We start from the raw sequence: 574,098 nt of genomic DNA on the forward strand, positions 1-574,098 counted from the left end.
AGCGAGAGTCACGTCACGTGGCAAAAAGAGGTTCAGAGGTTGATGTGGGGGCTGCCTGTTTTAGTATATCACGACAAAACTGGATTGGCACAGCCTCACATCAGGGCTGGAGTGACACAGGCTTAACTTAAATGACCGCCACAGCTGACAACTCTTCCACTGTAGTAATAATAACAATAATAATAATAATAAAAAAAAGATTTGTGTAATAAAATATAACATTTGTGAGTAAAATCACACGGAACAATAAATATGCCCAAAAGACAATAATATGTTTGTGGAGTGAAAAACAAAAGAAGGATTACAAGAACAGTATCTTTTCTGAACGTATGGCGTGTTGAAATGGAATGTATGAAAACACACATAATAGTAGTTAAAGGCTGAACAATCCAAAAACATAATAAATTACATGACCATCACAGTAACATGAGCTTTTATCTTTACACTCCAAAGAGTCAGCGAGACAAATTCTAGACTAGACTGTGTGAAATGGACATACAGTATATTTATATACCTCCTTCAGGCTGGAGTGCGTGTTCTCCGCGCGCAGAAATGTGCCCGTGTATGCTCAGACGTACGGTGCATTCATGTTATCAATAACAGAATCGACCCGACTGGAAAACCGTTGTTAATAGTGCAAGAAAAGTCTTAATCAAACCACATCGACATCATGTAATCCTGGTTTTCTTCAACACAACCGTCATTTCTAACTTGTTTTTTTTCTCATAGTACACACAGACAAACAGACTTGTCAATTTAAGGTCACACTAGTGTGGACAGAGTCTGATTTCATCACGTTCACCTTTTTTGGCTTTGAGCAGATGCTGTCAAACATCTCTAAGCTATACACAATAGAGTACAATACATATATTAATTTCTCTCGTTCTCACTGGACTCTCTTAAATTATCTCTGAGATTTTGAAGATTTCCGTCTCGCCGGAATATTTCCAGCATACATATATATATATTTCATATTTCTCTAATCTATCTCTTAATCTTGCATATATAAATATATACTCTCACTTTTTGGATTGAGTGGTCAGACTTCATTAAATTCTCTTATCTTCAAAAAAAAAAAAGACTCAAACTTAGTGTTAAAGAGACAACAAGAAGTATTGAGACTAAATCATTATATTGAAACCAAAAAAAAAAAACCTCATTCAGTGACCTTTCGTTTGACCTGTGGAGCAAATTCTCTCTAGAACCTGTGAAGAAGAACTGCTGAAAATTGTAGTACCTGTAAAGTATAATCATGATTTTAACTATAATGATTGAGAAAGGTAACATGATGTCTTTATAATAAAAAACAAACAAACATTGCAGAACACAGTGACTGAACAGTGGAGTAAAGCTTTTCCTCTGAGCCTTCTTTCATGCAGGTGAACCATTCTTGGAGTGGATATAACAACTGCTTGTTAAAACACAGCAGGTGGATAGAGCTACTGACGAGGCCGATGTGTAAATGCATTCAATAGTAAGCGAGTATTTATAACAAAACAAACAAACAAAGAAAAGTCAAAGAAATGAAGAAAACTCATGCCTATCATCTTTGTTGATTTTTTAAAAACTAGTGCTCTGCAGGCATGCGTGGTGTTAGGAGTCGTCGGAAGTGAACAGAGAAGGATGGAGCAGAAAGACACGGGTCGAAAAAACTGCTACATCCATTTTCATCCCTTCCCCCTCAAGTCAGCACATCTCTCCTTTTTCTTTCTCCTCGTCATTTCCTCCGCTCTTCAGATCAGCTCTTACCCAACTACCATCCCGACTGAGGCTAAATGTCACTGTTGTTTCATATCCTTGCTGACGTTTTAGTCGCCGACCATCAGGTGCTTATAGGACAGTGGTGTCACAGCTGCAATCTGGGGAGAGAAAAAAAAGAGATTTGACTTCCATGTCGTCCTCAGGAGCTTGTGACAGAAAGAGCGAATCACTTTGAAATCACCTAAAATCATCAAAAACATACAAAGCCGCAGATCAACATTTCCCCGTCACCAGAGACAACAAGATATTAGTAATTTCACTTCTACTGATCTGTTGCATTGAAGCAGAAACATTGAAGAGGAGATTAAATTTGCCTGTGGTTTACCTGGATGTCCATAGAAGGCCATGATCTGACAGCTACAGGGAGAATAGAAATGCAGGTTAAATCAGTGAAAGCCAGTGCAAAACTCATGAAGGCGAACCGTGGTCAACAGTGACGGAAGGATATTGTAAATGTCATTCAGGCCGATTCACAGCGGGCACGACAAGAAAAATCAGGAAACGCCACCAAGTTAAAATGCCCAAATATTGTTTATGAGCATTTTCATAGGAATTTATGCATCGAAATATACAATTAATATAATAATTCACAATAAATATACAAAAAAAGAGGCGTTTTGGAATAAAAGCTAAATTTTGGACATTTGAAACTGAAAATATGTTGTATAGGTGGTTTCTGTTTATTTTCTGTGCACCCCCTGTGGGAAAGACAGCATCACATCACGTCACATCATGCAGTGAGCCAAGTTCAACACTCACAAATCCAGTATATTATACAAGAAAGGAAGCAGTCAACGACAACCGCGGACAGGTTTGAATCGTGCACACGGGACAAAACAACCCTGAGAAAAGCACCATGTTACACACAGTACACGAGCATCAGACTGGGTTGTTTAGCAACACAAACACACACACACACGCACACGCACACTCAGACATTCCTTGTGCAGAAAAAGGAGATGGACTTTAAATGAAACACATTCAAAATTAGGTTTTTAGAAGCACATGCAGCAGGAGATATAAGCTGGATTTCAATGGGAGGCTGAAAGAAGCATTCTGTCTTGAAACACTGTATCAAGTTTGATCTAATGATTCAATTAATTCACAACTTGACCATTTTTTAGTTGTGAATATTGATGCAAAAAAACCCACTGAGGACTGACATATAAAAATTGCATCTCTTCAGCCAGCCAAGTGCAGCTACCACAACACACAAGCACACACACTGGGTTTTTTCTTTCTTTTTTTCTGAAAGTGATCTGAATGCCATTTTGCCTTTGATTCGCTTGTTAAAACGTAGTTAGGTACCAGAGCTGCCAGAGAGGTCGGCTGGGAGAACAAGCCGTTCGTTCATTGGCTTAAACGGCCTGAAGGTGGTCTGGTACCTGCTTAAATGACTGTATTGGACTCGTCTGAAAAGGTTCTCATGAGCAGGGGTCTGGCTGAGGACCGGGGAGACTGGAGGTCCCCAACGCTCGACTGAACCAGCTTTCTCTGGAAGGGTGAGGCAAGAGACACCAATGACATCACTATGCTGACACACACACACACACACACACACACACTATGTCTCTTTCTCGCACACACACATGGGGAACTGACATAGACAAAGACTCTGGACACGTGGACAATGGAATTCAGTCCAGCTGAGATTTTTGATACTTAGATACTCCAGATTGCTACAGGGCTATGATACAGAGCATGTACAATATAACACACACACTTACACACACACACACACAAAAAATGCAGTGGCCTGCAGGGATTGTGGTGAGGATCCAGGACGAGGTTGACTTGAGCCTCATGCAGGTAAGTTTAGTCGTTTTTTTGACGTGCTGCATTCACCCAACTGGACATGCGGAGGCAGCAGGCACCAGAGCAGCACAGGCAGCTGGGACTCAGACAAGTGGACAAGGATGGAAGACTGACTGCATGTTTTCAGCATGGTCCTCACTGTCGACAGTGTACACACTCTCCCCCCACTGACCAAATACCTCCCAATTTCATAAACATTGATGTGAAGGAAAAGCTGGGGGGGGAGGCCCACAATGGATGGCACTCTTGCAGTTGCTATAATAACAAAATCAATAATCTGAATCATCTGACTTAATCCAATGCCATCAAATGGAAAGAATAAAAGCTACAGGACGAGTTATAGTTTAGATGAAAGGAGTCAAACAGTGGGAGAGGAAGGACACAACAGGACACAAGCCAGACCGGCAGACACAAACTGCATTAAGAGTCTCAAGTACAAGAAGTGACAGACAGGAAGAAAGAGAGAGCGAGAGAGACCTCAGTCACTCCAGGAGAAGCTGTGAGTGCTAGCGGTCTGTGACAACATGAAGATGGTAGATGTCCCCGAGGACGGAAGGCGATGTTTCATCTTTAGGGACGCGGGTCCAATGAAGGAGAGGGAAGAAATCAGAGGGTGAGACAGAGTGAGAGGAAGCGTCAGTAGGAGGAAAACAAAGTTGGAAATGAGTAGACGTTGTAAGTTAAAAGGGATAATTATATTCTCAAAATTCATTCAAATTTGTGAACTGAAACATTCTTAGTAAACTAAGACTTAGTCTAACAAAATAGAGGAATTATTTTGTACATTTCTGATGGACCCTGCATATAAATACACTCACAGAAAAATGCAGATACATTGTAATAGGTATATCTTGTGACATGATTCCCCTCAAATATGTGCCAAACATTGGTTTGGTTTTACTAAATTTCCCAAATTAATAAAACAGTGGAAAGAACCCAAGAGCACACACATACTACCAAACATTTCCAGCTGTTTGGATAACAACTGTTTGGATATTGGCTTCAGGGGGAGGCAATGAACTGACTAAACTTGTCTGGGGAATTTCTCATCTGGAGGAAATGGGAGTTGTGCTCTTGCAATAATGCCACAAATAAAAAGTATGTTAGGTTGTGAACTAAAAACATGAAGTTACTTTCTTCATTGTCCCTCTCTCTAACAGCAGATATACCTGGAGGTTTTCCTCCAGTGTTTCTTGGGAGACATTTAACATGCTACCCATAAATATGTTTGTTTAAGTACATAACGACTGTAGAATACAATGTACTTGAGGCAAGGGCCTTGATTTACAGAGGCCTACAGCAGCCTGAACAGACATGGTCGGCTTGTGTCTCGTGTTTTGAAGTGGAAGCTTACGGCATAAACAAAGAAGCACAACATCCCTTCTGGTATGTGAGGCCACCATAGTTTCCGGGCATGCTTGAAAAAGGGACAGATCAGGTGAGCGGTCTTCCATTTTCATTACAATCTGCAGAATTGCCATTAGATGGCATCAAATCTCTCCTAAAACCCTCAGTTAATACCATCCACGCCCTTGAAACATTGTCATATCAAATGTATCATAATCTGACACAGGGGTAAATATAGCAGAAAAAGGAAAGAGTACAAAACAAGCAGGGAACAAATGTGTCTCAACTCTACCTGTCGAGCGTTGGAGCCGCGAGGCTTACAGAACACCGTGAGCAGGATCTCTGGCATTAGGCTGAGCAGGATGAGCAAGATGATGACCAGCCAGGTGGACACTGAGCTCAGCATGTTAGCAAACACAAAGTACAAGCGCTGGTGCTTCAGGAACGGCCTGTGAGACAGAGAACACGTTGGTTTACAAGTATGTGGAAGAACCACAGGGGTGGAAAAATAATAGGCAAACTATACACTGGTTTCTGACCATATTATTCCTCCCCAGAAGAAGCTGAAAAACACATAGAAGGCCAGGGATCCCCAGATGACAAAGTGGTTGATCCATGTCCAGTGCCGCGTGTCCAAAGCAAGCTGAAAAACAAAAAGGTCACTGAATGTTCATGTGAAATGTCCAAAAAAAAAACTTCATACATGACGAAAAATAGACCAGAGGATTTTTACCGTAAGTGTAACAGTGAAGATAAGAACTGTGAAGATAATTGTTCCAAAGGACCAGTTTCCAAAAACCTGGATTTGAATACAGACGCATAAGCGAGTGAAAATCTGCAGACAACATTCAATAACACATTATGTAGAACGTTAAATTACAGGACAAACCTGGCCATTGTCTTGCAGTGCTGGGTTACTGAACAGAAAACGGACGCCAAAGAAGAAGAGCAAACCATGGTAGAGACTGAGTAATGTCCACTGGAGGAACGGTCCCCATCGCAACATGGCATTCTTGGCAATCTCTCTACAATAACAAAAAAATGTTATCTATTTGCAAATTAAATCAACCATAAAATGTGAATATTCACTTTTTTTAAACCCCCAAAATAAATATGCGGAGGTGGCTCAGTGTGCATGCACACCTACAGTACATCTACCCTGAAGAGCAGTGCAGATAAGTGAAGATTTTCAGATTCACCTGTAGAGGGTAGCATTGTCCAGCAGAACCTCAATGCTGATGTGCTGCTCAAAGAGGCTGTAAGCCAGGATGGGCATAGAGGTGAAGCAGATGTTGTACATCGTCAGATAGGCCGCATCAAACAGGGGCTGGGGAGTATTTGAGCAGGAGGAAGGAAAGGAATGAGGGGCAAAGGGTTGGTAAGAAGAAGAAGGAGGAGGAGGAGGAGAATGGATGGGGCAACCAGGGGTTAATATTATGGAGAGGACAAAACTCACACACACCATCATACTTGTCCAGAATGTGAACTAGGCAAGCTTCTATAAATGTTTCATGTACTTATGAAACATCTAAGCTGGGGCTGGCTGTGTGAAACGGGAGAATAACATATTCACTGTCTCCTTTTATAACCAGATATACTGAAAAATTATTTTTAAAAAAGGACAGTATCTACGTTGAGCAATGCAACACTGAAAGGATATTTCTATGTGACATGATAACAGTAGTGCTGTCAAACAATTCAAATATTTAATCACGATTGATTCCATTAATGTCAATAGTTAACTCGCAATTAATCACACATTTTTATCTACTCAAAATGTCCCTTGATTTCTTTTTGTCCCATTATTTTTCCTCATTTTAATGCTCTCATCAACATAGAAAAGTTGATCGGCTCTCTTTGTGCAAATGTTTTTTTTTTATTGAGACAATATCTCCGTCACCCTGCATGTTTGGAGTTATTCCTCTTATTGTGAGAGCCCCACAATAATAAGAGAGGCTGTGTATCAGCCTGCAGTGCTGTGAATAAAGTGCCGTTCTTCAACGCAGACGGAGTCCTGTGGTTTAATGTGTTGTTGCTGTAACGAGCTAATCCGAGCTAAAGGAGCTAGCAGTCTTTGGTGGTCTCCTTACTACGGTTCGGGGGTCTGCCGCGATAAAAACATTGACGCCGTTAAAATGGGTTTGCTTTAACGCCGCTAATAACACGTTTAACTGACAGCACTAGAAAACAGTACAATAAAAATCATAATTTAAACAAATTTAAATCTCTGAAGTGTGACAAACCTGAACGTCTGTAAACCACTGTGCTCTTAACAGAGAGACTACATTTACGACTGGCATACAGATGCCTCCATCTGTTACATGATGCCCATAAATAATCATGATGTATGGAAGTTTTATTTAACTGTGACACGTAGTCCGAGACTCAGTATATAAACTCAGTCACAGCTCAAACATTCCAGGGACAGTGACGTAGGGACAATCTGAGGGAAAGAGTCTGGCATTCAGGAGGACGAGGACATGTGGAACCGAGGGACGCTGCGCCTCCGTTTCATGTTGAGAAGATCTTTGAACTTAAGGGCCTCGGGGCATACTCACTTGCTGGGAATAGCCGCAGAAGAACTGGTACAAAAACTGAGGTAAGATGAAGCAAAGGTTCTGAAGGAAAAAAAAGAGAAAGGGAACAGGCTCACACAGATGGATTAAAAAAAAAAAAGACAACATCAAAGGACATCCAATAAATCCCTCAGTTCCCAAACACTTAAAATGTAGGTACAGAAATGTAGGAGCAATGAAAACTTAAAAAACCTGTTTAACATCTTACGGAGAATCTGTTTCCTCACAAAAAGATCCTCAAATCAAGTGAGTAGGATTTTTGAAAATCCCGAACAAGTAGTTACCCTGAGGCCTGATAAAAAAGTAAATCTGACTTAACGCATCTGTTCCTCCTACCTTGTAAAAGAAATATTGCACCAGGTGTGCAATGCGGACATAGTAGAGATGCCCATGAACCAACAAAAGTTTCTTGAGGTGCTTGAGTTTGGTGATGGCATAATCACTGTTCCTCACTGCCTGTCGGCCCTCTTTACCTTTAATACCTAAAACAACAACAACAGCAGCAGCAGCAGCAAGCAATTACACACACTGCCTTTACCGGAACAATAGTCTTGCTTCTATTTTTGGAATTAAAGAGGAAATCTGTTGCCAGCTTGTGAATTCTTACCAATGCCAACATGAGCTTCCAAAATCATGCTGACATCATTGGCACCATCTCCGATTGAAAGTGTGATTGGGCTGCCTTTGGAGTTCTTCACCATCTTCACAATCTTTACAGGGAGGAAGAAAAATAATACAATTACCAAGTAAGTGTCAATTCTTTCATGAATATGTAGTATGTTCATTTTAACTGACTGTTCAGACCTGGGCCTTTTGGAGAGGCGCCATTCGGCAACAGAGCACGGCGGTGCAGTTTTGGCAAATCTGCAGGAACAGGTTCTTGTAGCGACTCGAGTTGGATTCAGAGGAGTTGAGCACCATTGAGAGAGTGGCTCCATCGATAATAAAACCATAGTCTTGGTTCGTAGAAGACCAGCTCCTATGACACAGGGATGAGAGATGAGTTCACATGCAATCGTAAAGATTTAGCTTTGTTCAATTTTCACTCTCGGGTCCCCAACCTGGTGACTCCTCCCTTAACTGGTGGTGCATCCAGCACGGCCTTTTTATAGTATTCATTCAAGAGGTCATGCAGTCGTTTCTCACGCCTCCTTCCTCCGTCCTCCAGTGTGCGCACTGTTAGTTCCAACAGCTCAGTGTTTCTTTGGAACAGCCGACAAGCATAACAGGTGGACTTTGCCGTCTCCATCTTGTCCCCCGTTAGAACCCAAACGTTAATGCCTGCGCCCTGAAGAGCCATCATGGTCTCTGCTGCCTCCTCTTGGAGCCTGGAGGAGACGAACAACAAGTACAAATGAGATGTGTCAGAGAGTGTACTGTGCAAATGTGGATGCAATTGTGATGCACGCTGGTTATATAAAAAAGAAATCGCTTTATGCCATTAGAATTCATAAACGTTTGGATGAAGTGGGGTGTCACTAAAGTAGGTAGTTTAAAGATGTGCATTTCTTTTCACAGTAAAGTCAAAAAGCAGGTTTCCATAGAATGTTGAGGCAATCCATTGAAAGATAACGAAGTGAAGGTTTTGACTTAAAAAAAAAAGGCAACTACAGCAAAACAGCGGCTTTGTTTTGACCGTGGGTGTAAAGGTTGGCCACTAATGCAGACTATTTAAATGTTCTTCTTGAGTATAATTCTTGAGTTTAATGCTGACTTGTGCCAAAATTGTGAATGATTTAATGTGATTTGAATGTGCAAGTCTTACTATATTTTTTTACTGGGTCAACAACATAAATCAAATGTTTCTTTGCAAAAATCATGTGCAAAAGTGACATGCAAGATAACAAAAAGCCAGGTTTTTGAAAAATACTTGCATATTCGTGCATGCGAGTTCTATGATACTGTACATTGAGCCTAATACCCACCGATCTTCTACAGCGGTGGCTCCTATTAGACTCATCCCGGTCTCCACTTGGTTGTAAACAGCCATGAGCTTCTCGTCTCTGTCCTGCAGAGCCAGTCTTGCTTCCCTCAGTCCTTTGTCTGCCTGATTATACTCCTCAGCACTGAGATATTTGTAGGCTACACACAGTGTCCGGTAGCCCTCCTGAACGGTTTGAAAACATACCGTTTAAAAGGCATTTAAACTGAACCCATATTGTCAAAAATATATACATTTAAACTCCGATATAAATTTAAGGAAATAGGTTCACCCACTGTTGCATTACGCTCCACATGCATGCGTATCCTTTCAACCTCTTCCTGCCTAACACGGGGGAACATGGAAGAGTCTGCTCCCTTACAGAAGAGCAGTATATCACCTAAAGGCAGAAAGAAGAGGGAAAAAAAGAGAGGGAATAAAAAACCTATATATAGGCTCTATATAAAGACTGTATGGTAAGGAATGAGGGCCTGCACTAAATCACAGTCTATGCTGTAACTGTAATCTCAAGCTCACCTGATTTGGATCGGACTATTACACTCATTCGTCTTCTCACTGGGTCAAAGTTCAACACGTGAAGTAGTTCATACCTTTGGGAGGTAAAAAAGAACATGACATAAAAAAAAGCTGTAGAGCATCATGTGAATGGAAAAACAAACAAACACACATTGCTTACGGAGACTTACATTTCGACAGCATTGTTCCTGTTGAGAATTTTCATGGTTTTACTTTCAAGACCCAGAAATGTGAAGCCATACCTGCAGATTGAGACAAATTACACAAAGAAATGAGCCATCTGCGCACTCGTACTGTATTATAAAGACATGCTTGTTCTCTAAACAACGGCCACAGTGTCATAATATTTCATCTCATACCTCATGGCACCCTTGACCAGAGCGACCTCATCAGGCGAGGAGGCAATAAAGCCCCTCTGCTCCTGCAGGGAAGACGTTTCCTGTCCATCTGCCTCTAAGCCATCGACCTGGTCCATCAGTCCGTCTCCTTGGTCATGACACTCTATGGGCTCCTTGACCTGGACTGTGTGGCACAGACATAGGGCACGCAGGAACAGCTCTTCCCTCTCCTAAAAAAAAAATGCAACATAAACTTGACTTTGTACAAGAAATAAAATTCAGCAAATCTTTTTTTTGCTCCGCAACGCATCCAACGGAAGCTGGTTGCAATATGCTTCCGTAATCCCAAGCCAGTTCCGATTCCTGATTGTTACCTGTGTCATGACGTAGCCAACTTGTATGTATTTCAAGTATGACGCATTCTGTATTTATTCAAATGATCGTGAAGAAACATCGCGGTCTCCAGCAGATCCGAGTGTTCTTTCCAACGACTTAAAGACAGGACAATCTCCCCATGTCTCAAACCCAAAGCAAAGTAAAACTGGATTTGGATTAAACTGAACAACTGGGACACATAATCGATTAATCGTTTGGTCCATGAAATGTCAGAAATCGGTGTTCGTCAAACCTGGAAATGATGATGTTCTCAAATGTCTTGTTTTGTCCACAAACGCGAAGATTATTAACTTTTAATGATTTCTTTGTTATCCGGAGCAAAGAAATTAAGAATATACTGACATTTAAGAAGCTTAAACAATCTGAAATCTTGTTTTAATCATGAACAAAGCTTTAAACCGATCAATCGATTATCAAAAAAGTTGACGATTCATTTAGTAATCGATTAACTGTCTCAGCTCTAAACTGATCCCCCACAAAAAATTGCGTTACAACAGACCCCGAAAAAAAAATCTTGTAAAAACAGACTGCCATAAAAATCTCAAAAATGATTTTAGGTGAATGCACCAAAACAAATAGTATTACATTAACAATAACGGTGTTAATATTAATTGCATTTACAGCCACACTTGAAGTCATAAACAGTAGCTGAGGTCTAGATAAAGCTCGGGATTTACAACCGTCTGACTACAGTCTACGAGGGCAACTGGTATCAGGTGCTCGTGTCAAGAGCGCGCAGCCACTTTGCTCCCCCTCCATGTTGAGTGCATATGTTGACATGTCAAAGGAGTCTGGGCACAGGTGACCCAAGAAGGGTCTTTTTGATGGGCGAGCAAATTAATGACCATATGTCGCTGCTTGTGTGACTTTTTTCAACAGATGGAGGGACACCACAACACCCACCCTGCCAGCTTTCTGCTGCAGTTTGCTCACAGGCCCATCTGTGACACAGAATCCGTCCAGCTCCGAGCTCGCATCCCGGTACTTGTACTGGAAGCCGTCGATGCAGCACTCGATGAACTCCATGTTATTCTGCGTGAGGGTGCCCGTCTTGTCCGTAAAGACATACTCTACCTGCGGGGGAACGTGATGGACAATAGGATTAGAAAAAAAAGCACTCCCTGAAAGAATCACAGTGCATCACTTTTGCAAATCATAAGCTTCAATTTAAGTCATCATTTTGCAAACTGAGTGCGACTCATCTTTGGCAACCCTGTCAGGGTTAGAGGTAAGACAAGTAAAGTCAATTATTATTGTTATTATTATTATTACTATTATAAACAGCTAATAGTCTAATAGTAGATCTGTAAAGATAAGTGTTTTAATGATGCTTCTGAGTGACTAAAATGCCAATTTTCTCTCTCTTTTTCATAGTGTAATTGATATTTTGAGACAGGTTGAGACATCCAGGTTAGGTTTAGTATTTTTCCAAAAAACAGAATTTGCCAGTTCCCTTTGTTACAAGATTCCCAAACATAATTCAGGGGAAAAATAATGTTGTCTTTTCATTTCTGCCAATGTGCCTGACCTGTCCCAGCTCCTCATTGAGGTCTGAGGTGTTGACCAGTGCCCCCTCCTTGATTTCTGGGTCAAAGAAGTCTTTGTCCCATGTGATGAAAAAGGATCCCAAAAACTTCTGCATTTCAACCGTCACATACATGGACACCGGAATGATGAAGTTGAAGAGCACCATGAACGACAGGAAGTCAGTGAACATCTTTAGGTACTGTTAAAAAAAAGAAGAAGAAAAGACAAGGAAAACAAATGTAAAATGTAATCTGTAAATCACATTAAACGCAAGCAGATGACATTTGCTGTAAAGGTTGACTACCTACAACATTGCATCACGTTTGCAGTAACTACACAGTGCCTCATTTGGGAATCAGTTATCCAAGACGATACAAACAACAGGAACAGGAAACACGCTGCACTTGCAAGGTTGTATCACCACGTTCACAGTTCACAAACAGCGAGGGCAGGGAGATTAACAGCCAGTGAAATGGACCGCATCACACTGTAAGTCTGCAGCCGCCATTTCACTGCGAGAGGTTTCACAAGTGATGTTTGAGAGATGCATGTAAACACTGGGTTTTTACATGCATGGCAGTAAAATAAAATAAAATACAATAGAATAAAATAAAATAAAATAAAATAAAATAAAATAAAATAAAATAAAATAAAATAAAATAAAATAAAATAAAATAAAATAAAATAAAATAAGCAAGATAAAACACAATATAAGTCTGTCTGTGTACTCACAAAATTGGTTTCCTTCACTGTCTGCGTTTTCTCATTGTACCAAGGCTCATCTTGTCCAGGTGTGCCTTGCCACGCGTACTTCAGTGTAGTACACACGAGGGCCTTGCTCACCAATATGCAAAGGTAAACGAGTAGGAAGGCATTTATAGACCTGAAAACATAAGGCATCAGTTTTGAGAACACCATAAAACGAGTTTAAACACACTTCACTTAATGAACCTACTTCTCCACAGCAGACCGTTTCTGAGATTTGCCCTGGTAGTTAAGAGCCATCTTTGTCTCCATGCCAGTGTAAACAGCCACACCTTGAGACACAGACAGGCAGCAGAAAAAGAGGAGACTTGCTTTATAGATGTTGAGGCTTCTTCACCAACACTGATATGTTATTGGAATGAAGTCGATATCATTTGACTGACCACTGATCCTCTGAGTGTTCTTTAAAGTTGCCCCTTTCAGCAGTAGGTTTTCTGGGCCCAACGACCTGCACAATCACATCAGTACAAATGGTTCACAGTCAAACAGAGTCTGTGACATTCACACTCACACACAAACATTTTCTAAATGTAAACCTGGCAGTCGAGCTTGGCATCCACTCTAAAATACTGACGATACACTGTATGTAGTCTGGGCGAACCACAGTCCCAGTGTTCTTGAGAAGAACATTTGTTGGCATTTGTTTACATGGCAATTACAAAACGGTCAATGATAAATGCCTGTGGGGGGAGCTCTGGAAGCAGTCACTTAAAGGCACGCCAGCCTGATTTAATTTTAATGATCGTCGACAATGAAGGATCAATGGAATAATGATTTGTCGGTGAAGCAAAGGTAAACAAATGAGTCCTTTAACAACTTTGTTTTGATTTTGCTCTTATTTGAAGTGATAAGGTGGTTACGCAGGAGGGATTTTACCTCATCGCAGGATCCTGATTACTTGTGTAGATGTGCATGCGGCCAACAAATCTGAAACAGAAAAATCACAGACACACTCAACTGAATATCACACAATACGGTATTAGCTTTGCATTTGTTACAAGCACAGTGGAAATTGATGTATGGAAATTCAGACCGAGTATTAGTAACCTTATACAGAGTGCATCTGTTGAATTTCCTCCCTGCCATTGTTGATAACTATAACTTCTCACTACTTCTAAAGTTATATCTCTAAAAACACCTCGGACGTGATCGACTGGGTGCGTTCTGTGCACCCATGAGTAAAACTGAGATGAGGCTGGAGTGGACTGAGGGGCTACGCGTGCAAATATCTCGGTAACCCAAGGGTTGATTTGGGTGATTGACACCTCTATCGATCAATCACAGTCAGAGGATTCGAGGGGTGGCACCCAAATTCCCCTCAGAAACACCAATGATGGACCAGAAGGAAGTAAATCCAAAGATAGTATATTGAACGAAGAACACACACTCCACTCTAAAACCCTTCTGTCTATGAGTTTTTTGACCAAGGAAAGTAACTCTCTGTCATACGACATCTTGTTTGTGTTGTTTGCTGTTTTTGCCGTTTTTGTTACATGCCCATATAATTGCTTGGGGTTTGACTTGCGTTTTTTATTTAGGTGACAATGCTGGTAGAGTCTTTTCGCCGAGTTTCTTCCCGTCCTTTTGGTATGCTACATGTTAGGATTGGCACATCCTACTGTGTGCATAGATCGCCTGTACTGCACGCATTCCGTGTTGCCCCCTGTACTCGTATGGAAGAGGTCAATATGATATTAGCTTTGCATTTGTTACAAGTACAGTGGTAATGAACTTGAGGTACCGAAATTCAGACAGAGTCCATTAACTTGACAAGACTATAAGTACTAAATTACCTAAAAGCAAGAGCTGTTCTTTCAGAGCCAACTAATTACTGGTGGTTAGACTGCAGCATACTGTCAGTTTCACTGAGTCTCAACAGTAAGCATTTGGTGCCATGGCTGACTTAGCACATCTCAAACACTACTAAAATGTTGGGCTGAGTGAAAAATATTGCCCCCTTTTGGCTCGGCTGAGGAATAAAGATTAACCTACTAGAAATACAGACCCACTTTCACCATTCCTAATATGTAACCTATGAAACATAAGCACACAGTGGCTTGCAACAACTGCTCGACTTAACACCGTTGAAGTTAATAATAGACTCATTTAGGATATTTCCACGTGACATTGTGTTAATCCATTTCCCAACAAACCACAGGCATTGCATTCATGAAGTGTAAATCTTCTTGGGCCACATGATGAGTGCCTACTTGTAAAGGTCAGGCTGAGGCTGTTCACACTCGATGGTGGCATTGAGAGATTCCAGATCCCTCCCGGTGTCTGGCACGGTGTAGTGTGTCTGGACGGAGGGAAGAAGCAAAGTTTAGCTTTCACTTGTCTCACATAAACACACAATGAGTCAGAGATAGCCAGATGAATGTGAACAAAAAATAAATAAATAAATATCCAGCTTCACTAGAAAAGACACTGGAACACACTCAGGTTTCAGGTTTAGTCATTCAAGCCAAAGACAAGTGCAGCCCAATCTTACTTTATGGTTGGACTCTCCATCCAGACTCGCCGTGGTGACAAAACACGTGTCATCGTCTCGGCTCGTCTGCAACAGTATCAAATCACAGGGAAAGGTCTCTTCTTCTTCCACCTGCACAACATCTCCAACCTGAGCAAAGGAAATAAACATGTAAATATTAATCAATATATATCACAATATTTTTTTTGCTTCTTTCCAACTATTATTATGAGCACATCACTGGCCGTGATGATCAGGGTGTTGTGATTCTCATACTCTGTTTTGCTTCTGACAATTAATAAGTAAGGCGTCTCTCTTTGGGTTGCTAAAACAATGTTTGCTTCAGCTCTCAACCCTAACACACTAGGAGGTCACTTTACAGTTGTTACAATTGTGTGAACTGTGCTGACAGCAGTTGTGAACAGCTGTGTTTTGGTTTTGACAGCTGGATGTCAAATATCAGCGGCGTCCCTTAGAACGGTGGTTCATGTGAAAAATAAAAATAATAAAACATTTTTAACAACTATACTGATTTCAAAGTATTCTTTACCACCCTCTGCAAACAGGTTAAAAAAATGCAACACCCTGGATATATTAATTACCAAGACAAGCATGTTTGAACATCTAATCAGTTCAGTAGACAGAACACGGTCTCCCCCTGTGCATGAATTTCAAACTCTTGCATGACAAGCTGCCAGCATATTATCTCTAGCCACGTCTCTAAGGAAATATTTATTCCAGTGACGCATAGACGTGGCTGCTGGTGAAAAGTACCTTGATCTTCTCGCTCTCCTTCCGTATTCTTCTGCCGTCCTCGATTACTGTCACTGGATACTTGTTCACCTCATTGTCAGCCTTGTGTCGTAGCCAGTCCTCGTAGCCCTACAGCAACGTTAGAAAATCAGAATTCCGTTATGGTCCAGATAAACTAATAGGTTATTTATGTTGTTTTTGTGGAATGAAATGTGACAAGACTTGGCATACGGACATACAGACGGGATCGACTGGAGCTCCCACCGGTAAAAACGGATGACAGGGAAACATTTATGCATACAATACAATCTTTACACTTAGTTTCATCTTGCAGCAGCACTGCACCGGAACAGTGCACAACGGAAAATACTGAGTCTGGTTAAAAATAAATAAACAAATAACACACAAAAAAAAAATGCATGGGGCTGCAGCTGCATAAGGCACAAAGCCTAATGTATACTTCATAAGTACTTAAAGATAGTGATGGAGACAGAGGCAATGGTGCAGAGATGCAGAAAGAGACAAACGTATGTGCCAAGGTGGAGCTCGGGCCAGAAACTGGTGTAAACGGGAAATGTGTTGGAAGGAGAGAGAGGGAGAGAGAGGAAGAGAGAGAAAGTCTGCTGCAGAGAAATGATACCAGTTGGATGAAGGGGGTTAGAGAAGAGGGGAGGATTCCACGAATGGCTCTCAGTTGAACTACACACTTCACTTCAGTCTGAATAATAGGGTTGAGCAGATCGCTGTGGTTTCCAACTTCAAAGCCTGTGTTATCAGTGCATCCCATATATTTTCAGAAGGAAGTCCACCCACCGTATATTTCAAAGACACAGCAGTCACACCTTAGAAACAAATGCCAAACCTGAAACAATACATCTAAAGCTAGGATGTAGTAGCAATGCAGTCACAGAAATAGACACCACCCCTCTGCTCTCACTCTCCGCACATTAATACAAAACACTTTTAGCTTGTTGAACGTGAATATTTTTTGGGTTCTTTGCTCCATATAAAACGTTTTTTAGTTCATCGACAAAACAAGACATATCATTTTGAGGTTTGGGAAACACCGATCAACATTTTCATGAAATGTATCAAGAATCGATGAATCAAATGGAAAAGAATCGTTAGTTGCAGCCCTAGTGTTACTGAGATCTGTTGAATCTGTATCACCACAGTATTGAATGACCTGCTCAGTGTACAGATCAGCCACAGCAATAAAACAGGCGACTGGATTTAGGTTTTGCTCATCTGTGTATTTTATTGAACTGGAAAACAAACAAGTGAATGCATCACTATCTTAACTGTATTATCAGGTCAGTGCAGTATGGACTATAGTTCTTTGCACAGGTCACACTTGACGCAACAATAGTAAGTTGTCTGTTTTTAGGGTAGATGTGAAAAGCATTCACATAAATGGCCTTGGCAAACAAGCAGCCAACTTATCTGTGCCTCTTTGTCACTTCCTTTTGGGAACTGCAGAACTGTTGCTTGTAAAATCTTAAATGTCTGAAAGAGCGGTATCGAAGGTCAATCCTCCCTGCTGCCGTTAGACCACATGTGACATGTTACTCATCCAAGTGCAATCGAACATTGTCATTTTACACAAGTGCAATATTTTTTTTTCTACTTTTATGAGCTGCTTTAACAAGTGAATTTCCCCCACCGTGGCACCAATAAAGTTTTATCTAATCTAATCCCATGTGCAATATCTCAAGTGCAAACCTAGTTTACACTGGCAATATTAAGACCATACTATATATTCTGGTTTCTTGTACAGTAAATTATATTTTTATAATTTTAATAGTTAATAGTCAACTTCTTTATTGTACATTCATAGATTACCTTTACTGTCTCTGCTGCTATGACATGTGTACATTTCTCCATTGTGGGACTAATAAAGCATCATCTCATCTTATCTTATTTTATGAACTACCTTGGCTAATCTCTATTCTCCGCGTTGTGTCAGGCATCAAAAAACTGTCTCAGCTCTCCTGAATATTTTTCTCAGCTCGCTAGATTTTCAATCACACACACACACACACAAGGATATTGGCGTGTCTCTGGGAATATGCAAATTGGACAGGCAATGGCAGGTTAGGAGAGAGCGATAAAGCAATAAATAATAAAAAGGAGTTTGTGTGACACCTCGTGTGGCAGCGGCTTACCTGCTTGATGGCCGTTACGGTGATCACAAAAAATAAGGGTAGGCCACTGGTGACTGGGCTGGTGGGAGTGTCTACTATCACCTATGGAGGGAAAATAAATATCAAGTTAACACTCAGGCAACAGTGTGACCTTCAAACGGGAAAGCCACTCAATACGTCACTTACAAACAAATGTTTTACTGCGGCACATGTGTGCGTCTGTGGTTATAGGAGGAGAATGTGGTTAGGGTTTAGAAGACGGGGCTCGGCCTCTAAATGCAGGGTGTAGTCTGTTTCTTGTGAGATGTTTCTCCTGCTCCCTGAATGTTTTGAGGGAATCAAAGGATTTCATTTATTTTGAAGGACGGGGGCACACAGTGTGTGTATTTGTGTATAATAGGGGGTTAAGTGGAGATAATAGTGGTAAGTACGGGACCTGTGATCAGGTAATCCCAAACAGTTCAGGGACAGTTCAGCCTAACCAAGGCTGAACAGTTAGTACACAAAAGGCCTTGAGTGTTGGCATAATATTGACTTAAATAAGACGGATTTAGTGTGGCATTTCTGAGGCTGCAGAATGCAGGCTAGTCCACTGAGCCAGAGTGTGAATTACAGCTCACACAGGCAGGACACATTAAGCCGTTTTTGTTTTTTTATTCTGACCAGGAGAATTAAACGCTACCAGACAGAAATCTGCTCAAGTAAGAACGGGCAATGCTTCATCGAGTAATCTCCAGTGTATTCCTCACCTGTGCTCTGACTGAGAATGAAAGAAAAAATGCTGCTTGCTCAATGATCGCACGTTCTGTAACAATACAAACGTATACACACACACGCAAGTATAAGGGTGGTCGGCTGCTAGCCTATCCGAGCTTTGATTATAATTAACTACGGGATAAATCAATTACAAGGCAGCGACGGACTAGTGTATATCGACCACATTGGAGGAGTGCAGATTCAGAGGAGAGTCTGCATTATATTTGTAGTAGTTAACAATTCCACGGAGACAGAAGATAAAATAACAATTCTGCTGCAGTAGTCTTGTGTGCTGTGAGCCAGAGATGAGAGTCTACTCTACTGTGTATCAAAACTGTGGAGCAAACACTTACTACACCTGGCTGGTGCACTGATATACCGTGTTGTTTTGGTCTCTTGAGAAAAGTGACGTTAACCCCAATCATGCTAGCACTCCAATGTTTGGCATGATCATTTTTAAGCCTGAGAAGTGGTGAACGGCAGAGGAAGGAAATGAGGCAGCACATTTTTTTTTTCCCCTCTACAAATGTCTTGTGGTATAAATGGAATGAAATTCGCCGAATGACAGAAAGAAAAACAGCAACTACAGAGAGGACTGAGGACAGCGTGTCCTTCTGGTGCAGCAGCCAGATGGCCAAACTCAGAGCCAACTTTCAGCCTGAACGTTGTTTGATTTTGAGAAGTCTTTGGCACTTTCAGGACAGGTTTTTTTTTGGCAACTGTTCAACTGGAGACTATAAAAAGAGAAATTACGGCAGTGGCTTTTTTTAGTATCCGTTCATCAACAGCGATTCTAAAAAGAAAACACTTTTAGGTCTCACTCCGGGAGCGTCTTATGAACTCACATAACTGTGTCAAGGACAGCCGTGTAACACTAACTCTAACAGCGATCCTGTCCCCGTTTATTAGTGCCGGTTCATAAATATCAGCAGAAAGTTTTCAGATGGTTAACACGACCCTTTCTCCTTGGCATGAAATGAACATTTCAACAAGAAAATCCCAGCATGAGGAGAACTGTGCTGATCCTGATATGCTGGTGAGATATCAGGGCAGCAAAGCGGAGCAGCACAAAAGCCTCTGAGCCAGGAAGTGTGTCAGAGTGAGTGACAGACAGCAGGTCCTCGGGCTTCCAGGGCGGTGCTGCGGGCACTCGCATCCTCCTAACCCTTCACCCCCTCCATTTGTCTCGCGTCACTGTTTCTCTTGCCCTCTCTTTCTCTCTCTCTTCCCATTCGATCAAACTCAAGCAAAGACACGCAGGGCTATTTATAGAAGAGTGGTGCTTTTATACCAGCCAGAGTCTATTTGTGGCACTCAGAAGTACAGAGGGCTTCCTGCCTGCTGACGTCAGCAGTGCAACGCTGCGGAGAGATTTGAGGGTGTGGGGGGGGGCACAAATGACAAAGAGAGAGAGATAAAACAGAGTTTGATGATGCATGACATTTAGTCGTTGAAAGACCATTTGCATGAAGCCTCTCGGGGGACGTCAGAGGCTTTATTTGTGTATGTGAGATATGAGTGTAAAATAAGTGCACACTATATGTACTTGTTTTGTTTTTTTTACCCCCCTCATCTGCTCTCTCCTAATATAATGCATGAGGAAAAGTGAATGGCGAGGATGAGGAGCCTCTTGAAGAGAAGCTGGATTAGTGGAGAAATGCCAACCACGCTGCAGCTTGGGTAAACAACATCAGCAAACCACGGACACCCACTGAGTCACATTTCACATGCACACGCACACGCACATTCATACTTTGTGTTCTCACACACAAACAGACACACACACACAAATCTACACAGCACGCATCCCACTCTAACAACGCTTGTGTGCACACACAGCAATAGGCAGTTTAGTGCGAGCGGTGCAAACAAGCTTGGAGGTTTCCTCCCACATACAGTAAGTGTGCTGCATTAGCTCCTTGTAAACTCCTCAGCTGATGAACAAACGGCACTTCATCCATTAGCTGAGAATCATATAGAGTTTAACAAACTGAGTGGAAAATAAAGGCTTTAAATACAGGTGGAAACAATATAATAACTGTGAGAGGAAGTGAAGTAATTCAACACTTCTGAAATAATTCCCTTGTGGGCCTGTGGGTATCAGAACTGGAATATGTTTTTCTCTATAAATGTTGCAGTAATATTATTATTATTTTTTTATTTTTTTGGATATGATACGTGTGCAGTGGAAACCCAAAAGTGGAAACAAAGGCCAAGGGGAAAAATAAACACAGCGACTGATCTGCCATTGAAGGAGAATGACGGTAGCAACTCTGCACACTGATATTTGTCAGTTTAGAATGGTGCTGCACTTCTGGAGGCAGTCACTATGTGAGTTATGTCTGTCAGTATTAGGGCTGAACGATATATCGTTATCGTATCGATATCTAGATATGAACATTCAAGATATTCATATCGAAAAAGCAACGATATAAACAAAATAGATTTTCCCCCGCGCTCGCCCTGCATGTACAGCTCTGGCAGTCACAATAAACTTCATTTTTACGATTGCCCTTGAATGCACCACTACGGCCAGCCAACCACAAACCTTATTTCATGCTTGCTGTGGAACGACAGCTGAAGCCAACCAATGACAAACATAGGAGGGCGGGAGGGAGACGGAGACTGAGACACGCACATACACACACATACACACACACACACGACATACACAGCGGGAAAGAAAAGTGACAGAAGATAATGCGGCCGGTGGCGATTTTGTGCCAAAACATAAATCATCCTCCATTATTTGGAGGTATTTTGGATTTTAAAAAGGATGTCAACCCGAGCGAGGTGTTGTGCAGGTCGTGCTTGGCGAAAATTGCAACGAACCAAGGTAGCACAACAAACATGTTTCACCACCTGAAACAACACCATCGCGTGCTGCACGAAGAGTGTATTACAATGAGAGAAACACCGGGGACTTCTCAGGTATCCCAAAAGAAGCCCAAGTTAAGTGTGTTTACTGATGCGTTCAGTAGTGTTACACCATATGAGTCGACGTCCACCAGACATAAAGGCGTTACAGGCGCTATAACATGCCACATTGCAAAAGACATGGTACCCGTGTACACAGTCTCACAGTGAGTTCTCATCAATAAAACACTTTCCATGTGGAAAGTTTCCACAGTCTTTTGTATTATGATGTTTTTATTTTTCTGAAAAATGCTTGCTTTTCACCGAACCCGTAGTCATATCGTATCATATCGATATCGAGATATCTGGCATGAATATCGAGATATGAAATTTTGTCCATATCGTTCAGCCCTAGTCAGTATGCAACTAGACCACCACCACCACACCTGTTTCTACTAGTTTAGGTTATTGATAAAAGGAGAAAGGGTAGATTCCATCTCCATGGAAAGAGGAGAGGAAAGGAGAGTTGTATTTTAGTCAGCGCCAGCTCACAGTTTCCACTTGCGAGAAAATTATAGCACACACACACACACACACACACAGATAAAAATGACAAAAGATCATTTTTAATTACTATACGAGACCAACAAAAAGGTAGGTTATTTTTTTTCTTTTCATAGAAACACAGAAGTAATGATCATACAAATGTTTCCATCGAAAAATGTTCCTTCTTGCCTTTTAATCCAAAATATGTAGTCTTACCTTGATATATATATATATTTTTTTCTCAACAGATTTGCATCCATCATTTTTCAAACCTTGACATAATACCCTGTGTATGTTTTTCGTAATCTGAGTAAGCACTTTGACATAGCTTGTCCTTACCTGCACCAGGAAGATGATGAGGAAGTAGAAATTGGCAATTCTTCTAAACTGTTCAAACAGGTTCTTTGGTAGAAAGTTCCATACTGTATACTGTGTTGGGAGAAGAAGAAAAAAAAGAAAACATGCATGTAAGTCACATGAACAGGTATTACTCTTTAACTTTGTTAGCTGCTGCTGCTGGAAAGAGGTGTTCAATAGTCACTGACTCTTACGTGTATGAATTCAGTTTGAGCGACGAAGAGAACAAGGTAACATCAGTAGGCTGGAGTCTCTGTTATTTATAAGCAGAGACTTTAATTTGGCTCTCTTCAAAATTCTGAGCAAAAGAATTCATCAAGGTGATGACTGTTTCTGTATGTGTTGTTCTTTTTTTAAGTGGCTGTGACTGCCGATACCATCAGGGCTAAGGCATCACAATTATCTACTTAAATCCCTGGGCGACAGCTCGACAATATCTCGCAAGCAACTTTGTGCCACTGCCACCAAACAAAGTATCGGGGTGAACAACACACACACTCATCCAAGCACGTTCACAGAGAAAGAGCAATAAAGCACTGCTTATGAAGGGGGAGAGTGTTGAAATGCAGTGGTAGCAGAATAATCCATCCCATTTTGCCAGAGAGGAAAAAGAATGAAAGTAATGAGATTGGGGTGGGGAGGTGGAGAGGTGGAGAGGTGGGGGTGGCTGTGGTGAAGTGATGTAGAATGTAGAAACATGAGCAAGAGCGGGAAGACAGAGACCGGTCATTGCAGAGTGCAACAGGATGATTGAGAGCAGAGACATGGAGGAGCATAAACACTACGGTCGGGTTAATTTAAGACTGTGTTCCCTGACGTACTGGCAGGAGCCAATTAATAAGCCCATCCGCACTGGGACCCTCTGCATCAATATAAATGAGGGGTGACATGTAACAAAAGACCAATACAAATCAGTAATCTGTAATAAAAGATACATTATACGTTGGTGTATTAATACCACATCAATATAAATGTGCTATGAACCAATCTCTGTCCTGTCTTTTAATGTGATGAATCAGAGTTTGGACATTTACTTCTTTGCACTTGCACAGAACATTGAATATTAGTACCTTTCTTTGGCTTTGGTAATACTAGCTTTGCTCGGTCCCCAGCTTCTTATGCTTCACACACTCACACACTCAACTGCACCGGTCCCTCACTCTCTCTCGCTCAACCAGTTACTCAGTACACACACTTATACACAAACAACACGGCCCAACACAAGAAGGGTAATAACAGTCTCTGTGTCCCATGTGTCTTTATGGTGTCCTTAACCACATTCATTTCATTCAGCGCTTGACTCAGGTGAAACTGAGGCCTTATCCACTTGGAAATATAACTTTTCCCCATAAGATCTTTTCCTTTTTCATTCTAAAATGTATAAAGCACTGCATTGATTCAAGGAATGATACAAACGACTCTAAACACTATAAACGCCTCTAAACTAAACTATAGCCATATTGTATCGAAAAATGGAGAACGAGACGTTGAAGATGCGCATAAAGCATCCTCAACGTAAATAAAGCTTAAGTATAAGTATACATTATAATGTAAACAGTCACAGAAACAGAGACAGAATGAATCAAGCCAAAGGAAATGAAATAAGCAAACTCCAGACACAAGAAGACGAAGATGATTTGCGACAGCAAATGAAAGCACAAGAGAAAGATGGGACTGTTACATCATTGTTTTCCCAATGGAACGCTTTGGTTAAAAACATAAAAAATTAAGGGTGGTGTGTTGAGATTTTCCCACTCTGGGACCAGTTTTCCAAAAATAGCGTTTCAGTGCTCCCAAAACACTGGTTCCATGTGGTTAAGAAAAAAAAAAAAACTAAAGCAGATTCACCTGAACTCATTTTCTTGTGTATGGCCCCCAACAACCTGCATTGTACATAACGGATACCTTTCTCAATGAATCTTTAGAAAGGTATGGAGTTAGTCAGAACTGAAGAAGCCTCTTGGATCAGAGGTAAAACAGCTTCAACTTATCTAAAGCAAGGCCAGTTGCCTATAGCTAAAGTCATTAAAATACAATAAACCTGGCGTGAACCTTCTCAGACAGAACATAAAACATATTCTGATATATATTATTTTAGAAATAAATATATAGTATTTTTGTCTCCTTTTTGACTAAATTTGTGCAATTAGAGAAATAGTAATAATTATTCTCAATGTTAGAGAGGCTTTGCAAAGTAAATAAATTACTGGGTGGGCTACAAAGAGCTCAAGATTATCTCTGTTTCCCCCTTTTTCACTCAACTGCACCTTGGCAAGGGTGTGTCACTTTACATCAGACTTTAGGCCGTCTGTGGCGATGTAATACACATAACAACACATGGGTAGTTCTGTAATTATGCTTGTTTTAATGTGTCAGAAAATGGAAATAAACTAAGTCAGATTTAGGTCTTTTTTGAAATATCAATTGATGGTAAGCAGTGATACCTTTATGGATTGGGCTTATTTGCAACAGAGCTCATGGGGATGCATCCCTCCACTGGAGGGAAGGGTGTGCACCCCTAATATAAATCCTATTGTTGTCTTACTCTGCCTCTTTCTCCCCATCATTTTCACCCCTTCATATTCAAAGGTCTAGCCAGCACAACACATGCCCAAGCCAGCTGCTGACACAGGGCTGAGGGTGACATTTAGACAAGTGGGGTGCAATCTATCACAGCCCAGAGGGAAAACAAACAAATTGCCCACCCTGCTAGTACATTAATAGCACCCATGCATTTCAGCCCAGTGACAGACGAATAATCACCCTCTGCTGGGAGAGTGAAGACAAGCATGTGGACAGTCAGTGGGAGGAGGGATACAGAAAGGACGACAGTTTGTTCTAAAGTGTCTGAAGGCAGTCGACATGTAAAAACGAAAGAGAGAGAAAAAAAAAAGAGTGAGAACATTCATCTTGACATTCAGTCACTGTGAAACACTGGTATTTGCATGAGACAACATTCAGACCTGGAATAACATCTGCTCTGAGTGATAAGATCGTAAATGAAACACAGGCAAGGGTGTGTCGAGGAATGCGGCTTCACTTCCAATCACTCAATCCATATTTACAAGGTAGTCTTGTACACAATCCACATGCAACTGGATTCTTTTACATGTCTGAACCCATATTTGTCCACAAGATGAACTAAAGCAAGCCTACTCTACTGACATTGTCTGATCCAATACAGTTCCATAAACTATTTTTACAATTCCTAATGAGTGTTAACACCAGGTCTGAGAGAGTGTGCTTCTTACCTTGGAGGACACAATCCTGTTGTCACAGAACTTGGGAGGAATGATGGCATCATTGGTGGATCCTGATCGATGACCAACGTAGATTGTCCTACGGTCTGCTATTCTCTCATCTCTGCCAAGCTAGAGGTGGAAGCCACAGAGAGGGGGGTGGACATGAGAAGGGACAAAAGCAAAAAGCAGAAATGTCAGTTAGTTTGGCTGATTCTCTCTCTACTTGAACAGTGATAAGACGCTGAATCAGGCCAATCAAACACAACAAAGCCTAAAATGTCTGAATCATAACGGAGGTATTGTCAATCATAAAAATACAACTTTTGTTTCATGGTCCATTGTCGTTTCAGATTCAGCAAACACACAATGATCACAAAAATCCATTCTGAAAAGGGTTACATTCCTCAGAGAGGTCAAGAATTAAAAGATTAGATTTTCTTCTACCGTGGTACAGAACAATAAAAGATTTGAAAAAGCACCCTGATCGCAAAATGTTGAGTACAAGCCAATAACTCTTGAGGGGGAAAAGAAAATGATCACCGGGCCAAAATGGTGATTGGGCGTGAACTCTCACTTAATTTCTTCTCTCCCAGGTGGTCACTCATCAATGACAAGCAATGAGTGTGGGCAGCTGGGCGAAAATGCTCCCCTTAGATTTACAGGTTGAGCTACATGATGTAGTTGTGATGCATATATGTATATGTATATGTATATGTACATATATATATATATATATATATATATAGATATACACACATCCAGGCTTAGTGTCTGAATCAGGCGCTAGAGACACTCTGGGCTCCCCTCATTATTAAGTAGCTGAAGCATTCCTCTTCCATAAATGGTAGCTAGGGTGAATCGTAAAGGAAGCCAGTGAACCAAGGTTGTTGTCATAGTATTTCAGGAGCTATCCAAACATAAATAAATAGATAAATAAATAACACAGAGGAGAGCAAAAATGAAACCCAGCTTGGTTCCTTTTCTTTTCATTTCTTTCCTTTTTGAGTTTAAAACATTTCCCACACTGTGTGGAAACAAGTGGGTTTATTGTCTTGTGCATATGGTAACTTGATGCTCACTACTTAGACATCCTGCAAGTCACACGTTAGCATTCTTTTGATCAAAGGTTGATAGTTCTGAGTACATCATCAGTTTATGTCTAAATGTGACTTCCTAATGAAATAAAGGTAAGAAAAAATGTGTGACTGGATAGACAAAGAAAGACAAGCAGGCATTGAGCAGATCAATGCTGTGCGCACTGCTCTAGAATTAATAAGATTTGACAAAATTTGGAACGTTAGTGTTGATATTGATATTATATTTCCACTCAACTGCATGAGTGGAAATACATTGGTGGCTCTAAGCGCAGCGAATCAGATAGCAATAGAATATTGATGTGGACACCCGGAGACGCATGTCAAAACCACGTGTGAATGCATGTTGTAAAAGAAAACTCATTCTAATAAGAGGTGTAAAAATGCGTCCAGAGACAAAAAAAAATGCCACATCTGAACAGGACCAACTGAACACAATCATAACCCGACTTTTCCTTTTTTGTAAAGTGTTGAAAATGTATCCTACACTGATCCCATACACAAGACTCTTGGAGTGGGAAATAAAACGTGTTAGAGGTACATTTATTTTCCACTTTCCACTTCTTTCTTATCATCACCACTTCACCAACCATAGACTATTTTCCCACCAATGAAAGTAAACTAATTGGCCTGTCAGACATTGTGAAGATCTTACAGTGATAAGATGTTGACCAATCAAAGTTTCCCCTCCCCCTGCAGTTTATAAAAGTAGTTGAGTCCTCTGCTCAAGTAGAATTTATGCAGCTCTATGCAACAGATTATCATGAACATCGGAACCTGGACAAGCGCCAGTGAATGTGTGAATTATGGCCACCTGGACAGCAGGCTCCCAAACGTCTGTTACTAAGAAAGGTTGTGATTAAAGAATGGCCACAGTGTTTTGAAAGTCTAATTTATGCGTGCGAGGGCAGGAACATAGACTACACAACATTAGTTCACTTAATAATTTGCCTCTCATTAACATAAAGGCAAAATAATTTGCCTTCATTCTGAAATATTTACAACCACCTTTCCATCTAGAGCAAGAAGGGGAGGAAACAGGCTTACATAACACTCATGCATGAGAAGCAACGTTCACACTTCAGTACGGCGTTCAAATGTAGCACCCCCTACCCGCTCTGCCCACACTGACACTCCTTCGACTGAACCCAACAGACCTGGCTGCCAGAGGATGAAGGGAGATAGAGAAAAAGAGTGGGAGGAAGAGGGAGGAAGAGAGAAAGGAAGTACAACAGGATCCAAGGACACAAACATCACCAATGGTTTTCTTTGTCAAACAACTATCAGCCCCCAGCAGGAGCAGTGAGCCAAGGACACCCCCATGGACTATACCATTGTTCAGTTATTTGAATGCAATGCTTCTGGATGTTATTTGATGTTATGTGATGTTTCCTCCACGTAATCTGAAAAGTTACCGTTTACAAATGTAATGGAACATTTTAGGTACAATACTGTAAACACATTGTATAACATCAGGCATCAATGTAAAAGGCCAGAAAGCTATTTGTATACAAACACCTGTGCAGAGTAAAGACGAAAATGCAAGCAAGGAACAATTTACAAATCAAATTCGCATTAAGCAAAGGATTTACTCGGGGTTACAGGTCAGACAGTCAACAGTGGTAGTTGGCTAGTTTCCACGAGCATTACTGTAACTTTGCCCCATGATTAAGGGGATATTATACACACACACACACACACACACACTCGAGTCATGCTACTGGCACAGTTTCAAAGGTGGTAATCAATCAAATAATCAGTTTTCAGTTAAATGGTTTCAGTTTTTCTTTTTGGGGAGGTAATGAGAGTGGACGAGTTTAACTACCGGGGGTCAACCATACCAGACAGTGGACAGTGCACAAGAGAAGAGGGTGCAAGCAGGGTGGAGTGGGTGGAGACGAGTGTCAAGGGTGATGTGTGACAGACCGATAGCAGCGAAAGGGAACATCTACAAGCTATGACGTACGGCTTGGAGACAGTGGCACTCTCTAAAAGACAGGAGGCATAGCTGGAGGTTGCAGAGCTGAAGATGCTGAGATGTTTTTGTTGGGAGTGAGCAGGATGGACAGGATTAGAAATGAGCATATTCGTGGGACAGCTCAGGCTGAAGGTTTGGACGTAAAGTAAGAGAGGTAAGGTGTAGACGGTTTGGTCACATGCAGAGGAGTGATAGTGATAATATTGGACAAAGAATGTTAAAGATGGAGCTGCCAGGCAGGTAGAAGACCACAAGGAAGGTTCATGATGTTGTGATGGGGTAACAGAAGAGCACACAAGGGAGAGGGTAAGATGGAGACAGATGACCCACTGTGGTAACCCCTAAAGGGAAAAGCCAAAAGAAGAAAAGAGAAAAAATGTTGGGTTATTATTGAGCCAACTCTCAGATGATCTACATAAGAAAGCGAGGGGATGATAAAATAAGTGTTGGCACCCAAACATAATTAATTCATGATTAAAATGAGATGCTATATAAAATGAGGAAATAGTCCATACCCTGGGGTCCTAAAGATAACAGAAGAACTATTAAACAATCATTTATTTAGTGGCAGATTCACTGTAAAATAAAATATAAATAAGGTCAGACCACAGGGCCCACTTCAATTTTAAGATGTGCGGTAGAAATGCTCATCTCCAAAATGAGCTGAGCTTAAAGGATCACACTAGAAATGCTAACGCAAGTAAAAAATAGAATGAGTGCATTGTCTTTGCCTTAGTTGTCAGAGGTCAAATAAAGCTGTTCCATGCCAAGGAAGTGTGCAAAAACAGCCAAGATTCGAGTGTCAATATGTCGATATCGAAGCAGCATAATTCTCGATGTCAAAGCAACAGCTTCAAAAACTGGATGAGATCAGTAAAGCCTGCACCCAGTGCTTAATTGAGCTAAGATCTAATTGCCCAATCAGTAATTATGGTAGAGAACTGACTGTGCCTCACATGTACTAAACTCTAAATGGAATTATGGACTCATGGGATGAGTCCAGTGTGGGACAAGGATGGAAAGGTGAGCCAATAAGATCGAGTCCATATGTGGATGGATATTTTTAAAAACAGAACAATAACTGTAAAGCCTTGTGGGCCAATCACAAGACGGGCAGACACTGCTGGTTCCGGGAGGCAAACAACAATGAAGTACCATTGAGCTACTCCTCTACATCACACTAGAATACAAAATTACCCAAACACATTAAATCGGTGACTGGGAGTCCTGCCAGTCCAAGTGCATGAACATCCTCCAATTTTTCCATAATGTCTTCTACAGTAGCCATTTGTTATCTTCCAGGAACGGAGTCATGTGGCAAGGGCAGGACAGCAGCAATTATTAATCAACTACTAAATCAAGTTTCTTTTCTCTATATGTCAAAGAAAATCCATTAAAAGAGAATCATTTTGGTTTGTACTTTGTAAAACAAAACATTTGAGAATTATAAGGGTTGGGAAAGACAGATCAACATATTTTTAACATGTTCTGACATTTTGTGGAGCAGACAGCTAAATCAGTCAGTTACAGCCCTTTACACAAGCATGATGAGTCAGCAAAGACGACGTTGTGGCAGATACGGGTTCTAGAGGTCTCTTGTGTTTATACTAAAATACAGTATGGACGGGCAAGTAGCATTTTCAATCTTCTCCGTTTTTAGGGCTCTAAAATCACCAGGGTAGTGTGGAAGACAGGCATTTTCTGAGCGGAATTTCTGTGTTAAACAAGAACCAGATTAGTGTGGATGAGAGCTGGGGAAATACAGGACTGCATTCAGCCACTGCCAAAATCCCAATGATGACTCGGGTCTGATGACACCATGTCCTGTCACACCATCTCACTATTCAGTATCCCACTTTGTCACAATCTGTGTGTTTTTAGCCGAGCAGACACACGGGTAACCAAAGAGGCCTATACACTGTAATGCAATCCACAGTCCTTTTCTAACAGTAAGACCTTTGTCAAGGTTTTTAAATGATAGTTTCACCATGTTCATAACGGACGCTGACTCTCTAAGATGAGTCGGTTTAAAGGAAAACAAATTGTAGAGACACTCTTATTGCTCACACTCTTTATTCTTAGGGATTATTCATCTGAGAGTCTAGTTTTTAACCTATATTAGGTCACATTTCACCATGTCGGTAGTAACAGGTTAGAGAACATTTTAGTAACTCAATAAATGGCAAATCTAGATTCCTTTTACATAACCCTTATTCTCTTGACATAAACATATTGCCATTTATAGGCCGATGAGTCCTCCAGAGTGCATACTTTAAGTAGTTCTGGCTCCGAGGACTGCTCTGCATCTTAAGCTGTTATGCTTGACATCAAGGTTTAAATGAAGCATGGCGCGTTTGATGTCGACAAGACTTTCTAAGCAAACTGCAAACGATGATTCTGTGATGTGTAAAAGAAAAATGAACAGTGCCAGCAGGCTGACAAGAGCGCAGACAAAAACCCTGACACAAACCTATCCAACTTTCCCTGCTGAATTAATGACAGAAGCAAACTGAAAAAGTCAAAAACACAGTGGCCTGTACACTTAAGTCCGATTAGTCTGCTGTTGTGGTTTTGTAACCGTTTGACAGGAAACAAAGCTCATTCTGTACATGAAGCTTACAAATCCACTTACAAAATCTACTTAGAACACATTCAATGAGGACTGAGGGAGCCGTGCAACGAAGAGAGAGCACTCGGGACCAACACTTGTACTTCTTAAAGTCCTGCATGTGCAGAAATAACACTGCACTACACACAGAAACAAGGATTTGTTGTTAAATCCATGCTTGCATCCCGCCTCCACTTCATTCAATTATCTGGGCAAAACCAAAGCAAAGTGCACATACTAACAGTGGGCAACTGCTTTATATTTGATCCAACTAGATCTTATCTACTATATCCGGTTTTACAATAAGGCTCTCGGTTTAAGTGGAGTCATCACAGGTCAACCTTATCTTCTGTTCAACGTGTAATCTATTAGCGCTTTTCTCACACCGCACCACAAACCATAAAAAGAAATCCTTGACAAAAAAAAGATTGACGATGAGAAGACAATGACATTAAATTGTACAGGCCTAAACACCAAATAGTATTCCGACTGTAACGGATTGCTCAGATCTGTCACCCACGATAAACAATTTCAGCAAATGTTGATGACAACTGTAAAACTAGCCCAACGGCAACATAAAGCTGCTATGATGAGAGGTGGGACAGAGCTGAATTATGAAAGTTAGAATGCAAGAGGAAAGTTGCACACAATGAGTCAATGCTGTATGTCACAGGAGAACTCTGTATCAGGCACTCGCGTCTCTTTTCTTGTCTCTTAAGACACATAAATATCTGACCAAAAATGTCATTATTTCTCTGTAAATATCTTTTCATCATCAATTAATCCACTGATTGTTTTAGCTGTCCAACTCTAAATGAATTTACAGGTTGGTTGGCAAAAAAATTCATCCACTTTGTCTGCTATTACTTTCAGACTTTTTTTTTTAAAGCAATATGAAACAAATGTTTTTTGTTCAACAAATTTCAAAATGAGGTCCACCTTCATCCATCAACATGGCTAAAAATGAAGTCAGATTAGATGTTGCTGAACAGAAACAAGCAATAAAGCTACAGACTTCAACAGTAAAGCAAGTAAAATTACTTAACAGAGACCCTCTCTCAAATCTACATTCATATCTTTCAACATCATTAACAAAGTACATAACACAAAAAGTTAAAAAATGAAGGAAAAAGCTGAGTCACAACTGTAACAGGTGTTACCTCCATCATGGATTCACCAACACTTGGCCTATGGCATAACTTACAGACCCCATATCAGAGGCCACTCTCTCCTTTGTCCGCTGTTTGCACACACTGATGAATAAACAACTTGAACTGAGGGCTGATCCTAAGGAGCTGTTGTGGATCGGAAAAGGCTCATTGTTCTACCAGCATCCCTGCAGCTGTACAAGACACAGGGTGTACTGTACCATGGGCTGGTACTGGCCTACATTACACTGGGTCCCTCGACAATGGGGAGGAGGGGAAACTCATCTAAACCTTGCAGTGGGAGCTACTTCCTCAATCATTTAACTGCCCTCAAAAAGCCACAGACACATGTGTTAAGCATGTTTTTGCAATGCCATCATCTACTGACAACCCTCCCAATGCCTAACATCTAAATGTTTGTTCACACATTTTGTGGCTTTGGGATGAAAAGACCACAAACTAAAACAAATGACCATGTCATAAGTTTCTGTATAAAGTACAAAGATTCAGTGGAAAATGAGCAAGCACTGTGGGGAGTCTAGCGGCTATTGTTTGACACCAAAGAACACAAAAATGCAGTAGAGGAACCCAAAGTAACCAAGGATGTTATGACAGGAAATGTGTGAGCAAGTCACACAATGCTGACAGAGGGAGGTCTGTGGCCTTTTCCACATCATCAGACATGTTTTTCATCAAAACACGGCTGAATAAATCATGAAATCATCAAACCAGACTTTAATCATGTAGCACTTTTCATACAACGCTCCATGGCCCACTCAACCCCTCATAGACACAGACATACACATTTACAGAGACACACACAACAGCAACACAATGTTACGAGTGACAACATCCCCAATCCTGTGGAGCACCAAGATCAAACAAAAGTAACTAAAATAAAGAGATAAAAATAAAAGAAGTAGCCTGTAAGACATTACAAACTAAAGGCAGGGTCCAAAATAAGAGTAAAGAAAGCAAAATACCCAAAGAGATTAAAATATTTAGGTGGGAATAATGAAGTATTAGAGGACGATAAGATCAATGAACATAACCACGACTTTAGAGCAAAGCTAACTACCAACATGTAGACGGGTTAGCTCTGAATGTCCTGGAGAGGACGACATTAAAAGTGTGTTATTTTCTAAGGTTCCAATGGAGAAAACCCACACTATTGTTTTAAGAAAAGTAAAGTGGGCAGATTCTAAGCCGCAGTCTTGTCACACTTAATCTATAATTAAAGAGAATTTAAAGTGGTGTTGCCATAAATGGAGTATGCTTTTTCCCCCCCAACTAAGAGCACACATTCTCTGTACTGTACATTCTCTGGTTTTTATGTGTGATTTGGCGACTTAGCTCAGGGTGCCTGATATACAGCCTGTTCTATGTTGGGTTGTTAATTAAATAAACTGCAAAGCACTACAATTGCACTCATTTAGCCATCATATCTGGCAGAGAGCCATGTAATACTAAAAAAAAAAATGTATTATACATCCCACTGCTGACAAACGTTAAAAATCTCCATCTCAGCTACTGCTCTGCCGATGTCATCACCTTTAATAACGTACCAGTCTGCAGTGGTTATAATTGCTATTCAATTCATTATCCTTAGACGTTGCATAGGAAGGCAACAAGACTAATGACAAAAATCAATGTACCTCTTAGACGGCTTAGTCTGCCAAGACGGCATGTTGGGTTTCCTTTTGGGTCTCCTAACCAAGCAGTTCCTCCCACCACATTAAAGGGAGCCACTTTTCTCCCCCGTGAGTGAACAACCCTGTCTGCTGACTATTTGCTGTACAGATAATTATTGTGGCTTAACCTGGGGGTTTGAATGAGCGTGTGGGTGGCGGCATGTCCACATGTCTTTCAGTGCTTGTAAAATCCTGACATGGACTTTGCTGTTCCTCTTGTCCGTGTCAGCAGATACCATGTCATTTCAGGTGACAATGAAAAACTGGGATGACCAGACATCACAGATGCTCCAACAGAGAAAAGAAACAACCGCCAAATCACACATATCAGCATTTTCTTCACATCTCACTGCAAATGCTCAGACAAATGCTAGAACTGGAGCATGGCTGAGAAAATATCTGGACGTGCCTTTATATATTAACGGATGACAGGGTGCACTTTGAATGCAACTAGTCTGGCAAGGATATGTGGATAAGAAAGGGAGGAGCAATGTGAGGGGAATTCAAAATAAATGAGGCAACCTGAATTATTTAGACGTACAAACTGAGAATTCGACCTAGGTTTTAGAAGGAAGAGTGCAACTGCCACAATGGGCATTCCCTTTTTTTTAATATATATATATACTTGAACCACCCACTATAAACTCACCACTACAAGAGCCCTGAAAGAGAGTATGCATTAGGTTGAGGTACAAAGAATCCCCAGGTGAAACCCCTGGTCTCACTCTAGTTTCTCAGGTCCGAGTCACACGGGGCTTTCTCGAATCCCCCCACCACATTTCATTAACCAGCTATCCCACTGCAAGATGCCTTCACACTGCCTCCCTCAAACAACTGAACATGGACTACCACTACTGGACACTTCACAGAAGACCAGATAGAGAGAGGAAGGAAGACTAAGAAATCAACATAAGCAATTCTGCTTGCAAGCCAATTCACAGTGCAAGACTAATGTGGCAAAAGTGTGCACAGGTCTGATCAATACGCCTCTCTCCTAATCAAACAGGCCTAATAAATCAAAAGGCCCAGCATGCATTGTAGGGCGCGTGGCCTTCAGATGCACTCCTACCCTAACTGCGCACCAAGAGTGACAACTCTGTTTAAGGACTCCTGTATCCCATCAGTTGATTAAAGCACCAAATGTGTTTCCAGCAGGCACCGCTAACTGCTCACACACAGTACTGAAAAAAAGAGCTAGACTGACTTGCAGGAGAGCCAATACAGCAAGATCAAATTAGCATACTAGACTCAATGCACCCAATACTTGCAAGTAAGACAGACATGGTGTGATGTAAAGCAGCAAGGAAAAGGTAATTCCTAACACCAGGTACATTTTCTGAAAATGCGTGTTTATGTTGGCGAGAGAGAACTGCAAAAGTGTGCAGCAACGGTCATCTGTATACATGTCAACTTATAAATGTTGGTGAGAGCACACAAGTTGTCACAGGCCTGTGTATGCCTTACTTTGTGAATGCCCTAGGCTGACCTGAGAAAACAGGTTTGCAGAGCCCCTGGGCTTCCAAACCCATTTGACATGCAATCCTTCACAAATATCACACATAACATTTCCATCCAGGCCTCACTAACGCCTGGGTTACAGTCAAGAACAGACAAGCAGACCTAAGTGCATCAGCCCGTAGCAGGATGAATACACTGAAAAGAGAGTGGAAAGCAGAAGTGTGAGAGGCACCAACCCAAGTAGTTTTGCACCTGGATAATGGGCAGAAAATAACTGAACTGAAATTACCATTACAGGGTACTGTGTCATGTAATTAGAGTAATAAATGGAAAACCTGAGATCTATACCAATTTACAGCAAAAAATAATCTAAAATATCCGTGCAAATGTCACACGACATTAGTTATGAATCAGAACAATAACAACAAACTAAAATTTGTTAGAAAAGACCCTGACATTTGTCGTGCAATTGTTACTTTCTAGGGCTGCCTGCAACGGATTGCTTTTAAGTATTAATCAATATTATTCATTTCTTGATTAATTGACTTGTGTATAAATTGGTCACAAATAAAAGTCCAAAGAAAATATAAGCATATATTCACAATGTTTGGCCGTTTACTTTCACAGGGTAAGAGCACCTAGGACTAGTCCACATGTAGAAAGTTTAGAGTTTAGTTAAAGTTTAGAAACTGAGGTTTTACTCCTTCATATTTTTGTTTTTAATTAATCATCAATCATAAATAATCCTGTCCACGTGAAAATGCAAAAACCGAGTGTTAAGTGCTGTCAAAGGCATGCCAAGTCAACAGGTGGCAACATTTATCACAGAGGGAGACAAAGGCCGTTTCTCAATACTCAGGTTAGCAAGTATGTACTTGCTTACTTGGGAAGTATATACTTGAGAAGTAAGCTGGGAGTATATACTTGCCAAGTACGGGAGTACACAAGTATGTGGTTGTTTCTCAATACTCAAGTATGCAAGTATGTATGTATTGTTCTGCTGTTTGAATGGTGGCTGGCGCCAAGTGCTGCAGCCTCATTACCGCCACCTACGGTGTTGATCAATGAACATATGAAATACTTTTAATAAATGCATATATATGTTGTTATTATTTTTACATTTTAAATATTTAACTTCATTTATTAATTTATTTCTATTAAAATATACAATACAAATAATACAATGTGGAAAATAGATAGAGTACAGCATTGAATAGTGTAGTGTAGTGTAGTGTATATATATATATATATATATATATATATATATATATATGACGTGTACAAATATATACTACTCTACATAGCTAATATTTACATATTATATTTAAGTACAGATACAATGACCGTGCGACTTTAATATAAATCTAACATTGAAAGTTGAAATTAAAAAAAAATTAATAATATACAAACTTTCAAACCGTCAGGTCAAAACGTCTCCATTAAAATCAAAATAACACGTCAACAACAAATCTATGGATCACACCGAGCATGTAATGACAGCGACGTCTGAGCCAGCGGATCATTTCATCAGGACAGGCCGAGGTAACGCTGCTCTGTGCCGGGCACAGTGAGCGCCGAGCGCCCACAGAGGTGGAGCTGATCACCCCTGACAAACGTCGCTGCCAAACTATAAATACGTCATATCTTCATACACAAACCACATATTTGAATTCTAAAAGACTCATTTCTCGCCTCAAATGATCTTAAAACTTTGTTCCGGGACACAGAAAAATATTTATTTCAGATTTATATTTCTATTATCTGCTGCTATGCTCCGCCGAAATGTATTCTGGGATACATGGCCATCCCAAGTACGCTTAAGTCACCTCCGATGCATACTTGGTAAACATGGGCAGAGCGAGAACACTTCCGGGTTTGAGAACCGTCCTCGCTGTTCGCTTACTTGAGGATTGGAACAGCACTTGGACTGAGGCTGATGACGTTTTCACAAGTACGGGAGTACGCAAGTACGCACAAGTACGCACAAGTATGGATATTGAGAAACGGCCAAAATGTCCCGGCTTGTTGCAGTCGGCAAAGAACACTGGGGAAAAGGGAAAATGTTTGTTTGAACATTTAACATGTTGTGTTCTACACTGGCGATGTGGGCCTTTTGTTTCCTGTCAGGGAGAGGTCTTGTTACTCAAGCATGACGAATCAGCAAAGTGATAAACTTCTCCATTTTCAGGGCTTTAAGACACCAGGGTAGTGTGGACTTCAGTGCAGTTTGAGAAGCTAAAGGAAGCAACGTCTGCAGGTTGGTTAAACAATAACAACAATAACTGACGTGACATCATGTGGGTAAAAGGTGTTTTTAGCAGTCATGGCCGTTCCCACAATGAATACCATCACATTTTCACCAGGCTCCACCTCTTGCAGATCACACCGCTGCAGCCTTTAAGGGCTTGAACAAAGATCAAAGCCAACTGTGTGATTTTGCATTTCTGTCAAGAGCATTTGCTGCCTCCCCCCCATTCTGTCAGCCATCTCAACTGATTTTCCAAAGACACATTGGAGGTTTAGTGGCACAGTGCATCATAGTGGGAGAGCCGAGTGAGACACAGCCGTCACTCTCTCTACATGTCTGTTTCCCCTCCCTCTCCATGATGCACATGTACCTGCCGTGGGCAAAGAGAGGGTGGTGTGAGTCAGGAGAGCAAAAGATAACGGCACTGTGTGCATCAGTGACAGTGTGGCTGGCTGCTCTGCACAAAATATTATTTACTGCTTACACTGAGGAGAAATTACAGCAGCAATCCCCTCCACAAGCAGGAAAATCAGCTGACCTGGCAACATCAGAGAGGGACTGTGGGGGTCAAGCACTATAATTATTATATATTATATGGCTCCTCCTTAGTGACTGCCAGTATCTATGCTCCTCAGATAGTAAGAGGGGGATTCAACCTGCTGGTGACAACAGGTTACTGTGCACAAGAGGATGATAAGAGGCATTAAAAGCAGTTATGCATACAAACCTGGCTTTGCAGATAGTTACTCCAATTTCAGCGAGCTCATTTATGACTGATTATTGTAGAAAGGCCCATAAAACCAATGGATGAACTTAATAAGGGTATGCATTAAAATGGCCAATCGTGAAAAAACATGATGTCAATGCAGTTTGTGCGGGCAAAACGCCAAACTCTTGTACTGAGCAAAGCCAGTGGCAGGAGACACGGTAACATTAGGAATAAAGCAATGGCAGCACAAGTACGTTAACTGTACTTAAAGTGCAATTAATTGGCATAATGGTTAAGTGAAGCCTGTGAAAATGCCAAAAACATTATTGTGAAGAATAATGTAAAAAAATAAAATAAAATGTAATGTCACTGTAACCTTGACAAAAATAATTAGCATTCACTAAAACATAAATGAACTATCAATGATTGTAAAAAATATATATGCTTTACTCTACCTTCAATAGGATCATATCTACAAACATATAGAAGACATTTGCCGTAAAGATGGTGACCCCGGGAACACACTACACTGGCCAGAGAGTCAGTTCTTAGGAAACGTTGATGTTCAATAAGATCCTCAAAGCCATTTAAGCGCTTCAAAGCCATTTCATCACAGTGAGATTGTAAGGTTCATTTCTATTCACTATTACTTATTTAACTGGAACTATAACAGATAAGTTGAAATGTTCCAAATAAATAGTATTATTTTAAAGTGGAAAAAACACAAAGCTTAAAAAAATAAAAAAAATATTCTATTTTCTATCTATCTATCTATCTGTATATATATATAGATATATATATATACATATATATGTATATATGTACATATATATATATATACACACTCTATAATACTCTCCACTATTCAACTATGGTAAGTGCCATTTGTTGCAGTGTGTAATAATGTCATATAATGCCCCACTTCCATTTGGGACACCAGAAAAAGAAGCAATATGATGTGTTTGGAGAAAGTGTGTTAAGTGAGTTTGCCGTTCATTTGCAAAAGGTGAGTTTACAAGTACAAAACCTTGACATGTGAATTCTAAAGAACAAATAAAACACATTAGTCAGGAAATCCTTAATTTTGGGACACCTGGAAAAGAAATAGAATGATGTCTTAGGAGGCAGGTACTTGTTTTACAGGTGTCTTTGCATATATACTCTCCAGCTGAGACAAGTTTACATTTTGCTGCAAGCATGGAGGGGGAAAAAACAAAAAAACAACCACAGGGATAAAGTTCCCTGAGGTTGTTTTTTAGTTTTATATCCTTAGTTGTTTTTTAGTTTTAACTCTTTTAACCTCAGCTTGCATCTTCGGGTGTTGTTTGCTGGCTGATCAATTGCCAAGTCTAGAAGACTGTGAACATGTCGTCAGTCCAAAACTACTTGACACGAAACTAAAAAGCAGAAATACCAAACACATGTCTTAGGACACGGGTTTGTTTTAAAGGTGTCATGATGCGTTCACTGCCCCATTTAATGACAAAGGGTGAAGTTACATGTTGGAGAGCAAGCAAGGGAGAAAAAGAACGTTGTAGTTTAATTACTACTTAATGCAGCTCATCACAGCTTGCATCTGTCGCAACTTCCTGACTGGAAACAATTTACCAGTGAGCTAACCAACTTGTTAAAGCAGCATCTGGTTCATATTGTGGGACAATGAGAAGGAACAGTTTGTTGCACGCTACCTAGTTGTTGTTGTTGTTTTTCCCACAAATTTTTTTTTGAAGCAACAACTGTGGAAAGGCAGGAAGGAAGGAAGGAAGGAAGGAAAGAAAGAGAACACTAGACCCATCAACCTACTTCTCTGAGGGCGGAACTAGAGCAGTTACAAATGTTAGCAAGAGAAGCTTGATGTCAGGAGCTAACAGAGGATGTATGAGTGTGTATGTGTGTATGTGTGTGCGTGTATGTGTGTGTGTGTGTGTGCGTGCATACCAAACGATTGAGTCTTCTCCGTAGCATCTTCTTGTTTATCTTCTCTGATGTCGTGACACTGGCGAACTCTCCCGATTCAAACACACGCCTCCAGGCTCCGCTTCAGCGTCTCCGGGTAATAACTTTACATGTATGTTAGCTCCTCTGGCTATCTACTATCTACTCTCTACTCTAACGTTAGTTCTAGCTACATGGACTGCCGCAGTGACGCTACATGGTTTCCATTTCGTTTGATTTCGGTACCTTCGCACCATTCGCATTCTCTCCCCCCACCTCCCCCCACCCCTGAGGAAATGTGTCGGCGCTGCGGTGTACTAGTCGCGCTTCCCTGTGCTCGCGGCTGAAACCGTGCCGGACATTTCTCTCTGCGCCCTGTTGCTGGGATTCGTACAAATCATTGGTCGGTGTCAAATCGGCTGCCGTTGCGCTGACCCGGAAACTGCGCCGCGACACGCGCGTTAAATAAACTTAACTCCTGTTTCAAATCCCTGCTGTGTACAAGTCACCTCTACCCCCCACTGTCAAGCGAGCCTCACTCCTGCAGCTTCACTCCTCCAGCTCCAGCAGCAGCAGCGGCGGCAGCGACCACAGGCATAAACGTTCCCACGTTCACAAGCTCCACCCGGAGAAGGTGCGGCGAGTTTCGCTCAAGCTGCATTGTGGGTAATGTGGTGTGGCATAAAACTACAATCTCTCTTTCCCTGCATGGATCTGGGATGAAGGAGTGGACCACAACAGGGTTAAGATTTAGTGTAACATTCAGGAAGTGTGTTTGATTAAGTGTACAGTCACTTAAAACTAAAATACTTTGGTTTCCTTAGCAGTTTTGCATGTTCTACTCCATGTGTGTGTGCATGGGGTTTCTCCAGGTTGTCTGGTTTTCTACCACAGTCCAAAAACATGCAGATTTTCGCCCTATGTCAGCTGGGATGAGCATCAGTGACCCTCCTATAAAGCGGTAGAAGAAGGATGGATGGATGGTTTCCTTAGCTTTACAACAAACACTGCACTGTCTCTATGTCTCATGCTCATGCCATGTTTTTACAGCAGCCCGAACAGACAAATGAGCCTGAGCATGCATGTGACATATCTGAAACAAAAGCCTACAATGCAAACAAAGAGGAACAACATCATTTCTGGCACGCAAAGGCCACTATAGTTCTCTGACCCACATAGGAAAGAGAGTCAACCATAACAATCTGAACTACTATTTTGATGCCTGGAGATTCGCAATTTGATCAGCGTCATGCGGAGGTTTTGCAACCAGAAGTTCACAGACATCACCTGCAACCAGGCACCTGTCGGACCTAGCACCTGTTCACCCAAATGTGCCGTGCTTTGTCGTCTATTTTTCCTCCGTATCGGAGCATTATTTACAAAAAATTGTCACCATGTGCTATTTAAGAAGACCACGATCTTGCAGTTGTGACTATTAACTTCTCAGGAACGTGTTTACTGACGTTATAATTCACCTGAGAAGTAGGGTCCCCTCTTCTGGCTATTCACTATATTCTTACTCTCTGATTAGCTTCAACTGGTTGGAAGAATTTGTCCATGCTTTCTTCTCCTATGATCTCACCATTAAAGAGACAGTTTGAGTATTTTTGAAGTGGGGAGGTATATGGTACTTATATAAAGTCTGTGTTGTATATAACCAACACAGCACACTGTCTGTTTGGAGTGGGAGAAGTGTGAACCAGAATGCAATTAACACATTTCTTCTGCAGTGTATGAGGCAGGCGATAGAAATATCTCATCAGCCAATCACATGGCAGCAACTCTTTCCATTTATGCATATACTGTAGACATGGTGAAGACGAAACAACCTGCTGAAGTTGAAACTGATTCCAAGAATGAGGAGGAAATGGAGTTTGAAATCGCTGATCTACTGGGATCCATCCATCCGTCTTCTACCACTTTGTCCTCCACATGAGGGTCACACGGGGGCACTGACATAGGGCGAAAAGCAGGGCTACAGCCAGTCCATCACAGGGCCACATAGAGACAAACAACTCTCACACTAACCACCTGCAGTCAATTTAGAGTGTCCAATTTGCCTAATCCCCAGATCTGCATGTTTTTGGACTGTGGGAGGAAATTGGAGAACCCGGAAAAAAACCCACACACGCAGAGATAACATGCAAACTCCGTGCAGAAAGGCCCTTATTCCGACCGGGTCGCAAACCCAGGTATCTACTGGGATTTTCATGCTAAATCACTGCATAGGTTTACAGAGACTGGGTCTGAAAAAGAGAAAATAGCCAGTGAGCAGCAGTTCTCTAGGTGAAAATGCCTCACTGATGCCAGAGGACAGAGAAGAATAGCCAGACTGAGAAATGACCGAAAAGCAACAATAACTTGCTACAGTATGCAGAAAACTTCATGTTATTCGGGTCATGAATCAAACAAATGCTCAAGCTCCATGCTGCTGGGTTTCAGACGTGGAGGTCATAAGCCTATCAAGTGATTTGTATTTTTCTGTGTTACTACATGAGTCACCTCAGCTGCTATTTGCATGTGGCACCAACTTTGCATTTTTTCCCCAGTGACATCCTTGCTGTTAATGAAAATGTGGTCATTTGTAGTTAGGGTGCAGCAGACAGAAAACATCGACGTATACAGAATATTAAACCATTCAAGGACAGCAGCTCAGTGGCCCGAGGACAAGCATTGACATGGGATTATCACATGGTCCCGGCTATCAGTGATCACTCCAGACAGCGGTGGAAACAATCGATGAATTTCACTCCATGTGCTTTTACTCGAAGATTATTAGGAGGTTTTATAGATGGCAGAGAAACAATAGGTCAAATACGATTGTGTATTGAGAGCAATTTTTAACTTATTCATCAGCAAATGTTTGCAGTTTCAGACGTGACAGCTGTAAAGTCCTGTTTGCCTTGTTATAATTTAGGAAGACCTCTTGATATCAGTGGGGCCATTTTCCAGTGTGGATTTAGTCTCTGTATAACTTAAGACACACAAGGAGTAATTCCTTATTTCATTGCTGTAATGCAGAGAGAACACACAGCATGTACTGTACATATCATCAAACCTCTCCTGTCCTATTTAGTGTCATCTTCTCACAACAAGCACACAGTGATGCATTGTTTTGCTGCCATCTATAGGTACCCGTGTGAATGTTCGATTCAAGGTTAATGCCAAACCATTTATAATAGTACATTATATGCTGTCTGTGATCACTGGCATTTGGATTGACACGATGTGACTGAAACCTCGTCCCACGTATCATCAAGCTGTCAATGACTTTTACCTCACTGACGGCTTGTCGCGCTCTAGGCTGTCTTGAGTAAACCTGGCGTAATAGATCTTTTCACAGAAGGATATAGTTGTTGACAAGGAATCGTACGACAAACACAGGTTCTACCAGTGACATTAATTAATGTGTCACTCCAGATTTAGGAGACAGAGAGAGAGAGAAGATTATGCTGTTGTTCAAGTGTCAAGGTAGGTCACACTAAACACTTGTGAATGTTTCCTCTATTTTCTGAACGTGTTCCAACAAAGTGATTGAAAAACAACCAGAGATGTGTTTATATAAAAGACACAGGACCAACAAAGGGAACATTGCAGCATTTACAACTCTCGGTGTGCAGCCTGCTGAAAATGAGAAGATGATGAAGAAGAAGAAATGAAAAGGATACTTGTTACATCACACTATTGCCGTCAAATGGATACACTGGTGTAGGTTGGACTATGTCTCCACCATGTGGCTAAATGAAGAAGTGTTTCATTTTACAGTATCCCTGGCGACAGACTAACGGATGGATGGAAAGACAGACTGACAGACAGACAGACAGAAAGAGAGAGAGATAGATAGATCAGGGACGTTCAGATTATCTATTACAAAGCACGTGTGTATGTGTGTCTGCTTTACTGTGCCTTTTAAATTGCCCCTCGGGGACAAATAAAGTATTATTGAATTGAATTGAGTTCACTTACGGTTGCAACCGGTTGCTGTAACGCCATGTGTGTCCACATGGTGGCAGCCCAGTAACATCAGTGGACAACACAGTGTCGAACCTGTTGCACAGAGGAAGGCAGCTGCAGCACTGTCTGATGACAGTTTGTCTCAAGTTAAAGTTTTTTTCTAAAGTTCATTGTTGTCACAAGCTCAGACTCTTGTTTGGTGGTGATTTAAAGATAATAAAACGATTAGAAAATATATGATGCAGGCTGCCGGCTCTTTATATGTTGTGTTTGGTGAGATTTTAGCATTTAAATTTAGTTGTAGAGAGCAAGAAGAGCCAGGACACTAAATGTTAAGGACCATTTAAGATAGTATGTCTTGGATGTATATGTCATTATTTTTCATGTTTTTGTTCTTACTGTGGACGTTTTATAATAATAATAATAATTTAATACAACTCTTTAATGTACAGCATAAATATATAATGGTGTTTTTTTTTCTTTTGTTAAAATAAAACATGTTTGAATATATGAATTAAAACCAGCTGTCAGCGTATGATGGTTCTGTGCTCCAGTCCCAAACGAAGTGTACAGTAGCCGCTGAATCTATTGGACTGAATTTCTTTACTGGCTCTGCCCCATGTGTCTCCTTCGTAGTTCTGAATTTAAACTGACAGCCCCTGTGGAGGAGTTGGGAGACTTCCCCAGCCATCTGTCTTGGAGCGGCCCCCCTTCCACGCCACCCACCCTCCCTCCACGCATCCCTCATTCCCACACTGGGCCTTTGTCAGCAGTTCCTGTTCCTGGACTAGGCGTGGCGTGTGCAGAGGCTGGGGCGACCGTGGGTGCTTTCAGAGGCACCTGCAGATGGGACAAAGGGCCAAGGGTGCTGGGGCTGAAGACAGATTGATGCTTTGTGCACTGGGGCTGGAGAGAGCGAGAGAGGGAGAGAGGGAGAGCAAGAGTGAGATAGAGAGGGTGGTGGGGGATAGTTAGCTGAGAAGTTTTCAGGGAGAGGATTTTTTGGGGGAACAGGGGTGGGTTTGGGGGGTGAAGGGAATGGTGGTGGTGGTGTGGGGGTGTCTGTCACTCCAGTCTGTGTGAGTCCAAGCTTTTGGAGGACCAGGAGAGATTGACAGCTTTTGTGGACTGGATCTGTGCACAATGGTTGTGCTTTAATGGGCAGTAAAGCTAGAGTAGAGCTTTGGGGAAGGTTTTGGAAGGGGAGGTGGTGTTTGGTCGAGGCTGCGACGGTGGCAGTGTGGGGAGGCTGAAGGGAGGGCAAAGGCTTTACTGCTTTGCTTGGTGGGGACCAATTCATGGGTATTCAGTCCAAGGCTCGTTATTCACTGAATACATCCAGTGGAGGAATGCTGCAGCATCAATTAGAATGTGTTAGCAGATAGCAATGCAGGGAAGAAAACCTTTCTCTCCCCTTTGCTAACAGGACAACACAGTCCCACTATAGGAGGTGTCAGAGCCACAATGCCTTTTTTGTGGGTCTCTCTCCATTACATTACCAGTGCAATATGTAAGGTGGGGACTCTTTTGATTTAAATTAAGTGGAAAAAACACTAAATCCTATTTTTATTCAGCAGGGATAATGGTGTTATACTCTATAAAGGTCTTTAACTACTTATCTGTGGCTTAAAATCTTCCCCAGCTCCCCTTTCACTCACCTCAGTGTCTTACTCTCATTGGGGGCATTATATTTATTCAATGGCGGAGGGTCAAAGACAGACTGTTAAACGGAGTTGCTTGTAGCCTTAACTGCCGCATCACTTCTAATTGTGTACCGGTGGGTCAGTGGTTTGTTGTGTTGTCCCCCCGCAAGAAAGGACGAGCGGATATGAATTTAAACAGTATCTTGTACGACATTGTTTGGAGTGGGCTCAGGCCACCACTTCAGACTCAGAGGGCCTTTTGGAAAAAGAGGGTTTTTTTCTTCCTATAACTTTCAAGACAGTGATATAAAAGAAGAGGAAAGAGTGGAAAACACTTTAATGGTGATCACATGTCGGGGTTGACACGCCATTCTTTTTATTGAATGTAGAGAGGCCAGCCGTACATGCCCTCCGAACTAATTAGGCTGTGCTTTAATTGAATGCTTTTCAGGTCGAACATAGCAAACAGTCTGTATTTGACAACGATTAAAAAAAGCTTTCATTTTAATCAGCAATGGGACTTTTTTTGCTTTGTTTTGTTTTGTTTTTAGTCACTGATACATTCTCACTAATCCAATCTACAAATGTATCCATTACTCATTTGGTCTTGTGATAGATTTAGAAAACATGATTCAGGGGTGGGGGCTGGGGGAGGTTGCTCTGCAATGACTTGAACTTGAACAAACTGTTTTTTTAAGTTTTCAATCCATGCACTCAGGATCCATTTTTTTTTCTCTCCCTCCAATTTCCTTGCTTTTAACACAAGATGATGCAGATGGCGTGTGTGCTGAAACGGAATTGGGGAATTTTTGTTCTCCTTAGGTTTAATGAGAACTAACTGGCAGGAACCTCTCGTAGAAAGGTGTGGATTTCAATATGAGCAATTACGCTTCATTTTAAGCCAAATGAGCCAAATTTGCATCCACTGAAAAGAGAACCAGGGCTAAACTGTATGAAAAGTGCAGTAAATTGGGGCAAACATCGCAACGTGCAGAAATGCATCTCCGCCGTAATTGTGTAATTGTAGAAGCGCTCTAAATGCACAGCCCAATTAAACTTGCTTCTTCTGCAAGGCAAAGAATTGGCAGGTTATTGTGCAGGAAAGTGTCAGCACGTTTAAATAGCTGCCTCCTCCGTGGATGGCGATGGAGGATGGGATCATTTGCAGCAAAATGGAATATCTGATCAAATATGGACAGATGTCTTCATACATGTGGAGCGGCTGTGAATTGGATTGGAAGAGGCAAGATGGATGGATAGCCTCCTCTAAGAGATTGAGCTTCCTGCCCTGAGTACTGAGGGGGCACAAGAGGAAGAGGGCGAGAGAGGGGGGAGGCTCGGCTCTCAGTGGGGGGAGACATTTCCCTGAAACACCAGTTGATGGGTTTCTCCCACAAAGGGTGGAGTGACGCAGTCTGCACTGCTGCAGAACAGCCTGGTCTCTGTCTGGATTAGGCCCTGCAGCACACAAAGGAGAGCTCAAGTAAACGGTTCATGAATGTTGATTAATTGATGCCATTTTTTTGCAGTGTGCCATGGAGATTTAGAGGGTAGGGGTGCACGAGGGAGGTTGTGTGTGTGTACGCGGGGAGAAGTGTGATCCGAGGCTGCAAATGGGTTTTTGTAAGCATATTTTTCAGATATGCAAATCTCAAATGGTAGCTATAGATCACAAGCTGACACAAGTTTGATTCATAACTTCCGTGGAGGTTCCTTAATCTGTCTGTCTTCAAGAAGCACTCAACACTTAGCCAGTGAAAAAAAAAGTTCTCAGAGCTCAATCAAGCTGGCACACTGTGACTATCTTTGGTCTTGGTGTCCTTTGACTCCCAATGGTGTTGTCAGATGTTCCCAGCTGGCACCGCCAGCAGCTCAGGTGGCAAAGACAGTGAGAAGGTTCCCACGATTGGGGTTTTTGGGGTACAGGTGTCCTGGGAGAATGAGGGTGGCCTGGTACAAGGAGGGGCGAAGCACTGGCCCATAGCCCACCTCAATGGAGGGATCCCAGGGGCCAACTCAATAGCCCGGGTTCCACTTGATGGAGAGAGAATAGAACATTTCAGCAGGAAAGATCTGGTTGTGGGAGACCTCTTTCAGGACTAGCTGTTTGTCTGAAGGCTGTCACAGCAGATGAGTACTCAGCAAACAGCGTGAACACGGATTTGAACCAGAAAACCAACAGAGCCTTGACAATATTGTGATTGGGACTTGTCTCTTTAAAGGGGGCTGAAAGCTGAATTGAGAGCGGTAACAAGTGCACATTCAGAGCAGGACGGGGCTGCCTTTGGGTTGTGTTTTATGGTTTTGACGCTTGTATGTGGCGGATAAAGCAAAATCATGTTAATCTCCTCTTTTCTTTCCCCCAAAAGCAGAATGGAAGTGAACCTGTGGCACTTTAATGGTCTGCCCAAAGTCTCACAAAGTCATTGTTCCGTCTTGTAAAGTCAAAACGCGAGTGAATGAGGCCTCTGTGTTTCTTGACCCAAAACAGAATACGAGTTGAAGCATTCTTTAAATTGTAAACATAAACACTATGGCAGTTACATTGAGTTTATTTCCCTGAATGGCGCGGCCTCTCACCAAAGACCCCATTAGTACAGGATCTCATATTTGTGATACTTGAGATTATATCATGAGCCTCTTTCTGTGTATGTCCACAATATTAGTTTCAGCCGTAATAAAATCTCCGTATTTACTTTGGCATATTTCTTTTTCACAGACGTATATAAAACATGACAGCTATTAAATCAATGCTCACGTACGTGCTGCATGCATTTTTTTATTTTATTTACATGCTTGTTTACACTTGTTTACACAGTTATACATTGCGACTCATACACCTTCTGCTTTGTCACCTGTGCGGGAAGAAGACAACAAAAGGAAAGGAAACACATGCTGCTGTAACGCTGTAACGGGAAATGTAATTACAACAATAATCATTCAATACAACGATCGCAGTATTGCAAATATCTGTCAAACAGCCACTGACAATGAACAGAATGTATAGTCGGAATCAGTGAAACCAGATTACACATAAAACAAACCAATTATATGCTTCAGTTTTGTTTCCTCTCTGACTCTGTATACATTTATGGACCTATTTACCCATTTGATGGTGAGTGAGAGGGGCACACAAAGAGCAGTGTTGTCTTTTGGAGGAGTTGGGCTAACTTTGAATGTTTCTGAACAGAGAGGCTTGTGATGGAATGGGTCGGGAAGGACTGTGACTTCTCCATTGAGAGGAGAGGGGCACGCTGGATTAGCTTGATTTGCCTGTGAATGGGGGCTTTCCATTATTCTTGTTAGGGTGCTGTCACATCGAATTGAAAAAGTGAAAACCTCCTTTTATCCACCTTTTCCAAGTGAAACTGAACAGGCAATCAATAACTGAATTCAGGGAATTCAAGGGAAAGTCAAGCAGAATGATATGGGGATGTAATAAAGGGGGGTATTTGTCAAATAGTTAATGGAAGAAGAAGAAAAAAGCAGATTGCTGATAATATTGTATTTTTTTTAAATCCTCGCAAGCTGAACAGAAAACAAAATAAGTAATGTAGTATAAACAAAAAATCTATTTTAAGGACTATTTAGTAGTTGTAATAAAATGCTAATTATAATAGTATTGCAAAAAAATACATTAACATCATCTCATATATGCTTTGAAATTGAAATAAATATTTAACTTATTGATATATTGTGGAAAATCAGCAGCTCCATAAATTAAACGTTTACTTCTTGTTAGAAAACTTGTTGTTGTTTTTTTTAAATCGTAGCGAATCACAAAAGCCCAATTTTCCCACACATTGTTTTAATGTATATAGTGTGGTACATGTATCCCCTTTATGTGAGAATTTATTTATCACATAATGATAATCACATTTGTGTAACGAGTTCAGTATTGTCGCCAACAAAACAACGGTTACAAAACAAAACAAACCGGGAGTGGCTCTACTATTTTATTCCACGAATGACACCATATTGTTTTGGAGTTTCATTATATTGACCTTATTGTGCCATTGTGCGTGTTCTGACACCATGATAATGCCTGAATACAGAGGGAATTATGCTCTGTATAAATAGATCCCATAGTCAAGGATCGCCTCAATTATCCCTCTACACATTGACAACACGGACAGAATAAAAACTAAAGCCTTAGTCCAAGCTGGTCTCAAGGCGCTCTTCAAACATTGTTTTGGCCATTGTTAGAGCGGCAGCGGAACATCATCGCCACCAACAGCAACAGAGAGTAGAAATCCATGCGTCTGATACACTAACCTCTTCTATTCAATCAAAGCATTGACCAGGAAAAGGTTAAGAAAAGTAAATAAAGACAATTCTTGTATATATATTTTAATCCTGTTGCTTACTCTTCTGTGAATTATTTCCTCTTCTTAATGCATAGACATTTAAGTGTTTACATCTATGTCTGTATTATATTAAATAGCACAGATGATCATGGCACAGAGCACATTCACACCATTAATCGGCACAATTTCTCATAATATTGCTGCTCCCAATTTTCACGCTGGATGGAGAAAATGAATCGGATCATTTGGCCCCATCAATCAATTTTGGTAATTGATGCCTTAATCATTATACAGTTAATTGAACACCTTGATTGTTGCCTGTCATTGTATAAAGTGCTTAGATACATCGTTTACCAGCCTGAAGCCATTTCGGTCAATTAAAATAAATTAAAGGCCAATCAAAAAAAAAAAGTTGTTAGAGAAATATGCCACTTTAAAATAACCATAAACCACTGGTGTGGTTTTGCATGTAAAACATGTTGAAAATGAAGTTTTTGTTCAGAAAAAGTGGTGGTAAAATCCCTGCCATGCAGGATAAGTGAGGTTTCTATCAGAGTAATTGTCCATCCATCTTCTGTGCACAGTGAGTTGATAACAGCCTATGAAAAATGACTCATGACCATAATGAGGGTCTCAACTCCGAGCGGCGACCGTGTTCGCAGCCTGCCGCGGAACAGTGATTTCCCATTAACTCCACTCTGCACTCTTCTCTCCGCCTCATGTGTACCGTCTTACGCTCCTATTTTCATGAAACAAATCCCTCTTTCTCGGGACAACCAAGTCCTGGTGTTAGTTAAACACTCAAGGCCCCAGGGCCATGCAGCTAAGGCTGCAGGGGCCACAGGCTCTCCTATAGACCCACTTTTCTAGCAGGGGCATAGGTGTAGGATAGCAGCAAGGGCTTGAGGAACTGTGTGTGGGGGGGGGAGAGTCCTTAATTGAGTTACAGAATACTTTAATTACGACTGTTTCCCACATTCCCCCTCTTAACGCTTCACACACACACAATATGAGCCACTAAATGGAAAAACAACACCCAGTTCCAGGGCCCAGAGTGCAGCTGCAAGGCAATTATCATCAAGCACCCGTACATCTGTGTACAAACAATTCCACAGCTGCTGGCACTGACACTGTATATGCAGAGAAAGCCCAGGTTGACCCGAGGCCTTCGGTGTCGCCTCTTAAGACCACGCGCTATTCATCCAGGGAGGTGTTTGTGACACCTATGTGAACACTGGAACCTGTTTACCATTTCAAATGAGCTGCTGCGTACTGTTTACTGTATACTGCTGGTACGGGACGGGGAAGAAGCGTTTGTGTCAGTATGCAAAAAAAAAGAATAGCTTTCTATAGCGTGTGTCTCAAGTGTATCGTTACCGCTTGCCCCAAATAATCTATTCACACCAGAGTGATTTTCCTTTAGCGCTTTAAGGTGGTAACACAATCTTATACCACACCAGTTGACACTGTGTACATTCTATGAAAGTTTATTCCAGGTCATCACTGAGGTAAACATGTCGCGCATGACAATTTAATCTATATAATCTTTATTTAACCTGAAAGTCCTGGCATGGATACATAAAAATGATTCAACAGAATGAACTATTTTAAAGGAAGGAATTTAAAATTGACAATAAAAACACAATGCCATCGCCATCCTTGTCTCTATGTGGGATAAATGTTGTGTGAGTGGGCTGGAGAAAGTGAGTGAGTGGGCCCATTTGTGAAAGCATTGTAACTGAGCGGCCCACTGTGGGATAGAGGGGAGATGGAGGATGACTTTCTGACACTGAGGGGACAGGATGGGGGGGCAGAGAGGGCCTGGTGGTGGTGGTGGTGATGGTGTGGGGAGAGGGGAGAGGGGCAGCCCTAGCTGTCAGCTCTGAGGGGCTGCTGGAAAACTCAGCAGGAGCCCAGCGTGGGCCCAGGGTGCCTTGTCACCAGGGCAAAGCCCAGGAATGCATCAACACACAATGAGCTCCTAGGGCTTGGAGGGCACTCGATTTGATAACCACATTAAAGTCCTAGCAACATCTGTTGGGGTGCAGGAGAAAGGCTTACTGGCAGGTTTTAACCCCCAGAAACTGGGATCATTAACCCTCAGCCCTGGGAGAGAAGGGGGACAACAGCCCTCTATTTGTCAGCCGCCCCGCACAGGGCTGCGGGGGCTAATATTTGACCAAAAACAGTGTGAGAAGAGAAGCAGATCGGGGCACCATGGAGAGTGTTTCTTCTCAGTTTATATCCATATTAGCAGGAGAGTACAGTCATTTACTTTATGGAGCTTGCAAAACAAAAACATATTTACATAGTCTCCAAAGTACAGGCCTCCGGATCATGTTGCTGATTTACATGATATTCTTCAAGCATTCTCACTCGGCTGTGTTTAATCGCGCAGAAAGGAGCATTATAACTAATCGTGTCATTATTTATTTATTTAAGTATTGTAAAACACCTTGAAGGAAAAATGAAGATGGACGTCATCTTCATGTCACATATAAGAATAATAGATCAGTGTTTGCAGAGCCGCGGGGGGGTTTTACATACCCCTCTGATTTGTTAATATGTGGTAAGAGGCAAAGGGGGCAAAGTTGACTGAGGACAGAGAAATAACAGGTGTTCTGTCACAAAGACGCGTCTCGGGCTCCAGGATCCTCCGGTGCTTTGTGGGTCAGCGCCAAGCCTCATCCACCTCCACAGGTTTCAAAGCGAAGGCCACCTCTCAGTAATGAATAATTACGAAAACAAAAGGGGGTGAGAGTGTGGTGGAGGAGGGCCGGGGGTGTGGGGGCAGGGGAGGGCCTAATGCAACTAGGCCAGATGCAGCGAGGAGGTTTTTGCCCCCCGTTCTTCATAGAAAACATTATCCTCAATGTATTCCCTGGAGATGAGGGGCTGCAGGAGGTGCCCCGATGCACAGGGTCCTCAAGTGCCTCCACACAAGTAATCCCATTCACTGAGGCTCATTACATGGGCAATTAAGTGCTGGGGTGGAGGTGTGGGGTGGGGAGGACGATAGAGAAGGAGTAGGTACATATGTGCGTGTGTGTATAGGGGGTGACATGGGCTCATCATTGGGTTCTAAGGATCCAAACTCCCAACAATCCAACCCCCCCCCACCCCCCTATACCCACCGTCACCCGGGCTTGCCTCCTCCCCACTCCTTCACCTGGGCTGGGTCTGTGTGGACACCTGCCTCTCCTAATGAAGATCCATTGCTTCATTTCCATTTCTGGAGTCATATCAGAGAATGCCAAGCACAAAACAGGACTGTTTCCTCGGCCGCCTGGAGAGCCGGATAGAATGACACAGCTAAGTGCTCTGGCAGAGCAGGGCAGCTGCAGAGCCTGAAAATGGGATTTGGTTGGGGGCTCTGAAGTGGGGGGCTCGGATGGAGAGGACCTGATGTTTGGATTGGCCACAATGGCAGCCGTGTGCTACCTCCGCAGCTCCTTGGCACTAATGAGGCTTTCTGTGGTGATGGAAGAGGAGGGGAGATGGTATGAGGAGATGGAGAGGAGGAGAACAGAGGAGTGCAGCACTACTCACCTTCCTCACACACCGTTTTCATCTATTATGTGGATAACAGCGACAGTAACTCTTGAAGACACAAGCTGAAGATCTACTTTAACACACACACACACACACACACACACACACACACTTATTAACATGAACAGGTGTCAAGATTCACATAACCATCTTTGGGTAATTTGATATTTTCCCTGAACACACCTGCTTTGGCAGTTTAGACTCTTGTCCTGGGCAGCTGATGTGTTCCATTAATGTTTTTTTGAAACAAATGGCACATAAGTTTCTGTAATATTGTTGTTTACACTTTAAATCAATAAGGGGGATTACCTTGGGCACAGATCATGCGAGGAACAGATCAGTTTACACACAATAAACACATTTTTCTAATCTAAATTTGATGTATTCGTCACCCCACATTCTCCCCCACCCAAGCCTGTCACCTCGTGTGCGAGGGGCACGTGTGTGTCTTTCAATACAGTGGTTGTGGCTCTGCTTGTTAACATGTTCTAGCTCACTGACCCCTCTCAGCACCCAGGGTTGGGCCTCCTCAGAGCCGGGCCAGGTGAGGAAGAGGAAGAGGAGGAGAGGAGGAAAACAAAAACAGTGACACCTCAGCCATACCACAGCTGCCTGCCCATGACAGGGACACACCTTGAAGGAGAAGCACCCCGGCACTCCAGCTCATTTCATTTGTCAACAAACACAACCTGGAAACAGATCAAGTCACCACAACCTGGCACAATTATACACGATGAAATATGAATTACAATGAACATGAATATACAAGTGACCAACCTGTCTTCTGTGACAATCAAGTGTGTGTGTGGGGGGGGAAGCAGGTCAGAGAATGAGGAATAAAGATGACCTGTTTGTGTCTGGAGGTGGAGCCTAAAGGGTGGGGTAAAGGGGGTGCATGGTTGTGTACGGTGTCATTTTGCAGGCCCCTCTGCACTCACCTGGAACAGAGCACTTCCCCTCCCTGGGTCTTATCAGTTCCCAGAGGAAATACCTGCTGCAGGTAAACACGACCCTTTGACCCCCTCAGCCATCCACTCTGCCCCTCTCTCCTGCCCTGTCCTGGAGCCTGTCTCGCTCCAAATCCAAGGATTAGCTCAACCACAGCTCCTACAACCCCGACGAGGAGGCTCACCTCTGCAGGCGCAGCTCCTCTGCTGCCCCAACACCACCTTAGATGTTGTTCTTCATGCACCAGTGATGAAACCTTTCTCCCCTCCCAGCCCCTCCATCCCACTGTCTCCAATTTAATCTTATCTACATATCACCAGGTGTAACCAAATATGCCTCTTATCAACCAAAGTGTCCTCAGCTCTGTTTTGCATTGTCACAGGAGTGATTTATTCGAGTATAAATAATGTCACATCTCACAAGAATGGTGCCATATTTGCGATGGAAGTTGGCTTCATTAGGACTATGAGAGGAATGTGATGAATTTTCAAAGTGATCACATTAAAGAATGATTGTAATTAAAGCGGAGACTAGTCTACTTTTAATGGCTTTGGATTGTAATTAATGCTTCTTCAGTATCTATAACAAGAGTTTCTAATAAATGTGGTGTTGGGGGGTGGTGGTGATTTATTTTTAATGACTTCCATGAGAATTTTGAAATAAGAGTTTTTCCCTGAAGGATGACATAGCCAGTGATCATAGCGGCGCGAATGCCACACCCTGCTCGTTTTTTATAAATGACACACAGACGCACACACACGCTCTGACGAACCCTGCGAGTCCAGATGAGCAAAGATACAAACATGCCCTCTCGAGATGTAGTTGTCTGACTGGTTGGAGGGTGGGAAGGAAAGTCCTCGCATGGTTGTGTAAAGGTGTAATGTGTGACTTTTAAATGTCAACAAACACTAGTAAAGCGAGACAGCTGCATGCAGTTGTACTATGGAAAAGTTTAACTAAGAGTTTTCCCTCAATAACCTCAGAATTATTGCTTATTAGTCTTATTAGTGGTAAGTAAGTAAGTTGTTGTATATGAATTGCGATCTTTATAAGATGGTAGCATCACAAGAATAGGAAAAGGAGGCAACTTTAGATTAGGGAACATGTGTTGGTTAACAAGTGTTCTACTGCTAGTGAATTAGTAGTCATCAAGATGTCACTTCTGTATGTGGAACATGTTCTAAGTAACAAAGACTTAATTTTGAGTTATTTGGACACTATTAACACTTGTTTGTCTTATATGAGAACAGACCATATTCATTAGGTGTTATTAAGGGAGAATAACTCTTGTGCTACTGCCACCACATCACAATTCTTGTGATACTGCCACATTGAGCACATTGAGATTGTAATTCATATACAACAACTTCCTTACTTATCACTAATAAGCAATCATTCTGAGATTATTGAGGGAAAATTCTTAGTTATTGGCTTACTGGTTGTATAATAAGGCATTAATAAGTACTTAATAATACTCATTAAGAGCCAATATGTTACTAATTTGCATGCTTATACGCAACTAATTAATGGTGAATATGTGTTCCCTAATCTAAATTTACACGCACCAAAGCCTGGAAACTTCAGCTGAGTGTGTTTGAACTTGTTGGCCCAGCCCTGCTGGAGTATTGCTGCAGAGATGAGGAGGAGGAGGGTGAGGGAGAAGGACTGAGGATACTCCCAGAGAGGGGACCGCATCTCAGGGGACAAATAACCCTGATATAAAGAGACAAAGTTCCCACAACTGTGTGTCTACCTCCAGGTCAGAGATTTAGGCCGCAGGCTGCTGCTGCTGCTGCTGCTGCTGACCCAGCCCACATCCAACCCAACCTCCACAGGGTCAGGGTTACACTCTCACCCTAGGGCAGCTCACTGCTCCCCCTCCCCCACTGTCACTTGAGCCACACAGGTGAACGCTTGACTTTATTTGATGGATGCGGTTTCCCGTGGCAACAGAGATGTACACGTTGCCGAAAGCCCCTCCTCCTGTTCTCCTCTGTGTAGTGGAGGAGTCTGGAGGTGGAGTGGTGGATCTTTTTGTGCTGATAACCTGCTCAGTGCGAGGGAAACTGGAGAAGACAAGACATCGTGTGTGACGCTCCGGAGCGTTTTTGACTGAACAGGCTGAAAACAAGGAGGGGCTCCACTCTGACAGCAGCCCATTAATGCATCCACACGCATCAAAATCACATGATAAGTGAATGTGATGACTGTTTAATGCTGGTGCGCAGTTCAAATACATATCAGCTCTAATTAAGTGTGTCCCCCAAAGCACACCTTAATTAAGAGGGGGAAAAAAGGTGTTTTTGTCCTCTATCAGTAACAACCCCCTCCTTCCATCTCCCCTTGTCTCCTCCCTATAATTAGCAGATAGCGCAACATTAGAGATAAGCAGGACAATGGCTGGGGTGAAGGCCTGGATCACAGTTGTTTCTTATCTCTCACCTCATCTGCAGCCTGTGGTGTCTCTGTCAGAGGATGTTGTTAAACCAAGTCAAACACTCAAACATCCTGTGGCATCACCCTGCCTCTATGGCCCTCAGTCCCACACACACTTCTCCTTTACGGCACTTCACACTTAGCTGGGGTCTGATCAGCGTAGACAGTTCACGGGCCAGGGATGCTGTCGTTTGCCGAGGTGAAGGCATTTCGCGTGGGAGACTTGAAATGATATGTAAATAAATAAATAAAGTACTGTTATATTAAAAAGTCAGAGTACGGTTTTCATGATGAAAAGAACGAGCAAAGGCGCGAATAAAAAGGACGTTTGGAGTTTGACTGCGATTGTCGAAGCCTCTGAAGGGGCCGAACAGTCTGCAGCTGCAATTGAATCATTCCATGTTCCATGGCAGTTATAAAAACATGCATCCTTTCATTGTGGTTCCATCTTGTCACAATACATGTCAGAAGACGCTTAAAAACAGCATTCGCTCACAAGTTCATCGGGCACATTTTCTATCGCGCGTCTCTCGTGCCCGTTCTCGCGCTGCCAGCACAGAAACAACGTGGGGAGTGAAGTGCCTTGCTCAAGGACACACTGGCATGTACAGTCAGGAGCTGAGAATCAAACCCACAGCCTCTGAGTTGAAAGACAACTCACTGTACCACTGATCTGCCGTCAATCAACTGACCCGTTGGTTGAGCATGATTTGGAGTGTGGCACTTTTATCAGAACTCGCCCTCAAAGCACTCACACAACTGCAGTCAAACCCCACACACATCTCAGCTGTGAAGGAAGGAAGCCCCGGTGCAGGCAGGTTAATATCGGGAGCACTTGACAACAATGGCGTGTTATGAGGTGCTGCAGCGTTAATAAGGTCTTTGTTGGAACTTTAGCGCACAGCCACATCACATCATTACTCATCCTGGGAGACCAGTTGCCAGTCGGCATGGCAACTGGGACTTGGCTGAAGCCAGAAGCAAGACCAGAATCTCAATGCCCAGAGAGGGAACACACACACAAAGACTGGTCTAGTCTAGTGGAAGGAAAAACTTAAGAAGTGGCTCTGGTGACCCCCGTGCACCGCAGCCTCTGATGTGGGATGGATTTGATCTTTTAAAAAAAGAAAGAAAGAAAATAAGGTCTTTCGCCAGAGACTGTGAATTAAATGTTAATATGAATTAACTTACTAACGTTTTAGAGCACTTTTTCCTTTAATTCATAACTTCTGATTTGTTCAGATACGCCAGACTGAGCGGATTAATGCCGTTAAACAGGAAACGGATTCAGTTCAGTGCTCTTACATCTGCACCCATGTTGAGTCGCTGTCTTTGAATGGACAGATTAGGAGTGGACAGTGCAGTCAGTGGAGGTATGCATCGGTGTGAGAGTTCTGTCCTGCAGGTTGTTGGGTGTGTTGGGTCAGTGTGGAGCGGTCAGCAGCTGCTGCCTGGCCTAGGTCCCACAGTTCCCAGGCTGGGGGGATTGACAGGCCAGTAATAAAATCAGGCGCCCTGGTTGGGCTGTGTGCGGCCCATTGTTCCCCCAGCAAGGCCCGCGGCTGCTGTTTACTTTCTCCCATATGCATTATTCAACGGCACAGGAGCTCCCAGAGAAAGGGGCCCCATTCAGGGATCCTCTTGCCCTTGTTTTGTTTTGCTAATTTTCAATTAAAATAAACCATCTCCAGCCAGTGGCCATGGCTGAGTGGGGAAAGAGAGAGGGACACTGTCCCTTCCATTTGGGCCCTCTGAAGAGATTAGACCAAATGTATAAATCAGAATAAAGTGGGATGTATCATTTATACTGTCATTGATAGGTGTTTCTATCGTGGGACTTAAGGAGAGACAATGAGAGGGGTTGCTGTTTCAGTTAAGAGCAAACGCCGGCCTCTAATTTATGTTACTGTTGTTAAACATGTCCCCCCAGCATGACCTCATTCTCTTTTAAAAACAAAAACAAAACGGGATTAAATGTATAAAACAACATCAAACACGTTTAAGATTCATTTTCAGCGCCTTTCAGTGTCAACAAGTGCACTTTTATTCTAAACTCAGCCTTGAGGTTGCAACGGGAGGGATTTCCCATATGGTCGGGGAAAGTGTGAACCAATCACAAAGACAATGGCTTTACATTAATGACTCCCAGAGAGGTCATTAAATGAAGTCAGCCAGGTCAGCCCCGGACTAATCAATAAGTTTAGTGATAGCTCTCCCTTTTTAGTCGCCTCTTTCACACAGGAGGGGGGAGAGAGGGGGTGGGGCTGAGCCATCCTTGTGGAGTGCACAGATGCAGGAACCAGCAGAGTTAAAGATTCACCACACATCTGTCACTGAAGCTCATCGTCTGCCCCCACTGACAGTCTGTCTGCCTGACGCCGTGCCTACCTGTGGCTGGGGTTTAGTCTGTTCCTCAGCTTTGCCATCTGCCTCTCCTCTGGAGTCCCCCGCGTGCCTGATTCCCCCATACATACCTCTGATTCTTGCACATAAATGTTCCATTTGCTTTATTATGTAAATCCACACATCAGTCCCACAACACACACACACACACACTCAAAAAGCTCTAAAATTACATCTTTTTGAAAGAAAAAAAAGAAAGAAATCCTGAAAAGCAATCCTAATTGGCCGTCTCCCAAAGCTCTCGCTCCCAAATACTGATAATTACACTTTAGCGCCGACCTGTTGTAGCTTGTTTTGGGTCAATCGTCTCATAACATTTATTATCATTTACTCCAGTATATACAGCGTGCATGTACGCCATCACCGCGTACACTACGAGCTTAGGATTAAAATTCTGTCTGCAAAGAGAAACTCCCCTCGGTTTTTCTCCCCGGTGGCAGAGCCACGCTGGCCCGTTAGTGCCTGGTGAGTGGGGATGTGAATGTGGAGGGCCTCTTGGCTTGGCTGGACACAGTCTGTTTCCCGCTGGGTGCAGGTGAGCTCTCAATGCAGCCCTCAGCACCTGCCCTCTTTGTTCCCTTGTTGATGGCTTTATGGCATGAAGGGGATCTGTCTGGCTCTCGTAAAGCCAGCGGCGCGAGGCCTAGTAAAAGCCACACTGCTGCCAGGGCATTGTGTGGGGGCCCCCATGGCTCCCAGGGTGACCCCACCAGCCAGTCAGAGAGAGAGAGCCCGGTTTAGTGCCCACTACGAGTGACACACAACTGCACAACACTGGACACACACGTGGACACAATGTACATGAACACAAACACATTGAAAACGCAGACGAGTGTTCAGAGAGACAAAAGTCACAATGTTTGCAACTGTCTGTCATTTATCAGATCTATGACTGTTTCATTGTTATTTTGTTTGATATTTATCACTTTTAATATAATATAAATATGGTCAAACCAGAGACAATGAAGTTTTATTCGATTTTACTTTGTACTACCAATAAGAAATAATGTCAATGCTGGAACGTATGTACATATATATATATATATATATATATATATATATACACACACATATTAATATATACTGTACATTTTTATTTTTTTTACTCATTTGCTAATGTGAAGTGTTTCCATTTTATGCATCATTACATTTTTGCATCTATTTTTATTTGCAGGTAACATTGTAGTGTATGACTAAAAAAACCCCAATGACGATTGTCTTGTGTATTAAATAAACAAACAGTGCAAAGACTGTTTTGAGGTCGTATTTTCATACTTTTCTAACCTTGTAGTATGACTTTAGTAAGTTTATAAAAAAAAAAAGGGCCAATTTGTAACCACACCATATTATCGGTTCTTGTAATGTTACATAATTCAGATTTATGGCGTAAATAAAAACTTTTTTTTTTGTTTTGATTTAATTATTCTAACACAGCAAATACAAACTCATATTTATCCAAAGATATTTTCTGTAAGTGTCTGGTTGCAGTTTGTGTCTCTGAGGGGTGAAGGAGTGACAAACACTGACTCGGGGAGTCTGATAAAGGAGCTCAGTGGCTACATGGCGGGTCGGCGATCGCACAGAAATAAGCGCCGTGTTAATATTTAATTAATGTGATTTTCCTGGATATGAAATCTAACTGATAAGCTCAAGCAAATTAAGTGGCTGAAAGGAGGGCCATGAGGCAGGTTGGTATTTCAAAATCGGGGGTCTTTGTGAACGTGAGCATCTTTAGAAACCAATTACCAGACAAGAAATAGATCATTATTTTTTTTCTTAGAGGACCGGGGTTGTGAGGACGTGTGGGGGGGCAAAGGTGGCCGCTAAAAGGAAGGGAGGGTTATCTCGATTGAGGAGGGAGGGCACAATAAAGACATAATCATCTGCCCTCAACTTTTCCTATCCAACTTTCAGATTTTAATTTGCCGTCTGTGAAGTGGTATCTAATTTACTTTCGCCTCATCCCTTCAATGCACTATTGTTGCCTCTGCTCAGATTCAGAGCTTCCTCTCTTAGCTCACCTCTGCGTGAAATTGGTTTAATGAAGCTGAAAGGTATGGGGCTCTCACAACACTGTGGATTCCAGTGACACTGCTTGATCCACCCACCCTTCATCCAACCAACTCCCCCCTCCCCGCCCACCCCCCAACTCCCTGCGCACTCGCATTACGATGACAGTTTATAACGCACCCACAAAAGATCCCAATCTTGCACATTTCATCAGTGCATATTACTGTCCCTTTGAGAGCAGGCAAACGCTGGAGGAGGAAAAAAAAAGGGAACTTGCTGATCAGTTTGCATATAAGGCAAGCATGAGAGACTTCAATTTACCAGCCGCACGGGTACTAAAATAATTTGGATATGTGCAGTGGCTGGAGAGACGGGGGGGAGATTGTCTTAAATTTAAAAGAGAGAAAACATCTGAGGCTGAAATGAAATGAAAACAGTCATGTGAAGAGGTGAAACTAACCAGAAGAGCAACCTTGCCTGTTTTTCCCACCTCCTCCAATCTGACCCTGTGAAAGGTGTTCTCCTGTTACCTGTCCTCCTGGGTGTGGTTTCTAATGGGAATGGGAAGGAAGTCCTGTGGGATTATTGTGTGTGTGTGTGTGTTACATTAATATGATCCCCTCAAGTCATATCGCTTACTTTTTCTCGTCCCCTTTTAGGACAATCGAATGGAAATGCATCTGTAACTGAATATTCCGACCCGTACTGCAAATTTTTTGGTTTGAGGCCCAAAGTGGAGCCAGTAGATTGTGGAAGAACAAGAACAAGAAGAAAAACAAAGTAGACTGTGTGTGTGTGTGTGTAAATGAAAAGACTCGGATTAGAGAGGTTTCCTGTATGAGGAGAGGTGGACGTGTGATGAGCAGCTGTTTTGTGAAAAGGAGAGTTTCACCATTTCCCCTCAGTCAGAACAGTCAGACGCCGACGTAAGCGCTGAAACAGGTTTTGCTTGCTTTTGTTATTTTGGCGCTCGCACTAATTCAGTATAATTGATTTACAATCTGCATTCCACGCAAACAAAAGCTCATTAAAAGTTAGCACGAGGTGAGCGCTAGCGAGTGTCCTGGAGTTGCACTCGTGTCCAGGGAGACGCGTGGAGGGGAACTAAATCTGAAAATACGCCATCTTTTATACACATTTGGAAGAGATCATTAATGACAATGATGAACAGGAGCAACTATTAAAGCTATTGTGTTTGTATAGCGTTTGCTTCGACACCACCAAAGAAACAAAGAAAGAGAGAAAGTGTTCAGTGGTCTGAGGAGAAGAAGACAATCATCTCAGAAGACCTGGAAGAGGACGACAGGCCCAACCTACAAAGGTCTCTTTGCACTGTAATGACACGGCCATTATGCTGAACTTTGGCTGCCGTAAATTCAAAAAGAACGACTGCTTTCACTGCTGTGCAGCTCTGGCCAGCAGCACTCACTGCTGTTTGTCTTTCAAATGCCATTGTGGGTGAGGCCACTGGTGTGTGCACAAAGTGTCTGTTACAAGTTTTCCATTCATCGTGGGATTGTGAAACTCACAAAGGAATGTCAAATCACTGTCCTGTGATTTTGTGCAATTTTCAAATCGCCGACCGCCGTCCTGTCAAAGCTGGCAAGTGGCTTTTTAAACGCGCAGTGCTGGAGATTCCAGAGTCTCTGCGGGCCAGTTTTGGTGACTGCATGTACACAACACGTAGCTTTCACGCACACGGCTAATTTATGCAAGAGACGAAGCGTTAAACTGTTGCATTTAGCTTCTTCCCGAGCTAAAACCTGATCTGTGTGGAAGTGGACAGGGGAGATTACCGCTGAACAGGACCACAGGAGTGCTATCTTTTACAGGTAATTACTCAATTATCAGTAAACACTGTCGCCAGAGACACAATGCCACAGAGGGAACCACACAGGACACTGAATGATTTACTCCAATTCCAACAACGACGAAAAAAAAAAGGAAGGAAGAAAAAGTCATTACATCCACTTCTCATCTATCACGACGAGAGATAAAAAAAAAAAAACGTGCCGTGTGATATAAAACAAGTATGTTTTCCTTTAAATAAATGAAAACAACACCTCATATGTGATGTAATCTGAATGTGATGTAACTAATCTCTTCTGTCACTCACACTAATACCAACAAAACACGACGTATCTCACTTATCAATAATTAAATAACACTGAGCTCAATTAAAATCACATCCCAGGCTTGGCCAGCTTTGGCAAGTGCAGCTTTTGGCCACTAGTGGGAGCTGGTGAACAAATGACACTGAGGTTCCCTTGAAGGCTCCAAATGTGAATAAGTTCTTGTTTGAACAGTGCTGGGAACCAACAGTGATTTTATGAGTTTGTTTAAAAACACAGGTTAAGACACAGACAGCCAGGTAAATAAATAGACGGATTAGTTTGCAGGGGCAGCGTGTCTGGTTACACACGGATGGAGGTGGAAAGGATGAGCACAAACCTGATTCCTTTCATTGCTCTGCAAACATTTAAGCAGAAGTAACAGGAGTGGATAAGATGTGACACTCGCCAGAGTGGAGTGGTCAGATTTTTTCAGATTTTTTTTTTAACCACGTCCTGGTTTTCTTTTTTTAGATGTGGTGGAGTTTGGAGAAGTTTAGTCAGCTTCTCTCGCTCCCTGGAGCTTTAAATACCACACACATAACCAAAGATGAAAAGCCCATATGGTGTTACCTGCCTGTGGTCCGTGGTCATACACCTGCCCTCAAGCAGCGTCCCCACAGTCCGTCTCTGTGGTCCGACACACTCACCACATGGGTTAACAAACACACACACACACACACACACAGGGAGTAAAACACTCTCCTCCAGTGAAGCAGCCCTGAAGGCCTTCTCTAAATCTCTCCAGAGACAACCTGCCGTGAGGTAATGAGGAATTAAAGGCAAGGAAGGAGGTCTCCTGAAGATTTACAGGTTTTAACCCCTGTTACTGTCACCCAGGAAGACCTACAGGCCTGTGGCTATCAATAACAACAACAATCTCCAGCTCCTAACCGACCGACCGACACCTCGTAACTGCTGGGAGATTCTTTCAGGTCGCTTTTTTGCAACGAGGCTGCCGTGTTTTTACAAAAAAAAACTTGTACACAGTTACCTCACAGTGGTCTTTCTAAATAAACCGTTATTAAATCAGCTGTTGCTCCTATATTAACTACTTTATTATTTTACATACCAGCAGAAAGGGTTTCCTTTTGCACAGCATTAAAAATAATATAATCAACGATCCCTGTGATTGTTTTTACGTGGTTTCAATTCAATTCACACTTTATTAAAAGCTCAAGAGGATCCATGCAGATTAAAATGATTAAAAATGTTCTCTCTAGATCAGGGGTGTCAAACATACGGCCCGGGGGCCAGAACCGGCCCACCAGAGGGTCCAATCGGCCCACAGGATGAATTTGTTAAAATTTCACACTAATCTAAACGTAATGTCAAATGCTCCAGATACCCGTGACTAAATGTTTGTGCCTTTATAGATCCAGTGTGCTGTGTAAATAGTACATTTAAGCATGATATTGTTGAAATTGCACTTATATTTCTCAAGAAATGTCATGTTTTGTAAAATTATCCTTCAGTAAATGTAAAACAAAGGAGAAAAAACAAAGGGGTTCTTGTTGTTCATAGGTTATTATGCTATTATTGTACTATTTTTACTGGTCCGGCCCCCTTGAGATCAAATTGTGCTGTATGTGGCCCCTGAACAAAAATGAGTTTGACACCCCTGCTCTAGATGAATGTATGATTTTAACATAGATATTTTAGAATTTCCATTTTTCTATTTGATTGTATCCTCTTTGATAAAGTAAAATATCCGTTAACTAATACATATTATTATCATAATTATAATCGATGTTTTTGCTTGTTTGGGGCATTTTTTTAAAGACCATATAGATCAGTGCATTAGCATGTAGTTTTCCTTGAGGCCAATGGAAGCTTGGCAATAAAAGGGTTGGAATTAAAAAGCATACATTGCATACCAATAGAGAGCAATAAAAAAAAACCTCAACAGCGCATTTCCATGCCACTGTGTTCCGTAACAAATGAATTTAATACATAGCGCTTGCATTGAGATTGTTCTCAGAAAGAGCTTGTGTAACAAACATCTGTGGCCACTCCTCATTCATTCCTCAGGTTGTGTCTCCCACAAACAAACACTCTGCAATCTGATCGATCGCTTTGCCTTCATCTCACCCTTCCTATCAACGACAGGCAACTTTCCATCGAAGCGCGCGCCGCCAAATCCCGTCACGTTTGCGAGAAAGTTGCGTTTCCCGCCATGCACGACACATGCAGCGACCACACAAGCACCTAAAGAGTAAGAAGAGTGCGGAGGCGGCGGCGGCAATCAGCTTCCTGTGAACCCGGGGACCCAGAGCGTATGGTAGATAGAAATCATGGGATGCAAAGATAAGTGGTTTGTCTCTGATCAAAACTTCAGAGAGTGACTGATATAGGAAACACACACCGCCCTTAAAAATAACTACAATGCTATTTGTGATGCCATTGTGGTTACAGAGGGACACGCTGTATGCCACAACTTAATCGCATGCACACCGAGTCTGACTCACTCACATGTCACGAAAATAAAGGTTTAAGAACTATCTGCTGAGTCACGTGTGCGATGACTGTCCAAAAACCATCACGACTTAAATTTGTGGGGCTCATGCTCATGCTGTGTCACGTAAAGCCCCTGAGATTGTGTTTGAGGTTGAAGGTTTTGAGTCGATTAAAGCACACGGTGTCAATATGAACACATGTGTCTTTCTAGGAACTCACGTTTCCAACAAAAGGCTGCAGAGAGGCCCAAGTGTTGAGTGGTCGGGCTTACACCCCGGACAGGTATGCACAGTGCAATTACCAGACGAGCCGAGAGCAAGCGGTAATCAGTAGGTGCTGTACCATTAAATGTGGGGACGGTGATGCAAACGGCTTAAAATACAGAGAACCCGTGTCAGGTGTAGAGATTTACTTCAAAATGAAATGTCCCTGCCTTAGAGCTGCGTAGGGTGTTCTCTGAGACGAGGACAGTCTCGCAGCATGACGGGCCGCAGAGGGTGTGGGAGAATGTGTGTAGGTGTGCTTAGGGTTTAAAAATAGGGCATGCCTGAGAGACAAGTGAGAAACTGAACGCATGAATGTGTTTACGTTTGTGTCGAGGGACGGCCGAGCGTGTGAACGTGGCTCAACCTCGCGTCTGCGTCTGACACGAGGCATGAGAGTCGCTGACGACTCCATCATTAGAGACGTATGGAGACGGGGGTGTTAACAAGAAGATGGCAAGAATGTGCGCTTGTGCGTGTGTTTAAGGGGACGGGTTAAAGAGTGTTGGATGGAAATACGAGGAAATAAAGTTTGCCTGAAAAAACATACTGTATGCCTTGTTGTTGGTGTGTGTGTGTGTGTGTGTTTGTGTGTGTGTATGCATGCGTGTGTGTTCAGCCATGACTGCAGGGTGAGGTGGAGGCTGATGCTTTGGCAGCAGGTCTGGCACGTCTTTCAGGCCCAAACCTGCAGATGAGAGAGAGGGAGAGGAGGGAGGGGGACGCAAATAGTGTGTGAGAGTCTGCCTGCCTTCATGCGATATGCTTCACTTGTACCTCGCCATCACTAAAGGCTCCTGGCACTGACAAGCCAAATAAAGGTCTAGTTCACCTTAATACTGGGCCCAATTTTGTAAAGTGGGACAGTTATTAATGCACTGAAAGGAAGGCGACCAAACAAATACATCACATCTTTATGTAAATTTTTTTACATCCATATACACCAAATGGAAGTGACTTTCAGTGCATCTCCATGTGCATCTACACGACTAATTTGTTTCCCGCGTCTCTTTGTTTCCATTTAGATACATCTACACACACACACACACATCTTACTCATGAGCATGCGGAGCACCTTTTTGCTTTGCTTTTCCATTTCAGCCAGGCGCATCACTGCTGATGAACCCATTGCTTTTCAGCAGTCACGCGTTTTAGGAATGCAAACACACACATAGGGTGTTGTTTTTGGTTTGTCTTTAATGTTTGAGATTTAGTTTCCGGCTGCTACATTAAACTACAACATATGTGATCATATATATATATATAGCTGTCGGACACGTCACCAGCTGCGGACGTCAGTCATCGCGGCGGTTTAGAAACAGTGTCGTTCCAGATTATAGGTTGCATTTCCAAATTGAGTCAAACTTGGGTTGCGGATATCGCCAAGATAAAAGGATTTCCTGAATAATATCCAGATAATACCTACACCTACACAGGGGCACTTCTTAAGAGAATGTGAGTTCCCTAAGGCAGTAAATCACTCTACATTGTGACCCCGGCACATAAATGACATTGGAGAGTGTATCAACTCTATAACCTCAAAGGAAATCTCTATTCAGTGGCCATAAAAGAACGCCTTAGTCCTCTATCGCTGTGGGGCCGGTTATAGAAAGAGAGAATGGATTAAGAGAGAAAACAGAGTGGAGTGTACAGGTGAAGTCCTATGGCTATGGAGGTTTGCTCAGCTGTGCGGTATTCTTTTCTGCGCCCCACCCAGTAACCAAAGGCCTGGATATCTTTCCATTTCACTCTTTTCCACCCTCCCTCCCTCCCTCTCTCCATCTCTCTCTCTTTCATATTTGCACAGGTGAGAGGACAGCAGTCCTAATATGTGTGGGTGGGACACTTGAAAGTCAGGTTTGCCTGGCTGGTGGAAGGAGTTCACCTGTGGACTGTGGATGGATGGAGATCTGACGGCGGGGGCCCAGTCAGGCTTTTGTCTGCAGAGACAGACAGAAAACACACAAACATGCAAAAACATCTGTCAATGACTGATTCACTTAAGAAAAAAAGAGAGAGAAAAAGATCATTATTCACAGTGATGAGTGGAGGACTAGGATTAGGGAAAACAGCTTTAAAATAATTTAAGAAGCAAACGGTGCTACATGAATACAGCAAACATGTCGGACACAGGGAGAGTTGAGAATGACAAACACACACACACAGAGATGGAGAGCCTGGTGGAGCAGTGCATATGGGTGTGGAGGTTTTGCTCTGAGGGCCAAAAGTTCAGAGCGGGGCAGAGCAAGCTGGTAACCCTAGCCACCATGTGCCAGAGTCTCACGTGTTTCCCTCATTGTCTTATCAGGCTGTAGCTCAGGTTTCTGGAGCACAGAGAGCTTCCTGAGTGCTGAGGTCCGAGCACCACTCACACCCACCCACCCACTCACTCACTCACCCACCCAGCGACTCGCCTACCTGCCTTCCCCTCGAACCCCTCGCCCCACCCTGCAAAGGTAAACACACACACATTAAGCAAACACATACATAATACATCAACACATACACATGTGTGTGTAAGGCAAACACGAGAGCACGCTCGAGTCTGAGAAAGTCTCCCCTCGCTGTGCGACAACAACATCGCGCGGGGCAATGTACAGCTGCTGCAAAAACAAAATAAAGCCTTTCTTATTGCTGAGAATTAACATGAGCCTGTCAACACCTTAGAAAGAAATGCATACAGCCCATGTATTATAATGGTAACTGGAGGAACGAGTCGTAAATCACAATTACTATTACGCCCAGGAGTCTTACTCATTCACATGAGGCAAGATTATAACATGTGAGGATATAAGATGTGATTCCACCCTTCCTCTCTGAACATGCAGCGGATCATAGGTTGGTCATGCAGTTCCTCACGGAGAGAGTTATTCGAGTTAACGTTGAATAAGTTCAGAGAAGTGAGGTTTAAGTCTTCAAAATCTTTCCTTGCTACCAGAATGGGACAAATTTAACAAAAGTGGCACAAATTTTCTTTCGTTCTACCTTAAAAAAAAACCCCAACATTTATTTCACCTGCTTTGTATTCTTGAACCCGGACAAGAACCAGATTCAAACAGAATACTTCACAAATCCTGTTTTATACGACATCAGTTCTTTATTATATTATTGAAGCCAACAAACTTGGTGACCTCTCTTCCGTGTTATTCCTTCTTCCTCTCATTTTGCGATTATGATTGTTACTCAATAAACTTCTTCTCAGAATACCGACGAACACAAAGCACTTGCCTAAAAAGTGTTTTAGCTTTGTCCTTCATCAGTTACACAAGCCACAATACACAGGTGAGACAATAAAGTTTTTGTTATTATAGCAAGTGCTGCTCTTTTGACTGGTTTATTGCTTTGCCTTCTTCTCACTTCCTGCATCATCTGCCAAAGAATCTCTGACTACACTTTACAACTTCCAAAAGGTTGCTGGGTTTTTTTTTCTTCCCCTGTCTCTCCGTCTGGTTCACACGACTATGTCTTCATCTGAAAAACGATGTTTTTGCATTAAAATGTCACGAGTCGTGATTTCGTCTCCATGTCATCTGCATCCATGCAAACACGCCCACAAAGCAGATTCTCTCCCACACAGTTGTTACACACTTAAAACAGCAGCTACGACTGGGATTCATGGACATGTGTGGATCCTGCAAAAAAAAGAAAGAATGAACGAAAAAAAGTCAGAGGAAGAAGAAAATAAAAACAGCACCATGGAGCCCAGTGACAATATTACAAAGGTCACTATTTTGGAACTTATATTTTGATTCCTCTATCAATTGAACTGAACGGTGAGATAAAAATAAAAATATTGGGTGGTGTTCGTCATTCTAGAAATGAAGGTTCACAACAAACATTCATGGCATTACTTGGCACTGCAAGCGCAAGCATTTCCCTGGAATTGCCACAAGACCAAAAATGAAAGTGTTCACCGCGGTTATGAATTCCTACCAATGACATGCATTTGACACGGGTGTAGATGCTGATTAAACCCATTTCAATTTGGGTTTAAACTGGTTTTTGTCAGGTGGAAATTGGATATATGTTACAGAAAGAGGTACTACAGAGAAACAACAATGGTAAAAGGTACATTCAGAGAAAGGGGAAATGAAAGCATGTTTTAACAGAGCTTTTTATTAACAGCTAATAGTCATGGCTGGTATCAACCAAAAGTGAAAGTTTGTAACTGCTGGAGGATGGGAAGCACAATTTTTCAAAAATACTAGCGCTATTCTAGTAATACAAAGCTAAATGCAAAACGGTGAAGTATTCCTTTAACCCTTAGCCTAACTTAAACCCAATTTGACCCCTAACCCTAAAACCAAGTCTTAACCCTCAAAAGGTCCGTCTAAGGGGTGGCAGTCCATGAGCACCAGCCCAAAATGTCCTCACTTAACAAAATGTCCTCACTCCTTATATGGTTTTTAAGTTTTTTGGTCCTCACAAAGATACAAGAACACACACACACACACACACACACTCGGAGCCTGGAATCACTGTGATGGCATCAGGGCTCCATGAGGTCAACACAATTACCTTCTCCATGACAACCTAACTCAATCTTCTATAAGTTGGAATGTGTGTGTGAGAGAGAGAGAGAATAAGAGAGAGACTATATCTCTAGATAGACTAAAATCATACTGCAGCTTATTAAACTACTGTACAGTATTTATCGCAACAATAAAAACATAATTCTAAGATCATGACCGTGACCATAAAAGACATCTCTGCTTTCCAACTGCACACAGTATCACAGTGTGTCTGACATTCCCCTAACGATTACATACAGTAGATACTATAGATAAGCAAGTTTCTCTCCACGGGAGGTAATGGGCCCGGCCTTCTCAGCCATTAGTCACTCCCTGGTTTTTGTTAAATAGGTGCTCAGGCTAATGATCCCCCACCAGGAGAGCAAGAGACCCCGGGAGTTACACAAGACTGGAGGAGGAGGTGCAAATCTCTGCCACTACATGTAGTCTCACCTGATCTGCTCATGAATATAGCAAGTGTCATCATAAATGTAGGTGAGAAAAATGATCGCACTGGAAAACAAACACACGAGTCACGCACGTCACCAAAGTGAAATGAGATATCTCGATGGGGGGGGGAGAGAATATTGAAAACTTAACTGAAAACACTCAGAAACAACTTAGAATGATTGTTTGAGTTTGAAGGGAATACACTGACAGAGTTTAGGACTTCTGGAAAGTAGCTTTTTATGCTGAATAAAATTGCAGTCATGAACAAATGTACTACATTGTGACCATCAGCAAAATAGATGTAAATTCATTAAGTAAACTGTGTCAGAGAGCGGTTTTCTCTATTAAATCAATTGCATTTGCAATTGGTGTTCATATGGATGAATTAAAGTGCGACACTTAAAGTGTAGAGCTGAAACGATTAATTGATGACTAATCGATCACTATCGATGCATCGGTTTGAAGCTTTTTTCATGATTAAAACATGATTAAAGCTTCTTAAATGTTCTTAATTTCTTTGCTCTGGATAACAAAGAAATCATTTAAGGTTTTCTGATATTTTATGGACCAAACGATTAATCGAGAAAATAATCGATGAGTTGCAGCTCTGGTACAGTGCGAAAGAAAGAGTGACGTCTCGTGGTGAGACTTCACTCCTCCCTTTTTCCAAGCACACCAGAGAACTACGGTGTCCTTCACATAACAGAAAGGATGTTATTCTCCATTGCAGCAGTACACAAGGTACACAAAAGGCTTTTCTCCAAAGCTACAAAACCAAAGTATTTCTATTTGTGAGTATACACTTCTACAAACATGCTAAAGGGGGCGGAGTATTCAATATCTACCCAATCAACCCTCCACGATACAATACTTCTGACACAGTATGGACAAGGTTGAAGTTCTTGAAGCTCTGCAACGGGAATGGATTCGTTCTCATCACCGGAGTCGAGTTTTCCTCTGCATTTCGGAAGACCTGTGGAGCCGCGGGCCGCTGTGTGTAGAGGTGTGAATGCTAACATACGGCTCAATCCGTGTGCCACAGAGAAAAAACAATCCATGCTAATCCGCCGCCACAGACAGGCGTCCAGTTAGGACCAATCAGGAGGGGAATCATATGAAGTGGAGAGGAAGCTCAGATCAGGGCCCTTGATTGCAGCAGGGTGATTTACAGCCAGAGAACAATGATGGCTGCCTGGGTCAGCACTGATGGAGAGGCTCCCACTGCACCAGCGAAGACACCACCTCACCTGACAGTCTGCTTATACAGGCGTGACCACATGTGCGGGCACGCACACACACACACACACAGTCACCAAAACACTCTCCGTGTCTGCGTTAGTCGCGATGGCGCTGGGGTTCAACTCTGCCAGATTTACTCCATGACCTAAACGTGCCCCGGAGGCTTGCATTTGACCTGCCGCATTTCACTAACAACACACAAACCAAAACAACTCAGCAAGCTACTTCCTATGAACTCAGCACAGATAAAACGGATAACTACCTTTGCCCTGCAGTGGCGTATGTTAATACGCCGGGAAAGGCTGAGGTTTGCATGAAAGAAAGAGATGTGTGTGTGTGGGGGGGGGTTCAGATGCTAAGTGTGCATATGGGAGGGGGAGGCAGGGAGGGGGGGGTCACCATCAAGAGTTTTTTTTTGGAGCATTTCCCTTTGATCTTCCCCGTCATTTTGGGGGAAATAGGAAGGACCACTCGGGATGAACGTTCGCTTCAAAGCGACCCTGTGGCTTCACAGGCACTTTCAGGATCCACTCTTTGGTCATCCTTAATTACGATAAAAGACGACAATTATGACCATTCAGATACATGAGAGCAAGAAATTAAAAAAATAAATAAATAACCCCAGCAGAATCATTGAAATGAAACTGAAGGTAAAAAACATAAAATCTGAAGATCCTAATGAGAAGATCGTCCGCTTTGAACCCTCCGAGATCAACTAGGATCCAATGTTTGCCAGAGTTCATAACCATCATAACCAAAAGGTGCTCAGGATGTAAATGGCACGAGTGGCAGCCTGTTACAGCAGCTCTAGTCCACTTTTACTGTCTTTCTCACGTTTACTTTTTCTGAATTGTCTCAGACACTAAAGGATTCTCTTAACTTATCTCTCTTAAGGTGCAACGCGCAAATTCCGCTGATTCTGTTGTTGTTGACGATGTCATTATTCTGCCTCTGTTTGGTCGTCACGAATAAAAAAATGAGGTGCATCTGAAAACAGGATCTGTCAAGAAATACTATCAGACCCAGCACATGGGTGAGTGTTGTCAAGAAGCATTTATCCTGTCAAACTGCTGAACTACTGAGATTGTTGAGCAGCAAAGTTATTTTTTTGGGATCACTTTGTGTCGTGACTCATCTCACTTTGGTATCTCAGTGTTGCTATTGCGTCTGTCTGTCTGTCTGTCCGTCTGTCTTGACATAAAATGAATCACTTCCTGTGTGCAGCACACAGACATTTGCCATGCTACAGTTTTATTGTCTCGCTCGGTCACTGGTTCTTCGTGCACAAGACGCCGTCGTACTCCAAACTATGGGAATTCGGGAGAATGAAACGTCATGGAAGTGTAGAGGACCTGCAGCTGTGAGGTCCCTGTTTGACAGTGGATCTGCCGCTGCTTGCATCTGCTGCAGATAAACTGGTATCAAGAAAGAGTTAATTCTGGGTTTGACTTGTGTGTTTTAAATTGGCCGCACTGTTGCCCCAGGTCCTGTGTGTTGGAGTTGAGAGGCTGCCTATGACGTGCGATACTACACAGACAGAGACTCAGCTTCCAGAGTAGGCAGGTGAGTACATGCACATGTGCCCCCCCCACACACAGACTTAACACAAAAACACAGATTCAGAGTCACGGGTCACAAACTCCTTCACGTAACTGTCCAAGTTGGAAACTGAGTAGAAGCAAAGTTAGAATCACAATTCACTTTTTTGAAATGTTTTTTAATTTCTTTTCTTTTCTTTCTTTCTTTGTTAGTTGCTAGTGCAAAATTCCCCGTGTGTTTTGTAAATATCTGACGGTGATAAATGGAGCTTATAGGACATCCCTGCCTGATGACAGAGGTTGGAAACCATGACGACTGTTGGCAAATACATCCTGTTAAAGACCTTGAGGGCATGACTCATAACACCAAACCCAACACCTAATAGTCTGAAGGTTCACTTGCTGTTGGTTCTCCTCTTTCACACCACTGGGAACCGACAGACCTGCAGACCAGCAGCCTGTGTACTGTACACCCCTCCGCCAGGGCCAGGGCAGGGAGGCCTGGTGAGGGTGAGAAGGCAGTGGGGGAGGTAAGATGGGATTTTTAGGGTGCCTACAGTTTTTGGGGCTGAGTGGGTCTATTTAGCCCCCAGCAGATTGCTCCCCTCTCCCCCCTCCCCTCCTCCTCCTCCTCCACCCCTCTCCTCCCCCTGGCTTTGTGTGCCCTGAGCCTACTCCTCCCCCTTTTGTCACCCGGGCATTCCGCTTTGGTTAGCACACACAATGGGCGCTCAGTGCTCACCCTCCTGACACTGCATTCTGCCTGTGCACCAGGGAGTGGGCACGGGAGGGGGAGGGAAAAGGGGTCCAGGGGGAAGGGTTAAAGAATGACAGCAACTCACCCCATGTGACCAAAATGCCATCAAGTATCAACTCACCCCCCGCCCCCCTTCCCCTTTTTCACAGAGCATCGTCTAACCTCACCCATCCATACAGACGGGCAGTAAAACGAGTGCCAGTGGCCCTCGTTGGCACGGTGAAAACAAAACCTCGACTTCGCGAGGCAAACAAACGAACAGGTGTCTCTTATGGCTGACTGGCGATGTGCAGGCCTGCCCTCGTCCAGCTTATTTCTCTGTGCCCAGACTATGTGTGTGTGTGTGTGTGTGTGTGTGTGTGTGTGTGTGTGTTCCCTCGCTCCTTCTGCTGCTGTACAAACATCAACACGGAGACACACTGAAGTGCAACAAGGGCAGTTCTTTAACTCCGACAGATGCAAATCTTTCATGGTTGGAACTCAACAAATCCACAGTGCATATACAGTATCTCCGTCTCTCCAACTATCTCAGGTGCAAAAAAAAAAAAAAAGTTAGGATTAGAGTTGCAGAGCTGATAATTATTCACATGGAATTTAATTCCCACTTTAGAATAGCAACCAGTGGAGTGCAAGAGGGTGACTGTGTGTGTGTGTGTGTGTGTGCAGCAGCATGGGGGTGGTGGGTGGTTGGGGGGGTGTTTCGTTTGAGTTTCAAAGCCCCTGCTTGTTCGCCCATATTTCACACCACGGTGACATCTTAAAGCCTAGACAGGCCTGGTTGCTTTGCCCTCTCTTTCACTTTCTGAGAAAAAAGGGGAATTGGGATTTAAGGGAGGGGTGAAGTGAAATATATGCAAATGGTCCCCCAGAGGGGATACGAATTTTATGGGTTCAGAATTTAGTTCAGCCAACCTGAATAATCAAATGTGGGAAAAAAAAATCATTCCACTGCCACAACTCCATACCTCCCGCTTAACCCCACCTCAGGCCTCATCTCTGTTCCCTCCTGCCAGGTCTTCACATGAGAGGACCTTAGTACATCCAAACTCTTATTAGGATCTCCTTACGGGGCAGGGGGAGAGAAGAGAAACGAGGGGAGAGGAGAAGGAGGAGGAGGAGGAGGAGGGGTTTGAGGAAACGAGGAGAGGGGCTAGTGTACCTGATCAGGCAGAACTGCCAGCTCCTGATTACGACACCATTTTCTCAGCAGGCTTCCCAGCCTCATCCTGCTTCTGTGAATATGGAGCGCAGGGCCAGCCAATCCCCACAGCGCTCGCTCTCATCTAATGGCAGAATTAAGACCGTTTAGAGTGATTTCCTCTGCCTTCATGGCCGCACTTTCAAAGAACTGAATCTTTTTTCCCTTTGCACCGATTTGCAATGTGGGGGGTCTGGCATGCGACGGGTGAGAGAGAAAAGTTCTCCATGGCTGAACATAACATTACAACAGGTGGGGAAGTGAATGGTGAATGGAGGCTGCAGAACAACGTAGTTTTTTTTTTTTCTTTTACTTAAGCTACGTAAACATTCTTGTTACACTGAGCCACTTCCAGTTTGGTCAAACGTTTTCATTTTTGTAGCCCAATTACCTTCAGGTGGGATTTTGATGACAAAAAATCAGCTTTCCAGCAGAGACAGTCCAGCAAGTGCATATATGCCCGTCGCCATGGCAATTAAGAACATTTAGGACGGCTAACTTTGGACACATAGATCGGGTAATAAAACAGAAAATGATGTTACAGAACCTAAACTACCTAAATTCTTTTTTAATTTGTTTTCAAATGACATAGTTTAAAAGACAAGCCTGTGTGAATTCATTTATTATTATTTGTGAATTTTTTGTGATTTTTGACTGTTTAAAATTCACTCGCCGATCAGATAAACTGGAGGAATAGTTGTCCCTCAATAAAAAATAAAACCAACTTCTTACACTTAAAAAGACTTCACCTATTAAAAAGTCGAGATACTGGGGCTGCATAATCTTCATAAAACAGTGCAGATGCACTACACAAGGCTTGTGACGGGAAGTAAAGCTTTACGAATGAAAGCTGATCACGTCTCAGATCAGATTAAGACTGATTCACAACGACACAAACCCAAACAGGGTGAAAATCTGCACACAAATCTGCTTAAACTCACTCCTTCGACGTCAAACTACATCACATCAAGGCCATCCTGGAGGAATATGGCATAGCACCATATCAACCACCGTTTGAACCTGTTGCTTTTGTGTTTCCCATGCTGTCTAATGATTCCCCCCCCGCCCCCCCTTTTTTCCTCCAACCTCCAGTGGACAAATCCTTCAGCTTTATTGCCCAGATTCAAGGGCTGCAGGTGCACAGGCCACAAAGGGGAGAGAATGGTGGCGGGAGGGGGTTGAGTGTGGGGTAAAGTAGGGGATGGGAAAGAGAATGGTGAGTCAGGAGATAAGAGAGGAAGACACCGAACCACCCCCACCCACCCCACCCTGGTTTAACCTCAACATCCACCCGTACCCTCACCCCTGCCTCTACCCCAGCCCAACTCTCTGTCCCTAACCTTCCCTGTTTTGCTCCACAACTCTGCCACACGTGAAAGGAGTTCTAACTGCGAGTGGTGCCGCCTGGCGCTACCAGGCCTTTGCTGGGTGTGCATGGCAGGGGACAAGGGGCTGCCGTGGCAGAGTGGCCATGTGGCGGGGTCGGCCCTTTTCTTCTGAACCAGTAGAGGAGCAGTAATGACTATGAGCTACAGCTGTGCCCACTGAGGCTTGCCCTACCTTACCCTCAGTGGCCCCTTCAACCTCATCTCACCATGTCGCCCTCCGCTTCTGGCCTCTGCTGCTGTATGTGGAAGCTGCAAATGAATGCTTTCAACTCCACCACCGTGTTCTAAAGAAGGAAAAAAACCCGGGCTGTGATGATGACGAAGACTACAATAATGCATCAAAAACAATTTCTGGAAATCTAATTTCAAAAGGATCAGAAACAATATCTTCTATGTTGAACTGTACTTTAACTGATGATTGTCGGTTCATTTGACGCACGTCTTTTTCATGATTCAACATTGAACTAACTGTACAAATAATATACCAACAAAACCCCAGGACGCTCTGTTTACAGTGACATAAAAACAAACATGGATCGGCCGTTTTTCAATACAAAAACAATTATTCAATTGTTGCCACTTACTTACTTCCTGTCAACTGAATCAGCTGTAAATGGGCTGAGGAAATTAAACACTGATAATTTTAAGCTCAGAGAGCCGAGAGTTCAGTGACACACGAAATGAGGCATTTACCCTCCAGATCCAGACTTGACACATTATTACATTTGATTGAGCAAACGCTTTTATCCAAAGCCACTTACAAGGGAATTGAGTACAACCTGCCAGGGGTGGAGTTGAACTTGTGACAATGATGTCTCTGCACACAGGGTATGTAACAGATGTTTGTTTATTTTTAAAAGTTACACTACTACCGCTTTTTTTGTGTTTTCCTTTCCTGTTGTCGCCCTGATGAGAATATCCTCCGTCCAACAATCGGTGTCGAGCTCCACCCTTTTGGTGCCACTTCAGCTAAAATATGGGACGTGTGAACAGACTATTTTTGAACCCGTCACATCTTTTGTGAATAGAAACGCAGGTAATTGCATGACGTACAAAATGAACTGAAATAAACCAAGATTTTTTCTGTACATTTATATTGTTTGGTTTGGTGCGGCATCTAAGATAAGCGCAACAAAAACTCTATAAAATAGATGAAAATTTTGTGTTTTAACCCTGATAGAATGTCCACCAAAACTTCATTGAACTAAATGAAGTAAGTATATAAAGTTTATTTCTATAGCACATTTAAAAACAACATCCGCTGACCAAAGTGCTGTACAGACAAATCCAAATAAAAACAACAGTTAAAATAGAAATAAGATCAAATAAAACCAAGGCAGAAGAGAAACATCTTTACACTCCAGCTAGATGTCGGGAGCTTTTAAAAAAAAGCTCCCGACATCTAGCTGGAGTGTACGGTGGCCTGGAATTCTTACGGAAACGGAACGTATATATAATCGAGAACACATTTGCAAAACAAATTTAACGGATGGCTGTTCCACTGTAAACAAATGAACCAGTTACCAGCTGACCAGACGCACCACAGCCAATCAGCCAATGTAGCGCTGCTTCCTTTCAACCTGGCTTTCAAAGTAAGAGCCCCCGACTTGTTGTTAAGTTTTTACTACTTCTTATATTAAACTGTTGCTGTAACGTTCACTGTATTGGTTAATTCTATAAAATAAAATAAAATAAATAAAGGTTTTAATCTCATTCCACAAGCCTCGTCCTGGCAGTTTTTATGTTAAACAGTATGTGAAATATTATGTGTCTTACTGTGAAAAACAAACTGAATTGACTGCTCACTTTATCATTTTCTGTAAGGACTGTGGCTTTTGTAAAATGTAAATTTGTCTCAAGCTTTGTAAACACATTTAACATTTTTGTAATAATGGTTTGCACTTCCAGGCCACCGTAGGACTGTGAGGTATGGGTGTTTCATTCCTTGCAATACAGTGACGGAGAGACGAATGATCCAGGCCAACATACAGGGAATTACAGAGGTCACAAAGGCCGTTAATTACCCCCTCAAATTCTTGTAATAGGGACATAGGCCAATTGAAGAAAGGGTGAAATGTTTTTGGTTGTATCCATCTGCTCTTTTGTCAGTTGTATAACTCAAAAAGAAAATCATGCAAATCCTCATAGAGGGTTGATGCATGACCAAAGGAAACACCCATGGAATATTAGTGCTGATTGCATCAATGGGCTGGACGCGGCACTTATTTTATTGCTTGATTTAACATTACAAAACCAAATCCACGGTGACGTTGACAAGTGGGGAATGAAAATAAGAAACATCCTCGTGTCTGATGATGCTGTACGATGGGAGGGTTGGGCCTGTGAGTGCGTCAGGTAAAGGGAAGACCTGAACAGGACACACCATGTGAGTCATGAACAAGACAAGAATTTGGTGTGATGCCAATAAGAAAACATCTAAATGACATGCCAAATCATTCCATGGGTCACTTCTAAGTGTTGACTGTGCCTACTAGCAACCACCTGTTGACAGATAGTCATTTGAGGTAACTAGTAAACACACAGTACTGTATACAAGCATGCACTCCCAGCTCTAGCTCGTCGTATCCCACACATACATATATAAACACACCATCCCTCCTATGTTACTGGAGCTGCTGCGATGAGAACACACCCACGGGGACAGGAATAACAGGCCACTCCAGAGCATGAGGACATCCGAGACTCAGTGGCACCACACAAGCATGACAGCTCTTTAACTTGTCCTTATCTCCATCCTTAATCCTCAGACACTTTAACCATCAGCTACTGTTTACACCCACCACAAGTCAAGAGTAGACGCAGAAAATGGACTTTCTTCATTCTCAATGGGTGAAGTCCACTAGAAAGCCACCGAGGGAAGGCCCTCTAGTGTGGAGCGAGCCTCATCTTCAATGGGGATCGAAAATTTACATGACAACTTAAGAAAAATGCTTTTTTATTACTCATTCATCCCGTAAATCACTTGGCTCCCCCGCTCCTTTCCTCTGCCTCAGCTATTAAATCACCATCTTGACCCTGCGACCTGGGGCCGCAACCATAAAGAGCCCCCTGTGGGTCAGAGGCCTGATTGTAACATTTGAATATGAAATGGACTTGGTTGGGCCTGGAAACAGCCCCATGCACCAAGACACAGGCTGACCCCCAGGAGAGCAGCCTGCCCCAGCAGCTCCGGCCCTGAAGGCTCCATCCTTCCTTCCCTCACCCAGGATTTCCTTGGACTTGAGAGGGAGTGGGTGAGAGAGAGAGAGAGAGGGCTGAAGTCGCAGGTGGGGGTTGAAGCTGGGTTGGGGTTGAGCGAGAGTGAGGGAGTGGAGAAAGAGAGAGGGCAGACATTTGAATAAGACAAGAAGCGATTGGTGTTTGCATGACAAAGGAGCCTGCCATCTCCCCTGATTGGTGTCACAGTGCAGCACTAAAGCCATGCAGGCCCCCCGGGGTGGGGTGATGTGTGGAGCACAGGCATGTTTATGCATCCAAGGTGTGATATTAGGGAGGGATAGTGGAGGGGGCCTGTCGTCGAGTCGTGGGTTAAGAAGTTTGTGCGCATATATTTGCGGTAGGCAGCCGCTTACTTGCAATTCTGACTCCGCATTTACAATTTGAAGTGAAATCCAAGCCCAAAATTCTTTTTCTCTTTGAAAACTGCACGTGCAACTTTGAGAAAGTTTTTTTTTGTTTCATTTTCATTTTTGAAGAAAAGTTAAGGGACTCATCCAGGCTTTCTTTCTATACGGCCTGACACAGATGTATTCAGGTGTTTAGACAGAGAGAGAAAACGTGGACGCACACACACAACAGTGACAATCTGCTGTTATAATAAGAAAAAAAAATGTATACATCATGACTGGTTTAAGTCATTTATCGCCATGTGTACTAATAATGATAGTAAAAAAACAGCCCAAACTATGGCTTCATGTGGATTTGGTGATATATAGTCGCTTCTTTCTTTGTGCCATAAGATAATCCAGGGCCAATGTCGACATTTTAATCAATAAATGAAGACGCGTAAAGTAAAACAGTCCCTCGCCAGTTTCACTCACCGGGTGTCACTACTTGTGGTCTCCTCGTGGTGGCGCTGCTCATATGAATGAGGGAAACTTGGGTGGAAGTTACCTGATGGTTGGAGAAAGCTACGTTAAGACATGCCTCATCCACACTCAAAGCATGACCTTTATACACTTTGTTCTCTGTGTTGTAAACAAATGGAGAAATCCTGCACGTTTACAGGAATACTTCACGTTAGCTTTGTCCTCAGTTTCCCTTGAGAAATATCTTCATTTTTAGACCCACTCGTATGGGGACGGGACCTCGTTCCCAGAACGTAAACAATGTCCGCCATCTTTGCTAACAGTGACACTAACCAAGTGACCTTGCTAAAAATCTTTTTATTTATTCATTATTATTAACAAAAATCCCTTTTTATCATGCATTTTTCAGCTTATTTCTGAAAGTATAAACTAGCATGCAAGTGTTGCCTGCGCTCTTGAATCACTCATTATGCAGAAGGGTGTGAAGACCCTCACCCTCACTGTCCCCCGCTGGGCTGTCAGTGGAGGTGTCGGCTGCTGCAGGTGGACTTCTGGCACCGCCGATTCCTGACCATCCATCTTCCTCCTGCTGCTCCTTCTTCTAAAAAGTAAAGGAACAGTTAAGAGAGGATCGTATGAGTCGGGGCGGCAAATCCAGTGGCTATGAAGGGGGATTTCACAGCTCAATAAGTTTGCTTACAATCCCCCATTATTACACATCTCTTGGGAGTAGGTGTGCACGTACACATTGATGTTATTTTCACCGAGAGATGTCGCAGATAAGCTGTGGAGTTTCCTCCACTCTGGGGGAAAAAAGTACGGACGGGAGGTCAAGAAAGAGAGGAGGAAGGAGGCGCGAGTGAGAGTTTTAGCGAGGTCACGCGCTCGCAGATACACACACACGCACGCACACAAAGCCTCCACAGGCTCATATGTGCAGTGCTGCTGGCCCTCGGGGACGCACCTCCAAGAGAGATGGTCTGACTAACTCTCCATGGCAACTAATCAATAAGTGACATAGTCAGTCAGGACTGACCCGTAGCTGAGTGTCTTCCACCTCCCCCCATGTTCCCAGGGTTACACTCCTATAAACCACACACACACACACACACACACACACTAAAAAGGCTAAGTGGGCCCAAAATGACTAAATCTTTGCTCTTACTTTTGTTGATGTTGACAATGTACCTTTTTATTTTTCCAGCATGTGCACATGTTGTGTTTTTTTTTGTGCATGGTGGAGTGTGTGTTTATGGGTTGCCGTACACACACACACACACACACACACACACACACACAGGTACAGGTTAGTGAATGGACACGGCTCCTGACAACAGCGGTGCGATCGGACGTCTTCGGACGGCGCCATTGTGTGTCTGTCAATCTGTGTTCCTTCTCACTGTCCTCAACAAACACTAATCAATATCTGTGGCCTAGATGAGAGGCCTAATCTTACCCCCTCTCCCCCCTTCCCCCTTTGTCAACCCCTTAACTCCTTACCCCCTCCGACACTGCATTGTCTCACAGCAGTCCTATACTCCCTTCACTGTCCCTAGGCAGCGCATGTACATTGACACACATACACTTGGCCCCATTTTTCAGCGGCTTCCAAGAAGGGTCAGAAGTGGGGTCAGAACTCAGGTTTGGCAAATTAGAAGCAATGCTACATGCTCCAGTGTTCATACACAAAGTGATATGTGCTACAGAAAGGGACCATCTGCAGCAGACACTTTTTCACACACTAGAAAGCCTCGCTCGGTGTCTACTTAAAGCATATTAGGACGAGCCCTTTGTATATAATTGCCTTTACAGGTTATTCAGGAAGAGGTCCTTAAATCCAGTCTCGGTCTCAGCCGTGTGCTCGCGAATGTGCACGTGCGGTTTTACACTTCTCCTGCAAACCACAATTACAAGCGAAAACAAGTTTGAGTAAACATCAGAAGCATTTAGCCGAACAAAAAGTCAAAGACTCGATCGTATGAAAAAGCCGCGCGGCGGAAAAACAGAAACCTCCCATTTCAGCTGTTCGTGTGATTCGTATTTGTTTTGTTTGGGACAAAAGAGGCGGTAATCCTGTCTCATATTTGACAAGTCTCATATTCACACACACCTGCTGGGACAAAGTAAACACACCTTCAGAGTCAGACACCTTAATGGATGACCCTCACATTAAAACCTAAGTCAGGATAAACCCTGAAGCAGGCATGTTGACATGATATGGTAAAGAGACGTGCCCATTCTGGATATGAGTGATGAGAAGAAGCCACATCACAGCGAACGCATGCGCAGCCTGTACACAGATCGCACAAAAACAACCCCGGTGATGATGCACTTTCTCTTTACTTTCTCCTTAGCTGCAATTATTATTCGATACAGATTGTTAGAGTCGACTTCCTGATATTAGAAAGATTTGCCTTGTTCTCAAGCTCCGTCACACTCGGCAACACAGGTGTCAGGTGTTCCTCTTATCCCTCAACAGAGATCAGGTCAGAGCCAAGAATATGACTAACACAGGCCCGGGAAAACAATTCACACAATATATTATAAATATTATTTCCTGACCTTTAATTACTTCATATACCCCTTACCCCAGCAGCAGCGCGGGCGCCTGAAAGTCTCTATGGCCTTAATTCACACTAATTTACCTTCCACTGACATATACACACGTAAGTTGCTGTTGGGCGGATGCAGTTTCTCGAGTGGCGGCGCGCTCGCTTTTGAAGCCTTTCCCACTCAGCATTCCTTGTGGTTGTGTAACGCACGGCGATCCAACCTCAGCTACCATTAATGAGACATTTGCATCATGGAACAAGTCTGTCGGTGCTCAGGCAGGGAGCAGAAAATTGGGGGGTTTAAACTTAAAAGGGGAGAGGTATTAAAAAAGTGGCCAAAGATGATTCTTCTAGTGCTGTCAGCGGATGAGTGGGTGAAGTGTGAGGGGGGTTGACGGGATGGTGCAGTGGAGAGGGATGGCTCTCAGTGGGTCAGCCCAAAAGCCCTGACCCCAGGAGGATTTGATGCCATTTTCCCACGCAGGGAGTCGACCTGAGAGAGCTCGTTAACAACATCTGCCCCAGTTCAGGGAGATTAACCCCCACCCCCAACCCCCGCACCTCTACACACCGCTCTGCTGTCAATCTGAGTACCTCACACGAGTCCTTCCACTTTGGACATGCTTACTCAAGCTGGACAGGCCACTCCAGGTCCCTCCAGGCTCAACTCGCGGGAGATCACTGGAGATCCCAGACTCTTGTGCATCAACTGTGTCACAGGTGCAGTCCCTAACTGCACTCCTGCAAACAGAAATATGTTGTGTGAGTGATGTCTGGTCCGCCGTGCACCGCACCGCACGGGAGGCTCCAGATTTGAGTTTGAGATTACACGAACAGTTGAGAGTTTGAAAGGTGTGTTCACGCTGCAAGTTGCCCAGCCAGTCGAGCAGGCGAGTTAGTGATGTCATCAACGTCAATCTGTCAGCCAGATTTGTGTAATGAGTTTTCCACTCAACATCACACTGACGTCAAAAGAGACACTCAAAACATACTCCTGCTGCCTTTTACCACCTCGTTCACATATACTCCCAAAAACATGCAACTGGCGAGGCATGTTCTGACATAATATGAGAGAGAGAGAGAGAGAGAGAGAGAGAAAAACAGGATTGACTGAAACATGGCCTATGGCACTGCTGCTGTTAAGCCGGGGCTTTGCATGTGCTGCACACGTACATAGGTGTGCGCACAGATGCACAGTGGCACAATCCAGTGGGAATCCGCTGAATCCATGTTCCTACAAGGCTATAATTAGGTTAGTTTTTTGGAGAGGGGGTTAAACAAACAGGGGCTGTGAGGTCATAGGCAGATGGAAGTGGGATATGCCTGCACTTGCTGAGTGGGCACAGAGCTCCACATGACAGGAGAGAGAGGCCCTCCGGGCGTTCAGCAGGGGGAGAGCGAAAGGGGGGGAGGCAGGGGGTGAGGATGGTGAGGAGCCAAACTCGGATGGCCTCACTGCCAAATCATTCGAACACAATCAATAGCTGTGCATGGTCCAGCAATGCACACACACACACACACACCTTCCCACAAACACACATTTCCTCCTAAATCATCAGTAGGTATGACATCTCTGTGCCAGATTCCCACCGATCGCAGGGAACACAGCTTCAACTCCAACAGCAGGCGTAAGAAATACTTCACTGCGCCGACATGTTGGAACTTTTGCGTCGGGCTGTTTTGCAGAAAAATCTCGACGTTTTTTTGATTGAGCGCTAACCCGCGACTCCAAGCTAATGGGAAGTGGAAGAAATAACTCACGGCGCCGACATGTTGGGTCTTTTGCATCCTTTGTTAAGTCGAGAAATCTCGACGTGTCTTTTTTTAATTGAAAGTTATAAACACACACACAACTTTGCACGTATTTGCCAAAGGAGGTGAGTGCAGGTGAAAGCCGTCGTGCGGTGACATCATTTTATGAGTGTGAAAAATGACTTGGGGGGGGGGAGAAAGAAAGAAGGAAAACAGGAGCCCAGTCCTGTCCACGGCTAACTCCACGGACACTGAAGAACAGGAAGAGAAAAGCTGCTTAATTACAAAAAAATGAGTTGGAGAGTGTGATTAGGTGACGGGTGGCTGCTGGCACGCTAGAGTGACTTAAGACCCTGTCAGTGAATGCAGGGAGGTCTAGATAATCTTTGCCTCCACAAAGGTGCGTGGGGCTAATCCCGGCCACTGTGCTGAGCTGTGGATCAAGTCCTAAAGGGAGTGTGGGAAGGCCAGCAGGATCGCCACTGCCTCAGCCCGATTGGTGGCTGGGGCTTATTTGTCCCAAGGTGCACTGCAACAGCAGGCCAGCTCATTCTTCCTCCACACACCTTTACATTATCAGAGTGTCAGCGACAACGGGGCGCTGTGCCGAAACACCAGTTTAAGTTTATGAACGTCAGAGCTGTTTGATGAAAAGCAGATTTGATTACAGCTTCTCGAGTTTTCGCTCGTTTTTCACCTCAACCAGCTGTGATGTGGACGGATCATGTAACAGCACAATTAATGTCGAAAGATCCAAAAAGAACTGATAAGACACGTTCTTAATCTGTGGAAATCAGAAATGAAAAGACTGGGAAAAAGGAAAACTACTAACCTTTTTAGTTAGATTCTTTAAAGTAATTTATTAGCCTTTTCTTTAAAAAATGCCTAAGGTTAAATTTGATACTATATTACACACATCAGCAGTGATATACAGGGAAAATATACAAAACTTTTGAAAGCAGTTTCACACGGCGTCGCTCGTGTTTTATGGGACACATTCATGACTTTAATAAAAAAAACAAATGGGTGATTTAAATGGATTTTTTTCAACGTGGGTGGATGTTTGCGCTTTAGATTTTATAATTACATTTTTTTAAAAGGCGTACACGATCAAATAATGTGAGATTAAAAAAAAGCCCTTGGAGACAAATCTTCCTATAGTTTGATTCTCCTACAAACGGCTGCAGTAAATCAGTGAGTGAACTGCAGTGAAACATAGAAAAAAAAAAACTTAAATAGGGCAAAAACATGCAACTTCTCACAAATAATCACTGTCATTAAGGTTTTTCATGAAATGAAATGAAGTGAATTTAAATTTTCTGGAAAAGTCAAGTTCAAAATGAGTGAGTCTGTAAAAAATAAACAAAACTTCAAAGAACCTAAGATTGCTATATATTCTCAATTTAAATGTTAACATTTTTACATAATTTCACATATGCAATTTTAGTCTAGATAAATAAAATCATGTTTTTCTTCCACAAATAAAATAAAGGTCATAAAGAAATGTAAAAAGTCAAATAATTCCCACAACAGGAGCAAATATCACTGAATGTGTTTGTGTAATATTATATATTTGTTTATCTACTTTAAAAAAAAAATCATTGTGTAAACAAGAGGCTGTCACTCAGTGTTTTTTGTAATACCCTCACACATGATCTATGGAAAAATAATCACACATAAGAGTGTGTTCCTTTGGGAGATTATCTGTACTCTGGGGATTTAATGAACAAATTCATATTTCCAGATCAAACACAGGAGACTTGAGTCAAAAAATTAAGTTTCGTACAAATTTATTCAGCATTTAAGAATAGAGGATGGTCATAAAATATGTAGAAACGTCAGTTTAAATAAACTTTTTCGTTCGGGGATAATGAGTAAACATGACACTGTCAAAAAAAAACATCACAGAACAAAACAATATTTTTTTTACAAAAACAAAATTTGAGAAATCTTTCACGTGACAAAAACATCGGGTTCACAAGCTAAAAAAAAAACAAAGAAAAAGAAAAGAAAATAATAGTACTATAAATAAAACTTTGCGTTTGCGACCCGCACAGTCTTAACATTTCATTTAAACCTATAAAGTCATGAGGGAGGAGGAAATCAAAAGAGAAGAGACTACAAAATAAACATTTTGGGACTCGAGACAAACTGACATTCTACAAATTAAGTGTAAACACATATGAACCAACTTTCCATCCAGTTTTTTTTTTTGTTTTTTTTCTGAAATACACCAGCCTCTCCACGAGGCCACATGCCTTTTCATAGAGAGAAAATATGGCATTATTTAAAATATAGAAGGACAATTCTTCTACATGTGTTGATTGCTTTAACTTGTGATAAAACGCCCACATTTACTCTGATGGGCTCAAAGGTTCAGTTTCGATCCATTTTTTAAAAAAACGATTTCATTATTTTTTTTTTAAATGGACAACTCAGACAGGAGATGCGAGTTTATGTGTGTGTTTTTGTTTAAACAAAACTGTTTGAACGCTGTTTTCTTTTCTTTCTTTCTTTCTTTTTTTTAAGCAACCAAAAAAAGTTCAAGTATCCGAAGTACTTTTTTTGTGGAAAAAAGTTTTAAGTCTTTTCTTTGTGTTGTTGCTCTCAGATGTGGGTGAGAGGTAGCGTCCCGTTGACGCCAGTCCCTGCGCTCTGATAGTGCGGGTGGACGCTGTGTAACCGGCTGCTCTGCAGGGACGAGTGCTCCGCGCTGTCTCCGCCGGGAGGCAGGTACATGCTTATCATGTCCCGCAGGTCCCCCAAACACGCCCGCTGAGAGTGGGACGTGATGGCCGGAGGCGGCGAGCTGGGTTCGGTCTTGCACACGGACGCCATGGAGCTCAGTCCCATGGCGCTGCTGGTCTGCTGCGTGTACGCCGGGGACATGCTGTACGTGGAGGCGGCGTTCATGTAGGTCTGCGCCGAGGACATCATCGGGTACTGGAGGCCCGTCATCTCGTACCGGTGCATCTGCTGGATCTGCGGGCTGTTCATGCTGTGATGCTGCGGGTAGGCCAGCTGGTCCTGCATCAGCGAGTACGCACTGTTTGTCCAGCCGTTCATGTGCGCGTAACCGTCCATCCGCTGACTCACCGACACCGAGTTGTTGACGGCACCGGCTCCGGGCGGCAACAGTCCCCCGGGCAAAGAATACTTGTCTTTCTTAAGCAAGGTCTTGGTCTTCCTGCGGGGACGGTATTTATAATCCGGATGCTCCTTCATGTGCATCGCGCGCAGACGCTTGGCCTCGTCGATAAATGGTCTCTTTTCAGCGTCGGTCAGAAGTTTCCAGTCAGCGCCAAGTCGCTTGCTGATTTCAGAGTTATGCATTTTAGGGTTTTCTTGCGCCATCTTCCTCCGCTGTCCCCGGGACCACACCATGAAGGCGTTCATCGGCCGCTTCACGCGCTCCTGGTCGCTGGCACTGTTGTTCTTTGCGCCCTGCGCCGAGCCCGAGTTGGACTGCGGGAGCGGGGTCTTGATCTCGGTCTCCATCATGCTGTACATTCTGGCGGCTTTTAGTGTTCACTCACAGGCACATGAAGAAAACAAAAAGTTCAGAAAACTGCGCCAAAAGTCAAAAAAAGAGGTAGAAGTACTGACCAGTGTCAGAGAATGATGGAGGAAAAAAAAAGTTGTGCCTGAAGAGGCAAGTGTGTCTGCAGGTGCTTCTGGTTTCTCTCTGCGCTCTCAGCTGCTCTGTCCCCCACGGCTCTGAAACAGAAGTCTGTAAACTTGTTCTCCAGGCTCATGTGTTAATAGGCCTAGTGGCCGCACCATGTGATGCGGATTGACAGCATGACAATGAGGAGCGGGCGACCAATCAGCGCGCAGCACCGCGGAACAAACCGGAGCGCGCAGCAGCAGCGAGGAGGAGGAGGAGGAGGAGGGAGAGGTAAAGTTTTAAAACAAGCAAATATTTTACATTTACAATCCTTTTTATCTTAATCAGTGTAGATGAGCAGTGAAAGGATATTTCCGGCAATTTGTTTCATTTACCAACTAGATGGGGGTGTTTTGTCTGCATTAATATTACATTTGGAACAAATTAAATTAAAAAAGTGTCCTTTTATAAATATATTTGGGACCCAGTTGAATACAAATTGCAGGCGAAGAGGGGAAAATGAAGGTTATGTCAGGTTTAAATAAAGAAAAATGCATACATGCTCATGTGCTGCAGGGGAACATCAATGTCAATAAATGAGCCTAATTACAGAGGCGGATCCGAACAAGACAAAACCCCAATGAATATGAGCGCAAATATAATTCAGTTCAATTAAAAAAAAAGTGGATTATTGGAATAAAAATGCGCCCATGGCAGATAAAAAAAAAAAAACTTTATTCTCTACCTGCTGTGAAACACGCGTTTGTAATTTTTCTATTACAATTCCCAGGAAATATTTACCTAATGACAAGAAGTAATAACAATTATTATAATAAGGTTATATGAGTTAGTAAATTTTTGGTCTTTTTTTTGCTAAAAAAAAACAAACACTTATCTTCACACCTTTCATATGCAAACCTAAATAAAACAAACAAGTAAATAAATATTGGAAGATGGCCTGAGATCACATTAGAAAGTTTATTACTTTCCATGATTATTGTTTTCAATAACACAGAATAACGACTGTGAACTGCTTGTCAGATTAAAATATAATCAGTTAATTATCTTTTTTTTTAAATAAAGAAAAATGAATCCTTATTTTCTGAAGTTTTTAATCTCACATTATTAACATCATTATAATTTATTTCTTTTATGTTTGTTGTCCTTCCAGGGAAGCCTTGTATAGATAAAAACTCTCTTTTATATATATATATAGAGCTCTTTTGTGGCTGAGACAAGCATCAGCACACATAAACAAACAAACAAAACAAACGCAAAAAAAGGGAATTAAATCAAAAGGTGCACGACACGACTCGTGTGGCTGCGTCTGCAGAGTTGCAGAAAAAACTTTAATACATCAACGACCTCTTGTGGAGGGGACAGGCCATCTCTCTCTCTCTCTCTCCCTGTGTGTGTGTGTGTGTGTGTGTGTGTGTGTGTGTGTGTGTGTGTGTGTCGCTCTGTGTTTGTGTGACTGAGCCTTGTTTTCCCTCCTCGGTGTTAAAGCTTATTAAAATGATGAGAGACATTTGCATGTGTCTCCTGACAAACGAGCTGCAGTGACGCCGCTCTGTCGTTGAAACCTGTCGCTCCATAGAGAGCGAGAGAGCGGGAGAGAGGGGAGGAAAAAAGAGCTCACACCTGCTAATGATCACGAGCGAATCGCCCATCGAAAACAACTATTAACACCTCAGTATATTTAGATGCAGCTCTGCGGGAGCCGCCACTCTGGTGCGTGTGCATTTCAGCGCGTACGTTTCGCCTCCAGAAGCCTTCAAATAACTTTAAAACGCTGCTGCGTTCAGATTAGACCGTGCAGGAAGCGGCTTATATCATTTACCTAATTATAACTGATTATTCAGTGCAATATGAATATGATAAAACATATGATACATCGACAATGTGTGAAAAGTGCCAAAAAAATAAAATTGTGACTTTAAAATTAGGACATATACAAATACGCAGATAAGTTTAAATAACAGAGTGATAAAGAACATATAGATGTAAATGCAAAGAGAGAGAGAGAGAGAGAAAAACATGACTTCATGAATTTAATTTCCAGTTCAATGGGGCGTCACAAACAGAGCAGGAGCAATAAAAACTAACGCCCAATTAGGAGCCTGGTATAATCATCTAATTCTCAGGGAGCAGTTATTTGTTTATCTGCTCACATCTCAATACTGATCCGCTTGTAATCTTCTTATGGAAATTGACCGGTGGCAGTGAGACAGAGAGAGAGGGAGAGAAGGACAGAGAGAGAGAGAGTGATTGGGGGTAGAGGAGGATGAGGAGGAGGGGTGGTGGTGTATAGGCTAGAGTTTGGTAATGAGGTCTCTGTGCAGCTAATTTCCTAATTAAGGGACGGAGGACCACCAGCACAGCCCCGGTGACTGCAGCAGCACTGAGGCCCTGCACACTGTTGAATGTTGGGAAATATGTGGATGTGCGCGTGGGAGCAGATTTTAATCTGCGCGCAATCACACACGATTTTATTTGATAGTTTCAAAATAAACAGATGACGTGCGCGCGCTGCACATGTCCACCTTACACGATCATATCAACCCAATTAAAAAAACAAGAATTTCCAGTACAGTGGAGATTAACCTGATTATTTAAAGCAAATAATAATAATAATAATAATTCTGTTTAAATTAGACAATTATGTCAGAACAAAACTTGCAGAAATAAAAATTAGACTTGGACTAATTATTGGCCTTTGGGCCTTAAAAAATACAACAAACAGTAACAAAAATAAGAAAATAAAAGCAAAGTTCGTTTATCAATATTTGCAAAGAGATTTAGGATTATTTAAATGCGACAACAGACACAAAATGACAAAATAATCCCGCACGTGAAAAGCTCTGAGACGCTTCTAACCCACGACGGACAAAACAGGCTCAACTTTAGTATTTTGTCATTCAGCTACAAATAACCAGCTCATAATAATCTGTCATTTATTACCTTTTAATGTCCCTTTTATTGTTAGACCCTGTTTTATGCTTTAAAAAAATCAGACACTATATATAAATGTTATTATCACGTGTCGCATCTTAATTCCACAATAAACCTCACAAACTCCGGAATCAATAACTTTTTTTTATTGTTTCAGCCCAGTGACTGCAGCAGCGGACAAGGCCTTTGAGAAATAGTAATTAACAAATAATAGTATTTTTTTCCCCTTCCTTTTTTTCAATTACAGCCACAATAGAGACTGTCTCATTAAGATTTGCATGATTTCTTTTTTTTGGAGGAGGAATGCAAATGAAGATGCAATTTACGCACGGTCTGCTGTTCCTATTGTGCCAGCGTGAATGGCTGCGTCCTCCCAGTTCAACACAGGTAAAATAATATTCACGGGTCATTTAAAGGAAAAAAAAGGTGCTGCCATTATCACCTCCTTATTTCACAAAGGGGGAAGTCATTTGATTTATTTCACCCACGAGCGTTAGTAGAGTTAGAACATAAATACTTCACAGGGATTAAACAGCTTGTTTGTGTTGGAGGTAAGACTTTTTTTATTTTTACTTGTTTGTTTAGTTTTATATTACATCTTACATTTATTGAACTGACCCATAATTTTTTTATGAATTTGTGTCATTTAAAAAAAAAGTGGAATACTTAGAAATATTATCATGAAACATAATTTATAATACATCATCTGAGCTCCTGTCAGGAGGAGGATGCAGCATTAGGAAGCAGGGAATTCACCTAATGTGGATTTCTGCACTCTAAAATAATATTAAAAGCAGAAAAAAAAGTTATAACTGTTGAAAACATGTGAAATTGTACGCCTAAAACCTACAGAATATATGCCTAGGTTGATATTTACCATTTGAAAGTTGTGTGTGTGCCGCATCCTGACACATAAAGTAAAGAGAGAGAAAGTAAACATTTAAAGTTATGTATATTATGTATGTGCATGAAGATGGAGAACAACACAGAGGAAAGTGATTTCCTCAGGTCCTGCACCAGGTCATCTCTTCATATCTGCAGTGACAGGCAATTTAATGAGTGAACTCACTCACCACATGTTGGGATGCAAACCCCCCCCCCCGCCACCCTCGTCCCCCGATGATCATGTCTTCATGTGAGGCGGTGGACGCATCTTTAGGAGAAGAGACTGTCACTCACACCTTCAATAAAAGCAAAAAAAAAACACACGCACACTTAGACTCAGGACAGATGTTTTTGTTAGAAGAGCTGTGAGTGGAGTGTTGCATGACTCGTCAGGAGCAGAAAGCTGCATTCCTGCCTGCACAGAGTAATTTGTGGTGAAGGCTCCATACGAGTGGAATTATTCACCTCACTTATTGACACTGCTTGTGAAACAACATGCAAAAAAAACCCACAGCTTTCTGTAGCTGTGTGTGCGCAGAAATGCCTCAAACTTTAGCCTCTTTTTCTCCTGGCCACATCAAGCATGTCCTTCCCTCATTATGTTCCTGTGTGAGCAAGGCCAAGCCTGCAAACACAGACCCAGTTGTAATCTCTTTAACCCGCCACTGTCATGAGCAGACAAGGCGTGACCACCCAGCAGCACTCACTCTGCTGCGTCTCACTTATCCCGGGGAACAGTTTTTCACTCCATCACCTCTCTCTCACACACACACACACACACACACACCAACCTCCTCGGGTTGTTGGCCGCTTATCATTTGGGACGACGCACATCTCAGACACATTCGATCAAGTGTGCTCGACACACAAGTGCATGCAAAATTGCTTACGCGCGCACAAAAAAAGAGACACTCACACAACACCGGGGTTAATCTTTGTTACAAGACCACTTAATATAATCACACGCCACAGTGTGCAGTTCAAATTTCATATACTCACCGACCCTTGGAGTTCCCATAATTGACATGAGCATTTCTTTTTTTTTTTGCCGTAGTTATTGACTAATGAAGCTAAAAGCAAATGAAATTAAATTACAGCTGGAGGACATCGGCGGAAGCATTTTCAGATGAATGTACAATCATTATTTGCTCCTTGAGGTCATTTCTGAGACAAAGGCTCCTCACGTTTACGCCGCAGATTAGGAGAAACATATGAGAGCCTTTGCTATATGATGCGTTAAATGGAAAATAAAAATCACAGTGAGTTATAAGCTCCTGTCCACTGAGGGCTAATTTCAATTCAGGCTAAATTGAGCAGAAAATTTCAATAAATATGGTTTTGCTTCTGAGCCACTGGGTGAGGCTGGATTAAGCCTTTCAGAGCGCAACATGATCTCCTCTGTGTGTTTGCTCGGGAACAAAAGTGTGTTGCCTAAACTTCCTCAGCTGAATCTCAGCTCACACTTGAACCTCTAATCTGTGCGATCTTCATTGATCCTATGGAGACATCATATTACATCTCATTTGCTGGTTTTCAGAGGGATTTGTGCACCGCTGACATAGTAGAAGTGTTTAAATTGGCCTTCCAGATGATGCTTTTTGTTGTTAAAGTGAGGTCTCCTGCTTGGCTGCTGTCTCCAAATGTGGCACTATCAAGCACCTCTATACGGCCATCATTTTAAATACTGTTATTGCCTGACTGGCTAATTGCGGCGCCCATTATTTCCCCATGTATCTTTTGAATCATTGCCATGTTCACTTTTTATCCAAAAACAATGGAAACTTTCTCCATTTTTGTTTGGAGGAAAGTGCTGAAACGTCACTTTTCTTCTTTTTTTTGTATTGCACCGTGCCCAAGCGAGCGGCCTGCTTTTGTTTTAGCCATAATTGAGATCCCACTAATCTAGCCACTCTTTTTTAAAGGAGAAAAAAAAAAAAAGTGAAAGAGCCTCTTTGTTGAGCCTTCATTAGTTTGAGATAATATTGTGAGGATGCACAATTAATTTGCAGTGCAACTTTAATTAATTATATCAACCCAATTTTGTAACGTGATTAATGCCACCGAGTTGTTATCTGCATTCTCCTCCAAAATGAATATGTAACAGCACTGGGCATTAATTGCAGAAATTGGGGGCGTTTAGGAACCCAGAACTAGGTTAGGGAATTATAAAAAGGGTAATTTATTAAATCTTAAATAAAAGAAACAAACAAGCACAAATATATAAATCACTGTGTGTAATCTGTGATTTGGGAGGAAAATGACAAATCTTGGTTGTGTGCAGAGCACTCGATAAAGCAGATACTGGCCATAAATTTAGTCCCAGTCAAGGTCTCATTAAAAGGAGGCATAATCCAATTATGAGTTAGCCATCGCCCTCTAAATATATTAATTACCTTGAGCATGATGAGATGAGTGCGGCGATTGTTGCGTATTTCATTAGAGCGAGTCTGCTGGGAGAAGAGCTAACTACGGTGGGAAGCTGGCTGTGTTGACAAGATAATGGATGAGTCGGCCCGAGATGAATTTGGTCACCTTGCCTTGAGTTGAGCCGGGAGAGGTGAGACAGAGGACAGCAGGGTCCTCGGTGAGAGGTAGTAGCTCGTCTTAACTACGCTAACGACAACGCAAAGTCTTGAATATTAAAAATACAGACGTGTATAAACAAAGAGAAGTATCAAGAGAGGAAGACAATTCATTTACCTCTAAGTTGGGAACATTTTGATGCTACAAGTTACATTTTGATCACACTATAAATCCATTTCATAAAATTCCAGTGTGTAAAATAAAATTAGGTGAAATAATTTTAACTACAGGCAGAAATTAAAGATAAAATAATGACACTTATCTTTTACATTGTGCAATCACCTCCCAGGATCAGCTTATTAGAGGCCACCATTTTGGACCGTCATGTTTTTACAATAGCCAACAATGGACAACCGAAATTATTATCATTTTGAGTTCTGATGTTACCTGAAGGCTATACATATGTTCTCCAACACACTTAGAGGGAAGCGTGAGGTGAGGGCTATTCAGCTGCAACATGCACCGATAAATGCTGATAAACTTTACTGTGCCTTTAAGCTGTGTTCTTGTCTCTTTTACTGGTATTGTCAGACAAAAGATAATACTTTTTTGAATGTATTTAATGCTATAAAAAAATTATTTTAAATTGCCAAATTTTTAACATCAATGTTACTGCCTCTGTGCTGTACTTTTAACAAAAAAAACAGAGCCACCTATTTACTACACACTCCACAAACACAGGCAGCAGCTCATTGCACCTCAGACTGATTTGTCAGTGAAACATGCAAGATGCTGCTGCTGCTGCTGCTGCTGCTGCTGAAGCATTGACGTGATTTCCAGCCTCGCTCCTCTCCTGGCTGACAACAGGACAAAGAGACTGAGTCCCTTATTATGTGCAAGCAAGCTCTCATTCTTGCTTTCACATTTCTCTTCACGTGCACAAACGTAGACGTATGTGCCTGTGCCAACACACACGCACGGACACACAGAGCTCAGCATAAAGTCACCAATGCCTCTGCAGTGTGCATATCAGACAGGACCTGGAGTGCTGAAGGGACGTCTGGACATTGTTCAAGTGTCAGTTTGACTGTGGACACTTGGTCAGACAGAAGACAGAGTTAGGCTGTTTGTTTGAGTCTGTGTCAGGTGTTTCATGACGAGGCAGAAGAACGGGGGACAGGAAAACTTTTGTATTTTGAGCAAATATTCCTAAACTACTTTTACCGGGCAACAATGTTGCAACAGTATGTTGCAATATCATTTTTGATTTAATACAAATGAATGCAAACACACTTTGAAACACAAGACACTGTTTCAATTAAATGTTATTCACCAGATTCATAAAATGTTTCTCTATTTAACAATTCTTCCACTTCAGTCTTAAACTTTCTCACCTCATCTAAAACTTTTTTTCTACTGCAATGGTTATTTGCCGTGTCACCCAGACCAAATGACACATAACAGACTGCACACGTGAACAGACCGAACACAACTCTCCCCACGGCATCTTCCTGAATCCCCCCTCCCCTCCCCCACTCTTCTCCCCTCTCTTTTACTTTTAACCTCCTCCCACTCTGTCCACAAAATTGAGGACACTCACCAAGCTCTGACTGGTTCCAGTTGTGCTGCAGCTTCCAAATCCCTCTGTTAGACACACCTTCGACAGCTGGCTGTCAGCCGGCCCTAAAAAAAAAGGGAAGATAGCGATGACATCCACAGCCCAGAAGCTCAGTCCAGACTTCAACAAGCCACAGCCATTTGGACAGGAGGACCACCACCACCACCACCTCCCAGTGCAGCAGCGCAGACATATAAAGAGCAGGAGACCTAGGCAGTCACTGGTGTGGTAGTGCACACTGCAGCTGAGCTCTCCCTGCTCTGGGACCCATCTCATTCAGCCAAGATTGCTTCATACAAAAGTTGACAATGCACCAGTGAAAGCCATTGTTGATATTCAACATTTTTTAAATAGCTGAGCAGAATAGACAACATGGCAGCCTGCAAAACTTGGCAAGGGAAACTGACCTGGAGCTTCCCATTTGAAAGGGTTGCCACGCTGGGTGAGAGGAGAGAGGGCCATTGTGTTATATAAAAAAAAAAAGAGGGAGAGCTGGTGTGAAAAGAGCTAAAAAACAAAAACATATCTCCCAATCCCGAGAGAGAGCGGAGCACAATGTTTCCTGTGCAGCAGAAAAGAGGACAATCAGCCAGCGCGGTCACAAGCATATACGGATTACCGAGAACGAGCAGAACAATGAAATCAATGCAATCAGATCCATTTTAAAGCAGGATATTATATTTCTGGCATTTGAGCTGAACAAGGAAGCAAACACACACACACACACACACACACAGCGTGTGCGCCCGTGTGTGTGTCAAATCCAGCATGTACTGTTAAGTCTAAACAGTGAAATATTTTGCCATTACAGCAGCAGATATGAAAGTCTATCACTCAAGCAGGGGCTCGGCTCACGTCCAGAGGAATGTCTTCCAGAGAGCCATCTATTTCTCTAATGTTGCACAGACAAGTATCATACCGCCTGACACTGTTGATGGTGTTCTGTTTCCGTCATTGTCAAGCTGACAAGCATGCAGATTGATCTGGATATTTAAGAAGCCTTTAACCTTCCATACGTCAGAGCATCACAGTGCTGCTCTCGTGCCTCAGCGGCTATTAAAATGTGTGCATGCGCGCGTGTGTGTGTGCGTGCGTGTGTGAGCCTTGAGGCGGATCCCAGTGTAGTGTTTCTTGCATCCCCGTGTCTCGAGGTGGGATTGTGGGCCTGAGTGATTAATGTGGACTTAAAAACCCTTGAAGGAAACAGCTGCATTACCTGGGGGGGGGGTTCATGCAACACACCACAAATCCATCCACTCGTCACATCTCAACACTGAAAACTTACTGTACACTTGGCTACATAATATTCTCAAACGGAACGTAAAAAAATACATTTTCGTCATCAGCTCCACACAAGTGCTTCTTATGATATGTTTGTTGGTTCTGGCACAGCAACGAATGCAAGAAAGGGGACACAAAAATGGTGATTACATGTTCCGAATGTGCTCAGTGTTGCCTTATAATCACTTGTTTTTCCAGATAAGAAGTTAAAACAGGCAAAGGAATTGCGTTTCCAAAGATATGCGACAAAAAATGGAATGAAATAGCAGTTTTAATAATAGTTTTTATGTCACACTGCATTGTGGACATTGGCTTTAGCACATTTATGGCACCACAACCCCGTTTTTTCCCAGTCTTTTAGTAACGCCTCATTCAGTTCACCTCATACTCAAAAGACACACAAAAGGGTGCACAGGAGATAAAAGAAATAAATATAATATGAGAGGGCTACAATATACCACATAATTAATTGAATTCAGACTGTTTTTTTCCCCCGACCCTGGGTGTGTGCCAAAAGCAGCTCTTCCTTATAAAACAATATCAAAAGTATCGAGGTGGTAACTCGACCCACTTCCCCAAACTGAGTTTACATAAAGGACGACATACAGATTCACTAGAGGAAGCAGTCAGAGCACAAACCTCTGCCAAAGCCACTCCGTTTTAAACACACTCCATTATTGTTTACTATAAATATTAAGTCAGGTTACTTCTATACCATACTATTTTTATTTAATATTTTCTATATTGTACATTCATAGAGGTTACATATTAGCTTGAATTTGTTGCTGTAAATCCATACATTTCCCAGCTAAATTCTAATAACTTCTTCCTTGGCATAACCTACATCCCCCAGAGAATGTCTTTACTTTTAGAGTAGTGCCGCAAACAGTCGTGACAGTGCTACCGTTTTGGGTCATGTAGACTCCACCACAAGTTGATTTGGAGAGGAAGAGTGGGGGAGATCCGAGATGGGTGATGCTCTTTTCAAAGAACGAAACGCTCGGATGAACTGACTTACCCTTACAGAGGAAGTGTAGTGTCACACGCTGATGTAAAGTGGAAGACGTCACGAAGTAAATCTTTCACCTGGCAACTGGTGGGAGAGTACGTCGTTAGTCTTGTTGCAACTCGCCCCAAAAACGTATATGTATGTGTATACGTATGTACAGTATTTATGCGTACAATATACTGTGTGTGTGTGTGTGTGTGTGTGTGTGTGTGTGTGTGTGTAAAGAAACATGACCAGTCTAGCCCTTTGACATAGGAAGGACTGGGTTTGAAGATGTATAATTACATTGATTAGGGAGAAATTACAGCTCTGAGAAAGAAGGCAGGACCTGCGTAATCTTAGAGGTGTGTCGCAGAGGAGAGGGAGGCACAGAGACGGGGGAGAGAGCAAGAGAGGGGAACCTGTGGCGTCTTTACTGAAAATCCATGTTAGTGCCACCCATCACACACTATTAGCTGCCATCAAAGTTCTAATTTTACTCTAGCATTACACCCCGCTCCCTGTATCCCCCTCCCTCCCCTGCTGGTCTGGATGGTGTAGCCTGGTGGGAAAATGACATTCAATCCGTTGTCCGCCCCATTCAGGCCAAATTGGCAAATGACAGCTCTCCGCCTCTCAGATTTCGGGAAATGAAAGGTACCACCGCAACCATCCGCCTGAGCCTCCAGAAGAGGAGGAGGAGGAGGAGGAGGAGGAGGAGGAGGAGGAGGAGGATGGGTGAGTGCTGGGGGGAAAGTGAGTGGCAGTGAGGCCGCGGAGTGGACCGCGGAGGGTTAACAGCCTCCCTTGTCCTCCTCGGGCGGTGACAGTGCTGGACAGAGAACACGGAGAAAGGAGAGAAGAATGCCTACTCTGCAGATCAAAGGAACTTCCCTCAGACCAATGGGGAAAAGTTGACCTCGATTCCCTGATCACCCACTTTACCACCGCGGGCCGAGCAGAGCGGGCAGACGAGAATACAGCATGTGCCCTCACAGAGGTCAACAGCAGCGAGAGGGCAGAACAGTACGGTCTTATAGAGATAAGGACAGAGACGTGCCGACTTAGGAACTCGGGCCGTCTCTCTGCCGTGAGACCAGTTTTTACAGCTCAGTCTTTCCCAAATATGAGCACTTGTTGTTGTTTTTTAAAGATGATATTAACAACACCAACCCAATTCACATAGTTTTTATACAGATTTTGAATTAAATGATTAATGTGGCCAAGTTAGAGGAGTACAAATAAAGGTTGAAATACTAAGCATTTGCAACTACAAAATTAAGAGATTTAATTCAACTGAAACAGAAAAAGGGGAAAAAGAAACACAAGAACACTGTGCTGTACATTGTGCTGTGTCCAAAAGAAGAAGAGAAGTGTGAATTTATCAAGCCCTCCCCCTTCTTTATAGCATATACTTAAACTAAAGCACACTAGTCTACACCTCTTCTTATACATAAATACACACACACACACACATATATACACACATATATGTATATATATATATATACAAATAAGTTGATTGATTTAAACGTTTGATTTAAATTAATTTGAACTAAAATCAGGACAAGAAGTACAAGAAAACGATCACACATCCACACAGTTTGTTGTTTTTGAACTCATTGAATCGAATTGTGAGTTTGATATGGAAGTAGTAGGGCTGGTTATAGGATTTGGGAATGAAAATCAAGTGCAATCCAAAAATAAACCATAAACTATAAAAAGAAAACAGACACACACAAAAGAGACACTTAAATAAAATTGATGTAAATAAAGACACAAATGCACTTTTCCCATCACTCATGGACAAACACACTGTGTACCTATAAGTCTGTGTCGTACTGGCCTTGATGTACTATAACTCGTAACAAGAGCAAATCTATTGCACAATATAATGTTGCTGCTTTTTCTGTAACGCCACATATTCATTTGAATAATTTAAAGAATTTAAAACATGAACACAAAATATTCATCCCAGACCCACCTGTGGGTCTTCTTGACCCACACTCAGAGTCTGGGACTGACTGCTCTGGATCTAGAATTAATTTAAAAAGTGATTTAAATCACAACCTCTGGGGAAGTTCATATGGCAAAAAAATGAAAATACTATTTAAAAAAAAAAAGTATATAATATAATATAGTATACACACACACACGCACAAACAGCACAGTGTTTGATCGGGGAGGAAATCCATAGAGCATGCTGTGTTCGTATAGTCTGTGTCATACTGGCTGCCTGAATGAATGGTACTCTTACTGCTAATTAAGTGCTAATGGCAGTTCCCCCTGCGGAGAATACTAATTAATTTTCCATTCTTCTGTGGGCTGAGCGCGCACTCCACTGCGGCCTAATGAGGGGAGGCAGGTACATCTTGTCCCAGGCTGGGTTAATAAGCACAACACGGTGGGGTCTGACTAGAGAGGGCCATACCGGGGGGCTGCTTCCTGTTCCCTAATCTCAGCAGAGCCCCCTCTCAGAACACTCACAATGAGCCATTACAAAGGTAATGAAAGGATTTGTCTCATAACCCCAGGAAATAGGCAAGTGTGTGTCCACCACCTCCAAAGTCTCTGGCCATCTGTAAATAAAATGAGGAAAATTCTGAATTTAAAATACTAATTTTAAAGATATTTATGGATTCTTTTTCCAGAGCAGTTGAGGGGGTGGTGGGGGCGTGGAATAAAAGGACGTGGTTCTATAAAAAGATTATTGACACCAGAGAACGCCGTCTTATTGGACACTTTTTCCCTCCTGTGTGTCTTCCCCTCAGAATTATGACTTAAAAACTGCTGATGTCTCTTAGAAAACAACTTCTATTTCACATAGTTTCCGGCTGCCGGAGAATATGCACTGCTGAAAAATAAATAAACACATTACCTGTTTGGATGCAGAAAGCCTGGGAATCAGATTCAAGGTGCTGAAGAATGAATGGCTGTGCGAGTATGCGGGTGCGTGCATGAGCGTAAACACAGATTGAGGATGCTATTGGAATTACCTGAGCGAGATAATGGCGGTGCATTAGATTAACTTTCAGTCCTTAAATGCAACACATTTAGGCAATCTTGTCCCCCAAAAACATGTCAATGTCTGAAAGGCCTCCCTCTCGCTATCAGGAGCCTCTGGTCCCCCACACTGATGCAGCTGGCAAGGCGCTACCGTTGACTGTCAAAACGAAGCGCCAGATCTAGTTATAAAATAATTGAATTTTCATATCAGAGGGGACCAGAGTCCCGGCAGACAATAGGACTGCTGAGTCCTCTCTGATATTGGCTCAGGCCCTTTGCCATGCGCATGAAATCAGTATGTTAATGTTCCAGGGTTTTCTTTTTTTAAGGGCACTTGTGCTCTCGCAATGTACTACCGATGCGGTTTCAAAAAATTGCAACTATTGATAAGTAGGCAGCCAGCAACCCCGTCGACCCCTCCTCCCACACCAACATTCCCGCAGCCTCCCCACCACCAACCCACCAAGGCTCTAGACATTCTCGCACCCCCCCATCCTCCCCCATTATTAAAATTGTAATTTATTTTTCTAAATCAGAATGACAGCTTGCTTTCTTTTCTCTGCAGCAGGCAGTGAATCACCGAGCTTTAATTACTTTCGTAACTTCGCTGACCCTGTGAGCGTGCTGCTCTCCCAGAGAAAATGGGACCTCCAACAAAGGCACTCCACAGCCACCGCCGCCTCGGGTTCATTCAAAATGTGAAAATTTATCAAACTACGGATTTTTTTGTGAGATTTTGTTAACATTTCACCTCCTATCTTTTTCACACTACGCCAAAACAACCCTGTTTGCAACAGTTCCTCCGGCACTTCCAATTTCCCCAGCCTCCCTTCTACAGAAACTCCAGATAACTAATAAACCTCTCCGCCGCTCTCCCTCTTTCTGTTGTGCGAGTTTGTGTTGACTCAACAAGGTCTCTTCAGGTCAAGACGGCCAGAGGTCACACCATTATCAGTAACCCTGTCATATCCAGGCCACGGCCTCAGCGGCAGGGAGACAGACAGCACGAGGGCCCGAGGCCACAAAGCACAGATCAGCACTACATTTGATCACTTCACAGATCTTTGGCCTGCAGTCACCAGGGTCAAGCTTTACCCAGCAGAGCAATTAAATTCTATCACACAGTCATCAATGGCCTTCTCTGACCGCAGGACACCATCGCCACAATGGAGCAGCTTTAGCGCTTTTAAAAGAATCAAACGCTTCCAGAAAGACTTGCACGCACCACGGCCGTGACAACCGATGTGGGCGAGAGCCACGCGTGACTTTTACACCGAGCGCAAAAGGTTTCAGACGTTGCCCTTTTCAGCTCTGTCGCCGAAAAGTTCAGACATGTTCCTTGTTCGTCAAACGAGATCCCCCATTTGCCACGCACCGCTCGCCGCGCCTGACTTATTAAAGCTAGCTAATATGTTGTAATCCCCCCACTATCGCTCACACCTTCTCGCTGGCACACTTCTGTTTTTTGGGCCGTGCCACAGTGTGAACCAGGGCTGTGCAGGCACGGTTGGTCTTTTGCTGACTGCCTGATAATTGAATGAGCGATTATCCCTCCCATTAATAGACAATGATACAGAAAGCACTGCCATATGTACGGAATATTAATGAGTGGCTGCAGCAGCCTAGATAAGAGGAGCACCACGCAGTCGCTGTAATAGGGGTTAAAACAATTTGCCCCCACACATCCACCCACCCACCCACCCTATCCCTCCTCACACGCACAGACACATATGCACACCGGCTCCCATGCTTTGCACCAACCTAATCCTCCATCCTCTCACCAGCTAAGCAGGCTACAAGCAACACAGCACCCCCATGGCCTGTACTTGTGTTTGTCGCCAAGGCCGACTTGCTTTTGTGTAAGAGTGTGACCAGGGTCACTCAAGCAGCAGAGTGACATGCTAATGACGGGAAGCGGCGAGTGTTTACTATTTATGTTTTTGTACATTTTTTGCAACAACGGAGCTGGGGGAATCTCTTTTTCTTTAAATGAGAATAATAATCTAGCTCGTTATCTCGTCGTTCCCAACGATCCAATATTTACCAACGGCTCACATCTTCTCTCATCTGTGTCCTTATATCCTATTTCACCGTTTCTGTTAAAGGATTTATTTTTAACTGATGTTGAGCTGAAGTAAAGATGCAAGTGCAGCTGAAGCCCACATGCGACACAAAGAACCGTCAAGAATAACCTCCATCAAATTAAATGAAAGGTTGCAGAGAGTCAGGCAGGTGAAACATTTGGGGCACACTTCTATATGAATTGCCATGCCAATCAATATCTAACATCTATTAGCATTTGGAAAGCAATATTTCCCCTTTTACCTTGCAATAATTGTGCTTAATGCTGTGAAGTACCTTATCATTGGTCTGACGGCAAAAGAAAGGCCAGTTACCATGGCGACTGTGAAAGCCATTGGTTTCCTTTTCAGCGGAATAATGAACTTCTCTCCTCTGTGTGTCACTCTTCCACTCCACTCTCAGCCTCTTCGATTAAATTGAAGTCCACGCGTCCTTGAAATCCCTCGTCTCTGCCTCATAATTTTTTTCTAAACAAGAGGAAAAACAGAGAAAAATGTTCAAGGCTCAACAAATGCATCACTTCAGGCCGACCGAAGCGTAGGAGGTGGATCTCACAATCGATACAGTATATATTTTTTACATTTAAGAAATATCTCCTTTTCACTTTGTGAGTGTACTGTCACAGCTCCGACAGTGTGTTTGTGATGGAATGGTTTAAGGCGATATTTTCCTTAACTCTGTTCAGGCAGTAATAATTTAAAAAAGCCCCTAAGATAACAAAGAAAAACCTGAAAGTGTTGTTTTAAACTGCCCTATGCAGCTTTCCTTTATAATAGTAACAATTACAGTTGCCCTATTAGTAGTATTTTGAATTTAATTCCTTAGCCCTGCTTCCAAAAATTGTAATATATTATTGTGTTAATCAACCAGCAGTCACATGAATTCAGTTGTTGATATTACTAGCATAGGATAAGGGTGAATGCGCAGAGTGTCGTCTAAAACATACTATCCACGATCACTTTATTTCTCCATATTTCTGTGAGAATTATAAATGACTATTATCACTAATTCAACAGTTTTTTTTCCAAGCCTTTTTTTTCAAACCCCAAATGACTGAATTTAGGTAAAATAAACATATACACCTTAACATTGCATTGCACTGTAATTTTAACACAATTATTAGATATAAACTATTAAGGGATTTTATTATGCATCAGATATTTTTGAACATTTACTTTAATGTAATTTGATGGCTATTTGACTATTTCAATGAGGTCAATGAGCAAATAGCATCATTATTAAAATCAATTAAATGAAGGCCTGCAGCCATTGATGGACTAAAAGCAAATTTAAAAGAAAAAAGAAAACCTTCATCAAGCCCGATTAAAGTGACTTAGCCGACTCTTTATTTCATATGCGCACAAATGAAAAATGAATAATGTTTGTAAACAACAAAACAAAATGTACTCATCTTATATTATCTGTATTAATAGGGCTAAACATTTAGGGTAATTATTCATTAATGGAGGGAAGATTTATATTCTTTAGTTATTTTAAAAATTGCTAATTTCACACAATGTACAGGTGAAATATCTTAAACGTGAGTGTTGACAAAAGTGTATTTCTAAACACACACACACACACACACACACACACACACACACGTCAGGGAGACACTCTGACATAATATCATTATCATTTGGATCAACAGGCCTATTAGATGATGATTGATTTAATTTAATTAACCCCACCTCCTGGAGAACAAACACACACACACACACATTAATTTATCATTATAGAGCCAAACATGTATACTTCTCTTGGTAAAACACCTCACAGTGTTACTTTGCTGAAGAAGGGAGGAGAAATATAAGTTTTTTGTAAGTCGACCTTTTTAATTTTAAGTATTTATTGGTGGATTCAAATTGCATAATAACTTCTCTCCTTAAAAGTGTAGTATATTATGTGTAGTATTATGTATAGAATAAGAAAATGTGTTAATGCCTTTGTGAGATGATATTTTCATGAAAGGCCTTATAACTATTTATTTATGGGATTAAAAGGGTATATAAAAGTTTAAACATGATTGTTGTACTAAAATGGAGCATAAATTCCTATTTGTCTCCCTCGCCCAGCTGATTTCGATCAAAATTCATAATTCTGAGCTACTTTTATATTGTTTTATAGATAACCTATACAGGAAAAAAATGAGCAGGTAACTTTGAAACACTGGGTAAATGTTATTCACTATTTCTGAAGCTGTTCTATAGTTAAATCTTCTTTAAAAGCCTTGCCTTAGTCACTACAGAGCAAAATAAGCAACAGTCCAAAGAGAAAGCGTTAACATGGTCATCCACTATCTTTTCTGCACAACAAAGTGACAAAAATAACAAGAATTTCGTGTTGAAATACCAAAGTCCAGCTGCTTTTATACATTATTTCACATTGGTTTGCCATTTTTTTCTTTCTTTTTTTCTCTCTTTGCTTACATATAATACGTGGCAGCTTGCGACACACAACCAACAAAACACAGTTCAAAAACGTATTTTTCAGTCAATTTAGACGAAACTTACCAATAATCCCTTTGCTGTGGAACTGTGGCTGAAATGAATGTGTTTAGTTTTTGACATAGTAAGGACGGTTACAAACCGTCGTTTCTTTGGGTAAAAAAATGCTTTAATTTTGTACGCAAATACGAAAAGGCGGGAAACTCAAACTGACAAAACCGTCCGTTTGTGTGTGCTGATGATTTATGTCGTGTTTCCGGGTCGCGAGGCTGTGTTCCCTCTTTTTCTTGTCTCCTGTGTTTGCCTGTCAGACAACACCGAGGGACGAAACACGCACCACAGCGCCACACTTCAATAATACATCATTTATTCTTCAAAAAAAACGTTTTCAGTTTACAAACATTAAACTTTTCTGACCGGATTTTCTTAGGGGACGCGCACACACACACACACACACACACAACTGCCGGGAGAGGGAGTTTTCGCACAATGAGACCACACGGAGGCGCTGGTGAGTCACACAGTCGATTAACAACAGTTTCCAGTGCTGAGATGGAAAAAAGTATGGCAGGACTTTACATATAAACCAAGAACTGTATCTGGGCAAGACATTTTCTGCAGCCAGTAAACAGCAGGTGATGACAAATTTAAAACATTCACATTCGAGATGTCCTTGTGCACAGTATTAGCTGCAAAATAAACATGTTCGTCATCTCAGGTGCAACTAAAAAGTGCATAAAATCAAAAAGTTAGACGATATTTGCATTTGTTTGTCTACAAAATAAGACAAACATTGTGTCGTACGCCCACAAACACCTCAAAGTGCTTTTAACAGGATACAAAAGGACTAACACTGATATCAAACCACATCAGACTGCTGTGGGAAGGAGGATGATTCTGATTTTATAGTCAAATTATGTTGACATTTACGTCTTAATCAGATTATAACGCTCAGTCTACTGGATTTTCCACAGCAGTGGGCATAATGCAGACCCCTGACATACTCGAACTACATGTGCTGTGTATAGGAACTCGTATAACAGGATAATGAATCAATAGTCAGATCATTTCAGGGCGTTTGGTTTGAGGGCAGATGTTTGACGTCTGTGTTCGTGTTCATTCTGAAAGGTAAATCAGACGTAACCATATCCATAGTGGTGGCACGGCTTTGAACTCGAAAACACAGAAACATAACAGTGTATTATCTGGCTCTGCAAACAGTCGCCCCCTGTCATGTCAAGGTGCAGAACTCCTGCAAAAAAAAAGAAGAAGAAAGCAAGAGAGAGCAAAGTAGAGGAGAAATTATCCTTGTTTCAGTTCACCAAAAACCATCTTTCTACAACAGCCCATAATAGACAAAACTAAGTATCTTTTGAGATTTGATGGTAACTGAAGGCTACATAGTTTCTCATCACACATGGAAGAGAAGAGTGAGGTGAGGGCCACTAAGCAGCAACATTCAACGTCTTTGAATAAACTCAACTTTACACACTACTACCCCCGCAACCCCATGGAGGATAAAGCAGTAGAAGATCGATGGATGGATTGAATTTTACACACTGTAGCTTTAAGAGTGATGCAAAAGACAAAATTGAAATCTAATTTGAGCCGCCTGACTCTGTAGGCTGATTAATTATTAATAATAATAATAATAATAATAATAATAATAATATTAATGGGGCACGGCCCCATCAGAGGGCGCTGCTGTTCAGGGGAGCTTTTATAAGTTTTCCTGTGTCAAAAATAATAAATTCAACTTTGTCCCCAATGAAATGTCTGCAGTTCGGCTGTGGGGCCCCCAGTTTCAGGGCCCCAGAGCGCTCCTCATTGGCTGACTTGAAGCAAAGGCGGGCACTGCACAGGTCTCGCTTCATTCATCCATTGCATGATGAATCGAGTTGATTACCTAGCTCGTGTGCAAGTTATCGTTTTACCATCTGAGCAGAAGTTGGAGATCAAACGTTTGGGACCACATCGATCGCAGGATTCAATCATTTCTCAAGAGGGAAAAGACAAAACCAGGTATGAGGGTAAGAGCGTGATATGTGGTATTTCTGGATTCCATTATGAGATTTTCCTGCATGGCCCCACCAGAAATTCCAGACCAAAATCGCCACTGATAACAATACATTTTATTTCAAAGCACCTTTCCAACACTCAAGGACACTTTTACAAAAACAAACAACAATAAAAAAAATACCAGGATAACTGTACATAGATAATGGGAGTGACATTACAGCGAGTAGTCTATTTTGAACAGGTCTGGATATGAAAACATCTGGGAAATCTTTTTTATGGCAGTCTGAATGAGGCCTGTGTTGCACTTTTTATTGAACGTACTGTATGTTAATATATAAGATCAATACACTCTAAACTCTACTTTACAATTTCAAAAATAGCTGCGCTGCATTGCTCACAAAGCATTTCAGAGAAGGTCACTTTTATTTATTGTGCGTGGAAATGAAAAGCACTGTTGAAATATGACAAAATAGAATTCTTACCTGAGCAAAACTCGTGATTCTTAATAACCACTGTTATTAGAAACAATATTTACAAACGACATAAACAGTTTTCCACAACTGTGCTGCCATATAAATAGATTAGATGGACAGTGTGGACACACAATATTAACTTATGGGGTGACACCGGGAAAAGAGTGAGAAACACTACATTTATCCTTCATCATTTCTTATACTTGTTATTTAGTCAACACAAAAGAGGACACAGCATTACCAAAACTCCTGATTTCCTCTGAAAAACATCTTTCTTTTCTGCTGCTCATTTCATAAGGATCACTGTTTCTACTCACATCTCACTTTCTTACTCTCACTTCTGCTTGACATTCACGCAGCTTAGGCTGCATTCTGTTTCCTCATAAATTAGTCACAAATTCCACATTCCACTTGGGCGATAAGCAGGAAGGATTCACCCGCTCTCGACTTACGGCAAACATGTGGTCACACTCCACTTCACTAACGCGTTCAACATCCCACAAAACAATTGGTTTGAACTGAGCTAGAAAACTTTCATTTCCATGTGTCTACACAAGGAGAACAAGGAAAATCCCTTATCGCTCTGATGAGGCGTGGGTGGTGTGGTGAGAGTGATGTCTTCTCCAGCTCAGTCCCTCTTTGCTTTTCACCACGGTTGAGGAAAACAGCAGCTGGATACGTTGAAGGACAAAAACAGCTGGGTAGACTGTGATCACAGTTTCTGGGTAACACACAAACACTGTTGATAAAAACAGGAAAAGGACTGCCTCGTAAGTGTCCCACTTCAGAAACAATAGCCAGGTTATTTGACCGATACAGACATTTCTCTGTTCAACGTGTGTGCATTGAATTGAAATGACTGTCGTTTCAATCTCAACAGAAAGTCCAGAAGGTGGCAGCCCAAAAGAAAGACATCTGACGCTCTCCAATATCGAAACATACATACTTTTATTTATTCATCAAGATCTTTAGATTTCAAAACCAACATTTTTCAACCTTAATGGTTGAGAATATTGGATGCCTTTCTTTTAAACGGTCACTTACAAATACTTTGTTACTGTACTTGAGTACAATATTCCATACTTTACTTGTGTATTTATATTTCGAGCAACTTTTACTTTTACTCCACTACATTTCCTCTAACTGTCTTTGTTTACGACCAAAATAAAATCAGAAGAAGAAGAGTTGGTAATGTTCTGTATGTATATACTGTACATACATATATATATACATACGTATATATATAGAGTTTTCCTAGTCTTGATGAGCTGCCATTCACACGCTTCCACACAGGGTTAAGTGTCTCCCTCAAGGACACATATAGACTAGCAGAGCCAAGAATTGAATCCACAACCTTCCAGTTGAAAGACAACTTGCCCTACCACTGAGCTACCATGGGTCAATCCTAACTCTAAAATCACTTTTGATTCCCAAGTACAGTAAATGTCATATACTTTAAGACTTTTACTGAAGTAATTTAAAAAAAAACAAAAAACGTGACTTCAACTTCTACTAAAGTCATTTTCTGGTGAGATACTCAAGTATCCCTTTGAGGTACTTTATGTAAGACTGATTGCTATGAATTTTGAATAAACTATTGACCGTATCCTAAATGAACACTTGTTGTTCACAGATATTTTGTAACTCGAGCATCTCATTTACTTTTCCCCTGCATTTCATGCAAAGACGAACCCTTTGCAACAGCAGCAGCAGCAGCATTGGATGCTGACTTCCGTGTCCTCATACCTTTGTGGTAGACGACAGCATGCTATGGGTGAAATGAACAAATCTTTGACTTCAAATACACTCTGACATCGTGTTAAGAACAGTCAAAGCCCATATTGCACTGTAGCAAGATTCCAAACCTTTCAGTGCAAATAAAAACCGGTTGTATTAGAAAGGTTTGGATCAAAAAGAAAAGAGTTCCCACTATCTGTCCACCTCTGCTCTGTCTTTGAGAGCTGTGTTACAGTAGACCACGGCGATGTCATGGTTACTGTTCAGCTGCCTCTGCGGCTGCTCCGGCGTTTGACTGTTCACCGCCTGCTTTCTGCCCGTAAGGATATACTTCATTTTGGAGCGATAGTGATCCCCAGCGAGGAAATATAGGATCGGGTCAATGCAGCTGTTGACGCTGGCCAGCGGCCTGGTGATTTTGTACGTAAAGTTGACAATGTTCAGGTATCTGCAGTCGCGCCGCAGCACGCGCGAGGTGTAGTACAGAGTCCGCGTGATGTGAAATGGCACGAAGCTCACGGCGAACACCACCAACACTATAATGATGAGCTTGATGGACTTCTGGCGTGAGGCGTTGCTCTGCTGGCCAGCTGATAAGCCGTGCCGGGGCCGGCACAGGGTCCGCGCCATCAGGTAGTAGCACACCACGATGACCGTGAACGGGACACCAAAGAGGAGCACCATGACGACAGAGCTGTAGTCCACGTACTCCTCAAAGGCCTGCTGGCTTGTTGTGTCGTGGCACAGCGTGTCATTGTCCCTCCTGGACGTGGTGACAAAGATGAGGTTGGGCACCAAGCACACGGTCACCACACACCACACCATGCCACACACCAGGTGCGCGTGGCGGGGCTTCACCAGAGTCAGCGCCTTGATGGGGTGGCAGATGCCCAGGTAACGGTGCAAACTGATGCAGGTGAGGAGGAGGATGCTGCAGTAGAGGTTGGCATAGAAGAGGAAGCGCACAATTTTGCAGGCGGCCACGCCGAAGGGCCAATGGCTGCGGTTGGCGTAGTAGTAGATGAGCGTGGGCAGGGAGACGACGTACAGGAAGTCAGACAGGGCGAGGTGGAACATGAACACTGTGCTCGGGTTCCACGGACGCATCTTTAGGAAGATCCACAGAGCCGTGGCGTTAAGCACGAAGCCGACCACGAACACGAGACTGTACGACACAGGCAGCAGGATGTATTTGAACTCTTCGTCGAAGCGGCAGCTAGAGTTGAAGATGGAGATGAAGGCGGTGGAGTGGTTGTGTGCGTCGGGGCCACTGAGGAGAGTCTCCATCATGCTCCGACTTCTCCGTTCTGACGTCTACACCTACAATAAAAACACAGATGTTTCATTATTGATTAATAGATACAAAAAATGGTTTCTCAAACATCAAAATGTCAATATCCATGAACTACAGACACACATATTAATATAAAAAAAGATTATAAAGTACTATTATCCTCTTTTCACATGACAGAGGTTGATTAATAATCGATGCATTGTTGCAAACCATGATTTATGCAGGAAATTCCAGTTGTATTACAAGTACATGGTTGATCAGTGAAACAGATTAATCGTTAGACAGAAATCTGCAGTTACAGCAGGTAAATACAGACGATTCAAGGCAAGTACAAGCTTCGGTATTTGCACCTGTTCGTGGTGGTTTTCAGTCAGTGGACTCTTCTGCGTCCGCACTCCTGACGATATTTGCACCTGTCTCGTTTGCGCCAGCGTTGGTTGAAAGTGGTGAAGGTGTTTTTGACGGAGATTCGCATCTGTTAAGTCTCAACATCTGCTTTTCTACACAACAACAACAACAACAACAACAACAACACGATATCCGAGGTCAGAACCTACAATCGGTGACACACAGTTACTTTAGAACACGGTTGTCGTGACGCAGCGCTACTACTCACCCTCATCCAAACAAAAGGAAATCCGACTAATAGTGAGTTGTCAAGTTGAGAACAGTAGTCTCTCTCTCTCTCACACACACACACACACACACGCTCTCTCTCTTTACGCATGGATATCCACGTTCAGTGGCGGTTCAGTGGAGGTGGAAGTCCTGCTGGAGATCACTGGCTGCTGTAGGGCGCATGACCACACATACACACACACGCGGAGAGGGAGAGAGGGAGAGAGGGGGAGAGAGAGACTACTGTTCTCAGCTAAAGAGTGAAACTTTTTTGTAAACCGATCTTTAGTGAGGACACTCATAGGCATAATGCATAAATAGCCCCTTAATTACCCCCATCACAACTAAATGCCTAAGCCTTAACCTAACCCTGGTCTTAAACTATAATGTGTGTTTTTAAGGTGTGAAAGAACATGAGGACCAGCCAAAAGTCCTCACTTCCTGTGTTTTATAAGTTTTTTGGTCCTCACAAGTATATATATTCTGTCACTCTAACACACACGCACACACACTATGGATGAAATGGGAAGTGACATTGCTGAGTGGACAAAACTGCCGCCTCCAAAATAGTTCCTGGAATAAGCCAAGTCTTGATCCAGTGAACCACTTGAAACTGCAGTTCTGTAGCTCATTTACATAATCCATGATTGAAATTATAATATAAATAGGTGTTGCAGCTTTTCTTTCGTCTTTGTAGCCGTTTCTCTCAGTGCACCACTAGATATGACACTTTTGACCACTGCTTCCTGGAGCTTTTTTCTATTTTGACCACTGTTTTCCTCTGCAACACACACACGTGTTCCTTAAATTAATTAATATTAAATATATTAAATTAGCGATATCATCATTTTCTTATATACTACACTAGTAGACAGTATGTTATTTTGTGCATTTAAATCTGTGATTGTGAAATAAAATGCTCCTATCACTACACTGTCTGCAGCCACATAATCTTGCTTTTGGACATTTCGGTACTTTTTCCGCTGCTGTGGTGTTTCAGCATGTGACATTTCTACATAATTATTAATATTATTATTATTATAAGTACCTCCTCCACCATCACAAGGTCACCTTCCCCACATGTAAGAAATAAAAGTCATTCCCATGACAACTCACACCCTAATGGCTAAATGTTATGTAAGTTAATATTTGCCCAGCTGCATATTAGTCCATAAAGCTGGTGTAAAAACACAACACTTGCTCTCTGGAGCTGTGACAGGACTTATCGCCTCTGGATTCTCTCAGGTTGTTCTTTAAGCCTGTCATAAAGGAATAAAGAAATACAAACAGGGCAGGATGAACTGTTGTTCGAGACACGCAATCAACAAGTAGGATGATGGTTTTACTTAATAGGTTACCAAAATGTGAGTTTGATTGTCCCATATAGTCACAACCAGAAGCCAAAAACCTTCCACTCAAATAAACCAAAACCAATTGGAATGATTTGTGATTTGCACAGTAGCACAGAGTAGCAAAGGGCTTGTACTTGTACAAGACTTTGAAAAGTTAAATCATCATTATTATGACTTCTTACAATTTTAGCGAGGTATTGAGTTTCACAAATAACCATAATAACTGATGAGAAACTATTTCTGGTCATTTTATAAATGTTCAAAATGAATAACATATGATGATAAATGTAGGTTATTACTCTCTTTGCGATAAAAAATGCCCCTTACCATTCCTTGAAACCCACACACACAAAAAAATTACCCCTTCACCTCTATCACAGATGCAGACGCGACTTGGTCGGGGTTGGTGGTAATGAGCGTCTCTGTTTGTGTATGGTGTGAGTTTCTGTGGTAGACGCGGAGGAATGTGAGTGGGCCACTGACAAAGCATGTTGTACATCAGGAGAACAGAGTACGGCACAGGGCGGATAGATTTATGGCATCAAAGGGGAATTCACGTTAACACACACGCACAAATGTATGTAGCAGACTGTGGAGGAGTTGTTTCAATTGTAAAAGCTGTTAAAGGTCCAGTGTGTAACATTTACAAGGGTTTATAGGCAGAGGTTGAATATACTACCCATAAGTCAATGTATAATGGCTTTAAAATAAAACATTTTTCTTTGTTTTTTGTAGCTCTTTAATAAGCCCTTTCCATGTACTTTAGACAAGGGCCTTGCTTAACGGATGCCCCTATTTTGCACCATGTTTTTACAGCGGTCAGAGTACAATTTGAATTTGAAGTGGAAGCTTACTATGCAAACCAAGAAGAGCAATGTTATTTCTAGTATGTAAAGGCAACTGTAGTTGGGGATTGGGGTAATTATCTTCAGGCCTTCTGGATTTATTTTGATTTTATGGCTGTAGAATTGTCAAAAAATGTTAAATGAGTGAGTGCTCCTGTCCCTTTTCCCAAGATACCTTCAGCTTTCATTATCTGGCAATTATTCACCATAACTTTGTGTTTTCACTGTGCAATAACAGTTCAAGAACACATTAAACATTTTGACAAATACCAGTGCTTTTACACTCCACAGTTTTAGCACAGCTCTGCTCTACTTGGTTTGGTATCAGTCATGTTGTTTTATACGTTTTCTGCCATATTTATGACATAAGTCTTTGCTTGTTAAGCTGAAACTGATCCTGTTGCATGGCTGCATTGTAAATATGTCAATACGTAGCTTAGCACCTTATGTTAGCTTATCTCTGACAACTCCTAACATGATTCAAATGCATGTTTACGTGTTTGGTAAAACCACACAGAAACCTATGGCATTGAATGACATATTTCATTATGGTAGTTAAGTTTTGGACTATGGGCACAACAAGTGACTGAAGTCTGAAATGAAGAGAAAGCTAATTTAACCAGCAGCTAGTCAATACTTAGCTTAGCTAAGCACCTCTAGCCTCCACCTGACAAATTATCTCTGACAACTCCTAACATGATTCAAATGCATGTTTATGTGTTTGGTAAAACCTCACAGAAACCTATGGCATTGAATAACATGTTTCATTATGGTAGTTAAGTCTTAAACTATTGTGGCACAACAAGTGCTGAGTTCTGAAATGAAGGGAGAGGCTAATTTAACGTGCAGTTAGCAGTAGATTCGTATGAAGGACAGGAAATTAGAAATGGTTCCTTCATTTCACTTTGTTTGTTATCTTTTGAACATTAAAATCTCTTTGTCTATTTGAAGATATATCCCAACCCCTGCATCTATACATTTTTGAGGAACAAACTCTACATTAGCCACCCATTTATAACGAACAGTGCATAATCAGTGCTGCAAATTCATTGAGACCTTTTTTTCTTATATTATCAACCTTTGGGTTTTCAGCCCCTTTGATTTGCATGTTTCCAGAAAACTCCCACCAAGCCTACAGGTAATGACATCACTGCAGTCGTTCTATTTAGAGGTCAGTGACACATACCTGTCAGCAGAGAGGGATGTGTTTGGTCATGTCTTAATGAGTAACTACACTTACTGAGAACAACAACTGAAAACACAGACACACAGCGAGTGAGGGTTATTTTAGGACCTATTTTAGGTCTTATCGCTAGTCCTCTAGACTGCTAAAGGATATACTGTACTTTCACTGCAACATCAACAAAAAGAAAAATGCAGAATAGGAATTTGAATAAATAATTGAAAGGGGCAATGTTTGACAGTGTAAAAATGAAGACTAGGTCCTATGGTGCTTGGCTAAACCGAGCTGGTAACACATGGTGTGCTCTTCATCCACAATGCAAATATAATTCAAGTACAGTGGGAATTCAACACCTTGTGCTTCAAAGATTTTTCTTTTTGAATATCTGGTTTGACAAACTCTAGAGACTTTGCAAGATTGCACAATTCAAAAACTCCTTTGTTTTGAGTAAAACAAGATGACACTTGTGCTCGCTTGGTGACAGTCAAGAGTTGCTTTATGCACTTTACTTTATAAAGGTTGCATAAAACATGCAGAGTGGGCATAAGATAGTGATTAAGTGACATGATAGTAACAGTCGGAGACAGTAAACAATATGAGCTACGGCAGGTCCATCTTTGCCATATTTACAGACAATGTTCAAGTAGATAAGTACAACTATGGATTTTATGCTCCATAGGTTTAATAGAGGGCTTTTACAAGCTCAGGTCCGGGGCTCAATAATAGCAGAATAATGGAAAGCACACAGTAAAGGGGATGAAAGTGAACGGTAAACACTAGCCTTGTGTGAACACTGGAAATTGAAGTGTTACATTTTTTTTATAGTCGTTTAGACATCATTTAAAACAAAATCAATTTCAGACTTTGCTGCCATAGTAAACGTTTGTGCAGGAGTCAGTAAAAAGAGATACATACAAATTAAGGAATTCAATCCATATCACAAACCTCTTTCTGGCTGTCTGTCAAGTCAAAAGATGAATAAAGCAGACTATGCAATGAATAGAGTACCTTCATCTCAAATGATTTCCTTTACAAAAATGGAAGTCAGAAAATGAAAAAAATGATGGCATATTTGTAAACTATGAGTGTTTTTATCAGCTTTTCAAAAATGAAACTTGAACACATTTTCACATTGGCCTAAAAAGGGAATCTGGATTTTTCATGTTTGACTCATCAAATCTGTAATAATAACAATAATAATAATGATGTAATAAGACAAATGTACATGGAACGAAGTGTTCTTTCATTCATTCACGCAGTATGAAGATGGCAGGGCTGAGATCAAGTCCAGCTGTTGTGATTGATATCAGATCAACCAATTTGTCCTCTCCTCAGATCTCAGTTCCAGCACTTTCTCCGTTCCAAATAAAACAGACTACGAGGCGTGTGCCATCTCTGTTTGTTACTTGTGATCGTCAGGTCCAGTTCCTGGGCAGGTTCTTAAGGATCCTGCGTCGATGCGATGGGTTTGTCACTCCTGCAGCATGTAGATCCTCCTCAGTGATGCCACTGTGGAGTGGAGACATGGTAACGAAACAAATTCAGTTGACAGTTATTAGTTGTCATTTCTATTTTGTAGGTGTTAAAAGGTTACAATATTTCAGTATGACATTGCCTCTTTGTGTTTCTCTCCCTCTGCAGCTCAACACAGAAACACTCTGCTCACTTGAATTGTCCGATTCAGGCTTCCGCAGCTCTAACTATCACATGAGCGTGACTGTCACATGCACACCACTAATTCAATCTAACTTAACATGATTTTTGCACCAACATTATCTCTAAAAACAAGTATCTCTCTGACCAGTGTCCCGTCGTTTTAATGCTGTTTTCCTCCTCATGTGGTTCAAATATGTCCATGAAGCAAAGAATGAAGCAGAAGCTAAAAATAACACTTCAGGCCTTAGTGGTGTCAGTTTTCGTGTTGCATGTAACGATGAAAATAGCAGAGTCAACGTTCAGGTGCTAAGTTCATTTCTCAGCTTCAACCACTGTTGTGGTCATTGTAATGAGATCACTGGACAAAGTGAGTGTCTGTTTCTGTGGCTGCTACATCTCAACTTCTGTACTTCAGACCTTTTACTTTAAGTTTTTCTTGCTATTTATAATTGAAATCATGGATTCAATTGAATGAAAAGTGAAGAGAGGTGTGTTTTGTGGAAACAAAAGTTATTTTCGGTGTACTGAATCTTTAGAATCGTTCACAGAATTGTTCAGTTCCTCCTGCATGACCGGAGCACAGACACCGTCTGACTCACTGAGTCACTGAACTGAAACAGAACAGGTTGTGATTCAGTTCAGTACTTCCAGCCCTCGTCAGCACTGTCACTAAATACACAAACCCTCTCTGCTAAAATAGAGATTTGGTAAAGGTTGGAGTTAAAATCCACATTTTCTGGAATTTGAGGTCTTTTGAACTGATCTAATGTTTGGCATTGTTCTTGGATTTGGAGGCAGATTTTCTGACAGTTTAAGTGAAGTTTAAGAACTGATTAATGCACGGTACTGTTTCTGAGACATCTCAACACTAGTGATTTGAGATATTGGCTAAGTTTGTGTCAGTATTTTTGTAAGATCCCACCCTGTGGCCATGGTTGCTCTCTGCGTGTCCAAACTCCACACAGTAATTACTAAATGCAGTAAACATTTACCTGAAGTAATCCAGATCATCCCAGCCATTGAGACTGAGTCCCAGAGTGTATTTCTGGAGACCCAGAGTAGTGAGCAGCTCCCGCACCGTCTCTGGTGCACCTTGGAGGACAGACACCTGCTTAGAGAAAAATCAGACAGCACAGTTACAAAGAACCTGGAGTTATGTTGTTTAAAGGTTGTCTTTTTGAGAACAGTAGGTCACCTCTTTTTCCCAGCCGTAGCCTCTGTCTCCATGCAGTGAAGGCCCATTTCTGTAACTGGGCCTTTGGTTGATTATGGTTGGGCCTCTATGCTCTGTGGGGAAGAAGTCAACCTCACTCAGAGACTTTGCAATTTGCAAAGCAGTGAGGGAGTTGTCCCCTGTAGGTCCAGGTAACTGCTGATCCACCATCCAGGGAGCGGAGGCCTGACGGTGTGATATGTGTGTGGGGGCATAGGGGAAAGCTGACGGCACTTTGGCAGCGTGGACAGGACTGGTCCTCTCTGGGAGCAGCTGATGTTGATCCTTTCTGTTTTTCTCTCTGGTGACTGCCGAGTGATTCATGTACAAGTTCCTCCTGTTCTTCTCAGGCAGTATGGAGTCCTGGACAATATTTTTACTGTGGTATGTGTCTCTGGGTTGTGAAATCTGCTCCTGGTACTGTGAGATGACATTACTCGAGGGTGGAGATATGGGAGACGGGTCTTTGGCAGGGAAAAGCTGATAGGAGGAGTCGGTTTGGGGTGTTTGAAGGTCACTGGTTGAAGCGTACTGGGGCAGGATGGCTGGAATTTCTATCTCTGTAAAGTCTGATCTGCGGCAGGGTCTTCTGTCAAAGCTCTGACGTCCCGAGATTTTTGGGAGCTGCAAGGCCTCGTTACCAGACCAGATAACCTGAGGGTCCCTTTGCAGCGGTTGTGCCTCCTCCACCCTGCGCGTCACTGACACGCCTTCGAAGATAAAGTAGGCAGGATTGGTATAGCTGCTCGGAGTTAGTTTAGGAGGAAGTGCGGAGGACCTGCAATGAATGGACAGGTATTTGACCAACTGAAAAACATAAAACTCTTCTTAAATATGACCTCACTGACTATCTTCTGAGTGTGTTCCAATAGGATTGTAGCTGACGGATCAAAATTGAGAAAGAAAATGACCATGTCTTCATTGATTAGTATCTGGCAACACAACAATGATAAAAACATAAACAAACACTCAAATGGAAAGATTTGTCCCACACAGGACACTACATAGTTACAGCTTTCACATAGAAATAGACAGTGATTTTTCACCATCAGATACCTCATCATGTTTGACTGCAGAGTGAGAATTTTGAGATGTGGCATCTCACTTCTGAAATTGTTAGTCTTTCAGTTTACCCATGTCTTTTTAAATCTACCTTTGAGCTTTATAATATAGAAACACAGCATGTAAAATAACTCTCTAGATTGTTTGATCTTCAGTGTTTTGATTGTAAATTGGAGCTGAAGAGTAATGTCCCTTGAGATCTGCTGCTCTACAGTGATGCCCAGAAGCATGAAGAAGAGGGCCCTCACCTATTTATTGGGACCCGTGCAGAAACTGGAGACACACATCCTCTTCCGGGGTGTTTTTCATCTTTCTCAAAACAGAACCACTCTGAAAAAGTCAAATCGCAGAGATGATCAAGACATTTTTCGAAAGTGCCAAGTCTCTGAAACTGTCTGTGTGGTGTGTAAAGAACAAAGGCTTTGCCAGTTTGCAGTCATATGATGAGGTTTGTGTGTGTGTGTGTGTGTGTGTTCCTGTGGCACCTGACCTGGTGACATAATATTCATCTGTCCTGTTTCAGTGTCTCAGGATGCATCTGCTCAGGGTCCGTCAATCAGGAGCCAAAGGAGGAAGCGGTCGATAGATACCAGCAAGGGTAAAGCCAAGCCAGGGATCATTGAGGAACCAAATAGAGGAAGCAATGTGAGACTCACAGGAGAGTCGAAGAATGCAGTGGACAGGGGAGACGAAAGTTTAGTGGGAAGTGATAGTGCAAGCGAGGCAGCGATGAGGAAAAGAGCCAGTTCCGGCTGACCCACCATAGATCTTCTCCCGCGTTCCTCGCCTGTCCTTGGGCACGTGGACCCTGACCCTTCCTCTTATGGAGCCCAGCTCTTCACCCCGGTGACTCAGAAATGTCTCAAACTGCTCTGATGCACGAGTGAGCGAGCGAAGAGCTACACAGCATTCACCTAAATAAAAAGTCATGTTAAAGGGATTATTGACTGGATCAATGGGAGACGTCACCTTGAAACACAAAAAATGCAGACCACAATCGATCCAGGCGGTTTCGGCATTTTTTTATGATACAGTAAAATACAGTTACATACACTTTACAATGAACATGTGTATTCCTTAAAAAAAATATGTGTATCTTTGTAGAAAACACCAATATTTGTAGAAAACAGAACTACTAGACCATGAAGCTCAGGTTGAAATCTGAAACCTACATCAAAAAATGACGAAACATGCTAAATAGCTCTAGATTCAGATCAGCTCTCACTGATGTTTTTTTTAGTGTTAGTCTACAACAGGGGTGTCAAACTCATTTTAGTTCAGGAGCCACATACAGCGCACAAATTTGATCTCAAGTGTTGTGGGATGCAACATTGTCACTCCACAACACTTCCATATAAAGGGGAGACTGCTAACGACAGCAACAGACAGAAGCTTCAAAATTGAATAATAAATAAAAGAAAGCATTTCATATTTTTTTTTAACAAACCGTCTCTTTAAGGGCAGTCATTAGCAAAACAGCCAACCAATCAGTGAAGGAGGTAAATGAACAAAATGACTAACCATAGGACTCAAACCCATCACATGACTTGACAGACAAGAGCAGGTGCTGATCCTGAAGGTGCTCCATGTCAGACATGACAGGAAGAAGCTGTGACAGACACACAGAAAATAATAACCACAGGTGACCTTTTTTTGACTGGGAAAAAACAAACCACATTATCACACGTTTTCAAAACAGGCCTCAAACCTCTCACCTTCGGCAGTTGTTTGAAGGACCAGCCCAGTTTGAGAAAACCAGGAATGTCGCAGCTCTGCGAGTCGTTCTCACTTGAGCGTCTTGTCTCTGCCAAGAAAGACGTGGATGAATATCTTCCACTGCATGACATAGTGCTTTATGAGAAAATGTTTGGATTTGGATGTGACGTCCTACCTTCAAGGCAAGAAGAATGAAATTCAATGAAGAACTTTGCTTTGCTTGCAGTCTTCACAATAGCCTCGATGCCTTCGAGTTCTATCCAGGCCCTCTCCATGCTTGGATTTGAATCTGTGCAAGACAAATAACATAATATCACTGTTCACTCCATGACGGCATTCGGCCATCGTTCCTTCTGTTGACAATGACAGCACCTGTTTTGGACTGTGACGTCACTCCTACTTGGAACGTGGCAAAAACAGGTGAATGATCGCTTGTGAAGATGTCATCGGTGCAGCCTGTAACAGACAAACCACAGTGCCTTATTTATAATTACAATAACAACCGTATTACAGTGTAGAACTGACAGTCACTTTGGCTCAAATGATGCAACGTTGTAAGACAAAGGAGCTCATATTTCACACAGTGTGACACAAAGTTGTTCTGACACTGTCCAGTGTCAAACGTTTGCCGAGGGTTCGTGAAAACCAGAGGCAGAGTAAGAGGAAATGTTGATGAACCACACACCAGGATGTAGATGTTGACTGTTATTCGCTTGTTCTCATTTTACAGAGGTAAGGAAGACAAACAAAAAGTTATTTCACCATTAACTTTGATACATGCTTTGACCATGTCTTACCATATGCAGTGCATATTATGTGCACCTCTGGATACGACTTCCACAGGATCCTGTCACACCACGATGGAACATTGACTCGCACCTACAGAAACACATTCAGGCATAAACAAACAGCATGGCATTTTAATGATGTTTTATGTTTACAAATGAACATGCCAGACATATATATATATATATATATATATATATATATATATATATATATATATATATATATATATATACTGTGTATATAATTAAAGACACCTTCATATTCTTGTTATGCCAGACATTCCACTTTTAGACAGGCTTAATTAGTAGCATTCTATTTTCAGCAGTCATGGCAGCTGCTGTTAAAGTCACCTATCCCTACAGGCAACTGAAATAGGACAAGGTTATAAATAGTCCACTGTATAATTAGAATTCGTCTGTAGCATTTATTTTATTGTAGCACTTATTTTAGACTAGGGGTGTCAAACATACGGCCTGCAGGCCAGAACTGGCCCACCAGAGGGTCGAATCCAGCCCACAGGATGAATTTGTGAAAATTACTATACTATATTTTTCAGTCCTAGATCCAATGTGATTTGTAAGTTGTAATGCACGTGTGTAAATGGTAAACCTAGGCATAATATTGTTGAAATTGGAGTTGTTGTTATTTATAGGTTATTATTTTTACTGGTCTCGCCCACTTGAGATCAAATTTGTGCTCTGTATGTGGCCCCTGAACTAAAATGAGTTTGACACCCCTGTTTTAGACTAACACAAAAAAATATCCTACAAGCTGAAAGCTGCAGCACAAGACAGAAAAAAATGTAATTTGGGGAAATTATATAAGAAATAATATAAAGAAGGATATGTGAAGGACATTAGCACTGCAATAACAGCAACATGTTGCGGCTTCAGAGAAGAAACATTAGGATCAGTGCATCTTTGTCAAAAACCTGATATATACAGAACCTACCGTCATGCCAGCGGCTTTGTGAGGCTGCACTAATTCAGATTCATTCACTATTTCATGAATAACAGTATTTCAGCAATAGAAAAAAATCATTAGAAAGACACTGTCCTTCCTTGTCATTAGTATAATATAGTTGGCCTCTTTCAGACCTGAAATTTAATACTATTCTTCTGAATGGGGGTCTTAGATGATCAAAGATCAAAATGTTGCTTTTACTGTGTGCTAAAGTTTTTGGCCACACATCCTGTGCCCTGCATCTGAAAGAAAACTTTTAAAGATCATCCTGTTTTTCTAAAGCGCATTTGTGTGACAAGAAATGACTCACGCCGGAAGTCTTGTACTTTTGCCATAGGTAGCAGTCTCTGGCGCCGCGCTCATACCGATACGTGGGTGGAAAGGTGATCTTTTCTTCCTCTTCACCATGATGAACAAAGTGAGGTAAACAGAGGTAAAGTTAAGTCAAAATGTATTGTAAAATAAGCATGTTATGTAGAATAAAGGTCAATACACGGACTGAAACTCACTGAAATTGAGAAAGGCCTTCCTCTTGAGTCTCTCTCGAGTCAGCTGGTCTGCACACATGAGCTGCTCGAACTCTCTCTTGGACACATGTTTCAGGATGTCCTGTAGTCAAGGACAGAAACGTTTCTCAAAAACTTCTATACCACATGTATTATCAAGCCCAAACATCAGAGCAGAGGTGATGATGAACACATGATAATAGCTTGTCTGACCTGTACATCCAGATCGAGTCTATAGTTGAGGTCTCCACACCAGAAGAGGTGAGTGAAGCGCAGACTGATGTCAAAGGCACTGAGCTGTTTGTCTCCTAAAGAAAGCAGTCGGAGGATGTCCACAACGTTCTGGTTCCTCCTGAACATTACAAGATGGAAATATATTTTGATGTAGCACAGAGATGACATAGAGGGACAGACTGTATGTGTACAGACAAATGCATAATGTACCTCAGGACTTTCTCACTTCCAGACGTTAGGTGACAGTTAACAAAGCCAAAAGATGTCCCATTGAAGAGGAAGGAGATGCCAATAGCTCCCTTATTTCCTAGAACGGCACAAATACCTCAAACCTCCATGATAATATAACATAAACGTACAGTATTTTATTATTATTATTATTAATATTATTATTATTATTATTATTATTATTATTATTATTATTATTATTAATATTATTATTATTATTATTAATTATACAATGATATTTCTAGTGTTAAACTGTGCTATTCTTGTATTTCTATGTCATTGTGTGATGATGTGTTTTCACTGAGAAGCCTACCTAATGTGTTCCCCAGGCCAGTTTTCACACTGGCTGTGTTCACATGACTGATGCGAGACTCATGCTCCGGCCTTACGAACACGGCCAGCCTCATATTCCAGAGGGACTGCACTGCCACCTGCAGGACATTGCCTTGTATTACAATCGACGATAATAATAGAGTGAATGGACCCATTTCTATGCATTCAACCCCCCCCTACAATGCAATTAAAAACGACTTTCCTGTGTGATTCTCTTACACTCACAATCCTCTCCTTTTACATTAGGTGCTGAGGAACCCTCGCATTGAAACTTCTTTATAATTATATCACACGATTAATTCACAAGATGTTAAAATACAAAAAAATAAAATTAGTCAGCTGAAAACTCTATGTTTTATGCTTCATACAATTGTCTGCTGACATGTCTTATATAATACAAATAATAATGATGTGCAATCAGAAAGAAATGAACCTGCGATTCTATTATGAATAATTATTTTTACATTGGTCAGAATAGAGGCATAAAACTGTTCTTACTTCTTTGTTGTGCGTTAAAAATGATAGTTATTTTAATACAAATACTAGACTATATTCTGTTCACTGTAGACTAATGGAAGAGAAGACTAACCTGTTTGAAGTCAATGTGAGTATAGCCGCGCAGGGTTGCTTTGATATGTTCTGTCCATTCCCTCTCGCCCTGAGGGTTTTCCTGAGTCCCCAAGGCGTAGATGTCATGAGGGAGAAAGGCGGTCGACTCGTCGGGGGTGTTTCCCAAACCACAGCAGGTCACCCATGTCTGCAGGTTACGAGGAGGCGGGGAGCCACCTGTTTACATGAAACAAGAAAATGAATCCTGCTTCTGCTTCAGCACATGAGCAAATCATCTGTAAAAAGTGACTGCCATCACGTGTATGGTTACCCATATTCCAGGTGCCAACAAACACAGAGAGCATGTCAGGTTCACTGAGCTGAGAGTGCCTGCTTTTCATCATCTGGAGGAGTTGACAGAAAGAGTCACATTTCTGGAAGAGATGACAGTCAGTCAGTGAGTTATGGGACAGGAAACAGTGGGTGGCAGTGAATATTCAAACCTATTAATTTGATTTACCCGTGCACTCTCAAACGTCATCTCGCGTGGTGTGTTGTGGTGGCTGTCAACCACCATGCGCACCTTGGCTGGACAGCTCTGAAACTTGACAATCTGAAGGACTGGTCATACAGCAAGACATGCCAACAGACAATTATACAGTGCATTTGCAAAAAGGGTAAACGTTAAGGGACATAAGAGGTTGATATTTACTCACGTCTGTCATGTGAAACCTTCTCTATCCCAAATGAACCGGCCTTTCTGTCAAAAAGCAGCATCCCTGTGTCCACATCAACAGAAACAGTTTGTCTGCCGTACCTCACCATCTTCACCTGGCAACACGAAGAAAAAACATTCACGTGGAATAGTTCTTCCAGGGTTATTGCAAGAAAAAAAAATGACTGAATTAATTTTTTTACTCTGATTCACCTGATACGAGTGGATTGGCGTCTGTCTGGCGTGGTTCTTTACAGGTGTTGTGATGGTGGGTGTTGGCTCAGGTGGGGGTGGATTGGGCTGCACTGCCAGGTTGTGATTGGTCACTGCGTCTTGTAGGGCTTTTAACACCTTTACAGGCAAAAAAAACCTTCAAATGTTAGAATATTAACCCACTTGGTTATTTTCTATCCATCATCTTCAAACTGTAACACAAATGCCAGCTAATTGACTGTCACAAATGTTCAGGAAAAACTGTGGATGTATAAATATTGGAGAGATTTATAAAAAAAAGAAAGAAAAAAAAAGCACTTTCAGGTTAAAAGAAAATAATTAATCCCAGGTTTTACTCCACAAAAACATACCTTTTTCTCCAGAGAAGAAAGGAGGCTGACCAGAGCTGACATCTTACACAACAAGGAGTCAATTTCCATCTCTGGACCCTTGTTCCAAAGAGACAAAGACAAAATGTTTATTCAGATCTTAACCATATATTTTTTAAATGATAATATTTGATGCAATTCTGTGTTCACAATTGTTGTACCTGGGTCTTGTTTTGTGTTAAAGAGCAGCTTGGATGGTCAAAGACTTTGGCCAAGGTTTCCAGACTCGAGAGAGTAAGGTCAATCTCACTGTAGAGCAGGAATATGCACAACCTTTGTTAAATGATTTTAGAAATTATAAACCTGGTGCTAAGTTTAAAATGACGTTCCCTAGACGATTCATTCTGTAAAACTAGCGTCTTTTTATTTCTCGTCATTAAGAGCAGAATGATGCTGACCTGTTCAGACCCTGGCATGCAGTGCCTAGCGTTCGCTTGAGGTGGCAAAGAGTTGTTGCCCCTTTATGCACATTCTCAATGTCGAGAGGCAGCTCATTGAAGAGGTAGTCATTGAGCAGACCCATCACATCACTCGCAGCACTGTAAGAGGTATAAAACGGGCAGATTCACATTACAAGATTTCATAAACTGTGTAATTTCTGCTCTCTGGATCCTGTTTTAAAACATGAACACAAAAAAACAAGAACAACAGCTTGGTTCAGAGCAGATTCTGTATTACTGTAAGAGGAAACAACGTCTCACAAGTTCTTATCTCTGGTTCTCTTTTGTCAATATATTTATCTTTGGTCTTATCTGATGTCACTCAAAATTAGCAGATGTGAAGATGACGAGGAACGTCTTTGAAATACATGTCAAGCATTTGATAACTATTTTAAATTGAGGTTGGAGGGCCGTACCTGGATGTGTTCAACTCCTGCAGTTTATCAAGGAATGGGACGGGAGGGCCTGGTTTAGTTGGTGGTGCGGATGAAAGTGCTGTGTTGACAGAAGATGGAACTATGGACGGCTTCTCGTCATCTACGTATATACATAAAACATAAATCAGACACCAGTGGTCAGTAATGAATATTTTGTTGATTATTCACAATGCATGTACATGTGTTAAGACGTTGGGGTTATTTTTCTGTGATCACAGCTAGAGGGCCCACCTGAGCTCTCATCGCCTGTGTCAGTATCACGGGGAACTGGGTACAGCAAAGGAGTGACGAGGCCTTTGTGGGGATGCTGGTACCCCAACACCAGGTCCTCCAGGGTCCGGAAACAGTTCACCTGCACCCCCTGTGTTGTCTGGGGGAAAAAAACACATGACACAGGTTTGAAAGTTTACGTACAGTATGTGTGCTAACTGTCAGCCATTGCTGTATTGACAAACAGAAATGATTAAGAAAGTAACATGTTCTCTCAGTTTATTTGACAAATAAAAACATTTTTTTTGTAATGTAACGCAGAAAAAGTAAGCCACTATTGAACAGTTTGTGGTATTGCAGTCTTTATGCATTTATGCAAATGTTGTATGCAAGTACAATAACAACTGTCTTACTTCTTGGTGTTACAAAGCAGGAGTATTGATTTGCATGACAGGAAAAAGTAACAAACAGATGATTAGCTGTGATAAAAGTGGTCCCAGGTGGATTTAAAACTTGTGCCCTGCACCGAACAGGAGACACAGTTGTTTTAATGTGGTTCAACTTTCCCAGTCAGGCAAGGTAAACAGAAAAAAGCACCCCATAAAAACACAGCGTGGAGTATTGCCATGCAAACATTCAGCAAGACCACACTTCAACTTTCTACGAAAACCTGCACTACTGTACCTCAATGGCAATAAAAATAAAACAAGCGAAAATGAAGGTCAAACAAGAACATGCACAGGTGCGGTGCAAGCGATGAACAGCACTACCTGAACGTGAACAAACTAACACTGTTGTACATATCAATCCACACATGTAGAGTCACTTTTTTTTATTTTACATTGACAAAAGACCCAAGCTCCTGATCTGCTATCAAACGTTATGATTAAAATGCAGGGATAACTGAAGTGAAATTACAAAAGAAATGAAAAGGAATTAAGGACAGTACAGACACAAAAAAGGGCCCCAAAATATCTCCGTGGCCGCCTTGGAAAAACAAGAAGGCAAGCATGCGACTTGTGAGTTAGTGGAGCAAATCCAGTGAGGGAAAATACGTACTGGAGGTTTATACTGATGGCAGTGGAAAAAACAGAAATAGCAACAGAGTTTAAGGTTTTCATTTGAACGCGGAAGATTTTTCCAAGTCAAAGGCTTGAAAACAACTGCCAGACAATCGTTTTTTGTCATTATTGGGCTTTAATATGCACATGCATGGAGTGCATGTGTGTGCTTTTGTGGTTGCATGTTTCAATAGTCTAATAATTAGGTTGTTTCCTGACTAAATGCCCCCCCCCCTCTCTGAGAATCAAAAACAGACTCATAGCATCACTGGCTTTAACTCTGCCACATCCAAAATACTCATTATTGGTAATACAAACACCCCCATGCATACAACATAACAAATAAGCACACCCGTTGCTCAATGACCTAGTGTGTGGGTTGAGTAGGAATCTCTGAGAAATAAAAACAATTTCTCCTCTGTGCTGCTGAGCTCATGCTGCAAGCATGCAGCCACATGGCAGAGATGCCATTCAAACAACAAGGCTACTGCAGTCGTAACAGAGCCCGTACAGAAAAGAAACACAAATATGTTCCTGTTCTCCTTACAACGGCGATAACAAACCATTGTTTGATCCCCAAACTCCATGTGAGCAACTCTTTCTCTCCGAGTACAGATTGTGTCAAGGTTTCAAAAAGTCTATTGTCTTTCTTTTTCTTTTGTCGGGGAGAGAATTCAGAATCATGTGACCATGAACACTCACCTGCACCGCAAGGAGGCCGTCTGCATCAGGGAGAATACGATAGGTGTGAACATGACATTGAAACCTTTGAAGGGAAGAAATCTGTTATTAACGGCATTTAAAAATGATCACAACCAAACTTTCAAGTGAAATATCTATTGTTTACATAAGAACCAGATGCCTAACTGTTGTTAAAAGCACTTTCTTTACAAGGTGCCAGATTTTTTGGGGGTTATTTTTTTTTACAGATCGCTAATGATGTGGCTTGTTTCACTTATACAACATGAAAGCCATTTGGATCATCTCCATCAGTCACATCAGAGGGAGTTGTTTTCAGGCATCAGTACATTACTATGTTCCATAAACAAAAGACAACTGTGATATCATAACAGCTGAATAGAAATCTAAAGCGAGGACACATTGAAGACACTAAAAAAAAAGGAAATTAGATATTGAGAAAAGAACGTAGAGAAAGAGGGAGCACTGCGAGTGGCCGGGCTCAGCTTTCAGGAATGTATCTGGCCGGGGCTGATGAGCAGTCAGCGTAGTGCGGTCACAGGAGCTCCCGCCCTCTTTTAGGGGCCCCAGGGTAGAGAGTGGGGTAAGAGGGGAAACAGGGCGTCCCGAGCCAGGGTTTGACTCGCTGAGATGGACTGTTCACTTCAGACGGGACCATCTGACTGGTCTGGAGTGTATATGTGTGTGTGAGTGTGTGTGAGTGGCCCGGCATGTATGCAGCACAGCCATTGCAGTTCCTCTGCCGTCTGCTGGCAGAGGATGGTGAAAGTGATGGATATGACAGGGCGAGCGAAGCTGCTGAATCAATTTACAGATGGGGACATTCTGCAGAAATGTTGACTTCATGAATAGTTTCCAATCCTTTCTGCCAAAATCTTAAGTTTCACAAGTTTAAATAATTAACTATGGTTTTCTATAAAGTGGAGCTGCCTTCTGTTTCTGCTCAGACAGTCACAGTGAGTTAATCATTCAGTCAATATTTTCAAGGAGGTGGAGGTCATGGATTTAGACAAATAAAATGATTTCTGGTCAGTCCTCTTGAACTACTGCCACTAAAAATGTACACAAATATTTAAGACCTAAGTAGTTGTTGGTTCTCTCACAGAACATACTAATCAACATTTCATAAAAGTGCCTTGTATTATGTTAATAACAATGTGTGTGTGTGTGTGTATACTCACAGTAGGCACAAAGCATAGGCTCCTGGCACAGATTCACTGTCTCTCACTAGGAAGCTGCCATCCCTCCCTGCTCGTGCCAGCAAGTCCTCCGCATGGACGCGGCTGATGTCACGATGATACCACACCGCCGCTGCCATGGCAATCAATGTTGAAAGACGGGTTCATAAAAGTCATCCACGTGAGGTGATTTCTCGGATGGCATTGACACTGGCAGACGCTCACTTAGGTTGTCAGTGCCAGATTGTGCTGAGTGGTCATTTAAGTGTTTATGTTTTCCATGGTCACTTTCAAAGTGTCAAACGACCCAACACCTTGTCTCCGTCAGCTGGCCTTTCCCGTGTTCCTATTGGTTCCTTTTCTGTCAAACATCCTGTTGGATTGTAGGAAGAAAGAAGCATCCGGCTGATGATGGTGAGATCAGTCCACTGTAACAACACCGCCACTCCTCTCAGACCCTGCTATACGGGCCCCTGCCACAGTTCTTGGTTGCAAATTGCTGCACAAGGGTGGGCGTGTTGCTCCAACAGTCACGGATCATCACAGCAGTGTGCAGGAGGGAGAGAGGAGGTAGAGGGAAAACAGCAAGAGGTGCAGCGTTTGAATGGGGCAGCCGCCCTGAGGCGATGACACTGCCTCTAGCTCAACCACAAACACAAGCTCTCATCTTGTCCCAAAACAAAAGCCCCACATGCAAACAACAGGAAACGAAGGACCAAGAAGGCAAAACAAACAAACCGAGCCGCACACACAGCACGCACACATGCACAGAGCGGAGACAGAAACATACCAGATGGAACTCAGTCAGCACTAAAACCAGACAGGCATGCAACAGAAACCAGACTAATTCAAATGATTTCTCAGCTCTGTTGCCATATAAGGGAAAAGGAACACCCTCCAAAAAAGTTCAGCTGATGACTGCAGTTGCCTTTGCTTCGTCCAGGCGCAGATTCCATTCAGATGGGTCCTGGGTTGGATGTGGGCTAATCCAGGAGTCTCACTTTGCTGCTGAGATGTTTGTGTGCTGGCGCGTGTGTCTTGTCAGAAGAGTTCTGTCCACTCTGGCGTGGTCTCCAGCGGTTCTTCACAGTGCTGTCAGAGCAGAGGGAGGGAACGGAGAGACAGAGGACAACCCCATAAGAGCACAACACAGACAGAGGAAGTGACTCGACATTCCAGATGGCGGACACAGCCAGGAGAATTCTTGCAAGGGGCTCAACTTCACCACCAGTGTGTGAAACAGCAGACTACTTCCTTTCTCTCTACCCCCTCTCCCTCTCTCTCTTTCTCTCTCTCTCTCCACCCTTCTTCTTCCTCCCTCAGCCTCTGCCCTGTCTCTTTCCTCTCAGGAAAATGAACACAGTACTCCACACACAGGTTGATTGCTAATCCTCAGTTTCTCTCAGTTTTTAATTTATCATTTTTAAAATTCAACCTCCAGTAAATATAATTACTCCCCCCACACACACCCAGCCCCTCTCTCTCTCTCTCTCTCTCTCTCTCTCTGCTGTCCTAACGTACTTCCTTTTGTCACACTCCCCAAACCTCCCACCCTCTCTTGCTCACTCAGCCCTCTCAGCAAAACACAGCCTCCATATGGTTATGATCATCCATAACTTTCTTATTTTTGTGCCCTCCTAGAACCATCGCCCATCATTCAGCCCTCCCACTTCCATCCTTCTCCATTAGCTGGAACATGCACGACTGTGGGGAGCTGTTTGGTCCTAAATTTGCTGCTCTGCCTCTCTCACTACTCTGAAGAAAATGTGCCGACCACGAACCGCAGGCCCCATAAAAACAAACAGACACAGCCATGCCCAACTGGTGATGTATCTCCTCAACGTTCATTCTGTGATCAGTTTTTTTCTTGCTTTGTTCTCCCTGTAGCATATGAGGGAAAAACATTCCGTGGCGTACCGTTGAGCCTGTACAGCAGTGTCTTTAGCCTAAATGCTATCATTCACATGCTGATGCAGTTATAGTATAGCATGGTAGTGAGATTATGTCACCTCTGAGGGATCAGCAAAGTGATTTTTACAAGTCATTCAGTCTGATCCAACGAGGTGAAGTGAAAACATTACCATCTCAAGAGTCCATTTAAGTGTCTTTAAAAGCACTATATAATATCAACATTGCTTGCTACCCTGATATCTACCTGTTTAGACACAACAGACAACTTTCACGTCTGATGGTTCCAGGTGTAATATTGTTTGGATGCTGTTGTAAAGACAAAGCAGTAGCAAGATGCTGGTATAACAACACAGATGATACAGAAAAATACAGTTCCTTTGAGCTGTAAATCAAGTCATAATTTGTCAGCTAAAAACCCTGTGATGTACTTCACATATGGGGGACCACTGTAAACGTAGATGGTGTTTTTTTACTGTCGGCATCACACTGAATAATCAGTTTTTATATCATGCTGACAACTACAAACCAAATGTGTGTCTATTTCATATAGTATAGTGTCTATTTCATATAGTATTTGATATGAATTCTGTGTTTTCATCTCTTTATTGTGGCGTTTGAAAAGTGAAAGTAAAGCTCCCTGTGGAATTTAACGTTTGTTTATGGGGATTTTAGGGTGACAAGAATGGGAAAGGTTTTACTTACTCACTTATCATACATTTGAACATGCAGCAGTATGTGTACGTCGTGTGTGGTTATATGGTCACACATAAACAGGAAACGTAATTAGGACACTGGTGGTTTCTACATCCTGCTTTTATTTTTATTATTTGTAGTATGAAACAGTCATACTCCATTTCAATGAACTACAGTACCTACTTGTTGACAGATCAGATTTTGAATTTAAATAAATATTAAATATTCCATTTAATATCAGTAAGGACAGATTAGTGAAACTTAAAAAAACAGCAACGAGAACTTTACAAACTGAACACTTATCACATATTTCACAGCTATTTATAGCTGTATTTGCAAATGTAGTAAGTCATGTGAGGAAAAAGAAATGGATACTAATGTCTGTGTTCCTTACAGCTGTCTCTAAACTATCCAATCCAATCCAACTTAATTTTTAAAGCACTTTAAAAACAACAATAGCTGAAACAAAGTGTTGTGCACCAGAGATATAAATAAAACAGATAAAATATAGAAACATAAGACCTAATAAAACACTGTAGAAAGTATAAAAACAACTCATACAATAACAAAAAAAAAAAAAAAAAAGATAAAGCCAATGTCTCATACTGGGTAGAGAGCCAAAGAGGAAAAATGGGTTTTAAGAGATGTTTTAAAAGTGAACAGTGAAACTTTCAAGCATGTCAAAGTAGTTGGTAACCACTAAAGTTTACATGAGAGCTGCAGAACACAACTATGAGAGAGAACAGCCCATAATTCAGACCACACTGATAATAATAATCATATCATATGAAAAACAACACATCTTGGTTGCAGGTCACACAGAAAGAAAGTGTGTCACTGACATAATTTAGCCACACACTGAAGACTGTGTCGCTAAGATGTGGTAACGTCGCAATTCTTTAACACACTGGGATGAATTATCAGCGTCTATAAGAAGCACAGTGTTGACTGTCCATATATAGTGCATCGTTTAAAATAGTGCCAGATTAACTGTAAGGGGATTGTGTGACTGTATTTTAGCACAGTTCTGACATGGCTTTAGCCTGCATAGTATTAAGCGGTGTACACATTTACTATGTAAGCAGTCAGTGTAAACAAAGTTGCACCATAACAGGCAGTGATGTTGGTGAGGATATGAAACATCTGTCTTGATGCAAATTAAATTAAAATACAGTGATTAGAAGACAGAGAAATGTAGTTATATGATAACAGATGCATAGCTCAGATTCATGACCTATTGTCCCCAGTGATTTGATAAGCTCCTTATAGGATTGAAAACACTTCACACTATTCATACAACACAAATCTTCAAACCGGTCTTTTCTCTTGAGTGACTGCGAATAAATAACAAACTGACCAAGTGTGACCGTTTCCCATAAACTACAGATGCTCTTTTCCTTCTTTTGCTCAGTGAAGCGCATGAAAATGCATCGATTCACAAGACAAGACAGGATACAGAAAAACAGAAGTAATAACTTCATGTAAAACTGTTTCTCTTCAGGAACTTGCATAGCACCACTGTTATTATATTATTTGTACTATGTTGTTTTGACTTGGAGTGCCCAAACAAAACGGCTACTGTATGTCTGTGTGAGTCCTACTGGGGATATATATATGTATATATATATATATATATATATTTATATACATATATATCTATATATATAGATATAGATACATATATATATGTATATACATATATATGCACTGTCCACATCTCATCATTCTTACAAAATGCCTTAGAGATTGCAGATATTATTAGAGTATTATTATATATATATACAGCACATGTAAGCAAAAGGCAACACATTTCATGTGGAGCATTAATGCAGAATAATTGTGTGTGCTGACTGGTGATCCGGCGGAGTAAGGTATGGCAGTGCCGTCCAGTCTGAGCAGCTTTAAACAGATCTCAGTCGTTGCCCCCATGTGACAGCTGACTGGAAGCCAACGCAAACAACCGCAAATCTAATTAATTATCTTTGACTGCCAAGGTGTGAAAATCCATCAAATCCACCATTCGGCTTCCTCATGAATCAATCAATTACACCCAGCTAAGGTTGTGTCGTGAAGATCCTCCTCTGATCCACTGCACAGATTTACCTCTTTAGCTTTTTGCCAATATACTGTCGAGGCTGGATCCTCTGAGGGTCATAGCATGCGGATACATCCCCATGTGTAAACGCCACAGTCGCTCTCTAGCATGTAGTTTTGAGTTCATGTGAAAACCACTATTAGAATGCAGTTAATTTAAGAATATTATATGATATAAATGATGCCAATAACAGTAGAACTGACCCTCATGGTGGTTTTGTAATCAACTTGCTACCAATCTCAAATCCTTGGTGCATAAATGTGCAGCAGTAAGTCAGCAGGTCACTTTGATTTCTGTAAACCTGCCATGAGCTCAGATTGTACAAGGCTTGGCCATGAAGCCATCTGCTGTCCTGGCGACCAAAATCCAACTAATACCACTACTACTCTCTAGCTAAGCTATAAGAAAGGAAGTCCTTGCACTCTGACACGTGGACTATTCATAAAACTTGTGAATACTTTATTTAAAAACCTTTTTAACAGTTGCAGAGAATGTATTCTTTTATTACCGTATTTTTTTTTATTTTTAAAGCACAGTGAGTCGCCAATATGCATCTGTCTGTGGATTTTATTCATGTTTATTACAAGCTTTTTCAATGCAAGAGAAACATGGAAGACAGGATATATAAAATGAGGCGTGCAATATTCTTCAAGTTGCTGCAATTCAACCAAAACCTAACTAAGATTAATGCCCAGAACTTGATCTGTTTATTGCACTTCTGAAACCATGTACGTACGTTATTTTATACACACCCTGTGGACCAAAACAAAACAAAGCATTCTGATAAATGAATCTCATTTTCTTACAAATATCCCTCTTTGATGGGCTGTATAAGCTGTGTGTGTGTGTGTGGGGGGGGGCTCTAAGGTTTGCGAGGTGGTCATATAAAAGCAAAGAGGAGGCAGCGACTGGCACACAAACTACACCACGCTGTCAACAGAGACAGATTACAGGAGGCCAGTGGAGAAGATTCATTAACAGAACTGTGGGCCCGGTAAGTGAGCCGTTTCTCTCGCTGACCAATGGCACATTACACATAGATGGAGAGGTTAATAACTCAGGATAATGGCACTGCATTAATTGAACAGAAGAAGCATCAGCATTTACTGAACATTTACCATTGCGGGTAAATGTGCACTAACCACTCAACTGATGTGACAGCTACAACGTGCTTGAGAGTCTTTTAAAATCAGAGAGATGCCTTTTATAAAGCAGGATGTTATTAAGACATTAGGGACATCCTAAGCCTATAAACAGCAGTGCTTATGCCTGAGCCTGAATGGTAAACTATGTTGAGGAACTTGTTTTTCAACCTTTATGGAAAATGTAGAAAACTAAATAACCAGTTCATATAATAGTCTTAGATTTATCACGATCACATGTCTGAAACTCTTTAACTCTTCATTCATTCGCAGAGTGGACCAATTCTTTTTTCATCAACATGTCGAAGTGAGTATTCTGCTACAATAAATAGGTGTATGTATGTTTAATAGTACTGTGCAAAAAAGTATTTAATTTGTTGTTTTAGCAATGCTGTAATGACCATAATTATTTTTCAACCTCTATAATGGAACACATCCACACACAAAAAAAACAGGAAACATGTATACAGTTTTAAAATAACATTCTTTCAGAAAACAAACAAACTGGTTTTAAGCGTAAACAATTATTTAATGTGACAGAGCCTTACACTTGAACAATAACTCTCTTAACCCTAATAAGAATAACTGGTAAAACCTGTGTTTGTACAATTCCATGTCGACAAATAGGTCAAATAGAAGGATTGGGGTCCATGCAGGAATCCAAGTCATAATTCCTTCTCAAGAAACGAGCACAGTGAATCTCTCACAGCCGAAGGCGGATTGCATGGATTTTGTCTTTGTAGAGAGGTTAACAGGACAAAAGAAGTGTTTTATAATAGGATTACATGGCATACGTGAAAGAGGCAAACACCAAGGATTACTTGTTTGTTTACAACAAGTATTTTGGTGATTGAACTTATGTAAGATAAACACTATTCTGATAATATATTTATTTTATTAATTTATTCAATAATCCATTCGGCATTAAATTTAAAAACAAGAGCTTAACTTTTCATTATATATAATTAATTTGACTATAATGTACAGACAAATACAGACAAACCAAATTGCAGTTCTGTCTTGCTGTTCAGGTGCTTTTTAATCCTAAAAACTAATCCATCCTCAGTGAGTATGTGGGTGGGAGGTGTCTTAAAAATCCACTATATATTAAGAATATTCTTCTCTCTTTAATAGTATTAAAAAATGAATTTTATAGTTGTTTATGTGGAAGAAAGTAGGAACAAGAAGACATATGTGGTGGGTTGTAGAGGAATGCAAAAATGTCATAAAACCACTTTAGATAGTAAACAAAAAGTGTATTCCAACAATTAATAAAATAAATAAAAGGGGGCGGCACTTTGTTCTACCAAATAGGTTAAATAGGAGAAAGATGTGTCAAAAAAAGTGTGAAATTATAGTCTAATTCTCTGTGTTTTCCATTTTTTAATCTTCTCAGGGTATTTAAGAAGACCAGCGGCAACGGACATGTAAGTGGCCTCTGTAATATAATCATTACAGGGCATCCTTTAGGCTTAGGGAGGAGTGCAATTTGTATGTGGCTCTTCCAACTCCCAGAAATAGCCTCTAAACTCTTGTAACCTTGGCAGAGAAGTGACTCTTTTTCTGTTTTCTCCATTTTCTCTCAGATTGCTCTGTACTTGGGAAAGAGGGACTTTGTAGACAATGTGGATTCAGTGGAAATAGTTGGTGTGTGGCTCTGTGCCTGCTTTACATTCTAACATGTGTGCATATAATCAACGTGAACTCACACTTATAATGCTGATTCTTCTCTTGTGTGTGCAGATGGGGTAGTAAAAGTGGACCCATCTGGTCTTAATGGCAGAAAAGGTACTTTTATTTAATTTGTGAGATCAGTGATGAAAATCACAAGATGTTAATCTGCTCAAAACAGACTAAAGCTGGACCATTTTTTGCGTTGCAGTATTTGTCTACCTTGCATGCGCCTTCCGCTATGGAAGTGAAGACCTGGACGTCATTGGGCTGTCCTTCAGGAGAGACATCTGGATACAACGTGTTCAGGTGTATCCACCTACAGGTGGAAATGCAACAAAATCACCAATGCAGGAATCCCTCATGAAGAAAGTTGGAGAGCAAGGATGTGCCTTTTCATTCCAAGTGAGGAAGCGTTCATTCACTCTTATTCAAAATATCATAATACAACGTTACGTGGATCAATCACAGAACATTGCCTCACCTTTACTCTTAAGTGAATATATTACATTTTATTAATCAGTGTACATTTTCTCTACTTATTTAAGATGCCACCAAATCTCCCGTGCTCAGTTGCCCTGCAGCCTGGACCAAATGATTCTGGCAAGGTACCGCAGCAGTTTCTTTCTTTCTTTCTTTCTTTCCTTTTTTTTTTGCATTTACTCATATACATTGTGTCACATGTTATACAGATGATTTAAACAGATCTTATTTAATTGTAGGCCTGTGGAGTGGACTTTGAGGTTAAAGCATACATCGCCAACGCTGCTGACAGTGCAGATGAAGTCATTGAAAAGAAGTATGAATGTCCACAGTCAATCAATAGTATCAGCCCCAGTCGTGTGTGAAAAGATCTATTCCTAACAATATCTACTTGTATTTTTTTTTATGGCCTTATAGGGACACATGTCGTCTGATGATTCGTAAAATACAGTTTGCACCACCTAACGACAAGCCCGGGCCCAAGGCTGAGATAACCAAACAGTTCATGATGACTGACAAACCGGTTCACTTGGAGGCCTCCCTCCAAAAAGAGGTGCGTTTAAGGATCAAAAAACTGTCGTTTTGGCAATACGTAGATTACATCGCGATTGCAAAACTAAAGCTAATCAAAATCTTTATTGCTTTTAGGTTTACTACCATGGTGACCCAATCACTGTCAATGTAAAAATCAACAATGAAACCGCTAAGGTTGTAAAGAAAATCAAAATCTTCGGTAAGAAAGAAATCAAAGTAATGGCTAATTTATATTTGAGTGTTCAATTGTTTGTGGACATATAGATACAGAGTCTACTGTATATGTTCAAGAGTCACACGTTTAACTGACACAGAGCTGTTGTTTTGTTTTTAGTCGAGCAGCTAACAAATGTGGCCCTCTACTCATCCGACACTTACACCAAAGCAGTGTGCACCGAGGAATTTGGGTGAGTCTTTCTTTGTTTTTTTCGCCGAATTTGGCTCAGTTACTGTGGTTTTAAATTGGTAAAATAATTCTCACATGTAACTGTATCGATTGCATTACTGAGGAATAAAACATGTCCCAGTTACATTTCATTTGAAAGGAAAATGTGTATTTATTTATTCATTGTGTTCAATCCCTTACAGGGAGACAATCAATGCCAACTCAACATTTGAGAAGTCCTTCCAACTTAAACCCTTGCTGTCCAACAACAATGAGAAGCGGGGTATTGCAGTGGACGGACGGCTAAAGGATGAAGACACTCACCTCGCTTCCACAACTCTGTAAGTTTTCATCCTCTTACCGGGCGGTCGTGGTGGTGCTAAATCTTAACTCTTTGTCATCCACTTACTGCGTCTTAAACCAAATCCGCAATCTCTCGACGTAAACTATTTCTGTCTCCTCGCAGGAGTCAAGGAGATAAGGAGATGCAGGGAATCCTTATCTCCTATAAAGTCAAGGTCAATCTAATAGTGTCTGGTGGAGGGTATGTTTAAATATTCAATCATAATAATATTACATTTTGTGTTAAATTTTGTAAATTAAGGTTTGTATTTTTTGTTTCTCTTTCACACAAAAGTCTGTTGGGAGGCCTAACAGCAAGGTAAAAATTTAATTTGCTTTGTTTATGATCATGTGTTACTCGTTATGTGATAAATACACAAATTAGCACTTTATTTATTTTCTAATCATGAAAGTTAACTTATATTTCAGTGATGTCACTGTGGAGCTTCCTCTGACACTGATGTCCCCAAAACCGGCAGGTGAGTGCATTATTTAAATGTAAATGCTCCTAATAACACTTAACTTCAACCGTAAATGATCTGATTGACTAATGTGTAACGTCATGTCCTTCTCCTTTATCCATTTACTGCACATCTTAACTGCCTAATGAGCAGAAGTGTAAGTATAGCAGTCTCTTTGAAACCTGTGGCTGTGATGTTTTTGGGTTCAGGTCACTGATGTTTTGTCCTGTGTGCTTTTGTGCTTTATGAACAACAGCAAATTGGATTAAAGAATTTTAGTTCAGGTGAGGTCACGTGCCAATTTGACTGCGTTCACTATTTCATGGGCTGCAGCATAAGAAAAAATACATGATTTTATCACTGTGAGGGTTTAACGACACATATCGACAATGCAAGCAACTGACTATTAGATTAGTTGTTTTTTGAACGTTCGTTTCAAATCTCCATTTACTGAAAGCAGCATGTCAATCATTACACACACATTAGGTAGATAATCCACTTTATCTCATAAAAATACACATACAGATTTCACAACGAGATGAGTTACCTTGGTGTCATGTTAACTCGTGTCAACAGGGCCGACGTCCAGACGGAGTTCACGGAGGGATGAGATGACCAGAAAAGGAGGATCGCTCATCTGACAGAAAAAGGCCGTCAGCACCACATTAGGAGAGCTCTTCCACAGATAGAGAATTTTGTGTATAATTTCCCTCAAAGCCAACATAGCATGGAAATAAACATGTGCAATGCATTTTGGTTGCCGCAGAAAAAAAAGATATTAGACTTTTTTTTCCTCAATGTGTCATGAATACTGAGATTTATTGTTCTTAATCTTTATTACTGTGTGAGCAGAGCCAAATGAAATATGTTTCACTGAATGTGAAATGAAAATCCATACTGTGTCACTCTGTAGAAAATGGAAAGGGAATAACACATTGTTTCACCATATGTCTCTTTTGTTTTACTTTGGCATTATTAAAAAAGAAGCATTGCTTCTTTAGAGAAAGAAACCACACTTGGATAAGGGGCGAGGTTTTTGAGCTATATTGCATTATCGTTATGTTCCCAGTTATAACTTCAACTGTAAACAATGTTACTTACGCATATCCCTTAATAAATGAGGTAGAAAAAGCACACCTGATACTGATAACATTATTGATTAGTCAGTGTAACAGTGACCTAGCATGCACCCCTGACACTGATTAAGCTAAATGGGACTATCCATCATCCATCACTGATTGGATGATTTACACCTGTGACCTGTCAAAATAGCTGCTGTGCAAACCCTGTCCTGTTACATGTAGATTCACATGATTTGTATATTTATTTAGTTTTTCCCCTCTCTTTCAGTAACTATGATATTATTAGAAGTATAATTCAGTGGTGTTTGTTCTGCTTAATAACAATGGTGTTGAAATGAAAAAATAAAAACAAAAGTTTGGTCGTCAAATTGGATATTGTTTTTGTGGGTTAATAACAACAATAATCCAATTGTTTTCTTTTTGTAGTTATTATACAGTTGCATTTTTGAGTAATAACATGCCAACGTAGGAATACATTGTCTTTTTGATATAACTGTAATTTTCAAAAGAAATTACAACATATAATAATACTAATAATACAACAAATTTGTTTTCTATGAACTCCACCTGATTCTTGTTCTACACGGTCTCAGCGACATTTTCTAATTATTTTACAGTAGCATTTTTGAATAATAACACACTCAAATTTCTTTAGTGATTTGGTACTACACTAAAGGCAATATTCAAAGACTAATTAAAAACATATCCAATTGTTTTCCATTAACTCCACCTGATTCTTGTTCTACGTGGTCTCAACTACATTTGTGGTCATTTCCAGGTTATTTTACTGTAGCCTTTTTGAATAATAGCATACCTCCTATTCGCGTTTTAGTATTACTGTATGTGCACTTTTCAAAAAAACAATTAAAGCAGCACGTACTAGTGGTTTACCTCTTGGTTGCGCTGTTTCACTCGTGACGGTGGAAAGAAACAATAGCGCTGTCCTGAGCTGCTGCTGGAGGATAAAGATACACTCGCTCCCCTCCAGTTCCAGACACATCACGTTAGCCAAGTTAGCTTAAGTAGCCGTGTATTTTTGTGACAAAATGTCAACCACGACTGGCGGTGGGGAGTTTGGCAACCCTCTACGAAAATTCAAGCTCGTCTTTCTGGGCGAACAGAGTGGTAAGTTAGAGAATATATATCGTAGGTGATAATTTTGGTGGGATGAGTGAAATGTCAGAGTGGCTAAGATTGGCTAACTAGCTCCGACAGCTAGCTTGTTTGGCGACCAGGGCTAAGTTAGTCACAGGCGGTATATTGGCGGCCAGCGACGCTGCAAAGCGAGACAATATTTCAGTTCATATGTCGCGTTTAATAGAGGGTGACATGAAAAATAACAGAAAATATATCATTTTCTTTTTTTTTACTCGAGATGATGTCATTGATGAGCTAGCTAACAGTGAATCTTAATCTAGTCAGACATTTTGTTATTCATACGACAAATGTTCACAGTGATTCATTTTAACGTTTGAAATCAGTAATATTAGTAATTTATGTTCAGATCGGTTCGTTGGCAGAATAAATTCAAGGACTGAGTCATTGGTTTGGTCATTAGCTTATAACTGTTAACTATTTTAGCTAGCAGTTAGCTGTGGTAAGATTGACACACAGACGTTAGCGGTTGCGTTTATATCACTCATATTTATCTCTCATGTGTAAATAAAATTTGGTTGACAGGTGGTTGTTGCAGACAACCCACTATACAAGTTAAAGGGACTCGATCATTATCTACGCCGGTGTAGGGCTGTTAGCATGAACCCAGTAGCTGTTAGCTTCCTAGGCTGCACCTTGCAGAGCCACGTCGGCCACTGGGTTTAGACCATTCGGCCTTTTCCCACAACGACCTCCGTTTACGTGACCTGAGAACGAAGATATGTTTAATCGTGATTTCAGTAGGGGCGATTGTCTACCGTGACAGAGATTAATCTTTAATCTCAACGAAAAACAGAAAAGTTAACCATTTTCTCTCTCAGAATATCTGAGGCTCCACCCATACTGCCAGCTCAGCGTGTGGGTTCAACAGGACACATTACAACAGTGAAAACAGCAATGTAGTCACCACGTCATGCCACTGAGTCATAGTAACCCTTTTTCCTGCCCATTATACAAAAATGTTGAATTGGTGTAACATGGGATTTAATCATATGAATGGAGTTACAATGTTGGTGTTTTGATTATCAGAATCAAATCTAAAGTTGCTGTTGTTGTGTTTGTGCAGTTGGAAAGACCTCACTCATCACAAGGTTTATGTATGACAGTTTCGACAATACTTATCAGGTAATGACGTACACTCATCACAATGTGACATACTAACAATAAGATTTGTATTTATACAGCACTCTTCATACATACAATGCACCTCAAAGTGCCCAGCATTACAAAGTGCAAAGTTAATAAAGCTAATAAAAACAGCGAGGTGAAACAGAATACAGGAGAAGTGCATAAATACATAGTTAAGAATATAGAGAGAAATTGCCTCACAGTTTGGTTACAACAAATGTCGCAAAAAAGACAACCTTTGTCTGAATAAATGTGTTTTTGGCTGCGTTTTAAAGGTAATGTTTTTACAATTAAATTTGATCTGCTACAGTTTCTGCACAATGATAGTGATTTGCTGTCTTCTAGACAGTATGTGTTACATTTGTCCTTTTGTGCTTTTCAAACACATGTTGAACAGTTTAGAAGTCCAGAATAAATTTATTCACATTTCTTTTTCGTTTAGTGATATTCATTTATATTCGATGATTGTAGTGTAACGAGGAATTTAGAATCTAACCAAGTAACTTATAACATTCAGCTTCCTATGTGATGTCGCAATAAGTTTATTTCCACAAAATGAACATTTAACACTGAACCACTCACAATTAACCACTTTATCACGTAACATGTTGCATATATACAAAGATAAGTCTTTGGTTTTAAGAATTCATGATTCATCTACATTTATATATTATATCCAGCCCTTGTATTAAACCCTGTTTAATTGTGACTTTTCCATGATAATAAGGCCAAAGATAATGTTTACAATCTGATAAAAAATACCTTTTTGTGTAAAATCTTTGTTATAGGTAAATATATATTTTGTTATTGTATACTGTATGTATTGTTATGTATTTCAATAGTTCCATTACAGTGTTTTAATGAAAGGACTTTGTTGCAGGCAACAATTGGCATTGACTTTTTGTCAAAAACCATGTACCTAGAAGACCGCACGGTAAGCAGCATTTTTTTAATATCTATTCTTCCATTGTTGTAGTTTTAAAATTGCCAGAAAATCAATAGCATGCATTTGCTTTTTATATGGTGGCATCATAGTTCCCTATCATAATTTCATACAGATTTTTATACATCGTTCTAGATTTATTTATTTGTGATCATGTTTTTAGTTCCCATTGCTTTCATTTTCATTTTGAATTTTTGTTTTCCTTCCATACACTGGCTGGGTCATGAAATCCCCTGTGTGCCCACCTCCCATTTTCCACATTCATTTTGCCACTGGTAACAGATTCGGCTGCAGCTTTGGGATACAGCCGGACAGGAACGCTTCCGCAGCCTCATCCCCAGTTACATCCGCGACTCAGCAGCTGCTGTGGTGGTTTATGATATAGCCAGTAGGTATCATAGCCTCGCCTCACCTCCTTGCCCTTCACTTAATATGTGCAAGGGCATAACCAAGCATTTACTCGCTTGTCAAATCCCACTGGACATAAACATTCCTGAGTGTGAGCAGGAGCTATGGTGGTGCTAAAGCAATTCAACAAAGGTTTCCCAGGGGGGGTGTGCTTCCTAAATGCTGTCACATATGAGGCTGATGGCAGAATTAATAATAAAACTTCTGTCTCATCTCTGAGTGGTGCTCTTAAAAAGCCTCAATGATTCAGCATGGCCTTCTTTTACATGTCTTGGTTGCATAACATTGGTCATCTCTAACCTTGCTGCATTCCAGTGCCTCGATGCCTGCTGCATGGCTTGCAAATCTTTCATCTCTGTCCCCTTCTCCAATGTCTTGTTCCACCTTTCCTCTCCTTTACCTCCTCCTCCTCCGTTCCAATCCTCAGGTCCGGCTCCAGCTCTGGGACACTGCTGGACAGGAGCGTTTCCGTAGCCTAATTCCCAGCTACATCCGTGATTCTACCATTGCTGTGGTTGTTTATGACATCACCAGTGAGTCAGGGCTGTACTCTTGTCGTTGGGGTCTTAAGCAGTTGGAATGAAAGTAGATGATACTTTATGTATTTGTGCTATTATTAATCAACACATCTGCAAGTATTTCCCCCCCGCCCCCGTTTCAAGCTTTTCTTAATACATTTGCTCACTAACATACAGTATAATGATAATCTTTTCTAACATAAAAAAAACTGCTTGTGCACAAATTGTGTTCTTTGGAGGCTTTTCACAGCCAACGTGTAGTGTAACTGTGTGTGTTTTCATCCACAGATCTTAATTCATTCCAGCAAACCTCAAAGTGGATTGATGATGTTAGAACAGAGAGAGGAAGTGATGTCATTATCATGCTTGTTGGGAACAAAACAGACTTGGCGGATAAAAGGTACAAGGTTGTGTGAGATGTATGAATGATGATTTTCTTACTATCTTTACAAAGATTGAAATAGAGACATGTATTATTATTATTATTATCAGTCGAGCTTAGAAAAATGAGTAGCATCAAGTATTATAGTCTATAAACTGCCAAAGCCTGGAATCCCAATTATCTTCCCTTCAGTGCATTTCATTCAGTTTTGACTTGAATCATCCCTCTGTATTTTGCATACTTCAACCCTTTTATTAGTGTTAAAGCATTTTTATTAATGTATTTTTATTTTTAATGATTTTAATGTTATTTCTGTTCAGGTTTTTTTTCATTGCTTTGCTTTGTTGCACTCTTTCCTGGTCTGTTTTCTCCATGTCATTTTGAATTTTTTTTTTGTGTGTGTTTTCCCCCAACACCACACTGATCACCACCCCTCCCCCCTCCCTCCCGGGGACCATGGCAGGCAAGTTTCTGTTGAGGCGGCAGAGAGGAAAGCTCGTGAGCTCAATGTGATGTACATAGAGACCAGTGCCAAGGCTGGCTATAACGTCAAACAGGTTGGTGTCTAGCAACAGCAGGTGTAATACTCTAGCTATTCTGACATCTCCTGCGCAGGTCGTAGTGTCCTGTAGGTCAGGGAGGTGTACCTGCAACTTCTCCTCCATGTATTCATTATATGGATCCAAGTGTGGCTGCAGAACGAATGAGTGACTCCAGGAGTAGATTTTGTGCTTCCTCATCTTTACACAGAACAGCAGCTTCCTTTCCTCTCTGTCTGTCTGTTATAACTTAACTAATCTCTCTTTTTCACCCAAAACACGATTCTATGCTGAGCTCCCTCTGTTTCTCTCTCTCTCGCTCTCTCTGTCGTTTCCCTCTCCCTTTGGCCTTCCCTCTTTGCGATGTTTCTTTCCATATCTATCTGTTCGTCCATCTCCCCACCCTTCTGCTTTTACCTGAGCAGACAGATCACCACGGAGGAGGGCGAGCAGAGAGCTAAGGAACTGAATGTCATGTTCATTGAAACCAGCGCAAAGACTGGCTACAATGTCAAACAGGTAGAGATTCTGCTCTCTCAGGGTAGTTGAGCTCATTCTGCCCTCAATGTGTTCACTTAACGACTTCCCTTTTCCTCCCTCGCTCTCTCTTTGCTCATCTTGACATGTCTTGGCATCCTCGGTACATACTGTCTTCCCTCCACAGGCTTATCGGTTCTGCACAAGTTTACTGCTACTTTGTTGATTTTTGACTAAGTACTAAGTTCCTGATTGACTAAAACTTGTGCAATGCTTTTGTATTGTGGAATGTAATGTAATGAATTTGCTCACTGCAATCTTCCCTTTCCTGCTCTTATATCAACCAGCAATTACAGTCACATTTTGTATCACTGCTTGATTTGCTTCCCGTGTCCTGGCTGTTTATTTAATAAACCATATTCAAGAGTAACAACTTCCTCTGACTGTGGGTCTGGATGATGTGATGATTATTGAACAAAAAAAAAAGCCATCAGTACATTTTCTTTGCACTTCACACACACTGACTGTCTTAGTATTAGTGTCTCTGTATAGCTGTAAGTTTGAATTATTCAGACACGGAAGCAGATGATGATATATCATTTATCAATTGTCAATGATCAAATTTACATTGTTTCGAATATGTTATCCATATCACCTTCCCACTTTGTGAATGTATTTTATTCTCTATCCCATCAAAAGTGTGTATTAACGTCTCATTTTGTTTTCTAGCTGTTCCGTCGTGTCGCAGCTGCATTGCCGGGGATGGATAGCACACCAGAGAAAAGCAAAGAGGACAGTATCCTTTTTTTTAAAAAAATAAATTGGACAGAATTTTGCAACCTGCCAAAAAAGTGTGAATATTTATGAGGCTGCAGGAAATGCTGCCGCTCTGCAGGAAATGCTGAAGTGAAATTTGCAAATTCATCTGCAATGTTGCTTAACCAATTTCTCTCAGTGATCGACATCAAACTGGAGAAACAGCCAGAAATGACTGTCACCGAGAGCAGCTGCTCGTGCTAGTACACCTCACCCCCGCCCAGCCTGCCTCCTCCCCACCAACAGCTTGTCTCTCAGTGGCCACTCGCCCCACCCTTGGCTCACTGCCATTGGGATGGAGGACCTGTCTTTTTTCCCTTTTCAACTCAGTGACTTTTCAGAGTATCCGTGTGGATGTGCATTACTGTATTGAAGCAGATTTTCTGGGGGGGAAAAAAATGGTTCAAAAGTAAACATTTAAAACAAGGATCAAGTGAACAGATATGTTGAGGTTTTCATCCAGTTGCATGGCATTATATAGAACTGCCGACCCACATAGCTAACCGCTAATGAGTTATTGCACAGTTCTGAATCTTCGTGCTGTTACTCGTAATTGTTGTAAAGTAAAACTGCTTGGGATTATTTAAAAGACTTTGCAAGGTTGAATTATCAGCCCGTTTTATTTAACTTTTTTTTATTATTTGTTTTATTAATTCTTTCTTGTCTGAGATTCTCTTGTATGTCTCAGATATTTTTTTTTGATTTTTTTTGAGGAAGAAGATACAGGATTTTACCAGTGAAATTATGTCATCGCTAACATGATACCATATTAGGCTCAAATTAATCCCTTTTTATATCCTACACAACTAACACTCCTAAACTGACTAATACAACAGCATGTTAGTAGACCAAATTTACATCATTTAAAATGTTGCTGGGAACATTATGTGTAATATCAACTTTGATTTAAAAGGGAAGCCAACCCAGGTTCACTAAAAATGGCTGCTAACTTGCAACTGTATCCGCATTAAAACTACAGCAACTGTTATTTCCCCACATTACAATAGCTGCACGCATACTAACACGCCTTTCCGTCATTAGGTGCCCCTAAGGTTTAGGAATAAAAAGAGCCAGTGTTTAGTCTTTTCTGTGCTGATAGGGAATTTGGATGAGATGACGTACCCACCATCTCATCGATAGGTTGTGTTTCGATTACACAATTGCAAGAACATGCTGCATGCTCACCATGCAGGATTTATATGGATAACAACACAGATGCCTTGCTTGTTTGTTCATCAAACATTGTGCACTGAATCAAGCCACAATATTGTAAAATATAGACGAAGCCTGCTGACTGGTTCATGGCTTCACACGTTTTGTAGAGCTGGTGGATACAGTTTGTCCTCAGATACAGCTGACGCTTACTAACACACTTGCTGAAAAAAAAAAAAAAAAGTGCCGAGAAAGTTAGTTGCAGTATCCTTTTGCTGTATTGCTATTGCCTGTGTAGGACTGTTAGTTTTATGTGTTTTATTTATTTTGTAACTTGGACATAGAGATTACACCATACGCTTGACCAAAAGTACAGACGCTGACGCGCATGATGAAAAGCTTATTTTATTTATTGTTTGCGTGTATGCTGGGACCCCAACTGGCCTGGTGATGTTATTTTTTCCCCTGTCACTCTGTAAGAAATGACTTCTAGCAGCATGTGTAGTCACTAGTTTGGTTTCCCATCCTCACACACTCACACAGTGTAACACAAACAAACTAACTAGCCATAGCACAACAAAAGACACTGGTCATTTGCTGTAGCTTGTTTTGAAATGTCAGCGTTTTAAAAATGGATTTTAAAGATTTTATGTGTTTGAGTACATTACAACAACTTAACATGAGCAGCTGTTCTATTACTTGTCACTGACTAAATACTCAGCTTTGTGCTATTCTGAATTGTGTCCATTTGTCCATTTGAAATATGCTGTCTACCCGTGTTTAGCGACGTTCGTGTGAATAATGTACTATTACTATCTGATGTATAAAAAGGAGAGTTAATGAAACACAAGTGTAGGCTTATCACATGGAATAAAATAAAGATATTTCACCACAATATTAACATCTGCATGAGATTCCTTTCTTCATAAACCACTGCTGAAAATGTGGTATCTGTTGACACAATAATTACTAATTAACATTGTACAATTCCTGAATTGTTGAGATACCTACTGTGTGTGTGTGTGTCACATTCTAAAAAGGACATCACTCATCTGGTATTACATCGCACACAAAGTCTTACAACAGAAAGGTGTGGCCAAGTGATAATGACGTTGCATTACAAAAACACAAAACCTGCTCCTTTGTTTCATAACTTAAAACTAAAAATGTTATTTTTATTTATATGGCAAATAAACAGAATTCACAGTTTTATACCCATATTTGAGCCAGCTCACTGGGCTTCTTCTCTGAGAAGTGAGAAATTAAGCAACCATTAAAACTTTTTTCTGTTCTGGAATGCAAATAAACTATAGTAAGTAAGTAAACTATAATTTGACATCTTAATCAAGAAATAATAGTGTGCTTTACAGTTTTTTCCCTGTATTTTTATTTTGTAAAACAGTACAGTGAAAATGCATGGATAACAACAATAGTTATATTTTAGCATTAAAAATATCAGTTTGGTTGAAGAGCTTCTACATACTGGTGTATTAACCATTACAGAAACATGAAAAAAATATTTTGATAATTACCAATACTGTAAATTTAGGGCAGCTAAATTGGTGTGGGTGTGTGTGGGAACCAATTACACTTGTTGCGGACTTTATTTAAGGACCCACCCACGACGCGCCGCGGACTCTCACTATTCTGTTTAACGTGTTTTAGTCGTGATGATACTGAGAAGTTCACACCTGCCCACTTCCACAGTGTTATTAGTGAAACTGGCCACTTGTCCTGTGAGTGATACTCGCTCTGTGTCCTCTAGTGGTCGCTAATAAGAAGGCGGGGCACACCTGCCCACTCACGTCCCCTCTCTACCTGTCCGGTGCTACGGAAATGACGTGACGTCATGAAGGCATGGCTCAGGAATCCAACGCAAAAATCCTGCTCGACCTGATCTACGATCACTCACACACTTACGGAGCTAGAAAAGGGCTTGAATCTGCTCAGTGAGTCTATTGAGTCACACACGCCGGACTCAGTAGGTTGTTTAAAAAAAGGAAGAAGTATTATATTACATATATATTTATTTTTTTATTTAAAGATGTCACGTCCGAGTATTTTACCCGATGAGAAGGTTTTTCTTGACTTCAAGAGTCAGTGCTTGGCAACAGACAACTGGCTGAATAAGTATGATAATAATGACATGCAAGTGTGGGTGGAACGCACTCCTGCAAGTAAAGGAAACAACGTTCCCAAGGTCCACAAGATCAAGGTAAGTTCACGTTTAACACTCTTGTCTTTTCCTGTCTTTGAATGTCCCCTATTTTCATTCTGTGTGTGTGTGTGTGTGTGTGTTACAGTGTAAAATGGTCATCAGAGACGTGTCAGCCGCTGCCATGTACGACGTCCTTCACGACGGCCAGTACCGTAAGAAGTGGGACCCCACCATGGGGGACAGCTTTGACATCGCCCGTCTCTCTGCTAATGCTGATGTGGGCTACTATTCATGTGAGGAACGGTGATATTTTCTTATCTTTCTGCGTCTGTCTTGTCACATTCCTGTGTGTGTGTGTGTGTGTGTGTGTGCGTGTTGTGTGTGTGTGTGTGCGTGTCTGATAGTGTGAGTGGAAACTAACCTCGAGGCAGGAGGAACATGTATTTCATTTGCACCTGTCGAACTAAAGAAAGTGGCCAAGAAACATTAAAAAAAAGTGGGAAAGTCCATATTTGTAGTTTAAAATATGTCGTTTGGAAGTATAGTATGATTTCAAAGGTCCAGGGTGTGACATTTATCAAGGTTTATAGGCATAAATTGAATATATATTAAGTTTTCGTAGCCTTACAATAAGCCTTTTCTATCTGCGCTTTTCCACCACACAGTTCCAGCATGGCTCAACTCTACTCCGGTTGGTATTGTTTTTCCATTCCACCTGAATGTGGGTGGAGTCATAGGTTCAAGGTTGCATGAAACTGCCGTGACGTTGTTGTATACGCGACACAAACGAGTGACTAATAAAGAAGTTGTTTTCAGTGTACTGAATCATTAGAATCAGTTAATTCAAAACAATTGCTCATTCAGTACTTACTGCATGGGATTCAGATCACGATCTACCCGGCTTTCAGCAGCGCTGTCGCTAAATACACCGGAATCCTTGCTATATGTTGGAGATTAACGCACATTTTCAGTATTTTTAACTTCGGTTTGATTCCCGTGTCGGACGCTGCGCTCATGACTCTTCTAATGACGACACTCTGACCAATCAGTGGCCGGCAGTCTGTTGACATCACATTTAGCATCGGCTCAGCTCATTAGGAACCTCTCCAGAGCAGGTACTAAAAAGGTACTATCACTAATGGAAAAGCAGCATGAAGTGATTTTAGGTAAGGGCCTTGCTTTATGGAAGCAAGTGCATCCATTTCCTGTTTTGAATTGAAAAGCGTACTATGCAAACTAGGAAGATTGACATCCTTTCTGGCATGCTAAGGCCACCGTAGTTCCCTGCCGTGCTTGGAAAAGGAAGGAGGTGAGGTGTAGAATTCTTACACACTGCACCTTTTTAAGGCAAGTAACTCATCATCATGTTTGTAAAAAGATGACGTTAAAACATGCAGTATGACACTTTGAAACTGAGTTCTCACCTGTCAGCTCCATAGAACTCTCTGTGTTTCTCTGTGAAGCAGTGTGTCAGTCTAGTGTTGCCTGGCAACATTCCCGCCGCGCTGCACACAATAAGCGATTTGTTTTGTCACGATTAGGGACGGGACAATATACTGCACTGTCACGCATTACGATTAAAAAGGACAACCACTCAGTGAAGTGACTTACAACTGTTGTTTATACAGTCATAGGGATTTATTTTTGGACTGCCACATGGAAACCTAGGATTCTTGTTTTTCACTTTAGTGTGTTTACTACAAACATGTGTCACATACTAACATGATTTTTGAACATTTTTACTTTTATGTGTACGAGTCAAATGAAGGAGTTCAGACAGAAAACAGAAATGTCGCTAATGTACTTACAAACTATTATTTTATTCTTAAATAATCAGACTAAAAGTAAAAAGTCATAATCACTGGTAACTGAACATGGGACAAAACACACTCTGGCTTCATATGCTTTTAAATGACAGATCTGCCCTTTGACCTTCTCTCAGAGAGTGATTTTAACTCCCATTCCCAATTTAATAATGAAACGCCTGTACCCTGTTTTGCAGTGAAGGACGGGAAAGTGAGCAGCGTGCATTTCCAGTGGTGTATTTATTGCCACAACAAGGCTCTTGTTGTCACATAAGAATGTGACGGTGGGGGAAAAAAAAGAAGAGAACGAATTAAGGAAGTGTAAGAAACACAGTTTAACCAGATTTGCGTGTCTTCTTTTATTCATAGGGCTTTGCCCAAAGACGATCAAGAACAGGGATGTGGTGACGCTGCGTTCGTGGCAGGTGACGGACGACGAGTACATCATTGTCAACTTCTCAGTCAAGCACCCGGTAAACCACCACCACCACACACAGACACACACAGCAACCATTGTCTTTAAATGCTCCATGCTGGTGACACTCTCACACCCAGTGTTTAGTGTGCATTGATTCATGTATTTCTGTTTCGATTGCAGAAATACCCTCCTACCCGGGACCTTGTCAGGGCCATTTCCATCCTCACTGGCTATTACATCAAATCCACAGGGCCAAATAGCTGTTTATTTATATACCTGTCACAAGCCGACCCCAAAGGTAAAGAAGACACACACAACAATAATGACTGTTCAAATTCAAATTGTGAAATCTTGCCGTGTATTTTTTATTTTTCCTAATGTGACCTCAACTCTTTTCCTCTAGGTTCCTTGCCAAAGTGGCTAGTAAACAAAGCATCTCAAGTTCTGGCTCCTCGGGTACGTGACATCGCACAAGCATTGTCTTGTCTTTTATTTTTTTACTTCATATCAGAAATTGATATTATTAAAAATTCAAGTGGTGCACTAGCTTTGTCTTAAATCGTGTGTGTGAGTGTCTGCAAGGGTTCGATAGGTGTGTGTGCGCACAAGGGGGGCGGGAAGGGGGGGGTTTGAGGGTTTCATGTGTCTTAAAAGGGACAATGGAAACCATGGAAACCCCAGTTTGAGGGCCGATCCCAGTCAGGCTGCTGACAAAGGTGTATCTTGGCTCCTTCGCCGTTGCTCACGCTCTCTGCCGACCAAACTCGTTCACCAGGTTTCGCACACTTTGGCAGATTAAGTGTTTGAAACATTTTGACCAAAGTGGGTCAGCGAGTGCATGTGAGTGAGTGTGAGTGTGAGTGAGTGAGTGTGTGTGTGTGTGTGAATGTCTCTCTCCTAAATTACATTGACCTGATTTATACAGAAACAATGATTTGTATAAAGTGTTGTACTCATAATAGTACTGTAATTTTTAATGCTAATTTACTCTTTTATTCAATTATTCAAATTATGACCCAGGGATAATTATGACGTTTTAAACTTTGTACATATTTATGATCCAAATCACGGGCAAGAGTCCATAGTTTTGATAACAAGGTTCTTGGTTCAAGTCCACAATGAACTGTATGCGTTGACCATATTATCACAGAATCTGAATATGACTTGGGAGACACTGTAAATACTAGCGCTATGTCGCATAACTGGCTTTATCTTGAGCTTTGTTCACCGAAGAGACTGAAGGTGTGGTGCGATAATCTTGTCCTGTCTTGGCCCCTCCACCCTTCCAGGTGATGAAGTGTGTACACAAGGCGGGACAGAACTACCCAGAGTGGAAACAGCACAACTCTCCCGACCTGAAGCCCTGGCTGTACCCGGAGCAGAACACCCTGCCCATGATGGACCCCGCCGAGCTGTCCTTACAGAGGGCGGACTCGCTGGAGAACGTGGACGAGAGTTCCAAGTTGGACGTTGCGGACAGCGAGGACAGTAGTTGAATCACAGCCGACAGGGAAAGTGGGCCAAGAAGGAGAGGAATATTCATATCCTCGCAAACACAATGAGACTCGAGACCTCCTGCTCCTGTGATATCACCCTTTCCACCCCCCAAGAGTGAGCCATGAGCGTAAGAGTATGACATGTTTACAGCCGTCCTAACAGAAGGAAATGAGGACAGATCAAGTTGCCATTCACCTCAGTTTATGCTGAACTAAGCTAAATATGTCCAGTGTTCCCCATGGTGTCATTTTTTTTATTTTTGCAACAGGTGTTACAGGTGTTGGGGGTTTGGATATTGGTGTAGTTTCAGCTCTTCATTTACTATGGCTTCTCTGTCACGCCTCGTTTATTTAATTTTTTTTCAGCCATGTGACGTGTGTACACATTAGGGAAGTAATTGTCGTCGTCGATTACGATGAGGTGGTGTTTTGTGGTGAAAGTAGAATGAAACTGACTTGTATGGTAATTCTCACCATAATCACACGTTAAACTATTTAATCTTAACCTTATTTATTAGACTTCAGCTCTAAATGATTTGACCACACCTAAAATGGATACTTTTATTTTGTTTAATCACGTTAATAATACGTTAATAAGTTTTAAAACAAGTTTCATGATAATTGCATGTAACACTGTGGCAGACACTTCTGGGCACTGACCTTTTTTTTCTTAAAGCTTAATCTAAGACCAAAGACACTTTAAGGTTTGCTCCTGATTATTTTTCTATTTTATTTTTAAATGGTAATTTTATTTCTAAAAACATTCATTGTGCTTCGTCATGATGAGTGAGCAGTTACACTCTTCCACTTTGTAACACATGAAGACTGTTTGAAGGTTTATGATGACGTGCAATCAAAGTGTATCCACTGTAATTCTTACATAAATTATACTGTAGACTTGCATTGACGTTCAATGACCACCTGTTGCTCTGATGAGAATCTCGTAGGAACATGTCAAATGTGCATATAGTAAGTTTGTCTTTTCGTTTTTCGCCAAATACCATTTTACCTGCCAGATTGGAAGGACCATACAGGGAAATCTTGTTATTTTATTTATTTATTTTTCAGATTTTTACTGTAACCTCAGATGAAGGCATGTTGGAAATGAAGCTGTGCTGGCTGAGACTGTTGGCTTGTTTTCTTCTTTAAGACATTTGAGCAATGTGACATGGTCTTGACTTCTAACAAAATACTAAACTTCACAATGTTAAATATGCTTCGGTAATCACGGTCATTCACTACGCTCCTGTCAAAGTCAGTTTCAAGAGAAACCAAATTAATAAGTGGAACGAGTCTGGCTACTTGTACCCGAGCAAACCAGTTTATTTGCAATTCTTTCAGGATTTCGAAGCACACAGAGACACGCGGTGGTTAAGAGTTCAAATACTTTATTTGTTTAACTTATCAATGTTAATGATTAAAAAAAAAGTTTCATAATGAGCTCTGGGTCATCAGGTGGATACAATTTGTTAGTGAACAGCGCTTTTGTAACTCCTCCACCTATACTTTGCACATTTTCTTGATGGCCAAACCTTATTTTACTTTTAGCACATACATAATCTAAAACAATTAAGCTGCCCGGCAAAGCTTTGAGTCCCAAGTGAAAACCTGCAGTTCTCTGGATCTGCATCACACACAAACGCACCGTCATAAGGCTTCAGCAATTATATGCCAAGACACGAGGCATAACGTGTTCATGTCAATACTTGAAATAGCTGAAAATGTGCTGCACGCACTGAAATTTCCATGTATGAATTGTTGAAATCGGCTGAAAAATATAGGAGAGGATGGCGAACAGCAAAAAAAGCAACAGTTGGAAATGCTGACTCGACATTTCTGAGTAATAACTGACTCATCATATTTGTGCCCAGGAGCAGAGGGTAAAATTGTATAAAACATGAACAAAATGAATACTTGTCTGTATTAAAAGAAAATAACGCTGGGTCCACATTGGCAGCCACTGAAAATATAGAATATTTACACAATTTAATATTTCCTACACAATTATAAATAATTGTTAAATTAAAAACAAGAGTGTTCAGTGTATTCACTTTTAGTTAAAAGACAAATCTACTGTGTGTTGTGAACTCGTTTGAATTCACACTCAGTTGCCAATTTCTTAGGTACAGTTAATTACAGAAATATACTGTATCTTGGAGTCATCAGAGCTACTGCTGGTGTTACTGTGGTTAAAAACATCTATTTAGGCTTTAAGGGAAAAGTAAAGGCCATGTTGATACATTTAATTACAGTATCTAAAGGCTATTCCTTTAAGTATCAGTTAATTATGACTCAAATGGATCCTGTTTGCGTTCTCTCCGTGAGAGAAAGAAATTAGTTGACTGTTGCCCTTAAATGGAGAAGTGTACTGTACGTCAGTTATTCTGAAGCTGGGACAGAATGGGGGCCAGAGTCTGTGGGAGGAGGGTGATGACGAGGCCACTGAGACACAGTCAAGTCCACCTCTTTCCTCGCTTTTTGCTGCCACCTAGTGTACAGTCCTCTCCTTCTGCCTTTGGTAGTCTTTCAAAGAAAGAGCACACGGAAGAACACGGCAACAATGAATGTCATGTCTTTATATAAACACCTACCAGCATGATACAGTTGAGTGACTATCAAACCCGGTTATAGTTGAAAAGAGTGCAATAGGTCGGACTATCACCATGGCTACATTGGCATGTTGCTATTGAAACATGGTGCTGGCATCTGTGTGTGCGCTGACAGGCTTCTAACTGTTCAGGTTTTCTCACTCCTAAAGAGATAAATGCATTTTGAGTAATCTAGCAATGCTTTTGAGATAAGATAGTATTGAACTTTATCCATCCTTAAAAATGTGATAGCAGCAGATTATAGATAGCCTTTTATTATAGTATTCTAATTAGGGCTGCAACTAACAATTGTTTTCATAATCGATTAATCGTTTGGTCCATAAAATGTAAAAAACAAATTTGATCAGTGTCTTTCAAATCATGAATGTTCTTTCTTGATTTCTTTGTTATATGGAGCAAAAGAAACTACAACATATTCACATTTAAGAAGTTAGAAAAAACTGAATATAATAGTTGTTTTTAGTTGTTTTAAGTTCCACATTATCGTTAGTTGAAAAGTATCTCTCAACAACAACTGGCGTATGCTTTTACACGCAAATGTAAGGTAAGTATTTGTACACAAGGCAAGAAAGACTATTCAGAGTTGGACTTACTGTAAGGAAAGAAGCGAACCCTCATCAGTATTTCCCGCGCAGTCTTCAAGATCTCAACGGCCTACAGGCGCAAGAAACATTAGCTTAATGTAAAAGGCAATTAAAATAAACAATAATACATAATAAACTATTGGGGCAAAATGTTGACAAAGACACGCTGAGAAAATAAACACATAATCAGTTATATTTTGTCCATGATAATTTTAACAATTTTAGTTTCCACTAAAATATGCTGAGAAATACAAGCAGATACATATCAGGGGGTGTGCAATTGCCACCAAATGTATTCTGCAGCAGGACAATGACCCCAGACATACAGTCAATGTCATTAAGAACTATCTTCAGTATGATATGGCCTGCACAGAGACCTGACCCACATGAAGAGAATTCTTACTTGTACCGTGTACTGTACTCACAGCTTCAAAGTACAGCTTTTGGGACTTACCTTTGAGTGCTCTATGTCTTGGAAGTCAACCTCATTGACAGAAAGAACCTGGTCTCCTTCTTGTAGTCCTGCTCTGTGGGCATCTGAGTCCGGGACCACCTGCCAATCCATGACAAAAGCATACAGAAACGCAGAATGACGTCATGTTTAAAAAAAGAAAATAACGAACCAGCAGATCAACATCCACAAAATCCAGTAAAAGCCATACAAAAAATGGCTAGACACTGACATACATACACACCTTGGATATAAAGATTCCTAACTGGGACGCTTTGCCCCCTCGGATGTTAAAGCCCAGCTGTGCTCCTGGTGGTTTCTTTAATACAATGGTGCGAGGTAAGAACTGGGTCAGCTCATTGTTGTAGTCCGGGTGATGAACACGCTACAAATGTAGAAAAACACCAAATTAAATGTGATCAGAGTTAACATCCTGCAGAAAGTGGTGTCACAGGACCTCTGTAATAATGTGTGTGTGCGCCACGCCAGAAAGAGAAAAAGAAGAAACACCCCCCTCCAATGAAGTTTGAAATACAGGTTAAAGGCTAGTATAAGTGGCCTACTTCCTGTGCAGGTATCCATGCTGGTGGGTTCTCATAAGACGGCAGGAATACAACTGGAAGCTGGTAGTCGTCATAAGGAATTTTCTGATCCATTATTTCTGAAAGAATACAAAAATATAACTTGATTATTAATTGATTACAAAGTTAATTGTAACTATTTTGATAGTTGGTTCATCAGTTTGAATGTTTTTTGCTCCATATAACGTCTATAATATAATACAGAAATCGTGAAAACAAGTAAGACAAGACATGATTTCCAGGTTTGGAAAACAACGGTCAACATTTTTTGATATTTTATGGACCAAACAAGTACTCGATTAATTGAGAAAATGATCAACCAATTATGAAAATAATCGTTAGTCGCAGCTCTACTCCACTCCCTGACATGCATGAGGGATGCGAGGGCCCACTCAGAGCTGCTTGCAGCCTTAGTGAACATTTGTGCTCATCCAAAACTGATGTTAGCCCTGACTGAGAAACCCCATGCTATTTATCAACACCACATGCATGATTAAAATATAATAGCAAAAAAAAAGATGCCACATTCTATATCTGGCACAAAACATCATTACAGAGCCCTCACATGTTTTATTCACTGAATATGAGCCGTTGCCATAAGGTAAACATTTGAGAGTGTTTCATGCATTGGATTATGTTTCATGTCATGTACATTATGTTATGTGTTAGGTTTGATGTCAAGTGTTGGATTATTGGTTTACTGGTTAGTTGTTATAAATGTTAAACGTGTGGTTTATGTTTATAGTTGGACATCTTGGGACGCAAGACAAATTTCAGAATAATCTGATGCTAAAGTATAATCTAATCTAATATCTATTAAAGTAGACATTTTCTGAGGACGTGTTTAGAGCAAATAAATACATCGAATAATTTGTTATATATCTGTATATCCTTCAACTCCCACACTTTGAGAAGCACTCATACGGTTTACTTTACTGACAACTCAACCCTTTTAAATAAGAGCCAACCGTCATGTAAACTAAACTAATGCTATACACATATAATGTTCAACACAGCATTAAAGCAGCATCTCACAGAACATTTTCACTCAAGCTAACAAAGTGTTACGAAAAACATTTCGATAGAGAGAAGTGAAGACACAATGACGACTGTGACTATAATAATGTTTTAATATTTGTATTATTAAGGTGGTTCATTTCAATCGGCGATAGTAAACAAACGAGATGCTAGCTAACGTCAGTTAGCATACCACCGCCCGAAGCGAGTTTATAGCACATTTTTACTGTTATTCACTATTATGGTGTACCGAACAATATAAATATACAACACTTTCTTCGTAAGGGGAACAAACTCAGAGCTGCTACCATTTAAAAAGATAGAAGTAAGGAATCTCACCATAGGTTTGTCTGTAACTGTTAGCAACTAGCGCTTCCTCTGCGTTTACAAGTGAGCACGATTTTAATCACTATCGCTACCTACCGTCGTGGGGTGGAACAGTGTTCTTGAGGCTGCTTTTTCAGTACTGTATTTCCAGGACTCTAATCTAAACATCACCAAAACTAGTCTAAAAGGAAAATGCATTATTCATAACTAGCCGTCTTGATCAGATTTGGCTGGAATAACATCATGTTTCTGATCTTTCCTGGTTTCAGAAAGTGTCCTGTGACAGAAAAGCAAAGAAAAGTCAAGGATGTGAACAAGATATTTAGATTTCTATGTTCATTAGCAGATAGTTAGATGGGGATTCAACATTGTTTATTGACTTGATGTCTCTCTGTACCTCATAAGGCAACTGAATCTCTACAGCCGTTGGTCAAACCGCTGTTTTATCATTGTGCAGAAGCTTTACAGATAGATCTAATAGACCGCAGTTCCACAGTTTGTCATTTTTTCAATTTAATTGAGCACTCCCATCTCTTTGTTCTTTGATCCCCTCTCCAACCAAAACTTGTTTTCTTTGCATATCCCAACATGCCTGCAATTGTTGGCACATGACAGTCTTGGTGCGCCCTCAGATTATCCCAACGGTTGTAAATGACAATGCTTTTGATGAGAACACAGTGGCGTTGGTCTTGCCTCAATGTAAAAACAAAACTTCTTACTGCTGCTCAAAACACTGTCACACCCAAACCTGTGTTTATTATCCAGCTCTACACGCACATTTGTTATTACTAATCAGATACAGAAATTCCAAAACGAATGAGGACTGTATGTTTTATCAATAAAGGCCCATTCTCTCCAAACACTGTCCATCCTATATCCACTGGTGTCTTTGCAAATATATCTCTGGGTGGGACTTACAATACTCTTCATTATTCCACTGTATGAGAACATTTACTTTGCACAAGATTAGACATAATGTCACTCCCTTTGTTTTCTCTTTGGATTATCATCCGTCCAAACCAACCAGCTCAACCCAAGATCAAGCATAAGCTCCTTTATTAACACATCCTTTTCTTATCTCAGCACCAGGGAACATTATGTTTGTTCTGTTTTCCTTTTTATGCAAACATGAGCCGTTCCGTAGTGCGGAACTTAGTGATCTGTGACTGCTACATATGACAGGACTAAATCAAGGTCAGGGATTAACCACGATGGAAAAAAATAATAATATTTTGTTTCTTCAGCATTGCACTTCACATGAGGAGGTGACAGCTGACACAGGGCGAAAAGAAAGGAAAGGGTTCGTCCTGGAAAGGTCACCAGTCCTCCATTGCAGGGTCAACATACTGATAAATAACTGTTCACACCTACAGTTTAATTTAGAGTTTTAATTAGTTTTATAAACATACAATTCAGTTTCAGTAAGTTATCGTTTTTTAAACAAGTTTTTATTTTTATTTCAATTAATGCAAATCTTTTTTTTTTTTTTCAATTTTAGTTTTTGATATTTTGTTAGTTTTCGTTAATTATAATAACCTTGGTGCACACAGGGAGAACATGCAAACTCCATACAGAAAGGCCCTCAGTCAAGCGCAGGGGCAAGGGAAGTGCGCTCCATAACCGGGGAGCTGCTGCCTGGAAAGAACAGCACTGGAAGTCTTAAAACAGGTAACGGGGGTCATCAAGAATCTCTTAAGCTCTAAAAGTTAAATCTAAAATCTTAAATCAATTGGTATTCCAAAACAGATGCATGTTCATTCTTAACTACAGGCTGACTGTATTGTTCACTTCTTCAAACCTGTAATGATCAAATGGCTTTAGTTTGACTCATCATTCATTCAAAATCCTTCCTCTGTATCTAATCTTACTGCAGTTTTGCTAGTACTTTTTCCACTATACCGTATTCTCCTGTTTATCAACTGCCCTTGCCGTTCTTTTGCATGATAAGATAAAGATAGAGATCCTGTCTTAATTCCCATGGGAAAACAAAAAGTAATAGTAATAAATGAACAATAGCAATAAACAGTAGTAAAACATATTATGGGTTAACATACAATTATAATGCAGTTAACAATAAATAACAAATGAATTACTGCATATACTACAGAAATTCTCCCTGTCTATACATGTGCACCCTCATTCTTTATTCAACACATAATCACTTATTAACGCTCTAATAATTTTATTATCTTTAGCAGATTCAATTCCTTCACCTCCTCTAACCTTTAACGCTGCATTAAGCAATTCTGCTGCCTCGAGGTCATCCCCCACTCTCCCGCCCTCATCCATCCTTTTTTTTTTCATGAAAAGCAGGACGGCAAGCTTAAACCGGTTGGAAACCCACATTAGTGCTAAGTGAAGGTAATTCACTGTTTGTGGTACATGGTTGAAATGAAGTGTCTGTCAGCAGACTTCTCAGGCTGACTTTTTTGGCTGTGATATAATAAAGAAAGATATAATCATAATCTCACACTTTATCAGAAACATCCTATACATTCATTCCATACAACAATTAAAGGGCTGTTTCACTCATTTTCCCACTTTGTCAATGCTGGAATATTATTTTATTATTGAATATCAGAACAGAAAGAGCAGGGTAGGACTTCCTCTGTTGTCTTGGGAATGAGACATGTGTCTCAGAGCAACCATTTGATGATCACGTGACACATTTATCTCTGAAAATGAGTAAAAAATATAAATATGACATTCATTGGATGCTTCACATTCTCATTCTCAAGTGACATTGTTGTTATCCTTTCACTAAATTGATGATGTTCATTATGACAGCTGCAATACTGACGTTATTGATACCTGATAATTAAAAATGTGGTTCCAGCACACCTGATTGTGCTGGAGCACGGAAACATCTAAAACATGCAGGGCGTTAGGTTCCCCCCCCAGGACCGGGACTGTAATGTGCATGCGCCGACATGCTTTTTTACAACGCACGTCATGATATATGACGTCATTATCAATTGCCTTAAGAAACATCTTAAACATGAAGGAATGAAACTATGTTAAGGTAGCCAGGGGCAGGACACTTTAATGGTTACACAGACCGAGTAGAAGGTGACCAGCATTACTCCGGAACCCGACACACTCATAACATGCTCTTGGTTGCTTTTGTGGTTTTAGAAATAAAGAAATCCCAAATTACTTTATGTGCCGCTGTTTTCTCTGCGTCGTTTTTGACCGGCACTGACCCTCACACTTTGAACTGAGTGTGCTGGTGTCATCATCACGTTAGAGAGTGGAAAGTAATAATTCAACATACTTTAAAATGTTTTAAATCATTATCGGACAAGCAAATTCATTATCATTCATGGTTAACAATAATTCAATTTCCGAGTATTATTTTTTTTAAGTAAAGGAGAAAGTGCTGTGTGTTCCACCCCTTGTTAGTAGGGGGTGCTTCTCCTCTGGTAGAGACATTTTTGAAAGATGCATCAAGGCTTTTTAGGTACAGTAGCACCACTCTTAGCGGCTATAGATGCCAAGACAACAAATAATTACATAAAAACGGTTTGCATATGACATTTTAAGCATATGACATTTACTGTACTTAAGTATCAAGTATCAGGGTTCAATTCCTGGCTCTGCTAGTCTACATGTGCCCTTGAGCAAGAAGACACTTAACCCCCATGTTGCAGCATGTGAATGGGTACGAAAGATGTGTGAATGGCACAACACTACCAACTATTCTTCTGATTTTTTTTGGTAGTAACGAATAACAAAGATAGTTAGAGGAAATGTAGCGGAGTAAAAGTACACAATTTATTTACCTTTGTATTACTAGAATAGAGGTAGTATTTTTGAAAAACCTCAGTTTCCCCTGAGTCAATAAACATCTTCATTCTGTTTTTTGTTACATGTCCACCAGTGACACTCGGTTCAAGCTTTGAAACACTAATTCCGCACTTTTTAGACCCACTCGTAGGGGGCGGGACCTCATTCTAGTTAACAGTGCCCTCCGTCAACTAGCTAACAGTTACGTTAACAGGACCAAGTGTGGTGGGCACAACTGGTGGGCATATAACAAAGACAAGAATGAAGATATTTCTCAACTCAGGGGAAACTGAGGTTGGGAAGCACAATTTTTCAAAAATACTACCCCTATTCTAGCAATACAAAGCTAAATGCAGTAAAAAGTATTTGTACTTTGTTACATTACAACACTGCCCTTTAAGGCAAGTATTCACATGCTCAGTTTAAAAAAAATAATATGCTAACACTTTCACACAGAGGCTTTAATCTTATGCTGAGTAACTGATGAGTGCTTCAGATTACTGGATTTTCACATGCACCTGAGCTTCTCACTTGTTTCCTCCGCATGTTTTCAGGCTACTCCCTCCTTCCCTCACGCTGTCATTTTCTCTCCTGTTTCCATTCACACACACACACACACACACACAGAGAGAGAGAGAGAGAGAGAGAGAGAGAGAGCAGAAAGGACCAGGTCTCATTCATTCACATTCAACTCACGGAGGAAGAGACAGTTCACTCACACTGAGTCTTTTCCCCCAAGAAACGTGTTTGTCGTGAGGAAACGAGCGCTCACAACCAACCGGGAATTTAACGAGCCGGAAAACTACCGTGAGTAAACTTTATGTTAGCATGGTGAACAAATAAATAGACGTTTATTGAACTGATGAACACATTATTTGTACTGCTTTGACAGAATGGAGATTATTACTAAATGAATATAGTCATGATGTTTTTGGTGACAGGTGAAACTCATCTGTGGTGTAGTCACATGGACATGGAACTTTAAAGCTTTCAGTTCTGTCAAAACCAAGAAAAGAGAGGGCGTACAAGGATGAGCACAGAACACCGAGGGCTCATATTAGCCCATTTAAATCAAACAGGAAAATATGTTAAATAATCTTAAAATATCTGCATTTTTCCCTACTTATTACAACTTCTGCTTTTCCTGTTGTGCCAGGATTTCAATATAGTCAAACCTCATAATTACACTGTAAATTTCAACTCTGACTTAAAAGTTCACCTGCTGCCTTAAAAACACGAGTAAACTCAACTATATTGTTTCAACACAGCAGGTTACGTTGCTTTACCCATGATCATTTGCTATAAATAGCATACACCTCACAAATTGAACTGTCAATTTAAATTTTAAGACAAGATGACTTTTTTTTAATTTCATTTTTATGTAGATTACTTATAGAATAATGTCCGTCTTCATTATCTGTAAGTAACATACAACTTGACATTTGAGCAAAAATATTAGAATTGTAATCAGCTTTATTGAAGTGTGAAACTCTCACTGTGTAATTATTAGAGCAATTACATTAGAAACAATTACATGATTACTCGGTTATTAATCAATCACTACATTTATCGTCAACAATTTTGTAATCGATGAATCGGTTTGAAGCTTTTTCCATTATTAAACAAGATTTCTGATTGTTTCAGTTTCTTAAATGTGAATATTGTCTGGATGCTTTGCTCCACATAACAAAGACATCATTAAAACTGAATCATTTTGGTATGAGGACAAAAGCAAGACATTTGAGAACCTCATCATTTCCACATCATTTGAAATTTTTCAACATTTTCTCACATTTTGTGGACCAAACAACTACTCGATTAATTGAGAAAGTAATCAACAGATTAATCGATTATGAAAATAATCGTTTGTTGCAGCTCTATTAATTACCACACTTAAAACAGAAAAAGAGGGCATGATGAGGACAATAAGTGAACAAAGTGACAGATAAGGTAAGGATTTTGGTCTGTACTGTACAGCATGATAATAATTTAAATACATATATTATGTACACAGTGTATTTACAATTTGTATATGAACCGGTTACATGCTGAAGAATAAATACTGTAGACAACTTTCAGCATTCACAATTAGGCTTACATGGGTAAGTTTAGCTAGAAAACTGAATAATCTGTGTTAAATGTCTATTAATTGTCATTGACATTTACATAAATAAGTCATAATAGGCCAATTAAGTGAACAACGATGGGCGTGTTCCAAATTTTGGGCTGATCCTTTAATTGGGTTTTCTTCTTTTTCTTCTTCTCTGTAACAGATTGGAAAGTGTTGACAACAAAACTTAATTGCAGAATAGTTATTGAGGTGGTTCACAGCGGATCAACGTCACATTTGTTTTTTATTCAAATGTATGAATAAGGGAGATTGTTAGAGAAAATTACAGTGTTGTGTTTTTACTTTTAATCAATCATTTAAAAGAAATGTGAATATTGTACGTCGTTGCCTTGTATGACAACAACAACAACCACAACACTCCCACTAAATTTTTTCTGCCTTGAGCTGATGCTGTCAGTCATAGGCCTATAAATAATCCAGGTGTTACACAAACACGGGTACTGCTGTGTTTATGTAAAATGACCCATTTTGTATAATTTGATCCTCACACTTCAAGTATGCATCGCGTGTGCTTGTGTGTGAAACTAGAGTCAACGTAGGTTATTAAGTAAACAGTCATGTCCTCCAGCTGTGTGACACTGTTATAGAACACACAACCACAAGGCAATATTTAATTTGTCTTTCGGTGTAATGGAGACATTTCTTCTTCACTTTCACCTGTCGTCGTGCCGTTCCTCTGAGACATTATTAAGGTTTCACTGGAACATTTCATCTCAGGCTCGTGGTCAAGGCTGAGCTTGTGCTTTGAGACAAAGTGTCTTGAGTTTCCGTTTGTGACACTTCGATCATATGCTCTTTTTTTTCCCAAGCAACCATTTCCTGATTCCTCCTTATAAAACAGGTAACCCAATGGTGCTTTAACGCAACATGACCTTATCTCCTCATCTTTAATTTGTTTAATACTGTGGAGGCTTGTACTCAAGCGGGAAACAAAACAACTTACTGGCCAAACACCAAATGAAAATCCAGTCCGACAAGAATCAGTTATTCCTTTTACAGTGAACCTTCATTGCTCACTGTGTTGTGACATATCTGTGGGTAATTTCCCACAACTTTTTGACTTGATAGGATCGAAACCTGGCACAAGCTGTAATATGTGCCCTAACATGTTCACTAAAACCACCATGTGGCCATTTTCCCAGACGTCTGCGTACTGATGGGGACGCAAGACGCAGCCTAAACCCCTTACAACCTCATCATTCCACTGTCCTGTGCTGTTTCTTTCCTGCACCACCCTCTCTGTGCATGGATGTGCCTGTCACTGTGGCTGTTTGTGCTGCAAACCCTTGAACAGTGTGACTCCTCTGTCAGACCGACATGTGCACGACTCTCAATGCCCCATGGTGTTGGCCATTGTAAGTGCTCCCAGTGGCTGAACACCCCCTTTTTTGCACTGAGGAGCCTATTGAGCCGCGACTGCCTTTATTAAAACCCATAGAAACTCCTTCCCCCTCCAATCTCCCTCATTTGCTTTCTGTCCTAGTCGTCTTTTCTCTCTCTTGTTTTCCACAGGTTCACGGAGGTGACTGGATCGTAGGCCTGTCTTCGGTGAACAGAAGAAGTGTTTTCTGGGCTCCCTCCGTCGCTCTTCGGGCTGCATGTATCAGGTGTCCACAGGAGTGCACAGAAGAGAATCGACTGTTTCTACACTGTGCATGAGGGGAAGAAGTGATGCCTCAGGAAGGCTGCTGCAGGGTTTGCATCTGGGGCTTGTATAGCTGCCACTGGAGGAGGCACTCAAGTGTAAACAAGAGAAAAGTGAGTATTTTTTTAAGTCATATTTGGGTTTCAATTTTGGTTTAAAAATATGAATACTACCAAGAAGGTCACTGGTTCCAATCCCGGTTAGACCAACAAACCAAAATTGATGGCTCCACCTTTCAGTGTTTGCATGTTCTCCACACGTGTGTAGGTTCTCTCTAGGTACTCTGGCTTCCCGGTACAGTCCAAAGACATGTAGATTGGAGATCTTATATAATACACACACATAACCTCTGCAGACTGCCTCACTGAGTACTGTTCCCCAGTCCAGTGAAGTAATTCCCTGTGTGGTTTTCCATCATTTCAAAGCAGTCTGGTCATTTCTCCTCTGACCTCTGGCATCAACATTGTATTATTGCCAGAGAACTGCTGCTCTGGATGCATTAATCTTTCTCAGATTATTGTTTCTAAATCCTACAGGTGGTTATTTGTGAGAATCCAAGTAGATCAACAGTTTCTGAAATACTCTAATGACCTTTGATACTTGGTGTGAACCTCATCGTTTCATCTTGACCTACATGTTTAATTGCTGCTATTTGATTGGCTGGATAGATACAGTATGTGTGCTAACAAGCAAGTGAACAGGTGTACCTAATAAAGTGGCGGATGAGTGTATGTTTAAACAGCTATTTTCTGGAGTGCTGCTAATGACTGTGTTATATTTATTAAGTAATCTGCACCATGTAACTTAAGCAATTGCACTTTTCATTTTTCCTGTGCACGTCCACGAAGCACTGAGCCTTTACAAATCCCCAAGATTTTCAGCCAAGATTAACATTCCTTTGGAACGTAATTAAGAAATGTAAATTGTTGCCAAGAAACAGTTCAGTCATTCTTATGCTGCTCTTTTAATACTCTTTAGATTTGAGTTTATCACTTTGTTAGGGTTCTGTATATGCATTCAAACACGATAAATGTAGTAATGATTAAGGAGCTCAGTATGCACCTGTGTGCCAAGAAAAGAACATGCAGGTCAGAACAGGCTTGATCTGGCACAGGATAATAAAAGGGGTGGTGGAGGATGGCACGCTGTAATTTTGTGGAATTGTGGAGATTGCAGTTGTTGCCCAATGAACATGTAAGGCTTGTTTGTGTTTGGATGTCATCGTACTTTTGCAAGGTGAAAACCAACAATGGAAAAATGTTGGAGTTGTTCCAGTGGGACAACGGTGCAGCGGAACAGTGGCCAGCATTGTTGCCTCACAGCAAGAGGGTGGCTGGTTCAGATTGTGTGCGGAGTTCTCCTCGTGTGCTCTCTCCATGAACTCTGGCTTCCCCCCACAGGCCAAAATACTGCAAAATGAGTTGGGGATTAGGTTAATTGGACGCTCTAAATTGACTGGTGTGACTGTGAGAGGGAATGCTTGTTCATTTGTATATCAGCCCTGCAATGTGTACCCCGCCTTTCACCCAATGTCGGCTGGGATTTGCTCTAGTTCCTCCCCCCACTGTGACCCTAATGTGGATGGAATTAGAATCACTTAATTTTGCACATACACCAATTAGTGGTAATGGATTTGCATTTAAAAAAAGGATGGGTTAAATTTTAACCCAACACCAGTAGTGAACACACACAGGAGCAGTAGGCAGCACTTACAGTATCTGTGCCCAGTGTTGTAATTTGTATTTGTAAGTACAAATACTTCATTACTGTACCTAAAAATGCACTGTACTTTGTTATTTATATTTCTAGCAACTTTTGCTTTTTACTCTACTACATTTCCTACTATCTTTGTTACTCGTTACTACCAAATAAAATCAGAAGAAGACGAAGAAGAGTCGGTAATGGTCTGTATTTATATAGTGCATTTCTAGCTGCTGTACAGTTTTACCATTCAACCATTCACACGTGCAACATGGGGTTAAGTGTCTTGCTCATGGACACATTGTCATGTTCCGTTGTCAATGTCATTTTATTGTGAAAGTTCCCCTCTTATTTTAAAGTCCTTTTCGTCCCTTGTCTGTGTACACTTTACTTTTCCCCTCTGTGATTACCCAATCTATCTCACCTGTGTCTTGTTCGTCATCTCCCTGATTCCTCAATGTATTTAACCACTCCCCCTTCCTTTGTCTGGTTGTGAGTTCGTCTTCGTCCGTCGCCAGTTCAACGCGTTGTGTTTGTTAAGCTCTCGTCTCCGTTTTGTGATTCTTCGTCTGTGGATTTAATTGCACATGCGTGCTTCTGTGACTCTGCTAATCTCTGTTTACCTGTTCCAGTCAGCGTCCTGTTCCACGTTGATCTCGCGCCAGTGCTTCTTGTCGCTTAATTGAGGATCTTCGTGCCTGTTCGCCTGTTTTTGTGTGCTTAAAGAAAATAAACTCTTTTACTTACCACCGTCCTGCATTTGGGTCCAGTCCTGTACGTGATACACATATAGACTAGCAGAGCCAGGAAATTAACCCACATCCTTCCAGTAGAAAGACAACTCGCCTAACTCCTAACTCTACTTAGAGTTAGGAGTTAGGCGAGCCTTACCTCTAAAACTTTTTATATCAGGAAATTACTTTTTATCCTTAAGTACAGTTAATGTCTTAGACGTTTACTTAAGTAATATTATAAATGACTTCAACTTCTACCAAAGTCATTTTCTGGTAAGCTACTTCTGGCTACAAGTCCAATTCATTTCCTCCACACACAAAATCATGTTTGCGCATAACCCAAATTTAGAACAATTAAATTAAAACAATTAAAAACTATGAATGTTATTGTTTCTCCTGTTGTATTTCAGCATGCCTGCTGCTGGTTCTCCGTCGTCACTCTGTCCTCCTTGCTTTCTCTCTGCTGGATGTACATTTGTCTGGTTACCTTTAATGACCGAGAGGACGTTAACTGGTGAGTGACAGCACACGTTCACACGCATGCACGCATTCGCCCTAGAACAAAAGCCTCCAATTCTCTCTTTTCTTTCCCTTTCTCTTCTGTCTTTATTAAGACCTTTATTCTGGTAACCTCATGCTGCCCTCTATTGTTCCATTATTAGGCAGGGCTTCACGAAACTGAAGTGGTGGGTGAACTGGTTCATGGTGGTGATCATCATTTCTGCAGTGGTGACCAGCTACAGTGTTCTTCTCCTGGTGAGATACCATTGACAGTCAATCAAATGTGCTGTACTTTATTAACTCTTTTCCATTAAATGGGAGCATAATTTACAAAATTTACATCATGGTCTACTGAAAAAGAGACAAGAAAATAGTTTTCTAACATTGTATAAAGTGAGAAGTTGGCTCTCTTTCCCAAAGAAAGAGAGCCAACCAGCTCGTCGCCCCCTTGTGGCTTACAGCTACTTCCTGGGCTTCACTTTTCAAACAGGAAGACTATGTTAATTTTTTGTTCGGATGTTTGACCTTGTTCTTATGGAAGTGGTTAATTACTGGCATTTAAAAAATGTATGTTATTAAAAAACATTTTATTATCTTAGCATCACACCATTGTAACATCATTCTTATGCCACAATTGTCAGAGTTTCATGTTTTTTATAATTGATGCCGTTCATTACAGCTCTTTGCACTGTTTCAACGTGCCTTAGGAGAACAACTCAACTTACACTGGTTCCACAGGGTATTGTAAATTTAAGTTTTTTTATGTCCACCTTTTTCTTTTTTATTATTATTATCATTGTTATTATTATCATTTTTGTTTGATTTGAAGAAATTCTCATTTGACTCTTTTTCCTTGCACAGATCTTTCTGTTTCTCGGTGTGATATTCATTGCTTTTGGGGTCATAGGAATAAGCATGGAGTGGCGACAAGAATGGCCAACAGTACCTCTGTCACTACAGGTACAAATAGATCTGTGTGCGCTATTGCTAATAATGTATATTTCAATTATTCTAATTTGTGTGTTTGTTTTTCAGTAAAAGTTGCTCGAAATACAAATAACAGATACGTGAAATTTGTACTTAAATACAGTAACAAAGTATTTGTACTTTGTTATATTGCATCACTGCAGTTCAGTGGGGGTGGAGAAGTCGTCTGCATCCCCTGTTTTAACAGACACTCCTGGAGGGAAGCTGCACTCTGTATTAAGCTAAAGTGAAGCTTTATAACATCCAGTCCTTAGATCCGGTCCTCATCACAGTGATACCGTGTGTCGCTCTCTTGCCAGGCCACAGGTCCGTTCTTGCAGTTCGGTGCTGTTGGAGCTCTGACGCTGCTGAGCTCCTTTGTCTTCCAGGGCTTCCATCGGGCCAAAAACGGTACGTTGCACATGTCGTAGAAAAGACTATATATACTGTATGACTCATACTCAATAACACCACTGTGAAAAGCCACAACAGTTTTTACCAGACGTCAACACTGTCACTACTTTGCAATAACATCGTACTCGTCTATTGTGGGAACCGACTGGTTTCATGTGGCTTTGATCGGGAGTCAAACTCTTCCAAATTTTGGTCCCACATGAGAAATCAAGATAAGTAAATATGCAATACATAACAGTTAAAACAAATTACGTAATAAAGGACAAAATCATATTTGGCATCACCTGTAATTATGTGTCTTATATAATGCAGTATTAAAATGTCTGGTTTCAATGTTTGTGTTGTGTAGTGTATTCACGCATTCACCTAATTATGAATGCCCTTATCCGCATAATCGCAACAAAACACCTGAAACACCTTCTGTTTTCATTATAATTTAGCGAATACATCACAAAGGGTACTTCAGCGAAATGTCTTTTCATTTATAGGCTATATAATTACTGTGGTGGATACAAATATGTCCAGAAATATCTACATTTGATCTAATTTCTTAGGTAAGGTGACTGAGTGCAAAGGTGAAAATGAAGAATATGAAACGTGGGGTACAAGATGCAACAAGTTTATTGTCGTATGCACAGTGTGAAATAAATGAATGCAACAATACAATTTTGTAACAAAACCATTAACACTAAAATTAAAGTGCAGGAGAGAAAGACACAGATGTGTTGTTCAGTAGTCTGATAGTCTTAAGTTCGGTCTTGATTTCACACTCCTGTCGCGTCTTCTTGAAGTGTTGTAGATGTTCATTTTGTGAGAATACCACACTGATTATTTACTCAAAGGATGACAGGCGCTCTGTTTAAAACTCCCAGTTGTGTCAACAGTTACAGCAGATTGTCTTCTTACACTCGTCTGTCCTCCGCAGGCTCTAAGGTCCTCATTGCGTTAGTCTTCCTGACGGTGTCCGCCGCCATCTTCCTGTGTCCCCTGTTCATCCGCTCTCCGTGTCTGGTGGAGCTGAGTGAATTACCCGAGAAACCAAAGCTCATTGGCCACAGAGGTGCCCCGATGGTGAGCATCCTGTTTTCAAACGCTGCCTCAAAAGTTTAGCTTTGTATAACTAGAATAGGGGTAGTATAAGGTTGTGCTTCCCAAACTCAGTTTCCACTGAGGCGAAAAATATCATCATTCTTTTTTTTGTTACGTGCCCACCAGTGACACCTGGTCACTTGATCTGTGGCTTGAAACTGCAACGCTAATTCCACACTTTTTAGACCCACACGGTAGTAAAGTATTCCTTTAAAACTGAGGTTTATGATCATTATTTAACCCTCAAAAATCACCTGTTTACAGATGTAGCATGTTAAAACACATTTGTATTTCATAAATTAGGTAAATTCATAAATAAGGTCTAGTCTAGTGTGTAACATTTAGGTAGGTTCTTTGGCAGGTATTGGCCAGCACAAACATTTAGACTTTGTTATCCCCGAGCCTTTTTTTCATTTTTCTAACCCTGGACTTGTCATTTTTGAATATAAAACCTGGTCATTCAGTATATTTAGTTACTCAGGTGACCTTATTTCTTGGGAACATAACGTTGCTGAACCTAGAACTCAGCAACTGAAGCTTCTCCAGATCACGACGCTGCCCCCATGGGCTTTTACATAGGGCACTAAGCAGGCAGTTAATGTAATTATAATAAGGAGCTTGCGTTATGGAGGCCACCGTTTTAAGATGACATGGACATACTACACTTGGTACATGAAGGCCATTTTAGTTCCCTTAGGAACATCTAATGGTGAGGCTGCAGGTGGTCACAAACGTTGGACTTGTGTCTTCGAAACTGCCCTCTATAAAGCAACATCCTTGTATGGCTCAATTTATTTTGAAGCAATTATACAATCATAAAAACTTACTTATGTGTATCATAAGTATGCTCCCTCCTAAATCTTACACACTGGACCTTTAAATCACTTACAGAAAAAATTATTACAGAAAAATACTGGAAAGTCTAGTTCTGTCACTGGCCCATACACATGTGTGCTTCTTCTAAGATACATAGTTTGAGAGTTCAGTCACATGACATCACACGAATCTCACCCATCTCTCCTCACTGTGTCCAGTTGGCTCCAGAGAACACCATGATGTCTTTCAAGAGCAGCGTCGCATGCGGCGTGACGGCCTTTGAGACTGACGTTCAGGTCAGGTATGGTGAAAATCTGTGTTTATTTAAAAGGCTTTTTTTTTTTTTAACAGCAAAGCATTTTGAGATAATTCACTGAGCCCTGCCAGCATCTTATCTTCTTCCACTACACCTGTCAAGCTTTGAAACAATGTGTCCTTGATTTCAGACAGAGACAAAAGCAGGTTTCTATTACTTTAAATTGTAACAGAAACCACACAGAGGTCAGTTGTATGGTTAGTTCAAACTTGTCTACACTTAAAAAATGTTTTGTTATCGTTTCTCTAAACTAGCAAAGACAGAATTCCCTTCCTGATGCACGACAATGGCTCCGATTTTTTGTTGAGAACGACAAACGTTAAGGAGAAGTTTCCCGGCAAGCGCTTCAAATACAGCACCGACCTGACCTGGGAGGAGCTGCAGAGTCTGAATGCAGGTGACTGGTTCGTAAAGGTGAGACCTCTGCTCGTGAAAGTTTGAATATTGTTGTCATCCTCCGGGCTACAGTCACAGAAGATATTCTTTGTCCCTCCAGACAGATCCTTTCTGTTCAGTGGGCCGGCTCTCAGAGACGGAGAAGCAAACTGCTCAGAATGAGACGATACCTTCTTTACTTCAGCTGCTCGACCTCGCGAAGCAGCACAACATCTCTGTGATCTTTGACCTCTACAGTCCAGCCCAAGAAAATGACACCAACGACACAGTTAGCACCATTCTGCGCTCTGGCATTGACCCGAGCCTGGTAAGTCCAATAATCACTAATCACTCTGATGGTAATGGATTAGACAGTGTTCGTTAAAGCAGTGTTTCTCAACCCTGGTGCCAATCCCAGCTGACACAGGGCGAAAGGTGGGGTACACCGTGGACAGGTCACCAGTATATGACGCTTTTCCACTATACAGTTCCAGCACTACTTGGCTCGGCTCGGCAAAGCTCGCCTCTACTAGGTTTGTTATCGTTTTCCATTACTATAGTACCTCCTCAACGTGGGTGGAGACGTCAAAGCACAGCTGCACGGAGCTGCCGTGGCGTTGCAGTAATTTTCAGTTAAGGCAGTTTGATTTCCTGTGTCTGACGTCGCGCTCATGACGACACTCTCTGACGTCACATTTTAGTATTGGCTTGGAACCGCACCAGAGCAGGTACTAAAAAAAGCAGCAGGTACTATTGCTAATGGAAAAGCAAAAAATATGTAGTATAGTATAGTCTTAGCCGTGCCGAGCCGTGCTAGAATTGTGTAGCGGAAAATTGCCAATAGAGACAAACAACCATCCACTCTCACACTCACACCTATGGTCAAATGTTCGGATTTACACAAGTGACACAAACTTCTGAGGACACAGAAGCTGTCTATTGTGACGGGTAAGTGGTTTACAAACTTCAGTTTCCAGTGGGAAGAGGGTGTCTGAAGCAGTGAAGATTTTTCTAAGTAAATGTAGCAGGCAAATATTTGATCCTGTGAGTCTGTAGTTAAGTGGTTAAAATGTGTTTTTTCTTGTTTCCTTGCTGGCAGCCATGTCTGCAGTGAGAGTGAACGTCTGTGTCTCAGGCCGGGACATGCATGGCTATGTGTCAAAAAAAAAAAAAAAACAAGACCTGAACTGTCACATTAAGGTGTTGTGTTTTTGTGTGAAGATCCTGTGGCTTCCACCAGCTGAGAGACCAGCTACTTCAGGTTTCATCCAGGTCTACAACAACGAAAATGAAATGTTCAACAAAGGAGGAGACCACCTGAATGTGAAATACAGCCGGCTGAGCACAGACAAAATCAGGTAAGAACAGAAATATCGTGATATGATTGTCTTGCTATATATTGATTACCACATAATCGCTGTATCGTGTTGTGTAGGTTTTTAACAAATGCAAATGTGAGCTTATAATTAATAGAATACATGACATAAATCACACATTTACATGTAATAAAGTACATGCCTGTTTTTAAAATATCCAAATCCTACTCCTCTGTTTGTCCTACACACACTTTTTTTTGTCTGTGTCTGGCAGCGAGCTGCGCGAGAAGAACGTCACCGTGAACCTGTGGGTGGTTAATGAACGATGGCTGTTTTCTCTGCTGTGGTGCGCAGGCGCTAGTTCTGTTACGACCAACTCCTGCCACCTCCTAAAAGACATGGAGCGGCCTGACATGCTCATGGTGAGCAGCACATACACTTCTTCATGTTTGACTTTTCTGTTTATTTCACTGTCATTGTTAGAGCCATATACGTAGAAAGGGTGTTTATTATTATATGTAGCCTATTTGAATAAAAAAAAAAGTAATTCAAAGTAATTCACTTTCTATTTTGTGGTCATATTTAGCATTATTTTGTGTTTGTTATCGTTAAAATAGGTGCAGGTGCATCCTTGGTAAATTGCCACGGGAATAATACCCAACTCCTTATATAGACATCCTGGGGGTGTGTGTCTATAGGTCACATCTTCAGGCTTTACAGAATGCGTTTTTTCCGTCTTCTTATGTGTTGTTGAGTCAAAGTAGCGATAAATGTGCAAGAGTCACACAAAAAAGATGAGTTTTTCTTTTATTTTTGTTCATAAATACGAGCCAAGCGAACTTTGAACTGTGACGGATTTCCAAATTTCACGAATCCAATCACATTTAAAAAATTTTTGTACTTTTTGTTCAGGTGTATTTATATTAATGGTTGAAAATGAGAAAAAATGTGTTTGTTTTTTTATCAGTTCGCCTATAGATTGTGTGTGATTTATCTTATTATTGTTTTTTTAAGCCTTTTCCTTGGATTTAAAACGAGACAGAAAGGTCACTTCCTGCAAAAGTGGCAAGGAAGGTCCAATGCAATCATGATGACGGCAATAAATAAATATTAAAGTCTGTGGTGATTTGACCAGGTTGTGCCTCTGTGTGTTTTAGTCGCCTCGTAAGTACAAAATAATATGGATGTCCCTGGACGCGTCGTCCTTTTTGGTGATGATTGTGCTCTACATCATTCAGAGGTGAGTTGAGTCACAAATGTCCGGTGTGACACGTTTGTGTACATTTGTCTGTGAAAGTGAAAACAATGAATAAATGGACTCACCCGCTCTGTTGTTTCTGCCAGGAAAACACACAGTTTGTGTCCCGGGAGAGGTAGAGTAGTTTTGATTTTAATTAATTACAATTAGGACTGCAACTCATGACGGTTTTAATCACTGATTAATCTGTAGACCAGGGGACTCAAACGACTGAATGTCCAGTTTGGTCAGGAGGGGACGGTCAATTGAAAAACAGTCCCACCTTCTGGGCAAAACCATCTGTTAAGTAGAGATGGCCAATATGATCTTAAAATGATATCACGATATTCCATCATGATATCGCAATAATGATATTTCTTACAATATTTCACAGAATTTCAAAATAAAAGTGCTTATTTTGGGCCATGCCGCAGGTTTGAGACCCCTGCTGTAGACTTTTTTCACTGGATCCAGAATTCTTTTCACATCTGTATAGAACTTTACCAGCTTATAGTTATCACCATTTTACATAAGCATGACTAAATTCATTCTGATCTGTGAAGATGTTACTAAGATATACTGTACACATCTTAAGCGGAACTTCCCATGCTAAATTTAAATTGCAGCCCAATCCATAATCTGAATCAGATCCGGATGATGGTAGAGTGTCTAATAATTTGTTCAAATCCATTTTGGCCAGGGATTTCTTGTAAGTTATATTATTTTTGTGATGTCATCAGTGGGTAGATTGTTACCAAAAATGTAATGGGAACATATTTGGTTGATCATCTACTCATCACAAAAAAAAAAATCAGATCGATCCATCAAAAACTGTAGTTTCTTACAGTCCAGACAAACTTGCATATAAACCATAACCTCCTTGTTGGCTAACAAAGTATATAATTAATACAAAATAGATCAAATAAGCATCAGCTTAAAAACTTTTCATAACCTGACAACTAATTCTTTCCTTTTTCATAACTGATCTATAAATCACTGGAATTGCTCACTCGTGAATAGTGACTTGTTAGAAAAGCTTGTCAGAAATGTCTTTTCTTGCCTCCAAACAGGAAGAGAGAGGCAAACAGACTCTACATCAGCCTGGAACGAGAAAGAACTGTCTCCCTTCTTACCCACCGCATAGACTGACTGACTGACTGACTCCAGCAGCATCGGACGTTTCAGTCGTGAAATCTACTACTATTCTGGAATGCACTGCCAAAATGAATCAAGAAAGAAAAACGAGTTCATGTGAAATGTCTCACACTGTTTTTGTGAAGCCATGTGAAGCTTGCTTTTTCTTACAATAAGATGTGATAAGAAGTTTTTTTTTAAAGACATCAAAGTGACCAACATTATATCACTAGATCACAGGTCTGGTTTTTATTAAATGAGGTTTTCATTCACTGATCTTATTATTGTAATGTGCAACGTATAAATGTACTGATGTTTTATTTTTCTTGCAACTTAATGTTGCAAGAAAACGCCTTTTTCGCATTTTTTTGTTTTGATATGTTTCAAAATCCTTTTTAATGGTTTCTCCACTGTGTTAAAGATGCATCAGAAGCAGTGTCATATATATGTAAACCTCTACTGTATAAACTCTTTGTTTGTTTGTTTGTTAATTACTACAAAGATATTTTATTTTGCTGTGAAAAAAAATACATGGATGCTCTAAAACTCAAATATGGGGAAAAGAAAAAATAATCCATAAGACAATGTGAAAAAGCACTTGTTCATTTCAGTCCATATTTTTTTAAACAAATTAAAACTATCTCCTCACACACTTTATACTCTGTTGACATTATTACTGTTGTTTGTTGGTGGTGGGGGTTTATTTATTTATTTATATATATATTATATATTTATATATTATATATACATTTGTGGACTTATTTATTTTCCAAAGATTCGCGTTTCCTCCAGAACTGCAGAGCAGGTCATGTACCACAAGGGGGCGTAAAGAGTCTTATTGTCCTCTGTTGTATTCTCTTCTTCTCCTTCTCTGTCTCAGCTTCATTTATCTATAGAAATTCTTTGAGAACAACACATTGTTGGAGTTGAAATGTGTGACTGTAGGACTGTGTGTACCTTCCCCTGCTTTATTTGACTGACAGTTGTTGAAAAAAGATTTTTTTAGTGCCCTGCTATTTTTATGTTCTTTTGTAGGTCACCTTATCTCAAATTAATATGCATTTAAAGCTGCAGTGTGTAACTTTAAAGTAAAAAAAGTAGCTTGTTTAAAATGTACTCAGAGTAAAAGGTACTTAGTTACTTTTTTGTGACGTGCAAAAAGAACAAGGACACAAATCTCTAATAGTTAATTGTTTTGAATTAAAGTGCTGGAAAAATAAAATATGCACATACACATAATGAATCAGTCAACATGGGTCAAAGGTCACAAATGTCACTCACTCAGGGAGCTTGATTAGCACAAATCACCTGTCCTCATCATTCACCTGTCCTCATCATTCATCTGCCCTCATCATTCAACAAAAACCAAAAAGGTTTAAAAGTAAAATTACAAAATTTAAAAGATTACTTTAAAAGTAAAAGTAAATACAACCTAAAGTACAAGTACAAAACAATCTATTCAATTACAGTAATGCAAGTAAATAGATAAGTAAGTAGATTATATTCTCTGTAAAGAGTTTTGCCCTCTCTCATGCAGGCCTTCACATTCTCATGTGTAACACTCTTTATCACCACCAGATGGCGCCAGAAGAACAGGGAGGGGAAATAACGGCAGAACTGACGAGAGGAAACGTTTTGACTGTCTTTTTTTTTTTGTTTGTTTTTTGTTTGACAGTCAAAAGTCAACATTATTCACTAAAGATACTCGTCACCTCACGTGGTGCCAGGCAACCTGCAGGGGGCACCGTTTAAACGTATTAATGTTGACGAGTCCGCGCAGTGACCGTGGTGCGTTTAAGACCCGTGTCGAGGTGAGTGAGGAGGAGGAGGAGGAAGAGTAGGAGGGACGCGTCACGCTCCAGTCCACGGACGTTTCACCCAAAACTTCTGGAAAGTTGTCATAAAGTGAACAAACTGCTCTTGTCACAACTCAAGGCCCGTTTGTTTGTGTGTTACACTGCGTGTGTGTGGATCACACACACTCACCGCTGACTGGGAGTGTCCAGACTGAGACCGGATTTTAAAAAAACCCTCTACATCTCACCCGTTTGTGGAGAAGGAGCTACACTTTTTTTGTTGTGTGATAATCCGGGACTACTACTACTGCTGTTGTTGTTGGTAATTCTTCTACTCTAAAAAAGATCTAATCCTGGAAGTTACATGACTTTTCGCGGTATGGTGCATAAATTCGGTGAGTAGAAACTGTTAAATAAATAAAATGTAGCGTGATGCTGCTTTTAAATCTGTGATTTTTGGTGTCATGACAGCTCGTCACTCCATCACATGTCACATTGGAGCCTGTTAATCTCAGTGATAATCCCACACAGAAGCACACTTCTTCTTCTTGTTTGTGTTTTTGGAATTTTCAGGAAAATAAAAAAAAAGTTACTGTAAATTGTGAGACTTCCGGGCAGCGGTGACTGCTTTTTTTAAATTTATGTTTAGGATGATCATGTGAATCAGTAGATTAATCATCATCATCATTTTAATAATCAGCATAGAAAAATGCAAACACTTAAGACACATTTTATATGGGATGAATACAAATAATAGTAATAATAATGATATATGTTATACTTTCATGTTATGTCATTTGTTTACAATACAGTCAATGTAAACATGAGTGCATGTGAATTTTGCTTCTGTTGTGCCACGTAAAGGGAATCATTTAAATCATGTTTTACCTATTTTCTATAGAAAGGACTGAAAATGTGTTTGGAACCACTTTGTGAATAATCACTCATTATGTAATCAGAGATATTTTTTACTGTGTCTTTTATTGTCGCACATTGACTATACTATTTCTCTGGTTTAAGGAAACTTCACTGCACATATTTTAAGAGCTCTGCAAACCAATGAAATCATCAGCATTTCCATCCAGCATCCCTGTTTGTTGACTTAATGATTATAAAATATTCCGTGCCAAAATGTGTTATATTATAATTTAATCCATAACAATTAATGTATGCGGTCCTTCATTTCAGTGTGTGTTTGGTTTGGCTGGTGATTTTGGTCTAATTTATTCATCGAGCCATCCATCTTTTACCACTTTTTCCTCCACATGAGGACGCAACCAAGCGGAAGAAGATGGATGGATATTAACATAGAATAACTTGTTTCCTTAATCCCATAGATTTCTTGAGCAGTGTAAATGCAACTGGCAGGTTAGGTTGTACTGACCACGTGTATTTATTTTGTGTGACAGACACTGAGCGGGCGGTGGGGCTGCTCAGAAAGTACCAATCCAGCCTCACCAGTCCAGATGAGCAGACTTTGAAGACCAACGTGGGCAAGGTGTCTGCCATCTTGGGAAGTCAGCTGTTCCAAGCCCTTCTTGGTAAGAAAAACACACTAAATTTTGTTCTTTTTGGTTCTTTTTTTTTTTTTTGTCTTTCAAAACTTCATATACTTGGCCTCCAGCTAAATTACACCACTTTTCTCATCATGAAATGTCTAAAAACCAATCCCTGTTTGTTTTGTGGTCATTCTACTGTACAGCGATCTTTTGGAGAGGCTTAAGTGATCTCTGTTATCCAATTGTTGGCAGCAGCAGCTATGCACAGGATGTAGACAGGGTCAGGTTTTATTAATTTTGTGTGAGACGTTAACTGAGAATGTTTCCCAATCAGGAACGTATGAAAGAGGCCTTTCAGCTGGCCTTACAGAGGTTTGCTGTATAACCTCCTCTGTAATGCACTCGGACTGTAATGAAATCCCAATAAAGTGGCACACAACAACACACTCTATCTGTAGTCTTGAGTTTTCATAAGCTCAGACTTGTCACACTGTGAAAATACAATTCCTCCCTCGTTACCCAATACTTTATGGCCTCGTGTCAACATGATACAGATCTCTGCTCGTATAAATTTTGATTCACCACTGAAGTAATAGTAGTCGACTGAAAATGCTGATTCTTGAAGTGTGTGCACACTTTTTTCTTCCTGTATCATGTGTGAAGGGCCACTGTGGTTCACTGTCACCAGCTACACCTTAATGACAAGTTTGCTGTTCTGGAAAAGATGTCGATGAGGGAGCCAGTGTGAACCTTGACCTCAGTTCCTTTTATAGCAGATAAAGCACATTACTTCAATTTAATTGATGGTTGAGTGGTGTTTCTAATTACCACAGCCATGTTATAATGATGCTTGCCCTTGGGTCTGCTGCCGATACGTTACTGCTGACCTACTGCGGCTTCACTGCTGGGGATCTGAGGGGGATGGGATATGTTTGGCAGCTGCTAAAGTATGTTTTTTTTTATTTTTTCTGAGGAAAGTCTGATTATTTTTTGACGTCAGGTTTAGAAAATCTACAGAGGTGGTTAGCGGGAATCATTTTTAGTGTTTATGTCGTAAAATCAAAGACAAAGCCATCTGAAGTACCCTGTTGGGCTGCGTAAGGTCAGCTAATGTCTGCACGACACATTTTGTCATGTGCACGTTTCCTCATGGACCCTATTTGGACAAGTGTGAGCACCCACAAAGTTGATTGTATGCACATAATCCATATACTGTAGCACAAGACTGTCCAGTCCAGTTGGTGGTGCTGTCATGTTTTGGTCAAGATAGAGAGACAACCAAGATTATATCATACGATGAATAGAAGATAAGATGCCTTCTTTATGGATATATTGTACTTCTGGAGTGGAGTCTTTAATATCGTTAGTAGTACTTAATCTGGATGTGAATCTGAAACACAATACCAGTGTTTGTGGCTTCAGGAATTACGTGGTTCCTCACTTTGATGGTTTTTACCCTTAGAACACAGAGCATTTGGCAGCTTTTTTACTATGGTAAAACTTAACAGCACACAGAGGCTATAAGAATGTACAATATAGAGCATTTTATGTCCTTTTTTCATCACAACCTAGGCAAAAAAAATCAGCTTGAATTTGCGAATAATGGAAATACGTCAAAGTTCCCTTGGGTCGTTTTTATGAACAAAAATAAAATAAAAAAGTTTGACAGAGCTCTTTTGGAGACGTTGTTTATGAATATGTACCTAAAACTCCCCTATAGTCACTCTTGGCTGTGCTTTGTGTTTAGAGCTGATAAGCAGTAACATTAGCAGTAGCGTTAGCGAGTACAACCTCTCAGAGCTTAGGAAGAACTCAGCTCATACACTGTCCTGCTGATTTATTGTTTTAGTCAGCTTTAAGTTTAACAAACAAGTATCTACTTCCACAACGGTATTGTCATTAACACCCAGCATTCATTTCAAATGTGATTAACATTAGCCATGCTACATGATACTTGATAAACCTGAAGCAGGCAAAGCCAAATATCATCTATTCGTTTCTCCCACTATTTTAAATAATATATTGTGTCAACGTATTGAGAACAAGACTGATTTGTAAAAAGGTATATTTAATAACATAATACTATACCAGTAACCTTGATATCTGTTCAAGTGAGGGAGACCGCAAGGGCATTATCTTTCAAATTGAGGATTCCAAACATTCCTCACAAAGAATGTACAATGAAGCAGACAGGGAAAATGAAGTGCTCAGGCCCCAACCGTGTCCCTCAAATCTCCCTGGTTTTCTGTATCACCCGCACAAACGTGTGCACGAGTAGAAGAAGAAAAAGGGAGACCTGTGGTCGGCACTTGTCAGGTGCAGGGCTGATGAGGCCTCACCTCCTTCATTCAGCGTGTGGTTCACATCAGAAAAGGCAGAATAGAGGAGCAGCTGATTCACAGCACTAATCGGAGTACAGTGCAGTGTAAACATTCCTCTTGTCCTCCCCCTGTTTGCTTTGTCTTTCTTTTTTGTGACGTGCGAACGCCGCCGTTTTGACCTCTTTTGTCGTCAGCCGAAGAGTGCGGAAAAAGCTTACGAGTTGCGATAAAAAACAGACACTCGGTTTCCAGGTATTTCAGCGTTTTTGTATTTTACAGATCTCTTTAACTTTGATGGACTGTGGGAAGTAAAGAGGTGTTTGATGTAGTGTGGGAAGGTTCAGTAGCGGCCACTTGATTGGATGTCTGCATGGTTGCACAGTCACGAACAAAGGTTGCCTTAACTGTGCATCCACCCTTTTGTTCCAGTGAACAAACATGCTGTGGGAGGCATGAGGAAACAGCTCATGGGACACACATACACAGACATATGTTAAATTACAGAGGGCCTTTAATTCCTGGGAAATATTTCACAGAAGTGACATAATGGGACGGACGGACGGATAATTGTTTGCCCTGATTTGAAATCCTGGCCTATAATGTGTTATTCTAGTGAGCTGTAGATTGCTCATCACTGTGTAAAGAGCACTTTTGTTTTTTTTGCTCTATGATTCACCCAGCCGGGGAATACAAAGATGACTTCAGTCCAATTGAATAGGTACATAACAAATAGATGAGGCCTCCAAACACCCACAAACACACTGATCCTGTATGTGGAGTCTGTGGACGGGGAGAAGGTGTGGGAAAACCCCTATGACTGTGACCAAAGGCTCTGCACTCCAATAGGGCCATCTTAAAAAAAAACAAAATAATTCTGACTCCTGGCTTTGATTATGTACTTTGTTCGATGGCCAGGAATGCATGTGGTCTGCAAGGGTTGGAGCAGTTCAGGGCTTTTTTTGGAAAGTCACAGATGTGTAGAAAATAGCTCCGTACTTGGTGTGACTGTGAATCCTGATCCTGAGCTTTAAAAAAAAAAAACTCCTGAGATTGAGCACTTTACTTTATCTTGTTTCTTTATGTCAGGAATAGATTCAGCATTATAATTATAGAAGTTGATGTGTGAAAGCAAGCCAGGTGTTGGCGTGAATCAACAGATCAGCAGCAATATTATTAAATGAACAGGATTTATTTAAAGCTGAACTCGTCAGCATTTTCTGAAAACAGGATGAGACTCATTACGAGACTCTTTTTCTCCCCAGTACTAGTGTTTTAGTGTCTTTCAGCACATTGTTTTGGTTTGAAACAAATCAGAATGCAATTTGACTGTTTTGGTTCAACCTCAGTTCTCCTAAGCCTTGTTTCCACCCACTGTGGATCATTTTTTTGCACTTTAAGAGAAAGATATTGTGCTAAAAGAACAGTTAATACTCTGTAAACAAAGCTGTCAGAAACACAGTCCGTGTGAAATGCTAAACATACTATTTTGTCTGGTTGATGTGTAAATAGGCAAAGTGCTCACCCAATGTTTAATGTTTTCATAGTACACCGACCCCTAAACAGACAATCAAAACCAAACTATTTTAAGAGTGTAATGTAGAAACCACGTACACTCAAAATGCAGACACCAGAGACAGCTTCAGCTTTAAAACATTCTTTAAAGCAGACATAATATAGTTTTTCACTCTTCCCCCTTTATTCTAGCGTGTTATATAGGTTTATATAAAGGATCCAGTGGTGCCAATCCCGGCTGACATAGGGAGAAAGGCTATGTCACGAGTGTCCAATACCGTAGAACCTGCAGAACCCCCCCCCACACACACACACACGGAGAGAACACGCAACCTCCATGCAGAAAGGCCTTTTTTCCAACTGGGTCGGAAACCCGGGTCTTCTTGCTATAAAGACAAGAGTGCTAACCACTACACCGATCATGTAGACCGGGACCAGAACCCAAGTGATATAAAGCAGGAGAATATATGAAAATCTAAATAAAACAGGAAACACAATGAACAACAGGATAATGAAATAGTAAGTGTCCTAAGACAAAGGATGTGACCATGTGTAATGGTGTGTGTTCCATGGTCAGGAGTGCATGTGGTCAGCAAATGTTTGAGCTTTCTGGGGTTAACTGTGTGTGTGTGTGCGCCTCTATACAGGTAGACCAGCTGTATGTGTGTGTTTGCTGTGTTGGTGAGGTCGCTGAGCTGGGCAACCAACTCCTCAGCCCACACATGGATTCACTCCTCCATATTCAGACACAGCAATGAGTCACACGCTCCATTCTTACACTTTTGTTCTCATGGTGCCTTGTTGGGACCCACTGATGCTTACCTTTCTGTCTCTCTGTCTCACTCACACTCACACACATACAGTGAGAGAACGCACACGTTGCCTGCAAGCAAAAGTGCAAATTGTTCATTTTGTATCAGGTTTCCACAGACGACGCGTCCCGCGGCTCCGATTTGCCCCCGACAATGAGCTTTGGGAAGTTTGTGAACTCTCCCGTCAACCCTCCTCCTCCTCCTTATGCCAGGCCCTGCGTGTGACATCAGCAAAATAAATGTCCCAGTGCATTCTCATCAAATGACTGCCGCTCAATGGGTGACCACAGGACATGGGCGTGTAACGAGTCAAGAGGTGACGAATGGAGACAAGCAGAGGAGGGAGGGAAGCAGAGGAGTGCAGTCGGAAAGGAAAATAGAAACACTTTAAAAAGACAGAAGCAGGACCTGAGGAACATACTGAGATGTCAGCACTTGGGACATCATGTGTTACTTATCTTTGAATGCCCTTGCATTCACTGTCTCTGAGGCACTGTGGTCAACATCGAAATACTACGACCACAGTGACAGAAAAAGTCCACTGAGTGACTTGAATAACCAAATTCCAAAGAATGTAACAGGCCATGAATTTCACAGTGTTCAACTAGGGGGCAGTGTCCGCTTTCATTCAACATGTGCAGTAGCTCAATGTGCCATCAGCCTAAAATGGAGCTTGGCCCGCAAAGAGAGGCTGAAAGTGACCTGCGGTGAAAGTGACAAACAAAAGCCAGTTGTCCTGAAATTATCAAAATGTTATCCAGGAAGTGTGGGCCTCTGTTTTGCACCGTCAGTACCTGAGTCATACTCGGCGAGATGAAAAAGAGCGCATGCAAATGTGGAGACAGAACTTCCACGTAAACAGATGACTCCCACCCCCACGTTTTCACCTGCTGTACCACTGAGGGAAACAGACGTCTCCCAGTGTGCCCATGACTGATCTGTCATTCAAGACTGAGAAGTTATGAGCCAGAAAAAAGAAAAGAAAAACTACTCTACATCTTAAGTTTCTAATGATCCAGGCTGATTATTGTTTGTTTTCGTTTTTTCTCTCACAGATATTCAAGAGTGTTACGAGGTGACCTTGCAACAGAACGCCACTGTTGTGAAAGAGGACAGCAGGCACGATGTGTGGGAGGTACATTATTTTTTCACATTATAAATGATACAGTAAATGTTTACAGTGTATCTGGTGTCTAACGCGCGCCGTTGTCTGCCACGCTTTCACCTCCCCGGCTGCTGTACCTGTGTCCCTCACACTCCTACATGGATAAAAGGTTATCATGAGTCATGGAGGCTATGACTTCAACCTGGAGAGTGAGTGTGAGGCAGGGAGAAAGTTGAAGGGAGGGAGGGAGGGAGGGAGGGACACATGGGTAGAGGGAGAAGAGAAAATTAGACAAAGTCAAAAGAGTGCTGATTACCATTTGCTCATCAGTGGGCCGCTCTCATGAAGTCAGCCAGTCTTTTTATTGTAAGGAGTGTTTGCACTCACGTGGTTGTTTAGAATATTTTTAGTGTGGGACACAGAAAACAACAACTGAAAGCAAGGAAGGACAGAAAATCAGCCTTTTTTTACATTGATGGGAACCTCAGTCACATGTTTGCTTTGAGGACCAGCAGGGTTAGGGGTTCATGTATCCATGCACCACTATAATCCGACCCAGATTGCTGTACATGACAAAGACATACAAATAAAAACTAAACTATACTGGGAGCAGCTGTAAGAGCAGCCTCTCCAGTTTATACACCGAGGATATAGTCAACAAAGGAGTAAACACTGGAGGAGTCAACATTGTCAGTTGTTTTTATTGTCAGTTCCGTCACTGATTAGGAAAAATGCAATCAAGTTTGCTGCTCCCTGTGACTGGAGTGCTTTGGAAAAATGAGCTTAAACTGAAGGAGCCGCTCTCACTGAACACTTTCAAAGGGCTACTGAATGACTTGGAGGCACAAACATCTGGCTGCAGATGTTTTTAACTCATTTTCACTTTGATTTTAATGTCACGATGCCTACATTTGTTGAGCACTTGCACAACAAATGTTGCTGCTGCCTGTCTTGGCCAGCATACTCTTGTAAAAGGCATTCTTAATCTCAGTGAGTTTTCTCTCCATCCATCCATCATCCATCTTCTACCACTTAATCCTCCCGGACACAAACAACTTGGGAAGTTCTAAAAAAGATGAAAGCAAAACGCGAAAGTCTTCATTCTTTGGCCATATCATAAGAGGAGATGACCTTACAACGATTGCTTCCGGAAGGAAAGACAAACGGTAGAAGAGGACAGTAGAGACATCAATGACTGGACAGATCTGAAATACAAGGATGGCACAACAGAGCCGCACGAGATCGGGAACGATGGAGAAGATCCATGACAGCCGGCCTACGGACGGCAGATGGCACATGAAGAAGAGACGAAGAATGAAGAAGAATCCATGCACACGCATGTTTCTCTGTAGTTCCATGTCCCCTCCTTGACTAAATGTGTCTGTAATCTGCACTCTTCGAATGTTTAATGATTTAAAACTATCAGTATCTTCAACAAAAAAAAAAAAACGTAGCACCATATAAATGGGTCACAAAAGCTCTCCCGTGAACTCAAGTGTATCGAAATACCTGGCAAGAAGGATGTGCTTAAAAGGGCTACAAAAAAGCTATAAAAAAAGGAGAGTTTGGGATTGAGTGAACAATTTCCTTTTTAGTTTTTTGTTTTCTGAGAGATTCAGTGTCCTAAACTTAAGTTGATAACGTATATAGTCCAATAACCTGGTTCTGGTATGAGTCGACACGTATTAAATCATCATATGCACATTTTAAAGCCGTGCACACTGTGTGTCTAGTGGTTTTTTAGGCTTATGATATTAAGGTGGTGCCGAAATTGCACAATTCAATCCTCACATGAGATAAAAACTTTAATCCAACATTATTCCTTCATGCTTAACACCCCCTCCCTGCAGTCAATCCCTTAATGGCAATATGTTTTTAAAATGCCTGTGCTAAGTCTGAACTGGATTATGTATGGTCAGCTAAACATGGGGAACTGCAATAAAGTTGTCATTTTCAAGACCGTTTTAATGGACGCTGTAGTGCAGGATATTAGTGTTGTCCAGTTCATGTCTGCTTGTAAAACTTGACGTGACTTAGAAAATGGATTGTCACGCATTTTTACATTTATGTAGCAATGGGATGTATGTGAAATATTTAGTTTTTCTTTGGGCTGCTGAAGCACCTTCACCATAAACTAAGTATTCTATATTATATAGTCATTTAACACACTAATGATATTAAAAAACTGCATAGTACTTTTATCTATTTATTTCAAACGGTTACTTTTTGAACCAGCTATCATTACTATAGAATTCCAGAATGACAACATTGTCTCCCACACAATGGGAAGAATAAATGGCTACATAGAACATATCATGTAAATAAATTAGACACTGCAGCATAAAAAGAAACAACATTGCACTAAAAAGAAGACTGAATGGATTGTAAACCCAGCAGTAAAAAGGAATTGTAATGTTAAGTGTGTGGCTGACCACAAGTATTTCAACTGCTAGTTTCTTCTCTCATTCTCATATTTTGTGGATAGTGATCAGTAATTCTATCTCCATTTAAACTACAATTTCCAATTTTTAGTGTGTTTTTTATATATATACATTTGTAAAGTTCAATTAGGTTTGTCATACATTTATCTGTTAAATAAACAGATTTAGAGAGTTTAGTATTAACTGCATATTCAGGAAGCACCCCAACATTGGAAATAAGTTTTTTCTTTTACCTAAAGGTTTGCCAAATTAACCATTTTATTGTATGTATTCATTACATTTAATGTTCTCAACACCATGCATCATAATCAAATCATTATTTAGCGGCGCCTCTAATATTTCAACCTCCTGTCTGCTCTACTATGCACTGCACTCCACTCATGCGTTGAAGAACTGCAAAAATGTGCTAAATGTGCTCCTACTCTGCACATCCCATAGTAGAGAAACTAAACAACAAGCTGTAACTGTGGCTTGAACTTTATTCTACAACCCTCTTTGCATATTCTGTGATCCGCCCTGTTTAGCTTCTAATTCAGTGCAGCATGGCTCCTGCCCCCCACCCCCCATCCTCCCCACCCTCTCCTCTGTGGATCCCCGCTGCCTGTGGCGCCCAGGCAGCCACCGTCCTCAAGAGCGAGAAGGTGATGGAAGGATGCAGCATTGATAGTGGAAGTTTGAGACAGCGAGTGAGAGCGGGCTGCTTAATGGACACCCAGTGAGGTGCTCATCAGTATTCTAGCCATGCTGTCACCTGAGTGGAGGATGGGAGGGAAACTAAATGAGTCTGCAAATTCCCTGATTTGGTGCAGAGTAGCAGGTGAGAGTGCAGGAGAATAACTCCCATGGAAAACAAATGAAAGCAGAAAATAAGCCGTTTCATTTATTGCATGTATGGTTAGAAGGTATCTTGTGCTCGTCTGCTGGAACATCATGTCTCAGTTAATTTTATTTATACATTTTAAATATCTGTCTTTAATGTCCGTGAAGTTGAAAGTGAGTGTGTGTCTATTGTAAAGGGCATACTGTTAGCTGCCACTATTAGACAGAACGGGCAGCTCGGGGTGCAGGGGGTAATTCAGTTGACCTGCCTGTCAGCGCTGCCATGTGGGACTGGAGCTGTCAAAGTGAAACTCACTTCGCACCTCTGAAATAACACAGTTTATCTGATCTGCACCAGTGCAAAAATAAACAAAAGGAAAACATGATATCACACTTCTTTCCTGCTGACAAACTCTTTCCATTGGTTGACAGTCACAGTGTGCCTGTATGTATTCAAAAACATTTCAACTTGGGCAACTTCCATTTCTTATTTGGAGGTATCAGGTCAAAGCGACATTATTTGGGACATCTAAAATTGGCCTTATTTTTTCTCTGCTCTAAAGGCTGCCCTCTGCTGACAGTTAGGGTTAGTAAGTCAGTGTTGGTCTAATCTTACTAAGCTGCATTGTATTTGTGCGTATGTTCTGTGTTGCTCTGTCATCACAGGCCGATGTTTTCGAAGCAAAAAAGGCACAGTGTTTTGTTAAATAGTCGAGTTTCAGTAGCTGTTACTCAAATACTTTTGATTGCGTTGAGGATTACTTTCAGCACACTGATTGCCAATCGTTTTGTAAAATAAGGATTTGTTCCATATTTGGATGAAAGACGTAATCCGTATTGAGCAGGTACAAAAAAACACTTTGTGCCTTATTTTTGATCATCAAGTCAGTGCAGAACCATATAGTCCACTAATGAATATTGCACAATTTGTATGAGGGGGAAACAAAAACCTCCTCCTGCTGTCAGGCCTTCTCCATCTGTCTGTCATTCATTATCATCCAACAGAAAATGGACACTTTTAATTGTTTGCCCCGATTCATTGTCCTGTATATCATAGCAATGGAGACACGACGAGATGTAAAGGTAACAGGAGGATACTGCGCAGGCATATATAAACTTGTGTTTTGTTGATAAACAGTTCCATACATAGAAATACTATTGTAAAACAGCGTATTTTACTCAACCCGGTGCCCACATAATTACTTATGCTAGCTCCAGTCTCTTCTTAATCCTAAAAAGCACTTATTATTTCAAACACTGTACTTCTGCATTTTGGGGAGTTCCAGTTCTAACCTTGATTGCCATTTTCTCTTGTTTCTTTCTAATGCACCTGCATGGTTGGTTGACTTCTGACTTTCTCACTGTCTGCTGTGTACAGGTTAATTCCTTTGTGCTAAATTTTAAGCTAGTCCGTTAGCTTAGTTTAGCAAAACATAACAACTTCTGGTTTCTTTCTTGTCCAGGGCTGTGAACAACATGTCCCCCCCAGAAAATATCGGGGGTGGGTTTATTATTATTATTATTATTATTGTTGTTATTGTATATTTATTTATTTCTCTATTTATGTATTTTTTTTTTTACATTTTGAACAAGAAATAAAATTGTGCTAGCAGCTCTGTGTCCAGTCTTTATGCTAAGTGCACTTAGCATAGCTTCAAAGAGCCTCGCTAAACATCTGATTTTACACTTATCTGTTATATTCAATGACTAGTTTAACAACCTGGATGTTTGCTACAAGAAAAAAAACATTTCTTTCTGTTTGTCAGGCTGTTTGTGGCTGTAACCTACATCATGTTTTCTTTTTTTCCCCTTTTTTTCTTTAACTCTCAGCAGGAATGCAAATTAGTGTTAAAGCTTTAGTCACTTATTTGTTTCTGCAATACCTAATTATGTAACCCATGAAAAATAATGCTGTCAAAAAAAAGAATCTGGTGTATTACTGTCGGAGTCTGAAAGAGGTTAGAGTTGCAGGCGACACTGCAATAGATGCAAACATCTCATTCTCAAAACTAACCACTGTCCAACCAAAAAAAAAATGGACTGACTTGACAAATAATGCACAATAATAAAAGATTGAACATTATCACAAGGAAAAAAATGTTTTAGGAACCCATTACAGGCAATATAAAAAAATATGTCTTAAAGATGTCATCGGTGGTTGTGATCTTTGGTAAATATGTCCTGAAAATTTTTGAATCATGTATTTTCTTCATTCTTCCTCTCTGTGACCAGGAGGAGGAGGAGGGTTTGTTTCGGGTACGAGTGACCAGCAGGAGCAGCTCTCACAAAGTGGAGCGAGTTTCTGGCGTGGTGATTCGCTCCCATATCGACCTGCCAAAGGTAAGTAAAGCAAAACAAACCTGAGTTTCCCGAGGGTCTCCTGAACACATCTTCTCCCCAGTGATTATATTAAGACATCAGAAAGGGCAAGGGATATTAAGAGAAGCAATGATCCAGCGAGGAATCATCCTGATGATGTGATGATTATACATTCTCCCCAGGACTGTGCTCCTCCAGCATCCTGATTTTACTGTATATGAAACTGATTTTTTTGTACAAAATCCTCAAACGGTCTTTCATTATTTTAATATGAATATTTTAGACTAAATTTACTTTTTCATAAGAGTATAATGAAAAATGCCATCTGTTTTGTTTTTTTAGTTCATCTTATTTCTCAATTATATAAAGACTTTTGATCTTTTAGTAAATATTTTTTGTCGCCTGCAGCTTAAACTAACACATCATTTCAATGTTTTAAGGCTTCTACTATCCCTCTGATGTAATATGAGAGATTCAAAAACAAAACTGGGTTCATTTACTGCATTACTAAGTGTTAACTGAGCTTAGCGCAAAGACTGGAAACAGGTCACCGTGATCTTATAGGATGTAGGCAGTATGTAAAGAACGCCTGGAGGGTATTTCATTGCATCTGGTGCAAATGTCTGCTCGGACTCACGCATGAAGGATTTAGTAGAGAAAGTTGCATTCAACATCTTTATAACTTTACAAAGCATGGTTTGAAGAAATTATATGTAATTATGACAAAAATGATAAAGTGATAGACAACTTCTCTGTGACATAATGTGCCGCAAAAACACAGTGCTAATATTCCCTGTTACTTGATTGATTGATGGCTGTTCAGCAGATTTTCTTGTCTTTCTTTTTTTTGTATGGACTCAACAAAACAGCTATGGTGTGTTTTTAAATGATGGTTACAGGTGCTGGTATTGTTACACGGTTCCCTTGTTTCCAGTCTTTCTGCTGTGCTAAGCTTTCTGCCTGCTGGTTCTAGCCTTTTACTTTAGTTTATGGGTATCATTCTTCTCATTTAACTCCTGGCAAGAAAAGTGATTTCCCAAAACACTGAACTGTTTCTTTAAAGGTTGTGTGGTCAGCCTGCTGCCCTCACAAGCAACAAGCACAGGCCTCACACGTTCATAATAGAGACATGTCCCATAGCTGCGTTCCTGGGTATCGTTGGAGGCCCTTGTGTTCACATGCCTTCCCTATTACAGCATGGCCAGTGGCACATGGCAGTACAGTGGCCACAGGCGTTGGCTTTTCAGCTGAGCCCTGAACTAGTGCAGTGGGTGGAGGTGGAGGGGGTGGTGGAGGCTTGAGGATCTGGGGGCTTGCAAGAGGAAAGCGAGGGAGATGCAGGCTGTAAGCTCGCAGATCCACTGTGCTTGTACGACAAAGTCTCATAAGAAAATGGTGACAGCAGCACAGGTTGACTCTGGTGTGTGTGTGTGCGAGGGAGAGAGAGAGAGCTCTCTATCATATGAAGAAGGGAGGTGAGGGAGCTGAGGAGGTGCAAGAATTGGGAGGGAGGGAGGAAGGAAAGATAAAGTGGGGGAGGCTGGAAAGAGAGAGAGAGAGAGAGGGAGCAAGGCAGCTGAGAGACGAAGGCCGGTGCAGTGCAGAGCTGGAACGGACACCCAGAGCTCAGCCTTCCTCGGGGTTGCCATGGAAACCACATTCCTCCCCCGCCTGCATCCCTACAGACTGCTCTGACTCTTTCTCTCTCTTTCTATCTATCGCTCTCTCCTCGCTTTTCTGTTTTTCATCCTGTCTTTTTCTTTCCCCTTCTAATTCGCATCTTTGTTTTTTTTCTTCCCTCACCCTCTTTCAGCTCAGCGTTCACACCACACACACGCACACACACACACACACTCATGATGATGCACACTCAGCAAGCACAGTGGTTTTACATGCACTGCTCGCGGTGGCAAGGTGAATGGATAATCACGCACAAACACAACCATGCACACAGTTCCCATGCATTCATCGACATGTGCGCACTTTGTTGTTTTCTCCACATCTCTGTATTTTCTTCTTCCTCTCTGTTTTTATAGCCCCTCTGTGCTCCACTAATGCCCCGTCTCATCATCACATTTCTGCCCACAGAGGGGGCATTTCGGCTGCATTTCTCCTCAGTTGTGGCGTCTTTTGTGAACACCTTCGTCATATTTTATCACCTACTTGCATTTTGTGTATGCACTAAAATCTATATGAAACCTGTTTACTCGTGCAGCCCTGATACTCTCATCTCCCTCCATTCTTTCTTTCATTTTCCTCTCATGCTCATGCTTCTGTTTGTTTGTGCTGCTATACTGAATAAGGAGTCTTCATCATTTTGTTTCCTGTGATTGCATCTATAGGAGACCTTTGACGTTACTTTGTGTTTGAGTACAAAACCAATGAGTATCTCGTGTTTCTTCTCTTCATTTGCCATTCACGTGTTACCTCTCCTGCACACTTTGAGTCACTAAGCAGATTACGTGTCATGATTTTTCTTTATTCTTCAATGTATTCCCTCTGATATCTCATATTTGTAGAAGAAACAAGTGAATTCAGCTATGATGTAATGATGCCTGAGAGAGACTCATGAGATGTGCTTCCTCAACCCCCCTCTTACAGTTAGTTAAGGCTACAGTAGCTTATGTGTTAATATGGAGCTGCCTCTTTAAGACCGCCTCACTGCCGACTGTCCTTATATGGTGCTGCATCCGGTCAGGTGACGGAGGAGTAGTCATATTGCTTCTCTGAGAAATGCCTAGAAATGACTGAAAAGCCAAATACATGGTCTGCGCAGGGTGTCCAGGTGGGTTTATGTAATAAGTTCTGTGCCGGCTGATGCTGAGCTGATAGTGTTGGGGAAGAAGCAGCAAAGTGGGATGTGTAGCAGTGTGTCTGTTCAAAAGCACAGGATCATTTCCTCGTTTATGCCATAAATCACAGGTCCTTCTTTTCCATTTGCCAACAGAAGGTTAGAGGCCACTGCTTTCATTTCACAAGATAAATCACCTCTTGCTGTTGATCCACATCTTTCCAGTTCATGCTTTAATTGGGCTTAGTGTTTTTCAAGGTTTTCACACACACACACACCTCTCATGCACATGTGTGTATATAGATATTTTCCTTTTTAAAAACAAGACCTCTGGATGTGCAAAACTAAGCTGTTGTATTTTCTGTCAGGGTGTATTTACAAGCAATCTGTTCAGTGTTTGTGGCAATACGTCTTTTCAAGTTTTTCATGTTTCACTGACAGTGGAACATCTTTGTGCACATTTGTGTGTTGCCACTTAACAAATGCCAGTAACAGAAGATTGCTCCTTCTGCTTGGTACTTAATCAACAATGGTAAAATAATCTTGTGTAGGTGATATTTTTGTTATAAACTGTAGATTAAATTGTCAGTATCATGTAACCCTATACTAGGACATCACAGACGATAACCTCACAACACAGCCTTTACATAATCACAAAAATCTGTATTCATCATGAAAGAGCTTTGTAAATTGGCTTGATGACTGCGTTATAAGCTTACTGTAACTGAAATGTGAAGTATTACATATAAATCTCTTTATCCACAAAATTACATAGAAATATTACATTTTACAGAACATAAACACCAGCACTGAATTAAGCTTCAAGACATTGTCTGTCCCCCGTAATAGGTCTACTGTAATTTGATAAGTGCATATTAACTTCCTGTATTCCTTCATCCGTCCTGCTGCTGCTGTGACACAGAAAACCAGAAACTGATTGGCGCTAAAAGGATGTACCAGTTTTGAAGCATTTTCTTTTCTTCTCTGTTTCTTTTCCCCTATGTATCTACATCAAATACACACATTTGTGTATGTAACATGACATACAATAATTCCCTCAGGTGATATTTCTATATCTCCTCTGCCACCATCATCATCTGTGATGTGGTCATTTCCTTTTTTTTGTATGCCGCACATCACGCGGAATATTTCTTTCTCTGCCGATCTCCCGCCGACTGCCACAGAACGATAAATGCAATGTGGTCAGTTTGTGAGAGAGACAGAGCACGGCTAGGGAAGACAGTCGCAACATGTGCTCAGTCATGTGTGCCGTGATCGATATGCTTACATCGTCCTTTCCAGCCGAAGCCCCGCCTCCTCACTGTGATTGGCTCCAGCAGGGGTTCGTGGCTGCGTCGTACAATGCAACTTGAGGCATTCATTGGTTTCTGGTCTCTAGTTTGAACATGATTAAGTTTCTCCTCTCTTTGCTCTCTGCTTGGCAATTCTCTGCAGGTTAGAGTGATAGAATATCATTATAATGAAGTGAGTTACTGTTGCATGTAATTAAGTGTGGCTGAGCCCGCTGTGTGTGCCTCCTGGTAGACCTGCAACACAGTGTGCAGTGTGTTCTCACCCTAAAATTTGGTTCAATTTGTAAACGCAGATTTTAAAGGCACTGTGTCTTACGTGTTCATCTCATATGTATGAGCATTGTAACATGCAGATTGATGTGCAAATTTCGCCCGTCGTTGCAGACACACCCAGCTCCGTTTCCCCGTCATATTTCATTAATAATGCATATATGCACGTCCTTAATGGTGACACTATAACATTCCTCCTCCAAAATGAACCTTTACCCTCAGTGTCACAGTGTTTTATATATGGCTGTGATCGGCCTACAGATGCATAGGCATTGCGAGCTGGTGCACATGCAGTCCTGTCGCGTTACTGAAAATATTAGTGCCACACATTATATGAAAGCCATATAGTCTCTCCTTCCTGTTTTGTCCTCTCTCACACACACATTCACACACACTCTCATTCTCTTCCTCCACCCACTCCAAAGCCCAAGCGTGTAATCGTGTTGGTTTCATACACGTGTTGATGTCATCGTTGTGAACACAAGATATTTTCCCTTTAACGGCGCTTTAGCGTTAGCAGTCCAGTTTTTTTTTTTGACTCAAACTCAACAGCAATATAAATCATCAGTCAAGTGTCTGTTAGTTGTAATGCAGTGTGATTCAAAGGCATCACTGTAGTGATTCCCTGGAGAAAAGGATTTTCATCTGCTGCACCTGCTTCCACTGTGAGATTATTTACAGATGTGTGCTGTGTGTGTGACACAGAGCTCAAGGTTGTCACTCACTCACTCACTCACTCACTCACTCACTCACTCACTCACTAGCACTAGGAAGCTGGTAGGTCTGTAGATGGACTAAAGATGACCGCGGTGGTGACCAGTGACCAGTCACAGGCACATGGGAGCTCACTCTTAAGTTGGATTTTGGCTGCACTGGTTTGATGGAAAACATGGATTAGACTCTCAATCAGTGGATCAGGGTCACGGTTGAGCTTTGGTCTGCGGACAGTGACTCAATTCTTTTACAATAAAAGCAAAGATACGCAAATGTTGTTTGAATTGAATTGGATTGATGTGTCAGTCAGTCAGTCAGTCAGTCAGTCTGTACCTTTTCACCCATGGCAGGCAGCAGTGATGCTGAGGTGCAGCGGCTCCTTTAAGAAGAGCTAGTGAAGCGCTCAGTCCTGTTGGTGCTGCTGCTGCTGCTGCTGCTGATGGCAGCGCTGCCAGTTGATTGGCTGTGGCTGTCAGGGCTGAGGTGCTAGAAGGATGCTGCTACAAATCCGCTCTCCCTCCCTCCCTCCCTGCATCTCTCTCTCTCTCTCTCTCTCTCTCTCTCTCTCTCTCTCTCTGCATCTCCCTCTTGCTCACTCGCATCCCTCTGAATAATCCACATCTAGGGCAAGCTGGCTGAGCGACGATCCACTGCTCAGCTCCTCTCTGCAGGCTGAGAAAAAAAGAGACAGAAAAGAGAAAAGACAACGATTTTTCAACGCAGGAGGAAAAGAAAAAAAAAACCTAATATTTTGACGGGAAGAAACCAAGAGAAGAAGAATTTTCATTTGCGGATATCATTTATTTATATATATATATATACATATATATATATATTGTTTATATATCTATATATATTTGTACACACACATATAGATATTTATATATATATACATTTATCCCTGTACATATCTGTATTTGTGCTTGTCCGTTTATAATAATATTTTTATATGTATTTGTGTGTGTAAATATATATAATATATAAACAAGATAATATGTATGTGTATGTATATATATATATGTATATATAAATATACATGAATTTATATGCGTATCACTGTGAACCAAGAGAAGCAAGAGGAATTTCTATCTTTGGGGCTGGTCTCTGATTGTCTGGTCGTATACAATATTTTGAATATTTCCTTTGATCGTCTACATCAAGAGGACAAAGACTACATGCCCATTTTGTATTTTATTTCCCCGTCGCTGCTTTCCGTCCCTCTTGATCCTGCTTTTTTCTACGTCTGAGGGGAGCGAAGAGGAGAAGAGCCACAGGATTCGACAAAAAAAAAAAGAGGGAAGAATCTGCAGAGATTCCTGTGATTAGTTCTGTTTCCATTGGCTTTACCGCTTTTTGAGCCGATCACAGCGTGCCGTGTTGAGATCTGAGGAGGCAGCAGAGACAGAGTGCCACGCCACTCCGCTCAGCATCAGCCCCAGCCAGCATGCACAAACACCACCACTGCTGCAAGTGCCCAGAATGTTATGAAGTGACCCGTATGGCTGCCCTGCGTAGGATGGATGCCCCTTCATATGGAGGAGACTGGCAGGCCGAGCCCTATGGATACCCGCCTGGGTATGGGGGAGGCCAGACCTTACCGCCTCCAGCCTCGGGGGGAGGTGGAAGCATGGGAGGAGGAGGAGGCACTTTGGGGAGAAGTAAGGGCAAGATTATGTCTAGTGGGGGCCCAGGAGGCCCCAACCCAAAGGGCCAATCCAAGGGAGGCCCCAAAGTAAACGGCAGCAACTCCAGTGGACAAGGAGGATGGTGGCCTGAGTGCACCTGTACCAACCGGGAGTGGTACGACCAGGTAACTCCTCTTCCTCATTATGTTAGACAGCTCAGGACTGTGGGGCCTGGCAGTGGGAGACTAGGCTGCTGCTGCTGTTGTTGTAACACATAGACTATCATATATCAACTGAAGCTCATATTTAGCATTCACCTCAAGCCCTCCTTTACCATTTGTTGACTGTGACTCTTTTATTGGAAGAGAGAACAGGACAGATCCAGTTTAACTGCACATACACACACACACGCGCACGCACGAGGATGGTCTTCATGTTTGGATTTGATGCAGATGACTAATGCTATAGATTTAACACACCTAGTGTGTGTCGTCAAAGACTCACGCTGATGCAGTTACCGTAGGCCAAAATGGTGCATTTTCATTGGTGAAGCAGCCTTGAATTGCAGGTCACAATTATTTTAAGTTGTTTCCCAGCAACTCGTAACGTGACAGAGTGATTTTTTTTGAGGAATCGGACGTAAGGAACAAATTCCTCAGAGATGGTGTTATTTTAGGGTTGTACCTCAGTTGTTTAGAGGGGAAACAGATGAAATCAAAGCCAGTTCTGCTCATGTATTTTCTGTTTTTCCAGACCATTTTTCTCATAATAGTCACAGTGTACAGGAGGTGTTGTCAGGAAAATAGAGAATCAGCAGTAAAGCGCTGTCTGTTTGTGCATACAGCTCAGTGTGAAGGGGAAGCTTTCGCCTTGCATGTGCTCCATTTTGTCTCTAAAGCCTCCTTTTATTTACATGTGTTTATAAATTACAGTTGATATCAGGTCAGAACAGCTCCAGAAGCACAGTCTCTAATTAAGCAAGGTGCATGTATGAGAGCATGAGAATCAGCCCGGGTGGGGGAAGGGTAGCTTGGCGAGCAAGAGATTCAAGGAATGGTTGTTGCCGTGCATGAGTATGTGTGTTGTAGTCTCATGTTTGCAGCAAGTGAAGCCGCTGCATTGTTTGTTAACCCCTTCTTGTCTGATCGCATTTTGAAGAAGAAATATGGGAGGCAGCAGGAAGAAGGAAGGTGAGAAAAGGCACAGGGGTAAAATGGAGGCTGAGATTTCAGTGGCAGAGTGGAAGAAACCCCCCTGAGCAGAGCCCACATATGAGCCGCAACATAGCTGATATTAGCAGATTACTACAGTCGAGGAGAGGCTTTACCTTTGGAGAAGCAACTGTGTCTGCGTTTGTGTTTTCTTAACATCTAGTGTGAGCTACATCCAGACCAGTCATGCTTATTTCACGTTTCACACGTTTGAAAAGCTCATAGCAGATGTGATTATGTAAGCATTTATTGCCTACATGGAGGTTTTATCCCCCCACATCACTACTGAAACCTCATTGTTCTACTTCTTCTACATCCAGTGCATTTATTCAACATGCGACATACAATGGAACAAATGAGCATCTGCGTTGTTTGATTACATCATGCGAAGCATCTTATGTTGTGGAAATAGCTTCCATTAAGGGATGAAGCACTCGGTAGTATCTGGTCCTTCCCCTTTCCAGTGATGCTCGCTTCTTTGCTGTATCATGCGTATGTGCACCACATGCAAACTCCTCGGAGGGAAATAATCCAGAATTCCAGAGAAGGAATCAGCAGCAGATGATTGGTGATGGGGCAGCAGTCAGTTGGGTGAAAATACTAAGGTTGAATAAGAGAAAAATAAGCCAATAAAAGCAAGCAGTGGGCCAGGAGAGGGGAGGGGGTTATGTAAGAAGAGGCAGTTGGTGGTTCTGTCAGAGAGGAAAAAGCAGAAGAGGCCCTGACACTGTGGACAAGCTTTTACCCCCTCCAGGTCTTAAAACGAGCTTTTGAATGGTCAGTATATGCTCCCCATCTGCATCCATGCTACGGTGCAGCATGGATGAGGACACACACACCCACCACCCCCACCCGCCCGGCTCCCTCCCGAGACACCGTTGCTCATCTTTGGGTGGGAAATGTGAACGTTACCCCTCCCCCCTGCTATCTATACACAGGACCAAGGAGAGCAGTAATCACACACACGCCCAAACACATACGTCTGTTATCTTACAGTTTCCATAACCCCGTGTTTTTGATTGTACAGCGCGATGAAAGACAATATACTCGTGCCGCCGCTCAGAGTCGTTTCTGTGCGCTCTCTTCTCTATAACGGGATCATTGACATTTTTAAATGGCTCTTGTAGCCATGAACACTTCATGTATGTGTGAGGGAAATCATTAGACAACCCAAGAAATAATGATGCCATGTTCACCCCCTTTCCCCCCCACTCTCTGTTATTTAATTACTAAACAATTGTTCTGCCTTTGTCAAGAGCCTGCTCGGTTAATTATGGATGATTCCAATTGGGATCATGAGAACATTCTTTAAAACAAGAGCGTTTGAATTTAAATCTGAGGAAAGTGAGGACCTCGGTCTATCGGGAGCTGCAGTCAAAAAGCTCCCTCTTCCCCCTGCGGGCGCCAATCTGTCTGTGTGTGTTCTCCAGCTCTGTTGCTATGATTAGCTTTAAATATTCATTTGATTTTACTTTATTTATCAGCATCAAGACTTGGTCCAAACTGTTGTGCCGGAGAGATTGTACAGAAGCGGGTCTCCGTGGTGGAGGTGGAGGATTTAAAATGAATGCGCAGGCATGGCGGGCATTTATGTCAAACACTCCCATAGGTGATTACAACTTGACAGCCTTCAGGCAACGATCAAAAACGGATGTACATTGTGTATACTGTGTGTGCTTGCGCACGCGTGTGCACCTTTTTTCGCATTGATTAACGTGTCGTTGGTTTTTTACCGTACATATCAGTCATATTTGATTTTCTACGTCTTTAACAACAACCCAGAGAGTCGTATCAGATTGGAATTCAGATGCACTCCATGTCTGTACGTCTCGAGCTGGACCCCCGCCGTGATCTTGAAAGGCTCTATCTTAAACCTGGAATATTCTCATCAGATAAAAAGGAGATTTATCAACGAGCATGTGTCTTGGGGTAAGAGGGCAAGCTGTAAGAGATCAGATGGAGAGTGCACTCAGCAAATCTATACATTTCTTTTAGGAATGTGATGTGAATTAAAACACCGCGATGGGTGACGTTTTTATAACACCTGCAGGAACAGTTCCCGTCAGTGCATTTAATCTCATGTGACATATAATTACTGCAAGGTTGATTTTAAGTGTCAAGTGACAGGTATATATAGTATTTCCTCTCTTTGATTGATATTTCAATCAAAGATTGAAGATTCTCAGGTTGCACTGATGGCGATCGGTGAAGTAAGAGTGTTAAAGAAATGAAAAACCATCTCAGGTCAATGGAATTGCGTGATGATTAATACTTTTTTGAGCCATCGAGGTTTCTCTCACTTTCCAACGGCACAAATGAGCATTTTTGTGTGTTACCTGGAAACACTTATTTGGCTGTGTTGCTTTGCATATTTGAAGTTAATCTAGTTGATACCTTTTGTTGTCAAATTCATTCAAGTTAATTTAAGTTCTCCATGCCAACGTCTAATATGCTACTTCAGGTTTTCTTCACGGGTTCACATTTACTGGTGTGATGATTATTCATAAGATTTTGATGTGCTCCCACAGAATCACCTGTACATTTACTAAATGAAATGGAAATAAGGAGAAGGGACATAACTTAAAATAATGTTGTTCTTGTTGTGTGATTAATAATTGTCCAGTGCAAATAACAACACTTCTGACAAATATCATAATAATATTCCTGTCTCTTCCCTCTTCATTTGGGAGGTGAGAGCATGTCCGGTGTCCGAGTTCTCACTCTGCGTTTACGTTGCACAGACGAGTCGACCACACAGTGTAACTGGACTACTGTCTTTGTCCCAGTATACGAGCGCCAGTGAGGAATCAATTTATTGAATGAAGTGCGTCTGCCTCCGCTCCACTAGGGGGTGAAGCACCTCCCCTTTCAGCTCGTTAGGATACGGCGGTTTCTGGTTTAGCTTGCAGCTAGTTGTTACTGGGTCGGGCTCCATTCCTAGTCTTCCTACCATCCATTATTCATAAAATATCCTATTCTTTAAGATTTCAGACCACAAAGTCAGTCTGCTCGTCAGTGCAATTCAGTACCAACCTGAATTTCACTTTGTTTTTGTCACTGTTGTCATATTCTTCCATGTATTGACTTCCACTGTTATTTCTAGTTATTAGCTGGGGGTAGGGACATATACATGCAGTAGTACCTCCACTCCATATTGCATTATCTGAGTCTGATTTTGAGAAATGAGTTGTAGTACAATTTCAGTCTGACAAAGTGAATCATTTTCTAATTTCATGTAAAGGTACTGACTCTGTGACACTTACACAGACCCCCATCTTAACGTATACCTTACCGACGGTATCTCCTGCTCTAATACAGCGCGGTCGCACAAATATGAAGTTTAATGTTGTCGATGGCGTGTGCAAAAAGACATGTGCGGTACACATACATGCCATTCGACGGGACAGTTGCGTTCAAATGGGAGACAGAAGCAACACACGTGAAGTTGTTATGCATGTGATCTTTCAAATCTGATCAGAATTAAATCAGAATTGAACAATATGAACTAAACCAAACATGTCTAACTGCTATTCAGGAGACTGTTTGTATTTATTTGAGGTTTATTCTGGTCATCATGTGGAACGGCGACTGTTTAAAATGAAAATGAGCTCCCGACTTTGCTCCTGTACGACCTACAAAGAACATCGTCAGTGTGGTTTCTCCACAGTGATAGCGAGCGTCACTGTTATTTAGACGCATGCAGGAAATTCCACCTGTTCTCTAAGCTAAACCAGTTACTAAATGGTTGATAGTGTATAAATGTGCACAGTCAGCATTTATTGATGCACACAACATTACTTTGTCGCCAAGAACATGCTAACAGCAGATAAATATATATGAAAAGAAAAGGAGTACTGTCGCAAAAATGATTGTTATGTTTTTGACCATTTTTGGATTCAATAATGATAACAATTAAAAGGCCACCTTTGTTTATAGAGTCCCTTTTTATACAACGTGCTAAACAACATATACATGACATTTAAAAATAAAACAAAACATGTTACAATGGATACATAAATACATAAACATTTATTCTTCAGTTTTGTAAACTGATACAGAAATTTTAATTTCAGAGGCCACACTCCCTTGTTACTAATCTCATACAAATTCAGAGCACATGCTGTAATTTAATTTCAGCCCTGTTTTGTCTTCCCCTCTGTGCCTGCCTCTCTCTCTCTCACACACACACATATTTAAGTGCACGTATCCATGCCTCGTGCAGACCTTTGCCCGGTAACAATGTGTTTTCTGCTCGTGAGAATTTCTGGGGTTAAACAGCATAGAGTGAATCATGAGAAATGCACTACGAAACACGGGGGGGGCACGTTGCTCTGCCGTATTTATGTGCACTTTAAATAAAGTTAGCCGTTTATGTGATGTGATTGCAGGAAGGCACTTCCTGAGGAATGCCTGAGGAAAGTTAAACGTTTGACGAGACTTTGACGTGCAAGCCGTCTTTATGGACGCTTGATCTGTGTCATGGCGCTGCCGTGGCTGTGACCCAGTGTTAAATCCCACTATATCTGCACGGCTCTTTTATCTTTACATCGCGTTTACAGAATGAATCTGCTCTTATTGTTACAAACAAAAGGTTTTTTGCGCCCTCTGCCAAAGCAGATTTAGCAGATTTAATGCTCATCAAGCTTTTTAGTCATTACCGCTGTTTGGCCACGGCGACATGATACATGTGTTGGCTTTTGCAGTGTTACAGGTGCAGTAGCCTGAAGCTGCGTATCCTGTGTGTGGAGTTGTGTGTCCTCCTGGAAGCTGGGACTGCTATACTCCTGTGATCCATATGGTCATTGTCAGAGTCGCTGCCAGAGCTCAGACCCATATCAGGTCGTCTGTTCCCCGCTCTGGCTCGTGCTGCTATAGCGAGGAGAGGAGAGGAGAGAGGAGAACACTGTTTGTTTGTTTGGTTGTCTGCTTTGATTTATTTAAGGTTTGTTTTTTTTTGCCGATCACAGTAAGCGACAGGCCGAGAAAAGTGACTGTGCTGCGCCAGGCGGAGCTGACCAGCACCGGATTTTCTCTTATGGAGAAAGAGAGAAAGTGAGGCGAGGGCCACGCAGCCTCAGATAAAATGGTTTAGCCCCATTGTTAATTAAAAGAAAAGAATCAGACGTTTGTCCATAGAAATCGCAGTTTCAGGCACCATAGCTGACATAGGATTCATGCTATTGTTACTAACTTAGAATATAGAGTTGTTTTATATTTATTTTTGTGTTGGTAATGCTTTTTCACAAGGGATGGAGGCCAATGATCCGCTGTGGCGACCCCTAAAGGGAGGAGCCGAAAGGAGAATAGATTAAATGATGAAATGCAGCTTTTCATATCGCATTAGCTCTCACGTTGTTCTGTCCTAGTGCATATATTTGTGAAACCTTTTTTACGCCTGTGTCTCAGACTCATTTTCTGCAAGAAGGTAGCTTTCTCAGTAAGGTGCGCTGGCTTCATCACCCACATGTTACCATGGAATATGTATTTGGCCAATCGATAACAGTGAAGAGCTTGTCCCTAAGTCTTCTGACTCCTCTTCATTTCTTTTGTGGAGGAGTGTAGGTGCTTTCGACAGTGCTTGAGCTTTTGTTCAACCACCATATCAGCCGTTATTCTAGTAACACTTTACAACAAGGTATAAGAAAGGGGACCTAATTGCTGCATGATGATGAACACAAATAACTCATAAAAAGAATGGCAAAATAACCAATCAATGATTTTATATTATATAATTTGATGACTGGTAATCGTGAATCATTGTTTATTATGTAATTATTACCGGCTTTAAGCACATCTCATAATAACCTCCCTCCATCATTCATACCCGCAGTTTTTCCTCAATAAATGCAACATAATGAACATTTCCATTGCACAAATGCCCATAGTGAAGCAATGTGTCATACTTACACAAGTGTTCTTTTTACAGTGGAAATAGATGGAATCGCATTATTATGAGTTTTTGAATCACTTTTACTTTCTGTCAACCTTTTTTGTAGACCATTCTCTGAACCCATTCTTGGTAGGCTTTTAATTTGAAACAGCTTCAGGAAGTGGTCGCTCTCATTTAGAGCAACTTAATACCACACGATAATAAAAGGTTTGTAAAGATTTGTGGATTTATTATTGTTATTGTTAGCAGTTTTTGTTACACACTATATGCACATGCATACTTGCTAATGTAGTCCAACTAGATACTAGGTTTTATGAATGGCTTTGACATGTGACACAGAGCACAGGTGTATGTTATTAACTGAATGATGGCTGAATCCCATTTATCAGGGTTGTGGCATTGCTCATGCTGACTCACTCTCTGTCACACTACAGCACATGACTTTGTGGGATGCTTGAGCTTGATACTGGAGTTTTGTCAGCCTGAAAAAAAGATGGTTTCAGGTTAAGTGTTAAGTTTTGGTCGTGAGCAATCATGAGGAAAAGGCCTTCTGTTGACACTATGCTAAATTTACTCAACTAGCAACCACCAGCCCCTCTGACACGGCCTGTTCAAGTTGGAAAAATGCGGCTTTAGTCCATAATAGAATGCGGCTCGGGCCATGTTGGTCTGTCCGGACTGTGTCGGGCATCCAGAAAAGGTTTGTCAACATGGAATAGGTTGAAATTGTTGTTTCACAGTTGTATCAGCAGTGGAGTTTGTTGCACAGCTTTTGTCGTGTGTGTGTCTGTGTGAAAGTCACGGCAGGAATGACGGGACAGGCGCAGATGCTGTTGTTGCACATTTCATTTAGAATGCCGCTGTTCTCCAAACGCACATGCGCTGTAGCGTCACACCAGCTTTTGTTCAATCTGCTGGATTTTAGAGGAATCTATTGAAGTGAAGATAATAGTAGGTATGTTTTCCATCGTGTAAAATAGCCTTAAAATAAGAAAAGGAGTATTTTTGTTACCTAAAAAATCAACCTGCACCGTACCATGTAGGTTCTTCTACATGCCGAGAATGACAGAGTGCACAGAGAAGGTAATCATTTGGTTGAATTATTCAATTTCAGGCTACTAAATTCCACATGCTGAACTTTATTAGCTATTACACATTTGTTATCCGTTCTTTCTAAGTGTGAGTCAGTCGGATGCAGGTAAAAATCACTGGATTGGAAGTAGGAAAAATGTGAAAGGATTCAAAAACTTGCTAACTTGCTAAGCACAGACTGTAAAACTGTAATGAAAAGGCAGCATTTTTTTAACTGAGTCATGTGAGTTTATTTGTTCTTTATCTCTGCAGAATATTTTCTCCAGAAGTCATACAGTACATTTACATGACATGAAATAGACTTTAATGCATGGAAACAACTGAAATGGCACTAAATCGAATTTCTGAATGTTGGAATTACTACTGCATGTATATACATAGTTGATATAGTCGGACTCAAGCTGGCCTGGGCACTCTGCCCAGATGCTACACCACCACATGACTTACATCCAGTAATAGTACACAGAACACAGTACAGTACATAGAAGTAAAAAGACAACAGCGACAAAAACATGAACGTGAAATATGTGACGATACATTGTTACAAGCTGAAAGGGAGCATTTTAATTCAATAAATTGAACCCCCACCAATGCTTGTATGTATGCTGGGACAAGGGCAGCAGTTAATTTCAATGTTTTACTGTACATGGATTGAATCAGTAGCTACTGGCCGTGAAGATTAGAGTTACGGCTAATCTATCACTGCAGTTGCTACTAATTCAGTGACGTTTGGAGAACAATGACCTGGATAAATGACAATCCACACAGTTAAAATGAAGTTTAGGTGGTTGTGCATTAGCGGGAATGTGTTTTTAACAGCTAAGTAGTTAAAAAAAGAAGATGTAAAATGACTGTATCACGTGAAAGAATTATCAAGCCTTCCCTAATTCATTCATTCATCAGTATTAATCTTTGATACATGATTTTTGGGATAGTTTTGCCACAGTTACTGTATATTTTTCTGTATATTTTGCCATAAAACTCACACATTTTACTTGTATTAGGAGATGAAATGAGCTTCAACTGACTGATGTTCGCATTTCTGGGGTTATTCATCAAACTGTGTGTGTGTGTGTGTTGTGGGACATTTGGCGACACAGTGCATTTCTCACCATGTGTAGCCGCTCTGAGTGCCATCTCTGTCTAATGCATTATCCAAGCAGCCCTTCAGCCATTTGGTCCGGCCTCTCATATTTGTGTGTCTGTGAGTGTGTGGTGTTCTCTTCGTTTCTTTCGTCCCCCTCCCATCTTCCACTGCACTTCTCCTCCTCCTCCTCCTCCTCCGCTCTTTCTTTTCTCTCACACAGTCACACTGTAGTGGGAATCAAAGGCGTCATTTTCAGGTGTAGAGCCGTGTTCAAAGAGGATGCAGCAGCAGCAGCGAAGTATAGTTGAACATTATGTGCACATGCAAGTCCTTCACAGAGACACTACATCTATGCCTTGTGTATCTGTTTGATTATTACTTTGTACAAAAGCAACATTTAGCATTTTCTGCAGTCCCAAATAAAAACCCTGCATACGCTCATTCTCCAAAAATAAGATGATCCACTTGTACTGTGTTCACACATCAACATACGCTACTGTGCAAAAGTCTTGTTTGTCGGTTGTTTTTATGTCGGTCAAATTCTGCGGTCGTTGGGGTTGGGATTGGAATGCTGTGACTGAAATTTGGGCTTATATATTATTAAGCAGAGTTTAACGGAGAGCCAGGGCTGTGCTATTGTTCGTGTGTAAGTGTAGGTCACACTAAATCCTTGACTGCTTTTCATGAAAAATGTGTTATTTTAAAACTGGAAACATATTTTTTGAAATTAATTGAGAAATAATGATATCGTATGGTCCTTATAGCATTGCTTAAGGTGGACTGTTTCCTTTTGAAGCACTCAACCTACGTGGTTCATTTTGGCATGTTACAAACAGGTTTGAAAGCGTCAACAACAAGAACCTTGTTTCAGAAAAGGGAAACTCAGGACTGTTTTGGTTCCGATACGGTTCAGCATTTTCGACTTGGTCAGCACACGGCCCTGGGGAATAAAAAACAGTTTTATCCGGCCCACGACATCCTCAGGAGTTACCTCAATTTGACTCTCGCTCAGCTCAAGTGACAGATCAACATTGTGACATGTAGTAGTTGTGATGACAGAATCGAAGCTAGGATGAGAGACAGGAAAGTCACGTTTTTCAGAAATCTGTGGAGCACTACACGAACATTTCAGTTTTACATTTATAGCATTTAACGAGTGAAACACACATTTCTGAAATAGTTACAGAATAAAAAAGGTAATATGTTACAGCTACATTTCTTTGTGTGTGTATTTTTATTACAGCATTTCTACTTTTAAAAGGTAGATTCTGTGCATGCTGCATATGAAGACAGCTTTAATGATTACTATTTGTTCACTATTTGGTGATAAGCCTATGTTTTTGAACATGTTACATATTTTTGTTACGGTGACATTTTATTTATCAGTGCAGTTAGTGTAGCTTTGCTCAATGTGATCTAATCTAGATTTTTAGTATAATAATATAATAGTATCATCCAATTATGAGTAAAAAAGCAGTCTTCATGTCTAACCTAACAACAAATGTCTGTTGTACGTACCCAGAATCTTTAAACACACCGTCATTAATCAGCGTCAAAAATCACATCTCAATCTCAGAGGGAGAGAGAGAGAATGTTCTTACTTTGTCGTGGATATAAACAACATGTATATATATATACATATACTGTTGATTTAATACATCTCTGCCTTGAAATGGCTCTTATGGATTCATTACTTGTTTGTTTCCCTGTGTGTGTGTGTGTGTGTGTGTGTATGTGTGTGTGTGTGTGTGCGCGCATTTGAACAACAAATTCAAACTGTCATAATGTGTTAATTGAAATTTCACAGTCTTGTGAGGAACAAAAAAATGTAAAAACCATAGTGTGAGTGAGGACATTTTTGGAAAGTGGGGACATTTTGGCTGAGACGTTTATGTTTGTTTATGTTGGATGTTTAACCGGGTTAACTAAATCCAAGTAAGATTTTAAATCACCTGTATTTTCTTTAACTGCACCAGGTGAATAACCTGCTAAGTGGTACACCGCAGCTCTGAGGGAAGGAATATGTATTATTTTACAAACTCACTTAGTTTTAATTTTGTTCCATTCCAGAATCGGATTCTTATATTTGCTTTCAGAAAATATGACATTTGCATTATTAAAACCTTACACTGTGGTATTTACAAGATCAAATGTTTTTTCATAAACAGCTGTTTAAAAGTTCAGGAGACACACACACACACACATACAAAAGTGCAAAAATATCATATTCTATTTCTTTATTTGCCAAATATTGTTCCCATGAAAATCATGGGAATCAAATCAACACATAGTTAAGTTTGCAACACTGTAACACAGCAGTCGGCCAAACGTCAAGCAAAGAAGCACGACTTGATATTTCTGGCACTTTGTTATTAGAGTGGCATTAAACTGGAAGGTGCTGGAGTTGAGTTGAATGAACACGGATCGTTTGTGTTTTTTGAATCAAAATTTTATCGAAATCGCAACACAGCCCAAGAGGCGCCAAATGTGTGTCAAGATTTCATTTTAGACGAATTACTGTCACGAATTATGGTCTTCGACATGTGCACGTCTTTGTTTCTCACAGATACGGTGCAAATATCACACAGTAATCAGTTTAAATATGTTTTTTCGAATGAAAATGAGAATCGTGATGCAATCAGATAATTATCCGAAATCGTTCAGCCCTAGTTTCATGGAGCTCATCGCTGCAAATGCGTCATAAATAAAGAAATGTCTGAAGAATGAGAGACGAGTGGAAGGTTGCGCTGCTGCCTTTTCATCTTCACTATAGTTCTGTTTACCTGGTTTAGAGATAAATCACATACCAGCTCTTTTAAGGTGGAATCTTTGCTTGTTTCTCAGTGCACCTTAAATCTCAATTGTGATGCATTTATTTTTATTGCCTCATGATTTGAGGATCAAGATAAATGTGAGTTTTAACTGTGTGATTTAGAGTCACTTCACCTATTACGTGTGAGGTCTTGTCATGAATTACCAGTCCAGTCTGCGTTTTAAATATGAGCATAAAGAGTGAGAGGAAATGCACTTAAATGCAGGTTTTTTGTTTGTTCCCCCGCATCATTTTCCTCTTGGCTTCTGATGGGTATAATATCGACTGCAGGATGTCATAAAAATTGCCCAGGCCTGTGTTCAGAATGTCGAGGCAGCGTCCCCCATGTTAACCAGCGAGTGTCTTTTCTGTTGTCTCCGTTTGGGCTGTGACGACACAAGAGAGGAGGAGGAGGAGTAGGGGATTCAAGGAAAAGGAGATTCAGAGAGGAGAGGGCCAGAGATGGAGAGGTGGAAAGGAGGCAGAACAAGGTGAAGGAAATGAGAGGTGTGGCACAAAGAAGGGGATGAAAGAGGTAGAATCTGGCGAGGAGGAGGAAAGGAGAGGAGAGAAGAGGAGAGCGGAGCCTGTGCTCAGACACAGTCCTGTGCGTTGCCATGGTGCAGGCTCAGTCAGCGCACTGCACAGTAGCTTTGCTGCTCAGCTAGCTAATTACCCTCAGATTGCAATGTTGATACGCAGGTGGCTGAAGCCTTCTGGATTTCCAAGCGTTTTTGTGACCCCCACACACACACACACACACACCCACCCAAGTACAAATCAAGGAAATATTTACTGTTCGATATCTAAACATAGGAAATGCAGAGGGGAGTGGGACGCATCACTCAAATGCTATGTTTAAATGTGCTGAAAGTGGTTAGCAGCGTTTCGGAACAGTATGCTGCTGCTGCTGCTGCTGCTGCTGCTGCTGTGTCAGCCAAGCTGCTTATAGAGCCCCAATATGGGTGTTTGTGGATTAATATTCACCATTAAAATGTCCAATTATGTAATCAGCTAAATCCAACCCCTGCATGTGCTTACTGGACTATCTCAGTAGACAGGGTGGGCGCTGTTAAGTGCACATAGAAATAAAGATGTGTGTATATATATATATATATACATATATATATATATTTATCGTTAAAGGCTTTTTGTCAAATTTAAAGATGCAGCAAAAGTAATGAACGGTTTGTTTTTATGTGATTATGTCATAATAGGTGCTTGACGTGGGCCGGTACACTTCTTAATTTTACTATTTTGCGCAAAAACGCTTCTCACAAGGTGCTGGTAATCTGGTTATCTTTTCAATTCATTATGATGGACAGGAATAATCATTTTTCAAGGTGCACTACGTGACATTCACCCGTTCTTGTGAGAGTCTAGTGTCTAGAATTAAAAAAAAATTAAAAAAAATGTATTGTTAAACACCAGCGATATCTCTCAGGCAGATGATCCGCTGGGCCGACCCCTAAAAAGGAGAAGCTGAAAGACAATTTTTTTTTGCGAATGTTTAGTCATATTCACTGACTTTCTATGACAGCATAATAACCATGTGCTTGAAGTTTAAGACATTGTTGGAAATGTTAAGGATAATCTAAATATACAAGTTGGCAAAATGTGAAACATAAGTCCAGTTTTTAGTTATTTTAATATTGACAAAATATTTAGATAGATGAATGGATGTTGTGAACATCACAAACTTCTTCTTTTATCTTTTATTTACTAGCTTAGTTAGTACTAGTTACTAAGTTAGTCTTCAATGATTTAGTTATACCTAGCTATAGTTATAATATTATTCTCCCACTGATCATAATAATTCATTATTGCTTCAATTCAATTCAGTTCAATTCAATTTTATTTGTATAGCGCCAAATTATAACATACATTATCTCAGGAGCAGATATACAACAACTGTATCAAGTTCTACGTTTATACAAGACAGTTACAGTCAGTGATGACATGTTTATAGGACTATGATGTCATTAATATAAGAAGCTTACAAAATGTCAGACATTGTATTTTTGTATATTTGTTTGTGAGGTAAAATGAAAAGACATTTAATGCAATTCCTGCAGATATGAAAAAGGGAACGGGCACATTTTTCATCAGTTTTTTTTTCACGAAACATGCTTGTTGTAGAAGATCTACACCACCTTCATGTCTCAAATGCAAAGTCAACACAAGAGAAGAGAGCAGTTATCAATCCTCTTATTTAGCTTCTAGATAGACGGAAAGACGTCAGTTTATTCCTTTGTGCTGCAAATGTCAGTTTCAGTCAGGAATTTAATTTCAAGCACTGTTCATTTTGTATCAATACATCCCGAATTAGAGAGTACATATACTGTTCAGCACAACATGTTTGTCACGTCGTGTCAGTCGCAGCGGCTCGTAGTCAACAGTGTTTCATCACAGTAAATGCTCCATGAAAATTTAGCAACATTTATTGGTGACGTTGCATGTTGCGGCATAATATATTTCACCCCCCTTCCCTACCAAGTGTGTTGGAGAATCTGTAAGTATAATAATTTCACGTTAAATATTGCACACTGGACTTTTAAAGGTCCTGTGTCCTCAGATCAGTGTTTGTCTCTGTGATGTCCACTCTGATCTCAGCTGAGACACGTTCTTCAGGGAACACAACCTGTGGTGAGCAGCGAAGTCGGGCAAATCTGGACCCTCAACAGGAGACAGATTGATTTGGCAACCGCCAAAGTGCTACAAACGTTTAAAACACTGCCCTGTTTTTCTCTCTCTGCTGTTTGGCACCTAATACAATAGCATATGGACAAAAGAATGTGCAAGTATTCATATTAACTATCAGAGGGAAATTAGGGCGCATAGCTCTTAGTTCCTGTTTCCTCGCACTTTGCGCTACTTACTGTAATTCTTTGTCACCTTCAACACCTACACATATTGCGAGCCAATACTCAAGCAGAGGTAGTGAATGGGGGTGCATGCACGTGTGTTGGCATAGATAGAACAGCATGGAACCTCAACTATGGCGGAATGGTGTGTGCAGACAGGTCGCGCCCTGGTTTTCATTGGCGTATCAGGTCAAAGTTGCTGCCTTGTTATTTCAATATAATCCCCTATGTATCTTTGCTGTTGTTTTGTTGTTGTTTTTTAATCTAGATCCATATCCGTTTGTGTAATAATTTCTTCCTTGGGCCATAATCTATATCTCCATAAAATGTCATTCAAATTTGTCCTGTACTTTTTCTGAGTTATGCTGCTGTTATGCATGGTCAAATGAACAAACATGCCCAAAAATCATTGGTTTAAGACCATAAGGGGGAGCTGTTTGCAACATCACTGTGTCCATGAAACAGAACACAGTCCAGTGTTTTCCAGGAAAGAAAACCTCTAAAACTGAAAGGATCTGATTGCAGCTCAGGAAGTCGTGTTGTGAGGTGCTCGGGAAGCGAATGAGGAGACGGTAAAGGGAGAACAGAAGCTTGTAAACTATCGGGTGTGTTTTCAATAGTCTCAGATTGTATTTTTACTATTTCTCTGTGGATGTCTTTTACTGCAGCTGCGGCGACATTTCCTGTAGTCATTAAGTTTTAAAAGTACAGTATGTTAGGAGAGTAAATAAGTTTGATAAATCTTTTTTTATTTTGCTTTTAGTCCAAGAGTTGAAGAAGACTGATACCACTCTCTAATTTTGTCTGGTAACGACAACAGACTTTTGCCTGGCAACTGCTCTCTACTAACAACCACTCCTTGAGTCCTTGATTTAATGGGAAATTCAGTTTGTTTCCAGAATAAACACAGAAAATGGTACAATTAGTCAGAGCCAAACCAGCTCTTTCCTGTGTCCAATCGGTATGATATACTGTGTGCTAAGCTAACGGCCTGCTGGCTGTGATTGTAACTGCTTTCCTGATCATATAGAAAATAGAGTGAGGTTTGCTTTATGTGTATGCGATGGAAAATGTGATTTCAAGAGACTAAAGAGATATGCAGTGGTGACAGTAGCTTTGGAAACAGATTCTCAGTCGATGTATTCAAGTCAAGCTTTATTTTTATTGCTTGAAAATCACAAAACACAAACACTTCCGAGGGTTTTACAAAACTGAACGGCAGATATTAACTTCAGGCCCTTGCGCTAGTGCATTATGGCGCTTTTCCACTATACAGTTCTACCATGACTCGGCACAGCATGGCACGACTCTACTCGGTTTATTTTGCTTTTCTATTAGGGATAGTACCTGGTACCTGGTACCTGGTCTGGTGAGGTTCCGATACTAAAATGTGACGTCAACAGACTGCCGGGCCTCTGATTGGTCACAGAGTGTCGCCACGGGAAGAATCAGGAGGGCGACGTCCGACACAGGAATCAAACCAAACAATGTCGCACTGTAGATCAGTTAAAAAGACTTAAAAATGCTGAAAATGTGCGTTTTCAAAATCTCAAACATTTAGCAAAGGACATTTCTAAAATCTCAATACTTAACAGAGGAGTCTGTTGTATTTGTATTTGACCATGAGCCAAATAGATACTATAGTATCATGTCAGAATAAGACTCATGTCAGCAACGCCATCAGCATCTTTGCAGCATCACATGGAGAAAACAGCACACTCACTCAAACACTGAGCAAAAAAAGAAAGTCAAATCGGTGAATCGCATTTCCTCAATGATGACCCCACAAAGGTGGAATAACACTGCCATTGTTGACAATAGTGTCCGTGGTGAAAGCATCAAAATGGCAGCACTCAACACTTGTGTGTGTGTGTGTGTGGTTGTGCACTGTTACCGGTACTCACTGCAGGATCCAAAACACCAGAGAGGGACACGCTTTGCAGCTCTCTCAGCTTAGCAACAAGGGGTAGCAACTAGTCAAGAGCTGTGAGGTAACATGCTGCAGTGACCTCTGATGTAGAGGAAGTAGTGGGGGTGGGATTATGTGAAGCATACTGATGACACTCGCACTTGACGGGCTTCCTTCTTCGCGGAGCCTCGTCACAGTGCAGTTTCATCATAGCTGTTGCTCTGTGTGATTAAGTCTGACTCGTGTATAAGGCATTTTGGGGAGTTTTTGAATTTTTAAACATTTACTATGTCACAGGTTCTATAGTTTTAGCTTCTTAATTTGACAATTTGATGTTTTTGTTTGATATAATTTGAATATATTTGGATTTTGGGTGGTTGCATAGGTTAATCTTTTTGATTATTAACCTAGGTTGAAAATAAACAAACTTCTACAGTTTCTAAGAAGTATAACTGTTATCTGTTGTTGTCTAAATCTGCTTTTCTTTAACTGAACATTATTTTGCTGAAATAAGTGACCATGTTTTTTGCCAGGGTGCACAATAACTATATTGTTGGCTGAAATTATTTGCACATTAATAATGCAAACATATGTTTTTAAATTTAATAATTTGCAAATACATATACAATTGTACAGAGGAACTGAAAATAAAGAACTGTGCTTTAATATGATGCTTCACATGGGACAAACATCTATATTACTGATTTGCTGAAGGGTTAGCACAATAAAATCATAATAGATGAATATTAGTACATTACAATAGTCTTAGAGTAAGAAAATGTATAAATAGAGTAAAAACTTTAACACATGCGCATACTGTACATACATCAGAGACTACCTGGTCACTTGTAGCAGACTTGTTGAGGGCCTTAATTGTTTTGAATACTTGTTACGCTAAGTACTTTCCCCTCTGTGGCTGCATCTGTGAAGGTCAAACTATCCAGCCCTCATTTGGGGCTGCTCAGCATGACAGAGAGGTATAAGCCAGAGCCTGCTTTTGTAATATTACATAAAGATGAGGAGGGTGCAGTGATGACAGCTGTGACGAGCTATTAATCACGGTTTCATGAATGCTCGTCTGTGGTGTGTGTTGGGGAACGGGAGAGCAACATGGCCACAGCGCTCAATCATAGCCATCAAATCAGAAAACTTTGAGCTTTAATGGGGCCATTTTATGGCTGAACTTAATTAATTTCCTTGTGGCTGGCTCATTGACATGAGTGCCTAAATTTAGCCGGTGGTGTTGCAGGAGAGAACAAGCGGTTGACCTTTACTGCGATGGGATATTCTTTATTATACATCGTTATTCCGCTTTTGTCCCAGACAAAGAATGCAACATTGAGTTTCGATAGTGTCTGCTCCACGTAAATCATCAGTCGCCGTTGTGTGTTCATCCTCTTTGGCTCCATCTGTCACCTTTCCTCTCACCTTGCTTCTCTCCTTCCCTCTTTCCTCCAGCACACTGGCCTCAGCATGAATAAGATGTTGGGTGCATGGTAATTGAGTAGGTATTGATTGGACTGCAGCGTGGCCTATAAGAGGCCAAAGAGAACCGGAGGATGAGAGCACCACCGCTGACTGTGTCTCTCATTCGGCATTCTACGGGAAAACATAAATGCAGTACAACTACAGGCATCAGAAAATGAAGCAATGTCACATTCTTAGATATATATATATAGAAGAATGTCTTCTTCTCCTATCTGCTATTAACTGACTTCACTACCAGGAAGAGCTTCCTTCAGCATTAGCTGTATCGTTTGATTGACTGGGTGCATCATCTGAGCGCGGCTGACTGTCATATTTCACTGCGATGTCACCGCTGGAGAATGAGCTGTCATGTCAGTGTGCCTTGTCGGTAGAGGAACTTATGTGGAAATGTTTGCTAAGGAGGGGAAAGGGTTATTGCCCTGTCAGCATGCCGTCAGCGTGCACATGCTGAACCCTCTTGTTCTTTACCTTTACTCTACCTGCCAGAAAGATGAGGTTTTGAAAACACACAAAAGAAAGAATGCTGAGAGGAAAAGAACAGTTGCCAGGGTTTGACTTTCCTTATTGACCTTTTCTTGTTTCTTGTAATTGTAACATTATTGTCAAAACTCTGATCTGCAGGTGTATACATGCATACACATAATGCATAACAAAATGCAATTTTAAGATGTCAGGATTTGCTCTTATGATGGTCAGTGTTTGCAGTGCCTTTTTTTAGCATAGCATAAATTAACTTGTCCCCCTGCCAAGATTTAGAAGAGATAATTGATGGGAGGCCTATCTGTGGGGGGAAAGTCTGCTAACATAGCGTCGAAAGAGCAATGAAAAATCAGGCCTGTCTGGTCCAAATATAACAAAAACCTCCAGAAATCCATACTATTGTTGTTTGCGCATGTTAAGTAAACAATATTAATCAGTGAGTGTGTTCCGTTTCCTTTAGACAAAGCCAAGTTAGCTGTTAGCCCCTGCTTCCACGTGTTATGCTAAGCTATGTTAGCATGTCATGCCAAGCTAAGTTTGCCAGATCAAATGCTGGCTTCGTATTTATTACAATGATATAAAAGTAACGTTGGTCCTGCTCTCACTCCTGACTCTGTACTGGAGAGCAAATATAGTTGCTATTAAACATGCTCACTGAATTAGAGGCCTATAGTATGTGTAGTAAACTCCAGCTAACATATCAGTGTAAGTAGTGGGAAAGTGCAATCATTTCTGGTTCAAAGGTAACAACCTTCACCCAGAAAAACATAATATATGTTGAATTTATTTGTTAAATTGTGGGTTTTGTTTATTTTTCCCCTTTGGATTTGGGGGTTAGGCAAATTGGACACTCTAATTTGACTGTGAGTGTGAGAGTGACCCTCGTGTGGAGGATAAAGCAGTAGAAGATGAATGAATGAATGTTCCTCCCACCGGACACTGTTGAAGAGAGTAAATAAGTCTATTTCCCAGATTGTGATCATGTGTTGTTTCAGCTGTGCGTTTGTTCAGGTGTCATATGCAGTGCTAAAGGCGCTCAGTCACGTCCAGCCCATGGCCAGGCATATGCAAGCACAGAGCTGCATTAACTGCAGTGAGAGCCTGGAGAGGTGAAGCAGGGGGAGGTGGCCAAGCAGTAGAGCTGACCAATACTGTATGAGTACTGGTTACTATGGGAACACATTGATTATTTAACAATTTGGATGAAGCCTGTGCCTTGCACTTGCCAAGGTTCAGTGGGAGTCTTTGTAGCATTACTGTCGTGGGGGTCTGCAGCCAAGTGAGTGCTGTGCGGTGTAACGCCAAATGGACACGATGCACGTCTACTGTGACGCTGAGAGACAGATACACAGTCTCGACTGACAGAAGAGCAAGATGATAGATGGAAGAATAAGAAGCCATTATGAACAGATGGGTGAATAAGACGAGGGAGTAAGAGAAAGAAAGGACTGTAGCGAGTGAGTTTTCATCACTCCTGGTGGTCAGCGGGGACTTCTAATGATCTCACGCTGGGGAGGCAGTCTGGACTCATTGTCATTGTTTGTCCAGGAGCTTTTTGTGTCCAGTGTGCTCAGTTGCTTCCAATTCTCTGTATGTGGCCCATATAGCACCAAAGCTCCTGCAATCTGCATTGCAGGTGAGCAAAAGTAGAGAATAACAGTTGTCTGTGGAGACGCTCTTTAATGACCAATAAAGGAAAGTCAAGGTAATATCGTAACTTAATTAAGATTTTTATTTTCTTGTCATATCTGTCAGTCCCACGCATGTACACATCACAGAGCCACGTTTAGCCCACGACCGCAGTCAAACATTAACATGTAATAATCTATAAATGCCAGGTTGTACCGTGAAATTGTGCTTAGGGTAGAACTGGATCAGCTGGCATGCAGTGTGATTGGCTCTCAACCAAATGTAAATACCAACCATAAAGTGTGAGCACATCATTAAAAAAATCCACCCGTCAAGCTGAAAGGTCACCTTACATGCTGCCACCCCAACACACACACACACACACACACACACACACACACACACACACACACACAGTAGTAATTACTGATCAAATACTTTGTAGTGTCTGTGACCTGGATTGTACCATTATTGTTGACCAATTCTGAATCACTTGCATGTTATTTAACCACATAAAGGCTTAATTAAAAGCACAATAATGCTTATTACCAGGTGTAAATATTAAGGCCTGCAGACTGGATGATGACCAGAATATCCAGATAGTTAATCTAGAAAGACCACATTGTATAAAGTCCTGGTTGTGGTCACCTGTTATGGGTTTCTCTCAGTAGTCATTACATTACATTACATGTCATTTGGCAGACGCTTTTATCCAAAGCGACTTACAATGGAGGAGGAGTCGAACTCGGGATCATTGCGACCCTGAGGTCTTTCGCAAACAGGGTACCGGTCTTGACCACTGAGCCACTCCACCCCCAGTCTCTCAGAATTCTGCACACCAAATATGGCTGACGTATGATATTCATTTTTATTCGGCCAGTATGTTTTGTCCGATTTTTTTTTTCCCCTCTGTCTGATAAAATATAAAATGTTAATAATAAAAAAACAGTTTTACTTAAATAAACATTAATTGAACAACACTTATGGCCTATCTATCACTATTGTGCAATTCTGGATGAAGACACTCTGCAGTATTTATCAAATGATCGGTGGATGGTGAGGGATGTTGATCTGAAATTGTGTTTTTTACTGAGTTGACTTGGTCCTTTCAGTATATAGATGCATAATAGTCAAGTTATGAAACTCTTTTGGCCCAAGTCTACATCTGTGGCACATACTAACCACATTTTACTGCATGTACCTGAGCCCCCAGACTCACATTCACCTGCTGTTACTCACTGACAAGACAACACCATCCTCTCCTGGATTGACATCAATCTATAAGTGACTGGAGTTTGTCTTCATTGCACAGCTTGCCTGTGATCCTCAAACCTGTCTCCCATGGTAGGACAATAGTGGCGTGTCCTCTGCTCGTCCTCTGTGGGCCCATTATAACTCACACACACACTCTACCTCCCGTGTCTGTCATAAAACTTCAGCAGTCGCCAGATCTCGTTGTCTTTAATCAGCTGTCTTCTTTTCTCCGACGTTAAATGTGTTACCGCAGGGGCTAAAAGAGTTTAACACACATGTGTTGAGATTAATAATGCTGAGATTATTGTCCATTACTCCTTTTTTGTTTGCTAATAATGTGAGTTTCAGATAGAGGGGATTAGGCATGAAACCCAGGCCTGGGATAATACTGCTTTCTGTTGATTGGTGGATTTATTGTGTTTCACCTGGACCTCAACTCATTAGACATCATTGGTCCTCTATGATACTTAAAATGAGCACTACAGGTATTATATGGTAACAGGTGTTTTTATGTTGGTCTCAGTAGTTGATTCAGTAGCTTTGTCTGTCACCGAGGGATAATAGTAGCCAGTGTATTCCCCGGCATTGCCCTCGGGCTGTGTTTTTCAACTCTTCTCACTGTGTGAGCTTTGGTATCAGGATCACAATTGACAGTCACTTACATGGTTGCTGTGGACTCCAGGGTACAGATGCTTATTTCACGATCAAAACCCTCTAACTTGTGTTTTGTACTTGTGTTTTTGGCATGTAAGATGAAGGGGGTGAAGAAGAAGAAGAAAAAAAAAAAGGCAGTAATGAGAACTGTGCAAACATAAGCACAGACGTGAGCATCTGTTAGTCCATATGCAGATTACAATGAAGGTCTGGTTTGTGCTGACTGTGGGATGTGGGCTTTCCAGCCTCAGCTGTCCAGAGTCATAGCAGAGGTCAGGACAGATCTATGGGCCTGGTTTATCTGGAGCTCACTCAATAACAAATGTGAAGAAATGAAATGCTCAATCGGTCAGATATTTTGAATTGTAAGTTTCAAATTCACTCTCGTGGATGCAGACCAATTGCAGCTTTGCACTTTTGAACTGAAAACTTAAATACTTCTCAAGGAGTATGTTCATTGTTCCTCAGGTTAAAGTAATTTGTATGATTGTGTTTTATATCGAGCCCACTTTTCCACACATGATAAACCATCATGACCCAATTCACAATTCAAATTGTGATAATAATATACAATTTATATTTGCTATTTTTACTGCCAACAACCTAAAATTATTTTTGAATAGGTAAACCAGCCATAAGATGTTGTGAATGTTTGAAATAAGCTTCAACATCATTTTATGCATGTCACTAAAAATCACTAAAATAAAAGTCTGGAAAAGAAAATGTGCATTTGGCAACCACCAAAAAAAATAATCTCCCATCTGTGTCTCTTCAAATGACTGGCATAGACTTGCTTCGTAGTTTAGTTAATTTCTCGTTGAATATATCCTGTGACATATGTTATACTGGGATATAATATCTATCGGTACATGTGAATACTTTTGCAATTCAACAAACTGTTCATGGAAAGGTTGATGTCATATCATCATTAATTGAAAATTAAAGGAATTTGCTGCACTGTATTATAACCATCGTTTTATTTGTTCTCAGTACAATATTCAGGACATTTGCACAAACTTCATAATTCAGCATAAAAGTGCACCTACCTTGATGGAGGTTTTTTTTTTATTTTATTGTTCAGCTTCAGATATAATATCTGCGTGCCAATGAGCACATGAATCTCGAGGAATATGATATTTTAAAAGGAAAAACATAGTAGAAGAATCTCGTTTTATTAAGTTGGGACACTGACATAATTAAACCTGCATGAGACAGAGGTGAGAGGATGAGATTGGGTGAGTGGAGAGGAGGTTAGGGGGGGAAGGATGGACAGTGTGTGATTCCCCCCGCCCCCCCAGTGTTGGACCTCAGGAAGTGTAAGGTCCCAGAGCCGCACTGTAAGCATCTCCTCAGCCACACTGCTCAGTCGGATCAATGCAAAAGCAGACAGCCGGTGTGCTTTACTATGGGACCGTCAAACTGCTCCTAAATCAACCCCCCTTTCTTTCTCCTCCTTCACTCTCCACTTGCACAACCTTCCCTCTGGACTCACCTCGTCGTTTCTCTGCAGGCCTGAAATGGGGAGAGAAACACCAGGTGGCACAATAGAGCTGAAATGTTGTGAACTGTGATCCTGCGTTCATCTGGGTTGTAAAGGCTGGTACTGATGCTATACAGTACATCAGTGCTGCTGACAACAGTGAATACTGAAAACGAAGAAGAAGCAGTGTCGAGAATGCATTTAGACTGCTCGTATAAAGTCAAAGAAATCCATATCAATTTTTTTTAAAAACTACAGGTTTGCCACCTTTATATATTGTTATTATATAAATAGTTTTTTATTTCAAACACATGTGCAACATTTACAACGACAACACGTAGGCAGAAGTATAAACTTACATGTACCTACCCTGCTCCCATCACACACAACTCAATTTATACACCACTTTTTCCCATCACCAAAGTTTCTCAATACAATACAAGAATATGTCATCCTTATCTAAAATTAATATTTTGTATGTTCTTTGAAAATGTTTTTACTCGGCTTTAAATCATCTACAGTTAGACTGTTTCATCATTTAACCCCAGAGATTGGAACACACTTGTCCTGGCACACTGCATTTTTAAATTTAATTTCTCTTCTTAAATCTTAAGAAGAAGAATCTTAAGCCTTTATTTTATTTGGAAGTAAATTATTTCTTGCTTTGAATAATTATTTGCGCTGTTTGTATTTTTAAGAAGAGTTCATTTGCGTGGTCTCTATATCCTGTGGTATTTATTAATCTTTTAAAAAATTTATTTTTATTTTGGTTATTTAATTTGTTGGTGAATAATGCTATTAAACATCAAATAGAATACATTTGGTATAAATCAGATTCCACATTCTGAATGTGATGCTTCTCTCGTGTTTTTTTGGTGTGTGAAGAGAAAGTGAAAAGGATAAACACGAGCTGCGTTTGTTTTATGTGGAGACTGCAGACGTCTGGCCGAGGCTGTTAATAAGGAGTGGTCTCTCTCTGCCACAGTCCTCATTCTCAGTCCTCACACCTTTTCCAACAAACACCATCCGCCGCCGTTCCTGTCTCCGCGGCCTCGGCCCCAAGGAGACTCACTCACTCACTCACTCACTCACTCACTCACTGACTGTTACTGTGGCGTGTGTTCACTTTGCTCCCAAGTGGCGGTGTGTGTACCACATTACATCTGTGTGCTGCCAGCCACACACACTGAGATAATGTGTATCTCTTCGTATTCACAGGCCAACCCTCCCCCCATCATCGTCAACGCAGACTCACTAGATGCAGGGCCTTATGTAAGTATCTGCTCTCTCTCTCTCTACATGTGTGTATGTATATATATATATATGTATATATATATATATATATATATATATATATATATATGTATACAGTACATTCACACTCCCTCTGTGTCTGTCCATGAGCATGTGTATGTGCCTCCTCCTGGTAGCAACATTGTGTTTACCATGTGGACCAACATCCATTATCCTGTTGACCCTGCCTGTTGGTAGGGAATGCGTCTTCTGCGGGCGTCACGTTTCGTTTCTCAGTGTATATGCATTTGAGGAAGTAATTCACGGTGACATTGCTTCATAGTTAGTAAAAACAATGTGGCGAGAATGCATCTCTGCAGTCAGTATCTGCACATGACGTACTTGACACTGACTTTAGGTTTACAACATGAAAACTGCCGTTGAACAATATAACTAACCACTATGTCTTGTTTTTCTTTCGGCAGGTAAATGGCAGTGATGGGATGTATAAATATGAAGAGATCATTTTAGAGAGGGTAAGCATCACCGTTTGCTCATCACATGGTTTTTTTTCACTGTCTACTTAATGCATGATGAATGGATCTGTCGCCACTAGGTGGTGGTAAGCGACGCACAGAGAAGCATCCTTAAGACCATGAAAAATATAAATCTGTGTAATTATACATCATATTATGTGAGAGAAGTTATTTCTGTTTCATCACCGCAGTAAGACACGAGACGTATGCGAGATAGTTTGAGCTCAGAATTAGACCAGTGAGGTGCAAGTTTTTTGCATAATCCTGATGCACATGTCATCTGCAGGCGCCAGCAATGTAAAGTGCTCTCCTGTTCAATTGTTCAGCAGGCACCACTAACACTTGTCAGCTGTGTTTAAGCTGGTTGTGGCAGAGCTTTAAGTTTCTGCTCTCATTATTCCACCCACATATGGATGCACCTGCAGACCCAGGATAGATGCGCCGTATCTCTCGGCCCTTACAATCTAAGTGGTGTTTCTGCATGCAGAGGGCTTAAATAAACTATGCAAAGTCACACTTTAAAAGGTCTGTGGGTGTGTAACATTTGGTGGTAAGGCCCAGCGTTGTCCCCTCGGCTCCAGAGCTGCACACTGGGAGGCCTCAGCCTCCCTCTGTCCTAAATTGGTGCGACTGTCGCTCATTAATTATAGAAAATAATAAAGTGAAGTCTTTTCTCAGCCGTCTTGTTTGCTGCCCGTCTTGGCGGCTACAGCTGTCACATGCAGCTGTGAGCCTGGACCCTCTGGATCCAAATGGATCCTCTTCCGTTTCAGGACCAGGGGACAACAAGAAGTGATAAGAGTGAGAGACAAAATAAATGAGGCTTCTCAACTCAGCTTTTCCTTAGACCATAAATCCACCTTTCTGCTCAACACTGAAGCCTCTTTTAGTTAATGGAATAAGTATGACATTTTAAATGAAGTGCCGTCTTCTAATGGAATACATGGCATTGTCTTTTGTCATACACACACACACATTCCTCTTAGATAGCATTACCCTTAAGAATAATATTGTACTGACTTTGAGTCCACATTTAAGTGCATCATTGATTTGTTCCCTACTGAAAATGCCACTCATGACCTGTGTACAGGGGAACTCTGGCCTGGGCTTTAGCATTGCTGGAGGAATAGACAATCCCCACATTCCTGATGATCCGGGGATCTTCATCACAAAGATCATCCCGGGAGGAGCAGCTGCTATGGATGGAAGACTGGGGTAAGTTCCTCTCCTCGTCGTGTTTTCCCAACTCAAACTCAAAATCAGAATCCCCGTCCCTTCAAAGCCTTTTAAATGCACATGAATGTAAAGGAAGCAGTTGCTGTGTTTTCTAATGTTGGTCTAATGTGGTTGTCCAGTTATGCACATGATGCTGCTAACTGGCTCTGTCTTGGCCAAGTTTCACATATAAAAGAGATTGTGACTGCCTAGTAAAATAAAGGTTAACCTCATCCTCACCTCATTCTTTCCATCAACTCTTTCTGAGCCCCTCTGCATCCTCGGTCTCTTATTTCCTTTCTTCTCTTCTTTATAGCTCACTACCACCATGTCCCATCAGGCCGGGGCTGTGTGGGAGGCTGGGTTTCTGCAGCCCTCTGCCCCCTGGCTCTATGTGTTTCCGCAAAGTTATGATTCACTGGAAAACCAAATCCTAAAACATGCATTGTTTATTAAATGAATGTTTTTTTCCCTCCGCAGGGTTAACGACTGTGTGCTGCGCGTGAATGATGTGAATGTATCTGAAGTGGTTCACAGTCGGGCAGTGGAGGCCCTGAAAGAGGCGGGGCCGGTGGTGCGGCTGCTGGTTCGACGGAGGCAGGCGCCACCCGAGACGATTCTGGAAGTCAACCTGCTTAAAGGGCCTAAAGGTCAGAGATGCACCGCACACATGTGCCCCATTACCACGGTCAGAAAACGTAATCCTGGGTTTCAATGTTTTTTTTATTCCTTAGCGGGAATGTGTTTAATCTGCATTCACTCCTCGGTCAAGTGATTCTGCAGAGTATGTGGGTTTTTATTGGCTTTGGCTTCAACTGGCATGAGCGGGAATGCAAGACACAGATGAGAAACGCAAATTTCTCCGTCTGCTTCATTTCTAGCAGCAAAGACGTGCGTTTAGCATAGCAGTTAGCCACTGTCACGGAGCTTCAGTGTTTCCGGTGCATTTGTGATGTCACATTTCATGCACAGTTGATGCATGAGGAAACTGGCAGTAGTGTGTTCCATTCCCAAATGTCCTTTTTGTAGCAGGTTCACCTGGGTTAAAAAGACAAAAAATCCTGTGTATACTTGTTCATTTTAGTGTTTATTCCTGTGCATTATTTTTGGAGAAGAATCCAACACTCTGAGATGTGTGTAAGGTTAAGACACATTTGCCTAACATTCACAGGATACATTTGGAAAAAAATACTTTTAACACAAAACTTAAAGTAAATAAGTAGGGAACATTTCAGCATCGTGGAGGCAGAGCCAGACACAGGATATAAAATGTATATTACCAGAGGCCATTCTATACGCACATGTATTGATTACCTGACTGTGTGTATTATTCAACCAGGGCTGGGATTCAGCATTGCTGGAGGGATTGGGAATCAGCATATCCCAGGAGACAACAGCATCTATATTACCAAGATCATAGAGGGAGGAGCTGCACAAAAAGATGGACGGCTGCAAACTGGAGATCGCCTGCTCGCTGTATGAACCTTCTTCTAATTTAGTAGTGATTACAAGCACCCATTGCTGTAGCTGGGCAGGTCCAGTATGTGATGATTAAGTACACTGCATTATCTGGTTGGTTGTCGTTTGACATGTAGCCCACATCAGTATTTATGAATCTGTCCCATGGTGTGGGACATAAAAAGGCCCATCAACTGGATATGAAGGTGGAAAACATTGCATTTGTACAAGCTGCTGTATGTCAAACAGGAAAATTCACTCATTTCTTTCTGGAAAAACCTGCAAATAATTCATACTGAATTAACTCTTACTGTTAAAATTGATCCCAAAACAAAGCCACTTCTTAACTCTGTATACAGTATTTTAATATACATTTCAGGGAAGTGTATTTATTTTGTTGTAAATCTACATCTGTGTACATCTGTGAGCCCTCGAGCTACATCTTTCAACTTGCTGTACATACAGTATCAATATTTACTTTTCACTGCACCGAAATCTGCTGTCAAATGTTAGTCTCGTAACATAGACAAATCAAACTGTTACTCAAATACAAATCTGTCAAGCAAACATGTTTGTTGTTAGAAATACAGCAGCTTTACCATGGGAAATGTTTTCAACCTCCATTTTGCGCACTGTACTTGTCCCTGTCATTGACTGTGCTGTGAGCATGTTGACTCAGTGCAGCCAAAACTGCTCAAATATGGGGTGCTCAAAAAATGTGATGGACAGCATATTTCCAGGAATAGTCCTAACAGACAAACTGTACCCACTGCATTTGACCTATTGATCTGTGCTGCGAAACACACCGCCCTTTTTGCTCAAAAGCAAAAAAAACCAAAAAAAAAAAACCTCTGAGTTATGATTCATTATTGTGTTGGCTGGTGTGCTGGATGGTGTTGATGCATGATGTTGTCACGGTGCTGCAAAGACACGACGGGTTCACGTGCGATCACAGTGATTTCGCCTTCAGGTGAACAACATTGTGCTGCAGGACGTGCGTCATGAGGAGGCGGTGGCTGCGCTGAAGAACACCTCTGATATGGTTTACCTCAAGGTGGCCAAGCCAGGCCCTGTGCATCTCAACGACATGTACGCCCCACCAGACTACTCCAGCAGTACGTATCTACCTCATCCTGCTCTCACGTTGCCGTCCTCATGGAGCAGCTGCTCTTACACCGTCTCCGTCATATATCACATTTTTTTTTTACATTCACAAATACTTGTACGTGGGTAGCAGCCCAAAAAAAAAGAAAGCAGGTTACTTATGTAAAATGTTTAATTTAAAGAAAGGGCGGTTTGTACAGTATGTCGTGCTCCGCAAGTCTTTTTTAACTTTTATCAGAGATATTTCAGTTGGCCTGCTTCACTTGTTGTGTTGGATCTCTTTTCTCATCCTAAAACTGCAATGCCCAGACTCCCACATAGTGAATGTAGTGACTGCTTACACACACACACACACACAACCTTCCCACAGAAACAAGAAGCGCAGTTTTCTGCCTCCCACTGAGTGTGGTCGGTTTCTCACATCCCACCTGCTCATGAGAGCCCACGATCTTGAGCTGCAGCATCTCACATTTCCACAGAACAGAATTGAGGGCTTGTTGTATATTGCGGTCGGGTTTAAAGCCCTTAATATAGATTTAACCCTGCTCTTTACTGTGCAACCTGTAGTCAAATGATATGCATGAAAAATACGTGTTTATCCTGCTCAGCTGCATGAATATGTATTTAATGGAACTAGTTTTCAGTCTGAATTGATTTATTATTTGGTGAAGATGTCCATCTTATACAGCCACTCCTTTTTGCACCTGTGTTTTAATCATTTTTTCTTTCCCCCTACTGGTCTGGCCCTCCCTCCAGCCTTCCCCACCTCGGTAGATAACCACGTCTGCCACAACTATGTGGGGCCAATGGAGCCCAAGCCAGTGTACCCGCCACCCCAGGTTACCCCGTCCAGGTACTCGCCAGTTCCTCGCCATATGCTCGGGGAGGAAGACTTCACAAGGTAGGTTACAGACGCGCGTCTCCATAATGATTCTCTTCCAATCTGTGTAGAGCAAAATGAGATGAGATCAGTTTGTTGTGGTATTTGCTGTTGTAGTTGCAGAAACGTGGTTGTGGGGCTAAATTTGTTTTTAAAACCTTTACATTTGCACAACTATTATTGTTTCCAGTTCCTCCATGTTGTTGTTTTGCAGGCATTGTCATGGTTCCTTTGATGATATGTGCACATTTGTATTTGGTGGACAGTCTGGACAGTCTGTAGTGGCTTTTTTTTGGTACTTGTTACGACTGAGCCTTTACCTTTGACCTCGAGCACAAGTTGAATTTATCGAGGCTTGACTGTAGTGACTTATTAGGCCCTGGGTGATGTCAACCCACAGCTCTGGGGGAGGAGGCTGGATTCTCCCTATGTGTGACCACATGCAGGCGCGTACACATCTCTGTGTGTTTTTGGAGTGAATGTGTTAATGGGGCGAGTGTTATTTGTGTGGCGGTCTTGTAATGTCCTTGTCCAAGCTGTCTACATGACTACATGTATGTGCATTTGTTGCATCTTTTTGTTGGTCTGTGTGCTTTGTTTGTGTCCTGCACTTGTTCCGTTCACTGTGATTCCTGTACCCCACAGCAGGGCTGAACCTATATACAGTGTCATCCACAAACCAGGGGACAGCAGGTTGCCCCAGGCCTTCTACAGAGGCTTCTGCCCTTCCCCTGCTCCTTTGTGCCAAGGTCCACTCCCCTTCTCTAGCAGGTACTAACCTAGTCCCTCACGCCTTGCTTAGCTAACATTCCTCTCTATAGGACAGCATTTTGATCTGGCATCATACAGCAGTAGGACCGGAGAGGGATGGAGGCCACCTGCCTCATCGGTAGTTTCTTGTATCACGTTTGTGAACAAAACCTATAAAAAGAAATAGATGGAAAGGTATTTATAACGATAGAGCCTTCTTTTTAAAGCTGTGTTTTCCTTTTGCTTGTTGAATCTGCTTCACTGTCTGTATGTGTGCATGTATATGTTCCCCTCTTCATGTCTACTTTATCTGTATGTGGCTGCTTTTTTTTGTTGTTGCTTTCTTTGTGAAATCCAGTGTTCAATGCCTGTGCAGCTACGACTACGTCCTCTCCCAGGACTTCACATGAGATGTGTTGAAAAACTGTAAAAACAACAGCAAAATAACTGCAGAGCACAAACTAGGGAAACAAAATACAAACACCTCTACTACCACTTCTGCTTTTCCTGTTTTAATAAATGTCCTTCCCCTAGTCGTTATTTGCCCATTCACTTTCTGCTGATCTACTCTCATCTCTAAATCTCAAACAATAGTGCCCCGTTCATCACAGTTTAAAATGGAGTCGTACCTGCTCTTCACAAACACTTCTCCACAGGAGAGAAGCTGAAAGGGCTTAACGCTCCCACAAGCTGCTCAATTCCATCTGTCAGGATGCTCTGATAAAACTGAGCCTCAATCTTGGGCCAAGTTACTTTCGCTGGTGATTATGCTGAAGATGACAATAATAATACTACAGTACATATTTACAGCAGTGTGGCAGTGCTTGTCTTTTTTTTATTTTTGCGGTTTGATGCAGCAAAATGTGCAAAAGGCCTCTGGTTAGTTATTTACTCCAAACCTTGTCCTTTGTGCAGTACCTCATGAATAAATGCACTTAATTGTCCAGTGTCAACCATTGCTTATATGTGTTTGTGTTACTGTGTAGCATACAGCATAGGGCATGCATGGATGTGTGTGTGTTTTTGTATTTTGTTTTGTTATATGGCTTTTTTGCGGGTCAAGACCTGGTTTTAGTTTGTGGTTAGGGTAAAGCTAGGCACTTAGTTGTGATGTTTAAGGTTAAGTTAAGTGGTTAGGGAATGCATAATGTCTATGAGGTGTCCTCACTATGAATATGATAGCATAAACGTGTGTGTGTGTGTTTGTGTGTGCCTGCAGTGTCCTGTGAATGACAGCTATGCAAACCTGTGTGTGTGTGAAACAAAGAGAGGAGGAGGACAGATTCCGATCTTCCTGTTTTAACTTAAGGCACGTTGTGGTGTTTCAAACAATGGACTGGAAAGGAGTGATGCAAGGGTTTATGGGAGCCACACATCACAAATATTCTGTTTTGCAGCTTTGAAATATTCCGCCTGCTGCTCTGTGTATGTAAATATAAACATGGAGCCTCGCTGTTACCATAAATGTAATGGTGAGTAAGAGCCTGATCCGGTGCTGGCCACCAGACCAGGAGCAGCAGACAGTCCTGCAGCTGTCATGATTCATCTGCATGCTGGGGAAACCAGGCCAGGCGCTCAGGTCTTACCCCTCTCATCGTACCCATGTTGCCAGCACCAATCACACATACTTTACACAGACATTACAGCTGTGATGGAGAACATGCAGAACATGATGGAGTATTATGAACTATTATGATGTTATGTTATGTTATGTTATGCAAACCATTTCCCAATATGTATTACATTTTAAAATTGCCATAGAACGTAGAACAATGCAAAATATAATAATAATTGAATTGCAGTTTTTGCGATCTGCTAATTGCGTTGTTTCAAATTGTCGGTGTTAATTTGAAAACAATTGCCTTACATCAGACTGCTCATAAACAGTTCAGGTGACATTAGCACACTGCGGCCATGCAGCATGCACCTGTGGGTCTGCGTGTCATGTCCGCTGGAGAGTAAGAAAGCGATAGGCATGGATTTTGGACATCGGGTCAAACGACTTGATCCCAGTCGCGGCAGATGAACATCCAGCTCAGTGAGAGTGACAGGCAGGTAGAAGGCAGCACAACTCCCCTCAGCTCCAGCAGCTTCCCCATTGGCTCTGATCGGGAGGTGGTTATTTTCGATGGCTTCTATAGTAAGCACAGGCTTCCACAGAGGCGAAGCAGCCTGGTTGTGAGGAGTGAGTCAGAGCTTGTATCACCCTCTGCCCATCTGCACATCCCCCTCAGTGTTGTCATCACTGACACCCTCCTTCCCCCATTTTTTCATTCTGATATTGCCCCCTTTCCGGGAATGTAGTATGTCAGTCCTGTGCGTAGCTGCCTTGAATCCGTGTGTGTGTTCAGATAAGACGTATGCCATTAAATGTGAATGTTTAGTGTAAACACTGCATTGCATTGACAGTAGGCACAACCAATAAACAAGCAGCTCTCCTCTGATGGACATGGTTGTAGTTGTTTTATATATATATACGTATATATATGTATATGCTTCTAGTTGGGCTGCTTTGTTCTCATACAGCTTGTGTAAATACAGGAGCTGGAGCGCTGCAACTGTAGCAGGTGAGTTAATCAGTAACTTAATTTGTCGCACCCACAAACATTAAACCTGTCACTAGGCAACGCAAGAACTCAGTCATCACTAACAAGAACCATTTGACCTTTAGTCAGCGTTTTTAATAGCCGTAAAAGCACAAAGGGGAGTTTAAAATAAATGTAATCTCAGCAGATTGAGCTTAGTGCTTATTTTAGGTGTTAATCATTCAGTTCTTTATCGTTATTTTTAGTCACTGCGAGGGGCATGAAATGTCTTGAACTGTCTGTCACCTTGGCGGTGAATACATTTGCCTTTTGTTCTATCAGAGAAAGAATACAAGAGGCAAGTATGGAAAATCTATGGCTGGAATTTTAAGATGTGAAAAAAGCAGAGCAGCACTTTAATTTTATCTGTAGCTATACAGAGGCTCTGATCTCATCCATTCAGGGAAAGGGAGTGATGATAATGTGCTGCTAGGAGGAGTGTCTGTCTGTGGAAAATGGCGTCCATCTGCACTGTCCACCATTAATCAGCTAAGCAGAGCCAATTACTGGGCTGATTCCAGGCCAGCGTGACCCGCTGAACTCTGTAGCCCAGATTTCCACTCACTGCTTTAGGATTGAGCTGCAAGCGGCTCAACCTCAACTCTGAAACAGACTGGGAAAATATAGAAGTGGGAGGGCTGGTGGGTTTGAATTAGAGAAAAGTGATGCAGGGGAAATGGCAGGGCAGAGAGAAAGGGTTTTTACTGCTCTATTGCTCCTTACATTCCTGGCATGGATGAAAAGAAACAAGGGGGTAGGAGAGGGGAGGTTAGGGTTTGAGATAGGGAGGGCAGGACTTCATCGCTGCATTTATAAGAGCAGTGAATTCACTCTGAATGTCCCCGGCGATACACATTATTTGGACAACCGGGGCGTGCAGAAACACATTTGTGTGCTGCGTCTTTGGAAAGCAAACACAATGAAACAAAAAGACTGTGTTATTTAAGTTTTCCATAATATTCTTCGTAATAATTTCACCTAAGTCGAAATCGAGCTCATCCAACCACATCACACTACGGAGGCTTCATATCAAAGGTCTCAAAGTTGTTAAATCAGCTCATACAAATTACAGTCACAGACATTGGCAAGGAGCCACGAGGAATTTGTCTGCCTAGTCTCCAGAGGGCCCGGCTAACAGACAGGAATGCTGTTTGTGCCGTACATGAAGGGGGGCTGGACCCAGAGTAGCATCAGAGCTGATGAGGGAACAGCACAGTGTGAAAGGAGACCAAAGTTGGATACACACCAACCATATCCTGAATCGTTTGATATAATGCAGTCCATGTTGTTCCGGATTTGAGTGGAGGATGATTTTGGCTTCTTCTGGTTGAAAGGAGTGATGATGATTTGCCTGGAAGCGGTCGGTGAAGTGTTAAGTCCTGGCTTCCAGGTGATGATTGGAGAGCGCAAGCGTTTATGACAGACCATGGAGGAGCTGGCTCCCATCACAGCACACAAGGATGAGATAAGAAGCATCAGGCCCCACAGGAGCTTCTAAAATTATAGCTCCTCTCCCTCAGGGGAAAGCCAGATAGGCACAAGGGGTTGTGGACAAACAGCTAAGGTGAGCTATGTGCCACAGCCACCATGTTCACAGTCAACATCTCATCTTCCATGCCATTGGTGAGGAGCCTGCCTGAACACACAGTTAGGAAATGCACTTTCAGCAGCAAACACCGGATCCTGATCCTAAGGTAACCATGGAGATCTGTGTGCCCTGTTGAGTTGAGAGGAAAAGCTCGAGATGGAAAGCAAAGTTATTTTAAGCCTCACTTGTTTGAAATCAGTTGTTGATGCTTTTCTTTGTTTGTTAAAAATCTTAAACAATGCAAAGGTTTTAAACCTTGTCAGTAGAGTTGTGATGAAAATGTCCCTGATTATGCTTTGTACAAACATTAGGATACTTGGAAGTAATCATGCAGGCTCAGAGTCACTACACTACTCGGGATGCATTTTATGTCGTGGTCTAACAAATAACTCCATGTCAGTTAATTACAAGCGGTCAGGTTAAACTTGGAGTTGACATTTTTTTTTTATTATTCAGGATTTTCCATTTGCTGCTCATCTCTTTTAATGGAGTCATCAGTGCTTTTTCCACTCAGTGTTGGGTATGATTCTTTAAGTGTGGAATGCTGCCTCAGCTGCCATCATAGGGGAAATGGTCTTAAGTGCATGTTAGAGCTCAGACTTCAGGGATCGAGTCAGACTTGTTCCTGTAGACCACAGGCTGAGAGCTGCAATAGAAAACCACTAATAGGAACCGTGGTGTGTTTTCTGTTAACAAAAGAATCTATGTGTTTTAACTGTGCATTTCATGTGTGTGCGCATGCCTTCGCCTTCTCACATGAATGTGCCTATGTGTGTACTTGTGTATGAAGTATGTGTGTGTGTGTGTGTCTGTGTGGCGTCCCTACGGTGTGTGTGTATTTGCACTTGTATGAAGTGCCATGGTCTCACAGGGTTTGTGCTGGACCATAGCAGCCGCTTGGCTTCTCCAGCATCTTCAAACTGTAGCAGTCTGAACAGCCTGCTGGAGGATGAGTCATAGTGGCTCCAGCTAAAGCTTCAGTGACTCTGTTGAGCAGGAGGTAGCTCATTGTTTTCTGCTTACATTCATTTGAGTGGGTGTTTAAGTGTGTACATGTGTATAAGTTTCTTTGAGATTGCGATGCATAAGCAGAAAATGCCGCAGTCAATGGATTACCAGCATTTGGATCCAGACGTGTGGCTGCTTGTTCCATTGCTGACAAAGTAATGAGTTTCACAGTGCTTTTTTAAGAGGGGTAACAAAGTCATTCACATTATCTTTATTAGCAATATGATTAGGACATGATTGTTCTGTGGCTAATCATTGTTTCTACTGGTGAATAATGTCCTGTTGATTGATTAGCTGTGTTGCAATTCAGGCCTTGTTTTATTATTATCCATCTTGAGCTAATTAAACCTGGCACAACTTTTAGAACAGGCGTTCTCACACTGGCATGATGAGACAGAAATAGTCATGGAACACAGTCAAAGAAATCGAATGTGTAATGATAATAACAAGTTGGCCTAACATTACATTGAATATTCATTTTGTGATTTACATGTGGAGTTTTAATTGTGAAAAGAAAAAGAATTTAGTAATGATAGTTCAACAGACTGTTCCTGTTGATGTGTCTTCTGCAGGCCTGCGTGTAGCTGCCTATACTTGTATATCATGGGATCATACGCAGTGTAAACCAATGGAAGATGGCTATGATTACTGTAACAGCCTCTGATTTCTGTTTGTGCTCTTTCCATGTCACTTATACACGTATCTGCTCTGCCCTTCACCCTGTCACACTGTCACTCTGTTTGGCAGGGAGCCGAGGAAAGTGTTGCTGCACAAAGGCTCCACAGGCCTGGGCTTCAACATCGTCGGCGGGGAGGATGGCGAAGGCATCTTTGTCTCCTTCATCCTGGCAGGAGGGCCGGCTGACCTGAGTGGCGAGCTGAGGAGGGGTGACCGGATTCTCTCGGTCAGTATCTCAACTGCAGGTTTTACCCTCATCGACAGTGTTCCTGGAAAATCTTCGCTCCTGCTGTCAGAATAATGACAACAGCCTTAAGATGATTTTTGTGTATAGAGAGACAGCAAACATCTGTGCAGCCGAAATGTCCTTGAGCAAGCTATTAAAGTCATAACAACTCAGGGGGAGCATAGCAGCTACATGCCAGACATTTGAATTTTGTAAATCAATGACACATCTAATAAACTGCACATTTCAATCTTCTTGAATTGCGTTCCATAACTTTTAAGCTTTTTAGAATCTGGTGTGGCCCAAAATACAATATATACTAGTTTTATTTCAGTGCATCTCATAAATAAGTACATTAATACACGTTTTATGAAAAGCAATATTACCCAGAGGATAAAATAAGACTTGTCAATGAATGACATTAGCAGACCTATCTTAAACTCCTATTGTAATCTACTTGTAATTAATGATAGGTTGTCATGTGATGACATGTTGTCTCCACAGGCTAGAATGAACCATCCAGACTTCGATCCATCTCGCTGGATTTGCTTCTTCTACAGATCTAAGAATGACAACTGACACATCTTTTGGACCATCTCTGAAAATGTTGTTTGTCTCTCTGTTTTGTTACAGGTGAATGGCGTGAACCTAAGGAATGCCACACATGAACAGGCAGCTGCTGCACTGAAGAGAGCAGGACAGACTGTCACCATCATTGCCCAGTACAGACCTGAAGGTATGGCCCTTTGGTCCCATTTTAATACAAGATGATAAATGTCTCTCGAGGGCGGATACTTCCTGCTGATGGATACTTACTGTATATGCCAAAGTAGACCTTAAACTCAGGGGAAGATTAACCATGAAATATAATTAGCTTAATGCTATTTACAGGTCTTGCACAGACTCACATTTTGGGATGCACTGCTCTCCTGCTGTCCTGAGATCCTCTCACATGTGTCTCATATGCGACAGATGACCCAAGACGATCTCTCTATCTCTGAAACACCCATATTGACACCTGTTTTATTTTGTGTATTGACCTTTTTTTGGGCTTCTTTGCAGTTTAGGAAGTTTTTGTCAGTGCTGCACCAGTGGAAAGATAACATAAGATAATTCTTTATTAGTCGCACAACAGGGAAATTTGCAAAAGCACCTGTGTGTAGCGTAGGTGTAGTGGAAGAGCCAATGGGAGTGTCTCAAATCACGTGATCTATATCATGCTGAAATGTTATTATGTGGTATTGGTAAATAATGATAGAAAACCCTGCTTACAGTACTTTTAATTCACACTTGATTAGGGGCTGTTTTTTGTTTTGAATATTCTATTGTTATTCTAAAGCAGAATAATATGTTTTTAAATTAAAACTGAATAGTGTGGATGTAACAAAGTAAAGTACAGATGTGTGAATTTTGTACAGTACAGTAACGCATTATTTGTTACATTTACTACACTGGTGGGTGTGAGTATTAGAAAGGAGAAAGATAAGTGGTGAAAAGTCAGAACTAGGATTTATTTTTTTCAGGCAGATGTTGAAGTGAACCTGAAACTAAAAACTGAAAATGAATGTTTGTTTTAATGGAGCTTTTCATACACAGTTGATAGTGGTGTCATGGCTGATAATGACCAATCAGGAAGTGAATGCAGGTATAACTGCATTATTAAACCAGATTGCTGTTTTTGCCCATCCATACTAAAGCCTTTGGAGTTTTGAAATGAAGTGTGGACAACAGGCACATCTGGAGCAGATTTGTGGGTTTTTAAATGAAAATGGGTTAGAATTAATGTAGCTTTAATTCATGAACAGCAAATGTACAGCTATTGCCTTCAGTTTGGTGGTGTTTTGTGGTTGCAAAGGGGTTTGTTCTGCTTCGATGTTGGGACCCCCAGGATCCTTAATGCCTGGGCAGTCAGTAAACTCTTTTGAAACGCCCCAGATCCACACTTAGTTATTCTTATTCTATGTTGCACTGAAACTGATCCACCTGTGGCGGAGGATGCGTGACAGTCTCTCGTTGCAAAAAAAAACAAAAAAAAAAACGAGGGCAGAGCTGCTGATTGGCTGGTATGAGGAAGTAATCGGGTTCGGGGGCGGGGCTTATGTTCCCAGGCAGCAGTGTGGAGCTGACTGTAAGCCTGGGTTTAAGGCGGGCAAACGAGCCGCTGTTGTCTTCTCCTGTTCAAACTCTCTGTCCCCGGTCTGAGGACACTAAACACGGACAGAGATGGAAAGAGGTCACTGAGTGCGAGCTGTACCTCCATTACGACGACATTTTTATTTCTATCATTATTGATTTTTTTTAAAGTTTTCAAAGTGAAGGTGGATCACGAAAAACTTGTGTCAGTGTCTCACCAGCCTGTGTGGATGGGGGATGGGCTCGAGTACAACAGCAGCAGAGCAGAAGCCGCATGAACTTCCTAATGGCTGGGTGAAGAAACTACCGGCTGCGACAGCGAAACACTAATCGCAGTTTGATTTATTGAGGTGAGGCGAGCACGGGAGGCTGTTATTGCGTTACAACCGCCGCGAAATACGTGAGTACGTCAGTAGAAACGGTTCGTTTTGACTTGAATTGTGCCGCGGCAGTTGGCTGCTCCTGTTAGCTGTAACCTTTAGTTGTACTCAGGTAGTTGCAGTGTGAAACCCGTGCCTTCCTCTCGGGGGATAAGGCTAAAAACCATTCATTAAACCCAGTGTAACTGGAAATACACGTTCAGAAGAAGGCTCTATTTCACTGAACCAGCCTTGAATGTAATGTCAAATTGCCATGGCAGACATGTGATAGCCTCACCCCTAGTCTAGTTAACACTGTGGTACACTGCAGCCACTACCTGGAATCACATTAGTGTGGTTTTATATCACTGTTTTTTAATGTCTCCCCAATGTAATACTTTGTGAACTTGGCGAAGAAACCTGTAATTGCTTCTTCTTCACACAGTTAACAACTGCTGTACTGTTCTTATGTAACCTAAACCTTAAAGGTGGGGACACAGAGGTGTGGTCAAACAGGTGTGTGTCAGCACAGTGTTGGTGGTTTAGATAGTGACCTCACTGGTGAACGTCAGTGGATTTCCATCGGCCTGTCTTTAAGCACGTTTTTAAATTGGACATTGAAAATCTTTAAGATTTTTGCACTTGAGGGAAGTTAAAAAGTTGGCACATTAATAAAAAGGTGAATGCAATAGAAATAAAGGATGACTTTTCAACATCACCTGACTGAAACTTAGCTCCTCTAGGGGAAATGGACAGGTATGGTTAAATGAGGCACTCACAACAACCTTGAATTTGTGGAGGAAGTACATTTTTCTACCACCCTGTTGGAAATTATTATCATTATCATCATAATTATTATTATTATTATTGTTAGAAGAAGGCAAAATGTTTTTACAATCATAGACAGGAAGTGGCAACACAACGCCTTTTGATCTGGCTTGATGCTCTTATCTCGGTGAACTTACAGAATTCTCCGGCCACCAGTTGTTTGTCATTGCTAGCTAAAGCATGGTGTGCTTGTTATGGTTGTGTATGTCCTACTCTAATTTTTAAACATTCCACATGTCACAACTTTGACATTCATTCTGTAATAATGCTGTAACAACAAAGAGAAGGCTGATTTCTCAGGTTAGACTATGACAGGAGTGTGTAGGGGCATCAATTGTGGTGTGCTGTCACACATGAATCTTTTCACTTAATAAGATTTGAGCCTTAAATGTTCAATAACAAGTCAAGGTCATTGAAAGGATCACTGAAGACCAGCTGGCATGCAGCTAAGCTAAAGGAGGACGCAGGCTAAGATTACAACTGACAATATTGTAGTGTAGGTTTTCCTTCTGCTACAAAATGCTGCTCACAATGCTTCATTCTTGTCTATGTGAGTCCATGTTGTTGAGCATGCCAGGCCATTCAGGCAGCATGTTGAATAATGATTAATTTAGTTGAAGGAAACCTTTGTTTTCCACATGAAATCATACATTTCAGCTCTGCACCCTCTTTGTAACTCAGTGAAGGACACTTATCTGTTTGTGTACAATGCTTAACTACTCTAAACACACAAGTTGAGTACTGGCAAATGATTGACTTCCTGCGTCCCCACTGATGACCTGAGATCTGCATCTGCCCACAGTTAATCTGCTGACGTCCTAAAGTAGTGAGCGTCATGTCACGTGTTTGAGCTTGGGTCATGAAGAAACACCAGTGAGCTGCCCAAGAACAGCTCAGGTGCAGGTAGAATGCTAGTAAATGTCAGGCAAAATGCCTGGGCAGCAGTCTCAGTGGCCTGGGCCTAACATTCTAAGACCTTTGAGGGAAGGCCAGCACTGAAGACTACTAAAGGCCACAACGGAGCTTGTTCTAGCATCACCAAGTCTCATATTTCCATGTCCTGTGAGAAGACACGCAGACTGGCCTGCCCCACTATCAAGGAGTGTAAATTACACCAAAATCTTTGCATGTAGGAAATGGGAGGAGGGCTGTAGAGGAAATGTTAACACTACTCACCTCTCATCAAGCTCCCACTGGTGCATTACAGCGGTTTGCACAATGATTTAGCCAGCATCTTTATTTTCCTGCTGCAGTTTTTTAGTGGGGTCTTTGTGTGTGTCTGTGTGTGTTAACTGGCTCTACTATTCCTGACAGCGGAACACAACGCTCACATTTCATGTACATGCCTGCTGTGTTGCATAACTGGATCAAAAGAGGAGCGACTGTCCCTCAAAATAAAAATGCTCTATGACTAATGAGGACACGCAGTGGGAGTGAGATATAGAATAGTCCCAGTTTCTATTAGCCATCTTCCTCCTGTGGGTCACTCCTAAAAATATAGGCTCACTTTGTGTATTAAAGCAATGTAACTTGCCACAGGTGGTGATAATTCTGTGTGGACGATTAAGCAGTTTCATGTACAGCGAAACAGAACCTATCAATAATTTGACTGGACTGTGACTATAGTCTATTCCTCGTGATGCCAGGCTTCTCAAAGTAGAACTGATGCTGCATCAAGAAAGCCAAAGTCTGTTTGAAATTCTTCATAATTAGTAATCTACTGCTTTTCGTGTCTTACGTGATCTACTGTTTTCAGTACATTTGACCCTGTTTTCCCTTATTTCAGTAGTTTACTTGTCATTGTACCTACTCACCATAGTTGTAGAGGAAATGGAAAGGAACTACTCTCACTTTTACAAGTCAGTGAATTGTACCATCAAAATGCCTGAAGCTGCTTTTTAAGGCGAAATATTTGCACAACTTTGCTTTGAAGATTTAATTGTTGATTTCCTAGCAGTTGTGATATGATAGATTAATTGATGTTCACTCAATGGCTGCAAAGAGTTGAAGTGGTTTACATTATATTGATCAATATTGCACCCATGATCAGCTAGATATGGTCAAGTCGAAACAGATGAGTTCAGATTTGCACCCTGCTTATCCATCGGGGATGGTGTTTTCACTTAAATTTCTGCCATTTGTTAAAGAAAGACATGCTGAGTGGGCGCAGAACAAAACTTTTGAGTGAAGGGAATATTTATTTGTTTTGCGTGTCATTCTAATGTTATGACTCAAATTGTTTCTTTTATTTCTGAGTCAGATGTCAAATTGAACATTTCTTATGAGTTAAAACTTTTTATCATGGATTGACAGATATATAAAAAGAGATTAATCCAGAGATAACCGGACATACGATGATCAGCAGCTTAACTCGAGGCCATAAGGCTGCCCTGTAATCCTTCATTTGTTATTGATTAATGTGCTATGGCAGAATCCATAAAGGAAAATAACAATTTAAATACTTATTGTCGGTGATCTGTGGACTAAATACTACTGTTGTGATTGCGACCAAGATTTCTGATCATACAGTCTGTATTTATTTCCCCCACAGTCCAGAAACATCTGCAAAATATCGGTCTCTATTATGCATGTGCTCAATGTTCAGATAGAGCGGATGGATGTTTCAAAACTGTAAATGTTTAATCTCCTCTTGACACTGGTTTTCATGCATTGTAATGTGTGTGGTTTTTTTAGTATTAGGTATTGTTAATTTTCTGTGAAATGGGGCTCAAAACATAAATACATGAGACAAAGTCACTGGAAACTGGGAGCATCTTGTTTTAAAGGGAGCATGCAGATTGGTCAGTGGTTTTGAAATAATTGAATACATCTGTATTTTATATCATAATCTATTTTAAGATTGGGGCAGCCTGTGGCCAAGTGGAAAGGGAACTTGACTTGTAACCAGAAGGTCGCCGGTTCAAATCCCCACCTGGCCAAAAAGGGCTGGGGTACCCCTGAGCAAGGTACCCATCCCCCCCAATGCTCCCCGGGTGCCACTCAGTGTGGCAGCCCACTGCTCCTAATTCTAGGATGGGTCAAAATGCAGAGGAATACTTTCCCTAAGGGGATTAATAAAAAAAACTAACTAACTTAACACATCTAGGGCCTGGATTTGTGCTATGTTCACAAACCAACAGAACACGTTATGTAACACATTTCTGTTGTGGGATTTCTGTCGGCACCACTGATTTTAGACCAAGTTTTTGTTATTTTAAAGCACAAGGACTCTGCTTTGTACATTTCCGAATTGAGATGAAAGTTCACAATTCAGATTTGTGAGCATTAATGTGTGTTAAGTAGTATTCATGTGTAATGTAAGTGCTTGTAATGCAGACATTCTTGTATTTTAATGTTGACATTGCTCACAAGGTGCAGCAGTAATTTGCAGTTTTGCTTTTGATTTCCCCTCCAATTAACCACAGAGGTTTTACGTTGGTTTGTAGTTCTCATCCTGCTCCTCTTGAATGTCCACAGACTATGTTTGGATGTTAGGAATGTGAACAAGAAAAGCATTGAGCTCTACCACCTGTGTTACTCAGGCCGCTATCACCGGCACAGCTCTCAGCCAGTCCTTCAGGTTGGTGGTATTGTGAAGCAGGGCATTATGATTGCTTTCTCTCTTTAGTGACTCTTTGTCTTGTCTCTCGGCCCCTCCCCTGCCAAGATGTGCTTCTTTCTCTTGTCTCTCCTGTGCCTGTGAGAGCCAGGTGGACTAGCCTGAATCGCTGTTTCCACAACTGCTGTCTCTGTTTTAGGAGTGCTAGAACATCGCTCTTGGTTGCACACAGTGAGGCGGTGTCTGGTTACCTCACCTTGCAGCGTCATTCTGTTGTGTTGTTAACCCTTTGAGCTGAGACTGGGGTGGAGAGCTGTCAGACTAGACCTGGGGAGGAATCAGCGTTTGCTTTGAATCCCCCCTAGGATTCGACCAGCAGCTGGGGGGGTTAGGAGTTCAGCCATTCAAAGCTTGTTTTTGCACCTGCCCGATGTTTTCTAGTAGCTTGGATTAACCTGTTCTGAATTATTTTGTGAAGACACGGCTGTTTGTTTTTCAAGGCTACTTGTACGCCTGTTCAACAGAATCTGGACTTTGATCTCTTGTTCACATTACAGGACGAGTTGTGAGCCATAGATGACTAAACTGTAAGGTAGGAGTCAACCGCTACAGGCTCGGCTAGTGAAGGAGATAAGTGGGAAAAGGAATGATTTCCCAACATTCCTAGGCTAAATATTATTAAGAGATAGATACGTTATCTATTTAGTAAAACTATTTGTTTAGTTTTGTATATAGCTAATTCACAAGAATTAGTAGTGTAAAAACACAACAATGTATTTTTTTTGTGTGTTGTATTTGTGTGAGTTGCCCAGCCTACTTGTTTTCCTAGCTGCATATGCCCTTCTGTTTATCTTACTGTGTGCCGTGCGGTGTGGTGGCCCAGCTTGTTCCTGCAGCCCAGGCACTGAGCACAATGCACACAGCAGACTAATGAGAGCATTCTTAATGAGGAGGTCCAGGTAGATTCATACATCATCCCTGTGCTAGTCAGCAGCAACTGAATTTACACACCTATGACAAATGGCCGTGTATCTGAAATTGTTGGAGGCCTTCCCTTTTTTTTAACCACACTAAAGAGCCCACATTGAACTTAATTAATCTGTATAATTAATTACCTGACATGAGACATTACTGGATGTGTAAGGCAGATCTGTGATAAACCATCTGTTTCTGGGGTCATTAATCAGCCTAAGGATTCACTGAACCTTTTCCCCATTCACTTGATCTCACTGCAGTGCAATCTAAGAGACAGAGATTGTTAACATTGTTTCAGTGAAATAAGATAGCTCTGCTCTGTTTTTTTTATTTTTTATTTTATTTTATCACACTAACCCTTGGTCCCTCAACATGAAAGCACAAAACGTGTGTCCTTGCTCCTGTGTCTTCTGTATTCTCAAGGAGCTATTTTTGGGAGCGCTGTGTTGACCAAAGTTTGTTTGTTTCATTCCTTGCAGAATATAGTCGATTTGAGTCCAAGATCCACGACCTGAGGGAGCAGATGATGAACAGCAGCATGAGCTCAGGATCAGGCTCCCTGCGTACCAGTGAGAAACGCTCTCTCTATGTCAGGTAAAGCTGGAACACATACACACGTTGAACCATGCTTGCAATCACTACATCTAATTCTAAGATCTATAGTCAGAAGAAACACTGTTCTTCATAAGACCTGCATGTGGGGGGTTAATAAGGCCAGGGCCACACTGGAGGTGTGTGCGCACACACACACATCCATAATTTGCTTCTAATTTGCTGCTGAATGCAACTTAACACCAGGGCTGTTAAATTTGAAACTGTGGAACCATTGGACCTGCACATGTAAAATTAAGTGGATTCAAGGAAACGAAACGCTAAAGAGCTTTTACTTTGAAAGGGTTTGAGGATGTGTCATGTCTGTGACACTCTTGACAGATATAGACTTTGCATGTGTGATGAGTGCTAATTTTCACTGTCTATTTTGCTGTGAAAGTATGGCTTGTTCTTAAAAAATAGGTGAGAGGTCTGTTCTCAAAAAGAAGTGTTCAGCTCACCTCTGTAAGACACACCTGAGACACTTGTCTCTAAGCTGTCATCATAGGTGCCAATGTCTAAAAGCAAGTGATATCAAATGTAGCTGTGCCGTCAAAGACTACATAATTGTCACTGTAGCTCAAATTGTACAATAAAAACATATTCTGTTTGTTGGATAATGTTTAATTCAGGGCTGTTGGTTGATACTGTTTTTCACTATCAATAAACTGGTGGACAGGCATTCCCTGTTGTTGTTGCCTTCATCCCACTGAGCCCACTCTCTGTAATGTAGATTGACAGGAGAGCTTGTTGAAGCGACCTTTCTTATAACACTTTGGGCCTGCTGCCAGACTGGATGCGGAGCTCATTTGGGAATTAAAACAGGTGGCATCTTTCTTTTCACATAGATGCGGACACACGGGGGTCAAGATGGAAAAAGGGACATTGTGATGTAACTCCATAGTCCAGGTGCTTTTACATCTTTCTGCTGAAGCACTAATGTTCTTCACTTAACCTAAGCCTAATAGCTACATTAGTAGATTGATTTAGAGTTCAATAACAGTAGATCATACTCTGAGATATATATATGTAATACAGGTGGTATCTTATTGGACAAGTGCTGCAGTCAGGAGTGTTTACCAGTGTGGCTCTCCTATAGAGTGGCCCCTTTGAGGTATGTAGAGCCTGCCCTACTCCTGTGTGGGTGACTAAGCCTATAGTTATGTTGGAAAAGCTAGTTTGCCGGCTAATGCAGGATCCACCATGTACTCCCAGCCCAGCCTCAGGAATGTGGAGGCGTTGAATCGCTAAGGTGCACTTTAAAAAAAAACAAACAAACTGCCATATCTGCTCACAGTCTCTGAAACACACATGTGTCAAAGTGAATTACATAGTTTGTTTTCCCTTTTTCATAGATATTTGATCATTTGATCATCACACCTTCAGCACTAACAAAAAATGTCCACCAGCTGTTTGATTATTTCCACGTAAAGTAACATGCAGTAGTATTTAAATAATAGAGGGGAGAAAAGTAGAGTTTTTTCCCCCCACATTTTGTCCACCAGAGTGTGGTATATTGCCTGAAGATATAGGCTTGTAGGTCAAGGAAAAGTAAAGCCAGTATAGCAGGTATTAATATCTTGAGCTGTGGCTGTGGGTTTACCTGTTTGACAAGAGAGTGACGCACTTAGTCAGACACTAAACAGTGTGTGTTTGTAGTGGAAAGTATGTGGCAGTAGCAGGAAGAAATGTCAAGTGGAAACCTCTGAATGACAGTTTTGTCATGTTGTCTTCAATGAGATGGGACATTGTACATATGTACACAATGTTAACTAGGCAGTGCAGTAACTTTTTCATTGTCTTATTCCACATTTATTTGAAAGCACTCGCCACCCTCATGTGAGAAACACAAAATGGACCCATTTGGCTATGCTGGAGATTTACAGCAACCGTTTTGCAGTGTGGGCGCAGTAATTTGATCTACAACCATGTGGAGTTAATAGGCACAAATCAAAGATGAGAGATACAGAGTGTAACCAAACGCCTTTGTTTTTGCAGAGCTTTGTTTGACTATGATCGAACGAGGGACAGCTGCCTGCCCAGCCAAGGCTTGAGCTTCTCTTACGGGGATATCCTCCATGTCATAAATGCCTCTGATGACGAGTGGTGGCAGGCGAGGCTGGTCACGCCACACGGAGAGAGTGAGCAGATTGGGGTTATTCCAAGCAAGAAGAGGTACCGTCGCTCTTAATTTGCAGAAGACAAAACTATGCTCAATTATGTCCAGCCTAACCTTATTCTCCTTTTGCTTTTTTTTTTTTTTAAACCACCCCCAGAGTGGAGAAAAAAGAGCGGGCCAGGTTAAAAACAGTCAAGTTCCATGCCAGGACAGGCATGATTGAGTCTAACAGGGTAAGTGTAACAGGCCAGCTGCTCCCGTGCCCTGGTGCCAGAGAGGCTGACTTCAGAACTGCTGCTGGGCTCCCAGGGAGATAGCCTACTTCCCCCTGAGTGTGGGAAAGGGACCAGCACCTGCTCACTAAAGCGAGCACACACAGCGCTCATATTACTGTATAGATTACACAGGAGCTCATGTAAATGAGAGGCGTCTTTATCCTCCACAGCTTGTGCACTCACACTGTGATGTTAAGAAATGTGCATTTAGATTTCATTTTAAGAAGCTTAAATGAGCTGTAATCTTGCATCTTAATTGAAAATTGTATATGTTTATGCTGGTAAACAGAAGCCTGTTTGCTCCACATCGATATGCCATTCATTTTCACACATTACCTGCTTCTCATTTTCATAATTTGATGTGTATTGTTTGTTTACATTTCCTGTGTTGTTGTTTTGTTTTTTTGAGTTTGTTTTTGCATGGTTGTTGAGTACCTTCATTGAAACCCATTCTGTTTTTGTTTTCACCCTCTCATTGCCCCCCCCACCCCCGTCCCCTTCTCACCCACACAAACAGCCAGTCAAAGTAAAGCGCAAAAAAAGCTTCAACCTCTCACGCAAGTTCCCATTTTACAAGAGCAAGGAGAATATTGTGCAGGAGTTGGTGGAGTCTGAACGTGAGTATCAGCTGTGTGATCGGGGGCTTGGTGGTTGTTTTTCCCCGCCCTTTCCCCTTCATGCTTCAGTTCTGTCGCTCAATTTTCATCTTTCCGCTCACCTCCAGGGACAGTTTGTTGCGATGGCACCACTCTCATCCCTTCCTCACTGTCCCAGAGAGATGCTCCACATGTGGGGCTTCTCTCTGGTGTGTCTGAGCATCTGTCTATGGGCTCCAGAGGAGTGTCTAGGAGTGCGCGTGTGTGTGTGATTGTGCACACAAGTTCTTGGCTGCATTAACACACAGGCCTTCTAACACAGTTATGCTACTCTATGTTTAAGTCATGAGCAATCCTCCAGTCAGTCACTAACCCACAACTAACTGGACTGAAGCTTCAACATTTAACAGGTCAAAATCCTGTTTTAATGGCATTGGGCCTGTGTAATTGAAAGGCTGTGGCTTACTATGTGTAAAGTGAGGCTCCGGCTTAATGAGTAGAGCACAGCAGCATGTGTCAGTGGGCCTGGCCAGCACCGAGCAGCACTCCTCTCCCTCTCTGCCCCAACTCTCACTAACCTCTTCTTCTTCCTGTCTGCTCTCTTCTCTTGGTTTCTGCTCTCACCTGTCGGGACACCTAGGACTTCCCAGGGTTAAGCGATGACTTTTATGGATCAAAGAGTTTGAGTAAGTGTGTGGTTGTACTGTGTCAAGCAGCTTTCCCCTAAGCTCAGAGAAAGAAAATAAAAAAATGCTTTGTCACTGCAGACCCAGATGGGAATGCTAAACCACACACACACACACACAGACCAGTGTGCATGCTCACACATGGCACATGCCAACTCGGTTTCACAGTACATATGAAATATGCATTCCCTCAGGAGGGATGAGCAAGCATTACACTTACAAGACTCACGGGGTCTCTATTATAAATGTTTAGCACAGTTTTGTCAGATAAGGTCATAAGGAGCTAGAACACATTTGTCACCAGAGCAGAGGGATACTGTGCCTGGGCACAGACCCCCCCGAGTCAGCCCGTCCCTCCTGTGAGCAGTGTAATGCCTGTATATTGTCTTTTCTTTTTCTTCTCCATGATATCCTCTCGCACCACTGGCACAGCTCTAGCAGCAGTAGTAAACATTAGCCAGGGAATTGTGGGTCATTTGGGATGCCGTCACAGGAAACACTTGATTTCCTATTGCTTTCAACTAAAACCACTTCCCTGATTTTTGTGAGAGCATGGCTGTCACACCAGACCAGACTTCTGCTTTCTTTATTCCCTTTTTAATGACCTTGAGTAGATGTTCAGCGACAAATGGCTTCTTTCTTCCTTTTTTTTAACCCTGAAGCTGTTGAGGCAGGTGGAAATAGTTTTCACCCTTAAGAAGAGAATTAAGGCTTTTGCACACCAAATGCATGTTTTATTCCCCAAGGGATTTATTTGCAGTTCTACCTCCGAATGGTGCACATCTGACAATCAGAATGCAAGCCGTGGATGACGTGATGTTAAAAGTTTGCACAACTGAGAATGTTTACAAATAATCAGGACCTTCTTCAAATCTTCAAACTTAAATTTTGTCCTGAATCAGTGAAATTCCCCCTCTCTTCTATAGTTTTTTTTAATACAGTGAAATGACTGAGCACCAGCTCGTCCTTACTAGACTAAACGCTGATGTTCCGCTTAGAGAAGACGTGTCCAAATTCACCTCTTTATTGTTTGCAATTTTGTGCCGCTTTTATTATTATTATTATTATTATTATTATTAGTGTTATTATAATGCCTGTGTTGATGTGCAAAGGCCTTTACTTTGAATTAAACTGTGGCTCGTTATCAGATTATGTGCAACTCTCGCTCTCTTGTGCTTTCACAGAATGCCTGACATCCAACACAAGTGACAGTGAAAGCAGTTCAAGTGAGTCACCTTCAGTTCTCTTGGTCTTCCTGGTTTGCTTTACACTGCCCACATGCAGTAGATGAGTAATATAGACGATGGCATATCTACTTGTGACATGACGTCTGTAACTTACTGTGTCTCATGCTCTTATCATCCATGATCATTGTATAGAGATGTAACATGAGCTGATGGTGTTGTAATTACAGAGGGGCAGGAGGACACGATTCTCTCCTACGAGCCAGTCATTCGACAGGAAAGTAAGTAACTAAATCCAGCATGGTAAACTGTGGATTTTTGATTTGGACGTCATTTTTCACCTGCTGTCTTTGTGTCTGACGCAGTCCACTACACAAGGCCTGTGATCATTTTGGGCCCAATGAAGGACAGAATAAACGACGACCTCATCTCAGAGTTTCCTCACAAGTTTGGCTCCTGTGTACCACGTAAGTTAAACGAACGCAACACCTCAACACAAGCACTAAAACACTGCAGCGGGTGAAACAAACAAAACACGCGCTCCTTTGACCTCTGCAGATACGACTCGTCCGAGGCGAGAGAACGAGATGGACGGCCAGGACTACCACTTTGTGGCCTCGAGAGAGCAAATGGAGAAAGACATTCAGGATAATAAATTCATCGAGGCGGGCCAGTTCAACGAGAACCTCTACGGGACGAGCGTCTTGTCCGTCAGAACGGTGGCTGAGAGGGTACGCACTGAGACTCTTGTTTCTCTGTAGGGTAGTGATTCCAGTTCAGACCCTACAGTGGTAGAGTGAGTCGTCTTTCAGCTCGAAGGTTGTTGTCCTTGGGCATTTAACCCCCACGTTGCTCCTGGGCGTTGTCCCGGATGAAAGATGAGTGATAAAAATGGGCTGCACATGGATGGGTTGTATGATGTGGGTGTGGTCATAAAGACAAGAAAAGCCCTATATAAATACATATAAACAGTTACCCCTCCATTTAGCACAGTCCTGATTCTAGAGGTGAAGGGCTCGGTTTCACACTGGATGTGCGAGTGTGCGCTGATTGCTAACATTGCCTGAGAGATGGCTCTTTTTTTTAATGGACGGGTTGCCTATTTTAACACCAAGTCACACTTGTGTGGCAGCAAAAATGAAGTGGAAGTGAAAATGATCATTCTTTGCAATTTTCAGTATCGATGTTAGTTGCTTTTCACAAACGCAGCAAGTCTTCTTGGTGTTTTCAAAGTAGAAGTTCCCCCGATTTGTGTGAAGTAAGTGCAGCATCATCGGTCACACGGCAGACCGATGTGACCCCTTGTCCGTCTCTGCATGTTGGCCCTGCAGTGGACTGACGACCTGTCCAGAGTGTACCCCACCTTTCATCCTGTGTCTGCTAATGCGGCACCTGTGGACGCGCTGCTTTGATTAAGATTTAAAATGAACGTTTTATGATTTAGAAAACTCTGTATGGAAACGGTAGAAGCTGCTGTAACAACATATGACATAATGAATCGCCATCAAAAACACATGATGATGTGTCCTATTCTTGAAGGGATGTCCCATTTCGCAGGGTTAGATATTAACAACAACCCCATGTAACTCATTTCCAAGGAGCAAAGGGAAAGGGGGGGTACAGATGAGAAATGGGACTGGGCCTTCGTAGGTGTAACAGAAAAAAAACAACTTTCAATTTCATAACAAAGCCTGATCTGCCTGCTGCCCACAGGGGAAACACTGCATCCTGGACGTGTCTGGGAACGCCATAAAACGACTGCAGCAAGCACAACTTTATCCGATCGCCATCTTTATCAAACCAAAATCCATTGAAGCCCTAATGTAAGTCTGTCTGAGCTTTCACACACACACACACACACACACACACGCGCGCACTGTGGTTTTCGCCAGATACCAGTGAAAGTAAGTGCTTCTGTGTTCTTCATTAAAATAAACTGCTTGTGTTTTTCAGGGAGATGAATAAGAGGCAGACGTATGAGCAGGCCAATAAAGTCTTTGACAAGGCAGTGAAGCTGGAGCAGGACTTTGGAGAGTTTTTCACAGGTTTGTGTCACTGCCATCACATTTATCACATTTGTAGTTTTAATTGAAGAATATGTCATTTTCTTATAGTGGTCGTTCAGTCTGTTGAAGCTCAACTTATATTAGAGTTTTATCATTCTATAGTTTCAATTATACAGTTTAATTAAACCGGAAACCTCACTAGTTTGGATCACCAGTGGTCCAAAACGTTAAAATGATGAGAATAAACCCATCATTATCAAACATTTCAAGCAACAAAAGTTAAATAAACATGCATGTTAACCCCCTCAAAAATGACTGCAATGGCACTTAGTAATAATAATAATAATAATAATAATAATAATAATCTGAAGGAAAGCAATAGGTTTCGGCTCTTGGCATTTGTGCTCGGGCACGACCCAAATATTTGGTATTTTTCATGATAAATCAACTGAGACAATTCTATAAATTGGTGCAACGTTTGAACCCATTTCCCTGTGTCTGTGTCTCCAGCTATTGTACAGGGTGACTCACTAGAGGAGATCTACAACAAAATCAAGCTAATCATCGAGGAGCAGTCCGGTCCCTACATCTGGATCCCGTCCTCAGAGAAGCTCTGAGCTCCCTGCCGTCCCTGCTCTGTGTCGCTGCAGAGTTTTTTCCCCTCCTGCCTCCCAGAGACCCCACCCAAGCCCAAATAGGCCCCCCTCTCTCCCCCCCCACCCCTCACCTCCTTTTTGCAGATATGTTTCATATCAAGTTTTAGTGTCATCATTATGTTACTCTCTAAAATGAAAAAGAAGTCTTATCACCATTACTGTGACTGTGCACACCCCCTGCATGAGTTTCTCAACAAACCCATTCAAGACTGGAAATGCCATTCCAAAGGAAATTGTCAAGTGTCAAAAAAAAAACAACAAAAAGGGGAAAAGGAATAAAATCCTTTTTGTGAACTGAGACTGAACTGAAGATCAGAATGTTTCACAGCAAATCAGGAGAGACGAGGAGTTGGGATTTCAAAATAGAAGTTGCAGGGGAACAGAGACAAATCATACCAAGTTGGAACACTTTGTAAATGTTCATCAAAATCACATTTAAAAAAAAAGGAAAAAACAGGCGCAAGACGAGAAGTTGAAGACCAGTTGCGTTTTTTTTCTCTTCCTAAACAGACTGGATATAATTGAGCCCTGCTGATGGTACTGTTCAAGAAGTCATCTCTCGTTTATTATGACTGAGGAAATTAGCTGAGGAGCCTAAAAAACTGGTGATCTATTTATCACAAACCAGCTTGCTGTTTGGTCGTCTGCCAGTTGTCTGTGCTGCAGCTGATAAAGACATCTCGGGAGGCAGATCATAAGGAAACGTGTCGTGAATCTCTACATTTATATTATGAAATCACAAGATAAAAAGATAAAATCTTACTGAGATTTTACTACATATTAAAAAGAAATACACATTTTACACTTCACTAGAATTGTCAATTTGGAGGGCTGTTAGATTTTTTTTTCTTTTCCTTTATTTGTGGGATTTTTTTTTATTTCTTTCTTTTTTTTGCTTGTGGTTTTTAGCTGCTCTGTGTAAAAGGATGGGGGTAGAGAAGTGTAACTGGGCTCTCTGCAAAACACCAAACTGCCTTACATCAAATACAAATTCTGTTTTGTGACTACCTGTTGTCTGTGAGGGAGGCCGCACACAATTGACCAGGAAAAGAGAGGAACCACTCTCCTCCTCTTTCCTGACCCTTTTCTGTGTCCTCCAACTGCCAGGACGCCTGACTCGAGTGCAATAGATGAAACAAAGTCTCACCTGTGGGCGCCTTTTTTTCTCCCGTGTATTTCAACCTTTTCTTCCTGTGTCAATTAAATAAGAAATTTGGCCATTTGATTACAGTTTGGACAGACAGAGCCTTCCTAGCTCATGTTGAGCAGCAGAACACCCGATTACACTCTCTGCCTTCCAAGAGGATTCTCTTCTGATTGAATGGTCACGTGGTACTGTCCTATCTGCCGCCGTGATGGTGGCCTTAAAACGGGTAGAACAAGACAATAATTGTATTGGATGTCCTAACAATTAAAGAGTCGATATAACCTGTTTTTGGATTGTCCCCATATATAAAGTAACACTAAAGTTGGGTTTGATTAAAACCGTTATGCTTTCATATGAATTCTTACTGCATCTGTTGGTGGCAGGTTGTTGCGCCACTGTGTTGAGCTCTTAAGTGAGTCCAGGGTGAGCTAGACCAGCTCAGGAATCTAAACGTACAGAATCTATTTCTCCTTCGTCTGAGGGGCCATGATTTGGGCAATGACACAGAAAGTTCATACTCAAGGTACTGTCACTTTTTGTTTTCCTTCTTCTTTCCCTCAATTGAACAGTGTAAACGGGTTATTTTATGCATTTCTATCACGGGTCGGAGAGCCAGCTCGAGCCTGCTCAAGGCCCCCCTCCCCCCGACGTGGCAACTATTTAAGATTCACCAGGACTGAAATGCTCCGTCCAACCCCACCATGCAGAGTTTGGGCCCTGTAAATGTGCGTATGTGAGGGCACAGCTGATGAAGGAAAACTGTGCCCCCCCCCGATCTTGTGAGCATTGTTACTTTTCCTCCGAGTGCAGGATTATTCTTTTTTCTTTTTTTTTTTCCCCTTCCTACAGAGAGCCAGACCCAACCAGAAGTGGTTTCCTCCGGGTCGAACTCCCCCCCCACTCCCACCTCCCTCCCCGCTCTCTCTCCCACCCATAGAGCACCTGTACCTGCAGGCATTTTCTGAACAGGTGTGCCCACCTGCCGGGCACCACTGCTAAACCAGCTGTCATTACCTGTGTCAAAAACCAGAGTTCAGGGAATAACCGAAGGGAACAGAGCCATTTATAAACTGCTTGCAGACTGTTTCAAAGGGTGTGGTAGCTGTACAATGTAAATAAGCCCCTCCCCCCCCAGCAGATCCCCTTCACCTGTGCTTCATGCATGTGTGAATCAAACTGGGACAAACATGTTTTATAGACCACAAATGTCAGGTAAGTAAAAGTTTGAGCTACTCTTTTGAGATATCATTTCCATACAAACGTTGTTGATTGTTCTATTATTTCACTTCAAATGCCTACTGGAACACTTAACTAGTCAGTCGGGGGGAGCGCGATGTCCCCCAGATAGGGCCTGTCTACGTGTGATTTCTTGTGGAACGTGTCTGGTTGTATAGATTTAAAAAAAAAGAATATATTGTAAAATAAATAAAAAGAGACGCAGGCAGAATCCGACACAATATCACAGAAACCAGGAGCATCGATCAATACATCATTAGAAGTTTAGAAGCGGTCCTCTCTGGTGTTGCGTTGAAATACGAGCTGACTGTTAACGATGTGTGTGGTATTCATACCTCAGTCAGCCATGTCAAAGCCCAAAGAACTTGATTTCATTTTACTCTTTCCACTGAGGTCGTGGTATTATAACAAGATGGAACCTGAATGCCTCTGTGTGTGTATAATTGACGAGGGTCTTTGTTCTGGTGAGAGAAATGATGACATATATGCTTTTATTTTTATTTTTTTCTGGGGGGGGTTGGGGTTCTTGTTTGTACTTTTGGGTGATGTTTATGTTCTAGCACATCTGTGCAGTAAGTGCTTGCAAACATGAACCCTTTGATTGTACAGTAGTTTCCTTCCTGTCACTGCAGGTGGTACAGCCTATCAGGACACTTGGCCTTGTGGTCTTCCCTGTCCTAGTCATGAGGGAACAGTCCTGCGATTCTTTTGTTTGGGGTTTTACTTTGGGACTTGACAAGAGTTTATTTGTTTGAAAATAAAATATGTGACTCAGTTACGATTTGGATGTGCTTGTTATTCCGCTTTTAAGCGAATAATTGCTATTTTTAAAAAAACGAAAAAAAAATTTATTGACAGGAGAGTGAATCCAACATCAAACCAGAAGTGTGTTATAAACACTAAGTGACTAGAACAGCCTGCATTTACACAACTCAATCAGAAACTCTGTCATGTGATGAACGTTTTACCACAAACAACAAACAGAGTGGAACTGACTCAATTATTCCTCTGTGATGAAGTTTGTCTTGGCTTTATCCAACCTGTCCAGGACCTCACTGTACAGACCAGACATCTGTGGGTGCACAAGACAATCTTGACTTAAAAAAAGATCTTCAGGAGCAACGATGGTCAAGCCATTGGTCCTTCCTGTCCCCCTAACTCCCTCCCTCCCCACCAGGCCTGTACCTGTGTCTCATAGCTCTCCTTCATGGATCCCAGGTGGCAGACGAAGCTCATGGCCAGGCCACACCACTTCTCAGCCTCGGGATACTGAGCCAGGCTGTACAGCAGTATTCCCGTGTTCCAAGCCCGAGTCAGCAGCCACAGGGTCTCCGACTCTGGGAAGTCGTCCGACTTCTACAGAGAAAGAGCAGGAAGAGGTTCAGAAATCATGTCAAATAGAAGCCACCTGGGTGACTCAGCCGAGCCAAGTGTGTGGAAGGAGAAAAATCAGCGTTTTCAGTGGGTAAACCCCCCACATTGCTTTCACTCACATTGCTAACTTTCCTGTTCGACTCCATGTTAACCTACACTAACTCTTAATGTGAGTGGTTTTTTTCCACACTTTAATCTGGGGCTTTTACTTTGTTCCAAAGAAATTCCACAGTCTTAATGACTCTGTGTGAAAGGGGAAATATGCATTGCCTCAAAAAAACACTGTAATGGCTCAATAATTTGATGCCTCTTTCAGAACGGCAGCTCACCGGCAGTGTGATGATTTGTACAGGACATTAACATTCAAATTGGCAGGAAGAGGGTGGTGAATGGAAGCATCTGCTAATTGAAGTGCAGCTGAAAGCCCATTGATAAAAAAGAGACTTCTAGAACAGCAGGCAGGCATGGAGTGGAAGAGAGGTGGTTAATTATATAGCAGGCAGCCGCTCTGCTGGATGGAACAGGAGGTGGCAGCCAGGGGATCGTGGTGTGTGTGTGATTGGTACTGACTCACCGTGGCTGCGATGATGGACAGGGCCTCCTCGTAGTAGCCCCACACCTCGTCGAGCACGTGGGCCTCCACCTCTGACACGCCGCTCGGGAGGGATAGCTTGATCAGGCTGTGAACACACTTGCTAAAGCGGTGAGACAAAAAAAGTCACACAATCAGAGACCCCTTTCGTCCCTGATTCCTGCTTTGTGGGAATGCATTGTTAATGAAATGTCAAGGGTGTCTTCGTGGAGAAGAGTGATGGGCATGCCTGCAGCGGTCCAGGTCAGCTTGTGGTTGTTTCTTGTGCAGCGAGAGCGCGACTCTCAAGGCCTTCTTACACAGCACAGGAAAGTGCGCTGGAGGCTCCATGGATAAGGCTGCATGTGGAGGAGAAAAACCTGCATAATGCAAATCTGTCCTAAAAACACGTCTGTTTCTTTAAGCGTGTCAGCAAAGTGTTTTGTTTTCTTTTCTTTTACCAGCAATGATCTCCAGCACCTTGGTTTCAACATTTTCGAGCTCCAGGACAGACTCGAGCACTGTCTCGACCTTTGGGTCGTTCAGTTTAGCACGAGCTTCAAACTCATACAGCAGCAACAGTGTGTCTGTCGGGTCCATGGGAAAGCTTCCTGTGAGTAAGTAAGTATTGACAGTACATCTTTAAAGGTACAGTCGGCAATCCCATTGTGTTCTGTTCTGCTACACCTACTCTACATACAGGTCTATGCTGGTGCCGCAGCACTGGCACAATCTACCTGTGTTTCAAAGAAACCTAACAAATGAAAGCGTTACAATATCAGCAGAGAGTTTCAGACATAGACCGACTGCTCTGGTCACAATATGTCCCATGAAAACGCAAAATATTTGAATAACCTTGAATCAACCGTCAACTATTTTTCCCAGTGATCCTGCCTACTGAAGCTATAACTTAATTTTTATTAATGTTCCCACCATTTAACAGTTGCACACAGTGAAGCGACGGGAAAGTTACCTGACGCTTTCAGTGTTTTCCAAACCTCCCAACAGATCTGAATGTACTCCAGGGCCTGAGTGAGTTCCTCAGTCTGTGAACCAAACAAGAGACACAACTAACAAACATCCAGGATCCATCACTGCCATCTAGTGTTGGGCTTCCTCCTCCAAAGGAAATGGACCACCTACGCCAGTGCCAGTGCTATGGTTAGTCACCTCTCCTCTCCACTCGTCTTGGTAAATTTCCATTCATGTGAAGAGGGCGGGTGTTAAATGTAGGACATGGGCAGAGGGAGTGGGTGGCACACCTGCTCTGAGTGAGGAGACTTCCTGCAGAGCTCCAATGAGGCGGCGGCGGCCATTAGCAGACACGTCTTCTGGCCGATGAGCAGCGTTCGATCTTGAGGGCACAACTGGGAGAACTAGTGGACGGACAAGACGTCAAAAAGTATTGATCGATTCTCCCGCTCTCTGTGATACGTGTAGGTTTCTACCACACGTCATGTCAAGCAGTGGCTCATATCATCATTTTGGTGATTCACCTTAAAGGTCCAGTGTGTAATATTTAGGATATTGGCAGAAGTTGAATATATTACCAATAAATGTCTTACTTTTCAATCCAGAAGCCACCATCTTGCGCTGACATGTTTCTACAGCAGCCAGGTCAGAAAAACCAGCCAGAGTGTGTTTATTTGGGAAAAAGTAGGGGTGATGGGGTAATGTCATTAATTCCAACACACTGGACCTTTAATTGTTACAAACTCCATCACAGTTTCTATTTATTTAACCAACAATAGAAGCGTCCAATTCCACATAACAAACTATCTCACTCAGGCAATCTGTGACGGACAAATGGAAATTAAAAAATGTGCAGTGACAGGAGCTCTAGTAAAGGTGAGGTCACAAAGGGAAGGAGCAGTGTGGATAAACTGACAATGTTTACCTTTCTAAAGGAATGTTAAATTGCCTGCTCAGGCGATATTGATCCAAAACCCACATGTACTGTAGATATTGATGAATTCACCCGACAAAACCAATGAGGGTACTTGCCTGGTAAGAGAGCACAAAGAAATCCCTCATCCTGTCAGGACAGGCCTCACACTGCAGAGCAGAGTTCCAGGCTGTAATAAATACACACACACACACACAAACAAAATGAGGGTCCAGCAAATCATATCACATTGACGTCTTCGAAGAAGGAGAACGTCTCAGTACCGATCTTCCTGAACCAGTTAGCTTCGTCTGTGCGTTGCTCGACACTCAGCGGAGACTGATGTGAAAGGTTTCGCAGAGCTGCAGTGAAGATTGTAAACGAAACAGTTGTAGGCTCAGCAGACAATGAAGCGTTTAACCCATACTGTGTATGTATGTACTCACCCAGTTTTAAATAGGGCAGCAGGGTATCCAGACCCACATTCCTACACAGAGTCAAGGCAGTGAATGTAAATCAATTTCTACAATGATTACAATGATGAACTGCAGTTTATCATCACCCCACTCACCGGGTCTCATCACTCGACTTCTCTAACGTGGAGAGCACGAGCCGAACCAAACACCTATGAAAAGATGAATGGAGAAACTGGAGTTGACCTCCTTTTTTCTTTTTTTTTCACCTACTAACTTTATTATACAGAGACACACTTTTCAGTGGAGCAGGGGGAATATAGGTCAGTGGATCACAGAGGTGTCTGGAAATCCAGCACACTCACCACAGTCTCTTAGCACATGAGCCATCATGTGTGAAACCCTACCGTCGTGTTTTGTTTACACATGTGAAAACATTTGAGTCTCCAACCTGTCAGTGACATAACCAGGGCCCAGCAGCACGCCTGCAGTCATGTTGGGCCTCCCAGAGTTTAGGATAGCTTTAGGGTAAAGCCGTTTTACAACTGTGGTTCTCAAATTTGCTCTCTCATCATCCTCCTCTTCCTCACATATACTTCACACACTGGTATAGAGAAATGTATTATTATTTTTTTATTTTTCCTCCCATCCAATCACATACCCTGGTATAAAACAGTAGACAGAGTTTTGGTGTCACACATATAAAGGACTAGGAGCCACTATTTAAAACGATCTACACCACATGAATGTCTGAAGTGCATGCCACTATTCTACACAACAAATATCTTTATTGTCATCGTAATTATGTACAACAAACAATAATAAATCTAGGCAAAAAGTGAGCCACAGGGTGTAAAGGGTTGCATTACGTCTGAATTATTTGTTTGCTGTGTTTTAGGCACAACTTCAGCCAATCAGTGCACCTGAGTGCACAGGAAACTGGAGAAGTGAGAGACTCTCTGTTGAGGAGATGGATCGAGCGAGGTGAAGGTGCGTGAACTGAAGGTTATTTCCACCATAAACTGTATCCCACTGCCACTTAGTTCAATCGATAAATAGCAATAAAACAAACAGAAAAACAAAAAATCATTTCAACTTAAAATTGTCATGGCTGATAAAGCCACCTGTGTAAAACAAAAACAAACAAACACTGATTTATATCCACACATGTCCATGACCTTCATTATATTATGTATTCATGTAAAAATAGATTTGTGACACATGTTATCTGTGGGTTATCTTGGGTAAATTGGACACTCTAAATTGACCGTAGGTGTGAGAGCGTGAGTGGGTGGTTGTCTCTATGTGTCCCTTTCATGGACTGGCGATCTGTCCAGGGTGTCCCCCGCCTATGTCAACCCCTCATGTGGAGGATAAAGCTGTGGAAGATGAAGATGTTATTTGTGCTGTCACAGACCTGAGAGCAGTCAGAACCTGAGCTCCGTCTTTGGAATGTTCACACAGACTCTCCAGTGCCTTCATGGCAGTTTCCTGCTGTTCATTCTGTCTCACGGGAACAAAGGCAGCATATTAATGTCATATTCATCACAATCATACAGATTATATTAAAAATAGAGACCTAGAGACATTTTCTATTTATACAGATAAATATCACCCTCACAAATTGCTAACAATCAAAGATTACATCCCGATATGTTTGCGGAGAGTAGTTTTTATGTATAATAATCGGCCTCCCACCCACAAACGCTGCTAATTCTGTAGAGCATCTGTCAAAGCTACACACTGACATCCTACAGTATACCATCACGACAATACATGAATACACAGATGATTCTGGAATGATAAAGACTCTGGGTGCTACCTCCAAAGCCATCTGAGCAGCCAGACTGAGCAGATTGGACGCAGCATTTTCAGTAACCAGCAGTTTGTCCTCATGGGCCACGGGACACCTGGACAGTCGTCCTATTGCGTGCACTGCCTCTGTCGCTGGTACACAATAACAGCAATTTATGATGAGCTGTAACTACCACGCATCACAAAGGAATTATGCATATTGCAGATACTGTACCTTTCTCCACATTGTTCTCCAACACGGCGATCTTGTAAACACTGAATTGAGTGAAAATGTTGTCAGGATCACACCTCTCTGCTTCTTTAACCGCCTCTTTGGCCTGAGCAAACACACGTTTTCATAAACATGTAATAAACACAACACGTCGCGTCACTTTCCCCTGACTTCTTGCTGTTGTGGCTACATTTGCATCACCTTCTCCATTTGCTTGAGCTGTAGAAAACAAGACGCTCTGTTTCTCTGCAGTTTGGCCAAGTTGGGCTCCATCTCGCCCGCCTTGAAGAAACTTAAGGAGTAGTTATACCACTGCAGAGCCTCCAAGTAGTTCTTGGCCTGGACAGAAACATAAAAACAAGGTTATACTTCATTATATCTGGATTCTACCTAACTTCTGATACTTTATTAACAGTTAGCAGCTTTAGTACAAGAGTCAGGAACAAGATTTTGCTGTACCTCAAAATGCTTTGCTGCTTTATCCCACAGTATGACATGCAGACTTGTGAGGGCCTTCGGTGTAAGCTGTTTTCCAGTATAGTGGCCTGTTTAGTTGTAAAAGACTCTTAACTTCATCACATCATTTTCATTCATTTCATATGAATGAAGAAAAACTTAAGTACCTGAGATAATATCCTCTATCTTCTGTTTACCCAGCAGCTCCTTGCCTCTCTGCAGCAGTAGTTCAATGTTCAGAACAAGAGCACTGCCCAGGTCAGGGGACGTCTCGAAGCTCTGACACACGTGTTTCAAATACTCAAATGCCAGCACTTCTCTGTAGAAACCAAAGCAGACGTCACTCAAGTTTGAAAGGAAAAAGGTGCCAAGTAGGTGCACGCGAGCAAAGGCAATGGAGAGGTTTTTACCTGTCTTCAGACATTAGTAGTTTCACTGTGCTCAGACACACCTCAAGAGGAACCTCAGACTCCAGCATCTGTCCAAGTCCTGAAGACACATTTACTGTCTATCAAGAGACTTTTCTTTAAAATGTGCTTATGTTATGAAGTGACTGACACAATGACACCTAGAAGATAGAAGCACAGTCACCTGAGCTAACTTGTAAAAGCTAAGGGAGTGGTTACGACACAGTATAGACTTAAAGTATTTCAGGAGCAAATAAACTCACAGATCCACATTTATCAGCCGGTGTGAAAAACAAACCCTCACAATAATTTGATGGTGGTAAACGTCATGATTTATAATGATCTAAAAAATATGTATTTTTAATAAAAATATCAAAAATAACCAATTCTCTCTTACCAAAATAAGGTAAAGTGATTTTGGTGTCTTTTTGTGCCATTTTAGTGGTTAAAGCAGGTTTATTTCTAAGTTGTTTTTTATTGCAATAATATTATTTCTTGTCACGTCTATAACCAACAGCAGGCTACACTTTGACAAAATACTTCTTATGTGCCCTCTGATCAAAGCTCCACCCTGTTTTTTGTAACAATACAACTTTTGTTACATTTTCTCATAATGTAATGTATGTATTTTATAACAATATAAGAATGATTAATCAATTTTCTGAAAGCGTATGTTTATAAACAAAATACAAGTAGAATACAAATAGAAGGCTCCACCCCTCCTCTGTTTACAAATTCAAAAAGATTAATCACACTTATTTTGGCCAGGATAATCATGACCTGATATTTTCATATTCCAAAAAGCACCATAGAGTCATATTAGCAAGCTTTCACCCTTAAATTTACTTCTCTAAGATACGATAATTATGCTCTGAATTAATAATCCAACAAGGTCTGGTAATAACTGACCTCCTCTGACGTGATCGTCTGAGGCTTGGCATCTCAGGAGGATTTTGATCTTTAAGTACAGCCCGGAGGCGCTCGGTAATTCCTGTCAAATTTCACAGAAAAATCAGCATCTGTGGTTTCATCATGAGCAATGTGTTAACAATGTGAAAATGATTTGTTAACTCTCACCTTGTTGGCTAAGTTGACAGCATTAAGAGCCTTCTCCTGAAACCTCTGACAGTCCCACTCAAAATAAACGGTAGCGAGGAGTCTCAACACTTTAGCCTTTTTGTGAAGGAAAAAGAAAAAAAAACAGCTCCAGTATTTTAAAGGTACAATTTAGCAATATTTATTGGAGTTACAGGTTGCAGATGAATATCTCTGTCTGCATCTTTCCCTCCTAAGCTTTCACTTCTCTTTTAAAACTCACATTTTTATTTTGTCCATTTAAAACATGGTGGTCCAAAATGCTGCCTCCAAATTCTCCTTGATCATTAATCCAAGAATGAGCCTTTTTATGTTTACAACAGGAGCCAGGTCAGCTCTACGGACGCTGCCTTTTTGGACCAATGGACAAAAAAAACAGTTGAGTTTTGATGCTTTCTAAAGGCTACACAGGTTCTCCAATACACAACTATTTTGACCTATTGTTTGACATTGTCATCTTACCTGGAAATCAGGTCCAGGTGCATATTTCACATTCATTTTCCCAATATCGTAGCTTTGGCTGAAAAACAGAAATGAATCCAAAATTTTTTGTGACTTCTGAATTATTTGGGGAAAAGATGTTTTTTTCTGACCAATACTGCAAATGTGATTAAATATTTTCCACGGTTCAGCCATAAAAACCAGTGCGATCAAGCTGAATTATCACAGTTTTAGGTACGATACACTTATGGCATGACAACGTAAAGATATTAATTGTTTTCAACACGTATTACATTTTTATAAAAACCCAAAAACAATTGTTTAGTCTGCACAAGTTTGAACATCATATTTACCTCAACCACAACACACAGTCCTCAAACTTCCTCATACTGTATGTGTCTATTCCAAAGTTGTAGCACAGCAGTGAGAGGTACGCAGTCTGAAGAGACAAAATATATTCACAATTAACATGTTTTTTTCAATTAAGATGTGTATGAAAGGTACAAGACGACAGTATATAAAGCGGTGGTGTTTGTACGTCTTTCGGCAGCCTCAGCAGCATGTCTTTACAGCGTTGCATATGCACCACAGCATCGTGGTTATTCCCTTGACTTATGGCCTGCAAAAATGAAGAGACTTCAACTTCTTGTTCAGTGTCAGCAAACAACGGAATATTTCCCTATTAGCACAGACTAGGATTTTTTCCCCCTCTCATTGTTTCTCAGCTCACATTTGAGCTGTCTCACACTTCACACTGCAAGTCTGTCAGAATAGCACTTCGTCAGATGCCAAATATCACAAGAACAAATATTCACATCGGAGGTGTTGAACATCACATGCGCCACAGCTCACCGATTCCGCCTGGAATGAGAGGATTCGAAGCAGATCCTTCTCCACATCCACTTTGGTGGAAGTGATGTCAGCTGCTCCATCACCTCTGGACGTCAGTATGTTGTAGAGGGTCTCCAGGCTCTAGGGACAATACAAATAATCTGTGAAGACACCATACTTTCACAGATTTAATTTTAGTTTTTTTTTCATTCACCTTGACCGCAAGCCTTAAGAAGTGATCTGCCATCTGGGAATTTTTGCAGTCCAGCCAGGTTCTTCCTGTTTTGCTGGCCATCTGTAAAGATTAGACACAGATAAACAGACCCTGTCCTCCTGAAGAACTGAGCACTCCCAGTGGTCAGCTATGGTGCTGCTTACCAGGATCTGCTTGCGGAGGATGCCCTCTGTTGGATTGTCAGGCTCACAGCAGGACAGCAGAATACATGCAACATGGCGCACTGTGAAGACAGTGAGAACATTTGAGTGAGCCGTGATAGACGACTGGTACTACCCCCGACATAATGTCGAGATTTCAGATTAGTGTTTATGAGAAACATTAAATAGAGGCATACCTTTGGCCTTCTGATTTTTATTGAGCGTGGAGCCCACATTCTTAGTGACTGCCCAGTTCCACAGCTGGATGGCACACTCCTCAAACTGTGTGAAATTCAACAATACTGCCATCTCAAAGGTCCAGTGTGTAAAATTCAGGTGAAAATATTTGCATTTGGCAGAAATTGAAGATAAAATAATTATACGTAATGTCTTAGCATACAATCCTTTGATTGTATGAATAGTTGTTTGTCAGGAGCTGGGTCTGCTCACCATTTTAGACCACCGTGTTTTTACAATAGCCCACAATGGACAAACAAAACTTCTTTTGTGTTTTGATGCCAACTAAACGCTAAACAGTTTCCACAACACACTTGTTAGAGAAGGTTAAGGTGAACCTTTATAGCTATAGCCATAAAAAAGTATGGGGGAAAAGATTTTACAGTGTCTGTAGCCCTGACAATACTGTTATTAAGCCATGTGGGGTGGAGTTTTGACACAAAGGGGGTGGGCTGTATTGGTTGCAGTTTAGTCTGCTACTGTAAAACAAAATTAGCCACACATCACACAATATCACACGATATTCTAAATATTTTTGTAAACAAAGACAGCAAATATAAGTTTAAATGGTTGATTATGTTTAAAAAAATATAAAAGGTGCAAGAAGTTTGTATTTGCAAGAACGTTGACAGTTTAAAAGAGTGTTTAATAGAGTTAGAAATAATCCACAAGCTTAATATTATTTAAATTATTGTTTGTATCTTTGTTGCATTTATTCTCTCCTCTGTTGATCTATTTTTTGTTGTTGGATGACCGAAATAAACATTATCAAATGAGATAGCTTCATTTAATAATTAGATAACTTGATTAATAAAGGTAACTTAAAAATAACTATTTAATTTAATAATTAGCTGTCAAAACATTTTAACAAATAAAAGTGTTTCAGAAACAAATTGCTGACATATTTTAGCTTTAATGGCCACATAAAGGTGAAATAATGCTACATTATATTTAAAGTGATATATATTCGATACAATAGCCATAAATAACTAGATTGATATATTTTTGACAGCGTTTTTACCTGTGGATCTGATACTTTGGGAGAATCCTCTAGACGATAGACTTCAGAGAAAAGTTTCTCTATCACCTCGTCATAGTCTGCCAGCTGTTTCTGCAGCAGGTTCTCTATGAGACCTACACGTGAACAAAGGCAAGTCAAACTGGCAGGACATGAACAGAGCAACAGCAAATTAGTGTTGGGTGATGTTTGACACTCAATGGTAAAGCACAGGGGGGTTTAAAAAACAGTAGTAGACAAAACAAGAATTGCAACGTACAGAGCAACAAAATGTTTTTGAATATGTCCTTAAATTCTATTGTCAAGCTGTTTCAGAAAAAAATTGCTATGACATCATTTTGGGTGAAAACACCTTAACAAGACTCTATGGTTAGATGAAGCAACCCCTCAGATCCCTTTTGTGAAGGGACCAAATATCATTTTCCCTTTGACATGACAACAACTAGAGGCACATCCAATAAAGATCTCTTATGGCTGATGTTGATGGTTAGAATTAAGTGCAGTTGACGGCTGATGACTGCAGAAATCAACAATAAACATGTCTCTTATTAACAAAATCGTCCTGCAGCAAGTGTCACTATCCTACACAGTGATAGAACAATGGGAAACACTCTTTCACACTCGATTCATCAATTATTAATCGATTTCTAAATGAAAGATCGACTATTTTATAAACGATTTCTGAAAGTTTTCTGATTTTTCAGCTTCTTTAAATGTGAATACTTAGTGGTTTCTTTGCTCCATTTAAAAATCAACAATGTTGGTTTGTGGACAAAATAAGACCTTTGAAAACCATAATTTCCAGGATTGAAAAATACTAATCATAGAGTAAACTCAATCGCCAAGTTCCCCTCTTTTTTTTTAATTTAAATGAAAAATTAACCTTAAGTCCCATCACTTCATGGGTTCACCTTCTCATAATAGTAGTTTCAGTATTCTGTGCTAACTTTTCCACTGTGCTCGGCAAATAACTTTAGCTAATTAACGGTCACCTAGCTAGTATTACTAGCTAGTCTGAGAAATGTTAGCTAACTTTAGCAAATCTTTAATTCGTAACCTGAATATTTTCAATACCACTTATACCAACGACAAAATTAAAAAAGTACTAGTAGTAGTAAATGTTACCTACATTTCACAGTTGTATGTGACGGGTCCATGTTATCTTAGCATCTAAAAAAGGCGAACGCAAATATTGCGCTTACGTAACTTTTTACGGTAAAGCGCGTGAGCCCCGTCTGGGACTTTTTTTTGTGTTGCATTCAATGACACCTGTTAAAATCAGACGTTCATATTCCAACGACAATGAAGGGTGTTTAAATTGTAATTCTGTTATAAAGATCTTAAATCTTAATATCTTATCCTAATATCAGCAGTCTACTCTATATTATTGTATAAATATAAGCTCTCTTGCTGCTCATTCGAGTGTATATTACAAAGTTTAATCTATGTTTGTAAATGCACTGTCAGCAGTAGGAACTCTTTAACGTATAAAAATATAGAAGCGCCGTCTTTTTTCTTTCTTTTAATTCAAGCTTTTTTTAAAACATTTAATCACCAAGTTTGACCATATGGAATTACCATTACAGATATGTGTGATGTCATTTTGAGTAGTCGTAATTTCACTGCGACTAGTATGAATTGTAGTTTTAAGATATCTGTGACGTCATTCTTGTTAAAACGAGTTTCAGATATCAGTAATTCGGTTTTAATAATCAGAAATACGTCACTTGTGCCATTCATGTGTTTAGGGTTTGTCATTTACTCTCTTCAACATAGTTGAGCTTTGTCTCTGAAAAAGAGACAATAACTATGTTAAACAAATTAAAACTGAATTTATTACAGTAGATTTTTTTATACAGCACCTAAAGCTGAGGAATAGAAACAAATATCCTATTTTCATTGAGTTAAAACAGGCCAATATACTAATATAATATCTATGTATATAACTTTATAGTTTGATCAACACAACAGTTTCAGTTTTTCTATGATTCTATTTCTATGACTATTTTGCCCACAAATATTTACTCCATAATTGTACATTTCTTTCCTTTAAATCTGGCAACAAGAACGGTTTGGACAGTCATCAAAAATCTATTTCCTCCTCCTCCTGCAAAGACTTTATTTCTCCTAGTTCATTTACTCCTGAAGACGCTGCTGTGGAAGCTCATGGAAGTGTTCATGCTGTGCGTGTAGAAGCAGTTAGTTCCCCCATAGCGTGTTTTCACCACCGGATTCTAAAATAAAACACTTTAAATCCAGCCCTCTCTGCTTGCAACTTCCAGCAATTGTTCATCAGGAGACTTATCTGCTGCCCCCGTGTCCCAGGGGGAATGTTTCCTCCTCACTGACGACTTAAGTGTAAGCATTGTTGTCGTATGCAGTTTCTTGCAAACCTCACCTTGTGTGTTGAGAAAGTTGCTAACATTCTCCTCAGAAAGGAATTATAGCATATTATCGTTTTACCAGTGTAACATTATTTCACTGTTTGTCAAAGTGCTGCACCTCTTATCATTCACATAGTAAGAAATCTGGGGATTTAGTTGAAAACTAAAACTCTTGTTAAGAGCACTTTCTGGACTCATATGAGTTTGTAAAGAGGTGATGTTAGGATTTAAAAAAATAACTATTATAATAATAATAATAATAATAATAGTATTACATTTTATTAGGCACCTATCAGGAATTTTGTTCTTAAGTACAGTAACAAAGTATTTGGTATTTAGTACTTGGTTTCAAGTCTTTTCCAGGGAGTAAATGTTGCTTTGCCACCAGACAGCCATTTTTCCAAAAGAAAAATAGTCTGGATAAGATGTCACAACAAAACCACCAGCAAAACACTAAACTAACCATTTTAAGGGTTTATTAAAAACAAGTACAAAATGCCTGCTGGCTGTGAGTGGTTCAAGGGAAGTCCACTGCAGCTGGGACAATCAGGGCCTGTGCAGGACCAATCAGCTCCCAGGATCCACCTAGACACTCACTCACTCACACACACACACACACACACACACACCTGCAACCCATCACACACTCACATGCAAACACACACACACACACACACACACAAGGAAAAAGAAGCCACGACCCTGGGGGTCACAAACCCAGCCATAGTAACAGATTATCACGTTCTATCTGAGTTTTGTTGGCAGTGGACCTGAGGTAGATGTATAGTCAGACTTTGTAACATTTGAACATAAATGTAAATTGAATATTAGCTAATATTAGTCATGTAAATGTGTAAATGTAAATTGAATAATAATAATAACAAAAATAACTAGATTATTGGTGTCATGTAAGCATAATCACAATGTGCACAGTGGCAAGCTTTGTCAAAAACATATCATTTAATAATTTATAACCTTTGGTGTTGGCCACACCAAAGGTTGTTGTAGTGGTTAGCACACTAACCACTACAACAACTAGCACTTGTCTTGTCTTTGCAGCAAGACCCTGGTTTGCCACTTGGTCAGAACAAGAGCCTTGCATGTTCTATGTGTGTGTGTGTGTGTGTGTGTGGGTTTTGTCTGGGTTCTCCGGTTTCCTCCCACAGTCCAAAAACATGCAGTTTTGGGGATTAGGACACTCTAAATTAACTGTAGGTGTGAGTGTGAGTGAATGGTTGTTTGTCTCTGTGTGACCCTGCGACCCGGGATAAAGCTGTAGAAGATGCTTACGTGACACCGCAAACATTAGTAACTCCCTTGGGTGTTTTCATTCAAAAAGAATGTAGAAACTGTGTGATATAGAGATTGATAATGACAATCTTTGAATTCCTCGGTTGTGACTGTGTTCTCTGAAAGTCAGGGAGCAAATTGAGTCCCACAACTGGGATGTTACAATCAGTTTCCCATGTTCTTGTGTCATTTCACATTTCTCTTATGCTGCAGTGACGACGAGAGCTGCTCGCCACAGCTCACCACATATGGTCGTGTCGAGTCTCGTCCACGGGCCTCCTCGTCCCCAAAATGGTGTCTCTCCCTGCAGTTGTAACGCGTGCAGAAAGGTGAGGGCAGGATGTTCATATTTACAGTGGCCTGCTGCTGCTGCTGCTGCTGCTGTGGCCCTGCAGCACCAAAGTAATTGTTGTGGTAATAGAAGAAAAACAGTCTGCAACACATCCACACACTGCAGGGTATACGTCTGCTGCACAAAAGAGGATTATTTACACGGATATAAAAAGCAGCATATCCTGTGTCAGGAGTTAAAAATAAATCCAGGTAAATATTTATTCTCTAGACTTTGGGGCAGAGAAAGAGAGATTCAATCCAATACCATGACACTTGTTTGCTTTTTTCTTCCTATTCCTCTTGTGACAAGATAAATGATGTGACCTTTAACCTCAGTTATGCACAAGATTGATTTTATCAGAGGAAACAAACAAAAGGCACAGACTGTGGTTTAATGATCAACTGCTGAATCAGATGCTAAATCTTTCAATTTGGCATTTATTCACTGATCACATGTCAGTAAGGTCATGTTATATCAGATATGATTAAGGAAAAATATGGACTTGTGATTTTTTTTGACGGGATTTGTTTTGCGATTTAAGCTCCAGTACAATATTAATTCTTAAATCGATTCAAAACATAATGAAGCATGACCACATGAATGAGACTATCAGAACATTTAAGGACCAGTGTCCACATTTTAGTGAGATCTAGGGGTGAAGTTGCCAGCTGCAGCCAGTTTTCTACCAGCTCTGTATAATGAAAACCAGGGATGGGAATCGGTATCGGTCAAAATTGGTGGATCGGATATCGGACACATAGAAATGTAAAATCCGATAGAATCCTATATATCGCATGCTTCACAGACAAAAGCATTTTAGCTGAGTCATGTTTGGGCTGTTTATTTCTTCCTCTTTGGGAGAACAATATTTGTTATACAGTTGGAGAATTATGTCCTTGAAATGAGTCATCACACGTTAACAGTTTTAATAAATTATCTAAAAATGACTGTATCGGACCGATATCGGTAGATACTTGAGTTTTATTTATTGTAAAATATCGTATCATATTTATGTTTCACAGATTCTCCCTTAATTCTGCACACTTTGACAAAACGTTATAGTCTCATGCAAAGTTGAGAGCTTTGATATGAATGTTGATTTTTAGTATGAAGAGAACATACAGCAATCACATAATGAACGTTTATATAATAGACAATGCCTCGTTTGAAAATTGTTCAGCATGAATACAGTGCTGTGATTGTCTTAATGGAGTTTTCACACATGAATCCTATTACTATTTGTCATATTGGCTGGTTTTCCCCCTCTGAAATCCCTCTGTGGCACAAACCACTGTTATTCCTCTGAAGTGGGCTCCTCCGCACGAGTTTGTCCACCCCAAAAGTGACGTTGCATCCTTCCTCCCGTGTCTCCATAAAGCGCTCCTCGCGTCGTGGACTGTAAAAGCTTCGCAGACGCGAAAGGGAGGAGAGACTGTGACCAAGGCGCGCGCGTAATAAAACGCAGGAGCTGATTGATTCAGATTCCCTCAGAAAAAAAAGGAAAAAACACATATAAGACCGTTTTTGTTTGCCTCTACAATCCCTTGTTTTTCATTCATTTTTTAACTGGGAGCACCTGCCCGGAGCAGACAGCGGTGCAGCCGGCTCCTCAGTGCCGGATCAGGAGTTGGACAGTCCAGTACAGTTGGAGAGATCCGCTCCCCCACGGACTCGTCATGGGATTCAGGAGTTTCACTGTTGCCGCTGTTCGCATGTACACCTGAGGAACCACTGGATTCACTACAACGTTTTTAATTTGAAAGAGACAACAGTGAAACAAGACGCTTTGATATTAAACTTACGCCTCAACAAGAAACTTTGGTCGCTCCCGCGGAGTTGGGATCGACGCTTTTTTACTTCATTTTGACGCACACTTTTTTTTTTGGATTGCGCGTTGCGGAGTTGTTGGCACGATGGTTTTAACAGACGTCATCTCCAAAGTGGCCGTTTTCATCCTGTGTTGTTCATCACTCACAAATGGTAAGAAGTCATTCATCCTCGTACAGATACAGTTTTGACCAGACTGAGCTGTTTAAGGACTTTAACGTCACAGCGTTTCGTATATGGTTCACTGAATACATAAAGGGCCATTTAATGCATTTTTACAGATAGTTAGATGATAAATAATAATATTACCAATAGACATATAATCAGACTCCTCGTTGCTCACATTTATGTGTAACATGTTTTTTATTATTATGCATGGATGTGACAGAAGAATATTGGATTTGCACGTTTTATAGGACAATAAAATGTGAATATTTTCAGCCTGCACTTCTCCCTTGAGCCACTAGAGGTAGTCTTGTCCTGTTGAACTGACTGACAGGTAATTGTGGCGCATGACAATTTTGACAGGTTTCCCCCGTTGATATTAGGATTTCCTTGTGAGTCGATGTTTATTCCAACAACACTTATCAGTGGGTGGGCAGGATTAAATATTTGGGGAGGAGAATGCATGTTTTTCTACAGTCAACCTCACTGTCTCAGTGCCAGTCCAAAAACAAGTTCCTCCACCTTGTGCCAGGTCTGTGTGTCACAGACAGTAAAGTCTTCCTCGTAACTTCCAAATAAACAGCTCATCCCAAAAAAGGAAACACACACACACACATACCACTGTCAGCCCATGACATTTTGTCTACGCTGTTTTTACGTTGATTTCCTTCACTGTCCACACACAAAGCGTGGGAAAGACACAAGGAGGAAGCGGATGCAGGAGCAAGAGGCAGCCTGGAATTGTTCTGGCCAGCAAAGGTCATGGAAAAGTGACACGCTACCTGAGCAAAGACTTCTTCCCGAGCTCCTTGTGCTTATGTTGATCCATGTCAAAGTCTGTCCACAGGACAATAGCCGAGAGGAAAGGAGGCCATTGTTTCAGCAGCGGCCACACACTGGTAGAGCCATTAGTGATGGATAGTGCATCAGACTCTGTTTACACCGATTAAGAGGTTGATTTTGCACTGGCCCAAAAAAATCTATGATGAACATGATATGTTTTTAATCTTTAACTTGCAGAAATGAAGCATGACAGCTCAGAGTGAGGAAGAGATTTGACATTTAATAATGATTCTGATGCTTGAGGGTTGTTTTTCTTGTGTAGTGGTTAATGACTAAGCCTTCCGCATATCACAGAGGGTGCGATGCAACGCCTGGAAATGTAAAAAATGCTGTGGGTATGAAACAGAAATTACGCCATCAGTTGTGCAGGTGAATGAATATATGAGACAAAACTGAAGGAGTCAGTTTTAGGTATGGGGTAAAAGTCTTTGTTGTTTTTATGTCTGTCAAATTATGTGATCATTAGTATATTTGGATTGGAATAATGTGACGTGTGCTGCGACAATTATTCGACAAACTATTTTGAAGATGGATTCATCGGTTTGAGTTTTCTTTGACATAATTTAAACAAGCGTTCATATTTTACAGCTTCTTAAATATGATTTTTTTTCTGGTTTCTTTGCGCCATATAACAAATATATAGTCTCCTTTTAAGGAGATGACATTGATTCAATTGGGCAGCCTAAACAAAACCTTATGCTTAACCTAACGATAACCAGTTAATGCCTTACCTTAACCTTAACTTAACCACAAACCAAATCTTAACCACATACGCACGAGAGCTGCAACGATTATTCGATGAACTATTTTGAAGATCCATTCATCGGTTTCAGTTTTCCTTTAAGTGTTCTGATTTTTCAGCTTCTTAAATATGAATATTTTCTTGTTTCTTTGCGTCATATAACAAAGAAATCATTAAAACTGAATGATATTGGTTTGTGGACAAAAATAAGACATTTAAGGACACAATCATTTACTGATCGTCATTTTTATTATCAAGACAACAAGTCTACTCCTGGTTTGAGCTTGTCTCTCTCTCTCTCTCTTTGTCTTTACGACACTTTTCAATCACCGATTTCTCTCACTGCGGGGAGGATGGTTTCTTTTGAAGCTGTCACTCTCTCATCGGGAGAGTTTATGTGGCGTCAAATTTGTTTTGGAGTCAGACTATCATTCCTGATATTTGAGATGAAGTGATAAATGGGTGCGATGAGAGGTCGGCCAAGTGCAGTGGGGACTCGCTGCTTGTTGGCAGGATGTCCCGGTCCACGCAGGCAGCCACAGAAAAACACGCACAGACACACAGGTTCACACAGCTATCCTTTTAAAGACACTGCGTTGATTCATTTGGATACCCTAAACAAAACTTAATGCTTAACCTTACCAGAGATAAGATAAGATAATCCTTTATTCATCCCACATGGGGAAATCACAACAATGTAGTACATGTGGAACTAAGATAAGGAAATAAGGAACTGTTAAATATGAAAACAAGGTAAACAACAGTGCACTCAGGGAAGACAGTGTTATAATTTGTGATATTGCATGTGAAATGAGGCAGTTTTGGTTTAATGACAGTTATGGTTAACCTAAATACAATTCACATCTTAGCCCTAAACTTAACCAGTTCATCAGAAATGAGGATTTGCCTCATTCAGATCAGGTTTTGGTCTCCATGAGGACTACTGATCCGTGTTTATACCAGAAAAGGTCGTAAAGAGGCAACACTACAAGCACAAACTCACACACACACACCTGCATTTGAAAAAAGTAATTCCCGTACACTGGGATATTGAACTTTACAAATTGCTCGGTGTAGCTATTCTTATAGGCTCTGCATCAGAGACAGCATCTGGTCCATACGAGGCATATCCACTCTGAGCCAGCAATATATTTTCTTTGAATCTTGCATGAGATTTCAATTTCAAGGAGCTTCTATCTGCCTAGTGCTAATCATACATGATGGAACATGAATCTTCTGGCTTAACCGTGCAGGATGCCTGTGCAGAAGAGTCCTGTTTGTCGGCTTCACTCAACTTTATATAACCCATCGAGTGGCCACCCATCATGGCCAGATGTTCCTGTTTTTTTGCTTTTTTTAAGAGGAGACTGGGGCATTCTGCCTCTAACTCTCCAAAGGCTAATATACGGCTAATAAAAAAGGCCCTCGCCCCAACTGTTGTCTTAACCCTGCAGTTGGCAAAGTGGAGAGGCTTCAGAAGGGCTCTGTGTAGCAGAGTATAACACGAGACATGAATCACAGCTCAAGCAGTAGCGACCTCTTATTTTGGCAGGTGATTTCCACCCTTGTTAAGGGTTTGGTATTGTATTCTGCCTCCGGAGGCTTATGGTCTGGTGATGGAGGAAGTGCTGAACAAATCTTTTTAATGAACTGATTCTAATGATTCACTTACACTGAAGACAGCTGCTTTACATGTCACTCGTTTGTGTGTGTTTTGCATGTTAAACAAAGTCACGGCAGTTTCATGCAGCCGCACAGTGATGACTCCGCCCACATTGAGGTGGTACAATAGTAATGGAAAACAAACTAAACCATGTGGTGGTGAGCTGTGCCGTGCTGTGCCGTGCCGGTGACGATGTAGTGGAAAAGCTCCATATGTCTGGTCTAATTATTTGTATTTCATGATCATATATAATTACAGTAATGTTAAAATGACCTTTCCATGTTGCCATTGCTAAGCAGAAAAGTGCTCCCATGACTCAACCAAAGCAAGACTTCCCACATCTCACTCACAAGCTCACACGTTCCATTGGGGTTACACTGAAAATCTACACTTCAAATCTGAGAAACTCGAGGTTTTGAGCGTCAATGACACACTTTGATACAACATTGACTGCATGAATCACTACATGCGGGATTACACAAAACATACAGTATGATCAAGCACCTGATTTAAGGTAGGCAGAAGACTTTGCTTGCAGTGGATTATCCAGAGATTAAACTAATCTGTAATCTGATTCTGTGGATGTTTGTGTTCACATAAACAGGCCCCCAGGAAAATCTTTGAAGAATCTCTCTAAAAAGCAGCTAATGAGATGCATACGGTATATTTTCTTTGAAGAATATTTAATGAAATGATGTTTTTACGTCTCTTGCAAATCAGTGACTATTGTTAGACTTCTGTCACCATGGTTTTCGTGGAGAGAAGAGGACTCGCCACCTGTGACCCTGCACTCTTTTGTCGAACAATGATTTCCCTTCCACCCATTTTATGGGCAGTTATCACAAATGTGCAGGGACTGAAATGGCACGGTTATACAAAGGAATTGTTCTGCCGTATTGTTACCTTTGCCTTGAAAGCACCAAAAAAAAATTATACAAAATACTGTCTGTGAAAGAGGAGGGAATTCCGTGCATTATTGCGAACACTTGAGGGGCCGTGACCTGGAGTTTCCCATTCACTTCAGTCACGCTGCACACTTTCATACATGTATTATTATTAGTCAACATCAGCAGCATGTTGTATCAGGTATCTGGTTACAAAAACATGTTGGGTTGTTTCCTCCTGTTCTTCTGAGCTGTACTTCTCTTGTGTTAGCAGTCACAAGATTAACGGCATCATCAAAACTGAATCATGAAGAAGCACTTCCGTTTTATTTTTAGCCCAGTGTAGCTGTGTTATAGATGTTTCATCATCTCACATCAGTTGAAATGCCTAATATTTAAATAGCATTTTCTGAGCTACAGACTTTTTGAGTATATCCTGGTGTCCAACGCTGTTTAAATCTTTGTTTTTCTGGCTGCTAATGAACCTAAAATACCACAGATGTTTTCCAAACTGTGTGTCCTGTGCCACTTCCCTTTATCACCGAGGACAAGGACATGTGGATGCTAATATTAGCCGTCTTGGCCCTACAGTATGTCAGTAATCAGTTTAATGTTGTGTCACTGGCTCAGAACCCCGTCAGTGTTCTGAGAAAGTGAACCCACGAGTCTCTCGGCCTCATTCCCTCCCTCGCTCCGTTTGTTTCATGCCTGTCCTCTGTTTAACGGCTCTTAATTAGAACCAGCCCCGGGGCTCTTTGAACCAACACAATAAGCACAATTTTTGGCATTTTTCAGGCGATCTGCTGGAGGAATGCAGCACACAGCTGTTGCGGGGGGTTGGGGGTGTTGGGAGGCTTGCTGGGGTCAGTGTTGGGCAGACACTGGGGCAAGTGGAAGCATAAAGACACAGCCATGGGGGTGTATTTTTTTTCCTCCCTCTCTTTTAGTGGGCTGCTGGGGGCCCTGCTGATTCATCCATCTGTAGTGAGTTAGTGAGGATGATAAGAGGGAAAATCCTCCACTTTTCAGGAATGAGCACGCTGTCATTGCAATTCAAGGTCAGGAGGATGTTTTCAGGTGTTGTTTTTGTCACCAGCCGTAGTTTTGGCACGTACAAAGGAACGGCACGTTAAACATTCATAAATCAGTCTCGCAACATGATAAACTGTCTTTTTTATTTTGCCACTTGTTTGTAATTGTTCCCAATGGTCGTATTCTACGTGATTAATTATTGACCTCGTTTTCAGCTATCGACTTAAAGGATGTTGCTGTCGGTATAAGGACACTGTAGAGGGTCGAAGGTGGGGGTTTGATCCCCAGCTTCTCTGGTCTACATGCTGATAATGTGCAAGACACTGTACCCCCAAATTGTTGAAGTGAACGTCTGAAGAACAAAACTGTAGTAAATGGTGTGTATTTATAAAGCACTTTATTCTATCACACGTCTGTCTCAGCCATCCACACGCTGTCGGCACAGCCGTCACGACCGTCTCGAAGTTAAGAGTCTTTGCCCAGGGACACATTGCCATGTGGACTAGCCGAGCCCGTAATGGACCTCCCAGTTGGAAGACGACCCATTCTGCCACCGGCCCACAGCTGCCCACAAGTAGTGTAGTGTAAACTAGTGCACGCGGTAATTAAAAGAAGAAAAGCACTGTATTCGCATGTCTAACACAAATACACCGGGGACGATTAAACACTCGGTTTGAATTATTATTATTACTTAAGTGGTTATTCATTTGTTGCAGAGCAATGTTTTATATCACAACATGAAAGTGTGTGAGCCAACAGTTCCCCACTGAATAACCCTGGACAATAAAACAATAATACATTCTGAGGAAGTCAATATTGGAGTGCCACTGCCAGCGCTGGCACTGTCGGCTCTTTCTTAGCACAGCAGCTGTTATGAATAATGGACAAATGTGTGTGTTTCTCTTTTCCTCCCTCTCTCTCCCTCTATGTGTGTGTTTGTAAATGCAGGTGTACTCATTTATGTGTGTGTGTTTCCATGTGCTTACAAATGCATGTGTGTGCAGCATGTGTCAGCAGAATTACCCCGGTGTGTAACTCCATTGTTTTGTGGGTCATGTGCTACAAATAAAGGCCACGTTAGGAGGGTCGATTTATTGCATTTGTTTTCATACAAATGAGGGAAGATAAATGCAGTGGACGTGTACTTCACATTTACTCTGTATTTGTGTGTTTGTGTTCTCAACAGGGCGACTGGAGAAAGAGCTCATGCCGAAGATCCTGTCCTCCAAGAATCCCCCCGTTTACCATCATGGAAACACATTGATCCTCACATGCAGGTAGGTAACACACATTTTCTGTCTTCATACAATACAACATTAGACTATAATACAATGAAACCAGGTGATGAATTATCTAAATTCTTAATTATTGTGACAAAAGAAAGTCTCTGTGACAGTTTTATTACTTTATTACTTTTGCTCTGGCCCCCTTTTGTGGTCAGTTGTCACAGGTCAGTGGAAATGACAGTGGTCTCATTCTCACACACCACGGCCATAAAGTTCACCCTGGTCTCAGTACGTATCAGAACAGTCAGCAGGGGAAACAAATGGGACGTGCCTGCTTCTTGAGACACTTGCTGTCTACAAAGAAACCAGTGGTGGTGGTGGTGGTCCACATTTGAGTTTCCATTAGGGTCTGTGAGACCCAAGTGTATAGTTATTTTTATTTGAATTTAAAGAGGCTTGCATCATTTTTGCAGGCCCTGCAAGGAATGTTAAGGAATCCACGTCTATCTAATGTAATGATTCCCTACAAGGTCATGTGCTCAAGATGCTTGGCCCCGTGCTAAACTGTCATGCTGTGATTGTCACTGGATAAAGAGGTGGAGGTTGCTTGACCCAAAATCCTGCAGGCAAAGGCAGTGGTATGCAAAACATGCTGGACGCTCCTATGGGATCTCTTTAATAAAAGTTTTTAAAATAGACGCTGCGTGGAAAGAATGTGTCGGCCAAGGCACGTCATTCAAGAGAAGCCACGTTCCCATGTGAAAGCTCAAGTTATCGGCCGATTTGAGATTAACTCAGAGTAAACTGAAACTGGATGTCAGGCCAAAGAGTCCCGAGGGGAGCGGCAGCTGCTGTCACCTTCAACTAAAAAATCCTCTTAGGTCATTGTCAGCTACGACACATTTCCTTCAAACATATGAAGTTTATGCAGTGTTTACATTACCAAGGCTGATTTATCAACTTGTTTTAATTTAGGAGAAGTGATGAATCATTTCTGATTGTGCAAATTAAATGTTATGACAAAGTCGTCCCACAGAGTCCAGCTCATTTAAAGCTGAACTCCCATTTTGAAGCCTTGAGGTTCATGATTTGACCACCGCCATGTTGACATTTTCAACAGTAGTTCACAGGCATCACTTGCACCCAGGCACCTATTAGACTGTCAATCATCATCTGTTATTGAAGAAGACCTGAGACCAGACTGAGGCTGATTCATTCTTCAGGAAGAAAACATGTGCACTGATGTTCAAGTGACGGATCAAGGAGGATCGTTTTCTCGAAGACTTCCATTCACAAAAGGAGTTCTTTTGTTGCGTCCATGCTTCAGACAGCGATGGTGATGGTGGATGAAGTAGAAGAATGATGGCTTTGGCATAAAAAAAGGGTGACCTGTTACAGCAGCGTGAATGGACCCAGGCAGTCGTTTATTTCACATTTTAAAAAGACAGCAGCTAAACGTTAGCGGGGATTTAGACGACGAGCAGCGGATTTCGCCACTGACAAGTCTGGGAAATGACAGATACTGGCTGCACAACAATCCAGTTATAATTTGTGGCATGTTCTTCAATATCAATATAACAAGTGTCTTATGATCATTATTTAGTATTTTAGGGTTTATTATGAGTATAGGGTGTGTGCAGTTTGTGTCTACTGTTCATTTTGAGTGTTATATTTTGTCAGGTGCTATATTTATTCTATCTGTGAAGGCGCTATAATGTACAAATCTCCCCATGGGGACAATAAAAGTATATCGTATTGCATTGTATATACCATTAATGTTTTTAAAATCACAACTAAGTGGTTTCTTCAGCTTTCACCCAGGAGTGAAAGCTTATTCTTCATGTCATCGTACATTTTCCACCATCTCTCACCTAAGTGAACCGCATTAAGCAAACGTGTCTTTCTCTTCCCCTCTGTCCTCTTGTTAGAGGTCACGGCCCACTGCGCTGGACACTTGCCTGGCGATCCATTTCATCGTCGGACGTGAAGGTGGAACAGTGTGACTCGAAACACCACTCACACTGCAGCAAACTGACGGTCACGCAGCTGAGTGGCAGGGACACGGGGCCGTACAGCTGTGATTACCCCAGAAATGGTTCGGACCACGTCACCTCAACCTACATCTATGTCAAAGGTGAAAAAAAAAAATGCCTCTCACACGATGGCCTTTCTTTGTCGAAACAGTGAGTGAAGCAGAGGGAACAAGAAAACAGAAACCCATGCTGTCTTTGATAGATTTATGACGCTTAAATTATTCCACACAGACCACTGACTGTAAGTCGTTTCCCAGCAAGAAAAATAAAAACTGCATGTTTTTTAAGGAAAAGACAGAACTTGAGCACAGAAAAGGACACAGAGCTGTTTTCCTTTGAACCATGTGACCTAAATTTAAGTTTTACTTTCTACAGAAAAGAAAGAAAAATGTTGTGCAGTATTTTTTTATGATGACTTATTACAGTCATCATAACAGCTGCTGTGCTATGATGACTATACACTCATTCTTTAAATGCAGGATGCTGACTAAAATGTACTATGACAGTTAGGCTTAAGTGCCTCCCGGTAGAGAGTCAGACAGAGAGAGGAAGTGGTTTCTTTGGTTCTTCAGGGTTCTTGTGGAGGTGGAAGGTTGAGCGTGATTGCACAGGAAGCCCTGGTCATTGAATGTGAATTCCGGCCCCTGCTACTGTTTTCCTACGCCTCGCCTGATGCATCAGATGGCACCAGTTACTGTTACGCTATTGTTACCGCCAACAAGAAACCCAAACGATGCCTTGTGTTGATTTGTTTGTTTGTTTGACAGCAAGATTACGCAAAAAGTAATAAACTTAAATGGATTTCACGTGGAGGGACGGGGCCCAGGCCAGAGAAGAATCCACCCTGAACCAAAATGTTTGTCACACTTTCAGGGAACAGGTTTTTTGTAAGAAACTGTTTTACATGTACTCCAGTGAATACCCTCCACGTTCAGTGGTACCAGGCAACAGATCAGGAATAAGGTCTGACTTCAATGGTATTATGAGTATAAAATGATGAAATATTGGTCTTAAAAAAAGTGAACTAACACTAAGTGCACTTTGTTTGCACTTTGTTCTCTTGCGGCCTTGTGACTCTGGTGCTCTCTCAGCCAAGCTATCAGGCAGCCTGCTGTGCCTGTGTTTAGTCTAACACTCTCTTTTCAAAGCCGCTCAGATGTTTATTAGATCATTTTCCATGCTTACGTTTGAAATAATAGATTCTTTATCACACCACTACTGCTTGACCTCACACCAAACACAGACTATTTGTCCAGCCATGAAATTCCCACAGCCGCGTGTGTGATTGCTGGCTGCCCATTAGGGGCTCACTATAGCGTGATCTGTGCTTCACCGCTTTATTCCGCTGCAGTGAAATCGTTTCTTTATTTAATTTCTCATGCCCTGACATTGCCCTGATTCAATTGCACTGCTGTGGCATAGCTCTTTCACCTCCGTTGGCTGTAAATGCACGACAGAACACAGACATCCCAAAGGACAGAATGCAATGGGCCACATCTGCTTTGAAACACTATTTCTGTTTCTTTTTCTTCTTTTGAGTTTTTTTTGTTGTCCCACAGATCCAGAGCAACCTTTCGTGGAGCCTCATTATCCAACACCGTACGGTCTGGCCATCTACAGACATCAGCCAAGCCTCATAATTCCATGCCGGACGTCCTCTCCTGATGCTGACGTGACGCTGACCACGGTAAAGACTTGGCATCGTTACATTACACACTCCTCTGCTCATGTCCACTCACAGATTAAGAGGTTGCATAGAGTAGGGAGTGAGTCTGGCATTTGTGTCCACATCGCACTCCAAATACTGATTCAAAAATATAAAGTCTGAGTTGATTAATCTTGGATCTTCACTCACAAACTATCCTTAATGATGGCTTATTGCTTGGTAATGTATAGGAAAACACTAGTGTTGCATACATCTTGCTGGACATGCACTATTTAGTAAATGTCTGTATGTTATTTGATTACACACACACACACACACACACAAATCAACATCGATCATCAACATTGTTATTTATACCACAGCAGGGTATCTTTACTTGTCCTCTGGGAAAAAAAAGAGGTGTTTACACTCTGTGCACAGGGCATCTCTCTGGTTCTCACACCATCCGACACACAGACACAGAGCAGGGGACAGTGGCTTGTCTCAGGGAAGCTCAGGGGCAGCCAAGGGAGTCATCCTGTCTACTTCCTGTAAGAGCAGGAAGGTGTTCCAAGAGTTTGTTTTTCTCAGAATAGACTCTCGGACTAAATTTAGCCCTTCTCCTCCTACGGACGTCAGGAAATGCAGAGTGAAAACAGTACATAGTGTGTCAAGTCACAGGAAATAACAGGTAACTTACGCAAGATTGTGACTGATAACTGATCCCAGAGGACGTGTGTCTACCTCTGTTAATCCACTTCATATTTGTGGAGAACTTAAGAAACATGTTGCCTGAGGTGAAACATCTGGGCTTTTTGCCATATTTGCCAACACCTCTGCCTCAGATGGAACAGATATTGGTTAAGTGACCTTCCTCCTATTTCGAAACACCATGGCATTCCTCCTTCCTGCTCCTTTTCCTTCCCTTTGCCTCTTCTCCTAGCTCAACCTTCTGGCGCGAGAACAAACAACAGCAGGCACGTACATCCGTTTCCAATCGGCAGTGTTTCAGTGTTTCGCGCTCCATTGCAGAGGTTATACGCAACAAAACCATATAAACAAATCAAACCTTCACATTCACACACGTGCGTACCCAGCTGAGGCCAGCCGAGCATGACTTTACACGTTAAATCGAGTTGAGTGCGTTACCCTTCACTCTGTCTGGCTCAGTGATCTTTCAGCTCACAGGGGTCACCAAATATCCGTGGGTTCTGACAAAGTTCTCTCCGCTCTTCTGTCCCAATTGCAGAACCCGCCTTTACTAGAGAAGGTCGTTAAGGACATGGAATGGGATCCAAAGGTGGGGTTTAAGATTCCCTACGGCCCGTATACGATATACCACATGCTCACCTGTAGCACAGTGGTCAACGGTCGTGAGTTCAAGTCCATGTACATCCCTAATAGAAGGAGTGAGTGTGGTTTTGTTTATGTCCAGTTTAAAATGAATTTAAAATGAACCAGAGTGTGTGTGTTTCAAAATCTCACCGCGTCTCTCGTGTCCATTCTACAGCACTTGAACTGAAAAATGTAAAGATCACGCCAGATCGTGCTAAGGTGTTGGTCGGAGACACTCTCGTCCTCAACTGTACCGGCGAGACGACGTACAATGGAAGAATCAACTTTATGTGGGATTTTCCAAGGAAGAAAGTAAGTTCATTATTTACCGGTGACGTTGTGAACGGTGTATGTTGTGTGTCTGTCGCTGACTGCAGAGTTTACGGTACTTCATTTGTTCTTCAGGATAATCGCCATTATACACCCAAGACCATAGAAAAACCTGCTATTGCCTTTGTGATGAGCAAGGGTTTAGTGTTGCCAAACGTTACTGTCGAGGATAGGGGGATGTATCGCTGCACAGCAGATATTGAAGCCATGGTGTACAGGAATGCCACAGTGAAAGTCATTGTCTACGGTGAGTAAACATTTACATCATATATTTCAAATTGACTATCAGGTTTTTTTTAAAGGTGATATTGTGTCAAATATGCACAACAGTGGCCTTTAGTGTTTAAAACAGTTACTGCAGGTCCAAGTAAAAACACAAGCACTTACATTGTGCCACTCTTTCTTTCATTTCTGTAAAGATTTAACCTACTTGGTTAATTTTAGCATAACAGGCAGAGGTTGAAAGTGGAAAAGTATAAGAAGACAACTACATATCTGTAACACTGTGGTTACAGATGTGCTAACAGCATGATTTGTGATTTGTTTGTCGTAGAGCATCCGTTCCTCAACATCTCCTACCGACATGAGCATCCCAGCAGGGTGATTGTCAAAGAAGGAAGAAAGAGGCTTGTGTTCGAACCCAAGGTCAACGCTCTGCCTCCACCAGACTTGATATCATGGTGAGTAATGGTGTAACATGCACATGTCATGGATTCAGTGAAGCAAAAGCACCCTCTGAGGTACTGTCCCATCACGGATATCCAATTTAAACAGAACAAACTTAACAAGCTTTTAAATCCTTTATTGTCAAAAGTCTCCTTAGGAATAGACATGGAAATGACCTGAAAGAAAAATAGTACAAAAGAATATTTATTTCATATTGATTAGTTTAAACAATTGTTTGAAGTTAACCCACCCTCTATTGTAGTACTTTATTAGAAACTAAAATAACATTTAAATATGCTTTTTATTTAAAATATAATCTTTGTTGCCTGTGCATTCTAATGCATTGCTTACCGTCTTTGTTTGTCTCTCACTAATCAGTATAATATATACCTTTGTATAGTTTCTATACTTTACATACTCTGTACTAGTTTCTATAATTGATTCATTTTATTAAAATACTTATTGCTATTATCTGTAAACAGTTGTTACTAATCAGCAGTAATAACCCTGTGGCTCATATACAGTATTATTCTCTCATGTGTTTAACAAATAAAACATTCTATGCTTTACATGTTCAGGTATAAGGACGGCATCCCTATACATAAGAATTCCACCTGTTACTCCATGTCTGATTTCAACTTGGTCATCACTGACGTACAGCACAGGCACACTGGAGTCTACACCGTACAACTGGGCAACCGAGCGAAGGGCCTGTACAAGAATCTGACCTACACTCTGCTCATCAAATGTAAGCTTTGGTCATAAAGTGTGTAATGACTTTGGATCCCAAAGGAAATGAAGCAGCGCGTTGGCTTTGGACAGAGGCTGCCGCAGAGCTGTTGCTGCTTTCATTCAGTCCACTGGACGGCAGGTAGCAGCTCCAGTATGAGAGGAATTTGCAGGCTTGTTGATTCCAGAGCTGGATTGACGTAGCAGGGCAGCTGTTGTTGATTATTGGGGCTCTTTTGAAGGGGCTTTTCGCTGTGTGTAAACGGTCTGCGCACAGACTCCAGCCGCTCAGACCCCCCCAGACCCCGGCATTTATTTGCATCCTCACAATGCAGCTCACGCACTTACCCCAGCCTGTACAGTGTTTGTGTAGATAAATGATAACTTACAAAGTGACATGGTGCTGAAACATGAAACACGGGGGGGGGGATTTTCTGTGCATTTCTTTAAACAATATCAAGAAAACATAGCGTGCTGAAATACGTAAAAAAATAAAATAAAATCTACCTCCTTCGTGCTTGATTTATCAAAATGGCACAAAAAATAAACACACACACAAACAAACAAAGTGAAGAGAGTTTCCTGGTATCAATTAGGGAGCTATTTTAAACTTTGTGCATCGGTTGTTTGGAGCTGTCACACAGATCATTAATGAGATTTGCGATGACGTGTGAGCGTAGTGGGATGCAGATTTTTGCGGTCGGCCGAGCAATGTCGCCGCATGTTTCAGCTGTTCAAAAACGGGGAGGACGGCTGTGATGTGGGTTTGCCGCCTGAGGTGGCACAAGGATATTTGTCTGTTGCTAATTACGGTGCACATGGTGGATTCACTGACCGGGGCAGGGCCCACGGTGAGGTCCTTTTTTGACCTACAGCCCCGGGGCTAGCTAATCATCCTGTCATTCTTCTTATACACAGCGTCTAAAGCACAACCAATGTCAGTGGCACCTTTTCATGGCTATTCATCATGACTGTCATTCCTCATTATAAAGACATTATGAGATTCCACAGTGAACTGGATTGGGATTACAGATGGTTGATCTAACGCTCTCACTATCTCTCTCTCATCTTCTTCTTCTTCTCCTCTTTCTCTCTGTTTCTCTCTTTTCTGTGTACTTGTGTAAAGTAAAGCCAACTATTTCAGAGGCGGAGCTTGCCACTGTGGACGTGCAGACCTACATGTTTGGCAAGCAGCATCAGCTAACCTGCACTGCTTACGGGTTTCCCCTGCCAAACATCACTTGGCTCTGGCAGCCATGTCATTCAGACCCTATGCTTAAAAGGTGAGTCACCATCTCAGTATGTTCTGAGGAAAGAAACGCTTAAACCTGATTTTCTTCATGTTGACTTCCTTCAGTTCTAATAGAATTATGAACTAATTAACTAAGGGAAATGTTTTAGGCACAGAATACTTCATTTACCCTTTGACTTATCTTTAGATATACACTGGTTTGTTGAGTGTGGTGTTTTCACACAGTCCCCTGTGATGCACTGCACTTTAAAATAAAATAAATATGGTTTGTTTTTGTAGCTGCAGAAAAAAACCTTGTAACTAACAAGGCTTACCACGCAAAATAAAATGAACCACATCACTGCTGGTATGTGCGGACCACTGTTGTTCCCTGACGCGCTGGGGGAAGTGAGCGGAGGAGTCCTCCATTTGTTACAGTCTGCAGTCTGACCATTAGATATCGCTAATTCTTACACACCGGATCTTTAACTGAAGTTTGCAGTTTAATTCCACAAATGCCACCATTGTGTTGGAGGGAGAAAAATGTAAACACACACAGGCAAAGAGCATTACAGACTTAGCAGAGCCAACCCTCATATCTACCAACATATGTCATATTCTGTGTCATATCAGAATATGACACATTAGTCAAAGGAAAGAGCTGCCCTTGAGAGCTGGCCCCTGGTTTGTGGTCAGCAGTCCTGTCAGCTGAACAGGAAACATGGACGAGATGCATCAATCCCAGATTCGTAGAGCTGCTGTCAGACTAGGGCTGAGTGTGTGAGTGACAGTGCATGAATACCAGCCTGGTAGTGAACCCACAAACAAGATGAACATTCACTGAGGTCCTGCCTCGTCACTGACAGCGGGAGACCTGAAGGTTGTAAGATCAGGGAAACAATGGGCCATCAGCCCATTAGGGTTGGGGTTATCAGGCCCCAGCACCAGTAACAAAAACAACAATCTGCACTGGAAGACACTAAAATATGTTCACTTTATGTTATTTTATTATGTAAAATAAAAAAAAATAAAAAACTTGTCAGATTTATAATAAACAATAGCAGCGTGTTAATTGGGTCAAAGCCGCTCTTCCTGTCGGAATAAAGATAATCAGGGTTGGCACTAGGAACGTTGGCTGGGCAGTAGCAGCCAGCTAATGAGACAGAGGAGAGGGCAACTGTGCAAAGTGTTTGTTTTACACAGGCCTGACCCTGCAAATACCTGTCAAGGTAAATCCCACTTATCACACTTCAAGATCACATCTTGTCAAAATCTTTTGGAGTTTAAAGAGTTGGGTTTTAGAGGTGAACAGAGTCTGGTATGGTGCAGTGGGGCTGCTCATGCAGGAAGCAGAAATACGGGGGTGTCTTTATCACCAGGTTAAGGAGTTATCAGCTGGCCCCTGTTGACCGCCAAGTCCCTACGATCAACCTTATCTCCTCGGACCAGAACATGGCGGGTGTTCCTGTACAAGGTGACGCACAGCACAACCCATCCTGTCGCTGCTGCTGTTTCCTCCTCTGCGTCTCCTCTCATCAGGCTGATTGTTCCCCACTGTGGGTGGTGAAGGGTTTGGGTGGGTTTGTGGGTGTGGTTAAATCTTTTCTCTCGGTTTTATAACAACAGACTACCAGGTCTAGACTCTCTACAGGACTCTAAAACAATATAAAAGTCTGACTGCACATGTGAATGTGTGTTTACAAACATGAGTTTTATTGGATTTCTTTCTGTCCTGCAGTTGCATGTCTGACACTGAGCAGATCACGGAGGTCAGCACTGATGACGAGGCAGATGAGTCCCACAACTGGATTAAGAGCATAAGTGCCAAGCATGTGCTGGTTCAAAGGAAAAACAAGGTAAGTGTTTTTCGGTTCAGATCACTTGGAGCATACTTTGCTCACTGTGAAATGTGCTCAACAACAAAAAAAAGCGGTGAAAAAAGGCGGGATCAGTCAAGCAGATGTGTTCCGATCCACAGCTTGTGTCAGATTCAAGAAATCTCCCCATAACTAGGCCTTGAAAGTCACATTCAACATCTGAAATCCATAAATCCTGACAGTCCTCCTTTATACTGGCTGTGATTATGAACTTCTCTCCACTGAAAATGATTTGGCTTCTCAGCATTAATTTCGACTTATGTAACTGTGAGCAAAACCGAGTGGCCCTTGGCAGGCCTCAGTTTTGTTTTTCACTGCAAGACAAAAAAAAAAGAAAGACACAATTAATTCTTGGAATAAACCCAAAGAAACAACAGGGCAATAAAAAAAAGGAAATAGTGTGTTTCATCTGAAAAGGAAGATGTCATATTGATAAATATCACACAAGCATAACTGCACTGATGTTTCTCTATCAGGACATTCCCATCTCTGACTGAAGTGAAATACACTTTTCTTTCATTAAGACAACCTGTAGCTTCATCCTTGACCAAAGACACATTGTTTTATTCTGACATCAGATTAAATCACCCTCTGACTCAGTGATGCATGTGCCAAGGGATGAGAATAAACCGATGCAGAATCTTATGTTGCACCATAACAGGTGACAACAAGTCATTACAGACACTGTTACAACAGCCGGAATTCTGTTGAATGTGAGTTGAGTGTAATATAATAGTGTGACACAAGGTAATAACCGAAAGAAACATTTAATCACAACTTGACAGACAGATTTAACAGATTTGAGGAATCTACATGTCACATCAAATGCATTTTTCCATCAAAACAGGTAAAAAAAAAGGACATTGCTCGATGGAAACATGTTACTAGTTACTACAACCAAACATAATTAAGAGCAGGCCTCCACTACCTGAACACAAGTAGGTCCTCACGATTAGATTATAAACCCCCATTAGTCAGGTTAAATAAGGGCACACAGTCATTGACGTACAATTTCTCAGGAGAAGAAAAGTGATCGTTTTCAACCCAGACCATTCAGTTCACTGCTTGAACCTGAACATCTACCTCTTTGCTCATCATTTTCACGGGGGCACCATCTCTAATTTATCTTGAACATGCGGGCAGTCCTTATTTACAAGTACCTGTGGCCAAACACTGGTGCTTTATGAGGGTCAGCACCAAGGGTCAATGATAACATGCCGCAGTTTAGAAAGAAGAGGGATTTGTTGGAGGTGAATTCCTCTCTGTCACGTCACATAAATTGTGTTGGCCTGTGAATAAGGATGTAGACGGGGCTGGGCCTCAGAGTGGCTCCCCCAAACGGCCCAGTGGAGAGGGAGACTGGCCGGGGTCATAATATAAACAAAACACACGGGTAGGACATGGGCACAGAGGTCACAGTGCGCCTGCTCAGGTCACCTCTCAGGGACCGTGCGTAACCATTTAAGTGGCTGTTTATGAGCTAGGGTTACATTTTGTTGAGTAACATAATACCATAAGTCCATGCATCAGTGTTTTGACAAATGTCATAGCAGCACCGACTGGACAGTGCGATATAACTTTGTTTTCTCACCGCCTGTTTGTTTGTTGAACATTATAACGGCTGCTGAAATTTGTTTCACAGCTTCAGTTGTGAAGTCGACACAATGGTTCCCCACAAATGCAGGAAGTTTGGACCAGCATACATCCAGACAATACACCCACATCATTTGTTCTCTTTGATGTAGCCCCACCAAACAGATGTCAGTATGAACACTGAACAGACCCCCACGCAGTCTGGCCCTCACCCAAGATTCACTTATTATTCCATCTTTCTTTTTTTTTTATCCATTAAAATGTTGTACCAGCACAAAACAAAAACCAAGTGTGGCGTTCGACGTGCTTTCCAGGAAATGAACATGCACTGGATATATAGCGCAGGTCTAAAGGAGACGTAGTGGGTTTTAAAACTCCAGATGTACTCTTTCATTAATGTGACGGGGGAAAAAAAAAAACACTTCTTTCTCAGCAACTCAATTCTATGATGAAGACTGACAACCCAAGGATACACCACACTAATAATAACTGCCTGTAATATTGGGCACCTTTTGTTCAACTCATTGTGTTTTCGTCCTGCTTGGAATAATCACTAATCATTGCCATGTTAATCCCCATCAGACTATGAGCACGCTGGTGATTGGAGAGGCGAGTGTGTCGGGAAAGTATTTCTGCAAGGCCAAGAATAATGATGGCTCCAGCACCCTGATGATCCCCTTTTACGTGTATAGTAAGTGGGTAGCCTTTAATTGAAAGCATCTTTATCTGTACAGTTGAAAGTGCATGCAGAGACACTTCAGTGACTTTTATTGTAATTGCAAAGCACGCTAAGTTGTGCACCGGCATCTGTGAGGTCATCTACACAAACAGTACGTGTGGTAATGAAAGATGCAAGAACATGGAAGGACGGGAGGAATGTGCAGATCGTATTGTGCAATAAAGAGACCAGAGGGGGCATTAATTGAAACCATCTTCCACTGTAGCTCAGTGGCTTCGGGGCGGAAGAGAGGCAAACATGTCCTGAGCCATATGGTGTGCTATAATGGCACAGGTTTGAAAGCAGCTATGAATAACTGCATTCCTGCTCCAGGGTCATTCCTCTTCCTCTGCTTCTGCTCTGGGAATCTACTCTTTTTATGTGCACCTGAGCATTTCCAAATGTTCCCAAAAAAAAAAAGTGAATATTCTCATAAACAGTTATGTAACAACAGCAGGGACGAGGTGCCACTACACACAAGCACAGTAATCTTTGCACAATACACTTTGCAATGAAGTCAATCACTTTTCTCCAAGTAGAGTAAAGGGTGTAAGTATTGGTTTTGGACCTGGTTGAATGAAGGCGAAAACTTGGAAGTCATGAGATGCCAAATGCCAAAGACTTGTCTGTGATGGAAGTGGAAATTCCAAGAGGAATTGCATTCTCCTCCAGAAGAGAGAAAAACAAAGAATGATCAAACACATCTAAAAAAAAAGAAAAAGAAAAAAGAGGATAGAATTGTAATAACAGATGTCTTCTCTTACTGAACACAGAATGCTTTCCAGCAATCTAAATAAACAAGCACTGTCTGGTTGCCCTGGGGCGCAGACTCAGCTTCACTCCAATTGGACGAGTGCAGGAGTGCCATCAGCAACGCTGCCGACGAGCAACATGCTTCCACTTAACAGTGATGAAACAGGAAATAACTGCAAATTTGACATTCTTGGCCTTTGTGTCCAAAACTACTGTCAAAAATAGGATCTGCAGCCAGCAGTTATACACGCTGCTCGTCCGTGTACAATCAGATTAATAGGGAGGGAAGTGCAAGGTTTAACATCACAGGAATCCTCGTGGATGACATCCCTCCACTTTGTGTCTCTAGATAACTCGGATGAATTTACCATCGAACCTCAAAGAGCAGTCGAGGGGTACGACATCACTCTGACCTGTCGGGCGGCTCGATACCTCTACACGGAGCTGCAGTGGATGGATTCCACCAACAAAACCATCACCACCAACGTGTCCGACCTCCAGCTCACTCCCTTCTCCATCTCTCTGTCTCTCCATCTGCACAACGTGTCCAAAAACAGTGCCGCCGGCTACAAGTGCCGGGCACAGAAGCTTCAGGAGAGGGTGGAACTCAGGCCTGTAGCGCTGACTGTAGATGGTGAGTTAGTTTTTTTAAAAATAACTGTCACTAACTACAACACTCAGGAACACAGAAGATGGCCTTGCGAAACTTGAGTTGCTGTCATCATCACAAGTATCAGCGTTTATTTCCATTGTTTGACGCAGCGAGAAAACGGCCCTACCTGACAAAGAATCTGACTAACCAGGAAGTGAACAGTAGCAGCACCCTGACGCTCGCTTGCTTAGCCGAGGGAGTTCCTCATCCCCGCATCATGTGGTACAAGAATGGAGTTCCAGTGGAGGAAGGTCCAGGTAACCTGAGATTCAGTCATACACATTGGAATGAATTCATTTTGTTACCACAGGGAGGGAAGGTTGTCGAAGCCAGAGAAAAACTGGTCTTTATTTATTATATGTCATTTATTACAATAAATGTCATTATCAACTGATTTGAACATTTTTATTGCGGTAACTTTTTTCTGGACATATTGCTGAGCCAAAAACAATGTCATAATGTCACAGTGAGAAAACATGTCTAACTTATTGTTTTGTATACTTTTATTACCTGATTATATTATAAAAATGGATGCAGTCTGCAGCTTTCAAAGCAAACTCCCATTGTGAAGCCTCCAGATTCACAATTCTACTAGTGTTCATACCTTTGGTGTGATAGCAGCTGTAAATCACACTGATGTCCCCTTCTTCTAAATGGGAACATAATTTACAAAATTTACGTCAAAATGCCACTAAAAAAGACCAGAAGTCAGAGATTGAGACCATTATCTCCAAATCAACTGGTCATCACTTTTAAACTGGAAGACTGTGTCTATGTGAAAATATAATTGCTGGCTAATGAAGTTTTGCAGGGAGAAAAAGAAAGTACTTTGAGTTTGTTGTAGACATAAAATAGCATTTCAGTGTAGGTGTTACATGTTAACACTCTTTAAACTTGAGAGTTTGTGTCCTGCAGGAGTAACTCTCGAGGACAGGCTCCTGACCATCGAGAGGGTGAAGAAAGATGACGAGGGTCTGTACGAGTGCATAGCCAGCAACGAGGCGGGCACGGCGATGTCAAGCGCTGTCGTTACTGTGATGGGTAAGTCACGCACACACCTTCAAATAATATCTACCATAACAACACACTCCAACACTCCGCTGCATTTTTACACCACTGATGTCTCAGTATGAAGTGATGGGTCCAATCAAAACAACAAATACTCTGGTTTGACTTCGGCATGACAACCTGTGGCTGCCGGGAATGCAAAGTGAATTCCTTCTTGGGTTTTATGATCAAGGCTGTGGCCGAGGGTCCTTTCCTCGAGGACATGACCTCTGTGAAGTGTTAAGACGTCCCCTAATGAGTGCAAAGAGGCTGACTGCTACAGCAACCGAGAGACTGGGAACACACAGGAGTTAATGGAGTGTGTGTGTGTACACTCCAAAAAATGTTAACACCTATCCTTGTGGGGACATTTTGACCTAAAACCAGGTCTTAACCCAGGGTTAAGACCTGGTTTTAGGGTTAGGTTTAGAATTAGCTTTAGGTTAGAGTTAGGGTAAAGGTTAAGGTGAGGCACTTAGCTGTAATAGGGCTAGGGGATGCATGATATCTATAAGGTGTCCTCACTAAGATATAAAAAGAAGTTTGTGTATTTAACATGAAGCTGGGTAATATTGTGATACCAATATCATGCAACTACCCATGTTGACTTTTCTCCATTACAGCATTGCCACAAAACAGACGAGCAAACAGCTGTATGTGCTGCTTTGATTACAAATCATGTGAAATGGGAGCTGGAACCAAAAAACGTTGGAGTTTAAAGGATATAAGCTTTCAGAGTATCGACATGGATGGTTGGAAAAATTGTGTTTGGAAGAGTAAAAAGTGTGGTATGCATGTCCCAAACAAACTAGACATAAATATTGAAGCGTGTTTCCACTTCCTCTCTGTATACAGTCTGTCAGAGAGCATTTAGGAAGAGACAAATAAACGAAAGAATGATATGAAATATAAGTCTAAAGGTCGGCCATAAAAAAAAACAGAAACTGGGATTGTAAGCTTGTTTTGATCTCAATATTACATATGTAATATATAATAATATAAAACACTGTTAAGTCTTAGGACACAGAGCATTTAGGCTGCTTTTTTGTTTACATTACTATGTTAAAACATATACAGAGGCTATACAGTGTTTTTTCAGCACAACCATTTTTTAAAAAACAAATGTAACCCTAAACAATGGATCTGTTAATATAAGGGTTAATATATTATTACAAATTATCATGACATCATGAAAATTGCAGACTAATACTGTTTTTGTCAAAGAGCTGCTGTTGTAGACAACTGTTTGTTCTCTCTTTCCAGGGGACATGGGGAAGGCAAACATCGAGGTTATAATCCTGGTGTGCACTGGAGCTGCAGCCACCTTCCTCTGGCTCATGCTTATCCTCTTCATCCGCAAGCTAAGAAAGGTAACGCGGTATAGGATCGAATCCTCTCTCTCTCTTCATCTCTTTATCACAGACCACATGAGTTGAACATTTGGCACAGTCTTCCAGCCATTTAATTCCGCACCGCTGACTGACTCAGTGTCTCTTGTGAAACACAGTTGAATGGAAGGGAAAATTTAGCAAGATGTTTATGAGTTCATCCTTTTCTGACAACCGGCATATGCTTGTATGTTGTGGAGAGACTCGACAAAAAGGACACAGCATACTTTTGCCAAAAGAAGAAAGAGGAAACATTTCTGTGGCCTCAGGTCAAGTATGTGAGTGGGACTAAACATTTGTGCACAGCGGTTATTACTTGTGTCTAGTCATAAATGTCTCATCAACATTGTAACTTTTTCCTGGTGACTAAATACAGATGATAAAGTTGAAAACTAGGGATGGGTCAATACCACTTTTTTGTGTCTGATACCGAGAATCTTCCGATACAGATATTTACAGCATTATATGTAACGTATGAAGCCGTTAACAACACATTTGTGCTGAGACATTTCAAAGACACAATTCTCCAACCGTGCCACAAATATTGTTCTCCCAAAAAGAAGATTACATTTTTACAGTTTAGTATTTTTGGATTGTATGAGATTTTACATTTTTTATGTGCCCAAATATCCCATCCAGTGATTTTGACCAGTATCAGACTGATACTGATTCCCATCACTAATGAAAAAAGACTTAACTTGAGAGCAGAAAGTGAAATGTCCTTTATACGTGTACAAGTTATGGAGTTTTATTTATTTATTTGACCACAACCTTTGACAATATTCAAATATATTATATATAATATATTCTATTCTATTTAATGATCACCGGGGCATTCACGTTTGTTCCTCTGGCATTTTCAGCAACCGGCGCACTATAAGATGGGTCCGTCCATCATCATTGACCCTGACGAGTGTCCCCTGGACGAGCAGAATGATCTCCTTCAGTATGACAGCAGCAAATGGGAGTTTCCCCGCGATCGTCTGCGACTAGGTGAGCGCCGAGCTGAAGAGTTAAGGCGGGGGTCTCAAACTCAAATGACCCGGGGGCCACTGAGCGTCTGGTTTAGCCAGTAAGGCGAAAAAGCCTCTTTTGAGCATTTATGTCTCTTATTTATTATTCTGCACAGCACTTTAGTCCACTGTGGTTGTTTTTAAAGGGCTTTACGAATAAAGTTGGATTTGATTGGATTGGAGAATTTCACAATAAAAGTGTTGGTTTTAATATACGGCGATATATAGTTGTATAACATATTTATTATCATATTTTTTAATAAAAACATAGAGAAATGACTGATGATATTGTTTCAGGGGCCACAAGTTTGAGACCGCTGGGTTAGGGCAGCAACAAGTGCAGACACTTATTTGCCTGCCATGTTAAAAGGTTGACATTAGTTTTATAAATGTAATACAATGTAAAGTTTATGTAAAAATGATAAACATTACTCATGTACTTTGGCACGTTTAGCTCTTTTGTTGCATGCACTTAAAATATACAAACACTTGTTGTGCAATATTTTATTTGACATCGATCAAGTTGTGGTGACATCTGTGTTTATAATGATTCTGTTTGAAGCACAGACAATTAGAAATGCTGTAATCTGATATAACCCAGAGAAACAAACACAGCGTTTCTAACAAAAGGTTAAAAGTTCATCTCAAAATTGTTTGACGGTAAGAATATCCACAGCCACGCTAAGTTACAAGAGGATTGTTGTCACCCCGTCTGCAGCTGCGTGGTGTGCAGGGTCATTACTTATCAGTGACCTGTGCTGTCATCCCGTTGTAAGTGAGCCATAAATTCTCTCGAAGAGCCGCCTGGTGATCAGAGCTCCAGCATGTTGTTTTAATTACTGACCCATAGCTCGACTGACAAAGAATCCATTTTGGTTCTTCTACCCCGGGGGACAGGAAGCTCTGATGTCTGCCCGCTTATCACACACTTTTCTATCTTTGCCAGGTAAAACTCTCGGCCATGGCGCTTTTGGAAAAGTGGTGGAGGCGTCTGCCTTTGGCATCGATAAGCTCTCAACCTGCAAGACTGTTGCTGTGAAGATGCTGAAAGGTAAGACGTGAAAAAGTTTGCCTTCATGGTCTCTCGGGTTAAAAAACCCCCAGCATTTGCTGGTGTGTGGTTTTATCTTTTTGGGCACATTACGAGATCAGAGCTACATGTGCCTGCAATTAATGGTTATATGGCGTATTGGTTCAAAGCAAAGCACACAATGTCTGCTCCTTGCAAAGTGCGGTTCAAGGTGAAGGCTATGACCTCTAACCCCTGTTCTTGATGAAGAGGTTCTGGTCAGATTCCGGCAGCTTGTACCTGGCGAGGAGGAGAAAATATGTTCCGAAACAATTCCCCCAGTCAATTATTTTACAGTCCCATTCCAATGAATTACCCATAAATGTTGAATCGGAATAAAAACAGAAAACAGGCCATAACTCAAGTATTCATGTGCAAATTATCACGACTGACACTTAACTTTTATTACATTCTCGCAATTTTCTCTCTATATATTATGCGAGTGTGAACAGACGTGGAAAAACTGGATTCGTATCAGTGAGTGGTGATAGTAGATATGTGGACGAGGCCCGAGTACGGATGAAAAATAGGGCTGCGGGTTCGATGTCTTGTCACTGTCATGGCATCAATCACGCCCCATTATAAATCACAGGATCTCTGGCTGCTGTTAGTCGTAGGTCAGACTTAATGGAAAGCAGCAGGTCTCCTCAAATCGACCGTGGTTTGGTTGGAGACTCCCCGGCTGCTTCAGCCTCTGGCTCATAAATATCAGGTTGGTTCGAAACAACGTAAAACAAAGTCAATATCTTCACATCCGTGGTTCAAGTTGAGGACGTTGCATTGTTGTTCGGAACTTCCTAAAATCGGGTATGCAACGTGAGCAACCTCTCATTCATATTTCCATAATTGTGTTGACACTTATTTTTAAGGATTTCCACCATCTGTATCACTGGCCTAAAGCAATATTATTATTCTTCAGAATCACATTTAATGAACCGGCAAAATGAAATTCCCCAGTAATCCAGCAACCATAGTGCAGGCTTCTCTCTCGTGCTTTCTCTTTAACCTTTCACACTGACATTGCATATTTTCTGGGTTTTTTTCTTTTGCAGATTTTTAAGCGTAATCTCCCTGAATTCAAAAAATGCTTTTCCAGCTGCAAATGTTTACCAAAAGTCTGGAAAAATTACCCGGTGATTTAAAAAAAGGAAGACAAAGAACAATAGATGATTACCACTGGGTGTTGGATGGCAAACTTAATATTTGAAGAGAGTATTTCCCTGGGAATGTTGTATTGCTGTTTAGTGCAATATGGATTTAAAGTTTTGTGTTTGTTTTAAATACACGAAACACACATTTGAATGTAATACCAGATTTGTGTGACAGATGTAGAAGTGTGTAAATTACATAGAATAGAACAGACGGACAAATAGATTCAGCCTGTGTAAACTCACTGGATAAGGGGTGTACAACACATTTGATTTTATTGAGAGACGTTTTATTTCATTACATGGTCTTTATTTGACAAAAGGCCATGTCTTTGTGTGCATCCATGCATGTAACAAAGTTGGAATGTAATGTCAAAAAGAAAACGTGTATGATTTTGATCAGTATGTTCAGTGATCGAGTGGATAATTCTGTGTTCGCTCCATTACAGGAGGAGCGACGTCCAACGAGCGGAAAGCTCTGATGTCCGAGTTGAAAATCCTGATCCACATCGGCCATCACCTGAATGTGGTCAATCTGCTCGGAGCTTGCACGAAACCTGGAGGTGAGCTTTATTATCAAGGATGTTATAAAAAAAAGAAGAGACAACGCTGCTGTTCTGAACTGTTAGATTTTTTTTTGTTTTTTTTTTTATTTAAAAAAAGACACAGAGTCAAATGATCAACTACTCCTGAGTACTACTACAACTACTCCTTTACTTTCTGGCAACTTTTACTTTTACCCCACAACATTTCCTCTAACTACCATTGTTACTCGTTACTACCAATTCAAATTGGAAGAATACTCATTCACACGGCTCAATCCTTACTCCTCACTTTCTTAATACTTCTACTTCTAAAACTGAAGTACATTTTATATCAGAAAAATGATGAGAAATATACATTCTTAACAGGACCACTAATGATGATCGTGGAGTTCTGCAAGTATGGAAACTTGTCCTACTACTTGAGGAGCAAGCGGGAGGACTTTCTCGTCTACAAGGTGAGACACCAGCTGCATTGTTTCCTGGCGTTTCAGCGACTAATTCCCCAGCGTCCTTAACTGTCTTCTCACCTCACGACATTAACATAATACGTGTGTGTGTGTGTGTGTCAGAACCAGGACGATAAGGTGGTGTCGTCAGTCTCGTCGTGTCAGCTGAGTGAGCTGATGAAGCGCCGCCTGGAGAGCGTGGCCAGTACCGGAAGCTCGGCCAGCTCCGGGTTCATCGAAGATAAGAGCTACTGCGACTCAGAGGAAGAGGAAGAAGGTAAAGGCCAAGCACGTTCCACACCCCCGCACCCATCCCCCCTCCCTCTCTTGTTTGTCCCTGTTGCTGTCTCCCTCCTCTCTCACCTCTGCTCCACCCCCTCCTGCCCAGGAATGAAAGCTGCCCTCAGATTGTTTTCTGCCTGTCTCTGGTGGGACGTTTCCTCCTCCTGTTCAGCAGTACAATCACTCCAGCAGGAGCCACTGTCACCCCACTGAGCCCGGGGAGGCGTCTGTTTATTTCCTGTCCTGACCTGAGTGCTGCTTTGCGGCATATCGTCCGTGTTTTCCTCATGTGTTATTTCTGGTTTGATTAGCTGTTTACTCAGGTGGGCCCGTGGAAGGATTCTTTGTGAAGTCCTGTCTCTCTCTCCCTCTCTCTCTCTCTCTCAAACCCCGATCAGCCCATAACTACACGTTTCACCTGACATCGGACAAAGAGTTATTGTTCGATTTTTATCTCTCGTCTGTAAAGGACATTTTATCCGAGACGCGTACGTGACAGGATGAGTTGTTGTGCTCTGGGAATCGTTTTGATGTTACCTTGTCACATTGATCTGATTATCAGACTGACTGCATTTTAACACATTTATACACATTATTAATCTTAGTATTATTATTATTATTATTATTATTATTATTATTATTAATAATAAAAAGGCCATTTATGTCCATTATGAAAAATTGTTCCCACTCCCAGAAAGATTTATGTTCTTTCCCCTTTTTTTTCTACAGAAGCTGAGGATTTATATAAGAAAGTCCTGACGTTGGAAGATTTAATTTGCTACAGCTTCCAAGTTGCAAAAGGCATGGAGTTCTTGGCCTCACGCAAGGTAACCTCTTCTTCACATAAACCAGGGATTTGTGTTATAAATCACCAATCAATTCTCTCAGTAACTGCATATCATGACAATGATTTTAGTTTTTATTTAAACTGAATTTTAGTGAAGCTTAACCATGTTAATCCCAGTTTAATTGCTGCTGTTAAACAGCTTAACGTGTGACCACAGGTCCTTAAATAATTCAAGGTCAAAAACTTGTTTAAAACTAAAAATGCTATTGTTTTATTGGCAAACAACAAACTTCCCTTTTTATACCCTAATTTGAGTCGGCTCACTTGGACATTAACATTAATAACAATCATTTTTCTTTTTTTTGGTTTAACAGCGTCTATATACTGGTCGAGAGCAGCTGTGGCTTTGGGTGGTAGTCTAATAAGTGTGTTAAGCCCTGAGTGTCATGCTGAACATTTCTGCATTGTAAATAAACAAACAGTAATCTTGAATCTTGAAATAATGAATTCAAGATTGTTAAATTTAAGTGTGCTTCTAACCTGGCTTCAATCATTCCACCATCGCTTTGCCTGCTGTATTTTTCCTCTGTGGGTGGAACTTATTTATTCCAACTCATTCATAATTTCAGGGAGACCGGATGACACTGATTAAAGAATGAAGCCATTGTTGTAAATAACCTTTTACAGAGCATTTGTTGGCCTGGATATGGAACTCATCATTTTCTTTTGTAATATCGCTGATGATTTGACCATGTGTTGTTCCCACAGGCCGACGTGTGCACGAGCACAGAGTCACCTTTTTTGAAGTCAATTACATTGAAACATGAATATAAAGATTAGGTTTCTCTCTTTTTATTTTTTTATTTTTTATCCAATAAATAGTGCATCCATCGGGATTTGGCTGCACGTAACATACTGCTCTCGGAGAATAACGTCGTGAAGATCTGTGATTTCGGACTCGCCAGAGACATCTACAAAGATCCGGATTATGTGCGCAAAGGAGACGTGAGTTCCTTCAAGTCTCGTGTGTCGTACAGTCTTGCTGTTACTAACTGTTTCCAGCTGAGCCGAGAAAACACTCGCGATGTGTTTTCATCAAGTGACGATTACTAAACAGGAAGCTGTCAGTCACTTGAAAAATAAGCACTCAATAAATTCAGCCGTTAAAAGGAGACATTTGCTTACACATTACTATTATATGGATCTCTATGTGGGTGCAGTTAAAGATTTATGACCTTACATTCACAGGCTCGACTGCCGCTCAAGTGGATGGCACCTGAGGCCATTTTTGACAAGATCTACACTACTCAGAGTGATGTTTGGTCTTTCGGTGTCCTCATGTGGGAGATCTTCTCTCTGGGTAAGTATCATGACTCAGCGCTGAGAGGCGGTCTCATAGATCACACGTATACTTTGTGAACAGAAGCAAAGCGAGTGATAACACTTAGAAACACACAGAAACATGGAGATTGAACTAATCCGTGGGACTTGGTGTTACAAACGCTGCTGAAAAAGCGGATCACATATTTAATACGTGAGTGATATCTAATGATGAGACTGCGGATGTCAGAAAAGGCAGGTCCTCCTCTCACCACTTCCTTTCCTGAGTGCATCAGTGAAGTACGACGGTCTTTGCACGCCAGAGAGGATGTTGTTTATTTTTGTCTGTGGAAGTAAGACTTCAAACGCACGCTCTGACAAACTGAGGCTCTTGCCAAAAGCTCATATAAAAGGCTTATTCTACGGCTATGAAAGCAAAACAGTTTTTTGTTTTTTTTCAGCAAATAGTGTTTAGCCTTAAACAAATGTACTTTGGGCAATAAATCCTAACCTTTAAAGCAATAACTCGATCAGTCAAAAAATGACACATTTTCTTCACTTTCACTTATATCACAGATTGGTTGGAGTCTATTGTTAACATTCTCACTTTTGTATAAATGCTGGCATTTAAACACTGCGTTCTCTAATCTGAGATTATCTGTGAGACGAGAGCTCTAGGGTCCTCGGCGCCTCTGGCAATGCAGATGACGCTTTTTCACTACCCAGCCTGGCACGGCTCGACAGGGCACGTTTTTTTTTTTTGCTTTTCCATGAGCGATAGTACCTGGTCCTTTTTTTAGTACCTGCTCTGATGAGGTTCCAAGCAAGCAGAGCCGACACTATACGTGACGTCGTCAGTACTGTCGCCCACTGATTGGTGGAGAGTTTCATCCCTGGAAGTGTCATGAGCGCGACGTCCGACACAAGAATCAAACCGAACAATGGCGAACTGTAGATCAGTTAAAAAGACTTTTAGCACAGAAATGTATAAAATCTCAATATCTAACAAGGGAGTCTGGTGTATTTTAGCGACACACAAACCACATCACAAACTCTGCCACTGTATTTCAGTCACGCAGGAAGTACTGAGCGATTCTGTGAAGAAATCTTTTTAATTAACTGATTCTAATGATTCAGTTACACCGAAAACTACTGCTTTACAAGTCACTAGTCACTCGTTTGTGTGTGTGTTGTGTAGTTTTAATGCAGCCGTGCTATGATGACTCCGTCCACGTTGAGGAGGTACTATATAGTAATGGAAAATCAAACCGAGCCGTGCATACTTCCTCCACTGGTTATGCCTGGAAAAAAAAAAGCTACTTTAATGTCACACAAATGCATTAGAGAGTGTGTTTTTTAATACAGTCATGGGACACTGAAATAAGAAAACACCTCCTTTAGCAGGCAGGCCCTACAGTATGGCTGTTCCCAGCTGGCAACAACAAACTCACTGTAACCAAGCAGCCAGATCGGTGTTAAAGTGTGTGTCCTGCTGTGAAACCACCGCAGCCTTGTGTGTGTGTGTGTGTGTCCATGATTGTGCAGGCAGCACGTCACGGAGCTCACCACACACACGTTTTCTAAAGCGAGACTCAACATAAAATATCGCATGTTGAAATGTCACCATGGGAAGCGGGCGACACATAAGAGGAGCAGTATTGGGTGAAGTGCTGTGCTGTACTTTTTGACGTACGGTGTTGTCACCCTTTGAAAGACAGGGGTGTGTCAAATTGCATATTGTAAAGACCGCTGACGCCATTTTTGAAACCCCCGCCCCCTTACTTCTCTTGGTTGTTCTTCTTCTTCTCTTCACCACATTTTTCGTAAGAGAAACGCTCACACATCTGGTTGTGTTGGCCGGGCCTCGGGAAAATAAATCAGGAGACAAAGATACAAAGTGACCATGACAAATGGCTGAGCAATTTGATCCCGTTTGGAGGTCTAACGTTTTAGGGCAAGCAAAGTATGTTTTTCAGATCACTCTGTGACCCAAAGTGTGTCAGCTCCAGTTTGTTTAAACATCCAAAATGTTGTTCGTGTGAAGTGGATGCCAAAATGTGAACCGCGTCCCTGCGGTGTTTTGTCACACTTCATAAACACCACGACGACCACACATGTTTCCGAACATGTTTGACTTATCGTAACGTATAAATACATTATCATAATCCACTCCTATAGGCATACGTTAAAGACACATGACACTGAGCTCATAGCAGAGTCTCCACACATGTACTGTTTATTTGACATAATAACAATATATAAACACAGTATAGCACTGCGTCACAAATATTTTAAGCATGATGCCGAGTGTAAACACACAAAAGTTATGATGAGATAACTTATTTCCAGTGCGATGATTACAGACGCACAGCACATGCCTCACTAAGTTGTTATACACAGTCTTAAAAGGAGACTTGAGTATCTCACCAGAAAATGACTTTGGTAGAAGTTGAAGTCACTTTTTTTACAATATTACTTAAGTAAAAGTCTTAAAGTATATGACACTTTCTGTACTTAACTATCAAAAGTAATTTTCTGATATCAAATGTACTTAAGTTTTAGAAGTAGGAGTGGATTGGGCCATGGTGGCTCAGTGGTAGGGCAAGTTGTCTTTCAACTGGAAAGTTGTGGGTTTAATTCCAGGCTCTGCTAGTCTATGTGTTGAAGTGTGTAAAAGGGTGAATGTAAAGCAGTTCTTCAAGACTAGAAAAACTCTATAGAAATACAGAGCGTTACCAACTCTTCTTCTGATTTTATTTGGTAGTAACAAGTAACAAAGATAGTTAGAGGAAATGTAGTGGAGTAAAAGTACACAACTGTAATTATTTAAGTACAGAATATGTAATTATGTTTTTGTTTTTTAAGTACATTACATTGCACTGAATATATTGTAAATCTCAGATGTACACACAATAAAATTAAAATAGAGTGTATAAACATTGTTTAAGGCACCACCAGTATTTGTGCCTTAGTAGTAAAACGTGTATATCTCCTGGAAAATGATATTTTCATAGTGCTTTTTCTTAATATTTAATAACTGCGAATGTGTTTCCTGACATTTTAATCAACAGTGAATTCACTGCACGACAGCTTTATTTAACTGGCGTACGTTTTCGACAGCAATTTATCTCCCGAGAGTCGCTTTGTGCTCGCCCCTAAACTAATTCTGTGGTTTCCAGTGAAAATCTGATAAATCACAAAGACGATGTTTTACATTGTGCGAGGAAACTCGAGCGAGCACACCCAATAAACATCTTTTAACAAGTCAAGAAATAGTGAATAGAAATAGACTTGGTGGGATGTATTTTCTAAAACCAACAAAAATGGATATTGCATACAAGACCTTCCAGTGTGCGCCTGTGTTTTGGCTCACAATTCAAATGTCATGACCAACATAACATTCAAATATCAACAAAATTAGCGATGGTTGATGAGTGAAAGCTGACACAGCGGTCTAACTACAACAACATTACACATTTACTCCTCACAAGTCGACCAAAGATACATCATTGAACGTTATCTGTGGGTGTCGATGATGTTTCTCTGCTTGGTTATCTTAGAGTTACATGTTTCAGTTGCAAAGTTTTACAATTTATCTTCTTTGCTATGTTAGAGACGGTTATTAAATTACTGTTTTCTAAATTATGTTTAGTTTTTCTTGGAGTTTCACTTCAGAGTCAGAAGTTAGTCAGGACATGGTGTTAATGAAGCAAACAACACTTTTCTTATTTCTCTTTCTGAATGGGTTAGAGTCAGGGTTATCTCATATATGTGCCCATGCCATGTGTGTGTCAACAGTTTGAAATAAAAGTAAACTGATTTTGAATAATAATTTTTTATTGGAGCCTATTAAAATGCATAAACAGGCTCTCAAAGTGTTTTACTTTATTATTTAACCTTTATTTAACTAGGAAGTCCATCGAGATAGAATTCTCTTATATGTCTTTTACATCCAAACAAAACACACCCAGTTGCAGTTTTCTATCTTTACACCATTTGATTTAACTGAAATTTAAAATGAGTATCTGCATGTTTACCGTGGTCAGTGATGTGACAACATAGTAACGAACCTGTAACGTCTTACGTGCACCAGGTGCTTCTCCGTACCCCGGCGTGCAAATCGATGAAGAATTCTGCTGCCGGCTGAAAGATGGGACGAGGATGAGAGCCCCAGAATATTCCTCCTCTGAAATGTGAGTATCCCTATTAAACATAGAGCTGTAACACAACAAATACAAGTAAACCCATGTCAGGTCAGTGATGCGCATTATTCAGCAATACTGTTTTCTTTGTGGATTTTTCGTGCCGTCCTGGAAGAAAAATTGACAACTTATTTCCCACTGAACTATTATTTAATCAGTTTTATTTTCCTCCAGTGAGAGAGTTCTAGTTTATCTCAGCGAGTTAACAAATAAAGATCTTCCCATATTAATAAAGAGCTGAGACGAGACATTGTTTCTCTGTGGATGTATGAGGAGGTGAGGGGGCTCCTGATAAGAATTACTTTCTAATTCTTTCTCTGAAATGTAGGAGGAAACATGAGCGACATGTGCAGGAGGTGAGGAGAATATCTGTGGGAGAACACAGTCCTCTACTATCATATCAGTGCTGTCACTCAGTGATGCTGCAAGACAAACTATTTTTTTGTAATGAGAATACTTTGGCTCTTCTGCCATATTTTCTAGCTCGTCCAGACCCACCAATCATAGTCTTGGGTTTTGGAGTCTCACCCTTCAGTCATATATAGACCGCATGTGCCGTATCTGGTTTTAATTTAAAAAACGACTCGCAGAGTCAAACTCCACAAATCTTATTTGTTTTGAAAGCATAATGCTGCCCTTCTTTCCTAATAACGGTGTGGTCACAAAGGGTCCGGGGATTTAAAAGCATCTTGTGCCAAGTATAGCTAAGTGAATTAATTTATCAGCTTTGTGACAGAGATGTTGATTGGAAACGAACCGCAAAATCGAATCCAGACTTTAAGCTTCGGTCGGTGCGGAAGGTCTGTCGACGCAGACCCAGCGGTGCCAAGAATGTCTTGTACTTTCCATCATGGCTCGGGCGGTCCACTGATGAATATAGAACTGCCAGATTTTACTTTATGTGCTCGGGACTGTGAGGGCTGCGTCTAATTTAAAGTCGAGATAAAATCTGCTGATATCAGTTAAACTGTGATGCACAGCAAAGCCCTCAGAGCCGGTGGGGTGAAATTCGCCGATCCCCTTGAGAGGTCTGCATTTGATCACAGTGTCTTAGGCACAGGTTTGGACTCCTTGGCCCTGACCCCAGAAGTATAATATATGAAAATAGATGAAAAGCACATGAGGTTGGAGGCAGTGTTGAGCAATTAATGTCTGCCACTGCTGCACTGATTCTTGTGGAATGTTACACACTGCCTGTTGAGAAACCCCCACCCCCCTCGTCCTGATGCATCAGAGAGGAATTTAGCGGATGCTGCTCAGAGAGTGTGAGGACAATATGTAGGATGCTCACTTCCCATCATACCAAAGTAGCCACAGAAATCTCACCCCTCCCCAAAAACACTCCACGCTCCCTTAAGACCCAAAACATGCAGCAGCAGCAGCAGTGGGCTATTTATTCTCATTACGGAGAAGGCAGGAAATGTGGTTTAAATTGAATAGTCATTCTCCAATGATATGCATAAAGGCTGTGATCATGCTCTCGACATCCGGCCACAGTTTGGAGGGATAGCACCTGGGCGACCACCCTCTACGCTCATTAACATGAGAATCACAGCTTCTTATAAGAGAGGGACAGTGAGGTCTGGATGCCCTGCACACAAACAACACACATGGAGTGGAAGGAGGGTGGTGGGGGTCAGTACAGCTGCAGCAGCCCATCTGCTTTTACATAAGGATTAACTGTATGTAATAAAAATAAAAGACGGATCAAAATATTTTTGCGCGCCTAAAACTTAAGATGCCCGCGGGGATCTCGGTGGTTACTGCAACAGAAACAGTATAGGGATCCATCACCGCCCAGTCCCAATCAGCGACACGCTGTGAACCTAACTTAAACAGCAGCCGCGGTGCCCTGTTTCGGGAATTCCTGCACAAAAACGAAACAGACCACTGCGATGGAAACTCGCATACAGGCTCCCTGAGTCTTCCCATATGGACAGAGACGCTGACAGCTTGTCACGGAGGCGGCGTGTGCTCTCGCTGGTCCTCACACCCGAGACCACAGGAGAATCAGATACGGCCCCAGAGTCTCAGGATCACTGGGAAACAGACAGCAGCGTATGAACAGACGGCGTGCGGGGATGACTGACAGTCGAGGTGTGATCAGTCCATTGATGAAGATGAAGAGACAGACCATTCTGGTTTTAAAAGTAGTCCAACTGGAGCTTTTCTGTGTGGAGTGTACATGTTCTCCCTGTCCAAAGACATGCAGACTGGGTTTAGGGTTAAGTGGAGACTCTAAATGACCTGCAGTTGTGATTGGATGTTTTTCTTCTGTATGTTGGCCCTGTCTGTGACGGGTCCAGGGTGTTCACTGCCAATGTCAGCTGGGTTTGGCTCCAGTCAAAGAGTTGAAGTGTTAGAGGTTGAATTAAAGAATGAGTCACATTTTACAACAGAACAACCCAAATATATGGTCTCTGCATTATTTGTAGGGCTTAAACATTTGGGTATTGGGATTGGTCCCAAAGTACATTGCGATTGCATTCGATTTTGATTTGCAAGGTCAGGTTTTTGTTAAGTACTTAGACTTTGATATGTGTTGTCCCAATTATGATGTAATAACAACACTGTCACTGAATGAAATGTCTTCTCAAAATCCATGATGATGACAGAATGGAATGGCTGTTTAACTTTAATCAGTATCAATGTCTAAATCGTGGAAAAAAAATACATGGAAGGATTTATTTGTTTAACATTATTTTCTAATATGTATGTTGGATCAAAATATTATTAACTACTATTAACATTTATAACACAAATAAAGGTTCAGCCCTCATTGTCATTTATGTGCATGCTACTGTGGCGATTATTCACTGTTTTCTCTTCCCTTTAGATACCAGACCATGTTGGACTGTTGGCATGGCGAGCCAAAGGACCGACCCACATTCACTGAGCTGGTGGAAACACTAGGAGACCTGCTTCAGGCCAGCGTGCAGCAGGTATGATGGAGTGTGTTATTACTCAGTATTACACAGTCTTTAAGTTAACATTCATTCTGTGAAAGTCAGTCAATGTCATGTCTTTGTGTCAAGAATGGCAGGAATGAAGAGTTTATTATCGGCAGCTGGTGTGAAATCAAACGAAATTTCTCAGTCACTGTTATTGAGACTGAATCTCCAGTTTATATGTATGTATTCACAATAATCCATCAGACGTGTTTCATTAAACTAAAACACATCAACATTAAGAACGTCTCTCACCGGCAAACACATACCAAGTGTAACCATGTGACGGTGAAGCAGCATGCTACAACACCAGGATCCTGCATGTGACGTCAAAAAGGCCTCATCGCTCGACTTTAGGGTCAAGTAGAGTCACTTTGTTGTACCGTGTGTCTTGTGTCTTGTTGAAAGTGCATCAAAACAGATTCTGTCTGAGCCCTGACCACATGAGCATGTGCTGCTGCTGCTGCTGCTGTGGCTGGCTTCTTAAATAATGGTGAAACATGCTGCTGCCATTGATGTCTGTCAGTTTTAGTTTAGTTTGACCATGAAGTGAGCTTTTCTATCCTCAACTCCCTTCAAGTCTGGGTTCTTTGGCATTATTGATCTATGAATCCATAATAACCATTCAGAATAACATAAGCTTTACACGCTGCTGGCACAACCATCATTAGCAATTTGGGTGTCCTGTTTGCTTAGGGACACACCAGCATACAAAGCTGGGAATCAAACCCTTGACCATTTAGTTGCTCTACCACTGGGCCACTGTCACACCAGGCATCTTGTTACTTTAGACTCCCCCATCCAGACTGAGGTAGAAAAGGAGTTGTTATACTTCGATTATAGACTGTCCAGTGTGTGTTGGCGTAGCTTGTACACATATTACTTTCAGTAAGCCCCTTGTCTCATTAATTTGCATCATGTCAAGCTGTAGTCTTAGACGTTGTGTCCGTGTTTGATTGTTTTTAGGAGGGGAAGCACTACATTCCCATCAACACAGCCCTGTTGGACAAAGTGGGAGACCCGTCCACAGCGCCGTCAGAGGAGACGTCCACGCGGCCCACCTCCCACTGTGACTCAGGGAGCAGCTGGTGAGAACATTTTGTTCACTGGCTCCGTTTACATAACAGACACCTTAAAAAAAGTCCACTGAACATGAAGTCAATGTGCCCATTGTTTAATTGACCACTTTGTTCCAAACAGAATACTACTGTGTTACGATATTGGCTCCAAATACCAAATACATGAAGCTTTAATGATGTATTTCACTGATCCCTTGACTGACTTGCAAAAGTGTGGGTGCAGACTTGATGACTCCTAGGCAACAATGACTGTCTAATGACTTCTCCCAGACTTTTATCACTTGTAATTACATTTGCTGTTTAACATTTCAACTCTCACAATCACACTTACTCATTGTCGACCACTTTATCCTCCACAGGAGGGTTACGGTGGGGGGCTGGGGCCAATACCAGCTGACATAGGGAGAAAGGGGAGGGGTATACACACTGGACATGCTCTCACAATCAGTTACCTCAAATGTGCAACGGAGTTTAGATTAAAACCAAACTAGTTATCGTAAAGATACACACACTTACGTATCCTCACAGTGTTCAAGGAGAACTGTGCTGAGTCTGTGTTGTAAAGGAAATGCCTGTTTAATTCCCATTTTACACTGAATAATGTCCAAAGTACTTAGACTGAGTGTTTCGTTTATGTCCAGCTTAAGGACAATGAGTAGCCTGACTGGCACATGATAAGAAATATACACAGGGTCGCAGGACCTCAAGAAAGCTTAGGGTATTGTGGGGATTTTCCCACAAAACATACATGTAGCTTCATGATTTATGTCTACTTAGAATAATATTTGCCTAAGCTTTGGGTTTTCACAAATCCTGCTAGTGTGTTTGTTGAGGCGGCGTTGAAAAGCAGTAATGACAGTTACCTCGAAAGTCAAATTAAGCAGTCGTTTCAGCCTCATGAGTGTTGAAATTCAAAGTCAACAAGGTGTGTTTTAGTACAATTGTTGATCTAAGTGATTAAGTTCCTGTGGTTTCCAGTGTATTTAAAGAATTTCCAGAACAGAAAGAGAACATATTTTTGAACGTCGTGGATGTGTAACCCTGGATTTTTGTTTATTTATTTTTTTGGTCAGGAACATTAAGATTCGTCCTTGTAGTGTGAAAACGTTTGACGAGGTTACCATGGAGGACGGGACAAATGAGAACCATGGGGTGAGTTATTCAGCCTGTCTGACACTACACCAAAAATAGACGAATATACAATTTCCCTAAAACAAGAAATCCTGTGTGGTAACAGACATTTGAAATGAACATTCATTGTCTGAACATTAGTCATATGCATATTTAAGTTTTCAAAGCTGCACATAATCAGTTTATCTCCTGCACCTGTCACCAGGTGTTCCACAAGGCTTTATACTTGGGTCCATTTTGTTTGGATTATCTTCTACTTCTTGGCAGTTGGACTTATTATGTCAACATTGTCAATACCATTGTTACTTTTTCTATTGAATGCTGTTGTATTTTACCAGTGACACACTTTGCATCACTGGTTACCTCTGCCAAGGAGGGTATGATTTTGTCTTTCCTTGAACAGCATAACCCTTAAAAGTTGAAAACTAGTTTTAATAATGAAATTTTCTGGGGATGTAGGTTTGGGCCCAAAGGAGAAATTTTACACAAGATCATTTACGGGGCAATCTCCTCAGATAAAGAGGCACCAGGTGTTCCACAAGGCTTCATACTTGGGTCCATTTGGTTTGGATTATCTTCAACTTCTGGGCAGTTTGACTTATGATGTCAACACTGTTACTACCATGTTGTTAAACCACCGTCATCAAGAATGAATGGCCTTTATTTATTAGTCATTCAACATGTATGAGCATGAACATGCAAGGAACATGAGGAAAATATGGTACCCCAGTCTCAGTCTCCAATACTTACAACAATACAAATTAAAGCAACCTAAAAACAATGAATAAATAAACCCACCAAATAAGTAAATAACAGCAAACTACAAAAAAACCTATATTACATATTTGTTCACCTCAGATAAAGCGTAAAAGATGTCATGTGGTGTTATAATCATCCATTCTCCTTTTATCATCATTAGAGCGGCCAATCAGACAGCGGGATGGGCCTCTCGTCTGACAACATGAAGACACTGAAGCGCCTTGAATCGCTGGCAGGTCGACCTCTGAGCATCATGGCTCTAGCGTACGTAGCCTACACCACACAGTGCCTCCCTCCACATTCTCTGTGTGTCGCCACAAACAAAAACACGGGGGAAAAGGCTGAAAAATACCTGCTTGGAAACCTCCCTGCTGTGCTGGAATGTAGACGCTATAACTGTTACTACAACACACACACACACACACAAGTTTCTTGTGTCTTAAAAAGAAATCAGCTGCCAGTTTTCCCTTTTGTCTGAAGAAACCATGCGTGAGGGACAGCAGCACAAAAGAGAAGTGGGAGGGGAAAAAGGCTTGAAGGTGACGAACTGAAGGACAGAACACAAAAGCAGAGTGGCTGCGTCACTCAAGGGCTCGGCTGTTTTAAGAGTGCACACTAAAATGCTTTGTTTTCACCAGAAAATCCTTGAATAAGATGTTCCCCCCCAGACTGATTTAACTTATGACTCATGGATGTCCTCTTTAATCCAACACTAGGTCACAATCTCGTAAGAGTGACATAAACAGCAAGTGCTCCAAAATCCTGCAGAGCATTTGATCGCTTTAAGATGTGGATCCTGCCAGGGCAAGTGCATAAAACTGTCAACGAAGAAAGGGCCGCGAGGCAATATGTTCTCACCAAGGTGGTATTTGAGGATAAAGTCAAATTTGAGTCAGATTTCTTTAAATCTTTTTCTTATTAGGCTCTCTGTAGGCATCTTTAGGTTTACATATTGAGTTTAAAGCAGCTCAATGGCAGGGTTAATTTACAGGGTCAAACTCTTATGCCCAGTAATTACACTTTCAACCCTGTGGTATTGTTCTGCCGTCCCCTGCACAGTAGCAACTAATATTCACTCCTTCAAACACTTAAACACAGAATCTAAAGGAGGGGCAGCATTTTGTCCCAAAGCAAATCTTCATACATGTTTCACAAAAGAGTTGAAAATGTGGGCACTTGACAAACATCTACTATCACCAACGCTGACTCTTCACCGTTTCTTACATCTTAATGCTTGACATTCAGGCTACAAAGACACATCATAGACACATTTGTGTCATCAGGGGCGTCTACGTGGCAGAGAGAATCGACACAGGCATTCGGAGAATGATCGTGGGGAAGGCGTCCTTGCCGGGCAACCGCTCAATCACTGCCACCTTTGAACTTAGGGAGAGTTTACAAGGGCCTCCCTCTCTTATCCCTGTCCATGCTATAGCTATGGATCTTTTGTGTAGTGTAACTCCACCTGTTGCTCCCTCTGCCTTTACCTCTCTCTTCTAACCTGCACTCTTTTTTTCAGTGACTTTAAAACAGTACTGATTAATATTATTGCCAATGAGGCTAAAATACACCAAATATGTGGATCTGTACTATAATAGAATAGTAATAAAACCAGCTAACACTCACATTTGAAGATGTACCCACTAATTTGCTGGCATTTTTGATTAAAATAAAGAAAATAATTATTTTTAGGGATTTTTAGTCTGAAAAAATTATGAAACATTTATTGGTGAAGTTTCATGTTGCAGCCGAATATCACTCAGCAACTATATAGCCTTCAGTTAGCATCAAAACTCAAAAGATGATAGGTTTGTCCACTGTGGGCTATGGTTTGGTCCAACATGACGGCCACTGTAGAGCTGAACCAGCTCCGGATATAAATGGCTCATTCTGGGATAATGGAAAAAAACAACACTTCATACAATCAGACTGGACTTTTAAGAGGACAATGAATTGCTATACTCCACTATTGTTGATGCCTATTTTACCAGGTAGTTTATTCATCAGGACAGCATTCCAGTTAGGCGGCATCACTTCCGCCTGCTGGGCTCTGACCCTTTGGCCTCAAGAGAGAAACTCTGGAAACCCCTAGCAACCTCCAAAGACAATAAGAGGCAATTATTCATATTCTGGGCGTCTAATGAAGTAGACAAAAAAAATGAAAAACACAGGATGGTTGAATGAGGAAAGGTTTGTGTGGCTGTGCAGCTTCACGGCACATCAAAAACATCAAGCAGCCCCCTATTGTGTCAGTGATCAGGTCAAGTTATCGTGAAGCGGACAATCAAAGGACCAGTTTCTCAATAGGTCTCAAAAGGCACAGGAGGTTGTTTACCTGTCTTCACACACCTTCGACATATAAATCAATAGTCAAACAAAAAATGTACTTGACAATTCAGCTGCTCTTTTGTCACGCTGCACTTTTTTTTCCATCAGTGTTGAGTTGTGTCCATTATCCACCTATTTACGTCTCTATTTCATGGGCAGACACATTTGGCTCAGTGGCTCAAATACACATATTTTTAGTCCTAACCATCAAAATATCTTCTATTGACTGGATATGTTTGATGTGCTTCAAATTCTTCCTGTAGTTAACCTTTTTTATCTGCGTGTGTTTCTCAGGATGAAGGCGGTGAGTAAGAGTAAAGAGTCTGTGCTGTGTGACTCAGAGAAGGAGAAATTCCAGCCCACAGTTCCCTCTCTGGACTTCAGCCTGGACGACTCGGCTCTGGACGACTCGGCCCTGGACGACAGCCTGGAGTGTCACAGCCCGCCGCCCGACTACAACTATGTGGTGCGCTACTCCACCCCACCTGTGTAACATCCCGCTCGAGCGCTCAACAGCCCACTAGGCCTTTACTTTGTTCTCCTTTTATTTTGGCTCTTTTCTCTGGGCTGTTTTGTGGCAGCGCTTCAGAGGAGATTCCCTTTTGAAAATGGACGCCCTGAAACGGCTCATGAATCAATCAACTCCTAACTCCTTTTTTTTTACTATTATTTGCCACAAAAGAAAAACCTGTAGACTGTTGATTCCCTCCCAGTTTTCAGATGTAATGCTGCTGGTCCATTCCATACTCACTGTGATATGTCAAACAGCTGAAAACAGGCTCAGGTATTTCTTTCATCTACTGTGAACCACCCATGACGAGTCCCAACTTTACCACAGATCACGAATTACAGCATATTTTATATGTGTATTATAGTATCAAAACCTCTGAGCAGATGATAGCTTTTTAATATTGATTTTTTAATTAACATTCCTAAATAATGTCTTAGTAGAGATAAAGGGAAGGTCCTTTGTAGTGAATCTAATGTTGTCCATAGGAACACTGGCTTATTTAGCTCAAAAATCAGATGAAACACAAAATAGTATTAAAAGGTGCAGTTTGTAAAATTTAAAAGTGAAGTTGACTATCCCGCACTTCAAGCCTATGGTATTCTTTCACGCACAAATCGCGGACCCTGGTATACTCGCTCGTCAGGCTCGTGTAGTATCCCACTATGCCATCAGGTGGAGGTACAAGTCTGGATGCAGGGCATAGGATGCATTCCTACCAAAGAAGAAGAAGAAGAGAACAATGTTACAGCTCCCTCAGGCGCGTCTGGTTCGAGCGGCTCACAGCTTAAAGGCCCGTCGGGGGCGGGGGAGTTGGGGCGTCAGCCGGTTCGAGGGTTGCCAGGTCCAGGCTCCTCGGATGACTATCCTTGGCGACTACTTCTTCTGTTGTCAAAATGTTTTTTTCTGCTTAGTGAGCGGGGCTCAGTACTCCACGCTCTCTTTGCATGCAGTTCCAAAATCTGAGCAGATGGACAATTTGCATCGTGTGCACGGTGCGCGTTGGGTCCGCACGCCATGTGCACAGAAGTGTAGACAGTAAATTTTGTTAAATTGTGTTGTGTTAAATCAACACTTAAAGAGTGTTGATTTTACAGTGTCTGAGTGTATTTGGTCCTTATCAGACTTGCCGTTAAATTAACTTTTTCCTAGGCGGCATTCTACTCAATCTGTTGTTGTAATAAGTCTGAAAGTGTCTATGAACTTTGACACTGTATATTTAACACTGCAAAATTTACTGTGTACCACGGCCTTCAGCATACAAACTCAGAAGATGTTAAGTTTGTCAGGCTGTCGTTACAGCTGACCCGGCTCCCGCTTTGGAACATTCTGGGGGTAATAAAATACAACATTTCATACAATTGTTGTCAATTTAAAGCTAAATTTTACATCCTGGACCTTTAATTGTAGCTATTAAAAGTCATTGCTCCTTTGTGAAAATGTATCAGCTCATTCAAACTCAGGTCGATCCAGAGTGACAGAGGAGGAGGAGCGTTCTGTCGAGTTTTTCTAAGCTCTCGATGTAAAATCACAGGTTACTGGAGGAAACAGGGTAAAGCTAAAGTAGGACCAGATGGCTTGAGATCTGACATTACAGCTCGACCGTGAAAACATTTAAATGAAGACTTGTTACTTGTTTATTCTGCCTCCTCCTGTCTTTAATCTGAGGTTGAAACATTGGTCAATTTAAAAAAAAAAAGAGAGAGAGGGAGAGAGAGAAGGAAGCCAGATTTGTTGATTTTCTTATGTACAAAGTGAGTTAGAAACGCGAGAGTAGAACATGAACTTAATAGAAACTGTTTATTCAGTAAAGCACTAGTAATACAAACTGTGTATTTATTTAGATTGTAAACACTGTGGCTTAGTGTTCAGTTAGTTCCGGCTCGGTCTTCCTGATATCAGCATGTAATATCCCTGGGTTTTATTCCACACGCACACTCTCGTGCTGCTGGTGCTGCTGAATCCACTGATGAAGCAAATCTGCCTCTGAACAAACACATGGGAGGATTTTGTTTTTCCCCGTGCTCCGTCTTGTGATGAGTGTTTGTTTTGAAAAGCTTGCGGGGCAGGCTAGAAAAAACTCTACACCTGTGTGATGTTAGCACAGTCCGCTCTGTAGTTTATCTGCGATGCAGGATGGGTTGTACGTGCCGTGGACCAAAACTCTTTTTACAGCTCATGTGTTACTGTGCACACACACACACGCACGCGCTCTAAAGCAGCAAAAACAGTGTGTCAGTGAATAAACTACAGTGTAAAGTGGATATTTTGATGTTTTTATTTGTCGACTGGTCTGTTTCGTTTGTGCGGAGAGGATGTGATTATGCACTGATACTTTATATCACATATAATTTTTCTATGCTAAAGGTATATTATTGTGAAAACAGTGTTGAAGGTCACATTTTATCAAGTGTCATGATTTCATGTTGCATTTTTATTTAACTTGTTAGTGGAAAATTAGCGTCTGCAGTATTTGTTGTATCCTAACATCATCACGTTTGTCTCCTATAATCCTGTCTTAAATTGCAAGCTTGGTTTTCTAACATTTCACCGTACCTAATTGCTATCACAGTAACAATCAAAGATATGTAGCTTCATGCAAAGATACCGTCTCTCTTTGGATTTGCTTTTCTTTATTTGTCACCTTCACTAATCCTTTCTGCAGCAGCTCAAACGTCCTGCTAATATTTCCTGTTTTTGTTCATGTAGAGAAACGAGTTAGTTTTAAATCAGAGTATTGTTCCCCAACACTGTTAACTGAGCATATGGAATAAATAAATGAATAAAGATCTATATATTTATACATTACCTTGAAGTCTCGACTCATGATTGCTTGAAATGAATAGAACACGGATCACTACGCTGCGGTGAATGAATCCTTAATGACCTCGATGATCCTCGGACTTGCCCTTTGATGCCACCATGAGGTTCACATGTGCGGCTCAGGGAGAAACGTTTTGACAACTACGGGATGGATTACATTCCAGGATCTGAACCGGTGACCTTCTTGCTGTGAGGCAACAATGCAAGCCACTGGACTGTCGTATACTGTGTCCCATAATGTACTGTACATTGCTGGATACTCTTTATCCAGCAAATTCAAATCTTAAAATCCTCTTCACACCCCGATTGTAACCAATTTATTAATGCATTGTCACAGACATAAAAAAAAAATTAAATCAGCTGTGGAGCGGACAGGCCTGGCAACAACAACATCCAATCATAATGAACGGCCCGTGATTGGATCGTGATGCATCAATCAAACTGCCATCTGTACCCCCCTCCCCCCTAAGCACGTACCCCTCTTCTGCACACTAATGCGCAGAAGACAGCGGCATTGGTTCCCTCGTGTTGGTTGCATACGAAAGACATTTTTTTGGGAAAAGCTAAAAGAGAAAAAGGCTGATGCAGAGCGAACCGAGACCAGGGTGAACATTGGTGCTGTGTTTGAATGGACTTTATGTCTTTGTGATCCTTTGAGAGTTGTTTTTCAGCATCTGGTTGTCATTTGAACAAGTATCCGAAAAAGTTAGCGTCAACCGAAATGTACCAAAAGTTAGCAATGCTGTGCGGTGCTCGTGAATCCGCGTTCAGCACGCTTTCCTGTGCTCTGGAGGCGTGGCCTCGGAGGGATGTCTGAAGAAAGGGGCTTGGACTTTGAATTCAAAACTGTTTTTCCAGGACCTCCAACCCTACCTTTAATACAGTGACTGATCATCTGGAAATCCTGTCACCGTTCCCCCCAAAAAAGATTCTACTGGTTCTTTTGTGTTTGGACCCCTTTACTGTCTGCAAAAAGTATCTCATGACCCCTCAGATTTACCCTCTCGTCTTGGGAACCACTGCCACAAACAGTATATAATCATGTGTGTGTAGATTCTCATTTCTCCAGGTCATAGTTATCCAACATTCAATGAATCGGTACTGGATATTTCACCTCTCATCCCAGAGAGAGGAAATGTCTTACTAATCTAGTTCCTAATCCAGTACTGATTTAATGACTTGGATAAGTGGTGCTGTATATATATATATATATATATATATATATGTGTGTAGTGTTGTCAGTAAGTGTGAGACAGTGTTTAACTGTAAACCTGGTGAGTCACAGCATCAAACGCTCCTTCATTGTCCCCCATTTGGTTTCTCAATCCTTTATGGAAGCATTTGCATAAGTCGGACTGTACCATCGGTGTTTGGCATCACTGCTGCTCCTTGCACGGAGAAAGACTCACTTCCTCATCGGGACTCGGTGCCGGCAGTCTGTCTATTCACTGGGACAATGCCCCTCCAAGTGGGAAAGGAAGGAACTTTTAATCATCCTGGTCGCGGCGGGGACGCCACACACGGGACTTCCTGTGGGAGTGTAAAGGCCTTTGGTTACTGGCACTGGGTGTGTCTACAAGTGAAGTGAAAAAAAAAAAAAAGAGGACAGGTTGGACCCTTGACTGTCTCCACTTCTCCCTCCCAGGATTTACTATGTTTACGGTATGAGGTGAGTTCCTTACATCTACACCCATCACGCATGCCAACGGCGTCTGCATGCCGACTATTTCCAGAATATGAGATACAAACAAACAAGGGAAGGATGTTGGAGAGGAAGGGTATTCTTGACTGTCATGTTGTTTGTAAACCTGGTAACAAACAGGCTTGTGTGTCTGAACTTACACTCAGTGTTTTTCCATACAACAACAGAGTTAACCTATGCAGAATTAAAGATAAAAAATGTTTGGTTTTTATCTAAGTGTTGTTTTCTTCACATGAGAAGATGTAGTCCGTGTGCTACCCAACATGTAATAACACAGCAGTGTCACAGGCTCTGGATTTTATAGGGTGCTTTTACTTGGACGTTTATTCTGTTTGGTCTTTTTGTTCTGCTTTTCTTTACCTTGAGTTTTTTTTATTCTGTTTCTGGTTTTCATATTTGCACCCCCCTTTTTTATGTTTTGAGTTTTTCCTTGTGTGTTCCTGATCCAGTTTTGCTTCCTGTCCTGTCTTCCCTGTTGATAGCCTGCCCCGCCCTAATCTGTTTCACCTGTGTCTCGTTAGTCTCACCTGTGTTTGATTGTCCCTGCAGTGTATTTAGTCTCTGTGCTCCTCAGTGTCTGTTTGGGTCCGTTTTGCTTGGGTTGTTCATTTCATGCCATGTTATTTCTGTCTTGTCTGTTCTTCTGGGGGTTTTTTTTATGCTGTGGTTTTCGTGTGTTACTGCCCTGCTCCCTGACTTTCTGCCCCATGTTGTGTTTTTATTTTTTGGGTTTATAATGGTTAGTTTCTATTTATTTTTCCACAAACTGCATTTGAATCCTCTGTTTTTACACCCCAGTGACTGGCAGATTGCAGTATGTTATTATAAAAAATTCATCAAAAACCTGTTAAGGGGAGATTTCACTCTTACTTTTACATACATGCAGAGAGAGAGAGACACACACATACAATGAAAGCGGAAAATGTTATGAACCATTGCACATTCATGAACTTTAACATGTTAATGTAACCAATGGCTACATCTGTAGTCCATGGTCAGGTTGATGTAATAAAACAAAACACACAAATCCAAACTCGAGAAGAAAACCCTGACAATAACCGCATTTAAAGAGAAGCAGCAAACGCTGTGTTCCACTTAACCAAGACAGACTGCTATAACAAAGCCAAGCAGGAAGTAGGGAACATAGGTTTCAAAGTGTATTGCATTTAAATTTTATAGAGTCTGAGTCTGGACTCAAGACAGTTTATGTTGTTGTTGTTGTTGTTTCCTTCTACCATGGCTAATTTGGCTTCATTTGTTAAAAGGTCCACTTTACATTGACAAAATTATTGACACAAACAACACGTTCACATAAATACTAATTGAAATAACTGCAATGTCAATCAAAATGCAACATAATATCACGATGTGACGGCTTTCACTCACTCATCTGTACGCAAAGTTCAAGAATTTGGGGAATCTGTGACACTCTGAAAAACACACACATGCAGAATTCAACTGAGTGTGTGTGTGTGCGCAGCTTGAAATCCTATCATGTTCTGATTGGAGGCCATTGACATGACAAAAGTTCGTCATCGTCCCCCCTCCACCCCCTTTTTTTTTAAACCAGCCACACAATGATATTCCCAGACTCCTGCCCATGAGGGTGAATGGTGAACTCGGCACATCCACGCCTCTCATCTAATTACAGAACAATGAGCCGGATACTGTCCTCACTTCAGTTCACCTTTAACAAGCAAAGGTTCAAATCGAAAACATCAACGGCTAAATAAAGACGTATATAACAGGCGTCAGGGAAACAACAACAACAACAACAACAACAACAGCGACATAAACACGACTGAGCCCTTCAAGGTTTGACATACTGTGCTTTCAGAGATAAGTCTCCTCCATTTCTTGGTTGTAAAGAGTGATTATTTGAGTCATGTTTTTTGGGACAGTTCTCTGTAAACCCTAGATGTGGTTGTGTGTAAAACTCCCAGTAGATCAGCAGTTTCTTGAACTTCTCATACCAGCCATTCTGGCACCATCAACGATGCCACATGTAAAGTCACTTAAAATCACTCCTTTTGTTCCTCCGTTTGAACTTCAGCGGGTCACAATTCATGCAGTGAGTCGCTGCCACTATGGGTTGATTACAGGCAGCTCCACATTTGTGTCCAGTGAAGTGAACAATGATAGGACAAGTATTTAACAAACTGCTGATCTACTCAGATTTTCACGCACACACACAAAAAAACCTACTCTTGGGTTTACAGGGAGCAGTTATCTGGGTGATGTCAGAGGAGAATGACCAGACTGGTTTGAAATGAAAGGCAACAGTAACTCAAATGACGATGATCTCTGAACGCAGAGCTCATCTGTCAAACCTTTCAGCAGATGGAAAATGTGTCTTTTATATATTCTGAATTTGACAGGTTGGCATAATATTGGAGGAAATGTCTTTCTCTGTCGCTGTTTGTTTACTAATGACAAACACAAATCAGACTTTTATCAAATAAAGCTCGTCCTCGGTCACAGTCATGAGTTGTGCGGAGCCTAAAAAAAACACTTGATAATGACTTCAAAAACGTTTCAGGCCCAAAACCCCAGTCGGCTCACACCCTCAGATTTATTAACGCCCATTCAGAGGCCAAAGTGTGGTGAAACCAGCTCACCCACTTGCTCCCATTGTTTACCTCCCCGGAGGGGGTTAAAGGCTGTATGGAGCGCTCGTACACCGGGAGGGCCTGGGAAAAATGCGGCGATCTCAGTGGTATAATTAACGTGGACATGGTGGGGTTAACTTTCCGAGTTCAGATGCATATTTTTGTGTTGATGCAGTCCAGTCAAATGTCCTATAGTGCTGCTGGGTTCCTGTGGAAAAGCCTGCTGATCTGTGGCTACTGCCTGTGAAAGGAGAAAAAAGCATTTAATGACTCCTAAATGTGAGATAACCAACGTGCAGCTTTCTGCCAACAGCACTTTACAAATGTGCGGTCGCTGGCAGATGTTTGCCGCTTTGCAAGCAATCTGCAGTGAGATTATGTGGCTCAGGCTCAGATTAGATGGGTTTGTTTTGTGTGTGTCTCTTTCTCTCAGATTGGTGCCTTTTTTTTGGCAAAATGCCACTGAATTATACACACTTTTATAAACATAGCCACAAAATACATTTACACATGCAGAATGATTGTCAAACTGTACAAACTCACACTTTACAAGTATAAAGGTGACATAGAACTACATGAATAATAATAATAATGGTGTACATTCATCACTTTCTAGTTTTTCCAGCTCTTAATGCACCCTTAAATTGTTTTGTAGCATGAATTTATGCTAATCTACATCCGAGTGAGTTCCCAAATGAGATAAAAAGTGATTTTTCTAGTGTAAATGCTTCTTTATGATAATATCCAGTTCCCACACTTTGCACCAAACATTCCTGAATGTCTCGTCACCCCAGCCCCCACCATGTGAAAGCAAAGCAATAGCAGCTTGTAAACATAAACATTTTTTACACTCTTGCCGAGATCTATTTCTGCTTGACAAAAATGAATGGAATTGCTCGTTTGCTTTATTGCTTTATTCATGTGTTCAAATCACAAATGACAAACTGGAGATCGCTGCGTCGGCCATGCAGGCACTTTCTCTAAAAATAGCAACAGATGGTCCAGTTTTACCTTCTTTCCCTGCAGAGCACTGCAGCCACTTCAATAACATCAATGAAGTTATGCAACAAACGGAATTCTTGGGCTGTTTCACCACCTACTGTTACTCATTTACTACATGTGCACTCTGCTGAGCTCAGGGAAAGACAGAGCTTTGATCACTGACGACAGACATTTGAATCATTCTTTCATTGCATTTGCAAAGTTCCTTCAATGTGTGACACATTTGCCATCACTGGATGATCTGTGTGGTGTTTGAACATCCTCCGCAAGGATCAAATTCACCAGCGGTTAAAGTGCACCACGGTGCACAAGGTCATGAGACAGTGACCTCCAGTGAGTGGATGCTGCAGAGAACAATAATCATTATAAAACTGCTGCACAGTCACGTAAAACATCCTAAAGTCAGTATTCTTGCATGTACCACATACTGATAGTGTCATCGTGAGCACAAAAAGAGACAAGAAATATCTAAATATCTTCTTTTTTTTAAAGAGTCAATTATTAAATCTACTGTGTATTTTTCTGGGTGTAGTTTTTCCTTTCAGTTTCTACCACTCCATCTTCATCATCCATCCATCGCTCATCAGTACTTTAACGTCTTTATTTCTGCACATCAGGTGAGGAGGACTGTGGAGGCAGATCATAAACAACTCAATTGCGCCATCTAGTGAACAATGGCGTGTACATGTACTTTGTTTTCACTCTCAGTCAAAGCTATTTTTACTAAAACCCTGAATTTATGGGGAGACTACTACTAATCAGTTATTTGTAGATGGGTATCTCTTATTAATATCTAATAAACTGCTCCCTGAAAAGTGAATCTGTTACTCAGGCTGTGATGTAGCAGAGGTCCAAACCTCCATGTTGTCTTTAAACCTCAGGGATTTTAACTCCAGTGACGATGAACTCAGTTTTCCGTTTCCGTCGTCTAACAGACTGTCATGATTATGTCAACGACTGACTGAGCAGATGTAGGACAGTGTAGCAGTGACAGCGGCCATGTGAATACATGACCACAATCTCTGACTCACAACTGTAAACAACCTGGACTCAAAGCACAACCATCTGGATGTGGTTTAGTACAAGACAGAATCTTTCAGAGGCTGTCACACAACATGATGAAATCTTAGTAAAGACTTACATTCAATATTTTTATTTTAATCCTCCTCTGGTTTCCTTTTTTACTGTGAAATCAAATCAAAGGAAAAGGGAACAACGGGAAAAGTGACTCCACTTTTTCTACAATGTTTGCCTGTGACATTGGGTTTTAAATCATGAGAATTAAATACACATTTAGGGAACTGTTAATGGCAGGTGTGTTTTATTACATTGTTTATTCAAACAATAAAGTTTCAGATTGGGTAGGATAGGTTTTGCATGTGCAGAATGCATTTAAAAGTGAAACCAACATGAAAACCAGAGAGCTGTCTGTGGGTAAGAAACAAGCAATTGTACATTTTTTAGAGAAGATTGGAAATCAATCAGAGCCATTGCACAAACATTAATCATAGCCAGTACAATAATTTGGAATATCCTGAAGGAGAAAGAAACCACTGGTCTAGTAAGCAATAGATGTCCAACAGGTAGACCAAGGAAAACGTCATATTAATCTTTAACAATAAAGGAATTGGCCTCACTGTTATAAGAGTGCACTGTATACACATGATTATTGCAAAGATGTGTCTTGCGTGGATTACAGTTGTAAAGGTAAAGTGCTCACATACAGGTTTCAGGACATTTGTGAACCGAATTTAAGAGAAATAAGCCTTTGGTTTGCATATAGGAAATGTTGCCTCTTTCACTTAACTTCATGGAAAGTGGGAGCAAAAACAAAAGTGTTACAGCTATTTTTATTAAATTATTATAGCTATGCTTTTGTTGAGCCAATATGAAAAGAGATACTGTGAATTGAGTTATTCCAATCTGAAGAAAATTTAAACATAAATGCTCTTTTTGGTAGAATGCAGGACTAAGGGACCAACATTATGTCTTATTTGCATTGATGAGGGACAGGTGTTGTAACAGAGGCTTTATTATAAATGTCCAATCTGCTGTAAGACATTTAATACTGTACTAGTGCATACTAGTTATAGTTATATACTTTTCTACTAGTTACATACTTGAATTTGTTGTTCATTATGTATTTATATATCAGTCTCTACTGCAAATAGAAAAGTCATAATGAGCCATTAACCTTTTCATAAATAAATGTGCATTTCATTCTCATGATTTAAAATACAGAAATTGTGGCGTTACTTACATTTTATTGTCTTTTATTTTGAGACAGTCTGTAAGTGTCTATCATATTATTATTGTTCAATAATATGGGATCATTTCAGTGACTGTAGTGGGCGTCCACGAGAGGGCAGCAGTGAGTTTGACGTCAGTCCACAGTCACTAACGCAAATACAATCTAGTGACAGAACAGGAGTGAATTGCAAATGAACAGAACAAAACACATTTAAATCGATAAAATGTGTGCGAATCATGTGTTACTGAACTTCTGCGTGAAGAAATAAATATAATTTTGATTTAAAAAAAAAAGATTTATATGCAGAATTTGTGTTTTTTTTTCTGGGAGACACTTTCTATTCACTTACACGACTGTAACTTTATAACCAGTGTTCAGTCTCTGCTCAAGCCTCCAATAAAATTAACGAGCTTATATATTTAAAGGGTGTTCTGCAGAAACAGAGACTTCTTCAGCCTGTGAGTGACCACAGTCTAGATGAGTGTGTGGCCGTGGACTGTCAGATGTAACTACGTCGGACTGTCTCATAAATATTTTGTGGTCAATAAACAGATGCTTCAGAAGAAGCCCATCAGCATTTATGACTTTTCATTAGACTGTTTTTTGACAGGTCAATTAGACTCTGCTCTGCTAAATGAGTCTCCATGCACCTGTTAGGAATATTAACGAGTGAAATATGAAAAATAAAATAGATGCGCTCCTATAATGTCATTATATGAGTTAAATGAAGACTTGGCTTTTACGTATGAACTGTTTTTTAATCAGAATCGGATGCAGATCAGACATAAGAATAACTTTGAACACAAACTTTAAAAAAACATTTACTAACTAAAAGTTGCCTGACAATAAAATGGTTGATTTAAAAAAAAAAAATTAAACATCAGTTTTAATTAATGAATCCAAGTGTTTCCAACACTCAGACCTTTTAACCGAGCAGTAATTCCCCACGTGAGTGGTGACTCACATTAAAAAATGAGGAATGAGCAGGAAAGAGAAATAAAAATAAGCGGAGCGTAATTGTCAGGAGACAGCGGTGAGTGATGAGTCGCAGGCCGCGCTGTTTGTCACAGAGGGGGTTGTTGGAGTTTCCTTGTAACCGGAATTAGCTGTGAAGTGTGACCTTGAGGTGTGAACACGGAATACTAAAGGCTCGACCTGCTTCTTGAACAAAAAAAACGTCTCTCATACTTTGCACCTCGTTTGCAAGTGAATATCTTAAATAACGCGGGGTTCGGTGTGAAGCGTGGTTGGGGAAACTGCCGGATTCCCACAGTAACACGTCTGTAAACATCATGGGAAAGATAAAAGTGAGAACTTGACTCTGATATGTGCTCGATCTACATTTACTGCCACTAGAAAGTGAGGCGAAGTCCAGCATTATTAACATTTCTGTGCGTAATTACGCACAGGCCTCTCTTGGGCTTTTTTCTTTTGGTTAAAGTAAGACTGTGCGTGTGGCCTCGGGCTCTTTGCCGGCCTGTGCAGCTGATAGGCCGTGGTGTTAATTTATTCATGGGGAGGAGAGCTCGTGCTCAGGATAGGCTCACTGTCAGGTGATGACGTGCCACGGCACAGACGCAAGGGGGACAGCTGGGCCGGCCGCACCGGTCACTCTCATTTGGATGCAAATCTCCTGGAGCTGAGGAGATAGCTGACGTCAGGCAGGCCTTTAGTAAACCTTTACCACCTTGTCAACATAGCCACATCATGTGAGACTGGGGACAGACTGGAAGTACGTCGCAATTCTCTCGTGGATCCTGTCAGGACTATTGAAAGCAGGATTGTTGTTTTTTAAAAACATTTTCAGGGAAACAATGTCGCCGTAAAACAACGCCGCACCAACTCTCTCTGCTGTTTGGACAATCATTTATTGTGTTTTGTACAAATCATGTATGTGGGATACCTACTGGATAAAGAGAGCGGCATGTATCACCAGGGGCCCGCGAGAAGATCGAGCATTAATCTGCCTCCACAGAACTTTGTTTCCACACCACAGTACCCCGACTTTACTGGATACCATCATGTGCCAAACATGGATACGCACGCACAATCTGCCGGGAGTTGGGGACCCACATACGGAGCCCCGAGAGAGGACTGGGGCGCATATAGTCTGGGACCTCCAAACACAATCCCTACACCCATGAACAACTCGTCTCCAGCACAGGTTCCTTACTGCTCCTCTGAGTACACTCACATGCATCCTCCAGGATCTGCGGTCTTGCAGCCGCCGCCGGAGAATGTTAATGTCGCACAGCTTTCTCCAGACAGAGAAAGACGCAATTCATACCAGTGGATGAGTAAAACTGCGCAATCATCTTCCACAGGTGAGTTTAACATTGTGCCACAACTGGATGACGCACTTGCCTTGGAGTTATTTTTGTGTGCAGCAAAGTTTATGCCTCACTTTTTAAATGATGATAACTGGCACTTTTAATATTATCATTTCAGCTTCATGTCACATTATTATAAAATTGAATTAAATTGAATGCTAAAGCTGAGCATCAATGTGTTAAATGTCATATAGGTAAAATACCCAAAGTGGAAACAACTGAACTAAAAGACTAATTTGATACTTTCTTTATGTGGACAGCATCAAAGTCACTGTGAACGTGAGCAATTAGTCCATAATATAATTTCATATTATCTCACAAGTGTGATGGTTGAGCTGGACTGGAGGCCAACAGTATTATTCTCCTGGGCATGTGGGAAAAGAAAAAGGTGTGAGGAATCGGCGCCAGGCCAGTTGTGATGTAAATGTCATTATTCCTGGAGATGTGAGCTCCACTTCCCTGTCACATTGTTTGGTGTTTTGAGGGTTATCCGTCATATCCAGGCGGCGGCCTTTGCTTTTCAACACCTCTTCACTTTGATATGCACCAAGCTCTCTCTCTTCTCTTCCTCTGCCACAAGAGTTATACTGCCAGACACAGTGACGCTTTTCACAGCTAGTAACAGCAATACAGTATTATATTATTATTGTTATGAGCCCTGACATAAAACAACCCTTTAATGATACAATTATTTTTAATTGTATAATTTATAAAATTGACACGAGTGTTCGTCACAGTTTGTTTTGTTAAGTTTTGGCACTGACAGACAAATGTAAACATGAAGTCTGGATGTGTTTTTTACGCACAGTAATTCTACAACTTTCTGCACACACATAGTCAGCTGTTATCTCCTGCATCGTGTTTCTTTCTTTCTTTTCTTTTTTTTTACTTGTCAGTGAGTCTGACTCGTGGCTGTTTGAAATGCACTGTTCTACATGTGAGATCAAACGCTCTATTTGCGTATCTGTAGATAAAGCAGAGATGTGGATAAAGAGACACAGCTAATAAAGATGCTATGTGCAGATAGGCCGGTCCTGGCATGCAGCCTCCTCTGTCTGCACCGTCCTTTTTGTCTTTTTTTTTTTAGCTGTTGTGCTTTTACTATATGTCTTATGTTCTTTTATTAAAGTACATGTGCAATGTGTCTGTGTTTCGCAGGCAAAACAAGAACGAAGGAGAAATACAGGGTAGTGTACACAGACCATCAGAGGCTGGAGCTGGAGAAGGAGTTTCATTTCAACAGATACATCACCATCAGGAGGAAATCTGAGCTGGCTGTCAACCTCGGCCTGTCGGAAAGACAGGTAAACACATATTTATACATGTATGGCAATGGAATAATGATGTATCACTGGACTATTTATTTATTTTATCAAATCAAGTCATACAGCTGTTTCGGCTCCATACCTTTACATTCGGGTTAATTATATGCGACTATAGCGTAACAATTACTTCTATATTGTCTTTAGTTCATTTGAATCATTTTTATTTGGTTATATTTCTGTGCAATGAAACAGGTCAAGATATCTTACATTGTTCTATTACCTACTTTAAAATTGCAGCAAAAATAAATGGATAAAAATAAATGCTGCTAATTGAACTAATTGACATCGATGTAATTGTCAAGAATGAGACGATGAAGGACATATTCGTTCATACTTTTCGTTCGTGGTGTCAGATAAATGTGCACATAATCACATTTAGACCTATATATTATAATAAAATTCGATTAACTTTATTGATCCCGCACTGGAGGGATTCCCTTGTTGGAAAATGTAAAAATATAAACGAAAATACAAAAGAAATTCGTTTTTATAAGTTATTGTATTTTACAGAGGAAAGGCACATATTTAAACTTATTTTGAATGTACGTACGGGCAAGATTAGATGTAAAATATTACATTTGAATTTATTTTTTACTGCAGATTATAAAGTGTGACGAAGTATTTATTTAACCGCATATTCTTTGATCCGTTTCCAGGTGAAAATCTGGTTCCAGAACCGCAGAGCCAAGGAGAGGAAGCTGATCAAGAAGAAGATGGGTCAGTCTGACGGCAGCGGGGGGTCAGTGCACAGCGACCCGGGTTCAGTGAGCCCTCTGCCGGTGCCGGGCTCCCTCAGTCCCACGGACATCCACGTGTCTCTGTACCCTCCTCCTCCGATCAACACCTTACCATCAATCAGGAATATACAGCAAGTGACTGTGACTCAGTGAGAGCTGTGCTCACCAGTCTGGACCATGTGAACATAACTGAGCACTCCGACAAACAGACAGTGGATCTGAACTCTGAACTCACGTCCCGAAGCACAGCGCTGCGGATTTACTCACGATCTATAAGCAACGAACGAACATAAACTGGAGGCTCTTCAAAAAAAAAAAAAATATTGCTTTTTATAGAATAGTTCTAGTGGAAAAAAATTTGAAGAAAAAAAAAAAAGAAGAAAACGTGGGGGTTTTAAAAAACGAAAAAAACGACGTGATTTCAAAACTTAAAAGCTTTAAATTGTTTGTGAGTTAATTAAATATACATATCTTCTCTCTCTTGTTTTTGTATGTGTGTCTGTGAATGCAATGAGAACTCAGGAACCTTTCAAAGGGAACAACTGGATTTGTAGCTCATGATGTTACACTGGACGAACTGCTTTGACCAATTTGACAAATCATTTTTAGTTCACGCGTTGTGTAAAAAGCAGAGGGGGGAAAAGTATGAGTGTAAATAAAAGGTTTTTTTGCAGAACGATTATACCTGTCATTTTTTACCTCCGTGGGGATTATTTTGGAGTTTTAATACCCGCTGTAACATTTGCTTGCAAGTTTTACTTGGACTCAATACAGATTGTTTTTAAAGGAACATTTTGTTTCCACCATGATAATATGCGATTGTCTCAAATCTAAGGTGCAACAACACTTTTGTGATTAAATAATCTCATTATCACAAAAATCTACACATTTTTAGTTATTAAATCTAAAATCACCAAATATACCCTTTTTTTAATCAGTGAGAAAATAAAAGACTTACAGATAGCAATTTTTTTTCCAAAGGTGATACTGTTAATTCAAGCTTATTTTAATTTTATTTCCTAAATCAAGGCAACCAGGGTTGACTAAAGAGCTTTTCAAAGTAAAAGGCATGACAACAAGATCTAAAACATAAAAACAACAATGTAAAAAAAACACAAGTAAAACAATAAAATAATAAAATGGTGAAAATCTAGATACAAGTGTTGGAAGATTTAAAATGTTCAATGAAGCTCAAATGAGGAATTTTATCCATTCTTAACGAATCGCTGGTTTGTTGTTGTCAGACTTCAGCTAATTGTAGAAGTCCACAAATAATTTGGAATTTAAACCCAAGATTGCTGTAGATTAGCAGTACATTTTGTCTCAATGTGATCAAATGAATCATTTAAATGTCTATATCCTGGTTATATCACTTAAAAAGAGGAAGATGGAGCATAATAGAAAATTAAAAATCAATGTTTTGGGCCAAAGTATTTCATTTGTATGCGACATGTTAATTGTCAGGCGTCTAGACCGGCTATTTTGGGACATGTGACTGAAACCTGCATTACTGGATTATTTATGGAGACGCACAATTTTAAAGATGACCAACTCTTGTGACCCTGTTCACAATATAACAAGAGCACACGTGTGCTATGTGTTTTGAAAAGGTCAACCAAATGTTTCCAAAAGATATATGGATGGTAAATGAATCACAATTTCATTTCACAACTTCCTGTCATGCAAGTTATTTAAACACACACATGTGTGGGCAGCATTTGAAGTAAGGACCTTCATAGCTTCATATACCTAACCTGCAACGTTTAGTAAAAGCCAATCTTGTCCCTGCTCCACCTAAATAAAATAAATATGAAGCAGAAAAAAACCCACCTATTTGACCCATAAAATAAAACAATAACATGTATAAATAAAGATATATGCATCTAAGTTATCATTGTTTGCTGCATTGATGAAATTTAACAACCGCTGATATTTCATTACAATTTTAAAATAAAACACAGAGTTATGTATAGGCCTAGTCATTCCATTAATAGAATTAAATAAAACTAAAAGTAATCCACTTTGTAATAAATAAAGCAATATTTGGATTATATGTCACTCGTGTCACGTACGTCCACGTGGATGTGGATCCAAATATGCACAGGATTCCAAAGTGTTTTGTTGGGTTAGGGGAAGGTTTTCAATATTGCATTTGACGTATAGACATTGAACGTCACGTGACACACAAAATATTAAAACACTTTTATTGATTGCCTTGATATTCAAATAAGAGGTGTTTATTTTGTGAAAAAAGGTACAGGGAACCACTGCAGAGAGGCTGAAGAGCCACATTCAGCCCAAGAGCCGCAGGTTGCAGACCCCTGCCCTAACCCTAACTTAAACCTAATTCTAACCCTAACCCTAAAACCAGGTCTTAACAGGCCTTTAAAGATGTGAGGAGTCGGGGGTCAACAGTTGCTTGATCAGCAATAAAGATGAGAATATAATCAAAAATGTCAGATGGTCTGATCTGAGTATTTCAGAAACTGCTGATCTACTGGGATCTTCTTGCACAACCACATATGCTGCTGTTAAGGGCCGTTGAAGATGCAAAGGGCCCTCAAGAGCACCTGACATGTCTCACAAGAGGGTGTTTTGTAAGATATGACATTGTACTCAATGGCCATCACACAGCGACACAATGGTAGCTGCCTTCATATACAGCATGTGAGTGATCAGACACAAAGTATGTTTCCCTGCACAGTTCAATAGACCTCTGTGTTTTACAGCTGACCAAAACAAAGTTGGCTGACGGCTGGTTGTTTGCACGTCGAGCATCATTTCCAGTCTTCCTATATTATCAAGATCTTAAAAATATTCAATTCTTTGACCAGACAGAACATGAACATCAGTACAAAATGTGCCGGACTATGTCACGTTTGTTCTTCCTATTGTCTTCTTCTTCTTCTTCTTCTTCTCCTGTGTTTCTGCTTCTTCTTTCATTTCTAGGTTCAAAGCCTGAGGGTGGGAAATGTTGAGCATGTGCAGAATGTCTACACCAGTTTGAGTTTGACTCAGCATTACCTGGGTGTGTTAGTTAAACCATGAAGGGTCTGTCAGTACAATTTCAGACAGAATAAGATGTTTATACATATATACATGACCTGTATATCAGTGACCTGAGGGCCAGTGAACTTCTAGTCTGGTCAGGAGGGGGCTGGGAGCCAGTCAAGTTAAAAATATCTTGATAAATCCATGTTGATGTTGCAATTAAAGATATTTAGGATGATATTGCACACCATTTCATTCTCTCAGCTAGTCTAACTCACTAAGTTGATTTTTGTATTAGTATAGTTGATGGTTGTATGGAGGTACAAAGCCAATTCTGCTAAGGGCCCCAGAAAAGGCTTGGGCCTCTGCCAGACTAGTTTAAGATGATGGCTAACTAATACCTATTAACTAAAACTAAAGGAGACACTTTCTGAAGAAACTGCAGAGGGATTGAAAACGTTACCTTTTAGTTGTGGGAACATTCCATGAGGGTTTGTCCTGTGGATGTGAAGGAAAGTTTTCCCTAACGTTAGCTTTTGGTTGCACATTTGGTTCCCAGAATGTTCTCCTAATGTTACTTTTGTCACAACCTTCATTAAACCTTTATAGAACCTTCTATTTGCTTGTACTAATGTTCTCCTAATGTTACATTTGTCATAAACTTCATTAAACCTTTATAGAATGTTCTATTTGGTTGCATTAATGTTCTCCTAATGTTACAGGGAACCTTTGTAGAACATTCTTTTGGTCAACATATGACAGCATTTGGTACATATTTGACTAATTTCAATATTTTAGGGTTAGGGTTAATTGCAGGGCTGCACTGAATTAGAAGTTGAAATGATGAAGTTTGTAATTGAAAGTATAAATGTTTAAAAAAGAACATTTGTGCAAAATTAAGGATTGAGAGTAAGAAACATGTTCAAAATGTGAATAAATTCATTGGAGCTGTTTTGTTAAGTTATACGTTTTTATATAAATATAGTTTTCAAAGTAAGTGCAGTGAACACACAAGGGCCACGGTCGCTCTCCACCAGCTCCCGCTCCTCCGCGCTCCCGCGCCAACATCCGTGTCGTGCGCGGCCCTGCGCGAGCGAGACGTCATGAGCGTCTCTCCAGCCAACATGGCGGACTTTGATACCATTTATGAGTTAGAAGACGAAGAAGATGAGCACGTAATAAGCGAAGAGCACTTGCCCAGATACTGTCCGGAGCCCGTGGTCATGCGAGGAGCCGGACACATCACAGTGTAAGCGAAGCCTCGTCCGCCGCTCACGTCTGTCCGAGTGTTGCTTTGTTGTCGTTAGCGCGCTGTTAGCCTGCGAGCTAACTCAAATCACAACAACTGACGGCCAGCGGCCATATGTTGTGACACGGGGACAAACGGGATTGACTTAGAACGGAACATTGTCACGGTAAAAATAACATCAAAAACTAACGGCGACTCTTTTGTGTACTCTTGGCAATCGTAAACATCATAGTCTTCCGCACGGTCGTGATTTGTATGGATGTTTAACTGTATTACAATGGTGTCCTGGTAAAAATGTTTAATATCAGTGGGTATCGATAATTATCGCTATAAATGACAGATATGTGAGGGTGGAATTGGTTGCTCTTGAGTGAAAGTTGAAGAAACCAGAGAGCTGTGGTGTTGAACTTATTTAATGACGTAAAAACAAAGGAGAAATAAGTCCCACATTTAAGATGATTTTTTGTGTTTGTGCAACACAAATGTTATATTGAGTACATTATATTGCCCTTTTGAAATATTGCAAATAAGGATGAACAATTACTCACAACAGGGATGGAGTGATACCACTTATTTGTGTCCCATACCAATATCACAAACTTAAGTATCTACCAATACAGTCGGATACATTAGTCGGATACAGTCATTTTAGACCATTTATGAACTATGAAGCTGAAACACATTTGTGCAGCCCAAACATGACTCAGCTTTTTCTATTGTTTATTCCGTTAGTAGTGAAGCATGCTGTATGTAGAATTTTTTTAATTGTATCAGAATTTCCATTTTTATCTGTCCTATAGCCAGTCCAGGGACTTTAACCAGTATTGGACACATTCTGACCAATACCGTTTCCCATCCCTAATTCACTAATAATATACACTCACAGGCCACTGTTTTAATGCAAACATCCAATCAGCTTCAAACCGAGCATCAGAACGGGAATGAAATGTCAGCTTCTCTCGAATGCTGGCCCACTTGGATTTTCATGTACACTAAACTCTAGGCACTACAGAGACTGGTCAGAGAAAGAGGAAATATCCAGTGGGTGAAAATACTATTTCCAACTGTCAGACTGGTTTTACACGATAGCAAAGCAACGTGAACTCAAATAACCCCTCAAAACAATCAAGGTATGCAGAGGAGCATTTCTGACCACAAAGCATGTCAAACTTTTGAGCAGATGGTCTTCAGTAGCAGAAGAACTTTTACCTCATTAGGCACCCTGTGTACCTATTAATGTGGCCACTGAGTATGCACATGATACAATTTTCTTTAATATAACTAACGTTGGATATACTGTACATTGTTATGCATACACACTTTGAAACACCACATGTAATTGATATTAATGTTTAACTGAAGATGTGTGAAATATTTCTTTGTTCATAATTTCTGACCATTAAGAAGCTTAAAACCAAAATAAATAAAATTCATCTTTATTTAAAAAGATTTAAAAATATGTTTGGCTCTGCGAAGTAGTTACTGGAATAAATCCGCCAAGTTCAGTGCAGTGCCACCACCTTAATTACCCTGTTAAATTTTACCATCTTATAAAATTTTTATTTTGTTAACATAAGGGTTTTTATTGTGCCATAGCTAAGTATACATTGCCTTTTGTTGTGTCTCGCTGCCCAAAGAGATGTATTCAAATGTTTTATATATAAAAAAAATATATATAGTGATTTTATGATCATGTGAAAAATTGACAAAATTATTCAAATGAATAATTAGAACAATTTTTATGTCAAATTAAATCACATTTATTTGTATATTACGTCTAGGTAGTCTACAAAGTAAAGCTGAAACATTCAATATTATCAAGAGGAGAATAGAAATCTAACAGTTCCCACAATGAGCAAGCACTTGGCTTGAGTGAAGAGAGAGGAGTTTATTTTGAACAGGAAGAAATCTCTGGAAGGAAACCAGACTCAAAGATGTGCAGCCATCTGCCACGGCCGGTTGGGGTGAAATGGAAAATTGAACGTGGTGGAAAAAATAAGGGATTGGGGGCGGCTGTAGAGACATAAGAGAGAGTTGTATTATCAGGATAGTCATTATTTTTTTTTTATATATATATATATATATATATACACACACACACACACATTGTTTACTTGGGTATTGATATTATTGAGCTTTGCCTCTTAATCAAGTCAAAGTCCTCCACAACCTTTCAGTCAAATATGGTTCCTCTGGTTTAACATGAGGGTGTAAACACAGTGTGTACAGTTCAGTGACTATAAAGTTCATTTTCAGAAAGGAATAAAGTTATGAATATATAGTTTACATTTTTATACTGACCTCGTAAAAATTGCTGTACAAACGCTAAATCAAGTACAGCACATGCTGTTGTTTTCTTGTGTGTTGTGAAAGTTAGACTGTGCTGCTCTTGGTCATCTGGAAACCAGACCATCTGACACACACACACGCACACACACACACACACGCACACACACTTGTTCTTGTTGCTGAAGATACTGTAGCTCTTCAAAGCCTGTTGTCAAAATGCAGAGTGAAGTCCTGTGACGAGATGTGTAGTAATGGAGTTAACATATTGGCTATCAATGTTAAAACAGTTAATTATATAAATGCTATGCAAGGATAATATGCTCGTTCGTTAACTGGGAATGGTCACAGAATATATCAGTCTGCAGTGGCCTATTCTAATCAGTCAATCGCTGGGGGGAAAAAGGAATAAAATGGCTCACTAAATAAATAAATGTACATAATTCTCCAGCCTTTTACTGAAGATTTATGTGTAATTGTTTTAAGTAACGTGCATGAAATGAAGTAGTGATTCATTCATCAATCATACGTCTTGTAAACGTCAGGGTTATCTATTCAAAATAATACTAGGTGTGAAAAATGACAGCCTTGTGTGGAGGATAAAGCAGTAGAAAATGGATGAAAAAACTACTATATTACTACTAAATATACTATATTGTGAATAGTTTAGTTCACTATTTATAATTTGTGTAACAATTATTCGGTTGTTAGTCATTTTTCTTTTGACAATAATTAAAGATCGTAACAGTTTGTTGGTATTATAACACCCCTTATTCCACGCTTGATTTGAATTTGAATTGTTCTTATTGCATTTATAGGAATGGCAAAGTTTGTACAAAGATTGAATTGAATACGTATTCATGTGTTTTTTACTTTCTCTTCTCAGGTTTGGACTGAGTAACAGATTTGACACCGAGTTTCCCTCTGTTCTCACGGGAAAGGTACAGTCACTCTTTAGTTTTCCTGCATTGGAGTCTTTGCAGGCTGTTCAACTCTCAAGTGGGAAGAATTCACCAATTAAAACCCGCAGTGATTCTTTTGTTTTGTTTTGGGGCCTTTTAACGGCCCCCAAACTTCCCCCCCAAAAAAACCTTCCCCATTCAGAGCTCTCCAAGTGGTTTTCATCTGATGGAGATGCATTTCAAGTAACACACCGCGGTGCATAGAAAAGAGCCTGAATGTGCTGCTGTCCGGCTCTGTAAATGAGTAAGCCGTGGATGGGGCTCCGTTGACAGCGACCCCAGTGTTTTGAAGGCTCCAACTCCAGGTGATAAAATAATGAAATGAAGACTCTGCCGGAAAGCTTCCTGGGTCAGACACAGAAACACAAAAAGGCTGCAGGGGTAAGAGCAGGCAGAGGGAAGTGTGGGCCAATAAAAAGTACCTTCAGTATTGTGACCCAGGGTGACGTGATGGATGAGGTCACAATTATGATGATTGAAGGGTGCAGATCAGGCCCTGCTGGGCTTTATTCTAAGGTCTAAGGCTGTTTGCAAAGAGACCTTTGCATCCTGTCATAAAAGATTACGACCCCTGTTTTATGGCGTACAGACTCGGCGAGGAATGAGCATCCATTCAAGTTGTTTGGCCGACGCTGCCACAGGCACTGAGCTTATCTCTCCTTTTGAATCCCTCCTTGCCTTGAACAGTCTGGAGCTCGGTTAGCAAGTCAGAGCCATTGTGTTCACAGATGCCATCTCATCTCTGGACAACATCTGCAAATATCTACCTGTTGGTTTTGCTAAATCCCTTTGATCTTTGTGCACAGGTCTGTCGGTCAGTGTAATTAGGAATCTTTCATGTTAGCACCACAGAAAAATGTGCATTCTCTTTAAGGTGCAATTTGGAAAATGTCAGTGTATTACTTGACTTAAATGATGTTTATGTTTGTCCATTGTGGTTTATTGTAAAGAAACATGGCAGCCTCTGTAGAGCTCACCAGGCTCCTGATATAAATATGAAAGTCTCATTCTCAGGTCAAGAAAAACAACTCACACAATCAGGCGAATGCACACATAATTTAACCTTAATTTGACACTAAGATTTAGTCTGATTCTTACAGCTGCTCATAACAAGAGTCTTCATTTTCATTTCGGTGTGCTTCTAGGTTGCACCGGAGGAGTTCAAGACCAGTGTTGGCAGGCTGAACGCTTGTCTGAGGAAGAACTTGCCCGTGAATGTGAAGTGGCTTCTCTGCGGCTGCCTGTGTTGCTGCTGTACAGTCGGCTGCAGTCTATGGCCCGTTATCTGCCTCAACAAGAGAGTGAGTGCGACAGACGACGTGGACATTTTAACTCTCCCTTAACCCTTAACATTGGCGCTGATTACTCGGCAATTCAGTCACACTGATGCGAGTGTAAAGGGTCATAACGGCCCGTGTTCAATTAGTGTCTCTGTGTAGAAATGATGCACTGCGTCTCACACACACACACACACACACACAGCTCCTGTCTCTCTCTCTCTCTGGCCGCCCAGTGCAAGGGTGTGTCATTTAAAGGTGCTGTTACCACTCACAGTTACTGACAACAAAATTACTAGCTGGTAAAATAGTCGAGTCCATAAATCCTCACACTCTACCTGTTTTATTGTTATCTGTGAAACTGATTTCTGTTCTCTTTCCTCGTGTTAATCTTCATCGCATTTATTTATTTATCTATCTTTGTTCCACCAGACGAGAAGGTCTATCCAGAAGTTGTTAGAGTGGGAGAATAATCGATTATACCACAAGGTAAGAGACGGCGTAAATTGAGCCCGGCTATCATGATGAATTAATGACCATTAATCTGCTTTGAAAGCTCTTGAGCCACAACACAAGTCTCTCCCCCCCCCACCCCCCATAGCTGTTTGTGCTAGATTTTTGTGCACAAGGAGAGGAGAGTAAGGTCAGCTCTGCAATGTGCTGTGTTAATTTTGTTTTGTCTCGCAGCAACAAATTACAGCTAGTAACTGTGCAAAGGCATAAAGGAAGCTCTTCAGGGTGTCTGGCCACTGTTTGACCCCAGTGAGACCAGACAGCCCTGCGACCAAATTCCCCTGACACTGAAGGGGAGATCTCAGACAGATTTTCCTTTGTGCGTGTGTGTTTGTGTGTCTGTGAGGGTGGGATGTTCATTCAGTCATTCTTTCATTCATTCACTGTGTCCGTTCCTTTTTTTTTTTTGCTTCTCCCGTCAGCTGGGTCTGCACTGGAAACTCAGTAAAAGAAAATGTGAAAGCAGTAACATGATGGAATATGTAAGTGGACCGTCGCAGCCATGCTCGTGCATATACTGGTGCTGCAGCTACTAATCAGTGATTTAATCACATCTACTGTTTTAATAACCACTTCATCTGTTTGTGAAGTGGGAATCATTTTAGTTTGTGGACAAAACAAAGACGTTTGAGAACAGCAATAATTTATGGACCAAACAACTAATTGATGAATCGATAATAATAATAATAAAAACTAATAGTTAGTTGCAGCCCCAGTGTATAAAAGAAAGTCATGAATCTTTTTCTTGTGTAGCCCAAAGAGGTGTTTACATGTCTTGTTTATTTATTTTTCATCATCAGATTCAGTCAAGTTAAAATTCGTAATATATAATAAACACATGTAATGCGGCATAAGTTAATATTTACTTGGGTTTAAGCGGTTCATCTGAAGTAGTTGATCTTGAGGTGAGGTTAGTTTTGTTTTTTTTCATTTCTTCACCTTAAGTTACTGCAGTAAAGTCGTCTTTCCCCGAGTTCACCACCAGTCCCTAAACACAACCATTAAAAAGTTAACTATGTTGGTGTTACTTGACATTTTCACACTTTATTCTGTACATATTCAGTATTAAAGATGTGTTAAACAGCGTCTCCTCGTTTATACTGTACTTTAATAAATCCTAATACTCAATTTCATTCTAACTGGTTTGAATAATGCAGTGCAGTGGAGACTAAATAAACACCACGTTCTCTCTCCCTCTCTCTCTCTGCAGGTGATTCTTATAGAATTCTTACCTAAATATCCGATATTCCGACCGGACTGAGGAGGCAGTTGACTCTCCTGGAGGTGTGGCCCTTGAATCCTATCCTTAGTGCCTTGTATATACAGTAAAGTTAGAGTAAGGGTCTGCGTTGGCGTTCCTCGTGGCGAGCTGTACACCCCACTACCTTGTACATTAAGATTTGCAACACTGTCACTTTGCTTTAGAGCAGATTTTACATTAACCCCGCCACCCTGACAGAACTAGACGCGTGTACCCTCTGTTGCACTCTGATGTGTTTGCTTTTTTTGTGCATTACATGTGACAAAACAAGTGTTAAAAAAAAGAAAAAGAAAAGTTTTTCAAAAAAGTGCATTTACCCCAAAGAGCCGTCAGCCTGAATCCCATCTATTATATCAAGAATGTGATGCCTCCACCTTCCTTATCCGCCCCTTGCCTTATGTGTAATCTTTTTGATAACTTTACATGTAACATGAGGAAGGCTTTCGGGTTATTTGACAAGTCTGTAGATTAAAATGCTTTTCTTTCAATCCAGTCCTCTGCGAGTAGATGGGATGGTTAAAATTGCCTAACGTACAGCGTGTTTATACTTTACATCTAACCCCGCGTACATGGGGGGAATTAGCTAAAAGTAGGACAACCTGACCTGTAAATACGACGTTAGCGTAAGTTGTACAGCTGTATACTATTGTTTACATTACGTTAGCTAGCTTTTTAGTTTTTGTTTTTTTTCTTTGCTAATATATTGTATTATAGTTTCAAAGAATGAAAGATGTCCAAGTACCTTTCTAGTATACACAGTATGGACCTGTTTACCTTATAAGCCATATAGTTACAATATACATCTTGCCAGAGTTCGGACTGATTATTGCACTCGAGAGAGAGAGAGAAAAACGAAAAGTCAGGATGTCAGACTGTAATGTGTCCAAAAATATTCAACCAATAACAAGAGCTGTGCTTGTTACTGTGCAGTGTTTTGCCAACGAAGATGATGTTCAATGACACATCGTCTCCTACAGGTGGAGGTGACGACATCTCCACCTCTTTTCACTCCGCAATTCCTCTCATTTATCATTATTATTAATAATATTATTATTCAGTTTATCCCAGTACTGTGTTCAATTTTTATAGTTTTGTACTACTTTCCTGATGTGTTGAGCAGATGGTTCCTTTGTTTCAGTCATTCGGTCCAGTGTTATTATTATTATTATTATTATTATTACGTGTCATTTTCCCTGAATCTTTATCGACAGATTCCTGTATCGCGTTGTATTAGAGTGCCTCTTGGATTTTGCTGGTGAAACACACCGAGAATTACAGGGTGAAATTAGATTTTTAAGTCCTCCTCCTCCTCCTCCTCCCCAGTGCGGTCCTTGTTACAATCCTTGTAAAGTGTTCACCTTAATGACCTGATCCGAATGGAGAGAGAAAATAAAATTGTGGAATTTTTCCTTTTGCTTCCTCGTCAGTTATTTTGTATCAAATTTAAGTTAAAAAAAAACCCTTAGCTGACCTTCTCTAATGTACCTTCCCCTCCCTGCGGTCTGATGCCACCGCTCACAGAAATGTGGCCGTCTGTCATGTTTAACAAGGTGTCGAGGCGTCGTTAAGTTTAACAAGGCAGCCCTGCCATTACGCGATTTATAAAACCAGACAATGTTGTTCTATTTACCCGCTGCTGGTTTGTTGGAAATACTAGTATTTCCACTTTATTTCACTACAACCCCCGAATACTGTGATGGTGGGCTTCACCGAGCCTCCTTTTATGGTTCTTTGTTGTCTCACTCACAATCTGTCTGTGTTTAGAGAGTTTTTTTTTTTTTGTAACTCCACTAGTGTTCCTATGCTTTAATCTCAATGTAGTTACTCAAGTCATCAATAACTGTAGAAAAACTGTTTTTCCACACGGTTTAATCAATGAGTTTTCTTGGCAAAGATCTACAGTGCTTAACAAACGTATTACACTTCCATCCCAAAGTCACAGCTGCTCTAAATGAACAGCATTGATAAATATCAAAATAACTTTTTATGTTTCTGTAATGTTTAACACACTAACATGAGAGTATCATTTTTCAAATGTACTGTTTTATAAAAAACATAGTAAAGCACATTATAATTTAAAATTGTAGTTATTTAATTTGAACAGAAAGATAGGTTTTAGTGGTTGAGTGGCTGATTTAATTTGGGTAAAAAGGTGAATTCAGTTATTATATTATTATTTGCCCAAATGAATTACAATAAAACACTTTTTACATTTATGTTTCCTCACTTGTGTGACAGGTGGTCTAATAATTGACTCACATTAACACTTGCCACTTGTAAAAAAGCCTTGTAACTTCTTTGACTAGTTTGTCATTCTAAGTGGATTCTAAGTGGAGGCCTGTGGCCACTGCCGTCTTCTCTCTCTGTTTGACTTTCATATATACCCCAAACCTGTAGCGAGTTGTACTGGTATCTCTGTGTCATATGCAAACACTTAGTTAGTCTTCATAGTGTTCCACAGACCCGAGGAGGCTGTAAATGAGTCAGGGTTGTTTAAATATGCAAATATTCACTTGTTCTTTTTTGTTTGTTGCGTTTCAGTTCATGTCAGTTTATTTGACCCAGATTATGTAACAGCACTTTCAAATCATAGGGTTTGTGCATCTCTACCGTTTAAGGTGCACATAATTGTTCAGTTTTGACCTAAAATATTGAGAATATTGATATTTGTGTAATGTTAAGGTTTGTGTCCACCAGGGGTCACTGTCCAGTTTATTAGACATTTCTAACTAATTCTGTAGTTTTTCCTGTGAATACTCTGGTCACATGTGACCAAATCTCCTCTGATCTCATGATTGTATTAAAAAAGTAAATAACTTGTAAATCCAAAGTGACATGAATGCTGAATTCATATTTTAATCTGCAGCAGTTTTAGAACATTGTCTGTGAGACAAAGATAGACCTTTGTAAAACTGCTTCACTCTTCATGCCATTTCAGACCAGTTACAGACTTAATAAACAGAGCAAGAGCTGGATTTGTTACAACTTTATTCAACATAATGAAACTGTATGAGCCAACACATAACATTACTAATAATTCATAGTCATTCTGATTAAAAAACAAAAACAAAAAACTAACTCGCTGACAATATTCTGAATTATTCAACAAGATACAGGAAAGGCTACGGGGGAATGTGTGGAACAAAAGAGTAAATCAATTTTTATCTGGGCTCGGCCATTCATCCTTGAATTCATATTCAAACTATATACACACTGTATAATGAGAGGAAAGGAAACACGTGTCGGTAAAGTGGCAATTTTAAGGCAACTATACAATCTGGTTTGTCCTTCAATGTCTACAAGGCACCCACTTCCACAGCCAACTCATCAGCATGAGGCATCGTATCATGTGAAATAAATACAGAGCACATGTAATCGATCAATAAATCAAAACTCTTGAGTAAAAACTTGTGTCTTGTTTAAGGATTAACAACAGTGCGGGTAAAATTATGTATATATATTAAAAAAAATCAATTTGTCATACATTTATTTGCTTCTATAACAATTTGAAATGACGTTTCTTTTCCCTGAACCCAAGCAGTTTCCTACCAGCTCTGTTTGAACTGACCATGAAGATTTATTGTAGTTCTAATTCAAGGGAGTGCATGATTTGAGTGATTATTCAGACCATTTAAAGATATAATATGTAACAATGCTAGCTAGCTAGTTGCTTTACATAGTGAGGAAGGAATTCTTTGGTGCTACGACACAGCCAGTGACGAGCCACAGAAACTTTCCCTGTAAAGCGCAGGATGCACACAGGAAACCAAACGAGACAAGAATTCCCATGATCCCATGATCCCATGCTGCTTCCCCTTGTCATAAAACAAGGTCTTTTGTTTTGTTTTAATTGACAGACTCCTAGCAGGAGAAATGACAAACTGTGTGTTTAAAACTCTTGAAAGGAGATTACGTTAAAATAAGTCTTTCTATAATGTGCAGATTCAGATGTTTACATTAGCGTCCATCATCGAGACTGTGTTTATGTAAAGAGAGTTGATAAAATCACACAAATTAGGATGATTTCTCCGTCTTTGGCATCGGTCAGCGGCAATTTTGTTATAATCCCGGACGGCATCGATAAAGCTGTGTGCGTGAAAGATCTACACTTTCATCTTTGGATGCTGTTTTAGGTGAATCACTCAAACCGATTCATAACATTATCCGACAGGTTATCAAAAATATAGAAAAAAAATCCTTCCATTTCAGCAAATCCACTGATTGTCATCATTTTGAACCCTGATTAAATATCCCCCCAGCCCCCCGCCCCCCGTGTGCTCACCAGATATGTTCACACACACAATTCCTGTGTTACATAACTGATCTGAGGCCTTGATACCAAACGTAACCAGACGACCGGTGACATGTGGAGGGGACAGTGAGTGGCTCAGTCCAGAACGCAGCTGTGTGTGAGTGTGAGATAGAGAGTAAATAAAGAAGTGTGTTTTCTACACTAGACTGCCAGGCCAGGACACCACAGTCAGTGTGACCTTATTCTTCTGCAGCTTGAGCATGGGGATGAGCGATGAGTTGTTCATCCCCACCGTTGTGGCTCCGTTCACTGCCACTATTTCATCGCCGCACCTGGAGAAGAGAAAGCCACAGGTGACACGTGCTCTGCGCTGTCTGGCCACGGGAGCCGATGACATCACACGGGGAGTCAAAGTGAAGTTCACTTACTTGAGGCGTCCGTCAAAGTGAGCGGGTGTACCAGGCACGATGGTTTTGATGAAGAAAGGCTGCTGGCCGTGGCTCTCCTCGTAGCCCCCGACAATGCTGAAGCCCCAGCTGTCGTTGTTGGTCTTGTGCAGAACAATGTCATGGCACCAGTGCATGTGACTGAAACCAGAGTCAGAGTCACACTCAACCTCTTCACATGCGTGCACAGTTACAGTACAAGGGCCCAGGAGTTTTGGTTGAACAGATTTAATAGCTTTCTTTCCTTATTATTTATTACTACTCTTTCTTGAACCCTCTTATAATCAGGCCGAGTGTTTCAGCCCCTTTTCCCAAGATAACTTTCACTTTCGATATCTGGCAATTGTTATTCAACCGTTTAAGTATTATGGTACTGAGAAGCTCACATCACAAACGCGTGACGTGCTGGTCAATCTCGTCTGTGATTGGACGGTCGCTCCGTGGAAGCCCTGAGGGGCTACTGTAATGACAAGCATGTGGACGCAAAGCTCTATTCCTCTGCTTTATCCTCCACATAAGGAGTTTCATGGGGTGCTGTGCCAATCTCAGCTGACATAGAGCAAAAGGCGAAGCACACCCTGGACAGATGGTAACTCCGTAGACTTTGAATTTTCAAATCCCTGGCACTTGGCAACCGTGAACACACAAATGGCAAAATAATATCTTGACATTGTGAAATCTACCTTGGTAATCCCAACCAGCGAGTCCACAGTGGTGTCCAGTTGAGGGTGTCGTCCCTCGTGTCGTCCCCGGAGTCCAGTTCGTCCTTATTGGCGGCGTTGTTTTCCTCCTCCGAGTCGTCGGAGAGCGTCTGGATGACACGCAGCACCACCTGCGACTGAGCCGTCTGAGCCTTCAGCACAGAAACGGCCTCGTTGTAGGTCAACTGGGTCAGGTCGACACCGTTGATGCTCAACAGAACGTCACCTGAGGAAACGTGGACAAAACAAAAGTTGTGGAGAAACATTTTTTAAGTCCAGGGTATCTCTGTGTTCAGAATACAGCAACTCATTTTTAATCACAGGTTTATGCAAATCACTGTCACTTAAACCCTGTGAGTAAAGGCTGGTGTTAGCACACATTTGCTCCAGTTAAGCGCACTTGCTTGGGCGATGTTGTAAGTCTGATTATGAAAGACTGAGAAGACGATCCTTTTAGCCATTTTGTCAAATTGCAACAGACTTTGTTTCCCAGCAGTTGCTTAATGTGGCAGAGAAGTTTTCCCCTTTATGTTGGATTGAACAAATAAATACTTTTACATTCAGTTAGGACTAGACCTGCAACAGCATTTATTTCATGTATAATAGATTCTTCTACTGCAAGTAAACGTCCCCTTATTCAAAGGTGAAATCACAGATCACCAGATGTTGCTTTGTACCTCTTTTGATGGTGCCATCTCGGTGCAAACAGCCGACAGGCTGCACACTTGTGATGTAAACAGGCAGGCGGCTGCGACAGTCCCTCCCCCCGGCAATGGTGATGCCCAGAGAAAGACGAGGCTCCTTCTTCAGGCTCACGGTCTTCTCCTGGCTGGAAAACCCACCTGGAGGATCCTGGAAGAACAAAATAGAAATGTACACATTCAACACAACGATTGACATCAGTGTGGATTAACTTCAGCCTCTCAAAGATCTTATGACCGGTTCCTCTCGTCAAAGCACTTTGTAGAAACAAATGTGAAACATCTGAGTTGTGGCTGAGAGCCGAGGGAAGAAAGAGGCAACGTGTGACAATCAACACAGAGCTCTCGTAATGGAAAAGATGTGTGAAAAATGACAGTCTCAGCCGGGCTCCTTGTTTCTTCCTCCAGTCTGTAAACCATCAGAAGGGAAGCTTGGGGGAGGTGAGGACTCTTCCTCCCCCCAGCAGGGAGCCCAACCTCCCCCCAGCAAGACGAAAAGGCTCACTCTGCAGGCGAAAGCTAACTGTTACCAGCTTTGATCCTCCGCCACCCAAAGAAACAAGCAAAAAAACAACAAGACAGTGGCTCTGTGGCAGCAGAGTGAGCAGCACCCTGGGCCTTTTGATCAGGACAGAGGGAGGCCCCAGAGAGGGGCTTTCATCTCTGCACACCGATGCAGGTGTCTGCTCTCAAAGCTTCCCACCACCAACTGGAGGATTGCTGTTCTTTCCACTAATAGCGTATGGTAGAACGGAGTGTGTGATCACCATGACTGCATCGTGTTAACGAAAACATGTGATGTTTGTGAGCTTCAGCAACTGAAACCGAGGAAATTGGTAAACTGGTAAAAATCATAAAAAGGAATGATTTCTTTTATAGAGCTCCAAACCTCACGTGACTTGTCATGTGACTCAATGTATTGCAGAGGACTGAATATAGCTGACCCATATAATTCTGCTGTGGTGCTTTTCACGACTACGGGAACAGCCACGGCTGACATTATTCCAGACCTGTGGTATTCTGAAATCTTCAGATCTCTGTAAAAAAAAATCCCCTCATCCTGCTCCAGAGAACGATAAGACATCGCAGTGAAAGCATGTAAAATAAACAAGATATTTAAGCTACAAAGTGTTGGGATTTTTTTGCTCCTGATATGAGGTGATTATTGCACAAGTGGAATCCGTCGCCTGTCGCTCCACCTTCTATGTTTGTTTATGGCAGGATGTGGTAAAATGCTCCCCTCTTTGCTTGTCACCAACTCTTTTGTCAACAACTACACACAGTCTTCACTTTTTTAGAAATACAGCCGGTGAAGAGACAAGTTGCTTAACATATTGCCTGGTATTAGGGCTGAACGATTTACATTGCAATCATTTTGACTGAAATTGGTCATTTTTACATCATTATTCTCATTTTCATTTTCATAACATATGTAAAATTATTACTGTGTGATATTTGTGCAGTGATTTGTGATTGAGCCTCCTGCGATTTGAAAATTGCAGTAGGCCCCTGTAAAAAATGTTGCATGCTGTCTACTGGAGCTCCATAGTGTGAGAATGAGGCGAAATCCATACCATGACTTTGTTTACAGAGCTAAAATGCATTTATCTTAGCTCTGGATCAGAAGTAATATGCATCCACACTAACACACCACAAAAAGATTTATCGCATTAGCCTTTCCAAGGTGACAAAAAGTGAAGATTTCTGTTATGACACCAATGATGAAGTGAAAATGAAAGTATTAATAGTTTTTAATCACAGCTGATAGTTGAGAACCTATCAGGAAGTGAAGGAGGGTCAGTGCTCCAAAATCCCCAGGTAGTTTGGACTGCAGGCATATTATATGAGAGGAAATCTTACCTTCATGTACGTGGAACGGCGTCTAAAGTACTGTGGCTCAGGATTTCTCCTGGCTGCCCTCCCGTTGTGCTCCCTGCCGCTGCCGCCTTCCTCCTGAGTCTCTGCACTTCTCATTACCACAAAGTTCACACGAACCTCACTTCCCTAGATGCACAACAAACAAAATTAATTTCACAGCGTTTTTAGGCTACTTTTCCCAGACAGATTATGTACTTTAAAGCAAACATTCTGTTCATGGATATGAGATATTTTCTATAAATCCATAGACCCAGTTGTATTGTTATCATCAGGCCTTATGATCTGTGTGTCTGTTAATAGCCTAACTACTTGTAACTCTGTCATCAGTACCTTGTTTACTCTTATCTACCACTTTTAAACAGTGGTGTACTGAACACTGGAGCCTCTAAGCTAGCAAGCTTCAGGCATTTAGGTGTGTGTGTGTGTGTGTTGTTCATGTTACATCTTGACAAACTGACAAACAGCAGTGATTGTTTTCTAAGTTGTCCCTGTTGCATCATTCAAATGTGTGTGAGAAACTGCTGAAACACGGACAGCTTTAAAGAATGGAACGTTGATCTAAAAGATGAATTAACCACATCTTTTAGATCACGTCTAGGTCAGATTTGAATCTGGTGTGGATTTTATCAGTACACTTTCACTAGTGTGAAGCTTTTCAATAGCAATCTGGAAAAAACATGTGCTTTCAAATGATGGCACACTTAAATGCTTGATGAAATGGTCAGTGATGAAGAGTCTTCGGCACTTAAACATACCTGTATGATCTGTGCAGCACTCTCTGGTGTACCATGCCTAAGGTCGTGTCCATTAATGGCCAACACTTTGTCATTGTTACTCAGTTTCCCATCTTCAGCCGCCAAACCACCAGGCAGCAAGTCCAGGATGAAAACCCCACTCTCGTCCGATTTGCGGATGAGTTTGATGCCGAGTGGCTCGCTGCGCTGACTCTTCATCAGCGTCACCTGCAGCACCGTGCCGGGGTTGTGACTGGAGGTAGCGTTGCCGTGGGAACTCGAGGAGGATTGGGCGATGGTGGTGGTGGAAGTGGTCGAAGAGGACGGATGGTGATCGGACCGTTGATCTCTGGGTTTGAAACCTTTCTCCTGCATCACTGTGAGTCGGAGGAGTGAAGGCTGCCGCAGCACTGCGATGGCCCTGGCGTGGGGGACGGAAGCCAAGCTGATATCATTCACCTGGACAAATACAACAGAAAAAATGGTGAGTCAAACTGCAGCTGGAGCTTTGACTATGCGATTCATTTGGAATAGAGTTATCAGTCAGGATTTCACCATGTTTTATCACTTTTTCCTCTGTGGACTGACTTTTTTTATTTCTGGCTTTACGTCAGGAAGGTGGGAAACTGTGGTGCATACACACAACTCGATTCCGACCACTGATGGTATACCTGCCGTAGTCGCTCGACTCCCACTCGTCTTATCTGGGTGAGTTATTCCAGCTTTGAAAAATTTGATTTAGTGCAGTTTCACTACTATACCAATCCTTTACATACATCTTCCTTTTCTGTGTAGCTGAAGAGCCTATTGAAGTGGCCCTCAGAATCTGTTGTAAAATGTTGCTAAACAAAAGTAAAATCAATGGTTCAGGGGGAAGACAAAGATAGAGTTTCAACATCTCCGCAACACAATCTTCACTCATCTACCTTCACATGCACCAGACTGCCAAAAAGCCAAAAAAGAAAATCCCTAAGAGACTGCAGCTAATATTCCACATCCTGAAGGTAGCCTGATAGCTGGCAGGCTTTTGTTCTCATTTTCAGATATGGTAATGTTTTAGAGGAAAAGCTCCATTGTGGCAGACACACTGAGGAAGAGCCAGAGCCAAGGCTAAAATAGTCCCTCAGCTCATTTTTACTGCTGTAACAACTGGAACCAGAGGGTAGAAATCCAAGGAGGAGGTCTACATAGGAAGACGAAGCCACAAACGACAAAAGTCTATCCATTTATCTCTGTGTAAACCATACGTGTGACTATAATAATTATCAAAAAATGTTGCAAAGCTGCCATGACTAACCAGTCAACAGACTGATTACTAAATTCATTTTTCAAACAAACATTTATTCACTCCACGTTCTTAGTAAATAATCTGTACCGTCACCGTAAAGTAGCACAATAAAATATTAGCACATCTAGAGTACTTACCTTATCATTTCAAATTAACAGTTATATAATGAAATGGTTATATAATAACTTCAAAGAAAACAGTCCTGTTTAAACACTGTCAAAAAGGCAGGAATAATCTGTGACAGATGAAGTTGCTGCTTACACTGATGTGTTTGTGGCACAGCAATAACAAACCACACCTTGTTACCATGGAGTTAAAACTTGTTTCTCTTGAATATCTACTTTCCCGTTCCCTGTACTGTTTACAGTACAGTGAGCGGTCGGTCATTGATATGGTGTTTATGCAGAAATATGTTGATTTTACGCTACTTGGATTCCCATCATGAAGAAGAGACGGGTACTTTTATTATCTCAGCACTTTCCACTTTTGTTCATGAGTCACTCTCACCTCCAAGATATGGTCCCCTGGGGCCAATCTGCCGTCACGAGCTGCTAGCGAGTCCCGCACTATCTCCTGGATGACTATGTTCCCTAGTGGCGTGTCTTTTCCCCCCACGATGCGAAAGCCCAGCTCCTCCTCCGGCTCCTCTCTGAACAACTCCACCATGTTGGCCTCGGCCACCAGACTCGAGCGGAGAGGGGTGTTGTCTGGAGGACAGAGGAACGGACGAGCAAGAGATTATAAACATGAAAACCATCTAATCTGACAACCTTCAGGACACATTTGGTGTCAGTGGCTTAAAATAACCACCACGGGAAATTAAATGGCAAGACTATTTAAGATTATGTTCATCCAACAGGTGAAAAACACACCTAAACTCAGCCACAACCCCCACTGGTTTCTGTGTTATTATATGAGCAGTTAAAATACACCCGTCACATTAGACCAAGGACACTGGGTTCAAGAAGCACTGGAGGAAGGTTAAATATCTGTGTGCTAAGCAAATACATAACCATAACCATTTACTCCTTGCAGTCCCAATACTGATTAACAGTTGCAACACTTTCTTATACGCTCCGAGAAATCAAATTATAACGCTACGCTACCAAGATGAACACAGATCTACAAATAACACAAGATTTACAAATAATTTCATAGGTGCTGAAAGGGAACACTTTTATAATTTATTGGAATTAACAGCAGAAAAACGGATTAGAATGTAATATTATGTGGTGATAACTGAAGAAAGATGTCAATTATATTCCTCACACATTTTTGCAAATGAGCTGTAAGCCTTATAGAAATGAGTTGAAAGGATCCCACTGACTTTATATGTTTACTGAAAACACTTCTCACCTTCTTATCTCATTTCTAGCAAGAAACTTAAATTACTGGAAAATATCTTTACTAACTGAAATGAATTTCATGCAGCATGAAACTCCCTTTGTTATCATCACAGTTGAGATAGCAGACATTTAAAATCTCAACCTTGAAACGGGTCTGTACGTGTGTGTGAGTGTGTTTGTATACATATTTTTCTCTCCTTGTGGGAAAAAATGTACAACCCTATCTTCATGGGGACATTTTGTCGAGGTTAAAGGGCTTTATCGGGGTTAAGATCTGGTTTTATGGTTAGGGTTAGAATTATGTTCAGGTTAGTGTTAGGTTAGGTTTAGGTACTTTAGTTGTGATGGTTAAAGTTAGGGTAAGGGGCTTGGGAATGCATTGTCTTGAGGTTTCCTCACAGAGATAGAAAAACTAGTTTGTGTGTGTGTGTATACAGAGACCACTACAGATAACTTCTCTGCAGTGCTTCCAATATATTAAGTCTGACCAGCAATAGAAATGTAAGGATTCAGCTGACTGCAGAGATAGTGCAGTTTAACCTGAGTGAGTCAAAATGCAGACATTTGAGGGGAAAACCCCCCAGCAACATTCAATACAAATACTGTATAACTTCATTTAAAAGTGTATTCTCATTGTACAATATTGAGGTTAGAACATGTTCTAAGAGCACAAAACTGTGATTTGACTAAAATAGATATGATAATAACAATGCAAACGTCTCCGTGGACACGGATTATCAGTTGCCTGGAAACTGTGTTTTAGTGGACTTTGATCCGCGAATCCATCTGGAAAGTCGCTTTCAGGGTTTTCCCCTGTGATGAAACTGATTCCGTCTTAAAAAATACTGTGAGCTGGTACATGTTTCAGTGTCTAGGCAGATGATTCACTTGCGACAGGCTGAGAATTAAAACCTTAAGGCTACACACCATTTTCTGGAAGAAAGGTTTTCAGTTTGGAAACTAAGTGCATTACACCTGGGAAACTAATCATAACATCACTCAGTCAGTCCCACAGAGTATGACCAGGCCTCAAACTATTTTAGTCATTGTGATAAATTATCATGTTTGTGCAGAACACAGACTTGTACGGTCTGGATCAACAGAAATGACTTCATACCGTCCTCACTCTCCTCATAGGCCGGATTAATCATCCCAGGCTCAGGCTGATCCCGGGTGGGATTTCGGGACAGTGATGCTGAATGTTTAGCATCGCCGGGCGCCTCCCCTTCACTCTTACGTCCTTTTATCTCATTCCAAGAGGGCCTCTTCCTTTTCTCCGCTTCCTCTCTCAGTCTTCTAAAAACAGGACATCTGTGGAGAGACGGGGACATAGAGGAAACTAGTAAAAGATACAAATAAGGGTCATTATCGTTCCTTTAAAAATCAACATATTCAATAGCCATTTTTACTGTGCAACATGAGTATCTGGGCTAATTGGAAAACATCTAATGAAATGAATAAGAGCAGAAAATTTCACTGCATTGCAGAGTGTCTGGGTGAGAGTGGTTGAGTGTTGCATGCTCCTCCAGCCTGAACTTTGCCTCTTCACTGTTTGCACAGAGAGGCTGCAGCATGACCAGTATCTGCCACCTACGACTGACTACGTCGCGGCTGCAATGATAAGCACCACAATCACTGGCCATGTGAAAAACAACTTGACTGACCCACACTGTGTCTTGAGCTCAATAATTACAAGTGAGCGAGTTCACGGAGGGACTGTACAACCAGGAATAAATGCTTCAAAGGAGGGGGAAAATACACTGGAATAGCACACGGAAGCAAAACAAACAATGTTAATGATAGTCATTTTACATTCCTCAGTCCGTGCCACAGATTTGGTGGGGGTTTTCTTAAGGTTATTCTGAAGTAACAACAAATAGTTTATTGCCCAAGAACACTGAGCAATATATACAACTCTGTTGATTCTTATCAAATTGTGTATATTGTGATTGGCCAGTGAGAGGGAGCTGGTTATGAGACTGATGCTGTTTTCTGACGTGAACTCTGTGTAATGTCTGGAGATCTGGGTCCAGACATTGTCTGGGTCACAACAGCAGAAGGATCTCTAGAGAATCCAGGCAAGGGGGCGTGGCATCTGACTTGCCCATTCACCCACTGTATATATGAGCTCAATCGGACGTTAAATAGACATTAAACAAAGGATCTGGCAGCATAATCTCCTGGACATTTGCACCCACACATACTGTAGAGCCCCTATGGACTATTTCTGGAGAAACTCCAGAGTTGTGTGCATGACATCGATGATAATATCTCATCCACCAGCCCACTGGTGCAGCAAGATGCTCCCTATGGTCAGAGTCATTGTGACACAGGATTACACTACAGTCAACCCTCTATTTAGTAAGAACAGGGCACAGAGAGATACTGTTCATAGAGTTTGAGATTACTATGGCACATTTCAGCCGATTTAAAAGTCAAAAGCTGCATTTTCACCAAGCATTAAAGTGCAGTTTCAGTTGTTGGGAAACGCTAAATCATGATCTGGCTAGAGTTTTGTGTCAGCCAGATGGTGATGGCTGCATCAACTGTGTAAAGGGTGTAACATCATACCAGCACGACACAGTGTAGCCTGCAAAAAAAATACAACAAAGAAGAATCTGAGACAGTAAACACTGCGGCTCGCTGACAGTATCAGTTAAATAAGAGACACAACAAACAACCTTGAATCCTCTCATGTGCTGGGTCTCAGGGGGATGCCAAAAAGTGGGACAGTGCTGATCAGTTACTTTAGTTATTTTAGTTAAATAATACCAATACCAAACTGAAACAAACTGCTTGGTGGAACTGGGGCCTAACTGTAACCACTGAACCCGCTGTCCTAACATCTCATCCATATTCTTACCTGTTGTGCAAGTGGGGCTGCAGTTCACAGCGCTGCATTTGCAGCTGGCATTCGTCAGAATGAGGACACATCACAGTCAGCTTGTCCAGCAGGTTCCTGACCAGCAGGCTGGATGGACGGCACTGATGCAACTGTATTCGCTGGCGGTCCACTGGGCAGAAGTCCTGCTCTTTTAAGAAGTTGCTCAGGCAGTGAAAGCAGTACGTGTGGCCACAGGGGGTGTCCATGGGCTTGAGCAGTGGCTGCAGACAGATGTGGCAAACCAGTTCGTCGTCCACCTCGTCCTGGTACTCATACAGGTGACTGTCCATGCCATCGTGCTGCTGGCCACACTCCTTACATAACCGTGCCCATGAGAGACCTGCAGCATTGCTGCTGCTACTGGTGGCAGCTTTGGTTTCTATAGTAGCCATTGGCTGACAGAGCTCTGACCTCAGTCCAAGATCTGCCTCCTATTATTCCCTTAGAAACGGTGTCTGGTATATTCATCTACGCCTGCATCGTCCACAGCTGAATCCATTCAAGTAGCGAAAGTGAAACAATGATCCGGAAACATCAACTTCTCCATGTCTTCATCTTGGTTTTCTGTGGAGAAAGACAAAAATAGGAACCACTGTTGAATTTGAACTATTCATCCTCATACTGGCCAGCTCCACAGGAAATGGCAAATTCACAAAGTAGCAGCAAGCCGCAGCTGCTTCCTCTCAGCGGGTTTCCTGAGGGACAAAGGGAATTCTCATCTCAGTAAAAGTCACCGCGCTCACACAGAAAGGGCTAAACTCTGTGAAATGAGGCAGGAGAAACGGACGAAAGTCAATCTCCTGAAAATGGGAGGGAACACAGACGAAGCACTACATGAGAGCAAGAGTTTTTGAATCAACAGCACAGAAACATAAGCCCCATCACTAATGACCCCTTGCACCCAATCAGCAGTGGTCTCCATCCCTTTGTGCCGATCCTAATCTCCTCTAATTCCTTCTCATAAAGAGAGTGCTGATCAGCAACACATTCTTTGGTGAAACTTTTACTCACATTAAAACCATTAAAATAGCATTTTTATAAATCATACCAAATACACTGAGGTAGATCTTGTGAGGTCTACCTTGTAATATTATTATATCCACTGCAAGGAGGATTACAGGGACTCAAGGAGACAGCATTATACTTTGGAGTAAAGTGAACTTAGAAAAGGTCAGTAGAATGGATGAGTCCAAGTTGTGATGAATGTTTTGGTTTTTTTTACAACATAAGTGAAAATAAGTGGAGCTTGACACTTTCCCTGGCATCGCTTCTTGGTGTCATAGGTTTCTGTGGCACAGAAACACACTAAATGCTACCTTAATATCCATGAATTATACAAGAGTAAAGATATCTATAGCTACAATGAACTCTCTACCTTTTTTTCACCTTCCTTCTGTGACCCAGTCCAGATTTTAGACACAAAAGGACAACATTATCATCAGTGTGATTACCTTGGAGCGACTCACCCGAGATGATATCTTTGTTGTCAAGCGCTCAGTGGCCAACGCACGCAAACGTGAGGCTCTAACATAGCGGCTGCCTGAAGCCCAAATGAAACCAGAGCCCTGCCTCTCCAGCAGCACACCAACACAGTAATGTGTGTGTGTGTGTCGCGCTCTCTCCCTCTCTCTCTGTGTGTGAGTGTGTGTATATTTTGTGTAGTTGTGTATGAGCTCTGGCTGCACTGGTGTCAGGAATGCAGAGGGGAATTGGTGTAACTAGAAAAAAAAGGCAGAGGGAAGGAGCTCCTAGCTCTCCAGCTACTATATATACACATGTGTGTGTGTATGTGTGTCACACACTGCTGATGCTGCACTACTACAGGTGAAGTACACTAAGTAGCTCAATGACTGATTGCAAACACACAAGCCTAAATATAAATGTGTGCACACATGTCTTTTCACATGCAGGCACGCTGGCTGACGTCATACAGGCCTTCTTTCACTCTTTGTCTCTACTTGGTGCAAATGAAACCGTGTCCTGTAATGGATAGGGGTCATGGATCCTGTAGCACAGAGGAGAGAAACACAGTATTAACCAGACTGTGCTCCCATTTATTTAGAAACCACATGATCTAGAGCACCAATGATAGAAATAAATAGATGAATAAGATACTATCTGTGTGTTAAATACACCGTGCTACTCAACTGCAAAGGGCATGACTGATTATCTTATCGTTAAATTCCTTCTCTATTGTTTTATCAATACGTGGTTCTCTTTGGCTTCTGATTGTGTGACAACATAGTGTTCTTGGCAATGCTTTACTTTCACTGTGCTTGAAACTTATCTATCAATACCCATTGTTCAAACACTGCAGTAGATCACTATGTAACGATACAGCGTGAAATCAATAAACGCACTCGTCTTTCTTGGGATTCTCCTTGTGAAACGGAGGGAACTGCCCTGCATGCGCTAAAAATGTAATTAATTATCATTTGATTGCCTGATTTGTTGGTGAAACAATCAATAATACACAGTACTTGCAATGCAATTGTTTTTCTCCATTTTATGTGAGTGCTTATTGAATATTATCATGTTGAAGAGTAAGAAAAAATTACTCTTCAAAAAAAGCACCCGATGGACAATAAATTGTATTCTATTCTATATTCTATTTGGCATTTTAAAAGATAAAAGTCAGTTCTGCCGTATCACTTAAGAAGAGTATCAGCTTTTTTTTGTCAGCGGTTAAATCATTTCTTGTGTCTTGGCTTTGGACTTTGCTCTTTGGGATTGTTTGGTCTCACTTTGGTTAAAAAAACATTACAAAAGCATCCCCTCTACGGCGGGGGTGAGTTTCAATTATTGTGATGAAATATCAGATTGTAAAAGATTGATTTTTGTGAAGAAATTGTGATCTAAACTTCTTAGCGGACAGAAAACAAACAAAGCATAAATATGACATTAATGTATATCGAACCGTGAACTTGTTGAAAACTGTATTCAGACTCAGTAAAAATAATCCTGTAACAATAATGTGCAGTTAGTTTGATGACGATTGTTACCTTTAGCCACAACTAAAACAAATCTAACTTTTTGTAGTCAAAAACATCACAGCAAGTTCCTTCTAAGTAAAAACCTACTTGTGAAAAACTTGAAAACTGGTAACCCTCAGTCACACAGGGCATTATTTATGACTGAATGACAACAGCAAATGACTTCCCATGAATCCCACACTAAAGCCAATCAGTTTGGACCAGCCTTCACGAGGAAATGTTTTATCCAAAGCCTCCCAACCATGTGACAGTCTAATCTTACAACAGAAATGTCTGTGGTCTATAGAGTGCCTTCCAGTCTCCTTTAGGATTACCCTTTTCATGGAAGCTGAGCCAAATCACTCGCTTTCATGGTTGATATGAGTGAGTCACATGTGCCACCACACCCTCAGCGAACACAGGTGAAGCCACTTTACACTAATAATTTCTCCAAGTCTATGAGACGGCAGGTGTGTCATGTCTACCTCTGCTTTACACCAGTGTCTGGTGTTACCAATACAGATTATTAAATCTTATTAATGTCTGGGAATAAAAGAATCACATGAACTGCTCCGACATGTTCACTCTGTCACATTACTAGGATGCAGTGGATGTTTTCTATCTTGATAAAGTAAAAAATATAATTGTCTTAGTAGCAAAATTCAAATGACAGCTATGCTGAGCACTTTTTGAACCTTATGTAAGTGCTTTGGCAACGACCTCCAATGTCTCCTGCTTTGAATATTAGCAATATTTGCATTGCTTATCTACTGTATATGCAGGAAGCATCCATACCCAAATAAAACAAGCTTCATTGAGCTAAATTCAAACAACAACAGACTCACATGTGAAGTGGCAACAGAAATAAACTCGCACTGACAAAGCTCCTGGGTGGGGTTGCACCAATTTGCTATAAGTCTCTAGTAAATTCAGGATTCACTAATTACCAAAACACCACTAAAGCCTTAGGAATTACAAGCTAGTTTACAGCAAGGAGTTTACTAATTTTGGTTGCACAAGACCAACTTACGCAATCGCATAGCCAGGGAATTCATAGTAATGCACAAGTGGTTTGCTAGTTGCATGAGTAATGGTTGCCAAATCAGCATGCAAAGCAGAAAGTAAACAGTGAGATTCTCCTCAACATCACAACAAAGCAAAAGCCTACCTGCCGGAAAACATCGTTCTAACTGTAACATGTACAATATTATCAATTAAAACTCATGGTGATGATTGGCTTTTCCCAACACGTGTCCTCAAGCCCCAAATCTGCATTGACCCTGTAGCAAAATATCCCAATGAAATACAAAACAAGAAAAAGAGATGGAGGGTGGTGCACAATAGCCGCAGTTAGCAAGTTTGTGATTTCGATTGTGTGGTCAAGCCAGAAACAGCAACGGGAATAAATATCTATCTCATTGCACTGAACGAAAGTTGCTGATGACAGGTTGTTGTTCCTCCTGCAGTGCCATCATCCTCTCTAAATGAGCCATTATTAGGGTCTGAGCGCACAAATTGGAGAGCGTAGCTAGGGTATGGTACACTAACACTTACACCAAATATGGGGTTGGTGAAAATATTTTGTAATTACTAAGCTCTACAACACAATGGCTAGTAAAAGTGGTGCAACCCATTTTCATTTAGGAGTGACTAAAACCTGATTTAGACAACCTCTTACGCAATTACTATGGCAAGGCAGGGCAATGATGAATTAATAATATAATAACATAGACCGGGTGTGCTAAATATAACACTTAGAATAAAGGCTATTTGCACATTGACAGACAGAAAGAAGTTCATAGAATAGTCGTCACATGATGGAATATTATGTTATGATTTAAAGATCATACTTGAGGGTGGGAAAAGTGAGCAAATCCTGACCAGACTAGATGCTCAGTGTGCCCAAGTTCATGTTTTGAGCTTGAGACCCATGATCCAGGACCATGAAAACCAAATGGGTTTTTTCAGCAATTAAGACACTTAAACAAACGTATGGGTTGTAAATTAAATCTGTGCCTAAAAAACCCTCCTCAATGTTTAGGATTTATGAATAAAATTTATAAATTACAAAGGCTGCAATTTAATACAATAATGTGTCGATTATTCCATGTTCTATGCTAATTAAAAGTGGAATACATACATGTTAGAATTAAGTAGGGGCTGCAATAAAACAATTATTTTATTATCAATCAATCCAGTACTAGTTTTGTCTCTGAAATGTCAGAGAATGTTGAAAAATGGGGATCAGTGTGTACCAAACCTGGAAATTATGATGTTCTGGAATGTCTACAAACCAACATTATTATTCATTGTTATTCAATGACGGAGCATGGAAACCAGAAAATATTCTCATTTAAGAAGCTAAAAAACCAGAAAGCTTGTTCTATTTATTAGAAAAACACTTAAACCAACTTTTGTTTTGATGGTGTCTAATGTGGTAATGCGCCATCTTGTTAGTTTCAAATCCATAACACAGTAATTACTTAAAACAATATCACAATATACGTGAGGAAAACCGCGACTGTATGTGTCACCTCAGTTATTCATTACCTACTGCTTTAATTTGACGGCTTTTACTTGTATTTGTAAATGTATAAAGGTATAGTTAACTATTTAGAGGGTACGTTGTTGTTCCACCTCTGGTGTGTTGTCATTGGGACCATAAATAACTCACTGTCCCCACACGTCAGTCCATGGCTGTCGGTTGGCTCCTTATCACTCCACTGTGTGTCACACATCCATATGATAGAAGAGGTCATAAAAGTTTCACATCAGTCTGTCACATGGACGGAACCGACCAGGTAACACGACTTCACCTTCCAGCACAGAACAACAATTAACCTGCTCAGGAGGGTGGAAAAGCCCGCGCTTCACCTCGAATAACTCACTTTTATCCCCCCACACGAACACATTTAACACTCGCGACACTGTCCTGGGACTGTGGAGCAACTTTAACCTTCGCCTTTTCTCCCAGAAAAGATTAGAATTCACTCAAGTCGAGACCGAAACTCGTCTTACCTGCGCGGAGGTTGGGTTTTTTTCCGGAAGCAGCTAACCCCCACGGCTCGCTAAAACAAAGAGACGACTGTGTGTGTGTGCGTGTGCGTGCGACCGAGTCAGTGAATAACGAGCCTGGAACAGCACCGACACCGACCAGACTTCACACCAACGGGCTTCCTGACGTTTCTTTCCCACGTCGTGTACGTTGGTTGGATTGTCGCAGCCTCGTCTGTCCCATGTGGAGTTCAGCCTTCACAGTGTACACATACACACACACAGTAACACACAGACTGGGCGAGTTTCCCAGTTTCGGGCGAACGACAGACACACGTAGAGCACAGGAAGAGAAGAAGGAGAAGTCCATGCAGGTGTACACTCACACACTCGCTGCACCGCACTGCTGTGCTCTGTCCGTCTGTCCTACCACAGTCATGTCTGGAGCTAGAGCTGCCGCTGCTCCATCTGCAGTGAATCAGCAGCTGTAATTTATAGTTTACTGTCCTGTGGCACGTGTTTAATTGTGGAAGACGTATTCAGGTCATATATTTAAGTCAAAATGTAAGTAGGAAAGTCCCGTCTCTGAAAGTGGTTGGTGGAAAATATGTGTTATTTACTTTTTCATGGCCAGCAAAAAATCACCATAGGCCCCCATTGACCCCACTCCCATCATCCTAACATGACATCCATACATCCATTTTCACTCACACCTACGGTCAATTTAGAGTGTCCAATTTACCTAATCCCCACATTGCATGATTTTGGACTGTGGGAGGAAACTGGAGACCCCACCTCCAAGCAGAAAGGCCCTTGTTCTGACCGGGTCTTGAACCCAGGTCATCTTGCTGCAAGGGCAAGAGTGCTAACCACTACCCTAACATGACATTATATCATTAATTCCCCAGATTCAGAAGCTGCTCATTCATTCATTTTAAAATGCATACATTTTGCTCTGTGAGAGAAGATTCTAATCTTCAGCCAACTTTAAGTTTAATTAGCTTATAACCAGACCTGGTGTTCAATTTAAACAGCCATTTTATGATAAGATACAAACTAAATGCCTTTCAATGTTCCTTCCCTATAGATACCAAGGCTCTAGGCATCTGGACCGGATACACAATCTCAAGTCTTACTAAGTATACGTATAAGACCTGGCAACTGTCTACAGTAAAGTAGTCACCTCTCTGTAGTTACTACCAACAATAACATTTTTAAATCAACCCTAAAAGGAGTAGGAGGCCAATGGAGGGAATGCAACACAGGTGTGATGTGGTCTCTTCTCTTTTTTCCTGTCAAAAGGCGAGCGGCAGCGTTCTGGACGAGCTGGAGTCACTGGACATATGACTGGTCTAAACCAACATATGCCAATGCCGATGGATGACGACACACTCGGAGCGTGCATACAGGTGAACCATGCAGCTGTTGCCGGTCATTGACGACAACACTCAGTGCACGTGTGTAGGCAAAAAAGCCGCATGGATTCTGATATGAAACATTCTCACTCATGTGCGATGATGACATATGAGATCTGGTCTAGGACTACCTTCTGATGTGGCAAGATTCTGAGTCAGAATTGACTATATGCACACAGCGTCAAAACTTCTGCTAAAATATAAAAATCTTCTTAACTTAACTTCCGCTCAGTTATTATTAAGGGGAAACTTGGTATTTTTAATGAAACATTAGCGATTACAAATTCCAAAGTAGATCGAAAACGTTTACAATGTTTTTTCAGTTTGAATGTCAGCGTCGTGAGGGGAAAACAGCAGAGCGCTGCTGCGTCCATCTGTTGCTTATGTTCTATAATTTGTGGAAACTTCTGCAGAAACATTTCTTGGCAGACAGCTTACCAGAAACAGTCGGATTGGCTTATTGAAAACAATTCTGATATAAAACTCTGATAAAATTTTGTAATGTGAATGTAGTCTAGAACTCCTTTAGGGCCATAGGGTCAAACCTTGACCCCACCCCCACCCCCAATCATGGCATTATCTCATTTTTTCCCCAGACACAAAATAAACCAGAACTAAAGTATGCTTGCACGGATGCATGTGAATGCACTGTGTGACATTTGTGTCGCTAATCAGTTGTGTGTCACACACCTCTGCTGTTGTGTATCTGCTTCAAAGCTGCTGCTATTTTTCACTTAAACTAGGCTATTTCAAAAGTCCCATAATTGTATATGCCTTTGCACCTGACTAAATACCAGGACTCTGCAGTATGAAGCCGTACATCTGCCAGTCTTGCAACTACTTAACGATAAAAGCCATATTTAAAACAAACAATGGATTTAGGACACAAAAACCCTAGTGCTTTTGAAATGGGTCCATGTGACATATTCGGCAGATAGAGGTCTTGACACTGTGGTGAAAGCTCATTTTTATACTGTGAAACATGCAAGTATCTTGGAGGATACAGACATTCCTCAGAAGGGCAGCATAGCTCAATCTGGATGGCCGATACTGGACTTTTTGCTAATATCCGATATGCTGATAAAACGGGAGTGCTTGGGCCGAAAACCAATACCAATATATATACATTTTTCCCTGCGTCCAACTGCACAGGTTGTTTTGTCCACTGACATCGCAGCAGATGTCAATAAATGTAAAAACAAAAATGGTTATAGAGGGCGTCAGCACAGAAGTCAAGGACGTTTGTCTGCCGATATCCGATAATCCATTTTAAAGCCAATATCTGTCGATATCAATTATACCGTGCATCCCTAGGTCTTGTCTTTTGATGAGGGTCTTGAAGTGTTGAATGTACCGGGATGTTCTCCACCACAGCAGCTCATCACAATCTCCTCACAATTAAGTCTTAAGGATAAAGATGTTGTGTTACAAAGTTCTCTGTCATCGCAACGTTAATTTATCAGTGATTTGCTGTGTTGAGCAATCCCGCAATCTTCCCGTCGTCACCGCATACCAACAAATAATGATTTGTTTTCATATAAACACTGAATTGTTTTGAATCAAATGGGTGCATGAATTCTGTAGAAAACACTGCATTACCGCTCCCTAGTGGTATGGAGTGGAAGAGCTTGTTGTGGCCGTTGGTTATTCACATCACATGTCATCAATCTCATTTGCCTAATGTCTTTTGGAGCCTGTGGAGATACAAGCAAACAGTAGTCTGCAGGAAACCTTCAAGGTTCCTTGAAGAAAGTACCTCGGGCACTGAGTTCCGGGTACTTTTGATGAAAACATGGCTTAGGAGGGTAAAGTCAACACCTTGTGTGTTTGACAGCTTGTCAGACAACAAGGTAAATTTGAATACACTAACTTTAGGGGATTTTCTTTTTTGCCATGCCCCACTTTTTTTGTTCTAACTGAAGCCTCAGCACAAGTTTGATATAAATGCTACGAGCTTAATAAAATCAAATCAACAAGTCTTCATGATGTAAAACTGATATTCTAGTTCTACATAAAACTTCTAATTCTGGACAAACTTATTATCTAGAAGAAACAGTAAACCTGGGGCTTTGGCACCTCTGCAGGTCTGTGTTTCTGCGACAGCTTTGCCTGGTAACTACTCCTCTTCATTTCAAATGTAAATAATGCTTACTGTACTGCATTGAATTAATAATTTTGCAGATTGATCAAACAGAATATTTAGTTCTATATTAGAATATATAGTTAAAATACACTATTATAGATTATAGTAGGACTTTGATTTCTAGCCAGAAATGTTCAAATGCTGCCAGCATTTTAGGAGTGAATTAAATTACTAGCTACAGCAGTAAAAAGTTGAATAATTATTTAATAATTGCAATATTTTCATTCATTCATTCCATATGAGATGCAGTTACCACTAAATTGACTTATTTATTATTAGTACAATAACTCATCTGTACATCTACATCTATACAATCTATATCTTATTGAAAACACGTCAATTCTGAATATAAAATCCTGTTTACTATTTTTTTCTTTAACTGTGCCAGTTAAAAAGACTGAGACAGATGAAGACACGGTGTAAACCCCCCCCCCCCGCAGAATGGAAGGGAAGTCTCCGTGCCATAAAAGCTTTCTGTTTCCCCCTAGGATTTATTGCTGTGGTTGGAAAACCTCAATACAAAGTGACATTTGCTGATGATACAAGCCCACAGAATGAGACACGGTGGCAATACAGACAATCCACTGGTCAGTATTTCATAAGACAGCCAGGAAATGAGGCCGCTTATCGGCTAAGAATTAGGCAGATTAGAAGGAAGTGTCATCGTTTGTATGAAAAAGGGTTTTAATCCACATTCTTGTCGCCCTCAGTGTAAATAAATTTGACATAGTGTAGTACAAACTATATTACCCCCCATACAACATAATTAGAAACCCCCCTAGCAAATAATGTGCATGATAGTGTCATTACTTATCAGATTAAATCATTTACCTCTTTAAATCTGGTTATACTAGCAAAATCGTCATGATCGTGAAGTGAGTGGAAAAAACTGTACATTCTCATCTCTCTAATGTGGTTGTAATTCACAAAAATAACACTTTTGCCTGCCAAAAACATTATTTACAACATGTTCACAGTGTAATGGTGTCACACTGTGTGTGTGTGTGTGTGTGATAAATGTGGTGATAAAAAAAAAGCCTAGGAGAGATCTGAGGGCTTTGTTCAGTGATGAGAAAGAGTGACACCATGTGTTCACATGGAGTATCATAGATCAAGTTCTTCTGGAAATTTAATTTCACATCACATAGTATTATGTAATATTACAGATTACAGTCCTCCTTTGAGCTGAATCAGAGACCACATTTCTTATTAAACAAAAAGAAAACAATACACATTCTTTATATCATAATCAGAAATTCTAACGCTGCAGATTACTCTGCAGATTCTAGTTATTTCACATTTTGGAGTCGTAGAGGCTTATAACTTTATAATTTTGTTCATTTGTGTTTTACTGGATTCCTTGCTTCCTTGTTCTTTATGCTTTTGGACAACTCTGAAAGGTGTCGGGGGTCTGATGGGAAACATGGGAGTGGAGTAAAAAGACAGAGACAAGACAAACACTGACCTATCAATACAGTACATCCTGAAGCTCTGCCTCGCATTCTCTCTCACTGTCTCTCTCTCTCTCTCTCTCTCTCATGTACACAAACGCAGCTCTGTGTTTGTACCTACAAACAAGAAAGAGGCCGTTTGTCTTTCCTGGGATCGGTAAACATCCTCAACACAAACAAGTTCCTCTGGAGTGAGAGAGGAGAAACTCACACCGTCAGGGCAGCTGCACTCTCACTACACCACAACCTTTGATGTCCTTCAGACGGAGCTGATAATGAAGGCTTCTGACATCTTAATTCTTTTAATTGGAGCATGGATGCGACAGGTTGCTGATGCTTTGATGTCACTGTCTTAGCTCGATGGGAAACTCAAATGATTGTGAATCCTTATTTATTTAACTTTGAGCTTAAGGTGTGCTTTAACTGAGAATTGTACGGCACAAAAACCTCTCTGACACTGGTTAATTAATATGTGTTTTGGTTTTTTATCATAAAAGCACTGTACATCACCTTCAGCTTTATGGGGTTATCATGTGATTATCTAAAGCGAGTGGAGCATATTTTAAGTGGTAATAAAATCAAGAGAAAGATAAAAACACAAACAAAAAAAACTATTTGTGACTCACCTTCTCATTGGCTCAGCGCCACCAAACCCTATTTATGTAATTCAGTGACAAATAGGTCAGAAATGTATGTCTGCCATGTTCACTGGCACAGACGTTCTAAAACAATTTATTGACAAATTCAGATAAATACACAAAATATCACCCAATTTCATCTGGTTTTTACAGTGCTACACCTCACCAATCCTTGTTTTGCAACAAGCGAGCGAGGCTTGAGCTACGAGGGTACGCGTAATATCTGCTCCTTTGTTTTTAACTGTTGGGAACCAGGGACACTTTAACATTGCAGCAGCTTGCTAAGTTAAGCCCCCCCGTGGCCACTCCAGGCCGAAGAATCCCTCCTCCATTTTGCTCTGGGCAAGACAGCGAGGCATTTGGTTCAGGCCACAGCTTGCACAGCTGCCCCAGGTCCTGTCTGGCTGCCACATGACAGCTTTTAATCAGTGACTTATGACACAACACCCAGCAGACATCCATGTGACATTCAAGCTCCTCTGCAGTGTCATATGTGGATAAATGGGAACGTATACACCACATAGTGTGGTCAAATATTTTGCTGACTAGGCATCGTTTTGGCAGCACAACGATTGGAAACGTAACGATGATTCAAAATATGAGGTTAAAACACAACAAGCTTGTATGTTCATGCCTGTGAGTCACAAGAGTCTTTCCAGTCTTCCCTGTGTAAATATGCTTTAGCTCCAGATGATCTTCAAGGGCTTGCTTGTTTGTACCTGCCGTGTCGTTCTGCTCGTCTGCCCAGCATGACACCCTGTAGCTCAGGATCACCCATTCAAGGATCAAAAGACATTGGTGATGCTTATCAGATAATATTCTTGTCCGCCTTCCCTCCCCTTTGAGTCCAGCCTCCTTACACTGTTGACCTGCACCATGCACACTGTTCCTTATGGCCCTTTGGCCTTTCCTCTTCTTATCACCGTGATGGCCAGGCGGTGATAAGGCCGGTCCAGCCTCAGGACAGAAGGAGGGTGCAGTCCACTCTTCCAAACCTCCACAATTGCATAACTCGGACACTTCAGGGCAGTAAAGAGGTTATCTCAGCTCTGTGCACGTAGTGTGCTTTACGCACTGGCAATGGACACAGGTGACATGTCTCTCACGTGCACAGAATATGGACCGTGAGTGTGTTCCGTCCATTATAGATCACGTGTATACACGTACGAACGTGCAGCAGGTCGGTGTGTGAGTCTTGTACCAGTCGTTTTGTTTTGATGCTGTGAATGTCTTTTGCTTCACACATGACTGGCCTGACGGTTACATTTTGTGACGGCGCGTCTGTCACAGTGTTGCATACTTTTATGAGTCTGCTGGTCAGGCAGACAGACAGGGAGGACTGGTGTCCAAAGTCACGACCCTGCCCTGACCTGGATGAAGGAAATGGTCACGCTGCTCGAGACAAAGCAGGGCAAAGGAGAGTCTGAGGGGCTGGCTGGTCAGTCGATAACAAAGGGTCCGTGCTCTAAGACCGCTGGCCACACAAAGGCTAGAGAAACCCCCGTCTTCCCACTCCCACATTGCAATAGAGCTGGCATTTCACACTGGCCTGTGAACAACCATTCAATCAAACTACTGTTTAACCTGACCTCTGACCTACACAGAAATCGAGATGAGTCTGGCGGGATGTATTTAGGTAACTGACCTCACTGACCTTACTCCGTGCTAGCCAGTTATCGTCACCGAAGTTTCTGCTTGTTGTAGTTTTTGAATCCAATATGTGTCCTATCGCGTAATTGCTATTCCCAACCTCTGTGAATATTCCTCACAAGCTTGTAATCAATAGCCACTCTAATAAATAATGTGTCTAGTAATGGGTGTAAGGAGCAATAGCTCCCTGGGGAACAAGAGACACCATCAGACCCTTCGTCTGGGTCAACTACCCTCGAGCCGGGGCTGAGAGAAGCAACCACATGACCCTCTCCTTTCTCAATGGACTGCTCCTCCCCTCTACCTGTACATGGCTTGGATCAAGGTGTGGGGGCTGCATATCAAACAGACTGGGGCCTTTGATGTGGATGGAAACACAAACACTGATTTGAGCAGAGTCGTAACAGCTTATTTGTTCCCTTTAGTCATTCATTGAGCTGCTTGTTGAATGTGTATGTCTTCAAAGGACTGCAGCATGCACTGGCGGTACAGTAGCCGAGGAGGCTGTGAGGGCAGCTCGGCCTAGTGACTTGTGGGAAGGCCATCTGGCTTCCTGTTCCTTAGATTTGATATTGATTTATTGGCTGTACATGGGAAGATAAGGGGACACCAGCTGCCAGAAGTTTTCCTCTGCATCCTCACAGACAATGGGCCTCCTGGTCATCCACATCCTGGCTAAACACATAATGCATCATCCCCTGTTAAGCTTTTACCAGGAAAATAGAAAGTACTCAAAGTTAGATGTTTTTGCAGGAATTAAACTAATACTAGAATCAACACCTTTTTCGGTTTTACATGGTAATCCAAAAAGCAACAGCATATGCAGAACTAAGGTAGTATTATTGCCACATTACCTAATGTGTTATGGCTCGGTACATTTACAATTATTTAATGGATTAATTCCTTGTGGCTACACAGTCATTGCTGATTTTATACTCTGTGTAATGTGTTTTATTACATTTCCCCTGGTCTGCGGGGTGGAGATAAGACGTGTTTCAATGTTTGCACTCAAGACATTTCCCATTAATGAGGTGCAAAATCGCATTTACTATTCCTAACAAACCCTGACAACCTCTCACAGTTAACTACATCACAGAAACCATTAATCTAAAATTAGGCTCCTCTGCATAACAAATCTCCTAATCCTGTTAAGTGAGCCGGGGAGTGCAGCAGTTTGGCCTGAGCCTTTGAGGTGTCAGAGTGGTGCTACAGTCAATTGTACAAATGCCTGATTTTTCTCACTGAATACACCCTTAGAAAAAGGCCCACTCACACACAGACACAGTCTGGTGTCACCCACCAAGGCCTGACCCCCTCCCCCCGACCACATCCCTTTCTTCCCTTTCCCCTCCCCTGCCAACACAAGCTTGTGATGTGACTGTCTCAGATAATGAGGTGAGAATTTTATTGCTGCAATCTATGGGCCTGGCACCAGTCTGTGAGGCTGCAACCCAAGGCCTGCATGCAGCCTCTCTGGTGTCAGGCGCCCTCTGTTGACCACAGCAGATACACTGGCTGCTTGCAGCGATGCACTTCAAAGTGGGAGATCAATGGAGGACTTGCGCATGACATCCAGAGAATGACAATGCCTCAGCCAGCCTACACCTACTGTTAGGTGCCCGGTTGCCGAGACACAAAGGCCCGCGGCCTGCTCCCGCACTACTTCTCTCCGTGGAGGAAGTCCTCATTCAGGAGGGGGCTATGCATACAGGAAGAAGGCAGTGCTCTATCTGTGTTCTATAGCGACAATGTGAGGGCCAGAGGAAGGACAACGCGGACATGGAGTGGCAACAGATTCTTGGTGGCGATCCCTACTTGACTGCTGAAGCATTAATTGATAAGCTGCAGCATGAGTCCACGTCACACCACTTATCTTTAAAGAAGCTCATCCTACTATCTCGTGTCCTACAAACCACACACAAAGATCAAAGTATTTTCTACAGGAGGGGAGATCACAGACATACAATAAAGTAAATGTATCTCTTTTAATTCCCATTCTCCTGGCTCTAAAAATTACATTGTTTCAATATATTCAAACCCCGTCTGGATTTAAACCTATAGCGGCTTTAAGACCTTATAGAAAATATAATGTTACCGTCTCCTAGGGACGGGAATCGGTATCAGTCATTGTCTGTATCGGTCCAATACTGGTCAAAATCACTGGATCGGATATCGGACAGATGAACTAGGAATATTTGATACAATCCAAAAATCACAGACTGTGAAAATGTAAATAAAAATCACGTTTGCGCTGTTTATTTCTATTTTTTTTGGGAGAACAATATTTGCCACACAGGTTGAGAATTATGTCTTTGAAATGACAGTTGTTAACAGCTTCATAGTTCATAAATGATCTAAAATGACTGCATCTGACTAATATCTAATATCCAATATCAGGACTAATATAAACTTGAGTATCAGTAGATACTCGAGTTTGTGACATCGGTCCCGTCCCTATCTGTCCAATCTTATGATACCAGACACTCAGGGTCTGTCTCTCCTACATACAGTACATTTTTTCTCCGAAGTGTAGTGCATTTATATGTTTCGAATAAAAATAATAAATGTAATAAATCAAACGGGTCATCAAAAATGTAAAATTTTAGTGACATAGCAGTATTCATCAATAATAAGGCTGATTAATTCAATAATAATCTGGTCATTATAAAAATGGTAAATATGGGCTTTTGACCGTTTGTTTTTGGTTTAGCTCTGGTAATAATCTCTGCACTTGTTTCACCATCGCTGCCGTGACCCGATCAATGTTAGATCCTGATGTTTTAGAGGTGAAAGCCAGTGTCCCGCTCACACAGAGGGGACTCACCCTGTGATCAGGCTGTCATTTCCTCTGTTTGGCTCTGTTATTTCAGAAAGTCTTTGTGAAGCAGCCAAGTGGTGAGGCCTTCAGACAGAAGGTGGGATCCCGGCATGTATCTGAGGTTGTCGTCCCGGCAGGGGAGGGAGGCGCTCCTGGCAGGCCGAGACAAGGAGAAAACAAACATGATGCTGGAACAAGGCAGTGACAACAGATCCCTGCTGATAGATACACTTAAATGGTAAATCAGGCCTGACTTGATGGAATATAATTTAGTTTAGTCGTACCTTCAGTGCACATGAACTTTACATAGAAATAGAACTTATCACATAAAAAAAGTTTCTAATTAGGCAAAAAATATAATTATCATGATAGAATTTCACATAGTTTAAAACTGACTTCTGCCTCTGAGTGAACGTTGGAATAAAAAATAGCTAATTGTGCTTTTTTTAAACTTATTTTCTAAACACTTTAAACAAAACATTCATAGCAATCATGAGTTGTGCGTTAGTGCATAGACATAATATTGACATACTGGATATTGACCCTTTGTTATCTTGACATTAAAGACAAATGACTGCGTTATTGAAATATAAAAAACCTACATTTAAAATAATCAAGACCAATAACCTTTATTTAAAAGAGCTTTTTTTAAAAGAAAACAGGAGCAAACATTGTGGATGAAATAAATAAACGAGTGAATAAATGAAGACAAACCACTTTTATTTGTTTTTTTAATCTACTTCTGTACAAATATATATATATAAATGTAATCTTATTCTTATATTCATATATTCTTGCACTTTCTGCTTGTTGCACTTCTGGTGAGATGCAAACCTCATTTTGTTATCCGAAATTTGTATTTTGAGTAATGACATCTCATGAGTGGGATATCCTGACACTCATCATTCACTGTCACATCAAGTCAAAATGTTGGACAATGGCGCCACCTATGGAAACATTGACACACACCACTCGTAACACCTACATTAGAGGAATGGTTTATTCAGCTACTTCAACCAGTTCACTGATAAATAATAACACGTTTGTATACTTGAGTGCACTGGAAGTCTGACTGCAGTATGTTTATTTTTAACTTTGCCATTTTTTGAGTATAAAAGGGTGAATTCAGTTTGTTATTTGCCAAATAAATAATACTTTTTTTAAATTGTAGTTATATATTATACATATGTATGCTTTCTGGAAGGTTCTACAATTACAAACAGGCAACAAGGATGGGCTGTGGCTCACCATGTCTCTCAGTACTTTACCTTTTACTAACATACATTTATATACAAATAATTTACACATTTACATACACAGGGTAACAGTGTTTGTATTGTTCTGATGTGACATAGCTAATTTACCCAGTAAATATAACAGAGTACAAATACTTTGTTGCTGTACTTAAGTACAAAATTCATGCATGTTTTAAGCAAATTTTAATTTTACTCCACTACATATCCACTAACTGTTTTTGTTACTCGTTACTACCAAATAAAATCAGAAAAAGTCGTCAACATGGGGTTAAGTGTCTTTCTCAAGGAATTTAACCCACAACCTCTCAGTAGATAGACAACTCACCCTACCACTGAGCTACCATGGCTCAATCCTTACTTTTTACTTGTTTAATATTATATTAATATAATATTTATTATTATTAAAAAAAGTGACTGCAATTTCTGCCGAAGTCATTTTCTGGTAAGATACTTAACTAGCCTACTTTAAGGTAATTTATACAAGACTGCATCTTCCTTTCGTTGAATATAAAAGATGTGACCAGACTGTGGATTTTGGTTCTCACTGTTTCTCAAATAGCGCCCTCTGGTGTTACTGGGAAGTAACTTCAGCTTCATGGTCACATACACACACAGTGACGTGAGTTTGTCACAGACGGATATGTTTTCATGGCTGTCTATATTTAGATGTCTGTAATCCTCGTCAAAAAAACAAACAAACAATAGGTGTTCTTGGTGGATAATCTGGAATAATCTCAGGGAATAGAGAGAGTGATGGGCTCGGTGAAAAAGGACAACAGACTGACGGGCTCTCAGGGCTTCATGTGCATCGGTTTCGCCGGTTTTTTCAGCAGGACGGTCACGTCGCCACTGGAGGTGGTGAAAATCAAAAGCCAAGTGGGAACTTTCCACAGTAAACGAGGCTTTTGTCAAAGTTTCCTCCTCGTCTACAACAATGAAGGACTTCGAGGCTTTTGGAAAGGAAACCTCGCCTCCTGTCTGCGGCTGTTTCCTTACAACGCACTTCACCTCACAACGTACAGAAAGTGAGTCAAGTTCACGCTTGAAAATAAATAAAAACACAGAGGGTTCGTGTCGTGTTGCCAATGGATGTTATTATCTTACTGTATTACCTGGTTACTTTGTTTTGACTCAGCTGACATTGGGAAGTTTGTTTTAAATGTATTAAAAACAAACACATCTGTAATATTCTGTTAAACTTAACACACTAATGTTGATGAACACGATGAAATAACGATACAATGTTTCGTTTAAATGGTTTATTTCATCCTTGTAGCTTAACATTACTTCCTGTTTTACTGAACAAGGCGGGCGCAGCTTCTCTTTGAACCAATCAGCGAGCCGGAACTGCTCAGTCGATGTTTCACTGTGGAAGGTTTCCCTCAGTTTTGTCTCACAGGCAGTCAACAGCGACCAGAATCTGAATACTGGAAGTAATTATATATATATGTAAATACATATATATATATGCATGTATGTATGTATATATATATATATATGTATGTATATATGTATGTGTATATATATATGTATATATACATATATATGTATATATACATATATATGTCGTAATGAAACTAGTAGAACAAAATAAAATAGCTTTATGGAATTTACATTTAATTTTGGATAATCTGTTAATCTAGCAATTGTGACAGTGTCATCTCGTGATCAAATTAGTTAATTCTAATGTTTTACAGTCTATCACTGTGCATTAAAAAGCAGTGATTTATAAATAGTTGCAGAATATTTTTTCTCTCAACTGACAAATTTACCTTATTATGTTACGGTTTGGCCTAGTGCCACTTTTTTTGTCCTATATCACAACCTCTCTTACAACTTATGACATTTGTGCAGATGCTTTTATTAACAGGCTAAAAGCCGCCATTTCCCGAAACATACAACATGGTGACGTACGTCTCTTTTTGTTACATATTTCCATTATTTAGTTAAGCGTTACATCATATTTAGGGTCATATTGGTTTCTGCTTTTGTCTTTTTCTGACACCAGATCCAGTGATTTTGGCCAGTTTCTGACTGACGATGAGTATTGTATCGGCTCATCCTGAAATGAAGTGTAGAAATAGAATACCTTTTGGTTCTCCACCATTGTTTTGACCGTAATTGGGGAATAAAATATGAAAAATATGGTTTATATTGTCTTAACTACTGACTAGTACTGGTGTTTGACACTTGGCATCATCGGCATGAGAGGAAAGTGCTGCCTGCGAGGCTAAACTGAGGGCATAAACATTATAATATATGCAGGGTTACTACAGGACAAAACATTGATGGAGAAAAGCAACAGAGCATAGAAGAACATGGTTCCGGTGTAGTGTCATAAATTCGTTATCTACTGTGTGTAGAAAGTGAAGGGCAGTGAAGCTGCATCTGAGTGTAAACATGTGTCTCACTGACTGTAAGCACATGTATGGACTCTAACCACTGTTTTACACTGTACACTGCATTATCAGTCTTCACGTTATAGAAGAAATAACTGTGCTCTTATCAACCCTGTGGGCTTTTACAGCATCATTACTTTTATAAAAGTGTTTCTGTTCACTTTTCTCTATGTACATTCACACATTCTGCGTATGATTCAGTTACATTTATTGTCATATATGCCATGTTTGCATTTTATATTTCACATTTCACAGATAACAAATAATGAATAAACAAAACAAAATCAACATAGAATGTAAAATACGAAGTGTAGACAAATATGACTATGTAAGAAGAACAGATTTGAGTAGTGCAATAGTATGTATGTTCAAAAACGTGTGTGTATATATATACTGTATATATTGTATCTGTTACGTTTTCTTAATCTTATTCTTTATTTCTTTCCAGTGTTAAACTCTGAAGGAGTAAATGTATTATGTTCATTGATTCTAAAAGCCTCAGGGAATGATGGTGTTCAAAATACCAGCCAAGTAATGAACTAATAATCACAATCCAAAATCCATGATTTTCAGTTTGCATCAAATTTAAACTTCATATGGAACCACCACATGTGTAGTTTTAGACTCGAAATAAACTGTAAAAATATGTTTTTATTCCAGACAATTTCAAAAACCGTCTCTCTTTCTTCTAACAGTGACTAATGTTTCCCCTCCTCTGGGTGCAGGATAGTCCACCTGCACATGGATGAACTGGGCTTCATCTCTCAGTGGAGAGCCATATTCGCCGGTGGACTGGCTGGCGTCGTCGCAGCTCTGGCCACGTACCCGCTGGAGGTGGTGGAGACCAGGCTCATCGCTCAGAACTGCAGGCAGCCCACGTACATGGGTGTGGTTCACACTCTGTCAAAGATCTACAGGAGTGAGGGGCTTCTCGCGCTCTACAGGGGCTTTTCCCTCACTGTCCTAGGTGTGTGTTATCGCATATCGGCGTCTACAGACCAGCACATTAAATGTCCGCCTATTATTAAAGTGTTTCTGTTCTTCTGCTTCAGGTGCATTCCCCTTTTCCATCGGTTGCTATGCGGTCTACATGAACCTGGACAAAATCTGGCAGGAGCCTCCTTTTCGCTTCTCTCCCCTGCAGAACTTCATCAGCGGCTGTTTGGCTGCAGGAGTGTCTCAGACACTCTCCTACCCTTTTGAAACAGTAAAAAGGAAAATGCAGGTGAGTCACTGACCCTTTTTGAAACAAAGCAGCAAACACAGATAAATACAGAAATGGGAAAATAAGTTGGCGTGGACATTTATTGACTACATTAAGTATGATTTTGATTGGATGCTAGGGTACTTAGTAGGTGTTATTTTTTACCCAGAACATTACTCGAGACAACTAGTGAGATACTGCTTCTTACAACTGAGGAATACTGCCAAATTAAGATCTCACGCTTTTATTTCTTCTCGTTTAGACTACTACGGCTGCACGCCGCTTAACTAACACTTGCAAGAGAGATCACGACACAGCAGTTTTAGCATCACTCCTCTGTGAAACTGTTCATTTTACGGTACATCTTTAAAGTCCTGCTCTTACTTTTAGAGCTTTATTCCCTCTTACATCTCTGACCCGATTTTTGTATGTATTTTTATGTCTCTTTTAATATTTCTTGTATTTATTTTATTATAAAGCACTTGCTGTATAAATAAACTTCACCTACTTTCTCGGGTAAATTGTTGATTGAAGATTATATGATATTTAATTTCAGTAATCATCTTCAGTTATCAAACAATTTATTACAATGCAGTTTACTGTTTTACACTGTGTTTTTACATTCAATAATTAAACACAATGTAACTAGACATTGCTCCAATTTTAGTGCAGCAGATTGTTGGTTGTATTACCACCTTTTGTCCAGAAGGGGGCAGTTTGATTTCCCTAAACTCACTCACTCAAGTCACTGAACTTTTTGAACATGCAAAGTTGTTATTCTTAAACAGCAGCAGTTTCCCCATCTTTGCTCTTGAATTAAATCCTTTGTGGCAGCCCATGGCCAAGTGGAAATAGAACTTGGCATGTAATTGGAGGGTTGCTGGTTCGAGTTCCCACCCATTTTAAATTTTTTTAACGTCAGGACACTTTGTGAACCCATCACCCTGGTCATCAGAAAGCATATCTCTCTGCACCACAGCCCTTTTAATCCAGCCAGAGGGTGCCTTCATGTTAGAAAGGACACACGGGGGAACAATGGCGCCGCAAAGGACAGAATTCTACATCCGGTTTTATCGGCCTATTATTAACCACCACAAGATTCAACAGCAGCTGGGAATGTGAACGTGTCCTGGGTCTGCAGAAGCTATAGATAAGTTCTCTAAAGATAGTCACTAACTATCAGAGCGACTGTGTGCGCCCTGTTCATCACACCATTGATATCATTAGTTTTTCTCTACAAAGACAAAAGTGTTTCACTTATTTAGGTAACGACTCAGCTCAGGTGTGTGTGTGTGTGTGTGCGCGTCTTTAAAAAAAGTTAAACTTTAAAAGCCGGTCCGAGAATAGATAACAAGAACACGGCTGAGGATGTTTGCTGAAGCTTAGGGTTATGACTTAAGCCGAGTATTGTTTAACCCAGCAGCGAGGTCGACGTTTTCCCCGACAAATAAAGACGTTTGAATAGTTTTATAACTATCACGGCCACATCATCTCGTCGGGAACCTTGAAAGCATCTAAAGTTACATTCCTGTGTCACATGACAGTCAGCCTGCAGGACACGGTGTGACTGCTGCACACATGGAGAGCCTTGTGAACTTTTATGTCACCATACTTTCCATCTCTTATGTCAAAGTGGCACTTACAGTATTATCCCCCATTTTTGCCCCAATTAGGGCCCAAACATGAACACCAGGATTACTATTAGAATAATAGATTACTATTATTGTTATTTATGTGGCTTTCCGGTCATTTTTGATGGGTTTAACATGCATAAAAACTCTGGAAACTTTGCATGGACTGGCGGAAATGCGATTTTGTTGTCGTTGCATACGGTGTTATTCATAATTGTGGCGGTTAATCTAACCATATTAAATAATATTAAATATTTATGTTTCAAGCTGCAGTGCATATCGTTTGATGATGTTTTTACTCTGCCTCTCTTTGGTCTTCATGTGCAGAATACTCAAAAAAATCAGACCTGACTGAAGGAGTGTTTGTGTACAGCGCTGCAGGGGCGGGCGGGGTGAAGAAGCGCATCACATCCGAACAATAATGTCTGCCCCTGTCTGCCTTCAAATCCCAACAAAAAAATAACTCGCTTACAGTATTCTGCATTTTAAACTCTTTAAACGTCATCTACTGTGTTGATCCTGTCCGTTTTGCTTCATCTTAACTTTTTATCTTTGACTTTTTTAATTTGTTTGTTTTATTTTATGTTAACTTAATATGTTGATGTTTCCCTGGGCGCTTCTTTGTGTCTGTTTGCAGCTGTTTCACTTCGCTACACGAAATCTAACTCTTATACTGAGAAACACAATTTAAACATGCATGATTCTGATCAGCTGCTTTAGAAAGTTAACTAAGTCTCATCACAGGTAAATCCGTAAAGAAAGGTCACAAGGGTGACTTATTTCATATTTATTGCACCATTTCACCATCATAACCCTTCACTTTTATTCCTCCTCTCTCAGGCTCAGAGTGCCCGCCTCCCACATTGCGGTGGCGTTGACGTCCATTTCAACGGGATGATCGATTGTTTCATTCAAGTTGTCAAGAACAAGGGTGTACTGTCGTTGTGGAACGGTCTGACAGCCAACATCATAAAGGTATATATTTAATCTGTCACTCTCCCCCCCCTGGCTAGATTACAGAATACAGTTGAGCCAATAGGAGCTGGAATAAGTGCACGTGCCGTGTCACATTGGTGTCTGTATGACGGAGATAGGATTGTAGCCTTTGCAAAAGGGTAAGTGAATACCGGGGGGGTGGGGTGGGGCACGGAAAGCAATGTTCAGAGTGTGAGTCGTAACAGAAATATCACCAGCGAGGTCTGCCTCTTGAACTTTATGCTACTTTATGCTAGCTGTGGAACTACGTCTGTAAACCAGAATATCAATCAGAATGATTTATGAAAACCCAAACCAGATTCTAATCTTCTTTGTGACCATAGCTTTAAAGAGGAAGTAAAACGGGTATTATATTATACATTAAAATGAATTAAATAAGTTCACGGTTGATTAAAAAGGAAGAGTAAAACAGACACTCTCCATTGTTTTGAACTGTTTTTCATCATCAAGGTCATTGATGAGGTCATTGGGTGTCATCTCTTCACAGATTGTCCCCTGTTTCGGCCTCCTTTACACCTGCTTTGAGATGTGTAAGCAGGTTTGCCTCTACCGTAACGGGTACATCGTCTCGCCTCTGAGCTCCCAGCTCGCACCGGGGGTGGACCAGAGCCTCGGGCCGCACGAGCTGCAGGAGGTGAAGCGCTACTTGAAAAACCGGAACTTTGGCTCAGGGGAGTCGTCCATTGGAAACCGCTGGTGAAATGTTACGTGACCACACGTGTGGTTATTGTGTGGATACTATTAACTATTAACTATTTAGTGGATATAATGTACAGTATTATGCACAAAAGGGTTGTATTTCAGGATTAATGCTTCCATAAAAGCAAATAACATGCATTTACGTTATTGTTTATCGTCAGCAGCCGTCTACCTCTTTGAAAACATCATTTCACTGTTTTAACCAGAAATACTGTATAACATGTGCCTCAAATAGTGCCATACTATAGAGATTATATTTTTACAGTACAATGAACTCTACGTTCCAAGTGTGAGTGGGATCTGGAAAATCATGGATGAAATGTGTTTATGACATTAAAGTGTTTCTTTTTTAAATATGTGTCTGTATGTGTCAATACACACAAACATCAGGTCATTTGTCCATTCGCTGCGATACTTGTAGTCCACTAGTGAAAACTCATAGGTTTTGTAGTTTATAAGTAATTAAATAAAAGCCAAACACTGGCTGTGATGTGATGTGCACATGAATACATCATTATCCTGTGTATTTAGTGTTAAAGTGTTAGTTTTACTTACACTGTGATATTGACATTTCTACTTAAACATTCAAACTTATTCTACTGTTTACTGTTTTTTCAACAACCGCTTGTTTCAAACATGTACGCCAAACTTGGGTTTATTGTTTGGATAAGAAATGCAAGAGATATTGCTAAAAATGTGACAGATATATTACTAAACGAGCCACTCACACGGCCAAAGACCGTTCTGCCAATACAAAGAGGGTACGCAAGGAAATGGCATGTATTTATGTCCTTTCTATGCACTTTTACGGTGTGCAGACTTTTACTATTAAAACAAAGTATCTTAAATAACTCTGAGGACTGTGGATATTAACACGTGGAACAAAGTGACACTAAAGGGCACTGACAGATGGGACGACCTTTACCCACAGGAGCTTATTAAGCCTCAGCTGTTACCCACTGACCTCTGACATGACCTTCAGTCAATAAACGGGACCCCAACATTTTAATGTATCAACATGACATTCAGCTGTGACACGTGCAGGCACGCGACGCAACTCCGCCAAACTCACTAAAACTAAAAGTGAGTTTGACACGTGTCAGTGATGAGGCACAGACAGGCAGACAGACAAGTCTCAAGTGAAGGACAGCGTGGACGCCCACCACCGCTGTGTCCACCGCTGCGACCCCGCGTCTGACCAATGAGAGGCGAGAGAGGCGCAGTTCACGTTTTTTCTCGCGCTCGATCTCCTTAAATCTCCTGTCTCTTCAATTGGACTCGGCCATTTTAACCTCACCGGCGAACCCAAACCGAGGGAGAGTGGGACGAGTTGAAGATGAGTGAGCAGGCTATTTCCTTCGCGAAGGACTTTCTGGCTGGCGGCATCGCCGCAGCCATCTCCAAAACAGCTGTAGCTCCCATCGAGAGAGTCAAGCTTCTGCTGCAGGTCAGTGTCCTCTCATCTCACTACACCTTTATTTATCTATCTTCTTCATTTGCAAACACCTGGCAGCCAAGTGAGCCCAGAGCTGCATCTGCACCACATGTCTGCTGCAAATTAAACTCCTTATAAAGTGAAAAAAAACGTGAATCTAAACTTGGTTTAAACAAGATTCATGTAAATATGGTGCATTAGAAAGAGTAGAAGCTCTGTAAGCTATTTAAAGAATTATTTTTATCACTGAAATTCCAATTGCAAACTAATATAATTAAAGTTCAGTTCATTATTTAGTGTCTAAAAGATTTCAAATGTACCACACAACACCATCCAAACATATTTTATTCACATAGTAATGGAAATTAACCCAACCAGCCCTTCGAAGCACAGATGAGGAGTGACCAAGCATTATACTTGTTACTTAATGCACCATGCAGTAGAAAAAAGCTCTGTTCTCTGAGGCAGAAACTACAGTCCTCTGGCTATCTGCTCTTCACATGTGCTCATGTGCCATGACAGGTGTATCATAGGCCTTGATTGCAAACAGACAAGGTCAATGTAAGTATTTTTGCGCCATGGTTTTCCACTGCATCAGTGAGTCTCTACCCAGCACCAGCTGCTACTGCTGCAGTAGTAGGAGGAGCGGAGGGAGGGAGGGAGGGAGGGGAGAAGAGGGAGGAGGTGTGAATTGTGGCACAAGTGCCATCAAGAGTTGTACTCTGACACATGGACGCAAGTGTTTTCTGACAGGGAGACGCATTAGAATCACAGGAAGTGTGTGTGTGTACTTGGTGAACGGCAGATGAAGAAATCAGATTTGTCTTTTCCTGCCTTCACTAACCTCTTCCCTCCTGGTTTGATTACAGGTGCAACATGCCAGCAAACAGATCACCGCCGACAAGCACTACAAGGGCATCATGGACTGTGTGGTCCGTATCCCCAAAGAGCAGGGCTTCCTCTCGTTTTGGAGAGGGAACCTGGCCAACGTCATCCGATACTTCCCCACTCAGGCCCTCAACTTTGCTTTCAAGGACAAGTACAAGAAGATCTTCCTGGATGGCGTGGACAAGCGCAAACAGTTCTGGAGATACTTCGCCGGTAACCTGGCGTCCGGTGGCGCTGCCGGAGCCACCTCTCTCTGTTTCGTCTACCCGCTCGACTTCGCCAGAACGCGCTTGGCGGCTGACGTAGGCAAAGCCGGAGCCGAGCGCGAGTTCTCGGGCTTGGGTAACTGCTTGAAGAAGATCTTCAAGTCTGACGGCCTCAAGGGTCTGTACCAGGGCTTCAACGTTTCAGTACAAGGCATCATCATCTACAGAGCTGCTTACTTTGGCGTCTACGACACCGCAAAGGGTACGTTTTCATTTTTCAAACACTGCAAACGCTTTATGTCTGCTTTCTCATCCTTACCTTTTGAAGGTTTAACTTTGTTTGACTCTTCTCGCGCAGGCATGCTCCCAGACCCCAAGAACACGCACATTTTTGTCAGCTGGATGATCGCTCAGTCTGTGACCGCCGTCGCTGGTCTTGTGTCCTACCCCTTCGACACCGTCCGTCGTCGTATGATGATGCAGTCTGGCCGCAAAGGAGGTAATATCTGTAATAATGTCTGCAGAGGTTGATAAGAACATCTGACTTTCTTGTTTTTGTTACTAGAATAAAGGCACGTTTTGTAAATGTGTTTTCCTTCCAGCTGACATCATGTACACCGGCACCATTGACTGCTGGAAGAAGATTGCACGTGACGAGGGCAGCAAGGCCTTCTTCAAAGGAGCGTGGTCTAACGTGCTCAGAGGCATGGGCGGTGCCTTCGTGCTCGTCATATACGACGAGCTTAAGAAAGTCATCTAAAGTAGTCGGGGAGGGGGGTTTTTTGTATGTCCACTGTTCATGTTGTGAAGTTCTGTAAAATATGTACATTTGGATGCAACAGCAGTTCTATATTTATAGGGACCAACTAGTATTTTTTTACTAGTTGTACTGGGGGGACCTGTTATGCACTGTATTTTTGGCCAATGCTTTTGTTTTGCCCCTTTACCAGAATGTCATTCCCTGAACACAGGAACCATGAAGGAAACAGAAGAGAAAATAAAGGCAAACTACTGAGTGAATTTTTCCCTGCCTGGTTTTTATGATGTCATGCCATGTAAGGGGGGGTAACCGTGCAGACATGAGGGTAGCTGCAAGTCCTGACTGCGCAGGACCGCTCCAGGGATCATTTGGCAGCCTCTTGTGTGAAATGTAAGCTTTGAGCTGCAAGACGTATTTGATTGGAAGCCAAAATCAGCTGAGAAAGTTGACCTGCTGACAAATCTTTAACGGGAGACTTATTTACAGGCTAGTAGACAGGACGTCGGGAGCTTTAGTAGTTTTTGTGTATTGCTGGTTTGATATTCAGCAAAGCAAAGGAGCATCCAGGCTCACCTGTAGCAAATGGATTATTCCAAACCTCTGAAGATGCTTTTGATTTTCTGCAAAGCCTCTTCTTCAACCTCAGTTGGTGTTTTAACCTTGAGCTGTCATAATTGGTTATATAGGTTCATAGTTCATAGCTGTAGGGCTGTGTATTTTTAGAGGTGACGCAAATTGAATTGCTCCTGACATTTGATATTACCGTCCATAAAGAGGCACATGTGGCCTCCACAGGCAGGACATTGTGCACTTCATGGCCCATTTGCTTTTGAAACCAGTGTGCGCCAGCTTCACTTTAAAGTCTTTTTCCAAGTATGAAACTGTTATGGGAAATTTTATACTTGCATCACAACTATTCAGAATGAGCAGTGTATGTGTAGTGTTCACATTAGTGTGATTTTCGGTACATGGTCATGCTTTATTAATGTATGAGGTGTGGGAAACCTCCATCTCAGAATAATGTGCTTTGGTGAAGAGGCCATTTGTCACAATATGTATTACTGGAAAACTCTTTAGTAATCCAGGATACAGACTGATGACAGTGTAGTTCCTAATCTTTAAATATCACAGGATTCCTTCTTCACTGTAGCTGTAATTACTTCTATTGAAAGTGTCACCACATAATTGGAGTCCATAAGACTATGTTAACATTTAGGTTTTTCCATGTAGGCTAACATGCCCTCAAACCAAATCTTCCCCCAAAGGAGCCAAAGTCATAAATATGTCAGTGATGTAACAAATGTGTCCCTCACTCTATTTATACTATAATTTCAATTACGTTTGCTCTAGTTTATACCATTTTAGTTAAATGTGGGTAAAGTACTAGAGGAAAACATGAAGCAACTGCCAATAAAGTGTTCATCTGAAGCTTTTATGTGTGAGCGAGATTAATGTGGTGATCATGTGAGCTTTAAGTGCACACAGCTTGGCAGCAGCAGTATGTAGACACTCACTGTGCTTTGTGGACACTTCACTTAAATGGAGGACATAGCCTCATTCTATCAGATTTCTTGAGTAATTCACTTTAATCTTCCTCTCTGTGATTTATAAAGTCTTGGACATGACCCCTGACCCCCAGGGAAGTCTGTTTTAATACTGTTCTGAGACATCCATTCCCAGCAGACCCTGTCACCAGGTAGCACGTAGTTAATCCACAGCTGCCCCATTACAACTTCAACAGGGATTAGTGAATCAGAGGCAACAGAAGTCACAGCCGTTTACGCTCTTTTCCGTCTGTCAGTCTGTGTGGCTGTAGATACAGAATGCTGAGGTCACATATTTGACACGTGTTGTCGGCACATTCTCAGATATGAGGTGCAGCTTAAGTCTGTCTGGTCACCTGCGGTTAAAGTGCACCATGGAGGGCAAGGTCAATTAGACGGTGACCTCAGTAAGTGGATGAGTCATGTAAAACATCCTGTCAGCATTCTAGTAAATGTCATGGACTGATTGTGTCATTGTGTTTACAAAAGGGGACAGAAAAAACCTGATTCTGTATAATAATAGTCACTATCTATGACACAATGGCTCTCATTATAGTCACAGATTTTACTTTGACTCTTTTAAAATCTATCTATCTATCGCTATCGGGTGTGATGTTAAAGGTCCATATTGAAATGTTCCCTTCTGTTAAGTATCTTTATCTAAATAGGAGATTATAGTTAAGTACAAATGCAGAATTAGAATAGGTGAAAAAGTCAGGGTTACATTTTAAAAAGGCACTCTATCGTAAGTGAGAGTGAGCACACGCAGGTCTCAGGTCACTGGAGCTGTTCTGCACACAGGCTTTAAAAAAAGCTTTGTGTCAGACGAGCTGTTGCATAACTTCAGCTGTTAGAATGAGTGACGTCAGTGCTTTGAGGAAAATACACACATGCGGTTAGATACTGCCACCATAGTCCATGTTTAGGAATCTACTACAATATCTGTGTAAAAGGAAAGAAACTGAAGGCTTGTTTCTAGTTTGAAAATGGACGTGGAATTCTTACTTTGCAATTTCATAATATCCTTGTGTTCATTTTGACACATGTTGTAGTTACTTTTCCTGTTGAATATATTCTCAAAAGTAAATCAAAAGCACATTCCTTATCCCGTATACTGTACTGATCAGTGTTTTGATTGCCAGCTGTGATGCTGTGTAATTATTACTTGCAGAAAGCTGTTTGGCCTTCTCTTTTGTTTTGGATTTGGTGTAGAAGCAGTGTTGGCGCCATCTTGTGACATTTGAGTGGCCACTGCTTTTCCTAATTCTGAATTATGACAGTGCTGATAAAAGTCAATGCCATTTCATATTTTTCCCAAATTAGCTTCAGCATCTGCTCAGGCACGCTGTGACATATGCTGAATAATTTCCATCAGTTACAGCGTCACCAGAGACTGTTCAATCTAAAGAGCAGGAAACGGGTGTTATAATCATAAAAGTGGGTGTGTATTTGTTTGTTTGTGTGTTTATTTGCAACTTAATCAGTATAATAAATATGATAATGGCTATATGTACATCTTAGAATAGGTCATCATATACTGAATAAGCAAACCTGTTATTATGATTTATTATTAATATTAACCTCAGTTGTTTTAAAGGGAAGAAATTAATTTATGTCAGTATTATAATGTATTATTTGTTCTTTGTAATTCAAATTGGGAGAAAGAGCATTTATATATTCGAGGGAAATATGTTTAACTTTACTGTATCTGTAGTTTTTTTCAGATTAAGAAATGATGTGATATAATACTGCACATTGTTAAATATTTCAAGCACCATTTTCTTCTATTCTACCTGGAGCAGAAAGCAAGCAAATTAATATTTAACACTGTTTCATGGTTGGTTAACATTATGTTAAAGACATAAAGTGAAAAGAAAGGCATTTTGAGCTCACACTTCTTACTTACTCCTTTCAGACGCAGAGCTATGAAGTTATTATATTTTCAGTTTAGTGTAGTTTAGATATGTCTGTTTTCTGTGTGTCCGATTTATTGAATATTCTCACGTTTTGTTTATGTTTTTTTCCGGGTTCTTTTAATATGCCCTGATTAAAACAGATAGGTAGATAGATATCTATCTATCTATAGCTAGCTATAGATAGATAGATAGGTATATACTCACATACACATATATATAATATTTATTTTTATTCGACCAGGGAAAGATTAATTGAGATTAAAAACCGCTTTTACAAGAGTGTCCAGGCCAAGACAGGCAGCAGCATAGTCATAGCTTACATACACACAAACACAAGGTGGACATAAACATTAAAATCATTTCAAGGTCAGCTACAGTAATAAAAAGCCTCAGGCAAAACATCTACAGCCACATGTAGATGTAATTCAGAATTTCCCTTTATTTCAGAGTTTTTTAAAAGTATTATATAAGTATAGTATAAGTTCTAAGCTGTCATGTACAGCTCTTACCCATAGAGGGCGCCCTGTTCTAATCAACAGCAGACACGCGGGCCTCCCTGCAGCCAATCACAGCTCTGCTTGAGCCACTTCGCTAAACTTCAACTGATGTTTTCCGCTTTGTGGAAACTGCGCCTTTTCTGCTTCTTATTCTCGGAGCTGATTTAACAATGTGCAAAAAACACGAGCTACAAGTGAGAGAAAGTGTCAGAAGCAGCAGAAACACGGCGCTGTGACCGAAGAGAAGAGGACGAGGAGGAGAAAGAAGAAGGAGAAGGAGAAGATGTATCTATGGCGCTTCTCCATCGCCCTGAGCCTCGGCTTGGTGTGGTATTTGTCAGACTGCGGCCGAACTGTCACACAGTATGTTTTGTGTTTCGTCTTTTGTTTGGTAATCCCCTGTTTATTGGGCAACAGTATGCTCGAGAGCAGCACACAGACTGACGAGGAAACCAAAGACAACCCCCACCAGGTATTTACTATCATGTGTCCTCATGTTACATATTTTGCTTTTCATGGCTTTAACTTTGTCTCTGTCCCAGCACTTTTTCTACATCTGTAAAACCGTCCCTTTTTTATTCCTTCATTGTATCTTAAAATGATATTGTGTTTTACTTATTTCACAGTGTGTGTGATAGGTGTATTTGCATTGTCATTTAAACATTATTATACTTTTTTCTAGGTCAAGTCTCTCGTGTAAGGGAGATTTTAATCTCACCTGCTTTAATAATGCAATATATACAGTGCTTAGCAAACCACCCAAAGCCACAGCTGCCCTAAATTAACAGCATTGGTAATTCATCAAAATTATGTCTCATGTTTCTGTAATGGTTAATACAGCAGTATGTAGAATCTCTTTAACCTGAAATGACATTTTTAATGCTAAAATATGCTTATTATTGTTATGCATGAATTGATCCATGTTTAACAACAAACAAGCTAGTAAACTAGTAAAAAAAAATAATAGTAAAGCACATTGTTATTGTCTTGATTACCATGTCAAATTATAGTTATTTACTTGGTTGAATGTTATGCTTGATTACATTCTGACATCTCATAGAAGAAGCCCAGTGAGACATTTTTAGTTTGAAAGTTTTTGAAAGATTTCTAAGATAGATATTCTCGTTTTTTATGACAGGTGGTAAATGTGTTAAGCACTGCATATATATCTACAGTATATGTGTAAATGTGTATATATATATATATATATATATATATATATATATATATATATATATATATATATATATATATATATGTGTATATATATATATATATATATATATATATATATATATATATATATATATACAGTATATGTATTAGTACTACAGAAGTGGGATAAGAGTGTTTTATATTGCACAGTCAGGATGGAAGTGCTGCAATTTCCACTTTCACTTTCATGGGTGAAATAAACTTGACACTGGACTCTTAAAACCTTTATTCAGATACAATATAATCCATAATCAGTCCCACTACAGGGACATTTGCAGTGTTGCAGTAGCAGCAGAGATAGAAATGGTCTTCCCCGGTGTTAATGTCTCGGCTCTGTTTACACAAAATGAGTGCTGGTAGCTTAATACAATTAGACAAATAGCCTGCAGTGCATTATTGTCCTTCCAGAGTGCTGACAATCTTGTTTTCTATTTACCCCATTTTGTCCATCTTGACCTCACATTCACCTCTATCTAATTTCACAGAAGTGACTCTGTCGCTGATCACAACAGTCCCTGGTATTTGACTTTTTCTGTTTTCCAGGAAATTGCGGAGGAAGACTTGACTGATGGAGAGAGCAGAGAGCAGGCCGAACCACTGGAGTCTCAGTATCCACATGTGAAGAGGTCTCTGAGGCAAGGTGAGACACGTTTCTGCGTACGAGACTACGCGGTGCGGCGTAGAAACACAGCACGGGAGTGTAGAGGACATGTGAAAACTCAGGCTGCTGCCTCGGGCTGTTTTGTCAGCAGCACGTTTGGAGCTCTTGTTTTAACTCAACACAGTTGACAGGGGCAGTTTTGAAAAGACGCAGCTGCAGCTGGGGCTCATGTTACACGAGGAGGGGCTTTGCCCAAAGGAAGAAAAGATGGAAAAACACACGCTCCGAGGCAGCGATGTGTTGAACAGGAAATGTATAGATATCTGTTGATTTTTATCTCACTTGTGTTTCACGCTCTGTATTCAGCTTGTTCAGGGTTCAAGTAAAACCTGACAAACCGTTGAACCACAAAGGGCAGAATAACCTTTTTGCATTAATGCTTTAATATGTTGACAAGGGTGATAATTGCGTTTAATGAAAGCAAAACAAACAAAACACAGAAGAAAAATGTAATACATGACAGTCAGTGTTTTTATTCCAACTTGCGTTTATGTCATTGTCATTGAAAGCCTATGTTTGACAAAAGTATTCAAGTTAATGTACAGAAAATAGTAAATGTGTCACAGTTGTTATCGACACAAAAATCAAACCGAACAACTGTAACTGTAGATCAGTTAAAAAGACTTAAATCTCCAACATTCAGCAAGTAAAGCTGAGCCACATCACAAACCCTGCCGCTGTATTTCAGTTCAGTGACTGTGTGAGACAGAGTCTGAGCTCTGGCCATCCAGGAAGTACGGTTCTGTAAACAAATCTTTTTTAATTAACTGAGTCTAATGATTCAGTACATTGAAAATAACTGCTTTACCAGTCACTAGTTTGTGTGTTTTGGCCCTTTTCCACTATGGTCCCAGCTCGCCTCGCCATGGTACTGCACGGTTTATGTTGGTTTTCCACTACAAAAATAGTACCTACTCAATGTGGGCGGAGTCATCACTGCACGGCTACATGAAACATCTGTGACTTTGTTTTACACACACACACACACACACACACACACACACACACACACACACACACACACACATAAACACAAACGAGTGACTAGTGACTTGTAAAGCAATTGTTTTCAGTGTAACTGAATCATTAGAATCAGTTCATTCAAAATATTTGTTCAGTACTTCCTCCATGACCGGAGCACAGGTACCAGGTACTATGCTAGTGGAAACGCAACTTTCATATGCTATATGACTCCGCCCACATTGATGAGGTACTATTGTAATGGAAAACGATGCCAAACCGAGTGGAGTGGAGCCGTTCCGTGCTGAGTCATGCTGGAACTGTAAAGTGGAAAAGCGTCATTAGTGTTAAGTTGACGTCATCAACTTCCTTTGTGACTGACTGTCGTTGTCGCTCGCTCCCCTCAGTGTTTGAGTGCGTCTATGCTCAGCTCGTCCTGCCATGGTACAGCGCTCCGGAGCTACTCGAGCACCAGCCACTGCACCAGGCGCTCGGCAGCGAATTTGACTCCATTATCGAGCGCCTCGTCGAGCAAGCCAAAGACTTTGATATTTGCCAGGCGGTCGTGGGATCCATTCATATTCTGACCCAGCACTTGCACGACGCGAAGCAGTCCAGCAGGTGAGACTTTACACCGCTCCTAATCTTTGCAAATGTCACCCTCCGCTCATGCCGCTCCGCTTACACTTTGCCCTCGGTAACGTTTCCCAACTCAATAAAAACCCTCAATATTTTCTTTTTATCACCTATGAATAATTCACCAGGATCACACAGTAGCTGTGATGACATTGTAAAAGTATCTCTGAAGGTTCAAGAGTCATGCAAAATTTAAGATTTACCTGAAGTGATTTTCACTTGTGTGAGGTGATAAATATCTACGATCCCATTCTCTCTTACCTCTCTCACTTATCTCGGACTCCATCTTCCAGGTACTTGGTCTTGTTCGAAGACGCAGCGGAAGAGGTCGCCGTTCTGCGGGAGTTTTCTGACGCCCTCGTGCGTAACCTGTTCCCCAAATCTCTCTGGAGCCACAGCATCAACCGCTGTGCTCTAAATGAGATTGTTGCTTTAAAGGGTAAGAAAATATAAAATTTCCCACCTCGGCATGAACCCTCCGCGATTCCGTGCAAGTGGGAATATTATGTAATCTTTTATTAAATATATAAAGGTCCCTCCACTGGGATTTGTCAATTCCCTTGAAGTCTTCATAATGTTTTTAGTAACAGATAAAAACGTTTTTTCTTGTGGGAGCCTCACTGTGCAGAAGGCTGTAGCAATTATACATGTAGCTCAGTTACCATGAGTGATTTTTACAGTTGTAGTTAAAAATTTATCTCACTGTCCAGACTGTTTTCCATTTTTGGTCTCTGAACACAGCTTATTTCTTGTGACAGGATTTTATTCAACGATAAATGACACTGTGTGTGTGTGTTCTCTCATTTGGCAATGTTACACAGGGCTGCACACACACACACACACACACACACACACACACACACACACACACACACACACCTTTAATCCTTAATATAATGATTTCTAAAAGCAGTTGGAAAATTAAGATTTCCTTTTTTCCTCAGTCTTTTTAAATGAAGTGCTCGTGTGCTAGATTTGAGTTAATGCTTATGGTTATAATTGTTATTCCTCGTCATCACATGACATTTCTGGAGTCCTTGCTCGTTGTCAGTGTCGGTAAGATTGAAAGTTGTGAAGGTCTTAAACCTTAACCCTCCATAAAAAAAATCCCGACTTGTCAACGCGTTAATCAATGAGCGGTGGAAGTGGACTGAGCTTCCTTCCTGTGACTGTTCTCAGCCTTTATGTCGGAGAAAGCAATTAAGGATATTTTGAGGGAAAAAAAAAAATCCTTTTTAAGGCATTAAATTGCAGAAGCTATTTTTACAAACTGTGCAGCTGTAGGAGGATGTTTTCTTTGAAAACATGACTCCAAATCTGAATGTTTTTCTCAGGGTTTGGCCTGTTGGTGGAATGGCTGTCTGACCCCGACAACCTGAACCAGCTGATCCTGGGTCAGCTCGACAACACCACGCCCAAAGGTTCTGTGGACGATCTGTGCGGTTCAGACCCCGAACAATCCTCCCTGACCTCGGAGGAGAGCAAAGAGGACGGCGAGGTCGGGGACGAGTGAGTGTGAACAAGACGTGACCGTAATTAGACTCAAAGCAACAACCACGTCAGACGTCTCCTGTGTTAGAAATTGTGAAAAGAATGTGTTTTGTTTGGTTGCTTTTTGGTTTTCTAGGAACTCGGAGAAAGCGGAGGTTTCAGCTGGCAGTAGCATCAAGGCCAAAAGGAAAGGTTTGTTTTTCCTTTTTTTGTTCCTATATTTACATGTGCAAATGTTCTTCAGTCTGAAGAAGAAGCTTCTCCAGTAAACAAACACTGCATGTGTCTGCTCATACCCTCAATGTCCACTATCCTTCTCATTTTCCTCGTCTTCCGCGCCTGTGACTCTTGTGTCTGTTTATTATTCTTTTTTTTGTGCAATGGAAATACAGCAGTTACAGAGCGGAAACACTTCAGAGTTTACATGATCTATTTTTGTCCCGATCAGGCTTTTATCCTGATTACTTGTGTCTATATAAACATAGCTATAGCTATATGTAAAAATGGTAATCTAAATCCAACGTGCATACATATGCATGAAACGTTTATTGAGAGTATGTTGTGCAGAGATGTCCACCTGTCTGTGTGTCGTAGTAGAAGAAGAAGCTCTAGCTGCACCTGTATTGTAAACAAACACTGTTGTCACTGCTCGCCCTCACATATTTGTCCTCTGCTTGTCTCCTCACCGTGCACCATCGATTTCATTTTCCCTTCATTTCCGCTTTGTTAGTTGCTGTTGTTGTGCCATCATGGTATTCTCACTCACTCTTCTTCTGCTTCTTCTTCGCTGTGAAAGGTCACCAGTCCATCACAGGGACAAACAACCTTCCACTCTCAAACTCATGGTCAATTTAGAGTGTCCAATTTGCGTTTTTACTCCAAATCCAGGTTTTTTTACGATTATTTGTCTCCGCGTCGCCCCGAGGACGGCAGATGACAGAGATGTAGTTTGTGGGCGTTCAGAGAACAGACTTCTGTGTCTGTTTAACGTCTCGTACAGCTGCTTGATAAATAACGCTCAGCTGAGTGACATTATAATTTTCTTTACAGGCCTGCGTTTCAGTTCCTAATTAGTCCCATGTTTGGTTCCTCATTCAGTGGAGTTGGGGTAATTACACAGTTCAGCGTTATGCTTGTGTGTGTCGTTCCCAGAAACTCCTCTCTGTTTGTGTTGGGAAACAATACAACAGAAATGATGATTGAATATGAAAGATTACGCCATGATAATGAGACATCTGACATGATAAATAAATGCCAACGCGGTCTTTAATGGTCCCGCTCACAAAGGCTGAAACAGTATCATCTATTCAGCTCTGATGGGACATTTATTGATCCTCGGGTCATAATACTGAAAGTTTGATTACAAATCATGTTTACGGTGCTTACATGCCCAGTGTAGTGTGAATCATGTTCTTTTGAGCAGTTTTCTCACAGCATTAATTCTCTGCAGATTTCCACCTCAGGTGATGAGTAGGTCAAGATCAGTGCCAAGGTAGAAAGTATCATTATTCTCTCCATGTACAGAGAGAGAGAGACAGAGAGAGAGAAAAAAGGCCCTCTAGTTCTACGATGAACAGTGAAAATAAAATATGGACATAACAAGCTGTGGAATTGACTTTCTCTGTTTTTTTCGTTTTTAACGCTCAGCCAACAAATTAAAGCAAGGATGGTCAAAGTTTGTCGACAAGATCAAGTCCAAGAAGGCCAAAAAGAAGAAGATGAAAAGGATGGAGCAGGAGATGATGATGAGGATGATGGCGATCCAGGATAATGGGTGTAGTGATGACGACGTCAGCAGCAGAGAGGGCTCCATTCGCAGTCAGCAGGACTCCGACAGGGTGAGGCCGCGAAAGACAGGTTCAAAAATAAGCAATCAGAAGACATGTTTCAGTAGGCTGACATTGTTAACGATGTTTACATGGGCAAAATGTCTTCAAAGATTCCATTTACAGTTTACAATTAAGGCGCTGTGTTGACTCATTTTCCAGAAGCTTCACTTCTGCTTCCGTAGTAAACAAACGCTGCAATGCGTCACGTTTAGCGTGGATAAACCATGTGATGGCGCCAAACCAGGAAGCCACGATCGGATCTGCTGTTTATATGAACACTGATACGAATGATGACCGGCATGTACCAGCCCTCTCGCTTGGAATGAAATGTCTTTCCGAATGAGCAGAGTTTTCAGATTGCCACCTTTTCTTTCTATTACTTGCGTCCATGTAAACACAAAGAAAAAAAGACACACACATGAAGACGTACACCAACATCCTTGGACTTTTCCATGTTGCCGACGTGGACGGGTCATGTGACACGATGTGGTGTTGGTGGCAGATGAGAACCAGGAGAAAATCAGGAAAAAAGAAAACAAGGCAATCAGAGACGGCAGATTTCACCCCATTCATGCGACAAGCCTCTGTCGGCCTCTGTTGGTCATATTGGCAAGTGCAAGAGCGGAAACACAAACACACAGACAGACACTCACACACACACAGCAACGAAAAACAATACTTCACTCCCACTCCCGTGGGGTGAGCTAAAAAAAAGGTCTCCGTACTAAAACGCAGCCTTAGGAGTTTTTCTCTAAAAGTGTGGGGTTAGTGTCCACGACAGGTGTATCAGAAGCAGGTTTTATGTATTTTAAACAAAAACTGAGTCGTGTGAATGTGTTCTTAAATTGAAGATGACAATTTGTGAGACTTGACACTTTGTCCCTTTCTTCGGGCCATCAGGAGGACAGCGATCTGGAGAACTATTTAACAACAGTCCAGGAGGACATGATGGAGTTCAAACTGTCCTACGAGATGTGGCGCGTCGGCCGCTGGGCTGTCAGTGTCCCGCATGTGAGTTATAAATATCGCTGTCAGTGTGGAATGTCCTGGAGGCTCGTTACCTGTCTGCTGAGGCTCTGTAAAAGCTTGTCCTTGGCATGTTAATGTTTGAGCTGCAGTTTGAGCAGGAGTTAACCGTGTTGTAGGCCGACTGGGAGGATGACGAGCTAACCTTCACCGTTCACCTGGAGGAGAAAAACAGCCCCGAAAACCTGCAGTGGGACATCAGGAAGACCTACGTGGACGTGATTTATTTTCGCAACATATGGCAGGTAAAAAGGCCAGGGTGTTTGTTTCCAGCACACACAGACTGGATATATGCTCCACTGCACCCTCCAAAATCAATATAAAGTCCAACTTAGCGCCTCTCTAAAAGAGTTTGAACAGAAAGTGAACATTATAACTCTCATAAAGGAAGGTTTTATTGAAGAACTCTTTCATTAGACTGCATTTGTTTCAGATGAATAATAAACTGGTGACTGAGTGTTAAGACTGCATGCTTGATATAAATCAAAAATGGATGTTTTCTTTCGCTCTGCAGTATTGGCTATGAAATCCTTAGCTTGGAGCCCCACATACTGTAGGCGCACGTGGCCAGCACTGTTGCCTCACAGCAAGAAGGTTGCTGTCTGCGTCCCAGTCCGGGCCTTTCTGTGTGTAGTTTGCATGTTCTCCCTGTGTGTGCGCGCAGGTTTGTTGTGGAGAAAATAATTGACAATGCAGACAGATGTGAAAGAATTACAGCCTAAGTGAGGCAAAGACTTATTTACAATGTACATGTTCCACAGCAGTGGAGCAACAGTCAAATAGCCTTTCTTGTGTGCTGTGTGTGTGTGTGTGTTATTGGAAACATTATCAGGAATCCAAATATTTACCCCATTATGGTGATAAAACAGCTAAAGCCACTCCATCACTTTTAAGAAGTCAGCATGTCCTTTTGGTGCATGTTTTCTTCTCAAAACATCTGCATCCGGCCCGCTGGAGCAGGTTCACTGACCTTTGACCTTTATATATCTTACTACCATTCTGTGGGTTCTCTGGTTTCCTCCCACGTGTCCAAAAACATGCACGGGTTAATTGGACCGTAGGTGTGAGAGTGAGAGTGATTGATTATTTGTCTCTGTGTGTTTGCCTTGTGATGGACTGGCGACCTGTCCAGGGTGTGACCCCCGCCTTTTAGCCCTATGTCAGCTGGGATTGGCACCAGCAGCCCTGCGACGCTCTTGTGGAGGATAAAGTGGTAGACAATGGATGAATGAATGAAATTCTCAGCTTTAGACCGGAGCAGCAAAAGTTGTTAATGTAGCACTGAGTCATGGTCATAAAGGAGTTTTTGTTGTTAAGGTTAAAAATCCAAGTTATAATATTCTAAATGGTGAAAATGTATCATTGATTAAACACTATGTTATGGTTACACTTTGCCGTCCAAATGCCAGCATTTCTCCAATATTGTTTCAGTATGCTGCGCATGCACTTTTGAGCGAGAGGCCGTTTTACGAGAGACCGTCTCGACGTTCAAAGCATCGCATGCTTTTAAACTAAATGAACTGCACTAGTTTGCTTGCGATGACATTTGAATATGTGACATAATGTTCATTTTGCAAGTGGCAACCGCCCATGGTTCACATGGTAAATGATGCCAAGAGAGTGAAATCATTACAACAGTGGCAGTACTTTCCAAGAACCAGAGGAGCCACTTGTTTTGATTGGGGGAAAAAATGTCCGGCCGGTATTTGCTGCAAAGCTTTTCCAGACCGGTATTTTTTCTTCTTGTACTGCATGTACAGCATAAATCTACATTAATTTTAAGGATGTCCCCGGATATGTTCCATTTTTATGGCTGGGGTAACACTGTTAAACGAGTAGGACGGTGATATCTGGCACAGAAACTCAACACCCATCTTGCTTTAGTGCTGAAAATCACAAAAACTTCACTCAAATTGCAATTAGCCAAATAAATTGCCTTATTTGTTTAATGGATAAAATAAAAATGTATACTGACCGTCCGCCATAAACAATTTTATTTGTAATGAGAATGCTGAGTAATGAGCAGAGAGGGAAGTCACACTTCCTCTGTACTGGGTGGGATCCAAGCTTCTGTGTTCTGTGCTTTTGTAGCTGATCTGTGCACTCGTGTGAGTTCCGTCCGTCATGTGAAGCATTATGGCTCCAATCAACAGCAAATTTCTGTCCCTGTCTTTCGCTGCCGTCGTTAACTGGGAGTATTTACATTCATTTGAAAAAGAGGTTGTGCTTCAGCAGTGATATTTCTTAATTCACTGCTGAACCAAAAAATTAAATTAAAAGAGGTAGCAACCACACGTGTGTATATATCTATATATATGTGTATATATATGTATGTATATATATTAATATATATAAAAAATATCACTTATGCATAGTCACTGGATTATTTACACTCTTGCTTTTCCTTCTGTGACCTGTCCAAATGCCTGCTGTGAAAAAGGCCGTGTCACCAGTCTGCTAAACAGATGATGTTTATTTCTGTTTATCGCTGTGTCTTCCTTTTGTGTTTACTTCACAGCACCCATAGACTTAATAGGTACAAAAAACAACTGCTGCTGCATCTCGGGGCTATATACAGCATATGGCGGCAATAAACATCACACTACGACTCTTAGCAGATGGTCTACTTTATATGTAAAGATAATGTGAAGTAATGAGCCGAGAGTGAAGTCACCCTTCCTCTGCGTGTGTGTGTGTGTGTGTGATCCGAGCTCTATTTTGTGCGTTGTAGTGAATTTGCGCACGTGTTCACGTCAGTGCGCGTCCATCACGTATTTAAAGCAGCATGGCAGTGTTCAGCAGATGCTGATTTCTGCAAGGTGACGTCCCTCAGACACCAAATACACACTTGCTGATGATACTAGTCCTGCTTCCTCGCTGATGGGCTTTTGTGAGAGTGCGCCGTGTTTCGAGGCTCGGGCCCAAAATAACCAAACCAAAACCAAACCGTCTCACTGCGCACGGACACTCGGACCGTGACAGGAGCACCGTTCATGGATGACATGCTCTTGGCTCGTTTCCCTGGGCAGACATTTTGACATGTTTAAGTGGGGAAAACACAAGTGATGCTGGAAACACTTCCTGTCAGTCAGGACAATGTGACAGACAGTAAGGAACAGGCACCATGGAAATGGGCCGGCTAAATTTAACTCGGCCTTCATTTACTGGATTATTCACTCTTGTGGTTTTCCTACTGCTGCTATGGTTCTTGTCATCTTTCTTTTCCTCCTTAAACCAAAATTGAATGATTCATGTATTAAATATGTAGGGTATATATATATATATGTATATGTATATGTGTGTGTGTGTGGATATATATGTATATATATATATATATATGTGTGTATATATATGTGTGTATATGTATATATATGTATATATATATATATATATATATATATATATATTTATGCATATATACGGTACATAAATGGTATATTACAGGGTTTTTTGTAGTTAACTGTTACATTTAGCAGCCGCTGCTCAGAAAAAGAATATAATAAATACATTCAGGCCAGATTCTTCGTGCTGTAAAAAATAAATAAAATGCCACAATGAATAGAGCCTCTCAAAACAGGACACGGCACAAATTAGAGCCTTGAAATTAACATGCTTTCAAATAGCACTGAATAATATTAATATTGTCATTTCAGAATCCTGGATTGGATTGCAGATAATACTCATGAACCCTGAACACAACGTCCTTCAATATTGTTGAAATTGGCAAAGGCTACTTTGAGCCGTTTCTGTTCATCAAGCCAGTCGAAATATCACGATTCTATTTGTTTTTATTCATTTCTTTGACCTTTTATTTAACCAGGTAACTTGATTGAGAAGCAATTCTCATTTACAATGATGACCTGGCCTAGAAGCAGCATAGAAACGCGGCACACGGACGACAAAAAGGGAAACATCCACAACAGAATATATCAATTAAGTATAATATAATATTGAACCATTCTTAGCAATCGCTATGTATAAAAGAAGTAGAGAGATTCTGGGGGAGAAAACAATTTTTTAAAAAAGAAAAAAAAGTAATTGGTTTTCTCCATCTTTTGCTTAAAATGTCTGCCAAGAAAAAGGCCGATGATCCATCATCTATGTCAACAGTCTACTCGACAAACAGCTTGATTGTTATTTTGTTTTGTTTTTTCTGTACTTATTCATTTGTGCCTGTGGTTGTGTGATCAGTGAAAGTGTGTTCACTTTCTACTACTCGAACATAAGGAATGCGGCGGCTTTGGCTTATTATACGACATAAGGCGGCAGTGAACGTCATACCTGTTAACAGATGGTGAAAATGACTGAAAGACGGTCCCTTGTCATCTTTTCAGCATCATCAAACTTGTGTTTACTGCTAATACCGTCTAATCAGCAGGAGCCCGGGGGAAGCACGGTCTGTGTAAACAAAATAACATCTTTAAAATCTTTCTTCCAGGACTCAACCACTCTGCCCACAATCCTGCCACTGGAGGAGCCGGAGGTCGACGAGGAGCTCAAAGAAAAAGCTCGACTGTCAGTGGAGCACTTTCTGCAGGTGAAGGACACAAAGAAACATCAACATGTGTTCACATAATCGCTGAAATAAGACTCATCGTTTGATTTGTATTTCCCAGGAATTAGTCTCTGATAATCTGATCGGCCACACACAACCAGTTTTCCAATTCCTGTGTCCGCTTGACAAACTGCTGAATGAAGAGGAACATTATGAAGGAGTGTGGGGCCTTCTCAGTGGCTTGGCCTACTTCCTGACTCCAGGTCAAGAGGAAGAAGAGGTGAAGGTTCATTTTTCTTTAGTTTGATATCAGATCACTGTAGTTATAGTCCCTCCCATCAATAATTCTAACTCTCGCTTCCTTCTTTACAGTCTCTCTGCTCTAATCAACATGTATTTCTCTCCTCGTTGGTGTCAGTTGTAAGTTTCTGTAAATATCTGTTTTAATTCACTTTATTTCAATTTGGCAGTGTGGGTCTGTGTGTGTGATCGACACACAAACCTTCAAATTCTTACACATGAAGATTGTCCGCGATACTGTTTGTTTTATACTTGGTTGACTGTTGTATCGTCACCATCTTTCTCTGTCACTTCCTGTCATAAAAGTTTACTTCACTGTGGTTCACAGCCTATAAAAAGTCTTTCTATAAACAGTCTTTCCCTGTAAAAATAATAAACCACAAATTAAGGCAAATAAAGTGTATTGTGCCAAAGTTTAAAGAATTTAAGCTGTCTAATGGCACGTTTCCACTATACAGCTGCGGCATGACTCGGCTCCTTAACTGTAGTACCTTATCAACGACGTTGTTTTATACGCGACACACAAATCTAGTAGTAAAGCAGTTGTTTTTTCGGTGCCACTGAAGTGAAATATGACCAAACGGGTTGTGATTCAGCAGTGCGGTTGCTGAATACATTTTAGACATTTCCTTGCTAAATGTTGGAGGTTAAAGTATGTTTTCAGGATTCTTAAGTCTTTTTAACTGATCTACGGCATTGTTCGGTTTGATTCCTGTGTCGGACGTCGCGCTCATGACTCTTCTGGTGACAAGTCTGTCAGTGTCACATTTTAGTATCGGCTCAGCTCGTTTGGAACCACACCAGAGCAGGTGCCAAAAAAAGTACCAGGTATTATCACTAATGGAAAAGCAAAACAAAAAAAAATGAAAACGCCCACTGCATGATGAATGCAACAGTCAGTTTAATGAGTACATAATGAGTACATTGCACAGGTGTAAAATATGTATACTGTCCCTTTTAAAATTGTATCATTTGAATTGTTTAGCGCCGCAGCTGTCTCAGCCTAACTATTGTGGTTTCCTCTGCAGGCCTCGAGCTCTCAGACTGAAGTCCCACGAGAAATCCCAGTGCCACTGCCGAACCCTGGCGCCTTCACTGAGAGTGGTGCCGCTGCTCCCGCTGCTATTGTGCCGACTATTGTTATCTCCAGTTGTGAGGATTCTTCTTCTCAACCACCAGAAGCAGAAACGCAAACAGAGTATGCTGTGAACTCTAACCCTTCGAGTAATGGAAACTGCTCTGAAGACAAAATGGAGGACTCGGACAACAATCCCCTCACCTCTCACTTTAAGATGATTATTAAAGGACTGAGCAGGTCCAAGTCGCAAGAGTCTTTGACCTCGATAAAATCCACCACCGATGAAGAGCTGCCTCGTCCGGACTCCTCGCCGCGCTGCAGCCTCAGAAGAAGCTCACAGGGGGAGAGCGCAGAAGGCCTGTCGTGGCTGCATTTCGGGGTGAGGTCAAATAAGAAGGAGAAAGTGTGCGTAAAGATGTCAAATGGACCAATCAAGGCTAAAGGGAAGGATCAGGCCACTTCGCCAAGAGCGGAGCATGTCCAGGGTCAGAAGAGTCAAGTGGACTGGGAGCAGCTGGAGGCGACCAAAGCCATATTTGATCTGCTGAAGGAAATATCTGGTAAATTAAGATGGCAAATTTGTCAAAGATGGCAAATTTGAGGACTTAAGACTTGCTTGACTAACGTTGGTAAAAGACTCGACTTGACTTAGACTTGACATATGGGATATTTACATTTTCTTAAATATTGGGGGATTAACGTTACAATTTGTTTTTGAAACATTGGGTGTCTTTGCGTACAAACCTGGCAACCGAGCAACACCAACATCACTACATGAAATTTCATTCCGACATCCCACAAAGGATTGGTAAGACGGGAAGTCAGCTGGTTGTTATTTTAATCTAATGCTAGGGCACCATGTTGGTGACCACTGCACTAGCACTCTTTTTTTAAACATATTTAAATGTGGAATATCTGGGAAATCCTCGACTGTGGTTTGCATGTGTGTGACTCACTCCCATCTTTGCTGAACAACAGTTACAACCTGACAAAGCTAAGACTTAATGGTGCAATTAATTGTGAGCGCCATGTTAATGCTTGATGGGTCTGACGGTTGGTGCCAAAGGCGACTATTAGCAGAGTCATGTGTCAGTCATGACTTTGTAGCAGGTGTTGCTGAAGTATTGTCTGACGTGGATTTGTGCGTTCGGACTCACAAAACCATTGGCAACGGGGAGAATGGTCGTCTCCAATAGCTCTGTTTGGACAGTGTCCACTTATCCACTGTGATTAGATGCTCAAGTGGACTGGATGTATATAAAAAGAATAATTACACATCGGTTGTCCCTGCAGCTGTCGCTGTGCTCATCAGCAATGGAGTATAATTGAGGCTCGTGGTTGTTCAGATTCCTTCAGCCAAAGTTCCTAAAAAGAAAATGAGACAACTTTTTTGTTGTTTTTATTGAGACACCACCGTGTGGCAGGAATTATACTCTGTCTTTATATATCTTGTGTTTTTACAGGCAACTCCATCCTCATAAACATATTTGATGCTATTCTCAAACCTGTTATGCCCATCTTGAAAAAGTAAGCGTGTCCCGTGTGTCCACCGTCCATACATTTGCCACAACCTGGTCTCCATGGCAGTGACTTACAATTTTGAGTTGTTTCCCCTCAGGAAAGTGAACGCTTTCTTGAATAAGATGAACCCCACAGAAGTGCAGATGGCCGGGTACATCGACACTGCGCGAGACAAACAGTGGCCAGAGTTTCAACCAGCAGCTCCTCTTCCTCCTCCTCCTCTTCCACCTGCTCCTCCTCGCACAGAAGAGGACAAAACCAAAACCAGGGAACGAGCACATGAGCTCATCAATGCCAGATGTAGGGAGAAACTTTGTACCATAGCCGGGAAGTATCCAGATGTTTTTGTCACTTCATTATTCGTCTGACATTTATTTTGTATGTCTCTTGCTGTAGGTTCAAACTATCTCATTCTAAAGAAGACCGACGTGGAGTCTGTATTTAATCTCTTCCAGGACGTTGAAGAAAATAAAAAACTGGTATATGTGAGTATTCACTGAATCCACTTTTCACATCTTTCATTCAACAGAACGTAAAGCTACGGACGCCGAGAGCAGCCATGGTTGCTACTATATTATTTCAGTACGTTATCTTGAGATCACAGAATAATGAATTAGTTTTTTTGGGGATAACAAGGCTCGTTTTCTCGTGCCAACGAAATAATTGTGGCGAAATTATGGCGAGAGTACACATGTGTAAGCTTGTGTAGGCGGTTTACAACAACTTGTAAACGGCCCCGAATGTATAATCGGTGTGGCCGAGGGTGGTTTTGGTAACGGGCAGAGGTGGAATGAGTACTGATATATTCTACTCAAGTAAAAGTATTACTATTTTGATAACATTATACTTAAGTATACTTAAGTAAAAGTCCGGGTCTACAAATGGACACAAGTTAAAGTTTCAGTTCTTTCTTTCTTGTGTCGTGCAAAAAGCACAAGGGTCACACAAATGTCACGTTAATTGTTTTAATTAAAGGCAAACCTTTACAAATTAAAGTGCTGACAAAATAAAATATGTAAACACATATGTATCAGCCAACGGGTCCTCTTCATTCATTCCCTTGTCCTCATCATTCATTCCCCTGTCCTCGTCATTCATTTACCTGTCCTCTTCATTCATTCACTGCCAAAGTTTCCGGTTTAATTTATTTATTATTTTCTATTTCAGGCCAACATCTTTTTTCCTCAGTAATGGAAGTGATTTAAAACATAGTGAAGTACAGTACTTCCAAAAAAAATATATACTTAAAAAAAAGTAAGATTACAAATTTCAAAAATTACTTTCAAAAGTACAGGTACACAAAAAACCTACTCAATTACAGTAACGGGAGTAAATGTAATTCATTACTTTTCACCTCTGGTAGCAGGGAAGGACGTCCAGTGTTCTCACGTTATTATGCTACTAAACTAATAACTGCACAGTTACATCCATGAAAATCTATTCATTTGATTGTCTTCTTTTTCTTTTTCTAACAGATGCTTCTCACCTTCTTACTGAGGGAATTTTTCCCCAAAGAGCGTTCCCTGAAGGTTGCTGCTGCTTTAGTAAATGTGACCAATCCGACCAACTGATCTGTGAAACTTTGAAGGAATTTTATTGTTGATATTTTAAAACCAGCATCTTATTTATTATATATGTTTTAAATTTAATCGACTTGAAGTATTTGAGAGGACCTCTGTGTTTTGTTTTGTTTTTTTTGTAAAAAAAAGGTCTACCTGAAACATATCAAACATACTGTGAATTTTTCCTGTTTCTTTTGTTTAAAGTTTTGAACACATTCACTCGTCCATGTGATGAATCCTGACTTACAATGTTGACCAGTTACAGAGTTAAACTCAGGGGAGGAGAGATGATATTTCATATGTAGTTTGAATTTCACCGCTCACATGTTAGTGTCAAATATGTTTGTATGTCACTTTGAGCACTGTTGCGTGGTGAGACTGTTTGATGCTTTTTGATCTCAAGTCAAAACCATCCGTTTTATGAAAATAAAAATAGTATATGGCGAACGCAATCTGTCAAAACATGGACCAAGAACCACTGTCAAATGAATCTTGAAACAAAGTTCATGTATTCTGAATAAAATATTTTAAATAAACAGTTTTGTTTGTCTTTTATTTTAGTCTGTACAAGGTTTTTATGTATGCAAATCACCGCTGGTTTATATGCTCTTAAGCAATATTTGAGTAACAAAAATATCCCAGACATGAAAAACAAGTTAATCCACTTAAAATACATTTCTTTTCAATGGAAAAATGTCAAAAAAAAAATATGTATGTAGTCATTCTCGTATAAGCCACAAGAATAGGCTACAATTTAAATAAAAATTCTGTCTATGACTCAATAAACTTGAATGGTTTTACACTTTTGATTGTCGCTCTTTTTTAAAAATGCTTATTTTATATTGTACATGGTGTATTGATACAAAAAGGTATTGAAAATTACCATAATTATTTACATGTTAAAGCAATATTTGTTGGGAGTGTTTGAGTAAATCTTCCCAGTTTTGCTCCAGGTCTGGTTCTGTCATATATTCATGTATTCATATTCGTCTTCAGTCATGTGAAAATGAAAACAAACAAAACACAATGTTCACTATTCAACAGTGATGGGGTCAGGACCCACAGAAATAAATGAAATTTTTTTAAATAAGAATAATCTATGTAATAATCGCGATTCCATGAGCAGCACAGTGGGTTGAAGAAACACGGCCACTGAGGACAATCATCTGCTCACACTCAAGTTTATTACTCACCAGTTCACAGCTCAGTGATTCTGAAAGCAGACAAGACATCCTCATAGAAACACAGCAAACATTATACAGAATTCAGATGATGGGACTTACTGTTACATTCTCATGCACACTACCAGAGCCGCTCCAAGGCATAAACAAGCAAACCAATAGTGTGTGGAATTTATTTTTTAACTTAGATTTAAAAGAAATCTAGATATCTTTATATGTGTTTAGCACAGTATTTACAATCAGTCGATTTGATCAATAAATCTACTGATTTATTTTATTTTATTTTATTTTATTTTATTTACGTCATCGACTTATTTTATTTTATTTTATTTTATTTTATTTTATTTTATTTTATTTTATTTTATTTTATTTTATTTTATTTTATTTTATTTTATTTGATTTGATTTGATTTGATTTGATTTGATTTGATTTGATTTGATTTGATTTGATTTGATTTGCCGTTGATTTGCCGCAGATGCTGCAGTTGCTCCTCCAGACCAGTAGGTGGCAGCGCTTTGAAACCCAGCCACAAACCTTCCCCCCCCCGAGTTCACTTATCCAACATGTCTGCGCCCTGTAGGATGCGGCGCACAGCGTGAGTGAACGGGACAAGTGTCACAAACGGTCACAGTGAGGTCAGTTTAACGCTTTTCTTTGAGCCGTTCTAAGTGTTTGTTTGATGGCGTTAACGTGTGTGTCGTGTGAGCGGTGGATACGCAGAGTCTGCTCTGTGGAAATGTCAGTGTTTCGGTGGTGTTTTATGTTTGAATTGTGTTGTTGCTCACACGGTGTTTGTGGCTGATCTTCATCACTGGTTCAGCACCTGGTTTGTTTAGAATGTTGTCTAAAAACAACAGAATTCAGAGCTGCAAATGTTTGTTTGAGTCACATTATTTTAATCTTTCAGTTTCTTATGTATTTGTGTCACATTAATACTCATAACAAAGACACGTAGTAAATGAATCTCCTCTCAGAATTGTTAAAAGCTTCAACCTAAGTTTAAAGGTTCTTGCACATTAATCATGTCAAATAAATGCCACAACAGTCACTTTATTCTAGTGATGGGAATTTTGGTTCTTTTTATTGAGCAGATGATTTGGCTCAGCTCACAAAGAAGAGCCGACTCTTTCAGCTCTCCATTTCACCATTTATACCTTTTTATAATTCAGCCGAATGTAGCACTGTTTTGACTTGTGATTTGTAGTCAACACATCCTTTTGTACTGAAGTATTCAAAAGTTAACATTACATTTAGTGCTTAAACTTTTTATAGTTATTTAAATGCATCCAGATGCTGCTTCTGTTCCTGCTGTCATTCATCTTTATATCCACGCACTGGACTGCACTCCACTCCTTTTCATGGCATCCATCTATGAGTGCGTCATGTGAGCCGGCTCTTTGAACCCGCACGTTTGCGACCGACACATCACTAATTCTCTGAGATATTTTAAGAAATATCCGATAAAGCTCTTATCAACTGGTACAACCTGGCCACTCTACAGCATATGACCATAAGTTCTTGATGATGACGGTGAAAATAGAATCACCATTACCACAGTGAAAGGATATCTGCAGTACTGCATCAGTCACCGAGCACACAACCTTATTACACATAATCTGAGACATAACCAGTTAGTATTAAGGTGGGACTCCTATTTTTAAAATCTTTTTTGAATTTCTACTTTCTTTTTTATTAAAATAACTTGGATTTGACAAACTTCACACTTTTTCGTAGTGATGCATCTTTACACAGTCAAACAAGATTTAGCTTTACCAACAAGTTCCTTCAAATTATGATGTTCTCAAATGTCTTGTTTTGACCACAAACCAAAATGATTCAGTTTTAAGGATTTCTTTGTTATACGGAGCAAAGAAAAGCCAGCAAACACATTTAAGAAGCTGAAAAATCTGAAAGCTTGTTTTTAATTCTTAAAATTGACTATCAAAATGGTAAATAAATAATAATCATAAATAATAATCGTTGCAGTCCTTTTGCCATGCTACATATATTAGAACAGCCTGGCTTTAAGTTTGTCCATCTTTGTATTTTACTTACTGGTCTGATTCTTGACAGTCCTATCATCAAATGAATCAGTTATTTAAAGTCATCATCACAGGAGAAGCAGCTGTAAGTCATTACATTAACAATGACTTTGTTTGGATAATGCTTCAATAAAATCTATTATTAGTTACACCAGTGTACAGCTGCAACTGTTACTTACTGCTTTGTTGATTAATCACTTTGTCTTTTGAATAAATGAAAATGCGTCAATTACGTAAACAATTATACAGTAGTTCCCAACACATTTTCTATGAATTGATTAATTACCAAATTATTTCTGTGTTGTAGCTACTTTACATGGCAAAATGTATGATGTGAAAATATCTGTTAATTTTATTTTTTTTAATTTATTTACATTTACTTTTCCCTCATGCTAAGATGCATCTCCCACTTACAAGTTTGTAATCTGGTTGTAGAAAACATAACCTAACTGGCCAGATTACACCTCAATTAATATATTATTAATTAATTATATTATTAATTATATAAGTGTCCATAAAGACTTTAAAAAAAGAAAAATTGTTTCTTCAACTTTCACAAATTAGATTAGACTTTATTGATTCCCCACTGGGGAAATGGAGAATATAATAAAACACAATAGAATAGAAATATTACACAATTGTAGTGCAAAAGTATAAAATAAGATGTATAAAAGTAAAAAGACAAGAATAATACACCAATGGAACCTGTATAATATAATTATTGATAACAAGGGAATATCTGCAGTTTGCATGTTCTCCCTGTGTGTGTGTGTGTGTGTGTGTTCTCCGGTTTCCCCCCACTGTCCAAAAACATGCAATATGGGGATGAGGCAAACTGGACAGTGTGAGAGTGGATGCTTGTTTGTCTCTATGTGTCCTTGTGATGGACTGGCGATCTGCACCCCCGTGACCCTCATGTGGAGGATAAAGCAGTAGAAGATGGATGGATGGATAATTATTGATGTAGACTGATTTTTAATTGTGTTTGATTGTGATGATGTTTTTGACCACGTAGATTTTTACGTTTGTGAAAATTAGTGATTGTCTTGTCAGTTAATGATCAAATTATGTCTTCTCTGAATCGTCTTTGGGTGGCTGTTCCCAAAAAACGGTCAATAGAAGAGCTACAACCTGTCCTGTGCCCCGTTGGTATGAAATTCGATAATAATTGACCACTGAATGAAAATGAATTTTTAATGGTTGGAAGGTGAGCGTGACCTGTGTGGCGTAAGTTTATTCGATGTTCCCAATTTATTTGCCTGATTATATATTGATTCATCTCTTGACAAAGGAGCAGCCACGGCGACCGTCAAACGGCCTGCTACCATTGTAATTTCCATTGATCTAAAGTTGGAAAATCATATAATCATGTCATAATAATGCATTTTAGTTGTATTGCACGTAACACACTTGCTCAAAGAGTCTTCATCATAATAATAATAATGATAATAATTCATAATTTGGTGCAGAACAGATGTATTTACGGGGTGGGAGTTCCAAAAGGTAGGGGCAGCTAAGCTATGGCAGCCAAACTTCAGAATTCATATTTTATAGCGTTTATTTCACACATGTTTTGATCTATAGACATCCAGATGAAAGCGGTCAGACGAGGGAAGGGAGAACTTTTAAAGACTCTGCAGTGAAACTGGCCTTCATTCACTTTACCCAAGAGAAGGCCATATATTAAAAATGACCCATTTAAATAAAACAATATTTATATTCTATTTATGGCATGTTTATGTGAGGTAACATGAGGCCAGGGATTGATGTGAAGGTAAAAAAAAGAAAAGAAAAGTGAGTTGACAGTGACATTGATGAGGAAACCGTTTTATCATGCCTCCATGTGGACTGGTCATCTGTGGTCGATAAATCAGATCCAACCTCCTTGGTCTTTATGGCTCAGAGTGTTGTAAAATGAGCTGAGTCATTCCTTATGTGAATGACTGGGATCTGATTTGTAGATTTCCTGTAGCTGAAGTGATTCAGGGTCGCCGCCTGTTAATTCTGGTGTCCATCCCCAAGTTCACTCATCCTCATCTCTGCTGCTACATATTAATATCCGCTCGTTATTCTGAGCGGGAGGTCCGGCTGAAGCAGAAGGGGCGACGGCTTCAGAGTTCACAGTGTTTACTGTCACATTCTGGCTGCCGTCACACTTGGCTTGCTGTGTTTCAGCTGTAATTCTGAAGATGGAATGATAATGTAAAGTCCTCCATGTAGATGCTTGTGCGGTTTTCCCTGCATCTGTGACCTGCATCTGCATCTTTTTTTTCCTTCTCCTTCCTGACATCGCTTTGATTTTTGCATTTTGGCTTAATATCACCAACAACATTAAGTTGTTCGATTAGTGCTTGGTAATGTGGCCAAAAAGATGATCAACATTTTAAAAAAATATATTAAATCACTGAATGCTGATAATTATGCCAATAAATTAAATTTGAAATGGGAAACTCTTAAAACTGATTGCACAGTGTAATGGTGATAGGAAAAGAACACCCACAATATTTATATTACTTTCCTGTAAGTCTGTGTTGTTCTCTTTGCCACAAGGACAAGGCAGAAAATCACAGAGGGCAACTATCTGTAATTTGTGATGGCCTTTGTTCTCTACTAGAAAAAATACGACTGCAACGCTGCCACAGGATATAAAACAAACTACTAGCCTGCAAAAAAATGACAGACGGTGATCTGAACTGTGTGTGTGGTTCTCCCTTTTCTTTATTTCTCTCCTAGTAATGCATTGTTTTTGTTGTTTGTTGCTTTTTTAGATTTATTCCACGCGCAGGCAGTTTGTAACGCATTCTGTCTTACCATTCAAATACGATGGAGAGAGAGGGAAATGTAATTCAGAGGAGCCAGTAAAGAAAACGGCCTCCCTGGGTTTTGATCACACCCAAGCAGAGATAATGCATGCAGGGTTTTTTAGACTGGGAGTCATCACTATTCAAGTACAAAGTCCTGGGTTGAACACATACTGCAGTTATGAGCATACTGCTTCAGTCGTGCACTTTTTCACTCAAAAGCAATAAAACTGTGCAGAGAATGGATGTTCTTATTAACTGGTCATAGCTTTAAGTGTAACTAAACCACCTTCTCAGGTAAAAAAAAAAAATTATGTGGGGATCTAGTAATGTTAGGTTTTTTTACCCAGGAACAAATCTTCGTTTAAGTGTTAAGTAGTAAACTGACGTTACATTGTTATATACAAGACACAAAGCAGTTAATTAAAAATATTTGTTCAGTACTTCCTCCATGACCGGAGCACAGACTCCGTGTGACACAGTCACTGGACTGAAATACAGCGGCAGGGTTTGTGAGATGCCGTTTGTGCTGTCGCTATACACCAGACTCCTCTGTTAAATATTAAGATTTTAGACATTTCCTTGGTAAATTTGGGAGATTAACCCACGTTTTTAGGATTGTTAAGTCGTTCGGCATTGTTCGGCTTAATTTTTGTGTTGGATGTTCTCTTCCTGTGACGACACTCTGACCAATCAGTGGCGGGCAGTCTGGCGACGTCACGCATATTATCTACTCAGCGCGCTTGGAACCTCGCCAGAGCAGGTCCTAAAAAAAGTACCAGTAGTCTACTCTTGTGTCACTGATACACTTCTTTATCACTAATCACAGCAAGTCTTGTTGTCACAGACTCCTCCCCCTTTTGTCATTCCAAACCTTAAATATTTGTTTGAGTTCAAACTATGCAGCCTAGAAGCGTATCAGACTTTATTTTTTGGCTTCTCCCTCTCTATGGGTCATTTGGCACAGACTTTTAGGCCGGTTGCCCTTTCTGGTGCAACCCTGCCATTAATAAGGCGCCAGGAGTACACTGGATTAGGAATGGGCCGACATGATACTCCGTATCGGTCTGATACTGTTCAAAATTATCGGATAGTCCAAAAATCCTACATATCACATACTCCACTACGCACAGACTGTAAAAATCAGCAACAGCATTTTAGCTGAGTCATGTTGTGGGCACTTTATTTCTAATATTTGTTACACTGTTGGAGAAATCTTTGAAATGGTGACAGCACAACTGTGCTTCATAGTTGAAAAGGTCTAAAATTACTATCACGGCAGACTCAGAGTTTGTGATATTTGTATTGGTATCAGACAAGATAAAGTGGTATTGTGCCGTCCCTACACTGGATGTGAATGTGGCTGGGGTCAGTTTAGAATCTGCAGTTAACAATGAACAATGGGGATTGAGTACCTTGCTCAGGGGGTATCCCAGCTCTTCACCTGGTGGGGACTCAAACTGATTAGTCTCTGATTAGTTGCATCATTAAAACCACCTGTTTTATTGTTGTGTGGCTGCTTGTCGTATATCAGCTGTGTTTGTGTGATTATGTCTAAATTCTTGTATCCAAACGCAGGTATTGTCGTATCCACTAAACAATGCACATATATTTCCCTAGTTCCTCGTCTTTTCACGACATCTCTCGATGCAGCCGTTATCTTCCCCGTCTTTATTTTTGTGGCTCTCACTCATTGACTCTGTACTGTTTTTTTGTTTGCCGTCTGGTTTTTTGTATCTGAACTACATCAATGCATCAGAGGTATCCCTCTTGTTTTGTCTTGCCTGGCTGGAGTCCTCCCACTCCTTATAACAAATACCACATTGTGTGTGACAGTCTCTCTCCTTCATCTTTGTTTGTATTTGCCTCAACCTCAAATTTTCTTACTCTGCCTGCCGCACCACATGATGGAAACACACAAAACCTCTCTCATATAATGGAAAATGCCAGTGTAAGGAGTGACTTTAACCACAGCATAATAAATGATAGCATAATACAAAAACAAGAGGCATTTATCCGATATCCCATGTCTATCTTTATATCGGAAAGTCCTGTCTGAATTGCTTTACATGTTGGCCATTAAGTAAATATAATTGCAGTATAGAAATTCCACATTTAACTAAAATTATAAGAGCAGCTTTTAATCTGTAGGTCCTGGTTCTGTCACTTTTGGTCAGTTCTTAAAAGCCCCCACAAATGTACCACTTTTTTTTTTTTCCTCTACGATATATGTCTGGCATAAGCTTGGAAATTGTAAAGTAATGCAGACAGACGTCAACTGAGTGACTTCTAAGGTATTATGGGATGTTTGTTTATGGTCGGTAAAACATGCTGATGCCGGTAAACATTCACTCTCTAGTTTTTGAATAATTTTCAAGCACATATTTAATGTCTGTCAGCACCAAAGGAATATCTGTGATGAATTTGAGAGTGCTTTCTCGCTTCATCTTTTAGCACATTTTTGTCCGAGATAAATGCGCGGTAAAAATGTCTTGTGTAACTGTTGCCGTTGCTTTGTAGTTTTAAATAAATGAGACTTGGTGTTAATGTGGGACTGTTTTGATGTCAAATGGAAATGATCGGTTGTTGTGTGTGTTTTTGTAATTCTTAGATTAACTTAAGATCTTAGCGAGAGAGAGAGAAGACGTGCATGTTGTGGGACCTTTTGGTCTCTTCTTGAAGACTTTGTTTTATTTAACTGGCCTTTAGCACTTGGCATTCAGCGATCAATAGCTCTAGGGCCAGAGTTTGATGGGATGAATACTAATGTAGCGGAACAGCATTGGCGTCTAACTGGCTCACTATAACTTTATATCTGGTGTTATCTCTTAATCTTATCCAGAGTGTCTCCCATGGGGCTCAGTGAATGATCACAGCCCAGTACATTTGTTCTTTTGGTCACTGCATTAAGGCTCATCGATTAGAGTTAATCTGAAGCTCCTATAATTCATAACGTGGTGCCATCTAAATAAACACCTTCATCCTAGAGTTCCCCGCTGCAAGTGAAGGTCCCCCCTGTGCAAGTTTGTTGTGCTGTTAACAGAGATTTTGGTTATGCATTCAAGGACACCAGTCATTTATTATGGCTCTAATAGCATTCAACCTTCTTTGCAAAGACGAGCATAAATATGAAATTGTTTTTCATGTAATATGAACAGTGTCCCCTCCTTTTCTGTCAGGTATTGTCTCCAGGGAGTTCTGGTCTTGTGGATCTTAAATTTGTTTGGCGCAGGATGGCGAATTGGTGATGGGGACGATCTTAGAAGTCACACAAACACGACTAAAGTGTATTACCGCTAACTTATTGTGTATTAATCTGCCTGTACGTGGTTTTGAGTGGGCAATTAATGTCTTTACATTACAAGTCAAGTACAAGTTGTTCAAAGAAAGAAGGAACTGAATGCTGTGAATTTAAGACTTGATTTAAAAAAAATTATATTATTTGTTTTTAAGTCTTAATTATATATATGGCACCTCCGTATCCAACAGACCTCTTAAAGCCTCACACTTCAGCCAGAACTCTGACGTCAGCCGACTGACTATTTTTGCACTTGCCTAGACCGTGGCCAAAAAAAAATAAGAGGGGATAGTCCTTTTTCAGTGGCAGCTTCTAAGCTGTGGAAGAGCTTACACATACATGTGAGGGTTGGTCAGACCATAGAAGAATTTAAAATAACTTTGGAAGACTCATCTCTTCTTACTGAGCTCTGGTTGAGCAAAGATACATTACATTACATTACATTACATTACATTACATGTCATTTTGCAGACGCTTTTATCCAAAGCGACTTACAATGGAATTGAGTACAATCAGCCAGGGGTGGAGTCGAACTTGCGACCATTGCGACCTGATGTCTTTCGCACACAGGGTACCAGTCTTAAGCACTGAGCCACTCCACCCCACATACCTTTTTTTAATTGTGCATAAAAAACACTTTTGTATGTTTTGTACAGCACATTGATCAGTTTAGGTTGCTTTTAACTGTGCAATAGAAATAAACATTAACTTGACTCTCTTGCTTATTTTTATGTCTAATATCAAATGTAAAGGTACATGCTACCACTAGATGGACCGCCAAACTAAGAGTTGAACCAAATCAATTGTCAGAGCTCTTCCAACGTGTCAATGGAAGATGAGAACACATTCTGTCCCTTTTCTTGCAATAAAAAAATAGAAGTAATCTTCTGTTTGGAAATAGGTTCTGAAAGGTTTTATCTTTTCAAAGAGATGAAAACGCAATCTTAAAAGACTGAGCGATGAGCCTGGAATAAGAATTAATCTGCTCTTAACAGATTATCACAAAATTAAACCCCCGGGACAAGAAACTTGTATCGAGTAATAGATCGCACATTTCAGACCCAACCAAGGAAAGAAGCTCTATTTATATTATCTAATCTAAAACACCCTAATGAATGCTGGGATTTATCAGGGACACTTTATTTGCCAGTTTATCTGAGTTATCACACAATTGCCGTAAAACGGTAAAGCAGGAAGTCTCATGACGTTGTAAGACCCTGTCATAGCTAAAAATATGCTTTTTTTTTGGGATCTGTAAACTAGTTCCATGGTGTATTCATGACATGTTGTCTTATTAATCTGTCATTTCTTAGACTTTTTAGATACTTAATTATAATGTAAAGGTATAGTCCGTGCTATGTCTTTCAAACTTTTTATCAATTTTTTTTAATCCTCTTATGTCTTGATAGCCATGAGTAAATGCAGTGCAGTGTCATGAGCTGTCCTCTCAGTGCTCACTTTTCCACTCATCTACTACAGCAGAGTTTGTTCATGTGCTTGTTTTTTTTTTTTTCCTTTTTCCCCAGACAACTTTTATTAAATGATTGCTATTCTGATGTCAGAGTTTGAACTTCCAGAATATGAATGAAGTGCCGCCGTAGTTTTTATAATTCATTTTATGGAGGGTGTGAGAGGGTTCCCACACATCCTTGAATTTGACAAAAAAAATGTGATTGCACGAAAAATTGATGGCACTTCAATTCAAAAATTGAAGGCCATTGAAAGGTTTTTGAAAATCACTCTAAATAGACATGGGTCATTGAATTTGCTTGAGTTTTGTGCACGAAAGAAGCTAAGTTGATATTTAGATAAATGTCTGTCTTGTTTGTTACATCGCCACCGACTGTTTCACGCGTCCTGCATTGCTTGACAAACGTTGAGACATAATTACTAGCAGTTAGAGCTGAAACAATTACTCGATTATTAATCCATCACTAAATTACTCGTCTACTATTTTGATAATCGATTAATCGATTTCTGATTGTTTCAGCTTCTTAAATGTGAGTATTTTCTGGTTTCTTTGCTCCCCATAACAAAGAAATAATAATAATTTTGGTATGAGGATAAAAACAAGACATTTAAGAATATTATCATTTCCAGGTTTGACAAACACTGATTGACATTTTTCAACATTTCTTGGCGTTTTATGGACCGAACGATTACTTGATTAATCGAGAAAATAATCGTTAGTTGCAGGTCTACTAGCAGTGTTGTGGACACTGTACACTCTCTCTCTGCCGCTGTCGGGAGATTCCGTGCAGAACAAGAGAGAGTACAATGACGCGATGCCTGGGAAATGCAAATTCCAAGATCTCTGGCTCACCAAAGAAAAGTACAAAGACTGGTTTGACTAAGATTCCAAGGACAATCACTTGGCCAGATGCAGAGCGTGCTGCAAATCAATAAAAGTGGGCGAAGCGGCGCTTACAGGTTGCCCTTCCATCACGAGCTGTGTCAGCACATTTGGTCCTTGAATTTGAGCAAATTTGTCCTTGAAAAGTTTGATGTCAACCAAGGTATGTATGAACATCTATACCAAATGTAATCACAATACATTAAACTGAAAACTTCAAATGTCAACCTCGTGGAGGCAGTAAATCTCATATAAACTCGAGGCTTTCGCCCAGAATCCAGGCCCTTGCACATTTTGATCCGGCCTTATATCCGTGTAGATTGTCAACACATTTTGGACGGGACAAGCTGCTGCTCTGGTCTGCACAGCATCGAACGCGTGCCAAGTCAAACAGACGGGTGCATCTCCTCTGCGTCAAGTTAGCAAGCTTTGCTAACACAGGATGGCACCGGAATGGAAAGTCAGTGCTGTAGGCAAACATGATGTCACAGCTCCGTTCTGAACAAATGTTGTCTGTAATGAAGATCAACAATTCCTCCCACAAACAGCCTGCCTCTAATCCTGCAGTGGCCACAGTTCAAGATGTTAAGCCAAGAACTGATGAACTTGCAGGAAAGACAAGATGTCAGGTGTCTGGAAGTAGATCAATTTGTGCGGCTGCACATCATGCCAAACTTGATTTGTCAAGATTTATTCTGTGAAAAAAAGGCTCCATCTGGGTTTGTTTAGAGTAAATAGTAAAAAAAAAAAAAAATTAGTTTTCATATTGAGACTCATCAAATGAGTTGGTTGTGTGGCGGCATACTTATAAATTACCCTTGACAGCTGTGCCAGCTACTGAAGTTTTATATGAACGTGTGTGTGAATGGGTGAATGTCATCTATAGTGTTAAGTGTTTGGAGTGGTCGTTAAGTGTTATATGAATGTAGTCCATTTACCATTCCATTAAGAAGGGACGGCAATATGCATTAATTTGCCTGAATAAATGTTGACGTAGCAACGTTTTTGATGACTATTTCTCGCTTGTTGAGGTTCTTGACTCACCTTACCTAGTCCCATCCTCATTTGCTTGAGGGTCTGGAGCTATGGTCGCTTCCAAACCCTCCTGTTTCTAGCTGTGTGTGTGCATTTGGAGAATTATTGTTTTCATCTAGTTTTGAACATCCTTGTCCCACCTCGTACGTAGTCTCCCGTGGCTCCCTCTACCACTGATGATCCCTTGCAGAATGTGTGTGTGTAGAAATGTTCTGTGCTCTGTTGACATGGCCAAAGTACAAGTGTTCTTTCTGCGGCTGCAAAGATTCTTCATCTATTTTGATAATCGATTAATCTGTTTGGGTGTTTTTTAATGATCAAAACAAGCTTCTTAAGTGTAAATATTTTCTGGTTTCATTGCTCCATTTGACAAAGAAATTCAAACTGAAAGACATCTGAAAACATTTCGAGGTTTGGAAAACACTAATCAACCTTTTCTGACATTTTATGGACCAAACAAATACTCGAATAATCGTATAGTTATAAACGTATAATAGTTGCAGCTCTAGTTCTTTACAGTCCCAGCTTCTCGGGTACAGAGTAGTTTGTGCGATGTGCAGTTCAGCTGATGCAAAATAGCTTCCTGTAACATTTCATCTCAAAGGCCTGAATCTCCTGGATGTCACTGGCATGGAGAGTCCAGGCCCCGCAGTCGTAGGTTGCCACAGGCCACTCCAGAGTTTGCGGCACTTTCAATTTGGTGGTTATCGTAAGGGCTCTATCTTTCCACACCACCTCTGGAGACTGGAGAGCTGTTCATGTGACTCCAAGGCATACACTTCATTTCGTGGTTGCAGCTGGCAGTTTCTTCCATCACGGAAAAATGATAGAGATGTTGAAAGGGCAAGCCATGATATGCATAAATAGAAGTCTCTCATTTAGTGCTCTAAGCCTCTGCTTAGTCCTGAGCATGTGACCAGCTCTCCTCCTGCCGTGTTGAATCCTGTGCCAGTCCAATGGGTTTTGGCGACACTGAGGACATGGATGTTGCACCTTTCCTTTTCCCTGTGTTTGTATAGAGTTCACACCATTTGCCATAGTGCAAATCTTGCAGTTTTGTTCAGGTTGATTCTGGTTGAAGTTGCACCCTGCCATCCGTAGTGGGCCTCCTGTCAGGTTTACCATCTGCGTTTGGATTACCATCTCTCTCAACTGAACTATGGAATATGGAAAATAAGCACATTCAACGATATGATGAACGAGTTTTCGTCCCTCTCTCTCTCTCTCCCTCTCTCTCTCGCTGTGTGAGAGAGCCTTATTTCCCAGTTTGGCTCTTAGTGAAACTGAATTTGACTCCTCTGCACAAAATGAAAAGTCAGGGGAACACTGGAGACATTGGATTTCATTGTGTGGGAACAATAAGCATCTGCGCTAAATGTTGTACTCTCCCATCAGGTAGATGTATAGATGTGTTTGACCTGCCCATGGCTCTAAATGAAAAGTCAGGGGGATCACCAACCTTATTATGATTCATCTTCTGGGTGTAATGACTGTACTGTATGTTCCCAGTCCTACATATTACAATTCATCTTACAAAGCACGAGTCAGCAGTATTAGCTGTAATGCGGCGGACTTGACTTTCAGGGTTGGGGGGGGGATGTAGATGCTGTAGGGAAACACAAACCAGCAGAAATGAAAGGTGAAATGGCTTCTATGCACACACAGTTAACAGATGAGCACAGCATGTATGCTTCAGTAAATCTTTATTTTATGATCACAATATTGTGCCTCGTTCTTAATTGTGTGCAGCAAAACAAAACTGGTGCCATTTCAAACAATATTGGAATTTAGAGATATGAAGACAAGTTGGGAACATAATATGTAAAAATTTAATCAGACCTAGTTCTGTGTTATGTACAAGGCCCAGTCATAAATTAGTTTCCTCCCTTTATTTTTTTCATGCTGCAGTTTGGTTACCTTTTGGCGTAGATAATGTGGTATGTCAGTATGTGGAAGAAGGGCTGGGACTTTAAAACCAAAGAGACCTTTTATCAGATTGTTTCCTCTAACCTTGATTTGTGAGTAAACATGAGTTTTGGGAGCGTCACTGATGTTGTTGGCTGGCGTCTGTCTTTTAAATGAAGACTAAAGAGAGCCTAATAGGCTAAACAACAAACAGTGGTGGGTCACTCAAGTGCAATTAAGTCCACATTTTTAATAGCCAACTGATTAATTTCTTTAATCAAAACTTTAATCCTTGAAGTGCAGTCAATTCTAATTATGGTGAAGCACAACAAGACAGAACCTGCTGTTACTCTTCTGTGAAAAAGCCTGAGAATTTCTGCAGACACATTCTAATGAATGGGTGATAAAATTTAATGAAAATTTAAACGGTGAGTCTAATTTCAGATTATCTTTTCACAACAGTGTATCTAGACTTGCATATTATCCTGACGGGTGTTATTTTTCTCCAGCTTTTCTCCCGTGTGCTCGGTTTTATTGACGTGTTTATTGCCGTTGAGGCGTTTTGTTCCCACCGCTGATACTTTGACAGGCAGCACGAATGGATGCTTGAAAACGTCCACATTTCCAAGACAGACTGAGAAGAACCGTCAGAGTTTAGATGCTGTTTGTGGTAGGTGATGTGATAACCACATAGTTGGAGGAGAAATGGTCTAACTTGATGTTTTTTAGTGGAGGAAAGACATTGGCTGAAGAAAATTTGCAGTGGTTCTGTTACAACCCACATGGCCCTTCTTTATTGGGTAGTAATTTAAATGCTGGTTTTGTAGTGCGACATTTATCAGGAATGTTTTAACAAAGTGCTTTTACGCCACGAGTCTTCATAGCCACGGACAAATTGCTCTTTCTTTGTACTCCTTTATTATCAGCGTGCCTGTTGCCAGTAATTGCCGTTGGAATGTAATATTCTGCCTAAAGAGCAGCTCAAAATTGTCTCTGTTCCTCTAAATTACTGCAGCTTTGATTTGATTATTCACAGCAAAACATTAACCCAGCGCCGACTGACGCTTGAGCTGCGTTTCCTCCACGGCACAGTTTTTTTTAATGCCGCTTTATTCCTTGAATCTAATGTAAATTCCAGCCACATGAAATGTACTGTCAGTGCAGTTGCGACACCTAATGTAGGTCAATTCTTCTTCAGTGTTCACTGCGCGGACCTTGTGATGATGTGTGATTTCATTTTGTGAGGGAACTGTGATTTCATTATTCATACCCCCAACCTAGATTGGAGTTGCGGTGCATTAAAGCACGACGTTGTCATTTCCACACTCGGAATTGTTATTCCCTTTGCCCCAAATTGGAATTAAACCCAACATTGGATGTTGGCCCTTATTGTTTTTTTCCCTCACAGCCGCAAAACTCCAGTTAAACCCTGTCTCTCTGGATGAATAGTACACACACAGACACACACCTAAAAAGATGTTCTTTTATTTATTATTCTGCAGCTTCCCCATCAGGGATTCCTGAGTATTTCTGTCACTGTTTGATAACAGAAGTGGATTCTCTCACTTAGAGAATGCAGACCAATGTGTATTAAATCTAAATCGCGCTGAAACCTACGTGATCCGATCAACACAATCTATTCATTTATTTATTTTATTTTATTTATTTTTTTTGCAATGAAGTAGCTAATCGCATTGGGTGAAAGTAGTGGTGTATGTGAGTTGCATTTTAAAGACATGCTATTGAGTGGTTTCAAACTAAATGGACTCTATTTTAGACTTTTATTTGGAGTATGCGTATCACCAAAATGCCCTCACTACTATTCCCTCATGGTGGCCTCACTCTTAACAGATGCCGGATCATCAGCAGCTCCAATGTAATCACAACTCTTCTTGGGAGCAGTTTCTCCCCATTTGTTGCTCCAAAGCAGCATGAGGTCCCATATATCTTTTTGGTACTGTCTATTCTGTTGATCTAATTGGATACCCTCTGTTGCCTACAATGAATCATTGCTGGACGTCCTCTCTCCCCTCAAGTACTTATTTTTATTGAATGCAGGGTTCCCCTGAATCACAAGGCTCAACCTTAAAACTTGTATTTGTCCCTTGGCTCCAGTCATTGATCTTTTTTCTTCTCCTTTTTTCCCTTTTAGAGCCGTGTCAGTATCACTTTTATTCCAGCAGAGGATTATAGGCCTGCTTTTATGTGTTCTGCTTCCCCAGAGAAAGGCCAGGAGTTCGGGCCATTCTCTGCACTCCACTAATTGACTCCTGATTTGGCAAATGCATTTTTAAGGTGGAATGAAAAAGCCGAGCCCTCTTTATGTTCCCATCTGCAAATGACACTTTCACCCCTCCTTTGTGTACAAGTACTTATCCTTTTTCCTGCCCTTGACTCTTGACTTCTACTGGTGCAGAAGGAGCTCTGCTGCAGCACCGGGGGATTTAGCTGTGACACATTAGAAACAGAGGTGTGGTGACAGAGTCGTTTTGGCATGCTTCCCATAGCTTCTCAGAGAGAAGTTTTAAATCCTGCCAGTTTTTGGGGCTCTTCAACATGGTGATCCTGTCACCGAGCTGCTGATTCACACTCACGAGGAAAAACACCTTCAGGAAAGTGGCTCTCTCTAAGCCAATCGAAGGCAAAGATTTTTTTTTAATTACTTGCCCACCGCAGAATTGAAAGACACAGGTTTTGCCCGTAGCCATCGGTATTGACTTGAGTGTATGATCTTTTAATGAGCGTGGTGTGTAAGGGATTCGTTTCAACTGTGAATGCTTGAGAGCCTAATTTGTTTGCTTCTGTGTTTGCAGTGAATGGATTCTCGGTCGACTCGGAGGCAGATTTAAGGTTTCACACGCAGTCCAGGATGTCAAAGATCTCCAAGGCAGCCAAGGCTGTGAAGAAGTTGGACACAGGTGGCATAATCCGGGCTATCGTGAGGTCAGGGCAAGCTTCCCCAGGACCTCCACTAGGCCCCATTCTGGGACAGGTAACTGATTACTTGCTTACGATTTCACCTCATGTTCCATTTGTTCATGCCACGTAATCAGTGTGTTCACCTAATGGCTGAAGCAGGGCTTCATTTTATCGACTGACCTGTTATACACCTCTCATTAACTGTGTGACAACCCGATCCTTCACCTACACAGATGCCTTTCTCTCTCTCCCATCACTCACCACATCATACATCTGCACCACTACTTCCATCTCCTCCCATAGCACTCTATGTCTCTATATATTCTTATTCTAGTCGCACAGCACCAGTGTGCAGATGGGTGCCACACTCTGCCTCAGTCTGCCACTGCCTTTCTCACTGTTCCCAGGGACACCAACACCTCGGTCCGTAGCAGCTGTCCATACACGTTAGCTTCACACCTGACAAGCCGGTTGATATAATGGGATCGAAACCTGTGAAGGTTTCGTCTAAATTCCTTTGTGTCTCTCCGTGCTTTCATTTCTCCAGAGAGAGACGGCCGAGGATGTCTTGTTCGTTCTTGAGCACCTATGCCATTTCCAAACCGGAGGAATTACTGTATCGGCTTATGCATTAATATAATAAGTCGGCAGACTTCATGCATATTAAACAGGGCAAAGATGATTTGCAGTGAGCGGATGAAAAGATAACAAAGGTTTGTGTTTAAAATGGTTTAATGCCAAATTAACTACCTGCTCATTGACCTCATCTTTGTTCCTAATCACAGGAATATACTTTTTATTTTACTTGAAAATTTATATTTTATTTTACGCCATAAAGTCACCATCTGCACCTGATTTAGTGTTCATTTGTCTATTAAAGTATGATTGTCCCTTGCAAGATTGAATGGATAAAATCCGAGGCTCGATCTTTACATACAAATGATCCAGTTAGCCGCTTTAATGGACAGTGCTCATCAGCCTTGGATGCTGTCGCACGCTTGGAAAGCAAATCAGTTCTCACAGTTAATTCATCTTTGTGACTTAATGACCACACACACACACACTAACAGCCACAGGAGAATAGAGGAGTGAACAGAACTGGCAGGGAAGGGATGTACATGTGATTAATAATATCAGGAAATAACAAATGTCAGAAAGGAGAATGTCATAGTTATTTTACTGTTACTGTTACTGAATGAAGTGTAAAGTATAATCAGTTAATTGCTGTAAAACTGACAAAGGCTTGGAAACTGGAACTTCAATTTCACGCCTGAAATAACTAATATTCATTTTAGGTTAATTTTTAACACATTTCTCTAACCTTTTTTTCCCCCTAAACTTGTTACTATTTCTCATTTTTATTTAGGATAATGTTCGTTTTTATTGGCAAATTTGCATTTCTTTCAATATATTCAGTTAAAATGATTAGGGCTGTGACAATGAATCGAATAATTGATTACTGTGTTAATATTTACACCAAGCTCTTTGGTTTTTGAGCTTTTTCAATTAGAATTTTTTTCCGCCGGTTTCTTTGCTCTATATAACGCAGAAGTCATTAAAACCGAACCATTATGGTCTGTGGATGAAACAAGACATTTAAGAGCATCATCATTTCAAGGTTTGGTAAACACCTATCAACATTTTTTAACATCTTATGGATAAGTAATAAATTAGTTTCCATATCGATTATGGAAATAAGCATTAGCTGCAGCCCTAAATAAACCAGACAAAACCATAGAGAAGCTGGTAACATGACCCCCTTGGCATTATTGCATAAGTGGTGACAAACGACTGATCAATTGACATTGATTTTTTTGTCATTTATTTGACATTTCAGCTTTGCCACGTTTAAAAAGTCCCCCCTTTTATTCCCATCCAAGTGTTTCTTTTCACTTTTACGTATGATAATAAAGTAATTTAGTTTTAACTCGTTTTGTGATGCAGTTTCCAAAAGCAGCTGATTGAATTCATTGAACTCCCATTTTCTAAGATCGTGACAAAAGAGATTTATGATTCTGCTTGTTGTCGTCACTTATAATAGGTCTACGGCATGCGTTCATTGTCTGCTGGCCTGTTTGATTATGTTTCATCAACCTAAAGACGCCGTGTGACACCGACTTTATCCTCATGCTGTTGCAGGTTTTATTTTCCGGCTCAGAGGCAGCAGCCAGTATTATTGCTGCAAAGTGTGCCAGTTAGAGGTGTAATTGATTTTTAGATTTTTACTGATGACATGTGAGGCTCAGCTAAATATTGTCTCCTTGAGCGACTCTGGGAAATGTCAGACCTGAAGTAGAAAGAAACTTGCCACCATGTCATCGTGTCACTCATCCATTGACTCCAGAGGTCGTAGTGTTTTTTTTCTTGGCAATTTCATAGCCATCTCTGCCTCGGTAACTTTGAAATATGACTGACAAAGTATGCTCCGTTGCCTAACTTTGCATAACAGAGGCCGTTGTAAACCTGTAACACGGTAGACAAGAACACCTTTCATAAGAAAGGAGAGAGAAAATCAATAACCGTGATTGACGGGAGCGTATTTCTTTGATGGCAGCCACCAACGTGCATGCATGAAAACTGAAACAATGGCAATCATGCATTTTTAAACAATCCTTTGTGTTCCTCACATCATAGAAAACTCGTCAGAGTGACTGGTGTGTTGGAGGTTGTGCGATATTCTCCCTAAAAAAGTGTTGGGTTTTCATGTCATTCTGAATCAGACCTTTCTGCCTCCTGTCTCAAAGAGGCTAGGGTTGAAATTTGATCATTTTGGGGAAAAAATCTGAAATATCTGACAGCTCTTGAAAACACGCAGACTGAGTGTGCTGGATATTTACTTACTCTGGGTACACATTGTGATTGTTTCTGTGGTCTGGTTCACCAGACAAACATGTCCTGCTCAGATATTATCAGCAACATTGTATTCTCTCCTTTAGTCTTTTCTTTACTGTCCTTGTTTTTGATTTCATTACCCTCTATGTAGGTGCAGTACAAAAACAAACGTCTGCCATTTAAAGAGCTTTAGCAAACAACTGTCCACCCACTCGCACTGGGGGAGAGCAACCTAATGATCAGAGGTTTTCTTTGTTCCATCCTGTGTTGAATTGTCCGTGTATGACACGCTCAAACCCCATAACTGCTCCAAATACTGCATCGTCGGGAGTGTGTGATTTTGTTTATGTATATGTTTTATTGAATAGATACACGAGACAAACATTGAGTGGTCGACAGACAGGAAATGACTATGTAAGTGCTTTCAGTTTATGCTTTTATTTGTGCTTTTAGCCTCACCCTTTCACCTGACAGCTACTTTGCATACTCAGATTATTAATGTAGTATATAGTAAGTAACACACGATGAGGCACAGTTGTAGAAGGAATTAAAATGTTTACTAGCTGTAACAAGAATGTGTCATCTTTAGTCCTTAAAATACTTTAGATGTTTTTTTTCCAAAATGTCCCATTACCCATAACTAGCATCAGAGGCTGTCTCTTTCTGTGGTTTTCCTAGTTAAATATTTCCACAATCAGTTCAACCATTTGTATTTCAGCAGCAATTATAACTTTGACATGTGAGGCCAGTATTGGGTGCGTTAGTAAGTCTTCAGTGTGGCATTGCATATCATAAGAGTCTCACATTTTATTTTTTTTGCATCTTTTCTTTCTTGCAGAATTGTCTTTGAAGTTCTTTCCTCAAAAGCTTGGGGTCCTGATGGCGCGCGTGTGTGCGTGTGTGCGCGTGCGTGCGTGCGTGCGTGCGTGCGTGCGTGTGTGTGCGTGCGTGTGTGCGCGTGTGTGCGTGTGTGTGTGTTATGATGAATGATTTAGACATCTGTCTGCTAAGTGTGGCTCCTGCTGCCAGACTGGTGGGTGTGAGCTCGTAGGCACACTGTCACTGCATCAGGTGTAATGAGTTGAGATGGTTCGTAACCAAGTGCTCAACCGAGCAAAAACAAAGCCGTATGTTTGTGTAAAGGGTTCTGGAATGTTCTGGATGTCGCTGTTGGGGGTTGTGTGCGTGTGTTTGTTTCTCGCCTCGCATGCCCCGTCAAACACACACATGGCGAGCAATAAATAAATGTCAGTCGGCAGCCGCACCACTTTAGGCAATGGCCCGGCCCTTTACTCTTAACCAACCTTCTCGAAGCATTTTTTTTCCCCCCTTCCTCTCTGACTAACCACCCCTGACACACAAAGTCTACAGAGGTAGGCTGCTCGTCGCCTGCAGGGCAAATTTAAACAAATGAGAGAAATAAAAGAAGGGACAAGAAACTGAAAAGATAGACCGACACTGACATCTTTGGTATAGGAGAAGAAGAAGCCGAGTGCAATTAACACGGGTGAATGGAGAAGAATAGACGGCACTATAGAAGAAAGTGGCTTTGCTCTTCTTCAGGAGAAGGTTCTGACGGTGGGTGGGAGCTGAGGGAAAACGCTGAGCATTGTATCTAGAGCTTAACAGGTGTAACAAATTCTAGGAGCTTGCCATTACCAAGGCTGCTGCCTATGCAGTCACTGCTTTTAGTATAATAGAAATATGAGATGTTGCCCAACAGGGAGTGCATCCAGAATGTGTGTGTTTGAAATGTAGAGAGAAAGCAATGGAGGAGGAGATGAAGGGGGGGGGGTAGACGAGGCTTGAATGCTGTCTACTACACTGGTTTCTGTTTTTTTCCCCTTAAAAAGTCTCTCTGAAGCTAAAAGAAATTCCCCACTGAAACTTTAAATGAATTTGTTTTGGGGGCTGAGTGTGTACATTAGTCTTAATACATCCTGTAAATACAGTCTGTAAATCAAGCATAAAGCAGTGAGAATAAGTGTGCATTTTGACAAATAGCCCCAATTTCAATTAATAGGACCATTAAATCTCAGAGGAGAGGCCGAGGAATGTGCATTCACAGCCGCTGTGAGAAAAAAGCCAGTTCACTCTTAAAAGCGTCACACACACACACACACACACACACACACACACACACACACTTAATGCAACTCCTTCACATGCACCCCGGTAGCACATCAAGACTTCACTCTCCGTCAACGTTAAAGACGGAACGCAACAGCACACATAAAGAGTGCTCCGAGAGGATCTGGGCTGATGGAGCCGATGTGGCCGCGGGTGTAATTATGATGAATGACGCCATCTCATCAGCATACTACTCTGCGTAGCAAAGAGCGTGCTCCTTCCGTTTTGAATATGTGCGGCGTTTTCCCTTCACTTCACCGTGTTCAATAGCAGAAGAACCTTAAAAATATGCAATTTTCCGTGGCGGCAGAGTTGAATTTGATTGACTTTCGTGTGAGGCAGTCATTTATCTCTAAAGCCCCTTGGCCTTGAATAATATGAACCGACTCCTTCTGTGTTTTCCCCCTATGTGTGGGCGACAGACTGCCAATAACGCTCCTACATAATAGCCAATGAACTGTCAACACTAGGCGAGTATGAAACACTTTATTAGTTTGCACTCTGTCCTGGAGGTGTAGCTGACAGCTGTGGAATAACTTCACAGTATACACATGGCATATGTCCAAGCACCACATGGTACACATAACGTGTACGTCTCTCTGACAACCCAGAGGCTCATAGCTCCATGAGGAAACAAGGCACTTGACTGAACTGAACAATCACTACACCTACTGCTCTAACCCATAACACCCATGATACCCAAATACTAACAAAACTGTGAATGAAAAGCTCTCTTCAATTGTTGATGTGGAATTAAAAAAGTTTTACTCCATCTAAAGTGAAAAAAGGAATTTAATGTTGAGGCAAGCAGCTGCCACCAAGGTTTTTTTTTTTAGAGATACAGATGACACAAGACGGTAAAACATGAATTTAACAAAACATGTAAAGAGATTCTTTCCAGTAGTATTCTGTCTTTGTAAACCATGTAGTGAAATAGACCTGTAGTTTGTTTTAAATCTCTCTTGGATTTTTTGCAGAGCTGGAGTTGCTCCGTGAAGAATTCAAAGTTTAAGTATAAGACTCTCTGAAATTTTAAACAAGATGGATTAGCCAGTTAATTGATGTCCAAATTCTGCATTTAAATCAAATTATCAGGAGACCAAAAAACACAGTTTGGCAGGAAAGGTTGAACATGGGGCCAGAGAGTCTGCAGGTTTTCACTCCAGCCAAACGCCACAGTAAATGATTCCTCTGATTAACATTCTCTCCCCGACGAGATGAACTAATAAGTGAAGTCAGCTACTGTTACCTTGGTTCAAAATGAAAACCATTCCACTTTTGTTGCACAGCCTTGGCACTGGAGCCTTTAAATGGGTGGAAAGATAAATCTGGGAGGTCGTCACATAGTGGGGGAAAAAAACATTTTCAGATTCATTTGTTTCGGTGTCCTTTGCATTTTAATATTACAGGGGAAAAAAACTGGGTAGTTTTACATCTTATGGCCTCATAAATGTGTTCAAATTAAAAATTGTACCCAGGGTCACGTGAAGGCTGTGATTTAAAGGGTCACCAAAGAGGTTTAGAGCCAGTGAAATATACATTAAAATATTGGAGCACAGTGTAGAGTGAGTTTTACTGCTAGATGGCTTTTAAATCATGCCTCTGTTGAACTGAAGGAAAAATAAATCATCTCTTCTCTGTATCGTTTTTTTCCTCTGTGAAAGTTCCCTGTGAAGTGTTGGAGAAAGTGTACACGGAAAGGTCACAGTTGGTTTTTTGGCATGATTGCAGAAGAGTGTTGTTCTGACTAATATTTCCACAATGAACAAACGAATAAATGAACTGAAGAGAACAGTCCCTCACCCTAATGCAGATTTGGTGTGGTCAGGTTTACAGCAATACGTTTAAATTAATTCAGAAATGTACAACTACAACGTGAGGATGGTGTGTGTGTGTGAAAGACAGAGTTCAGCAGATTGTGGCAGTTGAGGCGGTTGTGCCCAGATCAAACGAGAATAAACACCCCTTGACTTCAACTTCTGGAGTATTCTTAACACTCTCGTGTTCACAGTGTTAAAATTTCACTCTCACAGATCACATTTTGAGTTTTTTCCCTAGCACAACAAAATGTGCAGAGAGCCGAGCTTGCCAAATGCATTTCCACAGCTCTGCATTATACCCATCAATACTGTACTGAAATTCAATACGAGTTATCTGTTTGGATGTGATACTGGCTTGGCTGGTCTGAGTTGTGAGTGTGGGTGTGCGTACATGTCGTTGTGCATGCGTGTGTGTGTTCAAACTGAGACTCTCTAGAGTTCGTGGGAGATGAAAGAGGGTCCTAAGGGCGTCTCTGCCGGCTCCAGGCTGACGTGGGAGAGAGAGTGGCTCTGGGAGCCAGTCAGTGTGTGATAATGAGAGGGAGGAGCTTTCCCCTGGGCCTGGCCCTCTCCCTCCTCCAAGCTCTGGCTTGGCAGGGTCGTGTCTCCTGGTTCCACTCCAGCCACAGTCCCAGCTCCTGCAGCAGCGCGGTCCTGCTTGTGTCTCTCCCAAGCTGAGTTTAGTTTCACAGCCAGAGCCAGTAGGTTCTTCCCCAGGAACACCGTGGACACACGAGGGTCCCGGTACCACAGCATGCCTGTGCCTCTCAGGGCCAGGGTGAAGATGTTGATGGTAACCAAGCTGAGCCATGGGTACAAAGCCTCCTTCCGAGGCCCCCTCTGTCCTGGCAGACCAGTGGCCCCAAGCTCCGTGAGGGCCACACACGGCAGCAGAAGCAGGAGGGCGTAGCAGTAGAAGAAGACCAGGCCCTCGACCCAGATGGGCAGCTTCTGTTCAGCTAACACTGCAGTACCCGCAGAGGCTCCACCTTGGACTTCCCACAGCCCTGCCTGCAGGTCCAGTACATCCAGTAGATCCAGGACCACCCATAACAGCCGGCTCCTCACTTCCTGCTTTCTGCGTTGAGGAGTCATGTGGTCGGCTCCAGTCAGAATTAGGAACAATGAGGGCAGGCAGATGGAAAGCAGCAGAGTCAGGGTCTTCCTGGCCAGTGGGTCAGGCGGCCGGCGTTCCTGTCTGTAGTTATGGCAGACGAAGAAGAGCTTAAGCTGGAGAAGGGACAGGAACAGGAACCAGAGGGCATTGGCAAAACCACGGCGCGGTGACCGCACCTCGGACATCACGCCCGCTGACACGAAGCGGAGTGCGAGCAGGAAGCCCACGTCGCCTAGCAACACAGCCGCACACTGCCACACGCTAGGTCCTGGAGGACCGTGAGCTCCCAGCATGCTCTGCTCCAAAAGGTAGAGGTCCACCACTGCCATTGTGCTCACCGTGACCAGGGTTGATACGCACACCTGGGGCGTGGGCACCATGCCTGAAAGAGACACATGCACAGATGCACCGAGGGAAATCTGTTACATCGACAAAATTCAAACTCTGCTCACTTCACTAAATACACGCTGCCATCTGTCCCCAATAAAACTGACATGGATAAGAGCATGCTCGTTTTTCGTGACTAATACAAACCCACATGTAAAATAGTGTGTGCTTGTTGCTAAGGTTTGAGACACTGGCTGCTGAGGAACCACTGAACACCCTTTGTCCTTGGTCCAAGCTACATCCTTGATACTTAAGCTGAAAAGCTCTTTGAATTAAATAGTCTCCATTTAACTAGCATTACTCCCTTTTGGTTATGAGGCTTTCCCAAGTCCCCCACTCCTTTCTTCTGTTCATTGTTGCCTTTGCTAGTTTTTGTACTCATGCTCATTCAATATTAATTAATTGTGTTCAGGCACAGCTAGGTGCCTGTCAAAGTCTTTTCTTTGCCTCCATAGGCTGCCATGTTTATCCTCATACTGTGCCGCAGCCTTTAATCATCACAAATTCCCCTCTCATTTGAGATGAATATTGATAACTTGTTATTTGTATAGAAGTGCGTTTGCCTCGTGTCTTTGTGTGCACACTGTTTGTCTGCTTGAGTGCATGCAGGCAATGCTAATTTGTCTCCGTGTTGGGCTGTTTCAATGTTGCGCCTCATATCTCAGCCATGGACGGTGCAATCTTCAGTATTGATCTCGACATGAAAAATCATCATTGACTTTTACTGTATAATCGAACCAACATCTGTTTGTTGTATTTAGCCGAAAAGCACAGCACAGACCCGCCGCACTGTCTGTTTATCTCCTCAGGGGGGAAGGGGGTGTCGGCCCCTCGGCTGGATCAATGGCATTATAATATAAAATCATTACTACCTCAGATGTGTCTTTGCGGCAACAGTTGAGCATGATTGAGCGAGGGATTGTGAGTATGATTGTGGCCTCTAAGAAAAGTGCTGGTGAAAAAAAATGTGTATTGATGTCTCACTGGTGAAAGACACATCGCTTTCCTCACTGTAAGACTAACAGGAGCTCTGCCATCTCCACTGTGCTGGATGAAACACTGAAGAGGGCTGAGGAACTCTATTGGGGGGGAGAGTGGGGTTTTTGAGATTGTGTGTGTGGAGAAGGAGAATGAGCATTAGATGGAAAGTGAAAGATTAATCTTCCTTTTGGCTTTCTACATGTCTCATAAAGTATTACTGTAAGATGGTAATAGTTCATAAATAAGCCCTGGGCGAGAAGGGGGTGAAAGAGATAAAGAGGAAATGACTGAAATGCAGATACAAAGTGACTTCTACTCAGTTACAGAAACACATGGATATCATGAGCTAGCTTGGCCTACACAAAACCCAGAATGCACTCATCACTGCGGGCGTCGAAATATCCCAGACATTAGAGTTTGTTCTGAAACGGATGAATCAAAGAGATGAAGAAAGGAATGATCTCGACTGATTAATCCGCTCGGAGGCATGGTGGGAGGACAGGCGTGGATCACGCCAGCCTTCATAATACCCGATTGTCTATGAAGCCTTTGTCTCACCGCATACTGCAACTTGATTAGCATTCCCTAAAGAATTGAATGAAATTTCACCGAGCTGCAGATTGAGAGGATATTACTATGGGGCTCTCTCTCTCTGGGAGCAAACACCTCTTTGCGGTGGTGAGGGTGAAGGCCGACCACTTAAGTTTTTCCACCTGCTCCTTGAATTTCACCCTGGAAATCTCCCTGTCACACCGTGTTTGTGTTGTGACTCGCTCTCAGCACTGTGTAATTGTATTCCGCTCTGAGTGAGTGAGTGGAATGACAGCCCGTGTGTCCACTCAGCCCGTCAATAATGACCAAATTCATCATCCCCCTGTCTAGGAAATGACACTGCTGTTGACAAGGTGAGACAACCTATTTTCACTGTAAGCATGAGTGATGACATGTAATGGTGTGATGGTGTTTTTTTTTTTTTACTGCCTTAAGCTTGTCTTGTGTTTTACCTTGGAAAAAAAATGGAAAAAAATCCACATCTGACACTAGTGAAAAATGAAGGGGAGCCAGGTGCACTAGTGCACTAGTATCCCAGCAGTCACCCTAGAAAAGGTCCTCCACTCTGCAGCCTCCACTCTGACACAGATGAAGCCAAGTCTGTACCAAGTCCCACTTAACACTGGCTGATTTTCCATGTAGAGAAAAATCCATGAAGCAGAGATTAATGTCACTCCATCCAGTGCTCGACTAACAATTAGCATCGTTAGCAATTCATCTCTTGATTAAATAATTATTTGTTTTGACTGTAGTGTTGAACAGCTTTCAGGCAAATATCTGATTGTTTTTTGCTAAAGTCAGGCTTCAGCTCAGTATTGCTGTATTACCGATTAATCGCGTGAAGCACTACCTCATGTGACGCCATCAAAATATTAACTTTTATATAATGTATTGCATGGATGAGAACTGAACATTCAAAAGACAACTACAAATTAAATTGCAGTCCTTTTCTATTAAAAAATGGTTATTCAGTTCGAATAAAGTTTTTTTTCATGTACAGTGCACATGTTTAACGTATTCTGTTTTTGGTGTAGCAGCGTTACAGCGCCACATGCCTGGCATATGTACAACATTTAGAGTCATTATGGGCACATTTCCTAAAACAATTCAGTGTTTACGTGGAAGTTTTCAAAACGACAAAGGAAACAGATTTGTTTGTTTGTTTGTTTCCATGTGGATAAAGGCCTCGGTTGCAAAGAAATCAGAACATATTTGCATGTAACACTCAAACTGACGTATCAATCATAAGAACAGTTGATTTATTTAGTAATCAATTAATAATGGATTAGTGGTTGCAGCCCCAGCAGCCAGTTCATCACCATAAACGCGGATCAAAGACAGATCCCTGAGGTTTTCACAGGTGGCACCAGAGCACCAAGGGCACCAGGACAACACCTAAGCCATTATGTGCAAACTAATTAATTAATGTGAAAGCAGGCAGTGTGCAGTCGCTGATAATGCGCTACAGAATTAATCCTCTCTACAGACTTTCAGCCACATGACTGAAACACATGTTGACTTTTTTTTTAATTTATTTATTTATTTTGAAGGAGTTTGCCACATTAGTTTTCTTTGTTTGCCTCCATGTAAATGTGCTGATCATTCAGCATGCTGTCCTGTTCTGCGACGGCTTATTGTAGACATTTAATAATGTCCACATTAAACCACTTCTCTGCACCACCTGTTTCATAACCGCCCTATGATTCCACCACAGCTCTCACTGCTTTTAGGAGAAGGTTTATTTTTTTTCTGTCCGTGCATGGCTGAAGTGAGGTTCAGCTTTAGTTACCCAGACCATTCGTCTTGCACTTGGGCTTGATCCTCCTGGCAAAGTGGTCTTTCTAAGCGCCGTCGAAGACCAATAAAGTCGCTTTTTTTTATTGTCGCCGACGAGGCGGACTCGGCGATAAAAGTCTGGTTCTGACAGTTGTTACAGTGCACAGTCAGGGCTCCAGCAGGAGGCTCGTGGTGCGGCTGCGAAAGGAGAAAGTCACCGCCAGCCACTGCCACATCAAGCCCGACCCGAGTTTGCAGGAAGAGGGAAGAAAGGAAAAAAACAGATCTTACTTATCAAGATCTCCCCCGCGCAGATCTGGCATGGCAGATACCACCGTCCCTCGGCTGCTGCGTGGCTGATGCAGATGGAGCTGATTCTGGATCTGTCACCTCCCGCAGTGTCGGGGGGCTCGGTCGCTGCCTGTTTATCTTTTGACACTGGGCAGAGAGCCGTAGAGCTGCTGCTGCTGCTGCTGCTGCTGCTGCTGCTGCTCGATCTACCTCCCTCTGTGCGCGAAGTCGGTCAAAAGTGGAGCAGGAGCAGCAGCGTCGTCGGCGGCGACGCGCATGCAGTCGTTAAAGTGGAGACCGCAAGACCGATCCAGTCGTGAAGATGGCACGGGCAGAGCGGTGGAGGACGAACACAAACTCACTCATCCTGTCCGAGTTGGCTTGTGATGTTAATTTGTAAGCAGGCTACGTGCTCTATACTCCAGACCTCCCACCCTCCTCCTGTTTCTCCTCCTCCTCCTCCTCCTCCTCCTCCTCCTCCTCCTCCACCATCAGCTGTGGAAGTTTGGCTGCAAGAATATATCATGAATATTTCAGAGCACCCACTTAACAGTAGACTCATTGGTAAATGGTAATCAGGGTGCAGAAGATTAATCACATTGTTTGGCAGTAGGATAGAAACCTTATTTACCCTGTCCTGACTTAAAATAGGAGCAGGGGGGGGAAGTGGAGCGAAAGACGCCGGTAGCCTGTTGACACATTTGGCGCTCAGAAGGCAGATGTTACAACTTTAATTAGTCCTCCTTCTGTCATCTCACTGTCGTAGTCACACAAGCACATCATCCCTCCGCTGTGTACAGTTGGCTTAATGCACAGAAGGAGTGGGAGTTCCTGAGACGGATTTGGATGAAAATTAATTTTTCTGTGGAGGGGGAAAAAAAAGGGTGTGTGCTCTACTGATTCAAAAATTCCATTTCTTTTCCTTTGTCAGACACAGATGCAGTTTTTGGAGGGAGAATTTCACAGCATCACCTTGTCCTCAAGGTCCTGCTTCTTCAAGTGGATCTGTAGGCACTTCAGCCAGCACATTTAGCCAAAAAAAGTCTTCAACTCCCCTGGTTTCTGTGGCTCTCAGTGTGCTGGCTTCATTTTAAAGTGAGAGGTTTAATCAGACTGGAGAAAAGGGATGGAGAGTCATCTTTCTTGTCAGATTCAGCTCTGCGCTCCGCTGGCTTCCAAGAGAAGAGAGATTTTCCATTTTCCTCACTTCAGTGTGCGTTTTTTTCCCTCTTCTTTTCGTCCCTTTTATTTCTCTCTAATGTTTATCCAATTCTTCCCTCTATCTAGCTACTATTCCCCCATTTTTCTTTTCATTTCTGTCCCTTTTTTTTGTTCCCGTGGGTGTGGTTGAAGGTCACTCTGCACACTGGCTCACTTTCAGCATGGAGAGAGAGACAGAGGGAAAGCAATGCAGGGAAAAGGACAGAAGGGGAACAATGGCTATAGCAGAGTAAGGCGAGGGGCAGCCAGCTGGACAAACTGTCCACAGTACTGTGCAGTCATCACTTTTTGCAGCAGACATCATTGGGGAAGTTTGGAAGCACACATGGACTTACAGCCTGTCCGAGAAAGAATGTTAAAGGCATCAACAGTGAGCCAAGCTCCTTGTCAGAGCCAAGGCTGACCCCCACAGACACATCTGACATGGAGGACTCACCCGCTTTCCTCCACTTGACTCTTACTCCATCATCCCTGAGTGAAGAGTATTCCACTGCTGTAATATTGTCTCACGGGCAGCAGAGCAGAGATATGATCCTTTTTAATTCTTCACACTGGCATCTGGTGCCTGCATTACCAACTACAGGATGTTACTCCAACAGCAGCTGCTGGCTCTTGCATTATGGTCATATACGATTTAGCCTCATCACTATGGCCCCAAAAAACAAGCAGAGATCAGGTCATCTGACTTCTGTGTGAAGCCTGATTTAGACTTTGTCGCTTGACACTATGGATAATTTTCGCTTGACAAAACTTAACAAGTTGTATGGTGTTTTTAATTTATGCCCCATAGTGAAAGATTTCAGTCTGTGTAACCACACACCCTCCAGTTAGCGCGTTCAGTTTTGCATGATATCCTCCTGATCAGTTTGTTTCTGCTTGTTGGTTCTGATTTCTATTTAACTACTTTGTCCTTGTTTATATAAATGATGGAGATTGTTGGTGTAAATGAGTAGGAAGAGATTTTTTATTTTATTTTTATTTAACCAGGTTAAAAAACCTGTTGAGATGGAAATCTCGTTTCCAAGGGTGACCTGGCCAAGAGGTCAGCAGCACACGTCATAATAATAATAATAATAAATATTAGATTAGTTATAGGAGACGGGTTACAAACAATGATTTTGAGAAAAACAGTAATGTAACAATGTTAGCATGACATTTAAAGTGCAGGAATTGAGGTCACAGTAATAAATTAAAAACACAGGCACTGTTTACTGGTTTCTCTTTGTCTAATAAGAACGAAACGCTCCAAGTGAAATGAGTTCAGGCATTTTCAGCGGCAAAGCTGAACGCTCTTAACTCTGTTTCCAACACGTGGAACAGAAATATTGAGACCTTCACTGGAATGAAAAGAGCGAATAGTGGCTTTTAATTCTTGGAGGAAGAAGAGTGTGCACATGAAGGGACTAAGCCAAGGTGAGCCGTATAGATTAATAATAGCCAGTGTGTACATCTGTGTACGCTTAGAGAAGGCCATGCAGATTCAATATAAAGTTCACAATGATGAGTAAGTCGAATGGTGACAAATCTCAGAGCACGGTGATGCGCAGTGTTCAAAGACTGTAAACGTTTAGTCAAAGCACCCATATACAGCTCATCGCCATGATCAACTAACGGCAGAGACGTTGCAGATCGTACTTCTTGCTTTGATCGAGATTTTTCTCGTGAGAGCAAGAAATGGAGCACAAGTTAAACCAATTAAGAGAACAAGAGGTAGAAAATGTGTTGGTCTGACAGCTGAAGGTGGAACGCCTACACTATGAATCACAGTGTGTGATGGTTTCAACGACCAGAAAATTCTACAAGTGTAAACTAAATTCTTTTCCTGTTCATTTCTGTTGCACAACGCTTGAATGTTCCAAGTGACTGAGTTTAAATCAGGCTTAATTTCCCCCTTTTTAATTTACAAAGTCACACTAAACACAACTGATGACTCACGTGGCTTCACGGTGGGACGCTAATTTGATTTTCTGCGGCTTCATCTGGAGCCACAAAAAAAAAAATGAATTTCACATGTGCTGTCGTGACCCCGTTATCAGACGTTCATTCGTGAAAAACCTCGCGTGAAGTTCCGCTTTAAATGACATCTTTACAAATGCACCGTTATCTCCGAACACAAATACAACACAAGCTTTGTTAAACAAACTATTTTTGTTGCCTGACTTTTCTCCAGCTCTTCAGTCTCTCATTTTGTGTGTCTGTCTCCTCCAGTTGTCAGAATATCTTGTGATTTTTCTTTTCTTTTCTTTACCCCCAGTCGTCTCCAGCAATCAGGTTCAGCAGCAGTGCAGCTTGTGCTCCTGTGGGTTTTTTTGGGGTTTTTTTTTTGCTGCAGCCTCCCTCCACATGTGATTAATCATGTGAAGTGGCAAAAAGCACAACACTGTCAGAACTGTGAGGAGAACCTAATGGAGTTGAAAATGGAATGTTTTGTCGCAACGCTATCCATTTTGTTCCACCATCGCCAGCATGGTCACGTTGTCTCTCTTCACCCCCCCTTCAAACACTAAATGCCTCTTTTGCCACCAGATACAAAAGGCTCATTAGGTAGTGTGGGTCATCGTCCAACCTAAAAGGTTGAAGGTTTGATGCTGTGTGTGTGTGTGTGTGTGGGGGGGGGGGACATTTTGGCTGATCCTCACAAAATTTGAAAAGCTTTTTGAGGGTTAATCCTTGGTTTCTGGGTCATTGTTATAATCATACAGTATAAAGTACACGTGAGAGACTTATTCCAAGGCTAATGCAATGACACACTTAAATAAGCATATTTATGGGCAGTGTATTCCCTTTCAGCCTCCTTAAATGTGACACTCTGGACGTTTTTAAAGCAAAGATTTACTCCACAAAACCACAGCTGAGAAGTTTTGTATTGTTTCCCCAAACTAAGTTCATGTCGTCAGTTGTGCACTCATGCACGTGTAAGCAAGACTCCTCACTTCTCTGATGCGGCGCTACAGCACAGTTCACTGGAGAAACCGGGGGTGAAAATCGTTTTCATTTTCCACTTTTAAGACTAATCCACTGATTCCAGGGTGGAACATCAAGTGAAATGCATGTCCAGCATGAATTTTTATTTTATTTTATTTCCGCCGCTGCAGCGCTGTCCTGCTTTTCAGCCTCTTGCTCTGTGTTGGCTCAACATGAAACCTAATCAGGTGGATGATGCGACAATAGGCTGTATGTGATAAAATGCCAACACTGGAGCAGATTAAAAGGACACAATGATGAAGGTAATGAATGAGAGTGTTTCACACTGAGGAGTTTAATTAACCTCACCTCCCACCAGCCTATCTCCTCCTTAACACCTTTGTCACCATGCAGCCGACTTCCTGTGTGGCGACCAATTTATCCAGTTACCTTCTGTGCCAGGGGCAATTAATTCTGCCCCAAGACCTTATCTTTTGCTTGTGTCCTTGATCTCCATACGTGCCACACTTCCACAGGCACAGTGCTTCCCTTGACCTAGCCCCCAACTCCTCCTTCTCCATTTTCTCCCTTATTTATTTGTTCTCCCTCCCTCTCCTCTTTATTCCTTTTTATTTTTTTTGTTCCTTCAGATTTTCAAAGACACCTGGGACCACACGCGGCGAACTCTTCCTCCCTGTCAACGCTCTCTCACAGCTTAATATGCACAGATATCCACTCCTTAACTGATGGTCTTGTCAGATTGAAATGAGGCCTCTGTATTCATACATAAACATACACACTCACTCAGCCATATTCATGAGCACTTCCTGTGGCCTTCTCTGTGCTTCGCCCTCATTCTTCACCTCAGCCTGCTGTCATTGTTTAGATATTGACCACGATCGGCGGCCACATCCAGACAACTTTAATACACCTCAGCCGTCTCCCTCTTTCACATCATGTCTCCTCTTCCCTCTTCACTCACACACACACACACACACACACACACGCACCAGTGCTACATCTTGTTAAAAAGAGTTAGTGAAGCTGAAAGGCCAATCACATTAGCACAGAGGGAGTGTCAAAAAAAAAGACTGCAGAGAATATGGTGGAAGGCTTGAATCAAAAGGACATTTCTCAGATTTTAATTGCAATTGCCTGATTGCGCTCATAATTATGAGCAATAATACTGCCGCGCTGATCTCGAATGGATCATATAGCAATTACTCACTGCTGTTGCTGCTAGATTTGATGGCGAGCAATATCTTTCGTGGATTAGCATTTAATCCCAGTTCCCGGGATCGCAGAAGTCTTTGAAGATCCGTGGCTGAATGTCCCTTGTCCGCAGCCGACGGGGAAGGCCCAGCTCTGGGTGATGGGCTGCAGCCATTTTATACTGGAGAGCGCTCTGCCTCTAATCAGTCATGGAGGGAGACAGAGGATTTATCCAGCAGCTCGGACTTGAGGGTGATTAGATGCTCAGATCCAGTGAGACGGGTTGGCGATTTGGCCCAGGCGAGAATGCTGCTCTGGTTCTGTCTCTGATAAAAGGGAGGTCATCGGCAGTTGGCCGAGCAAACCTTGAACCTTGCGTTTATGACACACCAGCCCCTCTGCTTAATTTAAAGATTGTGATTGCAATAACGGCTGTGGTGGTCCCATCGCTGCACTTACTGTTGTAAAACTGTTAAATAGCCTGAGGCCAAAATATAACTTGCTTTCGCTGTCGTCTTCAAAGGATGAGATGTCTGGACTCTTGTGGAACAGCTTAATTAAAATATGATTACCTGTCTCTGGTGCATACTTGATTGTTTTTGCGGCGCTCAGGGCAAATTATCTGCTGTCCCCAATTGAGTCGTGTCTCAGGTCTTTTTTTTCTTGGAACTCCTTGGCCTTTTTTTAAGCTTTATACAAGTTTGTGTTTCAGCATCGAAGGACTGTCGGGGAAAAGCTTTTTTCCTTTGTCTAGCACCTCCATATAATGTCTCTTTTTTCCCTCTTTAAGCACATTTTTAGAAACATCAGGCATTATCTCCGGCTGGTCAGCGAGGCCCTTTCACATTGTGTGGCATGAAAGAACTGTCTGAGTCGGTGGGAGAGATCATTATCCGCCATGGGTTGAAGTGAAGGAAAGGAAACAGGGATGTGAACGTGTGAAGCAGAGCCTGAGGGTTTGATTTTGACTCGCACCCAACAACATCATAGCCTTTACATTAATACAAATTTAATTAGACTTTCCTTCGGTGCTTCCTCCCTGCTTGTTTATCCTTGCTATGTTGTTTTATGTGAACTGAAGGAAGGCACGGGGAGGAGATGGTGTGGTTTCGGATGGGATTACTATTAATAAGCACCGTAGGGGAGGGGAGGTTGAGCCTGGCTGCGGCTCTAGGGGATGTAAGTGTGTTTCATTTCATTAGAGGCATTGTGATTCAAATAGCACCCATCAGCTCAAAAACTATAACCTGCTTTGATTCATGTGATACATCGAAATTATAATGTTTATTGTTTAGTTCTCAGATGCACAGAAATTCCAGCGAGCATCAGACGGCACTGTAGGCGCTAATGAAGCAGTGGCGTTGTGTCGATTGAGCGGCTGATTAGCATTCATCAGGTGCTTTGAAAGCCTTTAGTGCAGATGACGCTCGGAGAACTTTATGCTCCGTTAAGTTCAAATAAATGTCTTGCCCCGAACTGTCATTGGAGAAAGTGTCAGGATGACTGACTCTTCATCAGCTCCATTATTAGAATCCGAGGCATCATTTGTGCTGTTGTGGAGCAATAGAAGCTCACGTGTCCGGTAAACTGTATAAAAAGAGTCCTCTTTCCTCTCCCTCCTTTCTGAAGCGAACGCTTCAATCAGTGCGTTGCCTTTGGGAACGATGGCACGTGAAGGTCGGTTAAAATTTCAGCAGTGTTAATTACATTCTTTATTAGTTTTTGCCACCGAATTCAGCTCTAAAGAAGAATGGAGCAGAGGCGGCGGCGTTGGCCGGGTGTTGACTTAATGTCACTCATCCATTTTGCTTTGGCTCTGGTTGCCCTCACCGGAGCTGGAAAATTGGAGCCTCATTCATCACTGGGTTGCTCTGGGCTCTGGGCACCAACATGTATTCAGTCATAGCCCGAGTGACAGACACGCAAACACACACATGCATCTCAGTGTGAACAATATAGAGTGCAAAAATGTCTCTCATACACACACACACACACACACACGCACACGCACATACATATATATTAGCCCTCTCTGAAGCTCTGAGTGAGTGACAGCAGCTCGGGCATTTGTATTCTGGCTGTGCAACACTTCAAGTGTTAGAATGAATGTTTAAAGCAACTCTCTATTCACCATTTTCACCATGTTTATTCACTTGTTTTTTTCCCCCTCTCCCTATCCAGAAAGGAATACCCATCGGGCAGTTCTGCAAAGACTTCAATGAAAAAACCAAGGAGCTGAAGGAGGGCATCCCTCTCCCGGTCCAGATCCACGTGAAGGTGCGTCTGCGTGGCTCCGCGTGGGCCTTGCTAACCCAACGCCGACCCCTTACTTTACACTTAGCACGGTGCCCCCCCACAGCTGTGGTTAATTCCACCAGCTGCATAACATTACTAGAGCCCCTCCATTATTCATACTATACCACCGAAGTAAGCCTTTTCATTTGCATTCATTAATGAAGCAATACCCACAGGAACACGGAGTCAAGAAGCATTAAGTGTGTACAAGAGAAGTGAATTACTCAGAAAAGAGGTGTTGTTAGCTTGTGTTTTTTTTTTTTTTTGTCAGTAGTACATGTTGTTTGACCCCCCCCCCGGGTGTCAGAAGTTGTGTCTCTTCAGCTGAATAAATGTGTGTTGTAATGAGGTTTTTGATAGATGCAGGAGAAGCCTAATCCTTTTAAAGGCTTAAATTTATTTTGACATGCAATATCCAGCAACAGCCCTGCCATCACATCCGAGGCCTTGTTGCCGCTCGTCAGTGCCACCTGGTGGTGGGTTTCAAGTGCACTGATTGTTCTGTTAACATGTGAAACAAGTGTTATGTCTCTGTATGCAGTGTGTGGTTCTCGGCTGCCTTTCACGACCACTTTGAACACACACTCTGAGTTGCCTTTGGTCTTTAAGGGAAAGCTATATTTTTCTGTGAATTTACCCTCTCAGAGTTAGATGACGAGATCAATACGGCTCTAATTTCTGCATTTTAAGTACGAAGCTGGAGCAGGGAGGTAATTAAATTAGCATAAAGACTGGAAACCTGGGATTCTGACTTTGGCCAAAGTTTTCAAATCAGCCTGCTTGCACCTTCCTCAAATTGTCTCTCATCAGTGCATTAGACCTATAACTATACTAGAGTCATAGTGGTGCTGTCAGCGAAACTCTTAACATCAGATTTCTCACGTTTAATTAGCAGCATACGTGTTTTATCTGACAGGCCAGTCAAGTTTTTTTTCTTATAAATATATATATATACATATATATATATATAAATATATATATATATATATGTATCACATTAAAATCACAGGAGTTTCACAAAAGGTTAAATGAGACAAAACACTGAGAAACAGTGGTAAAGCAAATGTCAGGCTTAACAATTACAGTTCATTCTGAGGAGGAGGACGGAAAAGTTTCAATTTCATGGTACTAAACTCAAAGTCTCTCATCTATAACTCTTGAAAGCAGAAGTGTTAGACTTTTGGAGGAGCCGTCGCTCTCCTACCTGTCGTTCACTGTCTAGTTTTGCCAGTGGAAAAAATAGGGGCTGCTCTTCAGTGAATGTTTTTGTTTTATGAGATGACGGTAGAAATAAAAGCATCCCATCAGGCTTTTCCAGCCATAAGCTTTTCCAAAGGTAGAGAAAAAAAGGTCTGTTCCCTCAGTGGAAAGGTCACCGCGGTTAGATTACATGACTCTGATGACAAATCACCTGCTGTGGTATCCTCTCAGCTCAGCCTACAGTTTATTGCCTGGTGTTTGTTTGTTTTTGTTGTTGTTCTTATGTGACAAGTAACAGATGATCCAAAGTAAGCTCTCCTCGGGTGATTTATCGATTGGATCTATAGGTCAGATTTTTAAGGCCCCCATCGAGGAAATAAATCTGAATGAAAGAAGGGGGTCAGGATAACTAGGCGACGTTGAAGAGATTACTTTTCATATTGTTCCTGAGGGGAGGATGAAAAGGCTGGAGAGCAGATCTGCAGCCGCATACGTTTTGAACGCACCCTGAAATAATGCAAAATAAGTTGCTGATCATCTTAAACGGTCAATATTTGTACATCTGTGTAGTCGTTCTAGATCGTTGGTCTCTCCACTTTTCACTTGCTCCTCGTGTTTGTGAGCTTGTATTGATATTTTACTGTTGTGATCCACAGTGTCGATGCTCCTCATTAGTATAGTTTATGCTACAGCATTAAAAACACTCTTAAACACTCCAGAGTGGGCCGCGTGCCCGGCTCCAGCTGGCTGCAGAGGTGCTAGAAACTACATTCAGACATTGACGGAGACTCAAACGGAGCTGAGAGAGGAATTAGCATTGTTCACTCGGTGAACGAAACCCCATGTCTTTTGTGTTGGATGTGTGAAGAATCAGCAACCTCATCAGATCAGTTTAGGTATCGATTATGTGCCAGTGTTGATGCGCTGCATCCAAGAGGCCCACACACAGAAAAGAATCAGTGTGGCTTTAACTTACCGTCTCGTATTCAGCTCAACGTCAGCTCAAACTGTAGTCTTTAACTTTTAAAAATAAACAAACGTCTGTTACATTCGAACCGCTGTCAAGTGAGTTCACACGAAGCTGACGAAGCCAATCAGCTCCTCACTTCTCTCCCTGTGTATAGCAGCGTTTAGATCTCATGTTTGCCTGTGATGTGATGACACACGGAGGCAACGGCAACATTGTGCAAGGGAAAAGATACAGTTTGAAGTTTGACTGAAAACACAAAGAAACGCCCCCTGAAAAAAAAGCCTCACCATTAAGCGGTTTGATGGGATAAATGCTTCTTGCCCCCTTTGCTGCTGCTGTATATACACAAATGCACCATCAATCATGTCTAATAGCATTGCTTTACAGAGGCTGTTTTAAGATGAAGGATGCAGTATGCACATTTATGGAGCATATACAGTATTTCCAACACGTTTCACAGTGTTGCTGTTGAACTGGTTACTTGGTTTTTGCCTCACCTCTCCACAAATTGTCAGGGAACATCAGTTCAGGTTTTTTTGGGATGTGTGTGTGGGGGGGGGCTGTCACTGACAACATAACCTCCTCGACAGGGATAATAAAACAATATTTTTTTGTTTCAGACAGTAACTGACTGACATAATAATAAAAAATATATGATATCCCGGTTGTTGGTGGTATGGCTGAAGTCTATCACACTTTTCTGAATGCAATATCTGACACAGTGTGTGAAAAGCAGCAGCAGTGGTGGTGGTGGTAGTGGAAGTGTCACCAGAATCTGATGAAAGAAAAAATCCCTTCCAAATCTACTGGGAATTTACTTCCTCCAAATGCTTCATTTAAGACCTTGAAAAACAGGAGGGAGCTGTTAAAATGTGGCCTTGACTATGATTGACATTGTGTGTTTTTCTGTGAATAGGTTTCTTTAATGTTCTAAAGTTTTTCAAATTTGTCTCTGAAGGCCAAGTCTGCCTGGTTTCTACAGAAGTGTATTGCATTCACCTAAAATCATTTTTATAAAGGATCTGTTTTAACGAGATTTTTTGTGGGTGGGATGAGTGTTTCTGAGTGAATGAGAAAGCAGAGAAGCTTAACGTCTTGATCGCAAAGATGTCCCATTTGTTTAGTTTAATCCAGTTTTTCTTTGCTTTAGGTTTGAGACATTGGGAGATTCTCCCGTGTTTAAGTAATATCGACAGAATTCTCATTAGTTTGTTGACTTTGCGCATGCAGGCACCTCAGGACTTTGTGGTTGTTCAGACGGAAAGAACGCTCAGATTTGCTGGCGATTGCAATGTTTCTTCAAGATCATTTGAGTAAATAATACTGCATGCTTCACGGATATGAACTGGTGCACTTGAAATGCACACGTTACAACTAAGGAAGCTATGGAAGCTTATTGCAACCAGTTTCTATTGGATGCGGAAGGAGGAGCAAAAAAGACCCCCAAAAAAATCTTTGTAAAAAAACCCTGAAAAAAAATGTCATAAAAACAGACCTGGAAAAATCTCTCATAAAAACAGACCCTGGCGAAAACCTCGTAAAAACAGACCCTGACAAAAAAAAATCTTGTGAAAACAGACCCGATAAAAAATCTCGTAAAATCCGATCCGAAATTTTTTTGTAAAGCACACCCGTGAAAAAATCTTGTACTGACACAAAAACAATCTTGTAAAAACACACCCAAAAAAATCGCAAAAACACACCCAAAATAAATCGCAAAAACACACCCAAAAAAAACCTTGTAAAAACAGACCTTAAAAAAAATCTAGTCTTTAGTGTTTCCACAGCAGAGTTGTACACTGACAGTGTGATGACACACTGTCTAACATGTTGAAAAATAACTGTTACTGTCACAGCAGTCCTGTCAATCTCTGCATGATAATGCAGTGTGCAATGGTCTGCAGTAGAATAATAATGTAGGTAAATTGTGTCCCTTTTTTTTTTTTTGTTACAGTTTTGATTTGAAAAACATGAGTGCAAACGTGTATGACAATCATTAAACACTGTGTTTATCTGCTGCAGTGAAGCTGCAGAATGTCCGAGGAACTGGTCTACAATCATCACTATAATCAGCTTCACCTCCGGGCTCATAAAGGAAAAAATCTCTTAATTAAATTTCAAACTTTTGCAGAGGACAGAGCAAATGATAGGTTTGCAAACTGCAGCCAACCTTAACACAGACAGATTTACGTTTACCGGTGGACTGGTGTAAGTCTTCAAAGCCCTTTTTTTTCCCCCCACAGAGGGTTAGAAGTGAGTGTTAAAGGAACGCCCTGATCGCTGAATGGTGACAGCGCATGACATATAACTGAAACACTCACAGTTGGATTGCGACTGTGGACATGTGTTGCATTTCAAACTCCTTTCTGCGACTGCACTGCTGCCAGGCCAAGGAAGAAGGAAAATGCCACATGAAAAGAAACAAATTGTACTACCTCTACACTGCAGGGGAACGATGTTTAATTATTATACAATGTCCTCACCCTAACTCTTCCATCAATTGGTGGAAATGTTGATTTTATTGCATTTTTAAACGACATTGAGCTGCAATCTTTGAGCGTGATTTCACACAGTCTAGTGCATATTGATGACCGCTTTTACAATATTCTCATTTCAAAACGGAGACAGAGAGAAAAAGAATGTCATCATTTTAAAAAAACCATGAAGCTTCCCCTCCAAAAAAAAATGAAAAACAGCTGATGAAATCTGCGACTGACAGTTGTTAAAATCCAACTATTGATCTTGTTTTCATTTACTGTGGTCTGAAATCATGGTCACCCTTGTCTCAACAGTCTTGAATTGTGATGATAAATGTGCTGCTGCGAACAAACAAGAACAGACTTTGAAACCGGTAAATCATAGTCTCTGTGCATCTATTTGGAGAGCTGTGTAAATGTTCTCCAGGAGAATATCTATTCTTTACACATTCCCCAATTCCATCAGGGGTTACATGTTTATTTCATCTCTCGTCTCCACAGCCCGACAGAACGTATGACCTGAAGATCGGCCAGCCCACGGTCTCCTACTTCCTCAAGCAGGCGGCAGGAATCGCAAAAGGAGCCGGCAAGACAGGTGAGCAGTGCTGCTGCTGCTGCCGCTGCACTTACATTTCTGCCCTCGCTCAAATTTTCACCTGCTGAGTCCATCCTGAAACGGACGCCCATCCTTCCATGGGCTAAGTTTTGAGCTTCGCTTGTGTGATTGATGTTCTATTCATGACATGTGGGGAAGTGCGGGGGGAGGAGAGATGTGGCCGAGCTGGTGCGTTCTGAAAAGAGAATTATGGATCTCCAACTTTTTCGTGCTCTGAGGTTCATCCAGGCTCTTTTCTCACTGTTGACTCTTGATGCCACTTGATGACACTTGACTGCCCTGACCTGCGCGCACACACACACACTCTTTGACCCACTGTTTCTTGTATTAAAGGTTTCCTTTGTACGTTTATCGAATCTTTTATTCTGACTTTATTCACACTTCCCTTTCTGTGTGTGTGTGTAAAGGCCACGAGACAGCGGGGATGGTGTCAGTGAGAGCAGTGTATGAGATTGCCAAGGTGAAGGCTGAGGATGAGTGCTTCAAAATGAGGAACACCTCCCTAGAGACCGTGGTCAGAAGCATCATTGGCTCGGCCCGTTCACTGGGCATCAAGGTCGTCAAAGAGTAAGTGTGTTTATCTGTGTGTCTGAGACCCACAACACCGTGAACCTGACCAACACACTCACAGCAGCAGCAGCAGCTTGTGTTTGTCCTTTAAAGACGAAGAGGACTTCATAATATTCTTCGACGTCAATATAACGACTGTTCAATATAAACCAATATAGCGTTAATCGGTTGTGCAGACAACCTTTCAGACGCAACACCAATTTGTCTTTAACCAGTGTTTGTGTTCTGAAGTTAAAACTACACTTTACTGAATAATTTTTTTTACAACCTTCACTCAGGGGCACAACTCAAACTTTGACTATATGGGATTTTATGGAGATGATTAGTTTTAGAAAGGTGATGGAGAAGTTAAACTTCCCTAACAAAACTTAAAGGGCTGTTTATGCTGAAAACCAAGATCAAAACTCTTGATAGAACAAGTAATACTGATCATTTGTTCACACACTCACACTTTGAACTGCTTTCCCTTCAGGAAATGTCCTGCTGACCACAATGAGACTAACACATTAATAAACGAGTCATAAAATACTATTTAGTATGGTCGTTAACAGTAAAGTTTAAAATGGAAGTATGGACACTGCAAGCAAAATTTGCAACAAAAAGAAAAGCATTCTGCACAGTAATAAATAATAGTAAATGGTAAAATAGACAGAACACGGTTACATTACAGATCATTATATTTGACACGTGTCAATTCTTTTTCTTTTCTCTGTCTCAACTGTTATTATATGATTAGGTTGTTCATTTGTTAAGAGAAGTAAGGCTTATCTCCCAAGCTTTAAATAGTTGTTTTTATTTGTAATCTATGTTTTTTTGATCAACTTTGATCATTTACTGAGAACGGCACGACGTGTTCGCACATTTTTTTCTCCTGGAACTTTTCTCATAACAAACACGTTAGAATGTGTGAAAGAAAACCAAAATCAGAGGAAACTAAAGGACCAAGGGCAAAGCTAAGCAGGGAGATTGCTCTCCGGAGAGAACAGAGACATAATGGATGCCATCAAGGCAACAGAAAATCAATTTTTTCATACGATCTGCAAAACAAAAAACAGCTTTTTAGGAGACCACAACAGAAGCTGCACAGAATTGTTGAAATTGTTGAAATAATCTGCAAATTTCAGTCGTTTTTAAAAATCCATTTCACTATATACCTGCACTAGGTTTTCAATAATGAAAATACAAAAGTGAGCTTAAGCTGTCAAAAAGTATATAGTGTTATGTTTACAGTCTTGCATCGTTAGATGTTACAGCCGTGACATCTCCTCACCCACACCTGCAGACTCACCCTGTGAAGAGAAGCTTTGCATCTGAAGACCTGCCGACGTCTACTCTGACACCACATATATATTATTTACTGCCGCTTCACAGCGTCTGTGTTTATTTTGTCATGAAGTGTTTCAGTTCAGCACTCGGGCAGAATCGCACACTCCCTGAAACCACTGCCTCTGTTTCTACTCCAGTTAATGATTTTGTACTTTACCCACAACCCCCCCCCCTCTCCAAGTTAAAACATAAAGTGTCTTGTGGCTGCAGTGCATTATGATTTATTGAGTGCACTGTCAGTAGAGAGACTTGTATCTCTGCCTCTTTTTTCCCTGGATGCTTGTTGAACAGTGCTGCATTGTGGTGAGGCTCAGATAGAATCCGTCCCTCTGCGACTCTTGCGGCGCCATATTTCCAGATTGTCCATCTGTCGCGCTCCGGTGAACGTGATGTCGGCAACACTCTGAGGGAGATTCTTCAAATTTAGTCAGTCAATCTGGGGAGGAACTCATTAGATTTTGTCAAAGTCACAGGCAGCGCACAAAAAATTATAATTATGATTACACAGAAAGTAGAGCTGAAACAATTAATCGGTTAATTGGTTTGAAGCTTTTATCATGATTAAAACCAGATTTCCGATTGTTTAAGCTTCTTAAATGTGAGTATTTCCTTCATTTCTATGCTTCGGATAACAAAGAAATCAATTCCAGGTTTGACGAACACCGATCAACATTTTTTAAGGTTTTCTGCTATTTATATGAAAATAATCAACAGATCAATCGATAATGAAAAAATGTCCATCTCGGATGAATTTGGGCTCAAAAATGTTGTTAGTTTTATTAGTTGTACTGTTCTCTTCTATGTGAATGTGTTAAAATGGATTATTTTAATTATATTTTATATAATTTATATGACTTCCTGTTAAGTGACAGTGACAATGATTAGCAATCAATCAACATATACTTTATTCCCCCCTCAGGGAAATGTGTCCTGTACTCATGCTGAGCATATGAATGTCCTACAATACAAGACGATGCAATAACAGCAATGATAATAATAATAATACCACGCCATGACACAATAAAAGCCATAAACAAGCAATAAAAAAAACGGCATGAAAACAAAACACACACTATATCAATCTCTATAAAAAACGTGTGTGTTATCACAACAGTCGTTAAGAATGCCATAAAACCATTGTTCAATCCCTGCAGCCTCCGGCAGCGTTATTTACAAGTCTAACAGATGTAGGTGTAAAAAGAGGATTTCAGAGCTCACTCGTCTTTGTCCATCATGCGATCATGACAGGTCTCTTATACAGCATCGCCTGAGGCGGTACGGTCGTGCATATTCAAGGTTTCTGTCAGAAAGTTTCTGTCCCGTCCGTCGTCCAGTGATTTATCCTCCACATGAGGGCGCTGCTGTCAAGCCCAGCTGACATAGGGCAATAGTCTTTAAGTGATATTGTGATGGAATTGTGATGGCCGGGGTACACAGGGTCACATAACAACCATCCACTCTCACGCTCATACCAACGGTCAATTTAGAGCAGGGGTGTCAAACTCATTTTAGTTCGGGGGCCATGCACAGCGCAATTTGATCTCAAATGGGTCGGACCAGTAAAATAATAGCATAATAACCTATAAACAACAAGAACTCAAAATAATTCTACAAAGTTATGCAAGTTTTACCATTTACACATGTGCATTATAACTTACAGATCATGGTGAATCTTTAAAGGCACAAAAAAAACCTGAAAAATATATTTTTTCACTTCCAGTATTTTCACAAATTTATCATGTGGGCCAGATGTGCCAACCGCTACATCAGGCATGATCAGGCGTGTCCAAAGTCTGGCTCGCGGGCCAATCACGGCCCTTGGTGAGTTGTTGTACGGCCCGCAGCTTCGGTTTTATAGAGTCCCGGGTTTGAAACCCACCTGTGACACACAGGTTTTTATCTCATATTATCTTATTTGACTGAAAGAAAGTCAATTTTTCTTTTCATTTTTTCACTCCTGCACAACTTGGATTTGGTTACATTTCCATTTAAAAATAATAATAGTGACAATGAAAATGAAATGTTTTATAAAACTGTATTTTTTTGCATTTACATATTTGTATGGAAATAATTCTACAAAGTTATGCAAGTTTTACCATTTACACATGTGCATTATAACTTACAGATCATGGTGGATCTTTAAAGGCACAAAAAAAACCTGAAAAATATATTTTTTCACTTCCAGTATTTTCACAAATTTATCATGTGGGCCAGATGTGCCAACCGCTACATCAGGCATGATCAGGCGTGTCCAAAGTCTGGCTCGCGGGCCAATCACGGCCCTTGGTGAGTTGTTGTACGGCCCGCAGCTTCGGTTTTATAGAGTCCCGGGTTTGAAACCCACCTGTGACACACAGGTTTTTATCTCATATTATCTTATTTGACTGAAAGAAAGTCAATTTTTCTTTTCATTTTTTCACTCCTGCACAACTTGGATTTGGTTACATTTCCATTTAAAAATAATAATAGTGACAATGAAAATGAAATGTTTTATAAAACTGTATTTTTTTGCATTTACATATTTGTATGGAAATGTTACTGTTTAAAAAAACGTTTGGACATCAACCGTGTGGCTCCATTTTCAGCCCCTAAATCTTTTACCATGGTGTACCGTCGATTGCAACAAACTTAATTTGTTTGCAATCTTGTGCTCGTAAACCTTACTTTTGAACCGACCGACAAGTCTTTAAGTAAGTTTGGCACAGTGCAGTGAATCACGACGCATTCCTTGTTCACAGAGATTAAGCCTCTTGTTGATGTTTATTTTATACTTCAGGTTATGTGAACGGATGCACAGCTTTATACTGAAGAGTCCTGGTAGTCGAGTGCAGAGAAGCTCTGCTCACAAACAAACACGCAGCAGCGAGTTCAAGTGACTTGAGAGTCCTGGAGGGGAAAGGAGTAGCTATGAGTCATTTTGCAGCCCATCTGTGGCTCGTAGAACTCTCTGTCATGGAAATACCAGGACATTATTAACCCAGGTCTCATCTGTTTTTAGCAAAGACGTGCTCTTTTGGAAGTTAAATCCACAGAGTCACCTTCAAGCTGGAAGCTTTGATCTACTTTGAACCACTAATTAACTGCGTGCCACGGGAGGCTCGTCATGACCCGTGTTTTACTGCTGCATTCGAGTGGAACCCATGAATCAAGACATGGACGTCGGGCACAGGAAATCCTGACCTTAACATGTACAGAAGAATGTTATTTTTAAAAAAACAACACGGCACAAACAAAAACCTTTAAATTAACAGGTTTGAAAAATTTCCCAGACCCTGGAAAACATCACACAAAATCCAACTGCTAATAGCTGTTTTTGTTCAAACTGCTGCTTCACAGCAAGACGGTTGCTGTCCAAAAACATGCAGAGGTTAATTGGACACTCTAAGCTCTCTCACCCTAGGTCTAAACTGAGTGGTAGAAGATGGATGGACGAATGGATGTTTAGAAAGCTTGTAGAGATGTCACCATTCTGAGGAAGAAAATTAGTTAAAATGAGTTTCCTTATTGCACAACATCGACATCCTCATCCTCCATCATTGTCGCTCAGGTTTTTAATAGTGTTGGTGCTTTTGTTTGAGTAAGAATCCAGGAAAAGTAAATGAAAGCTGAGTTTCCTCTCCTCCTCTATCTCTCTCTCCCCCTCAGTCTCTCTGCTGATGAGTACAAAGTCTTCTTGGAGCGCAGGGAGGAGAAGTTGAAAGCTGATGCAGAAGCAGCTGCAGTGGCTGCAGCCGAAGCTCTTGGTAAAAAGAAATGAAGGCCTGCAACATCCAACGCTGACCCAAACTCCACCCCCCCGCCCAGAAATCCATTCCTGTTTGTTTTTAACTTTATATAAATGTAGCACATCATGTTGTGCGAGTCTGATCTGAATAAACAGTTGTTCTGTGATTCACTTCCTTATTCACACCTGATATTGAAGGCGTCTCTTTTACATTTCACTATTTTAAAGACGATTGAGAAAACGAGTTGACTTCCAGTTACCTTATGGAAATATTTATGACCCAGAGCGTTTGTGTTTCTTGTGAGCCGAGCTAATGAAACCGTAATTGCTCCGTACTGTAATTGTACATTCAGCTTCTTTGATGTCGTTATCTATTATTAAGGGCACTGGAAGAGATCTGGCTGTTTGTCGGGTTGTGCAGATGGTTTTAAAGTGATCGCCGCATGAATTATTTCACAGTTCATACGTCTCACAGGGAGGGGGAGCTATAACTGTTGATATGTTTTACCTGGGAAACCGGTTACAGCCTGTAACTTTTGGGTTCTGGGTTGTTGATCTGACAGAACAAGCTATTTCTAAATGTCACGTCACTCTGGGATTTATTATTGGGCAATTTTCACTCTTGTGACATTTATGGCTATAATCGCTGCCTGCAGCCCTAAACAGTTTATTGCCAGGAGCCTCAGCTTCACCATTTTATGTGTATATTTTCTGCATTAACTGTTTTTATAATACAGCACCAGAAAAAATAGGCCTCTTAAAGGATATCCAGGCATTTTTGTATAATATAAGTATACATGTCTTTATACATTATCATACACGCTCTTGCCCCCATTAAGTAGATTTTCTTTGCGTGTGTTTGTGTGACTTTGAGCAGCATCTCTCAAAAAGTTAAAGGACAGATTTTGATTGAATTTTCTGGGGACGTCGGTTTTGGCACGAGGAGGAAATGTAGTTGCACAAATGTGGAAATTTGTGTTACTATCTTCCGTTAGTACTCACCACGGAGTCGTACAAAGAGGCGGTGAGTGTGTCTTCAGGTCTTTTCCAGGAGGAACGATCTCGGGCAACTGACAACAATGTTACACGTGAGTGAGTTTTGGTTCCTCATTTCAACCTTGTTGCTGCCGAAGGATTTATTTTGGCCCACTGGACACTATATTAAAATGATGTTCCTTAATTCAATTTCCATATCATTTAGATTTGGATCTGCACTTTTGAAATCGATACGTCATGCAAAAATTGAAGTTTTGTGACGGTAACATACAAAGTAAAGATGTTCAACCTCATTAAAATAATATTTAATTAAGTTACCTGCTTGCTTGTATCTTAATACAATAGGTATTTATTTTGTGGCCCACAGCACAATCCTGGGCACCCACGATCTTTCATGGCCCTTAAATTTAAAACTGTCCTTGCATTTGTCCTCTTCACAACCATTTCCTATAACATGACTCCTTACACTGTACCTAAAATTGCTCCTCTGTGGTGCAGTACTAGTCTTTTGCCAGACGATAGCAGCAGTTAGCTGTGCATCAACAACACATCTTCACTCCAGCACCAGACTCTGCAGCAGTGAGTGATGATGGCACACAAAATGTCACTTCCAGGGAAAAACATCATGTATATCAGGTTTTTTTTTCTGTGAGATGAAGATTTCTGGCATGAATTATATCATTTTCTGCCTCCTTCCGCTAAAAAAAACAAAGAACACACCACATGTTTGTCATGATTTCCAGAAAATGTGTTACCTGTACATGATGTGTGTGTATTTTTATCTTCTGTGATTGTGGTGATTCAGGTGATGTAACCTTTTCATCCTGTGGTGACAGAGAGCCTCAGTTTGTCCCACATCCCTCTTACTGTACCTCTAATTTTAGCTTCCCCTCACTCTCCCCTTTGTGTTCCCCCTCCTCTCTCTCCAGCCCTCCCCGCTCGGATCCTTCTGAATGGAGGCTGAGAATAGATGGGAGGCTGCTTCAGTCACACCGCTCTGGAGCAGGAATGCCTATATATGGAGTCTTACACCACGCAGAGCGCTGACTGAGTTTGCAGGTACAGCAGTGAATGTGGGCTACTGTGGTTTGTAAAGAGGCAGGGAAGGGGGGGGCAGTCATATGCCTACTATTGTGTGTGTGTATCATCATCACTGTAAGTGGGAGGCGTGTGCCTGTGTGCATGTCCTCGCACGCAAAACCAAAAAAAAACCTTGATGCCAAGTGTGTGCGTCAGTCTGAGTCAGATAGTGTCTCATTCTGTCTCGTCATGTGTGTGCGTCAGTGCTGTTGCTGAGCGAAACTCGCTCCAGGGGAAGAAAAGGAGGAGAGTGTATGGGCGGGAGAGAGAGAGGCAGGGATGATGATGGTGATGAGGAGGAGGCAGAGGGAGGAAGAGAGGGGGCTTGACTGTGACGACACGGACGCATCAGCCGCATTAAGTGCACTTTAATATAAATGCATTTGTATGACAATCAAATACACTTATAAGCATCACAATAGAACACTGGTCCACAATGTCCGTTCTGCAAGTAAGTAAGATGTTTACAATATATTCCATCTTAGGCAATAAAAATCTTTCTTCCTCTGTCATTATGTACAGACCAATAACAGCTTTTTGTTCATACAAATGTACAAATGTGTACAACCTTTCATAAAAGAGCATATGCGTACATCCTCGGACATAATGCATATGCATTAACATCTTTTTTTGTTTGTTTTTGTTCCAAATGTCACACTTACAGTAATATAATTGTACACATGTATATTATTAACTTAGCCTTGAATAGCTATAGAACGTAGGAATCAATCCTTTACTTGACCGTAGACAACTCTACGTGAGCACGTCGACACCATGGGAATAGTACCATTCTCAACCCGTGTCGCTTGGTAACTGAATAGAAATAGCACCCAATCCCTATTTGTTTTTCCATTTTTTAAAACAAAACTTTTAGTATTTCTAACCCCTCTCAAAAAAGAAGAATCGCTCATTCACATAGTCAATTGTGCCTCGTCACCACACCGCGCTCCAGGGGAGCAACGATGCCACTGTCCATGTTTGAATGGACATGATAAAGAGTTCAGCAGGTCAGGGCCATTTTCAGGCACACAGGAGCCGCTATAAGCTGCCAGCATTGCAAATATTGATGCTGCAGGGATATCCAGCTTGACTTGCCTTCAGGCCAGCACAGACCTGAAGAGCGCACATTCACAGTCTCATGTACAGTAGTAGAACAACGTAGCAGTGGATTTGTGTGGCATGAGGTCAGAGATCACCGGCAACACGTCTCTGTGTTAGGTGCCAGGACACATTGTAAAGCAATGGACACCTTTAACATTCGTGAGATCTTCAGCATGCCAGGATCTCTTTCACATGTTTGTTTTTTTTTGTTTTGTTTTGTTTGCACATCACATTGATACACAAGATCGTAAATGGAGAGATAAATATGAAATGTTCAAGCGCAAACTCAAAGCTCAAAGTATCCAGAGTTTTAAAAAGTGGTTTTGATAAGTGGATTTTACAGCAAGAAATCTTTCTTCTGTTGATTTACACGTAGTTTTCATACTGCGCTTGTAAATTTGTAAACACCTGCCTCCTAATACATTTGAGGTCTGAGTTTGCGTTGTAGTATGCCGGGCAAAAAAAGGTGCTATTTTGTAAATAGCAAAGAAATTTACTTTTTCTTTTTTTGTTCACAACAGAGTTTTCACTACGAGTGAATACAAATGCGCGTCTGGAAGTTTTAAAACTGCGCGTACAAGTTCAGAGTGGTCTCTCTGACGTCTGATTATATTATCTGAAACTCGTGTTACAGAGAAGCTGAAAGACGGACACCACATGGGCCCAAAACCCAGTCAGTTATGGGTCCATGCGGTCGCACCATCGTGTAAATGTTGCACCAGTTTTGTAGTAGTTTACAGACTATGGACTGAACAAAAATATCAAGCCAATCTTTGTTCTCAGGAGACATGTAGGAGTTAAAGTCCTTAAGTTGTATATACATTATGTATATTTATACACTTAATTATGTTTTACTTTTCAGTAAAAGTGGCTCCACAAAATATGACAATATGCCATACTTAATGAAGTAAGTCACAGACTTATTTTAGAACGGAGGAACACTTCCACTCCCATCTGAAAGACAAAGCAGAGAGAAGAAGAAGAAGTTAGAGGTGCAATTTCTGACAACATTCTTCCATAACAATGTGTGAAACACTGAGGCAGATTCTTACCTTTGTGGAAGCACTGTGGCGATGGATGACATTGGAGTTGATACAACTCAGGTTGTTGCCCTAAGCCAGGGGCGATCGAGGCACCTGCCCCAAACATGGGTTCCAGGACGGCCAGTTCCTCCAGGAGGGACTGAGTGCAAGACACAGCAGGTGTGGGCGAGCCGATGGGCATGGCAGTGGCCGGGCCGGGGGAGACGGTGAGAATGAGGGGGGGGGACGCTGGGATGGAGGAGCAAGAGGACATAGGAGATGACGCCACCTCGATCTCCATTGCTTCCTCCCCAAGCCCCTCCCCTACCGTCTTCACCCCAGCCTCGGAGGCCACAGTTGCCCCACACCCGGCTGTGGAGTTACATTGCGCCGATTGGACGCTACAGAAGTGGCCCACTCCCTCAAACTGGGAGGGTTGGTGCCAGTACACTGGGGTTTGAGGAGAGGCTGGGCTGTTGGGGTTGGGCACGGGAGAGGTGCATGGGGACGGGGAGGAAGGACAGGGGGACTGAGGAAGAGGGGGAGCGAAGTCGTCTTGGAGCAAAGTTTCTAGGATGCTCTCTTCAAACAGAGAGTCATCATCATCTAGGAACATGGGAATGTCCAGACCTCTCCATGCTTTGATGGGATAAAACTCCCTAGGCATGTGGACTGAATCGACGCCAGCGGTTTCTATGCTGGGGGACAGGAAGGGGGAGGGAGGAGAGGATGAGGGTGACATGGAGGGAGGAGAGAGTTTGGACAGGAGTGGATCTAGATAGAATCCCTCTGCCAATGAGCTGATGTGCTGAGCTAAGAGCGAGATCTCTGCTCTTTCTTTCTCCCTTTCTCTCTCCAAGGAGAAGAAGGAGAGGCAGGGCTGTTTACCAGGTGAGGCCTCAGGGGTGAGGAGTCCCTCGGGGGGACACTGGAGTGGCCCCAGTGGTACATCTACATACAGTGGACCCCGCACTTCGGGCAGTGTCATGACTGTGCAGTCACCATCTCCAGGGCTGTCAGGTGTAGGGGGCAGCTTCTCATACAGGGAGCCACTGCATGGCTCCACTGGGAAGAGGAGGTCAGTGGAGAGAGTTGGTAGAGTGAGGGGAAGCTTGGTAGACAGTGTGGTGGGTGGAGCAGGGCTGGAGGTGGTAGTGGGAGGGGCAGTGGAGGGCGCAGAAGGGGCCAACGAGGTGGTGGCCGTGGCTGTTGTAGCAGAGAGCGGAGGTGTGGTGGTGCCAGTGGGGTCGAAGCTGAAGAGGGGTTCACCAAACGGGAAGCTGGCCCCACTGACGTGTGGAGTGTAGGGCGGTGTGCAGACAAACTCTTTGGTCTGCTGAGCTTCTGAGGTGGGGACAGGTGGGAGAGGCAGGGGGAGAGATGGCAGCGGGGGCTCAAGCTGGAAGGACGGCGGGAGGAGAATGTTTTGGGTCAAAAAGTCCAAGTCTGTCACTGTTTCAACAGTAACCGGGGTGGGGGAGGAGGCAGCGGAGGGGCTCTCCGTAGGATGCTGCTGGAAGAAGGTTTCCTCCTCCAGGGAGGAGATGCTGGAGCGAGGGTCACCCTCCACCTGCATGGGCTCTGCAGCCGAGCTGCCCGGTTCATCAGAGGAGCCCACACTGCAGCCAGTGGTGCTGAAGTCAAAGGACTGTGCCGACAGGCCGCTGCTGCCTGGGGTGAAGACCTGGTCTGGGCTGGATAGGGTGTCTGGGGACTGCAGACTCAGACTCTCTTGCTGGGAGGTGCCAGTGGTCAGAACCAGGGTCAGCTGGGTCTGCTCTGTGTTGAGCTGCTGACGCACTGACCAGGCCTCAGACTCACTGAGAAAAGAGAAGAAACGGGGTGTAAGATTGGGGTTTTTAGTTTTATTCGGCCATGCTGTGTAGAGCTGAGTGTCAAACTGTAATGGTGTTGTAGTATTGATTAGGTATTGGGTGTCCTTTCAAAATGTGATATCAGATTGTTGGTACTTAAGGAGTTAATCTCATCAGCGTCAGTTAGCCAATAATCTTGCAGCATTATGTTTGACTGAGATCTATGTGTGAGTGTGTCTGTTGTTTGTGTAATGTTTTTACACAATGTATTTAATAAAATTAGTATAAAGTCCAGATATTGATATTGTATCAATATCAAACCGTTTATCACCCCAGCCCTAGTGTTGTGTCTCTGTTGTGTTTGTTTAAAAACATACCTGATGATGTAGTTGTTGCTGCTGATGGGGAATTCTCCCGGCTGCAGCTGTAGCACCATGTACAGCCAAACCCATGACTGGTCCTGAGCTTGCACACGCACCACCATCTCAGCTCTGCCTTCTCCTCCCTCCCTCACTGTGGAACAACATTTAAAGCACCAGTTGGCACAGGTTTCTAATCCCATTAATCACTGTTGTGGGTTTTGTGGGTTTTTTTTCACCGTGCCAGTGGGCACAGAGTGTGCTTCTGTGTGGGCATGTGTGGTTGTAATAGGCATTTATGTGAAGAATACACTTACATAGGCTACGGTGCTGAGCGGAGGCATGTGACAGATCCTGTGGGTGGAGGAGGCTGTACCAGGAGCGGGATCGTAAAGCTGTCACATCAAAGCCAAGATAGGCGCTCACACTGCAGGGGAGAGTGGGTGGTGATGAGTTAGGCTCATAATGTCTCACTGCTTTAGTTATCTTATAAACACACACATATACAGGTCATAATGTAGCAACAGGTCAGGGATGTACACAGATAGGTGGCGCTCATGCACCTGTCCTTTTGACAAAAAGGCCTTTTATTCATTTATTTTGTTAATTTAGTTTCTAGTTTCAATGCTAGTCTGTGCTTATTGAAATAAATCATTATGTAAGTACAAACTTTGCCACTATAACTTTTTTTCCATTTAATATGAGGTGGTGTCTATTTTGAGCCCATGCCCCCCTGAATATTTGTGCACACCACTGTAACAAGTGCAAGCATATGACGTTATTAAAGTGACCTCACCTGTCCTGCGCTGTCTCCAGCCTCATGTCCCGGCCATGTTGGGAGAAGAAGCAGGTCAGAAACAAGTTGGTATCAGCCAGTGGAGGGGTGGAGGTCAGCTCCCTCTCTGCCCCGGGGCCGGACCGGGTCGGGTGCATCTCCAGTGGGGAGCAGAAACACACCCACACGGGGTTGGAGGTCCAGTAGGACCCGGCGGCTGAAGAAGTGGAAGGGGGAGAAAGGCAGCGAGCTCGGATCAGAACCAGCTTGTTCCCAGCACTCTGCCTCCGCACTGACTTTGAGGTGTTGAAACGACAGCGGAAGAGACGATCTGTAGAGAAGATGAGAGGTTAGATGTAAATAAAATCACATTTGGCAGTAATTCAAACTTGTAAGTTAAACGTACACGCCTGTTATCTTACCTATCTCAAGTGATGTAGAGGTTGACAGGTTGGTCCTCATGGTCAGGCTGTCAGAGGCGTCGATGATGTCGTACACACTGTCGCCCTGTGCCACAAGATCCACCTGGAAAAATGACGTTATTTATGAAGCACAGGTGGTGAGGAGCGCTTTCTGTGGAAAACACCCAAGAATCTGGTGTGTATACTCACCATGGAGTGTCCAAGATGCTCAGAGACGCTGTCTGACATGTACAGGAGCTTCCCTTCTCCAGTCAGCAGCATCAGAAAGCCCGGCAACGCCTGCACCAACTCTGACAGTTCATGGAAAGACAGAAACTGCGTGCTTTCCTCGAGGCTGCCAGCGGCTGTTCCCGCTTCTGGGGTGAAATGGAACCAAGAGAAAGATGTGTCAAACTTGTTAGTTAAACAATTCATACAAATAATTCAACAGAACATACAGTATTCTGGGTTCCGCATTAGAAAAATAGCAGCGGCTGCACTGTGTGCTTCAGCACCACGGACAGCGACGCGGCTGTTTCTGGCGCTCTAGCGGTTCAGCACCACGGACAGAGACACACGACGTTTTTATCCATTTCTGTATCGATTATTAACCTTCAGTTACCGAGCCACTGTTGTACAGGTTATTTAAAAACGCAAATATGAATCCGTCTGCCTCTGGTGCCTCTAACACTTGTTGATTCTGCTCCTGTGAAAGACTGCAGTCTGTCAGTGCACATTCATCAACAGGTCTTTTCTAAGCAGAGTAAAAATCATTGTTACCTTGGGTGAAGAAGACGGATTTCCTGGTGTACATGCAGGCGAGTGACATGATGTGCAGGTATGAGAGCCGAGCTTTATCTGCATCGGTTATGGGCAACAAGTCCTTCAGGTTCCGGATCTCGGCGTTGATCTGGTCCCGTCGAGCCTTGGATGCTCCTTTGGTTGAGCGGTACATTGTTGCGATGAACTGATCGGAAATTCCTGCAGGTGCGGGTTTGGAGAGTTGTGGAGCGGAGTGCTGTTTGACGTCGTGTCGCTGCTGAAAGTGTCCCCGTGTCTGGAGACAGTTTGTGAGAAAAGCTCTGAGGTGTGTTATTGCACTTTCATCTCAGCTACGGTGTGTGTGTGTGTGTGTTTTTTTTCCCAGAGTAAGGTTCTGAAAACCTTCTCCTGTCCTGTCTGTCTGTCTGATGTAGTAGCTCCACCACAGCGCCCAGCTGGGATGCTGGCCGGCTGCTGTGGATGTCCGTCCCCCCTCACGGAGTGCAGGTGAATCGGCGGCTCTAGTCGCCGTCTCTCGCACACTCAAGTCCGGAACCCGCAAATCTGGTTGAGGGACTCTGCTCGCCGGTCACTTATATAGCCTGGGACTCCGCCGGAGTAGGGGGGCTCCCAACGCACCAACACCGACGTAAAAGGGAAGGAGGGGGGTGAAGATAGCTGTGTTTGCATTGGTGAAGCTCTCCCCCCTCCCTCACCTATGCCCTCTCCTTTCGGTGACTCTTCCTCGACGTCAGCTCTTCCCTCTACTCGCTGATGACGTCGGCCTGAAATCGGGAGCTCCGGCGACGCAAAAAGCCCGATTTGGACAAAACCGACTGAGGGGCGGAGCAAGTGTAAAACGTAAACGGAGTCACCGGACTCCGGTGTATTAGAGGAGGAGGAGGAGGGAGGGGGTGCAGAGAGAGGAGGTGAAGGGATGCTGGGCTGCATACGAAACGGATCAGTGTGTTTATAAGTCTGGCTCCTGAGGCAGGATGCCCGTCACTGCGCTGTTTGCGCCGGACCTGCCGCTAAATACAGCAGGTGCCCGTTATTCTTATTATTACAGTGAGAGCCGCTTATTTTCAGCGTCAGTGCGTGAAACATGTGAGACTGACGCTGGTCGGCTGCAGACACACGCACAGGGGGCGGACATGGATGCTGTATGTTGGATGTTTATGAATGAAAATCATTCCTCAGCAGCTGTAGAAACATCATCAGCCTGGATAATAATCAGCCTTCGTTAGCCTCCACTGCTCATAGAGACTCTGTGTTTGAGGTTCTGCTGCATATACTTCCATGTTGTTCATTATAGTAGAAGCCTCGCGCACCATCTATGAAATCTGACACAATCAGGGGACATTTTTTATTAACATTTCATGTTTTCATGCTTTCAATATTCAATATTATGGGCTTTTTTCGGAGAGATAATCAGGACAGACGTGGTGTCCACACATACCAGCACAAACAGCTCGACGCGAGAAACACTGCAGCAAATCAACCAGCTGTTATAAAATAGTTCCACAAATATTTTTTTCTCGCTCTCGTAATTGCTATTTAATGACGTGAGTGAGTCAGTGAGTCACAGTCGTCGCTCGTCCTCTCTCTCCCTCTCTCCCTCCTTCTCTCTCTCTCTCCTCTCTCTCTCTCTCTCTCTCTCTCTCTCTCTCAATAAACTATTATTGATTGATTATTTTCAAGTTCATTCTCCTGACGGGAATCATTAATTATTTGAAGCACGCACGTGCACACAGCCGTCAGTATTGCGCAATTCCGCGCTGTTTCTAAAAATAGACTTCACCGGCGACCAACACAAGGACCGCGAGGCGCGCGCCCCCGCGTCCTGGCTCCGAGAGATCTCCAAAATAGTATGTGCTCCACATGTTCACACACACACACACACACACACGTTAGGTTTATGGCAGCTGTGTGGTGAAAATGTTCTGGCACTTTCTCTGACTTACTGAAGGACAAGGACTTTGATTTCAAAGCCAGTAAAGGCAGGGGCGTTTCAAGAGACTTTGGGGCCACGGGCGTTGGGCCTCATTTGGGATCACTCACATTAGCATCTTCAGCACGTTTTTATTTTGAATGTAGACACCACAGCACATGCATCCACACACTGATGAGATGAGGCATTCTGCACTTGTGGAGCTCCGTCAGTCATGTGACAAGAATGAACTGGTCATCTTCACAGTAGACCCTCCATCTTTTGATCCAGGGCCAACTTTTCTTATAAGTAGGACAATAACCTTTGAATCTCCTTTCCTTACAGACATAGTTCTTGAATGAGTCTGTTTTGAAATTCCTCTGTTGGGATGAACAGGATGCACCCTGACATGACATTATTTTGTTTTGTTGAAGCAGTGTTGGTAATCCATTCATTGTCTTTCTCTCTCTTTTATTTTTTTTGGTCTTGGTTGCATTAATTCCGTCTGTGCGGCTGCAGCAACTTTCGCAGTCATCTCAGCAGAGTTTGGTTGCTTAGTAACGACAGACTTAACATAAGCTCAAACGCCAGACACCTGAGTTGAAAACATCTCTGTCTTCTTTCACGTGTGACAAGTGTTTTGAGATTCTCTGCTACATGTGACCAGGCCCCTTTTGTGCGACATTGTAATGCCCTGTTAATAGCCAATTATTAACTGTTAGGAGGTGACTAACATCACTGAGGGTCTTTGAATGATGGTTTTAAAGCCTGTGCCCAGATGTAAGTTTATTTTATAAACCCAGTGATGCACTAAACCTCCCTTTATTACTTATTTGTTGAAACATCAGTTTGAGCTGAACTGCTAGTCTACACGATGATGCATCCTGCACTTAACATCATGTTACTCCTGATGGCTGTCATCACTGTGTGAATGGCAAAACTGTAGAGTGGTCATCTATAGCCTAGAAAGGCACTATATAAATCCAGATAATTTACCCTTGAACTTGACATCAGGACGGGGGAGAAACATGATTTAAGTGACTTTGAACCTCTGTGGTTTACGAAGAATGGTTAAAAAAACCCTATATATATATATATATGTATGTGTATATATATGTGTGTATATGTATATATGTGTGTGTATATATATATATGTATATATATATATATATATATATATGTGTATATATATATACATATATATATATATATGTATATATCCAGTGAGCAGCAGTTTCTCTGGGTGACAAATGCCTTGTTGATGCCCAGGGGTGAGAGAAGAATGACTTAAAAGCAAAAGTAACTTGTAATAGCCATGCAAATATACATTGGTTTCAACCAAGATATGCAGAAGACAGTCCTTGAATGCACAAAACATCAAACCTTGAAGCAGATATAGGCCACAGCAGTGGCTTTATTAAATGCCCTGTGTACCTAATAAAGTGGCTGATGAGTTAATTTTCTAAAGCAGGACAGCAGTTTGCCATGTTGGACAGTTTTCAGTGCACAGAAGATACATCTGAGATGATTCATCCTGTGTGTGTTGTTGTTGGAGGAGACGTTCAGCTTCACTTGTTCAGTCACTCTGTCTCTGTGTGTTTGTGTGGCTTTGTGGAGACCAAAAATCCTATAAATCATACAGAATGAGGACATCTTAGCAAAATGTGGACGTTTCAGCACCATCTAGTTTAGATGGTCTAAGGTTAGGGTAAGGATTGGGCATTTAGTTAAGATGGTCTAAGGTTAGGGTAAGGATTAGGCATCTAGTTAAGATGGTCTAAGGTTAGGGTAAGGATTGGGCATTTAGTTGACATGGTCTAAGGTTGGGATATGGGTTAGGCATTTACTTGAGATGGGTAAGGTTACAGGGTAAGTGTTAATCATTTGGTTGTGATGGTTATTGTAAGGGTAAGGGGCCAGTGAATGCATTATGTCTATGGGCATCCTCACTACAACTGCTCACAAATGTGTGTTTTTTCTTGTTTGTTGCTAATTCCCATCATCAGATCCTGTTTATTGAGAATGACCCTTAGGTGTTTTTAGAAATAACTGTGTTCAGCACTCAAATAGATTTTTTTCAACCACAATGTTTGAATCTGTAGAAATAAAAAGCTGCGATTTTTGTTGTCTGTGCTGCTCCTCACATGCTTCACATACATAAGTCTGTTGCTAACGTGAAGATGAGAATCTGTGAGGGCAGTGACATCAGTTTTCCTTTCGGCTATTCTGGATGCAGCGTCACACTCATTCATTAGTGCCGTGCACTCAGAGATGCATAATTATATAGAGGTTGAGCAAATCTCTTTTCTTTTTTTCAACCGACGCTGAGAGGACTAAGGTTGAGTCATACTCTTTGTTTCAGGTGCATCACTTTAGCTTTTGTTTGGTTTAATGTGGACTCTGTTGCATCAGTGTGATGTCAAAGATCATGCAGCTGATAGAGGGATGTCGTCCATGCTGAAACAGGTGCGTTTAACCAAGACGTCCACTAGCAACATGACAAAACTGCATCATCAATCTTGGAGTCATAATATCTGTTATCTGTTTCCACGACAACGTATAAAAGTATCAATGACAAATCAGAAATCAAATTCAGGCCGATTAATCGGTTATTTATGATCCTCTTTCCTGTTCAAGGTATTTTGGTGTGTGTTTTTGTGTGTGTGTGATTGCTAACTAAATATAAAAACTAAATATCTTTGTGTTTTCAACTGTTAAACAAAATCCATGATTCTACATGAATCTATAGCAGAGGTCTCAAACTTGTGGCCCGAGGCCCACCACCAGGGCCAGGGCTTTTTACCAGCCAACTGTTTTTGTGCCTTTAATAAAGGTGAACGAATCAGAAAATACATAAGCATGGTTCTTGAACTTGTTCAAAATACAAATGAAAGTGCTATTGAGTTATTAACCAACTTAATCTAATTGATGACTAGTCCTAGTTGGTAACTAATATATAATATATAACTAATATAACTAACATATATATAGTATATCTATATCTTTATTTTATGGATCAAATAGGTTTTGCGGCTCTAGGTTAAGTTTATTTAGGTGGAGAGGAGACAAAAATGGCTCTTTTAATACTAAACATTGAAGACTCCTGGACTGTCATAACCACCCACCACAAATTATTTAGATTCCAACTTCCCTATACATTAAGTGTCATGTTACTGTTTGCTGATAATAAGTACCAAGGCTAGTAGGCCATCTATCCATCTTCTACCACTTCATCCTCCACATGAGGGTCGCGGGGGTCACTGGTGCCAATCCCAGCTGACATAGGGCGAAAGCCGGGTATACACTCTGGACAGGTCACCAGTCCATCACAGGGACACATGGAGACAAACAAACATTCACGCTTACACCTAAAGACAGTTTAGAGTGTCCTATTTGCCTAATCCCCAAATCTGCATGTTTGCATGAAAACCCACACACACACACACAGGGAGAACATGCATACGCCATGCAGAAAGTGCCTTGTTCCAACCAGGTGGCTATTAGGCCTCAAAATTAACATTTTAATTAAATGCTCTAAGTAGAATACCACATGTTAACAAATAGGTTTTTCAAACATTTATGTACATTTCTTTTTGCAAATTCATACCTAATGAAATCCAGATTATGCACAGTGAAATGTTGAATAGCACTAAACAACAATCCTCTGCATCTACTCTCCAAAACCCCCCATGAATGAATTGATTATTTTTAAGCAAATCACTTGCAGATAAAAGAGAACCAGTGTGAGTTTGCTGCTCCACATATGAATCTAACACACACTGAATTTGTGGCCGAGCACACACACACACACACACACACACACACAGCACTTCTTTAAGACGCAACGTTTTCAGAGAAGAAAAAAGACAGTAGAGCCAGAGTTTCTCTGCGCAAAAATAGCACACGTTGTCTTTATGCAGAAGTCCCCTCCCTCCCTGAACAAAAACCCTCAAAGTTGTTTGTTATTTTTCACCCAGCAGTCTCACGGGTACTTAAGCTGTCCCGGTGTCCCACACACTCTGTTGTCTCAAGAGCTTGTGCCATTGTTGCGGTTGTCATGATAATCTCTGCTGTTATGAGATGAGGCTGCGAGAGCATCGTAGGTGGGTGGTGGAGAAGAATGTGGCTGTGGTGAAGAGCGAGGGTCACGGGGACGAGTGCCTCATCACTCTGACAACAAATGGACTCGAATGAATCCAATTAGACGAGAGTCTTTGTGCCAGAAACTCCTGTTTGTGTCAATATTCATGTGGAAGCTCATTTAATCTTATAACCCTCTTAAGCACAATTACTCATCCAGGTATATTCATTTGGGCGCTCACTCATTCACTCATTGATTCCCCCACTCACTCGTCCATTATTTTTTTACTCCCTATTCATGTGTTCATGTAGTCACCATTTTACTCTCCCTTTCACAGACGCATGTCTGCTCTATTTTAAATGGCCTTTTTTGGTTTGTTTACGTCCTCATGTCTAACTTGTTAAGACACGCGTCTCTTTCTCTGTGTCACTTACTTCTGTCCGTGTTTGTTATATATGGACACATGATATTATGGTGTGCAATGAAGCTGGAAGCTTCAGTGGGAAGACAGACGGTGTGTGTGTGTATTCGTTATCTCTTTAGGACCTTTTCTGACACAAACACTGACCTTGTCATGACTGGTAGTCCTCATGGGGTCATGGGGACCAAAAAACCTGGTCTTTAATGAGGCAGAACCTTAATTCTGAGGAACTAGTTTAAGTTTAGGGTTAACATTCAAATTGTTAAAGGTAGGGTTAGGCATTAACTGGCTAAATGAATTGAAGTCAGTATAGAGTCCTTGTGTAAATGACCTAAATTTTTTCTTACCTTTATTGTGGTAGGTCATCTGTTGAAAAGTGATGCTTTTATTTTGAAAGGATAAATACCGAAAGTAGGAGAAACGGCGAGAGAAACGTAACGTGCCAATTAAGACTACAAACGTTTCTCAAGTACGTTTCGTGGTTTGTTTTAGCACCTGACTGTCAAGGGCAAAAGGTCTGTATATGTTTTAGTTGGTATTATGTGTGTTTTGAGTTGTTTTTAATCTCAGTTAGTACTTTATAGAGTTTCATGTGAATGTTATGCTAGTAGCATCACGTCATTAGCATCATCCTATGTGTGAGTTATTTGCACAATTAATCAAGAAACATTTTAAACATTTGATTGCAATATTCCTATATTAATGTGTTTACTAAAATATAAATAACGTGTCTGGTTAGAGATATTGTACATTTAGCACTCCGGTAGAGGTTGTTCCTGAATAGCATTAAAAGGGCTAAAGAGGAGTTAAATGGAGACAACTCCTGTGTTTATGTGAGTAAAATCTTCTACTTAACGGCATGTTTGGAGTGAATTAAGTTTTCAAAAAAGCATTCTGAACATCAGTAAAGGAGTTAGACAATGCTACAGTAAGGGTTAGATAGGCTGGAAGTCAAGGCAGTGTCCTCACAAGAATAACTGTGCAAACATGTGTGTGTGTGTGCATGTGAGTGTGGGCACATGTGTATGTGCAAGTGTTTGTTTGTAATTTCTATTTGCTTACGGCCTTCCTTGTGCATTCATGTTTATCTCTCTGTTAGACCAGTAGAGCATTTTTGCTTGTAAACCGCTCACTTTCCTTCACCAAAGTGCTTAAAGCAAATCAACAGGTTGGTTTTTTTCACCTTTGGGGACATGAGACCTGCTGATGTTCTGCTGCCTCGGTCTGTAACTTTGGTTCACTGAGGTAAATTCAAACAAAGTATTTCAAACACTGACTCACAAAATAACACATATGAACTTAAGGGTGGAGGCAGCAAGTGGATCAACAACAAAGATTTTCTCTCTGGACCCTAGTGTGTGGGGGAGTCAGCGTTCTTTACAAAGTTTTCAGTAAGAGACTGTAGACTCGTAGATTTTATTCAGTAGGTTTTTTCTTTCTTTTTTTTTCCAGTCGCTGGTTATGTTTCCAATCAGGTTATGTGTCCATGTCTTGCCGCGATGCAGAGGGTTAGCACGGCAGAGTAAATGCTGACTATGTGCCGCTACCTCATAACCACACATCTAAAGACCTTAACTTTCCCCTTACCTTACATATTTGGGCTCAGTTTTAAATCTCACAGACAGAAAACACAATTTAACTTTGACTTTATAGAGATTTACAGAGAGTTTCAGCTTCCCAGTGATGTGATGACTGCTTTAGGGAAAAAGAAGAAACTTGTTGTGACAAGAGAATCTGGAAAATCTTCTCATTCATACATTCATTTCTCTCACAGCCACTCCTTCACTCACCCACTCATTCCCTTTCATACCTTCCCAAATTTGCTCACAGAGGCACATTTCAATCAGTCACACTCTCATTTAGCAACACTTGCTCAGTGTTACTGTTCTTCACACACACACACACACTTACCAGATGTAGAAAGGGCAGGAGTATTCTGGCTCTTTGCACACACACACACACACACACACACACACACACACAGAGTCATCAACAGGTGTTACTTTCACAGCTTCAGCTGTTAGCGGAGTCCAAAACTGCGGATGAGGGACGAGCAGCATGTTCCTCCACAACCTGAGTCATCACATCACAGGGAACAGAGAGGACAGATCATCAGTCAGTGCTGCGGCTCCATCACACACTGTGCTGTGAGTTATGAAAAGTTTATCCAAGTTAAAATGTCAATGATTTCACTCATGATGAGAGATGGATTGTGTGTGTGCCCCCCCCCACAAATGTAAATGCAGTCATAAATAATTGGGTTATTTTTGGAACTCTTCTGGCTGGACAGAGCGGGACATGATGAGGGCTGAGGACCACTGAGAAGGGATGAGCTGTGCCGAAAATAACCACAAATGGCGAGGTTCTCATCCCAGAGGTAAAAGACACTTGTCCTAAGAGTAAGACTGTCTTTTCTTTTTTAGTTTATTTTTACATCCAGAGAGTCAAGGTCTCTGCTCTGCTTCTTGAAAGGAAGGAGCCAATCTGTTGCTTAGCAACACCTCCCACTCCTGCATCGAAGCAGGAGCTACACAGAGAGAGGGAGAGGGAGAGAGATAGAGAGAGGAGGGAGGAAAAGGAAATTTGGGGTAGAAGAGAGGGACAAATGGGAAGGTGTTGACCTAACAGGTAAACTGGAATATGGACATTTGTGTTTATAATAAAGGCTGGAAGTAGAGATTAAATCTCATGCATGAACAGCCTTACGAAGACATCTAATAGATTGTAGATTATCATTCATCCAGGTCATCGTTGTCCAAAACACATGAGTTGGTAACAACTGGTCTTGAGGTTTCAGTTTCAGTTGTGAACTATAGAAGCCTCTGGAATGAGAGGTGAAAGGTTTTCAAAAGAAACTTCAAGTTCAGTTTCTACTGACTGTTCCGAAAAGCCTTTTGAAGAGTATTTGCATGCTCTCACACACACACCTGCTGTGTGTGTGTATATATGCAGATTATTTCGCCTTCATTAAAATCATGCAGATAAAAGTGAGTAAAATAGTGGAGAAACGAAGACCAGTTTCGACAAAGTTTGCCACTTTATATTTGAACTAGAGATGATTATATAGTTATATAATAACTAAAGCGATAATTCAGAGTTTTTTTTCTTGTGTTCAGTGTGACTACATGGGGCACTGACACATACTGAAAGTGGCATGTGCTCTCTTGACTCGCTGCTGTCACCAAGAATTGGCCCGTGACACTCGTTTTCACTGAAAACATGGCATTCAGCAGGGACACACAGAAAAACAGATTTATGCTGCTTACTTTTAGAGCTTTATATGGACAAGCTCCTTCTTACATCTCTGACCTGATCCTATACCTCACGCTCCCACCCGCATCCTGAGGTCTTTAGGTCAGAGGCGGTTAGTCATTCCCAAAACAACCTTTAGGAGCAGAGGGGAGTGAGCCTTTCAGGCAGTGGCTCCCAAACCGTCTTTACGTTGCTTAAATTGTGTGGATTCTTTTTAAAAAAAACAGCTAAGTATTGTTATTGTTAGTATTGTTTTGTTAGACAAGGGTTATTCTGGTTCTTTGAGTTTGTGTTTTTGTATCTATATACTTACTTGCTTGATGAACAACGGCACTACCTTGTGGCACTTCAAAATAAATCACAAGGACTGTATAATGGTCAGCACTTTCAAGTCTCTCAAGTGAAATATTGATGGAATTCACTGCAGTAAACTTCACTTTTTTATTAATATGCTCAATATTATTACATAATGTCCCATCCCTATAGTGAGGAGACATGTTCACATATGTAACACCAGTGCCTTAGTTCCTACACTAACTCTGTTTAACCTCACTGCACGTCTCTGTCTAATTTAAACCCTGCTGAGCCGTTGACAGACAGGAGCAACTTTGTGAATATAAACCACATAAACGCCTACGCACGCAGCTCCACCCACACTCCTGCTCCTCACCTCCTGCCTCCATCCATCACTCCCTGCCTCCCTCTTCTGGTTTTGGCTTTGTGAGTTGGTAGCCTTGTACCTTTTCTCTTCACTTTTCAATATCCAGTTTATTTTTAGCAGCCAGGGCACAGAACAGGAGGCAGAAGTTTTTTTCACTATAGGGCTCTTCAGTTGTGCTCAAGGTCCTCTTGCTTATACTTAGACTCGCAGGACAACACAAGGACAACAACTAAGACAGCAAATGTCCGCATGTTTGTTTTTGAGCGTGGAAGAGAGGCTTGATGATGACGTGACAGTAAACGTGCGTCTCTGCTCAAAGATGAGATCTGTAACTTTAAGATTGACTACCAGGGAATGTACTGTCATAAGGGAAATTGTACCATACTCTATTGACTCTTATTGATTAGATACCATATTTGTTACCATATTTTGTACCTGTCTGTGTTGTGGACATGTGCATTTTCCATGTGCCTACTGTAACATACCAGCACAGACTCTGACTCTTCTCTCCCCACAGTAAGTTGGTGCTGATGCGGGGTTGCCATGGCGACGTGATGTAGATGTGTTACATCATGAGAGACCTCCTAGCAGCAGATCGCTCACTGAGACACCCTCTCTACCTTCTTCTCTTCTCCCCCCCGTCTCTCGCTGTGTGTGTGTGTGTGTGTTTGTTTCTCGCTCTCGTCGATTAACCCTTGTTTTCAGATGACAGAGATTTAATATGTGAACGATTTTTGCACTTTTGCTCTTGGGCGTAAGTGTTTTAAAGCTTTAATGTGTGACATATGTGTTCAGTATGAGCAGCAGAGATATGGTTGTTGGCGGATGAGAGCAGAGAGTGGGTTGATGAGAGTGAGTGAGGAGAAGGAAAAATGTGCTGAATGGACTTCACATCAACCTGTGAAGCACATTTTTACGTTTTTTTTCTTAGATTTGCTCCATTCATCCTCCTTTCTCTGTTGTTGTCCTTGCAGCTTAAAATACATCCCTATCGACCTTACGTTTCCATGTCGATCATATGACTCTCATATAACACTCATATAACCGTTACAGTGGGCTTCGTTTTTGTCCCCCCCGCGTCGTCTACTGTCCCGAGCAATTTACTGATTCATTCATCCCGGGCTGATTCATGACTGGACCAGGTCAATTACCCCGTCAGCTGTGGCTTCCCGTAGTGGCCTGATTTCTACCCACAATACACTCCAAAAATACATCCACACACAAACAAGACACTGCATGGTGTCAACGAGCAACAAACAACAGGTAACAGTTTAATAGACACCTTTTTTCCAGGAAAAAAACAGGCTTCTATTGAGTATTTTTATTCTATTGAGTCATAAATTAATAACTGAAATAGAAATGTGTCTTAAAAGCTGTGCCGGAAATAAATAATTGCTAGTTTTAGTGAATCTATAGTCTATATCTATATAGATCTATAGTAGGTGAACGTTTGTGGGGCAGATAGTAGTGGTTAGGGTTAGGAACTGCTGAAATCTATATTCGAACTTCCTGTATTTCAAAGATACAAAAGACTTTTTTTAAGGGGTTATTCTGAGAAATTATTTTTCAGAAAATTTTAATTATTTTTAGTTTTATGTGATTATACACTTACATAAACGTATTTATGGGTAGTCTATTCAATTTCTGCCAATACACTCCTAAATGTTGCACACTAGACCTTTAATGATAAACATAGTAATGGATTGGATTGTAATGATGTGACTCAAAGTTCATCCATTAATTGGTTTTCTACCACTTTATCCTCCACATGAGGGTCACGGGGGTCACTGGTCAGCTGACAGGGCAAAAGGCAGGGTCCTCTGTGGACAGGTCTCCAGTCCATCACAGGGACACATAGAGACAAACAACCATCCACTCTCGCACCTCAATCAATCAATCTAGAGTGTCCAATTTTCGTAATCCCCTTATTGCATATTTTTGGACTGATGGAGGAAACCGTAAAACCTGGAGAAAAGCCATGCACACACGGGGAGAACATGCAAACTCCATGTAGAAAGGCCCTTGTTCAGACCGGTGCCCTGACAAAAAGACCAGGCATTAGTTCATACAACATGTTTGTGTAATGACCAAGCACATCATGAGTAAACCTGGTGTAAATATAAAATAACATAAGACTTATAAACACCACAAGTATCTGGAAAAAATAAGAAGTAAAATATAGTATTTATGACATTTTCATAAATTCATCCTGTGGGCCAGATTGAACCATCTGGAGGTCCTGATTCTGGCTCACAGGCCATACGACACCCCTGCTAGCGGCTAAATGGTTAAATTGCGAACAGTTGTTTCCCACTCTTGGTTCTGTAGCCGAAGCCTGAGCAGCTAAAACTCAATCACTTTGTGTTTTCTGATTCACAAAATTCCTCTCCAGTGTGTGTGTTTCTCTCAGGGCTGAATGTCTTTTCAGCATCGGTCTCTTTTCGCTGCCTCCCACTCTCTCATAGCAACACGTTGCCGTTTCTTGGTAACCACATTTACGCAGTGAGTGAAGAATATGAGGGTAGAACAGATGTGCGTACGGTCAAATTTTGAGTTTTATATAAATCTGTCCAAGGATTTTTAAAGGGGGGGAGGGTTCTCAACATCTGGACCTCAAGTCTCTACAGCCCTGATGACATTCTGCATCTCCGCTCAGGTCAAACGTTATTTTCCTCAGTGAGGAAAATCAGTTCGCTTTTATAAATTAACAATTTAATTGCACTTAACAGGCACAAAGGCACACACATTTTTTTCCTCTTATTTAACTGCTGTGAATGAGCCACATCACTTAACTCTAGACCTTTTATTTTTCAAAATGTGTGTGTTTTTGGATGAATAAAAGGCTTTAACACACTGTGGAAAGAAAATGAGGCAATCCGTGTCCCTATGACATTTTTTTGGGCCATTGACTCCCATTGTTAAAATTATAAAAAAAAATTAATGTCTTTTATGTATGGAAAGAAATTAAAGATGGCAATCATAATAAAAAGGAAAAATCATAATAAATAGGAAAAATCCATTGTTACATAATGTTTCTAGGGCAGTCTTTAACAAAGATTTTGTTTTGTTAACCCCCAAGAGATAATTCAGTAATTTTATTTTTTTTGTTTGAATTACAAAAACATAAAGGCCCTCTGTGTTTTCATTCGCTTGTGTATGTGAGCATAAGCTTCACTCGGAGCACATATTATGTGCAGTCGTCCTCTCTAATTGCAGGCATATTTTTAATCACTCTCCTGTTAATCACCGACATGTGACCCATTACGCTGTTCGTTACACTAAAGTCCCAGGGTGAACGCTGACCCGAGATAATGAACGTCACCCAGCGATTGAACCTGTAATTGGACCAGACTGATAAGCTAATTATTTGCAGAGATAACAAGGAATGACTGCATGTTTTATTGCAGGATTGTGAATTTGCAGAGCGGGTTTGCGTGTTAGCTTGTGAGTAAAACGTGGAGGTCGCTCCTGGTTTGACAAAGGTTCCTATTGGATTATAAGTACACTGAAGTACATTTATTTCAACACACTTTCAAATATACACTCACTGCTCACTTAATTAAGTTCACAGGACAATAAAGACACGGTTAGTGTTGTTTTCTGCTGCTGGTGTCCATCAGTGTTGTGCCTTCAGAGATGCTATGAAGTTACTGTTTTCTTACTATCATCTCAAACTCGTCTAACCTTTTCCTCTGACCACATCTGTCCACTGATCTGCTGCTGGAGATGTCTCTGTGTGTGTGAAAATCCCTCTAAATGAGCAGTTTCTGAAATACTCAGACCAGCTTGTCTGACACCAACAACCAAGCCACTGTCAAAGTCTCCTTTCTTCCTCATTTTGTGATCCTCGCTTTGAGTTTCAGCAGGTCATCTTGACGAGTTGCTGCCATGCTTGGCTGCTGTAAAGTGACAGTGTAGGAATGAATGTCTCCAAGATTATTTTGACGGTACATTAACTTACAACGGAGTGAATGTCACCTCTGTCATAGACATGGTGTAACTTCTGTTTCGGGTCCAGGCTACAAAAACAACTACAACATTCTACTTTACGCAATAGGTCACAGAAAACACAAGTGAAGCAAACTAAAGCACTGTTGTTATTTTGTAGCATTTTGGGGTTATTTTTTATTTCTAATATCTTGGAAAATAAAACAATATTTGTATAAAATACTGTAATATATGCTACTGTACCTGCTCTGAATATGTTTTATGTCGAAGCTCTTTAACTGAAATTATATTTTTAATGCTAAAATATTCAAATGTACTTTTTAACAAAAAAAAACAGAAAAAAGGTTAAAGCACATTATTATGTCTTCTCAGAGAAGAAGCACAGTGAGTCGGCTCAAATTTGGGGTAAAAAAAGATAGATTCCGTTTGTTGTTTGCCAAATTAATAACAATTACATTTTGTAGTTTTCAACAATGACAGTGACAGATGGTCTTATAAATGTGTTAATATTTTATGGCAGTTGTTACAAACAACACTGTTTACCAGCTGTGGGGGGAACCCAAGAGCAAATCCTACATTGAGTTACTTTAAAAAGCAGCTTAACACCTGTACCTAATAAAGTGGCTGATGAGTTTATGATCCAACTACAGAGAGCAGTGATGTTTGTATATAACAGCTGCTCTCTGATCTATCATGGTTGTTGTTGTGTTGGACACTGATGTAACTGTGTGTTATTGTGTAATTGTCCTCCTCCTTTGTTCACACTGTACATACTGTATGCAAATGTCCAGAGGAGAGAGCCATTTTCCTGCCTAATGCTGTCACTAATTTATACTCACAAATCACTCTCCCCCCTCTTTGTATTGTGCAACGTGTGTTTTTGATGTTCCACAGATTCCACTGCCCGCTCTTTTCATTAAAAGAACGCCTCTCAGAGGGTGGAGGGAAATGACACTCCACCTTGGCACTTTCATTCATAAATATAATACCTGTATTGTGCTTTGCTGCAGCACTGAGGGCTTTTTTGTAAAGCAATAAGAGTAGATCAAAGGGGAGCGGACGCTACATGTATCACGGCAGCATGTGTCAATCTAAGGGGCACAACGACAACGTGTCTTTACTGTACTGGATCTGGTGGCACACCCTGTGCCCAGTGTGAGCCTTCACTGCTCCGCTTCCTGTGCCACACCGCCCCCTCACTGCGGTCTACAGGGCACGTTTTGCCCAGAAATGAGCTCATACTCCGGCGAAGGTGCCAAGAAACAAGGGCCCAGGCGTTCCAGTGCTCCCCTCTGCCGCCCAAAACACTCCTCCCACCCGTCTGTGTGGGCACCGCCGCTCCAAAACACTCAAAACCTGCAAACGGACACAGTTTGTGCAGACACGAGTGCACACAAGGTACAAACTCACACACCTGCAGCATAAATGCACACGTCTGATTTCTACAGTTCCATTATTCACTCATACTTACATTCACACACGCTCTTTGTGCTAACTGAGGTAAAAGTTATCTAACTGTAGTCATGGAAAGCTATTTTTAGGTCTTTTCACGTCCAGTGTGTAACATTGAAGAGGGTTTATTGGCAGGAATATAATGTACTCTACTCTCAAGTCATCATGTTTGCATGAGTGAAAAATGTGTTTCAAAATAAAAATGTTGGTTTTGCAGCCTTTAACTGAGCTGCCATTTTGTGACATTATTGTTTCCACAGCAGCAAATGAAGAAGAGCGACGTTCCTTTCTGGTCTGTGGAGGCCACCGTAGTTCCCTGACATGCATCGGTAATAGGAATGGATGAGTACAAGAGTCCTGCGTTTGTCACAATCTGTACTCTCACCAGTGTCACTATTGGTGCTTTTCCACTACATGGCATGGGGCAAATCTGCACTTTTTTTCCCCTGCTTTTCCATTAGAGATAATACCTGGTACTTTTTTAGTACCTGTTCTGGTGAGATTCCAAGTGAGTTGAACTGAACTGTACTGTACAGACCACAAGCTTTCTATATATATACTGCATATACTCAATATATATATATATATATATAGAAAGCTTTAACTGAGCCTTTAAACCTGTTATTTGTCTCTTCATCTGTCATTTCTGAGTTTCTGGATTCTCTGAGGATATTTTTGTGTCTCTGGTTGTTTTGTAGTGTATTTTTTGTTTTCTGTTTTATGTAGTATTTCGATTGCTGGTGGTCTTTTTTTTTACATTCCACCTTGTATTTTTGTTGTTGTTATTCCTATTTGTAGCCTTTTGTGTGTGTGTGTGGGGCTTTTGCTTGTTTCAGATCAATTTTCCATAATTTGTGTTTTTCTTTTTTATCCTATCTGCATTTTGACTCACTTTAGTTGTCTGACGTCAACTCTTGGTCCTTTTGTTTCTCTTTGTGGTCATGTTTTCTTTTGTGAAACATGTTGCAGGTGAAGCGCAGGGGCCCCCGACACACACGCACACACAGAGAGAGATTTGTGCATCTATTCTTCTCCTACCCACCAGCACTTTTTCGTTAAAGTTATGTAAGAAAAAGGAAAAGAAAAGTCATTTGTTGAAGTCACTGTGTTGTGTGTTGAATGTTGAGAAGTAGACAAAGTTGCCATCACTTTTTCCACCCACAGGTGTGTGTGTTCATGTGTGTGTACATGGAAAAACGGCTGAAAATGTAGGTTCATTAGTCAACTGGGTCATAAAACTAAATTCACATCTGTGTGGTCTGCTGCCCCCTGGTGGCTGAAGACCGTCTGCTCCTGTTACATAAAACAGGACCGTGTGTGTGAGTCATCACCCCCCTCCACTCGGGACAGATGGGAGGTGTGTGTGTGTAGGAATGGGTGGAGCAAACAGCAGTGGACTGTAAATTAGGGGTTTCCCTCTTTCTCTCACTGTTTTTTCCCCACTTTCCATGTATTTATTTATTTATTTATTTATTTATTCATTTATTTGTATGTAAAAACAAATAGGGCAGTTAAACACAATTAAACTGTAGCCATTCGCTGCCTTTCATCTCTAACGTCAACATGTTTACAGATGAATGTGAGAATTAATTTACCTCTTTGAAACTGCATTTTCAGATCACTAGTGAAGATGAGGGAAATTCAAACTTGTTGCTGATATTTCATGCATTTCGTGTTATTTCTGAGCATATTTTTAGCGTCTATTGATGCATTGTTGTTTTTTTGTCAGGATGTGATTTGTGCTGATGTCAGCTGTGATGCTGAGCCTGTGGATGCAGGGAGAGCGTGAGATGGATGAGTATTTGAACACACGCATGAATCCTCCAGAGTTTTCATATCAATCAATCCGACTTTTCATACAAAATGATGTAACTCATAGTACATTACACGATAGCCCACGCATCACTCATCCAAACGACACATAAATCAAAGTAGAGAATGCACTCAGAGAATGCTAACCTCCACTGATGCTGTGTACTTTTCCACAATCAATACAATACACACCCCTATATAGCCCCTATATCTCTCTTTAAATAAATAAAATCCTGAATCTGGATCTGGATCACCATCAAAATCATGTCGTACATCCCCAGAACATTGACAGTTTGGCTACTGAATAAAGCATGTAGGAGAGTAGAGTGGAGGCAGGAGTGTAAAGAGTGTAGATTTAAGGTCACACCACCGAGGATCTGCCATATGTTGCCATAAGTCATGAATGCAATTCAATATCAGCCTGATTGTATTTTGAAGTGCAACACACTTAAAACAAAGAGCAATAAAATCCTTCCTGCTATGTGAAGGATTTGTGAGTTACAGGCTTTGTTAGCTTTTCTACAGAAAGTTAAGGGTATTAGGGCCACATTTAAAAAGATTTTTTTGAAAGAAAAAATTAAATAAAATACCATGAATGGACGTCAGAATTCTGAGATTCAATTCAGAATTCTCAGATTAAAGTAAGAATTGTTATTTATTTTTTAAAGCCCTAATATTTCTTTGTAGTTGGCAGTCTCATTGTAACATGGCATTCATTTACACTGGACCTTTAAATAAATGATAGGCATCAGATGTTAACGTGTTAGCTGTTAATAAAAATCCTGAAAGTACTACGACCTGATTCACTGAGAACCACCGCAGTTCTTTTCTGTGGTTACACCATAAAGTACCATTTTAAAAAAACCAAAACACTTGTAACAAAGTATAAATCACCTTTGTTTAACTTGTTTTTCAGTGCTGGATCTTCTTCACTGTGTTGTGTGTGTCCAAGTCAAAGTGGCTTTAATTTCCCCTCAAGCTGCTCCTTTATTTGTGAGAGCTGCAGTTACACAACTGGCTGTCTTTTTCCCCATCACAGGCCTTCAAGGTAAACACTGAGTCTGTCCTGCACTCGAAAACAAACTTCAACAAACAACGAAAACTCTGTTTATTGAACCATCTGAACATACTGGTGTAATGTTACAGGACGTCATGATGAAACATCCCCTAACACTAGGCCTCACTTTTAACACACTGGCAACAAATGTATCAGTGCTATAACTATTTCTATTATCAATTAAACTGATAATATACGCATACACACCACTTTATTAGGTACACCAACTGCTTTTTTAACACTAACATCTGATCAGCTGTGGCAGCAGCTCACTTTATTTAGACATGATTGAGATGAGCTGCTAAAGTTTAGAATGAGGAAGAAAGGTGAGCAAAGTTCTGCTTTTGTTTGTTTTTTATTTTAAAAACTGCCAATTTACTGGGATTTAAACACTATCTTCTCCAAGGTTTACATAGAACGGTCTGAAAAATATCCACTGAGTGTCAGTACTCTGTTGTTTAACATTTTATTGTGAATGTATTTGACAACATCACATTTATAATATAAAAGCAATGTAATCATTGCTTTTATATTATGTTAAAATTAAAAAATAGACACTGAGGTGTAAATGTATAACGTTTTATTTTATTTGGCTTCAAATCTTAAAACAAAAAAATACAAAGTACAACACGTGACAATCCAAACAAACAAAAATGGCAGTTACAGAGAGCTTGAACTGAGGAGTGAATGGTGGCGGGTGGTGGAGAAGGAGGAGCGTGGATGGATGCTGAGGTCTCATATGAGTGGTTACGGAATCATGTCTGTCAGAAAGGAAAATGGGGCCGACAAGAATGAAGCGGCAGACAGAGTGGAACTGAAGATAAGTATGTAAACTGGTGAAAATGGATTAATCTGGTGACTCTGGGGCGTAAATCGGTGCACCTGAGGCCATGCGGCACTGACTTGTGATCACACTGTGTGAAGTGTGAAGAACAGGAAATGTGACGTATACCGTGACAAAAAAAAAAACATTTGACGTGAAATCAAGTGAAACATCAAACACGGGGGAACAATTCGACAGGACTCATCTTTTTAAAGGCGGATCTTTCATCTGTGAGACATCAATGCTACATGTACACTGTATACTGTACTGCATGTATATTCTTAAGTGTAATACGGTGTGGGATGACAGAAACGTGTGGCTTTCTTTGAACAACTAAGTACAAAAAGCTAAGAGTGTAACATCACAGTGACTGGTTGAACTGCATTGGCAACAGCTTCTTTTTTCTTTTTCTTTTTCTTTTTTCTTGCATCTGTTTCTCCTCAGCTCTTTCTCTCTCTCTTTTCTCTCTGTCCCCCCAGTCTTCTTCTTCTTCTTCTTTTTGTTTCCCTCCCTCCTCTTTAAAAGGTGTAAGGCCCAACGTAGATGGTGAGTCTGAGGGCGGAACTGCCGTGGTAGCTGAGCAGGGGGTTCACTGACACCATCTCCAGATCCAACGTGTACTCTCTGGGGCCGGACACAGCGCGGGCCAGCACCAGCATGGCACTGATATTATTGATTTGCTGGAAAAGAAAATGTAAATATCACCATATTTTAATAATTCCTCTGCCAGGAAGTTTGTGGCTCTGGAACAAAATCTATTTATGCAAATGTTCACCTGGTGAGATAAGGGAGTGTATTGACTCTGGAAAATTGAGCAACCTCATGGCCAAGGTTTGCACTCAGTGAGTGCTTTCTTTGTTACTTTCTGTTAATCGTATTCATAAAATGATACACCAGTCCTACTGTTTATCACATTTTAACTAAGTGTTGGTTCAGCTGTGTGGAGGCGTCTCCCAACCTGGGGCTTAATCAGCCCATTCAATCATCATAAGCTATCCATTCTACATTATATCATATCCACTGCAGGATTTATTACACTTAACAGAAACTAAAGAAATAATGAAAATTAAAAATGTGTATCTTTACTCTGTTGGCTATATATATATATATATCTGTATATATATGTATGTATATATATATATATATATATATATATATATATATATATATATATATATATATATTTTACCTAACTGCACACCAACTATATCTAACCTCAGCTGTATTATACACATTTTCTTGAAGACTATTATATTTGATTCAGGGATGGTTGTTCATCTGTCCAAATAAACTTTTACAATGGCATATTTTGCTGGGTTTTTATGACACAATACTTGTGTCATAAAACTAAAACTAAGCTTCAAACTACTATAACCTTGATCCACTGCACATTAAGTTGGTTGGTACACTTAAAGACACTTCATTCTGTATTCTGATCTTAGCTCCTGTCCTCACCCTGATGTAAAAGTCTCCGTTCTCATCACCGGAGCGGATGCGGAAGGTGTTGTAAGCCCCCGGAGAGACGCTGGTGGCCTGGATCTGGAAGATGTCTGAGGGGACGGACCGCTCCGAGGTGATGGTCATGTAGCGGTGAACGGTAGAGAAAGGTAAATCTCTACAGGCCGGCTTGCTGACAGGACACACACAGCGGCTGGACACACAGAGGGTGAAATAATTCAGGGTCATTTGCAATCTGCAGTGTTGATTTGGGGTCACTCTTCATCTCTGTGCACTACTTTCATTCATTTTCATGCTGTTCAACTGTCTTTACAACAAGACTAATAACCCATTAATGATAAGAGCAAAAGATAACAGCAGTTCATATATCATCCAGCAGAGGGAGTAATATGACTAAGAAGAGAGAACTCTTAAAATCTAAACAAATATTGAACAGTAGCCATTGTTTTCTTGTTCATCTGGGATATGTTAATAGTGACCCACGCCTCGTACCAATCCAGCACTTGTCCACAGTTCTAATAGTTTTCTTATTGCATTGGACCACATTCAGAAGAAAATGTTGCTGAGTTGGACTGGATTGTGGAAAAAGTAATTGGGATAATCTTTGCCACTTGAGCCATACTCAATACAGGGGCTGATTATATTCTGAGCTGGAGGCCAGCACATATTTGAATAATTGGGAAAAGGTGTGTGAAAGTGTGTTGTGTATGAACATAATCAAGCTTTCATGAGGTGTCACTCACTTCTCAGACACCTGGACGTATGGTTCTTGGCAGCGGTTCGAGTCCACACACTGGTACCGTCCATGGACATTCACGCAGGTCTGCGTCTCTGTGCACTGGTGTTCACCTGTTTCACATTCGTTTATATCTGCAGGGGGGGAATAAGATGCGCATGCGTTTGCTGTGAGTGAATAGTATCGACTCGCTCAGAGACGAAGGTGTTTATTTTAAGAGGGAAACAAAAAGTTGGACAGGTGTGTTTACCCTGACACAGCCTGGTTCCCAGCAGCTGATATCCTTCCGGACACACACAGGAGAACTTCCCCGGTTCATTGACACACTGGTACTGACACAGGTAGCTGGAGAAGCTGCACTCATCAATGTCTGTAAAGTTGGGAGTTCAAGTTATTGTTGAACTGTCCACAGATGGATATCACAGAGAAGAGATGGGTACAGTGTCTTACCGTTGCAAGCGAATCCATCTGGCCCCAGCTCATAGCCTTGGTCACAGCGACAGAGGAAGGTGCCATATGTGTTGTAACACCTCTGGGAGCACGGAGCGCCCATGTCACACTCGTTCACATCTGAAAGGAGGTGAGGTAGAGTTGATTGAACTTTAAATGCAGAATTTGTCATTTGTGCTCTCAGTTAAAACAACAATAAAATACCTAGTTTGATGACATTAGGATGAAATGTTTTAATGCACGAATGTTACATAATATATCTTTTAATGATACATAAGATTTCTTGTCATTTTGATGGAGACAACAGACTGGAAAGCTCACAAAGCCCAAAAACCTGGATCCAAAACTCAATGTGATAGAAGTCAATATGAATGCTTTAAGTCCAAAAACACAACACACACACACACACACACAAGGATTTTCCACTCAGCTGCATAGCTCCAACATGAGCTATTTTCTTCCAGAGGTGAAACATTTTTTTTTCCGCTCATCACAACATATTTTATTTGTGCTGCTGCAGCCGATTATGGTAACACATGTTTAATATGGAGGTTTCGTTATGCAGCTGGATATAACTTGGTGAGAAATAGGGTATTACCATAACATTTATTACCAAGCTATTACAATATTGTTAGTGTGCTGTAAAGTAAAGCGTTGCAATTCGATAAAAGTACTCTTTTTTATATATCTATATTATTCTGGTACTACTTTTGTGCTTTTTACAGATTAATGCAATAGTTTTACATTTAACTGGGTATTTGTTAACTGCTTTTAAGAAGGCTGTGGATCAGTAATAGACCAGACTACCTAACAGAAGAGCAGGGGTTCGATCTCTAGCTATATAATAGTTAACATGCAGATGTGTCGCTGTGCAAGACATTAAACCCCAATCCTGAATGTGTGATAGAAAATGTGCTGCATCTACAGAAGATACAACACATATGTGAGTGAGTGAATGGGTTTTACAATCCAAATTTCTTCCACAGCTGGTTGTGTCACTTACCAATGCATGATCTGTTGTTTCCCGCCAGTTGGAAGCCGGGTTCACACTGACAAGCGAAAGAGCCGGGAACGTTGACACAACGATGTTGGCAGTATCTGTACCTGCACTCGTCGATGTCTGAGAGAAAAGAGAGCGTGAAAATCAGTTACTGACCTAACCTCTGCGGCTGTGACCCACTTCACCACACGGCATTGTGTGAGTTAAACCTTTTCTCTTTCCACGTTGCTATATTTAAACTTTCTCATCTACAACAAGTTGAACTGAGATGATCTCACCGATGCACTCTGTGCCAACCTTGCGATAGCCATCTGGACACTGGCAGGTGAAGGCGCCCAGTGTGTTGATGCACTGCTGGCTGGGCTGGCAGTCGTGTTCGTCTCGCTCACACTCATCGACATCTGTGTTTGTGGGGGGAAGTGACACAGGGACACACAAGTCAGGGCTGTGGCTGTGGTGAGCACATGCGGCATCAGTCATTCATTCTGTCGGCTCTGAAACGCTGCGATTGTTAGAGGGCCAGCGGTGGCGGACACTCTGGTGCCCTCACTCGCACTCAGACAGCTGATATCAAATTATGTTGAGTCACGTTTGCTGTCCTCCCAGCACAAGTAGTGTCTCACTACCTAAAACACAGCAGCTGTTCTCGTGTGAAATCTTCCACATTCCTACATTGTCTGCTGGCCCCCGTGTGGACTCACGCTCACTCATACCCACACAGATTACACCAACACGTGGCCTCCAGTCCCGACACCTGCTATGGCCACCTGTCCTGCAATGTTTGCGGCCGCTGACAATAAATTTACACAATCACACAAGTGTGATTAATGATCACTCATCCTGTTGCCACCTGTTCACCTCTGACCCCCAGACCTACAAACCAGACACTCACCCACACAGCTGTCTCCTTGTGGCTCATAGCCCAGAGGGCAGGGGTTAAAGGGCTCGGTGGGCGTGATAGGTGGCTCTGGGGCGGGGATGACGGACGCAGAGCGAGGAAGGCACAGGTACCCTCCATAGTGGTTGAAACACTTCATTTCCCCTTTGCAGGCATCTTGAATGGTCTCACACTCATTTATATCTAGTGGGAGATAAAGATTTTTAGTAACGGTTCATAAGAATTGAGCTTTAACTGCAGGTAAAAGAGAGCTTTACCTTTGCAATGCTCAGTCTGAGGGTCCCAGTGATACCCATCTGTGCATTCCTATAAAAAAAAGCAACAGAAAAAAGAGAAAAGGAGACTGTGAGGAGCAAGGTGGAGAGAAAGACGATGTGAGCAGTTGCACATTCATAATCCATAATAGTGGGACATGAACAGAGAAGCACAGAAAAGAGAAACCCATTTCCTGTATATTTACGGAGGAGCACTTGGCCAAAAAGACGAGCAGTCTAGCTTTTCTTAAGCCAAGTGTCACTTCAAAAACAAAGACTGTAAGGCCACTGTTTAGAAGAGGGGTCATTATCATTCTGGAGAAAAAGGCTTAAAGAAACATGGCATTAAAACTAAAATTACCTCCAGATAGCACGACGACTAAAGAAAATGTCGGGAGTGAAAAGCAGCTGAAGAATATTAAACATGCAGGGAGGAGGTTTTGTGGCAGGTAAACACAAAAAAAGCTTTAAAATCAAATCGGCAGGTGTGTGGTTTGTAATAAAAGATGAGATGCTAACAAATAAAAGGATTAAGAGAGGAGACAAGAAGGAGGGAGAGAGATTCATCCATTCTCACCGTGTAGGTGTCACTTTCTGTAGGTGGCTGTGAAATAACACTGCGGAGGAGCACAGACACACATATGCACACGCACAATTTTGACACACAAGCACCCTGCATACTAATGCATTAATTGGTTGGAGATGAGGACGGGAACACACATACACGACATACACACAAACACACAAACACACCCACACACACGCCCACGCACGCACACACACTCACACACGACTATCGGACAGGTAGCAGTGCCTTGAAGACGGGACTTTGTGATGGAGAGGGCCACCAGGAAGTGATATCTGTATTTCAGAGAGACACAGAAGGACAAGGAAGAAGAAGGAATTAGAAAATGGTTTGATTTAGTGTAAAAAACACACTGGTGCTGTGAGCACGTACGTCCCACAGCTGAAATGGATAAATCAAACTCTAAGCACAAATCCTGGAGTCAGTTATTTAAGGAGTCAGTCCGAATGCATGAGTCACAGTGGACTTTGTTCACTGTTTGTAAACCAAACAGACCCACTCACCCCCCTCGATTACAGGGAGAATAAATGGAATAAATCACTCTGCCAGGTAAAAACATAAACATTGTGATGTACGCCATCCTTTCTGCTGAAAAAGTCAACATCACTGGAATACTTTCATATTAGCTGCACACAGAAAGCCCTCTGTGTCTGCAGACTGGCAGACTACAACTCACTGGAATGATAGTCTCGCTGAGCGCTGCCTCCAGAGGTTCACTTTACTGTGGATCGGAGCAGAAACGGTGGGAGAACATAAATCCTGACCATTACTGAAATCGTCCACAACAGTACCTCTCTTGTTCAGACGGTTTTCCGAGATAAGGAGTCTGTTTCTCTACTGCGACCTTGTGTTTCGGTGGAACATCTGCTTTTGTCAGTGATGAAAAGTAACTAATAACATTCAAGCGCACAATTTAGGGTCCTTTATTTTGTTGTCACGGTATCTTATTAGGTAAAAGCGTATGATTAACTTATGAAACATAGTCATTTGTTGATATAGATTAAAGGTCCACAGATATCGTTCCAGGTATGAGGCTGATTAGATTGGATTTTGCATTAGGTCACCATTAGAACGACGAGAAAAAGAAAAAGATAACAGACTTACTTGTACACATCAGGGTTAAAATATCATGCCATAATCTTGGAATTTACATAAAGCAAACTTACATACTTTTACTAAAGCATGAAGGCAGGACATTACAAGATAACAGTATTCTGACAGAGACAACGGCTGCTTTTACTCTAAGGTCCGAGCATTTCAACCACCACAGGTCTTTTCTGTGCCGTGTGTTTCTGAAGGGTATTTTTAGAGTATTATGTTTGCTGAGTGCTCTGATGGACTTGGCTTTTCTCCCAGCTGAGACACAACCATCCCTCAGTTAATGTTCCTGGAGAGTAGTAATTCTGCTGACTCTTTACATAAACACATCACCTACTCCTGCTTCTACAGAAATACAGAGGGTAAACAGACCAATTAAATGAATAAAAAAAAAACACCAAGTGACATGAAAGCTGTCTGTCTACGTGCACAGAGGCACGTTGTGATCTAAACTCTGCAGGCCACATTTACAGGCAGTGCCTATTGTTGCATTTCATATCGAGACAAACAGAAGTCCGGAGGGTGACGTGGACACCCTCAAATACTGGATGGATGACATCATGGGCATTTTGTGACCGTTGTGTGGTGAAAAAGTAGCAAAACATCCCTTCGCTCTGTACGCAGGGACAGTTAACACATACCACAATGTGACCAAACCACCGCAGTACGTGACCTCTCTGAACTGGCCGAGCAGCCACTTACAACCAGCAAGAATGTGATTTAAAACCGACCGAAAACAGACTGACCCTCAGTCCAGGGTCCAGTCACTCGCTGGCTACTGAATGTGGGCAGCAGGGATGCATGGGTGTTGCCCTGCTGCCGCTGGAGACCAAGTGGTGGTGGACCTCTGGAATGCCAGTGGCAAGGATGTGGGAGCCAGTCCTGAGCTGGGATGCCCTGCCACGGCTGTGGTTCCCAGAGTATCAGGTTCTGGGAAACCCCCCATGGTTCACGTAAGAGGACAGCCGGTGCCAAACCTCCAGCCACTGATTGCAAAACTCACTTCTCTTATCTTTGTGTAGGAGGATGTCAAAGAACTTGGCGCATCATCTGGCTTTGGACGACCACTAAGACACAGGTTCACTGGAACCCCACTGCACTAATGCTGCTGCTGCTCTGACACCTGTTCACATTACTGGTAATGTTAAAGGGTAAAAAATGGTAACTGGTTAATTAAATTAAATTACTAGGGAGAAACAATAAGTCAGTGAAGTGATTTGCTGATTGAGTGACTGGTTGAGAAATGCATACACTGATCTGTCATGACATTCAAACCAGTAACTGGTTTGACTGTTGTGGAATATCTTTATTCTATCTTTGGAATATATTTATTTCTGAGCTATTCAAGCCATAGAGATATGAGAAAACCCAACTGATTATTGATGATTCAGAATTAACTCTATCTCATTTACTTCTATTAATATTTTTTTAAAATCATCCATAATAGTTAAATGTACATACTGTGTTTGGTTTAAGGATACTGGAATGGAACTGTCTCCATCTCCTGAGATTGCACAAACCAACCTAGTAATCAAGATATCAATAAATAATTGATGAATCAAATAATCACAATTGCTGTTATTTGTAGCAGATGTAGGTCATAGCTTAAAAAAAACATCTGTTTTATGCTCCATTCACATTTCAGCTCATGATAAATTAATTATAATCTAATATAATTACTATTTGGCACTTTCCCTTGACATTCTTTCTGAATTTACAGAGTCGGTATATTTTACAAAGCCAAATGTCAGGCAGCTTATAAAAGTGACCATGCGGGGACCAGAAAAAACACGTAGTTGGACCACACACACAAAATAACACACAGTATTAACTACAGGAGGGTCATGTCTTAGTAGTGTATATGTAGCTCGAGTTGTGTTGTTGTGCTCCGTGGTGCGTGGAGCAGTTTGAGAACATGGTGGCCCAGCGAGCTCCAGCTGTGCTCTGTTACCATTGTGGCAGCAGTGAACCTGCAAATCCACAATCAGGGTGTCTGCATCCACACAAAGCCCAGCTCCTGTTCTGAGAATCTCCATACTTCCTCCCCACCCACCTCCCTGAGCTGTTCCTGTCCCCAGAGGCCATGCTGCTGCTGCTGCTGCTGCTGTCTCCCTCTGTAAAGATTATTACAGGACTGTGATGTGTCAGTATATGCAGACACTGTGGCACTTGATGATGAGTTGCTCTTTAGGAGCCGTTTTCTTCCCTCCTGCTGCCTTCATAATTCCACTTAATTGTGATGGTGGAGGTGTCATGTGTTAGTTATTAGGAGTTTACCACACAAACAGTGATTACAGTTGTAGTGAGACAACATCCTCCACTGCCTGTCAGGTTTAAACATTGCTTCTTTGTGTTATGCTGGCACCTGTTCCTCTTGTTCAATAGAAGCTGTTTAATCAGAAAGTTGACTCAAAACTTCTTCCACATTTTCTTATAATCATTTCCCCCCCCTCCGTGTGTCAAGCGAAACCGGGACACTGCGGACGTGAACAGTTGAACAAGAGGGATAAGGTGAAAAGGCATTTTGCAACAGACTGCACAATAATACATGCCCTGTGACTCATTGCCTCTCTTCCTGTCTACCCCCCCATTACAGTCTCTAAAACACAGAGCCAAGAAGCAAACAGACTGGGCCACATTATCTTGGCTCTTGTGAGGAACCAAGTGTAGCTGGGAGAGCGGAGCAGAAAGCAGAGCTGTGGTGCGGCTGTGACGTGTATGGCCTGTAGCAGAAAAGTGAGTTAGAGGTGCATGTCACCTCGGTTACTTGGAGGAAAGTTTCACAAAAATGATTCGTCTCTCACCGTTTCTCTCACAAATCTCCTCTTACATCTGCGCAAGACATTAGAGAAACACATGGAAACTCACAGATGAATCTTTTCCGGCAGCTCCTCCTGTCTCTCAGTCTCCCTCTGACCAGTACGTCCTGCTGCAGCCTGCGGTCGACCCGGCGTGGTTGGCGTCCAGAACTGGTCCCTTAAACTCTTGTCTGTGTGACCCTGAGAGAGTGAGTGGGGAGACGGACAGCTGGAGCAGCTGAACACATGAACAGGGAGGGAGAGAGAGAGCAGGAGAGAAGGAGAGCGAGAGAGAGAGGGAGGGACAGCCCATTCTTACCCCCCCTCTGGCCCCCTGCACTGCCATCCTCCACTCTCCAAACCCCCTCTCCCTGACCCCCCAGGATGCAAATTCCTGGTCTGCGGCCCAAATTCCAAAATTCCAAATCCGTCCAAATCGCAGGCGGAACAACAACTCACAGATTCACACACACACATGCCCCCCCATCGTCTTACCCAATGCCCCTCTCACTGGTCCCACAACACACCTGGTTTCATTTAAGCCAAATCCCCGCAAAAGCCCCAAGCTCTCCGACCCTTTCCTCCATTTTTTCCCATTTACCCCCCATCTATCTATACTTACCTCCCCCATCTTTGTCTTATTTTCCTCTCTATAAAGCAACTGAAGCCCTCACTCTCGCCCAATCTGACATGCAGAATATTTATATCTGGTCAGAGCAGTTAATGGAATGCAGACAGAAAAATTAGAACGTGCAGAAGAGAGTGTGTGGAGACCGGGTTGGAAAATTTGTCAGCTTATTTAGCAGAATAAACTGACGGTGCTTTTAGTCAGAAATGTTTAATATAAAACACATTATTCTGCTGCTCACTCTGTGTTTGTACAGGACTAAACCATTACTGAACTTGGAATCATTTCCGGTCTTCTTCTTTTTTTTATAATTCTTGCAAAATTTGCAGTGTCATGTTGTAATGTTGAGATGTTGCCTAACCCATATTAGTCATACAAGTCAGAGTCTGACTTGACTTAAGGTCAAACTGCAAGGCTTCCCTTCAACTTCTTCAAAATGAAATTAGCAGCATCCACATCATTATAATGACTTTCCAAGAAAGATATCGTCCATTGCAAAATGATTTCCTGTCCATCCATTTCACAATAACTAATGACGTAGCCTAGAGTGAGTATTTTAATAGTTTTTAGAAAGCACAACTGTGCTCCTTTTTAAGCCATTCCTGAATATTTATCCCACTTCTTCAAGATAAACCTCCAGTGTGTCAGTTTAAAAACCTTTACTTAACCTTTGATTGTTTATCTGTCCTTTAGTTGTGGGTGGTGACAGAGATGGCAGCTGTCATTACAGGAGACGTTGTTAAAAATCACATTGACGACCCCCTAGTTGGACCAACTGTGCCCCCCTGCAGACTGGACCCTTATGCCCACGGCCACACACAAACCTCCCACAGACTGGGAGAGCTCTTCATGACACATTAAAACTGCTAGTCATATTTAAAATCCAAAACACTAACAGAGCGTCTTCTCTGCATACTGGCAGCAGACTGCTGACAAACTCTTTCATCTTCACACATGTGATTTATCGCCTCCTCTGACTCTCTTTACATCTTTAATCTCCATCCAGCACTCACAACATCCGTAAATCCTGTCTCTGGAATGGGTTAATGGCAACATCTCCTTCATATAAACACAGCAAATAAAATGATGATACAAAACAGGATGTCGTTTTAATTGATAACATAAAACGGAATAACGTTTTGATGTAAATGCGTGAATTTTATTAAACAAATTAGATTTACAGACCCTCGCGGGACACCCGAGGAGCATATGGGTTCAAAAGTAACAATGGAGCTCCTGAAAAAGAAATCATCAGTAAAAAAAGAGAAATCGCACACTGAAGGGCTAAGATAAAAGACTTCAGTGGGGGGGGACAAACCAGAGGAGTTGCAGGCAACAAGTATGTTTCAGTCGTGATACATTTTGAAGATACAGCTTTTGACGACGCCCATGTATCTGTCCCACACAACCTGGTGTCTGAGGGGCAGAAAACAGACAGAAGGAGAACAAAAGTCAGTCAGAGTTATTCCAAGTCCCATGACACACTGTAATTGTGAAATTTGGACGAAGAGGGTAAATGAGGCAATCTTTGTCCACTCGGTGTAATGAGGGGGGTCTGCATCTCTTTTTATGAATATCTCTTTGTTGAGCATGTAGTGGTGCAGAGCTGTGTAAACCCTTAACTACATTCCTGAGCGTTTGCATGAGAAACAAGGTAACTACAGTTTAAGGAATCAGGGGCACGATAGGGAGACACCCACTGCTAAAATATGCAAGTCAGTATTAGAGACGATTTTAAAACACTAGCTTTATGTTTGAGTAATGTTTAATGACTGCCAAAGTGTATGTCATTCAGTTCCTGGCTACTTATCCCAAACTCTCTACACAACCATGACTGTATTTTTAGCTTTGGTTGCCCCCCACATCCGCCCCGGGGAACTGGTTTACCTTGGCAGCGTTGGTGCCATGCTCTGCCTGATAAGTTGTACGGAATAAAAGCACATTGACTCACTTGAATGTGTCAAGTATGTGTGCCGAGTTTGTGTAGTGAGTGAGGTAGAGTCTCATATCCGCAGCTGTCCATCGGTCTGAACGGCATGGCTCAATAAACTGGAGGAGAGAAGGAAGGGAGGAGACGTTACATCACACTGTCTCAAAGGCAGATTCTAAGGTTGGCACAGGACTCAGAGAATTTGGAGCTGGACAGTCTGTTTTGCTTACAACACATAAACTACAGGATTCTGAAAACGCACAAACCTTCTCCACGAGATCAATGAAGAAATCTCTGACGTCTTTTGTGTTGGTTAACTTGGCAGCGATGTTGACAAGGCCTCTGGAAAGATTCTACAAAACAGAGAATTAAATATATACATATATATACATGAAATAGTTAGCTTGTTTCACTGTGCAAGTTAATGAACACTTATTTGCAGGACATAATGAGCGAGTGAACGTTTATACCTTGAAATTAGCCTCCATCTCATTAAAAGCTTTAGTCTTTCCTCTGAGAGCTGTACAAACCAGACTGAGGGGAGAAAACAAAAATAAATAGAAATGAAAGAGTGTGGTTCGCAAACACGTTTTTTTTTTCAATCAGCATACGTATGTGGATGTTTGTGCTTGTTACCTTTTGTGTTGATCCAGCAGATCTTTGTCTGTGATTAAAACCTTTAGTTCCTTCAGCTCTTGTAAAAACTCTTTGTCAAGATCGACGTCCATATCTTCCACCATGTTATCTACAAAGACAATTCCAGCCAGAACCTGTCAAATAAGCTCCTGCCACACTTTTGTTTAATTTCTCAGAATCTGCCCCGTCCAGTCCAGTTTACCTTTTCTCACTTTCTCTTATTACTTGGAAATTCATCCTTTTTCTAATGTGGACCAGAAAAACCTGGAGGACCTCTAGTGGTCAGTGGGCCTCACTGACAGAGTTCTTATTTCTTATTTCCCCACATAGACAGCATACATCTATTTTAAAAACAATTTTCAATTCTTTCTCAGCTATTTATTGCATATTTTTGTTATTTGCCAATTTAGCAGAAATGTATTATCTCTCTGCAACCCTGAAACTAAAGACATTTAAATTTGATAAATGTCTTGTGTGACTATTAAAAGAAAAATATGCCTCTTTCATCTTCTATCCAAAAAAAACCATGACCAAAGATAACAGAAATCACTCACCGACTGCCCCGACAGTCCAGTTGTTGATAAGCTGCCCGGCACAGAAAGCAAAGTCCTGGAAAGTGATGTATTGTAGCTTTCTTTTCCCCGTTTCAAATCGATTGTTGGCAAAGAAAACAATGGCAGCATAATCCCTGTAACAAGTAGTGAAGACCTTATAAGAAATAACTAAACAGAACAAGACAATCACATGTAATTATGTTGATTCTTTTCTTTGTTTGGGTAATCTGAACACCAGCCTGGTTCTTGGATATTTGGTAAAAAACTAGGGTAACACACTGTAAAGCAAGTTCAGCATAAACAAGATATAATTTTGTTATCTGACTTCATTGAACACAACATTGGCCATCATGTACTACAAAGCTGAGTAGCTCACTCGATTAACTGTAGGTATCGCAGTCAACACTGTCCGACCCATGAATAATTTACTTAATATGATATGAGAAGAAATGCCTGCAGGTAAATTCAATTACAGCGACATCCAAAAGTCCATCAAGGCTGAAATGTAAACAATATGATCACATTACTCGAATAGAAAATAAGCACATTCTGAATGATTCCTGGGTGTTTAAGTCAAGATGTGCTAAAATTAAGTGGTTAAATAATGTCTGAGAAGAGAAGTAGTTAGTGTCAGGTGATCTGACTGAAACACAAATGTATTAAAAAAAAGGAATTTAAATATATATTGTCATAAAATAATATTGTCAGACCAATAACCCCACAAGGAATCTTTGTTTAATTAGGCAGGAGCTATAATAGTTATTTATTCATTCTGTTTGTTAGAAGCTCTGTTTTAAAGCCAGAGAGGACACTTACTGTAAGGTGGTTTTAGACGTGCACTCGATTCCTGAGATTCTCAGGAGGGGCCGCATTTTTCTGCCAGCTCTCTGGCATAATCTCCGGTTAAATATATTATGTAACAGACTAATGTTGTATATTGTGTGGCGTACTGTAAATCCATAGAGATTAATATTTCTATTCAAGGTAACTGACCACTTAATTTTGGTCTTCTAACTACATCATTGGTGGGGTGGAGTGGCTCAGTGGTTAAGACCCTGTGTGTAAAGACTTCATGGTCGCAAGTTCAACTCCACCCCTGGCAGATTGTACTCAATTCCCTTGTAAGTCACTTTGGATAAAAGCGTCTGCTAAATGACATGTAATGTAATCATTGCTTTTATTCAATATTGTTAATGCTCGTCCTTTTACATATATGCATTTTAATGTGTGTATGTGTCACTATTGGATCAGGTGTGCATGTTCTGCCGCCAAAGCTCTCCCTCTTAATTTGATTTGTTATCTTGTACTTCACCTGCTCCAGCACGTCGGAGGTGCAGCAGGTTAGAAGAAGTAGCTACGTGCACTAAAAAACCTCAGCATTTAACCTGAGGTCACCTCTCTATCCACAAATGCTGCTTTGTAGTACAGGCCCCAGGCCTCAATCATGCAAATATGATGCATTACCGATGTCTGACGTAAATCTGAGGAGGGTGGGAATGTGCTCCATTTTCTTTTCTCAAGATTTACCTTGCAAGTTTGTCAGAGAGAAGAAAATGCTGACGTATGTTCTCCACTAGGGGTCCCTTCAGCTCTTCCACAACTTTGAAAACACGTTTGAAGTTGTCAAACTGAAATTAAACACATGACACAGAAACGTCACTAAAACAAATGGTGTCAAAGTTTAAAGGAAACATTTCTTTTACAAACAGAAAATCAGTTTGTTGAAATGTTGAAACCTGTTATTTATAGAGAAGAAAATAAAGCAGTTTTAATGAAAAATAGGAGGTAATGTATGATAAATTATTATAGGACTAAAAATATATAAACACTACTGCCGTATACATCATAAACTATTGTAAATATTTACCTGTCGCCTGCAGCTTTTCAGTGTCACAGCTGTTTTGGCGCTGATATCGTCCAAGTCTTTCTTGGTTCCTTTGGAGAGTTTCTTTCCCAGGACTTCACGGACAAATGCATCATCAAAGGTATAGTATCTAAACAACGAAACAGGCAGAAAAGGAAATCTGTAAGACCATATATTCACCTACAACGTCAGAAAACAACGTATCAAGGTATGGCAACATCTGTCTTGAGATTAAATTGATCTAGTGCAAAGAAAGATAGAAAGATGCATGTTGAAATGTGGACACGAAAAACACATTAGATGCTTAAACAGAAATAAATTAGGGCATCACAACTTCACCTCTCTATGAGGACAGCCTGACGATGAGGTGGTATCTGGAACAGGAGCTGGTTGGCTAGTTTGGCTGGGCTGTGCAGAAGACGTTCACACATCTGGAAAGTCCTGTACTGGTCCATGGTGTCACTCAGCAGAACATCTGCACTCGCCTCACACTCCTCCAGAACTCCTCCCTCCATCCGTACCTTCACAGCATCGTTCACTGTAAGAAAAAAAAAAACATTAAATGACAAACTAATGACCAAGTACAATGTTTGCTGTTAAAAATGAGGGATGAGTGAATCAGTGAATAATCAACATTTCGAACTCGAGGGCTCAATGTTTCTTTTATTTCAGAGCAGAAATTAAAAAGGCTTCAATGAAAGTCTTAATGTGCCAAAACGTGTTTGAAACCGCACAGCCTGCATGTCTGTGCATTCCCCCCAAGTGGGAGAGGTGGAAGTGGGTCTAATCTGCTCAGGTGGTTGATTATGAGTAATGCACAATTCTGCATAATTTTGGATGGTGTGGATTGACTCCCATGTTGTGACGGTGCTAGCTAGAAAATTACAAAAAACACAACTTTGACAAGATGATGGGAAGAGCTAATTTGTCTTGTGTCAATATATATGAAACGCTACACAGAATCCATTTTGCCACTGATAATGTCCTGTACATAGTGCAAATTCCTGGAGTTGAGAGTGCGCCAACACCCTTAGCATTCAGTTCCTGCTCACATGGTTTTTTTTTTGTTTGTTTTTTACAGTTGCTGTGTGAAGATGTTAACTGGCAGCCACCCCCAGGGAGAGACAACGCTTTGCCGGTATGTTACAAGCCACTGTAGGCAGAACAGTTTCAGAGTTGCAGTGTGTCCAATCCAATCTGAATTTGACAGACATAAAAACAACAAAGCTGGTGGTGCAGCAGGTAAAATGGACTTGCTACCTGTATTGGGATTGGCTCCCACTCCCCCTTGAGATGAATGAATTAATGAAACCTGTTTCCCATATATAGTGCTTTAGATCACTGGTTCCAAACATTTGCCCAATTTTATTCAAAAATTAATCTTGGCAGATCAACCAAATAGTGTTTTTATTCCATTTGAACAGTTTTAGAGGCCCAACAAACATATAACTATCCAGTATTTCTCAGTGGAAACAACTTATGTAGCAGCAACATTCATCTCTTACCCCTTTGAATCCTATTTATCATTATAAGGATAGTTTACGTTTACTGTGCACCCACTGAGGATAATAACCAAGAAGAATGAATCAAAATAACTATTATACGTGAGGATTCTATTTATGTACCTGCGTGGTTACCGCTACACTAAGTGTGTCTCCACTGAACACAACAATACTGTGACCCACAGAGCCTTTAAATCTACACTCAATTTATTTGGTACACATGTTAAACTGCTTGTGTGCGAAAATATCTAATCAGTGAAACACATGGCAAAAACTCAGTGCATGTATGCATGTAGGCAAGTCAAACTAGACTAAATCAAAAGACCATCTAATCTCCAATCCATGTTATTACTGTTTGTGTGGTTGTATAATCTGAAAAGCAGAGAAACAAACATTAGAACAAAGGAATCCATGCCTGCCTCTCTTGCTCCACTATAACAAAAAATAACAACATAGGCACCCAGGTGTATTCTTGTGCCTAACCAGTCATCCTACATATTAAGCAACTTATGTGAAAAAAAACCATCTACGAAAGTCAATAATAATTTCAAGTAGTATTTCAGAAACTACGTATCTACTTGGATTTGAATACACAACGATCTCTAAAGTTCACAGAGATGGTTGTGAACCATCACTGGTTCATCTCTGGAGTGAGTTGCATTTCTCTGGGTGAAAATGCCTTGCTAATAAAATGTCTAGGTGAAATAATGGCAACCGTAACTCAAATAACCACTCAAGGTTTGCAGAAGAGAGAGAGGGAGCATTTCTGAAAACGTAACCTATCAACCCTTGAAGCAGTTGGATTACAGCAGTGTTTCACAAACTTTTTACAGTCCTGTACCCCTTCAGACATCTGACCTCTGTCACTTTGCGTACCCCTGGGGGCAGGAGTACCGCCGTTTGGGAACTACTGAACTACAGCAGCAGAGAAGCCACATTCTCAGGTGTCCTGTGTGCCTAATAAAGTGGCCAGTGAGTGTGTGACGTGACCAGTACCTGTGTATCCATCCAACCAGAGCTGATAAACCTCCTCATCCATGATGGTGGTGTTACCCACGAACACATCCAGCTCCATAGCCATCTGTGTAGAGACATGAAGAAGAGAAATGGAGTCACAAAATGTTTAGCTCAAATAACCATCAACAAACACCAGCGTGTTTTGTGTTTTTACCTCGTTTACAACCTTGTCCCAACCACCTTTAAGCACCAAACTACAAAAAACACCGCAGCGTATATCGTTTAATTCTATAATCTGAATTTAAATTGACACTTCATGGCTAACTAGGGAGCTAACTTCCTCCATTTACGCTTAGCATCCTGTGCTAGCTGCGTCGCAAAGTTAACGGCGGAGACTGAACTGACAACCAAACGTTAAAACTGTCGTTTAAGACCAATTCAACATGACGGTGCGATAATGTACGTGTGACACTTTTAACGTTTGTGATTAAAGCACGAAAATTCAGTAAATGCTGTTGTGATTGCAGTGTCTATGGGTCCGCAATGTCAACAACAGCAGCCAGCCAGCACCAACTTCCGGTTATGTGACGTCATGGTCCGTGGAACAAATTAGGAGGTACAGTGTTTTTTGTTTGTTTTATGTATGTCTCATGTATTTATTTATTTTTGTCGTTAAGTAAGCGACTGCAGTAATACTAATAATAATAATGATTAAACTTTAAACTACAAACCATATGGAAAGAATGTACTTTTTACTACATGATAAAGTTTATTACTTCACAGATTATAAAATATTAGAAAGATGCACTGGGCACATGACAAAAAACATAATAGATCACACACACACGCACACATATTATAACAACAACAAATGCAGGGACAATGCATATTAATAAACATCAAAATATACATATTGCAGTTTGTGGCCAGAGGCTAATTAGATCCTTGGCAGGTTGATGTTACAAGGAATTAAAAAAAGAAGAAAATAAAATACAACCAGACAAGCAAAAACATGGGAACATAAGAGATCACAAAAATGCAACAGTTATATAAAGAGGACATCTGGGGTTTATTATCCAGAGTACAAATATATTAAACCAAAGAAAAACAACTGCCAGTGTCATGGAATGATAGTAAAGTACTTAATGTAGAAAGACAGGTCTATTATAAGTTCCCAGTATAGAAAATATAAAATGTTGTGTTGCATAATTGCTTGATAAAAGCAAAAAGCCCCTTCAAATAATGCACTCACGTAACCCAATTATGCTAAATGCTAATAATACTTATACTAATAATTTCAGAGATGGTCACATGTTTGGTTTCCCCTGAACCACAGTGCAGCTGCTTCTTAAATGTTGTGGGGCTTGGGCACTCTCTCACTGATGGTGGGACACTGTTCCAAAAAGCATTAAACCTTTATATGAGGAGACATTTTGAGAAAAAGATGTCACAAACAATGTTACAGCTCTGATAAGAAAATAGTTTCTTGTCCAGGACATTCGGTGCAGGATACAATATGTATAAGTGTTAAATCACCAGATGAATACCAGCTGGTGATGCAGTAATTAACATGTGAAAATGTCATGGAGTGTAAATATAGAGAGCTGCTTTATCTGATCTGTTTAAAATCAGTTATTGATATATCACATGTTTTCCTAATATTGTGCAGCCCTGACATGATGTAAGTACATGATGTAAAAACACACTCCCACCTCATCATTTAGATCTGCCTGATCTGCCTGATGCATTTACTTGCAGTAAGATAATAGAATATTTGTTATACAATATTTCAGCATTTCGGTTCCTCTACTTCATTTATTCTGCCACTGATATTACAATATTTTCACGACAGATCACAGCCAAAAAAAAGAAAAAGTGAAAATGCATTATATCTCTTTAATATTCATTTACTGTAAATATAAAATGCTGAAGGGATCCTTTGAAACTTTTCAAATGTGCTGCACTGAATTGACACATGTATACAGCATGAATGATTCTGTAGGTGACTGAGGCCTATACTTGTTGCTATGGTTACAGGTGAGCCAATAAAGCAGACACATCTCCAGTATTTATTTTTGGCCTACAGTGCAGTCTGTCACAGTTTCAAGCGAGTAACCCGGATTGATCTTTTTTGTCTATGCAAACTCTCGTTATAAGTTATGATTCTATAAACTGAACAGTCCAGTTGTTCTTGTCAGGAGGATTTATCAGTATAGATGTGGATGTAAATGCATGACAATAGCAATTTGAGATAAGAAAAATGACGGTGGGTTTTCTCTGGGTTCTCCGGATTCCTCCCACATGTCCAAACACATGCAGAGGTTAATGGAACAATAAATTGATTGATTGATTTCTAGAGTGGATAGTTGTTGTCTATATATGTCCCTGGGATGGACTGGTGAATTGCCCAGGGTGTACTGCCGCCTTTCGCCCTATGTCAGCTGGGATTCATGTGGATGATAAAGTGGCTGACGATGAATGAATGAATGAATAAGGACAGTGATTTTAGGTCCTAGTTACTCGGAATCTGTCATTAGATTTGACAATCAGGGTTAGTACACAGATAAAAACCACCATATGTTTTTCATATTATTATTATTTGTGATCATTCTGAACTAAGTAACACTGTCCGTATTCATTGTTATTGTCCTTGAGACTGGTTGTTGTTTGTGTCTTCAACTGCAGTTATATGACTTCTCATTTTTGACCTGATCACTTTTCAAAATGCTGTCACTTAGTTCAGCTCATTTATGTCCAAAGTCATCACTGGCCATAGAAACATAAAAAGAGCATGGACTCAGATTACACCAGCACAGAGTTGGTCTCCGCCCTGTCATTCATACTCAGACTTTTTTTTTTTTTTGAAACATGTCAGATCAGAGACAGGCCTGTGTGAGAACCAAGCCCCTCCATCCCACTGTATGCACTCTGCCTGCATCTACACAAGCTGCTCTCTTTTCCTCCAGCGATTAATCTAAATAAATCCTTGCAAATCCCTTTCTCCCCACCCTCCTTTTCGTTGTCTCTGCGCGCATGTCCTTCAAAATCACAACATGAGGGGGAAAATGGCCTCGTCAACATGTCTTTTTGTCAAATCTCCCTCTCTCTGTGTCTCTGTGTCTCTCTGTCTCTGCACATCAAAGCTCATTTCTAACCTCACATGACACCCTGATTCCACCCCCCGGTTCCCCCTTGTACGGTTAACACCCCACATTGTTACGGCCTCAGTGAAACAATGGAGGTGGGACAGAGGGAGGAAGGATGTGGCTGAATGCCTCAGCATAAACCCATGGAAAAAAGGCTGCAGTCACACTTTCCGCCAATGTTCTTTGAAAAGAAACAAGTGCATCCAGGAGTCAGTCATGCAACAACTACTCTACACATTCATATGTACATATGTATATATATATATATATATATATATATATACACACATTCATATATATATGTATGTATATATATATGAGAGGTGGGGGCAACATCTGGTTATCTCTGACACTGAGTATGTGTGTGTGACTGTGGTGTGAATAGAAAATCTCAGAGGAAGTGGCTTCATTCAGGCTTCTTATTGATTTCTTGAGAAAACCGTTTATATCCGTTTAGATTTTTTGCGTTTTGATTTGTGTTTTTAATACAAATAGGGGCGCACAGTGTTCCTCATCCTCACATCGTAATGTTTTCACAAGCCGATCGATTCTTCGCTGTCCGTTACTGCCGTTGTGGAAGAGCCACTGGAAACCTCAGAGTAAAAACCACAAATATTATGATTACTATCTAAATGACGCGTCAATTCCCAGTCAGCACGAAGACTGCAGCTTCCGGCAAAGTCAAAATAAAACCAACCATTGTTGAGGAACGTAACCGTATCACAGCCAAAAACTATAAAAGTCAATCAGGGAATTGTTTTAAATGTTTAAATGTTTTAAATGTGCAACTACAGATTTGATTAATTCGTCTGTTTTGGTTGGAAATTTGGTCTAATATGGAACTTGATTTTAATTTTAATTAATTTCAATCCATTTGAGTGGTACACTGGAAAACATATATAATATATTCATTTATTTATATTAATATATATTAATTATAAATTAAGTCAACGTGCTACAAGGTTTGACTGCATGAAATAGGTCTTTAAACATGGCTGTTTTGTAGTATGTATTTAAGTATTGAATGTGTATATCTAATTTATTTCGTTTTAAAATATTTAATTTTAGAGTTTAATGGTGATGTGTTGTTGTATGTGTATGTTATCTATTTAAATTAATAGCTAAAACAATGTATAAATCTATTCTATACTTAAATATATGGTATATCTTACAATTCCTTCCTAATTCTCTTATTCTAAGTCCTTACTAATCCTCCTTTGTATAGCTGTGGTGTGTGATATGTTATATTTTAATCATATTTGTACATTTTGAATGTATGTATGTATGTATATATTCTCAATAACCGCCAACAGGTCGGTGCTTTTATTTTGAAGGGAGCAGGTGTCTGTTCCCGGCACTTGTGCTAGCTTGACACGCAGCTGCTGTTGCTCCGCGGTGGCACAGCCATGAAAGTGGTGGAGGCGGACATTGTTGTGGCAACAGGATGAGCAGTGGTGGTGTCCCTGCCGCGAGGAATGGCGAGATAGGGATAGGGCTGTGCTTTATTTCTGTTTGTTGAGAAGAAATCTTTTGGAACAACAATAACAACAGAAACACAGTCGACGGCAGCAGCGGCAGCAACAGCGGCGGCACCGTGCGGACTCCCTCTGCTTCTGCAGCCACCGGGGGAAGTGAGTTCATTGAGCCGAGGCGAGCGCAGCGCAGCCTGATGAGATGCAAGCCACGTAAATATCGCAACATCTGCAGCAGCGGGTCGTGCGGCTCCGAGGCTGCGGGATCAAACCTCCGTGGATGAGCCGTTAGAAAAAGGGGGGAAAAACACCCTGATTTTTGTCTTCAAAACACAACGAGAGGGGGTGAAAGTAGGCTTTTCCTGCAGGCCTTTCAGGAGAACACAGCCTGCTGTGGAGAGGATGACAGATTGACATTAATGAGGGTTTGCGGTGCCGTTTCATACACGACCTCATTAGAGCTTTTTCCACACAGAACAGACTCAAGGTTCGGCGTTAACACCGGGCGACTGGAGGGAAAACCATCCAGACACAGAAATCACATGTTTCTGCCTGGATTTGGCCTCTTGTCCTGGAATAATGGTGCAGCCTTCATGACATCAGCCCAACAAGATGAGGATGAGGATGTGGTGTTGAAGACTGGGGTATAGAGCCGTCTCATCGAACCGAATCTCAGGGTACCATCATCAAAGTGTGCAGTTTTATAAGAAGACAATGGGCAGCGAGGGTGAGGTAATAAACAGAGAGCTGTCGAAGATGTCTGACGAAGACCTGCTGTCGTGCTCCAAAGAGGAGCTGGTGAGTCGGCTGCGTAAAGAGGAGTCCGAGAAAATCTCAGCCCTCATCCAGAGAGGACGCCTGATCAAGGAGGTAAACAAACAGCTGCAGGGACACCTCCTGGAGATCAGGGAGCTGAAAGTCATCAACCAGCGCCTCCAGGAGGAGAACACGGAGCTGCGGGACCTGTGCTGCTTCCTGGACGACGACCGGCTCAAAGTGAAGAAGCTGGCCCGGGAGTGGCAGCTGTTCGGGCATCACGCCGCCAAAGTGATGCGGGAGGACCTTGGCGGATATTTGAAAAAGCTCGCAGACCTGGAGCGCATGCAGGACGGCCTGGTGAAGGAGAACCTGGACCTGAAGGAGCTGTGTCTGGTCCTGGAGGAGGAGTGTGTCAGCAGGAGTGACTCCAGCCCCGGCGGCTCCACCGAGCTCAACCTGCCCTGCATGGTAGCCCGGGACCTGGGGGACGGCAGCTCGAGCACAGGCAGCGTGGGAAGTCCGGACCAGCTCCACCTGGTGTGCTCACCTGATGACTGACGACGGTGAAAGAAGAATGACTCACTAACTGATGCTTTGTCAGACAGTCTATATACACAACAGTCTGCAGCAAAAAAAAAAGAGCCCACAACATTATAGGGCCTGAATACTGCACAGATGTGTGTGTCACCACTTTTGACTTGACAAAGGTTCTTCACTATGGACGTTTTTAGGACATTTAATAGGTGTTTTTTCCAGATGATAATGTATTTTACAGTGTTTTTCTAAGGACTTGACATGTTTTGGGGAAATCCTTTTTCAGTTGTCTGTTGTTGAAAAGAAAAAAAAATGGGACCAGAAAAGTGGGTCACATAAATTTATCTCATGCACTGGACTAGCCTACACTGGTAGAAGCCTTTTTTCTATTGCACTGGACAGCGTTATCATGGATCTTTAAATCTTTAAAAGATTCATTTCCAATCCAGTTTTGAGCCATATTTAGTCCACTGAACTCCAATAGCACTGACATAGGCCTACAGTTGAGTTGTGATAAAAAGGTTAAAGGAAAAAAAATGAAACTATTTGATAATTGCTTTTGCTATTGATGCCCAATAATGTGTAATATTTTATGCACTCTCTTCCTCAGGGCAGGAGTGGAGTGCCATATGTGCATGATGACTGTCACATTTGTACAGGCCTGTGAATCAGACTTGAGTTGAAGTCCCTTCAGGTTTACTGCAGGTGGCGCTGCTGTGCATAATGTAACCTGTGCTCCATGAGCCAGCGTGCTTTTTAAAGGTCCAGTGTGTATCATTTAGGGTGGGGTTTGTTTTCAGGTAGAAATTGTACGGAAGAGTATTAGGGCCACATGTAAAAAAATTGAAAGAAAGAAAATATTTAAAAGAGCATGGACTCTGAGAAAAAAGTCATAATTCTGAGAATCTGAGAAAAAGTCATAATTCTGAGAATCTGAGAAAAAGTCATAATTCTGAGAAAAAGACAGAATTCTGAGTGAAAAAATGGCAGAATACTGAATGTATAGTCAGAATTCTGAGCATCTGAGATTAAAGTCACAATTCTAAACTTTTTTTCTCAGATTCTCAGAATTCTGACTTTAATCTCAGAATTTATGCTGTTCTTTCAAAACAATGTACACATGGCCCTTTTACTCTTCTGTAAGATTGAATATTCTGCACACAAGTGTGTTGTAGAATATATTCTCTTTAAAGTAAAATAGTTTTGTTTTTGTAGCCTTAGAATAAGCATTTTACATCAATGTTTCTGCAGCAAAAGATGCAGAACTGCATAACACAAAAATGAAGAAAACAGCATCCTTTCTGTCACAAGAAGGCCACCTAACTAATAATTTGCAGTCCCACCATCACATGGAGTATATTCTTACACACTGGACCTTTAAGGCACGATAAATGTCCTTGGACCTCACTCAGAGCTGAACTGCATAAGTTCTGTCACTTTTTTTAAAATCCGACTGGAAACTCTTTATATGAAACTGGAAGGTCTAGAACTTTTATGGATTTCTGTTCTGATCTGTTCGAGCTGAGCTGTTTTTATTTTTATCATTATTACCTTGTTGTTGTTGTTGATGTTTTATTAGCATATCACGGTTTGTTTAAGTTGGGGGGAGTGGTCAGGTTTTTCTCCTCTGTATCTCATGCTTTGTATTTATCCTGTGACATTAGGGATCTTAACTTTCTTAACTTTGACTCTCCTTAATCTTGATTTATTTGTATTACTTAGCATAACTAACCCATCTCAGTTTGAGTCATAGATACCGCACATTGATTAGGGCAGATTTATTTTGTTGTTATAGCTGTTTTAATTGGTGGACTTTGCTCATGGTGCATTGGAGAGAGCTTTAAATACAATGGGTATGACACTTTGGGCTGTTCAGACCTTTGTGTGTGTGTATGTGTGTTTACATTTGCAGAAGCAAACACTCAGACATGCATGTCACAGAATGAAGCATTGATTTCTGCATGTGTGGTTTCTGACCTCCACGTCTGAATCAACTGTGCATGCTCCATGTTCCCTTCATGCCACACAGAGGGATTTTACAGAAGTTTTATTTTTAGTCCCGGGCACTGATGAAGGCACTAATGCTTTTATGCACTTAGTGATGCACTGATGCCCTTTGACAGCAGCATACACTGATTTTTTTCTTCTTCTCATGCTCTCCAGCTTTCAATCCTCCCCACTCTCTCTCTCTAACCTCATTTTAGCAGAGTGACCCGATACCCGCTGAGCCGTGTGTTAGCGAGAGATTCAATTCATTTTTGGGGGAATGGAGTAACAGAGAACTCTGTGTTCACAGCGTAGGGGCAAAGGACACTGTCATTAGGAGTTTGTCAGTGTTGCAGCAGCCAAAAGCTGCTAAGCTTTTTCCCTAAATCTTCACTTTATGCCCATTTGTTATTATCTACTATACTCTGCTCACTACTGTCCCAATGAAAATGTCATAAAATAATGAAATAAGCCCATAATAATAATTGACCCATTGTCAAATACTCTCTTTACATTGATGTTCAACATAGAAAAGAAGACGCAAATCCTGACTTTATAGAAGATTGAACCAGATAATATTTGGTATTTTTGCTTGATTACACGCATGAAACAATCACAGTTATCAGAATAACTCAGTTAATCTACTACGGGTGTGTTTAAATTTCAGTTTGTGCTAAATCTTTTTGTACACTTTCAATGAACTGATCTGAATCTGATAAATCTGTTGCTTTGATGTCAAATTTCAGCCTCTGATTCCTCCCCCATTGTTGTTCCATCCATCCATCTTCTACCTCTTTATCCTCCACATAAAGGTCGAAAATCAACGTCACATTTTCCACACATTTTTGAACATTTGCTCTTTATTTCTTGTGAAGTAGTAGCTTAGACAAAACAGAAAAGTAAGGCACTGCCCACCCAAACAGTTCATATACCAAAAATATATTACACTTCTAAAAATAAATACATGCTTATGTAATCTATGTTAACTCCTATGGCCCAGCCTTAGTGGTCAATAATTTGCATAGACTATATTAGCACTCTTAAAAGATTCATACAAAAATATGGACCAATTATTTGTAAGTACTCCATTCCCTTCTTGGAGATTGGAGTTATAAAGTGTTACATAACATGATGTAACAAATCCTTAAAAGCAACATTATACAAACATATATATTTATTATATGAGTTATTTCTGATATAATATTAGATTGCATTATCAGTTATTTGTATAATAATCCTTCAGACAATATATTCTGCATGCCATTCTTTCATAATCTGAAACATACTCCTTCCATCTCATAGCTTTTAAAATTAGAAATATATAAAGTCTCTATATTTATAATAAATCTAATACAAAGTGTAACATTCACATCCAGATAATGCCACTAATTTGTTTATCTAAGTACAGAATGAACTTTCTAAGGAGATGAAATGAAACAGATGTCATCTCAAACACACAGCGTCAAAATGAACATTAGTGTTTTCCCAGGATCACAGGGCCGTCAGTCACAGCGTGAGGATAGTTGGCGAGTGCAAGGAGTGATCCGACTGGTCACCGCTGCTGCTGCTGCGGCGATGAGCGATCCCACAGGGTTGTGGAGCTTGAGACTGATGTGGTACAGCATGGGACGTGGTGGGGCTGTTGGTATCTAAAGAGGTGGATGGATATGTGAAAACCGTACCAGCAGTGAATGGCATTAGTGATGGAGTAGAGGTGAGAATCGGGGTGTGGAGTGACTCGGACTCAGTGACAACAGCCAGGGCAGACGTTGTCGCAGACTTGGTGGAGATGGTTATCTTTGGTTTGAGTTTCTCCATCTTCAATGGAAGTTGACGTCCAGGTCGGCTGGGTTCCTCGGGCTCTATTTTGATGCATCCCAAAGAGGAAACTGATGGACTTGGGTCAGAATCTGAATCAGATGACTCTATTTTGCAGATGGGGCGATGAGCTTCCAGCACCAGCTCAAGCTTGTCTTTTTCCTTCTGTAGTTCAGCTATTTCCTTCTGGAGACGGGACTTTTCATCTTCGAGCTGGTCAGTCTCCTACACCGGAGAGAAAGACATATGTCAATTATCTCATGCCCAAGTTAAAACAGTACCTTGACTTTCGTAGTATTAATGTTACAACTCTTAGAACATGTCCACTCACACTTTGGAGAGTGTCTGTGAGCTCCCGTCGACGATTGCGACATTTTGCTGCCGCCAATTTGTTCCGCTCCCTTCTTATTCTGCGTCTTTCCATCTCTTCCTGTGAAAGCTTGGATGAGAGAGAGAAGAACATTTGAAAACCTAAAATTTAATCTGTTTAATCTGATACAAGGAAATGACTGAAGTCAAATCCCAAGTCTAATTTTATGTTCCAAGTTGGACTTTCATTCTCTTGAACACAATCGTGTCTCAAATGTACAGTAGGAGACAAAAAGAGTCCGCCATTGGCAACATGACACAGAAGAAATACTACCACCATGTGTCTGCTGTGAGTCACCACACTAACGGCGGCTGCCAGATTTTGAAATGCTTTTGTGCCTTTGTACCACCCTAACTCTGACTTCATCCAGCACCCTACTGAATAATTACCCTTCATCCCATATTTCCCGCCCTTTTGGGATGATGAGTCACACTCACACTCCAACAGTGACTCAGGTGTGAGTCACAGAAAATGACTTGCCCCCTGTGAGTCACATGACAGTTCACTTCCTGTACCATGAAATTACATCTCCAGGAACACAGTCGTGAGTGGGATATGTGCCAATAAGTAAAGGAAATTGTATTTAGTGAATTTATAGTGACAAAAGTGATGAATAATGTTCCTGTTGGTTGCAGTTGTGTTGAACTGAGTCAAACGGTTTTAAATGGCATGTTATCTTGCTTTGACAATAAACATTGCTCTGCTAACCAAAAGCAGATCATTACAAACACTGCGTCACGGAAGATAATTTTACTGAGTAAACACCAACTTATTGTAAACACAGAAGACAGAACACAAACATGGTGAATTTACTGCTTCTCTTATAATAGAAAATTATGAAATGTTGAAAAACATTTTCATAATCCTCCTATTTAGAAAACTGATTTGATGTGTCATAGATATTCTATTAGTCTCTACACCTTTTAATCCGAGTCCCGCCTAGGAAAAAGCCGTTTTATAATCTCCCAATGACAATTATCATGAAATCCATGATCCCCAGGTTCTGTATAAATATGCTTTAGTATTAGTGTAAGACTCTGTTATTCAAGTACTGTTTTCTTACATGTTCATCCATCCTGCGTCTTGTCAAACCTGAAGTGTTTGTGGCTGCTCTTATGACGCCCGGTCTGATGAGATGGGAGTGGGAAGGTGGTGGACCCAGGCTCCGTGCCCCAGAGAGGGTTGGGTAAGGAGGTGCTGGTGATCTTGAAGGACCGGGTGGATGCATGAGGGAGGGTTGGACCAGCCACTGGAGGTCCTGGTTGGTTGTGATGGCATTAAGGCTTGGCACGAACTGACTGCTGCCTGCCATGGCATACTTCTATGAAACAGAATAATGAATTATTACGGTAAAAAAATTATCAAGTCAAACACCAAAAAAGCCAGCTTTGATTCTGGGTCTACAATGTTACTACAGTGCAACTCTGTCTCAAAGACTTTGTCCCATAACTGTCATTAAGTTTGCCTAGGCCCAAAATGAGTGTTGGTGAGTTCTGATGACTATTGACAGGTTTTAGAAAGTCTAACCCAAGACAGGTGCAGTCTGTAAAATATCTTAAATTGGATCATACTGTGCCTGACACACATAAAATGCTGTGTGGCTCATTACAAAGGATGATTTCCAGATTTCATCAGAGATCCTCATCACCCCATTTTGATTAAAGGTGGTCCAGGGATGGTGAAGGGTGACACATCATAAATCTGAGATATGGTGTTCTTTTCAATGATAATGATATATATGACATTAGGGCATAATACATGTGTAATAGTGTAACTGTGGTCTAAACTTACACAGGTGTTGTAAAGTATGTGATAAGCAAGTCACATTTCATTCTTCAGTATTCGTTTAGTTTCTTTAACGTGACTTTTTAACGAACTTTTTAAATTTTTATTCATATTCTCCCGTAGTGCCTGACTCCCAGCTGTCAGATGTGGTTTAATTAAAGTTCACCTACCTGCTCTTGTGTGGTGGTGGTGCTGCTGCTGGTGTTTGACTCGGACACACTGCCTGTGTACGTCGGGTTCCCTCGTCCTTGATTCCCAAAGTTTCGGTACATCCTTCCTGTCAAATCGTTCAATGCCAAATGAGAAGAAAATTAGTCCCAGCTGAGGATAAATGCTCTTCAAACTACACGCAGTTACTTTCGTGTTGAGTTTTGTACGTCAATTCAAACTCCGGGTAAACCCACCACCGGTATTGCGGTAAGTCGGTAGAGTCCAAACAGGCACGTCGTCAAGGGGGATAAGGAAGACGAAATCGCCAAGCCCTTTTTTCAAATCGCGCTAAAACTCCAGAAAAACACTTTGAGTTTATTCCGTCATCGTTAGTCACTCGTTTACAAGCCAGGGTCTGGTTCTGGTTGCGAAGTTGTAAACTCTTTAAGCGGGACTATACTTTCACCACGCCCCTCTGAAATTACGGGAAATAGTGTTGTCTGGAATCTCTCACGAACCTTAACCACGTGCCGTGACGTCGTTGACCATATTTGGTGAGAGTTTCCTCCTGAGAGTCATTCTTTCATACAGGGATTTCTCCTCACTCACACACACAGCTTTACCTTACGTTTGATTCGAGTGTTTCTGGTTTCTTTTAAAATAGGAAAATATTGCCCAAATGTCCCACTCTGGAAATGACACCACGTATACACATTTAACTGTTTTAAATATTACATATAGATATATATATGTATATATAAACAAATATAATTCTTCTAAAAATTGTTTTTTTCATCTAAGGAGAATGGATTCACACAATTTTTTTGTAAAGCTGTGCAGGGTGATTGTTGTTAAAACAGAATGTTAAGCCTGTGACTTCAAATAGACACACACTCTGCTTTTGGAGTGTTAACGACTATATTTAGTTAAAAATGTGATTTTAACTGCTTGAAGTTGAGCCAACTTGCACTTTTACTTATTCATTTCATATTAGTGTAAAATGTATCCTCCAATAATAACCTAATCTTAGCATGATAATTTACATGAGTATGTAAAAATTTTGTTGTATATTTTGTACAATGACAAATAAAGGAAACTAATGTAATTTAATCTAAAAAAAACATTTGGAACACAAAAATACTCACAGGCATTGGGGTGAGAGGGGGGCAAATTGTGCTGTTGATTTTTTCGTTTACAAAAAAATTAGATTATGGCTTCCGTTTTAGATACATAAATCAGTGTGTGTGTTATAACTTGCAGCCCTTATACACTTATAGTTAGTCTTGTAACAAAGTACAAATTCTTTGTTAATGTAAAGTACCAAATTCACATATCTGTACATTACAATATATATTTCTAGCAACTACATTTCCTCTAACTATCTTTGTTACATTACATGTCATTTAGCAGATGCTTTTATCCAAAGCGACTTACAAGGGAATTGCGTACAACCTGCCAGGGGTGGAGGTGAATTTGCGACCATGAAGTCTTTTGTACATAGGGTACCGGTCTTAACCACTGAGACACTCCAGCCCGTTACTTGGTACTACTAAATAAAATTCACCCATTCCTTATACCTATTCATATGCTGCAACATGGGGTTAAGTGTCTTGCTCAAGGACACATATAGACTAGCAGAGGCAGGAATTGAACCCACAGCCTGCCAATTGAAAGACAACTCACCTTACCACAGAGCTATCATGACTTAATCCTAACTCCTCTCTTTTTTAATACGTTTACTTTAATCATACCACACTATTTTTGATACTTTCGTACAGTAAATGTCTTATACTTTAAGACATTTACTTAGAGGACCAGTCACCCTCTCTTAATGCTCACCCCTCAACCCAAAGCAATCCAGAGTTGGGCCTGTAATGAATCAGTTTCAAGGATACATTTACTATATTACGAAATAGATCATAAAGTGTAGTTGGGTGCGTGTTCTTAATTGTGTTGGGGTTTTTTTGGCAACCACTCTCACTTACAAACCACATCAGCGTTTGCACACATGTCTGTGGAGATGAGTCAGGCAACTTCCACAAAGCTGCTCGTTTTATTTCAATGACTGTTTTTTCACTTGCAAGCACAGTATGGCTCCTACAGAAGATAAAAAAAAAATGCTGTAGATTTGGTAAGTCTGTCAACAGCTGCTGACCTTGCAGTCCCTGAGGACAGAGTTCCCGGCAAAGGACGGTTTCTGTTAGCTGCTGACTGTTGCACCAGTGTCTCATGTTACTTTGAATACTACTCTTGGGAATAAGGATTGTCAATAAGCCTGAACATGTTAATTGAAAAGAAAGTCAACTAAAAACTTTTAGTCATAAACACTGTAAACTGATGATCTAATCTATATTAAGATGTTACTCTCAGTTTCCTTGTAAACAATGAATGAGAGATAGTGAACAAAAACAGAAGCTGCCAGGAGTCATTTAGCAGAGTCTACACCTGATGCTCACTTACCTATTCAACTTACACAGTCTCCTATTTCAGATTTGAACAATATCACACCCTATGATAATGAAGACAGACATGCAAAAAAACCCATTTAAGTCCAGGTTTGGTATCACAGGAGGGGAATATGGGATAAAGGTGAGTGTGAGATGACTAATGTGTCAGGAATGTGATGATGACACTTGCTATGTCTCTAATAGTGACATGTCACAACATGTTGACCACCATTTTTTTCCCCCTCCTGAGTACACTTCAATTCATTTACCTGTTGCTACCCCCACCACCCCTCAGTTTGATCAGGAAAGAACTGCTCCATGCATATAGAGATTTTGCCATTTGACCTTGGGTTAAATTCCATTGCAATTTACTCATCCTAAAAAATCTCCGCTCACCCACCCACACCCACATACTCATCCCACACACATGTGCGTCTAACTGCAACCTCATGCCACACAGACACTTGAATTTGTTTATTTTAGTGGGTGTAGCAGTTTGTACCTCTTTACTTCACACTTCAGTTCAATGGGTAGATTATATGACTGGTACTGAACTGTGGAGGTTTGAACATTTAGACCAATCTGATTGTCTCAGTCACGGTTTGTTGATGTAATGACATTCTGTCCTTTCTACAGAGGTTAAGATAAATTAACAGTTTCTGCAAGTAAATCAAATGTGAATGACATTGAATAGGAGGTGTGTAATGTAAATAATCTGTTTTTTCCTGAGGGAATTATGTAATCCTGTTTAGTAAAAATGTGTTGTCTCCTTGTCACCTGAAGCACTGACCCTTTACAACAAAAATAGTACAAAGCCTTGAAATGACTAAAATACCACGGACTCCAGAAGTCCTGACTGTTGTCAAGTAGCTGAGATTAGAGCAGCACTGCAGCCGCGGACACAGCTATGTTTAATTGCATTATACACCAATCAGTCACAACACTGTTTTGATGTGATGGCTGACTGATGTATAGGCCGTTTACAAGTTGCTTATTTCATTAACTCATCATGAATTTTTAATGTGGGTATGAGTCACAGCGCTAAGTAGAAAATGTAGTTTCTTAAAATATAGTCAGTCAAAAGGACACATAATTGTAACTGAAAAAAATATTGATTAATGAGAAGCTGAAGCAAGGATGTTTATATACTCTTTTTACAAGAGGTCTAGTTCTTATCATTATAAATGTATATTTTAAAAGCACTGTGTGGCTAAGTAAGAATAATAATTGTCAAACAGACTTAAACTAATTTAATTATACAATGTTTAAGTATATAAAATAGCATTGAATGGAAATAGGTATGAGTGGAGTACAATATACATAATGGAATTCAATACATTTATATTCAGAAAGTATAATCCTACACTAATGGACTTTAAATTGCCTTTCTATAATACATATATATGTATATGTATAATAGAATACAACCAACCACAGCTTTTCAGTGTACCTTAATGAATGAATAATATACTTACACATTACTATAATAACATTGATCAGCTGTATCATTTTTACTGATTCAGCTGACTAACAGTCCATGAAAACAACTATTGGACACATATCAAAGAAGCGTCAAATCAGTCAGCTGGAAGAATAAAGAATACAGTCATTTCTGGGTTTTCTCAACAAAAGCAACAAGCATCTACTACAAAATTCAAATTTAAACTGTATTGTTATTTACTGTGGGTGGTGATGAGCACTTTCAGATAGTTGTAACAGTGGTTTGTTCTCAAAATTCCTTTTCTTAGCATAATGGTGCAAATTATTTACCCTTTTTTCTTTTTTTCTTCTTGCCACGCAGTCACTGTGAACTGAACCAACCCCAGTGAATGGGTGGGATCTGTCCAACACTTCGATAGCCACGTAGCTAGCTACCAGCGTTAGCTTCGCAGGTAAGAGCTTGGTCTTTTTGTGTCGTTTTCCCCCCATTGTCGTAATAGTATACAAACAAAAGACTGTATTGACACTAATAATGACAACAATTAACGTGTGTTTATCGTATGTTCGTGTCGGCGTAGCACTGCGCTGACAATATGCCACAAGTACTTAGCTTGTTTGCCTAGTTAGCGTTAGCTCCATTAAAATAACGTTTCTACAAAGGTTAGCTTAACAGCTACCAAGTGTTAGCACACAAGTGTTGTGAGTTTGTCTCTTTTGTGTTAGCCATGGCGTGACATTTAGATAGTTCACTTCAATGTTCAGAGGGACTGGTTTGATTAAATGTTGCTAACGTTTCACTCCGACTTTATTTCTAGCTAACGTCAGCGGGCGTTACAATGGATTTGCCACATCAGGGATACCGAGCATGTAAGTGTGAAAATAAATAACAGTTTACCAGCTGTTAATTTTTTTCTTTCTTTTTTTTTTAAACAATCCACAGTGGCTCCTTCCTACTTTTCATCTGTAGCAAGGTGCACACAGCTCATCATACTCAGCTAGAAAGTGCTCCACACCTTGAACCATATTTCACAATATTAAGTGCGTTTTTCCTTGCGTCACGCCTGTATAAAGTCATATGGTTTGCTTTATGGCTCAAGTTTCTTTCACATTAATGCAACATCTGTGAGTTTACACAATGGTGTAGGTGTTGCTCGAATCTAAAGTTGATGAAAGAAAAATAATTGATTGTTTTGATGCAGTGAACAATGACTAAATCTTCCCTTAAAAGTTGTGGTGCTGTTGTGATCATTTGTTTGTTTGTGCATTGCAAAAATGCTTGCCTTAAACTTGAGGACAAATTAAGTATTTAAAATCGAACTTAATCAAAGATCAGGGAGGGATCCAAATCTGGCCTTGAGAACGCAATGTTTCTTTGCGAAAGACGATCTGTTTAAACACTTCAGTCAGATTCTACCCTTTTTTCAAAGGGTTGAATTAAGGTAGAGAAAACACTCAGTGAGTGCAAACCTCTGCCAAGGCTGCTCAGTTACTCACACTGTCAGTATACCTATATCCTGCAAGTGTCTTCTTTTATTTTTATTCTGTACAGATCACTACTAAACTCTTAATAATTTATTCTTCGGGCCATAGCCTAAGTTGCCAGAAAATATCATCCAAATCTGCTGCTCACAAACAAACATAGCCAAAAATGTAACCTCCTTGATGGGGATAACTAGTGCCGTGTTGAGCACTAAAATATGCAAATTTGTGTAGCACAGATAACTACAACAGATGGATAAAGCTCAGTAGTGTTAGTGCTTCAACAAGTCATATCTTTATCCACTGATGTACAGTACTGTGCAAAATGTTATGGTACTAAAGTAAAATAGAGTTGAGTGGCTCTGTGGGGATCAGACCATCTGCTGCAGGACTCCTTTTCCTTGTTTCTCAAGATACTGTATCTTTTTACAACTCGGGCTATCACTGTGGGAGTGTTGTCATGTTGCAGTGGATTTAGGACCACACCAACCTGATGTTTTTGTATGATGGAAAATCTCATTGACTATGGCATGTGGACAGTATTGCACATGGGATGGATGGGATAATAAATACAATACAACAGTGATACAAAACAAAACCTGCATACTGAAATGTTTATTACAAAACAATTGAAAATCATATGTTTGCCTCCATCTCACTCCATCCCATATTGTTTTTTTAGTGATCCAAATATTGCACTTGATATTTTGGTTAGTAAAGTAGTAATTCTATGAAATAATCTCTTTCTCCATTCATCATTTCCAATTTCCACAGCTAAACAGAGGGGTCGTACCGCTCCCTCCACAGCAGATTCTGTCCTTTTCGATGATACCAGCTCTGCAGCACCAGCAATGAACAGTCAAGGATACTACACTCCTGGGTACAATATGGCAGGACCCTCAAATGACATGCAGGGAGACGCTGGAGTGAACAACCTGTTTGCCGACCCAATGGCAAATGCTGCAATGATGTACGGCTCGTCCTTGGCCAACCAAGGAAAGGATATAGTAAACAAAGAGGTAAGGAAAGGGAGGATGATCACAAAGTCTGTTAGGCAAACCTGTGCAATGCTGTATGTGTTCAAGAGGGGTATGGGAATATTAATATAAATTTAGGTTATGACCTCGATTTGGTAATAGGCACCAATTTCTCTTAATTGCATGCTTACATTATAAAACATATGGGTTTAAATACACATATAACCTCATTCTGAACAATTTTCTCAAGGTTGAAAGCTTCTCTGTAGTCATAGTACCAAGCTTACAGATCTAAACCTAGGCTGTTTCACAACACATTTTGTATACAATAGCATATTAGGCCTTCAGAGTTTAAAGTAATCTGAAACACCACTGTTTTCTGCACAGCTGTGCCTTTCTGTGTGATAAAGTGATTTGAGGTTTTTATATTTAAGAACCACACACGTGACACGGTCTCCTCAGAAGCAGCACAATACCCTCATTTAATATCAGTCGCATGCACTCAGAGCCTTTTTCACTATTTGAGATTAACAGTATGATGGGTATCATTTTATTAGGTCACAGGTTTACAGGTTTTCAATTACACCGTCTCTCTTTATAATGACTTTAATGTAGCCTGTGGCTGGCAGATATGTTTTTGTTCTACTTGTTTGATAGCTTTAATGCGTAGGTGGTTCCGATTGCATAGACAGGGTGGGAAGCCAAAGTGATGCACAGTCCCGAGGGCAAGGACAGCCTTGTTTAAATTGCATTTATTAACTTTGGCAGACTGTCGCGCCTTGTTTGTTTATCGTTCATGTTTGCGCTGCTTCTTTTCAGATCGGAAGATTCATGTCTGTGAACAAGCTGAAATACTTCTTTGCCGTCGATACCCGATATGTACTGAAGAAACTCATGATCCTCATGTTCCCATATACACATCAGGTAATCAGAATTAGTGTTCATTATCAGACTTTGTCCCCCATCACTGCATTGAACAACATATAACTTGTGTTAACTTACTGGGATAATCAGTCAGTTAATCACTGTTCCAGCTTCATTTGTGAACAGCATCATGCTGAAATTACCGCTGAAGTTGTAAAAGCACAGTGAGCTTAGTCAATTCCCACACACTTTAACTTCTTCAGATTGTCAACTTAGTCTGTGTTCCAAACATCTTGTGCCCTGATAATGTATGAATAACACAAAGCAAACTCTCCTGATAACAAAATAATAACAAAAACAGTGAAACACTGGCAGCATTTGGTAATATTCAATAAAAGGAGGCCATTAGTGATAATTATCAAGTTTTTTTCCCCATTAATTGATTAGTTGTTTGGTCTGTAAAATACCAATTACTGGTGAAAAATGTCTAACAGTGTTTCCCAAACCTCAATTGTCCTCAACTTATTTGTTGTATAGAAAATACTCACTCACTCATTAATGAATTATCAAAATAGTTGACAATTTTTTTAGTAATCAAGTAGGGAACAATTAATCAGTTAATTGTTGCAGCCCTTGATCTGTGATTTGCTGGATAATCCAACCCATATGTTTATGATTTAACTGGTATGATATCTATACAGGATAATAGTGTGGCATTATATTTTGCTTTAACCATCGTAGGAAATGTGTTCAGGACATCTTGTTAACTTGTCAGTAGACTATGCTGTTCAAGAACAGCAGTAGCATTTGACAATGTGAACCTGCACCTACAATGGAAAAATAACAGCATTGTCCCAAAATTTGTAGTCAAATCCTGATAAACTATATCTTATTCCTTTTGTGGCATAGTCTACTTCTGTTCTCATAGCTATTGAAAGGTTATTAATAAGCCATAGGGTCGCAGCAGGTCACTGTCAAAACCAAAATTGTGCAATTATTTTGTCAATGTGATGCACAAAGTAGCAGTGAGCATTATTTGCATGTAACTCTGTTGGACTCCTACAGGATGAGTCATACTGTGTTTGTGTGTTCTTGGTAGGACTGGGAAGTCCGTTACCACCGGGACACTCCACTAACTCCAAGGCAAGATGTAAATGCGCCTGATCTTTACATACCAAGTGAGTTTTTTCTATAAATGCAGTCTCCATAAGGAGTATTTTGAGATGTCTGTGATTTATCAAATGCACTTTTTGTATTTTAGCAATGGCTTTCATTACCTACATTTTACTCGCTGGGATGGCCCTCGGCATCCAGAAAAGGTGAGTAATCCTCTGGTATTTCATTTTTTGACACACAATAAATGTTTTGCGTGAAGTAGATTAAACACTCTTGTGTGTCGTTGCCCTTGTGTGAAGGTTCAGTCCAGAGGTTCTCGGTCTTTGTGCCAGCACTGCCCTCGTGTGGATCATCATTGAGGTCTTGGTGTTGCTGCTGAGTTTGTACCTGATGACTGTGCACAGCGACCTCTCCACCTTTGATCTCATCGCCTACAGTGGATACAAATACGTTGGGTAAATAGATCTCACATGCAAATATCTCTTAAGTGGATTAGTCATCCTTTATTGGCAAAGCAAATAAGGGTCAAACTCAAAACACTTATTATGTAATCACACGCTAGACGACTTGATTATCATTCACTTCATTGATCACATTGTATTTTTACATACAAGTGCATTTTAAAAAGAGTGTGAATGTATCTCTTAATGTTTGTTCTCCAGGATGATCTTCACAGTGTTGTGTGGCTTACTGTTTGGCAGTGATGGGTATTATGTGGCCCTCGCCTGGTCCTCTTGTGCCCTTATGTTCTTCATTGTAAGTATTTTATCTTCCACTATATGTGTGACTCAGAAAAGGAGATTATCACAACTTTTAATTGCATATATTATGACTTAATCATAGTGAGAATATTCAGATGTTATGCACATTATTTCTACACAACCTGCTGTAAAGTAATATTGTGTAGTTTTTTTTCAAAAACTAGAAGTCACATAGTGTCAATACAGTACAATATAATACATCATTATTGGAAGGTTGAAGTAGAGTAGACTAGCACCTCATGTGTCCACACAAGCTAAAAAAGAAATGCTGGTTTTGTCTATGGACTTTGGTGCAGAAGAGTAAACCGTTTACAAGCTTGTGTTTGAAGTCGGAATAGAAGTGTATGGTTATATCTTGACAAGTTAAATGAGTAAATGAATAGACCACTTCCACACTTTTTCCCAATTTTTAATTTTTAAGATGAAACTGCAACCAGTTGCTGGTTAGTTGAGCACAAAAACTAGTGGGACCTGCTTATATTAAGTCTGTTCTTTAAGCCGACGATGTCAGGTATGGCATAACCAGTTTTAGTTGTTTCCACCTGCTTTTGGTCTTTGTGTTTAGCTAAGCACAACTCATGAGAATGATAGCATATCTAATTGTGTCATCTTACTCCTGACAAGACGTTGCGTAAGCATATCTCCCAAAGTCTTGGACTTGTCCTTTAAGTACCTCAGCATTATAACCTCTGCAGTATCAATGTCAGTGTGAATAGCTTGTTTAAAGATGTTTTTTTCTCTGCAGGTTCGATCTCTGAAGATGAAGATCCTTCCCTCTCTCTCCTCTGACACAATGGGAACTGGATCAAGTGCCAAACCTCAGTTCCGCCTTTATATCACCATGGCCACTGCAGTCTTTCAGCCAATCATTATATACTGGTTAACCTCTCACTTGGTCAGGTGACCTCGAGGCATTTAATAACCCAAAAGTCCATGTGTACTGGACCCAAAAAAACGTGGTTGTTGAATATTTGTACAATGACCTTTATACACTTTTGTCAGTACGTTCAGAACACATGGAGACAGAGTTGAGCTGCAGCGTGTGTGCGGCAGCTCGTCAGATGTCAATAATGCAGTTGTTTTATTGATTTAACAAGTGAGAGAGAAAAATGCCTCCCTGGAAGACTCTTGTTTTACGCAACTCTGCCACCTGCTTATTTTTGGCCACTGACATTTGAAGACAAGGGATTTAATTTTGATCATAAATTGGTTTCAGTTTGTGTTTTATTATTTACAGTATAAATTTACTGTCCGTGCTTTCCAGTATATACATGTCACTGCCAGACAGAACACACACCACACACAGACATGATTCAAGAAGTACCTTTTTTTTGGTATGGTAATGTTGCTGCATTACCTCCCCTCTCCTGTAAAGCCTTGTTTTTATTTATCTACATTTGACAAAGCATGGCAATGTTTGGAACTTTTGTAGGGGAAAAAAATAAATATATTTAGCATTGTTGGATTCAGCTTTAACAGTTCGAGACATGTTTTGTGGGTTTTTTTATGCGTGTGATTTCCTTTCCATGCAACGTCAATATGCAGATGTTTTTGTGAGAATTACTGTTCTGATTATTTCTGTGGCGTTATATTTTGTGCAAAAATATTTCACAGGCCAATTTAATCATTTATACTTAAACCTTTTTAAAGGGATTAAGTATTTGTAACAAATTTATTTATTCTGCATATAATTGAGTTATTGCACTTGTGAGTGAAGATATTTCATTCAGATAAAAGTGGCAGTACAACAGTGTCGAAATATATTTACAGGTAAAATTCATGCTTTTAAAATTATTGTTACATGCATATTGCAGGAAATGGCACAAAACCATGAGTAAAAAGCCAGTTTTAGTGACTTTCATAAACAATTCAGTATATTATTTTTATAGGGGATGCATGATATTGGACTTTTTGCTCATGTGTCAGGAGTGCTTGGACACATAATCCATACCATATCTACTAATTTCCTTTTGCCTAACTGCAGAGATCATTGAGTCCCTTCTAGAGTGAAAGTATCATATTTTTCATACATATGTCGCAGCAGATGTGGATGTGAAGTACATTTATTGTGCAAAATAAATAATCATCAAAAAATAATAGCTGTAGGCGGTGCTAGCATTGAAGTCGAGGAGGATGCAGCTCTTTCAGCCTACTATTTTAGTCAATAGTCATATTGGTAGATCTTGGCGTGTTTGCCGATACCCGGTTACACATTTTATCTGCTTTAAAATACCGATATTGTGCTGATAATATTGTGCATTCCTACATTTTGATAACTTGGGATGATCTTTTATCACACTTCAGATGATGGTAACTAACAAGTCAATAATAAATGGTAAATGTTTGCCTCTGGTTGTCAAATATCAAATATGAAGGTTAGTATGAGTATGAGTAACTTGAGTAAATGTATGAAGAAGAACTATAAATGCAGGTTTTTATTTAAAACAGTATATTGTTACTCTAATTGTGCCTTACTGAAGTTCTGTGTCTCAACTGGCGCTGTGTCAGTTTACCACCCGCCATTTTATGACTCTTCTTGTATTTGCTCGCTGCTTTACGACTTTCTTGTCACTGAGAGTATATATGCTATCTATCTATCTATATATATATACACTATGTACATTAAACAGCATGTAGAATTCCTTTTTTTGGGCTCTGCTGGTCGGTGGGAGACCGACCAACACGTGCACACGGGTCGGTGTGCACGTGTAGCGGGAGCGTGCACGGGACCGCGCAAAAACGCAGAGCGTCCTTTTCGTTTCCATGGCAACCGCGGACGGCAACACAGAGCACCGAGGCAGAAGTGTCCGACTCAAGACCCGAGTCAGTTTAAACACCGCTCTTTTTAATTTTTTAAAACTTTTCCAAAGAGCAGGTTCTGGAGTTTAAGGGAATCTGCAGTGTGACAGATACCGTGTGGATAATTTGGTGAGTACATACATGATATTTTTGTTTCTGTAGTAGCTGCTGCTGCTGCTGCTGCTTATACCTGTGTGGAGAAAAGGCGGCTTTCTTTGACTGTATGAAACTTTATATTGATCCGCCATTTGCCTGCTGAATTGCTGTGCCATGTGGTGTCACATGCAAACTTTCTGAGCGGGTTGAGTTTATTTTAACATGTGGTAAAGTCGATCAGGTGTAAGTTAGTGAAATCATTTTCACCGTCGGCAAACGTACAAGCTACAATGAGCTGCATCTCTGCACCTGTACACCTGGACAAGTATATACACACACGCACACAGAGGACTTTGAATGTCCTCTGGTTGATTTTCATCTCAGTGGAACAAGTAGCTAACATTTAACTGAATTCTTTTCCTTGAATCACCTCTTTGCAGTCTGAAAATATGTGAAAACCAGAGAATGTTACAAAAAAAAATGTATCCACCAGGGGTGTGCAACCTGCGGTTCTAGAGCCACATGTGGCTCTTCAGCCCCTCTGCAGTGGCTCCTTGTCCCAGTAAAAGAAACATATTGTATTTAAATATTTGTCTTTCAAAGTGAACTCCTCTCACTTGGAGATCAAGGTGATAAGTAAAAGTTTTAAAAAATGTGTCACATCCTATGTCTAAAAACCTCCCTGAACTCAAAAAGAAAAATTCCCAACACTTGATTGACGTCACGTGTACATGAAGGAGGTGCTTATTGGCCTCCACATATGTACACCAGCAGGTTTTCTCAAATGTGACCCACATAAAATTGTAGAAAATATAGCTTTTATATTCATATAAAAAACTATACAAGATGTTATCTTCATTTTATGGGTCAAATAGGTTTTGCGGCTCCAGATTAATTATATTTAATTATAAAATTCGGATACTAACTGTTGCAGACCCCTGATCTATTCAATAGATATAAATGGAATGCATAGAAATAAACTCTTCTGGATGTTGTTAAACCCTTACGTGAAGAAGTTTTTTGCTTTTCTGCTATGTCTATGCTGGATGTACTGGAGTAGTAACTTGCTGCAGATGATCGATGAGAATCACAAAGATGACGATTGATTCTTTTACAACTGACCAGTGACAAATTGGTCACAAAGTGGTAAACAAACTAATAATAAACAAGAATATGGAGAGCAAATATCACATCAAGAAATGTGTAACATACCAATAAATTACAGTTAAAATTGAACACGTCACATTCTCAAAACGTTTCACACAGTCAGAACGCCATGTCAACCTTACTGTGAATTACTCACTCACTGACCACATTTTTCAAACTCCATGAGCTCTTGTCACCCAGAGGTGTCATCCAATATAGCATCAAAATCATCTTGGACAATGTAGATATTTGCAGGTTGAAATCCTTAGTTTCTTTTAATGCATTCATCTCTTTTCAGGTGTGGTGCAGCTGAATGATCCTGGACGTTTCCTCCTGAGAGAGAGAGATGGATAACAGCTCTCAGACACTGCCACTCTCGCCCCCATGTCACACCTCTTTAGAAGAGTCTCTGCCCTTCTCCTCTTCGCCGCTGCAGCTCTGCTCCAACGGCCCCATTTCACTTCCACTATCACCTATTTCCTTCCCCCCGTCCCCTACCTCACTATCTCCAGCCACAGCAGAGTCCCTCCAGTCCTTCTCCCCGCTCTCACACTGCACAGCATCTCAGTACCTTGAAGGACAACATGTAGATTACCTGAGTCCTGCAAACACAGCTGACCAGGACGACCTGACCTGCCTCAACTGGCTTCATCAGCGAGGGAACCTGCTGCCACTGCAGCCTCTTCCCAAAATGACACCACTGCCTCAGATGGATTCCTCCGCACACTGCCAGCCTCTTCCCGCCTCGTCCAAGCCACCGTACTCCTTCAGCAGTCTGATTTTCATGGCAATAGAAGAGTCACCAGATAAGAGACTTCCGGTGAAGGACATCTACGACTGGATTGTGAACAATTTCCCCTACTTCAGGACGGCCTCTGGAGGCTGGAGGAATTCCGTTAGACACAACCTGTCCCTCAGCAAGAGCTTCTGTCGCATTCAGAGGGACAAGAGCCAGGTAGACTCACCGTTTCCACAGTAATGACGTATACTGTAGCACGGAGCTGTTCAACTTCAGGAACATAGCTGGTGTTTTGTGGGCCTCACAGAATATTTGAAATAATAAAAATAAAGGTATATTTATAGCAAATATATTGCTACAAGGCAAAAAATAGCCTTTAATTTGGCATTATAATCAAATCCAGACCACGGCCAGTCCACATTACAGGTGGAACAGAGTCGGACATTCAAGAGATGTGCTAAAGTTAAATCCCACGCCAGCAGACAAGAACATGAGGCATTTTATTTTGCTGGACATTGAGAAATGCAGTCATTGCATAGTAAGCACACCAGGTCAGCGCTCATACTCGCTGGTAAAGTAAAAAAATATTACTGACTTTGGTAGAAGTTGAAGTCACTTTTTTTATAATATTACTTAAGCAAAAGTCTTAAAGTGTATGACATTTACTGTACTTAACTATCAAAAGTCATTTTCTGATATGAAATATACTTAAGTTTTAGAAGTAAAAGTATTAAAAAAGTGAGGCGTAAGGATTGAGCCATGGTAGCTCAGTGGTAGGGCGAGTTGTCTTTCAACTGGAAAGCTGTGGGTTCAATTCCTGGCCCTGTCGTCTATATGTGTACTAGAGCAAGATGCTTAACCCCATGTTGAAGTGTGTGAATGGGTGAATGGTAAAATTGTAGTGTAAAGCAGCTCATCAAGACATGAAAAGCTCTATATAAATACAGACCATTACCAACTCTTCCTCTTCTTCTTCTGATTTTATTTGGTAGTAACAAGTAACAAAGATAGTTAAAGAAAATGTTGCTAGAAATATAAATAATGTAAGTAAAGTACAGATATGTGAATGTTGCACTTCATTACAACGCTGCGACTATGAAAAAAAAATCTTACACACTGGACCTTTAAATTGTACATCATGAATCACTGCCTTGTAGTGCAGTCAGTGTTTAAACGGCACTACAGGGACTTTATTAAAACGTGCTCCATGTGTGTTTCCACGCTCTAATGTTGTCAGCATCGCTCACATCTAACACCAGTCCCTGGGTTGTTGCTGTGTGAGTAACTGGCGGTGGTTTTGTGTTATTGTTTTCAGACGGTGGGGAAGGGATCGCTGTGGTGTGTTTGTCCAGAGTATCGGCCCGCACTCCTCGAGGTGCTGAAGAAGACCCACAGTTATCACAGCACCAGCAGCAATCTGATAAACAAGCCCACACTGTGAGTATGAGCATGTGGTTCACGTTTGCACAACTGTGGTTTTCAAGCCAAGCGAGAAATGAGTAGGTACATATACGTTTTTTGTTTTTCATTCATTCATTATCAGCTCATGTTCCATGAAGATGATACCTGATAATTTCATGTTTAAAACAAGTGCACATGTAGTGGGGCTGAACAGTTTCTATATAAATAGAAATTAGATTTAAATATCTAATTGTGATTCTTTTGACTGAAACTGTGATATGATGAAAGAGAATGGTCATTTTGACATATTTACATATGCCATTTTCATTTGAATATCATTTAAATGATTACTGTGTGATATTTGTTTTATTTTCAAAATGATTACGTATGAAATTAGTTTACAAAGACTGAACATTGATCATTTTTAGTTTGTTTTGTAAACAAACAGTTCAGTTTCACTGATTTTTAATTTATTTCAGTTGACAAAAATGTTTTGTCAGTTTTAGTTTTCATTCGTTTTTGTTAACGGTAACAACCTCACTCGCTTCTCGCTTGTGGTCTTTCACACTTTCATTTTTTAAAGTGTTTCCTCTGAATAGGCAGAGCTGTAAATGTATGCGTTTCCTCCTCCTCCTTTTGTGTTTCAGCTGCTGCTGAATATATTTACATTTCAATGACCGTTTCCTGTCGATTATTTTAAACAAAGCAGACAAACTAATATTTACGCGGTCGTCTAAGTGTGTTGTCATGTTGCGTGCAGGTTGGACGGAGCTGACTATGGGCTGCCTGCAGTGTGTGACTCTATGGACATCTCAGGTTGGTAATGTGGGCCCACAGTGGGCTCATGTCACTTAATTAGCATAGGAACTTTCATGTTTGACCCTTTATGAATTTTTTATAGTCCACAGTCTGTTTAATCAATGGCGTAACAGCCCTCTGTGACACTTTTATTACCTGCAGCTATTCTGCGTCTCCACGGAGTCCTCAGCATGCAACATTGTTCCTGTGTTTGTGTTCAGTTTTCATGGCAACAACCTTCTATTACCGTGGCAACCCAGCAATAGCTTGGCACAGAGTCCTTTATGTCCCCCTCGTTTTATTTCAGAGCCTATGTGCTGCATTGGCCCCAGTGCTCGCTGGTGAAGCAAGAGACAATTGCATGTCCTGCCCATCATTAATATTGATGTCTTATCGTATCACTCATATCCTGCGTGTTTGCTGTAACTGTAGCTAAACGTCCCTGCGGCGCATATTTACAACACTGCCGCACACGTAATGTCACGGCATAAGACAAAAGACAACAAACAGTAACACATAGGACACTACGAACATGAGTCAAGAACTTTATAGGCAGCTCTGTAATCCTATTACCTCTTACTTCCACACAACACAGTAAGGCAAAGACGATTCATCGACTAATCATTTGGTCCATAAAATGTCAGAAATGTTGATCAGTGTTTCTCGAATGTCTTGTTTTGTCCACAAACCAAAATGATTCACTTTTAATGATTTCTTTGTGATATGGAGCAAAGAAATTCACATTCAAGAAGCTGAAAAATCGGAAAAAACCCACAAACCGATTAATTGATTATCAAAATAATTAATTGTGTCAGTCCTAACTAGGAGTTACAGAAATGGCAGTAAAAAAATAATCAGATTTGTTATATTAAGCACTAATGTGCTCATCATAGTATTTATTAAGAATTTAAAACATGTTTAACCTGTTATTTCTTTTATGTTTTTTCATACAGATGCTCTTTCTGAAACACTCCTCCTCCCCTTGCATTCCCCCCAAACTCTAACTGCTGATAATCCGACCTTTGCTGAAAACTCAGCGTGTCCTTTGACCCCGGATCACGAGGAGCTCGTCTCCATGGAGTCGATTGACTACCAACAGGAGGAGGTGATTGAGGACATGGAGAAGGACCCGCTGTCAGACAGCGGCTACATCGAGTTACACTACTACCAGTCTCAACAGTACCAGTACCTGGTTCTGCCCGGTGACACCGAGCTAGACCTGGAGACTGTGGAGATATTTCAGCTGGATGCAGAGGCTCAGGAGGCCGCCGGCTCCTTGCTGGATCTCGCAGGTGGTGGATATTAATTAGATATCGAACAAATAATCCAGTGACAGACACTGGATTTATGATTGGGTAAGAATTTCTGGTGAATTGACTGGTTCTTGTTGAGACACAAATACATGTACTGCCCCAAGGATTGTGTATTTACTGATGGACTAACACAACAGTGTTGTCACATGTACCCAGGCACTTTTTATTGCAGCAGCTGAATTAAGCATCGAAACAAGTCATATATATAAAACACCAAACTGGACTCAGGTTTGAGAGTCTAACGTTAAACTGACATGCAGTATATTTAAAAAAAAAAAATGACACGAGAGGAAAGTACTGTGTAGTATTCAATACAATAAGTTTCCTCCTGTCATTTTTTTAAAAAAAAACAAAAAACATTTTTTAATGGTCATTTTCAAGGCTGGAAGGACTGTTTTGTTCTAACTCTTGATTTCCAAATTATATATATAATATAAATAACATTTGCAGCATGTGTTATGCGCTCTGCCAACTTCAAACTCAATCCTCTACCAATTATTAAGAATGTTTTTAATTGAGGTTGTTTTTAAAATGTTGTCTTTCTAAAAGTAGTTATACGTGTGTTTTACTTAAATAAATAAATAAATAAATAAATAAATACTTATTTATAATAGGTCCAACTATAGATTGTACTCAAAAAGTGAAAAACTCTACTTGTTTTTCTATTTGATTTCTTTCCATTGTTACAGACCTTTGACTTTCCAGCTCTGTCTGATTTTTTTGTCATTTGGCAGCCTGGATGTGACCTGGGAAACTCATCGAAGCTATTTTAATTTTTACTTATCATTATTATTATTATTATGTAAGATCAACTCACTGCCATTTAAACCATTTATATATCACATAACATATTTACATACATTGCTTCCCTGTTTGTAAATTGTATGTATTTCGGAAAATGATTCAGGATTTTTTAATCTAACAAATAAAATGCACCATAGTGTTGGTTTGTATGAAAAATGTCTTTGTATTTTCAGATGAGGCTTGTATTGCTTTTGTCTGTACTCACAAAGTGTAGATATGTGAGAGCAAAAAAGTGCAAATCAATAACGCAGACTGGAACACAATCTTAATGTCTTGTTACTCGACTGCAAAATATGTTGTAGGGTCAGTTGAATGTATTTTGAGCACCTGTTGAATGCTGTTTGTGCGTTTCGCCACTAGAGGGCGTAGCTGGCACATTTTTCAGAACCAATAAATACCATGAAATGTCGTCCAACAAAAAACCTGCTGCTGTTACGACGAGCTTTTCATCCTTTGAAGTATTTCGTGCGTTCTATTTTAACGCAAAAAAACAGTATTTTTTTCTTTTTTAAATTACACGTGGACTACCTGTTCCGTATTCGTAACACTGCTTAAAAAAAACACGTTCCCCAGTTAACGTTTTGAGTTGCACTTTGGGTAACGTATTTCCTGATAGGTTGAACTCGAGCAGTAAGCCCCGGTGAAAACTACATTTCCCTGTAGTCATTGCGCGAGATGAATACGGAAGTATGAAGGAGGTTTTCGTGGTTGGAAAAAAGTTCTCATGATTGTTGTTTTCATGCCAGTTTAGAAAAAAGGTCAGTTGCAGTCGATTGTCGACTCCCATAAGATTGAATTGAAGCCGTTTGAAGACACTAAAGGTAAAGTTACTCTGAGAAACATTCGCTAATGGAACAAAGTGTATTTTTAGTGCTTTCAGGTTAAACATCGTCAAAGTTTCCACGCAGCTAACAACGCATCCGCGTCTGTTTATACTTCTTTTTGTTAGAAAATGCGCACATATTCAACCTGACAGCTAGTTTGCTCAGAGTCGTGGGTTTTACTTAACAAATTAATCTCATGTAGTTAATAAAACGCCTCAATACAATGTGTTAACAACATGTAAAGCGGAGCTGGTTGAACTTCAGCCAAGCGGTGCCCACTGCCAACACTACTGCCAGAATTATGTTTGCAGCTGCGCAGACCAGGAAATGCCCATAAATAATTATGTGTAGTTTATATTATTTATGCGTTACTTTCTCATAATAAAACTAACAAACGCACATTTCTGTCTTGTATACGGTCTACTTGAACATTCACTGTAGAGAAATGCCTGGTATGCTGTTTCTGAAGTGCCACACCTTTTGAGGGGTGGCGTTTTCACAGGGAGGAGAGAGAGAGTGTTTTGGTTTTTGGTATTATAATCGCACATAAACTGTTGTGAAAGCCCTTCCCAGACTGTGTTACTCACCATGGGAGGAGAGGGCATCCTCCTCACTCAGTACTGACAATGGAGTCCATTCAAGCAGCTTTGATCAGGGCAGTGTTGTATCTACTGGCCTGAGGCAAAGCAGCGTGACACCCACATTAGAGCTACTGTATATTCATTATTACAGAGTTATATTTTGTGTCTCATGGAGAGATGAGTGCTTTCCTGATTGCCCAGTAGGCGCTGGCTGGCTCACAGATTACACACTAACATTGTTTGATATCGCTAAGACAATATGACCAAGAAGAAGAGATCTGCATCCTCTCTACAGTGGTTTATTTAGAGATTGAGGCAATAAATAAAAGTGTTTTAGTATTTTGTGAACTAGAAATATGCGTCACTTTGTATGTCTACATCAAATGCGATATTTAAAAACCTCCCCAAACCTGACAAACTTGTGTTTGAAATATGGAAAGCCAATCCCAACACTGAAATGCAGAAGAATAATTATAGCATCAGTTTTTCACAAGCTTCCGGTTATATGTTATTTTAATGTAAATCATTGAGGAAATGTCGGCCACATGGTGTTGTAGTGGCTAGCACTGTTGCCTTGCAGCAAAAAAACCTGGGTTCGCGACCCTGCCCGAATAAGGGCCGTTCTGCATGGAGTTTGCTTTCTGTATTTCTGTTTTTGCTGTATTTCTGTATTTGGAGTTTGCTCATGTTCTCTCTGTGTGGTGGTCAAATTTCTAGTCTTAGTAAAGCTGGAAAAACTTTAATAATTTTCTTTACAGATAATCAGAAAAGCTAGAACCTCTCTGATGTTTGTTAAATATAGAACGGACACTTTGCAGACTAAAAGTGAATTTGTAGAAAAATAATTTAGTATTGAACTGTTTTAATGTCATAAAAATGACCATTTCTATTGTCTCAGTAATGATTAATGTTAAATAGTGATTGCTTTCCGCTAAAGGAATTGATCCAGTACTAATATCAGTACTAACTTGATGTTTTTGTGTATACTTTCCACACAGACTCGCACCTCCTGAAGCATGAGGGGTGAACCAGGCCCAGTTCAGATCGTCAGAGTGTGTAAGGATGATCATTCCTTTGAGTTGGACACAGAGGCTTTGTCCCAGGTTCTATTGGCCCCTGAGATCAGAGACAAGCACGTGGTGGTGCTGTCAGTAGCCGGAGCCTTCAGGAAGGGAAAGAGCTTCCTGCTGGATTTCATGCTCCGTTACATGTATAGAAAGGTGAGTGACGCTGTAACATGATCTCTGTGTCTCCCTAATCTGGACATTATGTGTGTCTACATCAGTCAGAAGCCAAGGTCACACAGTGTAAACTGATGGTGAATCATCATGTTACATTGACATAGTTGACCACTCAATAATTGGAGGCAATTAATCTGCAGCTATTTTATTATTTGGTTTAGCATTTATGTAAATTTTATTATTAAATAAATCATTACTTATACTTGTTGTGAACGTGTGATAATCTAGAAAGTTATAATTAGACTGGGGTCAAAATATAAGACTTCTGCAATATCACAGTTTCTTATACACATAAGGTCTTACCCTCTGTTCAAGACAAGTTCTGAAGTAGTCATTTGTGTTTTTTTCAGGGGGATGAAAACTGGCTGGGTCAAGATGACGAACCACTAACTGGATTTTCTTGGAGAGGTGGTTCAGAACCAGAGACAACAGGCATCCAGCTGTGGAGTGAAGTCTTCCTCGTTGCGAAAGACGATGGAACCGAAGTACTGACTTTAACTGACTAAATGTATTTGTTGATTGTATTTTATTCCATTCCTATAAAATCCCTGTAAGACCAAGATTTGATTTTCTTTTTCTCCTTAAACTGTATCTACTTATTTTCACCCTTTACATAATTTGAGAAAAGAGTGGCATCAGTGGAGGGTGAAAGGTTCTCCCCAGTGCTTTCATAGTTATGGTGCCATGCATTTTATTTTTATTATCTTTACATAATTTGTACTTTATTTTACTAATTTTATGTGTATGTAATTGTGGTTTGAAGGAAATACTCACCAACACTAATAGGAGTAATTCCCTCTTGTAACAAAGTCATCATGTTGCATGTGCTCGTCTGTCTGCTGCTGTAGGTAGCAGTGTTGTTGATGGACACTCAGGGAGCATTTGATAACGAGTCCACTGTGAAGGACTGTGCCACCATCTTTGCCCTCAGCACCATGACCAGCTCAATACAGGTAACAGATCACCTTGGATCGTCATTGATTAAGTATGTTATCAGTGTTCTGATACCATACGCTTACTTTTTTTGTAGATCTACAATCTGTCACAGAACGTGCAGGAGGACGATCTGCAGCAGCTACAGGTCTGTTCACATCGGCTGCTTTGATGCAGTTTGTCAAGCATGTTTTAAATATTTTATCTAAAAGAACAATTTCATCTTAATCTTTCACGACACATGATGTGAAATATGAAGATTTAGAAAGCTTTTGACCTCCCCGTATTCATTTATATTAATCAGTGTCTCCTCCTAACAGCTGTTTACAGAGTACGGTCGTCTTGCAATGGATGAAATCTTCCAGAAACCCTTCCAGGTAATACAACACACAACATTCCTCCTAATGTGGAACACATTTTTAATTGTTTTTTGTTTATTTGGTTGTTCATTTGTTTCTTCAATATCTTTCCCCTCCTTCCACAGTCTTTGATGTTTCTTATCAGGGACTGGAGCTTCCCCTATGAATACAACTATGGGTTTAAGGGAGGTAATGAATTCCTGGATAAACGGTTACAGGTACGAGTGATGCCTCAATTTGGTATCAGCTACATACTGTCTCTTATCTAAACACCTGACTTCAGAGTTTGGGATTTCTAACTAAATATTTTATTGATTCTTAAAGGTGAAGGAGGCCCAACACGAGGAGCTGCAAACAGTGAGGGAACACATTCATTCATGCTTCACCAGCATTTCCTGCTTCTTGTTGCCTCACCCTGGGTTGAAGGTTGCTACCCACCCCCAATTTGAGGGACAACTTAGTGGTAAAATCTCCTTTTTTTTTCTCTTGATTATCATAATTAGTTTGAGCTTGGCATTTAGCAGAATTCACAATAAGCTAACTGCTGTTGTCTTTACTTGTTCAGACGTGGCGCCAGAGTTCAAAGAGCAGCTGAAGAGTCTGATTCCTAAGCTGCTCCGCCCAGATCGTCTGGCTGAGAAAGAAATAAATGGGAACAAGGTCACCTGCATGGGCCTGCTCGAGTTCTTCAAGGTAACATCATCTTCACCTCGATGTTAGTCAATTTTTTACAGCATATCTGACTTCAGTTTTGTGTAATATTTGTCTTACTAGGCTTACATCAAGATTTACCAGGGAGAAGACTTACCACAGCCAAAGACAATGCTCATGGTACGTGCAGAATCAACATAGATGTGAACAGGACACTCCTGACAACCGCGAGCTGTGGTAATTGTGTGTTTGACATTTCCTTCCTACCAGGCTACCGCAGAGGCCAACAACCTGGCAGCTGTGGCAGCAGCCAAAGATCAGTATTACAAGTGCATGGAAAAGGTGAGTTCATTTAAGTGGCTGTCAGACATGAGCTCCAGGTAATGTTTAGAGATTTAGATAGGGGCATTCTCTGGGAGTTTTATCGGGGAGCAGATTTATTGTTATAAGCAGCTTTAAGTAACTCATGGAAGAGGTTACATGTAAGCTGCATCGAAAACTGTGAAGCCCAGAGGTTTCCCACGTCTGTCACATCTTTTACTACTTTAATGTAATGTTTGATGTGTAACATGTAAATCAGACAAGGCTATAAAAAGTGATTCACTGTCAATGTAACCTCTGTTTATATTGGCAGCAACCAGTTTGTCCAGAGTAGTTCTAAAAATCAACTACTCTGGACAAACTGGTTGCACGGAGGCGTTCATGGTCGGTGTGTGGTGTGGCTGCATATAGGATGCGCACAGTCTGTGAGGGACACATAAATATATAAACCAGGCCATAGAGTTAAGTTGTAAATGTGCCCAAGAAAAAATCTAAGTCACACCACATTTGGAGGTTCTCAAATAGTGTTGTGAGCCCCACTGTGGGACAACCACATCCACTCACATGTCAGGCTCTTTTGGTCTTTATAAAATCAAATGATGTAATGCTCAATCGAGACACATGTTGGAGACTCACAATAATGTGTGTGAACTGACTTAGTAATGCTGTGATCCGATCACCCGTGACCTGTGTTCACGCCAGGTACCGTGAGGGGTTACATGGTTTAAGTCCCTGTAAAGTAATACAAATCTCTCTTCTGACTTTGTCACCCCACAGCATCCACCACACACTTACACACTTATACTCCATTACACTTAAGTCAGTGTTTGTACAGAATAATAACATAATTGCTCTGAGGTCAAAGCACTTGTCTCTCTCCCTCTTCCTCTCTATCAGTGGTACCTGCAGCCTCACAGCAGGACTCTGCTCTTCTTTCTATTCTACTCCTCTTCATAATAAAACTCAGGTATGCCAGTGTGTGATGCATTCATTTTTACTTTTCTTTGCTAAGGTGTGTGGGGGAGACCTGCCCTATGTGGCTCCAGAGTCTCTGGAGGAAAAACATGTCTTCAACTACAGAGAGGCTCTGCATGCCTTCTCATCCACCAAGAAGATGGGTGGACAGGAGTTCTGTGATCGTTACCAGGCACAGCTGGAGAAGGAGCTGGAGGAAATGTGGCAGTCTTACCTTAAACACAATGAGGTAAAGAACCATTCCATATTCAATATTGTTTTTTTTTTGTAGTGATATGGTTTCAGAACTGCTCCTGATTATCTGTTTTTCTCTCTGTTTTAAAAGTCAAAAAATCTCTTCAGTGCTTTCCGGACACCAGCAGTGCTGTTTGTCCTGGTGTGCATCCTCTACATCCTGTCAGGCATACTTCTCTTTGTTGGCCTGTCTACCTTTGCCTTGGTGTGTGACTGCACTCTGGGTGTGGTCATGATGGCCATGCTGACATGGGCCTTCATCCGCTACTCTGGTCGGTACCGGAATGTAGGAGGGGCCATCGACCAGGCTGCAGGTGTTGTCCTGGAGCAGGTGAGAATGATGAGGCTAGAAGCCAAGAACACAGCACAGGTTTCAGTCAATGACAATGCATTGAGGTTTCATGTACCAATCAAAGCCACTAGATGGCACTATCAATGCTGGAAAAAAACAACAACTGCACCATTCAGCAGGAGAAACCTTGTGTATGATTCACCTGCTAAAACAAAAGCAGAATTGAGTATGTTCTGTGTTCTAGTTTTATGAGCCTCTTTGTGTGATGTTAATGTTATATGAGCAGACATGGATTTAAAATTAAAATATTCAGTCACTGTCTTTGGTTGTCTCAAATTAACAAACACTTACCTAACAACAGAAATGTAGAAACCCTTGCGTTTATATGAAGCCAGTAAAAAAAAAACAGTTTAATATATAGAGTAACTGCTGTTACTTTAACGGCTGACGTTATGCACACTTTACAAACAAAAAGACTATTCAGCTGAAGAATTTCGCTGAGAGTAGGTGGCGTCATTTCTCATCTTTTGACAGTAAAGAGTGTGTTGTCATGGGAGAAATGCCAGAGGTCATATGGCTGCTTGAAGTCTTAGGTTAACAGTGAGGTTGTGTGATAAGACACTTAAAGTTGTGCTAAACTAGACAAGAACTAGCACATAACTAGGTGTAAATATAAAATATGTTTACTGGAAGCAGTTCCAACACTGTTGTTAAATCAACTAAACTATTGAAATCTCTTCCATGTAACATCTACTTGTCAAAGTCGGCTTTAAATTAGCCTCAAATCTTCATTTGTACTCAATAATGAGCTTAAATGAACATGTTTTTGGCTTTCATGCAGGAATAATGGCACAACTGACACAAATGTCTAATTGAATTAAACAAAAAGGTCAACTTCACTGTCACAAGGTTCTGTCAAACTATTTTGTGCATGTTACTCAGTGATGTAACTAACGAGTGGATGGAAATCTTGACCTTTATTTTTTTAAGAAAACACAGAAAACTGAAAATGTATGAGCTGGATAGTTGAGCATCACTGTCATTCTGATGTTGGGTGGGAAAAGCTGATCAATTTATACTTCTTCACTCAGTCAGGAGGGAATTAATTTAAGTGGAAATTTTACACCTTGTCTTGATGTCTAATTCCCCAAAATAAAAAATTCAATTTCCAATCTCTCAATTTTATTTGTATAGCGCCAAATCATAACATACATTATCTGAAGACACTGTACATAGATAGTGCCTTGAGATACTGACAGAACTTTTTGGTTTAGTTGTGTCAGAGATACTGACACAAAAAGAGTCAAAGACATACTTTGCGAATGCACAACACACATCTTAGTCAAAACTTGTGAGTTTCAGTGTGTAGTCGTCTGGTTTGGAGGTTGTTTCCTGTGGCAAAGGGAACTTAAAAAAAGAAAAGAAAAAAACACTAACGGCAGATGGGGAGGAGAATGCTGCTAAAATTGGCCAATGGCTGCCTTGTATTAACAGCCTACATAAGATGAGTCAGTCAAGCGGAAAATGAAACTAGCAATGACCTAAGGATCCTAACTGTCTTTACTTGCAAAGAAACCACAAGTAGTTTTGCTTGGTTGAGTGCACATTCACTGGAAGGTTTAAATGTGAAAAAAGGCTCTGTCAGGTTTCAGATCTGTCTTCCTCTTCCTCTCTTCTCAGGCCACTGTGGCGTTGAACAAGTCAAGGGGGGTGAGCCCTGCTGACCAGAAGAAATCCAGCTAGAGGACTTCTGATCACACGTAACCTGGATCCAATGCAACCAGCACACAGCACAAGCACACATTCAGCAGTAAAGCCTTGCCACTGGAGCAAACATGCAGCTAAACCACATTTTGGCACCAGGTACAAACCTGATGCCACTTCACCAGCATCTCAGTTATTATGCACATTACTCTGCCTATTAAAAGTCCAGCCTTGTATAGGGGACACTGGATTCAGTGAGGCAGGGACTTTAACTTGTTCTCACTGTCTTAAATTGGCACTGCCATCATTTTACACTTGTACAATTAGCCTTAACAGACAAGTCAATGTTTACTTTAAAACTAAAGAAAAAAACACTTATTGTTCAGACAGGGTAGTTGGGTGCTTTTCAAACAAATCTTCTGTTGCTGGCTTTAAAGCTTACGCATTTATAATTATTTTTTGTTGATTTTGTGTTATTTTATTTTAGTTGTTGGCCTTAAAAAGTTCCATTCAGTTTAAAGATTGACTGTTCATTTGATATAGAGTAGCATTTAGAGACGGGCCAAAGGTCACTGCTTTGACATGAAGAGGCAACGCACTTTGTAATTAGCGCAGCACATTTTTGGAAGCTACATGTAATGGGATTTCATGGGATTTAGTCGGGCGCTTTTCTCTTTACGACTTGATGGAAATGTGGTTTGTAGTTTTTGATACTGTGTGCTATGCTATGTACTGATATACAGAGACTTTAAAAAAAAAAAAAGAAAAAGAAAATCTATACAGGAACTTATATTCTGCAGAGCTTTCCAAAGATGGAGCATAAAGATGTTGACCACACAATGCAACCAGTCAGACCAAAAAGATTTAGTTATTTTTATGCCTTAGATCAAATAAATTTTGCAACGGCACTTTGTAGCTCAGACTTTATAGCTCAACACACAAAAAAAACGTGAGCAGGATTTCCAAATTGCAGCTTTAAGATCAAATTTAGTAGTTAATGGTTTGAAGAAATCTACCACATACATTCAACTTAAAAATGACTCTCTGGCATTATGTCTTACTAACCTGTGCTGTTATCTTGACTGTTACATTCACCATATGACTGTGGTGCAGTAGATAAAGTTACTTCATCTACTGCATCTCAGTGATCTGGCTTTCAAACAAACAGGAATATTAATATTGATTTTTTTTTTATGTGCAGATTCATGCTCAGGTCACAGCTCTGCCTGACACGACGTGGTTGCATCACATTATCAAACCACATTACTACCTGGGAGAATTAATGAGTTATTGATGACTTGTTTACATGCAGCCTTTCTAACTCAATTCATCAAACTGATGATTCTTCAAAACACAATCATGCAGAGAATTATAAGGGTCAAAGACGCGGTGGATTTATTAGGTTTTTAGTTTTCATTGTTTTGCTCAAACTGAGCGTCTCAGGCCAACTCAGATGGAATCTGGCATTGGATTAAAGGAATATGATGACTGTGCCCTACATCGCTGAAAATTATGCAGTATGAAATGTTACATTTCAACCTTTTTGTCACCACCTTACCTTTAAAATACAGAAAAGGTAAAAATCCGGTTTACTTACCCAGAAAGCTGATAGATCGATAATTTCATGTAACTGTAGGTAAAGGCAAAGGAATACAAGACCAAAGTGACCATTAGAAATATATATAATAGATGTTTTGACCAGATTTTTGCACATTCCGGGGCTGTGTCTTTCTACACGGAGGTGAAACCTTTTGACGTGTTTTACAAGCAAATACTATTGCACTTACCCTTCTCTTTGGTGCTTTATTGCACACTACTCATTCCAAAAGTGAATAAATGCGTGCTATATTGTAGCAGAGGCTGTTGTGATCATTTCTTGCAAACGTATGGTGGCCTTAGATTGAGAAATGCTGTTTTATGAAGAATAAAAGCTTTGAAAGTTGAGTTTATTCAATTCAATTTGTTGAGAACCCCCAGGGGATTCTTCGGATTTTGTACAAATACTAACTTGAACTTTGGTCAGGTCTTGAAGTGGGTATTCTGTCCTGGTTGAGGATGTGTGTGAAAAACCCATGTTGTAGAATTTCTGTCTTCTTTGCAGCAACACCCATGTTAGAGATATTTGTTGACTCTCGTGGTTTCATCTCTGAGGTCCACACGGCATTATTGGTCAAGCATGTGAACACGTACAAGGAATGTGGCTGTTTTTCTTTCTCTCAATGAACTTGTGCATAACTACAATAGAACAAGAACAGCAAAGCTTAACAATGCCTCAGTACATTTATGTGTGCCTTAGCGGGCTTCACATAATTCTAGGGTATAAATTGGCTAATGTTTCACTATAGTATACTATAGTTGAATATTTGGTCATGTGTGGTATAAAACAACGTGACTAAAGATTCTTAGTTTCAAACGTTTTACTAAAGCATTTTCTCTTCTACAAAACTTCCTCTGAACAATAACAAAAAATGGTAGATTTCAAAATAAAGTGCATCACGGGCCACGGTCAAAAACTAGTATGCTCCAAATACACAAAGAAGCTGCAACAGAAACACTCAAACAATCAGTCAAAAATACACAAGTATTTCAGTGGCTCCAATAATAATTATTTTTTTTACAATTTTCTGTCACCATTTGCCACCAATTCTGCATGGGGCCTCATATACTGTACTAGGGATCAGCAAGTAAATGTGGTCGAGGGCCATTTTTTTGTAAGCAATTGAATATTGGGCCAAAACATCATATCTTCATCAGACAAAGTGCCTTCACATGTCTTCTGTCACAAAGGAAAGAACATGTTTGTTGCCTTAAACTAACAATAATGGGACGTTGTCTTTAATCACCAGCTTGTTATGAAGACAGATGCGTGACATATAATAGTTATTTTCTGGACATTTACTTCCCAAACCTGTCTTATTTTTATTTTTTAAACCAAACATTTAGTTTAGGTTAACTGTCAATTCTAGCAACAGCATCTATTTAAATAAGTTCCTATTTTTTCACAATAAAAGCTCTAAATTCGACATGACATTTTATTTTTTTGTTGTGAAGATAAAGCAAATAATTTAAGATCAGATTTTTTAAATCACCTTTTTGTTGTGAAAATAAGCAAATAACTAAATCAGATTTGTTAAATCATCTGCCGGGCCAGGTAACTGATTTGCCCCACAGGCCACCAATTGCTGACCACTGTCACTATACTCCAATTAATGACTATTTAACTTTATCAACAGTAATCTAAAGTTATTTTTTAAAGTTATATTCTGTGGTTGAATAAATTACATTTATTTTTGTAATAAATAAAATATTTCATAATATTTTTCATCCTGGTGCTGCATCATCACGGTATCAGAAATGTGTGGATTCAGCTGCTCTCCTACTGCCTGCACTCTCTTTCTGTCTCTGTCTCTCTCTCGGTGCTGTACAAAAATCTGCTACAGCCGAGTTTCTTGTCCCTTGTTTCCTTATATGGTGATCAGCGTCGCGGGCTCGACCCCTCCTCTCGCTGTGTGCGAGGCGCGTTCACTGTGGCCTCCGACGCCGCTCACTGTTCACTTCCATATTTGGAAGTGAGTTCAACAAAAACCGCAGGGGAGGGGAAGTAGGTAGGAGAGGAGAGGAGAGGAGGAGATGAGGGGAGGATGGATGAATGGCACAGTGTTGCCTCGTAAATCGCTGAATGTCCGTCAAAAATACCCTTTTTTTGTATTAATCACTCCTCGATAATGATATTATACACACATGCATTGTTTTTAAATGTGTTCGAATAATAACACAGTATGAATTCAGTAACAAGGTCACAGTATTGTATACAAATACATAAGTATGTTTCATCCAGTATTGGTTCATCCAGAGTGATCGATTTTATTTATAAAATAAGCCAATATGATTGGAAAAATATCAATAAAATTTTTTTTAACAAAAAGCTAATAAATAGGTTGACCAGTGTGAGGGAAATTATCATTGTGTTGTTTTGAGGCGTTTAAACTGAAGCTATTTGTGACTTAGATTAGATTAAAATGTGATAAAATGTATTATATAGTAACCAAAAAGTAGGAAATAAAAAAAAGAAAAACACAGAGCGCGTGCTCATAGTCAGCAGACAAGCGCTCCCGCTCGTGCACCTTGCACTAATCGGGGTCGCGCTTATTGGGCGCGTTCGCGTTACGTATTCACAGAGGGTGAGCGCGAGCAACGGTTCATTACCATCACAGTCCATTAAGTTTGTGTCCAGACACTGACCAGTCCCGACGACAGCCATGGTAAGTTCAACGGCTCTTTATTGTTTTTACCCTCAGTTTGTTTTCCGCCCGCGTATATTGTCTCTCAGTCACAGTAAAAGTAATGTTTTATTTTTGAAGATATAACAGAATCAGCTTTCAGCGTCAGGCTCTTCTGTTCCGGAGCTACTGTTAGCACCGGGGGCTACGCTGTGACCGGCTCGTGATGCCTTCATTGAGCACGGCGGTGCCGCACATCACACGTCGTTAAATTAATTTACACATAATTGTTCCAAAACAAACCGTCCCATTCCGGTTGTTTGCCCTGTGTTGCGCCGAATAAATCCAGTTCCCTAAAGGGCCTGTTACCTCCGTTTCCATGCCGCTGTGATAACACTGCATTTCGCTGAATCATGTTTCCGTTATTTGTCCGCGGCTCATCGGTATCTGTGTGAGGCGGAGCCGGCAGGTGCAGCAGCCTCAGGGCCACTGTTAGCTGAGCTAGCTCCGTTAGCCGAGGCTGACGTTAACTGTGATTTCCTTGTTCTTTGTCCGTGTGTGCGGCTCCTTTTTGCTAATAGTGTCACACATTCTGGCTGATATCGGGCCTCAAATCAGTGGACCAGAATAACTCTGCAATGCTACTAAATGTTTGTGCATGTCTGGTTTTGCGAAGTGACTTTAAAATGTGTGAATTGACGGACGAACGTTCCGTTGGAGTACTTTTGCCTTATATAGCAAAGCTAGCGCACACATGTGCGTGTGCTGCATTCATGGCCCCACCCTGAATTTGGTGCAAAGACCATTTTGTTTGGTGTCGTATTATAACGGATCTTCACTCGCATTTTATCCACAACCCGTCATTCATGGTGATTTTGTCACTGTATTGTGTGGATGTGGTGAATAATTGAGTGAATTGTCACCATTATGTGACGCCTGTTTGTCATTGTTGGACGCTTCAGCTGTAGCTAACGGGCCGCTGTTTCTGAATTGTCTTATGATGCTGCGCATTATTATTTTTTTCTATATATCTAATTTGCTGAGCAGTTTATATTCACTGCTTATACCGTCATGTCGTTAGATAATAACGCACCATCAACGGACAAACGATTGTTTTCATCCGTGCACACACATGCCGGAAATGGCCAAATATAGTATGCGTTATTGTTTCGTGTCATTATGACTCGTAAAAGTATTTCACATTATTCTTGTTATTATATCTGGGTTTTTATTGTGCATGTCAGTTTGTTCTGTGCTGAGTCTGCACTATGTTAAATCTGACATCTGTTTTATCTGCTGTTGCACAACTTCCTTCCTTTTATTATTTGAATGTTATTTCTTCTAATGGATCAGCCCTGTACCACAGTTTTTGCTAGTGAAATTGGTCCTTCTGACAAAACAACTCCAGACTAATCTGAAATTGTACTGCAGACATGGGTCAATATGATTACCCTGTAAAATTATTGTAATTTTACACAAAAGACGTACCTTTTTCTAAAACGAGGAAAGAGACCTGATATTACTAATGACAAAATATTACTTATGTTACCAAAGTTACAAAATGTATGTTGTAGCATGTGGATACATACTTTTCATTATAAAATAAACCCTTATGTGGGGGATGAAGTGGTAGAGAATGAATGAATCTTAAGGTCATAGAATGACTGGAAAAAACCTAGGATTTCCCTAGTGGCAGTTCAAAATAAATCGTTTGGGCTGAATTTTGGAAACGTAGACAGCATTTACAAGTCACTCAAATGAAATGCTAAAGTCTTTCCGTGATGATTCTGATCATTGAACTTTTTATAGCGATGTGCAATAAAACCATATATCCTCCCTTCCCTTTTCAAGACTCTTGACTCGAGTGAGTAACTTGAACCTTAACTTGTTTGTAAAGCAAAGTACCAGTGTTTCAGATTAGATAAGGTGAGAGTTTAGTGATTGCCATGGTGAAGTTATCCAGCTGCTACAACAAAAATAAAAGAATCTAATTATATTGTGGCAAACTGAGTCAAACCAAAGCAGTGGAAACAGTGCAAAATGCGAATGTTTAAAAACAAGTTTGTCCCCATACAACGAGGAACTTGTAAAGATGGCAACTTATTTGTTGAATTCAGTAAGTTTGAGAAAACATCTCAGTGCTTTTAATCCTGTACTACTTTTCTTGATGGGAGTTTAAGGAAGTGTCTATGGTTCTCGGGTTAATTATTACACTGTTATCTCACCCAAGCCTTTTACACCCTGAGCACAGGCCTTCCGCCCTGAGCAAACATTCGATGCTGCTTTGCAGTTAGGTTCCTTTTTCCATCTTTCCTGCCCCGTTATTTCCTTTTCATTGTCTTTTTTCCCCTATCACACATTGACATGTTGTCAGTAGGTTGCAGTTTTCGTCTGTCTTCCCCTGAGACTGCATTTTCCTGTTGAGTGCCTTAAACAGAGTCAGAAGATCTGACTGAGTTAGTGGAGCAAGCTCTGACTCAATGATGTGACTTGTATTCTATAGTTCAACAGAGGCCTCATTGTCTGATGGAACCCTGCACTGAAACACTTAATTTCCTGACTACACCCTCAACCACACGGTCATCTATATGGCAGAGAATGATGCACAAATTCTCCCTGTGTTTGGAGCCGGATCTTATGTAATGTTTTATACCTGCTGGTCTTACCACTGCATATTTGCAGTGGACTTTGATCAATCAGTACTGTCCTCGCATTTGATTTCTGTTCTCCAGCATTCTCATAATTTGACCTCCTTACATAATAAATGGAATTTAATGGCTGCACTGACAGTTTGTCAGTATTTCTTCTAGCCAGGAAAATAAATATCAGAGCATAATACACCACCAGTAATGACAGCGTATCATGGCCACACCTTTGCCTCTCAGTTCCTCCTTTATTGGTCGTCTCTATAAGCGGCACTCGTCATTGTGTGTGTGTGTGTGTGTGTGTGATAGTCACATGCTGCTCTCTTGGGCCCTTTTTCAGTTTCATCATGTAGTACTCGAGTACTTACTGTAGTAGTAGTAGTATAATAATTAGTCAAAACTACCCCTGGAGTACAGTCCAAGTGAGGCATTTTGTCAGTTGGTCTTTCAATAAAAAATTTTTTTTGGTGGCCATAATGGCCTGAAAATAACAAACACACACTGGATTAATGTCTGCATTTTCTTTTGGATTATGGGTTAACACTACTGTCAAATTTTGTAATCATTGGAGTGATGTGCCTGAAAGTTAGTCTTGCATATTAGCAAGCTGTCAGTGAGTTGAACTTGTACAACATGTGTATGTAACGCACAAGCATGTCTGGTGTAATGGACCCTTTTTCACAGCAGACTGTGTGGTGATGTTCACATCATTGCTAAAACAACTAATGGTGGCCCAGTCTTTTGGACATGAGTGTCTATACTCTCTTAATATTTGCCGTTATAACACTTCCCACGTTAAGCCGTAACCATATCAACACATTGTTCTCTCCACAGGCCTCTGGTGTAAAAGTCTCAGATGAAGTGATTTCAATCTTCAATGATATGAAGGTGCGTAAGCTTCAAGCCAACGAAGAGGAGAAGAAGAAGAGGAAGAAGGCCGTTCTGTTTCGCATGAGCAACGACTCCAAGAACATCATTGTGGATGAAGCAGAGGAAATCCTGCAGGGACAGGTGGGATCAACTATCCCGGATCCATACATGCACTTTGTGAAGATGCTTCCCACAGACGACTGCCGCTATGCCCTGTATGATGCTACCTATGAGACCAAAGAAACAAAGAAGGAGGATCTGGTCTTCATCTTCTGGTGAGTGTGACCACAATCAAACATTGGGGATTTATAAATGTTAATGACCTTCAAAGACGACATTTGGTTGAAATGTTTCTCCCTCCTGTCACAGGGCCCCAGACAGTGCGTCTTTGAGGAGCAAGATGCTCTATGCCAGCTCAAAAGATGCTATCAAGAGGAAATTTGAAGGTGAGTTTGTAAATATACTGTTAACAATTTGAGTATCATCAGGCTGAAACAGCCGAAAATTAAATGTGAACTACAACCTTAACCACATTCAACCTATACTTTGTCATAACAGTGGGTCTGATGTGAAATTGTGACAACCAACACATGCTTTTTTTTTTTTGAACATTGAAGCTAAATGTGTCTTAAATTCATCATTATGATGTAAGGACTCACTGCATAGTGTGCATTTGTGTTAACACATGACGTGTGTTCTTTTGGCACAAAGCCAGGTCTGAGGAGAAGTGCCTGTGTCCTTAATGAAAACGGTGATGTTGTGATTAAATTCTCAATGCTGTTTTTCTCTCCCAGGTATTAAGCATGAGTGGCAGGTGAACGTTTTGGAAGACCTCAAAGACCGGCGCACTTTGGCAGAGAAGCTTGGTGGCTCGTCAGTAGTCACCATGGAAGGATTCTCTATATAAATATTACCACTCCTTCCCTCTTTGGCTTCAGTCGAGGCCTTTCCAGACACATCTGTCGGGTTTAGCTGTTCATTCCAGTTTGGTTTGGAAAAGGGCAAAAGCAAAAATCTTCACCAAATTTGCAGGACTCTTGGGGAGGGCTATTGTGGGTGGGTTTTGCGGTCAAGTGACAGTTAAAACAAAACAAACAAAAGTCTGTCATTCCAGTTGAAGAATCATAGGATAAGAACAAAACACACACACACACACACACAGGAAATACAATAAGATGCAACTGCTGAAGGATGCTGATGATAAATACACATTATTGATGTTTAAAGACAGGATTTTGTTCTTTCCAGGTTCCATTTGAGAAATTGCAGAGAAAGGGACATTTAACACCCTTTTTTAATTTTCCAACAATTGAAATCTTAACTGATATTCCTTATTCAATTATATTTGTTTGCCAAACCTCTAGTCATGTGACTAGGTGACGTATGGACTAATTCACTCTTGATTGCACAAGATGTATCAAAACCTCTGGGGGAACATGGTTAAATATATATTATATTTGTGTGTGTGTGTGGTTTTCTTTTCATCCGTTTTGTTTTTTCTTTTCTTTTGTTTTGAACATGAAAATTCCAAAACTTGAATTATTCCTTCTCATTTCCAGTTCGGTTTCAGAAACCATGGCATTTGATGTAACAAACATACAACATTCCTTGTTCGTTGTAAAACTAGGACATCCTTGATTTAAAAACAACAAAAAACATTGGTGTTATGAAGGTGTGATGAGGAGCGATGTGTATATGAAGGACCAGCAGTCAGAGTTTAAACTGAATATTGAATGGTGGATGTTTTGTATCGTCTCCTTATCTCTAATAAAAAGCACTAAATTACTGAGTGTTCTGTTTCTCTTTTGCACCTTTTTTAAAATCCTTTTTTGTTAAAAACAAATGGTGTAGCCATTTGTATAAATTTGAACATTGATATTTTTCACGGTAGAAATTGACTGGTGTTAACTGATGACATAAATGTCTTAAACAGAGTTAATCTGTCTGATTTACACCTGCGATTTCCCTAGTGTGACCTGTCAAATACCCATGCTTATGGAGGACAGTAGGTATTGTAAAGTCTAAAATTTAAAGGATTGCAAAATAAAGTTCAATTTGGTGCTTAAAGTAATTTGGAGGTATGATCTTAAAATGTAAAATGCTTAAATTCTCATGTCAAACCTATTCAGATGTCACATTTTATATTCATCTTTAAAGACAGTCACTCTTGAGCTCACAATCTATTTCCCTATCAACTGATTAATTACTTTAGTTTTAACTGCGTCAGAACTTCAGTATCACTGATATTCAGGTTCATTAATATTGCAGTAACTCTTATGACCACAAGAGGGCAACCCAACCCCACTGCTGAAACCAGAGACAAAGACAAAACACCTACAAATCTCAGTTAATTAAAATATATCAAGCATTTATTTTTACAAATAAAATAAAGATTAACACTTTGTCTCTCCAGTCCACACTTCAAACTGCTGAAGTGTTCGGCATCAGTGGTTTCAATAAACTACAGACAGTTCTTTTGTAGCCGTACATCAATCAGAAAGCAGATCATGCCACATGAAGCTGAATGACCCTCGGAGAGCTGCAAAAATATCAAACCATTTCCCCCCATGATGTACAGCAAAGACTCATTCATCACAGTTGAGAAACAACGTGCTGTTTCTGACACGCACTGAACACACAAGAAAAGTGTTTTTTTTCCCCCTCTTATAAAAAGTGGTTTATGTTAACACTGTGGAAACACTGACTCCAAACATATTAAAATATGTCACGGTGATGATCCCACAGACAGAATCGTTTAAATTATGTGGAGCAAATTAAAACAGAGAAACACCTCAATGAATGGAAACTAAATTGAAAAGTAAGTGAGTAAGTAGATCTGGTGTGTCACTGAAGGGTAATCTGTTTTTAATGGATTTAATCCTGTTTAAAGTGGAACGATTTAGTTGAAATAAGACACTGCGAAAACAGTCATTATGTGCTTTCTTGTGTTGTTTTTCATGCTATACTTTTAACACTTGTTCTTCTCAGTCCTGGGCACAGTCTAGTCGGTTGCCGTGCACCCAGTAACAGATCTGCGCAAACTTCAGAGGAGTGATGCGCACAGCCACATTGTAATCCCGGTTCTCCCCATCAATCTCCAGCCACTGGTGTCCAGAGAATATGCCGATGACTTTCCGTTCCCAGCGCTCTAAACTGTTGTCCCAGACTCTGCCATACACCCCAGAGCCGCTGGCTCCTGGCCGGGCATCACAGTGCTGGTAAATCAGGTCGCTGGACTCTTCCTCTACTGGACAGAACCTGTACACCAGCTCCCCGGGTCTGTCACTGTCAAAACCGGAGAAGTGGATACGGTTCCCGGCGAGGTCGTCAGAGGAGGGAGCCACAGAGAGGCGCATGAAGGGACGCCGGTGAGGCCAGCGCAGCTCCAGCAGGGCGTAATCAAAGTCCATACTGACTTCCTGAGGGCCCTGGATCCAGCCCTTTGGCACACGAGTACGTTTCACTCTCACCCAGCGCACACGAGGCTTGTTGGTGGAGGTGAAGCCGTCGTTTGTGTTGTTGATAGACGGTGGGATCAGGAAGCCCACCCTCAGTTTCCTCGCCCCTTTCACATAATCCTTTCCATCATGCACACAGTGGGCAGCTGTGAGTATGTGCAGCGGAGACACAAGAACACCGGTGCAGCCTGTGGAGATCCGCACGGCTGTGGAGAAAGGGTAATCCAAGAGGAAGTTGTCGCCCTGAATGTTAAAACGACCGTCTGCTCCATAGATCTGTCGCCTCACACGCTTGTGTCTGGGCTTCAGTCTGGCTCCTCTGCCCTGTGAAGTGTATGGAAAAAGAGGGGCGTCGCCCTTGAACTCATCCTCATCCTCCACATCCACAGTAGTGAGAGTGCGGGAGCCGTCAGAGTACAGGGTCTCAAAGGCCATTTTCTCCGTCAGCTGCTCGTCCTGCTCTCCTCTGTGGAAGCAGCTGGAGTTGCAGTGAGTGGTGAGGTCCAGCTGAGTCTGAGCACTGAAGCGAGAGCGAGTGAGAGGCGTCGGTGTGTGAGGGATCAGCGTGGGGACGTGGATTGTCGGGGGGTGAGGAGGGAGCAGGAGGGACAGGCTGAGGGGCAGAAGGAGCTGGAGGAGCAGGAGCAGGTGAGTCAGGAGCGGGCTCTCACGTGGGCTCAACATGGTGATGGGAAACACTGGAAGACACAGTAAACAATCACATAAATGGCAGTAATCACTCTATATTTATATATTTATACATGTTTTCCAAGAAATCGACTCCTCACACAAACCTTTAATCCCCCTTAAATCTGGACTCTTGCTCAGTGGAGTGTAAATGCGAGAGGTCAGCTTAGTCTAATATTGCAAAGCAGGACTGAATTTCATGTGGTGTGCTGAGGCAACAATGAACCTCTTGTTCTTATGTTATAGATGACCAAGAAATAGGATTTCAGCCCGACAGAAACAAACAAGCACTTTATGATAAAAACCTTTCCTGGGACATTTTGTGCTGTGCAGTCATTAAGAGTGGAAGCAACGAGGCCACAGGCAAAGGCTGAGGGACCCGAGCTCAGACTGGAGGAAGAAATGCAGTTTGTGATTACTGGAAACCAAAAACATCAGGATATCAGATATGCTTCCCCAGCCGGAGCAGATGGAGAAGTGGCTTGGAGTTTACAATAAAATCACATCCGATAATTTGTAAAAAGGAACTTGTTTTCTATCAAACACTAAATCTTCATAGTGTCCATGGGACATTCAGGACGGATTAGCACGGACAAAGAGACACTTGATACTGGCTACAGACAGACTGTGGACCTGGAAGCATTCATGGCACAAAGACGGCAGGTGTGTTAAAAAAAAAAAGTGCAAAAAGAGGAGGAAAAAAAAAAGAACAAGTCAGGGCATAGCAGCAACACAGAGTATTACTGCTAACAAAAGACAGGGTGGGGCCTGTCCACACACCTATGTGCTCTCCCATATTGCACTACAAAAGCAGAGTAGTAAAAATAAAGGAGCTGCTGTAAGCAGGGAAAGTACAATTATCCTTCCATGCTCAAGTGTTAGCGACATGACAGCTGCAGCACACATTTAACACCAGCTACAGAAGTGGTGAAATGTGACCAGAATATAAAAGTATTATAACCAGGCTGTGGCAGAACAGATGTAACCTTTGACTTTGGAGATCTTGAAGCATAAAATGTGTGTTTTCAGACCCTGTTCCAGGATTAAAACACAATTTACCATTTAGACACAATTTCAGGCTCTAAATCATTAAGACCACAGTTCTGATTTGAATCAACAGTCTACGATCCAGAAGATGTTTCAGAGGAACAGTAAGCAGCACATAACTGGACATGATGAAGGAGATGACACAAGCAATTATGTGAAACACAGAAGTGATGGGACTCACTGTTCTGTCTAATGTCTGCAGCAGAGTCACAGAAACTTGCACAAAAATATTTAAGACTAAAATATGACATTTAACAGACTTTGACCATCATTTCACCCAAATATTTGTACTGAAAGACCATCTTGTTTAAGGCAAAATAGTAAAAAAATAAAATAAGTGGTGGCTTGTAGGGAAAGGACGATATACTATTTTATAAAGTAGTGATAAAAAAGCTGAATTTCCAATAGAGGGAAATCTCACTTAAAAATGATGTGTGACTCTCGCCAACATACAGTCCTTGTGTTTTATTCCGAATTGCCACAAGGGGGCGTCTTTCCAGTCATTCCTGTCAGATGTCTAGTCCAAACTCCGCCCCCAAAACACTGAAAGTCATGTTCTGTTTTTTTTGTAATGTTACTAAGACGTTTTTGTAACATTACAAGTAAATCATGCATTTTGTAACATTAGTAACATCTGTTTTCTTTCCTGTAGATGTGAGCTTGAGAAAATGTGCAATATCGTGATATCGCAATGATTCTGGTGAGGATAATCGTGACATCGTCCCATGTCCCAAACAGGTGGTGCATCCCAGTGAAGCCTCTATAAAGGTATGTTACTAATAATAATCATAACTATTGCCAAACCACTCAGATTAATACACTACCTCCTAGTAAGAATTCGACGGTCTGTGTTTACATCCCAGTCAGGTTTTCTTCTCCATCAGACGACTCCTTCAGGATCACCTCCCGGGTTTTCTTCATCATCCCCCGGTGACAGACAGGTACTTTGTCCCTCCTCCTCTGTCTGTATCTCTGTCTCCTGCGACGAAACTGCGCTGTTTAACTGCGTATATTATATAATAAATAATAACAATAATACATGAAATAAATGAGGCGCGAGATGCAACTGAACGTCCGCACCGTCTTCGCTCTGTAACCCGCACAGCTGAGACACAGGGCAACAAATAACGCTCCAGAAGTGTTTCCTCCCGGTCTGACGTCCCAGCGCCCCGCCTCCGCTCCTCCCTGCCCGCGGAGAGAGGGACTCCTCTGTCCGGTCACCACAGCTTCATGTAACCCTTCACTTACAGGTTAAACTCTAACTCACTATTACATTTCACATTCACAATACGCAGTCTTGTATAAAGTACCTTAAAGGGATACTTGAGTAAAAGTACTAGTATCTCACCAGAAAACGACTTTGGTACAATATTACTTAAGTAAACATCTTAAAGTGTATGACATTTACTGAACTTCAGTATGACAAGTAATTTTCTGACATAAAATGTACTTAACGTTTTAGAAGTAAAAGTAAAAGTATTAAAAATTGTGGAAAAAGTATGAATGGTATTAAAAAGTTGAATACAGTGAATAATGTTGAAACGGCTGCAAACATTTTGAAATTTGAATGGTGTGTCTACGTGAACGTATGAATGTGTTAGGAGTTGATGTCTTCATTCATTCCAAAATCCATTCAAAATGTTGAATAATTCGGAAAACATTGAATATTTTGGAAAACTGAATACATACATGTCCTAACTGAGTTGAACGTTTTGAATTTTGAATGGTTTGAAGATCGTGACAACTGCAGAGGGAGTTACGTGTCAAATACGGACGGAATAATAATAACACATTATAGTAATAATTGTAGTCACACTAGTGTCCACTCATGTGTGCAGCGCTTTATCATCTTTCTTCCTCTAAAAGGGAACACACTTTACAAAACTAACACCATGTTCTATTGAAGAAGACTTTAAACTCGCATCTGAGACTAGTTACTCCTCAAGAAAATGTTAACTCAAGTAAATCAAGTGAGGATTAGACTCCTTTTCCATAAACGTTCATTTAAGTTGAGGTTTTTGTGCAACTATAGAGGAGTCATCCACTTGTGGTTACTCACTATATTCTTTCCCCCTGGATTGTCCACAGACTACATCCACATGTCAGTCACTCACATGTGCCACACTTAATTGTCTAGCTTCCTCTAAATACGATTATAATTTATTAAATTGAGATCATATGGCCAGAAACTAGAGATTGAGACCATTATCTACTCAGGTAAATGTTTACTGACTCATTTTCCAATGGACTTCCCTTCAGAAGGAGTTGTTTTTGCTACCAGTGGAGTTTGTGAGACTCCACCCATTTTTTGAGCGAGATCTGAGCTTCAAATACAGTCCTTTATAACATGTTCACGTGAAGAGTCCATGTAATTTATCCGCGTTGTGGTGTTCACAAAATCATATCTTGGAATTGATGTGCTTTCTAGCTTTCTAGAAATGGCTTAGACCGCTAAACCTCATGTTTTTATTAGATGGTGAACATAATTTGAGGCCTAGCTATCGTTTCATTCAGATACTTTCTTTCTGAGCAATGTTTTGATCAGTCAGCTTTACTGGATATTTGCTGCGTGAGCCTATTTTGGAGTTGAAGAAATTTGACCCAACCCTTTAGGCAGCCTGTTTGAAGGCTTTAAGAAAGCTGATGATTATGTAGAGTTGTCGTACCAGTGCATGTTTAAGACATTACTCTGTTACCACACTGTGCAAATTAAGTCTTTCCTAACTGGAACAAAAGGGTTAACCCAAAGATAACTCTTTTTCCTTTTCTGACTCAACTGTTAATATTCATCGTATCAGACATTTGGCACGTACAGCGAGGGCCTAAGGTGCCAAGCAAGAAAAGTCTTGTTCCTGGTATTAGTGCTGTCTTGCCAGAGTTATAATAGACACAAATGAAGACCAACTATAGCAGACAGGCGGAGAGAGGACTGTCGGGGCTTGTTGGCTTCAATATTAACCTCGTCTCCTTTTGCCTCTGCTGCTCTGACCTTGATCTCCAATGGATCTTTCCTCTCCCTGTGAACCTGTGGAATTTGGGAAGCTGTGCGGCGACGCTCCCGTGGGACTTGTTGCAGTTGTATGGTGGTGCCGAAACAGAGCTACCAGTCACAGTGACAGCGCTTTCAGGAATGCTGAGGAATGTCCCAACAAGGACACAGGTCAGGCTTTCAGTGCTGCGTGACTGCTGCTGTCCGCAGAGCAGATGTCACACCAGAGGGAAATACCTGCCCGCTCCCCGTCCCTTCAGTAAAATCATTACTGCTGCTGCTGCTTCATGTACAGCACAGCGTTGACAGGTATTCCCCCAGAGATGTAGAATTAGATCATTGTGGATGAAGCCAGGGACGTGTATCTGTGTAACACGCTGAGCCTGCTGTGTGTGATCATGGTGTCACTGTCAGTCCCTTGGCTACAGACAGCGAGCACTTTCTGCGTGTTTGTGTTTTTGGCTTTAAGCAATTTGGACTGGGTTTCTCTGTAGATTCCTCTCTTTCCGGCCCTCGCTCTGCTCCTCCACACACAAAGTTCTACACAATCTTTTCTGCACCGTAAGATGATACAGACAGAAGACACAGACACACAAGGTATTTCCCCCCCCCAAAAAAATTGTTAATTTAAAGCATGCATTATACTGAAAACATAAATTGTCTTACACACGATGCACATTTGACCTGTTTGATTTTAAATATACAGAGTCCAGAAGGAAAAAATGTGCAGCATTCATTGTTGGCTCATTTTTCAGGAGAGGCCCCGGCACTTTTATAGTTTAAAGGGAAAAAAACAGTTGTTGGTTGTACATCAGTCACTGGCAGAAACCCTATTATTTTCAGAAAAGTATTTATTCACTTGTTCAGGTCCAGGGATGCAAGGAGAATACTGTCAGTCAAGAAAAACAGCAAATACACACTCAGAGCAGTAATAACACCTTCCACAGATTAGACTCTGAATTCACGTGCATATCTTTGGTGTTTGAGAGGACATGAAATTGACCGCAGGGTGAACGTGTCTACTCCGGATGAAACTTAATTTCTGCGCTGGCAATCGAACCCAGTGGCACTGACACACTGCTGCCTCTGTCTGATCCTGTGTTTTCACCACAGACGCACATCCACGTCACTAACTCAGCTCATTGAGATGTGGGCACAAGGTCATTTTTGTTGGTCACCCTTTTGGCCCTTTAACATCTGGTCAGTGGACAGACCAGATGTGGACACATGTACCAGGATTCTGTTAATGACTGTTCCTCTTTAATTATGCTCACTATTTTCTATATAATTATGTTTTTATAATCCTGCTTTGACCACACCAGCATGGTAACATCCTTACACAAGTCTTGATGTGCTGATGTTAAGCTGGTTTAATGTTCATCTTAACAGTGGTATATGTAAGATGTGTAAATTAACCCTTTTTTCCTTTGTAACTATGTTAAAATGTGTCTTATGTCCTTTTTTCATCAAAAACCTATAGGAAATCTGATATTATATAGTATTATATATTTTATTTTCATTTTGTACTTTTTTTTTACAAAAAGTATTCAAATTTTATTATTTATTTTTTTGGAATTTGTGAAATTTGTAAAAACGTCACCAAAGCTTGTTTTAGAACAAAATTAAATAAAAGCTGTTTAATTTGTGACATCTGCACAATTATCGCTACTCTTGTGATGAATCATAACTTTGACTCACCTACACATAAAATGCATTTTGTAAAGTCTGAAGATGTGACTTATAAACATATGCCGATTTGTGACCTATATTATTCCCGCAGCAGCGCTAAGGGGCATAGCAAACTTTGACCGTTGACGTATTTCCAAATTTCCCAAATTCAGGTGTGATTTTAAAGGTTTTCTGTACTTTTTACTCAGGTGTGTTTATATAGTTGGTGAAAATGAAAAAGGAATTCATTGTCTATAGGTTTTGCTGAAAAAAAGGATATAAGACACTCTATAGTGCACATTCTTATAGCCTCTGTGTTTACGTTTTAATATATTAATAGAAAAAAAGCATCTTAAATGCTCTGTGTTCTAACGGTTAAGCAGTTACTGCAAATCCAAACATTTGGTGACCAAACACGTGGTCACCAAAGCTTTTTATTGAAAAATACCAAGTGAAAGTATATTAAACAGCCACTAGGGGAGGTTGCAAAAAGTACTCGGTACATCACTAAACATTTTCCTAACGAGTAAATGGTCTCAATTGCTAGTTTCAGGTCTTCTTCAATAACACATGATGCAAATTATGTCAATTCAATTCCCATTTAGAGGATAACAGACAATAAATTATGGCACATCATGACGAGACACAGATGGTGCGTGGTTGCAGGCGACGCCTCTAAACTTCTGGTTGCAAAACCTCAACGGGGTGTCGACCAAATCACGATTCTACGCGCTTCAAAACGGGAGTTTTTATATTCTCATGGGTGACATCACAAGTGGTTACCACATAAGGAGACAACAATAATGGACTGTAAGAAAACATTATCTTTTAAATATCCACCAACCTACATAACCTTTCAGTTTTACTTCCCTGTCCAGGAGAAATAGACTGCATTGGCTCCCTGTAGCTTTGTCTAAAACGTTTATTTCTTCCAAAGTGAACACCTCTTATTTAGAGACCAATGTGACAGGTAAAGGTGTTTTAATATTTTGTGCATCACATCCAATGTCTACGTCAAAAGTGATATTGAAAACCAACCCAAACTTGATAAAACTTGTCCTGTCCTGTCCTGTCAGTAATTTCCACAAACAATGGAAGGACTAGGTCTACAGAATTGTGTTTTATTTCAAAGTAGTTTTTAATGAAAGGCTGTCTATAAACAGCAATGAAATGTCAACAGTTTTCTTTTCTGCAGTTCTTAATGCAACATACTATCATTATTTGTATATAGAACATCTGTCTGAAAAACACATTTTTCTGGGTGAAATGGATTTTGCGGCTACAGATTAATTTTATTCTGGTGGAGAGGTGACATAAATTGCTCTGTACACTTTCAGTTGTCTTCTGCCGACACTTGATTTTCTTCTCCTCTGTCAAAACCTTTTTGAGAGGGGTCGTGGGGCTTTTTACCATCGGCATTTCTGACCCACAGATGCAGCTCACTGTGCTTGCTGGCAACCTGCGGTGTTGAAATGCTGCAAGTTGTAACACAACAGACCAAAAACACCAAAACCAACACATAAACAGAGTTTGCAGCCTGTAAATGAAACTCAAAACTGTGAATACCACTGACTGCACCATTGTTTTGCACACATACAACGTAGTATATCATATTTCTTTCATACAGCGTCTTTAATTGTTTGCAGTGCATATTCTCGAGACGCTGCTGTTAACACGACAAAAACAGTGGGGGATAGTTTGGGTCAGACACATTGACACAGAGCCTGGATTGACACTTTCTCCTGCTCTCACATGAACTCACTCGGACATGATCCCACGATTAGACTAAGGAGCCGACTGAAGAATCTCCCCAGAGTGCAAGCTTGCTATTAGTTGCTTTTGAAGGCTTAAAGGCACAGCTGTGACTGACCTGAATGTTACTGATAGGTATTCAGTCATAAACCAAAGCACTGGAGCAAATGACTCCCTGTGATGCTGGAGTAAAATTCGAGGATCACTAATGCCGTTAGGTTTCTTCCTCTGGGAACCATGAACATCTGCACAGAATTAATGTTCAGAAAAGGGTGAAACGCAGTTAATGGGGAAGGGAAGATAAGCACAGATGTACATACTGATACGTGATCAGAGGCCGATATTAAGTTCTTACTAATGTTTTTTATTCTGCTGATGACTTGACATAAATGAAGCTGCATACGTCAGTGTATGGATGATAAACTTGTGTTGAGGAGTTTAATACAAGCACACATTCACCGCATTTTTCTGAAGGTTGGCAAAATAATTTCATGGTAAGAAGAAATATGTGGCATGTTTTGCTGGAAAAGCTGCAAACAATATTTTAAAAATACCTCTGGGGCTATGTTGAATGAACACAGGTTTGAACATTATCTGTTTTCTCCTCAACTTAATGCCTGTTTCTTAAACACTCAGGTCTTGAGGGGCACTAACCCTCCCGCTTAACCCCTGACCCCCGAAAAGCTTGACATGCTCAGTTAATTCCAAGCTTGCACTCTTTCTTTCCAAGACGATTCATTTAAGAAAAAAAAATGCCACGCAGGCCCTTGTTTTTCCCCCGTTGCAGACGTCGCTGTCTAACATGTGACGTAAGTTATTAGTCTGTCACTGTGTGCAGGAAAAAGAGAAAAGACAGACGAGTGAAAATGAAAGGCATCAGGTTACTGGCCCATCTGTGTCACTTGTGTTTGACTTTCCTCGTAATTATTCAGCTTTTTGTGCTGGATTCCTTAATAAATCTCATTACTAGTAGCCATGTGGGCTGTTGAGCCTGGAGGAAAGGCAGTGTGGCAGATTCCAGATGAGTGAGTTCACGCCGGGTATGTGTGAACAGGCATACCTTACATTTCCATGGAAATGGTGCTGTGGCACAAGTCAAAGCCTGTAATAGCTTCATAGAGTCCATCCTCTGTGTATGCTCCCTCATGTGCACAGCAGGCTGAGGTCAGTAGGTTTTTACATTACAGTGGTCAGTCTGTACAATGGCAACACGGTGGGCCGGGGATCAAGAATGATGTGATTTTTTTAGCTGACAAAACTGGGGATCTATTAACAGGATTTTCTCCAGACTCCTTAATCTGATAATTGGATTCAGATTCTAAAAATAGTAGACTTAATATAGTAGAATGAACCTTTCTCTGGGCTCCTGTGGCTCTTGACCTGTTGTCAGGCCCGAGCCTCTTGTTATAGGAGCTGCAGAGACTGGAGCCTTTTCAGAGTGAAGTTCTTTAAAGAGCGATACTGTGTGCACAAAGAATGTCTCCTTTCTCCTCTCCAGCTAGTGCCTCAGTGTTTTATGTTGCCGCTTTTTCTTTCTCTATCTTGATGTATTTATTGCTTCTTCATTTTGTCCCTTTCATCAAAGCCCTGACACCCCATCTGTTGATCCTCTGTCTTTCCTTATTATCGGGTCAAAACAGAACAGAGCAGATATTTTCCACATGTCCAGTGCTTGACAAAGAGCTTCATGTGTGACAGGAATTACCTTCTGAGAACTTGGATTTTCCCCACAGATGAAAAAAATAAAACAAGATCTCACCCTCCTGTGAAGCAGACATCCCTCCTGCCATTGGTCCCTGGTTCTCCTGCAGGGCCTTGTGGGTACGTATCCAGCCTGACTTCCCCATCGGCATGATGTCATTTCAGTTTGGCTGCATGAACTGTAAGAGAAAAGGAGAAAAAAAAGGCAGTTTGCAAAAACAGTACTGAGGAATGCAAACTGACTAACTGCGATGAAATCCATCAGCAGAGAGGTGGGAGAGTGCGTCTCATCATATCTCTAACCAGTCTGGGCAGAGTGAAGTGAAGGGGAAAACGTATGCAAGTGAGGTTAGAAATCCATCCTTCACAGTGTTCTGCTGCTCTAACCTTTGACCTCCCAGCACAACCTTAAAACAACTCCCTGATCTGGACATATAGAAATAAGTAAAAGGGCATCTGTTTGCTTAACTGAGTGATTCAACAGGTATTTGGTTCCCATGGGCAAAATAAGAGCTGACATATTTTTTTTTTTATTATTTGAACCAAATACAGAGTCAGAGTCACCCCATGACCTTTGACTCTGGAGTGTTTTATTTTAAAAATAAAAAATATAATACTTTCCACACAGTTTCAGCCAGAATATCTGATATGTAGTCACAAAACGTGGGTTTAATATTTAGGTCATGGTTAAGTGATGCCAGAGAGAAAGGAATTGTCTCGGGAATGTTAGAAATGTGAGATATGACATGTTTGCTGTCTCTCCATCTCTGGTCAGCGGTGACGACTGAAGTGTGAGGAGGGATCGCCGACGTGCAGATGTTATGTATATTGTGGAAAACACAAACATGTGACCCTCTATGACGGTTCCCCCCAATCGCTGCGCTTCACTCGCAATATGGTTTGGATATGTGGAAAATCAAAGAGGCCGAGATAGAAACAACACAAGGCAACTGCAAACCATTTAACCACATCAAATGGATCAAACTATTGCTAAAAAGCTGTTTCCATGGAGGAGGCCGTGACAAAAAAAAGCATTTGGGACATTTCAGCCGAGCAACAAAGCTGCTGTGAAGCACTCGGTAAATAGAGCCAAATATTTACAGCCTCAGAGCGAACATTCCCACTGACACTCGTCTGTGCACAAAGACAGAGGAGTTTCACTTGTGACTTTGCTCCCAAAAGTCCTGCTTCCTCCCGACCTGCATGTCTATGTTTGACCCCTTAAGTATGTGAGTGTGTTTATCTGTCTGAAGATATGATGTCAAGGATTTATCTAGAAATACAGAGTCCACACCAATCGCATTAGTCACCTGACCATGACTGTACTGATTTAAATGACCTCAAACCCAGTTATTAGCTTTAAGGCTGTAAAATCTGCTGTATGTGTGTGTTTTTTTAAACTCATTATATACAATTTGATATAAACTCACCTGCCACTTTATTGGGTACATCTGTTTAGCACTTTTTTGAGCTTATTTTTTTGTACCAAAAAAGGGCCAGAAAATGTCCTCCGGAATAACTTTCAATATCTAGCAGTTGTTCTCAGTTTACTGCATGTTAAAGTACTGTATCAACAATTTAAAGTAGTTGTACACAAACACCAGATTCTGTGTGTGTTAAATGTGATATTTGAACAGCGTAAAACACATTTAAAATAACATTTGATTGAGTTTTTGTCTCAATGTCCAAAAACAGGCCAAAAAAATGGAAACTATGCACAGGCGCTTTTGCAACTCTCTTCTCTCTGGTGACAAAGACGCTGATTCGCCGGCTTCCTGCAACAGGGTGAGTGAAATTGCTGCAATGACCACATAATGGCTTTGACGTGCAACTTCTCAGCTTTCACAAACAGCTGAAATGTTTCCAATAGCACAAAAATAACACATTAACTTCTCGTTAATGCAAACATGCTATCAGTTCATCGCAATTCACATGGTCAAGACGACCTGCTGAAATCCAAACTGAGCAAGGGGAAGAAATGTGATTTTGGTGACTGGTCTAAATTGACAGAAAACACATCACATTGAACTTTGAAGTTGAGATGAGCTACAGCAGCAGAGGAGTACACCAGGAGCCAATTTACTACATAATCCAGTGAGTGTGTGTAATCTGACACTGCTCAGATTGGGTTTTCAAAGTGAAATATGCAGAGTCTCAGTGGGACTTGAAGACCTTAATCTGACGTGAGCTATGATGAATGTGTTTGCGAGCAGTTCCAGTAGAGTTTCTAGAGGAGCATCATATCACAGAGTTGTGTGTCTCTCACCTGTTGAATACAAGTCCATTATTCTTTGTGCTGTTGAGTCTAAAAGAGGGGAGGGAGTGTAACCCTGGAATGTCCTGGAATGTTATCACCACAGTCCTCTGCTCCAGAGAAATGACAAAAGCCCTGCCCACCGTTGCCAGGTAACAAAGAATCCTTGATAGTGGCCACTGTCGTGTGTGAGCCACACACACACACACGGTGTGTTTGAGCCCCAATTGCCCCAATTAACGCTTAGAATTTTGCAGAGTCCAGTTTGTATGCAGATATTTTCTAGAGTCAGTAGTTTTGGATTATTGTTTCTACCTAAAAGAGATGGTCCGTATTTTTTGAAGTGGTAAAAGGACCTGACACACAGTCAGTGCTGACTTTGTCATCAGTGTAAACCAGCCTGAGACACGGACTTTCTCCCTCACTGAAAAACATGAAGCATGACTGCCTGCAGAAAGAAAAGAAAAAACGTTTTTTTTAACTTCACCAAATGAAATCTATGCCTCTTAGCTTATGATGTTTTAATATTTGCCGTTTTGTTTTGATGTTGGACAGCTTTTTACAACGGGAATTTTCTGGGCTCATCTGCCATTTTTGTAGAAATTAGACTAGGATTCTGGCAGTAAAGTAGGAGAAAATAACATTTACATTCTCACATACGGCCAATCTGTGCAATTGTGTAAAGTCATTGTAAAGTGTTGACACACCATTGCGCTTACTGCTATGGCCACCCGAGGATCAATCATTGGTATATTTTCATATATAATACTCAGACTACTGCCGACCTACATCTGGACCTTAATTTCAGTGAGAAGTGCTGATCTGTACTCTTGCCTTTCACAAGATCATTTGTTGCTTTGTGTTCCATACGCCTATACTGAATTGGGTAAAAGGGCTTTTGTTCATTCTGAACCTTTTGCATGGAATATGATGCAGAAAGACTGGAAACCATCTGATTTAATTTCATTGAACACTTTCATATCCAAACTGAGAGTTGTTGAGGCCGACTCCACTACACTTGTTTTTCATAATGTGCTTCTGGATTTTGTTTTGTTTCTTTTGTTTTTCTTTTTGATGGATTTCCCCCGAGCTCAGGATTAGAAACTCTGAGTGACATTTATTGTTCACAACATGTTTCTGAGTGTCTGGAAAGCAGCATCACCTCCAGGTAAACAGTGATACTGCAACCAATCGCCAAGTTTCTTTGTCTCACCTGTTGATTCTACTGATTTGAAAAAGGGTTAAATAGTCATCTCCAGGCCTATAACAGAATGCTCAGTCTCCTGTGTCCATGAGCCAGAATAGTCCCAACCGAGGAGAAACATGACTCTGCATTGTCACTGGGTTATTTACATTACGGCACATTTGGCGTTCACTGTCAAAAAGGCGAGAAGGAGTGAGCTCAGAAGTAAAGATGTCAGAGGAGAATTTAAGGAGATGCAGAGAGAGAGACTTTGTGCACAGGAAAGAACGGGAGCAGAATACGATGAAATTTAAGACAGCCGCTGAGATTTAAGAGAGATTTGCTACTAAAACTGTCAGGAAAAGTTATGCTGCAGTGTGGTCCATATTTTTCTCATTGGTGCAGTAAACAGCTGGATCGTTGAATCGCACCAGGGAGACGGTCAGGTACTCCATCGTCACTTTACTCTTATGTCTGAACTTGCCATATTTTAATACTTTTAGTTAATGTCTTTAGCTTGTTGTGGCAACCACTAATGATGTCATGGGGGACACTGTGCCCTAAAGGATAAGAAATTGGCCTCTAAACCAGGGGTTATTAGTTCAAGTTCCATCTAGGACAGCCCTGTCATAATTTGGCATGTCATCCAACATTTGATAAAAAAGTCATACATTAGTATCAGTCAGTCAGTCATCATCTACCGCTTTATCCTCAACCAGAGGGTTGCGGGGGGTGCCGTGCCAATCTCAGCTACATCGGGCGATAGGCGGGGTACACCCTGGACAGTTCGCCAGTCCTTCGCAGGGCCACACAGATAGAGACAAACAACCATTCACACTCACACTCACTCCTACGGTCAATTTAGAGTGTCCAATTTACCTATCCCCACATTGCATGTTTTTGGACTGTGGGAGGAAGCCGGAGAACCCGGAGAGAACCCACGCACACACGGGGAGAAAATGCAAACTCCATGCAGAAAGGCCCTTGTTCCAAACGGTCACATTTTGAACAACATACTAAAGTATGATTTTTTTTGTCACATTTTGGACGACATACTAAACTTTTGAACTAATATACTAAAAGAAATTTGGACGACATACTGAAGTATGACTTTTTTGTCAAAAATTAGACGACATACTAAAGAATGAGTTTTTTGTCAAAATTTGGATGACATACTAAACTGAGTTTTTGTCACATTTTGGATGACCTACTATACTATGATTTTTTGAGTGATTTTGGATGACATACTATACATGGACTTTTTTGAGTGATTTTGGTCAACATACTTTACTAAAACTTTTTGGTCAAAATTTTGACGACATAGTAAAGTATGAGTTTTTTTTCAAAATTTGGACTACATACTTAAGTATGACTTTTGTCAAAATTTGGACAACATACTAAAGTATGACTTTTTTATTACATTTTGGATGACATACTGAACTATGACTTTTGTCAAAATTTGGATGACACACTACACTATGACTTTTTTGTTAAAATTTGGACGACATACTAAAGTATGACTTTTTGTCACATTTTGGACAACATACTAAAGTATGACTTTTTTGTAACATTTTGGACGACATTTTGGACGACATAGTAAAGTAAGAGTTCTCCAAAGAGAATTTGGACGACGTACTTAATTATGAGTTTTTTGTAAAAATTTGGACGACATACTGAAGTATGACTTTTTTGTAACATTTTGGACGACATACTAAAGTATGACATTTTTGTCACATTGTGGACAACATTGTGGACAACATTTTGGACGACATAGTAAAGTAAGAGTTCTCCAAAGAGAATTTCGACGACGTACTTAATTATGAGTTTTTTGTAAAAATTTGGACGACATACTGAAGTATGACTTTTTTGTCAAAAATTAGACGACATACTAAAGTATGACTTTTTTGTCACATTTTGGACGACATACTAAATTATGACTTTTGTAAAAAAAATGCATGACATACTGAAGTATGACTTTTTTGTAAAAATTTGGACGACATACTAAAGTATGACTTTTTTGTCAAATTTTGCACGACATACTATACCATGAGAAAGTTGGAAAAACACCTGTACCTACCATTTCTTGGCCTGTTTTTGGACATTGACACATTGGACTTGTTTTAAATATAACATACATTTAAAACGTGTCCAATGCTGTTGAAATTTCAAATTTAACAGGCACAATCTTGTGTTTATGTATCACTACAGTTTTCTTTTCTTCTCTTTTTTTAAATAAAACGTTTTACACATTTTTTATACATTAAAGTTGTTCTAAAAAAAATGCAGAAGCACTTAATCACAAGACATTTTCTGGTCCTTTTATGGTGAAAATAAGAATTAAAAAAAGCCTTAGGTGGTTAAGGTTTAAGTTCCTGGGTTTGTTTGCCTGCTAGAAATATACATTAGCATGCGTGCTATAATCCAACAAGTCTACATCCTCCACTTAATACTGATATTCATTAACGTGCACTGTCAAATCAACCCACTCAAACTGAGTAAATGTCACTAAACAAAGTGTTTTAATGTCACTCGACAAACACACACTGAGGGATTCCCTCCAAACACAGACGTTCAGAAACACCTTGTATCAAACAGGTAACTTTGTTATTAACAAGGTCAAGACAACAGTGGCTTAGTGCAATAATCCAGAGCGTGATCATCAGCCATGCAATGCCATTTACAGCCGCATACACAAAGGCGGGTTGAAAACTTAACATAAAATAACGTCACAGACTGAGAAGCAACTCCATAAATCTACACAACCAGTCATTGAGGTTACTTGTGGCAGTCATTGAGTGATAATAACAACAACAACAACAATAGGTAAACTAACACACTTTGGGTTCCTTATACAATATTCTTGGTTTCAGAATACAAATTTAATACTATATAAATGTACTGTGACACATAGTGCATTATCAGTTGAGCATGGTTTTCATAAAATCTGGGCTTGTAAGTGCTTGGTACAAAACTATGTAAATTACTCATTTATCAAAGGTAAATAATGTCAGGCAGTTGACGTCATATTAATGCAGCTCAAACATGTACAACCACCATGAAATGAAAATACATCTGTCCATACATATGGTTAATAATGCAGCGGTCACTAAGAGAGTTGGAGGTGTGAGTGTGTCTCCTACAGCTGCTCGAAGCCAACAGAGCAGAGGAGGAAGATGCAGTAAAGCAGCAAGAGACTGAGGCCCAACCTGCGGTCCAACCTCCAGTGGTTCACATGAACACACAGGACCTGAGGAGGGAGGAACAGAGACAGAGACAGACAGAGAGAGCTTTGTTTTCACTGTATCTAAAATTCTATCAAAGAAAAACTCAATTTCCTTGTTGACAGGAGAAGTGCAACCGTTTCATATTATTAGGTCAAATCTAAAAAAAGAAGAGTACTTCAATGATGTAGAGTTGTCTCATGTGATTGTATTTCTTATTTTTGTAACCATTATATTGTTCAAGTCACATGATTTATATCTTGTTGAGCTTGGTGTGATTATAAGTCACTATTCCTCCTTCCATCTTGACGTCTCTGTTCAAACAATAAAATATTCCTGAAGCCCCCAGACCTAATTCTCCCTCTGCTGGACAAACATGTTGGAGCTATCAAAGCTATAATATTTCTTCTCGGACACCTGTTACCTGAAAACGTGGACATTCCGGAGAAAATGGGAGGAGGAAGAAAGTCGATGTGATCTCACGTGATGTGGGAGGTAAGGAAATAAGGCTGACAAACTCTAAACGGTAGTAGATAGATAAGCTGGGAGAATCTTTGCCACTCTGACCTCTGATCTCCTAGACAGAGGACCTTTTATATTACTTTTATGTATTTTATAAGAAACCTCTGAATTTTTGTTTTAATTTTTGTTCTTTATTTAAAAAAAACGTTGTTAGTTAATTTCTTTCATAACATATTTTTTTCTTTATTTTTGACCACTAAAGAAAAAAAGAGGTTTTTTTCTGCATCCTGAGGCCAGCACATGGCACCCTCACCACAGCAACTTTAGGGATGGGAATCGGATACTGGTCAAAATCACTCGATCAGATATCGGACAGCTGAAAATGTAGAATTCGATACAATCCAAAAATCCTATATATCACATGCTTCACTATGCATAGACAGTAAAAAATGTAAATAGAAATCAGCAAAAGCATTTTAGCTAAGTCATGTTTGAGCTGTTTGTTTCTTCTTTTTTGGGAGAACATTATTTGATACACAGTTGGGAGAATTATGTCTCAAATGTGTTGTTAACAGCTTCATAGTTCATAAATGGTGTAAAACGAATGTATCAGACTAATATCGAGTTTTTGATATCGGACACAAAAAAGTGGTATCATCCCATCACTAGATAACGTGACTGATTTATTAGGAATGGCTCCTGTTGACTTCACATACGAGCCTAGGACACTTGGGTGATAGTGAAAACTATTTTTTCCTTAATACTCCAAACTGTTTGAAGCCGTTACACTTTACACAGTACAATAATGCTTTTACCTCCGTCTGCCTCGACTATAAACAAAACCTGTATGCAGTGCAAAAGTGTTGTTTGGATTTAAAAGTCATGGACTACAACTGTAAATATGATCTTCATTAGGATTTAATGGTGCCCTCTACTGGGCACCATAACTCAAAAAGTTAAGAATAGATATATAATGATAAAAGGATTTCTGGAGGAAATCATTATATTTTGATGGTGACCTGGTCATGGGTGTGGAGACAACTTTTTTTATTTTTCTTTAAATAATTGATAACTTTTTAATGCAAGACAAAGGAGAGTAGAGTACTGACACTGGTGGAAACTGAGTGGACTTTGTCTAATAAGAGTAATAATCTATTATATAACAGTGTAAATGTACTTACAGTAAGCATGACTGAGGCCAACAACAGAATCACAGAGTACACCAGACCTTTGCTGTTGATTGTCACCTAAAAACAGATCAAATAAAAAATCATTGACATTTTTTGGGCAAAAACAAGACCACAACATCAACATATGGAAATCTTTACATTGCTATGTTAAAAGTCCAATATTCAGTCTCATTCAGCACTGTTGCCTTTTAGGGAAAAATCTTATTATTTCTTTAGTTGATAAAATCTTGACTATCTTTACCAGATAGATGCCAACTGTGTGTAACTGTGTGTAAATACTAGTACTGGTCAGACAAACGTCACCAGGTGACCACTGGAATCAAACTGCACACAATGCACTACTATTTTAATTAAAAAATCTGCCCACTCTGGTCATAAACGTGATAGATCAGGTTTTTTAAAGTGTGGGTGTATTGAATGCAACCTTTATTGTTAAGTTTGTGTCATTGAGTTAAATCTAAGCAAATTATTTCAAATGCCAAATTCACAAAATAACACATTTGAATTTACTGGCGGAGGCAGCAACAGATCTCCAAACTCTTGTGTGCCTTGATGTAAAATCACTGCTTTTCTTCATGAAGTTTTATATAGAGATAGAGAAAACATCTGGTGTTACCACGGATCCATAACTGACTATGAGAGTCCTCAGTGCCCATGGGAAGCCCAAGCCGAGCAGAACATCAAAGATGTTACTGCCAATGGAGTTGGATACGGCCATGTCTCCCATCCCTGCAGCATTTGACACACGTACAAATGTAAAGACGTATTCTCCTGGTGAAATCTGCAGATGGAGTCAACAGAGTGTACACTGAGTCACACACACCTTGTCGGGCGACAATGAGGCTGGCCATGCAGTCAGGAACACTGGTTCCTGCTGCCAGAAAAGTGATGCCCATGATGACATCAGGGATTCCAAGTGTGTAGCTGATTATGGTCACCTAGACGGAAGAAAAGACTTAGTTTATATGTTTCTTTTCTTGCGTGTGTGTGTGAGCGTGTTTCACATCACTGCGTTTCCTACCATCCAGACCATGAGGTAGGAGAACAGGGCTATCCAGAGTGTGGAGGAGAGGAAGGTGATCAGGTACCAGCGCTGCCACTGTGGCAGGTTACAGTCGGGGATGCTGCAGTAAAGCAGGACGCTCACGGGCCACGAGAGCAGCCATTTCAGACACACACTCCAGCTATCTGAGGACGCCATGAAAGCACAGTTTCCCCACATGGATCATTGCAGATTCATCTAAACTAATTAATAATTCACATGGCATCGTCTGGACGTGCTTCTCTAATTAGCTTTGATTAACTCTGCAACTCTGCAAAAAAAACACATTTTCTGCTGAAAAACAAATCCAGATTGATCTCTTATTTGTTTACCCATACTGGCCCTTAAAGAGGATATCTCTTTATGCAGCTGGGTACAGTCATTAACTACTCACCTGGCACGACAAACGGTTTGAAAGGCGCACTCTCCTCCTCTCCCTCCTCCTGCTCTTCCTCATCTTCCTCTTCCTCTTTTGGAGGTGCTCCTCCACCGGCCCCTTCCACCACCTCTTTACCCCTCTCCCTCTCTCCCTCCAGAGTCTGTCTGTCCCCCTCAGCCGCTGACCCATTCTCCCTCCCCCACAGCCTGCTAGCCCCCAAACCATCCTCCCCTGAGGCTCCCCCCTCCTCTGGGCCGACTCGAGCTCGAATCAGCCTCTGCCTCTGTGGGAGGGGGAATGAAGTCAGAGAAAAGACAGAAGGAAACCAAGAAATAATGGAAATGACAAGAAACTGCAACAAGCCAAAGGAAATGACTTAATTTGAGTGTAGCTAACAATATGAGAACTGGCAGGTGGAGCAATTAAGCAGCCAGGCATGTCCTCACATTCACCAGCGCAGATTTGGGAAGCGTTGATCGGGGACATGATACAGAGCAGGGGCAGCGACAGCAGTCACACTATAATTTGGCAGCAGGACTGACAAGCACACATGCAAAGGAGGGAGGTGACAGAGTGAGGAAGAAGATTTCTAGATTGATTTCTTGTCTGTTGTTTATTATGCATTAGGCAGCACTCTGTTTGTTTCTTTGTGGGCTGATGATATGGTCTCCATTTAAAAGCAAACAGGATGGTGTTTGATATCTCTCCAGTCTGTTTCTGTCTGTTTAATTCATCTTTCCCTTCCTACATTTACTGAAAATATAACTAACAAATAAATATCACTACCACCTACAGTTTTACATCTTCTAACCTGCTTTTACACCAGGTTGGATTCAGTGAGAAATCAATCTTAATGGCTTACAGCATGTAAATAAAAATTAAAATGAAGCTAAATATTCAATATAAATTCCATTTTAACCATTTGTGGAGGACAACAACAAAACGGACGTGTGGACAATCGGAATATGATGCTACTGGTAACTGTAGGCAACTAAATGAAAGTTATCATTACCTTGATCATTTATCCAGACCTCCATACAAATACATAAGTCCACAAAATACAGTATATAACACAATATACATTTACATTATATAGATGTCTTTGGACATTTCGATGTAGAAAGTTTACATATTATACCTATAAATAAAGGTAAATTGTTTTTCAAAAAAGAATTATTAGACTTGAAAATATGGTGATTTTAACACACTGAAAGATATTTTTATATTTTACGATCTCTGTAGTAATTTTACCATATTGTTAATATTGACTGGACAATAGCATGTCGATGTCTGTACCCACCAAACCAAGCTAAAAAACAAAAAAGGACGTTATGTGTGTGACTTTGGGGAAGGGTACCTCATTGATGACCATGCGTCCTGCCATGCGCAAGCGGGTGAGGGGAGGGAAATGCGGGGTGATGAGAAGGCGGAGGCTTGCCTCTGAGAAGGAGAGCTGATGGGGGTGCTGCTTCATCAGCTCATCCACCATCGCCACCCCTGAGTCCTGACCAGCCACTACGCATGAATCTGAAGGAAAGGCAGGGGACAAATATTAGCAGGAGGACAGTGGCATTCAGAGTCAGATTTACGTATATGAACCCCCAAAAAATAGCTTATTCACTATTCAACTGGCACCATGCACAATGACGGCTGATGTTTCATATCTCATGACTAACAACAAAACTAACAATGATGATAACATAAAATAAATTAGTTCACTTTAGTCTCTAGAAATTAAATTTGTTTTCTGTATGATCGCAATAATTTCGATCGTCTTTATAGTCAAAATCCCTGATTTTGTAAATAAAGGGGAAGAAAGGCGAGTTGCGGCAGCGGTGAGCCGAGCCCCAGACTGTGCTGTACCTAACACACTGGGTTGATGCACGCCAACGTTTGCAGATACATTATTATACACTCAGACCTTCCACAATCTAGCTATTATGTTTAATGAATGTATGTGACATATTTAGTCTTGTTGATCGGACATAAAACCGCAGTGAAAAGACACAAGGTGAGTCTCACCTGCTTCCCCTGACTGCACGTCCCTGACAGAGTATATCCTACAGATTTCAAGTAAGTTACAAAAAAGAAGACAAAAGACAATGACAGAGACATAATCCTCTATCCATGTGGTCTAGTTCTATTTGAGCCAGTTGGGAATCCACTGGGAGCAGAAATGGGTTTGACTGGCAGCTGAAACTGTGCCACTGTGTCTGTTGATTGCAGCTCAAAAACTCAGCTGTTCTCTGTGTATAAATGTGCATGCACACACACAAGCTCCTGTACCTGGTTTCAGCGGCACCATGTCATTGTCGCAGTCTATGGCGTTTCCGACTGCAGTTGTCCGTCGTAGGCTGCTCAGACACGGCTGACCTTCCCTGCTGCAGTGTGTCTCTACCAGGTTGCACAGAGATCTGTTAAACCTACAGACAACAGACACCAAGAATTTGATAAGGCAACATTGAGTATGTCTTTATTGAATAGAGTGTGGTGTGGGTTGACAGCAATGGAATAGGAACATGAGGAAGAGGAGGAGACTTACTTCATGATGATTATATAGAGTCCATACATAGAGATCAGGATGATGGTCTCCCACCTGTGACATGGACACAAACACCAACACTAGTCCAGAAATGCAATAGAATTCATCTCCGTGACTGTCAGCTGTCTTTGAAATTGATCTGAACTCCACAGAGTAGGCTACTGAGTCATAGCATGTTCACTGTTGTCTTACCACAAGACTTTTTCATCATAGATAACCTGCAAATAAAAATAAACTGTAAGTACTAAGCAGAAACTAACTTTACAGATCATCTATCGCTCTGACCAGGATTCCTCACCAGGATAAGCACCAAAATGGACAGAATGTAGAAAAGTGCATCACGAAACAAAGGCCACCAGCTCAGGCAGATGGGCTGGAGACAATGGACACACACGGCACGTGAAGAATAATTTGACAAACACTTATTAAGCACACTTAATAACAATAAATACATCAACAAATACAAGTCCTGGTCTGGACACAGTGTTGTACCTGTTTGGCAAAGATGCCGCAAATGCCGATGATGACGAGGATGTTGAAGACAGCTGATCCCACAATAGTTCCAACACCCACATCTCCTTTTGTGATAAACACACCTAAAATACAGAAAAGATTGTCTCATGAGACAATATTCAATCATTTCTGGATGTCTCTTATAAAAATGTATTATTTATTTCAGTTACTCATATTTCTTTTTGTTTTGAGAATAAATGAGATTACTGTGATTTTATTATCATGAGTGAGATTTGTTCATTTTAATAAAAAAATCCCCTTATAGTTATTCTGTAATAGTGGCATTTTATTATTGATAGCGAATTATTTCTGCTCAAAATGTATATTTTTTCATCTAAAGTCACAGTTAAACAAAAACAACTAAATAAAACATACTTCTCGCCATCTTTGTTCTTGTCTACTTAAAAAAAAAATAGGTCAACTGGCCGTTCTTATGACACTTGACTTTTCCCAGTCATAATTATGTGACCTCCATGCATATGAGGGAGGGTAACTCAACAATCAATGGGCTGATCCATTATATGAAGTAGCAGAATGGACAAGTGTCATACTGACCAATCAGAGAGGTGAAGAGCTCGGGAGCAGAGCTCCCAGCTGCCATGAAGGTTGCTCCGGCAACATCCTGACTGAGCTGAAGATTCTACAGGACAGAGGAGTTAATACAGATTAAAGAATAAGGCTGCTGGAGCCCTAAAAGCTCACCTAGTAGAGAATATCACATATCAAATATTTCCTGCCGCAGCCTACATTCAAATCCAGTCTACATATTAAAGTCAGTGCAATTTCTTTCATTGTATTTTTCCGTTTTAATGTTATAGTCTGTGCATCCAGTGCTTGATATAGTCACATTCTCTGTTACCCAATTAAAAACAGTCGGGGTGTTAAATATGAGCTAATACCACGCAATGTCCTAAATGTAAATGAATCCCTAACAAATGCATAATTTAGTTATAATGTACAGTAGAGTAATGACTACACAACTCTACAGTGTCAAGGTGTTTTGAGGGAGTGGTGAAATTCTGTATTTGTTATGTCTTAAATAAATATGCTGAGTGCCACAGACACGAGAGGTCAGGATGTAGTAATGAACATGCGAATGAAAAGACTACTTACTGTTGATTTTGGCCTTTTGATTTCACTGACAATAACATTTTGAATAAATGTCTAATTTTACCTCTGATACTTTTTCCAATGATGGTACAAAGTAAACATCACACACGATGGCCAACGCATAAAACATGTAGATAGCCTGAAAGACACAGGACAAAACCCATTAGGTGCATCTGTCTGTCTCTGAATCTTTCATTTTGACTTCTGGCTTCAATGCAGCTACTCACACAGAAAACATGGAGGAGTACTGCTCCTTGTCTCCTCTGCTGCTGAGTGAAGATGTCTTCAGGGAACTCATGGACGGCTGGAGAAGATAAAGGACACGACAGAGAAATAATTTAAACATGAGACTGCAGAACCTCCGCTAATGCTGAAATGGGAAGTTTTTCCCCAAATTATTAGAGATTTGTCTATCTTGGAGCTGCATAGTGAAAAAAACAGCAGCAGCTGTGATTGACACATGCAGGCACGGACTCAGGCAACACGCATTTTCAATAGCACAATCTTCTTCACAATAGATAAGAAGCTAAAATCCTGGTCATGATTATAATGAGTCACAATACCCTTGTTAAGTCCAGACATGGGGAAAAAACACTGCTATACAGAGAGAGAGAGAATGAGTCACACAGAGACACATAGAGAGAGAGTCGTGAAAAGCTAATAAGGCTTAATCAGGATCATGTGAACTCATTTGACAATGGTTTGAATGTATCTGACATGTTTTTATATTTAAACATTACATACTACAGCTTTAACATCTTACCATCTTAATCTTTCTTTAACTGATTGGTTATTTTTTTGTTTTCTTGGTGTCTGTTTTTTTAATAATAATTTTGAGGTTATACAATCTGTCCTGAACACCAACAGATTTCTGAGAAGTGTTCTTTCATTCTGCTCTGCATGATGAATACAGTTTAATTGAATTTTATTGGTCCAGTGTGGATCATTTAGCATGGTGTATTGGCGGAAATTCAATATAATACCCATAATGTAGAATAGCTCTAAAATAAAAAATAGTTGGGGGGTTTTTGTAGCCTCAGAATAAGCCTTTTCTATTTTTTTGAGGTAAAGGCACCAACTTAAGCTGTCATGTATACAGGAGATGTTTCACATTTTAAAATCAGAAGCTTAGTGCACAAACATAAGAATGACATAATTTCTGGTATGTGAAGGCCCCTGTAGTTACCTGACACACTTGGGAAATGAAAAGCTAAGACGAGAAGTCCTTCTTCCTTCAGCACTTTTTGGAAGGGAATTAATGTAGAAAATGTATCAGCAGTTTGCTATTTGTAATGCTACCCCTGGGCTTTTTTAATTACTTGTGAGTGCACAGTGAGGGAAAAGACGGTGTGTGTTAGTTCAAGACTTTGTTGGATGCATAGCAGATTGTATCCCCGAGCAAAAAGGTTCTGAGACAGATTGGAGTCAGAGGAGTGCCACCGCCATGCTTGCAGTTTCTTTCAATGTGTTCCTCTGCTGACTTCAAAATCTCGAAATCCCCCACTGTACTCTCTTACACATTCAGACAAATGTAATCACTCACTGTGCATAAACAAACAAACAAACAAACAAATAAATAAATAAGCTGCCTCCCATGTAAATTGTGACGTAGTTTCCACAGCAGATTTTCTGATTCATTTGTAGTCAGGACTTAAAATCTCCACAGGCAATAAATGTACCAAACGTACCAAAGCGAAACTTGTGACAAACTTGAATAAAAGACATTACACAGAGGCAACATTGCGCAGCCACAAGGCATGGTGGGACGGAGACAAAGACACGATACTAAAACATACAAATACGGTAATGGGAAGAAAAGGGCTAAGCTGGTAATTCCCTGTGGCACTAAACAGCTCAATAAATTCTAAATACAAGTTCAGTTCATCTCAGTGGGTGAAACAAAAAAAAACTTCTTTTTTTCTTTCTTGTTTTTCAGTCAAACTGATCCATGTGCACACAAGCTATTAGAGAGCTGCTGACCACTAATCACTCAGCAGGTCATTATGACAGAGCAGGCACTTTGAACAGCTCCTGATGCACACACAGCATTCAACCACAAATTCACCATTCAGTTTCCTAGCAACTGGGTCCCTCAAAGGCTGAACTGTGTTTAAACGTCTACATGTGCAGTTTGAAGAAATGATGGATGAGATGAACGAAGAGAGAGGTAGATCAGTGCACAGAAGAGGAGATGGAGTTAAACTGATTAACAGAGAGACAAGACCCCACACTTCACCACTGCCTCAGCACACAAAACACACATTGTCACAGTGACTGATCATTCTCTACTGTATGAATACTCAAACCCTGATTCGGTTAGAAACTTCAAACTGGAAACTGTCTTTTTTTCATCTACAGAAAAGACAGAACATAGATAATAAAATATGTCTCACCAGATCTGGAAATACTGTCATTCTGGTTGGTGGCCTCTTTTTGCTGGGTGAGTTCTCTCTTGGACAAGATGTCACGATCCACAACAGGTCCATGAAAGCCTGAGGAGAGACGTACATGTAAATATACAGCATATATATTTATACAACTATAATATTATATTGTAAATGTCACTTTGAAAAAGTGGAGGACACTGCAATCTTTACCAAACTTTGACTGTGCCATTTAAAAAATTTTTTTTACTTCAATCAACGTATTATGGATTTAAACAACAGCACGAGTGTAAAAGACATAATATCAAGTATTTGTTGTTTAAGTGAAGAAACACCTGAGATATCATTTGAGTGAAAGAACCAAGTGACTGCGAGCAGAGCGACTCCACAGACGCAGAACCGCGGGAGCAGCCGCGTCTGTAAGCTCGGTCTCGGCGCTCTCATCCCGCCAGCCGCCTGTCGCGGGGCTCTCTGCTCAGAACATCGTCGCAGCTGGTCCTCGTCCTCCGCCTCGCACCTCCGGATTTCCCCTGCTTTTATAGTTCGTTACACACCGGTCTGTTTGGTCTCTTCGACTGGTTTCCCTTATTTCAACTGCTCAGGCTTTGGTCTCCATCCACGACACAGGCTCGGCCCATTTTCAGCATCTCCAGTCACTCAGTTCCGCACCAAGCAACGCAGCATCAGCAGCATCCGCGTCAACAAGCTCCAGCAGAAACAATATGCAGAGACCAGGCAATGATTATCAGCGGGACTTAAAGAAATACTAATCCACTCAGAGTCCTCATCCCCTTAAATCTGATCCCCCCCCCGTGAGTATTTTTCTTTGTATGGGAGAGGGTGTTTTTCCTGGAGTCACAGAAAAACACCACCAGGGAGCGCCTTCAGCTGGGTGGGGCGAGTGGAGAGACAGCTCAGCTCAGTGAGGAGGTGTGTGGACACACTTTCACTGATGCAAGTAATCCAGAACGTGGAAACAATGAATTAAATCTCCATACTGAGGCTGAAGATGAGAACAGCATTCATTTACTCATGGCCCATGTGTGTCAAAAGTTATGGCTGCAGGAAGGAGCCGTAATGGCAGGAAACACTCATGTTAGCACATAAAACAAGTGAACCATCAATAAACCACATGTCTATCTATCAATCTATCTATCTATTGACATTTATTTGAAGCGTTTCCTACAATTTGTCATGAATAACCAACCTCTTACCAAATCAGTAAATAAACAGTGTCAGATCTTTTTATTGATCCATAAAAGTCAGAGATGTAGGTGTGAGATGAGTCACAAAAGTTAAGAGGGTAAAAAAATCAATTTGGTGAATGAAAGTGCGACAGTTTCAACTGTCTTTGCTGCATCAATGTGAGTAATATTTAAAGCTTATAAAAATTGTGGAATATGTGAAGATGTAGATTGAATATGGTTTTCTTTCAAAACAGGACAAGCTCTGATAATCAAAGTATAAAATATTAGCAACACAAATTTCAAAATAAGGCAGATTGATGCATTTAAATTTATATAATACAGCTATTGTCAAATAGGAGGTAAGTCACTATAGTGCACACTGCAGTAGGGCAGTAACATCATCTGTGCACTGGTCCAGAAGGTGCAGATGGAAAACAAAGGGCAGTTTTCTGAGATAATTTCCATAGCCACAAAGAGGAAAAAAGGGAGAATGCAGATGCAGATCAGAAACAGTCTTGTTCCCTGGACTCCTGTTTTTGAAGTACCAGTCCACCTTAAAGAAAAAAAAATCCAGATGAATTAAAAAATTAAAAAACAACAACGCAGAACATCTGCA

General features: G+C 41.1%; 32 protein-coding genes and 1 long non-coding RNA gene across 64 annotated transcripts; 18 read left to right on the forward strand and 15 right to left on the reverse strand.

Moving 5' to 3' along the window:
- Positions 1-1,592: 1,592 nt before the first annotated feature.
- On the reverse strand, positions 1,593-41,581 carry atp11c (ATPase phospholipid transporting 11C). 6 transcript variants are annotated; one of them, XM_044040274.1, is made up of 31 exons: positions 40,980-41,581; positions 26,117-26,236; positions 22,848-22,937; positions 18,372-18,452; positions 16,228-16,335; positions 15,475-15,603; positions 15,194-15,282; positions 13,860-13,910; positions 13,367-13,431; positions 13,174-13,255; positions 12,951-13,101; positions 12,220-12,417; positions 11,595-11,765; positions 10,317-10,525; positions 10,128-10,199; positions 9,958-10,031; positions 9,717-9,820; positions 9,425-9,606; positions 8,561-8,827; positions 8,304-8,478; positions 8,107-8,209; positions 7,836-7,981; positions 7,482-7,541; positions 6,123-6,250; positions 5,813-5,948; positions 5,657-5,722; positions 5,463-5,566; positions 5,216-5,372; positions 3,147-3,255; positions 2,087-2,118; positions 1,593-1,859 (listed from the first exon to the last, which is right to left on the reverse strand). In XM_044040274.1, the coding sequence occupies exons 1-29, from the start codon at positions 41,004-41,006 to the stop codon at positions 3,151-3,153; spliced, it is 3,450 nt and encodes a 1,149-aa protein (XP_043896209.1). In that variant the 5' UTR covers positions 41,007-41,581; the 3' UTR covers positions 1,593-1,859; positions 2,087-2,118; positions 3,147-3,150. The 6 variants fall into 6 exon arrangements, with proteins under 6 accessions (XP_043896209.1, XP_043896211.1, XP_043896214.1 ...); XM_044040276.1 differs by lacking the exon at positions 3,147-3,255 and adding an exon at positions 4,054-4,144; XM_044040279.1 differs by lacking the exon at positions 3,147-3,255.
- A 25,321-nt stretch (positions 41,582-66,902) lies between these two features.
- On the reverse strand, positions 66,903-100,488 carry LOC122778602. 5 transcript variants are annotated; one of them, XM_044040652.1, is made up of 6 exons: positions 100,379-100,488; positions 98,062-98,144; positions 94,127-94,234; positions 82,686-82,791; positions 82,203-82,275; positions 79,409-81,441 (listed from the first exon to the last, which is right to left on the reverse strand). In XM_044040652.1, the coding sequence occupies exons 3-6, from the start codon at positions 94,178-94,180 to the stop codon at positions 81,159-81,161; spliced, it is 516 nt and encodes a 171-aa protein (XP_043896587.1). In that variant the 5' UTR covers positions 94,181-94,234; positions 98,062-98,144; positions 100,379-100,488; the 3' UTR covers positions 79,409-81,158. The 5 variants fall into 5 exon arrangements, with proteins under 5 accessions (XP_043896586.1, XP_043896587.1, XP_043896585.1 ...); XM_044040651.1 differs by lacking the exons at positions 79,409-81,441; positions 94,127-94,234; positions 100,379-100,488 and adding exons at positions 66,903-67,748; positions 68,946-69,000 and having other exon boundaries at positions 98,062-98,452; XM_044040650.1 differs by lacking the exons at positions 94,127-94,234; positions 100,379-100,488 and adding an exon at positions 98,487-98,567.
- Positions 88,268-91,505, reverse strand: sox3 (SRY-box transcription factor 3). The gene has a single exon (XM_044040647.1). It carries the CDS (start codon positions 90,002-90,004, stop codon positions 89,102-89,104), a length of 903 nt encoding a protein of 300 aa, XP_043896582.1. The 5' UTR covers positions 90,005-91,505; the 3' UTR covers positions 88,268-89,101.
- An 11,385-nt stretch (positions 100,489-111,873) lies between the features above and the next one.
- p2ry4 (pyrimidinergic receptor P2Y4) lies at positions 111,874-114,388 on the reverse strand. The gene is made up of 3 exons (XM_044040645.1): positions 114,023-114,388; positions 113,757-113,906; positions 111,874-113,432 (listed from the first exon to the last, which is right to left on the reverse strand). The coding sequence occupies exon 3, from the start codon at positions 113,400-113,402 to the stop codon at positions 112,305-112,307; it is 1,098 nt and encodes a 365-aa protein (XP_043896580.1). The 5' UTR covers positions 113,403-113,432; positions 113,757-113,906; positions 114,023-114,388; the 3' UTR covers positions 111,874-112,304.
- Positions 114,389-117,882: 3,494 nt separating this feature from the next.
- On the reverse strand, positions 117,883-133,207 carry inppl1b (inositol polyphosphate phosphatase-like 1b). The gene is made up of 27 exons (XM_044040641.1): positions 131,999-133,207; positions 130,821-130,884; positions 129,079-129,217; positions 128,827-128,947; positions 128,369-128,509; positions 128,132-128,219; positions 127,953-128,030; positions 127,582-127,719; positions 127,370-127,484; positions 127,174-127,274; positions 126,985-127,087; positions 126,694-126,890; positions 126,085-126,202; positions 125,754-125,850; positions 125,523-125,661; positions 125,313-125,412; positions 125,114-125,202; positions 123,849-123,930; positions 123,424-123,507; positions 123,227-123,340; positions 123,051-123,139; positions 122,857-122,944; positions 122,097-122,249; positions 121,584-121,665; positions 120,256-121,051; positions 120,053-120,168; positions 117,883-118,913 (listed from the first exon to the last, which is right to left on the reverse strand). The coding sequence occupies exons 1-27, from the start codon at positions 132,133-132,135 to the stop codon at positions 118,820-118,822; spliced, it is 3,663 nt and encodes a 1,220-aa protein (XP_043896576.1). The 5' UTR covers positions 132,136-133,207; the 3' UTR covers positions 117,883-118,819.
- A 3,119-nt stretch (positions 133,208-136,326) lies between these two features.
- arr3b (arrestin 3b, retinal (X-arrestin)) lies at positions 136,327-143,162 on the forward strand. 3 transcript variants are annotated; one of them, XM_044040644.1, is made up of 18 exons: positions 136,327-137,688; positions 138,110-138,143; positions 139,233-139,263; positions 139,423-139,483; positions 139,580-139,624; positions 139,719-139,912; positions 140,056-140,115; positions 140,230-140,306; positions 140,408-140,543; positions 140,639-140,723; positions 140,859-140,931; positions 141,113-141,250; positions 141,376-141,453; positions 141,547-141,570; positions 141,681-141,730; positions 141,866-141,869; positions 141,969-141,996; positions 142,289-143,162. In XM_044040644.1, exons 2-17 carry the CDS (start codon positions 138,136-138,138, stop codon positions 141,979-141,981), a joined length of 1,077 nt encoding a protein of 358 aa, XP_043896579.1. In that variant the 5' UTR covers positions 136,327-137,688; positions 138,110-138,135; the 3' UTR covers positions 141,982-141,996; positions 142,289-143,162. The 3 variants fall into 3 exon arrangements, with proteins under 3 accessions (XP_043896579.1, XP_043896578.1, XP_043896577.1); XM_044040643.1 differs by lacking the exon at positions 141,969-141,996 and having other exon boundaries at positions 136,328-137,688; XM_044040642.1 differs by lacking the exons at positions 141,866-141,869; positions 141,969-141,996 and having other exon boundaries at positions 136,328-137,688.
- Positions 143,163-143,732: 570 nt separating this feature from the next.
- Positions 143,733-151,213, forward strand: rab41 (RAB41, member RAS oncogene family). Of its 5 annotated transcripts, none has more exons than XM_044040593.1 (8): positions 143,736-143,919; positions 145,016-145,074; positions 145,958-146,011; positions 146,303-146,408; positions 147,235-147,346; positions 147,792-147,885; positions 149,074-149,140; positions 149,300-151,213. In XM_044040593.1, the coding sequence occupies exons 1-8, from the start codon at positions 143,841-143,843 to the stop codon at positions 149,362-149,364; spliced, it is 636 nt and encodes a 211-aa protein (XP_043896528.1). In that variant the 5' UTR covers positions 143,736-143,840; the 3' UTR covers positions 149,365-151,213. The 5 variants fall into 5 exon arrangements, with proteins under 5 accessions (XP_043896530.1, XP_043896528.1, XP_043896529.1 ...); XM_044040594.1 differs by lacking the exon at positions 147,792-147,885 and adding an exon at positions 148,293-148,386; XM_044040592.1 differs by lacking the exons at positions 146,303-146,408; positions 147,792-147,885 and adding exons at positions 146,856-146,961; positions 148,293-148,386 and having other exon boundaries at positions 143,739-143,919.
- A 975-nt stretch (positions 151,214-152,188) lies between these two features.
- Positions 152,189-157,314, forward strand: stard14 (START domain containing 14). Its single transcript, XM_044040787.1, has 6 exons — positions 152,189-152,527; positions 152,616-152,763; positions 154,645-154,748; positions 154,874-154,991; positions 155,097-155,149; positions 155,983-157,314. The coding sequence occupies exons 1-6, from the start codon at positions 152,357-152,359 to the stop codon at positions 156,187-156,189; spliced, it is 801 nt and encodes a 266-aa protein (XP_043896722.1). The 5' UTR covers positions 152,189-152,356; the 3' UTR covers positions 156,190-157,314.
- pdzd11 (PDZ domain containing 11) lies at positions 156,459-161,822 on the reverse strand. Its single transcript, XM_044040788.1, has 6 exons — positions 161,771-161,822; positions 160,397-160,494; positions 160,078-160,218; positions 159,837-159,935; positions 159,392-159,452; positions 156,459-158,712 (listed from the first exon to the last, which is right to left on the reverse strand). Exons 2-6 carry the CDS (start codon positions 160,487-160,489, stop codon positions 158,678-158,680), a joined length of 429 nt encoding a protein of 142 aa, XP_043896723.1. The 5' UTR covers positions 160,490-160,494; positions 161,771-161,822; the 3' UTR covers positions 156,459-158,677.
- A 4,365-nt stretch (positions 161,823-166,187) lies between these two features.
- gdpd2 (glycerophosphodiester phosphodiesterase domain containing 2) lies at positions 166,188-180,576 on the forward strand. Of its 2 annotated transcripts, XM_044041091.1 has the most exons (16): positions 166,188-166,351; positions 169,188-169,433; positions 172,166-172,269; positions 172,418-172,511; positions 172,936-172,995; positions 173,118-173,216; positions 173,543-173,633; positions 174,562-174,707; positions 175,760-175,842; positions 176,112-176,271; positions 176,354-176,560; positions 177,454-177,590; positions 177,823-177,970; positions 178,706-178,788; positions 178,893-178,921; positions 179,856-180,576. In XM_044041091.1, exons 2-16 carry the CDS (start codon positions 169,347-169,349, stop codon positions 179,927-179,929), a joined length of 1,602 nt encoding a protein of 533 aa, XP_043897026.1. In that variant the 5' UTR covers positions 166,188-166,351; positions 169,188-169,346; the 3' UTR covers positions 179,930-180,576. The 2 variants fall into 2 exon arrangements, with proteins under 2 accessions (XP_043897026.1, XP_043897027.1); XM_044041092.1 differs by lacking the exon at positions 178,893-178,921.
- A 1,206-nt stretch (positions 180,577-181,782) lies between these two features.
- Positions 181,783-257,495, forward strand: dlg3 (discs, large homolog 3 (Drosophila)). 8 transcript variants are annotated; one of them, XM_044039762.1, is made up of 24 exons: positions 181,783-182,110; positions 183,125-183,256; positions 188,915-188,994; positions 194,457-194,564; positions 226,325-226,378; positions 226,825-226,875; positions 227,966-228,090; positions 228,571-228,740; positions 229,430-229,566; positions 230,519-230,663; positions 231,391-231,553; positions 238,211-238,367; positions 239,001-239,103; positions 246,701-246,815; positions 248,811-248,987; positions 249,089-249,164; positions 249,724-249,823; positions 251,673-251,714; positions 251,903-251,953; positions 252,038-252,139; positions 252,231-252,403; positions 253,386-253,495; positions 253,626-253,717; positions 254,189-257,495. In XM_044039762.1, exons 1-24 carry the CDS (start codon positions 182,080-182,082, stop codon positions 254,293-254,295), a joined length of 2,601 nt encoding a protein of 866 aa, XP_043895697.1. In that variant the 5' UTR covers positions 181,783-182,079; the 3' UTR covers positions 254,296-257,495. The 8 variants fall into 8 exon arrangements, with proteins under 8 accessions (XP_043895697.1, XP_043895699.1, XP_043895700.1 ...); XM_044039764.1 differs by lacking the exons at positions 181,783-182,110; positions 183,125-183,256; positions 188,915-188,994; positions 194,457-194,564; positions 249,724-249,823 and adding exons at positions 200,637-201,441; positions 250,443-250,488; XM_044039765.1 differs by lacking the exons at positions 181,783-182,110; positions 183,125-183,256; positions 188,915-188,994; positions 194,457-194,564; positions 249,724-249,823 and adding exons at positions 200,637-201,441; positions 250,443-250,488 and having other exon boundaries at positions 231,409-231,553.
- A 46-nt stretch (positions 257,496-257,541) lies between these two features.
- On the reverse strand, positions 257,542-266,511 carry tex11 (testis expressed 11). Its single transcript, XM_044039770.1, has 25 exons — positions 266,431-266,511; positions 266,238-266,357; positions 265,924-266,004; positions 265,739-265,824; positions 265,407-265,464; positions 264,927-265,022; positions 264,759-264,840; positions 263,853-263,931; positions 263,610-263,761; positions 263,446-263,531; positions 263,188-263,325; positions 262,990-263,092; positions 262,783-262,907; positions 262,378-262,463; positions 261,119-261,172; positions 260,994-261,034; positions 260,832-260,909; positions 260,667-260,737; positions 259,925-260,038; positions 259,636-259,708; positions 259,124-259,273; positions 258,913-259,021; positions 258,666-258,786; positions 257,903-258,073; positions 257,542-257,789 (listed from the first exon to the last, which is right to left on the reverse strand). The coding sequence occupies exons 1-25, from the start codon at positions 266,509-266,511 to the stop codon at positions 257,718-257,720; spliced, it is 2,427 nt and encodes an 808-aa protein (XP_043895705.1). The 3' UTR covers positions 257,542-257,717.
- A 6,753-nt stretch (positions 266,512-273,264) lies between these two features.
- Positions 273,265-318,606, forward strand: kdrl (kinase insert domain receptor like). The gene is made up of 30 exons (XM_044040285.1): positions 273,265-273,834; positions 280,197-280,287; positions 282,165-282,370; positions 283,829-283,956; positions 285,164-285,323; positions 285,425-285,561; positions 285,655-285,826; positions 286,133-286,259; positions 286,824-286,993; positions 288,101-288,257; positions 289,944-290,061; positions 292,258-292,366; positions 293,496-293,780; positions 293,909-294,055; positions 294,714-294,839; positions 296,109-296,215; positions 297,097-297,226; positions 298,193-298,297; positions 299,913-300,026; positions 300,375-300,463; positions 300,578-300,731; positions 301,466-301,563; positions 302,406-302,528; positions 302,772-302,883; positions 306,937-307,036; positions 309,882-309,987; positions 310,960-311,081; positions 312,146-312,224; positions 313,123-313,226; positions 315,585-318,606. Exons 1-30 carry the CDS (start codon positions 273,768-273,770, stop codon positions 315,781-315,783), a joined length of 3,942 nt encoding a protein of 1,313 aa, XP_043896220.1. The 5' UTR covers positions 273,265-273,767; the 3' UTR covers positions 315,784-318,606.
- Positions 318,607-327,565: 8,959 nt separating this feature from the next.
- On the forward strand, positions 327,566-331,253 carry cdx4 (caudal type homeobox 4). Its single transcript, XM_044040697.1, is given in 4 exon segments — positions 327,566-328,509; positions 329,674-329,819; positions 330,497-330,622; positions 330,625-331,253. Coding segments are annotated over 4 exon segments (954 nt in total). The 5' UTR covers positions 327,566-328,073; the 3' UTR covers positions 330,871-331,253.
- A 3,400-nt stretch (positions 331,254-334,653) lies between these two features.
- On the forward strand, positions 334,654-341,235 carry chic1 (cysteine-rich hydrophobic domain 1). The gene is made up of 6 exons (XM_044039712.1): positions 334,654-334,817; positions 337,990-338,044; positions 339,211-339,366; positions 339,775-339,831; positions 340,278-340,337; positions 341,066-341,235. Exons 1-6 carry the CDS (start codon positions 334,672-334,674, stop codon positions 341,114-341,116), a joined length of 525 nt encoding a protein of 174 aa, XP_043895647.1. The 5' UTR covers positions 334,654-334,671; the 3' UTR covers positions 341,117-341,235.
- Positions 341,236-344,087: 2,852 nt separating this feature from the next.
- Positions 344,088-361,669, reverse strand: lnx2b (ligand of numb-protein X 2b). 4 transcript variants are annotated; one of them, XM_044039706.1, is made up of 10 exons: positions 361,337-361,669; positions 355,326-355,910; positions 353,580-353,773; positions 351,624-351,823; positions 349,850-350,287; positions 349,077-349,220; positions 347,193-347,367; positions 346,498-346,741; positions 345,797-345,955; positions 344,088-345,700 (listed from the first exon to the last, which is right to left on the reverse strand). In XM_044039706.1, the coding sequence occupies exons 2-10, from the start codon at positions 355,736-355,738 to the stop codon at positions 345,565-345,567; spliced, it is 2,103 nt and encodes a 700-aa protein (XP_043895641.1). In that variant the 5' UTR covers positions 355,739-355,910; positions 361,337-361,669; the 3' UTR covers positions 344,088-345,564. The 4 variants fall into 4 exon arrangements, with proteins under 4 accessions (XP_043895641.1, XP_043895645.1, XP_043895643.1 ...); XM_044039710.1 differs by lacking the exon at positions 361,337-361,669 and adding an exon at positions 361,207-361,302; XM_044039708.1 differs by lacking the exon at positions 361,337-361,669 and adding an exon at positions 356,813-360,592.
- LOC122778124 lies at positions 350,250-372,050 on the forward strand. Its single transcript, XR_006361398.1, has 4 exons — positions 350,250-350,312; positions 350,443-350,536; positions 362,400-362,721; positions 371,480-372,050. It is a non-coding gene; the product is annotated as an uncharacterized LOC122778124 (long non-coding RNA).
- A 1,216-nt stretch (positions 372,051-373,266) lies between these two features.
- slc25a43 (solute carrier family 25 member 43) lies at positions 373,267-379,966 on the forward strand. Its single transcript, XM_044039711.1, has 5 exons — positions 373,267-373,708; positions 375,808-376,049; positions 376,135-376,307; positions 378,758-378,892; positions 379,401-379,966. The coding sequence occupies exons 1-5, from the start codon at positions 373,437-373,439 to the stop codon at positions 379,611-379,613; spliced, it is 1,035 nt and encodes a 344-aa protein (XP_043895646.1). The 5' UTR covers positions 373,267-373,436; the 3' UTR covers positions 379,614-379,966.
- Positions 379,967-380,879: 913 nt separating this feature from the next.
- On the forward strand, positions 380,880-383,161 carry slc25a5 (solute carrier family 25 member 5). The gene is made up of 4 exons (XM_044039669.1): positions 380,880-381,059; positions 381,917-382,403; positions 382,500-382,640; positions 382,744-383,161. The coding sequence occupies exons 1-4, from the start codon at positions 380,949-380,951 to the stop codon at positions 382,899-382,901; spliced, it is 897 nt and encodes a 298-aa protein (XP_043895604.1). The 5' UTR covers positions 380,880-380,948; the 3' UTR covers positions 382,902-383,161.
- Positions 383,162-386,930: 3,769 nt separating this feature from the next.
- On the forward strand, positions 386,931-404,168 carry si:rp71-46j2.7. Of its 2 annotated transcripts, XM_044040733.1 has the most exons (17): positions 386,931-387,330; positions 388,617-388,713; positions 390,102-390,315; positions 390,624-390,769; positions 391,665-391,839; positions 391,958-392,013; positions 393,469-393,659; positions 394,551-394,661; positions 394,796-394,921; positions 399,115-399,213; positions 399,293-399,451; positions 399,544-399,591; positions 400,500-401,109; positions 402,013-402,076; positions 402,168-402,370; positions 402,467-402,555; positions 403,546-404,168. In XM_044040733.1, exons 1-17 carry the CDS (start codon positions 387,142-387,144, stop codon positions 403,639-403,641), a joined length of 2,673 nt encoding a protein of 890 aa, XP_043896668.1. In that variant the 5' UTR covers positions 386,931-387,141; the 3' UTR covers positions 403,642-404,168. The 2 variants fall into 2 exon arrangements, with proteins under 2 accessions (XP_043896668.1, XP_043896669.1); XM_044040734.1 differs by lacking the exon at positions 399,544-399,591.
- Positions 404,169-405,362: 1,194 nt separating this feature from the next.
- On the forward strand, positions 405,363-451,734 carry mrpl11 (mitochondrial ribosomal protein L11). Its single transcript, XM_044040796.1, has 6 exons — positions 405,363-405,448; positions 421,061-421,239; positions 440,571-440,666; positions 445,833-445,926; positions 446,355-446,514; positions 451,489-451,734. Exons 2-6 carry the CDS (start codon positions 421,117-421,119, stop codon positions 451,598-451,600), a joined length of 585 nt encoding a protein of 194 aa, XP_043896731.1. The 5' UTR covers positions 405,363-405,448; positions 421,061-421,116; the 3' UTR covers positions 451,601-451,734.
- Positions 426,601-433,418, reverse strand: tmem265 (transmembrane protein 265). Of its 2 annotated transcripts, none has more exons than XM_044040794.1 (2): positions 433,053-433,418; positions 426,601-429,447 (listed from the first exon to the last, which is right to left on the reverse strand). In XM_044040794.1, the coding sequence occupies exon 2, from the start codon at positions 429,443-429,445 to the stop codon at positions 428,381-428,383; it is 1,065 nt and encodes a 354-aa protein (XP_043896729.1). In that variant the 5' UTR covers positions 429,446-429,447; positions 433,053-433,418; the 3' UTR covers positions 426,601-428,380. The 2 variants fall into 2 exon arrangements, with proteins under 2 accessions (XP_043896729.1, XP_043896730.1); XM_044040795.1 differs by lacking the exon at positions 433,053-433,418 and adding an exon at positions 432,781-432,793.
- Positions 451,735-453,995: 2,261 nt separating the features above from the next.
- npas4a (neuronal PAS domain protein 4a) lies at positions 453,996-460,427 on the reverse strand. The gene is made up of 8 exons (XM_044039748.1): positions 459,896-460,427; positions 459,326-459,492; positions 459,137-459,239; positions 458,736-459,045; positions 458,257-458,366; positions 457,958-458,093; positions 455,797-457,586; positions 453,996-455,698 (listed from the first exon to the last, which is right to left on the reverse strand). Exons 1-8 carry the CDS (start codon positions 460,068-460,070, stop codon positions 455,670-455,672), a joined length of 2,820 nt encoding a protein of 939 aa, XP_043895683.1. The 5' UTR covers positions 460,071-460,427; the 3' UTR covers positions 453,996-455,669.
- Positions 460,428-479,784: 19,357 nt separating this feature from the next.
- Positions 479,785-488,880, reverse strand: efemp2a (EGF containing fibulin extracellular matrix protein 2a). The gene is made up of 11 exons (XM_044039893.1): positions 488,663-488,880; positions 484,688-484,971; positions 484,114-484,162; positions 483,851-484,039; positions 483,237-483,359; positions 482,962-483,078; positions 481,959-482,078; positions 481,759-481,878; positions 481,516-481,642; positions 480,770-480,965; positions 479,785-479,994 (listed from the first exon to the last, which is right to left on the reverse strand). Exons 2-11 carry the CDS (start codon positions 484,787-484,789, stop codon positions 479,833-479,835), a joined length of 1,305 nt encoding a protein of 434 aa, XP_043895828.1. The 5' UTR covers positions 484,790-484,971; positions 488,663-488,880; the 3' UTR covers positions 479,785-479,832.
- A 1,477-nt stretch (positions 488,881-490,357) lies between these two features.
- fibpa (fibroblast growth factor (acidic) intracellular binding protein a) lies at positions 490,358-497,231 on the reverse strand. Its single transcript, XM_044039894.1, has 11 exons — positions 496,878-497,231; positions 496,703-496,787; positions 494,544-494,742; positions 494,208-494,334; positions 493,868-493,968; positions 492,341-492,474; positions 491,787-491,895; positions 491,621-491,684; positions 491,417-491,503; positions 491,172-491,269; positions 490,358-490,636 (listed from the first exon to the last, which is right to left on the reverse strand). The coding sequence occupies exons 2-11, from the start codon at positions 496,785-496,787 to the stop codon at positions 490,567-490,569; spliced, it is 1,074 nt and encodes a 357-aa protein (XP_043895829.1). The 5' UTR covers positions 496,878-497,231; the 3' UTR covers positions 490,358-490,566.
- Positions 497,232-497,239: 8 nt separating this feature from the next.
- ccdc85b (coiled-coil domain containing 85B) lies at positions 497,240-505,293 on the forward strand. Its single transcript, XM_044039897.1, has 2 exons — positions 497,240-497,279; positions 501,144-505,293. The coding sequence occupies exon 2, from the start codon at positions 501,996-501,998 to the stop codon at positions 502,596-502,598; it is 603 nt and encodes a 200-aa protein (XP_043895832.1). The 5' UTR covers positions 497,240-497,279; positions 501,144-501,995; the 3' UTR covers positions 502,599-505,293.
- A 109-nt stretch (positions 505,294-505,402) lies between these two features.
- On the reverse strand, positions 505,403-509,148 carry fosl1a (FOS like 1, AP-1 transcription factor subunit a). Of its 2 annotated transcripts, XM_044039895.1 has the most exons (5): positions 508,938-509,148; positions 508,704-508,810; positions 507,812-508,069; positions 506,710-506,817; positions 505,403-506,603 (listed from the first exon to the last, which is right to left on the reverse strand). In XM_044039895.1, the coding sequence occupies exons 2-5, from the start codon at positions 508,803-508,805 to the stop codon at positions 506,067-506,069; spliced, it is 1,005 nt and encodes a 334-aa protein (XP_043895830.1). In that variant the 5' UTR covers positions 508,806-508,810; positions 508,938-509,148; the 3' UTR covers positions 505,403-506,066. The 2 variants fall into 2 exon arrangements, with proteins under 2 accessions (XP_043895830.1, XP_043895831.1); XM_044039896.1 differs by having other exon boundaries at positions 507,812-508,066; positions 508,704-509,148.
- A 3,790-nt stretch (positions 509,149-512,938) lies between these two features.
- On the forward strand, positions 512,939-520,112 carry yif1a (Yip1 interacting factor homolog A (S. cerevisiae)). Its single transcript, XM_044041102.1, has 9 exons — positions 512,939-513,022; positions 513,386-513,437; positions 514,824-515,068; positions 515,846-515,950; positions 516,990-517,068; positions 517,152-517,209; positions 517,306-517,461; positions 517,669-517,762; positions 518,513-520,112. Exons 2-9 carry the CDS (start codon positions 513,407-513,409, stop codon positions 518,669-518,671), a joined length of 927 nt encoding a protein of 308 aa, XP_043897037.1. The 5' UTR covers positions 512,939-513,022; positions 513,386-513,406; the 3' UTR covers positions 518,672-520,112.
- Positions 520,113-520,537: 425 nt separating this feature from the next.
- Positions 520,538-526,396, forward strand: si:ch211-145o7.3 (forkhead box protein N2). Its single transcript, XM_044040639.1, has 5 exons — positions 520,538-520,695; positions 522,107-522,763; positions 523,863-523,984; positions 524,709-524,764; positions 525,700-526,396. Exons 2-5 carry the CDS (start codon positions 522,155-522,157, stop codon positions 526,050-526,052), a joined length of 1,140 nt encoding a protein of 379 aa, XP_043896574.1. The 5' UTR covers positions 520,538-520,695; positions 522,107-522,154; the 3' UTR covers positions 526,053-526,396.
- Positions 526,397-527,534: 1,138 nt separating this feature from the next.
- atl3 (atlastin 3) lies at positions 527,535-536,922 on the forward strand. The gene is made up of 14 exons (XM_044040780.1): positions 527,535-527,684; positions 529,267-529,488; positions 529,860-529,994; positions 530,358-530,462; positions 530,540-530,590; positions 530,763-530,819; positions 530,927-531,019; positions 531,126-531,264; positions 531,367-531,494; positions 531,576-531,632; positions 531,723-531,794; positions 532,786-532,977; positions 533,074-533,313; positions 534,955-536,922. The coding sequence occupies exons 2-14, from the start codon at positions 529,285-529,287 to the stop codon at positions 535,015-535,017; spliced, it is 1,536 nt and encodes a 511-aa protein (XP_043896715.1). The 5' UTR covers positions 527,535-527,684; positions 529,267-529,284; the 3' UTR covers positions 535,018-536,922.
- A 2,222-nt stretch (positions 536,923-539,144) lies between these two features.
- On the forward strand, positions 539,145-544,498 carry cfl1 (cofilin 1). Its single transcript, XM_044040469.1, has 4 exons — positions 539,145-539,240; positions 542,678-542,988; positions 543,083-543,159; positions 543,508-544,498. Exons 1-4 carry the CDS (start codon positions 539,238-539,240, stop codon positions 543,618-543,620), a joined length of 504 nt encoding a protein of 167 aa, XP_043896404.1. The 5' UTR covers positions 539,145-539,237; the 3' UTR covers positions 543,621-544,498.
- Positions 544,499-545,060: 562 nt separating this feature from the next.
- LOC122778503 (serine protease 23) lies at positions 545,061-549,031 on the reverse strand. The gene is made up of 2 exons (XM_044040468.1): positions 548,730-549,031; positions 545,061-546,869 (listed from the first exon to the last, which is right to left on the reverse strand). The coding sequence occupies exon 2, from the start codon at positions 546,853-546,855 to the stop codon at positions 545,698-545,700; it is 1,158 nt and encodes a 385-aa protein (XP_043896403.1). The 5' UTR covers positions 546,856-546,869; positions 548,730-549,031; the 3' UTR covers positions 545,061-545,697.
- A 12,921-nt stretch (positions 549,032-561,952) lies between these two features.
- On the reverse strand, positions 561,953-573,191 carry slc24a6a (solute carrier family 24 member 6a). Of its 3 annotated transcripts, none has more exons than XM_044040908.1 (17): positions 572,631-573,191; positions 572,305-572,403; positions 570,139-570,215; positions 569,976-570,050; positions 569,357-569,441; positions 568,781-568,884; positions 568,587-568,661; positions 568,481-568,506; positions 568,289-568,342; positions 568,033-568,169; positions 567,185-567,273; positions 565,762-566,029; positions 565,347-565,513; positions 565,149-565,263; positions 564,942-565,054; positions 564,317-564,382; positions 561,953-562,699 (listed from the first exon to the last, which is right to left on the reverse strand). In XM_044040908.1, exons 1-17 carry the CDS (start codon positions 572,737-572,739, stop codon positions 562,589-562,591), a joined length of 1,770 nt encoding a protein of 589 aa, XP_043896843.1. In that variant the 5' UTR covers positions 572,740-573,191; the 3' UTR covers positions 561,953-562,588. The 3 variants fall into 3 exon arrangements, with proteins under 3 accessions (XP_043896843.1, XP_043896842.1, XP_043896841.1); XM_044040907.1 differs by having other exon boundaries at positions 564,960-565,054; positions 567,104-567,273; XM_044040906.1 differs by having other exon boundaries at positions 567,104-567,273.
- Between the last annotated feature and the right edge of the window lie 907 nt (positions 573,192-574,098).

This window comes from Solea senegalensis, linkage group LG12 (genome assembly GCF_019176455.1).
Source record: "Solea senegalensis isolate Sse05_10M linkage group LG12, IFAPA_SoseM_1, whole genome shotgun sequence".
In the NCBI taxonomy this organism is placed as follows: domain Eukaryota; kingdom Metazoa; phylum Chordata; class Actinopteri; order Pleuronectiformes; family Soleidae; genus Solea; species Solea senegalensis.

What these genes read in the sequence shown, in the direction of transcription:
- si:ch211-145o7.3 (XM_044040639.1), top strand. Translation starts at nt 522,155, where the DNA reads ATGGATAACAGCTCTCAGACACTGCCACTCTCGCCCCCATGTCACACC. An exon ending in TTCAGAGGGACAAGAGCCAG is followed by an intron (nt 522,764 to 523,862) that starts GTAGACTCACCG and finishes TATTGTTTTCAG; the next exon opens with ACGGTGGGGAAGGGATCGCT. An exon ending in CTGATAAACAAGCCCACACT is followed by an intron (nt 523,985 to 524,708) that starts GTGAGTATGAGC and finishes TGTTGCGTGCAG; the next exon opens with GTTGGACGGAGCTGACTATG.
- gdpd2 (XM_044041091.1), top strand. Translation starts at nt 169,347, where the DNA reads ATGCCTCAGGAAGGCTGCTGCAGGGTTTGCATCTGGGGCTTGTATAGC. An exon ending in CAGGTGACTGGTTCGTAAAG is followed by an intron (nt 176,272 to 176,353) that starts GTGAGACCTCTG and finishes TTGTCCCTCCAG; the next exon opens with ACAGATCCTTTCTGTTCAGT. An exon ending in CAGTTTGTGTCCCGGGAGAG is followed by an intron (nt 178,922 to 179,855) that starts GTAGAGTAGTTT and finishes GCCTCCAAACAG; the next exon opens with GAAGAGAGAGGCAAACAGAC.
- tex11 (XM_044039770.1), bottom strand. Translation starts at nt 266,511, where the DNA reads ATGGCCAGCAAAACAGGAAGAACCTGGCTGGACTGCAAAAATTCCCAG. An exon ending in CTACTAATGTCTGAAGACAG is followed by an intron (nt 263,762 to 263,852) that starts GTAAAAACCTCT and finishes TGGTTTCTACAG; the next exon opens with AGAAGTGCTGGCATTTGAGT. An exon ending in AAGTCGAGTGATGAGACCCG is followed by an intron (nt 261,035 to 261,118) that starts GTGAGTGGGGTG and finishes GACTCTGTGTAG; the next exon opens with GAATGTGGGTCTGGATACCC.
- chic1 (XM_044039712.1), top strand. Translation starts at nt 334,672, where the DNA reads ATGAGCGTCTCTCCAGCCAACATGGCGGACTTTGATACCATTTATGAG. An exon ending in GGAGCCGGACACATCACAGT is followed by an intron (nt 334,818 to 337,989) that starts GTAAGCGAAGCC and finishes TTCTCTTCTCAG; the next exon opens with GTTTGGACTGAGTAACAGAT. An exon ending in TTATCTGCCTCAACAAGAGA is followed by an intron (nt 339,367 to 339,774) that starts GTGAGTGCGACA and finishes TTGTTCCACCAG; the next exon opens with ACGAGAAGGTCTATCCAGAA.
- fosl1a (XM_044039895.1), bottom strand. Translation starts at nt 508,805, where the DNA reads ATGTACCGAAACTTTGGGAATCAAGGACGAGGGAACCCGACGTACACA. An exon ending in CCACCACCACACAAGAGCAG is followed by an intron (nt 508,070 to 508,703) that starts GTAGGTGAACTT and finishes TCTGTTTCATAG; the next exon opens with AAGTATGCCATGGCAGGCAG. An exon ending in GACGCAGGATGGATGAACAT is followed by an intron (nt 506,818 to 507,811) that starts GTAAGAAAACAG and finishes CTCTCATCCAAG; the next exon opens with CTTTCACAGGAAGAGATGGA.
- rab41 (XM_044040593.1), top strand. Translation starts at nt 143,841, where the DNA reads ATGTCAACCACGACTGGCGGTGGGGAGTTTGGCAACCCTCTACGAAAA. An exon ending in GTTTCGACAATACTTATCAG is followed by an intron (nt 145,075 to 145,957) that starts GTAATGACGTAC and finishes ACTTTGTTGCAG; the next exon opens with GCAACAATTGGCATTGACTT. An exon ending in TGTACCTAGAAGACCGCACG is followed by an intron (nt 146,012 to 146,302) that starts GTAAGCAGCATT and finishes CACTGGTAACAG; the next exon opens with ATTCGGCTGCAGCTTTGGGA.
- slc25a5 (XM_044039669.1), top strand. Translation starts at nt 380,949, where the DNA reads ATGAGTGAGCAGGCTATTTCCTTCGCGAAGGACTTTCTGGCTGGCGGC. An exon ending in GAGTCAAGCTTCTGCTGCAG is followed by an intron (nt 381,060 to 381,916) that starts GTCAGTGTCCTC and finishes GTTTGATTACAG; the next exon opens with GTGCAACATGCCAGCAAACA. An exon ending in CGTCTACGACACCGCAAAGG is followed by an intron (nt 382,404 to 382,499) that starts GTACGTTTTCAT and finishes CTTCTCGCGCAG; the next exon opens with GCATGCTCCCAGACCCCAAG.
- LOC122778602 (XM_044040648.1), bottom strand. Translation starts at nt 98,355, where the DNA reads ATGAGATGGGTCCCAGAGCAGGGAGAGCTCAGCTGCAGTGTGCACTAC. An exon ending in CTGGAACCAGTCAGAGCTTG is followed by an intron (nt 82,792 to 98,061) that starts GTGAGTGTCCTC and finishes TTTACTTTTTAG; the next exon opens with AAGAAGGAGCAGCAGGAGGA. An exon ending in CCCAGCGGGGGACAGTGAGG is followed by an intron (nt 82,276 to 82,685) that starts GTGAGGGTCTTC and finishes TCCAACCATCAG; the next exon opens with GTAACTTCCACCCAAGTTTC.
- tmem265 (XM_044040794.1), bottom strand. Translation starts at nt 429,445, where the DNA reads ATGGTGCCCACGCCCCAGGTGTGCGTATCAACCCTGGTCACGGTGAGC.
- pdzd11 (XM_044040788.1), bottom strand. Translation starts at nt 160,489, where the DNA reads ATGGATCAGAAAATTCCTTATGACGACTACCAGCTTCCAGTTGTATTC. An exon ending in CATGGATACCTGCACAGGAA is followed by an intron (nt 160,219 to 160,396) that starts GTAGGCCACTTA and finishes CTACATTTGTAG; the next exon opens with CGTGTTCATCACCCGGACTA. An exon ending in GGTTCGCTTCTTTCCTTACA is followed by an intron (nt 158,713 to 159,391) that starts GTAAGTCCAACT and finishes TTTCTTTGAAAG; the next exon opens with ACTACCAAAGGCAGAAGGAG.
- si:rp71-46j2.7 (XM_044040733.1), top strand. Translation starts at nt 387,142, where the DNA reads ATGTATCTATGGCGCTTCTCCATCGCCCTGAGCCTCGGCTTGGTGTGG. An exon ending in GAAGAGGTCTCTGAGGCAAG is followed by an intron (nt 388,714 to 390,101) that starts GTGAGACACGTT and finishes CGCTCCCCTCAG; the next exon opens with TGTTTGAGTGCGTCTATGCT. An exon ending in GACGCGAAGCAGTCCAGCAG is followed by an intron (nt 390,316 to 390,623) that starts GTGAGACTTTAC and finishes TCCATCTTCCAG; the next exon opens with GTACTTGGTCTTGTTCGAAG.
- ccdc85b (XM_044039897.1), top strand. Translation starts at nt 501,996, where the DNA reads ATGGGCAGCGAGGGTGAGGTAATAAACAGAGAGCTGTCGAAGATGTCT.
- slc24a6a (XM_044040906.1), bottom strand. Translation starts at nt 572,739, where the DNA reads ATGAGAGCGCCGAGACCGAGCTTACAGACGCGGCTGCTCCCGCGGTTC. An exon ending in TACTCCTCCATGTTTTCTGT is followed by an intron (nt 570,051 to 570,138) that starts GTGAGTAGCTGC and finishes TGTGTCTTTCAG; the next exon opens with GCTATCTACATGTTTTATGC. An exon ending in CAAACCGTTTGTCGTGCCAG is followed by an intron (nt 565,514 to 565,761) that starts GTGAGTAGTTAA and finishes TGGCGTCCTCAG; the next exon opens with ATAGCTGGAGTGTGTGTCTG.
- cfl1 (XM_044040469.1), top strand. An exon ending in GATCTGGTCTTCATCTTCTG is followed by an intron (nt 542,989 to 543,082) that starts GTGAGTGTGACC and finishes CTCCTGTCACAG; the next exon opens with GGCCCCAGACAGTGCGTCTT. An exon ending in TATCAAGAGGAAATTTGAAG is followed by an intron (nt 543,160 to 543,507) that starts GTGAGTTTGTAA and finishes TTTCTCTCCCAG; the next exon opens with GTATTAAGCATGAGTGGCAG.
- arr3b (XM_044040642.1), top strand. An exon ending in CACCTCGCTTCCACAACTCT is followed by an intron (nt 141,251 to 141,375) that starts GTAAGTTTTCAT and finishes GTCTCCTCGCAG; the next exon opens with GAGTCAAGGAGATAAGGAGA. An exon ending in CTAATAGTGTCTGGTGGAGG is followed by an intron (nt 141,454 to 141,546) that starts GTATGTTTAAAT and finishes TTCACACAAAAG; the next exon opens with TCTGTTGGGAGGCCTAACAG.
- atl3 (XM_044040780.1), top strand. Translation starts at nt 529,285, where the DNA reads ATGAGGGGTGAACCAGGCCCAGTTCAGATCGTCAGAGTGTGTAAGGAT. An exon ending in TCCGTTACATGTATAGAAAG is followed by an intron (nt 529,489 to 529,859) that starts GTGAGTGACGCT and finishes TGTTTTTTTCAG; the next exon opens with GGGGATGAAAACTGGCTGGG. An exon ending in ATTACAAGTGCATGGAAAAG is followed by an intron (nt 531,795 to 532,785) that starts GTGAGTTCATTT and finishes TTCTTTGCTAAG; the next exon opens with GTGTGTGGGGGAGACCTGCC.
- slc25a43 (XM_044039711.1), top strand. Translation starts at nt 373,437, where the DNA reads ATGGGCTCGGTGAAAAAGGACAACAGACTGACGGGCTCTCAGGGCTTC. An exon ending in CTTTTCCCTCACTGTCCTAG is followed by an intron (nt 376,050 to 376,134) that starts GTGTGTGTTATC and finishes CTTCTGCTTCAG; the next exon opens with GTGCATTCCCCTTTTCCATC. An exon ending in TGACAGCCAACATCATAAAG is followed by an intron (nt 378,893 to 379,400) that starts GTATATATTTAA and finishes ATCTCTTCACAG; the next exon opens with ATTGTCCCCTGTTTCGGCCT.
- stard14 (XM_044040787.1), top strand. Translation starts at nt 152,357, where the DNA reads ATGTCACGTCCGAGTATTTTACCCGATGAGAAGGTTTTTCTTGACTTC. An exon ending in TGATGTGGGCTACTATTCAT is followed by an intron (nt 152,764 to 154,644) that starts GTGAGGAACGGT and finishes TTTTATTCATAG; the next exon opens with GGCTTTGCCCAAAGACGATC. An exon ending in ACTTCTCAGTCAAGCACCCG is followed by an intron (nt 154,749 to 154,873) that starts GTAAACCACCAC and finishes TTTCGATTGCAG; the next exon opens with AAATACCCTCCTACCCGGGA.
- p2ry4 (XM_044040645.1), bottom strand. Translation starts at nt 113,402, where the DNA reads ATGATGGAGACTCTCCTCAGTGGCCCCGACGCACACAACCACTCCACC.
- atp11c (XM_044040274.1), bottom strand. Translation starts at nt 41,006, where the DNA reads ATGCTACGGAGAAGACTCAATCGTTTG. An exon ending in ACAGGATTGTGTCCTCCAAG is followed by an intron (nt 22,938 to 26,116) that starts GTAAGAAGCACA and finishes CTCCCAACACAG; the next exon opens with TATACAGTATGGAACTTTCT. An exon ending in ATGTGGAGCGTAATGCAACA is followed by an intron (nt 9,607 to 9,716) that starts GTGGGTGAACCT and finishes CAAACCGTTCAG; the next exon opens with GAGGGCTACCGGACACTGTG.
- LOC122778503 (XM_044040468.1), bottom strand. Translation starts at nt 546,855, where the DNA reads ATGTTGAGCCCACGTGAGAGCCCGCTCCTGACTCACCTGCTCCTGCTC.
- npas4a (XM_044039748.1), bottom strand. Translation starts at nt 460,070, where the DNA reads ATGTACCGCTCAACCAAAGGAGCATCCAAGGCTCGACGGGACCAGATC. An exon ending in CTCTACATCACTTGAGATAG is followed by an intron (nt 459,046 to 459,136) that starts GTAAGATAACAG and finishes TCTTCTCTACAG; the next exon opens with ATCGTCTCTTCCGCTGTCGT. An exon ending in CTGGAGACAGCGCAGGACAG is followed by an intron (nt 458,367 to 458,735) that starts GTGAGGTCACTT and finishes TCTCCCCTGCAG; the next exon opens with TGTGAGCGCCTATCTTGGCT.
- sox3 (XM_044040647.1), bottom strand. Translation starts at nt 90,004, where the DNA reads ATGTACAGCATGATGGAGACCGAGATCAAGACCCCGCTCCCGCAGTCC.
- yif1a (XM_044041102.1), top strand. Translation starts at nt 513,407, where the DNA reads ATGGATTTGCCACATCAGGGATACCGAGCAT. An exon ending in GCCTGATCTTTACATACCAA is followed by an intron (nt 517,069 to 517,151) that starts GTGAGTTTTTTC and finishes TTTGTATTTTAG; the next exon opens with CAATGGCTTTCATTACCTAC. An exon ending in GCCCTCGGCATCCAGAAAAG is followed by an intron (nt 517,210 to 517,305) that starts GTGAGTAATCCT and finishes CCTTGTGTGAAG; the next exon opens with GTTCAGTCCAGAGGTTCTCG.
- kdrl (XM_044040285.1), top strand. Translation starts at nt 273,768, where the DNA reads ATGGTTTTAACAGACGTCATCTCCAAAGTGGCCGTTTTCATCCTGTGT. An exon ending in CTGACGTGACGCTGACCACG is followed by an intron (nt 283,957 to 285,163) that starts GTAAAGACTTGG and finishes TCCCAATTGCAG; the next exon opens with AACCCGCCTTTACTAGAGAA. An exon ending in CTCAGAGGAAGAGGAAGAAG is followed by an intron (nt 300,732 to 301,465) that starts GTAAAGGCCAAG and finishes TTTTTTCTACAG; the next exon opens with AAGCTGAGGATTTATATAAG.
- efemp2a (XM_044039893.1), bottom strand. Translation starts at nt 484,789, where the DNA reads ATGCAGGGTGCTTGTGTGTCAAAATTGTGCGTGTGCATATGTGTGTCT. An exon ending in AAACAACAGATCATGCATTG is followed by an intron (nt 482,079 to 482,961) that starts GTAAGTGACACA and finishes ACCTCCTTTCAG; the next exon opens with ATGTGAACGAGTGTGACATG. An exon ending in GGGAACCAGGCTGTGTCAGG is followed by an intron (nt 481,643 to 481,758) that starts GTAAACACACCT and finishes CCCCCCCTGCAG; the next exon opens with ATATAAACGAATGTGAAACA.
- lnx2b (XM_044039706.1), bottom strand. Translation starts at nt 355,738, where the DNA reads ATGGCTACTATAGAAACCAAAGCTGCCACCAGTAGCAGCAGCAATGCT. An exon ending in CTATGAGGAGAGTGAGGACG is followed by an intron (nt 351,824 to 353,579) that starts GTATGAAGTCAT and finishes TCTGTCCTCCAG; the next exon opens with ACAACACCCCTCTCCGCTCG. An exon ending in CAGGGGACCATATCTTGGAG is followed by an intron (nt 350,288 to 351,623) that starts GTGAGAGTGACT and finishes GTATTTGTCCAG; the next exon opens with GTGAATGATATCAGCTTGGC.
- inppl1b (XM_044040641.1), bottom strand. Translation starts at nt 132,135, where the DNA reads ATGGCAGCGGCGGTGTGGTATCATCGTGACATCAGCCGCGTCCATGCG. An exon ending in CACAGGCGATGAGAGCTCAG is followed by an intron (nt 128,948 to 129,078) that starts GTGGGCCCTCTA and finishes GTATATACGTAG; the next exon opens with ATGACGAGAAGCCGTCCATA. An exon ending in GAAGGTTTCACATGACAGAC is followed by an intron (nt 127,275 to 127,369) that starts GTGAGTAAATAT and finishes CTGTATGACCAG; the next exon opens with TCCTTCAGATTGTCAAGTTT.
- fibpa (XM_044039894.1), bottom strand. Translation starts at nt 496,787, where the DNA reads ATGGCTATGGAGCTGGATGTGTTCGTGGGTAACACCACCATCATGGAT. An exon ending in CTGGTTGGATGGATACACAG is followed by an intron (nt 494,743 to 496,702) that starts GTACTGGTCACG and finishes TTTTTCTTACAG; the next exon opens with TGAACGATGCTGTGAAGGTA. An exon ending in TCATTGATCTCGTGGAGAAG is followed by an intron (nt 491,270 to 491,416) that starts GTTTGTGCGTTT and finishes TCTCTCCTCCAG; the next exon opens with TTTATTGAGCCATGCCGTTC.
- mrpl11 (XM_044040796.1), top strand. Translation starts at nt 421,117, where the DNA reads ATGTCAAAGATCTCCAAGGCAGCCAAGGCTGTGAAGAAGTTGGACACA. An exon ending in CGGTCCAGATCCACGTGAAG is followed by an intron (nt 440,667 to 445,832) that starts GTGCGTCTGCGT and finishes TCGTCTCCACAG; the next exon opens with CCCGACAGAACGTATGACCT. An exon ending in AAAAGGAGCCGGCAAGACAG is followed by an intron (nt 445,927 to 446,354) that starts GTGAGCAGTGCT and finishes GTGTGTGTAAAG; the next exon opens with GCCACGAGACAGCGGGGATG.
- dlg3 (XM_044039761.1), top strand. Translation starts at nt 201,076, where the DNA reads ATGCACAAACACCACCACTGCTGCAAGTGCCCAGAATGTTATGAAGTG. An exon ending in AAGAGATCATTTTAGAGAGG is followed by an intron (nt 226,876 to 227,965) that starts GTAAGCATCACC and finishes ACCTGTGTACAG; the next exon opens with GGGAACTCTGGCCTGGGCTT. An exon ending in GCTATGGATGGAAGACTGGG is followed by an intron (nt 228,091 to 228,570) that starts GTAAGTTCCTCT and finishes TTCCCTCCGCAG; the next exon opens with GGTTAACGACTGTGTGCTGC.